This window comes from Phascolarctos cinereus, unplaced genomic scaffold (genome assembly GCF_003287225.1).
Source record: "Phascolarctos cinereus isolate Bilbo 61053 unplaced genomic scaffold, phaCin_HiC Scaffold_2;HRSCAF=192, whole genome shotgun sequence".
Classification (NCBI taxonomy): domain Eukaryota; kingdom Metazoa; phylum Chordata; class Mammalia; order Diprotodontia; family Phascolarctidae; genus Phascolarctos; species Phascolarctos cinereus.
In genome coordinates this window covers 362035095-362611810 of record NW_027555625.1, presented here as the reverse complement: position 1 = coordinate 362611810, position 576716 = coordinate 362035095, and the positions used below count along the sequence as shown (strand labels likewise).

At 39.1% G+C, this 576716-nt stretch overlaps 3 protein-coding genes across 12 annotated transcripts; 1 reads left to right on the top strand and 2 right to left on the bottom strand.

The window, feature by feature from the left end:
- Nucleotides 1-222341: 222341 nt before the first annotated feature.
- On the bottom strand, nucleotides 222342-344407 carry SETD3 (SET domain containing 3, actin N3(tau)-histidine methyltransferase). Of its 2 annotated transcripts, XM_021007298.2 has the most exons (14): nucleotides 344321-344386; nucleotides 306856-306882; nucleotides 306606-306715; nucleotides 305395-305487; nucleotides 299804-299952; nucleotides 297694-297766; nucleotides 296862-297118; nucleotides 245474-245532; nucleotides 244546-244660; nucleotides 236723-236797; nucleotides 230946-231112; nucleotides 229972-230057; nucleotides 224873-225033; nucleotides 222342-223746 (listed from the first exon to the last, which is right to left on the bottom strand). In XM_021007298.2, the coding sequence occupies exons 2-14, from the start codon at nucleotides 306867-306869 to the stop codon at nucleotides 223297-223299; spliced, it is 1809 nt and encodes a 602-aa protein (XP_020862957.1). In that variant the 5' UTR covers nucleotides 306870-306882; nucleotides 344321-344386; the 3' UTR covers nucleotides 222342-223296. The 2 variants fall into 2 exon arrangements, with proteins under 2 accessions (XP_020862957.1, XP_020862958.1); XM_021007299.2 differs by lacking the exon at nucleotides 306856-306882 and having other exon boundaries at nucleotides 344321-344407.
- Nucleotides 344408-344738: 331 nt separating this feature from the next.
- On the top strand, nucleotides 344739-384720 carry CCNK (cyclin K). 6 transcript variants are annotated; one of them, XM_021007305.2, is made up of 11 exons: nucleotides 344739-344900; nucleotides 355378-355627; nucleotides 356179-356260; nucleotides 357182-357313; nucleotides 365187-365292; nucleotides 367108-367165; nucleotides 367970-368139; nucleotides 368558-368829; nucleotides 372751-372784; nucleotides 374408-374479; nucleotides 383347-384720. In XM_021007305.2, exons 2-11 carry the CDS (start codon nucleotides 355431-355433, stop codon nucleotides 383964-383966), a joined length of 1743 nt encoding a protein of 580 aa, XP_020862964.1. In that variant the 5' UTR covers nucleotides 344739-344900; nucleotides 355378-355430; the 3' UTR covers nucleotides 383967-384720. The 6 variants fall into 6 exon arrangements, with proteins under 6 accessions (XP_020862964.1, XP_020862965.1, XP_020862960.1 ...); XM_021007301.2 differs by lacking the exon at nucleotides 344739-344900 and adding an exon at nucleotides 344963-345222; XM_021007300.2 differs by lacking the exon at nucleotides 344739-344900 and adding an exon at nucleotides 344963-345244.
- Nucleotides 384721-385211: 491 nt separating this feature from the next.
- CCDC85C (coiled-coil domain containing 85C) lies at nucleotides 385212-570794 on the bottom strand. 4 transcript variants are annotated; one of them, XM_021007325.2, is made up of 7 exons: nucleotides 570004-570794; nucleotides 446221-446297; nucleotides 423995-424033; nucleotides 406654-406758; nucleotides 396210-396305; nucleotides 394434-394532; nucleotides 385212-390589 (listed from the first exon to the last, which is right to left on the bottom strand). In XM_021007325.2, exons 1-7 carry the CDS (start codon nucleotides 570788-570790, stop codon nucleotides 390500-390502), a joined length of 1293 nt encoding a protein of 430 aa, XP_020862984.1. In that variant the 5' UTR covers nucleotides 570791-570794; the 3' UTR covers nucleotides 385212-390499. The 4 variants fall into 4 exon arrangements, with proteins under 4 accessions (XP_020862984.1, XP_020862987.1, XP_020862985.1 ...); XM_021007328.2 differs by lacking the exon at nucleotides 396210-396305; XM_021007326.2 differs by lacking the exon at nucleotides 423995-424033.
- Nucleotides 570795-576716: the final 5922 nt, after the last annotated feature.

Here is a 576716-nt window from a genome sequence, read left to right as displayed (position 1 = left end):
TATGTACATGCTACCTGCTATTCATTATTGTTGTTATTATTATTATTATTATTATTATTATTATTATTATCATTGTTGTTGTCGTTATGTCTAACATTACTCCAAATTCTTGAGAAAGGGCTTAGAGCCATTTGTGAAGAAGCAAAATGAGCCAGATTCTGATGTTCTTGGGAAAAATCATGAGTTGGGACATGAAAGAGGGGCCCCCTGCCATTAACTCTAGTCTGCCAAGTCAGAGGTCAGGGCCTGACCCATGGGTCACAAGAGTATGACACTTTTACACATTTCCAATGAAGAATAAGTACCTCTTTAATCTCTTTTCCCTTCTTTCCCATCTTCGGTCATTTATACAGATGATGCATTTATGCAACATTCACAGAATGTTAGCAATTCTAACTTTTTACATTGGTAAAGTTAACTAGGGAATTGGAACCCTGGTGTCCTAGAAGCTTCAAACTGATAATTACAGAGGGCCTAATTATGCATTCGGTGGATACTCCTGGAACAGGCAGAGACCTCAGAATTGATTTTGTTCTGCCTATCTACTCTCCCCAGGAATCTACTTTTGTATTACAATAGGACTTTTTTCCTTCCTTCCTGAACCACCATCACCTGGTAACACTGTTAGACGACTGTTATTCCTAATTGAGACTGAGAAGAACTTGACTATAAAGCTTGTCCCAAGAGCCAAGAATGCTACAAATATGCCCTGGAAGAAAAAGAAGTAGGGCCTGCCCTTGGCAGAATTGTGAAGATCGAGGGTGTATGTTCCCCAGGAAGGGAGTTGGAGTTGGCCAACCTTAGCTAACTACTAGCTGAGGCACATACCACCTGTGTTACCATGGGCAAATAATTTTACTTTTTTGAATCTGGGTTTCATCATGTATGAAACAGAGAGATTGGATTTCCTCATAATCACAGACTCTCTGAGTTGGAAGGGATTTCAGAGGCTATCTATTACAAGGTATTGTAGAGAAAAGAATCTCTTCTACGATAGCCTTCTGAGTTGAAAATGGAAGGTAGTTGGCAAGACAAGGCAAGATAAGTAAGAAAATGTAAGTGGAATGATTGGAGAGTAAAGCAAATTGATGGAATAGTTTGAGAGGTGGGTTAAACTGATGAAACAGATAAGAGGCTTGTGCAAGGTGAGGGTGCAGTAGAGTTGTTGACCAATAATTTCGGCCTTCAAATGGTAGAGGAACCAACAAAGGGAATTCTATTTTTAATCTGTTTCTCACTAACATAAGGAATGGGTAGCCAGGGTAGAAATAAGTCCTGGTAACTGGGTGGGAGGTGGTGACAGAGAGGTAATGATTGCCCCCTCCTAGAGTTTGTGATAGAGTAAAGGAAAACTGAGAGTAGTAGGACATGCACCCTAAATTTTGGAGTTTTTCAGTTTTCAAAGGATTCTGGGGGTAAAGAGCTAGTGTTGCCAAGTTACAAAGGAAGTCAGCCCAGGCGATGGGAAATGAGAGAATGAAATTCTGAAGACACAAAGGAAAATAATTCCAATGATGAGAAGAAGAAAAAAAAAGGTTTTACCTGAAAAGACCAGTGTGGATACACAGCTAACTCACTGGTCAACTTAGATTAAAAAAATGTATAAAACAGAGGTTCCCAAACTTATTTGGCCTATGACCTTCTTTAAAAAAAATTACTCACTGTGTGACCTTGGGCAAATCACTTAACCCCAATTGCCTAAAAAAAAAAAATTACTCAGGGTCCTACTGGAAATCTACTTTCTTTAACCCTTTAATGTTTTTTTTTATTTGCATCATTTTAAAAAAATATGAAATTGGGGCAGCTAGGCAGCACAGTGGATAGAGCACTGGCCCTGGAATCAGGAGGGCCTGAGTTCAAATCTAGCCTCAGACACTTGACACTTATTAGCTGTATGACCCTGGGCAAGTCACTTAACCCTATTGCCTAGCCAAAAAATTTTTTTTAAAAAAATGAAGCATCAAAACACTAAAAAAAAAAATGATGCATCTTAAATTTTTATTTAATTCAATTTATTATTTATTTATTTTATTTATTTTGTTTTATGTCTATATTCTTTTTTATTTTAGATTATCTATTTATTTACTTAATTCACTTTTTTATTTTAATTCAATTTATTGTAAATTTCTGGGTTTTTCCTACATAGAAATTCGGATGATACAATATTGCATCATGTGACCATATAATATGGTATTATAAACACATCATTACATGTACATATTCTTGCTGATGCATGCTGGACATCCCAACAATGCGCAACATGCTCGGCTGCCAACACTTGCATGTGAAGACCTGTCGGCGGACTTGACCACTGACAGTTACAACTTGCATTTTGTGTATTTATTTGGAAAATAATGAAATCACTACAACTTTAACTCTGTTACACAACAGATGAAATATGCACAGTTTTTCAAAATTTTCTTATCTTCTCTTCTTTCCTTACACTTCCGCTGCCCCCTTATTTTTATTGAATGTCCCCAAATTGCACCTGAGGCTACCGCCGACCCCCTGGATCATTCCAGTGGCCCCAAGGGGGAAGTATTACCCACTTTGGGAATCTGTGGATAGGAGATAGGAGATAGTACAGGTAACGATGAATTAAAGCATGGCATGATCTTGTAAAAACAACAGAAGGGATTCTGAAACTCAGAATGAACTGAGGCTGATGAAGGAAACTATGGACAACAGAGACAGCCAGATGGTGCAGTGGACAGAGTGCTGGACGTAGGGCCAACAAAACCTGAGTTCATATCTTGCCTCAGACACTTGCTAGCTGTGTGACTGTGGGCAACTTGCTTAAGCGATGTCTCAGTTTCCTATACATAAAATGGGCGCCATCATAACATCTACTTCCTAAGGTTATTGTGAGGGTCAAATGACATAATACTTGTAACGCACTTTACAAACCTCAAAGCTCTATCTAAATGCTTTGTTGTCGTGATTGAATCGTTTCAGTTATATCCAGCTTTCCATGACCCCATTTGGGGTGTTCGCCATTTCCTTTTCCAGCTCATTTTACAGATGAGGAAACTGAGCCAAACAGGGTTAAGTGACTTGCCCAAGGTCACACAGCTAGTAAGTGTCTGAGGTTGGATTTGAACTCAGATCCTTCTGACCATACAGATCTGGCCTTCTATCCACCTAGCTGCCCTCTATATAAATGCTAGCTATTGTTAAAAGGGGTTTTTTTAACAGTGCTGGGAGGAAAAATAGAATTAAAGACATATAGAAACCCTAATACTTAGAGTGGATGGGATGATAACTGACAAAAGAGAGAGAAGGAAGAGTTGCTTAATTCTCACTTTTCTTTTGTTTCCTCCAGCAAGGAGAAGGACTTTTGTACTAGAAATGCCAGAAGAAAATTGACTATCACAGTGTTGATACCAGAATACAAAGCAGAAGATGGTAAATGATGTCCTCGTCGAACTCAAATCATCTGACTCAGTTTCTCCCTGTCCTGCGGTCCTGAAAGAACTGTCTGAGGAATCATCGGTAATACACAAAACATCATGGAAAATGGAGGAAGTGCCACAAGATTGTAGAAGAGCCAATGCTCTCCTGATTTTCAAAAAAAAGAAGAGAGCAGAGCCTACAAACTATAGGCCCGTGAGCTTGTCTTGGATTCCTGGAAAAATTCTAGAAACAATAAAAAAAGAACAGAAGTGGTGCTAATAGTGAACTGGCATGACTTTATCAAGACCAACTCATGTCAGACCAACTTTATTTGCTGTTTTGGCAGAATAGCTAAACTAATAGATGAGAATGCTACTAATATAATGTAATAATATGATAATAATATAATAAATATAATATGATAATATGATAACATGAATGCTAGATTTTAGCAAATTTTTGATGAAGTAGTTCGTACTCTTCTCATGGAGAAGGCGAAGAGATGTAAACTCTTATGTTAATACAATGAGAGGTTTGGAATTTACATGGATCGTTGGATGGTTGGACCCATAAAGCAGTATTTACAGTCTGATGTAAATATGGCAGGAGGTATCTAAAGATTGTTCCTTGGTCACATGTTGTTTCACATTTTTTAGTAATGACTTGGATAAAATTATAGGTTAAAGGTTAAAGGCACGCTCATCAAATCTGCAGATGACACGGAACTTAGAGTGACAAGTAACACATTGCACAACAGACAGAATCTGAAAAGTTCTTGACAGTCAAAAGCACTAGATTGACTCTAATAAGATGAACTTTAGTGAGGATAAATGTAAAATCTCACTTAGTGAGGCAGGTAGATGGTGCAGTGGATAGAGTGCTGGATCTAGAGGCAGGATGACCCGAGTTCAAATCCAGCCACACAAACTCACTAGCTGTGGGACCCAGGGCAAGTCACTTAATCTCTGCCTAAATATTCCTCAACTGCAAATTGGGGATCATAATAGCAACTACATCAAAGGAGATAATAGTTATAAAACACAGAGGCTGGCACGTAGCAGATACTTAATAAATGTTTCTTCCTTTCCTTTCCTTTCCCCTTCTTACACCTGGGTACAAAAACTCAGCTTCGCAAGTTCAGGATGGAGGAAGTATGGTTAAGCCATAGCTGTTTTGAAAATGCTCTAGAGGTCTTAGTGGACTGCAAGCTCAGCATGAGTCAGCGGCGGCAGTCAAAAAAACTCCCTCAATCTTAGGCAGCATTAAGAGAGGCATGGCTTCCAGAAACAGGGAGGTCAAAGTCCTACTGTCTTCTGCCTTTGTCAGACCCCATCTAGAGCACTGTGTTCAATCCCACACACCACAGTTTAAGAAGTACACTGACGGGCTGTCTAGAGGAGGGCAGGCTTTGAAACCTGGATGGAGAAAATGTAGATGTTAAGAGAACTGCTCAGCTATTTGAAGGCATGTCACATGGAGAAGGGACTAATTTGTTTCACGCCCAGGGGACTGAACCAGGAGTAATGAGAAGTGACAAAAAGGCAAATTTAGACTTGATGTCAGCTAGGTGGTGCCATAGTGCATAAAGTGCCAGGCCTAGAATTAGGGCACTCATTTTTTCTGAGTTCAAATCTGGCCTCAGACACTTACTAGCTGTGTGATCTTGGGCAAGTCACTTAACCCTGTCTGCCTCAGTTTCTTCCTCTGTAAAAATGATCTGGAGAAGGAAATGGCAAACCATTCTTTGCAAAAAACAAACAATAAAAAAAAATAAAAATAATTAAACAAGCAAACAAACATCTAAATGGGCTCATGAAGACTTGGATACAACTGAAAAATAACTGAACAACAAAACAACAGGAAAAGCTTCTAGGTCCTAGTATAGCGGGGATTCCTTTCATGTGTGGGATGGGCTGGATGGCTGCCGAGTTCCTTTCCAACTCTTGAATCCTGTGATTTCTGACAAGTGAGGTAAAGAAACAGTCACTCCGACTCCAACCCCAATAATTCAAAACAAGTGAATATATCACTGATCAGATCAATGAAAAACCTCATTCCCTTTCTCCCCAGTGCTATCTTCTCAAGTAAGATCAATCTAGCCTGGGGCTAGATTGGCTAGGATCTAACTCTTCTGACTCCACTCTTGTATGTTTGTGTGAGTTTCTTTTTCCTTATTATGTATACCTATTCACCGTATATTTCTCAGAGAGTCCTTTTAGTCACAGAATCTGAGAGTTAGAAGCAACAGTGTGCTGGTAAATGTTTAACAATCAGCTATCGAAAAAAGTATACTCAAGGGACACCTTTTAAGATTAATTTGCATTACTAGCATTTTCTCCTCCGAGCTCCTAGGGCTCAACAATGAACAAAACAATAAATTGTGCCCTGATTTGTAGCTTTGCTGATTTTCAAGTTGTAAATGCACACCCTGTAAATTTAAAAATCAGATGTAGACAGCCAGTTAAGCCTACTCTAGCACAACCCTGGAGAATCTTAGAGCAATAAAAGTAGAATGTCAGAGTGAGGAGGGATCTTAAAATCATGGAATGTCAGAGTTAGAAGTAAGTTTTTGATCATCTCATTCTTACTTTGGCTTATTTTCAAAGTTTAGAAAAAGTTCCTTATGTATAATATCTCATTTGAAGTTTATAACAATCCCATGAGGTAAGTTGTGCACATACTATTATACCCATCTTATGGAAGAGGAAAGTGAGGCTCATAAAGTGTAAGTGACTTGTCTATGGTGGTGAGACAAGATCTGAATAAATTCTTTGTTGGCTTCAAGTCCAAGGCTTGGACTGTTTGGCTGCCTTTCTAGGTCTTTATTTTGTAGATCTGAAAAATCAGGACTGGAAAAGGAAAGTGAATGGTCAAGGGTCCATGGTGCAGGGTCCAGAACTAGTTAAAAACAGACATAGGACCAGAGAGAGCTCAGTTCTCCCAATTCCCACTCCAGCATCCATTCCACAATACCATTCCCACAAAATTTCACTTTATAAAAAATCATTTTTGACAAGGAAAGAAATTTGAGGAATTTGGAAATAGAAAGGACCTGCTGAAAATAGCTCTTGATGAAGTTCAGGCATAGTGATTATAACATTTGGGAACCATGTATATCCAAGAAAGCAGCCACTCTGAGTGATAAGTATCCAGCTTAGGGAATTAAGAAAAGTGACTAATGTACTTACTGAACCGTTTATAATTATTTTTACGAAATCCTGGTTACCAGAGTAGATACTAGGTGATGAGAAAACAGCAAACATGTAGTAAATATTCAAAACACGGGGGAAAGCAGAGGAGTGATTCTAAGAACCAATACCTCTCCTCACCTCGCCTACCTCTGGCCTCCCAAACCCTGACATAAACATTCAGAAAAATAATGTGACAAGCAGTGCAAGAAAATCGACAAGCCTGCAGAAGATAGGTAATCATGAACAAGGAGTCCATGGATTTATAAGGACAAAGAGACAGCAAGTTGGATTCTTTTTGCAACATAACTACAAAAAAAAATGGATTATGGGGATGTGCAGAGAGACATATGGTAAAATGTTCTGTAGAAATTAATTCAAGACTAAGATGAATGCATGCAGACCGGAGTAAGCAGAACCAGGAATACAACATACACAATGACTACAACAATATAAATCGAAAGAACAAAAATATATAATGTGTTACATAGTATGTTATGCAATATATAATGACCAAGACTGGCCCAGGAAAAGAAAAGATAAAACGAAACTCCCTCCCTTCCTAGTGGAAGTGGAAGGACTGTAGATGTGGCACAGTGTGTTTTTTTTTTTTTTGCTAAAATGCATTTTCTCCTTCTTTTTAAAAATTCTTTGTTAGGAGGGCTAGCTCAGATAGAAGGAAAGGAGGGGGAAATGAAGATGGTATAAAATGATGAATAAATTTTTGAAAATAAAAGAAAAAATATTTGAGGTATCACTCATGGATGCTAAAGGGGCCTCCCAACAAAGTGCCCAGCTCCAGATTGACACGGATCCCAGATTCCTCCTGGAGGTGGTCTGACTTTAAAGAGGGGAGTCAGGCTTTTCACACACTCTCTGGCAATAATGCCCAAACTCCAGAATAGAACTATTGAGAACTCTCTAAAATACAGCTTAGAGGTAGTTCATTAATAAGGGCTCCCCTTAAAGGAACACGTAATGGTACAAAGGATGGAAGGATGAAGGATGGCTTGGAAAGGGGAGATCCTGGAGGCACAGAGACCACAAGAATGAAGCTATTCTAATAATAGGCTGAGGGCTTTCAGTGTCCTTCAATAATCCCCACTTTGCTTTATCTAAGTTCATAAGATCAAAGAATTGGAATTGGAAGGGACCTTAAAGGTCATCCAGTCCTAAAGCTTCATTTGAAATATGAGGAAACCAAGGCCCAGGAAATGGAGCTGCTTTTCAAAGGGAGAAAGCAGCAAAGCCACCATTCAAACCTGGCTCCTCTGCTTCCAAGTCTGGCACTCCTCCCACTGTGCCATGTTGCCTTCTTTGCTCCCTCTTTTAATGTCACAGTCTATCATTAAGCTAGAGAGGCATGTCCAGAAGTCTTGCTTGGTAATCAGGAGCCTGTTATTTTACCAAATGGTCTTGAAGCTGCAAGCCTTTCTTAAAAATTTCTATCTAAACCCCCTCATTCCAGACCAGTATGACTCTCACCCATGTATTCAGGCAAACAGCTCTACTTATCTTCCAAGGTGCCACATTTCCTATTCTAAGTAGCTAACCTCAAGCTCTGAACACAAATCTTGTCTCTATACTCTTTTTGAAAGTTCCCAGGGGCAGCTAGGTGGCACAGTGAATAGAGTACCAGCCCTGGAGTCAGGAGGACCTGAGTTCAAATCAGACCTCAGACCAGACACTTGACACCTACTAGCTGTGTGACCCTGGGCGAGTCACTTAACCCCAACTTCCTACATAAAAAAGGTCCCAAGGAATAGAATTTCTCCAAAAGTTTCCCTCTTCAAGCAAGGGCAAGGCCTCATCAAGGGCAACCCCTTCAAGCTTCCCAGCAATAAAGGCTACACGAGTCTTTGTGCAGGGTTGTGTCCTAAAGATGAGCTGGCACTAACTTAGAAAGCATCAGATCTCTGCTCACTTTTCCTGGGGGAAAAAAAAATGAGAAGGGATATGATCCCTGGCCCTTTATCACAGGGTGCCTTTATCATAATTATTTCAACTTAATTGATATATAATAAGCACCTGATACGTATAAAGCCTTTGTGATACAAATCAATTATCAAGCATTTAATGTGTTTACGTGGTGCTAAGCACTGTGCAAGGCATTCTTGATACAAAAACAAAAATGAAAAGGTCTCTGCCTCAAAGAGTTTGCATTCCTTAAATTTTTTATTGTGAATTTAATACAAACATTTCTGAATACAAAGAATAGAAAAAGAAGATTCTATGTTAAACCAAGACTCTCTATTATGGACAATTTGTTTTTTAAGGCATATATTCAATTTGACAGGATAGTATCAATACTCACCTACTCTCTATGACCTTTCCTTTGGTTATTGATAGATATTTGGTTTTTTTTAATTTATTTTATTTTTAATTTATGGAATAAGCATTTCCATAATATAGTATAATAAAAGAGACAATTGAGTGTGAAACTGCAGATCTATTATGTACAACTTGCTATTCCTTTTAAATATACAACAAAATTATCACGTAAATTTCTTTCTTTTTCCTTTTTTTCTCCCCCTCCCACCCTAGAGATGGCTACCATTAGACACAAATAGGTATAGATATATGAAATTATTCTATATATACTTCTACTTATCAGTTCTTTCTCTGGATGCAGATAACATCTTTCTTCATATCTCCTTTATAGGTAATTTGAGTATTTATAATTTATAATTGTCTATTGTTATCTATTTGGTTTTGTTTCATTGACATGACTTTCTTTTCTCCTTTTTTTCATTACTATCACCACCCACCAAATTCTTTCCACAACTATTCCTTCCCCAAGTAAAAGCCTTCCTTTGAAACAAACAATTAAAATTACTGAAAACAAATGAACTCGTTGAGTTTGTCTGAAAATATAGGGCTCATTTTGCACCTCTAGTTCTTCATCTTTTTGCCAAGAGGTGGGAAACCTGTTTCATCATCAGTCTTCTGGAATTATGATTTGTCATTTCAGTAATAGGGATTCTTAAATCTTTTAAAATCATTTTCCTTTGTGTTGTTATAGTTATTATATAAATGGTTCTCCTTGATTCTGTCCACATCACTTTGCATCAGTTTGTATGAATCTTCCCAGTTATTTTTTCTGAATCTGTTCGTTTTGTCATCTCTTATTTTATAAGCCACATTCATTTTTGTGTATACCACAATCTGCCAGCCATTCCCCAGTTGAAAGGCACCCATTTTGTTTCTTACTCTTTGCTACAATAAAAAGTATCTTTTTTTTTACAAATGAGTCCTTTTCCTCTTTCTTTGAATTCTTTGGGCTTTGTGCCTCACGTGATAGTGGGAAGGGCAGCACCACCACCGCCCCCGAGTGCCACAGCACAACAGAAGCACTGGCCTGGGCAGTGAGAAGAGAAGGAGTCTGAGACAGCAAAAGGACAGAGGCTGCTGGGAGAAGGCCATACCTACTGCTGGCTGGGAATAGAGCTAGGCATCTCTGGTGAGTCCCCTGTTTCCCTTACACTTTTCCTATTCTGCCAAGAAAGAAAGACATTTGGTTTTCTAATTCTCATTCTCTAAGAGGTCATATTCTTTCTGTTTTTTATTTGTTTTTGTTTTTTGGTGAGGCAATGGGGTTAAGTGACTTGCCTGGGGTCACACAGCTAGTGTATGAGGCCAGATTTGAACTCAGGTACTCCCTACTCCAAGGCTGGAGTTCTATCTACTACACCACCTAGCTGTCCCTCTGTTTTTCATTTGGAAAGAAACTAATCCTTCTAAGATATCTCAGATGTCATTCATTGTTTTTCTGTGTCCCTTAAGGGATTAAATGTAGCAGAGAGACAGACAGACAGACAGATAGATAGATGGATAGATAGATATATGGATGGATGGATGGATGGATGGATGGATGGATGGATGGATGGATGGATATCAGTACTAGTACATACACACACATATTGCACACAGGTATTGATTGCAATGGCTAAAACTCAGGAAGACCTGAGTTCAAATCCATCCTGTAGTACTTACTAGCTGTGTGACCCTGGGCAAGTCACTTAACCTCTGTTTGCTTCAGTTTCTTCAACTGTAAATGGAAATAACAGTAGTACCTACTCTCCAGGGTTGTTGTGAATAGCAAATGAGATAATATATGTAATGTGCCTGGCATACAGTACATACTATTTTAATATTATTATTATTATCATCATATATGTGTGTTTGTGTATGTTTGTCTGTGTTTGTGTGTGTGTGTGTGTGTGTGTGTGTGTGTGTGTGTGTGTGTGTGAGAGAGAGAGAGAGAGAGAGAGAGAGAGAGAGAGAGAGAGAGACGGAGAGAGAGAGACAGAGATTATCTTTCTGATTGCTGGGCTTTTCTCTGTTGGGGGCTTGAAACGAAAAAGAGATTTTATTTATTCTTTATTTTATAACTTTCCAAAATCAGAGAGAGGTTAAGTGAATCTGGACCATTAATTAGACTAATGAGCCTACCTCTAGCAGTAACGATGGAAGAAGAGAGAGAAAGCTTAGCTCAGCTCCCTCTATAGAGGTGTCTTTAGATACCTCTGATTTCTTTGGATCTTCCCTTGGCAAGTTTACCAGGAAGCCCTTCACCCCAGGGGTAGGGCTTGTGGGCTATAACTAGAGGGCAAATAATATCTGAAAAGAGGAGTTGGGAAGGAAACATTTTTGCCCCACTGGGGGCAGAGAGTGGGGGCCCCCCAAGAGCTGGTAGCTACTAGTCCCTTCCTGTTCACTATACTTTCCTCTTTCAGAACACACACCAGTAGAATCACATTACCTCCACTGCTCAAAGTGGGAACTTATCTAGAAATTTAAAATAATTTATTTAAAAAAATTTTTTCTCTAATAATTTTCCAGTTGTTTTTTGCATCTTTTAAGTAGGATTTCCCAAGATGATTTCTACAAGCATTGTAGATACCCCCACTATGAACATTTTATTTTTTTTATTTTTAATAATTCATGTTCTCTATGCCATTTCAATTCTTGCATACTTTGAACTTGGAGATTATTTTAGCTCAATAGTCTTTCTACTATTGGGAAGAATTTTTACCTGTTGATTTTTACAATTTTGACATATAATTTTGTTTTCTTTTTAGAATATATTTTTGCTCCTTTGCCACTGAAATCTTGCAACCTAATTTTTTTGAACTCTGTTTCTGTTCTTGACTTTCTTTTGTTTGGTATTTGGGTTTCCGGTTTTACATGGTATAGTTATCTCCACCGGGCTCAATCTACTCAATTCATCTACGAATTTGCATTTGAAAGCCTAGATTCAGAGGCTACATTTCAGCCCTCAGTACATTTCTGGAGCATAGTAGGTCTTTAATAAATGTTTATTGACTGACACTGAATTCAATGATACTAATTGTAACACTAAATTCTAGTTAGTTACTTGTCAGTATGCAAACTGAAGGTTGTTATTGTCGTTGCTGCTAATTTGCATATTGCTTCACTGTTACTTGGTAAATGCCGTGGTCTTTTAGTATTACTTTATTGCATTACTTTGGTGTAATATTGCATGTCTTGCTTTCCTTTTTATTACGAATTTGAGTTATAAACATCATGGATCAATGTACTAAAAAGATGGAAATACAAGTTACTTGAAAAGTATTCTGAAGTTTTTGAAACAGAAACTCATAAAAGTCTCCCAATTTTAGGGGTGGACCTAGAGAATAGATATAAAGACATAATAAAGACATCAAAGAATTAGGAGATGGCAAAGTAATTCATAACAAGGTCAAGGCTGGGAAGAATACTCAGTATTCTGTAAAAAATCAACAGGTCCTTATAAAACCATGCATAACCTTTGACCTAGCAATACCACTACTAGGTCTGTATCCCAAAAGAAATAAAAAACAAAAAGGAAAAGGACCTATATGTACAAAAATATTAATAGTAGCTCTTTTCTGGGGATAAAGAATTAGAAGTAGAAGGGATGCCCATCAATTGGGGAATGGCTGAACAAGTTGCAGTATGTGGTTATGGTGGAATACTGTATTGTACTATAAGAAATGATGAGCAGTATGCTCTCAGAAAAACCTGGAAAGCCTTGCATGGGCTGATACAAATTGAAATGTACGGTGTACAAAGTAACAGCAATATTGTAAGATGATTAGCTGTGAATGACTTAGCTCTTCTCAGTAATACAACAATCCAATACAACTCTGAAAGACTTATGATGAAATATGTTATCCATACCCAGGGAAAGAATTGGTGGTGTCTCAATACAGATTGAAACATACTTTTTTTAAACTTGATTTTTCTTGAGTCTTTTTTTCCTTGTCTATGTTTTATTTCACAACAAGACTATTATGGATATGTTTTGCATGACTGCACATGTATAACCTATATCAAATTGCTTGCCTTCTCAATGAGGGGGGTGAGGAGGGAGGAAGGGAGAGAATTTGGAGCTCAAAGTTTTAAAGGCAAATGTTAAAAATTATTTTTACATGAAACTAGGGGAAAATAAAATACTAATTAAAAGCTTAAAAAATGTCAACAGTCTCTGGCAACATGTTGGATATGGGGGGTAGGAGTGGGAGTGAGAGATAGTAAGGAGACCAGGATGACTCTTAGATTGCAGGCAGGAGACTAGAAGGGTGGTGTTGCCTTCTACATTAGTCGGGAAGATAGGAGGGGGTGGGTTAAGAGAAAAGATAATGAGTTTGATTTTGGACGTGTTGAATTTAAGATGTCTATTGGACATCCAGTTTGAAATGTCTAAAAGGAAGTTAGAGATCTAAGAATGAAGGTCAACAGAGAGTTTGGAGCAGAATAGATAGATCTGAGAATCATCAGCATGGAAATGGTAATTAAACCCATAGGAGCTGATGTGGTTACCAGTAGTATAAAGGAAGAAGAGAACAGGTCCCAGGACAGATGCCAGAGTGACTTAGGCTTAGCAGGACCCAGGATTAGCAGGAAAAAGAGATGGGGCCAAGGGAGAATGTCACTTTGGACCTCTCGCCACTACCCTGCACCAAATAAGTATTACTTAATCATTAGTTCCTTGTCTATTCCGTCTATAGTACATAGAGTATGTGTGACATCAAGGGTACATAATTTGCAATGGACTGCTATCCTGGATAGCTAAGTACAAGTGATTATCGTGTAGTAGTCATTCTATAGCAGAAATCTGAGAACATACCTTTACATCCTTTGAAAGGGATTAGACTTGTAAAACGGGTTGACATTTCTTATTTGATCTTCATACTGGATATTTTTATCTCTATTTTATGTAACAAAAAACTAAGACTCATAGAAGTTAAATAATTGGTCAAGACTACTCAACTAGTGAATGGGCAGTGCCAGGTTTTAAACCTCAGACTTTTGAGCCCAAATCCAGTGGGGCTTTCCCCATTATACAATGTTGCCTCTCAGGGAATTTGTATTCTAGTATGTGGAACTTTTTCCTAAGTAAATGAAAGGAAATCTATCATTCGAAGTACTTGGCTATGAAAAAATCCAATTAGTCAAGAAGTTATCATTGAGTTTTAAGTCAGTAGCTCACCCTATCAGGAGCAATATTGGGATTTACATAGTATGATTTTGAATTGAATGTAAATTAGATTGAAATAAAATAAAGAGTGAAAAGATAAAGGTGTTGGGTCTATAAGCCCAAATTATTGATTTAAATCCATTTCCTACAAATGTTTTTCTCTGTGACAGTTCAGCTCTATATCTGGCCTGGCCATGTAAATGTGACAACTAGAACATAATTAAATTTTGTTTGCATGATTTTTGAAGCACTTTAACATTGAAAAGTGAATGGGAATTGAAATAAGTCCAGTTGCCAAACTGGGGGAAAACACGAGGAAAAAATGGCTTCTCAGCCTTACCTTTCATGGAGAGAAAGAAACTTTTCCAAGATCTGTCCTAAAGGTTATACTGTCCTCATCTCTAAAGGTTCAAAACCATAGAACAGCATGTGAGAGCTAGTGAGGTCCTTAGACCCACAGAATTGTGTTCTAGTATAGAATACCATTAACTGGAAAGGTCCTTCGAATTATAAAGCCACAGAATGTTAAAACCCTGCAAAGGACCATTAGAGATAGACCAACCTTCTCATTTTAGAAATGAAGAAACTGAGGCAGGGTCATGTTATGTAATTAGCCTTTGAAAATCAAAGAGTATAAAAACAATCTGGACCATGTTGGGTTTTTTTTTTTTGATTTCTATGTTTGAAAACTATAATATAAATCTCTTCTTGGATGTGAAGAAGTCTAATCATTTTATAGATGAGGAACTGAGGCCAAGAGATGTTTAAGTCAGAGTCAGACTTTGACTGGGAGTCCCTGGACTCTCTCAATCCAATGTTCCTGTCTGAAAACTCTGAAAAGCCTCCTACAATATACCTTCCCAGTCCAATGACCTGCTTCCTAGTTCTGGCCCTTTCTCTGGGTCAGGCTGGGCTTAAGTTGGAAAATGGTTTTTGCATTAAAAGACCTTTGTCCGACTTTTCAGAACCAGCTGGTACCTGACTAACAGCAGAATTCGGTATAATTAGAATCTACTAAAACTCACTTTGATCCACCTGTGTCTTTCTTTTCTGCAGACCTCTCCCTCACCTTATGGTAAAAGTTACAAAATAGATTTGCATATTTGTCATTGCATTTACATCTTTTCCCATTTTTATTTGTCTAGCTAGATTTAGTTTGTGCTACATATTGCCCAGACTTTATTAAACCAAAGCAAATTAACATTCATTTGGTTTTTGAGATTTGAGGGAGAATTTTATGACACTCTTTGAGATACTTAAGTGGACTTAGGAAAGATTAGCTTTCAGTCATCAACTATGGAAAGGGTTGTCAAGGGGAAGAAGAAGCAAACATTTTGTTAGAACTGAGAGAACTAAGCGGGGCACATAGAAGAGGGCAATTTTCACCTACCCATTAGGAGGAGAAGCTAAAAAGGCAAGCCATCCAACAACAGACTAGGTTGCCTTGGGAAGTAGTACCAGTTACTAGAGGTATTAAGTCAATGGCTAAATAACCACTTGCCCAAGATGATGTAGAGAAGCAGGCTGGAATGCAGTGATAATGCAATGGAAAGACCACTGGAAGAGGAATCAGAAGACCTTGGTTTTAGTTTTTTCTCTCTCGTAACCTTACCTGTGACTTTGCATGAGTCATCTCCTGGGGCCTGAGTTTGTTAATCTACAAAATGGGCACACCAATAATTACATTATCGATGGCGCAGTGGATAGAGCACCAGCCCTGAAGTCAGGAGGACCTGAGTTCAAATCCGGCTTCAGACACATAATAACACTTACTAGCTGTGTGACCCTGGGCAAGTCACTTAACTCCAATTGCCTAAAAAATAATAATAATAATAATAATAATTACATTATGTATTTCACAGAGTTGTAATAAGAATGGCACTTTGTAAACTGGCTATGAAGATATGATTTATTACTATTGGACAGGATTATTATAAAAGATTAGAGGTTAGATTAGTTGACAGCTGAGATTCTATGACTGGAGAGCGAGGAGGGAGGCAGTACAGTATAGCATAGCAGAAAGACACTGGACTTGGGGATCTCTACATACAGGGGGCAGCTAGGTGGCGCAGTGGATAGAGCAGCAGCTCTGGATTCAGGAAGACCTGAGTTCAAATCTAGCCTCAGACACATAATAGCACTAGCTGTGTGACCCTGGGCAAGTCACTTAACCCCATTGCCTAACCAAAAAAAAAAACAACTCTACATACGAATTCCACCTCTGACACTTATTAGCTTTGTGACCTCACATAAGTAGTTACCTGAGTCCTCAATTTCCTCATCCAGAAAATGGGGTTAATAGTATATTTTTAATGCTTGCCTCACAGAGTTGTTATAAAGAGTAAATAAAACAATATATGCCAAGCATAAGTTTTTTTAATTGCCCCAAAATTAAAAACCCAATTAAAAATTGTTTAAAGTATATTAATACCTAATTCTAGCCAGCAAGTATATATATATATATATATGTATATATACATATATATATATATATATAACTACAAGTTCAAAAGCATCATGATATTGAAAAATTGAAAATTACTCTTATGCCACTCAAGAAAAAATCTGTCAGCTATTATTATTATTTTAGAAAAAATTGTCTTTCTCATCTGATTTGATGAAATTTGGATAGAAATTATCTTGGGACAAATTACTACCCTACTATTTTTTCATATTTAATATTTTGTGGACCATTACACAGGTGAATAAAATAATAAAATGAAATAAGTAGTTGACTTAAAGCATTGATATATAAACTTATTTTCTGTAGGTTTACTAAAACATCCTCAGTACAACTCATGTGGCAGCCGTGAAGAAGGGAATAGTATGTATTTCATACTGTTCTTACTTCATTTTACTTTTCTAGGCTTCTATATTTGAAAAAGGTTTTTTTGGTTACATACTACTTAGAGATAAGGAGTATTCGGCATGGTGGCATTTATTAAAAACATTGTTCTTAAATTTGTGATGGATCAGTGTTACGACAGGGTGATAGTGGGCAGCGGTTGGGGCTGTGATAATAGTCCAGTACTAGTACGGTTTATTGATAGCATTCTCAAGGATGACAAGATCTGTATTGGTGGTATAAGGATTTGCCATCTATCAGTCTGTGAAAGATAGGGAGTTTCTGATTTAATTTTAACCACCAATCATGTCTTGAAAGGTATTTATTTGGTAGGCACTAAATTTTTTATTATCGTCTGATTTTTTTCCTTGATTTCAGTGGCTTTCAGATATAATATTATTATCATGATTAAATTAAATTACTCTGATAGCTCTGGTCGTACGTCATTGTCCAATTAACCTGTTTTATTTGGAGAATGAGGGAGGGAACACCATTTACCCATTCTACTGGGACTTTAAAAAATTAACGAGTTTTTTCAATCTGCAAAGTTCAGATAATATATTCATTTAAGTGGTGAGCCCCACTTAAAGCAAATCCAATATGTGAAAATTCAGACTTAAACAGCAAAAAGAAGCATTGGAGTGTTTACTGTGTGACAGGGACCGTGGTTACAAGATAATTGCTTCTCTGAAAGATCCATAGCTATCTTCCTTTAAGCAGAAAGCTTCACTTGCATATTGAAAAGAGGATCCTACACAGTTTATATTTTGCTATGCTCATAGCAGAGATATAATGTTTGGTAAAAGGAACAATTTTTTTTCAGCAGGGCCTCTGTTGTGTAAAATGAAGTCCATCTGCCCCATTATCAGTCCAATAATTTATTCCTCACTGGAAAATCCTCAACCTCCACCTTTCACAACCTCCTGATCTCCTGAGGTATCCACAGAGCACCTCAGACCTAGGGAGGGTTTCTTTGTTTGTTGGTTCATTTTTCTTTTTTTAAAGCCAAACACCTGACAGAGGGAATATATCCTGTGTGATCCCTCCAGGGCTCAGGAACAGTCTTACACAAGCAAGAGGCCTTGGAGAAATCTCCCAGCTGGAACTTCTGCCGATGGAGACTGATCAGTGCATAAATGAGGTACGTGCCCATCTCCAACTTTCTGGGAAGTTTCTGAGAATGACTTTGAATTATGTATATATTTTGGTCCTCTGAGAAAGCCTGCTCCATCTTCTCTGGGCCTTTCTCCCTTTACCTTGGAGAACTCAGAGGCACACCCTGGATGGGGAGGGGCTGCCCCATATCTTTAAGATAAGTCTTGCAGAGAAATAAAAATCAAGGGCATTACTTGGACTCTCCCTACTCTTGACCACTGTGGAGCAGCCCTTCCTGCTGCCCATTGGACTTTGCCTTTCTGGGACTGCCCACGTTCCGTTCAGGGCTTGTCAGTCTGCACCCTGACAGTTACAGGGACGCTACAGGCTTCGTAGTTGGAGATCGGTGTGCTGCTGGCACAACTCAATCCCCAATGCTCCCCACAAATGAGATCTCCTGGGGTGGTAGGGGGATGGCGGGGGTGGGGAGGGTGGGAGTGGGGGAGGTAGCAGGCCACACCGCAGCTGTGGATCAACATTCCAATTTTGCCACCCTGGTATTACAAGGCGAAACATTCCCAAACATTCTTTATGTATGTATTCAGATTCTGCTTATTGTTATTCTTCACTGTCAGGGCAAATTCGAGTTTCAGAGTGTCTGGCTCCCTAACAAGTCCTGGGAAATGACACAAGAGTTTGTTGGGGGTTTTTTCCTTCCCCTGAAATCATGCCTGATTAAGGCAGCTAAGATGACATTCTCTTCCCTCTGCCTCTCTATGTAGCTTTCAGAATTAGTGGCATCTCTCCTCTTTAGAATAATTCTTGTCGATGAATCGGCATAGATTAGAGCAAGCCCACAGGTTAATCTGTAGACAGCTGTTGGGGCTCTATTGACCCTTCTGAAGATTGGTTTAGAGCTGGGAATGTTTTATGGCCTTTCTGAATAAACACAAGTATGTATGCTCTGGACTGTCCTTAACTCTGGGTTATAAATTGAAAACTTGTGGAGATAAAGGAACCCAGATCTTTGCCGAAGGGGGATGGAATGGCCTCCCAATCCAAGTTCTGGATTTTAATTCTGGCTGTCAAGAACCACCAGAGGGAAGGGCTTGCCTATGGTAACTGGAAGAGAAGATTTAAGGGAGGGACAAGTTTGCTATTTTTAAGTACCTGAAGAGATTTCTTGTAGAACCACAACAGCATTAATTCACATTTCCATAGCACTTTAAGGTTTACAAAGGGCCTTTTCCTTGGAACACAGGGAGGCAGGTGGTGCAAATAGTCTTACCCTTTGCACCCATTTTATAGATGGAAAAACTGAGGTTTAGCGAGGTCATAGAGACAGCATGGCACAGGAAATAGAGTGTGAGCCTGAGGAAACAGAGTGTGAGGAAATAGTGTTAGGAGTCTGTGTCAGGAAGACCTGGGTTAGAATCCCACCTCAGACACTTACTAGCTGTGTATAGTCTCTCTCAGGCTTAGTTTCCTACCTTGTGAAACAGGAGATATAGGTCTAACAGAGATGATAATACAGTCTGAAAATCAGGTGTGTTACATTTCACCCCAGGGTTACCAGTACCTTAAGAGGGTTTGCAGGTGTTTAGGCTCCATTCCATTTGGCTCTGACCTCCACTCATGGTGTTTCCCCAATTTTAGGAGTCCCTTGCACCCCAGTTCTATTTCACCACTTAACAATCAGATTAGGTATTACAAAGGAATATTTACTTCAAAGGTATAGCAAGAATAGACATACAATATTGGGGTGTAATTCCCCCTAAATCGCCTTAAGGAGGGTGGGAAAGGGGATTAGGCTCACAGTTTAAGTCAGTTTCTATAGAGCCCAGTCACACCAAATTCCAAGTCCACAGTCCCCCTGGGTCTCGAGTCAGGCACCCTGGTTTTTCAGTGCTTCCCCGGCTAGGCCAGCTGGCTGCAAATCCAATCTGGAATCCTGCCTCCAACGTCCCCATGGCTCCTTTCTGGGTTGGGTGGGGATTCTCCCACCTGTGCCTAGAACAATGACAAATGACAAATGGACCAAAATGAAACCTCAACACTGTCTTTTCTGGGTCACAGGGTGAAAGGTGGGTAGCCAAACCCAGGCTGTGGATGAACTTGGACGTTCACCCTTTCTGGACCATACAGGGAAAGAAAGAAAGCGTTCCATGTGGGCAGTTTGGGCCTGTTCCGGCTACCAATCAAAAGAGGCCACACCCCACCACATGAGAGGGAAATGAAGATTGTCTTCTCCCAGAAGCTGGTTCCTCCATCGAGCAGATCTGGGCTCCAACGTGCTATTATTGGGAATTCCTAGGTGATGTCACTGTCTATAGATGCACCTCTTGAGCAACTTATATAGTCTTTTATTTATTTATTTATTTTTTGTGGAGTTGGGGGGAAGCAGCCATTAAGTGGCTGAGGCTGGATTTGAGCCCAGGTTCTCCTGACTCGAGGGCTGGTGCTCTACTTACTGTACCACCTAGCTGTCCCAATGGATATAGTCTTAAAGAATTGCTTGGAGCCCTGAGAAGTTGTGACTTGTCCAGGGTAAGGTCAAACAGCCAGTATGTATGAGAGGAAGGACTTGAACCTAAGTCTTCCTGGATCCAAAGTCAGCTCTCTGGCTCTTATATTGCACTCGATCTCCTCATAGGTTGTTGTGACAACTAAATGAAACAATGCATAGAAATCTCTTTGCAAACCTTCAGGTGGTGTATAAATGCCAGCCATTATTATCATTGTCATCCAGTAACTTGCCCATTGTCACCTAACGACCAAGAGCAAATACAGTCTGTCCTGCCTTCATGTGCAAGAGTGACTGTGCATATTCTGAGTGGCTCCAAAAGGAAGAATTTAAGCCAGTCAGTAGAAGTTACAGGAAGGCAAATTTTAATTGAATACAAGCAAGAACCTCCTGACACTTCGAGCTATCCAATAGCATGGTGTGAATAAGAAGCCTTAAGAAGAAAAGGTTGGCTGACCCCCATTTGTAGAAGAGATTCACGTTTCAGGTTTTCATTGGACTAGGTGCCTCTGAGATTTCATCTTAGAGGTTCTATGGTTACATATATTTTTGAGCAGTGAGCATTCAACTAAAGTTTAGCTAACACATGAGCAAAGCCTACCTGGTATAATTTTTAGAGGTACTTGAAAAAAGCTTTCTTGACTTCACAAATCTCCAATGGTCTGCCCAAAATTCTACCATTTGAATTAAGTCATTAACCTCCAAAGGAGCCAGGAGAAAGAGGGAAGTTACTAAGGGATACAGCACAATAGCTCTATCCATTTGCCACATCCAGTCCTGACCTCTTTTCTAAACTCCATTGTTGTATTTCTAATTACCTGCTGGGCCTCTCCACTTGTACATCTTGCTGTTCTCAAATTCAACATGTCCAAAATCATTTTTCCCAACACATGCACAGTTCCAAACTAACCACCCTTTCCAATATCCTTGTTTCTTTTCACAACACTATCATTTTCTCAAGTTTAAAGCACTGAAGTTTTCTTTGACTTTTCACTCTCCTCAATCCCATATGCTCAAGTTCTATGCATTCTTCCTTGGGAATATCTCCATGGTAAGCTGAAAACCTGTGGTTTTCTTACAACCAGGTGTCATTGCTCTAGGCATGTTTTCTTTTCCTTCCTGGCTGGTACCCTCCCTGCTTCCCCCTCCCCACAACTTCACTTCCCTCTTTTTTTTTTCTCTTGTTAGGAACTCCCAGCTTCCTAGCTAATTGTCACCTGCCTGATTTTGACACCAGAGGTGGGAAACTAAACAAATAGGACTGAGAGTGACCCCACCTCTCTCTAGAGAATAAATTATTTTCTTCTATATCTTGAACTGTCCGCTCATGTGGGTCAGCCTAGCTGTGTTTCAATAGAACTGGGTTAAGGGGCAGGAGCTTGGCATAACTCGTGCACAATATCCCAGGTAAGCCTCCCACCTGGTCATTTATCCTCTTTCCTCTTCCCGCCATGGTCTTGAGATCATCTTAGTAAGACCCAAACAAATGAATGAATCCTGCTCCTCCAAAAGACTGGTCATACATATTCTTCTACCTCAAGTAACTGTGATCCCAATATAAACTTCTCTCTCTTTCCTTTCCTTTGTCCCTGAGGATGACAAGTGGAACCTCAAAAAACTTCTTTATGAGTAACAATGTGCTCCCTCCCCACTCCCCAAATGTCCCTTGTTTTGTTTTGTTTTGCTTTTTAGCACTAATGGCTGGTTTGCTTCTTCTCTGGAAGTCTCTCAAAGCAGATGTGATGGACTTGGATGGTCTTTACCCATTGTTCTTTCCTCTACACGTCCACCAGCCAGGAACCTTAGTTTAGCCTCTCTTTCTTACCTGGATTGTTGCAATCACCCAACAGGTCTCCCTCCCACAGAGGTTCCCAAACTTATTTGGCCCTTTACAAAAAAAAAAAATTACTCCGAATTCCCCCTAGAAATCTACTTTCTTTAACCTTTTAATGGTATTATTTTTTTGAAATTTGCATCATTTTAAAAAAAAGATTTTTTTGAATCACACATCTTAAATTTAATAATTTATCGTAACTTTGTGGTTTTTTCCTCCATTGAAATTTTGATGATGCAATATTGTAGCATGTAACTGTATAGTATCATATTGTAAACAAGTCATTACCTGCACATATTCCTGCCTATGACTGCTGGACTTCCCATTCGGGACACGTGCTTATTAAGACCCGTTGGCAGACTTGACCACTGAAAAGTTATAACTTGCATTTTGTGTGTTTATTTGGAAAATAATGTAATCACTACAACTTAAATTCTGTTATACAACAAATGAAACATGTACAAATGGTTTTTCAAAATTATGTCTTCTCTTCTTTCCTTATGCTTCTACTGCCACCTTATTTTTATTCAATGCCCCCAATTGCACCCGAGACAACTACAACCCCCCTGGATTGTTCCAGCAAACTTCTAGGGGTGATATCACCCACTTCGGGAACCTATGCTAACAATATCTTCCCCTATACAAAATATTTTACATGCTGCTGCCAGGCATGTCTTCCCCAAAGCTTTCATCATGCTATTTTCCCCTCTCAAAATACTACAATGGATCCTTATATCCAATTGCATAAAGCCTCAAACTCAGAATTACACAACCTTAAGAGAGTTGAAAAGGACCTTAGAAAACAATTTCATCTTACTCCCAAAGCAGAACTGCCTTCTATAAGTGATAAGGCAGTCATCTTCTGCCTAGATTTCATTACTCTGTAATCTTGCCCTTCCTTACCTAGCCAAACACCCTTCCCTACTCCCCAACAGCAAGCATCTGCTTAAGTCAAGCTTCATTGTCTCACCCCTCGTGCTATGCTGATTTCTATCTCTTCTCCTGCCAAGAACATCTTCTCTCTTTCCCTCTACCTAACCAAATCCTTGAAGTTTCAGACTCAATCTTGAGGGCTAGACACTATTTTATTACAAGATAATTTGTAGAAACTGAGGATAGTAAGCTAGGAGAAGGGAAGTTTTGGGGAGCACCTAGTTACTGTCATTAACTATTTAGAGCATTGTCTTGTGGAAGAGGGATTTGATTTGCTTTCGCTTGCTCCAGAGGGCAGAACAAGGAGCAATGAGGGGAAGTGTCAGAAAAATATTGGTTTAAAATAGGGGAAAACTTCCTAATAAATGCTTAGCATATAGTAGGTACTCAACAAATGTTTATTGATAGATTAATAAGTGGAATGGGATGCCTTCAAAGATATTGGGTTCCTCATCACTACACTTCTTCAAGTGGAGACTGGATGACCCTTAAGGGGGGGATGGTATAGAGGATATTTGAGTGCAAGTCTGAGTTGGACTAGGTAGATTGAGAGCAAGTCCTTTACAACTCTGAGATTCAGTGATTCTGTGTACTCCTAGCACGTTGGAAAGAAAGGAACATTGAACAAAAAGTTAGGATATCTAGGTTCTAATTTCAGCTTTACCACTGATGCACTGCATGATATTGAGCTTTTCATTGTTCCTATCTAAGCCTCAGTTTCCCCATTGGTAAAATGAGGGGCTAGATGACTAGCATTCTATAGTTCTGACTTCAAGGTCCCTTCCAGCTCTGACATTCCGTTGTAATAGGATATGAGGGAAAACTTCCTAACAAATAGAATAGACTGCCTTGGGAGGCAGTGAGTTTCTTATTACTATAGATCTTCAACTGGAGCTGAATGACCATATTTCTTTTTCTTTTTTAATTAATCAATTTATTTTTAGTTTTCAATATTCACTTCCATGAGCTTTTGAGTTGTAAATTTTCTCCTCCTCCCTCCCAACCTCCCTCCCCAAGACAGCCTGCAATTTGATATACTATACATATACATTCCTATTAAACATATTTTCACATTAGTCATGTTGTAAAGAAGAATTAGAACCAATAGGAGGAAGCACAAGAAAGAAGAAACAAAAGGAAACAGAAGGAAAAAAGAGTAAATAGTATGCTTTGAACTGCATTCAAACTCCAAAGTTCTTTCTTTGGATGTGGATAGCATTTTCCATCATGAAACTTTTGGAGATGTCTTAGATCCTTACATTGCTGAGAAGAGCTAAGTCTATTAAAGTTAGTCATTGGACAATGTGGCTGTTACTGTGTACAACATTCTCCTGGTTCTACTCACAGGATGATTATTTTTCAGTGTATGTTATACCACTTGTCCAGTATGACTTTTTTTGGGTATAGTTGGATTGGATGATTGCTGAGGTCCCTTCTGACTCTCAAATTCTATGATTCTGTGGTTCCATGAAGATTTCTTATAGAAAAATCACCCACATATTTTATTTAAATAAATTTTGAAGCATTGTTATATCATACATGCCTGTAACACATACAGATAAAGATGCATATCTTGAATAAAACAAAAAATCTATTTAGCATTTCACCCTTGCTTATTCTACATAACCTAAGGGAATATGAATGTGTTCATCTGTGATCATATACCTCCAGTTTATCTTTTTTTAAAATAAAATATGGTTTTATTTTCATGAAAATCTGATATCTCTCCCTATCATTTCCCCCACTTCACTATAAAAGCAAGAAAAACAGAACCCCTGTTATAACTATAATAAAGTACATTTATTAAATAAAGTACTTTTAATAAAGTGAAATAAATTCCCATCAGAATTGGCCATGTGAAAACAAAAAGTCTCAGTATATGCTCTATCAGGAGAGGGGTAGCGTGTTTCATCATGAGTCCTTTGGAATTGTGGTTAGTCATTACTAATTACTACTTTAGGCTTTAAATTTTTAATTGGTTGGCATTCTAGTTTGTTTGTTTTTAGTTGCATGCCCAATTTGTTTACCTGCATCTTCTCTCTTTTAGTGATGAAAAGTGTTTAAAGATAAGAAGTTTCTCCTAAGTATTGCTTTGGAGAAGCAAAAATTTTGCTATGTTGTCTCATTGTCATCATTACTTTTAATGAAATTATTGACAATTTCTATGACTTATTCTTTGACCCACCTAGTTTTAAGTTATTTAGTTTCCAGTTAATTTTTAATCTTTGCTTCTAAGGCTCTTTATTGAGTATAATTTTAGTGCATTATGGTTGGTAAAACACACATTTAATATTTCTGCCTTTCTGCATTTGTTTGTGACATTTTTATGTTCCCATACATATGGTCAATTTCTGTGAATGTGCCATGCACAGCTGAGAAATGAGCATATTCCTCTCTATTCCTATTCAATATTCTCAAGAAGTCTATTATATGTAACTTTTCTAAAATTCCATTCAGTCTTTGATTTCTTTTTTGCTTATCTTTTTAGTTAGATTTATCTGGGGGTAAATTGAGGTCCCTCACTATTATAGTTTTACTGTCTATTTCTCCCTGTAACTGATTGAACTTTTATTTTAAGACTATAGATGCTATGCCATTTCATGCATATATGTTCAGTATTGATATCAATTCATTGTCTGTGGTACCTTTCAGCAAAATGTAGTTTCCTTGTTTATTTTCTCTAATTAGGTCTATTTTTGCTAGTGCTTTGTCTGAGATTGTGATCGCTACCCCTGCCCTTTTTATTTCAGCTGGTATATAATAAATTCTGCTCCAGGCCTTTATTGTATATGTCTTTTCTGCTCCAAGTGTGTTTCTTATAAAGAACATGTTGCATTGTGGTTTCTAGTCCATTCTACTATCTTCTTCCATATTGTGGGCAAGTTCATCCCATTCACATTCCCAGTTGAGATTGTTAATTGTGCATTTCTCTCCTTCCTGTTCTCTTATACCTTTCTCACTCTTTGTTTCCTGGCTCTTCTTTAAGAGTTTGTTTTGCTTCTGACTAATCTCTCCCTTAATCTCTCCTCTCTCTTATTCTCCCCCTCCCATTTCCCTTAACCTCTTTCTCTTTCTTCTTTTGTCGTATGAAATATATTTCTGCATCCAAGGCCTTCTGCTAAGATTTAGAAATACAAAGATAACAATTAAAAACATCCTTGTTTGTAGTCTATTTGTTTTATTTAAATTTTAAATATTTTAAAATTATTTTATCTTTGTAGATTTGCCCTTCCAGGGTATGCTTCTCCTCCAAGGCAAGTACCAAACATAGTCACATTATTCAGGATATGTGCAGTAGGGGAACTAACAGAGACATTCATACCACAATTGCTTCATCTTCTTTACCAGTAGATCAGCACACCACTGGAGTGCACAGAATGACTAAGGAAGAAAAGACCTTAGGTTACCCACAAAGCTACAGCTGTTCCCATCCTTGAGCACTAAAGATTTACACTTGGTTAAGTTTCTCTCTCCCTTGATAAGCCAGTTCATCCCAAAAGCAACAGGATTGCATCTATTCTTATATTTCTAGCAATAGTCATCCCCCTTTCTGCTTAAATATTCCAGCGAAATGACACCCCTGCCTGCCAAAATGGTAGTGCAATTACTTTCAAAGCTCTTTTCCTACTCCATGTGGCTCCTCAGGATTACCATATTTACTATGCTAATAGTATAATAGTATATACTATAATAGTATAATAGTATATATAATAGTATAATAGATAACATGTGAGATTATCGAATGCCTTGCTGAAAATACTACCATTCTACATTTCTATACATGCCTTGGATCCAGAAGTTTACTATAATCATCCTGCCTTAAAATCTAATTGTAACCTATGGCCCTGAATCAATGCTGTAAGTTTATACAGATTGGGTTCAATTGAAGGGAGGGAGTGTTATCTCTTACAAATCTCCTTGGCTTGAGTTTCACCCAAAATTTCCCCTAGGAACATCAGAATTTAGCTAGAATATAGGTTGCTACAGAAAAGATGAAGGGCCCTCTATGACCATGCAAGCATTCAGGCTAACAAAACATTAAATGTAGGGAAATTTTTATTTATACTTCCCCCCAAATGCAAATAACTTACATTAGAGTCAATAAATATTCTGAATTTCTCTCCTTTCTTCTCTGGTGAGTCTGTAGCTCCTCACTGACCCACACAGTCTTTTAGATTTACGGTATTACAACAAATTTTAACCACTCCTCCCCTAGTCCTTCAAGGGGAAAGCACTTAGAAAGTTCTCCAATGAAGTTGACCTTATCTATGAACCCATATATTCCTCAACACTATAATACTAATATTAATGATGCTAATGTAATACAGTACAATACAAATTACTGTAGTAATCTATGTTTAAGTCTTCCCACAAGTAGAAAGCACTCAGGATCACTAGAGAATTGACCTATCTTCCAGACCTGCACAGTCCACATAGCTCAATACCAGTGAAGAACAAAGTAGATTTGCTTCCCAACATTGGGACTTTGTCAACACCTATTTATTAGTTTCAGCTTCCATTTGGTTGAGGAGCCTCCCACACCCACCTCCATTCCCAGCTAGATGGAGGAATACAGCATGGTCCAGGAGCTCCTCTGCCAGGTTCAGAAGTCTTGGTCTGGTAGCTTCTCTCTCACTCTATCACCACTTGGTGGTGCGGTAGACAAGAGTGCTGGACCTGGAGTTGAGAAGACCAGAGTTCAAATCCCACCTTACGGTTATTAGCCATGTAACCCTGCACGAGTCACTTAACCCCTGCCATTCTTATTTTCCTCACCTGGAAAATGAAGAGAATAACACACCAACTTCTCAGTGAGAATCAAATGAGATGATGTGGGCAGTGCTCTGCAAACATTTAGCAAAGTGCTGTATAAATACTATCTGCTTTAACTTTCAGGTTGTATTCCTAAAACCTCAAGTATGACCCAGACTCCTCCCTGCTTGCTGCAGCCTAAATCTGCTGCCACCCCTGGGATCATATGGTTCCCTGGAGAAGCCTTACAGATGCACAGGCTTCATCTCCAAGAACTGAGGAGTCTGAATCTGTGTATGTGTAACCCTCCTTATTTGCACCTGTCTCTAACTTTTCGGCTCCTTGTTTATCTCTTCCTTCCCTTTTAAAGACTTATTCCAAGAGTATAGGCCAGGTGTCACTACTAGCTAATATGAACTAGATGACTGAATCAATCAATCATCCACAATGTGGTTCTAAAGGGGGGCTAGCTCCTGCCTTATTAAAGAGCTAATTTTGTCCAGGATATACCACCTCATTCAAGACACACAAGAGGATTAGGGAGGGTCTTGCCAGTTTCCTTCTAGGCACATCCCTATGTTATCAATGAGGATCCCCTTTCAATTGGTTTGCTAATAAAAACTGAGGCTAAGAAAGAAGTGACTTGCCCAAAAATTTTTACTCAGAACCTTTGGCTCCAAACCCAGCCCTCTTGCCTCAGGCTCCTAATGTTTTTCCAGTATGACCAGTCTGCTCAGAGCACCCCACTGTTCTTCATGGAGTGAAGATGGAGATAAAAAGGCAGATGATGGATTGACTGCTATGAGCTTTCTTCTCTGACAAAAACATATGGGCTACCTCCTATCCTCTACAGGTATTTTGCACAAATTGTCTTATATTAATTCTGCCCTGTAAGGTGCAAATACGCTTAAGGGACACTAGCAAACATAATTAGTTCATACACACTGAAACCTGACAAGAGCTCAAAAAATGTAGGGGGTGAGGAAATTCCTAGAGAGGCAATGGAAGGAAATTTGCCCAAAGAATATTAAGCAACTGAGAAAAATCATCATTTACTAAAGGAAAAAAAAAATCCCCGAGAGAAACCTTTACCTTTTTCTAACAGTAAGAAGACAAGGTGGCTAAGTATAAATAAAATGAAGTCAGAATGATGCTTCCATTTTGGATCTGCTAGGTTACATCTCTAGAGGGGTTGTTCAACACGCTCAGACATGTTTAAAGAGGGGCACCAGGTGATGCTCCATAGCAATACGGTTCCTACTACACTTTTTTTTTCCTTTGAACACTATTCCCAGGATACTTATGTTATATCTCTAGGATGGTCAGTGAGGGTCTGGATGTATACAATCATGGGATTCTAGAGCTATACAGTCTTAGAGTGTGCTCTTATTTTACAGATGAGGAGATTGAATGTGACAGGCCACCCAAAGGACTCACCCAAGGTCACACATTGGGTTTCTGTCAGATCCAGATATAGGACTATGTTTCCTAACTCTTGAGCTACAACTTAGACATCAGCATAATATATCCAGTTCAGGGAATCATTCACAAAAGGCAGATTGGTGGCACCTAAGCTAGGAGCAGGCTTCTTCAAAGGCCACCTCTGACACATACTGGAAGAGGTTTCCTTACTAGGAATCCCTTATGCCAATGCTGTAACAAATCTGGTTACTCCCCCTTCAACCTGTCTTCCCAAAAGTCTTCCATTCTTACATAAAATGTAAGAGCCATATTGGGGCTTAGCTGTGTTTTGTTTTGAAGACTGGATCTCCCTACCTTATCTAGGATGGAAGAAAACTCACAGTACCTTATCCCACTACTGATTGGCACAGGAGTTTCAACCTGCTTTTTTTTTTTTCTGATCTGATCAGTTCATTCCTTTTTAGGCAATGCAGTGATCCTTTCACTCTAGAGGGGATCACCACATTGATACCAAACTTAGTGCATATCCCAATTGGCTTAGCCCACTGTAGCTCAGAATTTCCCAGCTCAAGACCTGCCAGCCTCACCTTCCCTACTAACAAGGATTACGGGCATGCCACACCACGCCTCACCCTTAGAATTGCGGAACAAAGAATGTTAGAGCTAGAAGCAGTGGTGTGTTGTAGCCAGCTTGAACCAGGAGTCTTTAGGGTTATTGTCTTGGGTACTTTTATTTATTTACTTTTTTAGGGCATTGGTTGTTACTAGCACACTGCTGGCTAGAAGGTGCTTTCACACCACAGGGTATCAAGAGCTGGAAGACATTTTAAAGATCATCTATTCCAATCAAGGAAGCTGAAGCCCTAGGATATGAAAGGACTTGCCTGAGGTCACAGATATTCTAACCACAATCCCTTGAAGAGCTGTGCTGAAGCTCAACATGGGCACACAAACAAATGTATTATACATTTTCCCGAAGCAAAGTCTGCTCTTCCAGCAGCTGGAATTTACTTTCCTCGATTCTACCTTACAAATCCTTAAATTCCATCAAGAATCAACCTAACTGACACTTCCTTCATGGAGCATTTTCTGATCCTTCCAATTCTTAGTGCATTTTTCTGCTTCAAATATTCCCGGGGCATATGATCTGCTCTCTCTTCTGCTTTCACACTCTACTCTATATTATACTTATTTGTATTCATTTTGTTTTTAATTTTTTTATTTAAAAATTTTTAAATTCAATTTTATTTTATTTTTGGTTTCAAATTATGTCCCCCTCCCCTGCCCCATACCCATTGAGAAGGCAAGAAAAGATAAAACTCATTACAAATGTGTATATGCAGGCAAAACAAATTTCCAGATTATCCATGTTCCAAAAAAAAAAAGAAATAAAAGAAAATATGCTTCAATATACACTGAGTCCATCCATTCTCTATTTGGAGATGGATAACATGATTCATCATGAGTTCTTTGGAATTGTGATTGGTCATTATATTGATTAGAGTAAATCTTTCAATGTTAATTATCTTTACAATGTTGCTGTTACTGTATAAATTATTCTCCCGATTTTGCTCACTTCACTTTTCATCAGTTCATAAAAGTCTTCCCAGGTTTTCATCATTTCTTATAGCATGGTAGTATTCTATTATGTTCATGTACCATAACTTGTTCAGCCATTTCCCAACTGACGGGTATGCCTTCATTTCCTGATTTTTTGCTAATCTAAAAATTAATGCTATAAATATTTTTAGTACATATGGGCCTTTTCTTTCTTTCTTTAATCACTTTGAGATATAGACCTACCATTGTTAATGCTGGGTCAAAAGGTACAGTTTAATTGCTTTTGGGACATAATCCAAATTGCTTTCCAGAATGATTAGACTGGTTCACAGCTCCACCAACATTGCTTTGGTGCATCTATTTTCCCACATCCTCTCCAACATTGGTCATTTTCCTTTTCTGTCATCTTAACCAATCTGATGGGTGTGATGTGTACCTCCGAGTTGTTTTAATTTGCATTTCTCTAATTGTTAGTGATTTAGAATTTTTTTTCATATCTCTATTGATTGTTTTGATTTTTTCCTCTGAAAACTGCCTATTATTTTGACCACTTATCAATTGGGAAATGCCTCTTATTCTTGTAAATTTGATTCAGTTACCTATATATTTTAGAAATTAGAGCTTTATCAAAGATTCCACCCCCCCCCAGTTACCTGCTTTTCTTTTAAATTTGGCTGTATTGGTTGTTTCTTCAAAAACTTTAATTTTATGTAATCAAAAACATCCATTTTACTGCCTTTGAACCTCTCTGTCTTTTGTTTTATCATGACCTCTTCCCCTATCCATAGATCTGACATGTAATTTCTTCCATGGTCCACCAATTTGCTTATGTCTTTATGTGTAAATCATTGTGCCCATTTTGAGCTTATTTTGGTATACAGTGTGAGATGTTCTACCAGATTACTTTGCAATTTTCTGAACGGTTTTTGTCAAGTAGTGAGTTCTTGTACCAAAAGCTGAGATCTTTTGGTTTATAAAACACTGTGCTCATTTGCTTCTGTAAATTATGTATCTAACCAGTTCCACTGATCTTTATTTCCTACTCAGTACCAAACTGTTTTGATCATTACAACTTTGTAGTAAAGTTTGAGATCTGGTACTGCTAATCCCCCCTTTCCCATTTTTTTTCATTGATTCCTTTGATATTCTTAACTTTTTATTCCTCCAGATGAATTTTGTTATTATTTTTTTCTAGCTCTATAAAGTGATTTGATTGTATTTAGTAATTTGATTGGCATGGCACTGAATAAGCAAATTAATTTAGGTAGAATTGTCCTCTCTCCAATTATTTAGATATGTTTTTATTTGTGTGAAGAATGTTTTGTGAATTGTATTCATATAATTCTTGTGGGTGTCTTGGCAGATAGACTCCCAAATATTTTATAGTACTGTAATTATTTTAAATAGAGTTTTTCTTTTTCTTTTTTCTTTTTTTGGTGAGGCAATCAGGGTTAATTGACTTGCTTAGGGTCACACAGCTACTAAGTTTCATGTGTCTGGGGTCAGATTTGAACTCAAGTCCTCCTGACTCTAGGGCCAGTGCTCCATCCACTGTGCCAACTAGCTGCCCCCATGGAGTTTCTCTTTCTGCCTCTTCTTGCTGGGTTTTGCTGGTAATATACAGAATTGCTGATGATTTATATCAGTTTATTTTATACCCTACAACTTAGCTGAAGTTGTTCATTGTTTCTTTATTGAATGGATGAGTCAATTTTTTAGTTGACTCCACTTGTTCTCTAAGTAACTCAACATATCATCTGCAAAGAGTGATAGTTTAATTTCTTTGTTGCCTATGCTTATTTCTTTAATATCTTTCATTTGTCCCATCGTTATTTGTCTTATTGCTATAACTAGCATTTCTAGTACAATATTGAATAATAATGGCAATAATGTACATCCTTGCCTTACCCCTGATCTTATTGGAAAGGTTTCTAGCTTATCCCCATTGCAGATAATGCTTGCTCTTGGTATTAGATAGATGCCACTTATTACTTTAAGGAAAGTTCCACTTACCCTGAGCTTTCTAGTGTTGTTTTTTTTTTTTAACAAGAATAGGTGTTATAATTTCCCAATAGCTTTTTCTGCATCTATTGATATAATCAAATGATTTTAGTTATTTTAATTATGTTTATAGTTTTCCTAATATTGAACTTATCATGCATTATTTTTATAAATCCAGCCTGGTAATTGTGTACGATCTTTGTGATATATTGCTATAATTGCCTTGCTAGCATTTATTTAAAATTTTTGCAATAATATTCCTTAGGGAAATTGGTCTATAGTTTTCTTTCTCTGTTTTTGCCTTTTCTGACTTAGGTATCAAAATTATATTTGTGTCATTGGAGGAATTTGGTAAGATTCCTTTTTTGCCTATATTACCAAAATTTATGTGATATTAAAATTAGAATTATTTTACATTAATTAGAATTGTTTAGGAGAATTGATTTGTATATTCATTTGCTCCTGGGTGTTTTCTTCTTAGGGAGTTGTTATGGCTTGTTCAATTTCTTTTTCTTAAATTAGGTTACTTAGACTATTTCCTAGTCAATTGATCTAGGCAATTTATATTTCTGTTAAAATTTGTCCATGTTATTAAAAGTGTCAGTTTTATTGGCATGTAGTTTGGCAAAATACCTTCTAATAATTGCTTTTATTTCATCTTCATTGGTTGTGAATTAACCTTTTTATTTTGTTGTTGGTAATTTTATCGTCTTTTTTTTAAAATCAGGTTAGCCAATAGTTTATCTATTTTATTTAGTCTTTTAAAAATAGCCCTTAGTTTTATCAGTTCAAATTTTTTTCAACCTTCAATTTTGTTCATCTCTCCTTTTATTTTTAGGATTCCTATTTTGATGTTTAACTAAACCTTTTTAATTTGTTAGTTTTCTATTTTTTTGATTGTATGCCCATTTCATTGATTTTCTGGCTCTGTCTTTCTATCTGTCTGTCTGCCTGTCATTCTGTCTGTCTCCCTCCCTTCCTCCCTCTCTCATTTAGTAATATAAGCATTTAGAGATACATTTTTCTCCAAGTATTGCTTTGGCTGTATTCCACAAATTTCAGTATATTGTCTCATTGTCATTATCTTTAATGAAATTATTGTTTCTATGATTTGTTCTTTGACGTACCCTGTCTTTAAGACTAAGTTGTTTTCCATTAATTTTTAATGTACGCTTCAGAGACCCTTTATTAAATTTAATTTTAATTGTATTATAATAAGAAAAGGATGTATTTCATATTTCTGCTTTTCTGCATTTTTTTGTGAGGTTTTTATGCCCTGATACATGGTCAATTTTTGTGAAGGTTCCATGCACAGTTGAGAAATAGTTATACTCCTTTCTATTCCCATTGTGTGTGTGTGTGTGTGTGTGTGTGTGTGTGTGTATGTGTGTGTGTATTTAGTATTTATATTAATCCATTGTCTATGGTACCTTTAACTCTTTTTGCTTTTGATTTGTCTGAGATCATGATTGCCATCTCTGCATTTTTACCTTGGCTAAAGCATAATAGATTCAGCTTCAGCTTATTTCAATTTTATGTGTATCTTTATGTTTCAAATATGTTTCTTGTAAACCACATCGTGTGGGATTTTGGTTTCCAATCCATTCTGTTATCTTATTCTTTTTTGGGGTGTGTGTGTATGTATGTGAATTTGTCCCATTCACATTGACAATTATGATTGCTAACTCTATTTCACTCCATCCTATTCTATTAAATTTCTTTTTTTTTAAAACTCTGCCCCCTCTTTAAGAATCTGTTTTGTTTCTGACCATTGCATCTTTTAACCTACCTTCCCTCTTACTCTCCCTGCTCTTTTCTCTTAACCCTTTTCGATCCTACTTCTCAGTTGGATAAGATGAATTTCAGTGCCCATCTGTATGTGTATTTGTATTCTTCCCTCCTTGAACCAGCTCAGATGAAAGTGAGGTTCAAGGATTGTCTGGCCCCACCACCACTACTACCCTCTCCAATGTATAAACTCTTCCTTGCACAACTCATTTATATGAGGTAACTTTTCCCATTCTTCTTCACTCTTCCCCCCTCTCAGTGCATTCCTCTGTACCACCTCCCCATTCTTCTTTTGAGATTATCCAAACATAATACCCAGACTCTGTCTAGTTAGACTCCCTCTAAGACCCCTGGTGATAATAAGGTTCTAATTTCCCCCTATAGTAATGTAAACAGTTTAACCTTTTTTAGTCCCCTATGATATCTGACTCATATTTACTTTTTTATTCTCTCAAGTCTTGTATTTGGATATCAAATTTCCTATCCAGCTCTGGTTTTTTGTTTTTTGTTTTTTGCTTGGAAATCCACTACTTCATTTAATGTCTCAAGTGGGGTTATACATAGTTTTGCTGGGTAGATATTTCTTGATTGTAAACCTAGGTCCTTTACTTTTTGAAATATCATATTCCATATCTTCTGGGGTTTTTTTTTAAGTGGTGGCTCCTAAGGCTTGCGTGATCCTTACTGTAGTTCTATAGTACTTTAATTCTTTTTTTCTGGCTTCTATTTTCTCCTTGACCTGGAAGTTCTAGACTTTGGTTATAATATTCCTGGGAGTTTTCATTTGAGGGTTTCTTTTAGGAGGCAACCAGTGGATTCTTCCAATTTCTACTTTGCCTTCTGGTTCTAAGATATCTGGGCAGTTTACCTTCATAATTTTCTTTTTTTGAAATTTGACTCTTTTTTATCCATAGCTTTCTTGTAGACCAGTGGCTCTTAAATTATCTTTCCTTAATCTATCTTCTAGATCAGTTGGTTTTTTTTCCCTATCAGAGATTTCATATTTTCTTCTATTTTTCAGTCTTTTGACTTTGGTTTGTTATTTCTTGATGCCTCATGGAATCATTAGCTTCTATTTGACCAATTCTAATTTTTAATGAGTTATTTTCTTCTATAAGGTTTTGTGCCTCTTTTTGCCATCACTCTCTTTTCATAACTTTCTTGGAGAGCTCTTATTTTTCTCTTTTTTCTCTCTACCACTATTATTTAGTTTATTTGTTTGTTTATTTTTGCTCTTTATTTTCTCTTTCTTTAGCTCTTGCTTTAACTCTTCTGGGAATTCTTTTTGAACTTGTGTCCTTTTTAAAAATGTTCTTTGAGGCTTTCTCATAGCTGTTTTTGAGTCATTGTCTTCTGCGGTTGCGTCTTGAGCTTCCCTGTTACCACAGTAGCTCTTTATGCTCAGGTTATTTTTCTTTGGTTGCTTGTTCATTTTTCCAGCCTACTTCTTGACTTTAGACTTGATGTAGGTGTTTGGCTCCTCTCACTTCTCAGAGTGTTTGCTTGAGCGAGGGGAGGAAGGGTTGTGCGGCCTAAGCTTCTACTGCTTTCACAGCTCAGTTTTCAGTACATCCAGGTGGTGTGACCTGGGAAGAGGTCTGGTCACTGCCCTCCTAATCTGAACTCTGTAAGTTCCAAATCCAGGTTTGAGTCCGTTGGCTTGTGTATAGGAGAGTTTCAGTAGACTGTTGCTGGACTCAGTCACTGCTGCCCTGCTAGGAGGTTCTACAGGTTTAGAGCAACTGAACTGCTGCCTTCATTTTGGTCTTGATCTCCTCCCTTGATTTTTCCACTGCGTTCTTGTGTGTTCGGCTAAAAGTTAGCACAAAGTCATTGCTCTGCTCTTGTGATTAGAGCCACATAGATATTTTGAATTATGCTCAGTACTCAGCGAGGGATCTGTGCTTGATCATGGCTGCTCCTCTTTACCCTGGATTTATGATTCAGAACTGGGTAATGGGTAATAGAGTTGGTAGATGGCACCCATTCCTGATCCTAGCACTAGTTCAGGGGTCTCCTAGTATCTTTTTCTGCCCCAGTGCTTCCTGGCCCTATGCTTTATCTCAGTTCTCTTTCTGTCCTGGGTGCTAGAATGTCCCTGGTCCCACTAGGCTTCTGCTGCCAGACCCCCTGCCCCTAACAATGTCCATAGACCTCTCTGCCTTATCTTCCTAAGTTGCCCCAGTCTAGAAAAATAACCCACTGTGACTTTTTCTTGATTTTTCAAATCAGAAATTAAGCTGGTGAATTTTCTAGGTTGTTATGGGGGAGGAGTGTTGGGAGAGCTAAGTAAAAATGTTTCCTCTCACTCTGCCATCTTGACTCTGCCCTTCTGTATTCTTTTTGTGTTTTGTAGTAGACTATAAGCAACTTGAAGACAGAGACTACTTCATCTTTATCTTTGTATCTCCAATGGTTACTCCCGTGTTTTGTATAATCATAGGTACTTAAAAATATTTTTTTGATTAATTAAATTTTTCCCCAATCCTTGAGTGAAGAAACTAAAGGTGGGAATTTCAGTACCTCTGTAGCTAGGCAGCAGGGAAGATATTTTAATGTTAGTACCTTCCTTCTGTGATTATTTCCAATTTATTCTATATACATCTTATTTGTGTTTAATTGTTTGCATGTTATCTTCCCCATCAGTAGGCTCTTTGAGAGCAGGACTGTCTTTTTGTCTTTCTTTGTACCACCAGAGCTTAGCACAGTGCTTGGCATATACCAGAAACTTAATAAATGTTTGTTGATTTAATTTCCAAATATAAATCTCTAGTCCTAACCTAGCTTCTCCTCCACATGTTCATTTCCAACTAACAGACAAAACATTTCTACTTCACTATCCTATATTTGAACCTCGGTCCTCAAACTTCAAATCCAGAGTGCTTTCTGCTACTTCATTTGTGAACAAAGATACAAGAAGTACAAAGATACAAAGAAATAAGAGAAAAATGCAAAGCAGTTTAGAGGAAAGACTATTATTCTAGCTTGGCTAAAGAATAAGATTGTGAAAGGAAATAAGACATTTTTGGAAAGGTATATATGATTCAGGGTAAGGTAAGAGGCAGCCTTGAATGCCACACTTAGAAATTTGTACTTTATTCTAAAGACAGTGGAAAGGTGCTGAAGATTTTTGAACAGAGAAGTAACATGATCAGAGCTGTGTATTAGAGAGATTAATCTAATCATGCAGGATGGATTAGAAAAAGGAAAAACGAAGTGTAGGGAGAACAGAACAGGACCAAGGTTAAAATACTAGGGAATGCTTACATTCATAGGGTAGAAGAAGGGAAAAGAATTCATGAAGAGAGAGAAAGAACACTCAGAAAAGTAAGGGCAGAACTATGACAATGCTGTTAGAAGTCAAGACAGACAGGAGTTTAAAAACATGGGGATGGTTTATTGTTGTTGTTTAGTTGTTTTCAGTTGTATCTGACTCTTTGTGACCCCTTTTGGGGTTTTCTCAGCAAAGATACTAAAGTGGTTTGCCATTTCCTCCTCCAGCTCATTTTCCAGATAAGGAAACTGAGGCAAACAGGGTTAAGTGACTTGCTCAGGATCACACAGTGAGTAAGTACCTGAGGCTGGATTTGAACTCAGATTTTCCTGACCTGATGCCATTGCACCACCTTAGCTGCACGTGGGTTGATTAGAGATGTCAAATGCACAGGGATCAAGGAAGATAAGGTAAAATAAAATTGGGTTTGCCCATTAGGAAGTCACAGGTAGCCTTTGAGATAGCAATTTCAGCAGAATGATGAGAAGAAAGTTCAATAGCAAGGGATGAGTGGGTGTGGAGGAAATAGAGTCAGGCTGGGTTTATTGCTCTTTCTATATCCTCGATCTAGACCCTTGGTTCTAGATCCTTGATCTATGGAAGAAGGAAAGAGATGGAATGGTAACTCAAAGAGACATCGGGGCTGAAGGAAGGTTGAACTTGATGCTGTTTTTAAACTACGTAATTCCTATGCATTTTTGGTGGTCTTAGATTTTGAGGATTATAGATCTTCATCTGGCAGAAATCTCAGAAGCCATCTCTCCATTTTCAAGAAGAAGAAATAACAGCTCAGAGAGGTTAATAATTTGCCCAAAGTCTCACAGACAGCAAGCATCAGAGGCAGAATTTTAATTTAGATCCTCTGGACTGACAAGGAGGGCAAGATTGAAGATGTATAAAATAGAAGAGATGATTGATATAGCAAGGTTCCAGCAGAAGTAAGAAGCAATCAATCCATCAATGAGCATTTATTAAGGGCCTATTATGTGCCAGGCACCCTGCTAGGCACAAGAGATAGAAATTAAAAAGCAAGACGTTGTCTGCCCTCCAGGGAAGTAGTGATCAGGGAAGGGTTTTGGTTTAAGCAGTCACAGGAATTGTGAGGTGAGGCTTAGAGCAGGCAAGGTGCCTGTGCTGGGGAGGGCCCGGTTTCCTAATAGTTAACTAGATAGACTATGAAGCATGATGTGAGACCAGCTAGATTAAATGAGTTGAAGTGAATTTTAACCCACCAGGCGAGGAAACAAGAACACAAGTAGAAAGACAATTCTGAAATGGAGGGCTTCTCATGAAGGTAGCATGGCAGAGTTGACAATGTTGGACTTGGAGCTAGGAAAACCTGGGTTCAAATCCCATCCCTGGCATTAACCGACTGTGTGACCCTGAGAAAAATCACCTAATCTCTCTGAGCCTCAGTTTCCTTTTTTGTATAATGCAGGAGAGGAGGATAGACTAGATGTCCTCAAAGTTTCCTTTCAGTTCTATATCTAGCCTTCCTCAAAAAAAGGAAGGAATATGACCAAAGGATAGAGATATTTCAAGTTCTGGAGGAAAGGAGAGAGAGATTGCTCAGAGATGACCAGAAGAACTATGGTCTAAGTAGTACTGGAGATGAAGGAGGATTCAGATAGCTCCTCATAAGTTATGGAGAAAGAAGCTCATTGGAGAAAGTAGAAAGAGGAAATAACACTGTCAAGGGAAATCAGATTTTGGTTAGAGCAAGGAAGGGGCAAGCACTCTTGGAGAAAAGTGAATGATATTATGGTCATTTGGTTGCAATAAAGTCTGGCTACCAAAGCACACAGTGAAAGGGGTTAGTAGTGGGGCATGGGGAGAGTGTGGAGGGAAAGGGCTGGATGGAGATGAAGGTATGGTGGAGACCAATGGGGAAGGGATATTTGGCTTGGGGAGTAATGATGAATAACAGTGCTAGAAGAGGCAGGAGGTTGGGATGTAGCCTGGAGGAACATGAATATGAGAGAGTGCTGAATCTGGTGAGTTTTGTAATTGGAAGAATGTGTGGAACTAACAAGTCCCATAGGTTCCAGCTGGAGACCATGCCATAGCAGGGGTGGTGGGGAGGGAGCAGAGGGAGGAAGACAAAACAATTTTTGATCCAGGTACTGAACCCTCCATAGAATCTTGGAATCTTAAAGCTAGAAAGTCATTTAGGCAATTAGTAGCTTTGTGACCCTGGGCAAGTCACTTAACCTCTGATTGCCTCAGTTTCCTCAAATGCAATATGGGGATAATAATAGCACCTAACTTGCCAGGTTGTTGTGAAGATCAAATGAGATAATATTTGTAAAGGGCTAAACACAGTGCTTGGAATATAGTAGATTCTATGCAAATGCTAATTATTATCATTTGTTAAATTCTTAGGGGAAAAAATGCCTAGCACCATAGTAGGCTTTATGTAAATGCTTATTCTCTTCTTTTTCCCTTCTATTTGAAGACCTCAGGTGATGGGAAATTTACTACTTCACAAGGTGTCACATTCTGCTTTTGGTGAAATTTCACAATTCTAATTGTTAGGATGTTTTTTCCTTATAAAGAAAAATACTACTTTTTCTTTATAATACATACTATAATCACCAAGATGGATGTTCCCTTTTGCAGTGCAAGTCACCAACCTATCTACCCCTTTTCATTTAGTGAGAATGTTGTTTATATTCTCTCTAGGCAGCTAGGTGATGCAGTAGATAGAGGATGGCCACCAAGTCAGGGAGTGCTGAGTTCAAATGCATCCTCAAATACTTACTACCTCTGTGACCTTGGATTAGTCACTTAGTTTCTGTCTGCCTCAGTTTTCTGAACTGTAAAATGAGGACAATAATAGCCCCTACCTCCCAGGGTTCCAGGAGTACAGAGATACAGTGAGGTTCTGATTGGTTCGGCTAATGGAAAAATGAATAGTGAAGTGGTTGCATATATTAGAATTTACAGTGTTTGAAATATCAGGAAGCAAGATTTCCAAGCATTCAACTTTGGCTTGAAGTATTTTTTTCTGGATTTCTAAACTCAATTCATTTTAATTCAACAAATATACATTTAATAATTGTTTAATTTTACTCAAATAAATTTACTATGTACAAGGCCCTCCGTTCTGAGAATACAAAGATAAAAGATGCAGTACCTGACTTCAAGAAGCTTCTAGTCCAGGGGCAGGGAACGTGTGGCCTTGAGATCACAGGCTCCCCAGCCCTGTAAATCTAGTCTAAGAAGGGAAATAAGAAAAGTGCATTCACAAGTATGGTAAGAGGCAGAATGTGATATGGCCCATAAGAGGGTGCTCTGAAAGAAAAGCTATTTTCTAGCAGGGGAATTGAGGGAAGTCTTCATGAAAGTCTGGATACCTAAATTGAGCTTTGGAAGAAATTAGGGTATTCAACAAATGGAGATGGGAGGTGGGGAGTCTCAGGTATGAGTCAAGTATGTGCAGAAAGAACAGAGGCAGCAGAGGAAAGGCCAATGTTAGGGGATGGTAAGCGGTTCAATTTGTCTGTAACATAGAGGAGAACTGTATTGTGTAAGGCTGGTAAAGGTTGGAGACAGTGCAGGGGATGTGAACGCTAGCATTAGGACTTGATGCTTTATTGAGTAGACTATATGAACCGTTGAAGGTTTTGGGGCAGAAGGGAGATGCTTTTGAAAGATTATTCTGGAAGCTGTGTGAAAGACGGTTTGGAGGAAAGCAAGCGGAAGCTATAAGAGGTAGAGATCATTGTAAAGCCAAGGCTTCTAGGGAGTGAGAGAGTGGAACAGTACAGAGAGCAATTTGAGCTGAAGTGAAGGGAGCATGGCTGGTGCACCTCATGAAATGGCGGCTCTAATCTGAGACTCACCAATCAGAAATGTTAAACATATGAAACAACAACTAATACTACTACTACCACCACTACTACCACTACTTCTACTACTATAACTACTACTACTACTTCTTTATTTCTCTAGAAATATCAAGGAATATTTATTTTTTCTAAAGCCTTTCCCAGACTTCTGGGAAAAGTCCCTTGAAAAGGTAGGTAATAGGTTAAGGACAAAAAGACTCTTCATTAGATGAATGGATTAAAGGGCAATCTACTCTCTTTATCCCCATGGGATCAGGCTGGGATCTATCCAGGGGAAGTACTCTTTTCCACTCAGTAGATTCCTGATATTGATCTCTGGATGAGATTTTTGTTTCCCTCAGGGGAGGGGCCTAGAAGGAATGAGAAGGCAACTTGCTTAATCAATAAATCCTGGAATGTTAACCCAGATTGTATTTTAAGATATCATTTCCTCTTTAAAGATTCTTAAAAATGTTACCTGAACTCTTCTAGGGCAGAGAGTCATGTCAGAGGGTATTTGAGATTATGCCACCTTGGATATCTCTCTCTCCAAGCTAGAAATATTTTAGTGTAGTAGAAATAAGCATGCTAATTTAGGTTGAGCAACTCCATTTTGTTTTAAGCCTCCATTTTGTGACTAAGTAGTTGTCCTGTAAAGCTGTTTTTCTAAAATAAGAAAATTATTTGAGTGATATAATTTGGCAATGGCCCATGAGTATCTCAAATCTGGCAAGTAATTACTAATGAGGTGTGTGTCTCATATCTGGTAAATTTGTTGTTGTTCAGCCATGTCAGACTCTTTGTGACCCCATTTGGGGATTTCTTGGGAAAGGTATCAGAGTGATTTGTCATTTCCTTTTCCAGCTCATTTTACAGATGAGGAAACTAAGGCAAACAGGGTTAAGTGACACACCCAGAGTCACATAGCTAGTAAGTGTCTGAGGCTGGACTTGAACTCAGAAAGATAAGTCTTCCTGAATCCAAGCCCAGCACTTTATCTGCTGCACCACCAAACCACCAATTTGGTAAACATACTAAGCACCTGCTACATGCCAGGCACTGTGCTAAATGCCAGGATACAAATACAAATACAAACAAAGATACTTCCTGCCTTCAAGGCACTTACAATCGAATGAGGAAAAACAAAATAGAAAAGGAAACTGAAAGGGAAGAGTGAGAAAAAGGTACCCGGGGAGTGATGGAAATGTTCAAAGAAATCCAAAAGCAATGTAGCTGGTGGGAAATGAGGAAAGACTATGCTGAGCCCCTTTCTTACACAGAGGCCCCAATCAGAGGGTCCTGAAGAGATATGAGTATAAGGCAGATTCAATCTTGCAGGATAATGAGATTTCCCAGTGATGAGTTTCCTGGAGAAGAAGGCATGTTGGAGATATCCAAAGAAGTCCAATAGCAGAGGAAACTATTAGGAAACTAAAACTTTAATTGATGGTTCCTTTCATCACAAACTTAGGTAGTCAATCACCAATCATTTGAAGTATTTTATGAACATCCCTCACCAGAACCATAAAAAACCACTGAGGTCACCAGCTATCAGCCTGCTCCCAGGTCAAGACTGGGCAGGCTCCTGTGCTCCCCAGACTTGGAAATGTGAGCATCCTGGGTTCACTGAGAGTAGTGTAGATTATTGGAGACTTGCCAGGATGCTACCTGAAAGGGAAACTTTAAGACTCGCTAAACACTTTACGAATATTTCATCTGAACCTCACAATAGTCCCGGGAGGTAGATGCTATTATTATTATCTTCATTTTACAGATGAAGAAACTGAGGCAGAAAGCAGCTGAGTGATTTGCCCAGGATCACACAGATTGGAAGAGTCTGAGGCCATATTTGAACTCAGGTCTTCTTGAATTCCAGATCCAGTGCTCTACCCACTGCACCACCTAGCTAGCTTAGTTGGTATTTCATGAATTGTACACTTTTTAGAAATACAAACCTGAAGAGGAATGACTATGATACTACAGTTATTCATAACCCTCTGCAAGACCAGGGTTTTTCTCCATTGGGCTTGACATTTGGGTGCTGAGCTATAATAATAATGACAACATTTACAAAGAGCTTACTGTGTGCCAAGTATTGTGCTAAGTGCTCTACGATTATTATCTCATTTGATCCTCAGAAGACCCTAAGAGGTGCTAATATTATCCCCAATTTACAGATGAGAAAACTGGGTTTAAGTGAGTTGCCTAGGGTCATACAGTACTTGAGGCTGGATTTGAACTCAGGACATCTTGCCCTCTTAGCATCCCTCTAAGAATCTCTGACTCGGTTTAAAAGCCTCTACTTGGTAGGTTTCCTCAGTTTCTTATCCTGAGAAATTCTCCACTATAAAGCCTCCATAATGAGTGGGTTTGACTATAAATTGAGGGGACCCATCAGATCCAATGCTCTGTCAATTCTATTCTAAGGGAGTTTTCTGTTAAGAGATTCTAATGTATAGGTGGATAGGGTCTGAGAATGCAGACCACACTGTAAACATTCAAGGGCCTGCCTTGCATTCAAATTAGTGAAAAAGTGAAGGTGAGCTCAGCTTTCCTCTGATTTCAGATCTATCAGGCTTCCTAATGCCTCTTCTGGAATTGGCTATGTGCTTCCAGAAGTTCAGATTGCCCTATTAATGCTGGTGCCTAAGTGACTTCTCTATTTCAGACCTGGAAAAAGCCAAAGTTGCCGTGACAATAAGAAACTTACCCCTCCTTTGATATTTCAGTGAATTTGTGATCTTATCAGGGTAGGCCAACCCTCTGTAGTACCAATAGTAAGCCATTCATACAAAGCTCTCTTGGGCCATTTTTGTCTATCTGCCTCCATAAATCATTCACTGAGAATCTACCCAAGATCCTAGTATATATCCCCCAGCTCCTTTATTCTTTTCTAGAAACCAGGGATCTTTTGACCTCTGCAGCTTCTTTGGGGGCGCAGGCTTTTTCTATAGAAGAAGCAGATTGGCCAGAGATGGTAAAAGGAGTAGGCCCTTATTACAGGGGCACTTTAACTCACACAAGGAAAGGCTTGTGGCTCAAAATGAGATGTCTAAGGGTAAGCTGAAGCCATCAGTGATAACCCAGGCCAAGACCAAACAAGGAAGGAGAGAGAGAGACAAAAAGTACAACCTGGCAAGTTACCACATCCTTGTGCCTTCAATGGGCTGTAAACCTCTTCAGGCTATATAGGAAGAAGGGAGTTAATGATCCTGCTGGAGGCCATTCATTGGATCTAGAATATCCCAGTGACACCAAGCTCTCAATGTGCCTCCTAGTTCTGTGTGGGGACAACTGGATCCCTTGTGCTTGACATATTGGGTCAGCTTGGCCACGCAGAGGAAGGGATGGGATTTTTAAGAAAGGGGCAGAGTCTTATTAAGGCTCATTTATAGGATCTAGAGCTTGAAGCTCACTCTCATTTTACACACGAGGAAACTGAGGTCCAGAGAAGTTAAGAGGTTTGCCCAAGGTCACTCAGGTAATAAGTAGCAGAGGTATGACTCTTCCCAGTACACATCAGATATATCTATCTGATTGATGTCTCCAAGCCTAGCAACAGCAGGGATTAGCTGGCAAAGTCCCTGCTATCTGATGGGACTTGAAAGGTTCCAGGAAAAAAGGGTCAGGAGTGGCAGGAGGAGTAGGCTTGTCTAGAGCAGAGGCAGCCTGTTGCATATGAGCCTTATGGTCCTCCAAGTGGCCCCTCAGACCCGGGGTGTTTGAGATGCCTATACCAGCACAGCATTCAGGCTGTCCATCTGTTGTCTCTTGTTCTCAGCGTGTGATCCACTCAACCCTTTCTCCAGAAACAGATTCCTCAGTCATGTCTTTTATGCCCCTTCTTAAGAGCGAGTCATTATTGAAAATATTGTGCAGCCTGCTTACACCCACTGTACATCTTTCCATTGCCCCCTGGGACCCCTGCAGTTTTGATTTTCCTAAGACTAGTGGCGTTACCAGATTACAATCCACAGAATCTCCAAGCTGAAAGGGACTAAAGAGGAGACTTGATCCAGCCCTCACCTGAACAACAATTTCCTCTATATGATGTTGTTATTTTTCAGTTGTGTCTGACTTTTCATGACACCATTTGGGGTTTTCTTGACAAAGAAACTAGAGGGTTCATCATTTCCTTCTCCAGCTCACTTTACAGATGAGGAAACTGAGGCAAACAGGGTTAAGTGACTTGCCCAGGGTCACACAGCTAGTAAGTGTCTAAGGCTGGATTTGAACTCAAGAAGATGAGTCTTCCTTTGGTGCCACCTAGCTGTCCTTATAACTAATAAGTCACCGTTTAGCTTTTGTTGGTTTTGTTGGCTTCTGTAAATTACGCCAGTGAGAAGAACACAGTGTTTCTCAAGGCTGCCCTCTCCACTTTTGGATCATTCATTGTTAAGAAGTTTCTCCTAACTTTAAGCCTTAAATTTGTTTTTTTTCCCCCCAACTTCTTATTGTTCATAATTCACATCCTTAAGGCCCAATGAGAACAAGTCAAATTCTTTTTCCATATCATAGCCCTTCTAATACTTGAACACACCTACCATGTCCCACTCCAGACTTCTCCTTTTCAAGCTAAACAATCCCAGTTCCTTCAAATGGTTTCACTTAGCATGAGTCTGAGATTTTTCACCATTTTGGCTGTATTCCTCTTGACCCTCTCTAGCTTATCAGTGACCTTACCAAAATGTGGTGTCTAAAAATTAATACTATGGTCTAGATGTGGTCCAACTAGGGCAGAGTACATTGAAGCTGTCACTTTCCTAGCCCTAGATACTATGACTTTTTCAAAAATGTAGCTTAAGATTATATTAGCTTTTTGGTTCATTCGTTGATTTATTAGCTTCTATGTTTCACACCGTTGACTCATATTGAGTTTGTAATCCTCTAAAAACTTCAGATCTTTTTTGACTGAATTATCTAGCCTCCTTTATCTCATAATTGTTAAGCTGATTTTTTTTTAAATTCAAGTATAAAATTTGGTTCTTACTAAATTCCATGTTTTTCAATTTAACCCAATGTTCTAGCCTGTCAAGATCATTTTGAATCCTGACTCACTATGGCATCCGCTATGTTTGCTATCCCTCCCAGCTTTGTGTCATCTATAAAATTAATAAGAATGCCATAGGCAGTCTAGGGCCACACACAGATCCCTGAGCCACTCCACCAAAAATGTTCTTTCTATTTGACAGCAAAAACATTAATGTCTACTCTTTGCATGTAGCCATTCAACCAATTCCAAATAATTGGATTGTACTATTGTCTTGCCCCCATCTCTTTATTGTGCACAAGAATAGCAAAAAAGACTTGGTCAAATGATGGCTAATATAATTTATCTATGTAAATTGTATCTACAGCATTCTCCTACTCTACCAGTTTAGACACCCCATCAAAAAAGGAAATGAGGTTAGTCTAGCACGGCATGTTCTTAAGGAAATAATGCTGGTCCCTTGTGATCACTGATTTCTTTTCCAAATGTTCACTAACCATCTCCTTAATAATACATTTTAGAATTTTGCCAGGAACTAAAGTCAAGCTCAAAGTCCTAAGGATAATAGTGTGTTCTCTTCCTTTCTTCCTTCCTTCTTTCCTCTCTTTCTATCTTTCTAAATAAACAAATAAAGGTCAGAGCTGTTCTGATTCTTCTTTCATGACATGACTAATGTGGAAATATGTTTAATATGATCATACTTTTATAGCCTATATCAGACTGCATGCTATCTTGGGAAGGGGGAGTAAAGGGAAGGGGGAAAATTTAGAACTCAATTATCTTATAAAAGTGAATGTTGAAAACTAAAAATAAATAAATAAGGAAAAAAATTTAAAAAATAAAGGTCAGGGCATTTTCAAATACTCTCCAATTTGTAGGCATGAAACATCTATCTTAATTATTCAACTCACATTCAAATAGATCTTTGATTTCATTGATTTGGTGCTCTTTCCACCAAAGCAGATCTCAACCATCCATGTCTGCCCATTTTGTGGGATTCTCATCAATATCCTCTCATAAGTTCACCACATGGAGTCCATCCAATGTGCTGGAGGTTTTTCCTAGCATCATAAGTTGTCAGTGAACAACTCACCTATCATCCCTTGCACATGCCATCTGACTGACCAGACCATCTTTTCTTCCTATCATTCATTTCCATGATGATATCTTTGGGTCCTGTTCTTTAAAGTTCCTCATTAGTTTTATGTTGCAGCCAGCTCATATGAGCCATGCAGCTTCCCTTTGCCCTCTGTGTGATATTAATTTTTAATTTTCAGAGATTGTTGTGTTCCATGTCTTGCAGCCATACAACAATATAGGTAAAAGATTGGCATTTTAAAAAATGGATTTTATTTTCTGGGACATTAAAGTATACTGCTATTGAAGGGACTTTGAAATTCTGTGAGGGCAATCCCACCCACTCTCCTCCTTCTGTTTAAATCTGGGTCCAATTCAATGTCCGTTTAGACATTTGTCTATATAACATCATTGAAAGAATCTTTTTTCTTTTGGGGGGGGTGGGGAGAGGAGAAGTGGGCCCAAATCCACTTCCTTCACTGTCGCTATTAAGATTAACAATTCATAGTAGAGTTCCTTGGGAGCAGTGAGAGGTTAAGTGGCTAGCTTTTTAGTCAGCTGGTGCTGCCCATGAAGTGTCTGGGTTCAAACTGTGGAAGCCCCAGAGCAACCACCACCATAAGGTGGTAGAAAAAACCTTTCAGGTCTGCCTCACTTAAATCCAATTCACTTGTAGGTCAAGACATCAGCCCTCCTGATGTCATTGGTCCTCTTCGAGAACACAGGACAAACAACAACAAAAAGAACTTCTATTAAAAGTTACAGAGGGAAAAAGATATAACCGGGAGCTCAGGCTTCCAACAGCAGGAAGATCCTTTGCAAAGTGGACCAGTTGTACAGAAGACTTTCAGCACTGTGGTCTTGATCTGGATGGAGGCTTCCCCAAGACAAAGAGGGCAGTCCCTCTTATTTAGACCAACCTGAGGCATGCACCTGAAGCAGTAGTATAGGTCATATAGGCAATTAGAAATGAGAGAGTTCAGCTGCCTATTCATGGTCAGGCTTCAGTAGCTACCTGGCTGATCAGATGGTGCATATGCCACGTATTTGCACAGGTGTTGCATATTAACAACTGGCTGGTTTCAGGCAGGAGTCACTGCTATAGCTGGAACCAACTCAGGTCCTTTGTCCAACCCATCTTTCCCTATAAATACTTCTGCAAATTCCCTAATTCCTAGAGCTGTTACATGTTTGAAGCAAGACTTGAACCTAGTCCTTCCTCTAGTCACTTTGTAATGCTGCCTCTTGCTTTAAAAAAATAAAATAAATTTTTAAAAATTTAAAATTTAAAAGATAGGGTTTTATGGCTGCTAGTGTAAGATCTGCAAATAACTTATGAGTCTATTCCCTTATCATATTTTCATCAAAGATGCTACTGATATATTCATAGATCATTCTCCTGAAGATTTTATAGATCCTCAATAGATAAATGATTGTCAAATCAAGAAAATTATGCTATCAGCAACCATTTGAAAAAATGCTCCAAATCACAAGTACTGATAGATTCAAATTAAAACAGCTCCAAGATTCCATCTCACATAGAGCAAAGATGACAAAACATAAAAATGGCAGTTGCCGAAGGGGCTAAAAGAAAACAGTAACTATACATTATCATGCATATCTATGCATTATTAGTTGAGCTGTTAATTTGTCCAACTATTCTGAAAAATACTTTGGAACTATGGCCAAAAAGTCACTGCACTCTAGTAATAGTAAAACAAAGTCAAAGTCAATGTCCTTACTTTTATCCATTTCCCATTTTTTATGCTCAATGACTTGTTTGAAAAGGTTGGGTTGGAGCTTCTTTAACTGCATGAAGTGTTTTCTACATTCTAAAAAAAAAATGAGTTTTGATTTTTTTTTTTACTTTGCTGTAGCTAGTTAATGGCCTGACTGCATACCAAAAGCTGATTCTGAAAGGATTCCCACACTTATTACCAGTTGTTTTCTATCTGATATGTGTGTACATATGTATATGTGTATTTGTACACACACACATATATATACTTACATATACATATATATATATATATATATTCCAGAGTGCATATTGTTGTTCAGCCATTTCAGTCTCATCCAACTCTTCATGACCCCATTTGGGGTTTTCTTGGCAAAGATACTGGAGTATTTGTCATTTCCTTCTCCAGCTCATTTGACAGATGAGGGAACTGAGACAAACAGGGTTAAGTAACTTGCTCAAGGTCACACAGCTAGTTAAGTGTCTGAAGCCAGATTTGAACTCAAGGAAGATGAGTCTTCCTGATTCCAGGTCTGGCACTCTATCTACTGTGCCAGCTAGCTGCTTGCTATTGAGTTAGGAGAATATTCCAAATCCACATGTTTATCTCCATGCCATGCTGACTCTCTATTTGATCCTCACAACTATCTTTTGTGATAGAGAATATAACCATTTTTATTACTAAACTCAAGAAGTTAAGTTACTTGCTCAAGGTCATAAAGCCAGAAAGCAATATAACAAGGACTAGAAGTTCTTCTATTTGCAAAAAATAGGATACTTTTTGCCATATTTACCAACTATCTACCCTTTCTTGAAAGCCCAGATGGGATGGCAGCTCTAGCCCTCACCCATTTCTCCTTTTTCTGAATTCCTTTAATATTTCCTATATGTATCACACAATTAAGCACTTCATTTTATGGTCTAATATCATTCAATGTTGGGTTTCTTTGTATTAGACTTATTTCCCTAGTGAGGCTGTAAGCTTTTCAAGGACAAGGTTTGTGAATTCTATTTCTATTATGTTAATAAGCAGCACCTGACAAAGGGATGAGCACATAGAATCACAAACTTCCAGCTAGAAGAGGTCTTAGAGACCATCTAGTCCAGCCCTTTATTTTACAGGTGTGGAACTGAAATGCAGAAAACATGAACAATTTGCACAAAGAGAGACACATAGATAGTAAGGAGCAAAGGTGGGAATTTAAACTCAAGTCATCTGACTTCAGAGCCAGCACCTTTTCTCCTGTGCCACGGAACAGCTGTTCAATAAATGCTAATGGATTGGTTCATCTCTGGAAAGAGAATGTCAATATTCTATGGGCCTTTAGAACATAGAATGGTAAGACACATATCACTGAATGTCAAATCTGAAAGGTATCTTATAATTAGAGAGCCATCACGTTTTCAAATTTTAAAAAAAGGCCTAAGAATCATGAAATCTCAGATTTAAAAGAGATTTTAATAATAATCTAATCTAGCAAATTTTTGTCATTTTTCAGTCATTTTCATGACCCCGTTCGGGGTTTTCTTGGCAAAGATACCATTGAAGTTTGCCATTTCCTTCTCTACCTCATTTTACAGATGAGGAAACTGAGGCAAAGAGGATTAAGTAACTGGCTTAGGGTCACACAGCTAGTAAGTGTCTGAGGCTGGATTTGAACTCAGGAAGAGGAGTCTTCCTGACTCCAGGCCAAGCCCTCTATCTACTGTACCACCTAGCACCTCAATCTACCAAGTATTGAACTAATCCCTGAAAAGCAGTCGTCCCAGTGATGAGAAAAATCCACTGCTTCTCGAGGCAATTCATTTCACTTTGGGATAGCTTTAATCATTAGGAAATGTGTCTTACATAAAGCTAAAATCTGCTCCTCTGTCTCTCCCTGCTAGTTCTGACCCCTGGGGCCAAGCAGAACAAATCGAATTGCTCTTCTGCATGATTTGGGAGTTCCTCCCCGTGAGGCAGACAGCAACTCCACTTCTGCTCATTGTGACTCTTTTTCATATTCTCCCACCAAAGCAGGTCTACCCACTAAGCCGGAGGCTTTGCTTTCTGTTGTCATACAATTCCTTGATAACATCCTTTTATGATGATGCCTTGTTATTCTTTGGAGTTTCTTATTAGTTCTATTTTATAGCTTGTTCACACTTCCATGGCACTCTATCTGATACTCATCTTTATTTCTCTGAAGTAAGTGGTCCTCCATATCTAATTGACATAGTGTAACACCAATGAAATGTTAGCATTAAAAAGATTGGCCTTCGTTTTCATGGGAAGCTTGAAGTAAGTAAAGAGCTTTGTGGTTTCCTGAAAGTGGTCCAACTCATTCTCCTCATTTTCAACTCTAAGCCCATCTCATTGTCCATTTGTACACCATTGGACAAGTTCATGGGGTATTCATCTAAACACGTATTGAAACTGGGACAATAGACGTTCTTCATCCACTTGATCTTTCCTGTGTGAATGGATAGACAAAACTCTTTTGAGAATTATAGATCTTGTCCAGGGCACTCTGTAATATTGTAGAGCAGGGGTGGGGAACCTTGGGCCTCAGGCCACCACATGTGGCCTTCTAGGTCCTTGGCTGTGGCCTTTGAACTAAATCTTAAATTCTAATTATAAATCCTTTTATTAAAGGGATTTGTTCTGTGAAGTTTGGATTTAGTCAAAGGGCCACAGGTTCCCCACCCCTGTAGGGCTTGATGTAATTAATATAACTCCCCCCCTTCCCCCAGAGACAAGCATCTAGAAGAACTCATTATCCACTAGAAATCCCTCCTCCTCCAGGACTTTACTGGATCTCCTCACAGCAGTGGAGGGCACACATCATCCTGTTTTATATGATTGAATAGGTTTATTTCTGTGGTTATATTCTTCAAGGATTCCTGAATGATCTTGATGTCTGAATGGGGAGACATTTTGCTCTCTAAGTCCAGCTTTGTTCCAATCAAACATTTGAAGTTATCTATCATGTTTCTGCTTTGAATCTTCTTTTTTCCATGCTGACTTAACACTGATCTTTGTCACAGAATAGAAGAGTGGAAAGAGACCCTAAACATCATCTAATCTAACACCTCATGTTGCAGAAAAGGAAACTGAGGACCAAGGAAGGGACATGACTCACTAAAGAGGACACAGCAAATTAGTGGAAGATCTGGTCCTCAAGTCCACGTCTCCTGACTCCATGTCTCAGGCTCTTTCCAGCCTTCCCTGATGCCTTCATGCTAAGCAAGGCTCAATGGACTAGGGCAGATCTTCCCCCTTTAGGGAAAGAGCATTTCCAATCTATTTTTTAAAATTGCCACTATTTTTGCTCAGAAAGGTAGACAGAGGTCTTTGATCAATCTTCCTTTATTGACACCCACTCACTAAAAAATAAAAATTAATTTTCAGAGGAAAATGAAACGTTGATTTTACCTCATCTGAAAAGTGCAGCAGAGAGAGGAAGTGTTTGCATTGCCATGCTGACTCACTCCACAGGTCCACTCTCCATCCACACCAAGGCCTTGACTTGGAAACATCCCAGGGGCAGGTCGGCCAAGAACAATGCCACATTGAAGCCCAGGCTCCCGATAAAAGATAATTTTTTTCCCCTTTGGCCTGATTGCCGAGGCAAGAGTGACTGTCCCTCTTAATATTAATAAAACAGGGCGTCCACCTTTGTTCCCACCCTAGTCACTTTCACCGTCACAGGATGTCATATAAAATGTGATCTCTATGACTTCTAATGCCCGGTCAAAGGTCATGATGTCAGGCACATTTATTGTCAGTAATCTTTAACCTCTGATGGCCAAAGAGCTAAAATGGGGAATACAAAGCAAACAGAGGGCCCAGCATTAAAACTTAATGACTCAGCTTCACCTGAGCTGGATTCAGCTAGTTATTTCCTATTCCTGTTTCTTCCAACATCCTTAAGCTACAGAAATTTGTAAAGAAAGTTCATGTTCCCTATCCCCGGCACCTTGATACAATAGGCATTTATTTAACAATAATTATATTCATGCAGAATCCAGGGGAACATTGCTAATAGCTAGTCAGCCTCTGTCACTTTCAAGTTCATGGGTCTGATTCATGAAGAAGAAAAAAAAAAGCCGACACATTCTATTATGTGACATCTTCACTCACTGCCAATGGCTAAGTTTTGAGCTGTAAGCTATTCATTAAATGTCTTTTCTCCTTCCCCAGTGCAGTTTCCATCTCTTTGTTATGCAATGAAAGGCTAAGTCTGTAAATCGAAGGTGGAAGAATCCCAAAGAAGGCTTTCTTGCCACTTTGCAGACCACCAGGGTCCTGACCTCACATGCCTCCTCATTCTCCATGACATGCAATATGCAGATATAGCCCACAATTTGGGAAGCATTTATTGAGGTTAGACTAGGTAATCTCTAAGGTCCCTTTCAGCATTATTCTATGATTCTAAGCGGTAGAGGAGAAAAAACCTAACTCTGGATTCACAGAACCTGAGTTCAAAACCCATTTCTGATGCTTACTTCCCGGGGGACCTTTGCTAAGTCACTTATCCTTCATGGGTTTTATTCTCCTCATCTGTAAAATGAGGGGCTTAGATAGTCTATAAGATACTTTCCAGCTAGTACCCTTCCCAGATAAGACATTCTATCCTCCAAGATTTCTGTATCTATTTGAGTTACCTGATTTATCTCTTTTGGAGAGATAAATGATGCCAAGGACTGAGAGAGGAATTACAACAGCTTTAACTCATTTGAACCCCCCCAACAACTCTAAGACCTAGGCATTGCAAGTGAGTCCTAAAGGAAGAGTATGATTTCAATAAGCAAGGATGGGTAGGGATGGCTTTCCAATGTAAGGAGCTCACAGAATTTAGATTTTGAAGGTAATTTAGAAATCATCTAGTCCAACCACTTTGTTTTACAAGCCTTTCTGTGAGAGATTAGGGCAGGGGTAGGGAACCTGTTGCCTCCAGGCCACGGTGTGGTTCTCAAAAGCAGCCCTTTGACTGAATCCAAACTTCACAGGACAAATCCCCTTAATAAAAGGATTTGTTCTATAAAACTTAGACTCAGTCAAAAGGCTGTGCCTGAGGACCTAGAAGGTCTCAAGGCCATAGGTTCCCCACCCCTGGATTAAGGAAATGGCCCAAAATTGCATAGGTATGATTTAGGATTCAAGCCTAGGTGCTCTGACTCCAAACCCTGGATTCTTTCTGCCATACCACACTGATTCTATACAACATCACAGTCTGGAGCGTGGGGTGTTAAGGATCACTCATTTCTAACCTCCGGGTATCCACTGGTGGGAAATAATTTTCCTTAGGCTTTTTTTTCTCAGGGGAAAGGAATCAGTATCAGTTTAAGTCATGCCACCTGCCTCCATCAGCATGAGGAAATCAAATGGCTGGCCAACTGAGCAAAACACATTCCCTGGCCAAGGACAGGAGGAAATCCGTTCATTTGAAGGGGGCTTCAGAAGTTACCTGAGACAGGAAGTCAACCACACTTCTGAAAGGTCAAGATGAGAGTTATACAATTAGAGACTCAGAGCATCGGAGCTAGGAAGCCTGGAATGTCAGTTTAAGAAAGGACCTCAGAATTAGAGAACTGTAATATTTCAGGACTGTATGGGGCTAAGACTCATAGAATTCAGAAAGTCAGCCCTGGAAGTACAATTAGAGATCATTTAGTCCTGGAGTTATTTTCTTTTTGTAAATGTTATGGACCCCTTTAGCAGTCTGGTGGAGTCCAAGGGACACCTTCTCAGAAATGTGTTTGTAAATAATTGAAGGAAATGACAAATTTCAGTTAGCAGTTAGTGAAGATAAAGATGTAATGTTTTCCCATCTGAGTTCACATACCCTAGGTTAAGAACCCCTGAGTTAGTTCAAATGCCTGATACAACAGGTGAGGAAAGTAAACCCCAGAGAGATGTGAGTTGCCTGTGATGGAATGGTGGAGCCCGCTCTCCTGACTCCGAAACCACGATCTGCCGGTTGGGAAAATGCTCAGAGAGATGAAGTGAGTCACAAGAGACTTTGCTGAATCCTGTTCCTTTGCTCTGACCACAATACATTCCTCTTTGTTCAGAGGAGAAAAAGGGGAGGAGAAGCAGATCAAAGACCAGCAAGATAGGATGGGCCAGGAAACTGGTTATCAGAGTCTGGGGGGGGGGTGGAGGTGGAAGTGGGAGGGAGGGTGGGATGGAGAGGACAGAAAATACAAGCCATAAAGTTGGGTTTTGATTGGCTTTTAAAATCTGAGTTCTTCCCTAAGGAGAGGCAGAGAATACCCTCCTGTGCCTTGTTAGTAGGAGTGTGTGTGTGTGTGTGTGTGTGTGTGTGTGTGTGGGTGTGTGTGTGGGTGGGTGTGTGGATGTGTGGGTGTGTGTGTGTGTTGAGGGTGGAGAGGGCTGGAAGGAGAAATAGCTTTGGACAAAGAGTCAGGAGACCTGAGTTCTTGTTCCAATTCTACCTTGGGCTTGGGAGACTTACTTCCTTTCTCTAAACCTCAGTTTCCCCATCTGTTAAAGGAAGGGCTTGAGCACAATTGTCTCTATGACCACTTCTAACTCAGAGAGTCTATAGCTGTAATCCTCTCCTATAATTGGACTCTATTAAGAGGCTTATAGATAAAAGTCTTTTAGCTGATCTTTGCTTGTCTGCTTCCTGCTAATAAAGACCCAATCCCTTCCCAAGATCATGAAATACAGGAATAATAAAAACTAGTATTTACATATAGTAGGGCATCTAAGTGGTATAGAGTATAGACCACCAGGCCTAGAGTCAGGAAAACTCCTCTAAGTTCAAATCCAGCCTCAGACACTCTCTAGCTGTGTGACCCTGGGCAAGTCACTTAACCCTGTTTGCCTCAGTTTCCTCATCTGTAAAATGAGCTGGAGAAGGAAATGGCAAACCACTCCAGTCTCTCTGCCAAGAAAGCCCCAAATGGGGTCATGAAGAATCGGATGTGACTGAAATGACAGAATAAAAATAAGCATTTATATAGCATTTTTTTATGTACCAAGCACAGTGTATTTGTATTTGCTTTACAAATATCACCTCATTTGATCTTTACAACAATCCTGGGAGGTCAGTGTTATGATCATCCCTATTTTACAGTTGAGAAAGCTAAGATAAACAGAGGTGAAGTGAATTGCCCGAGGTCACACAGCTGGTAAGTTTTTGTGGCTGGATTTGAGCTCCCTGTCTTCCAGACTCCTGACTCCAGGCTCAGGGCTGTACCCACTGCCCCATGTAAACGCTTAAAGCAGCAGTATAGAGGAGAGGAGGGTGGGCAAAGGCAGTCAGAAAGAGAAAGGATAAAAGAAAGAAAGGAAAATCTGGGAAAGATGATAAGGAGATATGCAAAAAGGAAAAGTAAACTAGTGTATAAGGTTAAGTTTAATGATCCTGATGGTTGATAGGAAAAATCAGTCAATGGAGATGTTTCATCCTTTTTCATTACTTATAAACTTCACAGTAATCTATAGCAACAGAGCTCAAATTGTGTTCCTGTCCAGGGCCCATGACTGGTCTTGACACCAGTCTCATGAAACAGCAGCTATTCTGGCCAATTAATTTATTGAAGTAGAAAATGAGGCCTGGAGCAGGGCGTTGACAGATCTGGGTTCTAGTCCTAAACCTGCCATTCACTTGCTGAGGTCTGTTTTTGCCATCCTAACTTTCCACACACAGCCCAGAAATCAGTGTCTTGGCCTCGATCTCCAACCTCCATCAGGAGCATCTTACCCTGGGTGGCATTCCTGAAATGCCACTGCCGGCAGTATACCTTGAGAAGTGCCAAAGCCTTTCCTCACAATCATCATTCTTCATTCATGCTCTGAGCTTCTGGCATTGTTTGTGAGTCTATCATTATCTTTGTTCATCCTGACATCAAGAACTCACTGAGAGAGCATTCCTGGGAGCCTGCTGGCACTTCCCTATCAATCAATCATGTGGGTAATCAATCCAGGGAGCAGGTCTAGGAAGCTTCCAACTGTCAAGCAATACCTGGCTTCTAATTAGGCCTCAGAATTATTCTATTTGGGCTGTCTCATTCCGTTTCCTAGAACCCAGGGAAATATGGTGTCATTACCAATGTCGATAGGAAGGAGAGTGGAGCAGTGGATGTCAGTGTCACTCACGTGACTAGACAGAGCCAACCTTCCAGTTAGGTAGAGTAGTAATAATCTCTTATGTTTATTTATAGTTTATAGATTAGAAAGCACTTTCATATTTGTAAATCTCACAATTGCCCCATGAAGGAGGCAGGACATACACTATTATCCCCATTTTACGGATGAATAAACATGTTTAGAAAGATTAAGTGACTCATCTGCAAAGACTGGGATAGAACCCAGGCCACCTTAACTCAAAGTGTGTTATAGCGCCCTGCTTAGGCACTGGAATTCCTACAAAGATGACTTGAATACTGTAATCATGGAATCATGTTCTAATATTTCCCAGGTAGATAATTGTGGAGCACAATAAGTATATAAGAAAGAGAGGAACAAAACTTTATGTGATATGCTATTAGATTGCAAGCTCCTTGAAGGTTAGGGCTGTGTTCACTTCTATCTTTTCATCCCCAAAACTTTGCATAGAAATATAAAACAGGAATGTAGTAGGAATTTAACAAATGTTCATTGAATTGAGCTAAACTAATGTTACCCAAGGAAAGAAATTAATTTCCAGTTGGAGGGATCAGGGAAAGTTACAAGGAGGAAGTAATAATTGAACGGGACTTTGAAGTAGGTGGCATGTCAACAAGGGTGGTGGTGGAGAGGAAGAGGGCATTCCAGGCTTTCAGGAATAGATGAGTAAAGGCACCAAAGTAAGAGAACAAGAAACATATATGTGATTAATTCCAGATGACCCAGGATGGTGTGAGATAGGCTGAAAAGGTAGGGATTGTAAAGGGCCTCAAATGCCGGACAGTGGAACTTGAAATGTATTCAATAAAAAATAGGGAGCCATTGATTGACTTTCAGTAGAGGCCATTTCAGGTCTCTGCTCTCTCTCTGTGCCAAGCTAGCATCTTCTCTCTAAGATTATCTCCCACTTACATTGCAGCTTCATTTTCAAAGAGGACCAGTGACATTTCAGGGTGACATCTTGACTTGTGAGAGAATTAGATTTAAATGAAGCAGAGTCACACAAAGTCATCAGCCTCACCTCACTCCCTCTTCTAGAGTCATCAAAATCCAGTAGGCAGGACAAAAGTCAGGACAACTGGCAGTGGCCTGTGATGTAGTGGGTGACCTTGGAGTCTTCAATGTTTGACCAAGCTCTAAGCACTCCACAGTGCTGCTTAAGCTGCCTTCATGGCCTTTGGAACAAATGGTTCTTACCGGCCCATTCAACCAGAGGAAGTCTTCACATGCTAGTAGTAGACATCCCCCTAACTCACTGACAGGTCTGTCAGTTATCCTCAACCTGGTTTAAGCCCATTTGCAGAGCCGGTTTTACCAGGGTGTGGCCACTTCACGTGGTACAGCTTTTTGGAGCCACAGGTGAGAGATGGGTGACAGGTGGACACCAAAAGTGGATGAATAGCCCTGAAAAGGGCTCAGCAAGCCCTCGCACCAGACTTACTAGTCCTCCCTGAGCACACAAAATTTACATGTTATATATCTTGTATATACATAGCATGTTGTGATCCCAATTAGAAAGTGAGCTAATGTGTGGTCTTAAGAGTTTAGGGAAGGCCCTCTTCTGTCCACATCATACTCCTTTTCCTGCTTCCAGAAGCCTGATATTTCATTGACAAGCCCCCAAACTCTTCTATACACAATCACAGTGTGGGAGAAAAAAGCATTGAGCTAGCCCTAGGAGTCAGGAAACCTGAGCACTAAGATCCGTTCTCTCATTGCTGTGAGACTTGGACAAATCACCTGCCCTTTCTGGGCATAGTTTTTTATTCTGTAAAAGTAAGGGGTTGGTCTAAATAACCTCCAAGGTCTGCTCAAGCTTGAACATTTCTTGAGTTCTAACCTCTCTTCCAGCTCTACTATCTGAACAACCCTCATTTGCTAATTCTTCCAGCTTTAACATTCCATTGTTCTGGGAATTGTCATATAAAGCATCACCACATTTAAAAAGCACCTCAGAAAAGACTGAAGTCCTTGGGGGACATTCGTTCCTTGGCCTGAAAGAGCTTGTTTTTAAACAGCTCCAAACGGCACTTTTCTCTTTGTCCTCAGAGATGTCGTCACCACTGCCATGACAAAGAGGAAACAGCCATAAAAGATGGGGGAAGAAAGGGCTTTTCATTCTATCAAAACACCCAAAAGCCTCTTGCCATGAAATGGGGAAGAGACTGACCTAGAGCTTCATTTGTTTCCTGAACAAGCCTCACTTTTCCAGAAGGACCTTTTTGGGATAAAAGCAGATTTTGCTTCATGCATGAATGAACTGCTGCCATCTTCTGACATCGCAGAGTTCTGCAAATGACAAGAGATGACTTTTCTACTCTAGGCAAGCGCAGGAGGTGGGGCTGGGGGGGGGGGGCAGGAGAGGGATGCTTACCTGGTAGTCACGTGATCTGGGACCTACAGTAAAAGGAGTTCGGGGACTCCAGGAAGCAGAAAGAGTACATACTAGAAAGAGAAAGAAAAGCACACTTCACTAAGAGAAGATATTTTAAACTTGGAAAACCCATTCAGTCTAATTCAACTCAACTCAGTTTGAAAAACATTTACTCTTAATAGTAATTCACATAAAATGTTGAAGTTTATGATTGATAAAGTGCTCTCTTCCAAACAGCTCTTTGAGGTAAGTAGTGTAAGTATTGATATCCAAATTTTGCAAATGAGGAAACTGCCATTTAAGAGCAATTAAGGGAGTGAGAAGCAGCATGGTACAGTAGAATGAGCACCACATTTGCAAGCTGAGAGCCTGGGTTCAAATGTTGACTCTATTATTTATACAAGTATGACCTTGGGTCATACTCTACCCTGTTGGCTTTGGATTCATCATGTATAAAATTTGGGAGTGGACTCAGTGAGATTAAAGAAGTAAGAAACAGGGTGGGGTAGTGGGTAGTGGTGGACTTGGAATTATATCTCTGAAGGCCAATTAAGACATTTATTAGCTCTGTAATCTTGGATAAATCACTTAACTTACCTCAACTTCCTGTCTGTAAAATGAGGATGATAACTCCTGTATAGCCCTTACCTCACAAGGTTGTCATTAGAACTCAGTGAGATGACCTATGTAAAGCACTTCGCAAACCTTAAAGTTCTATGTGAATGCTCACTATTATTGTGATGATGGTAATGAGGATGAGGATGAGGATTTTTGTGGTGGTTGTTCTTGGAGTTAACAGACACCTGGGTTTGAATCCTGTTTCTTTTCTTACTATCTTTCAGACCTTGGACAAATCTCTTAACCTCTCAACCTCAGTTTCTTCACCTGCAAAATGGGGATGTTAAAATACTTTCAATAATTCTCAGGATAGTTGTACATAGAGGATTTTGTTGTTCAGTCATTTCAGTTGCGTCTGACTCTTCGTGGTCCCATATGGGGTTTTCTTGGCAAAGATACTGGAGTGGTTCGCCATTTTCCTCTCCAGCTTATTTTATGCATGAGGAAACTGAGTCAAACAAGGTTAAGTGACTTGCCTACTGTCACATAGCTAGTAAGTGTCTGAGGCTCAATTCGAACTCAATTCTGACTGTAGTCTCGGAGCTCTATCCACTGTACTACCTAGCTGTCCAAGGCATATTTTACACCACTATAAATGTGAGATACTACTATCATTCAACTTATCAGCTCTTCAGATACTTGGAAATATATATCATGTCCCTCCAAAGCCTATTTTTCTCCGGGTGAGACATCCTTAGTTGTTTCAACCAATCCTTTTTTTTTTTTCAAGATTGTATGTACCTATCTTGCCTAGGCTGGAAAGTTCAATGGCTAATCATGAACTGATCCCAGTGGTGATTGGCACAGAAACTTTAACTTATTCCATTTCTTTCCCCTACCTGGGCTGTTCCATTCACCCTTAGGCTGCCTTGTATTCCTCCCCTCACCATATTGGTGCCAGGCTTAATGCAGATATTTGCTCTGCTTTAGCCCTCCTCAAGCTCCCTAACTTAAGCAGTCAACCAGCTTCAGTCTCCTCAGCAACAGGAATCACAGCCATGTGCCACCACACCTGGCCTTCTCTTATTATATTGTCTACAATATTCTCATTATAATACTTTCCTTGTAAGGCATATGCTCCCATTTGTTGAAGTGTTTCCTAAAAATGTACTCCCTTGAAATGAAGAGAAGGGTCCTAATGTTGTCTGAGCAGATCAGGATACAATTGGACTACCCCCTCCTTCATTGTGTATGCAAAACCCAACACTAACTTCTGAAAATCCGCTTTCCTAAAAATGCCTATAGGTGAATGCCTTCAGGCACACAGGGCTAAGTGATCAGGAATCACATTCCCCCATGATTCATCTCAAGGACTAGTTATGGGTGACAGCATTTAAGGCTGACCAAGTTGTTGAATCCCATTCCAGGTTTGGAAAATGACAACATTTCTCTCTGTTTCCATCTCTCCATCCCTCTGTCTCTCTGTCCCTCTGTCTGTCTGTCTGTCTCTCTCTCTTTGTCTTTCCTTCTCTTTCTCTCCAGCTCTTAACATCATAGGATCATTGGCTCATGGGATTATAGATTTTGAGGAAAGTCAGCTATGTAGATGTTAAGTTACTTGTGCAGTCATAAGGTGGTATAGTAGACAGACCTCTGGGCCTAGAGTCAGATGGACCTGAGTTCGAATTGGGCCTCAGACACTTACAGCTGTGTGACCCAGGACAACTCTCTTTACCCTGTTTACCTCAGTTTTCTCATCTATAAAATGAGCTGTAAAAGGAAAAGGCAAACCTCTCCAGTATCTTTGCCAAGAAAACCCATATGGGGTCATGAAAAGTCGTACGTGACTGAAATGACTAGACAACAGCAACTAATAAAGCTATTAAGTGTCTGAAGTGGGATTTTCTGTATTCTTTAATTGAAGTCCCTGCAAAACTCTCCTCTACTTCTAACTACTCTTTTTCTCTTGACAACACCAACATCTCCTTAATCAACCAGGTTCAAAGGCTTTTAGTACTCCTGGGCTCTTCTCTTCTCTCTCCTCTCCCACATCCAAGCCCTTATTACGTGCTGTTGATTCTGCCTCTCCAATATCGCTCTGGATGTCTCCTCTTTTCTTTCCTTCCACTGCTCCTGCCTTACTTTAAGCCGCACCTCACCTTTCTTTTTTTTTTAATATAAATTTATTTATTTTTAGTTTTCAACATTCGCTTCCACAAGTTTTTGAGTTCCAAATTTTCACCCTATCTCCCCCCACCCCAAGATGTCGTGCATTCTGAATATCCCTTCTCCTAGTCTGTCCTCTCTTCTATCTCTCTCCCCTTCTCTTATCCCCTTCCCCTTCTATTTTCCTGTAGGGCAGGATAGTTGCTTGCCTTTTCAATGAGGGTGGGTGGGGAGGGAGGAAGAGAGAAAATTTGAAACCTAAAGTTTTAAAAACATATGTTTAAAAAAATGTTTTTCACATGCCACCTCACCTTTCTTGAGTATTAGAATGGATTCCTCAATTGTCAAGTTTCCATTCAAACCACTGCTGGACTAATCCTCCCAGTGCCTCACTCTAACACTCCCTACTCAAAAACCTTTAGAAGTTTCCCAAGTACTAATGAATAAAAGTCTGAACTCCTTAGCCTGACCTTTAAGGTCCTCCACAATCTGACCTCAGGTTAACTTTCCAGCCTTATCTCCCACAAGTCCTCTAAGGTTTAGCCAAACTGCAGCTGAGGATGTCGTGTGAGAACTACAGCTAATGAGCCTGCAACCTCTGGCCCTCATCACTCAGTACATTATATTTTTAGTGATCTCCCTGAAGGCAAGGACTGTGCCTTGTACTTATTTATGTTCCACCATGGTTCAGGTCCTTGAACACAGGAGGCGCTCAATGTGAATTTGCTGAATGATGGATGTTTTGGCTTTCCATTTCATTTCTGCAGAGGGGCGTGAGGTTATCAGAAATAAAAGTCTGAGAATACAATCTTTCTCAGTATATTGCAGCAGATTTGAGGACATAAAATTTTTCACAGAAGAGACAGACCAGTCAGAAATGTTAAGGCCTTTATTATGGGTCCACTTTAATTCATATAAGAGAAATCACAAGGCCTAATGTGAGATATCTTGGAGCAAGAAGAGAGTTTAAAGAAGAAAAACTCAGGGCAAAGGATACATATGGATAGCAGTCAATGGAGAAAACAAGGATACAAGTGGATCAGAGCTGCTGAATGACTGAGTCGGTATAGGGGTGACACTCAACTTTGGGTGTAATGGTTGCCAGGCTGAAGCTGGAAGAGAAAGAGGATCAAAGAGTTGGTAGGATCATAAAACTCAAACTGAAAGAGACCTTATAACACATCTAGTTCAACCCCCTCTTTGCTGAATTGCTTTAAAAAATCTTTCTTTTTTATTCTTTGTTACAGGTGGTGACTTTCCCAGTAAGAGAATACATATGTTTATGTATATATTTGTAAGTGAAAGTGATAGGTGTCTACATCTATATCTATATCTATCTATCTATCTATCTATCTATCTATCTATCTATCTATCTAGACAACTGAAGCAAAGTTTTCCAGTCAACTGTTCTCATGCGTTGTCTACATGGGGCGATTATCCTTCAGCCTGTTAGTTGACTCATGACCATATACATTTTCATCACCCTGAGTTCTAAGGTAATCCAGGGCTATTTCATTATTAATTACCAAAATTGCTTTTCTCATTAATTAATCAATCAGTTCTAAGACCCCAACACCATTTATTAAATGCTATTTATTTTCCTATAAGCAGTTGCTTATCTCTCTATCAAAATCCCTAATCTTTGAGGCTTAAATGAACAGCCAGGGTACTGGTAATTGATTAATAATGTAATGCAATGAAATAAAATGATAATTATTTACAATGTTTCAGCTGTGAGAAAGATAACTAACCATAACCTTTCTTCTTGACATCACTTCTGGAATACAACCCTACCATTGAGCTCTCAAGATGGCATCTCTGAAGAATGATCTTGTTTATTAATGATCTAAGGGGTAAAATCAGTTCTCTCAGGGAAAGAAGTTCTCTTCATTCTATTTCTTTCTTCTCACAGTTTCTCTTCAGTCATCGCAATTAATAGTCAACAAAACTTGCAGTCTCTCCAAATGCCATAGCTTCTTAAAGATACAGCATCAATTATCTTTATGAGAGAGATTTTGCAGCTAGTGCTACATTTCTCCATATCCATAGAGTCATCCCTTCTGTACCAAAGAATAAAAAAGGAAGCGGGAAGATGCAAAGCAGCTCAACAATAGATGCAATATTTCACAATCATTGCCTCCCACCTATGCAAAAAAAGAGAGAAAAGGTGCATTTTCTCATTGGCGGGGGGTGCAGCTATTCATTATAATTATATAGCACTCAGTTTTGGTTTTGTCCTTTTTGTTGTTTCTATTTACATCATAATAACCATTGTGTAAATTATTTTCTTGGTCCTACTTGTATTACTTTGTACCAGTTTATATAACTTTTCTAAGTTTCTCTATGCTCTTTTGGGGGGGGGGAGAGGGGAGGGAATGGGGTTAAGTGACTTGTCCAGGGTCACATAGGTAGTGTCAAATATCTGAGGCTGGATTTGAACTCAGGTCCTCCTGAATCCAGGCTCTATCCACTGTGCCACCTAGCTGCCCCCCTATATTCTTTATATGTATAGTTTCATGCACCACAATTTGTTTGATTAATTGTCACTTCTTATCTGGACTACTGTAAAGGTTTTCTAACTTTTCTCTCTGCTCCATGTCTTTCCCCACTTTAATCTCTCTTTCACACAGCTGCTAATGTGAATATTCTATAGGACAGCTCTGACCATGTCATCTTACCCCTCTCACCTCAGTGAGTTCCACTAACTCTATTCCTCCAGAATCAAATAAAAAATCCTTGGTTTAACACATAAGCTCTTCATGACCTAGTCCCTTCCTTCCTTTCCTTCCTTCTTGCCCCCAATTCCCCTCCACGTACTTTATTGTTTAACAAAGCTGACCCACCAGCCATTCCTTGAACATGACATCTCCAAGCCTTCCCGTCCATCCTTCATGAAAGCTCTGCCCTCTCACCTCCACCACTTAGTTTCTTGGCTTCTTTCAAGACTCAGCTCAAATTTCACCCTTAGCCAAAGGCTTTCCCTGCTTCTTCCAGGTGCTAATGCCTTTCCTTTTCAGATTGCCTTTATCTCATCTGTGTATGTCTTGTATTTACCCAGTTATTTATGTAAACCAAGTTCCTGGTCAAGCCTAGAACATTTTTCATAAGACTGTTCTAATTAATAGGGGAAGGGACAGAGTTGACTTAAGAAAGAAGAGACATTCCTCAACCTTCCTCAAGAGGGTCTTTCTCTATCTCTTCCCTGGAGGCAGCCCCAAAAAGAGTCTGAAGCCACATCTGCCTTCTCACATCAGTATTGTCTCCAAAAAGACAGGCAATAGGAACAGCGAATAAAAGCATAAAAACAAGAGTACAAGGCATGTTCAGGGGATAGAGAGCAGCCCAATTGACTAACACATAAACTTCAAGGAGGGGAGTAAGATGAGAAAACACTAGAATGGTATGATGCTATTGGATTATAGTAAGGCTTGAATACTAAACAAAGGAGTCTGAACTTTACCCAGAGAGCAACAGGGAGCTATTAATAATTTTAAGACAGAAGAGTGCTGTCTTCAAAAAATCTGAAGGGCTGTTTTGTGATAGGAATAATAAGTGGATGGAACTAGAAGCAATGGTTGGAAGTAATGGAGGAGAGCGTGGTTCAGTATGTGAAAGGACCTCCCAGCATGTAGAGCCATCTCACAATGGAATGTGCCACATCAAGAAACTGACTTTTCATTTGGAAGGGTTCATACAGAGCTTGGAGAAACACCTATCTGGGATGCTGCTAAGGGAAGTCTTGCATTGGGTAGGGACCTGGACCAGATCGCTTTAACATCCTTTCCAAAACTGCATATATTATCTGATTCTATGATTCTATTTTATAGTAGTTATATCTTGAGAAGATTGAACATAAGAAAAAAAAATTTGGGGAAATGACTCCCCCACAATTAATGCTCAGGCCTCTGATATTCTCTCAGAAAAGGTCTGGTAGTATTTGGCAGCTTTGTGAAATAAGTAAAATGCTTTTTTCCCCCATATGTTGCACTTTCTTTTCCACTCACCTTTCATTAATTTGAAGGTTCAACTTTTGGTTTGGCGCTCTCTTGGAACTATTTTCTTCCTTTTAAAACTTTGAAAAAATGTGCATTCATTTTATGAATTTCCCAGCAATTCTAGAAATTGCCTTTCCCCATTTCCGAGTTCCCCTCTGCAAATGAGGCTATAAAATTCTACACCAAGAGAAAATACCCTATCAGCCATCATAGTGTGACACAGTGAAAAGAGCCCTGGTTCTGGAGCCAAAGAACCTAAATTTGACTCCTGGCTATGCAACTTACTACCTGCATGATCTTGAACAAGTCACTTACCTCTCTGTAGCTCAGTTCCTCATTTGCGAAATGAGGTGGTTGAACTATCTCCGCAGATCTGATGGCCCAAAAGTTCCATCACTGACTCTGTTTTATTCAAAACTTTCATCAAAGACTTGGATAAAAATATAGATCAAATTTGCTTATCACATTTATAGATGACAAGAATTTGGACGTATTAGCTCACCATTTTGGACAGTAGAATCAAGATTAAGAAATTTTTTGACAGATGAGAACTCAGCTCATTGATCTATGATACTCTGATTTTATAAAGTCATGGAATGTCAGGGAGGTTAGAATTATACTGTTATCAGAGTTTTACAAAAACCAAAACAGGCAATTGACCTATGAAGGAGGAAGGAGGAAGGCAGCAGCTGCTTACTACTAATAACCCTGCCAAGGGCACCAGCCTCTTTTTCCCTCTAAGGCTGCTTATTATATAAGCTGAACTAACCTGGACCTCTGAGTTAGTGTTTATAAATTGACTCTGATGCAGAAGAATAAGTCTACTCCTTGTATGGCGAGGTGGCACAACTAGGTAGTCTGAATTCAAATCCAGACTCAAGACACTAGCTGTGTGACCATGGGCATGTCACTTAACCCCTGCTTTGGTTTTCTCATCATAATAGCACCAACTTCACAGGGTTCTTGTGAAGATCAAATGAGACAATATTTGTAAAGTGCGTACAACAATGCCTGACATATAGTAGGTGTTTAATAAATGCTTGTTCCCTTTTTCCCTTTATCCAAACAACCAACCATATAGTTATGGGAAGGCCCATGATGGCAATAATGGCCCCTTTTGATCTTCATTTTTTCCTGGCTAAACATCCGTGCCTGCATCTCAAAAAGCCATCTCCTCCCTCACTTCAAGCCCTTCATATGTTCACATCTAAAGACAGGGAGACTCAGACACTTTGGTCCTGGCCGAAGATATAGACTTAGAGAGATATTTTGGCTAAAAGGTGCCAATAGACAGCCACAACATGTTAATTCCATGGGTCTTGGAATCTCCTGTCATTGTCAGTCAGTTAAAAAACAAATTTTCTCCCTACTAAAGGTAATTTGTTTCCTGACTTTTCAAGACCAGGATTCTTAAGCTTGGACAAAGTGCAGCTTTCTGGAACGTTATCATCTGAGCAAATCCTTCCCTTTCCTTTCATTCCCCCACCTCCAGGGAAATTCTCTGTGTCTTTAGCCCAATATTATCCTTTCCCTGCTCTTTTGCATGGGAATTCGGACTACATCGACATTTGGACTTGGAGTCAGAGACCCAAGTTCATGTCCAAGCTCTGCCACTTATTAGCTGTGTGACCTTGGGCACATCACATTCCCTTTCTGAAGCTTAATTTCCTCCTCTGTAAAATGACGCACTTGGGCTAGATGATCCGTAACATCTCTACCAGCTCTATTATTCTTTAAGTCTCTTTCTGCTGCCTCTGCAACCCCTCCTGACACCCCACCCCAAGTCCCAGCTGCGTCTGTTCTCTCCATGTAATGACTGATTTCCCATCCTTGTAATGTCTGACTTCCTATCTAGAGTTTGTGCCAAATGTTGTACCGGCCGAGACAGAACGAGGATTTATTTCAATGAATTGGACTCTGAATCTATAATTTGATTCAAATGTTAAATGCTAATGAAGGCACAGAGGAAATGTGCTCTAAAGTGAACAAGTATTTTGCTGGATCTGCCTCCAACCTACAGGGTGCAACATCGACTTCCAAAATATGTCAAATCTGACTTTTCTTTTTCTTCCCTTCCCAACAAAATCCATACGCTGTTGGAAACTGCAGCTCCTGAGAGGCAGGAGCAGGAACAGAGGAAGAGACTAGGGTACTTTTCCTTTTCTCCCCACTGGTCACAACTTTCAGGTCAGTCTGAAGATGACTTCTTTGTTTCCTAGTAGCCATGAAAGGATAAAACAGTATGTATGACATCGGACCTTGAAGGAATTATGAAGCAGCTGGAGTTGTTTCCAATCTCCATATATTCCCATTGCTTTATCCTCCCTCCTCTTGCTGATACTCCCTAAGTTCTATCCTTAACCCTCATCCACCCTAGATGCCTAAAACCATCAAGAATGCCATAAGTCAGTCATCTACAACCTTAGAATCACACATCGCAATCTTAGAATCACCATTTAATGAAACACTGAAGGATAATCACAGAAATATCAGAGAATAGGTGTCACTGAAATATATGACTAGATAAAGGAGGTGGGCTGTTCATAATACAGAGTGAGGTATAATTGGTGGGGGAGAGGCTGAGTGCTCACAAACTATTAGAAGAACAAAAGAAGATCCTTAGTACATTGGACAGATGCTCTGAGGGTCCCATAAAAAAAGCACGCATAAGAACTTCACAAGAGGAGAAGGCAGGGGTTTTGGATAGCAATCTACACTAATGGATGGGTGTGATATACACAAGGAATGTTTAGCTACACCTCATCCCTTATTGAAAACCAATGACTCTGTGCTAAAGAAAACTATTGTTGACGGAATCGATATGGGCAAGCTCTCAGGTGCAATTTGGTGGATTTTAGGGGAAAGAACACTAGATCAAGGTCTAACAACATGGGTTTATGTCTTAAATTTTCCACTTGCTACCTCTGGGACTTTGGAAATATAAGTTCATCGTGCCTCAATTTATTAACCCAATAAATAGGGATATGAGTAAAAAGATGCTTGTAACTAAAGAAAAAAAAATCCACCAAAGTATCAAAACAGAGATTCTAGCACATAGAATTGGTAGGGCAGGAAGAGAATTGGAAATCATAGAATTTAGAATGTTAGAACAGGCAGAGACCTTAGAATCCTATAACACAAAAGGTTGGAGCAGCAAATGAGCTGAGAATCAGGAAACCATAAAATTTCAGAGTTGCCAGGGCCCTTAGTAGATCACCTAGTCCAAACCCATCACTTTCCATAAAAGGATATGAAGGCACAAAGACTTTAAATGACTTACCCAAGATCATACACTGATTTAATGGCAGCGACAACTGTCTCTTCTAGCCTCAAGATTCTCTGATTCTTGAACATTGTTCATCTGACTCTTTTGAAGTTCAGTTCTATTTCTAGTACCTTGTGTCAAACCAAATAGAATTAATAAACCACATAATACAAAGACAGTATGCCATAGCTCATGGCTAACGTAAGGGCTGGGAAGAGGTACGGGCATGTTGATAAGGGCTCCTCCAGAGTAGAGACTTCACTACTTACTTCAGGAGATAACTGGTTCAGAAGGATAACAAGAATAACTAGAATGATGTTACTATCTCAGACCTTTTATGGACCAGTTTTCTTTGCCTTGTTATTTGTCTTCTGTTTTCGAAGAGACCAATGACATCATGAGATGATGTCTTGACTTGTGCGTGAATCGGATTTAAGTGAGGCAGAGGTGCACAAAATCATCAGCCTCAATATCTCTTCTAGAGTCATCAAAGTCCAATGGCAGGACAACAGTCAGGACAGCTGACAATGGACCAGGATGCAATGTCTGACCAAGATCTAAACATCCCAGAGTGCCTGCTTCAGACAATTTCATGGCCATTGGAACAAATTGTTCTCATCCACCCATTCCACTGGGAGAAATCTTCATGTGCTCGGGGTAGACATCCCCTTAACTCACCAATGGGCTTGAAGCCTGTCAGTTACCCTCAACCTGGTTTAGAGGTAGCACTAGATTTTAACCACAAACAGTACCTCCCACTCTAGGGAGACTTTTTACAATGTATACCACTGACCACAGTGGAGAATGGGATTAGAGAAGCCCATTTGTATGGGCTCCATACAAATTCAATCCCACTCCTACAGACACAACTTAAGGCATCTCCCGTTGACATATGGGACCAGTGCCCTCACTTAAATAAGCACCTAAGACATTACTCATTGAAAGTAGTCCTTTTAGTGGGTAGCAGATTTCCATCAGTAGGGAGGTTTTCAAGCCACAAACAATTCTGAAAAGGACCAAATTGGACACTTGCCTAAAGATACTGATGTGGATTCACAGGAAACTAACCTACTAACTTAGTTTGTGTGATGTTGTTGTTATTTTGGTGTGTGCGTGTGGTTTTTTAATGTAAAGAAGATAGAACCAAGGACAGGCAGCAGGATAAATACAACACTATGGAATACATCTAGAAGAATAGTATCAGGAGTCTTAGCCCAGAATGAGCTAATGCTGGAAAGGAAGAGAAAAACTCATAACAAAATTTGAGTTTTTAAGGAAAAAAAGCTATTTGGAGGGAAAGAAATTAATACAATAAAGAATAGGCTAGCTTCTTGAGGTGGATAGTACAACAATAATAGTGAATGAGAGGTGAACTCTCATTTTGTTTCTGTTTTCTTTTCCAGGGAGAATGGTCTTTGAACTGTAGAGAAGAGAATAAAGTGGTTAGGAAGAAGTTGATACCAAGATAAGTGAGGAGGTAGAAATAAAAGGAGATAGAAATGAATCCTTTGTTGTCTTTGATGAATTCCAGGTACTGCATCTTAGGATGCAGATGTAACAGCTGAGCTCCAGTTACTGATCTTTGAAAAACCATTGAGAGCTAGAGAGGTACTGTCAGATTGGAGGAAGACAAATGTCCTGATTTTCACAGAATAGAAGAGAATGAACCTTGTGAATTCTAGGCCAATTATATGAACTTCAATTTCTGGCAAAAGTTTAGAATATATTTTCAAAAGGATGGTTAGTGAACTTAGAAAAGGAAGCAATGATCACAAAGATCCAACATGTTATCACCAAGAACATGTCATGCCATGTTAACCTAATTTTCTTTGTTGATTAGGTTACTAAATTAGTAGATAAAGGACATTCCATAGACATACTAAATCTGGACTCTAGCAAATCATCTAACAAAATCCATAATACTGTTTTTATGAGCAAGATGTGGACTAGATGACAGATAAAGCTAGGTGGATTTGAACCTATTTGAATGGCTAAACTTGAAGAATAGTCATTAATAAATCAATGTCAAATTGGAATGAAGTCCCTAATGCAGGGTCTCAGGGACCTGTGCTTGACCTTATGCCATCTAACGTTTTATCAGTGACTTGGACAAAGGCACAGATTGTGTGTTTATCAAATTTATAGATGACACCAAGCTGGGAATTACAGCTGACTAAATAATGGAGTCAGAATTCAAAAAGATCTTGACAGACTGGAACATCAGACTGACTCTAATAAGATGAAAAATGGAGATAAATGTAAAGTCTTATAATTGGGCTAAAAAAAATCAACTTTAATTATTAGGTGGAAAGGTCCAGGCAGTTGTTTAGCTGAAAGAAGATCTGGGGTTTTAGTGGACTACATAAGCTCAACATTTGTGTGTCAGTCAAGAAACTGAGCACCATCTTAAACTGCATTAAAAGAAGTATAGTGCCCAGGGAGACATTATTGGGAGATAATAATTGTGCTGTCTTTTGCTCTTGTCAGGCCATATTTGAAACATTTTGCTCAGCTCTGGGTGTGGTATTTCAAGGACAAACTGCAGCAGGTCCAGAGGAGAACAGCAAAATTGGTCAAAAAAAAATCTAGAATTCAATCATGCAATAATAATAATAATAAAATAAGTGTCAGCTAGTATTTGCATAGTATTTAAAGGCTTGCAAAGATCCTTTCAAATAGGGTATTTGAAAATATCTCATAAAAACTCTGGGATATAGGTACCATTATTATCTCTATTTTACAGATGAAGAAACTGAGGCAGACAGAGGTTAAGTGATTTACTCACAGTCACACAGCTAGTAAGAGCCTGAGAGTGGATTTGAACTCAAAGTCTTCCTGATTCCAAAGCCAGCTTTCTGCCCATCATGCCACCATCATGCCTTGTAGCACTTGGAGTTTTAGTCCAAAGTGTGTCAACAGTGTGATATGGCTGTCAAGAAAACAAAGGCAATTTTAGTTTGTATTAAAAGAATCACAGTGTCCAGAAAGGCATTATGGGAAATTATAATCCTATTATTGTCTTCCCTGGTCAGACCGCATCTGAAATGATATGTTCAGCTCTGAATGTGGTCCAGGGATAGACTCTGTGTTTGCTACCTAAAGGACCAGCTCAGCGTGGTTTGGAGAGGATCATTACCAGACAGTTGGCCACTGGAGGACAAATTTGGGAGCTACAGCAACTCATGAAGGCACAGAGGGATAGAGATCTGCACCTATAGTGATTACAGCACAGATCTTTTAAGTATTAAATATTATCAAGAATACAAGTTCTGGCCTCATAAGAAAAAAAAATCTGACAAAATGAGGGAGGGAAATAACATCATAATCATTCTAATTTCCAATTTTCAAAGAAATATTCCATTTTCTATTCCTTAGGTAATGACATGGTATAGTGAAAACAGCATTAGACAAGCAGCCAGAAGCCTGGATCTAGTCAGGTGTCTTACTAGCTACGGGACAAGTCACTGAACGTTTGTGAGCCTTAGTTTTCTTATCTGTTAAATGAACTCACCTGTTAAATGCAAATACCCCTCACAGGCTTATGCTAAGTACAAAATGAGCTAGATGTGGAGCAGTACATAAGTAATTCTCTAAGATCTTGCAACATCACAACATTTGCGTGATGCCTATTCTACTGATGAGGAGATTCAGAGATGTAAAGTGAATTGTCCAATGATAAAAGATATCCTCTCCCCTCCCCGCCAAACTGGCCTGTCCAGTGCCTGAAATTTCTACCAACAGACTCATTCCTTTCCATTGAGGCATTGAAGGTCTTTTTGAGAAGGCGTTTTCAGCCATTAATGCAGCAGCATGACTTGGCCTCTTCCAATGAAGAGGGAACACGATTCCAAAGGAATTATGGGGACATATATCCAGAATAGATTGGCATATTGTCATGTGTGAATCTCATCACTGCTATACCCAGATGGACCCCCAGCTCCCAACAAGCAGAGCCTGAAGCTGCAGTCACACACATACCTAGACTCAAAATTGAAAGTCCACATCCCAGTTCTGCTACTAAATGGTTGTATTATCTAAGGCAAGTCATGTCCCCTCTCTAAGCCATCATTTTCTCATGTGTAAATGGGTATGTTGAGGGAGATGAAAAGGAGAGTTATACAAGATGTCTCTTCAGCTTTAGCATTGTATGATTACATATACGTACACATAGAAACACACACACATACACACACAAATTGTTGTTCTGACTTCCCACTCGAGGATCTAACCCAAACTTACGCCCACTCTCCTATCTTTGATCTCATGAAATTTCCCTGCTCTATTTAGTTTCCAAGGACAGTAAGACAAGATTCATTGTATAGCACTAGATCTACCATCTGCATTTAGCCATTTATTCAATCCTTCCGATAATGTTTGTTGAATTAAACCAACTAATAAGTATTTTTTGAGTGTGAACTATGTTCCTAGACCATTAAGAACTAGTTCCTAGTTTCTGGGTGAGAGTACACTGCCTGTTCTATCTAACTAAAGATTCATATTTCATTTAAACACATCCATACAGAAATAAGCATGTTCTCATGGATTCACACATGTGTGCTACATACACATATGAACACGCATGCAAACACAGGAAGACTGCCCTAAGAAGAGCCAGCATTTATATAGAGATCTGAGGTTTACAAAGCTGCATACTTCAGCTCTGTTGACATATGTACACATTTGTGTAGTCACAGATATATGAGCACACGCACCCATACAGACAAGAAAAAAAGCACGAGGTGAGCAATGATCACTTTTTACTTATTCCTTTTTCCTGTTTGGCCTATTATTTACCCAAATTTGAGTGCTTTCTTTTGGCACACAGCTCAGTTCTCCGAGGCCAACTTTTAAGGACCAGGAACTTGAAGAAGAATATATAAGAACTTTTTTCCCCTTAACATTCAATGACTTCCAAAGAATCAGACTTTCAAAGCAAAATGATTGTTTAATGGTGCCAAATCTAGTCATTCTCAGCTCTTTCTGCCTGATTATCACACTGGCTTATGATTATCATATTGGCTTCGTAAGTGTCAAGTTCTAAGCAGCCAGGCCAATGCTGTTTCTTTCAGTAAGCCCAGGAAACCCATGCCTCTTAATGCAGCCCCAGACAGGTGAGGTCAGGTGAAAACATTCTCCAGCACATTAAAGTCAGTGCCAAAGAAAGGCCAATTTCACATTGCTCTTTTGTTTATTTTTTTTTTTGAGGGCATGAAGTAAAATGCTTCTGTTTTCCCAATGATGTCAATGCTTGCTTAGAGGCTTTGACATTTTCCCATCTTTCACAAAGCAGATTTAGATTGCACTACAGAATCTGAGAAAAACCAGATTCATGTCCCCCCTCCTTAAAAACTGTTTTATCTTCTTTTCATGCTGCTATCGGCATGTTCTGTCCAGCTCTCCCAGTCATGGAGCTCTATCATAGGGCTCCATATTAAAGGCCATAGCAGTCCAGATTGCTGGTAATTTGAGGCAGTGCTGGAAACCAGTCTCTGCCTGTATCAGAGTGGTTAATACTGGGCCAGCCCTAACCAAGTCTGAAAGGGCCAGAAGCAAAAAGGAGTAGTCACATATCATAGTAAAGTAGGTCAGAGGGCTGGGCAGCAACAGAATTTGGGAGCTGAAGTAAAAATCAGTATCATGAGCCAAAGCAATAAATCATTCTGATTGGAAACAAGGCAGGTCAAGAGAAGAGTGTCAGCACCATGGTTAGAATAGGTAGTAGATCCAGCCGACAGGGCTCACTTGGCGCTGTGGTTAGGGTCACCATTAAACTTGGCTCCACTATGTTGACTATATTGGTAAAGCTGAGATAGACAAGAAGGAATCCTGTTGCCAACTGGCAATTGATAATTATTTGGCCACATTTGGGTGCATTTTAGGCAGTCTGGGTCATTCATAGAGTGAGAGTTAGATGTAAGGTAGCCTCTGGGACTTGGGAAGGGCAAAGCTGAATCAATTGATTTTCCAAGAAGTATCACTGACTTGGGAGGTGTCTTCCTGTCTCTTCCCCAATAAAATGATTGGCAGAGAAGCTCCTGGGGGGAAATATCCATGTGTCTGTTTTTCCTTCCAAAGGCATCTTGTATCCTGAGACAGTGCCTTTACTTCCCCCAGTGGCAAAAGGGTAAGTTTTCAAGTCAGGGCTGAGACTATGATGATAAGGCTGAGACAGCCTAAGCTACATCTTTGGTAAGATGAAATATCTGAGATTCTGCCTCCATCACCCTTAGGGCTTAGTTGAGAACTACAGATGTAACAAAGGGGCCCTGAACTATTGCAAAGGGCATATAGGTCAGTCAGTCAATCAATACACAGTCAACAAATATTTATTAAGCATATACAATGTGCCAGGCATTGTGCTAATTGTTCTAATAATTTATGTATTAGAAGCAGGTAGCTTCTAAGCTAGGGTGCTTATAATTGGCCTACCCTGTTCTTTCTCATAATCTGTAGTATGGATGACTTCGTCATCCTCCAGAACAGAGAATATTAGGAACTGGCAGAGGACATTAATCAATAATAAAGATAACTTCTATTTCTATAACTCTAAAGTTTACAAAGCACTCTTCTCACAACAGTCCTATAAGGTAGGAAATGGAAATATTACTCTTCCCATTTCAAAGATAAGTAAACCTTAACTTAGAGATATTGAGTAATTTGTCTTGAGTCATTGGATCTAGATGTAGAAGAGACCTAGAATTGCAGAACGTCAGGGATGAAAGTAACCTTAAGAGAGGGGATCTAGTCCAATTCGGCTTTTGATAGATAAGGAAACTGAGATCCGGAGAAAGGAAATAATGTCCAAGATCATACAACTAGTAAGTGATAGACCTGGGTCATTATTGGTGCCTAGCACTGGGCCTGCTATAGAACACTGAACTCCCTTCCTGGTCTAAATATATAATCCTATAATCCTATGAACATGGATTAAGCAAAGTATGATTGAATGATGAGGAAGTTAAAGAAAGTTTTCTTTTTTGCAAAGTGGAGAAGGGGAAGGAACAAATCTCATTCTATACCAGGGATGGGGAGCCTGCAGTCTTGAGGCCACATGTGATCTTCTAGGTCCTTGGGTGCAACCCTTTGACTGAGTCCAAGTTTTACAGAACAAATCCTTTTATTAAGGGGATTTGTTCTATGAAGTTTGGATTCAGTCCAAGGGCCGCACTTGAGGACTTAGAGGGCTACATGTGGCCTTGAGGCTGCAGGTTCCCCGCGCCTGTTCTACACCTTTATAAACCCATGTGGAACGTCTATTTGTCCCTAATCCTGCTCTGCTTCCAAGAAAAAGATAAAAGCAGTCAAGAACATAGACTGTTAGGATTATAGATTGAGAAACTATCTCATCAAACCTCAATCATTTTATAGATGAGGAATGAGGGGCCTGGAGAAGTATAGTTAATCAATCAACAAATGTTTATTTTTGCTGTTGTTGTTCAGTCTTTTCTGATCCTTTGTGATCCCATTTGGGCAGATGCTAGAGTGGTTTGCCGGTTTCCTTCTCCAGCTCATTTTACATGAGGAAATTGAGGCAAACAGGGTTAAGCGACTTGCTGAGTGTCTGAGGCCAAATAGTCTCCCTGACTCCAGGCCTGGTGCTCTATCCATTGACACCTAGCTATTTTCCATTGACTAAACTAGGCATTAGGGATACACATACAATAAGGAATCACTTCCCACTTTACAAGGAGCTCCCGTTCCCATTCTTCCCAAAGAAGAATGAGAAACTGAGGATAATATATATATATATATATATATATATATATATATATATATATATATATATACATATATATATATATACAGAATAAATATAAATAAATACAATGCCATTAAAGGCAAGGGAGGGAGGAAGGAAACAAGCATTTATTAAGCACCTGCTGTATACCAGGTACCCTGCTAAGTACTTTATATATGTTATCTCATTTGATCCTTGTAATAACTCTCCTGGGTAAGTGCTATTAAGATTTCCAGTTTACAGTTGAGGAAACAGAGATTAAGTAACTTGCCTAAGGCCATATAGCTGGTAAGTATCTGAGGTCAGATTTGAACCCAGATCTTCCTGCCTCTAAGACCAGCACTCTATCCATTGCACCATCTAGTTACCACTAGGGAGGGGGGGGATCTAGCAGCTGGGGAGGGGATGAGAAAAGAAAGACTTCCTGCAGAAAGTGGTGTTTGAGACTTGTAGGCACTGTACATACATGTATTCACACACGTATATGATATATACGTAGTATATGGTGAGAGGTTGCTGCAAACACCCCCTATGCAGGACAGAAAAGTAATGTTCAGTGAAGACAGAAAGATAGACTAGGTTCATATTATGAAGGGCTTTAAAAGCTAAATGAGGGCAGTGGCTAGGTGGTGCAGCTGGCCCTGGAGTCGGGAGGACCTGAGTTCAGATCTAGCCTCACATACTTACTAGCTGTGTGGTCCTGGGCAAGTCACTTAACCCTGTTTGTCTCAAAAAAAAAAAAAGCTAAATAGAGGAATGTCCCCCTCAAGGACAGGAGCCATTGGAGCTAGTTAAGCAGGGAAGGGACATGGTCAGATCTATGTTAAGCAAAATCACTTTGGAAGCAGTGTGAAGGAAGGAGACTTAAGGCAGGGAGATCAATCAGGAAGTTGTTGCAATAATGTATGGGGAAAGTGCTGGGAGCCTGACAAAGGTGGTAACCATGCGAGTGGAGAGAAGAAATTAGATGTGAGAGATGTTATGAGGGTAGAAAGGGCAAAATTTTATAACTGATTAAATATGGGACAAAGAAGAAGGAGAAACTGAGGATAATATTGAAGTTATGAATGTGGAAGCCTGGGAAGATGGAGGCACCTTCAACAGAAACACTGAAGTCTGGAAGAGGGGAAGATTTGGTTTAAAAGGTAGTAGGTGACAGAAACAGAATCTGAACCTATGTCTCCTGGCTCCAAATCCTTCCTTTTTTCAGGGAGCCTGCTATGGAAAGGACCTTAGAGACATCTAGTCTATCTTGCTACCTCTGTTGCGGCTGTTCAGTCACATGTGACTCTCTGTGACCCCATTTGGGGTTTTCTTAGCAAGGAGTAGCTTGTAAAGGGTCACACAATTAGTGAGTGTCTGAGGCCAGATTTGAACTCAGGAAGATGAGGAGTCTTCCTGCTTCCTAGCCCAGTGTTCTATCCACTGTGCCACCTTGCTGCCTTTATCACAGAGCTAGTATGTATGAAGGCTGAAACTCAAGTCTTCTGATGCCAAAATCAGTTTCACACTGCCTCTCTACCAAAGAGCTAATAAAGCATCTATAGTGTGAGTGTTGTGTGCCCATGGACTCTTTTGGACCCCGCAAGGGATACAAGAGGAGTACAAAATGCTCCTTTAATGAGATCACAACCTGCCTGTGGAAATAAAATTCACATATTTGCAAGAATTAAAGAACTATATAAGATAACCTAGGCTCAAGGGCTAGATTTTGTGATGCCAGAGCTGGTCGTTACAGGGCATACGTTGAGTTTTGCTCACCATGAGAAAGACCTTACCAAGGACTGGCACTATCTGATAATGGTTTGAGTTGTCATAACATACTGAGTTCTTTTCTCTTAAGGTGATAGGATTATTGGATTTAGAGCTGGAAGGGACCATGGACATCAATGAGCTGATAGATTTAGAGCTTTAAGTGACTTTAGAAGTCAACAATTTCAATCCTTTCATTTTATAGAGGAGGAAATTGGAAGCCAGAAAGTGTAGGCCTCTGGTCACATAGCTGTTTGGGAATTGAGATAGGATTTGACCTGAGGTTTTCCCACCTCAAGGTTCAGCCTTCTATCCACTATCCTACATTGCCTCTCATTTTACAGATGAGTCTTATAGAAAATAAGTGACTTGACCAAGATCACACAGGCAATAAGTAGCAGAAGCATGCTATTAATGTAGGTTATCTATTTTGAGATCCAGAGCTCTTTCCATGCTACCATCCCACCTTTTCTCTTTAAGCAATCAATCAGTCAGTTAATAAACATTTATTAAGCACCTACTATGTGCTGGGCTAAGTGCTGAGGATACAAAAACAGGTAAAAGACAGTCTCAGAGACTGGCTAACCAGCCATTGAGGATTCTGCTGAGGGAACTCATCAGAGTTCCTTTCCTATTCTGAGATTTGATCATTCTGGAACTATTGGAACTGAAGGTAAGAAGTCAGAGAGAAGGGAGATCAAGAAGGGCTAGAGTGGTCAGAGTAGGTCTCCTATAGGAGGGGGAACTTAAGCAGGGCTTTGAAGAATGGGTAACATTTGGGTAAGTGGAAGGAAATGAAAAAGGCCTTCCAGGAAGGATATAGAGAAGCCTCATATGCAAGGATGTGTATTTTCATTGAATAGTAAAGACCACCGCCTCATTAGGGCAGAGTACTAGATGAGGAAAAGAAGGAAATAAGTTCATAAAGTTCAGTAAGCAGGTCTATAAAGGTCCAGGATCTTCAATACAAATGAAGAATCCTATACAAGTAGTGATAAGCCCAATCAAAAGAAGAGAAGGCTATGAAGCCAAAGAGTGGAGAAAGTGAATAGCGCCTACACTGCACTTTACAAGAGCCTTGAAGGAGACATGTATTCTTAAATAGACCTGAGCTTGGCTATAACACTATCATTGAGGTCAATTACTTCAGGATTGTCTAAACCTCTATAGCCTGGATCTAAGGCACACCTCCCTTACAACAAATTCTGCCATGCAATTAACGTTAAGGCAAGAGTAAGGCCTTCGGCTACCATGTTAGCACCAGCGGAGGCTCATCACTAGAGTGGGAAGGCTGATTAGGAAATCAGACAGCTTCTGCTCCCAATCTTAGTTGTAACTCCTTTAATTCTTGACCCCAATTTGGCAAATTGTTTAATGGTCCAGGTTTAATTGTCTCAAAATGGCATACCCCCATTCCCTCTTCTGTACTGTACTGACTGAATTCTAGCCAGAGAATATACTGAACATACTGCTAATCTACTCTTACCTCAGGATGCATCATTGTAAGTGAATTCCTTACTCTGCTGGGACCCAGACCTCAGGCACCCCAATATCTGATGGTAACTGTGGTAGGAAAAAGGAAGGCAATTTGTTCAAGACAATCTGAGGAAATAGTAGATGACTGTTGCCTCATGCCTGAATTGCTGAAATAACCTCCCTCACCTCCACATGCAGCCAGATTAACTTTCCTAAAACACAGCCTTGATTGAGTCATTTGAAATGCTCCATAGAACTTCCTTCAATTATTCAACAAATAGTTGTTCAATGCCTGTGCTAGGCACTGGGGATTCAAAGATAGCTATAATGCTAGAGCTAACTTCAAGGAGTTTATAATCTAATAAGAGGAAAATAAATACATAAATAAGTATGATACAAGGGAAAGTAAGGTAAGTGCAAAAGAGAGATCTAGTCAAAGGATTATGAGAAATTTTAGAAGGGCATGATTGTTCCCACTGCCTGGGACATTAGGTCAGAAAAGGTTATGAGGTGAGGGCTGAGTTGGGCCTTGAAGGAAAGATACGTGTGTGTAAAATCCATTACAAGAATAATAAATAAAAAGCATGGAGATGGACAAGGGTAAGATGAGAATGGAGATGATTTGTTTGTCAGGGATGTAGAGAACATGAAAGGTAGTAGTGTGAAAATAGTATGAAAAGGATAGCAGACTCAGATTATGGAGATTTGGGTAGAGGGGTAATATTAGTAGAACATGCATAACAAAGATTACCTGAGCAGTGATATGGAAAAGAGATTGGGGAGGGAAAAGATTTGAGGATGGAATACTGGACAGGAGGCTATTATGATAATCTTGACAATGAGAGATAAGTGCCTGAACTAGGGTGTTTGCAGTGGCAGCTGGAACACCAAAGAGGAAGAGATCAGAACAGAGGTAAAGAGATTTATTGGCAGGAACATCACAAGCGTGACTTTGGAGGGAGCTGTGTTCAGTAGAGTGATGAAGAAGGAATATAGCTTTCACCAAAATCGAGGAGTGAGTGGGTGGCAGGTAGAGAAGTAAAGCTAGTGACTATACAGCCCATTCTAAAAGATGGACAGTGAAGAGAAAGAGACAGAGAGTCACAGGGTCAAGAAAAGAATTTTAGTTTTAAGAAGAGGAGATCTGAATGTGTTGATGAGATGAGGGGAGGAGCCAGTAGAGTGAGATATTGAAGATACATGAGTGACGAGCAGGACACAGAGGAGGTAACAGGATGGAGCCTACAGGTGGAGGAGGAGGGCCCCCTCATCCTCTGAGATTGCAGAAGACAGAGGATGGGTGAGGATATTGAGAGGTTAAAAGAAGGAGACGAAGACGATGAATAAACAAATGAAAAAGCACTTTATAAGTGCTTACTTTGTGCAAAGGTCTATGCTAAGTTCTGGGGATACAATGGAAAAGTGAGATGGCCCAGCTTTCAAAGAGTTCACATTCTAATTGGACAATGAGACTTAGAGAAGGTTTCGGCTGCAAGTCAGATGGAAAGGTCTGATGGACTTTAAGGTGTAGCAGTCAATCATATAGCTATGCCTCTTCTTTCATGTCATTTCCATTGACAAAAATTATATCTGTTTCTGATGTTGGGCCATTTGCCATTGCCAAGGACTTTTGTGGTAAACGCTTCTTTTCCAGGTCTTCCCCAGGTGCGGCTATTGAGAAGGCAGGGGCTGCAGCATCCACAGAAGTGGTTGCCAAGTCAATTCTCCACAAGGATTGCTCCCTTCTAGAGTTGCTACAGGAGCCAGGATGGAAGCAGGGGTCTGGAGAGCCCTGCTGTTCCAGGGTTCTTGGGCTCTGGAGCTTGGGCTGCTTCCACCAAGGTCTGAGGGGAGACAGTGGTCAAGATGGCAGAAGTGGTTTGACCCATCTGGCATATGCCTCTTCCTTTCAACTTTTCAAAGTTGGCTTCCCTGCTCGTTTGGCGGCAGCTGGTTGTGGTGGTGGTGGCAGGTATAGCAGGCCCCTTCTCCACAAGATTTGCTCCCTGGGATGATTCCTTCAGGGGCCAAGATGGAAGCAGAGCTGGTGGTAGTTCAGATCTTTTCAATAAAATAGGAGATAAGGTTGCCTGCTGACAGTGAAAGGGGGAGGTGGAATTTGAGGCTTGTGGAGAGAGAAGGTTTGGAACAGCTGTTGTGGGGAATGTGATAGAGACTCAATAAGAGAGGAATAAAAATACTTTGTACAGCAGAGAAAGTCCAATTGAGGTCAGCAAGAATCTGTCATGGACCCAGTCGGCATAAGTTTGATTTGCTCTGTCAGGATTCATCAAAGGAGTATGAATGAAGGAGGGGGGTGAGACTTACCCAGGGTCAAAGATTAGCAGGGAAGAAGAACAACAGAGGGTGAAGGGAGCATAGAACAAGAATTTTGAGATGACAAGGAGAATTATCAAAGGGTCGAATGTGAAGTAACAGTGAAAGGATGAAAATAAGTCCAGAATAGGATTAACAGACTGAAAGAACAGTTGGATAAGAGCAAAGAATGCATATGGGAAGAGTAAGAGAAGTAGGAGACAGGAGATTATGGTCAGAGAAAGGAATTCTAAGCTTCCAAATACAGGAAACATGCAGCTTTTTAAAAAGAAGTTTTTATTGATGCCTTTTGATTTTGACATCACAGTCACTTCTAGATGCATCCTTCTGTGCCCCAATCATGTCTCTGGAGTTGAACTGCCCTTTATAACAAAGAAAACAGTTCAGCAACAATAACTGATATAGTCCCTGGGTTTAAAAATGTGTTCAATATTCTGTTCTGTAATACTTTACCTCTCTGCCAAGAAGCAAGGTATATTTCATTATCTCTTCTCTGGGACTAATATTGGATTTTTAATTACTCGGTTTGGCTTCTTTTTGGAGTTTCCTTTTTTAATGTTCATTATTTTAGTCATTGTATATATTATTCTGTTTCTACTTACTTTACTCTGCATCAATTCATGTTAAGTCTTTTCTTGTTTCTTTGAATTCTCTGAAACAATACACATCATTTCTTTTAGTGCAATAATATTATGTTCATAAACCAGTTTGTTCATCTACTTTCCAGTCAATAAGCATCCATTTTGTTTCCAATTCTCTGATGCCATAAAAAGTTCAGTAAGCATTTTGGGATATATTAGAACTTTTTTGACCTTCCTGAGTATAGAGAAGAAATAACAAAAGGAAATAAGCATTTATTAAGTGCCTACTATGTGCCAGGCACTGTGCTAAGTGTTTTATATTTATCTCAGTCCTCACAGTAACCCTGAAAGGCAAGTGCTACTATAATCCCTGTTTTACAAATGGAAGCAGACAGAAGTTAGGTGGCTTACCCAGAGTCATAAAGCTAGTAAAAGTCTAAGATCAAATTTAAACTCATGCCTTCCTGATTCCAGGCCCAGGACTCTATTCACTGTGCCACCTAGCTGTTCCATATATATAACCAGTAATGAGATCATTGGAACAAATGTATGAACAATTTGGTCATTTTTCTTGCGTAGGTCCAAATTGTTTTTCCAGAATTAATGAATGAAAAGCATTTATTAAGCACTTTCTCTATACTAAGTTCTGAAGATAAAAAGACAAAAAAGAAGCTGGATTATGCATGGATGATGCTGGACCTAGAACTAGGAAGACTTGAATTCAAATTTGGCTTCAGATACTTACTAGCTGTGTGACCCTGGCAAGTCACTTAATCTCTATCTGCCTCCATTTCCTTATCTGTAAAATGAAAATAACGGGGTTGCTACAATGGTAAAATAAGATAATATTTATAAAGCACTTTGCAGACCTTAAAGTGTTAGCTATTATTATTATTAAAAAAGAACACAATCCCTGTTTTCAAGAGACTTAATTCTAATTGGGGAAAACAACATATATAGAAGAGTTCATCTATGTATGAGGATGAGGTGGAGCAGGATAGGAAGACCCTGAGGTCCTAAGGGCATAGCTTATAGGGACAATGGCAAGACCTTTGATACCTTAGGAAGGATAGAATGGGTCTTAGTGTCCAAGTAGTGAAGGGAATCTTGTTCCCTCTGGCAAGGGGGAATGAAAATTCAGTTTCTAGGCAGCAGGAGAAAAGGGAGAAATTGTGGGTAGGGTTTGATGGGGAGGGAAAAGTGAGGCCCACTGGAAGCCAGTTCTGCCTGAGGTCAACCAGACTAGATGGACCAGTTAATTAACAGCTCCATCAATATTTCTTGTGTATATTCTCTCATTCCTTCCAACAATATATTCATCAGCAAGCACTTATATATTAAGCAATTACTATGTGCCACATCCTGTTCTGGGGGTACAAATACAAATAAAAAGGAGCTTATATTCTAATGGGGGAAGATAATATATTAAAAGAAACTGAAAAGCAAAGAGATGGGCCATAGTGGAGTGTCAGGAATGGAACCCAGTGAGAAATAGATATGGACACTTTCCTTTACATGGAACTTCTGGGAGACACCTACCAATCAGAGGAAGGGGCTCCAGGCTCCAGGCATATTTCCAGCATGAGAAAGTCAGGACCCAAGTGAACTTCCATTTTTTAAATTACCTTGACCTATTTACACTGTATAAGGTAAAACCTCAGAATTGTTTTCATTTGCATTTCTCTTATTGGTGATTTGGGGCTTGTTTTTATATGGCTACTGATAGTTCACAGTTTTTCTCTTGAAACTGTTTGTTCAAATCCTTTGACCACTTATCTATTGGAAAATGGCCATTGGTCATAGATCTGCATCTGTTTCATACATACACACAAATACATATTATATATAAATATAAATATAAATATATATATATATACATATTATATATAAAAGATCAAATTTTTAACAGTGGTGTTTGATGCAAAGATTTCTTTGATGTGTAACCATTTTGAGGAATAGTAGAGACTAGATTGTGACCACACTAGAAGTAAAATGGAGATAGAGGTGATAGGACTTAAGTAATTCAAGAAACTGTGAGGTTGGGGTTCCATAAGGTTACCTCCAATCAAGAATCATTTGCTTAGTACTACTATGGTTTGGCACTATACTAAGCCCTAGGGATACATAGACAAGAGCAAAAGGGTTATTCCCTTCAGGAAGCTTCCAGTCTGATAGGGAAGACAAAATGCACACAGGAATGGCAGGGAAAGGGTTGGAAGGGAAGACTAGGAGACAGGTATCGAAGTCAGAGAAGCAAAGGGGTGAGGAATTTGACAGAAGACAGCCACAAAGATCAGTTAGCAGCTAATCATTGTCAGATAGTTGGGTGGCATGAACTTCAAGTAAGTCCCAAATCTTGATCTTGCCCTTCAATCACTCCACATTCTGATTACAACATCCCTTTCCAGCCTAACTCTCCTTTTGATGTATTCTATGCTATAGCCTGACTGCCTTACTCACCATCCCTCCTACATATCTCTACTCACACCATTCTCCTATTCTGGAATGCCCACCATTGCCCCATGCCTTCTGCTACCTATCAAAGCCAATATTGATTCCCACCTCCTTCTTCTACACTTACTGTCTGTACAATTCATTTAGTGCTTATACATACCAACTAGACAGTAATCTCTTTAAGGGCAGGGTTTGTGTTATATTCATCTTTACGTACCATGCAGTACCAAGCACGTGCTGCTACAGGGAGTGGGTGTTTAGTAATTATTTGTTGTCTGGATGAATGGATGAGTGATAAAGACTATGGAACCCCACAGCTGTCCTTCCCCATTGGAAGACTAGAGAAGCCCAATGCTCCCCTCCCCTTCCTCCCCCTTCCCCACCCCCATTCCCTTCTTCCCTTCTGTGGTGCCAGATGCCAATGAAAATTTACTTGTAGCTGAAGCTTAGGGTTTTGGCTGGCTTCTTAAATGCCCCTTCCTAAAGTCCTTGGGAGCTGGCCACCCTAGGCTGAACCTGTGAGGGGTGCACCTTGGCCACTCTCCTGGAATGCCCTGGGACTTGCCCTGGTTTTTTAATTGTAAGGAATTTACTACTTCTGTTCATTAGGGATGCGGTCTTGTAGATTTTCCTTAGATTGTGCATCATACCCACATCCCGTCAGTTCAGGGCAGGGTGCCATGATACATCACCCAAATGCATCATCGGTCAGCTGTCATTCTAATGAGGCGTTAGTGCAATATGCCTTCTGAATATAAGATTTTCATGATATGTTTCCAGAAATATAGAGTCATGGGAAATGGTGGAGGCTGTTTAATCTGAAGGAAGGTGGGCAGAAAAAGGAGCAAGAAACTTATCCTAGGGTCTAAGGCAAATAGACTGTCAAGGAAGATTTTTCCTGAGCTTAACCTAGCTCTTGTCTGTATATCCCTAGTGCCTAGTATAGTGCCAGACATATGTAGTACTTAGCTTTTGACTTATGATCCAGAACCTTCCATCTCACTCTTCCTATCTTTTTCCACTAGGACCACCCCCGTTGAAACATGCATAATGACAGAAACACAACAGCATCTAATCCAACCAATACCACAGAGGATTCCCCATTATCAAACTGATTGCTTTGTTCCCCAAGATTAATATTTACCAAGTCCCTTTGGCCAATACAAGATTAGCCTGTTAATCTTGAAAGCAGCCTGGAACTGAAGTTTCAGCCAAAACATTTCTACTGTGTTCAGAGGTGGGAGTGTGGGGAGAACGGGGAGATGAGGAAGAGGAAGGTAACTGCTACGATGGGAAAAACACTGACTCTGGAGAAAGAATTAAGTTCTAATCTTCTCTGATGCTTACTAATTGTATGACCTTGGGCAATTTGCTTAACTACCCTAGGCACCAGATTTTGTATTCATAGAATGAAGGGGTTGACTTATACAGTGGCCTCTGAGGTCCAGCTATGATTCTATGATTTCTCTCATAGTGTATGTTTATGAAAGAGAGAGAGAGAGAGAGAGAGAGAGAGAGAGAGAGAGAGAGAGAGAGAGAGAGAGAGAGAGAGATCCTAAATTCCTTCAGGCTGATAGTTAACAATAACATTTACATAGCACTTTCTAGCTGAAGTGATTCTCCTCTGAAGAACCCTGTGAGGTAGGTAGCACCAATATCATTATCCCCATTTTGTGAGTGAAAAAACTGAATATGGGAGAGAAAAGGATTAAGTGACTGTACCAAGGTCATATAGCTATCAAGGGACAGAGCTGGAACTTGATCCCAAGTTTTCATGCTCTATTATGAGTGCTCTTTCTACTACATTGTTTCCTTTGCAGACTGCTACTATTATTGCTACTAATAATTGCTAATATTATCCCATAGCACTTTGCATCTTTCCATGAAAACAGATAGTCTAAGACATTGTAATGACTTATAAGAGCCTTAGCTAGAACCCAGAGACCACCTAAGCCTGACACAGAAAATTTCCCACAATGCCCAAATTCATAAAATCACAAAATCAAATGAAGGGAAATTTGACATACTGGAAATGCACTCCAACATTTTGCAAAGAGAACTGGGAGTCTGGGGTTCTGGATTAGAATCTTGGCTTTAGATCTTATTAGCTGGCTGGCCCGGGGCAATTCCCCTACCTCAGTTTCTTTGTCTGTAGTGTATATAATAATACTTGCACCACCTTCCTCATGGGAGTGTTATAAGGAAAATGATTTGTCAGTTATAAAGGTTTTTTTTTTAACAAATGTAAGATATTGTTAGAGCTAAAAGGTAGCATGGTGTAATAATAGTAGTAGTAGTAATAGCAAGTAGCATGTAGTGCTTTGCATAACATTTTACATACCACATTTGATCTTTATAGCACCCCTATAAAATAAATGCTATGTTTATACCCACTTTATAGGTGAAGAAACTGAGGTTGACAGAGGATAAGTGACTTGCCCAGGGTCACACAGACAGGAAGCGTCTGAGGTAGGATGTGAATTCAGGTTTCTCTGATTCCAAGTGCAGTGGTTAATATATTGTGCCATCTGTCTACTGTTGCGAACAAACAGCCAGCCTTCAACATCAGGAAGTCTGGCTTCAAGTCCTGACTTTGATACTTAATGATTGTATGACCTTGGGCAGGTCATTTATCCTTTTAGTCCTCCTGGTAAGTTTCTAAGACGGTAGGCTGCAGAGCAAATGCTGACCCACATTGGTAGGAAGAGTTTTCTCACTATGAAATAATAGATCCAGTTCCACCCACCCTCCACCTCCCCCAAATTTTATTTAGTTCAAATCTCTCATTTTATAGGGAAGGAAACTAAGGCACACTTGCCCAAGAGCATTTAGTTAGTGGCAGAGCTGGACCTAGGACCTATATCTTTTGAATTAAAGCAGGAGCCCTTTTTACCCCACCCCCACCCCCACATTCCTCCCTGAATGAGAGGACCAAGCCTCCTCTTGGGAATTCTCAGAGGCACCACTTTCTAGAAAGTAAGAAATTAAATACCCAAGACCAAGGGGGGAAAACCCACTAATCTTCATTATACAAAGAGCTTTTTTGCCACTCTCCAGGACATTTCAAATGGTATTTTAATGTCTAGGGGGAAAGGGGGAGGCAGGGGGCACGCATACCAGCAATTATTACTTTTGTAGCCCCTAAAACCCAGCCATCAATTTCAAAGAGTCCTTCTCTCCAGTTTTTAGACATAGACAATTGAGTGATGGAAAGATCTTATGCAGGGACCAGACATAAATAAAGTGGGCTTCAGTCTTGTCTGGAATCCAGGCTAAATGTGGAACTCGGCTAATGCCTTCAATCAGGTACTAACATGTTGGTAGCTTCTATTTGGGGTGCCTGGGTTTTAATGAAGGTGCAACTTGAGGAGACAGAGGAGATGAATTCATGGAATTTGATCTGTCAACACCTTTCTGCGTGCTTAAGTATGTGTGTATGTGTGTGTGTGTGTGTGTATAACGTATGTGTATATATGTATTACAAATATATATGTAATATATTTGTAATGTTTTATGAGAAGTTGCTACTAACATTCCCCCTATGCCAAGATATCAGCTCTGTAGTTATAGGTCCCTGGTTCGATTCCTGGCTCTAATGTGACCTCAAGACTACCACTTAATGTCTTTGGCCCTCAGTTTTCTCATTTATAAAACGAGAAGATTGGACAAGTCTACAGATTCTGATATGTGTGCCCTAATATGAGTGCACTCATATAAGAGTGGAGAATGTCTTGAGCCTTTGATCTGCAGTTACTATTATGATGTGGCCAGAGGTTACACTTGGCCTCCTTAAGGCTCTGCCAGCAGAAAAAAAGTTCTGGTTAGGCCTGGGCTGCCAAAAAGGCTTCAATGAAGAGTTTGTGGTCTGAGGACTGGTATAGCTCTGTCAGAGGGGTCTGGGCACCAAAAGAGGAACTTTTCAGCCACAACAGCTCATGATGACCTAAGGTGTATAAGGGGTTCAGATCCGTCCCAGTGAAGAAGCAAGTGCCCACACTATGGAACCAGGGATCCTGGAAGTGCTATTTAATTTATTTATTTAATTTATTTATTATTTAACTTATTATTTAAATTTATTTAATTCTTATCTTCTGTTTTCCTACCATTCTTTTTTTTTTAATATGTGCCTCACATTCCACCACCTGGATAGCGATCTCTTGTAACAAAGAATTTAAAAAAGAAAGAGAAAAGAAGCAATTCAGCAAAACCATCCTTTAACACATCAAACAAGTCTTAAAGTATATGCAGTGTTCCATTCCCATAGTCCCCCCCCCCCCAGTCTTCAAAAGTATTCAGTCACTTTCCAATTAATGTGCACTCTCCCTCAAGGTATTTGCAACAACAGTTAACAGCAACAGCAATGACAAAAGTGTTGCTATAAATATTTTGGGGCAGCTAGATGGCAAAGCAGCTAGAGTATAAAGTCTAGAGTCAAGAAGACTCATCTTCCTGAGTTCAAATCTGGCCTCAGACACTTACTAGCTGTATGACCCTGGGCAAGTTACTTAACCCTGTTTGCCTCAGTTTCCTCATCTGTAAAATGAGCTGGAGAAAGAAATGGCGTACCACTCCATTATCTTTTCCAAGAGAAGCCCAAATGGGATCATGAAGAGTCAGACACAACTGAAAAATGACTGAACAATAAATAAATATTTACATATCTGTAGGACTTTTCCCTCCATCACTGACTTCCTTGGAGCATATTGCTTGAAATGATAATGCTGGGTCAAAGAATATTTTAGGGGGAATGTGGAAGAGATAAACCCGTAATGAAGACAGAGTTAGATAATACGTCTTGTAGTAAAGACAAAGTTCCATAACAGATTACAAAGTTTTTTTAAAATACTTTACATGCATTTGGGGGGGGTAGGGGTGGGGGAGAAAAAAAAGCATTTATTAAGCACTTACTAAGTGCCACGCATTGCACTAAGCACTTTGTGTTATGATATCATTTAATCCTCACAATGACCCTGGGAGGTCGTTGCTATTATGATCCTCATTTTACAGTTGAGGAAACTGAGGCAGACGGTGGTTAATTGGCTTGCTATTGCTTCTGGGAACAAATATAAAATGCTCTGTTTGCCAATGAGAGCCTTTTACACCCTAGCCCCCTCCTACTTTTCCAGTCTTCTTACTCCTTATTCCCTGATACATACTCTTCAATCCAATAACATTGGTCTCCTGTTTATTCCATGGACAAGATACTCCATTTCTCTGACCTGGTCATTGTCTCTGGCTGTCCTCGATGCTTGGAACACTCTCCCTCCTCTGCTCTGTCTAGTGACTTTCCTGGCTTCTTTGAAGTCCCAACTAAAATCCCACCTTCTACAGGAAGCGTTCCCCAACCCCACTTAATTCTAGTGCGTCCCCCAGCCCCTATTAATTATTTCCCATTTATCCTGCATATAGGTTACTTTGTATATGTACATTTTTTGTATGTTGGCTCTCCCATTATGTTGTAAGCTTCTCAAGGGCAGGGGCTCTCTTTTTCCTCCTTTTTGTATCCCTAGGGCTTAACACAGTGCCTGGAACACACTAAGTGTTTAATAAATGTTTATTAATTGATTGACTGTCTGAAGGATCACACAGCCAGGTCAAATTTGAATTTGGGCCTTTCTAACCCCAAGCCCAGTGCTTTATTCACTGTGCCACATCACTGCAAGGGATTCTAGGATTTAGATCTGTAAGAGACCTTAGTGATAATGTGAAGGCAGGAAGTTACAGAGCCAGTATTTTGAAACTCATGTCCTAAAGATCCAATATTTTTCTAGTTCATCTAAGTGTGAGCATGAGTTCACATTATTTCATTATCTCACAACAACCTTGGGAGGTAGGACTGTTCCATTTATTTATTTATTTATTTGTTTGTTCATTCATTCATTCATTCATTTATTTATTTGTTTGTTTGTTTGTTTGTTTGTTGATTTAAGCAGTGGGGTTAAGTGACTTGCCCAGGGTCACACAGCTAGTAAGTGTTATGTGTCTGAGGTCGGATTTAAACTCAGGTCCTCCTGAATCCAGGGCCAGTGCTCTATCCACCACACCATATGGCTGCCCCCAAGGTAGGACTGTTATTATCCCCATTTTACAGATGAGTAAACTGAGGCTCAGAAAGTTGAGATAACTGGCTCATAGACACACAGTTACTATGTATCTGAGACCAGATTTGAACCGAAGTGCTTCTGATTCTAGAATGTGGCACTGTATTTCATGAGGTTCCTCCTGGCCAACAGTTGTTAAATGGTCCAGGCAGCAAGCTGGAGGGAGAGGGCAAGTGGACCCCAGGAGATCCAAAGTTTGGAAAATTTGTCCCCATAGTTTTCATTACATTTAGGAAACTACCATCATCCCCATAGCCATCATCATCATCAACAAAAAACATTGGTTACAGTCATCTGTGCACAACCCTACCATAAAATCTACAGAAAATCCAGGCGCAGCTGATGTCACAGTAGATAGGGCACAGGGACTGGAATGAGGAAAACTTGAGTTCAAATTCAGCCTCAGACACTAACTAGTTATGTGACCCTGGGAAAGTCCTTTAACCTCTGTTTGTTCAATTTCCTCATTTGTAAAATGGAGATATTAATAACACCTACAGGGTTGTTGTGAGTTTCAAATGAAATAATATTTATAAATATTATTATTATGCTTAGCGTAGTGCCTGGCACATAGTAGGTATGATATAAATGTTAGACAGCATTATTGTTGTTATTGTTATTATTATCATTATATTATAGTAAATACCTCCATAGGTATTTGGAAGTTGATTAAAAACAAACACAGTTTTATAATTTTCTCAGGCTGGACTATTTTCACAATTCATATTCTGTTCTACTAGTCCAAAATTTCATAGATCCAACCATTTTTCAAATACTTTCAAAGGTGGAACTTTTAAGGTCAAAGAAGGACATTCCAGAAAAATGATTGGTAGCCAGCTGTTCTGGTAGGCTCACTAGACCCCTTTGTCAACATGTAGGTCTGCTTCTGGGGTGCTGTCTTCACACATATGCATATACATACGAAAGCACCCAGGTACTCAAACACACTAAAACACCAACATGCATACATATACAGAAACAAAATGCATGCACACATAAACACACCATGACATGCAAAGGCACATACAAGCATATATAATTATTTGGACACATAGATAAGCATGCATAGATACACATACACACACATGCAGATAAACATACAGACAATCGATTCTCGTTGTTCAGTCATTTTTCAGTCATGTCCAACTCTTCTTGACCCCATTTGCTGTTTTCTTGGCAGAGATACTGAGTTGGTTTGCCATTTCTTTCTCCACCTCATTTTATTGATAAGGAGACTGAGGCAAAGAAGGTTAAGTGACTTGCTTATTGTCACATAGCTAGTAAGTGTCTGAGGCTGGATTTGAACTCAGAAGATGAATCTTCCTGACTCCAGGGCCAGCACTCTACCATCATACCACCTAGCACAGACAGCCATACAAACACATTGACGTAGAACTGAGACGATGGAAAAAACACAGAATTTAGAATCAGAGAAATTGGGTTTGAGTCATGTCTCTGTTAATTCACTACCTTTACATAAATTTCTTTACTTCTTTGGAGCCCAGTTCTTCATCAGTAAAATGTAAGGATTGAACTCGACGGACTCTTATTCTAGATCTATGACTTTAAGAAGCTCACCAGGATAAGGATGTCACTGAAAGAAGTTTCTTTCTTAAAGCAGCAGAAATGTGCAAAAAACCTTTCTGCCGGAGTTTTTAGGGCCTATATAGCGATCTGGCAATTTTCTCCTAGGGCCTACTCTGGGCCTGGCTCTGTACTTGCCTCTGTTGCATCAGGGAGAGAAGATAAGACAGGATTTCTCCTCTCAAGCAGTTTACAGTCTGGCAGGAAGACAGGACATATTCAGAAGAAATCAAAGCTATCTATAGTTATAAGGGAAAAAATGCTCTAAATGACTATTGATCAGAGAAAGGCAAATTAAAACTACTCTGAGGTACCACCTCACACCTATCAGATTGGCTAATGTGACAGAAAAGGAAAATAACAAATGCTGGAGGGGTTTTCAAAAAATAGGGACACTAATACACTATTTGTGGAGTTGTGAACTGGTTCAACCATTCTGGGGAACAATGTGGAGGTATGCTAAAACCCCTACCTGGGTGGTATCCTAAAGAGATCAAAGGAAAAGGAAAAGGACCTATATGTACAAAAATATTTACAGCAGCTTTTTTATGGTAGCAAAGAATTAGAAATTGAGAGGATGCCCATCAACTGGGAAATGGCTGAACAACTTGTGGCATATATTGGGATGGAATACTACTATGCTATAAGAAGTGAGAAGAAGGTTGGTTTCAGAAAAACCTGAAAAGATATATATGAACCAATACAAAGTGAAGTGAGTAGAAACAGGAGAAAATTATATACAGTAACAGTAATATTGTAAGGGTGATCAACTGTGGAAGACTTGACTACTCTGATCAAAACCATTCCAAAGGAATTGATGAAAAATGCTATCCACCTCCAGAGAAAGAACTGATGAACTAATGAAGTATAATTTTTTTATAATTTTTTACTTTCTTTATTTTTCTTTTTTTTTTGCAACACGGCTAATATGGAAATGTGTTTGTATGACTTCACATGTATAATTGATATATTACTTGCTTTCTCAGGCAAGGAGCTGGAGGGAGAAAATTTGAGACTCAATTTTTTTAAATGAATGATAGAAATAAATAATAAAAAATTTGAAAAATATCTACATTAAACAGAACAATAAGAACAAAAGGACAGCACACAAATCTTATGAACCTGGTAGTCTATTGTAAAGGTCCGATGAATAGCATAGACTGTATTGTTGAGGATTAGTGAAGAGAAAACACTGTGGACTAGAATGGTTAGGGGAGACTTCCTACATGAAAGAAGATTTGGATTGGGCCTCAAAGATTTAGTTAGGTGGAGTTGGGCAGGAAGGTGGGGAGAGGAATCAAGGCCTTCTAGCTGAGGGAAATGACAAAAAGGAGGAGAAATTCCAAGTGTGTTCGGGGACAGTGAAGATGGTGAGCAAGGGGTACTAAAATGGGAGTAGTGAGAGATAAGATTGGAAACCTAGGATGGAACCAGGTTTGGGAGATCCTTAAATGCACAAAATTAGAGTACCTGCCTGCATTTCCACATTGGACCCTCCCCCACCCCAGGCCCAGGACAATGTTATATTCCAAGTATGTTTGAAGGATGCACAAACAAAGCACAATTCATTTAGTCAATATACATTTATTAAGCACCTACAATATTCCAGATGCTGTGCTAAGAGCTAGAGATACAAAAAGAGGCACATGATAATCCCTGCCCTCAAGGAACTCACAATCTAATAGTGGAGACAACAAGCAAACAAATACATACACATAAAGAAATACACAGGATAAATAGGAAATAGTTAACAGAGGACAGGCACTTTTAGGTTTTAGAATTTAGGAGAGACTAGAAAAAGAAGATGGGATTTTAGTTGGGAGCAAGGAATCCAGGAGGTGGAGATGAGGAGGGAGAGAGTTGCTGGCATGAGAAACAGTCAGAGAAAATGTCCAGAGTCAAAATATGGAGTGTCTTGTTTGTGGAACAGCCAGGAGGCTCATGTCACTAGATCAAAGAGTACCTGTCAGGGAGCAAGAAGGCTGGAAATGTAGGAGGAGAGTAGGTTAGGAAAGGCTTTGAAGAGCAAACAGAGGAATTTTATATTTGATCCAGGAGGCAATAGGAAGCCACTGGAGTTTATTGAGTGGGGGAGGGGGGTAACCTGGTCAGACCTATACTTTAGGAAAATCACTTGGGTGACTGAATAAGGGATGGACTAGAGTTGGGGAGAGACTTGAAGCAGGCAGACCATCCAGAAAGCTATTGCAGCAGTCCAGTGATGGCAGCATTAGAGAGAAGAGATGTTGCAAAGGTGAAACTGACAGGCCTTGGCAAGAGATGGGATATGGAAGGCAAGAGATAAGGAGGAGTAGAGGATGACACTTAAGTCGTAAGCCAGAAAGGGTGGCGTAGTCCTCTATAGTAACAGGAAAGTTAGGAACAGGGAAGATTTAGGGGGATAAACAATGAGTTCAGTTTTGGCCATATTGAGTTTAAAATGTCTACTAGACATCCAGTTCAAGGTGTCCGAAAGGCAATTGAAAATGCAAGATTCTAAGTCCTTGGAGAGGTCAGAGCAAGATCAGTAGATTTGAGAATCACCCACATAGAAACAGTATGGGAGTAAAGATGGCAGAAAGTAGAAGTGATTCAAGGCTGAGGTTTGTCAGAGTGAAATTGTTAGTATGATTAGGGGGCAAGGGACAGTGGAGAGTTGAACTGGTTCACCAAGGGATTAAAATGGGGAAAAGAGGAGAGTGGGATGTGTAGGGGAGATGGTCTGGGAGAGAACTGAGAATTCATGGGGATTGGAGGTCACAGTGTGGACAAAGAGTAGATTTTTGTAAAGGAAGGCAGAAGGACAGGTAGAAAGCCAGTAGATATGGCCAGATAAGGGGATTTCAGAATTCTTGAACATGGAGGTGGTGCATTTATGGATGATGGCAAGATCAAGGGTATGAGTAGAGGAGTAGGTCATAGGAAGTGGGTAAGTTTAAGAACTGAGTAAATAGGGTATTGGAAGGAGAGTCAATCTACTATATGTTGAAGTCTCTAAGTATGAAGGCAAGAGTTGTAATTTCAAGGTGCAAAGAAAAAAGGCATTGCCCACTAGAGGATCAGGGAAAGCTATATGAAAATGGTTACATTTGAGGTGGGTTTTTAGGGATGAATGTGGACTCAAAAGATTAAGGGGAAGAGTGAGCATAGGGAATAATGTGAGGAAAGGCATGGAGGTGAGAGTGTGAAGGCTATGTCTGGAGGATAGAAAGTGCCTTAGTTTGTCTAATGTATTGAGTGTGTGGTGTGGTCTAACATGAGTAAATCTAGGAAGGTAAAGTAGCCTGAGGTCAGTTAGATGGAGCAGTGGATAGAACATTCAGTTTGGAATCAGGAAGAGTCATCTTCCTGAATTCAAATCTGGCCTCAGACTCTTACTGGCTGTGTGACTCTGGGCAAGTCCCTTAACCATGCTTGCCTTGGTTTCCTCATCTGTAAAATAAGTTGGAGAAGAAAATGGCAAACCACTCCAGAATTTTTGCCAAGAAAAACCCCAAATGGGGTCACAAAGAGTCAGACACAACTGAAACCACTGAACAACAACAAAGGTAGTCTGTGGAAGTTCTCAAAGGCCAGGCAAAGGTGTTTGAACTTTTCTCATTGGGCAATAGGGAGCCACTAATAATTTCTGAGCAAAGGAACATTGTGACTACAGAAGAAAGATCATTTTAACATTGTGTGGTGAATGCCTTGGAGGGAGGAGAGAGCAGAGATGAGAAGGATGTGATAAGGTCACTCCATTCATCGATATGGGTGGAAACCAGCGCCTAGGGTGGTGACAATGAGAATAGAGAGGATAGGATGGATATGACAGATGTGGAGCTGAAATTCAAAAGACCTGGTAATTGATGGGTGATGAGAGGTGAAGGAGAGGGAAGAGTCAAAAATAACCTGCAGGCTATGAACATGGGAGAACAGGTGATCAGTGGTGCCACAGACATAAATAATGGAGACAGAAGGAGGACCTTATTTAGGAGAAAAGATAATGAGCTCTGTTTTGGACATATTGAGTTTGATGTTTTTGTGGGATAGACAGGTGGAAATGTTCTGTATGTAAGTTGGAAATGAATATCTGGAGAGCAGAAGATAGGTCAGGACTAGAGAGAGATGTTTGAGAGCCAAGTCAACAAGCATTTACTAAATCCCTACTATGTCCCAAGCACTAGGGACCCAAAGAAATGGGGGGGCGGAATCCCACTCCCCACTCTCCAAGAGCTCAACATGGGAGACAATATACAAATAGCTATGTACAAATAAGATAAATACAGGATAACTGGACATGATCTCAGAGGGAAGACACTAACATAGTAGTTGAAGTCTTGAGAGTGAACGAGGTTACCAAGATAGAAGAAAAGGTGAAGGACTCACCCTTGGGAAATGCCTACATTAAAGAGTGGAAGAAGACAAGGAGTTAGCAAAGACAACAATTTTTAAAGAGCTAGGAAGAGAATGAAGAGATATCAAAGAAGGAAAAAATATCCAGTGGTTGCTGTTCAGTCATTTCAGGCTCTTCGAGATCCCATGTGTGGTTTTCTTGGCAAAGACACTGGAATGGTTTGCCATTTTCTACTCCAGCTCATTTTACAGATCCAGAAATTGGGACAAACAGGGCTAAGTGACTTGTCCAGAGTCACAAAGCTAATAAATGTCTGAGGCCAGATGTGAATTCAGGAAGATGAGTGTTCCTGATTCCCAGCCCAGTCCTCTATCCACTATGACTATGCCACCTAGCTACCCTCAGTGGAGTGGGTGGTGAATAGTGTCAAAAGCTGCAGAAAAGTTTGGGGCGTAGAAAGAGAGGGTGAAGATTAAAAGTTTTTTAAAATCCATTGGATCTGGTGAATGGTAAGTCACTCACTGGTCACATTGGATAACACTATTTCAGTAGAGTGGTGGAAACAGAAGTCTGATTGCAAAGAGTTGAGGAGAGGTAGATAGTGAGGAAGAGAAGGCACTTCCACTCTTTTAAGAAGTTTGGCAGTGAAGGGGAAGAGAGAAATGGGATGGTGGCTAGATAGGCTATAAGGATCAGTGAAAGCCTTTTATAAAAGAAATTGGTTAGATATAATCATGTTTTGGGGGGGGTGAAGGAGAGAATAACTATTGTTACAAGTTCTGGAAAAGACAAGAGGAAATATGACAGAGGGCATAGGTAGGAAAATAAGCTTTAGTAAAGAGAAAAGGTATTATCTCTTGTTTTTTGACCTAGGGAGGGACCAAAAAGGGGTGGACAATGCTGAATAGGTTTGAGATGGGACACTGAGGAGGGTCCATTCCAGATGTCCTCAATTTTCTCAGTGAAGTAAGTCACCTGCTGTAAATGTGACTGGTGAGGGATTGATTGATAACAAGAGGAGAGAAGAGAAAGTTTGAAACAGTCACTGTGATGAATTTGATCAGTAGTAGATAAGGATTTCCGTAGAGAAGATGAATTGTTGAACAGCTATCAAGATTGTGGTCCATGAATGTGAATACCATGAACAGGTGAAATCAGATCAATTGCATTACTTCTCCAGTGATATTAAGCTCTGTGAAATTAAATTTCTGGAGCAGAAACAGAGAAATCAAGGAGTAGGAATTATTCAGGGATGGGTATTCACAGGTCTCAAATGACACAAGGTCAAGAGGGCAAGGGATATTAAGATAACAGCACTGTCTTCATGTTATGGCAGATTGCTACTTAATATTAAAATTACATAAGGAAAAATTCCACAACAATTAGAGCTATCCAGAAGAATGGGCTGCTCTAGAAAATAATGGATTCCTTGTCCGTGTCAAGGAAAGACTGGTAAGCTAACTGATGGTTAGGTGTGCCTTAGAAGGGATTCCTGTCAGGTATGAGTTACTCAGACTAATATGTAGATTCTAGATGACCTTTGAAGTCTTTTACAGCTGAGTTTCTGTGATCCAGCTTGTAAGGATGAAGAAAGAGAAGCTCAAAGAGGAGAGATGACATTCCTTACAGTAATCCCAATGAATCCTTGACTTAACAAGCATTTACTAAAGCCTGACTGTGGACACAGCTCTTTACCAGCTTGGGGGTGAGAAGAAGGGTTACAAAGAAACTAGAAGTAAAAAAAAGAATCCCTGCTCTCAAGGAACTTACTTAAGAGAAACCACATATCCGTAGATAAGTCACTACAAAATACAAATACAGTAAAAAACAAAGTGAGTGGAAGGAGGGCCCCGACAATTTTGAGGAAATGGAAAGGCTTTGTGTAGGAGGTGGCCTCTGAGCTCAGGCTTGATGAAATCAGAAGATTCCAAAAGGTCTAGCTGAAGAAGAAGCACATGCTGGGAGTAGTGGGCAGCCTCCCCAAAGGCCCAGAGGTAAGAAACAGAAGGTCATCTCCAGGGAAGAACAAATAGGCCAGTTCGGCTGAAATAAAATGGATATGAGGGGGAGTATTGCAAAGTCAGTCTGGAAAAGTAGATTGAAGCCAAAAAAGTGAAGGGCTTTAAATGTCAAACAGAGAAGTGTATGTATATCCTATGAAGTAAGAAAGGCAGGTATTTTTATCCCCAATTTAGAAATGAGGAAACTGAGTCTCAGAGAGTTAGAGTGAGTTCCCGAAAGTCACACAGTTGGCATGTAGAAGAGCTGAGATTGGAACATAAGTCTCCTATCTCTAAGACTAGTGTTCTTTCCCCTCTAACAGGCTGCCTCTCTGGAACTGTTGGCTTCCTGTCCATAGAGGAGGAACCTCCCTTAATTCCTAGCCAATAGTTCTGGGCAACCTTTATTGGCACCAAATTCTCTACATGGATGGGATTGCAGGGTGTTACAATGACATTTCAACTCATCCAAGCTGTTTGTCACCTCCGTGTTTTATTCCTATAAAAGTTGTAAGAGCATGGCTCATTGCTGTAGAAAGAGCCCAATTTGTAGATATGGCCTTTTCCTGAAGAATTTTTGAAAGGTTACTGACATGGCATTGGACCCTTATGGGGGAGCTTGGGTGCTACTCTTGGTGCCATCCAGGAATTTCACTGTAACTTTTCAAATTCTTTCCTGCCAATGGACAGCAAAAGTATAGCAGAATATGGCCTGGGAATAAGGAAATAAAGAACCCTTGATCATAAATTTAGACTGAGAATAGACCTCAGAGACCATGCAATCTACACCCTCGAATTATATGTGAGAGAACTGAAGCCCAGAGAAATTAAGTCATTTGCCCAAGGTCACACAGGGCCCAAAGGTCCTGGCAGGGCCAAGATGATCCATAAGCACTTATTAAATGGTTACTATGTGCTGGGTACTGTGCTAAGCTCTGAGGACACATATACAAGCAATGAAAATATTCCTACTCCTAGGAGTTTACATTCTAATGTGCAAGACAATTACGTGTAAAAAATAAATAGCATAAATATTAGCAAATAGAAATACACATACATATAAAATGTATATAAACATATTATACAAACACAAGTATACATGAAGTTGTTAAGTGCAAGGTATTTTGGGATACAGGACACTAGCAGTCGGGAGATCAGAAAAGTCAGAAGATGCTTTCTAGGATGCATTCTAAAAGGAAGAGATGCAGATGAGATAATGCAACAGAGATTTGGAGGATGCTCAGTATAAAGGCATGGAGACTAAAGATGGAATGTTGTGTGTGAGGAACAGAGAGAAGGCTACTTTGGCTGGGTTGCAGAGTGTGAAAAGGGAAGTAATGCCCAATGAAACTGGAAAGGTAGGTTAGGACCAGACTTTGTAGGACTTTAAAACCTAAAGAGGAGTTGTGTTCCATTCTAGAGGAATAGAGAGCCCCTGGCGATGGCTAAATAAAGGAGGCATGTGGTCAGATCTGCAATGAAGGACAACTTGGGCAGCAATGTGGAGGATGGATTGAAGTCATTGGAGACTTGAGGCAGACAGACCAATTAGGAGGATGTTGCGATAATCTAGGCAAGAGATGCTGAGTCTGAACTAAAGTGATATATGCATGAGTGGAGAGCAGGGCTCAGATGTAAGAAATGTTGTGAAGGTAGAAATGGCGCGATTTGGCAACTGACTGGATACGTGGGGTGAGGGAGAGTGAGGAGTGAGTGGAGGGAGGAGAGAGGAGTCGAGGATGATGCCAACATTACCAGACTGAGAACCTAGGAAGATAGCAGTGCCTGTGACAGAAATAGGGAAGTCTAGAAGGGGTGAGGATTTGGGTAGAAAGATAATGAGTTCAGTTTTGGACATGTTGAATTTAAGATGACTATAAATAGTCCAGTTTAAAATATCTGATAGATAATTACAGACAAGAGGCTGAAGCTCTTGAGGGGAGACCACGACTAGATACGTAGATCTGAAAATCATCTGAATGGAGGATTCAAAGCAAGGTCTCCTGACTTCAAATCCTACATCCTTCCCATTTCCACAACATTGAATCCTGGGCTTGAGGCCTGGATTTGACCCTGAACAGTTTTGTATCTTCAGGAAAATGGATGATCTCTCTGAAACTCAATTTCCTCAGTTCTAAGTTGAAGCTCATGATACTTCTCCTGCTTACGCACAGTATAAATATGAACTATTTTTGGCATTTCAGACCCTTTAGGGTTTAGTCCCAACCTTTCTTCCTGGACTAATTTCATGTTACTCACACTCACACTCTTTATGTTCCAACTAAAATGGCCTGCTAGCCATGCTCTCCTCTGTGCTTATGCACAAAGTGTCTCTTATGCCTGGAAAGCTCTTCTTTTCCTCCTCCTCCTCCTTCTTCTCTCTTTCTCTCTCCATCTGTCTTTGTCTCTGTCTGTCTGTCTTTGTGTCTCTCTCTGTCTCTGAACCTCAATCTCCTTATCTGTAAAATGAGGCAGTATATAATCTCTACAGTTCCTTCCAGAGCTAAGATTTTGTGATCTGATCAGCACCAATCTACTTGTCTCACAATGCTGTAGTGAGGCTTAAATTCAATAAGGAGATAACCTTTTGTACACTGCAAAGCCCATACGCATCTAAGGGATTATTACATACAGACAATCTTTGCATTTTGCCACAGTGTGTTCCAGGAATTACATTTGTAAAGGACATCACTACAAATCAGATTATTAGATCAATATTATTTTATGAGAAGAAATATGGCATAGTGGATAGAGAGTCAGGGAGATCTCTGACATATTCTGACTTTGTGACCCTAGGCAAGTTACTTAACCTCTCAAATGCCCCAGTCAATTAAGTCTCTAAGGGTATAAACTTCAGAATCATTACTCATCTGTTTAGGTGGGAGGAGTTTACATTGGTGAAATTATAGGTCTAGACCCAAAATATATTATATTTATGTTATGCTGTGTCATGTCATGTCATGTCATGTCATGTCAATATAATAGAGGGTTCTATTCTGGCCAAGCATTCAGAATCAAATAAATCATAATGCCTTAGCCACAGTAGGCATTTCATCAATATTTGCTTAATAGAATGTGTTTATTAACAATATTACATCATAATAAACACAGAAAAACTATAAATGCTTATTACCATTTAAAACGTAGAATGATGTTCAAAGTGTGGAAACACTCTGAAACCCTTCTCTTCTCTTCTCCCCTTGTATCCCATTCCCTCTTTTTGGCTGCATATTGTTATTGTCCAGTCAATTTAGTTGTGTCCAACTCTTCATGACACCATCTGGGGTTTTCTTGGCAAAGATACTGGAGTGATTTGCCATTTCCTTCTCCAGCTCATTTTACAGATGAGGAAACTGAGGCAAACAGGGTTAAATGACTTGCCCAGGGCTACACAGCTACTGAGTGTCTGAGGTCAGATTTACACTCAGTTTTTCCTGATTCCTAGGCCAGTACACTACCTAGCTGCCTGGCTACATATTACAAAATTAACATTAGGACAATATTCAGTCTGAAATCTCTTCCCACCGAAATGAGAAACTTTATCAGTTTCCTTATCAATTCCAAAGCAGTGTCCAAAGCAAGGGCTCTAAAAACCCTTTACATTTAGTGGTTCAATAGATAAGAGTGCTAGACCTAGAGTCAAAAGGACCTGAATTCAAATCCAGCTGTGTGACCCCTGGGTAAATTGCTTAACCTCTGTCTGCCTTAATTCTCTCATCTGTAAAATGATGATAATAATAGCACCTACTTGTCAAGGTAGATAATAGTGAGATGATATTTGTAAATCACCTTGCAAATTTTTTTTAATTAATTTATTTTGATTTATCAACAATCACTTCCATATGCTTTTGAGTTTAAAATTTTTCTCCCCTTTCTCCCCACCACCCTCCCCAAGATGACGCACAATCTGCTATAGGCTATACATATACATTCCTATTAAACATATTTTCACATTAGTGATATTGTAAGTAAGAATTAGAACCAATAGAAGAAACCACCAGAAAGAGGAAACAAAATTCAACAGGAGAGAAAAAAAATATCGAATAGTATGCTTCAATACGCATTGAAATTCCATAGTTCTTTCTTTGGATAGTATTTTCCATCACGAGGCCTCTGGAGATGTCTTAGATTCTTGCATTGCTGAGAAGGGTTAAGTTTATCAATATTAGTCATCGCACAACGTAGCTGTTACTGAATCATCTTGCAAATCTCAAAGCAATGTATAAATGATAGCTATTATTATTCACATCAGTCTTATTGAATACCAAATCATTTCTAACCCAGCCTCCAGACTCATCATCATTCCTGATCAGTCCTCAAAGGAATCCTCCCAGAAAAGAATCAGGGTAATGATCAGAACAAGAGAAGGAAGAAGCCTTGGATTAACTCAAAGAACTGAAGTACCCTTGGAGGAAGTAGTAAAAAGAGGATTGAATGGCATAGGGAAAATAATTCTCTAGGGTGCACTGACATTTCAACATACTACTATTCTGAGACTAATACCCAGTGTCTGAACTGTTGCTTAATCTTGACCATGGAATTTTGTCAACACAATGCTAGAAGTCAGAGTCCTCAGGAAGTTATGAGAATTATAATAACAGTGACAGATTATAGTTAATAATACTAGTTAATTATAACAATGTTGTTGAGGGAATATATGATGAAAATTCCTGTCCTCAGGAAGTTATGTGAATAATAATAATAGTAATAGCTTGCATTTAATAATACTAGTTAATTATGATAATCATAATAACAGCATTTTATAGTTTACCATGTGTCTCCTTTTTACATATGAGGAAACTGAGGCTTAGAGGGGTGAGGTGACCTGCTCGGTCACACAGTTAGTGAGTGGCAAAGATAGAACTCCAACTTAAACTTTTGACTAAACCCAGAACTTTTTTCAGACATAAAATCAGAATCTCTAACACTGATGAACCACTTCGCTGAGTTGGCTGAGGATGGCACAGCTACTCCTCCCTGTCCTGTACCTAGCCACACAGTTTGACTAGATTCAACTTTGGGGAGGTGGGCTTACCGTTAGAAGAAGCTCCTTTATCTCACAATTACTGGCTCATTGGGTCCTCTACTCTGGCTCCCTGGGGAAATTTTTACTTATAGCTTGGCTGATGCTTCATGCCCAGAACCCCTCAAAGTGGGAGTAAAAGAGGAAGGTATTAAATGTACAGTGTGAATCAGGGTATGGGACTGGTAATATAGCTCTATACACAAAAAAGTGCTAAACAAAAAAGATTGTAGTACATGTCAACAGAATGATTAGAATGGCTTTTGGGTTTTTATTTATTATTTTTATATTTGCTTTATTTATATATTTATAATATTTATATTATGACAAATACATTATATATTGTTTATTTATTTGTTACTGCTGTCACAGTCTGCTGAGAGGCTGATACTTGAACCTCATAACATAAAGCAGGTTGTAGGTTTGCTAATTTGCCATTTTCTATTTCACTTTGGCTCGGCATTAATTCAAATAGGAAATTAAACAGTAAAATGTCCAAGCTTGAGCCAATCCTTTTTGCAGCGGCCACCCTCTCCAGTACAGAAGCTTCCCTTGCCACCAGTTTATTTCTACTTCTGCCGTTACTGACCAGTCTTCTCATTGGTCCCAATACATTTGTCCATTTGTACTAACATGTTCCTCTCAAAGCTGTTGCTCAGTCACCTGCTCAGGAAAGGACCACAACAGAGGCTACCCAAATCTAAGTTCAGGGTTCTTAGGTTTCTTATATGTACTCAGTCACATGGAAGCCTGCTGAGGAAAAGGGATAATTGTCCTACCTGACTCTTAGGACATATCTAGAAAAGAAGGGGAGAAAGGTAGAGAAAAAGGTACCTTAATTCTGTCCATCCACTAAGTCATCATTTCCTCTGGCTTAGCAACTAATTAGGGGACTCTTCATCTCTCACAGTGCAAGTTCCTCAATAATTAGTCATACATAGGCTGGAAGCTAGCCCAAAGGTTCCTTACGGTCAACCAGAAACATGGAAGGAATATATGCATGTGCTCTCTACAGCCCACATTACAGTCAGTCAGTCTAATTTTAGTCAGAACTAGAAAGAACCTTAGAGATCAGCTTAACTCCTTTGACCAATGGGAAAACTGAAGCTTTAAGAGGAGAGGTCTCTTATCTAAAGTTTCACAGACTCATAGCAAGAAATAGCAAGGGCTGAATGCAAGGTAAATACAGCCAAGACCTGATTAGTAGGAATAATGAATACCGAACACCTTAAAGTGGACACGTGTATTTAGATTTGCACTATCCTAAGTTACAATTATGTAAAGTATGGTAATTGGTTCCAGCCCAATGGAAATATGCAATGTGAATTCAAATAATGCCATGACCACTTAATGGGATTCAGGATTTATTAGATTTATGATTCATACTAATCAGGACCTAGCCGTACTAGAGGAAAGGAAGTAATGAAAAGGAGTGGGGTCCTGGGTTCACAGATTGTCATCCAGTGGTGATCAAACCACTTCCTAATATCTACATGATAGATTTGACCTATTTATTGAGTCAGAAATGCTGTGGTTAGTTGGGCCTTTTATCTAGGTTATTAAATTGCAGGACCATGAAAGGAAGAAGAAAGGAGGCATGAAACTGTGCAGAAGTCAGAGGAAGGACCTCTGGAAGTTAATTCCACTTCAGCAGTTCTGAGGAAACCCCTGCTACTAAAGTTTAACTTCAGCCTAATCAAATTTACCTACTATGTGTATGCATATATTACCTACTATGTGTATGCACATATTACCTACTATGCATATGCATATATTACCTACTACATGTATTTCTGAGGGAGATACAGAAATGAAGTAGAGTCCCTGACTTCAGGGCTAACACTTTGAGGCATTCTGGTCCAGTGGCAAAAAGTTCTGGCCTGGGAGTTGAAAAACCTGAGTTCAAGTCTCAACTATGCCACCACCTCACTATGTTACCATAAATAAATCATGACACCTCTCTGAACCTCAGCTGCTTTGACTGTGAAATGTGGGGGTTAAACTAGAAAAATCCCAGGGCCTCTTCTATCTAGTTCTATGAGTTTGTACTCAATGATTCTAAGGTGCCCTTCAATCTGACATTTTCCAGTTAAATGAGTGGGGCAGACACGTGCTAGTTGTATGACCCTGAGCAAGTCACTTAACCCCATTTGCCTCAGTTTCATCATCTGTAAAATGAGCTAGAGAAGGAAATGGCAAATCACTCCGGTATCTTTCCCAAGAAAACCCCAAATAGGGCCATGAGGAGTCAGACACAACTGAAAAATTTTGATTTAATTAAATGGATCTATTAGAAGGAAATAAAGCATACAGAAATAATGCTAATGCTAGGTAGAATGTGATAAGGATTACAACAGATGAGTAAGTAAAGGCTAAAGGTTGGAGGGATCATTTCTGGTTTCTTTTTTGTGGGCAGGAAGGGAGGGGATATCTGGGAAGATTTAATAGAAGAGATGACATTTGGGCTAGGAATAATTTGGATATATGAGAGCTAAGATCCTATCCAACTCTAACATTTTTTTCAACTCTAACATTTCGTGGTTCTTCCCTCCCTTTCATTAGTATGTTCTCTCTCTTCTCCCTTCCTCACTACCAAAGGAGTAGAGACATTTGAGAGGCAAAGTTAAAAAAAATTTAGAGAACATAGAAGGAGAGTTAGCAGGATGGGTGGGGTTAGGGATGCTATGGATGTGTGTGTGTGTGTGTGTGTGTGTTGGAGAGGGGCATTCTATTTAGAACCATGGTATCATGGAGTTGGAAGGTCAGGGCTCACCTAGACCAACTTTTATACCTTTATAATATCTCCCAAAAGGAGTTACCCAACTTTCCTTGAAACCTCTATAGATGGAGCTCTCATCAGTCCATTCCATTGTTGAATAATTCAAGTTGTTAAGAAATTCTTCCTTATTCTTTCTTTAGTATCTATCAGTGTCTTGCACATAGCCAATGGTTGTATTAATAAATGTTTGTCGAATCGAACTGAATGTAAACTTCCCTGCAACTTCCACCAAAGGCCCCTAGTTGGACCTTCTGGACCTAAGCAGCTCTAGACATCTGAAGCTATTTTCCCACATGTGAAATTCTTGAGTTAGATCACAGAACAGGTGATTCTAGTTTGATTCAATTTAACCCAACAAATATTTACAGCATCAGAGGATTCCAAGGAAGTAAAGATGCAGGACAGGAGTAAAAGGTGTCTATCTTGGTCTGTTTTGTGGGAGGAGAGAAAAGAAAGGAAAGGACATGAAGTGACTAGAAATTGGATTTTCCTTAAGACCCGAGTGAGAAATAGTCAAAAGGAGTTTCTCATTTGCATTAGAACTGTGCTAGATGAGTAAGCATCAAATCCCAAGAAATGATAGGAAAGACTCAGAAAAAGGTTAGAAAGCCATTTGTGAAAAAGGCCAGGGGCAACTAGGTGGTACAGTGGATAGAGATCTGGCCTTGGAGTCAGGAGGACCCGAGTTCAAATCCAGCCTCAGACATTTGACACTTACTAGCTGTGTGACCCTGGGCAAGTCACTTAACCCCAATTGCCTCACCAAAAAAAGAGAAAAGAAAAGAAAAGAAAAAGCCCAGCTTCTGATACCTGATACATACACAGACACACACAGACACACAGACACACACACACACACACACACACACACACACACACACCAGATGTAACAAACAAGAGGTTGAAGCTAACCATTTAAACTAGTCACAAGAGATTGGACAAGAAGGAAAGAACTAAGTGCTTTGCTTCCATCAAGAATGGATCAAGGGCAAGGCAATATTTACAGTGATCAGAGGACAGGACACTGTTGCTGCCAATACCAAGTGACTGTTATATAAAGAAAAAGTGGTGGGGCAGCTAAGCAGCATAGAGGATAGACTCCAGCCTTGTAGTCAGGAGGACCTGAGTTCAAATCTGGCCTCAGACACTTGACACTTACTAGGTGTGTGACTGTGGGCAAGTCACTTAACCCCAATTGCCTCACTAAAAAAAAGCAAAATAAATAAATAATAAAATTTAATTTTAAAAAAAAGTGGCAAGTGGAGGAAATGGTAGAAAAGCTAGAAGATCTTCTCCGTACTTTCAGGGCATCAAGGGTAATAAATTGTTGGGAATCCCTGAGGGATTTTAGGCAGGAGAAGGGGTGCCCAAGGAACAGAAGCATTGAAATTTTCTCTCTTCTCCATATCTCCCCTTAAAAGGCAGAGGGTAGATGTTGAATACTATAGGCCAGTGGCCTTGTTATCAGGTCCCAACAAAACTCTAGAATGTATTACGGATGGCTTGAAATTGGCACCATAGGAGGGAGTACTTCCACAGATAATAACCAGTATTTATATAGGGCTTTAAAGTTTACAAAGTATTTTACATATGTTAACCAGATCACAGATCCATTGGTGAACTGGAGCAATGGAAACTACAATCGCTATCAGCCAACGTCAGCTCAACACAAACACGTTAGCCCCAAGAACTAAGGGAAAGGAATCTCCCTTTCCAGTGATCTGCATAGAATGTGCTATGTTTGTCTTTCTGCCAATAACACATAACAACAACGTGTGCATGAAATGGAAGGTTTGGGGTGTTTTTCTCATTTTTGTTGATGAGTGGGTTGGAGCAAAGCCTTTCCATTATCCAGAGTATGGAACAGGGCATAGGAAGTTTCCTTGAAGGAACAGAATTGATGCCATGAAAAAAAAGAAGATCAGGAGTGCCCTCTGCCTCTTCAGATTCTATGAAATTGAAGGATGAAAGGTAGAAAAAGAAGGTAAGAAAAAGGATGAAGCAAACTTTGGAGTTTTTTAAATAAGTATGAGGCCTTTATATAGAAAGCAGACCTAGACCAGCTGAGGAGGAGGCTGCTGCTGTGTGTCCTTCCTTCTTGAAGAGGACCATGACTTCAGGGAGGTGATGCCAAGACTTGCAAGTGAATTGGATTTAAGTGAGGGAGGGCTGTGCGAAGTCACCAGCCTCACTTTCTCCTCTGGAGCCATCTGGGTCCAGTGACCAGATATAGATCAGGAGGACTGGATATGGCCCAGGATGCAGTGGGGATCCTTGGCCTTTGCAAGCTAAGGTCCTTAACAGGTCTCAGTTTGAGTGAGGCAAAGCCTATTCAGTGATTAAGGCTTAATAAGCTGAGGAGGAAGCTTGTGCTCCAAGGAATGTGATATGAATCTACAGGTGGTATCTGGAGAGAAGTCATCTGGAACTAGTCAAACAAAGGGGAATCTCCTGAGATAACCATATATTGAACTAGCGTGAATTACTAGAAGTAGACTGTCTACCTGGTATAAATAATAGGAGGTCTACTGAACCTTCTCAAGTGTGACATGCAGTCTCTTAGGGCAAACAGTTTCTAAGTCTTCCAAAGTCTAGTCAAGTAATACTTGGGCATTAAAGCCAAACCAATTAAGATTGAGTCATTGCAAGAATTTGCCCACAGCCTATTTCTCAGAGAAGTTCCTATTTCACAGTCACCTTCCTACAGTGATGATCAGAAAGGACTCTTGCTAAGTATGATGAGGAGGCTGCTGAGAAATGTCTGATTTTAGTGCATTAAGTTATTAAGACTGTAAACAATATGGTAATGAGAGTTGGAAGAAAATACAGGAATGGGCAATAAAACATTAAGAACCATCGGCCAATGGAGGGTGGGCACACTCCCAAGCTGATCCCCACACACCTTTCTAACTTCATCTCCCACTCTTCTCTCCCCTACAGAGAATCTCTCTTCACTGTCCCCAGAAATATTTCTAACTCCTTTCCACCCTTATACCTTTGCTCATCTTCATCCCCTGACCAAGAATGCCTACCTCCCTTCTTTCTATCCCTTCAAGTCCTACTTTCTTTTTTGAAAATAAGTTCATTTTTATTATGAAAAACATCAAAAAAACATAACATTTCAAAGAAGAATAGAAAAGGGGGCTCGAATTTGAAACTGAACTTCTCATGCACACAATTTAACATGTATGTTAAATCTAGCATGATAGTAGCAAAATGGGCCTGCTTAACTTGTGTCCCCTTCTGAATTTCTTTCTGTACTTCTGGGTTTTAAAAAAATTTCATTGATATTCTTTTCTTTATTTTTGTCTTTTTTTGGCATAACTTTCGTGACTTACCAAATCTCTCTCCCCATATTACTCCCCACCCCCAATAAAAGCCCTTATATGTACCAAGCAAATATAGTCAAACAAACCAAATCCACAATTGGAGTGTTTTGGAAAATCTGTGTCTCATTCTATACTTCTAGTCCATCATCTCTCTGCTGAAAGGTAAGAAGCATGACTTACAATCAGTCTTCCAGAGTCATGATTGGTCATTTTATTAATCAGAGATTTTAGACTTTCAAAGTTATTTTCTTTACATTAGCATAGTAATTATATAAACTGATTATGATCGATTCACTCTTTATCATTTCATATACATCTCAGGTTTCTCTGACTCTGTCATTTGCATTATTTCTTTTTTTTTTTTTTTGGCTAGGCAATGGGGTTAAGTGACTTGCCCAGGGTTACACAGCTAGTAAGCGTTATGTGTCTGAGGCCAAATTTGAACTCAGGTCCTACTGAATCCAGGGCCAATAGTCTATCCACTGTGCCACCTAGCTACCCCTGCATCATTTCTTATAAGTGCAATAGCATTTCCAAACATTTTGCTCAACCATTTGCCAGTTGATAGACACATACTTTACAGGCAGCTAGGAGGACCTGAGTTCAAATCTTACCTCAGATTGTACTAGTAGTGTGACCCTGGGTAAGTCACTTAACCCTGTTTGCCTCAATTTCTTCATACGTAAAATGAGCTGAAGAAGGAAATGGCAAACCACTGTAGTATCTTTGCCAAGCAAATGGAGTCATGAAGAGTTGGACACAACTAATTCACCAAGCAACAGTAACAAAGGTACATACTTTGATTCTATTTTTCTGGTTAAAACAAAAATGCTGTTGTAAATATTTTTGTACATGTGAGTCCTTTCAGCCTATCTTTGATCTCTTTGGGTATATACCTAATAGTAGTATACTGAGTCAGAGAGTATGTATAGTACAATCATATTTTGGTTATTATCCGAAATTATTTTCCATAATGATTGGGCCTGTTCATAGCTCCACCCACAATGTATTAATTTGCCATCACCCCTCCAGGAACTGTCGTTTTCCCTTTTTTTGCCATTTTTGCTAATTTGATGGGTATGGAGTAGAACCTCATAATTACTTTAATATGCATTTCTCAGGGTTTTGCAGCATCTTTTCATATAGTCATTGATATCTTTCATGTTATAAAAACCTTTAATATCCTTTGACTATTTGTTGACTGGGAAATAGCTTTTATTCTCATATTTTTGTATCACTACCCTGTATATCTTGGATAACATGCTTTTATTAGAGATATTTTGTGTAAGGAGTTTTCACAGTTAACTCTTTTTCTTTTAATTTCATCTGCATTGATTTTGCTTGTGCAAAAACTTGTCAATTTTATGCAGCTGAAACTGTCTCTTTGGTCATTTATGTTTATTTTTATCCTTTGTTCAAGAAGTAAACACCTAGCCATAGTTATGAAAGGTTTCTCCTTTCCTGCTTCTCCAATTTAGTTCTAATATGACTTGCATTCAGGTCATATATCTAATTGAATATTATTGTGTTATAAACATGTAAGATGATGGTCTAAACCTAATTTTTGCAAGACTCCTTTCCAATTTTCCCAATAGTTTTTCTTGAATCAGAAATCCTTGAGCCCATGACTGGCATCCTTAGAATTATCTAAAACTGCTGCTATGTTCAATTGCTTTGGATCTTGTATAACTCATTTCATTGATTCATTTTCTTTTAACCAGTACCAAATAGTTTTAGTAATTATTATTTTGTAGTATAGTTTGAGATCTGTACTACGAGGTTCCCTTCAAATCTATTTTTTTTTCCATTTGATATTGACATTCTTGACCTTTTGTTCCTCCGGATAAATTTTGCTTTTATTTTCTTTAATTCTATAAAGTAACCATTTGGTAGCTTCAATAGCATGGTTCTAAACTTGTAGATTTATTTTATTAATACTGTCATTTTTATTATATTAGCATGAACTAACTATGAGCTATTTATTCAATGTTCTCCTACTCTTTGTGACCCTATATGGGGTTTTCTTGGCAAAGAGAGTGGAGTGATTTACCATTTCCTTCTTCAGTGGATTAAGGGAAAGAGAGGTTAAGTGACTTGCTCAGGATCACACAGCTAGCAAGTGTCTGGGGCCAGATTTGAACTTCAGTCTTCCTGACTTCAGACCCAGCATTTCATCCACTGTTCTACCTGGCTTCCTGAGCTACTTAATATCTCTCCAATTACTAGTCTCCCTTTATTTATATATTTATTTAGTTATCTTCATGTCACTCTTGAATGTGATGAATTCTTGGTAGATGAAATCCCAGATATTTTATACATTTGGTGGCTATTTTAAATGAAATTTTTCTATATCTTTTGGATGGGTTTTGCTGATGATATACAGAAAAGCTGGTTATGTTTTCAAATTTATTTTATATTCTACTGTTTTATTTATTTAGAAACAGCTAGGTGGTGCAGTGAATAGAGTGCCAGGCCTAGAGTCAGGAAGACTAATCTTCCTGAGTTCAAATATGGCCTCAGACACTAACTATATGACCCTGGGAAAATCACTGTTTGCCTTAATTTCCTCATCTGTAAAATGAGCTAGAGAATAAATTGGCACACTATTCCAATATCTTTGCCAAGAAAATCCCAAATGGGGTAACAAAGAATCAGACACATCTGAAATGTTTGAACAATATATTTTACTGAGGCTATTAATTGTTTCAATTGATTTTTAAGTTGAATCTTTGGGGTTTTTAAGTATACTACCATATCAGCTGCAAAAGGTAATAACTTTGTTTCTTCCTTGTCTATGATTATTTCCTCAATTGCTTTATTTTTTATTGTAATAATTAGTATTTCTAGAACTATATCAAATAATAATAGTGGCAAAGGATATTTTTGTTTTACTCTTTATCTTATTGGAAAGGTATCTAGCATTTATGAATTATAGATAATAATAGCTCTTGCTTTTTGTATTAAGGAAAAGTCTATTTATTACTGTGCTTTTGCATGTTTTTTAACATAAATATGTACCATATTATGTCAAAAGCTTTTTTGCATAGATTGACATAATCATATAATTTTTAATGTTCCATTATTAACATTACCTATTATGTCTATAGTTCTCCTAATATTGAAGCAATTCAAAATTCCTAGAATAAGTCTAACCTGATCATATCATATAATCTTTTGAATAGATTGTTATAACTTCTTTGCTAATATATTACTCAGGTTTCTGCATCAATATTTATTAGAGGTAGCAGCTCATAGTTTTCTTCTTCTGCTGTATCTCTCCCCAGTCTGGGTATCAGGGTTATCTTTATCTCATGGAAATTTAGTAGGCTACCTTCCTTTTTTATTCTTCCGAACCATTTATTCAATATTAGAATTAATTGTTCTTTGAATGTTTGTTCAAATCTACTTTTATATCCATATGGACCTGGGAATCTTTTTTCTTTGAAAGTTCATTTATGTCTTCTACACTTTCTTTTTCTGAGATTAGGTCATTTAAATTCTATGTGGAACAGGAGTCTCAGAACTGGACTGGTCAGGACTTTAGTGAAAAAGTATATGAGAGATTTTCAACTTTTTTTTTTTTTGGCTAGGCAATGGGGTTAAGTGACTTGCCCAAGGTTACACAGCTAGTAAGTGTTATGTGTCGGAGGCTGGATTTGAACTCAGGCCCTCCTGAATCCAGGGCCAGTGCTCTATCCACTGCACCACCTAGCTGCCCCCAACTTTCAACTTCTTCTCCTGCCTTTGGGGTGATGAGAGCATAATACATGATGATGTTAGAGGAAATATCAGAAATTGGATCCAAATGGCAGAAATGTAATGATCAGCAAATAGCATACAAAGACCCCACAGAAGAGGGACAGAGGAAAACAAGAATCTTATAACAAACCCTACTAGGTGTTTTGGGGGTTTGAAACCTCTGATCTATTTTTACAAGATGAGACTGTGCATTTCAGTACTAGCTCCATATGATGGGAGGAATTGGTTGGGTATCCAAGAAGGTACAGCTTAAATCAGATTTAATAGGCATTCACAGATTCAAAGGGAGAGTAGCATGACATCAAAAGAGATGAGCAGTGAAGGAAAAGACAAAGAATAAGTTCAGACCCTTCTGACCTCCCCAGATTAGAGTTAGGAAATATTTCCCATTCCACTCCACTGCCTTCATAGAGAATTAGCTTTGCTGTAAGCAGTCTAAAGAATATTAGAAGGAGTAAAGAGTAAGAAAGGATTTGGAAAGAAAACAATACTTTTTCAGAAAGAGACTTTAGAAATTAACATTACTGAAATTAAATAATGAATGTGGAGGGCAAGGAGAGTTAGGTATTAGGGCGAGAATCCCACTCTTAGCTGAAGTAGAAAAGGTAGAGATTAAAACAGAAACAAAAGTGAAATAACAATAACAATAAAAGTGTCTCCAGAAGTTTCCGACTGGAGAGGATAATAGAAAGCAGGGTATATTGGGGGAAGGTGACTAGGTCCGTAAGCAACATAAATAGCAGAGGTTAAGTACTCCCTGTGTGTATGCACATATACATACGTGCAAGACAATACAAACTTAACAATTATAACCCTGAAGATGTATAATGCATAAAATTCCCCAATAAAAACAAGAAGAATAAAGGAATGACTGAGCACATCTAACGGTAACATTGAAACTTTGGGGGTGCAACTAAAATAGTCCTCAGAAGAACATTTGTTTTTCTGAAGCTTCTATTAACAAAATAGAAAAAAAAAAGGATCAATGAACTGAATACGCAATTAAAAAGACTAGAAAGTAAACATATTGGCAACCCTAAAAGAGTTTTTAAAAGGAGAAATCTTGAAAAATAAAGAAGAAAGAGAGAAAGTACGAAATAAGATTGTAGAACTGATCAACCGAATTAAAAGCCTTTTTTTAAAAAAAGGCTAATAAAGTAGATTAATGAAACCATCAAGTAATGCCTAGAGAGTCGACCTTGGAGTCACAAAATCCTGTCTGTTGTCACATTCTGTCTGGGTAAAGAGTGGTAAGTCATTTAGCCTCTCTGTGGGCCCAGGCAACCAGATAAGACTAAGTTGTAGAATAGTTGCAATCTGCATTGGTAGAGAAAGTTTCCTTACTTGGAGTTCCCAGAATCAATGAAGTCATAGGTTGAAACCATAAAAAGGTCCAAATCAATAAGCCATTAGCCTAGAATACCATTAGATCAAGACAAAGAGATTAAAGTCAAATTACCAGAATAAAAAATGAACAAAGTAAATATTCAACAGAGAAAATGAAAAGAATGAGCAGAAATTGCTACATACAATTTTATGCCAGCAGATCTGAGAATTAAAAGGAAATTAATGAATATCTACAAAAAAATAAAATACCCAAAACTAACAAAATAAGAAATAGAGATTTTAAACAGCTCAGTCTCAGAAAAAGAAATTGAGCAAACTATAAATGAATTGCCAAAGAAAAAAACCAAGAGCCAGATGGATTTATAAGTGAATTCTATCAGACATTTAAAGAGCAATTAATACCTATGCTATAAAAATTATTCTCAAAAATAGAGACAGACGGCTCTCTATCAAACTCTTTTTATGAGACAAATATGGTCCCTATACCCAAACAAGAGAGAAAGAAAGCAGAGAACAAGAACTACAGAGCAATCTTAATAATGAATATTGAGGGAAAAAATTGAAATAAAATCCTCACTAGTAGTCTACAGAAACATATCCAAAAAATGACTCACCATTACCAAGTTGGATTCCTACGGGGACTGCAAGGGTGGTTCAGCATTAAAATAATAATAATAATTGCCACAATTAGTCATATAATAAAAATGACAATCACTACCTAAATTAGTTTTCAGATTTTATGCCATATCAATCAAATTACCAAGGTTATACCTTTTTAGACTTAGAGAAAATAAAAACAAAATTCATCTTGAAGAACAAAAGGTATAATGTCTCAATGAAAATGAGGAAGAAGTATAAATGATGATGGAATAGCATTGTTGCTGTTGTTGTAGTCTTTGTAGCCTAATGTAGGGTTTTCTTGGCGAAGATACTGGAGTAGTTTGTCATTTCCTGCTCCAGTCGATTAAGGCAAATAGAGGTTAAGTGACTGGCCCAGGGTCCACAAGTAGTAAGTGCTCAGACACTAGCCAGATTAGAACTCAGGTCTTCCTGCCTCCAGGCCCACTGAGTCACCCAGCTGCCTCTTAGCAGTATTACCACATCTCAAAATATTATAAATCAGGAGCCATTAAGACCATTTGGTACTGAAAAAAAGAAAGGAGAGGAAAGGAGAGGAGAGGAGAGGAGAGGAGAGGAGAGGAGAGGAGAGGAGAGGAGAGGAGAGGAGAGGAGAGGAGAGGAGAGGAGAGGAGAGGAGAGGAGAGGAGAGGAGAGGAGAGGAGAGGAGAGGAGAGGAGAGGAGAGGAGAGGAGAGGAGAGGAGAAGAAAGAGGGTGAGGGAGAAAAAGAAATGAGAGGAGGGGAAGGAAGCAGGAGACATCAGGGGGATAGACCACGTGGGCCAAAAACAGAAGAAAGCAGAAACAATATTTAATAAACCCCAAAACACAAATTATTAGGAGAAATATTCCCTTTTCTATAAAAACGGTTGGAAAAACTAAAAAATAGTTTGGTAGCAATTAGATTTAAGTGAATATCTTATATCACATATCACAATGAGCTCAAAACAGATACATGATCTGAATATGATCATGACATTAAAAAAACTACAAGGAGATCAGGTTCCTCTTATAATTATGACTAAGGGGAGAGTTTTTCACTGAATAAGAGATAAAAGAAATAATAAAAGATAAAACATGCCATTTGACTACATAAAATGTTAAAGCTTTCACATGGTGCAAGATTCAGGACTGCCAGGACAGAACATAACATAGGTTGTCAGATATACTCTCTGTATCAGATGTTTTTTGCTTAATTGTTTTTCTTTGTCACAAGGGAAGATTCAGTCTGGAAGAGGAGTTAGAAATGACAGTGATTTTAAGACAAAAGTCATCAATAAGTAGAAATGTGATCTGAATATAAAAAATGATACAGTAAAAAAAATTAGAAGAAAACAAGATCAAATACCTTTTATAACTATGTCTTAAATAACAAGGGATAAAAGAGATCATAAAAGATTAAACAGATAATTTTAACCACATAAAACTCAAAAGCTTTTGCATATATAAAATCAATAAAGATAGAATTATAAGTAAAATGGAAAAATATTTGCATCAAATGTCACTGATAAAAGGCTGCTATCCAAAATATACAATAAACTGATACAAGCATGCAACACCAGGAGCCCTTCTCCAATAAATAAATAAAAATATGAATCATTTTCAAAAAAAAAGGAATTGCAAACAATAAATGACCATATGAAAACATGCTCCAAATCACTAACAGAAATAAAAAAGAAAATTAAATAACTCTGAGGTTTCACTTCACATCCTAAAATTGTCAAAGATGCTACAAGATGGGAAAAGTCAATATTTTTGGTTGTTTTCTATTTTTAGGCAATTGGAGTTAAGTGACTTGCCCAGGGTCACGAAGCTAGTAAGTGTCAAGTCGGTCTGAGGCCAGATTTGAACTCAGATACTCCTGACTTCAAGGCTGGTGCTGTATCCACTGCAGCACCTAGCTGCCCCTTGGGAAAAGTCAATATTGAAAGACTTAGGGGCATGGGGGAAGAAGATGAACTTTGATGGAGCTTTGAAGTAATCCAACCATTTTGAATTTCAATTTGGAAGTATTCAAGAAAGGTGTCTTTATCTTTTGATATAGAAATCCCACTACTAGGCTTATAGCCCAAGGAAGACAAAAACAGAATAAAAGACCCAATATATACTAAAATATTCATAGACATGCCCTTTGTGACAGCAAGAACTAGAAATAAAGTAGCTGCCTATTGGAAAATGACTGAAAAGCTGGGGTATAATAACGTAGAGGAATATGATCACGTACTATGAAATTATGAATATGATTAATTCAGAAAAGTATGGGAAGAGTTGTGTGAACTTATTCTAGAGATTTTAAGTGGAACCAAGAGAATAACATGCACAACTGGTACGACAATATGAGAGAAAGGAACAGTAAGAGGAATTTGAACTCTCAAGAATGGAAAAAAAAAAAACCAATGCAAGTCCCAGAGAAGAGACAATGAAATACACCTCCTCCATCACAGGAGATGGATAGGGAGCTACTATGAGAATATTGTGCATGTTATCATGTATACTTTTGAGTATTTTTCCTTATTTGTTTTTCTTTGTCACAAGGGAAGATTCAATCTGGAGGCAGGGTAAAACCACTGCTACATAAAGACAAAAAGCAAACAAAATGTAGGAAAATGTATTCTTTCACATGACAAGGGCACCAGTGAGTTGCAAAGCCAAGTAGTGTGTGAGGTCCAAGTGGGGGAGGTTATTAATAGCCAGATGATCGAAAAAAGCTTCCAGGAGGAGGTGATATTTTCTTGGTCCATTACAAGTTGGCTGAGATTCCAATTTTAAAGGCAGCTAGATAGCACCATAGTGCACAGAGTGCCAGTACTAGAGTAAGGAAGACTCACTCATCTGTCTGAGTTCAAATCTGGCCTCATACACTTATAAGCTGTGTGGCTATGGACAAGTCACTTAAGCCTCTTTGCCTCAGTTTCCTCATCTGTAAAATGAGCTGGAGAAGGAAATGGAAAACTACTCCAGTATCTTTGCCAAGAAAACCCCAAATGGGGTCGAGAAGAGTTAGACATGACTGAAAAATGACTGAAAAAAAGGATTTCAATAGGAAAAAAGTAGGAGGGAAGCAATTCCAGGAATAAGAAGTAGTGTAAATGAAGTTTCAGAGGCAGAAAAGGACTCTGGGCATCCCCAGAGTCTTACTATGGTTTTAAACTTTGATACTTTAAAGCTTAAATAACTTAAAACAGCACTAGGACTTTTGGGATACCCTGTGTATTTTTCAAGAAGAGCAAAGTAGTCCAGTAGAGCTATAGAATAGTTTATGAGGAGGGAAGCATTATGATATAAGGCTTGAAAGGTAGTTAGGTACCAGTTTGTGGAGGGCCCTATATGCCAGGGAATTAATTTTGAACTTTACTAGATAAAAGTTTTTAGAGCAAAGAAGTGACATGACCTAATCTATGTATAAGAAAGATTTTTCTCACAGAGGCATATAGTATGGATAGAAGAAAGGGGAGAATGGAACCAAGAAGGTCTATGTTCTGGGACAGGCCTACTTCAAGCTAATTTAATGTTTCAGGCTCAGCACTAGAACACAATGAAACACTCATGGGCCATAAAATTTAATAAAAGTAAATTTGCTAACAAAAAAAAATGAATACAATTTTCTAATTCAAACGGATACTGTTTTCATCTTCTTCATCCACCAAGGCAATATTGCTAGGTCAGAAAGATGAACCTCAGAATGATAGAAATTGTAGTAAACCTTTGTCACATCAGCTCCCCATAGCAGGAGGCTTTAATGCCTCAAGGAACAAGGAAACAATGCTAATAAGGAACAGTCAAATCCTGAGGATAGTCTCCTTAGAGGGAAACCATTAAAAACGAAAAAGGAATCCATACCAGTCTACATAAAAATTACTATTCCAACTATGTCCTATCCCTTGCTGACAAGGTCTTCAAAATCATCCAGGGGAATCTTCTATTACTTAAATGGCCTTAAGCATTACTAAAAAAAAAATTGGCCTTATGAAAATGCTTAGAATAGGCAACAATGAAAGAGAAGTTTAATGCAAATAATTCATATGAAAGCTCTCTAAAAAAGTATAGCCCGTGCAATGGAAGTGACATCAGGGGTTGTTTATATTGGGCCTCTGAATGTCAAGTATTAACAATATACAGGAAGAGAGCCAAGAACACCAGCCATAGAACCAATGATGATATCTTTAACATAGTCACCAATCCCCACCATGGCTCAGGGTCATATATAAGAAAATAGCTAATAGGACACCAAAACTTTACCCTCTTTAGGAGCTGCAGAGGAGAGAAGAAATCTTTTTCCCCACTAGAGCCTTCTACTTAAGGACTGTTTCCTTCTGCAAAGAAGGAATGAAGATTTTCATCTTTATCAAAGAGCTCAAAGTTTCCACTATATCAGTCAAGGGATCCCCTTTTTTGTGTGAATTAACATTCCCCATAATTATACAAAGACAGTTTTACTTTTCCCATACAGTTTAAAAACTAAGAACCTCCCCCCCCCCACCAACAATTTCATCCCTTATTTCCCAAGGCCTTTTTAGGAAGGTGTTGTCTGAACCATCCCAATGAAAAAAAAGGAGATCTACTCATTTAGGGAGACCTGAACTATTTACTCAGAGCATATAGAACCTTCTCAGAGGGCAAACACACAAGGCCTGGGTGATTTTACAGAGGATGTAATAAGCTATGCTTCAGGGGATGGGGGAGGAGTAGATTTCAATCCCCTATGTTTAAATGTTCTCCATCTTCACCAAGAGGCTGGATCCAAAAAAATTCTGTGCCAGAAAGCTCTCCTTCTTCCTAGGTATAGCATCACAGACATAACTTCTGGGAGATGTGATGCCCAGCCTAAATAATGAGGGGTATGGTGCAGAAGCTGTTGTTTCTGCTGTCCATTACAACATTCAACAATGTCAGGCTGCCTGAGAATTGCTCAAAAGATGGAAACCCAGCAAATGGAGTGGCAACAGGCCCATTCTTGGTCTTGCTTAGCAGCAGAGTGGGAGACCTTATCAGAGGCATTGGTATGGGGCCAGAGGAGAAATAAAAAAGAATATATTCTTTATGAGCTTTTATGGTGACTGCCAGTGGCAATTTGACTGGAATTGCAAATGGCGTATCTTGGATAAATATCAACTCTAGTAAAGACAAACCTCTTTCCCTAAGATGGGGACAACATGGTCAATTTGCCAGTTGGATGCCAACTAAGAACCACACAAAATCAGGACAGTTTCAAAGATGGATGCTCAGATTGGCACAAGGTACATTATTAAACAGAAATAATTGCCTCATCATTAGTTAAGGGGATCAAATGGTTCCACACCCACTGCAACATGGCAATACGTTCCCCGTGTCCAGATTGATGATGGACCTCATCCCCAATCCCTGCTTTTCTCATGAAAGCACCAACCTGATTATTCCAGTTCAGCAAAAGAAGTTTGATATTATTTTTTTTTCTTTTGGCCAGGCAGTGAGGTTAAGTGATTTGCCCAGGGTCACACAGCTAGTAAGTGTTTTGTGTCTGAGGCCGGATTTGAAATCAGGTCCTCCTGAATCCAGGGCTGGTGCTCTATCCACCGTGCCACCTAGCTGCCACAGAAGTTTGATATCATTGTTAGGCACTAATAGGCCTTCCAAGCAGATGTATGTGCTGGGAAGCATTGGCAAAATTCCCCCATTGGTCCTGACTCCAAATGGGAGAACATTTGACTGTCCACTCCTATTCTCTTAAGGCGCCATACTCCCTAGTCAAACCTATGGCTACCACCAAGGAATCAATATTGATGAAGACCTTATCCGCTCCATCCATTGAGCTTCTCTCATATTCTAGCCATGTAGCTCAGCCCATTAGATGACTTGCCAGGACCTCCTGCTTCAGAGTATCTTTTGCTATATTAATGCTTTCTAAGTTCCAGTTGCACATGCCTCTTTCATAGAGGTGAGTGCCATTAATGACCCAAACAAAATGGAATCCCTCAAGAGCCAAGTCCTTGTAGGCAAGGACCCATTGAACTAGTAGAAAAGGCAAAGCATCACATTGATACTGGAGGTCTCAGCCTCCAGCCAAGCCTCAGCCTGCTAATGAAGTATACCAATGCCAAAAGATCCATATGAACATAAGCTTGAATATATCTTTTCCTTTTAACCATAGAAGCCACCTGTGCTCTACCTATTTTGTTAAAGTGGTATAGCAAATGGCCAGTTAAGGGAGTTTATGGCTCTAGGGTCTAATCTAGCCACTTCTGCCAAAGGCTCCACTCATCCTGGACTTATGAACAGAGACATTCAAAAATATAGGCCCTAGGCTACTTATAAGGATCTAGGGGAAAACAGCTGTCGAACCTTCTTTTGATCTTCCAAGGTGATAGCCTGTTCTGAGTTACATTCAAAAGAAGTAAACTTGTGGGTGACTCAATAAATGGGTGCCATCAAAATTATTTATTACCCTAAAATTTGCTGTGTGCCTCCAGGTACCATTTGTCCTCTTCACCAGCCACACAGGGTAATTATAAGGGGAGTTTGTATAGCAAAATACTACAGCATCGTTCAAGTGAAAGTATCCCAATGTACAAAAGACAAAGGCTGCTGTTGCCCCAACTTGATAGAAGACTATTTCATTAGTTTATGCTGGTGGTCACAAGGGCCTGTATTAGAGTGGTGGTAATGGGAACAGAGAAAAGGAGACAAATACAGAAATGGTGCAGAAGTGGAATTAGCAGTGTTTGGAAACAGACTGGATATGAGGAGTGAGAGAGAGAAGAGTCAAGACAAGGGAAACATTATGAAAATGGGGGAAAAAAAGGTGAATGGTGGTGCCATGGATACAATGAGCAAAATAGGGGCAGATTTAGTGGAAAAGGTAAGTTCAAGTGAGAACATGTAGATTTTGAGGTACTGGTAGAACATCCATAGAAAGATGTCCTAAAAGAAAGTCCGGAGCTAGAAGAGACATTAGGTCAGAAGCACAGATTCACATAGAAGTGGTAGGTGAAGCAATGGGAATGAATGCGATTGCTAAGGATTGATTATAGGGAGAGAATAAAAGAGGGTCCAAAATCAGTTCCTCAGGAAAATCTACATTGAAGGATTGACGAGAGGACAAGAAACTAAACAAAGAAGACAGAGGAGTAAGAAAGAGAACTCTCTGCTACTGGAGATGTGCAGAGGATGCTGAAAAGGACAAGCTTACATCTCAATACTATTGTTCAACTCCAAATAACAATGATTTTATCCAGCTATGCAATAGCCCATACAACATTAAATATAAAAGTTTAATAGAATAATGACTTGTTCCAGGACCATTTCTATGTAAACATCAATGAAAAGATGAGAATAAGATGACAATTAATAATAATAATAATAGTAGTAGTGTGGTAATAATAGTTCACATTAAAATAATGCTTTAAGGTTTCCAAATCACTTTACATTCATTATCTCATTTAATCTTCACAGTGGCTCCGTGTGATAAATACTCCAGCAGTCCCAAATTTTCTACTGAATCACCATGTGATCACTCAGGTCACTGCATAAAATCTGAATGTATAAAATGAGAGGATTGGGCTAGATCATCTTTGGGGCTGACCAACAATGAACACCTTTTTGACGCTACACACTCTGATCCCAAAGTCCCTTCTACCTCTGACATTCTATATTTCTACCATCACTAGAGTTTCAAACACAAGCAGTGAAAGCACTATTTCTGCCTGATTTTAATTGTTGATTACAGGAAGCTCCAGTATTGGAGAGAAAAGAATTCTTCAGAACTAGTGCCTATAGCAATTACCTTTCTGCCCTCTTAACTCGACTTCCCTGTCTTCTTTGCTATACTAACACTCAGAGTTCTCTAGCTATTTAGTACCTCATAGCATCATGGCATAGGGTGATTGTTCCAATTTGCTGGGCCCCAGAGCAACCTGAATCTATTATCCAGACATTTCCTAGTTCCACACCCTTTTTTTGGATGGGGGGAGAAGGAAAAGAGATAAAAGTAGAGGCAGGATGATCATGAGAGTTATATCTTGAAGTTAGGCTTAAGGTTCCAGTTAGGGTAGGCTACGGAAGAACCCGTTCAAATTCTGTTTCTGCTGCCCTAGAGTTTTCTCTGCCTCCATATGCTAAAAAGAAAGAAAACAATTTTTTTTAAGAAAAAAAAAGGGGGGGGACTTAAATCATTAAAAAAAAAATACAAAAAGTCTGACTTATGTGAAATTTAATTTAATTTATTTTTATACCGGCAGCTGTCGGTTCAAAGAACAACAACAAAGTAGCCCATCTGTGCTTAATTTCATCAATCTACTGTAGATAGTCACGTGACAGTGGACTTGGACCGAGACATAACACGTGGCCTGCTCACCACGCTCTCAAGCCATGCTTTCCTATAAAGTCAGATGGAGCTGCTTCCTCAAGGCAGGGAGCCAGGCTCAGCCGAAGAGGGGAGGGGTCTTTCACTGAGGGTTGAGGGCTGATTTTCCAGGACTGAAGCCTTTCAAAAGAGATTCTGAGTTGGTTATATTCTCCCTCTCACTGGAGGTGAGCTAATAGGGGTATCATGGGCAAATGAAGAGAAAAAATAAGATTGTACAGGGTCTTCAAATCACATTGTGGAAATGACGTGAACAAAGAATGCAAATATCAGAAAGGGCCTTAGAATATAGGCTGTCAAAGATGGAAGAGTCTCAGAATCATAGTAGAAAGAAAGAAAGATGGAAGGGTCCCTTACAATCATAGAGTAGAGAATGTCAGAGCTGAAAGGAATAAAAGTGATCACCTAGGACAACCTGCTCATTTTATAAAAGAGTAAACTGAGGCCCAGGAAGGTGAAGTGAATTGGTCCACACAGCCTGTTAATGGCAACACCCAGTTTAGAAACCAGTCTCCTAGCTTCTGGCCCCATGCTTTTTCCTTTACATCACACTGTGTCCTCTGAATTTTTTCTTCAACTCAATGCCCATGTGTTATCTGCTATACATGCCAGTTTCACTTTCCAAAGATGGGGCCAGCTTATCTTTCCTGGGGCTCAGACCTCAAAAGGACTCTTGAACTGACAGCAAACACATCAGGTCCCTGCGTTGGAAATCCCAGGCAAAAGGGGACATGGCCTCAGCCCTTTCCTTACCCTCAATCATAACCAGAAGAGAATCCAGGGTTAACCAAGGTTTTATTTATCCTCCAATTAGAAGAAATGCAAGGGGGAAAGTCAGAGGGCCTGTAATTAAAATACAGATCAAGAGATTCACATTTTTCAATTTGCCATGTTAAAAAGTGAAAAAAAAAACCCCAATCAGCTTGTCATCTTTCTCATTAAATAACAGATGGTCCAGTGTGAGTCATAGATCCCCGACTGTCAGAAATGTGCAAACTCTTCTCCTTGCTGAGTTTTTTAACTGGGATGATAATAGCGACATCGACTTACAGGATCATAAGATCATCAGATTTTAGAGTTTGAGGGGTACTTAGAGATTATCTAGTCCAACCCCCTCTTTCTACAGATGAAGAAACTGAGGCCCAGAGACAGAAAGTGTCTTGTCCAACATCACACAGGTAGCAAACAATTTGACTTTAGGTCTTCTGACTCCAAACTCAGTCCTCTTTCCACTTCACTAGCATGTTAAAAAAAAAAAAACAACTAGTCTACTGCAGAGTCACCTATGTTGGAACAAGTGTTATGGTAAACCAGGTGCTAGGCAACACTTTCCCATCCTCTGGCTTCCCTTTTATCCCCACCTCCAAATGAGAATGTGCACATAGATAGTCGCAGTGCCAGACTCAAGAATCCATCCCTTACCCATTCCAACCTTGTTAAATAAAATTAATAATGACCACCATGTCTCTTACTGGTGTTAGGAAGAAGGCTATAATTAATTTATAAGAGCAAGATATTAAAACAATGTAATATGGTAGAGAGACTTTTGAACTGGTATTTGGGAATGTTGATTCTCCTTTTGATTGGATGGATGACCTTAGGCCAGTCATTTCCCCTACAATGACCTTGGGTTTCTTGTCCCAAATTGGTGAGCTGGATGAGATCATCTCTAAGGGTCCCATTCAACTCTGACATCAGAGATGTAACCAGGAATTCCAGTGCTCAGGGCAAATTCTGCTGAGGAACTGGGTAGCTTTGCAAAAGAATGTATTGATGTAGGAACAGAGATCCAAGCCACTGAGGAGATCAAACACCTCGAGCTGCTATTTTTGTTACTGATCCCAGACATCTGGGGTGACACGAATCCCCAGGTCTGGTGACATGACGCTGGAAATCCAATGTGGTTGGGAAGAGTCACACTAGGTTGGGGGTGGGAGAGGGAAGCAACCCTGGGAGAAGGGTGTGATGGATATAGGACCCAAAGGCCTAGGGCCATGAGAGGGGAAGGGACAGTCAGGCCAAGCAGTGAAAGGTATAAAGAAGGCAATAAAGTACAAAATACTTTGCAAGGGAGGATATATTCCATCCCCCTTCCCTCCATGTTATTCCCCTGGAGTAAAACTCCAGCCACCCCATGATAGTTATGGCTTTGATTGACTTCCCCTGGTTCAGTGACTCTAAGGTCTCATCTTGTTTCGACAATCCATGACTCATGCCAATCTAATTTCATGTCTTTTCTTACCAGGTTTATCAGATTAATAGATCAGGGAAATTCCACAGACACAGCACACCTGGATTTCAGCAAGACATTTGACAAAGGCTATTATAATAACTCATAGACAAGATGGAGAGCAATGAGCTCTCTATGGTGGAACCATTAGGTGGATTCATGACAGCTTGAATGACTGCACCCAAAGGGGAGTCAGTGGGTAAATGTCAAACTGTAGGTGGTGGTGGTGAGATGGGTCTGGTTGAGCATACTTGTGAGAATAAACACTTTTACCAATGACTTGAATGAAAGCATGGGTTGTATAGTTATCAAATGTATGCCTAACATGAAACTAGGAAGAATAACAAACATATTAAACAACAATTAGGTTTCGAAAGGATCACTAGAAGCTAGAATAATGGACTGAATCTAATAAGATAAAATCTCACAGAGATAAATGTTAGGTTTTACACCTGGGTTAAAAAAAAATCAACCATACCAGTGCAGAATGAGAAAATGGTGGCCCATGACTGAGTCAATGGTATGACCTGCCAGCAGAAAAAAAAAGAAAAAGAAAAAGAAAATGCAATATCAGACTGTATGAACAGAACCACAATGCCCCAGAGGGAAAAAAAAATTAAATGCAGTCGAAATACAACTAAAGGATTGTCATTCATTCTAGGCACCACATTTTAAGAACAATGACAAGCCAATCAAAAGGAAAGTGATAATGAAGGTGAGGGTCCTGGAAAATGTGCCCCAGAAGGAATGATTGAAAGAACTGGGGATATTTAATCTGAAGAAACATTCAATGAGTACTTATTAAGTGTTTATGATGCATCAGGCACTCTGCTAGGTTCAGAGGATGCAGGGATAAAAACGATATGGGAAAGGAGATAAGCAACGTAGATACATATAAGGAAATACAAAATATATAGAGTAAGTACAAGGTAATGGAGGCTAGCACTAGCAGCTAGGGAAATAAGTAAAATGCATTTTTCAAGTGTGTTGTAAATCTAATCCAGAGAGCTTTAAAATAAAAAGGATGGGAGATCTGGAAAACTGGCTGTGTATATCCCCCAAGCTAGATTCTATAGAAAGTAACTATAATAAAAAGAGGACAATAGCAGATGAGACAAGTAGAAGTTCACAGGAGACAAAGTCCAAGAAAAGAAGACAATAGTAAAGATTCATGGCCTCAAGCGTGTATATACAAATGCCCAAAGTTTAACAAGAGGAAATAGAGATCCAAAGTAAAGAAGGCAAATTTGACCTCACAGGTAGCACCAAGACTTGGTGGGATGAAATCCATGAAATCCATGAAATCCATGTCTTTGTATAGGTAAGAAATTAAATAAGTAGAAGAAGGGGTGAGAGGGTAGCACATAAGGAAAGTGTACTCAATTGAGGAAATCCAAGAACTTGAGGGGAGAAGTCTAGCAGAGATTATTTGGATAAACAGAAGTGATTTTTGCCATTGGGATTTACTACAGATCACCTGGAAAGAAAGAGGATGTAGATGAGGAATTTGGGAAACAGATCACAAGCTTGATTCAGAGATGTGCTTCACAGTATAAATGATGGACGACTTCAATTATCCAGACATCTACATGGAGCTTGTTCTCTCTCAGCAAATAATTTCTTAATTTTGATCTTTCAAAAGATGGTGGAAACAACAAGAAAAGACTCTACTCAGGATCTGATTTTAACGGGGAGAAACTAGCCATTGGTATGGAAATGATGGTAACTCAAAGGGATAGTGACAATTCCAAACTAATTTATAATGGAAGAGAGGAACTCCAGGCATAGTCCGACACGGACCTTAGATTTTGAGAAAGCAGCTTTCAAGGAAGGACAGGTAATATCTCATGTTTAAGGGGAAGGAAGTCAGCCCAGGAGAGGTGGGAAATGCCCGAGTGAAATTCTGAAAATAAAAAGAAAACGTTCCTGTGGGAAAGAAAAATGTAATTTGTCTTAAGAGTCTGTTGTAGCTGTGCCAACCAACTTGGGTTTTCAAGAGAAAGAAATGTACAGAAGATGAAAGGAAGGTCAGGTTAAGGGGGGGAGGGGGAATTAGTCCTGTAGAAATGATATGAATGTATGTATTATTATATATGTGTGTATATATGTATTACATATATACACACATACACATACATAGATATAGGGAGACAAATATGGGTATTGATATAGATATAAATGTAGATACAGTTGATACAGATGTAAATATAATTGGGAGAAAAAGGAGACACAAAGAAGGACTAGGACTTAAGCTTCAGGTGGAGGGGATGATGATAACTGACAACAGAGAGAAGGTAGAAGTGTCTAATTCTTACTTTGCTTCTGTTAGCTCTGCCAAGGAGTATGATTTTTATCATGAGATGACAGAACAAAACCAGCTAAAAGGGAATTGAAACCCAAGATAAATTAGGAGATGGTGAGAGAGAATCTGGTTCTTCTGCTGAATTCACATCACCTGGTCCAAATGAACTACATCCTTGGATCCTGAAAGAATCAGCAGATATGATGCCTAAGCCATTCTCAGTGATAAGTTGCTGTTTGTCCTTTGTTCTTGAAGAGGACCGTGGCATCAGGAAGCTGATGCCATGACTTGCAAGTGAATTGGATTTAAGTGAGGGAGGGCTTTGCAAAGTCACCAGCCTCACTTTCTCCTCTGGAGCCTTCTGGGTCCAGTGGCAAGATATAGCATCAGGACGACTGGGGATGGTCCCCCAGTGATATGTGAAAGACTATGGAAAATAGGAGAATGACTACAAGAGTGGAGAAGGGTAAATGTTGTCCCAATTTTATTTTTAAATGGAAGAGCACAATATTTACAAACTATAGGCTGATGAGATTGACTCCATTTCCTGAAAAAAATTCTAGAAAGGATCATTAAAGAGATGATTGGCAATTATCTACTAAGGGAAATAGTTCTAGCAGTGCTTCATCAAGATTATGTTATGTCAGACTTACCTCATTTCCTTTTTTGACAGGATTAGTCAATAGGCAATAAAGATTTATGTAAGTGCCTTTTATGTATCAGGCATTGTGCTAAATGCTAGAGCTGCAAAGAAAGGCATGAGACAGTCCCTGATCTCAAGGAGCTCATAGTCTAATGGGGGGAGATAACATATAAAAAGAAGCTGAAAAGTTGAGAAATGGTGATTTGGTGGGGGCCATGATGAAGTCCTGCTGCTGAGATAGGAAATTATCTGAGGATGTGTGAACTTCCAAGTTGATTTCATCTTGTAGAATGATGAGTTTCTTGAGATCATGAAATCTAAGAGGTCAGCAGAGTAGGACATGATGAGGTGAATTCCTTGGTTGCCCTCTTCAAACGGAGGGTCTGGGAGGAAATCCTAGATATCCACATCCCACTTACTCAATTATAAGATGAAGGGAACACTGTGGGTAAAGTTTTCTAGATTCTAGAAAAACTTTTGATAAAGAATATTATTTTTATGGAGAAAATAGAGATTTGCACTGGAATATGATACAATTAAGTGGGTTGCTTCAAAGAGTAATTAGTTGTTAATGGTTCCATATCAATGCATCAGGAAGTCCCCAGTTCTTCCCTCTGTGTTGTTTAACATTTTTATCAATTTCTTGGATAAAGGCAAATGTATGTCACTTGCTCATCAAATTTGGAGAGGGAAGAAAGCTGAGAGGGATAGCTAATAACTTGACAGAGTCAGGATCCAAAAAAGATCATGACAAGTTAGAGCTAAGAAAATGAAATTGAAACCAAATGAATGTAAAGTCTTACATTTGGATACCAAAAAATATCAACTTCATAACAATAAGATGAAAAAGGCATAAATAGTAGTTCTCTGAAAAAGATCTGGGAGTTTTGACAGAGAGCAAGCTCAATACAAGTGTTCTCTAGTGGTCAAAAAAAGATAAGGAGACCTTGAGCTGCACTGAAAGGCACACGGCTTCTGGGAATAGGTAAATGATGTCCTAATGTACTCTACCTTTCTCAGACTTATCTAGGATATATTTTGTTTTTCTCTAGACACCATGATTCGATAAGGGCAATGATAACAGGAAAGTGTCTAGAAAAATGCAACTAGAATTGTGAAAGATTTTAAGTCAATGTTATGTGAGTATCAGAGAAACTTGGGGCAGAGTGAAGGGGGAGTTGTATTTGAAGGCTGTTCCATGATGAAGGGATTAGACTCACTTTGTTTTGTCCCAGAGGGCAAGAGTAACGGATAGAAGTTGTAAAGTGGTCAATTTAGGCTTGATGTCAAGAAAAACTTTCCAAGAATAAAACGATCTATAAAAGGAATGAATTATCTCAAGAGGTGGGGGATTCCCACTCTTGGAAGTCTTCAGGCAGAGTCTGGATGACCATTTGATGGGTGTGTAGTAGCAGGGATTCCTTTTGTGTAAAAGTTTAAGCTAGATGACCACTGAAGTCCCTTCCAGCTCTCAAATGCTATGATTCTTGGAGATGGTGCTGAAAGTGAGCTTTGAAGGAAACTAGAGATTCTATTTTTTCAACTATTATTTATATCTTGTGCTTGTACCTCACCTTCATTCCTAAATATATTCCTCCTCCCCTGCCCAGTGAACCATCCCTTGCAACAAAAAATAAAAAAGAAATAAAGGAAAAAGCAGTTCAACAAAATTAACACAAAACTACATATGGCAGTATATACAAGGTTCCACACCCATAATCCTCCACCTATGGAAGGAAGGGAGGGAAGCCCCTTTTTCAACCTATCTCCTGGGTCAAGTTTTCTGATCATTATTCAGTATTCAGATTCTTTTTTTTGTCCTTTCCACTTTCATTGTTGCACTTTTGCATATTGTTTTCTTGGTTCTGCTTTCTTCATTCTGCATCAGTTCCTATAAGCCTTTCTATGCTTCTCTGAATTCTTCATCTTCATCTTTTCTAAAAGCATAGTAATACTCAATATCCTTCACATGCCATGACTTATTTAGACATTCTCCTGTCAATGGGAATCTACTTTGTTTCTAGATCTTTGCTACTACAGAGAGAACTGCTATAAACCTTTCCTTTTGTCTTTTACTCCAGGGAGCAAAACTGAGATAATATTGTAGTCACTTTGGAGGAGGGCTTATACCAAATTGCTTTCCAGAATCGTTAGACCAATACCCAGCTCCACCAGCAATGTATTACAATAGATTACTTTCACCTTCTGTCTGTCACCTTTGCCAGTTTGCTGAGTATAATGAAATGTATCCTCAGAATTGTTTTGTTTGCATTTTTCATATTATTAATGATTTAGTTGGTAATAGTTTCAACTGGAATTTAGGGGTTCTACAATGGGAATGAGAAGTGATAGCATTATTTGAATAAGAGACTCCCTGGACAAAGGCACAGAATCAGGTGATAGAACATGTGTAAGGACCACTCATTAGGCCAGTTTGTCTGGACAGTGGAATGTGTGAAGGGGAATAATGTGCAATAAGTCTGGAAAAGGAGTCTGAACTCAGATTGTGAAGGGCTTTAAATGCCAAAAAAGCTATTTTATCCTATGGACAATAGGAAGCTTCTTGAGCTCTCTGACCAGGGGAGTAATTTGTGCAACAGACCTATGCATTAAGAATATAGCTCCATGGATGATGGATTGAAGAGGGGAGATATTTTGAGGCAGAGAAAGCAATTAGGAATCTATTGTAATGGTCCAGTTGAGAGATGGGAAGAGCCTGAGCCTGAACTAGGGTAATGTCCATCTAAGTGGAGAGAACAACACGGATATGAAAGATTCTGTAGAGTTAGAATCAATACAACCTAAGAACTGATTGGTTATGGGTGAGGGGTGGGAAGGAGAATAATGAGGGAAACTGATAATCCAAGGAAGAAAACACTTGGGGAGTTCTGCTTTTACCTCCAAATATTTGAAAGGCTAAAATGGTGTGGGAAAGGGGGTTAGACTTAGTTTGCTTGACCTCAGAATATAGAGCTAGGAGCAAGGAGAAGTTTAGAAAGAGCAAAATCTCTTACAAATAGAGCAGTCTGAAAGTAGAATGAGTTGCCTCAGGACATAAAGACTTCTCTTCAAGTGGAAATTGGATGGTTACTTCTCAGGAATGCTGCAAGGGGTAGTCCTGCTTTTTATTGTTCAGTCCTGTCTGCCTCTTCGTGACCGTACTTGGGGTTTTCTTGGCAGAGACACTGGAGTGATTCTCCATTTCCTTCTCCAGCTCATTTTACAGATGAGGAAACTGAGGCAAGCAGGGTTAAGTGACTTGCCCAGGGTCACACAGCTACTAAGTGTCTGAGTCCAGATTTGAACTCAGGAAGATGAGTCTTCCTGAGTTCAAGACTAGCACCCTACCCACCGTCCTACCTAGCTGCCCTTGTTTGGCAAGACCAAACCACCTAAAATGGAGGTACCTACATGGGAGGTACTCAGAGCTAAAAGAGACCTCAGGGGCCATCTAGCACAACCTAAACAAGAATCCACTCTATAACTTTCTCAGCAAGGGGGTATCCAGCTCTTCCTTGAAGTCTTCTGACAAGAGGTGATCCATTACCTGCTGAGACAATTCAGGCAACTTTTGGATGGCTCTCATGTTTATTGTACTTTTCCTAACTGGAGCCAAAATCTGCCTTTTTGGCAATTTCTACCCATTAGTTCTGACTTCTGAGGCCAAGCAAAATAAGCCTAATCCCTCTTCCACATGATAGCCTTTGAAGGAACTATCATATCCACCCTCACTAAGGTTTTTCTTCTCTCCTCTAACATCCCCACTTCCTTCAACTGATTCTCACGTGGCCAAAATATTACGGACTTCTGCTGTCCTTCCTGTGAATGCTCTATAGCTTCTCCATTTTCTTCTTAAAATGTGGTACCTAGAAATGAACACATTAATGTGCATGTGGCCTGACAATGGCGGAATACAGTGGGACTGCCATTTCCCCCTTTCTGGACATTCAGGTAAATATGCATTAGGATTTTTAGGGGGGAGGGGCTATAGCACATGAGTATTGATTTATATTAGTGTCCAGACTACTAAAAAACCCAGATCTGTTTCAGAAGAAAAGCTAGTGAGCCACACTTCCCCTATGTTCTACTTGTGGAGTTGATTTTTTGAACAAGTGTAAGAAATTTCTTTTATCCCTATTTCATTTTATATTATTAGAATCAGCCCAATGTTCTTAACTGTCAAGATCTTGGATCCTGATTCTGTCATCAAATGTATTAGCTATCTCTCCCACCTTTGGGTCATCTGCAAATCTGAGAAGCATATCATCTCTGCTTTTATCCAGCTCATTGCTAAGAATGTTAAACAGCCCAGGGCTAAGCATAGATCCCAGGAGTCCTCCACTGAAGACCCTAATCTTTGGGTCTGGCTGTAATTATTCTAATAACTGTGCTATTTGGTGGCTGTTCTCTGTCAGAGAAGACATTAAACAAAAAAATGGTTGTGCAAGGCTCCACCCAAGTCCTCTTTGCCTGTTATCATAGTCCCCCCCCCCCAAGAAGATGTGGTACACTTCCTTCTTTGATCCCCTTTTCCTCTATTATACCGTATTTTGGAAGCCTTCCACTGAGTCTTCAGGAAGAAGCTAGAAAACTGCCTGCCAGGGATATTAGAGAGATGGCTCTTGCTTTGTATGGGGATTAGGCCAGATGATTTCTGATGTCTCCACAAATTTATAATTGCATAATATATATTGCTCTTTCCTTGTTTCTCTTTTAAAAAGCAAATACCTTGGGAGTGATCCAGGAGCTTCAGTATAATTGAGAGACCAGATAGAGATTTCTTTTTATGCTGTCAGAGCCCAGGGCAGCATGAAGTCACTGAACATCTGGGTCAAGAATAGATGACCCAAGAGGTAGGAGCATAGAAGGAGGAGGAAGTGAACAAATTTCCCATTCTTCACTGTCTACTATTATCTCCTCCTAACCAGACTCCTGAATGCTAGAATCAGCTCCAGGAAACTTCTATGAGCATTATTGCTTCTTCCTCCTTAAGGAATAATGACTGTGATGCAGTTGCCTCAGAAGTACTCAGAAAGCATGGAATTGGCCTAGCCTACATCCAGGTTTCATCAGCAGTGACTCCTCCCCCTCCCATCCTCCACCCCAGACACACACACACACACACACACACACACACACACACACACCCAGCTCCAAACTAAGTTTTGTGCTCTTTCCCTTGCAATCTAATGTCCAAGACCTCCTGCTCTGCTTGGAGACAGCACTTCCTGTGCCGGTGTTTCAATGTTTAACAACCAGCTTTCCAAAAACAAAAAGTATGCAGGACACTCTTTTAAATTTAATCTGCATCGCTAACATCTTTTCCTTTGTTTTCTTAAGTCTAGATAATAAATAAAATAATACATCAAATCCCGGTTTTTAGTGTTCGCCGATTTCTGGGGTATAAATGCTCACATTCGATATTTAATGATAGGTTCTCACAGAGCTGGTTAGTATGCTCCCACACACTTCTGCTTGCCTGCCTGAAGCCCTTTTTTTTGCCATCATCCATCCAGGCCATCAGGACCTACATTAATAAGCAAATTACTTTCTCCAAGGTTATCAACAATCTTTTTTAAAAAAAGATTATATTGGTAGCTTTTGTTTCATATAGTCTAAATTTCCCTCTATATTTCTTCCCTCTCTCCCTTCCAGATAGCCAAATAACAAAGATTTTTTTAAAAAAGAGGAGAAAAATTCAGGAAAATCAATTAATTTGTAGAAAAAAATCTAATATTATATGCAATGTAAATATTGCAGTATGGAAAGGGCCTGGAGTCGGGAAGATCTGAGTTCTAATCCAACCTCAGACACTTCATAGATCTGTGACCTTGGACAAGTCTTACAGGAAAATGAGGAGAATAGCACCTACCTCCCATTGTGGTTGTGGGGATCAAATGAGATCATCGTGAAGCCCTGAAAACAGTGACCGGCACATAGCAAGTGCTATATAAAGTCCAATAGCTATTATTATTATTATTATTATACATCTTCATTGGAGCCAGCCTGTGCTTGGTAATTTTGCAACATTCATTTTCAATTGTTTTGTGACTGTCGTTGTTTCCATTCACATTGCTGTCACAGTGTATATGGTTTTCTTGGCTCTGTTTACTTTGCATCAGTTCATGGAAGTCTCTCTGCTTGTCTCTACTTATCATATTTGTTGCTCCTTACAGCACAGTAATATTTATGTACCACGATTTGTTTAGCCATTCTCCAATCAACAGGCATCTATGTTCTTTCCAGTTCTTTGCTACCAACCCCCACTCCCTCTCCAATGAATCCCACTGCTATGAATGTAAAGGGTAGCTAGGTGGCACAGGGGATAAAGTGCCAGGCCTGAAGTCAGGAACACTCATCTTCCTAAGTTCAAATCTGGCCTCATACACTTACTCGCTATATGACCCTGGACAAGTCACTTCACCCTGTTTGCCTCAGTTTCCTCATTGGTAAAATGAGCTGGAGAAGGAAATGGCAAACCACTCCAGTATTTTTGCCAAGAAAACCCCAAACGGGGTCACAAAGAGTGGACATGACTGAAATGACTGAGCAATAGCACCACAACATGAATGTATCTGTGTATAATGAGTGTAATGTGTATAGTGTATATAGCTACGTGGGGCCTTTTTTTTAATAAATGACCTCCTTGAGTTAGGTACTCAGCAATGAAATCTCTGGGTCAAAAGCTATGGATATTCTAATCACTTTATTGCATAATTCCAAATTGCTTTCTGTCCCTTGGGGTTCCTCCCTCCGATTGGATGGCTCTGGGAAGAGCCTTCATTTAAGAGAGGAGTGCAGGCTCGCCATCTATTCACTTCCCACTTGACTGTACTCTAGGCTTCTCCATCACGTTTCCAGACTGGGTACTTTTGCCCACTCCCCCACCTTTAGCTTCCTTGTATGTGTGGTCTTCCTCCGTCAGAATGTAAGCTCTTCAAGAGCAGGAAGTGTTTTCGTTTGCTTGTATTTGTATTTCCAGTGCATAGTGTGGTGCCGGGAACATAGTAAGCGCCTAATAATTGCTTGTTGTTGACTGGCTGATAGAATTGGTTGTGCCTACACACAGTTCCACCAACAATGCATCAATTAGTGCTCCTGCTTTTCAAAAACCCCTTCAGCATTGACTAATCCCATCTTTAATTATCTTTGCCAATTTTCTGCATGTGAGTGAAACTTCAGAGTTTTTTTTAACTTGAATTTCTTTTATTATTAGTGATTTGGCACATTCTTTCGCATACTTATTAATAGGTTGTAATTCTTTTAAGAACTGTTTGTTCATATACTTTGACCACTTGTGTACTGGAGAACTGCTTTTCAACAATGTCTTAATTGCTAAATCTGACTTTTTCTTAGGCCTCAATTTTCTTGACCTCTCTGGTGCTTTTGAAACTAATAACTCTCCCCTCCTCCTGTCTACTTTCTCTTCCCTGGACTTTTGTGACATTATTCTTCCTTGGTTCTTTTCTTATCTAACTGTCTCTTCTTACTTGTTTTCGCTAGATCATTATCTGCGTCCCAGCAGCATATTCCCTAAGACTGTCCTGGGCTTTTTACATCCTCTTTCAATGATCTCCTCAGTTTTCATGGGTACAATATGGATAACTTCCAAATCTATATATCCAGCCTTAGTTTCTCTCCTGAGGCTCCTTCCTGCATCACCAGCTGCATGTTGGACATCTATCCTATAGGCATCTCAGATATCCTATAGGCATCTCGAGCTCAACATTTCCAAAACAGAAATTATCTTGTTTTCCCATAACCTTCCCTCCTCTAAATTTTTCTATTTTATTTTTTGAGGGTACCACTATTCCTTCAATCACACGGGTTTACAACCTCAGCATCATCCTTGACTCATTCCTTTCCCTCACTTCCCTCACACAAATCAGTCACCAAACTTTGTCAGGTCAATTTCCACTGCACTTCCCATATCTCCACCTGTCCCTCCACTCCTGTGGTTACCACAGCCCTAATTCACACTCCCATCACTTCTCAGCTAAATTATTGCAATAGTCTCTGAATTATTCTCCCTAGTTCCAGTCTCTCCCATCAACAATCCATCCTGCCCAATACTGACAAAATATTTTCCCCAAACCACTGGTCTGACCAGGTCACTCTCCTGCTCTAAAATATTCAGTGTCTCCATATTGCCTCTAGTATAAAAGGCAATTCCTCAGCTTGCCATTTACAGGCATCTGTGCAATCACTCCATCCTATCTTTCCAGACTTATTTTACATTTCTCCCTCATACATACTCTACATTCCACTCCAAAGGGTTTATTAGCTTTTCCCCAACCTCATCATTCCATTTCTCAGAATCACAGAGTTGAAAGAGACCTCAACACCATCTAATGAGTCGAACTCTTACCCAAAAAGTAATCTTCTCTATGTACCTAACAGTAATCACCAATATGCTGCATGAACACTTTCAGTGAGGGAGATCCCACCACCTCTCTAGGCAGCCCATTCCACTTTGGGACATTTTCAGTTGTGAGGAAATTGTTAAATGTGCCTCTTTGTATCTTCTACCTAGGACAGTGAAATGGTGCAGTGGATAGAGTGCTAGGCTTGAAGTCAGGAACACTCATCTTCCTGAGTTCAAATCTGGCCTCATATACTTACTAGCTGTGTGACCTTGAGCAAGTCACTTCACCCTGTTTGCCTCAGTTTCTTCATCTGTAAAATGAGCTGGAGAAGGAAATGGCAAGTCACTCTAGTATCTTTGCTAAGAAAACCCCACATGGGATCATGAAGTGTTGGATACAACTGAACAACAACAAAAACACCTTCTATCTATTGTTCCTTGGGGTCTAACAGAACAAATCTAATCCCTCTTCCATTAGATAGCCTTTCAAATTCTTGAAAGCAGCTATGATTGTCCCCACTGAGCTTCCTCTTATCCAGGCCTAGCCATCCTTAGTTCTTTCAACCAATCTTCATAAGACATGTACTCAAGTGCCTCCACTGTCCTGGTTACCCTCATATGGGGGGCACCTTGAGTCATCCTGATCATTAGCTGGCCGCTGGACCCAGATGGCTCCAGAGGAGAAAGTGAGGCTGGTGACCTTGCACGCCCTCCGTCCCTTAAATCCAATTCACTTGCAAGTCATGGCATCACCTTCCTGATGTCATGGTCCTCTTTGAGAATGCTGGGCAAACAACAACATATGCCTACTCTTATCAATGTCTTTTCTAAACGATGGTGACCACAACTGAAGGCAGTACTGCAGATGTGGTCTGACTAGGGCAGAGTATAAAGCTCTGCCTCTCAATGTAGCCCAAGATCTCACCAGCTTTTTTGTTTGCCACATCACATTGCTGACTCATGTTAACCTTGTAATCCAGTAAAATGTCCATTGCCTTTTCAAATTATTCTCTAATCATGCCTCCCTTATCTTGGACTTGTGAAGTTGATTTTTTGAACCCACACATGAGACTTTACATTTATCCCTATTATACCTGCAGATGATCCTAATCCAATTTCATCTTATTAAATCTAGCCTATCGAGACTGTTTTTAGATCTTGACTCTACTGTCCAGTGTGTTAGCTAAGCCCTCCAATTCCATGTGATTTGCAAATGTGGTAAGTGAGCCATCTGTGCCTTTATCCAAGTCACTGCTAAAAATGTTAAATAGCACAGAGCTAAAACAAAGATTCCTTGGGGCACTTCACTAGAGACTTTCCCTAAATTGACATTGAATCATTAATGACTATTCTTTGAGTCTGATCCTTTAACCAGTTCAGTCAGCTGTATTGTTACCTAGCCTATATCTCTCCAAGTTTTCCACAAGAATGGTATGACAGATGTACTCCATCAAATTCTTTGCCACAGTCTAAGTCAGGGATGGAGAATCTGTGGCCTCGAGGACGCATGACCCTCTAGGTCCTCAAGTGAGGCCCTTTAATTTGTTCTGTGAAGTCTGGATTCAGTCAAAGGGCCACACTTGAGGACCTAGAGGACCACATGCAGCCTCAAGGCTATAGGTTCCCCACTCAAACCATAGACTTACAGGTCCTGTCCAATGAATTTCCATTTTTCTAGGAATGAACGGTCATGACAAAATTTTCTGAGCCCATTTTTGGGCCCAAAAACCCATGGTCAGACTCTAAAGGAAAAACACCAAACTCACCTAGGGCTAAGCATCTCAATACTGTATGTGGAGAGCTCCTAGATTATGTTATACCACAAGCATCTAGAATATGAAACAGCACGTTGCAGTCGATGATAATCCGCTAAAGTGAGACAAGCAGTCAGATCAGATCACCAGCATCATGGCTTGGCTGCCACCGTGTCACTGTTATCACAGGGAGGGGAAGCGTTGGCTGCTAAATCATTTGTCCCAACTTTGTGACAACAACTCTTTCCCTTTTCCTGATGTCCAGCTGGTTATTTTTTTCTCCCTTTGACTCAAAATTTAAAAAACACACACACACACAAAATATCTTACAACTTCTGTGGCTTCTTACAACTCACATTCCATAATTTCATGACTCATGTTTTTGATAGCCACCTCTTCTGGGAAGGAGATGTGGTTTTCCCACAATGCCTGGGGGAAGGGGGAAGGAGTCTGGTTTTATACCTATCATACCTCTAGAGGCAGCACAGAGGAGGTGAGAGTCTGATGACCTTTGTTTCAGATCCCCACCCTACCACTAGGTTCAGATCCTAACTTTGCTATTTATTATTTGTACGACCATAGACAAGTCATGTAATTTCTCTGGGCCTCATTTTTCTCATCTACAAAATGAGGTTAGAATTAATTGTCCCTAAGGCCCCTCCCAGCTAGGATTCTATGATCCTATTACCACAGGCAAATCTCTTCCCCATTCTGAGCCTCCATCTCCTCATATGTAAAAAAGAAAAAGAAAAGGGGGGGGTATTATTAGTCAATAAACATTTATTAAGTGCCCACTTTATGCTAGGCTGTAGTGCTAAATACTAGGGATACAAAGAAAGATAAAAGATAGACTATGCTCTCAAAAAGCTCATAGTCTAATGGGGGAAACATGCAAACAGCTACATACAAACAAGCTACTTACGGGATAACAGGACATCATCTCAGAAGAAAGGTATTAGCATAAAGGAGCATCAGAAAAGGCCTCTTGCAGAAGGTGAGATTTTATCTGGGACCTGAAGAAGGAAATCAGGGAGGCCAGGAGGCAGAGGTGAGGAGGGAGAGCATTGTATACATGGGAGAGCCAGTGAAAATAGGGATGTTAGGGATGTGTGTGTGTGTGTGTGTGTGTGTGTGTGTGTGTGTGGAGGGGGGTATCTTGTTTAAGAAATAGCAAGGAGGCCAATGGCCAATGTCACCAAGTAACAGAGTAGGTGTCAGTGAGAGAGTGGGCATAAGGTGTGAGAAAACTGGAAATGTAGGGAGCCAGGTGAGGAAGGGCTTTGGATGCCAAACAGGATTTTCTATTTGACCCTGGAGATAATGGGGGCCACTACAGTTTATTGAGTAGGGGAAAGGGGGTAACATGGTCAGATCTACCATTAAAAAGTGAGCTATTTTTCTAAGGTCCCAAGATTTTAAATCTTGGGAGACTCAAGACACATCTTGAAAGAGATACCAGCCAGAGAAAGATCCACAGATATCAGGCAAGGATAAATGATCAGAAATGGCTTAAAAAGAAATGAGTGCAATCTCTCTGGAGGGGTTAAAGGAATCATGAGATCACAGGATCAGATGTCTTGAGCAAAAGTCTATAGCATCATAGACTTAGAGGGGCTTTAAAGTCCATTGAGTCCAACCTTCTTATTTTACATATGAGGAAACTAAGGCACAGCAAAAGTGTCTGAGGAAGGATTTGAACTCAGTTCTTCCTGACTCCAAATCCAATGCGTAATCCCCTACGTCAAACTGCCCCAGTGTAAAACAGAAAACGACAGTCACAAAATCTCAAGGACCCAAGAAGACACAGAGCTTCTGTCTATACTGGCAAGAGGTTCATGGTTCTTTCTAGCTCTTTGTTGTTCAAATGCCAGTCTGTGTTTGCGCTGCCCCACATTCAGCTATTTTCAGTCAGAGAATGTGAGTTCTGTGCACCTCTGTCTCCAGCAAGTTCCCTCTGCTGCTTAATAATAGATGGATTCCTCCATTATAAGGGTTCTATGCGCCTAAGCTTGGAACATGGGGGCTGCTAGGATGGTGCAAGGACTCTGCCTTGGGAGATCTGCCTACTGCTTTCAAGTGGACACTCAGCTAAGACTTTCAGCGCCTTTAAAGGAGGACAAGGGCCAAAGCTCTGATGGGGAGAATGAACAATAAATAATTCATAAAGAACCACACCATGTATCCTTGCTGGCTCCTTTCCCAGGAGCATCTGACAGCACAGTGCAGTTGTCTTTTTATTTTTGTTTTCTGGAGTGTGTGTGTGTGTGTGTGTGTGTGTGTGTGTGTGTGTGTGGGTATGGGTGTGGGTGTGGGTGTGGATGTGGGTGTGTGTTTAAATTAGATCACAATTTTATCACTAACACTAACTTTTATCAGTGTGGTGTCATGAAAAGAGAGCTGGCCGGGGAGGACAGAAGCATGGGTTCCATGCAGTCTTGGCTTTTGCCATTAATTAATTAAATAAAGATCCCCTTGTGATCTTTCAGAGAAGAGACTAGAACTAGGATTTGGTCAGAGAACTTGGTTTTGATTCCTGGTTCTGCTTCTCATTAACTGTGTATGCTTGGAAAAGTCACTTTTTCTTTGCTGGGACTCATTTTCCTCATCTACAAAATGGGAGGGGGGAGAGGATGGCTAGATAAACTCTGACATTCAGATATGGGGAGGCAGCACATGGGGTACAATGCTAGGCCTAGGGGCAGGAAGCCCTGAGTTCAAAGCTGGTCTTAGAAACTTCCTAGCTGTGTGACCCTGGGCAAGTCTGCCTCAGTTTCCTTTGCTGTAAAATAATAGTAGTGCCCACCTCATAGGGCTATTGTAAGGATCAAATGAAACATTGATAAAATGCTTAGCACAGTGTCTGGCACACAGCAGGCATTTCATGAATACTTGTTTCCTTCCTTTTTTCTTTCTTTCCTCCTTCTGAAGTACTTTCCAGCTCTAGAACTATGACCTGGATTTAGATCCCAGCTCTGCTTTTTACTACCTCTATGATATTGGACACATCATTTCACCCCTGTAGGCATCAGCCTCTTCATTTTTAAAAGGAGCTAATTGAATTAAGTTTGCATCTAAGGTCCCTTCTAGCTAAGCTGTTCTGTGGCTCTAAAGCTCCTTCCAACTCTGAAATTCTGTATTTTGTGATTCTATATCAGAGAATTTTAACCTTTTTTGTCTCATGGATCCCTTTGGCAGACTGGTGAAATCTGTGGACCCCTTCTCAGAATAACGTCTTGTTGTCTACATCCATAATTGAAGGAAAACGTTAAATTTCATTTAGAGGTTAGTGAAAAAAAACAACTATATATGTGTGTATGTATGTATATAGGTTGTTTTTCATATCCAAGTTCACAGATCCCACAAAAGTCTGTCCATGAAACTCTCAGGAGTCCTTGAAACCCAGGTTTAAGAATCTCCGTTTTACATAAACTGCAGTAGTTACCAGAGGTTGGGTTTGGAGCCGTGAGGGATTTTGCCCCAATCCTCCTAATTCTAGGTCCACTGTTTTTTGAAGATGGTCTTTGGAAATGGAAACATCAAGATCAAAAAGGTTGCTCTCTTACTCTAAGTCTGGACCCTTGGAAAAGAAGATCTTCTGCCAGCTTGGATGCCACTGAGCACAAAGCAAGCTGCCTTTGCGACAGCGTCTTGCAAATGAGATGAGGTACAAAAACATCCCCTCCAAACGAAGCCTCCAAGGCTGATCTCCCAAGCTGCTCGCCGAGGAGAGGAGAGAGAGGCCGCCAACATTCCAAGTAGTACAAACTCATTTCATAAAATCAAATGATTGCAAGTAAAATAAAAAACAAACATGTGTGTTTCTCCTCGTCCCATCTGTGGTGATTTCTTGAAGCAAAAGATCTTCAGTGAGGGGAGAAAAAAATGCAAGTGGAATTACTCTGCAAATAATATGGAAAATAAGCAATTAGGAGGAAAAATAATAAGGAGAAAATGAACATTAATAAGACAAACACAATACTCCACTGTTGGGGTATTTTTTTTCCTTGTTCTGCAAACAAGTGGTGACTACATGTCTGGGTTTCTCGGTTCCTCGGCTCAGAGGATAGTTGGGCTGGGGAGGTCAAGGAATTTTGAAGATGAGTCCTTAGTATTCCTGGACATCAGCTCCTACTTGACCACTAGAAATTAGGCTGGGGAGGGATGGAAGGAGGGGCAATCAATTAATTATCCTCACACCACTGTACTGTACTGTACTTTTATTGGCCCCTCTTTTGCTTACTGAATAAAACCTTAGGATCTTAAGCTGCAGAGCTGGAAGGAACCTTAGAAATCATGGAGTCCAACTTTAGAAATCATGGAGTCTAACTTCTTCATTTTACAGATGAAGAAACTGAGGCCCAGGAATTTTAAGTGACTTGCCCAACATCACACAATAAGTAACAGAGCCAGGGTCTCCTTAGTTTAGCCTCTTGACAATCCTTGCATCATCTATTGGAAATTTCAGTATGACCCATAGTCATCTCAAACTCAACGTGTCCAAAACGAAACTAATGTTTTGTTTTGTTGTTTTTCCCCAAGCCCATCTTTCCTCCTAACTTCCCTGTCAGTAACACAGGTAGCACCATCCTTCCAATTTCCCAGGCTTGCAATCTGTCATCCTCTACTCCTCCCTCTGCCTCACCCAACATTTCAAATCAATTGCCGAGTCGAACTGATTTTCCTCCACAACATCTCTCTGTTCACACCACAATCGCTCATATTCAAGCCCTCATCATAGCTCGTCTGGGTTATTGTAGTAGCCCTTTAATTAGTCTCCCTGACTCAAGTCTCTTTCCCCCTCCACTCAGCAGCCATAGGCTTAACTGTGGCCCTCCCTGACTCAAACTCAGGTTTTATTATCCCCCGTTACCTCTTCAATCAAATATAAACTCCTTGTAAATGGGACGAGGTAAACTCTTTATAATCAGGACCCAGCCCACTTTTCCAGCCTTTCCTAGCGTTCACTCTTTCATGCACATTTTTGTTCAGTTAAACCAGACTGCTGTTCCTCACATAAAACACTTTATCTTCTCTTCCTGTCTTCCTACAATGGACTGTCCTTACACCACAACACATGCCCTCTTCACCTCTAGTTTATCCTCCACTCATGTATCAAAGCCTTCCTAAAGCACAAGTCTGACCATGTCACTCTCCTATTCAATAAACTCCAGGGACCCCCTATGAACTCTAAGATCAAATATGAAATCTGTTTGACATTGAAAGCCTCTCCACATACACCCCTTTCCATCCTTCTTTCACCTTACTGTGCCTTCCTCCATGCTCTTTGAACCAGTGACAATGGGCTCCTTGCTGTTGCTTGAACAATACACTCCATCTCCTGATTCTGGGCATTTCTCCTGGCTGCCCCCATGCCTGGAAAGTTCTCTGCTCATCTCTGCCTGCTGGCTTCTCCAGCTTTCTTCAAGGCTCACATAAAATCCTACATCCCACAGGATCTCTCTCAGTGATAGTGCCTTCCCTCTACTGATTATTTCTAGTTTGTCCATAGTTTGCATGTTGACTCCCCCATTAGACTGTGAATGCCTCGAGAGGACGGATTGTCTTTCGGCTTTCTTTGTATCCTTACCACTTACATGCCTTGTGCACAGTAGGCACTTAATAAATGTTTGTCACCTGACTTCTCAACTGACCCTTCCAGCTGTAACTTCCACGATGCCGCTTCATGAACTCTACATCCCAGCCAAAATGGACTATCTTGTTTTTCCTGACCATGCCCTGAAATTTCCTGACATTTTTTGCTGCTCTTCCCTCCATTGAGAGCATCCCTTTGCCCCGAGTTCCACCAATCCAATAATACTCATTTTAAAGCTCAACAGAGTTCCAGTCCCTCCATGAAGTCTTCCTCTATCTCCCCAGTGGAAGTTATGTGCTCTTCATGTGGCCTTTCCTAGCATTTTGATTATTTATCTCAATTGAGATAAACAAATATTTGCTAAGTTTCTACTATATGCCAGACACTGGGCTGGACTCTTCAGAAACAAAGAAGAAAACAAAGTAATCACTGCCTTCAGGGAGCTTATGTTTTACCATAGGAAGATAGTTTAATTTCCTCGTTTGCAAAATGAAAGGATTGGACTAGAGTGGAGGGTTCTCAACCCGGCATCTGAGTCCTTGGTTTGTTAGCACGGTTTTTTTTAAAATTTATTTTTGATCACTCCATTTCAAGACAGCTGGTTTCTTTTATAATCCTATGTATTTTGTTTTATGCCTTTCAAAACCTAATATTTTGAGAAGGGGTTCATAGACTTTCCTAGACTGCCAAAGGAGTCCATGACCCCAAAAACGAGCACTGTAATAAAGGCTATTTAAGGTCCTTTTCAGCTCTCTAACTCTACAATCTAGGAGCAGATAAACAGCTAGGCCTCATGGAGAGCCTCACATCTGTTGTTGTTAATCACCCTTTGCTTTCAAAGAGGACCAGTGATATCATGGGCAATGTCTTGACTTGCACATGAATTGGATTTAAGTGAGGCAGGGTTGCACAAAGTTGTCAGCTTCAGTCTCTTTTCCAGAGTCTTTGAAATCCAGTGGCAGGACAACTAGTGATGGCCTGGGCTGCTGCAGATGACCCGGTTGTCTTTGAGGGCTGACCAAGCTCTAAGTACTTCAGCCCCCTTCATGGCCGTTGGAAGAAATTATTCTCATTCACCCATTCCACTGGGCGATGTCTTCACATGCATGCAGTAGGTATCCCCCTAGCTCACTGATGGGTTTGAGGCCTATTGCTTACTCTCAACCTGGTTTATCCCATTTGCTGATGCACTTTTACCAGGGTGTGGCTGCTGTGCAAGCTACAGCTTCTTGGAGCCGCAGGTAAGAGTTGGGTGAAGATGGACACCAAAAGTGGATGAGAAGCCCTGAAAAGAGCTCTCATACAAGAGGTGCTAGTCCTCCCTCCACACCCCATACATTTGTAGCTATGCATTTAAGGGTGATTTCTTTAGGATGACCAGCTCTTTCGCATCTCCTTTTGTGGTAGAAAATGCATTAGATTTGGAGTCAGAGTCAAAGGATGTGGCTTTGAATCCTGGTTCTGCTCCTTGTTAGCTGCATGACCCTGGTCAAATCATCTGACCTCTGCACTTCAGCTTCTGCAAGCACAAAATGGAAGGACTGGAAGTCCCTTCCAGATCTGACATTCTTTGGCAGGACACTGGGCTGCTTTTCTTCCTCAGGTTTGATTACCAGTTGAAAGCCCCAGTGTTTGGAGCCTTACTTATAATTTCTACACAAAAATTCCATTCCTCCTCTAGGTAACAGATTCTTCAGGAGCACATGCTGTCCCCGGGAGGTGGGGGGGAGGAGGGTCTGGGCTAAGGAGTCCTCCTTCATGAAGAACCAGAGGGCCATGGCCTCTACAGGAGCACCAACACTCATACAGCAAGGAACAGATGGTCTGCTCACCTTCCTCCTCTGAATGTAAAAACATCCTCAGGTCATGGCCTCCTTCTTTCCCACTTATGCATAATTAGAAACTTGTGAAAACAAAGGAGAAATTCTGGCTGCTTTTTAGCAAGGCTTCTAAGGTAGATTGAGTGTAGAGGGAACAGGGTTTTCAGACCTCCCTGGGTCAGAGATAAAACTAAAGCCTAACAGGAGATATCCCTGGCTTTTATTCATTCATTCAATAAACATTTATTAGGTGTCTGCCATGTGCCAGGCATCGTTCTAAGTGCTGGGGATACAAAAAAAGGCAAAAGACAATCCCTGCCCTCGAGGAGCTTACAATCTAAGGAGAGAGACAGCAGGTCAACAAATACAATCAAAGCAACATATATACAGGTTAAACAGGAAATAATTAAAAGAAAGAAAGCACTGTAATTAAGAGGGGTTAGGGAAGGCTTTCTGTAGAAGGTAGGATTTTAGTTAGGATTTAAAGAAAGCCAGGGAGGTCAATAGTTGGAGTGTTCCAGGCATGGGAGATAGACAAAGAAAATGCCCAGAGCAGAGAGATGGATTGTCTTGTTCAAGGAACAGCTGGGAGGCCAGTGTCACTGATGGGAAGTAAGGTGTAAGAAGACTACAAAGGTAAGAGGGGGCTAAATCATGAAGGGCTCGATCTCTCCAACACCTGTCATTTGCTCACCAATTCAGCACACAAAGGGCCTGACTGAAGACGTTCTTCTGTTCAATCATGGTGCTAACCTGACCTCCGGCTTAACTGAGGCCCAAAGAAATAAAGGAGACAGGTAGATGGTGTGTTGACCTGAGTTTGAATCCTACGTCAGACATTTTTATTAACTATGTGACCCTGAGCAAGTCATTAATCTCTGTTAGTCTCAATTTCCTCATCTGTAAAATGGGCCTAATAATAACACCTACCATTTGACTATTCCAAAAGTGTATATTAAGGCTGATATTGGATGTCTGTAAATTGTCTTAAATATGTTTCCTCCCATTGGGCTTTCTATTACTACTGTTAATATTATAAGGGTTATCATTAGTTACAGTAATCACATAGTGTGATTTATAGAGAATCACCCTCAAAGTCAAAAGATCTATGTTCAAATCCTGTCTCTATCATGTACTATCTGTGTGACCCTAACCAAGTCGGTTAATAAATCTTTACTATGTGCCTACTAGGTGCCAGGGCAGCTGTGTGGCACAGTAAATAGAATGTTGGGCCTGGAGTCAGAAGACTTTTTCTTCCTAAATTCAAATCTGACCGCAGACTCTTAGTAGCTGTGTGACCCCAGTAGGTCACTTAACCCTGTTTGCCTCAGTTCCTCATCTGTAAAAGGAGCTGGAGAAGGAAATGGCAAGTCACTCCAGTATCTTTGCCAAGAAAACTCCAAATGGGGACACAGAGAGTCAGACATGAGGCTCATGAAAAATGAGTAAACAACAACAACGGGGCAGGCAGCTTAACCTGTCATTGCCCCTGGGCGACTCTAAAAATTGCAGTGCGGGTGCTACTCTTCCTCCCCATTTTAAGGTTTATTTATTTGTTTGTTTGTTTGTCTACTCATTTATTTTAACCTGAACCTCTCTCTATCCCCTGAGCTGGAAATGCAGCAGCTGCTCCTGAGCCCTATCCCACTACTGATCAGCAGAGAAGCTTTTGACCTGCTCTGCTTCTGATCTTGGCTGTATTGCCTGGCAGTCTAGTCCCCACCCCCTCCCTGAAGACTCACCATATTGGTGCTAAACTTAGTGATAACACCTTTAACACCACTATAGATAGCTTAAACCATCTACCAGCCTCAGCCTCCAGGTAGCAGGAATTACACCACACCCACTCACCCTCCTCCAATTTTTTTATACCATTGGTTTCTGAAAAGTTTGATCATGTCCATCATTTCAATCATAAAATCAATGAATCTAGATTTAGAAAGAATCTTAGACCTACAGAGCATAAGATGTCAGAGTTTAGATTCATAATATCATAAATGTCGAAGTTGGATCAAAAAACAATAGGATAATTAGGGCTGAAAGATAGCTTTGTTGCTCAGTTGTTTCTATGTCCAACTCTTCATAACCCCATTTGGGGTTTTCTTGGCAAAGACGCTGGAGTGCTTTGCCATTTCCTTCTCTAGATGAGGAAAACAGGGTTAAGTGACTTGCCCAGGGTCACACAGCTAGTAAGTGTCTGAGGCCAGATTTGAACTCAGGAAGATGAGTCTTTCTGACTCCAAGCTCAGCACGCTATCAACTGTGCCACCTACCTACCCTGAAAGGGAACTTAAGTATCATCTAATGTACCCTGCTCATTTTACAAAGGGGGAAACAGCCCTAGGGAGAGAGATGATCAAGATTATTCACTGAGTTAGCGGTATAACAAGAATGAGAAGCCAGAGCTCATGAATCTCTAGTCAGTGGTTTCCCTGTATTTATGGAATCATTGACTTAGAGCTTCAGCACTTATCCAAAGCATGAATCCCATTGTAACTTCCTCTATGATGTCTGAAAAGGCATGTTTCCTGAAAATAAGATTAAGAGAACATTGAAGTATTAAAGCCATTTACCAAACATAAAATATGAATAAGCGCTTAAAGGTATCTATGAACTCCTTCCCTATTACACCTCAAGAAAAGCAAAATGTTTTTTCCCCTGTAATACACCAATATCCCCTCTTATTGTGCTGGCTATTGTCTTCTGTTGAGAATAGTATCACAAATCACAGAATGTTAGGATTTTCAGGCTAGAACAACTTCCCCCCTCATTTTACACACGAGGAAACTGAGACCCAGAAAGGCTAAGTGACCTGTCCAAAATTGTGCAGGTAAAAAGTAACAGAGCTTAGACTAGAACCCAGGGGCTCTGATTCTGAATAATAACTATTTTCTCATAATGGCCATGGGGGCTTATGTAGTACAAATATATTTCCCCCCATTTTAAAATTAGGCTCAGGGAATAAAGTGTCTTGACCAAGGTCATGCAATTAGTAAGAGCTTTTTCCATGTTGCTAGCCTGTTTCTAAAAGAGCAGTGCCTTCTAGGTGGGAATGACAATTTGCTTAGGGTACTGCTCCCTCAGAGGGGAAAAACTATTAAGTTCCATTAATACGAAAGGGAGGATAAAATACAAAAGTATGAGGCAATCCTATAAATCAAAGACCATATGAAGGGAGCTGTACAACACTCCCCTAAGACCACCTTGGAGACAAAGAGTACAGCCAGGGAGAAAAGACCCCAGGACACACTGCCGTGATAAGCACACCTCCTCCTTGTTACCTGCCATTTCAAAAATTCACTAACTATTGAGCACCTACTGTGTGTCCAGCACTTAGTAGGACAGAAGTAGGAAGTTGATCTCCACTGGGAAGAGACTTTCCTCAATTTAATTTGTTCCTCCAAGATGACAAAAGGACGGCTCTTTCATTAAAAGAGCTATCCCCAAATACAAGGAGTTGCCAGCTCTTGTCCACTCATTTGCTCAACCATTTCTGAGTTTCAGTTTCTTTCACTGCAAAATGAGGGAAGCAGACTAGCAGGTTGCTTGGGTCTCTTCCAGGTCTGTTCTTAGATTGACTAGCCTGATACCGTGAGTGGTAGCAGGAGACCTGGGTTCAGATCCTACTTCCAAAGCTTATCAGCTATGTGACCTAGAGTAGAGTTAGCTAAGATACTTCATCTCCCTCTGTCTTAGTTTCCATATCTGTAAAATAGAAGTAATAAAAACATGTATTATAAGTTCTACCTACCTCAAAAATTTGTTTTGAAAAAAGTGTTTTGTAAACTTAAAATACTATTGAAAAATTCAAGTTCATTCATTTCAGTCATGTCTGACCCTTCATGACCCCATTTAGGGTTTTCTTGGCAAAGATACTGGACTGGCTTGCCATTTCCTTCTCAAGCTCATTTTACAGATGAGGAAACTGAGGCAAACAGGGTTAAGTGACGTACCGGGGTCACCCAGCTACTAAGTGTCCGAGGTCAGATTTGAACTCAGGAAGAAAAGTCTTCTTACTCCAGGCCCATTACTTTATCCACTGTGCTACCTAGCTGTCCATATAATCATTAAATAAAGAGAAAGAGTGTTGTAAGACAGACAGGATGCTAGATTTGGAGTCCAAGGCCCTGGATTTGAATCCTGGCCTTGCCACTTAGCATCTAAGTGATCAAATGTTAAGTGACAGAATTACTTGCCACTTATGGCAATGACTTAGACAAGTCATTTAATCTCCAGGGCCTCAGTTTCCCCATATGTCTAATGAGGGAGTTGAATTAGACGACTTCTAGGATTCCCCTCAGCTCTAAACTTATGTTCTCCTTATTGACTATGTGACCACACATAAGTCACAACTTTTCTGAGCCTGTTTCTTCACTTGTAAAATGGGGAATATGCTTACATTAATCACCTGAAAGTTGGCTGTGGGAAAAGCACTTTACAAACTTTAATATATTATATAATGTGAGTTTTTATTATGTCCTATGATTCAAAGCCTCTTTCAACTCCACAGCACACTATGGTTCCTTGACCCTGAGGTCTATTTTCAGTTCTGATGTTATATATACTTTAGGATTCTTAAGCCCTTCCCAATTCTAACATTTTTGGGTTTTTAATTCAGTCCCTTCAAGCTCTGACAGTTTGCATTCTATGATTCCTTATAAGGTCCCTTCTAACTCAAACAGTTGTTTGAGTTAGATATAGTTCATAGTTTTGGGTTCTAGTGGTTCTTCTGACATTCTGTTATTCTTTTACTTGAAAAACCCTCCTAGGTCTTACATCCTGTTAGTCTTTGGTCCATTCATGTATTCAAATATGAAAAATCAGTGTAATTCGAGATAACTGTCTATTGTAAAAGATTTCCTTACAAAGAAAAGGAATGCAGGGCTTACACTGTTAAAGATCCTAAGCATTGCTTTATTTTCCTATTTCATAAACTCACCAAATCTGAAGTAAGGTAATGCAATATATTAGCTGAGAAGATTGGACAAGATGACCTCGAAGGTCCTTTCCAGCTCTGGTTTTTAATGATGATATGAAGTTAACCCTTTCTAACCCGTGAAGCTGGACATTCCTCATTAGCTAATCAGGTTGTTCCCCTGGCCTTTCTCATTTTATAAATATTTATACTGATTTATACTACATAGTCTTGCAATATATATTTAATTTAAATAGACTGTCAAGATCCACGTCGTAATTCATGAAGGGTGACATTACTAAAAGCCTGTAATTCAAGGCTAAAATGTCCAGGCCTGCAAACAGCTGAGGGAGCCTGGAGTAGGACCATATATTTCACATGTCAACAGGACAGAATACACACCTTGTGAACACTAGAAAAGATCTAAGAATCCTATTAGGTTTAGAAGCCTCTCAACCTGGTGTCTCAAATGTTCGTTCAGTGGAGATAAGCACCGTGAAATGGCCCGGGGAGGCAAGGTGGAATCACTGCTGAAAAGAACACTGGATTGGAAATTTAAAGATCTGTGTTTAAGTTTATGCTCTTTCACCAGCTGTTTTACCTTTGAGAAGTCACTCCTAAGCCTCAGTTTCCTTACCTGTAAATCAAAGAAGTAACACTAGATGATCTCTAAGGTCTTACATAGCTTGGACATTGTATGTTCTATGATTCTCAGGCTTATTCCAGCCCTAAATTTCTATGAAAGTATTGCATGGAATAACCTCTAAGTTCCCTTCCAGATCTAATGTCTTTTGATTCTATGATTCTAATGTCCCTTTCACCTCGGTTTTTGATACTAAGATCTCTTCCAGCTCTGTAAACCCTATGATTCAATTCTATTCTAAAGCCCCTTTTATCTCTGATGGTCTATGTTCTATGTCCTAAAGCATCTTTCAGCTCCGATATTCTTTCTTAAATGATCTTAAGTCTCCTAGTTCTGACATTCTAGGATTCTGTCACTTATGGCCAAGCATCCCAAGCTCTGGGCTTATCACATTTTGGCCCTACCCAGTTTTCTCTGAGAATCTTCCAGATAACTAATACAGCTTTATCACATTCTCTCTCTGTCTCTGTCTTTCTCTGCCTTTCTGCCTCTCTGTTTGTCTGTCTCTGTCTGCCTTTCTCTTTGACTCTGTCTCTGTCTTTCCCTCTCTCTGCCTCTGTCTGTCTGTCTCTCTCTTTCACCTTAAATTCTGAAGGAACTTAAAACAATGTCCAGGAAATTCCACTTCCTCTCTCCAGAAAGTTGGGCTTCAAGCTGTCCAGGAACTCAACATTCAAGAAACTTCTTTCCCTAGAAAGTCGAAGCCCCAAACTGACCACCACTTGGCCATGTGCTTCCCCTCTCTTAGAGGTCACATGACAAAAAGCATACATGATTGCAATAGGCCTCTGCCACTGCTTCTCCATGCTGGCCAATTCTGGGACTAGGGCAGAGTTAAGGGGTTCCCCGCCATGCTCTCAAGTTTGCTCTCAGGTTCCAGGTCTCTCTTGGGATCTCTTAAAAAGGTAAAAGGGCAGACTATGCATCAGATACCCTTTTCCCCTCTTTGTAATCCCAGCCCAAAGGGGTGACTTTGACACACCACAATCCAAGCCAATCACTTTATTGTCAATCAATGAGATTTTTGATGTCTTCATTCTCAACGTGGTATTACTCAGAATGACCTAGTGGATGTCCTTTTACCTTTTCAGACTGTCAGTAGGCATATCCACAACTTCCACAGAAGGTGTCAAAGTCCCAAAACAAAGGCTCACCAACCTATAAGTTCATCAAGTTTATAATGATGATGATGGTGATGATGATGATAATACAGCATTTATATAATGCTTCTTAAAGTTCACAAAATTCTTTCCTCACAACAATCTTGGGAGGTAGTTGCTATTATCATCCCCATTTTAAAGATGAGGAAACTAAGGCATAGAAAGGTTATATGACTTGCCCAGAGTCACATAATTAGTGTCTGAGGCAGGATATGAACCCAAGTCTTCCTGACCCAAAGCCTAGCAGCACCTCTCATCAGCTATGTTCTATGTCCAAGGTCCCTTCCAGCTCTGAAATTCTCTGTTCTAAAATTCAAAGGTCTCTTCCAACTCTCACATTCTGTGGCTGTATGAGCATATAGGGAAATTCTTAGGTTCATTTTTCCAGAGAGGAGAATCACAATGCTTTATGTATGTATGGTATGTATATCAGTGTATTGGGGAGTGGGGTGAGCTTATGTTGTATTCTTTACTCACAACAACTCTGTAAGAGGTAACCAGGGCAAAGCTTATTTCTCTCTAAGAGGCCTTTTCCATTATCACTCACTTAAGAGTCAGGTCCAGGACTAAATTCATCTTCTGATTATATGGCCATCTTTCTGTTATACCTCTCTAGGACAAAGTTTCCCCCCTTCTAAAAGTTTTTTGTTGATGAGCTTTCCTTTTTTATACATCAGCATCATTTTTCAATGACTTCCTCCCCATAGAATCAATCAATCGATAAATATGTATTAACCACCTACTATGTGCCCTTCACTGTGCTAAGTGCTGCGGATATATAAAGAGGCAAAAGACTGTCCCTGCCCTCAAAGAGCTAAGGGGGGGGGGGTTGGGGGGGCAGACAAGCAAACAATTTTTACAAAGTTAGCTCTATGAGGATAAATGGGAGATAATTAACAGAGAAAAGGCGCTGGAATTAAGAGGGGTTAAGGAAGACTTCCTGTAGATAGTGGACTTTTAGTTGGGGCTTAAAGAAGGTCAGTAGTTGGAGCAAAAGAGAGAGAGTGTTCCAGGAATGGGAGGCAAATAGAGAAAATGTCCAGGGCAGAAAGATGGAGTGCCTTATTTGTGGAACAGCCAGGATGCCAATGTCACTGGATGGAAAAGTATGTGTTGAGGAGTAAGATGTAACAAGACTGGAAAGGTAGAAAAGGCTAGCTTATGAAGGGTTTTGAATGACAAACAGAGCATTTTATATTTGATCTTGGAGCATTAGGAAGCCACCGGAGTTTAATGAATAAGAGGGATGACATGGTCAGACCTGTGACTTAGGAACATCGCTTTAGTGGCTGAATGGAGGATGGATTGGACTGGGGAGAGCCTTGAAGCAGACAGACCCACCAGGAGGCTATTGCAGTAATCCAGATGGGAAACAATGAGGATCTGTATCAGAGTGGCGGCTGTGTCTTTCTCGACTCTGTTAAATAACACAAGATTGAGGGCAGGGTGAGAGAATTCTTGTGTCTCAAAATGTTGGTCCATCTCTCCAGAGTCACAGGTATTTGGGATGGATTATTTCTCTCTAAAAAAAAAGGACTTGCCTATTCTTTAAATCACTAACTGAAGAGTCAAGCATGTCCCTATCAGCCAAGGCCAACCCTTTCCCTTGCAGCCCAGAAAAAGAAAAGTCTACTTGTATGGGAGGCTAGGGACCAGAGACAACAGATAAGGGCTGTGTGTGCAATATAAGTTAATTTTTATCATAATTTTTTCAGTGCCTTTGTATAGAAATGGAAGCAATGTGCATAATTTATGGAGGCCTGGATATGCATATGCCAAGCTCCAGCACTCCTTGCACACGCTCACTCAAGCATGAGACGTATAATGCTAACACATTCAGACGCCTGTGGAGGACCTGGTAAAAAAATTCTGCTCCACTCCAGTACATTAAAATGATCAAGGCAGGAATCAGAGGTTTACCTCATTGTAAATAAACTTTGCATTTACAATTTAAAATTAAAACTGAATTAAGTGATTAAAGGCACACTATTTCTTCATAAATGTGTCTCAAGAGAGACTGGCAGAGAAGAGAGATGTGGAATCTTTCTGCTTCATCTTTCAGGAAAAGGCTGCTCTGACTTATGTCTTCCCCTGCCAGCCAGATAACAATAGATTTAATAAATAATAATAATAGAAATCAAATTAATGTGGAAACAGGATGAGGAATACAGCTTCTCCATCATTCCTGCTACTGGAGATATACCAAAGAGGCTTTCAGTGAGGTTATGGAAGAGGAACAAATATCCTAATACTTTTATTTAATTACAGAAATCAGTTATTTTATCCATCTGTACAAGAACATGAAGTATGAAAGAATAATAGCAGGATAGCAACTTTTCCCAGGTGACTTTTGCCATTTCTGTCTGTGAACAAAATGAAGAGAATGATTTTTCTATACTCATAATCACAAACAGCAACTCCTTAAAGCCCAACTCATGTCCACATTGGAGGGGGAGGGAAGAAAGGGAATGCTAGCCAGGATGATATGCAGCAGAGACTCTATTATTGTAGATCACAATGGTGGCTTTGAAAGCCTGACAGGAACCCTGAAATATTGGCCCACTGGACTCCAGCAGTATCATTGATTGGATTAGCACCTGGATAGCGTGATTTAAATTCTCCTATGAATCGAAGAAATAGAAGGGGCAGCACAGGGTTTTGGGGTGGCCCTAGAAGACAACGGGGTGAGTGGAGCTACACTGTGTTCTGCTAAGAAAGCAAGATACATCTAAACAAATCAGAAATACCAGTCCCTTACCTGCTAGTAATACTTTGGTGCAAACAGTGCTGACCACTAAGGATAGCAAACCATGAGTCACATGAAATGACCTGAAGATAGGAATGAATTTTATTTTTTTTTAAATTTTATTAATTTATTTTGATTTATCAACAATCACTTCCATATGCTTTTGAGTTGAAAATTTTTCTCCCCCTTCCTCCCCCCCCACCCTCCCCAAGACGGCGCACAATCTGACATAGGCTTTACATTTACATACCCGTTAAACATATTTTCACATTAGTGAAGTTGTAAGTAAAAATTAAAACCAATAGAAGGAACCATCAGAAAGATGAAACAAAACTCAACAGAAGGTAAAAGTAAGTGATAGTGATTCGACTTCCATAGTTCTTTCTTTGGATGTGGACAGCATTTTCCAACCCAAGGCCTCTGGAGATGCCTTAGATCCTTGTAATGCTGAGAAGGGTTCAGTTTAACATTATTAGTCATTGAATAATGTGGCTGTTATTGTGGACAAAGTCCTCTTGGCTCTGCTCACTTCACTCAGCGTCAGACCATATAAGTCTTTCCAGGTTTTTCTGAAGTCAGCCTGTTCATCATTTCTTACAGCACAATAGTATTCCATTACATTCATATACCACAACTTGCTCAGCCATTCCCCAGTTGATGGGCATCCTCTCAATTTCCAATTCTTTGCCACCACAAAAAGAACTGCTATGAACATTTTTGTACATGTGGGTCATTTTCCCATTTGTTTGATCTCTTTGGGATATAGCCCTAGAAGTGCTATTGCTGGATCAAAGGGTATGCACATTTTTGTAGCCCTTTGGGCATAGTTCCAAATTGCTCTCCAAAATGGTTGGATCATTTCACAACTCCACCAGCAATGTATTAGTGTTCCAATTTTCCCACATCTTCTCCAACATTTATCATTTTCCTGTTTTGTCATGTTGGCCAATCTGATAGGTGTGATGTCATACCTCAGAGTTGTTTTGATTTGCATTTCTCCAATGAATAATGATTTAGAGCATTTTTTCATATGACTATAGATGGCTTTAATTTCTTCATCTGAGAACTGTCTGTTCATATAGGAATGCATTTTATCATTCGCTGGTGCTACATCATAAAAAAAAAATTTAGAAATAGGTTTTACCTGCTATGTTCAAGGACTTATACTATTTGTCAACAGTATTCTCAGCTCCAAGTTAGTCAACAGTGGACTGCAGATCAATGCAGGCCAATCATAAAGAATAGCTTCATTCCTAAAGCTGGATTTGATGAAATAAGAGCAGAAATAAGATTTGATGAAGTAAGAGTTGCTGAAACATGAAGAAGGAAAAACTGAAGGACACAAACGCTTGAAAACATGTACTTAATCTTGACAAGATGGCTACTGGAAATTCTGTGGGTGGCAGACCACTCAGCTCCTACATTCCTACTCCCCAGCAAAACCCTGAAGTTTATGCCAGACCTCACAATTACCAAAAAACCCAATGAGAAACTACAGAAAGCAATATCCTCCATCTCAGACAGAACTGCACAGAAAGTTAGCCAGAAGCCAATGGACAACAGAAAAGGGAACCCCATCTCCCTTGCCTCATAGTAAAGCCAGTGTCATAGCTTCCTGCATGAAGTGAAACAGGTAACCTGTAAAGCTCTGTGTCCAGAGACTGAAAAAGTAGAGGGATCCTTGAGATCCCTCCTGAAAGCTCTAGAGGGGGCAGAAAGGTCCATTGTGGGGAACATGGAAGCCCTAGGCAGCAGTAGTAGTAGGTAGTAAGCAGCAAACAATTACCAACGACCATGAGCAGCGTGGAGCCTTAACGGTGATCAGACCAGTACAGCCTAGTTCAAGGGCTCTGATGTCCCTAATATTCTGTCCTGAGGGTCTACAGAAAGCCCCATAGTTCCAATATTCTTAACTTAAATATCTGGGGGAACCTAACCCTAGGAGGTAGAAGTCAGAGCAGGAATCCAGGAGACCCAAAGGATGAAGGACAAGGCAATCCAGGCTGATGACCCCACCCATCATCTAGCTAGCAGTGGGAAAACCTGGCCCTGTCTCAAAGCCCCATTTCAGAAACTAAAGCCAGAAAGATGAGTACAATAAAAAAAAATTTTGTACATCAACCAGTGCAAAAAAATTATTGCAAATCTAGAGGTCCTCCAAAAGGAAAGAGTAATTCCATAACAACTGCAATAGAGATTCAAAGGGGAAAAAAATTGATTTTCCATAAGCATTATGTGAATAATAAATTAAGCAAGAGATAAAAGCCAGAAGGTTAGGGTAATAAGAAGTCAAAACACTGTGAAGACCAAAAAAAAAATTAACATCGATCAAGAACTATACTATTGAGAGTCAAAAAGCAAATTAGAGGAAAGAGACAACCCCCGGTGAAGGAGGCTATGGAAAATGTCTGGTTGTCTACACATTCAAAAGACAACCAACACAATGAAAGCACAGGTTGGATCAAAAGTGAAACAGGAAGCTTGCATGCATACTATTATTATAATCAATGATGGAATAGTTGCTACCTCGAGGGAGGTGACTGAAACTTTAAGTACTCTGCAAAACTGGAAAATGTCAGGTCCAGATAAGACGTATAATTATTGGCTAAAATCCTGGAGAGTGTTATATAAATTACTACCAAAGCAGTGGGGTGTGCAGGAGCCAGCTCCGACCAACTCTTCAGCTAGTTGATTGTTAAATTTTCAAGGTGAGCATTTACACCTTGGGAACCAGTAAATGCTGCAAAACAGGGTTTGATTTAATATCTTGTTGATTGTATAGACTTCAGAAAGTGTTGGAGAAAATGTTAATAATGTACCTTAAACTTAAAAATGTGCCCTGCACACATTTTTCCCAGAGGGCCAATTGTTAAATATTTGCCAGCACATTATTGAAAGCATTTTACCAGTTTTCTCTCTGGAGCAAGCTTGATCCCATGTTTCTTAACAGAAGAGTTCACATGTTTATTATCAAAAGATGAGAATGCCAGTGACTCTTCTAAATATAAGTTAATTACTCAGTTGTGTACTATATTCAAAGTGCCATAATGTTGTTTTGAACTATCCTTATGTACTCCATCGAATCTGTCAAAAAATCTACAAATACTTGCAGAAAAACAATATATTGCCTGAGGAGCAAAAAGGGTGTGCCAAAAAAATTGACAGGAGTGTAAAGAACTACTGATTATTAATCAATGATGATTGAGCAAACCACCCCCAAATCACTGTAACATTTCCAACCTTTGTAGATTATTTCAAATCCTGTAACTCAGTTCCATACTCACAATGATGGATATACTGAAATGTAGTAGACCTGAGCATAATGACAGTGCCCGAGTGTTCAGTGTCCACATGGAAAACTACTTTTTATTTAAAACATGCCACCAAAATAATAATATAAAGAATAATTGAGGTAAAATGTGGTGTCTTTCAGGGAGATCTATTACAGCACTGCCTCACCTTAAATCCACTATCCTCTCTAAGTGGGGATGGCCTTCAAGTTAAGGGAAAGATCTATTCATACAAACATATTTATAGCAGCTCTTTTTGTGGTGGCAAAAAATTGGAAACTGAGGGGATGCCCATTAGTTGGAGGATGGCTGAACAAGTTGTGGCATGTGATTGTGATAGAATATTATTGTGCTATAAGAAATGACTAGCGGAATAGTTTTCTCAAAAAACCTGGGAAGACTGATATGAACTGATGCAGGAGAACATCGTACACAGTAATAGCAATATTGTAACAATGATCAATTGTGAAAGACTTAGCTATTCTGACCAAGACAATGATCCAAGATAATTCCAAAGGACTCATGATGAAAAATGCTACCCTCCTTCAGAGAGAACTGATAAACTCTGAGTGCAGATTGAAGCATACTTTTCTTACTTTCTTTATTTTTCTTGTTTGTGTGTGTGTTTTCTCTTGCAATATGACTAATATGGAAATATGCTTTTCGTGACTTCACGTGTATAATTGATATCATATTGCTTGCTTTCTCAAGGGGTGAGGATGAGGAGGGAGGAAAAGAGAAAACTTGAAACTTAAAAATGAATGCCAAAAATTTTTTTACAACTAATTGAAAAATAGTTCATGAAATAAATTTAAAAAAAAAACTTAAAAAAAAGAAATCCTACCAAAACATCTTATCACTTGATGAACATGGGTGTCATCAAGTAATAAGGCTCTGTTAAAAAAAATTTAATAGCTTCTCCATCTCATGGAACCTTTTTCTATTAATATCAAAATGTCATTTGGACTCAAATACTGTAAGATTCTTAACACACACCAAGGTAAGATAGAAATATTTAAGCTTCAAACTTATATCCAGATGTCATACAGATCCAAGAGATGAAGGTGACACCTACAAATATCCTGGTCTCCTCCAAGTAAGGCATATTGAGCAAAAAGCCATAAGGAGAAAGCAAAGAAAAGTACAGACCTCAGAACAACTTTTATAATTCTGAAATCCTGGGGAAAACATGTTTAAAGCAATTAACACTTATACATACCAGTTTTAACCTACACTTTTGGAACTGGAAAATGGACCATGACAGATTCGGAAAGTATCTTAACAAACACCAGTACGATATTAGCCAAACACAGAGCCCATCACCCTAAGACAGCTATGTAAAGATTGACGTAATCATCAGAAAGGAAGATTAATAAATATTCTCAGAGCATATGATAAACTGGTTAAAAACTTGCATAAAACCCTTTGAAAGAACCAAATATCACATTGCAGAGTGATAGTAAAGACTGATCGTAGGTACATGACATTGGATTTATGGAATTTAACTGAAGTTGGTTATCAAAAGGCCCTCCATGAATGACAGTCATAATAATTCAATCAGTAGCATCAAACAAATGACTAAGTTATGAGATTTTGTTCATAGAAACAAAGGGGTTTATGATGATAGTTCAAGACCAGATCATCACCACCAAAAGTTTCAAATGGTTATCCTTAAGGAGTTCAGTCTTACCAATAAAAAGATTATACAAAGGAAATAGACATTGCAATTCATCACTGCAGTCTGCTAGAATTTAGCACCTACCAAAACATGACTTTATGCCTAGAATTATACATTATAAACTCACTATCTTTTATAGGCTTATTAACAAAAAATGCATATACTGCAAATACAGACCTCAAAATATCCTTTAGAATTTAATAAATAAATTATACTGGAATTAGACCATTATCACAGACAGAGCTATTAGTCAAAATCACCTGGACATAACATCGATTCGTAAAAATTTAAGTATATTTTAATAGATGTCACCATACTATGTACTCATCATTTCTAAACTATGTGGAACAAAAAACTTTCAAAATATAGAGACCCAGGACATAAAATCAAAATCATATGGAAACAGGATGAGAAATATCTCATCTCCGTCATCCTGTCTACTACTAGAGTTGTATCAAGAATGCTTTGGGTACTTAGGAAAGTTGAATTTACATACTTTTATGTTGTTACAAAAATCAGTTAATTTATCCACCTGAGCAATAGGCTGAAAGACTTTATAACCAACAGGTTAGCAACTTATCCTAGCACCATTTCTTTCTGAAAGACACACAAAAAAAATATGAAAAGAACAAAACTAGAATTAATAACAATAATAAATAGGTACAATTGGGAAATATGCTTCACAAACAGGTCCAGCAGATTTTGGCCTCCCTTACTCAAGACCTAAATGGGTCCGCTTTGTCCCTTTCATGACATTATGCTACTATCACTATGGAAACAGAAAGTCCTGCCAGCACAGAATTGAATACTATTATATAATTTTTTAATGAGGTGCCACAGTTACAAGACCCCTGAGTTTGTACATAATTTTCTTTTTATTCCAACAGGTCACCTCTTCAGTTGAAAATAAATCAATCAACAAGGGAAAATTTCAAAGGATCCCCAGGAGACTCAGCTTTTCCTTCACCCTCTGGTCAGTTTTTGAAGCAAATACAGATCTCAGAGGCAATGACTATTTCCCCCAGACACATCCACCAGTCTGATTCCCATCATGCCAGCACTCAGAAATCTATGGATTCCTAAACAAAATCTGCTTAGGTTATGATGATAATTATACAAAGCTATATTTCAATTGATGAAGACCTAACCCAAGAAATTAAATGTTTTGGGAAGAGGAATGAGCCTGAAATCAGGATTCAGCTGAGTTCTAGCCCTGCCATGGGCATTTATTGTGTGACCTTGGACAAATCATCTAATATCTCTAAGCCTTAGTTTTCTCATTTGCAAAATGGGGATATTAATAAAAAAAATGGAGAGGCAGCATAGCATAATGGACAGAGAGATGGATTTGGAATCAGAAAGACCTGCATTCAAATCCTGGCTTTGAGAAATACTGACTGTATCACTCTGTGCAAGTCACTTAATCTCTCAGTGTCCCAAGCAATTCTCTTAGATCAAAAATTGCAGAGCAAGTGCTGATCTACATTAACAGAAAGAGTATTTCTCATTGAGAGTCTTCTACACCAAAGAAATCACAGCTCTAGTCTAAAACAAATGAATGAATGATAGAATTCAGAGCTAAGAAAAAACATAAAGATCATCTAGTCACTCTCATCCTACAGATTAAAAAATGGGGACCAGAAAAGTAAAATGAATTTCCTCAAGGTAACTTTTGTTTGATCGCCATTTTTTGAGGTTCATTTATAAATAAATGAATGGCTCTCAGAAAAGGTGAGGGTTCTAAAACTCAGTAGATTGTCTCTTTTTTGAAGCATGCTAATACTGACTTACCTGTGTGGATTTTTTATGCTATGTGAGCATGTTTGCCTTTCTTAATGTCTTTTATTGGATGAATGGGCAAGCTTCTTCGGTAGCATAGCATGCCTATATGTTCCCCCCGCTTACATTCACTGGCATAGATCCTCTGGGTCTACTATCTCAGGTGTGAGGTGTTTTGTGGGTCTGCACTCCTAAAAATATTGTTCATGAGCCCCCAGTAGTGTGTTTATTTTGTCTCTAGTCAGCTAAGGGGCACAATTAGCTCAAAGCAAAAGCATTTACTGAAAGGGTACAGTAAGGGAAGTAGCAACAAAACATCTTTCCTCATAAATCTGAGTCACATTTTCCCAAAAGTGCTCACAGCTTCAGTGGACAGATTGGACACACACACAGAGTTCACAGGTGGAGAAGCACACATGTAGCCAAGAAATGTGCAACTAGGGGTAGCTCATTTTTGTAAGGCTGCAGGGTTGCAGTCGTCTTCCTGCTACTTCTTTTCACCTGGGTATTGTGTCTCCACTGGACTCTTCTCTACTGATTGTGCTCCACTGGATGCTGGCAGATACAGCTTGACTTTGTATACTGCTCCATGGTCCACCAGTAGCTGCTAGGCACTCTTAGTTGTAGTTTCCACCACTTGAAGCTTCTGGCTTTACTGAAACCCTGGCCTAGATTACTGCACTGCATTTTCAGAAAGAGTCAGAATCCAAACTGTAGGGCCAGCAGAAATTTTGTCTCTGGGGCTCACGATTACTGAACAGGATTCCTAGCTTTAGGCACCAGACTTTCTCTCCTTCCATTGACTTTTCTTGAATAAACTAACTGTGGAGCCAAACTCTTTCTACTGGATGCTTCCATGCACTCCTACTATGAGAAGCTGTATCAGATAGCACTAGCACTACAGTGCTAATGGTAGTGGAGGAGGAAAGAAGGCAGAGAAATTCCCTTCCTTCTCCCTTGCTGTACTCTCCAAGAGCAGAAAGGGGAAGACTAAACTCTTTCGTCAGAGTTCACTTTAGAGGCAGGCGAGCTTTCTTTTTATCTAAGCCAGAAGGGGAACAGCTAATCCTCTCAGTCAATGCTTAAAACTTCCCTGTGTTCATCAGTGGCCTTCATCTAATGGCCACTGACCCATCAGATTTATTGAAGACCTTCACACTGTTTTTGAGTTGTTTAGCTAGCTCCTTTATAATCTTTACTAAAACTCATAGTCTTTTACAGCAGGAATTATTGAAATGACTCTCTGTTACTGAGAAGCCATTTTTAAAACATTTATAATTAAGCTAAGCTCTGCAGGATATAATATTTTGTAGTGAAAACTGATTTCTTATGAAAACTTTCTTATTTCATGTTACAATTCTTTTTAGGTTAGTTTGGGGTGTGTGTGTGTGTGTGTGTGTGTGTGTGTGTGTGTGTGTGTGTGAACTGGTACCTGGCATATGGTAAGCACTTAAGAAACATTTGTTTATTAACCGATAGAATAAGAAATAGTCTTTCATGGTTGTTGGGTTTTTTTTTTTACTACTGTCCCTTGATATGTAAAAGACCTCCCCATGGATGCTCACAGGATTTGTTGTTTAAAGTTGAAGTTCTGGAACTTGGACACAATATTTCTAGATGAGTTGAACTTGTGGTTCTTCTCTGTTGGTGACCTATCAGGTAATACTATCAATCAGAATTTTTGTCCTCTGTTGCTAATACTTCTGGGCAATTTCCTTACATGATTTCCTGAAGTATATTGTCCAGGTTTCAAAATCTCATTACGTTTTCCTGAAGGGTCAATAATGTTCAGATTGTCTCACTACATTCTGTCTTCAAGACGGAAATCTCAGGTATCTCCACATTTTTCTATTTTCTGATTTTGTTCTTATATTTTTCCTTTTTTGCATTTTCCAATTCCAAACCTGCTTTCTTTCTTAAAGAATCAACTTTTTTCAAGGGATTTTCTGTCATTAGTTTGAAAGTATCTCTTTTCTTATCTGGCTCTTTGATTATTTCCTTGAGAAATCTATTTCTTCTTTAGTTTTAAAAGTCAATTCTCCAAATACTCTGGATGTGCCTGTAGTCAATCATTCCATTGCATTTCTGGGGGTATTGCGGTTGTAACCAACTCTCTCCTCTGGGATATTTGCATGACTTTCTTTTACGTCACAGGCAATGTGGGTGTCAAGCTCAAATAGAAATGGGAACCACTAAACCATCTCTACAAGCCACATATTGACTTAAGAAACTACACATTAACATTCTATATTCTATTATATTTTTATTTATTTTGTTAAGTATTTCTCAATTATATTTTAATCCAGTTCAGGCTGCACTCTAGAATGGTATGGGCTACAATGTGACCTGTAGGCTCTCACTCACTCTCAAGGTGGCTCTGAAGGACTTTGGAATCAATTGTGAGACATGGCAGATACTGTCACAGGACTGCCCAGAATGGTGTGCCTGCATCAAAGAAGGCATTGTGCTCTGTGAGCGAAGCAGAACTGTAACAGTTCAAAAGAAATGTGAGATGCACAAATTTAGAGACATCTTCACTCCAACCGTTCACATGGACTATTTGTGCCCTCCATGTGGTAGAACCTTCTGAGCTCATCCCGGTCTGATAAGCCTTAGTTGGACACGCTGTGGACCCCAATATAGTGATACCATTTTTGTATTCTTCAAGACTGAAGGACAACAACCAACCAGCCTCTTGTGAAGTAGGTAGAGCTGTCCTTAGAACCTGGAAGACATGGATTCAAGTCATGACTCGAGACATACTGAGTGTAGGACCCTGAACAAGTATTTGACCTCTTAGTACTCTATAAGTCATGGAAAAGGTACTGACCATCTTTGTTAAAAGAGTTTCAAATGTCCAATGCTGAATGAAATAACAGATCCAATAGCCCCTTTCTTTTACCTCATAGTGCATATTCATTGTATTGGAGTACTTTTTAGACTGCTTATTCATTTCATTCAGTTGGTTTTTCTGTGAGATCTTCCACGTGATGAATTCCTTCCTACCCCATCTTTGTTGTTTAGTGTTATTCTTATATTTTATCTGACTGATTATTTGCCATCTTGAGAGGATGACAGGCTTAGACACAATTATTCACTCAGTCATCCCGCCAGAATTCCCTGAAGTGACTTTCCCCAGACTGCGTGCAACCCAATGGCAGAGAAAAAAATTTAACCTAGGCTTTGCTGACCATGAAGCAACAGTCTAAGATCTCCCCAAGACCTCCGAGGGCCTAGAGCCTTCACCCCCATCACTCTGTTTCTCATACTGGGACTCCAGTGACTGCTGAGGTATAAAAAGGAAATCATATGTGGCCTGGAAGAAGCAGCACCCAGGCCGTTTCTTTTCTGTTAACCATGAAAGCATCTTGGTGTGTATCTATTGGATAATTAGACCTTGTTGCCCTGACTACCTCACAGAACTGATATGCAGATAATATGGATGTGAGAGGACTTTATAAGCTAAAAGGTGGTATATACATGTAAGGTATCATTATCATTGGCAAATCTCTCACCCTCATTGAGGGTCTTTGGGGGAAAGGATATGAGGAAGAGCTAAGCATATATAACCTTTCCCTTCAGAGGAGCAAGACTTTTGAAGGAACAGGAATTAAGCCTAAGATGTGGATGAAAACCCATTTTCGGTGCTTGCCTCATCGTCCCTTCACAGGCTGTGCTAAGCAGCTTGCTGGGTAGGCTGTACTGCCTGTGAGCTGGGCACAGGAGAACAGTATTTGCACGCCCACATGGCAGCAGGCTCTATGGACCAGTGTAAGGCCCAGCAGGAAGTGTTCATTCCCTGCTGATCTTTTTCTTCAAAATTTCTAGCCATCCGAGGATAAGTTATGTAAGTATCAGAGACAGCGTGATATACTAGAAAGAGTAGCGGTCTTGGAAGTCAGAAGTCCTCAGTTTGACTCCTGGGCCAAGTCACTGCACTTCTCAATCTGTCAGTTCTTCCCTTAATTCTCCCATACATGTACGCCAGTTTCTTTTCCCTGACACCGACACCACCCTGATCCAGGTCCTCATCACCTCATACCTGAACCATTGCAATGACCTTCTGATCGGTCTCTCTGCCTTAAGTCACTCCCCACTCCAATTCATGCTCCATTCAGCCCCTATAGGGGTTTTCCTAAAACACACATCCAACCATCTCACCTCCCTACTCGATAAATTCCAGCGGCTCCCTATTGCCTCTAGGATCAAACACAAAATCTGCTGTTTGTCATTCCGAGCCCTTCATGACCTCATCTCTTCCTACCTTTCCAATTTTCTTAGCACCTCGTTCCTCATCTTCTACTCTTCGACCCAATGACACTGGCCAGGAGCAAAAGTGCTCCACAGAGAGGTCAGAACTGAAGATACAGATGTGGAAGTTGTCTGCATAAGGGTACTGGATTGCTAGGAGAAACAGTGTAGAAATCAATCAATAAACACTCATTAAGCAGCTAAATTCTAGAAAAAGAGGGAAGTCTAAGAGAATACAAATATTGATAGTGTGAGAAGAAAGTGAGAATCTAGTATAGGAGACAATAAAAGACCAGTTAGAGTTGGAAGGAGAAAACCAGAGGAAGCCAAGGGCAGAGATAAATAGTGCACAACAAGAAATATTCTGTGTATTCCTGGAGAGTTGGAGCTTAAACTCAGGAAAGCATTTGGGGCTCAAGATGTACATTGGGAATTTTCTAGCTCTGCCATCCTCTGTGATCTCTAAGTGGGTGACCACTGTATGTCCTGTGGTAGTCCCTGAATGCTAAGTTTTGGATCTTATCTGCAAGTTCCATAAACTCTCCTACCCTTGTTCTAGCTAATTCAGCTAGCCAGCATCATCTCAAACTCAATTTCATTTAGAGATGATACAACACACTTCTGGGATGTGGAAGTCACTTAACTCCCTTTAGCCTCTATTTCCTCATCTATAAAATGGGAATAACCAATAGCACCTACCTCCCAGGGTTGTTGTCAGGATGAAATGATATAATATTTGTAAAAACACTTTGTGAACCTTAAAGCACGGGCTAAATGCTAGCTATCATCATTATTATTATTATTTCCAAAATCCCTTGTAACCAAGAGGGCTATTTAAGAAAAAGTGGAATCTGGGAGTCCCCTGTCTTTCAAATTAATTTTCTTCATCTCCACCGTGCTGGGGAAAACTCCCAGAAGGTGGGAAGGAGTAGGTAGAGCTTATTTTAGAGCAACTTTCTGCACATAAATCAGCTCAAAGGCAGCTGATTTAAGCTGCAGGAAAGCAAGAGTAGCCCCAGCTCTAATTGAGGGCTTCAGAGATATGTCACAGTTCAAAGAGCCTGCCTGTATTTCTTTTTTAATTGAACCTTTAACTACAATGCATGGGCCCTTGCCTTCACTCTAGGCATCTGGTCCATAAACTATGTTTTCCCTAACACCCTCAGTACAAACAAGATAAGGAGGTTGCTGGCGACCTCTACACAAAACTGGGAAGCTGGAAATCTAGAGCTTGAGAACCATTCATTCTGGAGTTTCAGCACTCTCTCACAAAGTAACAGAACCATGGGCTTCAGGGTTCTAGAACCATGTCCTTTGGTTCTCTAAACCCATAGACCCTGCAGACCTAGAACAATGGAGTTACAGAAATTCTAGAATGGTGAACTCTAGGTTGCCAAAACCATGGGTTCTAGGTTCTTGAAATGACCAGGGCTTTCTATGACCAATCAATTAATCAATAAACACTTATTAAGTGCTTACAATGTTCCAGGCACTGTGCTAAGCACTGGTGATACCAAAAGAGGCAAAAGGCAGTCCCTGCCCTCAAGGAGCTCACCATCTAATCAAGGAGAGACCAGATGGCTGAAGAGGTATTAAAGCCACTGGCCTTCTATGTGGGAGCAGTGTGGCACCCTAAACGTAAGTATTATGGTGTTATCCTCTGGTAGTCCTGACACACCTCAGCTAAACTGTTGGCACAGCAGTCAGGCCCAAAGCTGTGAAATTTCCCTGATAGGGCTGGGCAGCAGCAGGATTTAGCTGTCAGAACAGTTAAATTAAATTCCTTAACTCGGCAAGTCATTTCCCTTTTCTGAGCCTCAGTTTCCCAATATGCAAAATGGGGAAAGGAGGAACAGTTTTTGAACACCATCTATGTTCCAGGCATTGTGCTAAGTCCTTTACAAATATTACCTCATTTAATCCTGATAGACCCATGTTGTTGCTACTCAGTCATTTTCAGTCATGCTTCACTCTTTGTGACCTCATTTGGGGTTTTCTTGGCAAAGATACTGCAGTGGTTTGCCATTTCCTTCTCCAGCTCATTTTACAGATGAGGAAACTGAGGCCCATACAAGCTAAGCGACAGAAGTCAGATCTGAACTCATGTCTAGCATTTTTTCCCCTCTACCATGCTGCCTTTCTGTCTCATGCACCACCTAGTCCAAAAAGCCACCACCGGTATAGCAAATCACAGAGCCTTTCTCAGCAAACTGCTCTGTCTATCAGGGATGGGGAACCCTGTAGCCTTGAGGCCACATGTGGCCCTCTAGGTCCTCAAGTGTAGCCCTTTGACTGAATCCAAACTTCATAGAGCAAATCTGGAGGTGCTTGAGAACTCTTTCAGTGAGTAAGCAGCTGAGTGATTTGGTCCATAGATCCTGTCACTCAGGCAAATACATTTCCATCAAATAAGGACAGCAGTCAGATCACTCTTGCTGCTAGGACAAATTTTGAAGCTCATGCACCAAATCAACACATTTGTCCAAATCCAAGGAGGTCAGAGAGTGTCTCCCAGAGCCTCCTAGGGCAGCTTTTTTATTTTTTTGGCGAGGCAATCAGGGTTAAATGACTTGCCCAGGCTCACATAGCTAGTGAATATCAGTATCTGAGCCCACATTTGAACACACGCCCTCCTGACTCTAGGGCTGGTGCTCTATCCACTGCAAGACCTAGCTGCCCCTTTCTCTGTTCTTTTAGGGACAATTAGCAAGCATGCTTCACAAACAGGTCCACCAGATTTTGGCCTCCCATCCTCAGGACCCAGATATTCCATTTTCACAAATGAAGCACAATTTCGACCTCCTAGGAAAGTGTCTTTGGTTTAAACAACATAGCCTGTAGAAGTAGAGCTCCAGACATTTTTCCCAGGGCAGCCCATTCTATCTTCAGACAATTATAACTATTGGGAAAGTCTTCAATATACTGAACCAGAATCTACCCCAGTAATTTCCATTTGTTAGTTCTAGTCCTAGAGCGTAGGAAAAAAACCCTGAACCTTATTTAAAGGTGGCACAATGGATAGAGTGCTGGACCTGGAGGCAAGAAGACCCGAGCTCAAATCTAGCCTCAGACACCTACTAGCTTTGTGACACCGGGCAATTCACGTAAGCTATCCACCTCAGTTTCCTCATCTGTAAAATGGGGGAAATCTTAGCACCTCCTTTCCCATGTGGTTATGAGGATTAAATAAGATATTTGTAACATGCTTTACAAATAAGTGCTAATTATTATTATCATTATTCTAAATCCAAAAGGGCAACTAGGCAGCATAGAGGATAGTGTGCCAAACTTGAAAAACCTAAGTTCAAATCCTGACTCATACATTTACTATCTGCGTGATTCCAGGTAAATTACTTAACTTTTTAGCCTTAGTTTCGTCATCTGTAAAATAGGATAAATTTTCTGTAAAATAGGATTAATAATAGCATTATAGTTAATACTACAGGTTTTATCAGGATCAAGTAAGATAATATGTAAAGCACTCTGCAAACCTTGATGTGTTAATAAATGTTAGTTTATTAGTATAGTGAGGGGAAGAACAGGTATACAAATAACTGCGATGTAAGGGAGAATACGATTAGTGCAAGGAGAGAGCCACACAAAACGCTAGGAGAAATCGAGATGATTTAACTGTATGTGGGGGATGGGGAGTAAAGGGGAGTTTGCATATGAAAAATGGTACCTGAAGAAGGAAAGGAAAGAATTTCAACAGACGGAGATGGTAGTGTCTCCGACAGAAGGAGTCTATTACGGGAATCAGAGATCTCATGAGCGCAGGCACGCAGGAACAGGAGAAGTTCAGTTTAAGAGGGGAGTAATGCGAGATATTGTCTCACTCTCCTTGTCTTCTCCATTCTAGACACTATACACTTCACAGCTGCCTAGAGTGTATGTCATTGGATTTTACATAGAATAAATCCAAATGTATAGGTTTGACCAGTTGAGACAGAGTAGAGAGAGTTTTTTGTCACGTGGCACCAAAAAAAAGGAACAATATTAATAAAATAATGAATCCATTGACATAAATCTTTCACAGTGATTTTTTTTTCAATGTAAACCTATCTTTTATCCTTTGAAGGCTTTTTTTTTTCATTTTAGGGGTGCAGCCTATGATTTGGGGGCAGCTTCTAGTCAAATCAAAGTTTATTGGATTGTGGGGCAATGAATGTTTAAAATCCAGTCTTCTGTTGTTTCTTTCCCTAAAGCTCTCAGACAAGTGATAAGAGGACAGAAGAAAATGAATGAGAAATAATTTGTGATGTCTGCCCCCTGGTCCCTCTGGTGTAGAATCTCTTTCCTGAGTGTTATACTGATGGACCAGTTGAGGGAGGGCATATTTACATCTCATAAAATCAGCCTGAAACCGTGGGGTGTGTCCTTAACACCCATAATAGAGGGAAAGGACACTCCAAGTCTTGAGGAAAACCATAACATGAATTGCTTAAATCAAAGAGAACATACTCTTCAGAGAAAGGGGGTAGTGCAGTTATAGTAATTATAACTTGACTTGGATTAAATAGACCCGGGCTCCCATCCTGACTCAGTCTTGTATTAGCTGTGTAACTGAGGGCAGCCAATCTGAGTCAGTCTCTTCACCTGCCTCACTTAAATCCTATTTCCTTTCGAGTTGTGGCATCACCTCCTCTGATGTCATGGTCCTCTTTGAGAAGGAAGGGCAAATAGCAGCAGCAGCAGCAAAAATATTTATACTACCAACCAATCTCACACACTGCACAGCGCTTGGTAAAGTGAATAAAGTCCAAATTTCTTAACCTGGTGTTCAACATTCTCCACAATCTGCCTCCAACCTACTCCTCCCAAAATTTACCTCATGATACTACTTCTATACTCTGTGCTCTCCCTTTATTAGACTATGCTCTGAATACAACCTGTACTTTCTCGCCTCCTTCAACCTTTTGCTCCTTCTGTTCTGTAAGTCTGGCATGCCGTACCTTCCTCCCCACTTATTGAGTTCCTACCCCCTGCTGAGTGAGTAGGAAGTTTTTTCAAAAGAAAGGATCAAGCTGACGGGCTTTTAGCTAGGGGAAGGTCTGGCTTTTTGTTCTGAAGAATTTGGTGCCTGAAGCTGAGAATTGTTTGTGAGAGATGAGAAGTGTGGACAATCCGTCAATCAATATTTATTAAACTCCTACTTTGTCCTGGTTCTGTGTTGAGTTCAGGGGATACAAGCACAAAAGAAAAAAGAAAAAGAAAAAAAAAACAACCCCTACTTTCAATAAGTTTACACTTTATCGGAGGAGACAACAAAGACATATACAGATATATGCAGCATTAAGTGAATCCAGTCCGATCCAATAAACATTTATTAAACGTCCACTATGTTCCAGGCACTGTGCTAAATGCTGGGGACATAATTAATAAAAATAAACATAGGACCTGCCTTCAAGAAGCTTCCAAACTGAAGTGGGGGGGGAGGGAGACAACACACAAAAGAAGTCAGGAGGTGGAGGAGTTAACCCAGGGGGTAATCTGGCACGGGGGCATCTTGTTCCATGGAGCTGAAACCAGGCAGAGCAGCAGAAGCAAAGCAGAGTGAGTCAGAAGTCCAGTTTCTGCCTTCTGTAAAGGAAGGCAGTGGAAGGGGTTTGGTCTTCCACCCTCCAGCCCTCCAGGCAGAGGGGAGAGGAGGCTGAGCGAGGCTGCATCAGTCAAGGCTTGAGGTAGCAGCATTGTGATGAGAATAGAGATGAGCTTGACCTGCGAGGGGCATCTTGTTCTGTGGAGCAGAAACCAGACAGAGGAGCAGAGGTAGAGCAAATAAGTAGAAATACATACAAATACAAGGTAGTTTGGGAGGTGGGGCACTGGCAGCTGGGGGCCAGTGGATCAGGAAAGGCTGTGGGAGATGATGTGTGAGAGGCATTTTGAGGTAACTCTATGAGGGTAAGGTAAGTAGGAAAGCTTTCTGGGCATGGCAAGGTGGGAGAAGGAGCACACTGTAGTCAGCAAACATTTATCAAGTACTTACTGTGTGCCAGGCACTGTGCTGCACACTGGGGATAGGATTACAAGCAAAAAGAAAGGTAGTGCCTGTCCTCAAGCAGCTTACAATCTAATAGAGGAAGACAACTCATGAAAGTGAGTAAGGAAAGTAAAAAGAATGGGGTTGGGGGGAGGAGGGCGACAGAGAGGGAAGATACCCACCTGGGGACATGGTGGTGAAGTGGAGGGATATGGGCTCTGAAACATGGCGGCAGAGTCCCAAGGGCACAGCTGGTCTGGGCCCTTCCTCAAAATGGAGGCTCTGGGAGAAATTCCCCAATGAGAGAAGGAAGCTGCAGGGGCAGAAGGAGAGGGCAGCTGAGGCATGGTGGTAATATGCCATGTAAACAGAATAAAAAGGCTAGAATGGACAGATTGCAGAGTCAGGGAAGGTCACTTATATCCAAAGATGATGGGGATGGCTGAGGACAAAGGAAACAAGACAGGTTACTCCCAAGGAACAAAATTCAAGACAAGTGTTTTTGGGTTCTTTGTTTGTTTGTTTGTTTTTAATTTTGTTTTCCTTCCCAGGAAAGGAATTTTTTCTTGTCCAAGGCAGAAGTGTTTACTTTTCTAAAAAAGCTACAGAAAGGCCTCCATCTTTACCTGAAAGAGTATTCCACACCTGACCAAGAATTCCCTCTGTGATGTACCACACAAGTATCCACGCTGTAACTTCTATTGGCCTCAGTTTCCTCATCTCTAAAATAATAAAATAATAATACCTGCATGCACAGGATTGTTGTGGTGAAAAAGCGTTTTATAAACCTTAACATTTCAGAAAAATGTAAGCTGCTGTAATCATTAATTGATGGTTTGAGTTGAAAGTGATTTCAACATTTACAAAAGAAAAAAGGGGAAGCAAAACTATGCAATTATTGTTGACTTCACTTTTCTTTCCTTATTCCCCATTCCATTCAGTTATTAAGCCTTGTCAGTTCTGTGTTTTTACCTCCACAACACCCCTCACACCTGCCCCCTTCTTTCCACTCATGTACTACCCACCCTACTTCCAGACCTCATCACCTCTCTAGCACTATTGCTGTAAAAGCCTAATTGGTTTCTCAGCCTCCAGTCCTCTCTCTCTAATCCATTCTCTCCACAGCTGCCAATTGACTTTTTATAAGGTACAGGTTTGACCATGCCGCCTCCACAGAAACAGAAGCTAAAGGCAAAGAAAATCTCCATGGCCAGACGCCCAATGGGTCTGTGCCTGGTCACATGCAATCTGGCAGAGACTACATATGCTGTGGAATGGCATTCAGTAGAATAGCCTCCTGATGAGAACTGTCCAGCAGAGCAGCAGCTGGAGACAAGTGTCTGAGCAGAAACCAGCAGGGACAGCCTAATGACATCACCAGAAAACTGCAGCAACTTCAGAGGCAAGTTGCCCCTCCATGACTATGCCCTGGCTACCAGTCCCCTATGTATGTTCCTGATCTCTGCACAAGTTCAATCTTCTTGTTGATGGAACACATATTTGTGGTAGAGTATAGAACAGGTTTAGAGAGGAACTGTTTTATTGATACTTTTCTCCCTGTGCTATTTCATTCAATTCCTTTGCTTTGAAATAACTTAGTGATCTGTCTGAACATTAAGAGCAAACACATTGGTGAGGGGTCCCAGGCTGTAGACATAGACCTCCACCTTAAATGTGAGATAGCTGGCTGTCTCTGGTAGACTCAAGCCCTGAAGCTCCTAGCAACTATATTGGTGTTGCTATTAATCATTAATTATTCAGGCACAATAAGAATTACATTACTTACATGTGATATGCAAAACTGGGATGGGGAACCTGCACAGCCTCATAGCCTACCCTCGTCTGTTAAAGGTGAGGTAAAAACCCTGTAATTAGCAGAAACCTACCCTTTTCAAATCTGGTTATCATTTCCTGGGTAATCTATCCCAGTGTTCTTCCTTTCTCAGGGGAACTATAGAATATTATAGCTGAAAGGAACCTCAGAATTATGGAACACAGAGTATCAGAGTTGGAAGCCAGAGCAGAGGCTGAATTTGTCTTTGGGGACCATCTCATGGAACATGCTCAAAATTGCCCTCCCGGGTTCCAGTGGACCAGGTGGATGCTTTGAAGCCTGTTTCCTGCTCTGTGATGACTCAGTACCAAAAGAACTTTGCATTTTGGTATGAGGTGGCAAACTCTGAATGGTCCTTTTATGCCCCTTTCTCTCCTCCCTCCCCCAACTCTATGTCTAGAGAACCTAGAGGTCACCCTGCAGGGTCTCTCTTGTCTAACAGATGCAATCTAGCATTGGGAAGGTGACATCTCAAATCAGCTCTGCCTCTAACACTGTAACCTAGAGGATGAGTTAGTTCTCTACTGCTTACTCCTCAGTTTCTTCTCAAATAGTTATCTCACTGTGCTCATTTCTCCTCTCTCACCATTTTCCCACCCCCTTTCAGAACTGAAGGGTATCCCTTCTTAAAGTGAAGGGTATTTATCCTCTTGCCCTTTTGCTGAAGGATTGTGGGTGGAGGGATGGGGTGAGAAAATAGCATCAACTTCGGAGGATGAAAACCAAATCAGAATCAAAAGAAAAAACATAGAGCAAGTCAAAGTACTATGTCCCCCAATTTCTGTCTTTTCAGCTCCAACCCCACTGGCACCTCTAGTCACATGATCCTTTGATATTCATACAGAGCCCAGATGCATTGCCACAGGTGTTCCACAGCAATTTAGAATTAGCTAATGAACACCCATATCGTAGTGTTAGCCAAATATGATTTACATTTTTTCATTAAAAATGTCACAGGAAGTCCAGTCTCCCAGCGTTAGAGCATTTGAAGCCACTGCCAACAGAGTACACTTTTGATATTAATTAAAGTGAAAGATGACAGCCCTAGGAAAAGGAACAATTTTTCCTCCGCTCAGATAAATGACCTTTCAGGAGCTCTTGTTCGTCATTTAGAGCTGGTCATTACCAGAAATTACGGAGTATTTTCAATGAAGCTGAGATCGCTGCCTTCATTTTTTCATATATCTAACTCGGCCCTGGGGTGAGGTGGTGTTGTTTCATTCTGGGCCCCACAATATCCAATTGTCCTTGTCCTAATTTCACTTACCAGGAAGCTAAGACTCCTGCATCCTAGTGACTGTTCTCTCCAGCCCTTAGGCTATTCTCCCTCCTTTCTCAAGTTCAGCACCAGACTCCCTGTCTGTTTCACCAAACCATATCCTGTCCTTATGCTTGAGAACATTAACTTAAACATCGCTGCCCCTTCCCTCCCAAGTGAGATAAGGGGGACACCAGAGTTGGATTAAGAGGTTGTTACTCAATCATTTTTCAGCCAGGCCTCCCTCTTCTGGACCCTATTTGAGGTTTTTGTAGCAAAGATTCTGGAGCGATTTGCCATTTCCTTCTCCAGCTTATTTCACAGATGAGGAAACTGAGGCAAACGGGGTTAAGTGACCCAGCTAGTAAGTGTCTGAGGCCAGGTTTGAATCAAACAAGATGAGTCTTCCTGATTCCAAGCCCAGTGCTCTATCTATATGGCATCACCTAGCCACCCCAATCCTCACTCTTCTACTTGGTACTTACATGGGCTCAGGTGTTTACCATCTGTCTTGCTTCTGATGGCCTCTCACCACTAAGACACCAAGAAGGGTGACCCTCTGGACCTCCAGAGAACCAACTCCGGGAGGGGGATTAATCCACTCAACTATGAGACTTGCCCTGGGACTGAGATTCATTGCATTTAATCATTCTGCCAGAACACACGGGTGTTGTCTTTCATCCGGTTGCTCTGTATATCTTCCACCCCCACCCCCGTCTACCTCCTGTTCAGGGCATAATAAGTATATCAACCGTACCATTGCAATGGAAAAAGCATGGCAATCTAATATTCTGTGGCTCCTCTTCTAATCCCTCTGATTCTGGGTCATAGACTGCCTCAACTTAAGCTTTCTTCCATTGCCCCTCATCCATATTGGTCCTATCCAATTCTATCCCCCTCCCCCTTACATTATGCCCTAGGGGACTCTCACTCCATTTTTTAACAAACTACCCTTCATATTAGACCTCTTCATCTCCTGCTCTTCCCATCTCTGCAAGTCATGGAAACCTGCCTCTCCCTTGATGGCACTGGAAAACCAACCGCCCACTCTCCAGTCCTGGATATTCCTCCTGCCATGCCCTCAGGTACATTGCTTGTCATTTCTCCATGCCACTTCCAGGCCCTCCGATATCTCCTCCTTTGAAGTTCACTCCACCCAGATATATCACCTTATCTTGATTCTTGTGACTGGGCTATTCTCCCTTCTTTTTCAAAGAGCTCAATATCTGACTCACAGTCTTTTTCTCCAAACCAAATCCTGTCTTTATCCTCAAATACCTTTCCTTCTCACTTAATCAGCTTCCACAACTCTTGTTATCTGTACCTTCTCCCCATCTCAGTCACTCACAGCGATGAGAACACCCTTGATCTCTACCCACAAGTATTCTACTTACTTCCACCATCTAGAATCCTGAAATTCTATTCTGCCTCACCTGTAAACCCATTCTCCACCCTTACCACAACCTCTAATCCCTCTACCCTTCTCTGACTTTCCAGGCCTTCACTCCTGCTCTAGCCTCACTTTTTTTTTTAACTTAAAAATACTGATCTTTTGCTTAACCAATTCAACTTTTCACTGTCCTCTACTCTGGAGCTCCGTGTCCCATTGTCCTAGCAACCCTCATCCCTTTTCCTAGGTTGATTACTTTCACCATCTGCCTGCCTTCCCTGCCCTTGATCTCATGCTGCTGGAAGTCACCCGCAACCACGTTGACTGGATCATCAATAAATTGAAGCATATAATTTCAACTACAGCCTCACTACTGCATGCCAATCCTTCCCCCTAATTAACTATTTCACCTCTGTTTTAGGAATGATTATTCCTAATCTTTCCTTCTCTTCTTAAACTACCTATACCAACACCCTCCTCCTCTCTGCAAAGGACTGCACCTTATATTTCACTGAAAAAAATGAGGCCATCCATCTCTAGCTCCCCTCCTCCACCATTCTATTCTTCAAATAACCTCAGCACTCCCACGTCTCTCTTCTTTTCTTTTGCTCCTATCCTGGAGAATGGGTGCCCTTCTCTTTGGCAACTCCAAGCACCCTATTGGTGCCCTTAATCTCATCCCCTCCTTTTTCTTCCAGAAGTTGCCCCTTTGATTATCTCCTTTCTCCCTAATTTTTAACTTCACTATATCCGTTGATTCTTTCTTTGTTGCCTACAAACATGCCTGGGTCTCTCCCATTCTCTAAATTTCTTTTTAAACTTCACTTAACCTCAGCATCCCTTGAGCTATCTTTTTATATCTCTCTTCTTATTCTAGCCAGTGAATAGAGCTCTGGGCCAGGAGTTAGGAAGTCCTGAGTTCAAATCTTGCTTCTGACAATTCTTAGCTATGTGACCTTGGGCACATAATTTAATTTCTGTCTGCCTCAGTTTCCTCAACTGTAAAATGAGGATTATGAAAGCACCTACTACCAGGGTTGTCGTGAAAATCAAGTGAGATGTTTATAAAGCACTTACCACAATGCCTGATACATTTCGTTGTTATTATTCAGTTGTGTCCAACTCTTTGTGACCCTGTAGACCATACTGTCCTTGGTTTTCTTGGCAAAGATACTGGAGCATTTTGCCATTTCTTCTCCAATGGAGTAAGGCAAACAGAGATTAAATGACTTGCCCACGGTCACACAACGAGTAAGTGTCTGAAGCTGAATTTGAACTCAGGTCTTCATGACATGTCACCTAACTGTTCCCTTCCTCTTCCTCTGCCCATCCCCTCTCTTTTCATAGCTCCTAGAAAAATCTGTCTCTACTCTTTTCCTCCACTTTCTTATACCCTTACACTTTTCAACCCTTCAAATTGATTTCCAATTCACCATTTAATTGGAGCTACTTTTTCCAAGGGCATCAATGATTTCTATGTTGCTAAATCCAATAGCCATCAGGGCAATGGGATGGTGCACCACACAAGAGCGTGATGGGCCTTTCTCTCACTTCTTCTGCCCTAGGTCACCCATCTATGCATCTGAGAGAATAACGGGGTGTTACAAATAACTCCTCTCTCTAAAACTTTCTGCCAGGTCTCCATTTCCCTTCCCCTCTTCTAGCTAGACAAAGACTCTTTCATTCTCCCTGTTGCAAAAGAGAACCCAGAATACCCAATCTACTCCTTGCAGGAGTGTACTCATTCACCTTGGTCTTTGTATATCGGTCTACACCCATCATTGTGCCTGGCAAATAGTAAGCCTTTAATTGATATCTTTCTGTGGCCTCATTTCTCACAGAATTAAAATAGAGAGTTGGACTAGAGGATCCCTAAAGTTCTTCCAGATCTAAATCTTTCATCTTATGATCCCTGTCATTTTCCAAGAGAACCCAGATCTTGAGGAGTTAACTGGAGCATCAGGATCTTGTCCAGGGGAAGACGAGGCATCCAGGGCTCTGGATGGCCTACCTGACTGGGCTCAAATCTATTCCTGGAAAGGTGTCCTGTTATAGGAGGGGCTGATTACCAGCCACTACTACAGGTCAGAGATTGAACTCTCTTGAAAAATAAGAGGCTCAGTTTGTAGCTGAAGGCGTGTTGCCTTTGGAGATAAGAGACTTGGGTTCAAAAGCTGGCCTCAGCATTTAATAGCAGTCCCATTGACGTCACAAACTGCAAGCATAAGTCATTTCGTCTCTCTGAAACTGCTTTCTCATCTGTAAAATAGGGATAATAATACTTGCATTATCTACTTCATAGGGTTGTTGAGAGGAAAATGATTCATAAACCTTGAATGCTTTGGAAATGTGAGCTCTTATCAGTAATCAGGGAGCTCAAGCTGGGAAAAAAGGCACAGGTGAGAGGGGAGGTCAAAGCAGTAAGACCCATCAGAAAAGGAAAGTTCAATTTAGCAGGCCAGAGAGAATAAACTACAGAAAAGAACTTGTCCCATCTCTTAATCGGGGATAGATCATAGATTCTGATCTCCTAATAAGTTGGTGCTTCTTTTACCATTGCTGAGGAAAAAGACAAGATGTTTTTCTATGGAGGAACCATATCTTGCCTCTTCCAATACTGCCAGACTTATTTATTTGCCCGTAACTTATTCCCATAACACACTGGGGCACATTATGCAAATTAAGCACACAAAGACCAGCTCCCTACAATTATGGGTTGTAGCAGCTGAGACTGATGGTTCCTTGGCTGCCACCAAGGAACTTCCTGAAGGCCCCAGATTACTCCTGCCATCCTACTCTGATCAGTCCCCTCTCTTTATCCCCATACAGGTTTGGACGGGCACCTCTGCAAAGCTTTCTCTTATAAGAACTTGTACGTTTACCTGTAAATGGTACTGTAATATCATTTCTTTTTTTTCTTTTTCTTTTTTGTTTTATGTCTATTGTTTTTATTATACTGTCTCAGTAAATCCTTTTTTCTTTGAATTAGTCATGTTTACTAAGTAATAAAAGGAATCACATTGGTAAGGGGGAGTTCCAGTGGATTTTTTAAGGAGTAAGGACCCACAAATACTTTGAACCTTGGGACAAGCACCTTCCTGGAGACCCAGCCTGTAAGCACGAGTTGAGTAGCATCATAGGGAGTGCTATTTGAATTTTGCATCTTCCATTCTGTTCTGCATGCCTACTGTGGCACTAAAATTTCCCCGCCTCTATTCTAAGCTACAAATGTTCCTTTTCTTTAAGACCTGTGATTTTGCTAATTATCTCTTCTTTTAGTTCTTCTAATGATTTCTTGAGTTTCTCCTCATAGAACGGAATGAAAGTGACGTATTAATATTTAATTATTTGTCAAGCACTACACTTGGCATGCCAATACAAACAAGAAAGACAGTTCATGCCCTCAGAGATCTTATATTCTAAAAAGGGAATTTAGCAGTTGTAGCTGAATGATGGCATAGAGGAGCGTTGATTGTGGTGTATGAAAATAATGGAATCAAATTATGTTGTGAGAAAGGATGAAATATATTTTCAGAGAAACATGGGAAGGTTTACATGGATTGATGCAGAATGAAATGAAGTAAAACTTAGAATTATTTACACTGTGAGGACAATATTGTAAACGATAATTTTGAAATATTTAAGAACTCTGATCAGTGCAGTGAGCAGTCACAGCATAATTCCAATTGATACATGATAAAACATGCTACCCAATTCCTCACAGAGAAGCAATAGATTAAATGGACAGACTGATACATATATTTCTGGGTAAGGTCAATGTAGTCATTTGTTTTACTTGACCATGTATATATGTTATGAGAGTTTTCTTTTTCTTCCTTTTTTTTTCAGTTGTAGGGGAGGTAGGAGGGAGAGAAAATAGATTTCTTTTCTTTGAAACTGAAAGAAGCAAATTCAACAAAAAAGATACAAGAGCTAAATGGAACTGAAGGCATTTTTACATTTGTATAAAATTAATGTGTCACCACAACAAAAAAAATGTAATATCTTTTCTAGCAAGATCTATGATAGCTATGGATCCGTGTGTGTGTGTGTGTGTGTGTGTGTGAGAGAGAGAGAGAGAGAGAGAGAGAGAGAGAGAGAGAGAGAGAGAGAGAGAGAGAGAGCATACGTGTGCACACCAGGCATAAGGGAAGGGAATAAGCATTTACTAAAGCACCTACTATGTGCCAGGCATTGTGCTAAATGCTTTATAAATATTGTCTCATTTGATCCTTACAATAACTTGTGAGGTAGATACTGTTATTACCCCACTTTCCTCAGCTGAGTAGAAAGAGCACCGACCCAGAGGCAAGAAGACCTGAGTTCAAATCTAGTGTCAGACACTTACTAGCTGTGTGACCCTGGGTAAATCATTTAACTTCTATCTGCCTCATTCCTTAGTTGAGGAAACTGAAGCAGGCAGCTGGTAAGTGATCTGATAAAGGTCACAGATCTAGTGTCTGAGGCCAGATTTGAGCTTCCTGACTCCAGGTATGGTGCTTCAGCCACTGTGCCACTTAGGTGCCTAGAACTGGAGAGGACTTCAAAGGTCATCTAGTGTAAGCTCTCACATTACAGATGAGGAAACTGAGGCCTAGAGAGTTTAAATGACTTGCTCTGGGTCATAAAGTTAGTAAGGATTTGAACCTGGATCCTCTGACCAAGCCAGTGTTCTTTCCACTCCATCATAATTCGTCTTACTTTCTTTTCTTTAGTAGCTAAGGGTCAAGTAGTGGACAGTAGGGGGCAGCTAGGTGGCTCAGTGGATAGAGCACTGGCCCTGGACTCAGGAGGACATGAGTTCAAATCCCCCCTCAGACACTTGACAGTTTCTAGCTGTGTGACCTTGGGCAAGTCACTTAACCCTGATTGCCTCACCAAATGTGTTTGTGTGTGTGTGTGTGTGTGTGTGTGTGTATAAAATATTCTAAGTAGTGGAGCAGGCATGGAGGAGGTGGTTTGGGGAGGGGAGCTTTCAGCTCCAGGATAATGTCAAAGATGGGATCTAGTACAATTCAATGATTCCATAATCAATTATTAAGTTATTATTCAATTATTATGATTCCATAATCAGTTATTAAGCACCTTCTCCCCTCTTGGTCCGGGGCCAAATTGAGATGAGACAGTGAGAGCTTCTCCTCGCTGCCTGTGTTCACTCCCCTTTGCCTTTCTTACCTGGTTCTTCCTGAGTGCAGGCCCATCAGATCATATGCCAGTGGGCAGCAAGCACGCTGGGGCTCAGCAGTAACACATGCCATCCTGCTAGCCCAGCACGAGAAAGCACAAGACATGATGGTACATCAGCTAATTGGAATGTACCCCAGATGGATCAGTAGCTCAAGTCACACACAGCAAACACTCATGCTTTAGATTTCATCTATAGCTTAATCCAGATTTCGACATTTGGGTTCCTGGGGAGATTTTCTTATCACAGAGAACTAGTGATTGGCCCTTCCTCCGCCCCCAACCCTGTCACTTTTCACTCCCTGTTCTCACTCCTCCACTAAGGCACTCAGAAGGCAAATCTGGCTGAATAACCCATCTCTGAGGGGGAGTGCAAAGTGGAGCAGGCCAGTCACCAGGGTGTAGACAGAGTCAGAACCCCTAGGTTCTGGTCCTGCTTCGGCTGCTAATCATCTATGATTTTGCTGTTGTTGTCGGTCGGTTGTTTCAGTTAAATCTGACTCTTCATGACCCTATTTGGGGTTTTTTTTGGCAGAGTTTGCCATTTCCTTCTCTAATTTTACAGATGAGAAAACTGAGGCAAACAGAGTTAAGTGACTTGCCCAGGGTAACACAGCTTAGCAAGTGCCTGAGACCAGATTTGAACTTAGGTCTTCCTGACTCCAGGCCCCAGCATTCTATCCACTGTGCCACCTAGCTATGGTATTTAACCTTATGGGCCTGAAATTCTTCATCCATAAAATGAGACCAGAAGGTCTCTGGATGTCCCTTCCAACCCAGGGATTCTGTGTTTCTGTCTTCTAATTTCCAGATCCAATGCTCTTGCCATCACACCATGTAGTAACGGGCCTTGCTCTGGAGCTTGAGGGCAGGTAAGATTTGGATAAGTGGGAGGCCAGGTAAGAACATCCCAGGGCAAGGAACTTGTGTGAGCTAAGTTGGAAGGAGGGACCGAATGTGACATGTGTGGGGAATGGGGAAAAGACTGGCCTGCCGTGGGGATGATGTGATCTACCTAAGTTCACCGAGAGAATTAGTGGGGAGAGCTGGAGCTACAGTATAGGATTCCTACCTCCTGGCCCGAAACTGTCTCTACTTTGTTTCATGTCAATCTCAAGCTGCAACCACATAAGCTCAACACAACTCCAAATCAGATAAGCTCAATTCCTAACAACTTCTTGCCAGCTATAGAGGTTCCCACTCTCCCAGGTACAGCTTGTCTCTGACACTGTGTGGGTTGTCGCAGACAACATTTATTTACTACTTGCTATGTGACAAGCTTTGTTCTAAGTGCTTTACAACTATCTCACTTGAAGATAACTTTTATTGGGACATTCCTGAAAAAATGGATACTTGGGTTTTCTGATGCCAGAGTCATAGAATTTGAGAGCTAGAAGGGACCTTGGGGCAATCTAGTCAGCCTCGTCCCACCTGTACCCAAAGCAATCCCCTCCACAACCACCTAAAGTGGCTCCTTCTATTTTACCCAAATCTGAGTCATCTTTGAGCTTTCCCTTACTTTCCATATTCAATCAACTAAGAAGTCCTACCAATTCCACTACATATTATAACAAATCATTCACATTTATGACTACCTACCACTGCCACTTTCATTCAGGCCCTTATTAACTCCTGCCTGGTTGATTAGAATAGTCTCTATATTAATGTAGAAGCTCCCTTTACATGTAGGATCCCATAAGGTTAATCCATATGCAAGGCACTCTGTGAGTTTACACCTACCTCAAATCATAGCTGATGAGCCCCTACTAAAGTATTTAGTTCATCAGCCAACGGGAGGGCAAATTCAATTCAGTTGAACAAGAATTTATAAATTAAATATCTACCATGTGTCATATGCTAGATGCTAGGGGTATAAAGACAAAAACACAATGCTTAACCTTAAGGAGATGCTCAGAGGAAATAACACGTATGCAGAAAAATAAATAGAAAACATGTTAATAAATATTATTTCTTAATTTAATTCACTAAAAAGAAATAAATAAATGACAAATTAATTTCAGAGGATTGAGGGAGAAGACTAATAGCTGGGAGATCAGGAGAGCTCTTTTGAAGGAAGTGGTATTTGAGCTGGGTCTATAAGGGATCAAGGGATTCCCAGAGGTAAAGATGAGAAGGAGGAATATTCCAAGCATGGGAAACAGCCAGTGTAAAGTCCCAGAAGCCAGCCAGCTTAGCAGGAATGTGGGGTATGTGAGAAGAAAGAATGTGAAATTGAGAAAGGTAGGTTGGATCCAGATTGCGAACCACTTTAAAGACTGAAGTTAGGAACAAGGGTGAATTTCTTTCTTTTTTTTTTTAAATAGTATTTTATTTTTTCCAATTACAGGTAAAGATAATTTTTAACATTTTTTTTGAACTTCAAGTTTTTCTCCTTTTCTACCTCTCCTCCCCTCTCCCTAAAATGGTAAGCAATTTGATATAGGTTATATATGTGCAGTCATATAAAACATATTTTCATATTAGGCATGTTGTGAAAAAAGAAACAGACCAAAAGTAAAAAAAAAAAAAATGAAAAAAATAAAGTGCAAATAGTATCCTTCAATCTGCATTCAGAATCTATCAGTTCTTTCTCTGGATGTGGATAGCGTTTTCCATCATGAGTCAAGAAGAGTAAGTTTCAAGGGGAAAATGGCAAGTCCCATCCCTAACTTGAGTGTTAGAGAACTATGGAATATCCAGGTGTCTAGCTGTCAGCTGGTGAGGCAGGATTGAAATTTAAGGGAGAGATGAACTTTGGAAATTTAGATCAGAGAGAAGGTAATTGAATTAAGGAGCTGATGAGATTAGCAAGAAAGCGAGTATATATAGAGATACCTCTGTGCACCTACACATAACAAGAGACTTTAATAGAGCACCACAGCAAATCAAAAGACAATAAAAGATCCCCATATGCACATAGAGGGATTGCTCTCCCAAAGTTACACTATCACAGGGGGAAGATGGACATCGGGAATACGTGTGACCAAGGAGCACACATGGAGGGCGCGCTCATAACGACTACCTGTGGTCGGGGAACATGAATGAAAGAAAGGGCACATAGAAAGGATGACCTCGTTTTATCTTAGTGAGAGGAGACAAATTGGTGCCAGTTGAGACCAGTGTTGCTTGTTGCTCCCTTCTCTCCCTGCCTCGAATCCCTTAACCAACTATATTGTAGGATCACAGATTTTGAGCTGAAAGAGACCTTAAAGGCTATATAATCAAACCCTTTCATTTTACAGGAAGGAAGCCAACTGTGTATATTCAGGAAACTGCTTTCTGCTCAGATGTTGACAGGCAGTCCCATATGTGGGTCCTTTGCTAATTTACTGTCCACTTGAGCCTGTACAATAATTGTCCATCTTCTCATCTATGCCTCCCTTGGCCACCAATCTATTGTAGCTTTTTTCACATCTAGACAAGACTGAAGGCTTATACTCGAGACAAAGTAGTGATCAACTGAACACGGGTATTCTGCACAGACTCTATAGCATCGGATTACCCAGCTAGCTTCTTCAAGTACAACAACACTAAGATCTCTGGATTTTCAGGAAGCATATGAGGTTAAGATAAGGTCCTCTGATGCCTTCCATTCACCTCATCTGCTTCTCCACTTCAGTTCCCTACTTCTGTCTTACTTCACTAGCATGTCCTAACTAATGCTGAAAGGGGTTCTCATGGGTCAAGTAAGGACATCCCCATGAGAAGCATTAGATTTTCCTATATTGGGCCCTGAGCAGTAGGGTTGTTAGGGTGACAAGCTGCCCTTCATGAATAACTATTAGCACAAGATTACAGGTTCCTGGGGTGGTTTAAGTACCATATTATGAGATAATGTGAATAGTTCATTATTTCTTTAATACGACGGTCTTCTACAAGCAGCATCTACTGAGAATGGCACTATATTTGTCAACAAGTCTCTTACATCATCTACAGTTGAGCCTTCTCTAACAATGAAGTCTTTTTTTAAAAATCATTTTATGGTACACAGTGGAGGGTTTAATAACTAGGTGCCAATTAGGATTATGAAGAGTTATCACTTTAGAGAGACCAGAACGTACCAAATTCTCACTGTTTGTATAAGTAAAAATATTGAATAAAGGGGGCCCTACATGCCACATTAATATGGAGGCAATTCTAACAAACCAGGCAAGAGATGAGGAGGGCCTGAACTCAAGTGGTAGCTGTGGGAATGGAAAACAGGGCACAGAGAAGCTGTAATAACATATTAAGATTGTACACTATGGCCAAGTTGGATTTATACTATTAATTTAGAGTTGATTCATAATATTAGGAAGAGTGTAAACAAAATGGATCATATTCATAACAAAAATAATTTTAAAATCACACAATTATATTGATAGATATAAAAAGGTTGTTGATAAAAATATAACACCAATTTAAGTAAATAAAATTAAAAACATAAGAATACGTAGAGCTTTCCTTAACACGATAAATAGAACCTATCTAAAAACCAATAGCTAGAATTATCTATGTTGGAGAAATACTAGAGATCTTTCCAATGAGATCAGGAGAAAGGCAAAGGTGTAACACTGCTATTTAAGATAAGTTTCAGAAATATTAGCTATAGCAATGATAAGAAAAACAATTTGAAGGAATAAGCATAGACAAAAAAGAAACAAAATTATCACTTTTTGCAAATGATATTATACTGTACTTAAAGGACTCTAGAAAGTAGACTAAAAATTAATTGAGACAATTAACCCCAACAAAGTAGTAGTATATCAAATGAACCCACATAAATCATCAGTCTTTCAGTATATTACCCCTGAAACCCAACAGGAAGAGATAGAGAACTTCCATTCAAAATAACTACAGAATATATAAAATATTTAGGAGTCTTCTTACCATGGCACACACAAGAACTAAATGAATGCAACTTCAAAACACTCTTTACAGAAATAAAAACAGATTTTTTTTTGGAAATACATCAATTGAGGAGGTGGAGTCAAGACAGTGGAGAGAGAGGAAGCATTAGAATCTAGCATGCCCCCCATACCTCTTTGACAAAGAGAATATACCAGACTGAGTTCTAATCAGGAAAGCTAAGAAATCACAGTGAGTCATTTTCCCAGACCAAGCCAGCTTAGGGAAATGAACAGAGAGGTCTGTGGGGACTGGAGACAGGGCCTGTCCAGGAGCACAGTATAGCACGGAGCATTCCAGTTTCCAGGGACTGAGAGAGGGCTGAGACTGGGCATCAGGGCAGGAAGCACCAGAGAAGAATGAGATTCTCAGAATGTCCATAAGCAAGCACTGGATATGGGAACAGGCTCCATCTATCACCTCCGTCACCCACTACCCAATTTTGAGTCACAGATGCAGGGTAGAAAGGAGCAATTATAAGTATTTCCCTTAGCTGTGTACTGAGCTTGGAATAAGTTTTGGTAAGCAAATGTTACCTGTGTGATTTTGATCCCAGGAGCAAGGCTCAACGTTCCAGGCCAAAGGGGAGCTGGCAATTCAGATACTCTGAACCTACAGAACCTCCTAGTGGGTCAATAGTGGCTGAGTCAAGCAGAAATTTCCACCTAGAAACAAACCAATAGACACAAACCTGCATCAGGAAATTGTAGTAATCAGACCAAGGGTACAACAAAAAGGTCTCCACCCCACCTGCAGATCACACCACTTTAGAGGCACTGAAAACTTACAGGAGCCTAGCTGAAACTATGAAAGCAGAAGAAGGGTATAAGAGGATAGAAACCTAGGCTAGACATAACCACTAGAAGTGTGCAGAACCCAGCACCAACATAAAGTCAATGGTCAAGAGTGATTGGAAGAATGAGCAAACAAAAAAAGAATCCAACCACAAAGAGCTATTACAGTGACAAAGTAGCTCCAGAAAGAAAACACACACACACACACACACACACACACACACACACACACACACACACACAAGAAAAGAATGACTCCAAAATATCTACAAGCAACGCTTCAAAGGGAAAAAAAAATGCAGCATGGACATAAGTCCAACAAGAATTTCTAAAAGAGCAAGTTAGAGCAAGTTAGAGCAAGAAATAAAAAAGGGGGGGAAAGACTTTTTTTAAAAATCAAGTGAGATTAGAACTAGGAAAAATATGAAAAGAGAATTATCAGCTTGAAAAAAAGATACAAAACCTTACTGAAGAAAATAATTCCTTGAAAATTAGAATTGGACAAATGGAAGCCAATAACTCCATGAAACATCAAGAAATAATAAAACAAAGTCAAAAGACTAAAAACATAGAAGAAAATGTGAAATGTAGGAAAAAACAACTGACCTGTAAGAAAGATCAAGGAAAGTTGATTTAAGAATCATTGGATTACCTGAAGTCCATGGATGAAAAAAGAACCTAGATATCATATTTGAAGAAATAATGAAAAAAATTGTCTGGATACATTAGAACCAGAGTAAAAATTGAGATAATCCACTGGTCACTGAAAGAAACCCAAAATGAAAACTCCCAGGAATATGATAGCCAAAATTCAGAGTTCCTATGTGAAGGAAAAAATATTGCAAGCAGCCAGAAAAAAAAGAATTAACTAAGGAGCCCACATCAGGATTGCACAAGATTTAACAGCAACCAATCTAAAGAAGCAGAGAGCTTGGAAGATGATAATAGAGAAGGCAAAGGATCTAGGCTTATAATCAAAAGTAACTTACACAGTAAAACTAAGTATAATCCTTAAGGGGGGGAATGTATCTTTAATGAAATAGAGGAGTTCCAAGCATTCCTGATGAAAAGACTAGAGCTGAGTAGAAAATTTGGCAAGCATACACAGGGGTCAAGAAAAGCACAAGAAAAGGTAAATGTAGGAAAATCATAAAGGACTAAAGAAGGTTAAACCCTTTACATTCTTATATAGGGAGATGATACATGTAGCCCCTCCCAATTTTATCATCATCAGGAGTCATAGAGAGAATTTAATTAGACAGAGGATCTAGGTTTGATTCTATTGTGTTTGGATGATTTCAAAAGAAAAATACAATGAGGGGGAGAAGAAGAGGAACAAGAGGAAAAATTATCTCATGTAAATATGATGTACAGGGAAGAGTTTATACAAGAAGGGAGTAGTGAAGGGGAGGGGTAGAGTATATGACGCTTGAACCTCACTCTCATCTAGACTGATTAAAGTAAGGAAGAATACATATGCACACAGTTGGACATAGAAATATATCTTACCCACCTGGGAAATAGGAAGGAAAGGAGTTAAGGAAACGGGAGCAGATGGAAGGGAGGGGGCCACTAGTCAGAATCAAAACAAACTCTTAAAGAGGAGGCAAGGGAAAAAAAGGAAGGCAAAGTATAAGAGAATAGGATGGAGGGAGATATGGTTAGCAATCATGACTATGAATTTGAATATGATGAACTCACTCACAAAACAGAAGATAATAGAACGGACTAGAAACCAAAATCCAATAATATGTTGGTTACAAGAAACACATTTGAAACAAAATGATAACCCACAGAGTTAAAATAAGGGGTAGAGCAGAATCAATTACACTTCATCTCAAGTGGAAAAAGGCAGAGGTATCCACCATCTTAAACAAAGCAAAAGCAAAAGTAGAGCTAATTAAAAGAGATAGCCAGAGAAGTTTGTTTTGTTGTTCAGTCATTTCAGTTGTGTCTGACTCTGTGACTCCATTTAGGTTTTTTTTTTTCATAGCAAGGTTTTGTTTATTTTGTTTGCTTGTTTTGCTAAAATAGAATAGTTTTTAAAAAAAAACAGTTTTGGGGGCAGCTACGTGGCGCAGTGGATATAGCACCAGCCCTGAAGTCAGGAGGACCTGAGTTCAAATTTGGCCTCAGACCGAACACTTGACACTTACTAGCTGTGTGACTCTGGGCAACTCACTTAACCCCAATTGCCTAAAAAAATAAAAAATAGAAAATAGAAAATAAAAATAAATTAAAAAACAGTTTTTACAAATCACTCCCCTCAGAAAACTGTCACACTTTTCTACAAACATCCATGGCACTCATGGCATGAGTGGTCATACTCTTAGACTCTTATAAGAGAGAACATGGCCAAAGTTCCTTGCTTCACCAGTCTTGGGAGGCCTCAAGGTCCTTTCTCTCTTCATATAGCTTTGTGACTCCATTTGAACCAGAGAAATTACATTTTGCTAAAAGGTACCATAGACAAAGAATTAATACCCATACCAAACATACAATGGTAAAAAATGTATATACATAATAGATCATATTAATAACTAAACCCCCCAAAAATCATATGATTATTTCAATAGGCATAGGAAAAAAGCTTTTGATGAAATTAAATATCCATTCCTGTTTTTAAAAAAATAGAAAGCATAGGAATAAATGGAACTTTCCTTAAAATAACATGTGGTATATCTAAAACCAAAAGCAAGCATTATCTCTAATGGATATAAGCTAGAAGCCTTTCCAATATGATCAGGAGTAAAGTAAGGATATCTGTTATCACCATTACTATTTAATATTACGCTAGAAATTATAGCTATGGTAGTAAGACAAGAAAAAAGAAATCAAAAGAATACACATAGGCAAGGAGGAAACAAAATTATCATTTACTGCAGATGATACAGTGGTTTAGTCAACTAAAAGACGAGTCAAAACAAATCCATCTGCAAAGTTGCAGGATATAAAATAAATTCACGCAAATCAGCAGCACTTCTATATATTACCAACAAAAACCCAGCAAGAAGAGACAGGAAAAATCCCAATTAAGATAACTGTGGATCAATTAACAGATACAAAGAAATATAAAAACACAAAAACTGTAGCTGCCCTCAAGGAGCTTACATACTAATGAAAGAAGTTATATACTCTTGACATAGTGGATAAAGACCAGGAAGACTTGGTCAAGTCCGGCCTCTAGATTACCCTAAGAAATTCACTTTAACCATTTAGTGCTCTAGATAACTCGGACACAGTAAAATTAACTTTGCTGAATACAGTTGGATGGTGATTCTGTCATTAGGAAAACTCATTTGGGTGGATATTTTCTTTGTCTCTGAAACAACCATGAGGGGTGTATTTCCTGTAGGAAAAGGATGCCCTCTCTTCTCTCTTTACTCTTTCTTTTCAAGCTTTGGTTTTAAGAATAATTTTTTGACTTACCATCAGTCATTCTCATTTGTTGCTGCCCTGGAACCAGATTCAATGGGGGAATGCCTTTAACATCTACTCCTCTTACCCTTTCTAACCTGAAGGAAACAGAAAAATAGAAGTTTCCATCACTTGCAGTAGTGAACAGATTGTGATGCTGCTATTGCAGAATCATAAGCAGTCCCTGGCTCTCAATTCTTACTCAATTCTTCACATTCAGTGCCCAATGATTCTCTCTTCCTTGAAAATTTTCCTATTTCTCCTTCCCCTCAGAGGAAGCTTTCTTTCCCTATTCAACTTCATAAATACACATTTCTGTAGCTGATGAAAATGTTACTTCCCATGTTGCAGAGGCATAGAAAGCTAGGATATTTGGAAAGAATTCAAGGAAATCAACAGGAAGTAAGAACATTAGCTGAAGACAGAGCGGGGTAACTAGCTAGCAGATAATACATTTGTTACTGGCTCACCTTCCTCTAGGAAGATCAACAATATTCAAACAAATGAAATTGGCATTCAGTTTTAATCTGTCAGTCAACGAGTACATATTGTGCCTTTAATGTGTGCCTAGCGCTAAGCTGGGTGCTGTGCATAACAAAAAGAATTATCAGACAAAATGTTTGCCCTCAGTAGTAGTAAGAGCTGACATCTATATGGTGATTAGCAGTTACAAAATAATTTATGTTCATTATTTCTTTTAAATTTCCTATGAGGTAATAATAATAATAAAAACTCATATTCCTTTATATATAGCTTTAAAGCTTGCAAAGTGCTATCCTCTCACCAAGCCTGAGCTGTAGTCATATATCAATTCCTTCTTAGACATCTTGAACTATATGGCCCGTCGGCATTTCAAACTTAAAATGTCCAAAACAGAATTCATCATCTTTCCCCCTAAACCTTCCCATCTTCTTTATTTTCATGTTATTGTTGAAAGGAATCACCATCCCCATAGTCACTCAGATTCACAACCTTGGTGTCATCCTCAACTCTTCTTTCTCACTAATTCTACATGTCTAATTAGTTGGCAAAGACTGTAGTTTCTGCCTTCATGTATCTCATGGATATCCCCTTATTTTTTCTTTCTTTCTTTCTTTCTTTCTTTCTTTCTTTCTTTCTTTCTTTCTTTCTTTCTTTTTTTTTGGTGAGGCAATTGGAGTTAAGTGACTTGCCTAGGGTCACACAGCTAGTACATGTCAAGTGTCTGGTCTGAGGCCGGATTTGAACTCAGGTCCTCCTGACTCCAGAGCCAGTGCTCTAACCACTGTGCAACCTAGCTGTCCCCATTATTTCTTCTTAGATCCAGTATAAATTCTGTCATTTAAAGCTCTACACAATCTATCCCCTTTCTACCTTTCTAGTCTTTTTAATATTTTACTCTCCGCCATGAATTCTATGATCTAGCCACCCTGGACAATTCCCTGTTGCTCAAAACCTACATCTCTGTGCCTTGTACTTGCCTGTCCCCTATTCCTGGAAATCTCTGTCTCTTCACTTCTACTTTAAAATTTCTTTTGCTTCCTTCAAGACACAGCTCAGATTTCCCCATTTACAAAAGACCTTTGTCAATCCCTCCAGCTACTAGTGACCTCTCAGATTACCTTCCATCTCTTCCGAACATATCTTGTATGTGCCTAATTGATTATACACTGTCTATTATGAATGTAAGCTGCTTTAGGGTAGGGACCATTCTTGTGAAAGGTAGGGGGTTTTCTTGTATCTCCAGAGCTTAGTACAGTGCCCGGCACGTAATAGGTGCTCAATAAAGCTTGCTGATTATTGACTTGTAAATAATATTATTCTTATTTTCTAAATGAGGATGCTGAGGTTCAGATAGGTCAAATGATGTGCCTCAGGCCACATAGCTCACATGGATGTGATATAAAGTCAATCTAAGATCCAGTAGGGCAACGCTTTGTATCTGCTGTTCAATTTTCATACCAAGTTTGCTCTCCTAAGTCAATTATGCAAAGATCTTCTGTTTGAATTTTCTCTATTTTTCTTTTTCCTCTCTAAAACTGATTTTCCTCCTGCTTGTACAGGCTCCTTGAGTCCTAGGTCTTCATCACATACCATAAATTTCCATCATGTGGACTCAGTTGTATTAATAAACTCTGAGACTCTTAATATAATGATGAATAAGCTTTTCTTAGACTCTATTTCCTTTTTCAAGATAAATAGATGGAAGTGGAGTAATGCTATATAATAGAATAGTGTGTGTGTGTGTGTGTCTGTGTGTGTGTGTGTGTGAGAAGAGAGAGAGAGAAGAGAGAGAGAGAGAGAGAGAGAAGAGAGAGAGAGAGAGAGAGAGAGAGTGTATTGGGGGGTGGTATTTTAATGTAGTTGGATATGGAATGTGGGCAGTGAAAAATTGTTTTGGAGAAAGAGAAAGGTGAGCAATTTCACTTGGCTTGGGATTTCTGATGTTGGTGTGGCAAGCATACAGCCCTGTAAGAAGCCCTTGATAAATGTGGTCTCCAAATTAGTTATGAGAGGCAGCTGTTGTAGTGGAAGGAGCATAGACCCAGCAGATCTGTACTAGAGCTCCAGCTTCATCCTACAGTAGCTGTGGGAATTTGGTCAAATCATTTCATTAGTTTCTTCACCTGGAAAATGGTGATAATAATATGTATGGTACCTAACTCACGGGTTTATGTGAGAAGCAAATATAATTGTGGATATAAAATATTTTGTGAACTGTATGGTAATATACATATCTAAGGGATATTAGTATTTTTATTCACACAAACTTTAAAGGTTAGGTTAGTTTAGAGATACTCATGTCTTTAATCAGAACTCATGGCTTGGAGCTTTTCTTAGAAATTTGTTCAAATATTGGAAGGGAAGGGTTGGAAAAATCCAGTCTCACTTCAATATGTTCTTGGAAAAGGGAGGACTATTTTAATAGGCAATTAAATTTTAGTATTATTATGAAAGTGGTTTTGACCTCATAGACCCCTTGAAAAGGAATGTGGACCACATTTTGAGAAGAGTTGGCATGGATGGTCACTAAGGTCCCTTTCAGGTCAATTCAACTTAACACACATTCTGTGATTTCAGATGTGATCTGTTCAACTCAAAGTCTACTAGGATTGTCACTTTTCTTATTTGGGACAATATACCTCTCTTGCCACAGTCTAAGATCCATTCAGTTTTTTCATATTCTAGGTCACACTGGTAATTTGTGTTGAGTCAAGATGTCTAGGTGTGAATCCTGGCCATGCCACTCAATAGCTGTGTGACCATGAAGCCCCTTGACCTCTCTAGACCAAAGATTGTTCACCTGCAAAATGAGTGGTTTGGACTAAAATGATCTCTAAGGGTTTTTTTTCAGTTCTAAATCCACAATCCTATGATCTTTCTCTGGGCCTATTTCCTTCTCCGTCACATAAAAGGGTTGGATTAGTTGATCTCCAAGGCCACTTAGAGCTTTAAAATTCTATCTTTGTCCCTGTGAATATTCACTTCCATGATGATCAGAAGCAGCTGGTGGTATAGTGGATAGAATGCTGGGCCTGGATAGAGTGCTGGGGCCTGGAGTCAGAAAGTGCCAAGTTCAAATCCAGCCTCAGATACTTACTAGGTTTTTGGCCCTGAACAAGCCCTAGTTTCCTCAACTGTAAAATGAGGATAATAAAATAATAAAATTCTTGTAAGGTGCCAATGAGATAATATTTGTAAAGGGCTTAGCATAGTGCCTAATGCATAGTAGGTACTAGGGAAATGCTTATTCCCTTCCCTGATGATATCCAGAAAGCACTCATCCTTAATCCTTCCTTCTTTCTTATAGAGCTGGAAAAGATCTCAGAGGCCATCTAGCCCAATCTCTTTGTTTCATATATGAGGAAACTAAGGTCCAAAAAAGTTCGATGACTTGCCTACAGTCATGCAGGTAAGTGGCAGACTCAGATTTGAACCCAGGTTCTGATTCCAAATACGGTGCTCTTCCTACTCTCCTTGGGGCACAACTGTTGCTTTCAGAGAGATGTTGAATTCAAAGGATTGAATCCATTTACCAGGAAAATGATTGTAAGGATTCCCTTCTCTGGGTTTCAGTTTCCTAATTTGTAAATGCCTAGATTATGTGATCTCTCATGTCCCAGCTAGTGTTGACATTCCATGTTCTGGGATCCTAAGGACCCTTCCAGCTCTGATATTCCATGTACTATGATTCTAAGCCCTTCCAGCTCTGTTATTCTATGAGCTATCATTCCATAGTTCAAAATCAGGCCATACCAAAAGTAGCCCTGTTAGCCGGCTATCACTAGGTGATCTGTCCCTCCAGGGAAAAATTCCTTCCTTCTCCAAAAAGCAAACAAGAGTCCTCAGTCGCATCAACAAATGAAGTATAATAACAGAATTCACATCAAAGCAAAAATACTAATCACATGGCACAATAGCAGCCCCCCACCTCCCACAAGACATTCCGGGGCAAGAAATTTATGTACTTTAGTCCTTGTGCTGAGGGGACTGTCATCATTGAGGAGATACTTGATAGAAGGAATTCATTACCAGTAGTCCACTATATTAATGAAATCACAAGTCTGGTGAATAAACGAATAAAATATCAAAAAAACCCTTTCCTAATCAACCTCCTCAAGATGAAATCTCCTTGAGAGCAAGGATTATATTTTTTATCTTTACATAGTCATTGCCATACAAAGTGCCCTACATGTAGTGGGCACTTAATGTTTGTTGAACTGAATTATTCTCCGCATTATGCTAGTATCACTTATGCTTCCAGGGAAAGGTGACCTGCTTGACAAGAGACAAAGTTTGCTCCAACCATATCACATCCTGGCTTGGAGGCAATGTAATTGTTATCTCCCAAAAGCTTTCTAGGGATGAGGCCACTAAACTAAATAGATCCTATCAACTAAATTATATAGATATAGATATATAGATATGGATATAGATATAGATCAACTAGAAAGGTCTCGTGACCCCATAATTATCAGTTCCTTATTTCTAGAATTTTTAATCTACATGAAAGTTTCAATAAACAAAGAAAAACCGAAAAGCAGATTGTATGTGAAACTGAAATTCTGATATGTATGGTATTTTAAAAAATACATATTAAACTTAACATGATAGTAACAAACTTACACTGTTTGCATCTCCTCTTTTTTTCTCCTGAATATTTTTTGTTTAATTCACGCTTTTTCATTCTTTTTTCTTTATTTGCATCACTTTCATTACGTACAAACTACTGCAACCTCCTTTGTAACCAATAAGTCAATAAGTCAAGCAAATCAACACATTCGTTATATCTGTAAATGTGTGTCTCTTTCTATACCTCTTGTCTATCACCTCTGCCAAGAGGTGGGAAGCACACTTCATCTTCATCAGCTGGCCGTGGAATACTGGATGTGTTTGTTTAACCCACCTAGAAAGGCCAATTCAAGGACTGGGCCTTCATTGGATACCAGGGGTGGGAACCTTTGGCCTTGAGGACACATGTGGACCTCTCGGTACTGAAGTGCAGCCCTTTGGCTGAATCCAAAAGGATCTGTCCTACAAAACTTAGACTCAGTCAAAAGGTTCTGTGACGTCTGGATTCAGTCAAAGGGCTGCCCTTGAGGTTCTGCACCCCTGCATAGTTCTCCGTTACACAAGTCTTCCTAGATTTCTCAGAATCCATCATTTTTATCCCTTCATGAGGCACAAAAATATTTCTTTACATTCCATCACTACAGTTTGTTCAGTCACTCCCCACCTGATGGACATCCCCTCAGTTTATAATTCTTTTCTATAATAAAAAGTGCTGTTACAAACACTTTTTGTACATATGGGTCTTTTCCTTCTGACTTTGACCTCTCGGGTATATGCCTAGTAATGGCATTTCTGGGGCAAAAGGGAAAATGCACTGACTTTTTGGACACAGTTCCAAATTGTTTTCCAGAATGACTGGACCAATTCATGGTTCCATCAACAGTTCATTAGGGGACCTGTTCTTCTACAGCCTTCCCAACAAGTGTCATGTACCTCTTCTTTCTATCTTTGACATAATTCACTTATTTCTCAAGTACAGTAAGAATTAGTAATTAATGTTCATTTTTTAAAAAATTATATGTCTGGTATTGAGGGTCATCCACATTTTATCCCTAACCAACAATGTTGAAAAGTCCCGAACTGAGAGTCAGAAGACTTGAGTTCTAAGTTCTATCTTTCACCAGCTGTGCGTCTATGAGCACTACCATTCACTTCTTTTGATAAACATATGGAAGAGAAAACTGAGGCCTAGAGAGATTCAGTAATTTATCAAAGGTTATGCAGCTATTGAATATTTAGTGATAAAGATGAGACAAGAACCTTTTTAGAAGTGCAGTAAAGCACCAATAATAATAATAATAAACTAGCATTGATTTAGTACTTTAAAGCTTGCAAAGTGCTTTACAAATATTATCTCGTTTCATGCACAAGATAAGCCTGGGAAGTGGGTGCTATTATTATCCTCATTTTACAGATGAGGAAACTGAGGCAAATTGAGTCTAAATAACTTGCCTAGAATCACATAGCTAGTAAATGTCTGAAGCTGGATTTAAATTCAGGTTCCCAAACTCCAGCACTCTAGCCAGCACATCACCTCACTGCAAAAGATATGCTTCTTCAGTCAGGGGAACTAGGTTAAATTCCCACCTTTTATGCTTACTACCCATGTAATCTTAGGCAAGTCACACAAGCTACCTTGGCATAAAGCTTGAGGGAGACTGGGAAGGGCTTCTTGCAGAGGAAGGGATTTTAGCTGAAACCTCTCTACACTGGGCACCAATACATATGATCTTGAGTGGGTTCAGGATGCTAACCTTTACTGTTGTTATTGTTTGTCCTTTGTACTCCAAGAGGACCAATGACATCGGGTGGGTGATGTCTTGACTTTCAAATGAATTGGATTTAAGAGAGGCAGAGCTGTGCAAAGTCATCAGCCTCTCTCTTTCCTCCAGTCATTGGAGTCCAGTGGCAAGACATAGGTCAGGATGACGGGCGATGGACCAGGAAGCAGTGGGACACCTTGCCTTTTTAAGCTAAGGTCTTTCCCAGGTCTCAATTTGTCTGAGGCAGTGGAGTTAGGTTCTCTTTTCTCACATTCTCCTATTTAGTCCCCCACCATGGAGCCTCAGGAAAAAAAAAATGCTTCAGGTTTAAGTTGTTCGCTTATATCTAGGTCTTCCCAAAGAGAGGACTAAAAAGGTATTCAATATACAATATAAATCAGGTAGGGAACAAGTAGGTCTTTTCTACTCACAAACAAAGTACTAAAATACAAAAGAATCTCACAAGCCCACATTGATACAACTTAAAATGGACTCAGTAACTTAACTACTGTTTCCTACATCTTACCCGAATGCCAAGTCTTTCCAGCACTGGTTCATTATAGACAAGAAGAAACTAGGGGGTCCATCACCTTGCACATGCTTAAATGCTAAGCATTCTACGTGGTTGGCAGGAAGCAGGCAGGGAGTAGATCCATAGGATTTCCACAATCCACATTAAATCTATGTGAAACTACCTCTCTCCTTATAAATGTACAATTAACCACAGAGATGCAAATGTTTACAGTACTAACATTGGTGGAAGAGTTACATATATTTAAAAAAGGTTAAGTCCAAATAATACTATCTAATATAATAACAAAATAATAATAATCACTAATAATAATAATGCCATCTTTTCGAATAACATCTCAGCGAATTCAGTTCAATTTAACAAGCTCCTATTAAATTCCTGCCATGTTCAAGGTACTGGGGAATGAAGTCAAAAGAAAAATTGTTTTTTACTTCAAGGAACTTTTATTCCATCCTACTAGGAGGAGGACACAAAGCTATACTTTTATAATTTCAAATACATAAATTTAAGATGAAGGGGTTTGAACTTTGTTTGGTTTTCTTTTAAAACTTCAAAGCATCCAGTTTATGAATGTTTAAGCCAGTGTTGTATCCTCCTGTGTTATTTCTGGAGAAACAGATGCTGTTGTTCTCCTGTCTTATTTTTTTAAGGTAGTATCTTTATATCAGTAGCTGTCACTTTGCACAATGTGGATTCCTGAAAAGTTGAGGGCATATTAAATTTTTTTGTGAACAGACTTACATTTTAATTTCCTTAGAGAAAGAAACTCAAAAGTTAAAAATATCTTCTTGTAAATCCTTAGTAAAGTGAAAAATCTTCCTTTTTAATTTAATTGAATTTATTTAAATTAATAAGCATTTATTTTCCCTCCTATTCACCTCCTTGCCTTACCACCCTTTGCCCCACTGGAAAAGAAAAACAAAAACAGAACCTTTGTAACAAATATATATAGTCAAGCAAAACTAATTCCTGTTTTGACCATACAAAAATGTATGCCTTATTCTCTGTGCCCATCAGGTCTCTGAAATCATGGTTGGTTGTTGCTTTGATCAGAGTTTTTTTTTTTTAATTTTTTTATGTTATTCCCAATTACATGTAAAGACAATTCTTAGCAATCATTTAAAAAAAATTTGGGTTCCAAATTTTCTCTCACTGTCCTTCACCTCCCTCCTTACTGAGATGATAAGTAATTTGTTGATGAGAGTTCTTAAGTCCTTCAAAGTTGTTTGACTTTACAGTGTTATTATATAAATCATTCTCCTGGTTCTGCTCACTTCCCTATGTATCAGGGGATATGTCTTTCCAGACTTCTATAAAATCATCCTTTTTGTTATGCCTTATGGCACAGTAGCATTCCATCATATTCCTTAATTTGCTCAGCCATTTTCCAGTTGATAGGTCCTCAGTTTCTAGTTTTTTGCCATTACCGAAAGGACTACTATAAATATGTTTATACATATGGGCCTTTTTCCTCTTTCTTTGATCTCTATGACATCATAGGCCTAGTAATGATAGTACTGGATTAAAAAGTGTATTCAGTTTAGTGACTTTTGGGGCATAATTCCAAATTTCTTTCTAGAATGGTTGGACCAATTCATAGTTCTACCAACAATGCGTTAGTGTGTCTGTTTTCCCATAGCCCCTGCAACAATTGTCCTTTTTCTTTTTTGTCATCCCTGTCAAGCTAATGGGTATGAGATAGAACTTCAGAGTTATTTTCATTTGAATTTCTCTAAAAATCTTTCCATAAAGGAAATCATTACCTCTTAATTTCTATTTTGTAAATACAATTTTTTTTGACATTTTATTAAATGAAGAGCATGCTCCATGAACCCTCTCTACAAGACAGTGCACCTAGGTGGGAATTCAAGAGGTCATAAAAATGTTTACAACAGTGACACATGAATTTCCCAAATCACTAGTGAAATGGAAGTCTTTGTTATCACTAGAAGTTATTCTAGTGATCCAAAAGCTGATTACCCATCTGTATTTTAGGCATGCCTCTCAGCTTTGCAGCTTCCTCCTTTCTGCTGCTCAGTTCCCACCACTTCAGGGTTCATAAGCACCTCCGCCAGGGTGAGAGGAAAATTGAGTGATCAATTATTTGAGTTATTTGTCCGACTGCTTCCAGCATATCTTTCAGCATGCTTCAGTGTTTCAGTTGATCTTATTAATCTGGCTGTCTTTCCAATGGTGCATATTAAAAAGTCATCCATGCCTCCTCATCTTCATCTTATGCAATTGTTATTCCCATCCTTTCATAAATATTTCATAGCAAACCTACTGAAATTCAATGTACTAGAGTCTTTCCTTCATATCAGGGGTTTTTATGTTGAGGTTGATGGATAGATTTCAAGGGATCCATGAACTTGGATGGGAAAAATATTGCATCTTAATTTTCACTAATCTCTAAACAAAAATTAGTATGTCCTTTAATTATAAATATAAGCAAAAAATCATCCTGAGAGGAGATCCATCCATTGGGTTCACCAGACAGCCAAAGGGGTTCATGACACATGAGATATGTGTGTGTATGTGTATATATATATATATATATATATATATGTATATGTATGTATGTATGTATGTATGTATATGTGTGTGTATATATATATATTTAACATGTAACATATATATTTTTTTAAATTTCCTGGATATTAGTCTTGGGCCATCCGTCTATTGTTTGTTTTTCTCTCTTATTACATGACTAATCCATCTCTTTTTCTGGTCTTAAATTAAAGCATTTTGTATCAAGAAAAAAAATGTTCTGGTAATAATGGTGCTTTCAGCTACAAGTAAAATAGCTATTTTGTGTGGCTCCAAGATTTCTGGAAACAAAATATTTCTGGCAGTTGCATTAATCCTAAATTAAGTGGCTTCTCTGGGGCCTAAGGAGAAGCAACAAGTTTTCCACAATAAAAAAGTTAGCAGATGAAAAGTGGAGAGTGTCCAAGAAAGTCATTATGTTTGACACCATTTTGATACATCCATCCTTCGTTAATAGATACAATCCATTCCAGGAAAATGGCATGTAAGGCAGAAATTCATTTAAGGAAAAAACGATTTCATTTATTTTAATGGGGAATATAGTGAAGTGATTCTGCCCTTCCCCTAGTTAGCCCTTTTTACTCGAATAGGCCCAAATAATAAACACCTAAAGACGTTAGGTAATATTTACTGAAAGGGAAAAAAATGTGATACATGGGTGATAAGAAGAAGTAATCAATCTGCTGTTATGGAGCAGGGAAAATAAAAAGATGAACATAGCAAAGGCAGGGAGCAAAGAAGTCTGACCCAAGAAAGGTAAGATCTTCACAAATAATAAGGGGGCCTAACAGAGGCTTCTTGTTGTTCACATGGTATCAGATAGATTAGTTGGCGATCAGCTGGGCCACAGAGTTGCTTGGTAAGTGTGTCTTCTACCTACTCCATTCATTCACTGTATTCAAATACTGTTTGTGTGTTCCCTGTCTGCTATACCAAGGAATTTATCCATAATTACACAATATAGTTAGGATAGTGAAAAATAAATATAAATTACAATTCTCCACTAAAATTAAAATCATTTGCTAGTATCTTTATATCAAAGAATGTGTAGATTCTGTTTATACTTCTTATAACATATATTTTTATTTCATAACAACTAATACTATACTAACCATGAAGCAACTTGACCTGCAAAATCTTGCAATTAAATGCAAGACTATATTTTATTTAATGAAAACTTTATTTTATTTTTCCTGTCCCTCCCTGCCAGGGACTTGATTACCTGTTTTTGTTGTGGTTTATTATTATTATTATTATTATTATCATTTTTAAAATAACATTTGCCTACCAATTCTTAATCCTTGCTGGGATTGAATAAGAATGTCTATAAAGTACTCTGCAAACCTTAAGGATTTATGTAAACATTGGCTATTATTATTACTTCTGTGAATTATGGTTTGTAAACCACAGAATGTAAGAGGTTGCAAATAAGGGAAATATGTTCAAATAAAAATCGCTTAATTTTAAATGTTTATATTAAATCTTAGGAGACAAGACACAATTGAATGGCTGGAAGATTTACAAGAGACTCTAGCTACATTATACTACTAATTTACACACATTATTTGGGCTTAATTTTTCTATTTCTTTTCTCTATAATCCACTTTCTTTCTCATCAGATACATGGCAATTATATTCTTTCATTATCAGCTGTTTAATAATCATCATTCTGACAGTAGAACTACATCCTTGTACTTGCTTAATAACTATTTATCATTCTATATCTTCCCATTTTCAAAAGGGAAGAAGTTAAATGCTCTAGAAATTGGAAAAAAAATGAAATTTGACCTTTATTAACTGGGTTAATTGTCAAAATCTTTGCTTGTAAAAAAAATTTTAATGACTCAAAAGAGTAACTTTTGGAGTTTCAAAGATTAGGTTAATGTCCAAATAAGTATGAACTCTGACCTTTGGGACACATGTCACAAGTAACATCTACCCTAGTAAATTGCTATCTATGGGCAATTAAAAATTCTTCTCGGTATCCAATCAAGCCTTTTAATTTCTGTATGACATTCTAGTTTTCTTATAACAATCCTCATGAACCATGTGATGCCTATGAGAGGCCATTTACTTTTTTTTTTAAGAGTGATATAGTTGGTTCTATGGAAACTGACTCATTTAGATTTATAGAAACGGATATTTTTATGGGCAAAGATACTTGTCTTAGCTACACAGCTTGGAGCAATAAACAAAGCAAAAATCTCACAGGAAATATGTGGAAATAAATGACTACGTTCTACAGTGAACTGTGCTGGTCCTTGGACATGCCAAACCTGGATTATTTTTCTATGTGCCCAATATTAGCTGCCATTTTCAACAAATATTTGCAATTTGAGGGGGAAAAATTACCTATTTAGGGTTCCACCATCTAGGCATCAGATATCAAAAGAGTTGGACCAGGGCAGCTAGGTGGCATGGTGGATAGAGCACTGGCCCTGGAGTCAGGAGGACCTGAGTTCAAATATGGTCTCAGACACTTGACACTTACTAGCTACGTGACCCTGGGCAAGTCATTTAACCCCAACTGCCTCACCAAAAAAAGAGTTGGATCTGGGAAACCAAGATCTTTACCTCTCGTTCATTGTCTCAACCATTGACTGGTAATAAATTTCAACAAAGAAACTAATATTGGCATTTATTTACTTTGTAATCTTTCCTCTATTCCTATGACTAACGCATCAGTATTAAAATCCTTAAGCTGGGATCCATTGTTTCTAATCATTGAAAGCTATCTCAATAGCCTGTTAGATTTCAATAAATCTGGAAACCTGGATTTTAAAGAAGATTTTGGTAATGTACCAAAAATAAAAACTTAAAACAGAATGGCTAAAACCTTGTAGGAAGTCTGATGTGATAGAAATGATACTGGAACCCTGGCTCTGTTACTGTGCTCATAGGATTCAAATGACCATAAAACAATAAGCTAGGAATGGACTTTAGAATTTAAGTTAATTCAATAATCATTTATTAAACACCTACTATATGTCAGGAGGCAGCTAGATGGCTCAGTGGATAGAGTGCTGGGCCAGGAATCAGTAAGACCTGAGTTCAAATTTGGCCTCATGGACTGTGTGTGTGACCCTGGGCAAATATTAACCTCTGCTTGCCTTAATCCAGTGAAGAAGGAAATGGCACTTCAGTAACTTTGTCAAGAAAACTTCATGGACAGTATTGCTGCACTACAGTCCACAGGGTTACAAAGAGTCAGACAACAAAGTGCTAGGCTCTGCACCAAATGATGAGGATACAAAGAAAGGCAAAAATAGTACCTGGTCAGAAGGAAATTGTGGTCTAATGGGGCACAAGGGGAGAAGACACCATGCCAAAAATTTGTTTTTGTTCAGTCTTTTCAGTCATGTCTGACTCTCCATGACCCCATTTGGGGTTTTCTTGGCAAAGATATTGGAATGGTTTGCCATTTCCTTCTCCAGCTCATTTTACAGATGAGGAAACTGAGGTAAACAATGTTAAGTGACTTGCCCAGCGTCATACAGCTATTAAGTGCCTGAGGCCAGATTTGAACCATGAAGATGAGTCATACTGACTTCAGGCCTGGTGCTCTATTACTACACCACTTAGCTGTCCCTCAAACACTTAATTGGTCCTGAGATCTCATCTATTTGGATGTTCTTTCCAACGATGCTCATTGCAACACATCCATTTATTCCCAACCAGTACGACTCTTGTTTAAATCTTTCCATGAGTTCACCGTAGGAGACCCATTTTACGTGATGGGGACTTTTCTTGCTTTCTCTTGAGACTGCAAGGAGCATCTGAGTTGTCCACACACCATCTCTCATTCTCACCATGTGAACAATCCATCTCGTTTGTACATTTCCCTGATGTCATCCTTTCCTCTACCTCTTCTTTGAAGTTCTTTATTAGATGATGCAGCCTGCTCACATCTAACTTATATCTCTCCATTGCCCTCTGGAATTCACATTTTTGATTCTTTGGAGACTATGGTGTTCCATGATTTGGAGGCACCTACCTCTTTCAGGCAATGGGAGAAGTTTGGGGCCATTTTAGCTTTGCAATCTCCCAAGGCCATCTAGACAACTTGTTGCCCATCTGCAGCATATATCTAACAAATATAAATCTGTGTGTATACATATGTGTGTGTCCACATACATATATACATAAACATATATGTATATATAAATGTCCATTTAGCTATGTGTATATGTGGACTTGTATGTCTATATGTACATAAATGTAGACATACAGACACATAGATACCTGTCCATATATACATGTGGATATGCATGTGAGTCTATATAAGTATATGTTTATCTATGCTTATATGCATGTATATACACATACATACATACACATGTACATACATACATACACACACACACACACACACACACACTGATAGACAAGCTCTACTGTGCACCACAGTAGCAATACATCTTCATGGAGTATGCTATGCTAAATCAGGCAGTTATTTTTTCCTCAATTAAGCCTTAAGGGACAGACCAAAAGAAATCAAAATAATTTTTTTTTAAAAGTAGACCTCCAGAAGGTATGTATGAATCTTTGCAATGAAATAAAATTTTCCATCTCAAAAACAATTTTCTTTTATATAGATAATATCGATATCAAGTTGGCATCAAACTATTAAGAATGCCATTCTATACTTACACCCATCTCTCACCCTTTTAGCTGTTCTAATATGAAAGGTGATAGATCAAGTCATCTAAAGAATGCAAAATTTCCATTCTCTTTGTCTGCAACTAAAGAGCATGAATTTTGAGGAAGCTTAACAATTACCTATGTCAAAACAAGGGGATATGCATCTGCTTATGGAGGAAAGAAAGCAAACAACTGGCCCGAAATGTTAAACATTTACTTAAGGCTGTCAGATAAGAAATAGGAAGTTGGAGCTAGTCTAACTTCATCTGCTAGACTCTTAATTATGGTTCAAAACCTTGTGAGTATGAGGGTACATGAGTGTTTTGCTTTCTCTTTGAAGAAACTATCATTTTAAAAGAGTTTAAGTGCAAGCAATTATTAAAAGAAACAGAGTCTTCATTTCATGTGAGGCAATCTCTCCTTTTCCAGCTTTTAAATATATTCTTACTGATATATAGAAAGAAGTCTTTTTAAGAACCCGTATCTTCAGCGAACTTTTTGTGTTAGATGATGGGAAAAGTGCAGGATTTGAGGTCAGAGTAATTGGGTTCAAATCCTAACTCAGCCACTTCTTCCACGTGTGACCTTAGGCAAATTGCTTAGCCACACTGGGCCTCAGTTTCCTCACCTGTAAAATGAGATGACCTCTAACGTGAAGCTATAAGCTCAATTATAATTAATAATATATGACTTAATATAAAATATTAATATAGTAACATCACAAATATTAGTAAACAATATACCTTATAATTAATAAAATAAAATAATAAAATATAACAATCTTATAAAGTTAACTCCAGGGAATTCTTCTAAGGAACAGGTTGAAACCTGCACTGCCATTTCTCCAGGCTTGAAACATTAGTCATTTTTATTCTTCTCTCTTCCCTCATATACAATCAGTTGCCAAGCCCAGTGGATTTTACCTCTAGAACATTTTTCACATCTATTCCCTTTTTTTAACTCCCAGTATCACACTCTACTTCAGGCCCCTATTGCTTCCTACTTGCACCACTCTAAAAGTTTCTTAACTGGTATCTCGCCTCTAGGCTGCTTCAATCAGGCACATCCTTCAAAATGCTGGCACAGAACTCTTCCTGATGCCACTTGCCAACTCTGAAACCTTCAGTGGCTTCTCATCACCTTCTGATTACAGTATAAATTCAGTTCCCTCTGTGGTCTGATGCCAATCTACCTTCCCATTTCCCTCTTACATTCATTGTCTTTGTACTTTGGTCATGCAAAGACATTCTTAGAAGGAACTCCAACTCAACCAAGTGAAATCTGTATCTTCCTTCAAAAGCCCAACTCAGGTACTATACCTTATTCGTGAAAACTTCCCTGATCCTCCAGCCAGAAATTATGGACTTTTCCATTAAATTTTTCATGGACACATTCACTAGAAATCTTTGCATTTTCCGTATTCTGCCTTGCATTATATTTGTATTTAGTCTGTATCCTTCCTGTTAGACTGTAAGGTCCTTGAAGACGGGAACTGTATCAGAGGGTGCATAGAGCGGCCCTTCTTGAATCCAGACGCATGCCCTGCAATGACAGAGGATCATGAATCCTTTGCTGCTTCCAGCAGATCATATATGAGACTGACCATTGAAGGATTCTTGCAGTTTGAGCTGATGAAGTAATCCCCCCTTGGCCACTGTGCAGGAAGAACTGATGATTCAGTGACCTTTAAAGAGGAATTGACTATATCACAGCCCTCTCTTCCTGGGATAACAAATACTTCTTTATTTCATTTGCACATGGCAGCTAGAGACTTAACAAAGAAAGTTTGCACCTGAGCCCCTAGCTACCTTTTCTAATTTGTATTTCCTTTCCAGAGCAGGTGACCAATCACTGATCTTCAGAAGGATATGTCCAGTCTTGGAAGAGACCTTTCCTTAATAAGAACATTTTAGGAAATAACCATTTACACCTAAGTCCTGTATCCATTTGGAGCTTAATGGTGTATCTGGATCTAATTTTTCTCTGCCTGTTCCGGTTTTCCCCAGCAATTTTTATTTAATGCCCAATACCTGAGGTCTTTGGGTTTATTCACTACATATATTCCTTGTTGTATACCTAATCTGTTCCACTAATTGACCTCTCTATTTTTTAATAAGTGCTAATTTTTTTTTCAAATTACTGCTTTGTAGTATAGTTTGAGATCTAGTACTGCTAGGCCTCCTTCCTTATCCTTTTTTTTTTCTTTCCATTATGTCCCTGGAAATTCTTGGCCTTTTGTTCCTTTAGATAAATCTTGCTCTCATTTTTTTTCTAGTTCTATAAAATAATCTTGGTAGTTTGGTTGCTATAACACAGAATAAGTAAATTAATTTAGGTATTGATATTTTTATTACATTGCATATATCCATGAGCAATTAATATTTCTCCAATTACTCACAGGCATGCTCTCATTCTGAAAAGAGTGTTTGATAATTGTATCCATGTAGTTCTTAAATGTTTCTTAGTAAGTAGATTCCTAACTACTTTATGCAATCTGTAGTTATTTTCAATGAAATTTCTCTTTCTATCTCTTCCTGCTGGGTTTTGTTAGTAACAGAAAAATAATGATGATTTATTTTGAATCCTGCAGCTTTGATGGCTATTGTTTCAATTAATTTTAGTTGATTCTATAAGGTTCACTAAATACACTATTGTATCATTTATAAAATGTGATTTTATTTTCTTTGCATATGCTGATTCCCTTGATTTTTCCTTGATTTATTGCTATAGCTACCATTTCTAGTTCTATATCATGCAATGTTGTTGATAATGGTCATTCTTGTTTTACCTCTGACCTTATTGGAAAGGCCTGTATATGTACATTCCTGGATCTTATTTTTAGATATTATTTAGATATTTAGATATCTAACTTTTCTAAAATTCTATTCAAGTTCTTAACATTTGTTGTCAGATTGTCTTTGTCTGAAAGGAGATTGAAGTTCCCTACTTTTATGGTTTTACTATTCCTTCCTGAAACTCACTGATCTTTTCTTTTAAGTATTTAGATATTATGGCATTTGACGCACACGTATTAAGTACCGTTAGTATTCCATTATGTGTGGTCCTGTTAAGCATTTTTAGTCAAGACTTTTTTAATCAAATAATTTTTGCTCTCACCTTATTTGAGATTATGACTACTACCTACCGTATTAGGGCAGCTAGGTGGCACACTGGATGGAGTACCAGTCCTGGAGACAGGAGCACCTGAGTTAGAATCCAGCCTCAGACATTTACTAGCTGTGTGACCTTGAATAAGTCACTTAACCCTGTTGCCTCAGTTTCCTCATCTATAAAATGAACTTGAGAAGGAAATGGCAAACTACTCCAGTATCTTTGCCAAGAAGACTCCAAATGGGTTCACGGAGAGTCAGCTATGACAACAACAATCTCTTTTATTAGTTCAGTTGAAGTAAGGTAGATTTTTGCAATATCCCCTTATTTTAATTCTGTGTGATTTGTTTCAAGTGTGCTTCTTGTAATCAGCAGACTATTGGATTATGTTTTTAAATCTATTCTATCCTCTTCCATTTGGGGGGTAAGTTCATCTCATTTATATTTAATTATTATTTCTAATTGTATATTTTTCTCCATCTCATTTTTGTATAAAATTTCTTTTTGTGCCTATCCCACCTGCTCTCTTTACAAAGAAGAGAATGAAGGGAAGGATGTGCTTACAGCAGGGGTGGGGAACCTGTAGCCTCAAGGCTACTTGTGGCCCCCTAGGTCCTCAAATGTGGTCCTTTGACTGAATCCAAACTTCACATTGTTTTGTTTGATTCAAAGGGCCCCACTTGAGGACCTAAAGGGCCATGTGTGGCCTTGAGGTCACAGGTTTCCCACCCCTGGTTTGGAGCACCGTCATCTATACTCCATACAATCTGCTTCTATTCCCCTGCCCAAATCATGTCTTACCCTTTCTTATTGTTAAATCCCTCTTCATAATCTACCCTCCAAAGTTTGGTTTGGTTTGCTTAGGAATAATCCCTCCAATTTACCTTCCCTATGCTGTCCCATTTTCCTTTGTGTATCTAAGTGCTTTTTCCTTCTTTGACCAGTTCAAGTGACACATTTGTCAAATTATCAAATGAGATAATCTCATTATGAAATATGATAATATTTGTCAAGCACTTAGCACAGTCCTTGGCACATCGTTGGCACAATATAAACACTTATTCCTTTCCCCCCTACCCTTTCTCTAGTTCAGATTTAAATGAGGTTCAAGTGATGTCTACTCCCTCCTCCTTCTTCCTCTTTGTACCCCAATTATGTGAGATAAGTCCCCCATTATTCCTTCCTATTTCTTCCCTAGTATATCCCTATTTCCCACTTTTTTTTCTCTTCAAGATCACTAAAAAATAACCACTCCCAAGCCCTCTGTCTTAACCCCCTCTCTGACCTCTAATGACTCTCTAAACCTCTAATAAGGGTTTAGAAGTAACACTTGTTTCTAATTGCACACTTCTATTTACCTTTTGATGTTTCTCTTGACTCTTACACTTGCTTCTGCTTGGCTTTGGTCTTTTCATCAGGAATGCTAAGAAGTCCTCTATTTCATTAAAGGTCCATTTCCCCCTGTAAGATCAGTTTTGCTCAGTAAATTATTCTTGGTTGTAAGCTTATATAATTTGTGTTTTGGCAAAAATTCTCAGTTACTTTATAGTAGTAGATGCCAAATTTTGTGTAATCCTGACTATGGTTCCTTGGTACTTGAACTTTTTTCCTTCTTCTTTTTTGACTGCTAGTGGTGTTTTTTCATTGTACCTGGAGACTCTGAATTTGGGCTGTGATGTTCTTCCGAGGTTTTTTTTGGACTTTGAAGAGATTCAGGCAAATTCTTTTTATTTTCACTTTATTCTTTGGTTCTAGTAGATCTAAGCAGTTTTTGTTTTCTTGAAATAAGATAGGCGGGGGGGCAGCTAGGTGGCACAGTGGATAGAGCACTTGCCCTGGCGTCAGGAGGAGTTGAGTTCAAATCTGGCCTCAGACACAAAACACTCACTAATCCCAATTGCCTCACATAAGAAAAAGAAAAAAAAGAAAGAAATATGACAGGTAGGCTTTGTTGTTGTCGTCCTTGCGGTTTTCAGGTAGCCCAATGGATCTTACATCATGTCTCTTTGAACTGTTTTCCAGGTCATTTTTTATATATTTTCTTCTACTTCTTTAGACTTTTATTTTAGTATTTCCTATTGTCTTATGGAGTCAGTAACTTTTGTTCTATTCTAATTTTCAGGCAGTCTGTTATTGTAGTGAGGTTTTGTGCCTTTAGTACGAAGTTTTAATTCTCCCTCTGTCCTTCCTTCAGAACTCATATCTCATTTGTAATTTTCAAAACTTAAAAAAACAAAACAACTTGTGTAATTTCTTCCAGGAATTCTAGTTGACTTTGTATCCAAGCTGTGTTTTTCTTTGAGGCTTTGCTTATAGATGTTAAGAAAGAGAGGGAAGGAGAGGGAAAAGGAAGCAAAGAGAGGTAGGAGGGAACAAATAAGAGGTTTGTTTTAATGGGGGAAAACAACACAGAAAAGGGAGCTGAAAAACAGGGATTGGGGGAATGTAGGGCTAGCGATGGGGAAGTCCCATGGGAAGTTTCAGGATGAGTCAGCAGCAGAAGCATTATTTTGAGTCCTGGAAGTCAAGAACAGGGGTGGGAGGGGAACGTTTTTAGAGTCATTCTCTTCTTCTGGGTTCACATTTTGAGGATCCTTGGCACCATAATAATGATTTATGATACAATTCTTTCTTTATGCTTCCATTCCTGAATTGAGACTTTGTGTTAGAGCCAGGATTTGCACACTTTAGGAAGAAATATTGGAGGTATATATGGTCCTGATCTATACTTTCTGGTATCCTACTGACGCTTTAACTAGGTACTGAAATTCTATGTTCTCCAAGTATCTAAGGAGAGTCTTAAGACATCAAGCTACAGACTTTCCAGTGCTCCTCAAGTGGTCTGGTGTGAGGGAAATCTGAGCTCTGCAACTGGCTGAAAGGCTCAGAACCATAGGCTTGCTCTTGGTTTGAGCATCCTTCCCTGGTTACTCAGCTGCAGGCCCTGGCTTGGATGTATGGACTCATCCTGCTCCAGGGTCAGAGGGAGGCTTGCTTCTGTTTGCACAGGAACTGACTACCTCATCCTAGGACACAGTTGCAGGTGAGCTTTCTTTCTCTATAGTGGAACCACAACTTCTTGCCTTGGTATACAACAGCAGGCCCCTGGCGCAGTCCCTGTTCTACAAGGCTGTACATGAGCCTTAGTTCTATTTCAGTGTCTTCAGGCCTCTGGCAACCTCCTTATACTGACCAGGGCTGAAAAAAAAATTCACTGTGTTTTCTGTTAGATTTCCCAGTAACTACTAGGTCTGTTGTTCTACCTCAATCTTTACTGGAGTAGTTGTGGGACACCTAAGTTTTACTGTTCCTCCTCTTCTGCCATCTTTGATGGTCTCCCTTCCAGACTGTTCACATAATGTGAAATCTCCTATCTCTGTACCTTTGCACAAGCTGTCCCTAAAGTCTGGAATGCAGTCTCTCCTAACCTCAAACTTCTTAGAATTCCCAGTTTTCTTTACGTGCGTATGATGTCTCCTTGGACAGAATTTAAGGACTATTATATTTTTTTGTCCTTGTATACCGAGTAACTAGCACAGTACCAGGCCCACAGAAGGAACTTAATAAATAATTGTTTGTTCTTTTGATTGAAAATAGAAAACCCTCCCATGAATCAGTCCAACCATTCCGGAAAGCTATTTGGAAATATGAAAAAAAAAAGTAATGAAACGCTCATACTCTTTGATCAAGATTCTACTGCTAGGCTTATATATCATAAGGGGGCCAATGACAAAATGGAAAAATATATATATGTACATATATATGCATATGTATATACACATATATACATGTACATATATATGCATATGTATATACACATATATACATGTCAAAATATTTACAGCAGCACTTTCTGTAACAAAGAAGTAGAAACAAAGTGTGCATCAACTGAAGAAAAGTTAAACAAATTGATGGTACATGACATGATATCAGAATGTGGTACAAAATAGCAAATACGAATACAAAAAACATAGAAAAACTTATATGAACTGATGCAAAATGGGGTTAATAGAAACAGCAAAACAATATATACAGTGACAATATAAATAGAACTAAAGTAAATGCTGTGAAATGATGATGATCAAACTTGACCTCAAAGAAACATGAAGGGTTAGATAGGAGAAGGAATCTACCTCCTTTCTTCTTCGTAGGGATGGGGTACTGTATGGGTGTGAAACAATGGAATGCTGAACACAGTATCAGACTTTTCGGACGTATTGGCTAGCTTTCCTGAACTGTTTTGTTTGTTCTTTTTTTAAATTATTTTTAAAATGGTTACCTGGGAGGGGCATGCAAATGCGGTTGATGTAAAAACAAAAGATAATAACGTATCAAAGAAAAAAGCTTAAGTCGATTTAAAATGATTTTATTTACACACACATCTTTTAAGGAATGTACCTTTTGTCTAACATGAGGGATACCTTTATTTTCATTACAAACGTATTCATAGAAGCAGAGAATCTAAGCTGGTAGGGGCCTTAGAGGTTAAAGACCATCTTTCACCCACTGCAGGAATCCCCTGTAAAACAAACCTGACGAATAGCTATCCCCTAGTCTTTGCTTAAACACTTACAGTGACTGAATGATGCTATTGGACATTGCATTGCACTGCTGGTCAGCTAACAAAACAGTCCTTTCGTGATAACGAACTGAAATAGGCCTTTTTATAACTCCCATCTAGCTGGGTTAGTTTGACACTCAGTACTTAAACAAAGTAAGCCTACCTCTGTTGGGTGACAGTCTTCCAAATATTTGAAGATATTGTTATGCTTAACTGTTTGTGTTACAAGAGAAATATGCCTATGTGCACACGTGCCTGTATGCATACTCGTGAATGATAGTGGCAAAGGATGGGGAAGTGGAAAAGATTGATGTAAAAAACAAATGACATCAATAAAACTTATTTTTAACAAATAAATTGGTGGTGGGGGTGGATATTGGATATTTAAAGACAGGCCTTTAATTCTTTCCAGGTTAACCATCCAGTTCTCTTTTTACTGCACTTCCTTTATGATAGCAAGGTAGTACAATGAATAGAGAGCTGGGCCTGGAGTCAGAATGGACCTGAGTTCAAATCCAGCCTCAAACACTTCCTGGCTGTGTGGCTCCGAGCAAGTCACTTAACCATTGTTTGTCTCAGCTTCCTCAGCTATAAAATAGCACCTACCTCCAAGGGTTGTTGTTAGGATAAAATGAGACAATATCTGTAAAGCGCTTAGCACAGTGTCTGGCACACAGAGTTTACTAAATGCCCATTTCCTTTCTTCCTACATAATTAATTTTGCATTTGAAGTATAATTTATCACAATTTTACTCACGTGTAATTTTTTTAGGAAAAGACTATGAGCCATTTTTTATTCAGCTGATTAACATAATCATGTGGCCCTTTAATTGGGTAAATTAGATACCAATATTTACTTACCTGAAATTTGTATTAAATAACAAAGTTAAAAATCTGAAAATCCATGATCCAATGAGCTTGGCTATGTACCACACTTAAACAGACTCATTTTGTTAGATCAATAAGAATCTGAGATAAATATAACACTATATATCACATAAAACTTTTCTTTTTTAAGCTATCACTCCTCTATAAGCTTGATGACAGACTATATATCTGTCATCAGAAGAAAAGCACAGCTAAGTTAATTAGAAACTGAGGGATGCTTATCAACTGGGTCATGAGTGAACACATTATGTTATAGGAATATGATAGAATACTATTGTGCTGTAAGAAATGAGAGACTTTCAGAGAAACCCGGAAAGACTTATATGAACCAATACAAAGTGAAGTGAGCAGAACTAGGAGAATAATTTATATAATAACAATAATATTGTAGAGACAACTTTGAAAGACTCAGGAACTCTGATCAACACAAAGCCCGACCACAGTTCCAGAGGATTCATGATATAACATGCTATCCACTTCCAGATAGGGAGGTGATGAACTCATAGTGCAGATTGAGGAATATGATGGGCGTGAATATATATCTATATATACACCTGCATGTCTGGAGGTGGTCAGTGCAGGAAATCTGTTTTGCTTGACTCTATGTATGTATATGTATACATATATGTACATGCATATATATGCACACATATATACATACATGCCATTTGTGACATGATCAATACAGGAATTTGTTTTGCTTGACTATACATGCTTGTTATGGGTTTTATTTTTCTTATTTTCTCAATGAGAAGGGGAAGGTGAGAGAGAATACAGACAAGAAAATAAGTTAAAATTGAATTTAATCATAAAAATAAGTATAGCTAAGTTTTGGAGAGGTTCATAACCAGGTTGGCCAAAAGTTGATAAAATTTTGTTCATAGCAACTCTCGAAGACATAGTCATAGAAGGATGGCCATCTGTGTTGGTGGAGGGGATACCTACAATGATAAATTCACAGATCTTTGAAGAACTAAAGTAACCAGTGACTCATCAATCAGTGAAGCATTTGGGCTGTGAACATCTCCCCCATGCCCCACTTAACATGTACATCTTATCTAGAAAATGTCACATGCAATGGTTTACAGAAATTTGATTTTTTAAAAAGGTTTAATTTCATACAACCCTGTCATTCTACACTGGGAATCTATCAAATTTAAATGTATCTCCTTTCCTCCCACCCCTAATGCTTTAGTAAATACAACTTTCAATGATCTTTTAGGGGAAATCACCTATCAATTGCCAGGCAACATGAAGAACTTTTGGTGCTTTTTCTAATCTGGTGAAATCTAATGCTAACTGTTTACACAAATACTACACATAGCTAACTAAACAGGAGCAAAATCTGGCATTTTCCCAATGACTAGCCCAAACAGCCTCTTATCCAAAGCATTAAGGAAAGTAAACTTTAAAATGATTTGAGAGGAAGGACTATTTCGTGACAGATGGCAAAGAGGGTTCTTCAATGCCAATTTAATCACTTTCCTTCAATTTTCAAATCCTTAAGCTGTAGCTTAAAGTGTTTGTGTAAGTGATGCTATATCTACTGAAATGTAATAGGGTAGAGAAGATGACTAATATGTGCTATGACTTCACCAACTTTAAAGAGTCATTTTAGGGCAATTCTACAACACAATTCCAAGTTAGGATACTTTATTCTTATTTGCACAAATACATTGCATTTAATTAACTGAAAACAAGATCATTTTTTGCTCCTAAGACCTCAATAAAAATGCCCTGAAAAACTGAGATAAACATTTAGGTAGAGCAAAAAAAAAAAAAGAATTACAAAATCATCCAATGTTAAAGCTAGAACACAAGATACCTTATTTTATAGATAGCTGAAGTCCAAAGATACTCAATATCTAAGGTGACATAGCTGATGGCAGCCAAGACTAGAGCCAAATCTCCTACCAGTCGTTTTTCTACCACACATTGACTTCATCCTATTGAGGGAATATAGTTTGTTGTCAGTTATGGGAAGATTTTTTTTTTCTTTGTAGTTTTTACAATGGATTTTTGACTTGATTGGTATAAGGAACATCTGGTGAGATTTTCTCTATCCATGTAGATTATTCTGCGATTTCCTGTCTTAGGGAGTTGCCTAGGGCATTGAGAGGTATAAGTCACCAGTCCAAGTCATTCAGGGCAGCTCAGTGGCACAAAAGATAGAGTACTGGGCCTAGAGTCAGGGATACTCATCTTCCTGAGTTAAAATCCAGTCTCATACACTAATTGCTGTGTGGCCCTGGCTAGTCCTTGTCTCAATTTCCTCATCTGTAAAATGAGCTGGAGCAGGAGATGGCAAACCATTCCATTGTCTTTGCCAAGAAAACCCCAAATTGGGTCAAGGAAAGTTCAGCACAACTGAAACGAATCTAGGTCTTCCTTCTTCAAAGGTTGGTTCTTAATCCACTAAAATACTCTCTCCATAGACACTATAAATTGAAATATCCCTTTGCTTGGTAATGGTATTTGATATCTGAGCAAAATCTTTTCCAAACTGTGGCTATAAGCACAGAATCAGAATTTCAGTTAGACGTCAACCCAAACCTGAAAAATAATACATTCAAAAACCCTGACAAGCAGTCTTCCAAACTTGGCTTAAGAACCTCTGGAGGAGAACCTACCTCTCCTGAAGCAGTCCATTCCCCTTGAGGTTACTTCTATTAGTAAATTTTTCCTTACACCAAGACTGAGTTTGTGCCTTGGTAACTTCCACTGGTCACTCCTAATTTTGCTCTCTGAGGCCAAAGAGAACAAGTCTCATCCTTCCACATGACAGTATTTCAAATACTTGAGCACAGTTCCCAAGTCCCTTCCCTAAGGTTTCCTTTCTTCAGGCTAAACATTTCCAACTCTTTCAATCAATATCGAGGCAGCCTTTTGCCTGGTTAAATTTGAAATAATAGATTTGAAACATTAAGCTGGGGCAGCTAGGTGGCGCAGTGGATAGAGTACCGGCCCTGGATTGAGGAGGACCTGAGTTCAAATGCGACCTCAGATACATAACACTTACTAGCTGTATGACCCTGGGCAAGTCACTTAACCCCACTGCCTAGCCAAAAAAAAAAAAGGTTAAATTGGTAAGTAAAGAAAACAAAAAATAAATAAATAAATAGATGATTTTTTAAAAACCATTAAGCTACAGGAAGGTAGACCTACAGGCAAATTAATCACAAATAAACTATTCCCTGGTGCTAATGAGCCAAAGTAAAAAGTGCAAAAGTAGCATGACCCTTGGGAAAGCATGTAGGCTTAAAAAAAAACCAAACTGAATACTTTTATTAAAGTATCCTAGCTACCATGGTTGCTGTAAGAGTTGACAATGATGCCTGACCCTAGCTGTATAAGCCATTACCTACATGTAGCTGTCCAATCTCCTAAATTTCAGAAAGCAATGCCCTCAATTAAGCAAAACCTAAAATTCCAGTAGAGGATTTTGCATAATATTTAGACTGTAACAGTTACTTCTTTCCCATTTAAAGAACCCTCAAAATCTTTCTGGTGTTACATGGTATAGGGGAAAAATTGCTTTCTACAAAGTCAAGAGGCCTGATGACATATTCAACCTCTGCCCCTTATGGTGTGGCTTTGGGCAAGTTACTTCTCTCTAAAACTCAAATTTCTTTGTAGGTTTCCCAGGACACTATTTGTCCTCCCTCCCGTCTCCCTTTCCCTCAAGTACTCTGAGCTCACCCAGACCAGATCCAATGCTGGGACACCTTGACCCAAGAGGGACCTTAGACGCCATCATGTCCAACACTAATTTTACAGAGGAGAAAGCCAAGGCTCAAACAGGTTAAGTTATGCCTAATGTATACAGCTCCTGTCTCAAGCAGGATTTAAATCCTGATGTCCCTGACTCCAAGTCTAGCTAGTGCTCTAATACTCCATGTTGCATCTTTTTCTTTTTGGCTGGACGACACAACTCCAGAGTTTTACTCTAGGCAAATCTCCCCATCAACGCTCGAGTATAGTTCATAACCTAAGCTTCCCCTGTAAAAGCAGATCCCCAACTTCTGCATGGACACTCATTGTACAATACATGTACCAGGCATGGAATAACCTTTATTTCATGAGCTACAGAAAAGGAATCATTTGTCTCATTTCATGAGACAAAAAGGAATCCCAGGAACATGCACATCTGTCTCTCTCTCTCTCACACACACACACACACACACACACACACACACACACACGAATAAATAAATAAATAAGAATAAAGCACTCAAATAGCCTGTTGGATTTCCCCTTGAAGATAAAGCCACTTGAGAGGCTGCTAAACAAACACTACCCATTCACAGAAGACAGAGTGCTAGTGCAAATGACTCATGCCAACAGCGTGGGGTTGTCAAGGTTCATCCAGATTTCCCGTCCTCCCATGCTGAGCTCTAGTCTTCCCATTGCAGGGGGCTATTTTGACATTCCTTTCTTCTCCGAGAAGCATTTTGAGGAAATCTCCCACCAGCTTTTCTAGTGCTCAAACACTCTAACTCAGGACCTTTTAAACTCAAGCTTGCCTGTAAGATAACCCCCAAAGCAGAGAAAGTCTGCTCTCAAGCTATGTGTGGGCGCCCAAGTGCCTGCTACAACTCACTGCCTTATGTGCTGCTAGGTCTTGGGTAGGGAAACTCCATTCTCAGGAATCCTAGTATATGACCAATGCCCAGAAAAGGAAACAGAAAAGCAGACAGGAGCTGGAAATCTAGCTTCCCTTTCGGGCTTAATACTGTTGCAGTGGAGAGGAGGGGGAGAAATTTCTCTCTACCCTCTAGCAAGCAGGTTTACTCCACAGTATTCTGGTGTCAAAATCAAAGGAAACTGGCCTGTGGGAAGATGGCTCACTTTTGTTCATCACAGAGGAGGCTGACTCTTCTGATAAAAATCAACTAATTATCAGCAGGGGCAGCTAGGTGGCACAGGGGATAGAGTGCTAGGCCTGAAGTCAGGAAGACTCATCTTCATGAGTTCAAATCTGGCCTCAGACACTCACTAGCTGTGTGACCCTGGGCAAGTCATTTAACCCTGTTTGTCTCAGTTCTTCAACTGTAAAATGAGCTGGAGAAGGAAATGGCAAACTACTCCAGTATCTTTGCCAAGAAAAGCTCAAGTGGGGTCCGGAAGAGTCAGACACAACTGAAAATGACTGAATGACAAATTATCAAGGAAGCAGTTACAGTGTCCAAAACCCAATCAAGGGCCTTCCGCTTATGAACCATATTTTACGTATAAAATAGGAATAAACCTACTTCATAGTTCAGTTACAGGGCAAATATTTTAACGCTCATTCTGCTTATTTCATGACACTTTTTACATAGGGTTACCAGAAAATATACAACCACATTATGTGCAAATAGTGCAGCAAAAGGATAATCTGTAGTCGAGTGCTGCTCAGGACAGCACAATCTGAAATTTTGTCACTCTGGCTGTGTAGGGATGGGAAGATTACTTCAGGATGCTTTCTCAAATCTTACAAATTGTTTAAAGATTCACATTAGATGAGGATGATTTGTATAAAACCTCCAAACTACTTCCTTCCCACCCCCCAAAGAAGGAAGAGACAAAAATGTTAATCACATTTTCCTTTTAATAATGGTTTGTAGTCAAAAACGTAGCTTTGAAAACCTCTAGCTTGTTTGTGAAAACCTGAATAAGATGAAGGGCAGGGGAGTGCATCCTCACTTTGAACAACATTCTGTAAAACTGTGCGTTGGACTATGTTTTTGAAGTTGCCATTACCAAGACTGTAAATCAAATGTACCACTTTAAAAAGTCAGCTTTTGAAATTAGGTGAATAGTACAGTATAGTACCCTACTTTGATTCAAGGAGGGAGGACACATTTAATATAGTAAACAAAACACAAAAAGTAAACAAATCTTAAGAAATCACTAAGAATATATAATTCAGATTATCATTAATATTTAAAACTATTAAAAATAAGTTTGCCACCTTACCACATTTTATTCTTTCCTACTCAGGTATTTTCCCTCTGTACCATTTTCTGTCTTTAAAAGAAAAAAAAATTGCCCATCTCCAAAGTTTCTGATCTTTGTACACAAATTTCCACTGTGCTGCACCTCTATTTTCATATCGAACATTCAGTTCATCCTATTTTCTGGTCAGAAGGAAAAGCAGACTTTTAATTCTGGTTGTCAGAAAGATAGGCCAATAAAAGTACAACTGCTAGAAGGGTTTAATTCTTCCTCAGGAAGAAAATACATTTGTCCTACAATGGATTTGTAAGATCTTCCAAAGGGTACCCCCTACCACCATTACTTCACCCCATTCTTCTGAGTGTTTGTGCCTGAAAGCAAGATGGCAATCTTATTTGAAAAGAAAAGCCAGATTTCTTAAAAATAACTTAAAAAAAAAAGAAAAATCATTTTATATAAAGCAGCAAAAACGTACTTTCCTCTCTGCAGAAAGAGAAATGTTAACAAGGAAACACACCAATGTAAATGTATTGTTCATAAATTTTTGCTAAATTTAATTTCACAATAAAGTCAAGATGTATTTCATGACTATTGCTTAACCTCATTGGTACTGTCAGGAGAAGATTCTTTGGCATCTTCAGTCTCTCTTGTATTTTCTTCTTGATTTAGATTTTCAATCTCAGATTTGGTCCCATTAGGTATAGAGTTTTCACTATTTACAAATCCATTTTCTGTGACTTCTCTATCAGTGATAGCTTCTTCAATCTTTAAGTCCTCCTGCACCTCAGCCTCATCCTCCAGGTTTCTGAGGACGATCGGGAGTCTAGAGTCCGCCACGGTGTTCTCTAACAAGGCAATATTGCTCTCTTCATATTTGGGAAGTGGGGTGCCTTCCTCCATTTGTTTGCAATAGTACTCCTGGTTGGCAGCTGCACTCTTTACGGCTTTTTCCAAAATCTCTTTTTCTCCTAAGCGCAGTTTGATGGCCATTGTTGCATGAAAGGTAAGGTCATGGGTCGCCAAGAAGGATTTATCTTCCTGGAGGGGGGATGGAAGGAGGAAAGAATAATCAAAATTCATTAAAGTGAGTCTAAATGAAAAACAGAGAACTTACATGATTTTAAAACAATCATTCAGCAAAACGGGTGTGGTGGTATAAGGTTCTGTGTGTGCAAAATGCGTAATAACAACTTACAGTCATATAGTACTTTACATAGATATAGCATTTGATGATCACAATAACCCTGTGACATAGCTATAGCAGTTTGCAGAAGAGGGAACTGAAACTCAAAGAAGTTAAGGGACATGCTGAAGGCCACATGCTCATTAAATTAAGTGGTCGAGTTGGGAAATGAATCTGGTTTCTGACTCCATGTCCAGCATTCTGGCCACTACCTCTCAAACTTTAAGTTAGTGGCTCAGAGGCAAACAATTCAAGCATAAACAAGGACTTCTATTCAGAGCGACATTACAATAAAAAATGAGAGGATTAATAAAAATAATTCTTACTTTGTCTTTTAGTCAACAATGTAAATACAATTTTTGTATCAAAACTTTAAATAGAAATAAAGCTGACAGTGCTGAATAATGAATGATTCAGGTAAAGAGCTACAGTAATTTGCATTATATAATAATGACATAAGAAGTAGTCCTAGTCCTCAAGAAGCTTACACTCTAGTACAGTGGATGAGATGCCACAAAATGTATTCAGTGTAAAGAAAAGGTCTAAAACCCTATTGTGAAACTCAAATAGAAATGGTGGCCACTAAACCACACATAAGGATCCCGGTGGCATGCAGACTGACTTAAAAAACTATATATAAATATTACCTATTTTTATTGTATTTTACTTTGTTAAAAATTTCTCAATTACATTTTAATCTGGCCTGAGTTACACTCAAGAATGTTGCAGGTCATGTGGAGCCCATGGGCTGTGTGTTTCACATCTCTAGTCTAAAGCATCATAAGAAATGTGAGAAGGGAGAAATCACTTTCAGTTGTTAATCAAGCTTCAATAACCACCACCACCCTTTAACTGGCATCTATGTGTAGTGTGCTGTCAGGCACTGGGGGACACAGGAAGAAAAATAAGGCATGATCCACTGCACTCATAGGGCTTACAATCTAGTAGTAACATGGCCAAGTACAAACCAATAAGAATTACCTCAATAGTTGTTTTATAGGTTTTTAAAAGAAGGGATGCTCTGGCTTCAAGAAATGTCCAGAGTTTGACTTCATTGTCCCAGCTAACAGGAAATTCAGAGTTACCCAAAGTGAAGATTCGGTCAATGGCATGTTCTCCTATCAAATGTTCTTTTAGCTCTTCTACGAGAAATAGAAAGAAAAGATAATCTGTTAATGGGGAAACAGCTCAACTATTCATTTCAGTAACTGACATACCTTAGACAGTATCTTTTCCAATCCTGCCACTTCCCCTTGGCTTTCCCCACTAGGCACGTTCATCTGACTATGATGTTTCTATACTCTTCACAACAGCAACAGCAGTTTAAGTTTAGGAGAGGAAAATAAAGTGTAAGTCTTAATTTTCATTTCTATTTAAAAACAAGGTACCAATACCTTCGAATTATAACACTCCTCACATTCCTTATTTCTAATGAAGGAAACAGGGATTAATGAGACAGTTTCATTAGCCACTTTTTAGAACTGTGTACATGGATACCTCACTTTGACAATGCCCTCCTCTTACCGAATTACCTAGGGCAAGACGTACTAAAGTTGCCATGACTTCAAAGACAAAGCTCACTGCAACAAGTCCCAAAAGGCTTCCAATTTTAAATTTGCATGAAACAAATTCTGATAGGTTTACCCTTTACCCTCAACATAAGTAATTCCTCAAACAAAAACAATCAAGAAAATATCCCATGAAAACCTTAGTCGATGAAAATTTGATACATCTCACTCATAAGAAATTTAAATACAAATCACAAGTAAATGAGAGAATGTCTAAATTACACCTAAATATATTTCACTGGAGGAGGAATTCAACACAACTGCTGTAGGCATATTATTTCCAAAAGACCAAAATGTGCCTAGCCTATTCATACCAAGAAATATACTCCAGCTTCACTCGTAATTATGAGGACAGTATCTCTTTCACAGCAAAATGCCCCACAGCTCTCCTTATTTAGAATTTAAATGAAGAACTTTTGTATTCAACAACATAAACTTTTTATTAGTATCAGATAGATCTTCTCAAAGACAAGAGTATGTGACAATTAAATCTCATACTACACATGAAATGTAGACAAATTCTACTAAGCTAGAAGTGTTCTAAATAATTATTTTTTGTGGTGAGGAGGAATAAGAAAAAGATAATCTATTGACATTCCATAAGAAATTTCATTGATATATACTTTTATTCAAGCATCACTAGAAGTTCAGGGTAAGAATGTGGAATTTTTAGATTTTTCTCATGTCCAAAACAGACCTCATACACCACTTAATCTATCTTAGTGTACTTATCTTTTTAAGTGTAGAGGAAGTGAAATTAAAGAATCAAAATTAATAAAGAGAAATACGAATCTATTATGGTTACCTGTGCATGGCATATTAGCTTCCCTCCCTCCCCCTCATTAAAACTCTTGTTTTTTGACAACAGTATATTTTATTCATCTTTGTGTTCCCTTTTACCCTCAACTCTACCCAACTCCTAGCAACTTAATACAGTGCCTTGCACATAATAGACATGGACATATTTTACTTACAACAAGAAAGGCACTACCTAAAGTTTTATAGAAAATTGCTACTTCACAGGGAAAATACCAGAAATTATTGTAATGTTTAGCTAAGAATATGAAAAATTTAGTACTAGAAATATGTGGAAATCAAACTGGATCATATGATTTCACATTCTTCCCTGATTTTAATACTCAACCATATAGTAATGGAGGATCAATAGCCAGCTACTGCTATAACAAGAGTTTGACTTGACTTAAACCAACTATCAATACCTGTTTCAGCCCAGGATACATTAAATTATAGTCACAATGAAGGGGAAGAAAACAAGGTAATATCAAGATCTTCTAAGAACATTGTTGAAATGAATAACGGCCTTTCTGGGGTAAGTAATCTTTGTCATATATGTAAATGAATAACAATAAATTACTTCATTCTACTAGTAAATCTTTTAATTTGTCAACTACATTAAAAATGTATTTACTTCTTCTCTGTAGTCGTTGAGTTTCTACAAATATGTTCATGGGCAATTCATACACAGGCCTTCATCCCCATAGAGACCAGTTACCTTCATTTTTTCCCAAAGCCAAAAACTAAACCCTTAACCTCAGCCAGACAATTTTCAAATGTGTTCAGGAGGAACAAGAAAAGGGTGGAATGAACTGCTATGAGATTATCACCAGTACTGGACTAACAATTTTAAGTACATGCAGAAAAAAAAAATTGAAATGTGGAATTGTTGACCTCAGATGGAGTTTTAGTTCTGTCCTTTAACTTCTCTGAACCTCAATTTTCTCTTCTGTATGATGGAGATAATAATATCTTTATGACCTACTTTACAAGGCTGTGGTAAGACAAGGGTTTTGAAAACTGTTAAGTGCTAAATAAATGGGAGAATTATATATAAAATGCTAGTTTTATGATTATGTTAATAATTGACATTTATACAGAACTCTAAAGCTTGCAAAATACATTACCTACATGATTTCATTTGAACCTCATAACAAGCCTGTAAAGTGGGTCCCAGAGATTTACTATCCTCACTTTACACACGAGAAAACAGAGATATGAAGTAAACTTGTCCATGATCTCATAGGTACTAATTATCAGGATTTGAATCCATGACTCCAAATTCAGCAATCTATCCACTATGCCATGCTGCTTTCGCACTTTTTTTCCTACAGAAACACGTCAGTACTCTAATTAAAAATGAAAAAAATCAGCAGATAGTCTTGAAAACTTTGAAATAATTTATTTTTAATTACCTGGGGAGCAAATGAAGACAAGAAAAATGTGTTACTTTAAAGCTCATAATGGTTAATTACAGAGAGCACAATGGATTTATAGTCAGATGACCTTGGTTCAACTCTAGTGCTTACTGCCTTATGTAAGCATGGACAGTCACTGTCTATGAACTTCAGTTCCATCATCTATAAAAAGAAGCACCAGAACCAGATAATGTCTAAGGGCACACTTAGCTCTAAATACGATGATTCCACATTAAGTAAAATACAAAATGGAACCAAACTTCAAATATATGATACACTGTCATTCACTTAACCTGAACCTATATCTACTGATTTCTCCTTGCTCACAGATGAAAGAAAATAGTCATTTTTAGGCAAGGAAGGCACAAGCCACATATTCTGTTCCAAAGTCCAGGGAAGGCAAACAGATGCCTGCAACTTAAAGACAGGGACAATCTTCCTTACTTCATGCTACGCTGAATTTTAGCACTGAGATCAAAACACAGAAGTCGCTGGCAAATGAGAGACTTTTGATGACAAGTTCTCATCAAGTATCAATACATATACCAGCTTTAAAATAAGTATTCATTTATATTCTCATAATATTCATTTTTTTAGCCAGGGAATTTGGGGATGAAAAAAATCTACACATCACTGTTATATGCTATGACAAATTTCCTAGGTCTGCCTAAATTCTCTGGTTGTATCAAAATGAGGCTTGAATTAAGATAGTTGTAAGCTAAACCTGGCACAGGGCCTTAATCACAGTTGGTATTGAAAAAAAATTATTAAACTGGATCCAGGAAGTCTTCTGTTCTAGAACAGGACTTTTCAACCTTTTTGGGTATCCTGGAGCCCTCTGCTTGACTGGTGAAACCTACGGATCCTTTCTCAGAATAATGTGTCTCAATGCATAAAGTAAGATACACAGGATCACAAAGGAAACCAATTATTTTAAAGTTATCAAAATATTAAAAAAGAAAGTTCACAAACCCAAGGTTAAGAACCCTTCTTTTGGAGAAACTTCTACAGCAAAACTATTTGTTTGTAACAAGGTTTGCTCCAAATGAATGTAAAGCTGTCTGGCGTTACATGCCTAAGAAAAAACTCATATTCAAAACGTAGAATTATGAAATGAAATTGTATAATTTGTTGCTAGTTATTAATTGGTGAAAATAAAGATGTTCTATGGCCACCTGATTATTAAATTTCTTTGATTTACTAAACAAACTGATGTGCAATGATTTTTTTTAGTATAGGTTATTTGATTCTAATGAGATTTTAAAGCACATCAAAATACGTTATCATGTAAGTTATGAATGTGGATTTGGGAGACACCTGAAATTATGATAATTATTGTAATAAAAGTACTCACATTTATAAAGTGCTTTAAGATTTACAAAGCGTTTTTTTCATACTCTTTGAGGTAGGTAGAAATAAAAGTGATAAAAATAGCTAGCATTTAGCACTTCAAGGTTTGCAAAGCACTGCACGTTTGTTATCTTATTTCATCTTCACAACAACCCTGGGAGGTAGGTGCTATTATTATCTCCATTTTACAGAAGAAGAAACTAAGGCAGAGAGAGGTTGCAATTTGTCTGGAGTCACATAGCTAGTAAGTGTCTGAAATGGGATTTGAACTCAGGTCATCCTGACTCCAAGGGCAGCACTTTCATTCACTGTATCACCTAGCTGCCTAGGTGTTACAAGTGTTGTTATTATTCCCATAAGAGATAATAATAACAGCTAACACAAGTTAGTTTCAAATTTTGCAAAGTACTTTTATATGTATTATTGTCATTCAAATCTCACAGCTCTGTGGTTATCATTATTACAATTTCATACTAAGATAATAAAAAAGTTGAAGAAACTGAGGCTAGGAGAGGTTAAGGGACCTATCTCAGGTCACACAGTTACTGAGTACCTGAGGCAGGGCTGGAATTCAGGCCTTCCTGAGGCCAGGTACAGGGCAGGTGACTCTCCCCAGGTCAAGTGGTTAGTGAATGGCCAATGTGGGACTGAACCCCAAGGCCTACGACTCCAAATCCAGGATTTTTTCTGCTGTACTCAGCTGTACCATTTATAGAGCCAAAATATAAGATAAACACTCGTGTAATACAAAGTAATGTTTGCAACACAAGGACTTCAGTCAGTGAAACATTATCATCACAGACAGCCAGATTTCTTTTGTTTCTAAGGTTGCCACCTCTCTTTCTTCATAAACTGTCTTCATTTCTAACTTTAATTGGAAAGTCTATTTTCTTTACACTTCCTGAAAAATTCTTTTTAAGTCAAAAGGAATTTTTCTGAAATGATTTACCTTCAGTCATACAGAATACTCGAAGGAAGGCCAGAAGTTGGGCAGAGATGGGAGGCTCAGTAAAGTGCAAGGCAAAGACACTGGAACTAACAGAAACAGTAAGCAGAGATCAGTCACAGCAGTGTAGTTATTGACCTGCTCCAAAGAAAAATCCCTTTAATTTATGATACATGTGGTTTTCCTCTAGGAGAACTAAAGAGGGTAGATGAGTCATACAAATCTAAATTATAGAAGAACAAATTTCAAATCTTTCCAGCAGGAACAAAGGTATTTAGAACAGAACCTTTGCAAGAACCTTTGTGAATTTTTGTAATAAGCTAATATAGTTTTAATTTCAATTTGCACAGACCAGATTATAGGAACAAATGTAATAATTCAAATTCTGATTTACATATATCAATAACTTATAATTAGTATTTTCATCATTAATCAAATATTGATAAGTTCAACAGTAAAAAGGTCCACACAATCAATTTCCATTAAGGATAATTCCTCTACTACATAAAGAACAATAAATCATAATTCTCATCTTCTTCATCATCCTATACTGGAAGAAAAGCTGAAAAAATTTAGCTAGCAAAAAATTTAACTTGAAATGACTAACAGTCATTCAGTATGGCCAATTCAGCATGGTAGATAATGGAGGAAAAGAATTAAATGCAACAAATTGATCCACATCATTAACCTTTTCAAGGTGAAAGATATTGTTGATACTTAAGTACTTATTTAACTTAATGAAAATTTCAGTGCTATATTCCCAGGAACTGACTGTGAATGTTCCCAACAATTATGTTTATCTAAAAACATTAGTAAATTACCATGCATCTAAATGCTTTGGATTTGCTAGGTAGCAGGCATAAAAGGATTAAGAGAAACTACTGAGGAGCAGTTTTATTAGCACCTCAATTAAACACTATGCAATTGGAGATATTTCAAGTTATCAGAGGGAAAGGCTGACCAGTCTTTTTACTTACGTTGGAATGCCAGCTCGAGCCAAGACTTCAGCTTTCATAGCATATAGCCTGTCACTTTTGCTCACTCCGAGCTTTATTTTCACTCTGTCATGTGAATTATTGTCAAAGAAAAAACCACTGTGGATCACAAACTCTGCATTTGATCGGGTGCCATAAAAAATGTAAATCTAAAAGGATGTAAAAAAAAAATGAAGGCATATAAAAAAGCTTAACACCTGTTTAGTACAGACTTGAGGTATAGTATTACTTCTTGTAAATTTAGCGCCACTTTACAGTAATGAGACAAAATGTCTATAAAGTTCCAATCTAGGAGCCAGGGAATAAGAACAGAACCAAGATCTCTTATTGGTGAAGGTGAGGGACCCCGGTCCTCAGGGACAGAGTTTGGAGTCCTACGCAGCCTGGAACCTGCTTCCCCAGACCCAGTGACATGGAAGAACCTCCCACTTTGCCAAGTGTTAACAAATCCATTGGAGAAAATGACATGTAAGCTTTCCAATACTACCAAGAATACCCCATGTACCGTGTCCCAGTCTTCCACTACTGAATGCCCAATAGGGAAGAATGCTAATACTAAATCTATCTTGGCACCTACTCCTTCCTTCATCATTACTGAACCCAGGAAGGCAGGGTCCTGGCCTGTCACAGAGGACTGGATTTAGAGACTTCTTCACATAGGAACCTACTGCCTTGTGCACAAGTAACACCTACTCTGCCTGCCCCGTGTCTCCAATTCCTCTGAGAAAAAATAACACTCTAGGGGCAGCTAGGTGGCGCAGTGAATAGAGAGCACTGGCCCTAGAGTCAGGAGGACCTGAGTTCAAATCTGGCTTCAGACACATGATACTCACTAGCTGTATGACCCTGGGCAAGTTGCTTAACTCCAATTGCTTCCCCTCCCCCCCCAAAAATAATAAAATAAATAAGTCAAAGAAAATAATAACACTCCAGTCTTCTATTACCCCTAAGTGCTGTGGTAGATGGAGATGTAATCTACTACCTCTCTCTATGTCTAAGAAAACAACTTTATAATCACTGAACACCCAAGTATGTGGCAGACACAGTTAACACTAAGAACCCTGCCCTAATACCTACATTTTCCTTTACCATTGCTATAGCTAGAGGCATGGAGTTCTACCCACAACTCTCACACACTGTATCTGGAGACCTACTTGCCTGGGAACCGATTGCTATTTATGGAAGCATTACTAGTCTGTCCCGCTAGCCTATGAAAAATGGCTCAGCCTTCATACCATAATCAATGTTTATCCAGACATCAGGCCTCTTACCACCAGGACCTCACACTGGACCATGACCTCTAGTAGAAGGCACAACTAGGCAAAAAGTATAGAACACATATATGTGCTATCTTTTGGGTGTATGTCATTCTTCCACCATGACTGGATGAGAAAAGAAATAGTGCCAAGCATAAATTCAGTCAGATTTCTGGAGACCCAATCATGAGGTGTTTAATGACCCCAATGTACCACAGAATTTTTCTGTTTGCCTCCCTCTCTTTTTCCCTAGTTTTGGGAACCATTTTCATAGCACTGTGCATGGTGACAGCCCTCCTCATCTAGGACCTCTTCTATCCTAACCTTTTAAATCTCCACCTTCTTCTGGATACTCGTTATCTAGAGTCATCTATTTCCCAGGTGAAAACTTTCTTCCTCTGTTACTCTTTCCTGCTACTTCACCTCCATCCATCTCAGCTCTTCCTTTCCCATGTCTCTACCATGCTCAGTTCCCCTCTTCTATTCTGCTTTCTGGAACCTCTATTCCATTGCTTCATTTTGTCTTAAACCTCTTACTCTCACACTCCTTCCATGGTCCTGTACTCAGAGAATACATCGTATCCCTGTCTAGGACTGAGTGCATCTCTTGTGTCTCACACCCCAATCCAAACAACCGGAGCCAAGAGGAGGAGTTGGCAAACAACTTTCTCTTTGTTGTCAAATTTTTTTTTTGGTTAGGCAACTGGGGTTAAGTGACTTGCCCAGGGTCACACAGCTAGTACATGTCAAGTGTTTGCTCTGAGACCAGATTTGAACTCAGGTCCTCCTGACTTCAGGGCCGGTGCTCTATCTACTGCGCCACCTAGCTGCCCCTTCGCTGTCAATTCTCGATCCTTTTGCTATCATCACACAACGATCTCTCTTCTTCTTTTGAGGTTCACTTCATCTATTCATATCAGTCTACAGAGATCCTTGTTACAGTCATCTCTGACCTCCAGGTAATCTGTCCCTTCTCAAGGAGTGGATTCAGTATCTGGATTGCAGTTTTCCTCGCCATCCCAACCCCTGTCCTCTTCCACTCCTGTCTCTGCCACCCCAGGGATGGTTATAGCTTAGATCTCACTGTCACCCCTAACTATTCTATCTCCATGATCCAGAACTTTGAAATTCCCTCTCTAATCATAATCTCCTGTCCCATCTTTCTGCCTCTGCCTCACTACTCCTAAAATTATTCATCCTCTTCACCACCTTCAGTACCTCCACCCCTCACATTCTCCCAGAACCTCTGTTCTGGCCTTACTACCTTCTCTTCAGTTTCAACCCTATAGTTGCCCAGTTAATTAAGACTTGTCTTTCATTTCTGAATCCCATGCTCCCTTGTGTTTGCCAAACCTCCACCCAAGGCTCCTTACACTATGTGGTTTCTATGCTCCTATATGAGTGCTGCTGATTGATGGAGGAAGTACCACAACTACTTCAATAGGTCCACTATAAATGTATGTTATCTAATTTCAGTTGGGTTCTACTGATACGTGGAAATCTTTTTATTCTTCCAGGGCTGACTCTCCAACATATTCCCTGAAGTAGCAGTTCCAACCTACTTTTTTTTTTTAAGACTCCTATACCACATTCTCACTCATCTCTCTGAATACAGAAAACCTTGCCTCCTACTTTCCTGAGAAAATAGAGGTCATCCTCTGTGCCTTTCTTCTCCTCTACTCCACACCTCAAAAGCCTTGTACATCACACTCCCACCTGCCACCTTCCATTTTCCTATCCTTTGCTTTAGTTCCTGAGAAACAAGTGGTTCTTTTCCTTACCAAAGCCAACTCCTCTACTGGTACCCTTAATCCCCTTCCTCCTACCCTATGACCTCCCCTTCCTTTTCTCTTGGGAGTTTGTCTCTTTGAGTATTCCTGCTCCCTCTCATTTTCAATCTCTCCTTATTAAGTGGCTGTTTCCCCACTGTTTCAAATATGTCTAAATCTCCCCATTTATAAAAAGCTTTCATTTGACCCTGCTTCTTCCTCCTCAAGCTATCATCCTATATTTGTTATCCCCTTTCACAGCCAAACTCCTAGACTAGGCTGTCTATACTTAACAGTCTCCATTTTACACTTACTTCTCACATCTTTGTATTTTGGCTTCTGAGCACACTACTCAACTACTCTCTGTAAGGTTGTCAATGATCTTTTAACTGTTAAATCTGATGGCCTTGTCTCAGTCTATATCCTACTTGACTTCTCTATATCTTTTGACACTAGTGAGCATCACTTTCTTCCTGATATTTTTTTCTTCTCTTGCTTTCTATGACATTGCTGTCTCCTGAATCTGTTCTTATCTGGCAGACCACACCTAATCAGTCTTCTTAGCCAGGTCATTATCAAGCTTTTACCCTACTAAGCATGGGTGCCCTGGGCTTTTCTCTCTCCTTTCTGTATCCTCTTTTACTGGGTGATCTCAACAGCTCAATTAACACTTCCCTAGAGATGACTCCTAAATCTGCACAATCAATACAGTTCCTCTCTTGTCCCATACTGCCAACCACCTATTAGATTCCTCTACTTCAATTTACCTTCTTATATCTCAAGCTCAACATGAAGTATACCACCTTTCCATCTAAATCCACTCCTCCTTGAAACTTCCCTGTTTCGGTTGAGGGTGCCATTCACCTAAGTTTGCAATCTCAGTTATCCTTAACTTTTCCTTCTCTTTCATTCCTTTTTTTTAATCAGTTGCCAAATGATGTCAATTCTATCTTCCTGACTTTTGTATCAGTTGTTTCCTCTTCACTCATTCTGTCATTATACTAGTTCAACACCATTTATCTGGATTACTGCAACAGTCCTGACTAGTTTCCCCGCTTCCAATCTCTTCATGTTGCAATCAAAATATAATCTTCCTGCAGGCCAGGAAAGACCAACTATGTTATTCTCCCACTCAAAAATCTTCTGTGGATCTCTACTGCCTTCAAAGATAAATATAAATGTTCAGTCTGTCATTTAAAACTCTCTACAATCTGTCACTATCCTACTTTTCTAGATTTATTTAATATCTTCTCACCTTTTTTCAGGTGTTCTCTCCATGACTAGTATGGAGAATCTCCTCATCATCTTCTCTTGGAATTCTTAGTCTCCTTCTAGGCTCAAACTCATGTGCCACTTTCTTTTAGAAATTTTTTCTGACCTTCCCGGTTATTAATGTGCCTCACCCCAATTTCCTTGTATTTAGTTATATGTATATATGTGTGTGTGTATATATATGTACATATGTGTGTATATTCATTTTGACCACTCAGTAAAAAGTAAATTCTTTCAAGATAGGGACTTCATCAGTATTGTCCTTGTATCCTCGGTACCTAACACACTGTAGTCACTTAATAAATAGAGTTGACTAGACCTGACCTTAACTAGACCAATTTAAAAATTTTCATTTAATATTTTAAAAAATGCATTGCTGTGGTGAAATACAAACAAGTAAACAATAATAATGTAATTAATGTAATGTAAACAATTTTCTTAACACCACCACCCAACTGACTGAAATGAACTGAGGAAAAATGTCATTTTCAATAACCACCACGTGAAGGGGAGTCAACTACTCTGAAGCAGAATTGAGGGTATTAGTATCATACAAAGGATCCCTGACCCCTGAACTCATCTGACCTTTCATATCATCCTCTTCTCCTTCCAATGGACAGCAAGTCTATTACTTTAAAGACTGCATTTTTAAAAGTTATCATGTTCTTCTTCTCCTTTTTATACAGGAGAGTCTATTCTAGAACAAGAGTTTAAAGCAACGAGTGTCAGAAATTTATTACTAGATCATGTGACAATTCTCCACCAAATGTTCCTTCAGAAATGGAAGGTCAATACTTTTGCTGGACAAAGACCTTTCTATTGTTTCAATTGGGGTTATAGCAACAGTCTTAAGTTGTTTTATTTTATATAAGATATGCATATTTATAAGATCAATGGAAATAAAACAAGTTTGGTACTTATACATATGCAAATGCAGTAACTTATTGAAAAAGATTACTTACTGAAACTCCCAAATTATTAAAGGGAGAATTTTTATAGATTTAAATACAAGAACCAAACAGGAATAGATCTCAAGCCTCCCGTCTCTGCGTTGTATTTTTACCACTAGACCACACAATTTCTTTACAAATTAAAAGACATTCATTTTTATTGCTAATAGGAAAGGGAATCAAATAAAACAGTGAGATCTTAAAAGTATTTTCTTACAAAATTCCAATATTTATTTAGAATTACACTGGAACAAAATTTATTCTTAACTTAAATTGTTATGAATGTTCACTTTGGTCATGTTTTGCTACTTGTTTTTAATGAGGACAGAACAAAATCCAATTCAAATCACAACATGTTTATTCTATATTCCAAAGAATGTTGGGTGTTGCAGTCAACACATGGTCTACAATGTAAGTATATTTTCATGCCATTTTATGCAAGTTAACTACGAGGAATTTACCTGATAACAACCTTTCGGTCTACATAATATGGGACACAGTATGAAACATACCTGCTCTCCAACATTAAAATCCTGTAGTGCAACACATTCACAACGATCATCTTCTAGGTTGTAACCAGTAGTAATCTAGTCAAGAAGGAAGAGGATAAAGCATATTAATGAAGATATCTATAATTATCTTTGATTCATCAGTTTTGCCTTTTTTGGAAGAACTGAAGGTCAAACAATAGCTATGTACCTGGAGATCATCCCTGAATAGGCTCTAAAAATTGCCACAATAACTGCATGAAAGCTCAGATTAGTTGTATCTATGCTAGAAAATCTCATAGAAAAAAATTAATTTATTTGAAGCAAAAGAAATTCTCTAAGGAAAATATATTCCACAGATTTTTAGAAGGTTGTCCCAACCAAGAACAAACGTTTATTACAAAGTAGTTGCATTCACAGTCCATCAATAAGGTAAGAATTCTGTCAGACTCATCAACTGCCAGTGCATTCTTTTGTTTCAGAAAAGGAATGGATAACTCTGGCTCTTTGGGGAATACAATTTTTGGAGAACTCCAATTTACTTGCAAACAATTCCTTTATCAGGAATTAAGCAATTATTCTGAGAGGCTGAAGAGGGTTTTCTAAGGCAGTATACAGGGTCGAGAAAAGAGGAAAAGATTCATTCTATAACAGATACATATTTTATTCTGAAATCATGACAATAGGCCCCTTAGGTAAGTAAATGAAATTGAAAAATAAAATTAAAATGATAATTTCATTTTTATCATTATTGCAATTCTTTTTGCCTAGAATGCAAAGATTTCTGAGTACTTCACAGAGTAGCTCAACCTCCAAAATGCCCTTATATGAGACAGTACAATAGTTCTCATCTAGACTACAGGCTCTGAAGTCTTTGAGGGCTGGGTTGACTAGGTCTGATACTCAAGTGTATCTCTCCCAAGCAATTACTATGTTGTTAGGCAACCATCAGAGGGTCATCAGAGAAGCAAAACATCAAAGCTGGAAGGAATGACAGGGAGCATCTAGTCTGTTTATGTTACAGATGAAAAAAACCAGAACTTAGGAGGTAAAGTCTTGCCTAGTCCCACACAATAGGAAGAACTGGGATTTTTTTTTCTTTTTGGGCAATTGGGGTTAAGTGACTTGCCCAAGGTCACATGGCTAGTAAGTGTCAAGTGTTTAGTCTGAGGCCAGATTTGAACTCAGGTACTCCTGACTTCAGGACCGGTGCTTTACCTACTGTGAGAACTGGGATTTTTACTGAAGTTTCTTAATCCCTTGTCTTTCTTTCTACAACACTGTGTTTGCTGATGAACTCACTTCATAAATGAGTAATAAAAGATCTCTGGGTTTTTTTTTTTAATATGAGGCAATTAGGGTTAAGTGACTTGCCCAGAGTCACAGAGCTAGTGAGTGTTATGTGTCTGAGGCCAGATTAAACTCAGGTCCGCCTGACTCCAGGGCCGGTGCTCTATCCACTGTGCCACCTAGATGCCCTAAAAGATCTCTGGAAGGCAGCTGGAGATGTGAAACTAGAAGTCAGCAGAGAGATTGGGGCAGGAAAGGTAAATTTCAGAATCATCAAAGTAAAAACAGTAATTAAATCCATAGGAGGTGATAAGATCATGAAGTGAAGTAGTATGGAGGAAGAAGAGAAGAGGGCCAAGGACAGAATCCTGCAGGACATCTATGTTTAGAAGGCCTGAGTTGGAGGATGATCCAGCAAAGTAGAGAAGGAGCAATCAGATAAGGTAGGAGAAAACCAGGAGATAGTGGTTATCTTGAAAACCTAGACAGAAGAAGTTATCAAGAACAAGAGTGATCAACAGTGTCAAAAGCTGCAGAGAGATCAAGAAGAAAGGCGACTGAGAAAAAACCACTGGATTTGGCACATAAGAGATCATTAGTAACTTTGGAGAGAGCAGTGGTGGGTGTGATACGGTCAGAAGCTAGTTTGTAAGCGGTTAAAGAGTGAGAGGAGAGAAAGTATAGGCACCTATGACCTTTTCTAAGAGTATAGCTACAAAGAGCTGAAGAGATATGGATGGCAGTTAGTTGGGATAGAAGGATCAAGTGAGGGTTTTTTTCAGGAAAGGGGAGCCATGGGTATGTCTGTAGGCAATAAGGAATAAGCCAGTAGAGGAGAACCTAAAAATAAATCAAAGAGTGGTGGTGACAGAGGGGGTACACTGGATGAACTGGGATGGAATAGGATCATTTGAACAAGTGGAAGGTTAGCCTTGGTAAAGAGTTAAGGCCATTTCACTATGTGAGACACAGATGAAGGAGGAGAAAGTGGTAGGAGGTGCCCGAGTGATATATGAGAAAGAGGGGAGAAAAGTAAAACACAGTAAATGGGCTCAATATTTTTCAGTAAAATATGGGGCAAGGTTCTCAGCTGAGAGTGGGGGTGGGAGGGAGCCATGAAGAGGGATGAAAAGCTTTGGAAGAGCCACTGTGGAAAGTGGGATAGAGAGCTGATAAGGGAGGTTTAGTGGGATTACCTAGCAGCAGCAAGGGCCCAATTGAGATTGTGCAATATAAACTTATAGTGGACACAGTCAGAATGGTTATATGATCTTCTCTACCTTCATTCAGCAGCACATGTGCAGGCCTGAAGGCAACAAATGGTGGAAGCGATTCATGGCTGAGGCTTGGCAGGGTATAATCAGTGATATGGTAAAAAGGGTTAGGAATTCAAGAGAAGAGGATAATATAGAGTTGAATTTGTAAGATGGGGAGAAGAGGAGAGAAAGGCTAGTGCAGGTGAGATGGCCTGGGGGAGAATTGAGAGGTCAAGGGATAAGAAGTCACAGTGAGGATAAAGAGTACGGCTTTGTAAGGAAAGAGAGAGAGGTGAAAAGCCAATAAATTATGGTCGGATACAGGAATTTCAGAATTCTTGAATGTGGAGGGGGTACATTTGTGGGTAATGGCAAGATCAAGGGGATGATCATCTTTGTATGTAGCAGAGGTGGGTTGAAGGAATAGCTAATGGGAAGTTAGGGTGTTTGAGAAAGGCAGTATGTATACTGAAGTCCCCTAGTATGAGAGCAGGAGTTGGGCAGGACAGAAAAACTGTGAGCTGTGTACTGAGTTCATTGATGAAGGAATGGGAGTGACCTGTGGGTCTGCAGACGAGAGCTACAAGGATTTTGATTGGGTAGTAGATATGAATACCATGAACCTCAAAGGATGAGTGGTTATTGAGTAACTGTGGTACGGAAGAATAAGGAAGTGGCAATGAATAGCAGTGAGCTGAGAGTGAGTGAAGATGCATCTAGTATTGGAAAGGGTGGCCAGGGGAAAGCTACAGTAAAAGCTAGAGGAAAGGAACAGATAAGGAATACATTTAAGATGAGAAGTTTCTTGTCTATGAAACTGGCATCCCAGAAGACACAGTGGAAAGGGTAGTTGGAATTTGGATGAAACTTTGGAGTGGGAAGGTTGAGGGAGATGGGAATGAGGAATTGGGTGGCAGGGGTTACTAAATGAGGTTTAGATGATGACCTGCAGGAGTTCAGAGGCATTGGGATGTGAAGAGTATGACAGGTGTGAGAATGTTCATCACTGAGTGGAGGATACCATTCCTCTACCCTCAAAAGACAGGCACTGCAGGAGATGAGAGGCCAAAGTCAAAGGAAAAGTTGTTCTCCTTTGCACTGGAGGTTCTCCATAACCCAGCTGGGGGACTGGGCTAGCAGTAGGAGGTGGAAGATCCCTTGTACTTATACAGATGTAAATGGCTGCTTTGGGGCACATGGAAGATGTCATGTTTGGTTCCCAGCAGCCTTTCCTTAAGGGACTAGTAGCACCAGCAGGAGATGGAAGGCCAAACATTTTAGCGTATTTGGCAAAGGTAGGCCAATCAATTTTTAACAACTGCATCAGGTAATTAAAACATCAGATAAATGTGTTTTAGCAAAAAAATCCAAGTATTATAAACATCTAATTTACCTTCTCTGGTTCAAAAATACTATCTTAGATGGAGTAATGCTTTTTCTCTTCAGCACAGCCACTCAACACTCGGTCTTTGTGGTAATTATATATGTCAAGATCCTAAGTATGGAGCAATTAAAAGAGGGGGAAAAAAGAACCTGTTGAAGAGATGACTTCCTTTGACTAATAATAACTTCAGAAAGCTTTGGTTGCTAAGAGGCAACTGGAATATTGTAACGACAAAGGCTAGACTTCCACACATAACATTTTCATAGTAACATGCAAAGTCTGACCTGTGTCCCAAATTTTGAGGTAAAGGTAAAAAAAAAAAAAGGGTCCAATTTATCTGTATGTATCAGCTTGAAATCGTTTTCATTCTGATTATATCAAAGAATGAGTTTTAATCCAAAGAAGTATGGGGCAATTGGAGTCAGTCAGTATTAATCCCCTCCTTACTAAAGGCTGGATTCACAACAGCCTTCTAAATGAAGCAGTATGGAAGAAGTTGATACGGACTGTGCTCTCAGATATTGTTGGTTCACCAAGGGCACTTCCATTTCTCATTCAGAAGCCCTGAGAGCTAGCTGATACAGCTCTACTTTTCAGGAATACCATTGGATCACTTTCAAATTTGCCACTAATAGACAAATACTGACCTTTTTCCATTTAGGAATACCACTACTAGCAAAGTTAACTTTAAATTAAAATGTTTTTTCTCATAGATTTTATATTTCAACGTTTTAATCATGTTAACGAGGGGGCATAGTCTGGTTATGACTTGGGGAAGTCACCATACTCTGAACTGTAACTTCCTTCTCTGCAAAAATGTGGATGATTATATTTTCACTCCTTACCTTATAGAACTGTTAGTGAGGAAAGTGTTTTTTAATATAGAAAGCACCAAAGAAATGTTAGCTTTTATTATTTCTGAACTATCCAAATTCTCCACATCCTTTTTAAAAGCTTGAAATTCCCAATTTAGCACTTATAATCTAATATAGACCTGACCACAGAAGACTTTTCAGAAAAATCACTGATCTCAAGGTTGGAAGGGACATCAGGGGCTATTTAATTCAACCCCATATGTTACTGAGAATTTCCTCTACAAAATTCCCAGATGTTTTTTAATCATTTTGACTTCTTGGCAATAGCATTCTGAGTTATGCTCATGCTACTGTTTGCTTTCATCTCTACATCATAGGACATAGAGTTTAGGGCTGCAAGGGGCCTTTCAGATAATATAATAATATAACCTCATTTTATGGAGGAAGAAACTGATGTCCAGAGTCACACAGTAAAATAGAAGACATGGGATCCATTACTTGAAGCTAGAATTAGCACCAACTTTTGAGCTTTACTTCACTTTCTCACAGTTTTAACGATGTAGGAGAATAAGGTTAAACCAAACAGAAAAGGCAATAGAATGTAAAAGACAAAATAAAAAGGAAGAAAAACAGCCAAGAACACTATCATCGACAATGAAAAGCAAACACTGAATAGCTGACAGTATCCAGTCAGAGGGAAGTTCTCCAATGTCAGGTGACCTCCACTGATAAGTTAACTTTCCTTAAGAGTTTCATTTGCTCTTACCCTTTGACCTGCCAGTTCTGGTCAAGTTCAATACCTACACTATCCTATTTCTCTGCCTTTTCTTCTACATTCATAAGATGTAGAGAACTACACTAAAAGTGAAAGCTACTCTGCCTTGACTAAAGGATTTCTGATTATTATTTTCAATATGCAAACAGAAAGGCCTCGACAAAACACCGCTGTTAATTCTGCTCTTACTTTCAGATAGCCTTTCATTCTAGCTGGCTGAAATTCACATCTTCAAATAAAAGAACTGGTCATTCATATAACACATTTGTGTACTTGGGTTATTATAGTGGCCAAAACCACATGCAGAGTTCCTTCTTTACTTAAACTGGACAGCCCTTAGAAAGGCAGCTTCTTTTCACATAAATTTAAGAGAAAATTAAAATCTTGTTAAAATTATTTCTTGCAAATCATGACTATAAATTAAAAAGTTCTCTAAATTTGTTTATTCAAAGCCTGAATAGCCCAGAAACATGGTTCACACCATCCAACATTTCAAAGGGTGGTATGTGCATTTTCTGAAGGTTGCTGTTTTTGTTAACTACAGTTGGCTACACTAGTTTCACTTTGATGAAACAGATGAAATTCTTCCCTTTCTGCTTCCATAACCAGGTTTTTGGGACACTGCTGGAAGCAGACAGCGTTGCTGGGTTACAAATTTCTACCCACTCCCTTAGTGATGTAGTCAGGATAGATAGAAAATTTTTTTAAAAATCAGGACAGATGCAAATAGAGAAATTCTGGTCAACCAAGCTAATTTTGCCTTTCAGGAACATTATTTTCTTAGGAAATTATTGCTGACATGTGTAATCTACAATCTCAGAAAGTTATATTGGAATTTATCAAAGTAAAACCAGGAGAATACCATTTCCATATTTGGAATAATGGAAAATATTCCTCAAGGTGGAAAATGTTTTATTTTTTGAGGAAAAATATGTCAGAAAAACAACCAGAAGGAGGGTATCAAATGGCATACCTTTTAAATATTAGTCATGCTCTTGACAAGGACTGAAACCAAGTGATGTACTAGTTCAGTTCAATATTTTGATATTGTAACTTCGTTCAAGTTCAAAAATTTTAGAAAATATTTGGCTTTTGTTACTGGTCCAAACTGGTTCATTATTTTTATTTATGAATGCAATTTTTTTTAATTTAGGAAAAAAGTGTCAGATAGACACTAATACACATTTGAAAAATTTAACATTTTAAATTGAACAAATGTACTGGATTTCACGTCTCAATGAAAAACCAATTAAGAACAGAGTACGGAAAATTATTTAATAACTCCCACAAATAATAAAAATGTCAGTTCTTTGTTATGGTTAATTATATGAGCAAATTTCAAAATTAATGCAAATGCATAATTTGGGGGGAGTAGGAACCCCATCTAATTACTTTGATTCTTCAGGATACCTGTTGATATGCCTTTTAAAATTTGCACTGAGATTTCCTTGTCATGTTTTTGACACAGACTTTAAAAGTATGGGTACATTTCTAATTTTGTTTTGCTCTCTATAAAATGCTTTTTAACAAGATTTGCAATTTCATTCATGTTGTTTCTAAAAGAGTAAATGACATAAAAAAATAAACTATACATGACTTAAGAATGTGTTTCAGAAATGTCTGAAAATTTTCTGCAATATGTTACCATCTTACTAATAAGGAACAATAGTCTAGTTCTCCTCTGCCCTATAATATTCATCTGGGCACAAAAAACTATTAATTATGATGCTATTTTGTTGGGGTCTCAGTGAAAGAAACAAAAAAAAAACCCAATTTAACTGTTGTGATGATACTGTTCCTAAAAATTCATAAGTGTATCCTGTATCACAAATGTCCCCGGAGTAGTCTAATGATGGCAAATGGAAGCAGGAATAAGGGGCCAAGAGGAAGTTCACTTCCCCAACCGTAATATCAGTAACAAAAAAACAACTCTTTGAACAGAGATGGAGAAATATTTAGAGTTATATAAAGAAAGGGGAGGGGGAGGGAAGCATGTACAAGAATACAACAGTGAAAATGGACAGAAAGTAAAGAAGAAAGAACAGTGGAGGGGAAAAATAAAAAAGGCAAAAAAGAAAATTCTCAAACTACAATGAAATGCTTTTGCAAAAAAAGAATGTTGGCTCAGTTTGTAGCACAATAAAAAGTTTAATACTGATGCTCAGTGGATGGCTGTGTTCGTGTGCATGTCTGCGTACGTGTGTCTGTGAGAAGGGCAGGTAGAATGACATTTTTAAAATACAATGACAAAAGGCCATTAACTTTAATAATAATTCAGCGTTTTATTGAACTCTAATGCTTGTAAATGACATAAATGGAATTTTTACCAGTCCGTTGGTGTGATTGCACATATCCCATAAAGGAATCAGAGCCAGTGTCACCCGGGAACCATCTTCAGTCGGAATCTGATTTTGTCGCGTCATAACAGAAGATACTGCCCACCTGCAAGAGCGAGAAGTTCACCTTACCTGGGGTGCAGGGATTGAAATGCACAGCAAAGTATAACAATGAGAAACTCAAGAAAGGAAGGTAATGTTTAGGCTTCTTAACACCATTTAAGTATAGGTCCTTCATTGAAGGAAGGGTAAAAAGGAAGAACAGAAGTAAAGGAAATCAGCAAGTGAAGGGTTGAGAAAGGATATGTTTTGCTTCCACAAAAAGGGCAGCTAGAAATGGAACAGGGTACTGTGAGGCTAGCATTAATGGGCCCAATAAGGTTTGCGGTGGCTCTTTATTACAAACAACACGTCGTTCCTTATAAAAAGAAAGTCTCTAACCTCCTTTTTCATCAAATGCTGACTCTGCATCTTATTTCAATTTCAGCCTCAATGAAAAGTAAAGTCTATTACTATTTTATGATCAGAAATCCTCTAAGAATTGCATCGTGTGGTGTACATTATTTTCTGCACAGTGATTTAAGTCTTTTTGTTCAAAAAAGATGACCCTACTTTGCACTAAAATATTCTACTTAAAAAGAAAAAAAACCTCCAGACCACCACACTAATCTTAATCTCAAGTGCCATTTGGCTATCTAAACTAATCCCCCTCCACTCCAGTCTAATGGCAATTTCTACATGGCTATTAAAATACTGATACTTATCCACTCTATTCATTATAACTTCTGAAAGAGTATCACTGTTATGATGTTTTAAATGGTCACAGCAGGCTTACTTCTTATTGAAGCATTTCCCTCTCTTTCTCAGACCCCCAAATTTCATGTGAAAAGCCCCACCTTAGAAAACACAGCATACCAACCTGTAGTCCTCATAAGTGAAAGAATCCTTCAAGGGCAGTTTGTTGGCATTAGGATGGGTCTGGGAATTAGAAGTTTTAAGAAAGGAGAGAAAGGAGAAAAAGGGGAAAACAGAAATCAGTCAGCAGAATTTCATTATTTAGCTGCCTAACAGATCCTAACAAGAGCCAAATGAAGCAGGAGGCGTCCAGCCGTGCTACAGAGGGATCATCATGCTATTATGCTCTCATACATCACTGTCAACTTAATTTGTTGTGCCCAGCAGCCGCCATAAATCTGCTTCTTCATATTTCGAGACTGGAACCCACAGACACCACACAAAAATAAAATTTAAGGTGGACTGACTCTCCAAAAGGTAGAGAATAATTGTGCTATAAATGTCTAATCCAGTAAAAACACGAAGCTTCAAAAGTAGTGTGACTGTCCTATCTCTCTCTTGCATCTTTATTCATTACTGCTCAAGTATGTATTATCAATTTATTTCAAATCTTTTCTCATGCCAATAAAAGGAATATTCAAAGACACTAATAATATTGAAAGTTCCTTCATTTACCCCTGACTTATATCGGTTAGAGGGAAATAACATTTCTGTTCTGTTCAAGTGCATTTTATACGCACACATGTATCCAGAATCAAGAAAAATACAATATCAAGAAATAATTAAATGTGAGATAATAAATTATACCAAAATGACTAAAGATATTATAGTTAAAATAAAAGCTTTAGGTCTTTAAAAAATTTTACTGCACTTTTCTGGACAAAAGAATAGTTTGTAAAATATCTAAAATCTAGCACTTATGAGAGTATATCATATATTTAATATCTTTTCTGCCCACCCTGCCACCCACCTCACTCTAGACCTTTCAAGCACTTTAAAACTTTGCCTCAATTAAGAAATTAAAAGCTGTAACAGTATAATTTCAATCTTCAAGTTCAATTATAGTCTGATAGACAGATTGCAGTAAGTGATCAAATGAACAAATGGTTATTTCTGAGCTACAAATGAAATTTTGCTTGGCTGTATCTTTGCACCACTGTTAATGCATGAAGCTCTATGTAGTATGCAGTTTTTACTCTTGACGCATTAGCATCACAAGTGCATGGTAATTTATCATCTCTCACTGTAATGTACTCGCTGGCACCGTGTGCAGGACAGTAGGGGATGAGGTAAAAGTGGCTCAAACCGTAAATCAATTAGAAAACAAAAGCTTGTGCTCAGTGCGCAATTTTAGGCAAATTATATATTACAAAAGGCTGCCAATTGGGTGTTAGCTCCCAGGTGCCTGCTTTCCCCCCACCCCCTCCAGTCTTCAGCCCTGTTTTAACCCTTTGGAAGAAAAAGAAATAGTCACATATTCATACAAAACTAAAATTGCTATAAAAACGAAAATAAAGCAAACAAATTTCAAGTCAATATGCAAAACAGCATAATTAGGCAAGTAGCTTCCAACTGTTAACCAAGGATTGAAAGATCTGCCAAATGAGGAAAATTCATCATCTAGCACAGTACTTTGCACACAGTAGGCACTTAAATATGTTATTAAAATAAAAATTAAATGAAATCTCTGTTGATTTAATATATAGCTGAGACAAGCATAGGTCACTTACAGAGATACTTCTTGACATTTATATTATGGTTGTTCTCACTGTTTGACAAGATGTAAAAATATGCGTAGCCTAGGAATAAAACTGAAGCTTTTTAATTGTATTTTTTTTCAAATATGGATGATTTTTGAGGTTGAGTTTCAGAGCATGAGATTCTTTTATTCCTAAAAACATTTTTATACACTTAACAGTTAAACCATAGCTTTCCCATTTTGTTTACAGTACTAAAACTGGGGAAAGACTATGATTTAGAATCTAATCAGTGACAAGTAGTTTTTAAAAAATGGAACTTTAAGAATTTGATTCCAAAAATTTTCTTATCCCCTTAACACACAAAACTAATAACTTAAAGACCTTTTTGTAATGTTGCAAATCTCGTCTTTTTAAAATAAAGTAATAAGAAAGCTCAATTTTTGCTGCTTGCAAGCATTACAATATGCTTTTTAAAAGTATATTGTATACTATGCCATATGTCACAATTACTGCAAATTTTAAAAAACAGTTTTACTTATTAAGCATGACATGTTGTGGCAATTCTCAAAATTGGACCCCTGAGGGTTTTTTTGAGTTATGTAGCAATCTCCCTATGCTCACCGATTTTTTTTTTTAACATATCCTGTTTTTTCGCAGGACAGTAGCAAAGGTAACTGCAGGAACTACCATGATAAAAAAAAGAATGAACTCCACAAAAACCAAGCAATAACTGGGGACCAGATTTTGCACAAATTCAGAACCAATACCTCTAGAATATCTCCATGCCTGGTGCTTATAGTTATTTATTTGAAAAGATTTAGTAAATTTGCTCCTGAAGGAAAAAAACTGAATTTTTGCGGATTGATTTTTGTAGGGTATTATTGTTGTAAAAATACAGTATTTGCATTAATATTTAGAAACAGTGTTACATAAAACTGTATGCTTATTCTTAACTTTCATTTAAAAAAAGCTATTTTGCCACAGAACATGAACTTAACAGTTATATTGAGGCAAAATTTGACACCTTGGATGTTGGCAAATACTTCCATTTAGAAAAGGATCTCATTATTGTGGCACTAATGCCACCTACTGGAGTTACAGTAGAGTAGAGATATGTTTCTAAAGGATGTAATAATCATAGAGTTTAGTTGTCAGATCTTTTCTATGAAATGATTCATCTATGCTAGGGCAAGACTTTCTCGGCATCATACTTAAATAACAGTTAGGTTTATAATGGCAATCAAAAGGGCTACCTGCTCAGGTGTCTGTTACTGAGGAAAAAAATAATTTTATTATCTTCATAAAATGTAATTAATTTAAGGATAAGGTGATTTTTTTTAACTCTTCAAAGACTGTGAAAAGATTGTCCATGAAAATGATGCAACTAACCTGGGAGACTATGGGTAATCAATAATTTTCCATTTATCTAACACAAAAATTTTAAAAATAAAGACATTTCTATTCAAAACAGCTTTTATTTTGAAGTCTTGAGAGAATTAATATTTTAACTTATGGCTTTTCACTGCTAGATATTAGTGAAAGATTAAGAAAATATCTTCAAAAATCCTTAATAACTCATTTCCAGAGACTCTGATTTTCCAGAAATGTACTTGGCTCAGTCCTTTAGATACTATTTTGCAAAAAAAGACATGACCTGAATATTTCTCATTCTCAAGGATAAACTCTGTGCAGGTTTTCTTTTTTCCTTCCTACTGTGGGCTATTGCATTTGGTAGCTATTCTTTGAACAGTTATGCATTAAAAAGAAAAATGTAACAGGAACATGGAACCGTCTTCCCTCTAATAACTAGGTTAGCTGTGATTATAAGCTACATGTAGCTATATGTAAATAGCTATATACTAAAGAGATAAAGGAGTTCACTAAATAGTTTTTCACCTAAGGTACTATTATAGGTAGACATCAAAGACATTCCAAATGTAGGTAGCAATATGTGGCCAAATTTGAACCCAAAATAAATTCCCAAATACAATATCTTCAAGAGATTAAAAGAAAGAATTAAAAAAGACTGAAAAATTCTACCATATTACAAGGATTAGTTTTGTTTCTTTTTTATTGTTTAGTGACATAAAAATTTGAAGCTGGAGAATAAAGATATGGCTATTTTCTTAGAGTTGACAAAGCATTAGAAAGAGCTTGCTGGATATTTAAGGTTCCTTTTTTCCTCATTTTTTGGGTACTATTCCTTATGACATCCAGAGATTTACCACATCTAATATAACATAATTAACATGTTTGTGATGATTATGTCTAAAACTGTTAGATTTCAGTAAAAAGATCAAAACTAGCTAAACATTACCAAATAGACACATTTTTTAAAACCTGCCATATTGGATTCTATTAGCTATGTTTGAAGAGATCAAGATAAAGTCGGTATATTTAGTCATATTTAAGTTCTATACTGGATCACTGCTGTGAATATTAAACATATAAAAAGTATGAAGAAATCTGCATTAAAACCTATGGTTTACAAATATCTGAGGATACAAAAAAAATGAATATCCTGATTTTAAAGATTGATTTAGCATGCAGCTTCTCTTTATAGTCCCCTGATAAAAATAAAATCTCCCTAACAAACACTTAATAAAACCTGTCAATATATCTAGAAAGAAAAATGACACAAATGCATTAAGTATTAAATACCCTTGGAAAAAGTCACATATTCCATGAATTTTTGATGCACTATCTTGACATTAATGTAAAACCTTGATATTTATAATTGACAGATATTTAATAAAGTATAGGAGAAGATGGCTGCTGCACAGCGTGTAAATTTTTCAGGTTGATCAGAAATGAGAGATACAGAAATGTACTAAAACTAAACAAACAGTTAATATATGTTACACAAATCAGCTGCAGTTTTATTTTAAGCTCAAACAACAAAACCTCTGTGGAGAACCAAAATAAACAGAATTCATTATTATTTGAATTCCTAATTCAGAAACATCAAGGATATGTGAAATAGCTTGGAAAAGCTTTGCATAAAGAAAAAATATCTGAGATAGAAAAATTTCCCCTCTAAATACAATGGTGAGTATTTCATTATTATAATTTTCAAATGAAGGCTGTTTGAACTAAAGAGATGATTAATTGCGGTAAACGGAATCTGGTCTTTTTTCACCCTAAATACTCTGAGACATGGCATGTGCCTCAAAATTATGTACCTACAGTTATATAATATTCATTTCTTTTCACACTAATTTTCTAAAGATCCTAAGTTCCTATTGTCTTTGAATAAACAATTTAATTGGCAATAAGGTATTTAAGTATACCAAAAGGAAAACTATTTCCTTTTGCAGAGTAACACTTTTGACTTCAGTTAAATCCTAAATATTTTTTCTTGAAGAAATTTATGAATTATAACCCTCACAGGATCCACACAATATGGGTATTTCAGAAAAATACGAGTGCTAGTCTATCAAACCATTCAATAACCAAGCATTTATTAGGCGTTGACCATGTGCCAGGCCCAGTGCTAGGTGCTGGGGATACAAATACAACGAATGAAACAATTCCTATCTCCAAGGCATTTACTTTAGTGTGATGATGTCCAAAATAGTTTTAGAATTAACATATTAGTTCTAGTTTAATTTATAAAACACAATATTGCATGGATAAGTTTTCTAAGTAAAAGTGATAATATCTGTCACATTACACACTACTAATTAAGTCTAGCCTTCATTATGATCATAGGATCATTGATGGAGAGCTAGAAGGGACCTTAAAGGTCATCTAGTCTACCCCATCATTTTATAGGTGAAGGAATTTAAGTGACTTGTTTGTTCATGATCATTAAAAAAGAAGGTAAAGATGAACTATGCTTGGAGCTTTTTCAACGGATAAGTGGATCTAACTTTAAGGATGGCTCCATTTCTCCTAAATTTAAAGGATTAAAGCAATCAGATATAGGGCCACTGCACCTTGATTCTGGTCCTTATTGGATGTATATAAGTTATAAGAAGTTCAGAAACCTGACTCCATCTAGAACAAACAGAAAGGTATCTGGTATTTCTTCACTATCCAATAAAATCCTGATATGCAAGGTCTTAAAGATAGCAACTGTATGACACTGTCTCTGCTGAATCTTACAGTTTCCTGGCTCAAATGATCTTTGAGCACATCTCAGACTCTCTGCAGAGAGTGGGTGCAGGAGAAGGCAGCATGAACTGACTCAGAGTGTCGTCCACCCACCCAGCAAAGATGAAAAGAGCCTCCTCCAAGCCAATATACAGTAATGTTCCAATCACATGGAGGAAAGGATGGGAAAAATAATGAGATTAAAAAAAATAGAGGCACTGATGATGGAAACTGAAAGAAAAAAGTGGGATAAAGAATGAGAACACATAGAAAGAAAATTGATGATTGAAAAGACAGCAAAAGATAGGAGGTAGAGGAATTAGGAATGAAGTGAAGGGAGGAAACTGACTAGGGTAATAAGGAAAAAATGCAAATACATAAAGCTGAGGGGTTTTTTTTAAACTCCTAGATAGAGGAGAGTTAAAAGAAGAAATGGAAATAGAGAAGTGAAAATGATTACTACTAGAGGGGTCAACAAATTATATTTATGCTTTCATGTTTTATTCCTCAAGTAGATCTGCCATGGCTAGATACAATGGCAATCAAGAACTGTATTTCTACTCTATAAATTTAATTCAATAAAACATTAATTAAATGCCTACTATGCATAAGCATCGTATAAGGTACTACAGGAGAAAGAGATTTTTTTAAAAAAAAACTCAGATTTTTTTATAAGCACCATATAATTTACAAAATGAGTTTTTCACTATAATCTGAAGAGGCAGGCAATACAAGTAATATTTTTCCAAGAAAGATGACATATTTTATAGCAGCCACTCAGTTTTGCACACTACTTGACCATAAGGTGACTTAAATTAGTCCATTTTGTGACTTCCATTATGTGCTGAAGCAGTTCATTCCAGCTCCAGAAAGCTCTAATTTGGAGGGAGTTTTTATATCAAGCGTAAATTTGCTTCCCTGAAACTTCCAGCCATTGTTCCAACTTTGGTTCTCTGTGGCCAAGCAACACAAGTCTAATTATAGCCCTTCAGACACATGAAGACAGCTGTTATTCCTCTTCTATTCCCCCCTACACCCCAAAATTCTTCTCTCCAGGTTAACCATCCTTAATTACTTCAACCAAGTCTCACATAATATGATCTTGAGGCTTCACCATCCTGGTCATCCTTTTCAGATGTCTATCTTAAAATACGATACCCAAAGGCAAACACAATATTCCTGTTGTGGTCTGACAGTGTCAAAATACGACAAGACTATCATTAATCTAGTCCTGAGCATTATGCTAAATGAAATTCTATAAGTTTACTTGGCTACCATATCTCACTGATGACTCATACTGAACAGCCTAGTAAAGCCCCTAGTTCTTTTTCAGACAAAATGTTTAACCAGGATTTCCCCAACTTGTACTTGTGAAGTTGATTTTCGGAACCCAAACATAAGACTGCTTGAAGAAGAAGAATATTCTAAGCATGGAAGACAGGCAGTGAAAAGCACAGTTATGAGGTAGACTGAATAGCAAGAGTTAGAAGAATAGCAAGTAACCCAGGGTTGCTGGACTGTAGAGTACAGGGAGAAGAGTAAAAAGGTGGGAAAGTAGAAAGGGGCCAAGTTTCAAAGGGCTTTAAAATCCAAAATAGAGAATTTTATATTTGATGCAGGAAATAATAGGATGCCTCTGGAATTTAGAGTAGAGGATGGAGAATAAGGGAGTTGACATGATCAGACCTGTACTTGAGAAAAGATTAATTTGTCAGCTGAGTGTAAGATAGATTGGAGTGGGGAGATCCTTACTAACACATTGTTACACTAATAACACTAATGCTTTGTTGGTGGAGTTGTGAAATGATCCAACCATTTTGGAGAGGGATTTGGAATTATGCCCAAAGGGCTATAAAAATGTGCATACCTTTTGACCCAGCAATAGCACTTCTAAGGCTATATCCCAAAGAGATCACACAAATGGGAAAAGGACCTACATGTACAAAAATATTTATAGCAGCTCTTTTTGTGGTGGCAAAGAATTGGAAATTGAGAGGATGCCCATCATTTGGGAAATGGCTGAACAAGTTGTGGCGTATCAATGTATTGGAATACCATTGTGCTATAAGAAATGGTGTGCAGGCAGACTTCAGAAAAACATGGAAAGACTTATATGGTCTGATGCTGAGTGAAGTGAACAGAGCCAAGAGAACATTGTAGACAGTAATAACCACATTGTGTGATAACTAATATTGATAGCCTTGACCCTTCTCAGCAATACAAGAATCTAAGACATCTCCAAAGGCCTCATGATGGAAAATGCTAACCACATCCAAAGAAAGAACTATGGAGTTTGAATGCAGATCGAAGCATACTCTTTGCTATTTTTTTTCCTTCTGTTGTGTTTTGTTTCCTCTTTCTGCTGGCTCCTCCTACTGGTTCTAATTCTTACTTACAACATCACTAATGTGAAAATACATTTAATAGGAATGTATACATATAGCCTATATCAGCTTGCGCACCGTCTTGGGGAGGGAGTTGGTGAGGGAGGGGGAGAAAAAATTTAAAACTCAAAACCTTATGGAAGTGATTGTTGATAATTCAAAATAAATTTAAAAAAAAAAGAATTTTACCACCAAAAATAAAACAAACAGACAAAAAAGACAGAGAGAACAACCAGAAGGCTATTGTAATAGTTTGGCCACAAAATGATGAGGGTCTGCACTAGGGTGGTGCCTTTTGAGGGAAAAGAAGGGAAAGTAGACTAGTGATATTGTCAAGACTTGGCAACAGACTGGATATGTGCAGCCTGAGCTGAAGATGGTACCACTTGAGAATCTGGGTATTAGTCAAATCATATCTGCTTGTCTGCTTCAGTAAATTCAAAAAGATTTTAAAAACTGAATGCTTTTTGATTTTGTTATAAGTAAGCTAAAAAGTTCTGAGGATGATTCTGTATTCATTTTTTTTTAAGTTCTGTTGTCTGTTTTTATGCTATTTTTCTCTACCCCACATAGAACCCTTTCTTGGTATTAAGAAAAAAAAGTATGCAAAATAGACCAGCACACTGATATACTAACGTACACTTCATTCCATATCCACAGTCCCCACCTCTCCACCCAGAAGAGGGAGGTGAATTTCATTCTCATTTTTCCAAAACAGGGATTACAATTCATGGTATGACTGAAGCATACATTTTAGAAATGTACATCTAAATTATCCATCTAAAAAAAACCAGAATGAATCACAGACACCAGAACCTTTGGACTATACTGTTAAACATATTTCCCCAGGCAGTAATGACTTTTTTTTTTAATCTGTGGGGTAACTCAGAGTGCATCTTGTCCAACCTGTATACAAACAGTAATCCTCTTCACACAGTCACCTAATAGTAGCTATCAAGCTTATAACTGAAGGCCTCTGGTGAGATGGAACTCACGACCTCCTGAGGCAGACTATCTTCCTTCCTCTTCTGTGCTTTTGCTGAGGCTGTACCCTCAGGCCTGCAAATTCTTCCCTTCTCATATTCACCTCTTGGAATTCCTAATTCTCTTCAAAGTTTAGCTGCAGTGCTATATCCTACAGGCAGTCTTTCCTGATCTCCCCAGTTAGTGGTTTCCCTTTTCCCTAGATATCACTTTATTTTTAACTTTTTGTATTTACTTACCAGTATACACATTTTGTTTTCCCTCAGTAAAATATAAGTTCCTTGAGGGCAGAGGCTGTTTCATTTTTATCTTGTACTTCCAGTGGTTAGCACATAATAGGCATTGAATAAATATGTACTGAATTAAAATGAACTGAATTGCTGACAGCTCTAATTGTTAGCTTTTTCTTCAATTGAACTGAAATCTAACTCTCAGTAATAGCAAACCCTCTATCCCCTCCCTGCCCACCCTGTCCACCCTCAGGAATAAAGCTGAATAAAATATAATCTTTTCATTACACATTATTGCTTAGTCATTTTCAGTTATGTCTTGACTCTTCATGCCCCCTTCTGGGATTTTCTTGCTGGAGTGGTTTGTCATTTCCTTCTCCAGCTCATTTTACATTTTACAGTGTAAACTGTATAGGAAACTGAAGCCCAGGGTCACTAATAAGTAAGCTAGTAAGTATCTGAGGCTGGATTTAAATTTAGGCCTTCTTGAATCCAGGTCCAGCACTCTATCCATTATGCCACCTAGCTACCCTTCTTCACGTGACAATCCTTCAAATGAAGACAGCTGTTATGTGCTGTTACCCCTTCCCCCAAACTTTTCTTCTCCAAGATAAACATTCCTAGTTCCTTCAACCAATTCTAGTTTATAGTTTCCTCACCATTCTGGCCACCTTCCTTTAGAGTTGCCCCAATTTGTCATTATCCTTCCTAAAATGCGGCACCTACATGTAGTCTGATCAGGATGGCATATAGTAGCAAGTCCATCACTTCCCTCATTTGGGATACTATTTTGGCTGCCACATCATACTGTTGTCTTTTTTTTAAGACAGTTGGGCTTAAATGACTTGGCCAGGGTCACACAGCTAGTAATGATCTGAACTCAGGTCCTCCTGACTCCAGGGCAGGTGCTCTATTGTACCACCTCGCTGCCCCGATAACTGTTATCTTAATATTGAACTTGCTTTCCACTAAAATACTAAGTCTTTTTTTCATGCTAAAAAGGCCCTTGGTCCATTTCTGCCACTAAATACTCTATAGAGATAGCGAAACCTATATCTATCTATCTATCTATCTATCTATCTATCTATCTATCTATCTATCTATCTATCTATCTATCAGTAAATAGCAAAGTCTCTCTAGGCTTCAGCTTGTTCATCCGAAAAATAAGGAGTAGATTAAATTAAGGGTCAGAAATTTGTAAGTAGTATCTTGTAACCCTCAATGAAACCAAAAACATTCTTATCTCTGTAGACACCAACTGGATGCCATTTTGATAACAATAAATACAGGCTCACAGTTGTGTAAAATAGTTCTGTCTCAGATTTTGTGTGCAAACTTTTCTTTACCACTATAGCAGTGGCTGAAAGCAGTTACATAAGACTCAACAAAACTGCTCTATTTAGAGTGAGTCTTATGCAATGTAATAACCCTCTTTGTAATTCATCCATTTTAGACATGACTTGAATGAAAATGTGCCTGCTATCACATTTTGACAGATGCTCATTTGAAAGACCAATTCAGGCTTAGGACAGTAGTGGAACAAAATACCATTTTGACACAGATGAGTCTCAAACTCTCTCCTGAACTACATAATCACATCTGTATGTTATACTGGTGCCTCACACAGCTCACATATCCAAAACCGAGGCTATAATTGTCCTCTAAAAAAAACCTTCTCACACCTCCGACAGTGGTACTACTATTTACTGAGTTTCCCATGTTCAAAACCTTGATGTTATCTTTGATTTTCCCCCCTTCTTTCAGTAATCCTAACCAGTTACCAATTCCTATTGCTTCTACTACCAAAATCTCTTTCCCACTTGTTTTCTCACAGACACTGCCCTTCTGTCACCATGCTAGTCTACTGCAGTAGCTTATCATCCTATCATCGCCTCTTTCTTTCCTCCAATCCTTCTTCCTACTACTGTCAGGATTATCTTCCTTGTACAAGAATATGTCAACTTCTCTTCTCCAAAGCCATTAAAAGCTCCTCATTACCTACTGCATAAAATTCAAGACACTTCACAATCTACTACCATCACTCACAACCGACAATTATTTTATACTATTCCTTCCTTTGTGAATGCTACACTTTAGTCAAAAATGGATTACTTACTGTCCCCTCTACAGGCCCTGTGCTTTCCCACCTCCATATCTTTGACCATGGAGTTCTCTGTACTTATTACTGCTGGACGATCTCACTTTTAAGACCCCTTCCAACTGTGGAATCCCCTCATCCACACCTTGACTTCCTCCTCATATTTTAAAGTCCAACCTAAATATCACCTTCTCTATAAAGCCTTCTCTCATTCTCCTAGTAGTAATGACCTTTCCCTTCTCTATTCTTACAGATCAGAGTGTAACAGGCATTATTTAACATTATAGTTACTTGTGTAGATAATATTACCCACCCTACCCCACCCTCCACCACAAGACTAAGTCCATGATGGCATGAGGAACAGCTCATTTAAACTCTATTTCTCTCAGCATACTGGATAGCATCCTCTACACTAACTTAAATCAATGTTTGTTGAACTGAATTCTTAATTAACAACAAATTGATGCAAAGAAGTCAATAAATTGCATTTACTTCTTTGTAATTAAAAATCATTGTTAATGGTTATTTCTATTCACTTTTGTAATATATAAATGCATTAGGAGAGAAAACGCACTTTTTATATCATGCATATAATTTTTAGTTCAGGATAGTGTGCTCTGATGCCAGTAACAAACTTCCTGGAGAGACTCTTGGCTAACAGTAATAACAAAGGTTTGTCATGTCTGGAAAACATGCTCCCTCCCAGTTCTAAAATTCCTTGACTTCTGACATTTCTCTCTGCCACTACTACTAAGATGTTTATCTTAAAATCTCTTGGCCATGATAAATTTACAATTCTACCAAGAATGTAACATATATTATTCAATGGTTATTAATAACAAAAACTACTGAAATACATATATTCATAATTCTTTCTTATAAGCATTTGTTTTTTTCTTATCAATAAAGTCACAGTAAACAGAATGGTAGAGACAATCATGGTCAATGCTAGCATAAAAATCACCCTAGGAACAATAACCTTCAGCAGCGTGGTACTTTTTTGTTGTTGTTGCCTCAGTCTGTTAAGTTTCAATAGCTCCTGATAAAGCCTTTGGAATGAGGTTGAGTTATTCTAGCTAGCATGGTACAGTCCAAAGATCAGACCTAGAAGTTATAAACATTATCACCAATCATCAAAAAATTGTTGCTTTTTAGAAAATTTCTTCTGCAGGGTAACTGAAAACTAGTACGTAAATACATGCACAAGACATGCACAATGTCTTGTGAACAGTATTATTCAGCCTCCCCTTAGAGAAAGGCACTATATATTTCTCCTTCTTTAGCCATTTGTTTTCTGGAATGAGCAACAGGTTAAGGTATACACAACAATACATTTAACTGTATTACTTTTATAAATAAATTGTTTTCTTCTTTACAAAAGCCATGGATATAAACTTGGTAATACTGAAAATGCTTGCTACATGCTAGTGATTAAAAATGCAACAAGGATATTGTTAAAGGAAATTACAGTCTTTAGTGAGGAGGCCAGTGTTCACCAACATTTAACTCTGAAAAGAAGCAATCTTTATAAGCTTTGATTTGTGAAGCCATCCACAAATGGGTTAGTATAATATAATTCAGAGCTTGAAACCTAGGCAAATCTTTTTGTTTTATAGATGAGGAAACATAAGCCCAAAGAAGCTATGAGTCCCTCAAGGTCATACAGGTAGTATCAGAGCCAGGATATGAGAGCAGGTACTTTTGTATTTATTTACAAATCCCAATCCAGGACCAGAGTAAAATAAACAAATCCAAAAGAACAATACGTCCAATAGCTGCAATAATGACAGTGGGGGGAAATGATTAAAAGGAAGTTAAACTCTGATTATCTGGCTAATTGCCCAATCTTGGTCCTAAAGAATCCATTAACAAACAGCACAGGCACCTCTTGCCTTTGCACAGCTTGTTTCCCATGCCTGGAAATTATTTTCCCCTCACTTTTACTTGGGACAGTCCTATTTCCCTTAAAAGCTTAGTTTAAGGGTTATTTCCTTTAAGAGGTCTTTCCTGATTCCCCCAGTTTTAGTGCCTTTCTACTCCAAATCACTTTTCTTAGCTTGCATTTACTTACCTGTGAATGTCTACTCCCAACAAGAAGACAAGCTCCTTCAGGAAGGGACTATTTCACTTTTATCTTTGTATCCACAGCCCCTAGTACAGTTTCTAGCAAACAGCAGCTTAGTAAGTGTTTGCTTGTTTGCTTGCTAACATAATGAAACATACTTCCTTTCTCTTAATAAAAAAGTGGGAGTCCAAGGGGAGAATATGGATACACTGTAAGATGCACTCATTACATTGGTTTGCTTATTCTTAACTGTTTTGTTTTTTGTTACAAAGTAATATTCAATTCCAGGGGTTGAGGAAATCAATAAACTTTAAAAATTTCCCTTTCTTGTTTTATTAATAGTGCATAATAGAATGGGATAGACTAGAAAAAACAAATTTTAAAGAAATATACTTTTCTACAAAAATGACACAGCTGTATATCCTCTTATTTTAATGCTTTCTGAAACAGTTTTTTTCCCCCCAGACAAAGAAAAGGTTTATTATAACATTCGTCATATTGGGCAGAATCTTAAGGAATCTGAGCAGTGGCTCAATTTTAAGAATCTGAGCCAAAAAACAGCTCTTTAAAAAAGAAGAATTTACTTACAATTGCCCAGAAATATTTTAAAAGATATTCTAGGTCTTTTTAAGTAGTTCCCATGGGATAGTTACTATATTGATAATGATCTGTCCTCACATACCCTGGCCTCCTAGTTCCTCAACTTCACTCCAACTCAGTTACAGAGCTGGGACCTTACAAGGCAAGAGTGGAAACAGGGCAAGGAGGTAAAGGATTTGAGGGCTTATCACTGACAATTCTTCTGGGTCCATGATCCAGAACACTGAAATTTCTTTGATAACAACCACCTATCCTTCCACCTCTTCCTTAATACACGTGATACTCACTCCTGATCGTATTTGTGGTCCTCATCACAACTTCTAATCATTTCATGCCTCTTTGCTTTCTTGGTGCATCACTCCTCGTTCAGTCTCACTTTCCTCATTTTGTTGCCTTTACCCTATCAATGACCAACTCAACCATATGCTGTCCTCTACTCTTAAATTCTTTGTCTCCAAGTCTTATTAATACTCATGCCTTGCAAGACCCCAGTCCTGTTATCTCTATTATTCACATTCTCTATTTTTTCATTCAATTGCTGCTGAATGCCACTGGAGAAAGTCATATAACTATTATGATTAAGCTTACTGAAGATTTATCTGATCTAATTGTAAACTGGGAACTTGATGATGAAAAGTAATCCTTTTATTCTACATTGGCGTACTATCTACTGTACTACTCACAACGGTTATTTCAAAGCTTCTCTTTTTTAAGCCCTATTAACACAAGGGATAACAGAAACAGGAAAGGACCATGACAAGCTAAAAATTGGGCTGAATCTAATAAGATGAAATTCAATGAGAATAAATGTCAAGTCTTGTACTTGGGCACAAAAAAATAATTTCACAATGTTTAGCTGAACTGAATATATAGAATGACAATGTATTTTACAAAAGTTTGTTGTTTAGTCATGTTGGACATGGCAAAGATACTGGAGTGCTTAGCCATTTTCTTCTCCAGCTCATTTTACAGATGAGGAAACTGAGGAAACAAGGTTAAGTGACTTGACCAAGATCACATAGCTAGTAAGTATATGAGGCAGAATTAGAACTCAAGTCCTCCTGACTCTAGGGCTGGCACTCTATCCACCCACCTACCAGCCCTCCCAACCACCAGTGGAATGCACTTCCTCAAAACATAGTGAGTTTCTCACTCTTGAAGCTTTTGAGTAGAAGCTCAATAATTACCAGTCATGTATGATTCCTTCACTTATGGGTTGGACTAGATAGCCCTTGAGATCCCTTTCAACTCTCAGATTCTAAGACCCTGTAACATACCACCTGTACCAGTCTGTTTTCCCTCTCAGTAGAGAGCTCTGGCTTTCCAGGGAAAAGAGGCTATCAATGGTGAACTCCCTATTCTACTTTATTTTATTCCTTATTAACCATCTATACCATCTGTTACCTTTTTCTCTCCTTTGCTTCACTCTCCAATAAAGGTCCCTTCTTGCTTAGGCCAACTCCCCTCCCTGTGCTCTTGATACCCTCTCTTCTCTGATATTCTATTCTAAGTCTTCAATCATCTTTTTTCCTCATTCTCAATTCTGCCTTTTCTACTGGCTCCTTCCCTGCTGCCTACAGACATATACAAGTGTCCACTAGCCTTAAAATACCCTGTCAGGGCTTCAAACTACCATCTTATATCTTTTCTTCTTTTTACAACAAAACTCCTAGATAAAGCCATCTATCCATACTTATTGTCTCCCCCCGTCTTCCATTTCAAATGTAACATTTCCAGAACAGAACTTATTATCTTTCCCCCTAAAACTGTCTTCCAAAAAATTTCAAAGTAGTATCACCGTTCCAGTTATCTAGGTTCACAGCATCAGTCATTCTTTTTTTTTTAATTATCTATTTTTCTAAATCAGAAAAAATCAGCCATCTCTCTATACCATATCCCTTCCCCATCATACCAATTGAGAACAAAAGAAAAAACCATTGAAACAAATATGTATAATTGAACAAAACAAATTTCCACATTGGCTATATTCAACAACAACAACAACAAAAAAGGTCTCATTCTGTCCTCTGAATGTTTCTTCTTTAGTCCTTTGGAATCATGGTTGGTGAGTACACTGAAAAGAGTCCTAATTCTTTCGAAGACATCTGTCCCCACCATATTGCTGTCATACTATTCACTCTGCATCAGTTCATTTAAGTGTTCCCAGATTTCTCTGAAACCATCTCCTCCATTTCTTAAATTTCTTAAAGTAATAATATTTCATTATATTTATATACCATAACTTGTTTAGCCTTTCTTCAATTTATGGGCTTCTCTTTCTTTTCCACCTCAAAAAAACCCCTACAAATATTTTTGCATGTCCTTAGAATTTTACTTAAGAGGAACCTCACCCTTAAACTACTCTCCCCACTAACACTCCTTTTTCTCTTCTCCCATTTTCCTGTTGAGATGTACATTTGTACCCAAATTTGGGTGTGGTGTGTATAGTCTTCCCTTCTTTGACAGTTCATTTAAGAGTTAGGTTCAAGTGTTAGCTGCTGCCCCAGCACCCACTCCTCTTTGCTCACAGAGTTGTCTATTTGTGTACCTTGATTATGTGGGATAATTTCCTCCTATCTTTCCTTTCCCTTCCTAGTATATTCCTCTGCTCTCTATTATTCCCTTAAGACCATAAAGACATACCAGAACCATTGCTAGGTCTCTGTCTAATTTGACTCTCTCTACGAAATCTGATGTATCATCTACCCACATTAGAATGTAAGCAGTTTATCCTTGTTTAGTCTTTTATGATTGTTTGTGTTTACTTTTTTGTTTCTCAACTCATGTATTTGAACTTCAAAGTTTCTTTGGTCTTTTCATCAGAAATGCTTGGAAGTCCTTTATTTCATTAAAAATTTTTATATTCAGCTTTGTATCCTTTACCTTCTGGAAGATGGTATTCTAAACTCTCCAGTCCTTGACAGTGGTGGCTGCTAAATTGTGGGTGATCCTGACAGTTACTCCTTGGAATTCTTTCTTTTTGGCTGCTTACAGCATTTTTTTCTTTGACCTGGAAGCTCTGGATTTTAGGTATAATGTTCCTGGTAATTTTCACAGGGTGGTTTCTTTCAGAAGGTGATTAGTGGACTCCTTCTATTTTCACTTTACTCTCTGGTTCTAAGAGCTCTGGGCAATTTTCTTTCAAAAAGCCTATTATCTATATAACAATCCAATGATTCTTAATTCTCCTCTGTTTTCCAGGTCAGTTTTTGTTTATTTGTTCTTGCTATGAGATATCTTATACTTTCTCCAATTCTTTTAGTCTTCTGACTTTGCCTTACTATTTCTTATTGTTTCATAGACTCACTGGCTTCTAGTTGAACCATTCTGATTTCCAGGAGTTTGTTGCTTGGGCAAGGTTGTATATTTCTTGTGCCAAACTGTTAATTCCCTTTCCAATTCTTCCTTCCACAGCTCTCATTTCTTTTCCATTTTTTCCCTCTCTAGGGCTCTCATTTCATTAACAAAAATACTTTTAAACTCTTGCTTTATCTCTTCCAAGGATTCTAGTTGAATTTTTGCCTACATACTGTTCTTTAGGCTTTAGCTTGTAGATATTTTGAAGTCATTCTCTTCTTTTAGGTTTGTGTCTTGAGCATCCCTGTCACCACAATAGCTTTTTATGATGGGACTCTTTTTTTTTTCTTGTTCATTCTTCCAGCCTACTTTCTGATTTCGAATCTGATGTTAGTGCCAGGTTCTGTGCACTTCTGGAGGGAAGATCTTGGCTGGTGTTGTTGCTTCTTTCTTGGGGCATTGAGTATTATGTTGTTCCAGGATCGAGGGACAGTTCAGGCTAGGGACCTGCAAGCTTTCCAAGGTGTTCTGATCCAAGGAAAAGTCTGGTTGCTGTTCCTTTGATTTGAGATCTCCAAGTTCCTGACCTCCATGAATTAAATTACCATCTCTATGCTGACAATTCCCAAAATCTACTTATTCTGCTGTAGCCTCTCTACTGATATCCAATCTTGCATCTTTGTATTATAGATATCTCAAACTGGATATCCAAATAGACATTTTAAACTCAATATGTCCAAAACAGAATTCATTATCTTTCCCCAAAACTCTATCCCTCTCCTACCTGCCTATTACTACAGAGGGCAACACCATCCCCTTGGTCCCTCAGACTCACAACTTAGGAGTCAAGTCATTATCTTTCACTTCCCATTAACCAATCTGTTGCCTATGACTGTCAATTTTACCTTTGCAACATCTCTTAAATATCCCTCCTTCTCTCCTCTCACACTACTACTACTGGTGCAGGCCCTTATCACCTCACACTTGGACTATTTTTAATAGCTTGCTGGTGGGTCTGCCTGCCTCAAGTCTCTCTCTCTTCCAGACCATCCTCCATTTAGCCACCTAAGTGATGTTCCTAAAGTCTAGGTCTGACCACATCATCCTCCCAACTCAAAAAACTCCAGAAGCTCCTGATTGCCTCCAGCATCAAATACAAAATCCTCTGTTTGGCACTCAAAGGCCTTCACAGACCAGTCCAGGGCTTCTTAAACCTTTCCTTGCATGGCCTAAGGGCATGTGCAATATAAAGTGTCCATGTTGGGTGTTCAGAACAAAGGCTGCAGTGAAGCTGCGTGATGCAACACAGGCAAGCACTGCCAGAAATATATTGGATTTATTATGCATTTGATTTTTAAATAATTTCTGCTTGTTGAGCATTCAAAAACCTTTTTCTGTTGCCAAATTTTTCATGACCCTATATGGGGTTGTGACACGTAGTTTAAGAAGAGCTGTCCTAGTCCACTCCTACATTTCCAATCTTCTTACATCTTACTGTCTGATACATGGTCTTTGATCCAGTGATACCGGCTTCCACTCGTTACACTAATAAGATACTCCATTCTCTCAGTTTCAGGCATTTTCTCTGGCTGTCCTCCACATTGAATACTCTCCCTACCTACTTACTTTCCTGGTTTCCTTTTAAGTCCCAACTAAAATCCTATCTCTTACGGGAAGCTTTTCCCAACTTCTTAATTCCAGTGCCTCCCATCTGTTAATTATTTCCTATTTATAGCTTGTTTGTATATATTTTGTTTACATGCTATTTCCTCTATTAGACTGTGACCTCCTTGGGGGACTGTCTTTTGCCTCTTTTTGTATCCCCAACCCTTGACATCATGCCTGGCACATAGGAGGTGCTTAATAAATGTTTATTTACTGATTGATTGGGTTTGGTTCCAAGCAACAACAGACTGTGCTGGGCTCAGCTATGTTAGCCAGCTAGGAAGCTCTGCTAGTTCAGGCTGAAAGAACTGCAAGATCCCCTTTCATCTGGAATTCTTGCCCTGATTATTCCTCTGTGCTGCTGCTTCGGAATCTACTCCTTTACTGTATGCGACCTACAGATCCCCTATCTGAGAATGCCTCCCTCAGGTGTCACCCCTGAGAATGTTTTCTGTCTACCCTGGATCTAACATGTTGTAGTGGGCCACAAAGGCTCTAGTTAGCTCTTGTCCCTGCTGAGATGTTCCATTACATGAGGTGGCTAGGTAGCACAGCAAACAGAGAGCTGGACCTGGAGTCAGGAAGACCTAAGTTCAAATCTAGCCTTTAGACACTTACTAGGTGTGTGACCTTGGGCAAATCACTTGGCTCAACTGTAATATGAGGATAAAAATAGCACCTGCCTCCTACGGTTGCTGAAAGGATCAAATGAAATAATATTTGTAAAAAGTTTAACTTAGGGCCTGGCACATGGTAGTAGGTGCTTTAGAAACGATAGCTATTATTACTATCATTATTATTATGGGCCTGAGGATACCTGGTCAGTGTCTGGGATCTCTGCTTGTTCTGGTGAACAGCATCTCCCTGCACTGGAATGCTCCCCACGACACTATTGGTCAGACACCATCCATAGTGTCCAGAGATTTCCTCCTCAGAATCATTCTTGATTCTTCATTCCTCCTTAGCCTGATTATCTGATTCATTGCAAAATTTTGCCAAACCAGACTCCACAACCTCATGTCAGTTCCCTTCTCTTCATTTACCTGGTCAATGATCAGGTTCAAGCCTTTCTCTTCCTTCCCTTACCTAGATTACTATTATACCCTCCAAATGATCTTCCTGTTTTCAATTTTTCCTATCTCTAATTCATTTTCTGGAAGATGCCAAGAGAGTCCTAAAGAACAGAACTAACCACATTATTCCTCTGCTCAAGAACTGTTAATAGCTTTTAAAAATACAAACTTCTCTGTGTGATATTTTAAGCTCTTCCCAGGCTACCTTCCCACACTTATTTCATATTGTTTCCTTTCCCATACTTTGCCCTCTAGTTGAATTGGGCCACTCATTGTTCCCAACCCAGCAACCATGCCCAGGCACGGGTTTGCCTCCATACCTGGAACACACTCTCTTTATGGAATCCTTTGCTGTCATTATGAAGGCTCAAGTACTACCTTTCACACAAGTTCTTTCCTCATCTTCTTAGCTGTTAGTTCTCGTTCTCTCTTCAAATCACCTTACATTTACTCATCCACATACAGACTTTTTTCTCCTGTAGAATGTGAGGTGCTTGAGGATAGGCATTCAAGGTGAGGGAACAAGCATGAGCGAAGACATAGAGAAAGGAAGGTAAAGGAGGAGCATCTGGGAAAGAATGAATAGTCTAGCAAAGCTAATGAAGAAGTGGAAGACGAAGCCAGAACCAACTATGATCACTTTAGTTTAGGTCCTTTTTACTTGGTCTAGCATAAAACACTCCTAAATGTTCTCCTTGCTTCTGCTCTCCCCATAAAATTCACTTTAAACACAGTTGCCAGATTAAAGCAGAGTTCATGTCATCTTGCTCAAAGACCTTCAATGGCTCTCCATTATTCATCACATTGTTTCCCAAACTGTGTTTCTTTTGATGTGGACAGAAATGCTATGAGAAAATATACACGATAATGATATTTTCTCATTTCACTTAATAAGAAGTTATGTAGGAAAGAAAATGAGCTCGAGTTCTTCTATTTTCCCTTGTTTTTTATCCTGGGGCCACCATACCCAGACAGACACTGATGTCAATTCACTTTAATAAACACACACTGGTAACACACCAACGTAAGAAAGTCCTAGAGCAACAGATCCAGGATGCTGGGTAGGTCTTTGTGAAGAATTTAGGGGAGGCCATGGATAGAACTCGTATTGAATTGAAAACATGGACAGGTTATGACTTCCTTCCTTTTGTCTTTGTACCCCCTACTGCTACGCATAAGTAGATCATTAATAATAACAATAATAATATAACTAAGAGACTACTACATACAAGGCACTTATTCTATGCTCTAGGAATAAAAATATAAAAATAAGAATCTCTAGCCTTATAATTCACTGCCAATTCATTTAAAAGACAACAAAATTTTGTAGCCAAATTAGTCTGGAGAATACTGACCTAGCTTATCAAGGGTAAACTACTTTCTCTGGATTCTAAAGACCTTCATGAATGTTACCATTCCAGGCTTATTTTATATTCCTCTTTTTTCAAGTTCTCTAAGAATACACAATATACTTTCCTATCACCATTCCTTTGCTTTCCCTATTCCTTCCCGCCTCTCAATCTTTTTCTATAATTAAAGGTTCAGCTCATATAACATCTTTTCCATGAAGTTTTCCCTGATCCTCCAAGACAGAAGTAATCAACCTTTCCTTTTTGGGGACTACCAAAGTACTTCATACCTTTCTCACTGTATCTCCACCCCATATCCTGTTTTGTATACAATAAATGACTGTTTCATTGAAGGTTACAGCTAAAAGGAACTCTAGAGACAAACCAGTTCAACCCTCTTATTTTAGAGATGGGGAAACCAAGTCAAGAAAGGTAGTGACTTACTCAAGATCAGACACCTGATCCTTGTGGGGTAAGGACCATATCTTACTCTTTTTTAAATTACCTACAGTTTCTAACATTAGGCTTGTCAAAGTAGGTACTCAAACATTTTTTGAATGAGAGTAGAATGAATATTTCATTTTATATATTTTCCTCTTAATTCTCATCACATTGGTTGCCCATACTTATAAATATAGGGTGAGAATGGAGAATTTACTTTAAATATGACATAGGTTGATACACTTGCTTGTGGCAGACAGATGATCTTTGAACCAAATTTTATTTAATATCTATGATTCTAACTCTTTAGTAATAAAATACACTGTAAAGTTTAGGATTAGCCTAAGATTACTCATGCTATGGAGACCACTGTAGAAGGGAATTTATATCTAAGCATTAAGTCTCCTGAAAAATGAAAAAATAATCTGCTTCATCATCTGGAATGCCATACACCTATGAAAAAGCAGTATTTTCTTTCCAGCACTGGTTTTTCTAGATCATTGATTTTGTCAGTTAAGAAACTCTATTCTCAGTTACATGAACATTATTTCCCTATTTAGTATTTAATGTCTCAATCAAATTGAGAAATAATGAGCTACCTCTTCAATTTATTTATCCCCCCACCAGAATTATGTTCGAATACAATTGCTCATATTCTCTGTTCACATTAGAAGAGTGCCAAACATGTTAACCATTCAATGACTGAGTGAAGTTATGACCCCAAGTGGAATTTCTCTCCACTCCTTATCCATGATCTAATTCTAACTGCTACGTTATCCTCCAACATACTGCTCCAAGACACTTCCACCTGAAGCTTTCCCCAACAACTTCTACCCCAGTGATCCTTTCCATCTCAGTTCTTCTAGTGGACTTATAGACTGCAACACACCACCGAGCATCAATTATTTATCATCTAAATTCTTTTTTAATTGCTTTTTTCATATATGTTAGTTTTGTTATTTTAGAAAGATTATGAGATCCCTGAAGGCAGGAGCTAGTCCTTATACTTTTCTCACGTCTCTCAGAAATTAGCACCAGGATTGAGCATAAACTACTGTTTATGATTAGCAAATCATATGTATGTACTGAGTTATTAAGACATGTTCAAAGTGAGGGGAAGTCCCACAGTCTCTCAACCTTCTTGATTTACAAATTTAATCTGGAAAACAAAATGAAAGCTATCTTACATATGCATTGCAGATCAGCCTAGATATTTACACTTTATAAATAAACCTGGTTTGAAAACAACTAAGAAGATAAAATTAACCTGAGGAAAGGGTTCAACTGCACCAAGAAAACCACAAACAGAAGCCTAACACTGCCACTAGCTAGGCCTCTTCTTCCCCTCTACACCCACCTCTCACTTTTCTGTAACCATTCATCCATCCTCATGTGATTTCATTGGGAATCCTTGAGAATAAGAACAGGATCTTTAATTTCTTTGCACCCTCGTCCATATGCCACTTATGTGCATATACTTGCAACTTAATAAATATGGCTAACTGATTAAAAATATGGTGGATTATTTGTTGGGTATAGGGAGACGAAGTTGAAAGAAAGTAGTTTTCCCCATAGTTTGATTCTGAAATTTGGCAATAGTGCAGAAAGATCCAAAGTTTTACTTTTTCTGATTATGCCTCTGCTGTAAGTACTTTAGATTTAAACCTCAACAAAAGATGACTGCTACAAACTAATCTTTCAATTAGAAAAGTATGGCAGAAAATTTGAAAGCTGCTGATTACCAGTAGTGTAGTGGAAAATGTACTGGATTTAGAGTCAGAAGACCTGGGTTCTGGTCCAAGTTCTGCCATTTAGCTGTGGAACTGTAGGTAAGCCACGCCATCTCTCTGAGCCTCAGTTTTCTCATCTGTAAAATGGGGATAATAATACTTGCATTACCCACCTCACAGAGTTGCTGTGAGGAAAGTGAACTGCAAGCCTTAAAATGATCTTGAAATTTAAGATATTACTGTTATTGACCTAAAATCACACACAGACACACACACACACACCTCACATTCCTAGATTTATCAAGGCAAATAAATAATAAGACAACACAACTAGAATTTTTAATAAGTAGTAACCATAGTATTCTATTTTACTTAGACATCCATTGTATTTTAAGTTGGAAAACACATTTTTATCTGTGAAACAAAAACTTTCTAAGTTCAATTCTAAGATGCCCAAAGGGATCAGGTGAAGGTATAGCATTCTTTATATGAGCAAGGTAATCTGTGCCTTCCAGGCTTCTTATTCCACTAAAGCATAAATCCATAACAAAATAGGTATATGCAAGAAATATGATGTTAACAGGAGTTCACTGTCTGCTTCTACCCACTTAAGCCCTTAAGTAAATATGGGATATAAACATGTCTGAAAAATAGAGGGATGGAAGGCAGGCAGAAAGAACTATAAAAATAAGTGAACATTCTCTCAGGAAGGTTCACCAAAAAAGATATTCATTTACAAGAAATTTAAAAGTAGTTGTTTATAGAAGATTTCAGTATACAATCTCCACTACCACATTAAATCTGGTTTTAAAACATTAAGTACACATTAAGTCCACTAATTCTAATGTTATTTTATTTTCACATACATTTAATTCAACAAACATCATATACTTCATGTTTAAGACATTGTGCTAGGTACTAAGGATATAAAGATAAATATAGTCTATTACCTAAAGGAATTAACTTACATCATATGAGGAAGGGATATTATACACACATATAATACAACGAAAAGTGTGATGGGGCAGTAGAAAGATCCAGATAAACTGCCCTAAGGCATTTGAGGAAGGAGAGAACATTTAGCTGGGGGACCAGAAAAGGCTCTGTGGAAGATATAGTCCCTTAGCTGAGATTTGAAGGAAAAGATAAGAAGCAAGTATATTCCAGGAATGGGAAACAGTCTGCTCAAGGACAGAAAGGGGAGATAACTTGTAGCCCAGTGTGTATGAAAAGGGGTAATGTGAAATAAGACAAGGTAGATGGGAGGCAGATAGTAAAAAGCTTTAAATGCCAGGCTAAGAACTGTTTTGTCCTATTGGCAACAGGAAGCAACTGAAGGTTTCTAAGTAAGACTATTTTGGTAGATAGGCAAAGAAAAGATCGTAGTAAGGGATGACTAATTGCAGGGAAACCATTTCAAAGACTGTAACAATGGTCCAAGTGAGAAGTGATGAGGACCTAAATTAGTGTGTAGTAGCAGTGTCAATGAAAAGAAGCATATATAATATCTGGAAATTTCCATCTACCTAAAAATCCAAAATGAGGATGGATGCCATAGTTACAAATGTATTTATCAGGGACTTGATTCAGTTGATGTAGGTGAATGTAAAGGTATAGAATGGATAATGGCGAACAGAATGTGCCAAAAAGGGTCAAGGATGAAAGACAAATGATATACTGAGAAAATATCACAGAATCACACAATGTCAGAGTTGGAAGAGACAGCAGTAGCCATCTACATCAGTACATACCCCCTGCTTTACAAATCTCTGCTTGATGACCTCCAAAGAGAAGGAACCCACTACTTCCTGGGGGAGTCAATTCCACTTCTGGATAACTCTAATGATTAAAATTTTTTTCTCTTGACATCAACTATAAATCTCCCTCTTTGCAATTTCGACCCATTGTTCTTAGTTCGGCCCTTTCATGCCAGAGTTAAATCGAATCCCTTTTCCACATGACAACTCTTTGTATACTTCAAGACTGCTCTCATGACCCACTTTGGTTGTTTCTTCTCCAGGCTAAACATTGCCATTCAATTGATCCTTGTATGGCAATGCCTTAGTATCCTTGCCATTCTGTTTGCTCTCCTTTACACACTCCAGCCTGTCAATGTCCTTGCTAAAATGTGGTATCTAGAAATGAACACAATATTTCAGATGTGTTTTGAACAGGGCAGAGTACTGAGCAACTATTACCTCCTTCTTTTTATAAGTTATGCTCCTCTTAATGTAGCCCAATGGTTCATTAGATTTTTCAGCTGCCACACATACTACACTGCTTATTCATACTGCAGGTCACTAAAATCTCTAGATCTTTTTCAAACAAACTGCTATTTAATTATTCCTCCTCCAGCTAATACTCATGAAGTTGATTTTTTTTAACCTAAATGTATAATTTCACATTTACGCTTATTAAATTTAGGCTTATGAGATTCAGTCCAATGTTCTAGCCCAGGAGTTCCTAAACTTTTTTTTTTTGGTATCATGGAACCCCTTTGAGAATCTATTTAAGCCTATGGACTCTTTCTCAAAATAATGTGTTTAAATGCATAAAATAAATATAGGATGACAAAGGAAACCAATTACCTTGAAATGCACATATCAAAATATTACTAAAAAAAAAAGACAAACTACAAGGCTCATGGACTCGTTTTAAGAATGAAAGTGAAAGGAAGTGAATAACCATTTACACATTATCTACTATATATCAGGAATTGTGCTAAGAGCTTTTTACAAACGTTATCTCATTTGATCCTCAACAATTCTATAAGGTAGGAGCTACTATTATCCCCATTTTACAGTTCAGAAAACTAAGGCAAACAGAGGTTAAGTAACTTGCTCACAGTCACAAAGGTAGTAAGTGTCTGAGCCTGGATTTGAACTCAGATTTTCCTTACTCCAGGCCCATTTATCATTTGAAAATGATAGATGGTGTTTGAAAATTGGACTACATTTGCCCTTCTCCAATCACATAGTTCCTCTACCATTCTCTATATTTCAAATATCATTAACAGTTGCTCAGAAATCATATTAGCCAATTCTTTTAATACCTGAAGATGTAATTCATTTGGGACAAAGGATAACCACTTACTTATCAAGGGTAACTACTTACTTATCTTGGATATCAATTCCCTGTTAGCATTTTTCAATATTATTTCCAATGGAAAGGTCATTCTCCTTGGTAGAGAAAACACAAGTGAAATAAGACATTATCAGATCTGCCTTCTTTCTGTTACTAGTTTTTATAAGGGTTCTATCAACCCCATACAGCAGCAGTGTCTCTTCTTTGATCTTCCTCTTTAACCTAAGGCAGATTAAAAAAACAAAACAATTTTTTGATGTCCTTGACTTATCTTGGCAGACTAAGTTTACTCTTAGCCTACTGGTCTATCTAATATCATTCTTATAGGACTGTGTCATAGTCTTGTATCTAACCTCTGCTGCTCCCTCTAGTATCTTATCAAGGAACCATGTCTTCTGAAAATACAAATTAATTGGTAGGATAGTCTATGTATCCTCAGCATTTATGTAGACAATTCCTGTTACTTCTTCCCATCAAAACTGTTTCTTTTTGTGTCTTCAAAATTTCATTATTGAGAATCTTCCATCCCACTTAGGCTGAATTCCCATACAGAATTTGAGCTTATGAGATCCTACCCATCTTTCTTCTGAACCTTTTCACATACACTCTCTACAAATCCAGGGTGCATGTCAGACTGGTTTTCTTCTTCTGTACCACAGACTGTAGAAAGGAGGAGCAAACATGCTAGAGAAGGTGGGAAGCCAGCAGTAGGAGACCAGGAAATCGGAGACAGGAACAAATAGGGCCAGACTACCCCATCCCAAAGTGTGAAGGGAAAAGAACCTGGTCCGAGCACAAGATCTCAAACCTACAACTGAGGCTAGAGATATAAGTAACAGAAGAAAACATTAAACAAAATGAAAAAATACTATAGGTTAAGAGATGCCAGTAATTAAGTACAGAAGAAAAGAGAAACTACATAAAAATACAAGTAGAACCTCAGGGGAAAAAACAGCTTAGCTTCAAGTACTCCATGAGTGGCTGGAAGAAATGCAGCAAGGATTTAAAAAATGAAACTATAATTAATATAAAGAGCTCTAGAGGAAAAAATCAGAAAGAAAAATCTTAGAACAGTAGATTATTATTGATAAACTTAATGGAGTCCCTGAAAAATACAATGGAGCAAACTAACCTCAATGACTCTAGAAAACAAGAAATATTAGAACAAAAAAAGTAATGTTACTTATTATCAAAAACACATTTGAAAAATAGGTCAAGGGGCAATAAGAACATTAGGCTCACTGAAAATCATGATCAAATAAAAAAACTGGAGATGATATTTTAAGAAATCATAAAAGAAAACCACCCAGAGGTATTAGAACCAGAGGCCAAAGTGAAAATATACAAAATCCACTGATCACATCCTGAAGGAAATCTCCAAATTCTCAGGAATGTCCTAGCCAAAGTTCTGAGCCTTTACATCAAAGAAGCTTTCTATCTAGACATAAAGATAGAACTGAAAGCAGCCAAAAAGAAAGAATTCGAGAACCAAGGAATCATAGTTAGGTTCTCACAAAACCATGGTATAAATATTATATGAGAGAAAATTCTGGAACACAAAATTCAAAAAGGCAAAGGATATCAATTTATAACAAAGAATAACTTACCCTAAAAGACTGAGCATAATCCTGTAAAAGGAAAAACATGGACCTTGAATAGAAAAGAGAACTTTCAAGCATGAAAAGACCAGAGATAATTCAGAAACTTTAAAATCCAAACATAAGTGAAGAGAAATCAAGAAAAGTAAACACATTTGAGAAATCAGAAAGGAATAATGATGATTGTTTACCATCTTCTCCCCCGCCATTTAATAAATTTTTATTATGAACTTATTAACATTCATAATATTTCAATATGCACAGAAAAACAAAAGGTGTATTTTATATGTAACTTTGAATTTCCATTGTGCACCATTTGTCTTTTTTCATTACTATCTATAACTCTGTATGTGAGTATAAATTCAAACTTAACATGGTAGTTCCAATGGTTCCCACTTGTTGTTGCTTTCAGAACTACTTCTGTTCTATTTGTTTCTTAAATGATCCACTGAAGTTCACACAATTGCCATGCCTGAAAATCTATGTCTCATTTCGTAAAACTAATTCACAACTTCTCTTCCAGGAGGTAGGAAGCATGCTTCATTAGTCTTCGAGATGTGTGTTTATGGATCAGAGTCCTTAAATCTTTCAGTTGATTTTCTTTACAATTACACAGGCATTTCTTAAGTTGTTCTTCTGGTTCTGCTCAACTCTGTATCAATTCATAAAAAGTCCTCCCAGGTTTCTCTTAACCTGTTCCTTTCACCATTTCTGAAAGCATAATAATATCCTACTACATTCACATTCCATAATTTGTCCAGCCATTCCCCAATTAATGGGCACCAATCTTGTTTCCAGGTCTTTGTCACAACAAAAAGTGCTGCTACAAAGCTTTTTGATGGTCTTCCTATATCTTTTATTCCTCTGAAGTATGAGAACAGTAGTAGGACAAATGGCATGCAGAGCTTAGTGACTTTTTAGATACAATACAAATTATTTTCGAGAACAAATAGACCACTTTGCAGCTCTACCAACAGTACCTTAATGTGCCTTCCCGCCCCCAACATCCCCTTTAATAACTGTTATTTTCCCTTTGCCAATCTGACGGGTATGAGGTAGAACCTCTGAGTTTTATTTTACATTTCCCTTAATATTAGACATTCAAACCATTTTTTAAATAGTCATTGATAGCTTGCTTTTTGTCTACTGAACTCTACTTGTTCATATTCTTTAATCATTTATCTATTGGGAAATAGTTCTAGTTCTTAGATACTTGTATCAATTCCATATATATCTCCTGTATATCAGACCTCTATCAGAGAAATGTGCTGTAAAGATCTGTTTTACAGTTAACTGTTTCCCTTCTACATTTCAAATTGCATTAATTTTGATTGATCATCACTTCTTGCTAGGACTATTGAAATAGTATGTTAATTAGTCTACTAGCCTCAAGCCTCTCCCTATTCCAATGCATCCCTCAATGAGCTACCAACATGATTTACCTATAGCATCCCCATGTCACACCCATACTCAAAAATGTCCATGCCTCTCTATTACCTTGGAGATTCATCATGGAGTCTTTTGTCTGGTATTTAATATTCTTCACAACCTAGCCCTTTCATACCTTTGAAATCTTATATTTTACTCCCCCATTACTCACTTCAGAATCTAACTATAATGAGTGACTTGTTTTTCCCCCTACATAACAGCTAGCATTTATATAACATTTTAAAGTTTGCGAAGTGCTTTAAAATATTATCTCATTTTTATCTTCAAAACAATCTTCAGAGATAGGGGCTATTATTATCTCCATTATACAGAAGAGAAAACAGAAGCAGACAGAGGTTAAGTAACTTGCTCAAGGTCACACAGCTATTAAATGCCTGAGGCAGAATGCCAAGTGAAGTCTTCCTTACTCTAATTACAGCACTCTATCCATTGAGCCATACAGCTGCACTGACTTTTCAATAGTTGGCTTCCAGGTCTGGAATGCTCTCCCTCCTCACTTCGACTTCTTAAAATCCTTATTGGACCCTTAGACTCAGGTCAAAAACCAAATTCTGTAGAAGGTCTTTTTCTTTTTTTGTCCTGTTACCCCCATTCTTCCCCAGTACTATAGTCTTCTCCTCTAAGGGTCCCTTCCATAAACTCTATGCATCTTACACATATCTACTTATATGAATATTATCTCCTATTAGAATGTAAACTCTATTATCTTTGAATACCCATACCTTAGCACAGTGTCTGACACATGGTTAGCATTTAACAAATGCTTGTTAATTAATGATTGATTATTTTTGCTATTAATGATTGATTATTTTTGTTATTAATAAAGTCTATTACTTTACATTTTTCAAATATTGAACAAATTTTGCATTCCTAATATAAATCACATTGGGTTATAGTGTATAATCCTTTAAGTATATTTTTTGTAACATTCAAAAATATTTCATCATTTCTGCATTGATATTCATTAGACATACTGGTCTAAAATTTTCTTTCTCTTTCTAGTTTAGGTATTAGGACCATTGTTGATTCACAAAAGAGTTTGATAGAACACTTTCTTTTCCCATTTTTGTAATGAATTTATGTAATGTTGCAGCTAATGCTTTTTTTTAAACATCTGAATTAATTTTATATCTATATCTGCATTCACGCACACGTGCACACACACACACACACACACACACACATATCCATTCAATACTGTTCTTACTCCCTTTAGAACTTTTTTCTATGGCTTGTTCAATTTCTTTTTCTGAGAGAGCTTTACTTAAATTCTCTATTCCAAATTTAGTTAACCTGAGAATTTTATATTTTTGCAAATATTCATTCATTTAATTTGGTATTAGTTTTATTGGCCTTTAATTAGGTAAAACAGTTTCTAATAATCTTGTTTCCATTTCATCTGTTGATACTTATCCTTTTGCATTTTTGCCACTGGAAACTTGGTTTTCCTAATTAAAAAACAAAAACAAAAACAAAACAAAATAAAACCAAAAAACTAGAAGTCAACAAGGCCTCTCAGCTAGCATACCCTGCAGGAGTAATTTTATTGCAGATCTGCTTGAGGGGTGTGGTCCTACTGCTGGGTTGCTATGGAATAACCCCCTCCCTTTCCCCCCTCTCCCTCTCTCATTTCTTGAAGCAGGTTCTAAATTTATCAAGTTTTTGGATGTCAATTTAATCTCTTCAATTTTCAGAATTTCTATTTTTGCATTTGGTACAGATTTTCTGATTTACTTAATAGTTTTCTTGGCTGTGGTGTTTGTCCAGTTCTTTGACTTGTTCTATCTCTCCTAACTAAAGTATTTACAATGCAAATTTTCCCTTAAGATTACATCGCAAATTTTCGTTACATTGTCTCATGCTGTCATTTTCTTCAATAAATTATTATTTCTATAACTCATACTCGACAGAACAATTCTTTAGGATTATTTAGAATTCATTTAAGTTTGAAACCTTTCTTCAAAGGCCTTTTATTGATTATAATTTTTATCATAATGTGGTCAGTAAAGGATATGTTTAATAATTGTTTTATTTCATCTGTTTATGAAGTTTTTATGCACTATAAAAGTGTCATGTACAACTGACTAATATATGTATGTAAACATGCATATATAATACATTTCTTTCTATTCCCATCCAGTAGCTGTAAGAAATCAATCATATCTAAGTTTTCTAGAAGTCAATTGCAGTCCTTAATTACTGGACACTGATATTATTAGGTACCTAGGTGAGGCATGGCATAGTGTTCGCATTCATAAGTTCACATCCTGTCTCAAAAATTTACTAGCTATATGACCCTGGGCAAATCACTTTCTATTTCAATTTCCTCATCTATAAAGTGGTAATAATAAGAGGACCTAGATCATAGAGTTGTTGTGAGGATCAAATGAGATAACTCTTATCACAGTGAAATCCAGTGAGTGTCAAAGACTTGGGAGTCAGGAAGAATTAAGTTTGAATCATGCCTCAGACACCAGCTGTGTGACCTTGGGCACAAAATTTAATCTCTATGTGCCTCAGTTTTCTCATCTCTAAATGGAGATAATAGCCTCTACCTCACAAGATTGTTATGAAGTCAAATAAGTTAACACATATAAAATACTTGGAAAACCTTAAAGTACTGTATAAATGCTAGATATTATGATGTTATTATCTATGGTGACTTTGAGCATCATGTTTTCCTATGTATCTCTTTCAAACATACTTTTTTTTTTTTGGTGAGGCAATTGGAGTTAAGTGACTTGCCCAGAGTCACATAGCTAACGAGTGTTACAGATCTGAGGCCGGATTTGAACTTGGGTCCTCCTGACTCCAGGCCAGTGCTCTATCCACTGCACCACCTAGCTGCCCCTAAAAATGTCTATTTTTACTGTTGACTTTTTGGAGGTCAAAATTGCATTTTTTTTTAATTCACCTAAAACACTTTAATTTTCTATGAATGTTTTAAGTGGATTTTTTCATAAACATATTGTTGGATTCTGCTACTTCTTTTCTCCATATTACAGATGAGTTAATTGCATGCACATTCACTGATAAGACTGTTAATTCTGTATGTCACTCATATCTTTTATACAGCCTCTTATATTTTCTTCTACCACCTCTCTCTTTACAAAGAGGAAAGGAGTAGAGAACCAGAATAGATCTGATCCATACTAGCGATCTATTAACTGAAGTGGTATGCCCCTACTCCTCAGATCCTCCTCTCTTCACCATGCCAAAACTACAATCTGGTTTTTTTATGCCTTTTCTCTATTTAATCACCTGTTAAAATAAGTTCTCAAAAACTAAAATTTGTTTTGCTTCAGAGTGCTCTCTCCAAACACTTACTCTCCCTCGTGCACCTTCTTCTCCTTTTCCTACTCTCACCTGCATCCCTGAGTTTAATGTATGACTATACCACACTGGATTCTTTCTATTTTCACTTTGCCTTCTAATTCTAATAAAGTTATATATTCTGTTTCATAATTTGAAATATAGTATCCAGGTATCTTTATTTGGTCATAGTTTTCTAATGATTCTTATGTCATTTTCCCATGATTTATTTTTCATGTACGTTGGTTTAAAAGTAGATAATTGAAATTTTCTTTTATTTTTTTCAGTCTTTTGATTTTGTTAATTACTTGTTTACTGGAATCATTTTCTTTGCTCCATTCTAATTTTTACAGAGTCTACTTCCATGACCACCAACTATTCTAAACTAAGTATTTTCCTTCTGATCCTTCAGAGTTCTTATTTTGCATCTAATATTGTTTTAGATCTTTTGCTTCATTTCCTCTCTAGCTGCTTGAGGTCCTTAAAGCCAAGACTTTTTTTTAAATGGGGGCAGGGATGGGGAGGGGGTTTGAGATTCTGCCTATAGTAGATATTTCTTCTTTAGTTTTTATTTCTTGGATATCTCATGACCCACAGTATTCTTTCACTGCGTTCACTGTCTTCTTCTGCTTACTTATATCTCTAGCCTCAGGTCCTGATTTCAAGCTTCATCCTAGGGCCAGGTTCCTCTCCTCCAACACTCTTGGATGTGGTAGTCACGCTTTACTTAATCCTGTCCCTACTTTCTGGGCTTCTCTTACTCTCTAAATTATTTAATCCTGTCTATTCTAGACCCTCATTCTCTGATTTGTGACCCCATAATTATTTCATCTCTTTCTTTTCTCTGTAATCCTCATGTATCAAGGTAGCCATTTGAGGTTCTCCTCTCTGGGTGATTTCAAATACTGCCTTGAAAAGCTTGCTCCATGGATTCCCCCCTTCCCACTGTTCCTCACTCCCAGAACAATGCCAATTATTTCAAACGTCAGAAAGGACACTGACCCATGACAGGGCCTCAACCCTATCCCATCCCTGATTATATAGCCCACCACTAATATATACTCTTTCCTAGTTACCTTTTTTCCCCACATCTGCCTCAAAATCTACTGCCTAGGTCCATGTTCTCCCTCTTCACTCGGATGCCAGTTGCTCCCAGAAGTTTCAAATTCCTCCACTCTGGATGTAGGACAAGTAGACTTCAAGTACCAAATTCCCTCCAGGCCACATGCAATGGAAGATCCATGTCTCCCTTCACACACCATCTTTCTTCACACTCTAAGCATGGTGTCACCAGATCCATAATGTCCCATGTTGTTTGGGATGTTTGGTATAAGGGTTCACCAGACAAATGAGAATTATGAGAGTAAAACTTAGGACCTCTATAGGAAAAAATGATGGAGAGAACAGAAAAACTGAAATCTGCAATGGCAAACCTCACCAAAGAAACAAAAAGAGAACAACAGATTAGGAAGGGAAATACAAAGAAATGAAGGACAATCTAGAAGAAGAGAAGCAAAAACCATAACATTAAAAGAAAATCTGTTCACCATGCAAGCAAAACATATCAATCTTGAAGACCAGATACATAAAGACAAATCTAAGCAATGTAGGTCTCCCAGAAGAACACAGCAGAACAAAAAATCTTAATACCACAATGCAGGAAATAATAATAGAGAACTGCCCAGAACTTTGAACATATAAAATGAAATACAAATTGAAAGAATTCACATATCACATCCAGAAAAACAACGAACACAAGACTGAAAACTCTAAAACACAAAAGTGTTTAAATTTAACAATTCAAACTTCAAGTGCCAAGATGATGAAGTAAGGAAGGAACCTTCTGAAGCCCTACCAAATTCCCCTCCAAACAACTAGAAAACCACCTCAGAATTCATGTAGGAGCAGGGAAGCAGCTTACCAGCCCAGCAGCAAAGGTCTGTCTCACTGCAGTGGGAGAGGAGTAAGGTCCAAGAGTAAGAGCAGCAGTAGCAGCAGCACCCAGCTTCACAGCACAGGGCCTGTGCAAGGCCCCAAGTCTGGCACAATCCACCAGCAAAGCCCCACTCTCCCTCAAACAAAAAGCCCCATTGGCATGTAGCAGTCCGTGCAGCTCAGCCATCCCCTACTCTAGCAAACTCACACACAAGCCATCAGCAAGGCCTTGACCCCTCTGATGACTTCTAGTGAAGCCTCACCCTGGGGCTAGCCAACAGCAAGACCCCTGCCCCTGGGTCCTACTTGGGGAGAAAAAAAGATAAATTGTTGCAGGGTACAAAATAAACTCATGTAAATCATCAGCATTTCTATGTATTACCAAAAAATCTCAGCAGCAAGAGATAGAAAAGAAAAATTCTATTCATAACAGTAGACAATATAAAATACTTGGGAGTCTACTTGCCAAGACAAACTCAGCAACTATATGAACACAACTATAAAACACTTTTCACACAAATAAAGTCTGATCCAAATAATTGGAAAATATTAATTGCTCATGAGTAAGCCAAGTCAATATAATAAAAATGACAATTCTACCTAAATTAATCTATTTATTCAGTATCATACCAATCAAACTATCAAAAAATATTTTATAGAGCTAGAAAAAAATAACAAAATTCATCTGGAAGAACAGAAACCTAAGGATATTAAGGGAATCAATGAAAAAAATTTGCAAAAGAAGGCAGTCTAGCCATACCAGGTCTCAAACTACAGTATAAAGTGTAATTATCAAAACAATCTGGTACTGGCTAAGAAACAGAGTGGTGGATCAGTGGAATAGATTAGGTACAAATTATATTACTGTAAATGATTATAGTAATTTAGTATATGATAAACCCAAAGATCCAAGCTTTTGGAATAAAAACTCATCGTTTGACAAAAACTGCTGGGAAAACTAGAGAACAGTCTGGCAGAAACTAGGTATATACCTACATCCCACACCATATACCAGGGTAAGGTCAAAATGGGTACATGATTTACACATAAAAGGTGATACCATAAGCATATTAAGAGAGCATGGAATAGTTTAGCTATCAGATTTATGGATAAGGGAAGAATTTGGGACCAAAGAAAATATAAAGAGTACTACAAAATGTAAAATAGATAATTTTGACTTTCCAAACTATTTTTTAAATGGTAGAATTTGCTTGTGACTCCTTTTGGTCCTGGAGATTTTTTTTTTGTGCACAAATAAATGCAACCAAAATTATAAGGAATTATAAAGAAAGCAGAAAACTGGGGAAAAATTTTTTGCAACAAGTATCTTTGATAAAAGCCTCATTTCTCAAATATATAGAGAACTAAGTCAAATTTATAAGAATAAAAGTCATTCCCCCATGGTTAAAGGATATGAACAGGCAATTCTCAAACAAAGAAATCAAATCTATAGCCATATGAAAAAATACTCTACATCACTAGTGATCAGAGAAATGCAAATTTAAACAACTCTGAGGTACCACCTCACACCTATCAGAGTGGCTAATACAATAAAAAATGAAAATGTTGGATGTTGAAGGTGATGTGAGAAAACTGGAACATTAATGCATTGCAATTTGGAACTATGACCAAAAGGCTATAAAACTGTGTACTGGCAAGGCTATTCAATAATAAAGAGGCATTTGAAATATTTTCAGAAAGGAAACCAGAACTGAAAAGATTATTTGCTTCTTGAACACCCTAAGTGATAGAAACACACAAGTGAACAAATATATAAGCCAAGAACAACAATAAAGTGAACAGAGACACTAGTGACTTCTTTAAATGTACACATGGATACAAGGGTGAAGGCAGAAATTTTGAAGAAGTTAACAATAAAGAGGCAGGCATAGGACATTATGGGCAGGATCAGGCAACGCTCTGTCTACAAGTGAATCAATGGTTTTTTGTGGAACTGCATTACAACACGGGAGGGCACGAGAAAGGGAGGGAGAGAAGCAGGGGTTAGAGGGGAGTAGGTGATGAGCCAAGGTGAAACCAATGGCTAGCAATAATAGGAAGGTAATTCCTTTGGTCTCAGAAAGAAAAGAGTAGGTGAGAAGGAATGTGGAAAAACTGAAAAGGGGGAGAAAGAAAGGAGGCTTTGCTTTGGTGGTAGGTTCCACTGAAGAATGCTCCTGTGGGCAAAGAAATGATCTATGAAGGGGGACGTGCACCTTGAACTGAGACTTCAAAAGGTTATCATTTTTCCTCTTCCTTAAAACTGTTTCATTTTTGAGCTAAACACTGCCATTTCTTTGAACCATTTCTTATACGATACCCAAACTCTAAATTTAGTTATCATATTTTGAAGCATGTTCTCGTTTGTTAATTTCTTTTTAAAATGTGGCATCCAGAATTGAATCTAAAACACCTAATGTTAGCAAAAAAAGTAAAATAGAATGATTTTTTTGTCTACTGGTGTGGCTTTTTACTTTTATATAACTTTGATGGTTACATATGAAATGTTAAATACAACTTCTTTTCCATTTTTCTTCAATTACTTCAATTCTTTGAAGTCATACAGTGTAATTTATATGGGTATTTTCTCCACCACAGCAGATCACAGCCCTGATATAAATCAGTAGAAGGTCTTTAAGAGTTACTATAAAAAAATCAATCCTTCTTGAGTTAGCATGATGAGGGTTCTCTCTTAACTGTCCTCAGACAGCAAACCACAGTCCAACATAGGCTGATACCTGAAGTCTTGTAAGACCTGCCAGAACTTTACACTGCTTGTATAGTCTTCAACAATCTAATGTCAACTTCATGCCACAATGAAGCAACCAAACAGGACTTTAATGGAGGGTCCTTTCTACATTTTAAAAATAGAGATATCCAATTTGGAACCAAATGCTGCCCTTTCTTCCCTTGACATATCTCTGTTTCACCCTGTTCCCTCAATTACTAGTGCCATCAATGGAGGTTCTCATCCCCTCACATCTACATTACCATCCTCAATGTTACTTCTGAGCCTAAACTCTTGCCTCTACAATAACTCACTATATTATTGCTAATGTAAACCTCGAATTTCATCATGTCACCTCCCCTGTGCTCAAGAACTTACAATGGTACTAACATCAAGGACAAACTCACACTGTACTCAAAAAATGTGGATTAATGTAGTTGATGTCAACTTGAAAGATCACTAGATGGTAAGCCACAGGACTCTGTCCTTGGCCTTATTCTAAAACCAAAGATGAGAGTGAAAATATAAAAGTCAATCATATCAAACCTATGAATGATACAAAACTACAAAGTATCACTAACATACTGATTCTGAATTATCCTGATAGGCTCGAACAATGAGACAAAAGAAAAGGAAACAGCATAATAATAGAGTAAAAATGTACAAGACTTACAATTAGGCTCAAAAAATTCACTACATGAAGTACTATATGAGGAAATTATCACTTGACACAGTTAACATAAAAAACACCTTGGGATTTGAGTTGATCACCAGTTTTGTATGAATTAGTATGATACATGCTTGAAATATTATATTTTGGTATTAGATTTTGAGAGGTTGAGAGTACTTTGTACGGAGTAGATGCTAAATTAATATTTGTTGAATTCTTGATCAACTAATTTCTAAAGGAGAGAGATCAGGATGGTAAAAAGTAAAAAAATATACCTTATGAGTACCCACTGAGACACCTGAGAATGTGCAGCTTGGATGGATTTGAAGGGGGTATGTACGTGTGTATGACATGTGATAATTGGTCTTTCAACTATCTGAAGGCTTTATATGGATGCCAGATTAGAGTTATTCTTTGTTGCACTAGATAGAAGGTAGGACAAGGAGTAATGAGTATTAGTTTTGCGCAAGCAGATTCCAACTCAATATAAATGAGAATCTTCTGGCCATCATTAGAGCCATCTAAAATGGAACGCTCCCCATTACTGTGAGTATCTGAGCAGAGGCAAGATAACCATCTATCAGGGGCGCTGAGAACAGGTGTGTACACTGAAATAACGTATCTCTGAGGTCCCTATTATTTCTTAGACTATGATTTTCTCAGTTTAGGGCAGAATTCAGCAAAATTGAAATAGGATAGTGAAACATGGTTGGGGGGGTCAATCTCATTTGGGCAAGCTATTAATATTTTTAAACACTAAATCAAGACTCATTTAAATATACCCAGAAGGAAATACAAAGTACTAATATCAATAGTTGTAATCAGCTATGTTCACACATTTAAGTTAATGTCATGCACTTCAAGTCATAAGTAGTCTGGTAGTCTGAAAAAAATAACATGTTCCATGTATCTGAAATAAAAAAATTAGCTGCTGAATTTTGAACTAACTGAAAATTCAGTTACCTTTAAATACAGTGTGAAGTATGGCATATTTCAGTAATAGTGAAGTGAAAAAGGCATCATCAATAACTACGCAGAGAAAAAAGCTAATAGATCCCATTCCAATCACTAAGAGAAAAACAGTATGAAACAGCTACTATATTATGCAGGAACATTTTTGTAATTTTTCTAATACAGAAACCAATATAGTGGATTTCCATTAATGTCAAAGTTTTCAACAGAGTTACATCTAGTGGACTATAAGCATAATAGGTATTAGAATGAGACACCAAATAGCCGGAGGGTAACAGTTTTCAATCATTGTCAGCAATGGCTAGATTTAATATATGCTGTAAATTTAGAAAGGTTGCAAGCTATTCCATCCTTCTTTCTAAGAATCACAATCATGAATAACATTAACTGACAGTCTTAACAAAGTACACATACCCAAGTCTGAACAGGCCAAGAAGCCAAGACTTTTAGTTGATCTTGGTGAAACAGAACATTCTTAAAGTCAGTCATAAGGAAATATGTTATTTCCTATGCTCTTTGTAGATAAAGAGGATTAACTCTTCAGTTCTGCTGATACAGAAATTTGTACAGCTTTCTTTGAAAAGAATCCATCACCAAGTGGTCCCATAAGTTTACTACAATGGATCTGCCAAATGTGATGAAAGTCTTCCTTGCCTATTCCTGACACTGCAAGTATACCAGTGGGTGTCACTGTCTGTCCATCCGTGAATCTTTGTTACTGCCATATGATCAAATTATCTTCTCTTCTTAGTATGTTTCCTTAATAATATCTCTTCCCCTACTCCATGTACTCCTTCACTGCTCACTGTGTAATACTCATTTTCAATTCTCTAGAGACTACTGTGTCCCATATCTACAAGCAATATATCATAACACTAGTATTAAAAAGACTGGCTTTTGTTCCAAGAGAAGGGTAGGGTCAATGGAGAAACGCTGCAATTTCACGTTTTATTCTGAGCCCAACTCAATATCCATGTGTATCATTTGTCCCAGATGCACATGTGTGTAAACAGACACAAATACATATATGTGTATATATGTATGTATGAATACACACACAAATAAGACAGGCTTCTACAGTTTGTGCATCCAATTTCATATCAATTTGTAAAACAGACTTTCACTCCCTTGGTCTTTCATTAAGTCAGACAAAACTCAAGTGGTTATATAGATCTCTAGGAGGCTCTGCAATGTCTCCTGACCTAATGCAACCGGTGCAATGTCATCAGTAAACAGAAGCAGCTAGATATCCTAAGTATCCAAGGAAATCATTTTTCAACCTAGATTCTGTGCTAGATCTCCTCCATCAAAGTGCCAACACTTTCATCAAGCATACATTTCCCTGTTTTTATGCCTAGCCTGCTGTTGGAGAGTCTTGAACAGTTATTTTTGTAATTTATCTTTCAAGGAATTTTTTTAATGATTTTGATGCATAGGATGAGAGATACCTTGCTGGAAGAGAGCCGTTAAGGTAACATTTTCTATACTGAATCAAATGCTTTTTTCATAATTAACAAACAATAAGCAAAGTGGGACACATGTATTCTCAACATATTTCAGGTAACTGTAACATGGTAAAGATGTGCTCCATTGTATAATATTGTTTGCTAAAATCTGCATTAACTTCAACAGTAATGTCCTAGGTCAACGTGTAGAAGAATCTCAAAGATATTGCAATGGAAAAATTTTTAGGCATACAGGCTGATGGCTTTTGATGTTCTCTTGGTCACCTTTTTTCTCCCCTAATATTATCTACGTCACAGATGTTTTCCACACCTTTAGGATCTTTCCTTCCTTTCCGTACAAGAAGGCTGAACTAGAGGGCCTCTGAGGTCCCTGTCAGCTCCAGAATTATGAGCCAATGACCCCACATAACGAAATGATCCCTTAGCAACCTCACAATTATGTCATGCCCAGCACATGATATAACTTCTCTTATAACCTGCATCCAATCCAGTTACTTTTCCAGATTTTTTTCTCTTTACTGACATTTTACCACACATCTGGGACTGTGATGTTAAAAGTCCTAGTGTGGTGTTGCTATTGTTCTTGATTGTTAAGTTTGTTAAAAAAGATCTTTTCAATTTTTCTTCTGTTTACCGTTTTCATTGTCAAATGCCCTCAGGAAGACTCTGCATAGTTACTTCTCTTGCTAAGCTTTCTTTATATTGGTTTTACCTGCTATTGTTTCTCTGTGCTTTACAAAACTGCTCATAATCACCCATCAGCCTCCTCAATAAGACTTTATGAATGAGTTTATATTCTTGCTTGGTAAGTAAGTCAAGTGTTTACTAACTAACATGCTTTGGGTATTCTTCTAGTCTCCTTGTGATGGCAATTGTCTTATGTAAGACCGATTTTTTTGAAATTATTATAAACAGTGTCATTATTTCTGTTGATCATTATCTATTTTTCATTATCAATTAATTGCTTAAATAGTTTAGGATTGAGTTATTTCAACTATATATTGTGTCTTTTTTCATTATCCCTTCCTGCTTTACTAATTTTGATCATTGCTCTGACAAATCAATGACCTGACTATAGACAGAATGGCTGATCTCTAGTCACTGGAGATACAAAAGACAAAGAGGAAATAGTCTCTGACCTTCAGGGGTTCTTTTGGGAAGAAACAACATGCATATCATTAAGTAACTACAAACCATAAACAAAGTAAATACAAAAAAATTTTCAAGGGAGGAGAAAGAGTACTAACAACTAAGAGATTAGGAAAGACTTCCTACAGGAGGTGACACTGAACTGGGCCTTGAAGAAATTCCAAAAGGGGAAGATAAGGAAGAACACTGAGAATGGGCAAAGGCACAGAGGGAGGAAGCAGATGCAAGGAATTAGCATCATTCCCTAACCACCATCCTTGTGTAAACCACAGACTATCGCCCTCAGAAGGGACCTCAAAGGCAATCTAGTCCGGACTGTACCTAAATGAGATCCATTCCACAATATACCTACTGGTGGACATCTAATCTTTGTTTAAATAACTACAAATAAGCATATCCTGAGATATCCAGATACGACCTGAGTTAAATGATACATCTACTAAGGAATAAGATACCACATTCTAACTTTTTTTTAGAAAGTCATGCCCAAATTAAAGGAGATCATAGGCTGTGGAGCTTTAAGGGAATTTATAGGGGAACTAAATTATACATAAAATTTTGTAATTAAGGAAATCCCCAAGCATAGGAAAAATATGAAGAAATTAGGAACAAAGAGAATAACAGTAGAGAACATATACAATACTGGACAATTGTCCATCAAAGTTCTAAGATCATTTACAAAAGCATTCCTAATACTGTGGTACCCAGAACGTCATGGATTCACTTTCTCTCTAAAAAACAAAAAAGACTTTAAATTAGCCTTTTGAGAATCTCTTCTATGGAAGCATATTATATTGGCTACATACCCTATAAATTCCTTCAAAATTTCTAATGCCTTTTCTTCTCCATTAATCTAACATGGGTCTCTTTCTCCCCTCGATATTTATTTATCAGGCTCTTTCTTACATCCATCTTCAGTTCACACTTTTGGTGCTTAACTTCCTTCCCACCCTGACTCTCTAGGAATCAAAATTCCATCAATATTTCAAGAGCTATACCATACTGATATCTTCTCTTCCTAACTTTTGCCAAAAACTGACTTTTGGATACACGTATACTTTTGTATTATTCGATATTTTGTGTACATCCTGTTTTCTCAATAAGATTATAAGCTCTTTGGAAGCAGCAATATTATTGTACTTTGTACCCCCTACAGAATTTTCAGTATGATGCTAAGTACATATTTACTGGGTAGGTATTCAGTAAATGCTTATCAAAATGAATTGAAGATGTAAAGGAAAACAACACTGAAAAACTGCATAAGTCTGCTCAAGGAAGTGCCTAAATGTCATTTCGTAGGACCAATAGTGAAGTATGCTCCCAATCTCTTAGCAGAGAGGTATGATGTAAGGCATATATTTTCAGACATAGCCCATGTTTTAATTTGTTTGGCTTAACTGTACTTATTTGTTACAAAGGAGGGTTCTACTGAGGGCAAGAGAGAATTACTGGACTATGATGTCAAAAAAGAGCATCAGTAAGACATGCAGAAAATAAAATGAACTGATTTGATTGGTTCACAATATAAAATTCTACATTGATGGTCAGTCTTCTGTGATTTACTGAAGTACAGTAATCAAAGTATGGTCTAGGAAAATAGTAGTAAAGAGTATGCCAAATCTTCCTAATAGAAAGGAATTTATAAGACAAAATATTCTAAAATGTGGCTATGGGCAGACCCCGGGCCTCCAAGGGAATGTCTACTCGAATAACATTGCTACGTCCTCCCTCTAGTACTGACCTTATTCAGGAGGCTCTAAAGCTGGGATCCTACCCTAATCAACCCAACAATATCATTGTAGTAATACATAGTCAGACAGAAAATATGGACTATACTTGCCTAGTATGAATTACAAAACTGACACAGAAACAAAACATCAGAAGACTCATTTGATCTGTTATGAGTCCAATACAATTAAAAGCAGAGAATCTGGGGCAGCTAGGTAGCACAGTGGATAGAGAACCAGTCCTGAAGTCAGGAGGACCTGAGTCCAAATCCAGCCTCAGACCCAACACTTGACATGTACTAGCTGTGTGACCCTGGGCAAGTCACTTAACCCCAACTGCCTAGCAAAAAAAAAAAAAAAAAGCAAAGAATCTCATATATTGCTATCTCCCATTACTGGCTCCTAGTTCTAAGTCCCAGGCTATAGTAATTTCAGCATTCAGAAGGTAAATGGCATTAGCAGCAGCTTAATAAGTGCTTGTTGAATTAGCTAAACCTTAAAGATGATAAAGGTCACTATTTAAAAGAAAGAACTAGCTGAGGTAAAAGTAGCAAGAACTTTACAAGCAAATGACATTATTATCATGGAAGACTACACTAAAGTATTCAGAATGAGGGAGGTGATAATCTCATTGAATCCGCCTGGGTCTGGCCAAATCTGGCCTATGTTCATTTCTGGGCATCACATTTTAGGAAGGACATTAATGATCTCTATTGCAAGTAAATAACTAGAATGGTGAGAGGACGTAAAACCATGCCACATGAGGACTGATTAAAGGAACTAATGATATGTAGCATTAAAGAGAAAACATTTAAGTGGAACATAATTGTCTTCATCTACCTGAAGGGTTATAATTCAGAAAAGGGGTTTCCTACACGGGAGGGGAGGGACAGAAAACGAAAAGTAGATATTGATATGATGTGAGGAAAAACTAAAAAAATCAGAAATGTCTAAAAGGGAAAAGAGCTTTTTTGGGAAGTAATAGGCTCCCTCTCACTAAAAATTTTTCGAGTTGAGGTCATACAGTCACTTGATAACACTGCAAGAATGGATTTTTGGTAAAATACAGGTTAGACTAAATGATCACAGGCCCCTCACAACTCTGTGATTTTGTGTAATTTCAGTCTAAAAATTCCTTAAGTGTAAAGTTTCTTATTATCTGAAACAATTTAATTCCCCTCTCATGAAGCATATCAAAACAGATTTACTTAAAATGGGAAGTCTCAGAAAGCAATCTCCACAAATAAATGCTCACCTTGTGAGCACAACTATAGTAAATATAGTATCATATAGAAAACAGATATCTAGATAGATATAGATAGATGCAAAAACAGATTGCCAGTTCTGCAAAAATGCATTAAAAACCTGCCTTAAGGAATTTAGATTCACTTGGACTTACCACCACTACTATTTTCCTTTGGTAATACCGAAATGAACAATTCATATTTTTTTGTGCTTTTTCTCAAAGTAACTTGTGACTCTTTCCCACAAAGAAAACACAGAGAACCTGTGAAATGTTCTGCTAAAATTTAGGAAACTGAATCCACAGCATTCTCTGGGCTACCAGTCTAGCAATCTTCTCAAAAAGGAAAATGAAGTTACTCTGATAGGTATGATTATTCTGATGACCCCATGCTAGACTTTAGTGATAACTGCCTCTTTAAGAACTCAAAAATCATTAAAGGATGTTGGACTACATGATCTCTAAGATCTCTTCCAGATGTAAGACTACGGTCTTCTAATAATGTGCTCTAATAAAAACACACAATGACAAACATTAAGGTCTACGTTAACACTAAAAAGAAATTTAACTCTTATTAACTGTAATCACAAATTTTCATCCCAGAAAACTGATACAGAACACTCCTTCTTCTTAGACAGCATGGGGGAGAGGAAGTGGCTCTCTGGGAGAGAGAGAGAGGTTAAAGAAGAAATATTTGACTGTGATGTAAAAACAAAAGGTAACAACAAACTTCTTTAAAAATGTGTTCTAGAATTTTCCCAGGAATAGGAAGCAAATTTGTGGATGGCCATGAAGAAATCATCACCTTGTGGCTACTTTAATAGCAATAAGCCTCTTTATACTTAGCTAGACTGGTCCTTGACAAGCAGACAATTTATAATCTGGACTATACCTGAAGCCTTTCCAGCATGGCAGAATTTGCAAGAGCCTGTATGCTCTTGGCATAATCTTCTAGAACGCAGGGTAACCTCCATCCTATGATGAAGTATCACAGGAGGACTTCTGGAATCTTCAAACTATAGGGCAGTGAGTTGGACTTCTTCAAGCTGACTTTGTCTTGAAGTATCAAAGAAGTTACATTCACTGGTCTATAGTTAGTCAGCCCTCTTCCCTTTTTTTCCAAATCAGACACATTTGCCTGCATTCCTGTGGCATTTCCCCCATTTTCTAAGATCTTTAAAAGATCACTGACAGCAGCTCAGCAATTTTATCTGTCAGTTTTTAGAACTCTAGGATGTAGTTCATTTAGGGCTAGTGACTTGAACTTGAGGGGCAGCTAGATGCTGTCTTACCATCTCCTCATTGATCTTGGGTTTCTACTCCTTGAAAACCATTTTTGTTCTTTCCTCCCCAGTCCAAAGATCATTCTCCTTTTAAGAGAAAACAGAAGCAACATAAGAGTTGAGTAGTTCAGCTTTTTTTTACTATCATCCATTATCATCATCCTATATACCATGAGCAGTGGTCCTATCATTTCTTTCAATCTTCCTTTCGCCTGAACCATCACAAACAAAAAAATCATGTCCTAAGCACTTATTGCCAGGTGCAGCTCATTTGGAGCTTTAGTACTGCTGACACTATTCTTACATGACTGTAGTACTTTTCTGTATTCGTCCTGTTACCTCCTCTTGCTTCCATCTTCTACACATGTCTTTAAAAATCTCAGTTGATCAGTGAGTTTCTTGTGCATACTCATTAGTCTCTTTAGGTAGCACTGACTTTCCTTTGAACGGAATCCACTTCTTGAGTCTTCAGAATTTCATTCTTGAGAGTCTCTTATCTTATGAGGGCTTTCCTCTAAAAATATTAGGCATTTGGATTCCACCTATACTTTCCTTGTATTGTCTGATATCTGCTCTCCCCAAAATCTAGGGTGCATGTCAAGACAGATCATGCCCAGCCTTCCTCTCTTCTATCATGAACTCTGAGGAAATTGGTCACTTGCCCTTGCCGCCAAAGTTTCTGTAATTTCTACTTCAGCAACCAGTTCCTCCTTGTAAATCAGAATCCGGTCCAAAATTGCAGTTCCCCTTGTTACTTCCTTTACCTTTTGAGGGATAAGATTATCATTACAGCAAGTCACAAATGCATCAGTTGCTCTGCTTTTAAGAAGGAAAGGGAAAGGGATGGAGAAAAGGGAGAATGACGGTATGAGCAAACAAAAGAGAATTTCAACAGATGTCTAGATAGCTTCAATATAACGTATCCATGCCAAGTTTATGATCTGATTTCCAAATTCCATAGATAATTTCTCCTTTCTAGGTGGTCTGAATATTACTCCTCTTTTATTCCCCAGAAAACACTGCTTTTCTTTTCCTCCTCTTATGGATTCTCATCCAAGTGCAATATACTATGTTTCCCCTACTCAGAGAATGGATTTCCTCACCAAAGTGTCTTGTTAATATATATATAAGGCTACTACACTACAATCCCCATCCCTACCAAATATGTTCCTTTTAAAAATGGTATACTGTTCTAGAATCATAGTCCAAGCACAAGTCCCATTCCATCAGATCTCAGTGATGTCTAAGAAGTCAAATGGCTCACTATGGAAGAGATTGCTGGATGCTGACATTAGAAGAATATGATTTGGGACACCTGAGTACCAAAATATAGTTAACATTGCCGATTCTTTCTGAATTCACTTTGACCAACCTATTGTTTAAAAAAAAAAGATCCTCATCAATTTGCCTTCTATATTTAAAATGAACATGTGACAAATCTATTTTAACACTCATAATCTGTCATCTAATCTGTACTTTCCAAGCAATAATTATAGTACCTCTACTTTGAGGTCCCCTCTGGTCCATACCATGACAGACACTTTCTTAAAATATTAGTCAAAGAAAAGTTGCTGCAAAAAGTCACTTTAGTTTATTTAACTTGTGACTTCTTTGCTAATGTTAGCTGATTATATTTTCTTTGTAAGATGAGAACTATACTTTGTTAAATCAAGCAGTGAAAATTATAAAACACAAGTCAGGGGAGAGCATTTAAAACAATATGGACTAACCAAAAAATAAGCCAACTGGGAAGTATTTTAAACTAGAAAAAATGTAAAAATCAAGATTTTTGACTGTGTTCCAATTTGCCCCTTTGGGGAATATTCACTTAAGGAATTCTAATAGATCTCATTATAACTTCTGACCTTCTCTCTTTAAACCTCATTCACAACTGGCCTAATTCTCTCCTAGTCAGTATTCACATTCTCCTTCCCTCTGAAATCTTCCCTGGCTAATTTGGAGATGTGGACATTTCTCTGCACCACACTCTAAATATGCGGTTTTCTCTTCACTCACCATCATAAAACTGTATTTAATCCTCTTGGGGTTTCTTCATCTGCCTATATATTCTTTATGACAACTGTGTTGACATCAGATCTTACATTGTAAGCTTCTAAACAATAGCACTTTCAGCTTAACTAGTTTGTACTGTGCTACAAGTAAAAAAAGGTCATTAATAAACCAGCTTACATGGTCACCAAACCCATCTACGACAATCACGGTAATGTCTGAAATGAAATAGTAGACTTTTTGCTACAGTAGGTATCACCCGTTTCTGTTTGTTTAATGGTGATTTCAGATATTTGCTCATTCATATTATCTAAGTAAAACACTTGAAAGGAGTAACAAAAGATGAGAACTTGAGATTTTTATAGAAAGATAATAATTAGTAATATAGGAATGGTTATTTGTCCAAAAAATAAAAATAACTGAGGCAAAATGTTTTTCAAATCTTTTTAATTTCTGTGAAGGAATTTCTACTATTCTTGCAGACAACTGAGATTTAGAGAAGACTTATTTCAAATCTGTAAGGTATGGAGCAATATATACAATGACCATAATAGCAATATAAATGAAAAAAAATTACTAAAAGCAATCTGAACACTGAATAATTCTAAAGACTAATAATGGTTCTAGAGAAGATTTAAGGAAATATACCTTCCTCCTTTTCAGCACTGAGGTGGGGACTATTAGGATAGAATGTTGTAAACAAGCAATTTCTTTATCAGATTAATTATTTTGTTGTTGTTGTTATTGTTGTTGTTGTTACATGGGAGAGTTCAATTTCCAAGTGGGATGGGGTTAGAGAGTATATTTCCCAAAACTCCCATGATATGAAAGTCATAATAAAAGTTATATTTTAGAACAAGTTCATGAGGTATGCAAATACCTGTACGGTAGAAAGCAACTAGAAATACATTATACTGCTACTTATATTTGATGTAAGGTGAGTTCATCTTGAACTCTAAATCACCTCAAGTACTAAAAGGTCATTATTACAAGGGTAACCAGGGTTCTGCTTTTAAGGCACTCTTATGGAAAAGGACCCAGAGTTAGGAAAACTTGGATTTAAATGCAACCTCAGATACTTATTTGCTGCATGACCCTGGGCAAGTCACTTAATTTCTAACTGCTTCAGATTTTTATCAGTAAACTGAGGATGATAATAGTACCTACTTCCTATGGTTGTAGTGAGGATAAAATGAAGTGTCTGTAAAGGGCTTTGAAAACCTTAAAGCCTATATAAATGCTAGTTATTATCATGGCACAGACTATGATAACATCATTATAGCACGGTTTTCTATTTATATCCCTAGCACAGAACACAGAGTAGGCACTTAATAACTTCTTGTTGAATTACTGATATAAAATTTTCTAGGACTTTGCAGGAAATTTTAACTTTTAACTAAAAAAAATGCAATAAGCAATTTTGCAAATGAAAGTGACATGTCAGAAGTAAAGCACTAACTAGATCTTCAATCTATTTGTCATTGTTTCAGTATCTGTAATCTGAAAATGGAACTGATTTCTCCCAGTGAAAGTTATCATGTTTTGGCAATACCTCTGTTAGAGATTACTGAAAAGAAATGTTATTCCATTTGTTGTACTAGAGAGTTTAGAAAGCCTTAAAGCTGCTATAAGTAGATACTGCTTAGTCATCAAAATGTACACAATTGAAAACTTAAACTTAAATAAAACTTTTAAAAGTCTGATTTTAGCATTTGTAATTACTATTAAAACCAAAGTTTAAAATAAGTGATTTTAGAACTATATATAAGTATAGAATCCATATATTTTTATTTGCTTCTTTTGGTGTTTTAAAAAGTCAAACTGATAAGTCTAAAAAAAAAAGCTAGCAGGTTTTCTCCTGAATTACTAAAGTTTCAAATTTAACAGTTAAATATATTATGTTTTTGATCTGAATGTTTTGCCCTAAAAAAAGCTATATCAGTTATCAATTTTTATCAGGTAATACACAAGCCATATGGATGGAACAGAAAGAGAGAAGAAAAACAGCTCTTGATATATTTGTGGTAAATACATGGAATGTTCAAATGTGACTTAAGGTAAAAGTAATAATTAATGAACACTAAGGAAGAATCTGAAAAATTACAAGTAATATTAAGTCATCTGCCAGTAAATATCAGGGACAGAAAGTAGGCATATGAAAAAGATCTGGCTCAAATGACAGCCCAACAGATAAACAAATATGAGGCAATGTGAAAATGAACAGAAAACTAGAGAAAATTAACAAGATGATGGTGGGGAAGTCTTCCCAGAAGAAGTGGCATCATTACAGTATCCTGAAGGAAGATAAAGAATCTGAGAAATGGAGATAAGAAGAGAACCCATTCTAGTCATGTGGGATAGCTTTTACAAATACACAGAGACATAGGTTGACATGTGAAATTCAAACACCAGTTCGGCTGGAGTCCATTAGAAAAATAAAGCTGAGAAGATAGGTTGAAGCCAAATTGGCATAAAAACCTAAGAGCTGCCTTTTGAGAGCTTTAGGAAGGGAAGAAAGAGAAGGCAGAGAAGGCTTTTCTTTTCTCTTTTTTCTTAACTCATGAAGGAACAATGATCTTGTTTTTTTTCAACTGCCAGATTAAGATAACTATGGAGCAGATGAGTGAAACACAGAGAATAGTCAGTTCTAACTCAAATGTTCCTAATCCTTTAATTAATTCTCTTATATCTTTCATACAGTAAAATTCTACTTAAAATAAAATAAAAAATGTTTATCTCATTATATAATTATTTAATTTGGTTACAATAAAATGTTATGATTTATTAAATTAAATGCCAAATTTCACCAATGACATTTAACAAAAATTCTCAAATGAAAACCAAAGCCTTTCCACAACCCTGAAAAACAAGAGAAAACCTTTTTTTGTGTTTGTGCTTTCAAAAAAGTAATGCAGAATTTATTGATGATTTTTGGGGTTTTTTTAGCAAAAAATGCCATGACATTAAATGTTACCTGTTTACAGTGACTACTGATAAGCTATAATATTCCTTTTAAGGGAATATTTTATGATGCTTATGAAATAAATGTAACAAATGACTATCCTTTTTAAGCTTCTTTAAATAAAATATGAAGTTAATTTTTAACTTCCTTAAAAGATTCCTCTTTATACCACTAACTTCTTTCATTCACCCACTTTTTTGATCAATGACTCACCTGAATAACTTTATAGAAATAAGCATATTGTCGAGCTGTATTTTTATACTGACTGAAGACATCGTGTATAGCCTGTGTTGACTGAAGATGCTGAACTTCATCTTCTTCAAAATAGAGAGGGGTATCATATTCACTGGGCAGGGTCTGTATGTATGGCAGCCAGAAAGAGCTAGGATTTGCTCGTTCACACAGAAGATGAAATGCCAGCGTGATGTTTCCCATAGCTTGAAGGATACGATCTTGAGAATACAAGGCCCCTGAATTAACCCAGATGTTAACAGTTATCAATTGAATGCATTTCTAAAAAAAACTTTTAGTAAAATGTATGTGAATTCAATAGGATTGAATGGTTCCAACTAGAATGTTCATTAACTAAAAAGTATTGGAAAACATAAGATAAACTGAATATTTCTTTTGACACAACACTTTTTTTCTTCTATTGTTGCAAATACTGTATTTTCATTTATATAGGGAACTCTGGGCAAGAAAATTCTCCCCACCTATGTAGATCTTTAACTCATCTGCCACTTAGAGGCTAGTCCAGAGCACTGAGGGGTTAAGTGATTTGCTTCTGGTCACACAGCTAGTATATATCAGGCAGGAACCTAGGTTGCTTTAACTTCAAGGCTCTCATATGCACTGCCCCAAGCTATCCCTCCCTAACACTACTGGTAAAACTTCTACAGAGAACATTATTATGGATTTAAAGAATATTTTATCCTTTAGTAATAATAAATTAGCATGACCCATAGACACACTCACACAAACTATTTAATATTCCATCATAGGTAGTTTTCTACACTGCATTCAAACAATCCAAAATGGTTCTCACCCAATACTGAATTTTTAGCAGATTCAACAGTCATTAACAATTTTCGTGGAACCCATAAAAATAATTCTTCTGCCTAGGAAAGAAATTAGAAAATTAAGCCGATTATCACAAATAATTTTATAGTATACAATTCAATCTTAGCTGTAAGTCATATATATGTCCATACTTCATAACAGTGCCCAGAACTAAATCTCAGCACACATATACAATTTTAAGTGATCAGCAGTATATCCTCCTATCCCAGTACTGACTTAAAAATCATGTATCCAGGGGAAGCAAAAGGCTTTCTCTCTCTCTCTGTCTCTCTCTCTCTCTCACACACACACACACACACACACACACACACACACACACACACGTATATGTGTATATGCATATATACACACATATCCATACACACATATATATGGACATAAGAGGATGTACATAGATGTGTATATATCTGTTAAATGCATATAGTATACACATGTGCATATATGTACGCATGTAGACACACAAACGTGTTCAAAATATCGAGTAACAGTAAAACAAAATCACTTTTAATTCAGCTAAAATATTAAGTACTTTCTAGGTGCAAAGCACTATGCTAGGCACAGAAGATATAAAGGTAGGCTCCAGATCGCCTGTTTTCATTGACATTACAGTCCAGTTTGAGGAAATCTGGGGAAAGTCAACAAATTTCTCTGTACTTGTTTCCTCACCTATAAAGTGGAAATAATTCCTACTATCTACACAATTACAGGGTAATTGTGAGATTCAAATAAATTAATGTACATAATATACTTTATAACTAGAAACTATTAATAATTAGTAAAGGCTACAATAAATGTAAACTACTATTACTCCTCCTTATCTTACTTTGTTCCTTTGCCTTAAGACACTCATATACTGATTCTCAGTATGCCTTTAAACACATATAACTGCATGGTTTAAAACATAAGTTCAGTGAAGGAAAAGACTATCTTTTATGATTAGGAACTGGCCTAAGGCACAACATTTAAAACACTACTTAATGATAATGTACTATTCATATGATACTTAAACACATACTATCTTATATCTTACACAGTTGCCTTGTATTATTTAACTTTTATTTATGTGTTTTTTCTCCCTAGCTAGCTCATATAAACTCTGAGGACAGGAATCATGTGTTATCTAACACCTACCTTCCACCTACCTTTCACAGGCCTTAATGTGGTATACTTAAGTTTCTGTTGAGTATCTATGGAGTGGATGCACAGCTATATGTGCAACTAGATCCCAGGCAACCAACATGTACCTAACAAGTTCAATATGGTCCATCTGAGACTTTTAGCAAAAACAATTCTTTAGCTAATTAGCTAAGGCATATAATTTGGCAGGTTCATAAGGCCTACTCACTGGCCTATTACTACTATAACTACAGTACTGACTGAAACCAGATGTTATAAAAGTAGGATGATATCAATAAAGAATTGTTATTGGAGCTGAAAATACTTTCATCCCACCCATAACTTCAACTGGTTAATTAATGAAGTTAACTATTCTTATCATGTTGTCCACTATTGAAAAAAATTTACACACCTCTAAACTAGACCAATGCCTCATCTGATATTCCTCTTTTTTCTCAGACATCCTAAAAATCTTACCTTGTATTGATGAATTAATTAAAATACAGTTTAAGTATTTACTATGTGCAAGGTACTATGTTATAGTGTTTGTGCAGTCTCTCAATATATATTTGTTAATGGTAATGACCTCAGCTGCACACACTGGAAGGTTAGTACTGTTAAAATAGGAAAAAAGCAAAGAACCTGATGGAATTAATATTTTGAACAAAAACCTAACATCTGAAATTCTTCAATAAAAAAATAATTTTTCCTCATTAAAAAAGTTAACTTGAAACCCATCTTATTCCTGATGTTATTGCAACTGGAGTTTTCATCATAATTTTACAAGTAACACTGCAAAAGGGAGAATTGTAAACTAATTTTCCTATTTCTGGTATAATCATAACAGATATTATTGCAACTAACATTTTCTCCATCATTTTGCAAGTAACTTTGAAAGAAAAGGAATTTTACAGTAACTTTCATATTTCTGGTATATTCATATCAATTTCTAAGCTCACCTTGATCTCTCTTGTTGCTCTCAAACCAAAGCCCTCTTCTTTGAAGTTAACCAGTTCAAAACCATCGGTGGAAGCTCCATTTGCAGCAGCCCATTTTATTAGATCAGGGAAATAATCTTCTCTTTTTCCATCAAAGGTAACTGATAGACCTAATTCACCCACAGTTAAGACAAAGAAATAATGGAAACTTTTTAGACATGTTAAGTATGGTCTTCCTCAGGTAACAAAACTAATTATGGACAAAACTGGAAATAGTTCCAAGTCCTTTTTCTCTCTGCAACAGTCAAAATCACTTTCTAATTTGGCTTAGAAACAAGTGCATTGCAACTTCAAGAAACATTTATTAAATACTTATTACGTGAAAAGAACTGAGCTGGGTGCTGGGAGAAATATGAACACTAACTCTGAAACAGTCTCTGCCCTCATGGAGCTTACAACCTAAGAGAAGGAAATAACTACTATGGTATAAAATAAAAGTTTGTGAAATTGTCAAGTACTTAGCCTGAGAGAGAAAAATTAAAATTCTGAACTTTCTACCCATTAAAAGAGTTTTTTTCTGATGGAAGGGCAGTGGGAAGATAGAGAGAAAAATTCCCTTAAAAAGAATATTCTGTACCAAAAAAAAAAAAACATTTTTTATACTGCTACTATGCACATATAGAAGACCTTTCTCCCTAAAAGCTCAAAGTGCTGTCTCTCATATTTCTAACTTATTTTATAAAATTCTTTATCATAATTTGTATAGAAAGAAATAGAGAAGCTGAAAGGATGAGTCTGTATCAAGGCATCAGTTAGAGCTAGGAAGTGAGCCTTGAAGGGAGGCCAACAACTTGTTACCAGACTATAACTAAAAGCTAGATTTAAATAATACACAAAACTACTCCCCTTGAAATAAGTTAAGCTTTTTTTGAGGGAACATTTACATTAACTTTTTACTTCTTGATCACTACTGAATGACAGATAATTACTTTGGTGTGTACTTTAGTAAATAATACCTTTTCAATTAAATTTAAACATTACTGAGTATCTACAACAGGGACTAATTTTAAAGCTCTTTGGAGAAATAAAGATAAATAAGACAGAATCCCTGGCCTCAAGAAGTTTTGAATTAAGAAACTAGGGTTATTTGTTCAACAGGAGCCTCTGGATGTATAAAAAATTATTTTGTTACTATAATGCAGTCATCAGGAAGCTAATCAAAGATTTGGGGGTTTGTCAATATCTGAATTAGAGGCTTTATTTACTTACACAAGCAAATGGGAGAATTAAGGCAATTATCTGAACTACTCAAATGAATGAAAACATTATTTGTCTCAATCACCTTCATAAACACAAAAATATTTTGTTTTGCATTATCTATTCTTACATCTATCGCTACTTCATACTGTTTGCTGTAGGGGAACTCAGAGTGAGAATAATTGGATTCTCACCCTGCTTCTCCCACTCCCTACCAGTATAACCCTGGAAAATTCACTGAGCTTTCTTGAGCTTCAGTTTCCTCATCTACAAAAATGGGTATAATATTTATACTACATACAACATAGAGTTGTAAAAAAAAGATTTTAGATGCTTAACTTGGAGTCAGGAAAACCTGGATTCCAGTCCCATGTCAGACATTTATTAGCTGTGTGACCCTGGCAAGTCACTCAGCCTCTCCGAGTCTCAGGTTCCTTATTTGCAAAATGAAGATAACAATAACCGAAGCACCTGTGTCACAGGATTGCTGTGACGATGAATAAATGAGATAAAATATGTAAAAGTATTTGCAAACCTTAAGGTAGCATATATAATATCAGTTAGCCTACATCATAGGGTTATTTGGAAGAGAGTAGTTTATTATTAATGTGAGTTATAATTATTATATATAAACTCTTTATACACATGAGTTATGATTTATATTAGCCTTAACATAAAATATTCTTAATAGCTCTTACTGAGGAACTATCTGGGTTGTTCACAAAATATTTATGAATTTTAGAAACAACAATATCTGAGTGCCTACTGCAGAAGTGTAAGTACCGGGAGATGAATATGAACAACTACACTGGTTAGAAAACAAATCTAAACAAAAATTATCTTTTAAAATATCTTTCTGGTAGTCAGTTAACAAGCATTTATTAACAGCTTACTATGTGCCAGTCACTGTGATAACTGCTCAAGACACACAGTAAAAACTAGTCCCTGCCTTCAAGGAGCATACATTCTAATGGAGAAGACAACATGTAAATAACTAGGTATATACAATAGGCAGGGTGTCCCAAAAGTCAGCAATTTTAAGCTATTATATAGCTAATATTTACATATTTAAGCTTTAATAGATTAAAACTGCACTCAGATTTTTGGGACATCCTGTACTGTATATACAGAGTAGTGAAGGTAATCTGCAATGCAAGGCATTGGCAGCTGCAGGGCCCAGGAAAGTCCTCTTGCAGAAGGGGAGATTTAAGCTGAGTTGTGAAGGAAGCTAGGGAAAATAATTAATAAGGGGCAAAGTATTCCAAGTTTGGGGATCTGCTAGTCTTGCCAAAGGCACAGAAATATGAGATGAAGTGTCATGTTCAAAGAACTGCAAACAGGTCAGTATGGCTGGAACACAGAACACATGGAAGACATTAAGGTATAAGGATGGAAAGGTACAAAAAGACTGGGTTATGAAGAGCTACAAATGCCAAACACAGGACTTTATATTTGATCCTAGACACAATTAGGAGCCACGAGAGCTCATTAAGCAGAGGGGTGACATACTCAGACCTACTCTTTAGAAAAATCACCTTGGAAGCTAGAAAGAGAGACACTTGAAACAGTAGCTAGAAGGCTATTGTAATAGCCCAGGTGAGAAGGGAGGAGGACTTGAAGTAGGCCTGTGGCTTGCATGAGTGGAAAGAACAGTATATATTCAAGAGATGTTGTGAAGATAGCAACAAGATTTGACAATGGAATGGATATGTGGTATAAGTCAAATATGATACTGAGAGGTTTCAAGTAGTATAATTGATAGAATGGTGGTTCTTAACAACAATAGGGAAGTTCAGGAAGTTTCTGGGGAAAAATTATGACTTTTGTTTTGGCATGTTAAGTTTGAGATGCCCAAGAATCAGTTGATGATGAACGATCAGAGATTGGGAGAAAGATTATGGATACAGATCTGGGATTCTTCTGCAGAGATGATAACTGAACCCACAGGAGCTGATGATATCACTAAATGAGATAGAGAAGAAAAACCTAGGCCTCAGAACAGAGGCCTTGAGGACTAGAGCTATGGTTAGTAGGAAAGCCACAAATGAAGAACCAACAAGAGAAACTAATAAGCAATGTTTGGGCAGAAGGAGGGGAACCAGGAGAGAGCACTGTCACCAAAGTCTAAGAGAGATATCCAAGAAGAGGTAAACAGAGAAAAAGACATTAGACTTAGTCTTTTAGGGATTATCTGTGAGTCTACGTACCCTTTAAGTTCAGAATTCCCTTATGCCTTTCAAAATAAAGTCACAGCATCTCAGAGGTAGAAGGAACTACGTAATAGCTATCCAAGACTATCTCCATATTAGTACAAAAATTGCTTCTATGATATTTCTTAAAGATGGTCATCCATCTTTTTTATTTAAATATTTTTCCAATTACAAGTAAAAATAATTTTAACATTCTTTTTTTAAAATTCTGAGTTCCAAATGCTCTCCCTCTCAACACTTCCCCCTCATTTTGAAGGCAAGAAATTTGATATGTTATACATATGCAGTAATGAAAAACATACATATTTTCATATTAGTCATGTTGTGAAGGAAAACAGACCCTCCCCCCTCCTTCCCCCCAAAAAGATCTTCATTTAGATTCCATCAGTTCTTTCTCCGGAGGTAGACAGCATTTTTCATCCCAGGTCTTTCAGAATTGTCTTGGATCACTGTGTTCCTGAGAACAGTTAGGTCATTCACAGCTGATCATCATATAATACTGATATCACTATGTATAATGTTCTCCTGGTTCTGCTCTCCTCACTTTGCATCAGTTCATGTAAGTTCCTCCAGATTTCTCTCAAGGTATCCTGCTCTTCATTTCTTATAGTACAATGGCATTCCATCAAAACCTTATAAATTCATTCAGCCATTCCCCAACTGATGGGCATCTCCTCAATTTCCAATTCTTTGCCATCACAAAAAGAGCTGCTATAAATATTTGTTTTTTGGGATATATACCTAGTAGAAGTATCATTGGGTCAAAGATATGCATGGTTTTATAGCTCTTTGGGCATAGTTCCCAAATTGCTCTCCAGAATGGTTGCATCAGTTTACAACTCCACCAATGGCGGGTGCATTAGTGTCTTAATTTTCCCACATTCCCTCCAAAATTTGTCATTTTCCTTTTCTATCAATATTAGCCAATCTGACATGTGTGAAGTGGTACCTTAGGGTTTTTAAAATTTGCATTTATCTAATCAATATTGATTTAGAGCATTTTTTCATATGACTATAGACACTGATTTTTTTTGTCTGAAAATTACCCATTCATATCTTCAACCATTTATCAGTTGAGGAATGACCTGTATTCTTACAAATATGATTCAGTTCTCTATATATTTGAGAAATAGAGCTCTCTATATATTTGAGAAATCAGAGAAACTTGCTGGAAAAATTTTTTCAGTTAGGATTACTATGCATTGCCCTCCATCCTATTTTTTCCCATTTTATCTCTCTCTCCTTTTACTCTGTCCCTCCTCAAAAATGTTTTGCTTCACAAAATGACAACTTTCTACGGTCAGGTTTTGTTTCTTTTCCCCTCATTTTTCTAGCCTATTTCTAGACTTTTTAAAGTTGCGCTCTGCTCCTGAGGTGGAGACGGCACTATCCCAAGCTTCAGGCTTTTCGTGCTGTTGTTTTCAGAGCTAGTTCTGAGGATCTACAAGTTTTCAGTTCTTCAAGATGGTATGATGTAAGGAGAGGTGTGGTCACTGCTCTCCTGGCCTATGCTCTGGTCTGTGAGCAACCACAAGCAAGCTAGGTAGTGACAGAGGTCCCGTCCCCCTTTTCCTTCAGCCTCACATTCTAGTACACTAGTGGTCTTCTTCTACCTGAGACTGTGACCCAGAACCACATGTGGACAATGCAAGAGTCCTGCACCCAGTGACAGCAAAGGGTCCCCTGCAATCTCCCTCCCTCCAGTTGTCCAACCCCCTTAACCATCTGTGGGCTGGGCTGAGAGTTCTGGAAGCTGCTGATGCTGATTCAGTCACTGTCCAATGCTTGCTGGGCATGGCCTGTGCTCCACTCTTACCCTAATGAGGCAGGTCTTTCTTGCCAGTCTTCTAAATTGTTTCAGGCTAAAAAGTTGTTTCACCTGCTCCTTTTGTTGGTTTTGCCACTCCAGAATTCATTTTGAGGTGTTATTTTCCAGTTGTTTCAAAGGGAATTTGGGAGAGCCCAGGCAAATACCTACCTTTACTCTGCCATTTTGGCTTTGCCCCATCACATCCATCTTTTTAAATGCAGCAAGAGAGTCCTCAAAATTTCCATTAATATTTTAGTACAATTCATTCTAACAACCTTAAATAATATGCTACTATATTATTTCCAGGAGAGCACTGTAACATTCTCAACTTTTACCTTTTTGCTTTTTTCGGATTTTCTCAACTAGAGCCCGAATCTGCACATATTCTTCCCATTCTTTTCCAGGGCCAGGCGTTGGGCTGCTGCACTCTGAAAATTAAAAACAAAACAAAGGCAATAAAAAGTTTCCTACTCTTAATGAAATTCACTTTTTGAAGAAAGAATTTTTTTAAGATATTGTGGTCAAAATAAACAATCTCCCAGGGTATGAAGTACAGTACTTTTAGAAACATATTAATTCTGAAGGAAAATAATATGACAGGTGGTTTTCCCCACAGAGAAGAGTCAGATGTGCATCAGGGCTGGAGGGTTGGTACTGGGGTGTTAATTTTAAGTTTTCTTCTTCTACACAAAGTCCATTCTTTGACCACCTTTCATATATTTAGCCTTTTTTCTCCCCTCTCTTCACCTATGCCCAGGTCTTGGTATCTGAACAGAGATAGGGACTAGACTTGTGATTTCACCATATAGGGAATTTCAGGGCACAGAAATCCCCCACTCCCAATACAGGTTAGCACCATCACTGTAACTTACAGCCATAAAGAGCTGCCTAGAACAGTGAGGGGTTAAGTGACTTGTCCAGGTCACAGAGGTAGTGTATGCCAGACACAGGACTGGAACCTAGGTATTCCTGGTACTGAGGCTGGATCTCTATCCAGTACGTATATTATACTGTCTCTTTTATATCTGAATAGCCACCCCAAAATCACAAACATTTCCTTTGTGTTTATTACAAAGCATTATCTATCAAGTTCACATGTAGCAAACTCTCAATTGTTAATTGTTGCTGTTTTCCAAAAATTACTTTTCTTAAGCATTAGAAGGCACCGGATCTTCTGAGCAACAAATTTACCTTCCTCATTACATTTTACTTAGGACAACATTAAAATGAATTTGCTCAAACTGTGGCACACGCCAAAGGACAGATAAAGAAAGTGGAATATGGGGTGGAAGGAACAGGGAAGCAGGGTGTATACTAGAAATAAAATGCATGGAGAACGAAGTTGGGAATAAGAATTTGTCGTGGGCAAGTCCATAAAATGTCTAACTCACATAAATATTGTAAAGCTGGTCACAGCTACATTTCTTATTAGTTACTAAAAAAAAAGAAAATCAAACAGTACTTTGCAAGTCAGGATGAAAGCAGTAAAAATTCAAATACCCTACTTAAAGAAAAAGATTTACTGACATTTGGAAAATAAACTTACTCTGCAAGAGCTCACTAATTAGGTTCAGCATTTCCTTTGGTGACACTGTTGCTGTAGCGCCAGTGCCCGATTTCTGAGTTTTCACTCGGCTCTTCTTACCCATCTTCTGACTAGTGGGATGAGAGGGAGAGAAATACGAAAGGTAATAAATTATTATCAGTTACCATGAAACAAAATCAAATAATATAAATATGAAGTGGCAATGTCTTACTCTTAGACTTTAAGAGGATATTAATAGTTATTTCCTTACCAAGAAGTTGCCATATCCTGAAGTTTCCTTCCAGAAAAAAGTGTGCAGCAAATGTTAGTATTTTGGATCTCAATGAAAGAAAGACTGCTTTGCACTCTCTGGAAGAAAAGCTCATTACTTTTTCACTTATAAAAACTACAGTTAAAGTAAGTTTTATTTAAGAATTTTTAAAAAATTAACAAATAAAATTCATACAGGCTACATTTAATAAGTCAGTAGCTACAGAGACAAAGTATATACAAAAGAGCTGTAACTATAAACTGGTGACCTGGGCAAGCAGAAAGAAACATTTTCTCAGATCAAGTTTTGAAGATAAATTCAGTTTCAGGGAAAAGTCACACCTGGAGTCCTACACAAGAAGAAGGGGGAACTGAGACAGCCATGGAGGAGAAAGACAGAGATGTTGAGACCCACAATAAGGCTGCTTGCCCAGAGCTGGAACTAGAATTGAGGGAAGAAGAGGCAGGGACACAGGCCATCTGCTAGCTTCCTGTTTAAATGATCTGTGTAAGTTAGGGGCTAAGCACAGTCTCTACATTGCTGAAGTAGTATAAGTACTCTGGCTCTTACAAAATATCAGTGGCCTGAGACAATGCCCTGATCATTCTCCTCTAGTTATAGCTCTGGTTCCCATGTAGTCAAACTGTCCACTTGAGCACAGAAATATTTTCTTTCCCCTACCTCATTTTAAAAGGGTTATCCCATAGGATCATGTGATTTAGACCTACAAGAGATATTAGATCATCTAGTATAAAAAACGAACATGAGGCTAGATTCAAAAAGTAGTCAGTAGACACTGAGTAGGGTTGAGATCTCACAAGGGGGAAACGCTCTAATTGGTTTGGGGTATTGGGAAAATAAGAAAGATTGTGAGTTTGAGTATCAGGAGGAGGACCAATGGAAGGAACAGTAGATTTGAGAAAGAGGGAAAATTGAAAAGTAAAGCGGAGTTCAAGAGTGATGAAGGAGCAGTGTGTGAAGACGACTAGATCTGGTGTCTAAGTACTAATCCTGGCTTTCCTCCTTACCACCTGTGTGACCTTGGAACAAATCCCTTTAATGTTGTTGGCCCTCTATATCATCATCTGGAAAATAAGAGGTTTGGACTAGATAATTTCTAAGGTCTCTTCTATCTCAAAAATCATGACTTATGATCTCCTTCATTTTACAGACCTTTGGAAGGTGGCCTTTGTATGGAAGATGACTTGAAGAAGGGAGAAAATGAAAGCAAGCAGACCAATTAAGAGGGTTAAATCTTAGAGAAGATAAGGATTGGTAGAAAGCCTCAGCAGGATTAAAACTGAGAAAGTACATTCCTTTGAAATCAAAATGAGTAAATATAAATACATACATTTGGATAGGTAGCAAACAATTATCAAGAACATACAAACTACTTCCTAAGGCTCCACAGAACCACTCGGTAACTTTCAAAAAAAAAAAAGTAAAACATGCTCCATGGCCACCATTCCCCTATAACTAGTATCTCTCAAGCAAGCTCCTCTAGGGTAGGAACTATTTTTTTTTCACTTTTGTATTGCTATCCCAGTCACTTAGAAGTGTTTGGAACATAAGTACTTAATAAATGCTTTTTCATTCATTATTCATTCATTAAAAACACACACACACACACACACACACACACAACAAACCACTCCAAAATCCCAACATTCATTCTTCCATTGACAAAAAATATATAAAATCTAGAGGGAATAGCTATGTTTGAGAGGAAATCATTTAGAATTTTTTCCCCTATTTTTATTTAGACCCACTTCATATCTACCAATGACATTTTTGTGAAGAACTACTGAATTTGACATAAAAAAACCCCCAAACCCTCAAACTATAGGAAAGTCTGGTCTAAGAAGCATAGCCACATTCTCAAATACAGCAGATCAACTAGCTTAGCAAAAAGCTGTGTACCAAAACATTGTCAATGACAGGTTTAACAGATATTCTCCCTTTAGCCCTGTTGGCAAGATGTTCTGCTGTGCAAGGCTCTAAACAAATAAAGAACATTACTTTAATGGTAAGCTATAAAAATAAAAATAAATCCCCTTCACTTAATAGTTCTGAGGGGGGATAAATCACACCCCTGATATTATTTTATACTCACACTATAAATACAATCCATCAACTGCTACAAAATAGACTCTACCTATTTGTACATTTGTACATTGTTATACACTGTACATGATTTAGTATGAATTGTTTTTAATAAAGAACTTTGTGAATTAACTTATATATACAATCCAAAACTATAGACCTTTAAAGATGTGTGAAAAGAGACTAGGAGGAACCATTAAAATGTAATAGTTGAGAAGCTTCTGCTAAAAATCTGCTAAAGACTCCTCTAAATTTGAGTGTTAAATTCACTATGCACTTAGACACACCCTTTATGCCTCTTTTACGGTTCAGCTTGTGTCACCCACCTCTCACATGAAGCATTCCTGATCATTCCACCCCACTTTCTGCCCAACAAAATTACTTTGTGTTTGCTTATGTTTTTACATAGTGGTCAACTGGAAAATATGGAGGTAGAAATGGATATATGGGGTAAAAAGCAAGGAGTTGAGGGTAACAACGAGGTGACAAATCCAGGTGACCGGAAGGAAAATGGTGCCTTCAACAGAAATTGGAAAATTTGAAAAAGGGGTGGTTTTTGGAAAAAATAGGAGTTGTGTTTTGGACATATTAAGTTTGAGATGTCTCAAAGGAATCCAGTTTGAAATGTCTAACAGGAAGTTGTGACGCAATATTGGAGCTTAGAACACAGAATATGACTGGATATACAGATCACTGAATGATTCAAATAGAGATAAAGGACTGATGAAGTAAGTCACTGAGGGAGGGTCTATACTTTCTAGAGAACAGAAAAGAAGGGAAACCAGGATGAAGTCTTGGGAAATACTCACAGTTTGGCATAAATGGTAAAAAACCAGCAAAGAAGACAGAGTAGTAATGGCTAGACAGGTGGAGGAACAACGAGGAGAGAAGAGTGACATAAAAATCCACAGAGGACAGAATATACAAGAAGAAAGTCAACAGTGTTAAATGTAGAAGACAGGTCAAGAAGGATGAGAACAGAGAAAAAACATCAGATCTGGCAATTAATCTCCATATCCAACCTGCTGCCACGTTCTGTCAATTCAAACTACTAAACACATATTAGGCATAAGGTACTATGCTAAGTTGTGAGGATACAAAAGGCAAAAACAAGACAATCTCTGCCCTACAGAAGCTTACATTCTATTGTGGAGAAGGAAGGGGTAATATGTATATAAATAAATGTAGTACAAATAAACTAAGGAGGAAGAGGGCACTAACAAATAAGGGCATCAAGAAAGGCTTCTCAGAGGAGTTAACCCTTGGTAATGTGATCAAAGATTTAGAAAGCTGGAAGGATCCTTGTGGTTCTAAGTTGGGTCTTAAAGGAACATAAGGATTCTGAGTATTAGAAATGTTTCTGTGAAATGACAGAATAAGGTAAAATACTGAGTTCAGGAAATAGCTAGCAGTACAAATTGGCTGGAACATAGAATTTGGGAAGGGCAATACCATGGCATAAGATTGAAAAGATACATGAAGTCAGATAATGCAGGGACTTAATGTCAGACTAAGGAAATTGTATTTTACTCTAAAGGCAATAGGGAATCACTGAAGATTTTTAAGTAGAGGAATGACACGGTAAATTAGGAAGGTTACTTTGGCATTTATATGGAAGATGAGACAGGAAAAGGGGAGAAACTAATTAGAAGGCTACCAACAATAGTCCAGAGGAGATGAGAGACCTAAGTAGGGTGGTGACTGTGAGTGGAGAGAACAGATGGATGAAATACAAAAGCAGCCTCAACAAGACTTGTCAATCCTATATTATCATTCCCATCCATTCTTTCTTCAGATGTTCATCTATTCTCATGTGAGACTATTTGACACCCTCTTTATTGTCCGTCTTTTTGCTTCCAGTCTATTACTATAATATGCTGGTCTGCCTGCCACAAGTCTCTCCCTACTCCAGTCCACCCTTTACTCAGACATCAACGCAGGTACAACCATGTCACCCCCATAGTCAATAAACTCTAGTGGTTCCCTATCATATCCAGGATCAAATATGAAATGCTCTGTTTGGTGTCCAAAGCTCTTCATAACCCTTTTGCCTTTCAGTCTTCTGAAACCTGACTCCCAGCCACATACTCTTCAATCCAATGACACTGGCCTCTTGGCTGTTCCACAAACAAGATACTCTCTCTCCAATTTGGGCATTTTCTCTAGCTGTCCCCTACCTGAAATACTCTCCTTCCTCAACTCTGCCTCTGGAATTGTTTCCTTATTCATAAAATGGAGATAATAAATAATACCTAACATTCATTGTATGATAAAAACTGCTAGGAAAACTGGAAAACATTCTCCCCAAAATCAGGTTTAGATAAAGATATGATTACATATGCCATAATAAGTTTCAAATGGATATAGCCCTACATATACAGAGGAACAAGGAAGAAAATACCTTTTATAACCATGGATAGGGGAAGAATTCATGACCAGACAAAGGACAGAGAAGATAAGGGAAGGTAAAATGTACAATTTTCATTGCATAAAATTGAAAAGCTCTTTCCAAGCAAAATCAAAGCAATTAAAATTAGATGACAAAGTTATGTGGGGAAAAAAAGTTTCCTGTTCCAATACCAACTATAATATTGGGAGTTGGGGGAAAGGCGCCAAAATAGCCATTCAGGATTCAGTCCTAGGCCATACCAGTGTCCCAGATCTGCCACTAGATGCATGCCCACTTTAAGGATAATCTTTTCCCTTTTCTATGCCTCACTTTTAAAAAATTAGTTTTGAGGAATAAAGGAAAAGAGCATTGGACTTGGGAGTCAGAAGACACAGTTTCAAATTCTAGCCTCTCTGAGGTTATTTCCTATTAAAATGCACTACCTGACTTCTAGGGTTGTGAGGATTTCTTATGTTGTAAAGGGGATTTTTAAATCAGGCTTGAGGGGTGGGGGCAAGGGGGAGTTGACTAATCTCTAATGTCTCTTCCAACTCTGAGATTCTGTAATGGAGATAAATGTATATAAAACACTTTTGTGACTATAAAGCACTATAGAAATATAAGTTGCTATTTTGATTATAAAATTACAACAGAAATGAAAACATAGGGAGGCAGCAAAGTATAATGAAAAAAAAAACAGCCATAGAGTTGAGTTGAATACTGGCTACATGATCTTAGAAAGGTCCCTTGAGCTCTCTGAACTTCAGTTTCTTCAACTGTAAAATGCTGAAAATACTTGTTTAATTACTATTTATGTTTATCATGGGGGAAAAATGTAAATTCCAAAGCACAGCAGTAACCAAATGTAAAGCATGCACATATAAATGTGAGGGGCTGTGATAAATTATTACAACCTTCAATGATTCACTAATGATGGATAAAACTCAAATTCCCTAACCTGGCATTTAAGGTCCTCCACAGTCTGGTACCATCCTACCTTTCCAGTCTTAACTCATATGATTCCCTTTCATACACTCTAAGTAACAGCCAAACTAGACCACTAGCTGTTACCCTAATGCTCATGGCCTTCAACACAGATGGATCTTAAATGTGTTGAACTATTATTATCAATAATTATGATGGTGAGACAGTAATTTAAAAAACTTAAAAACAACTGTCACTAGTAGTCATGATTTACCAGACAGCTTACAGACTGGACCTAGATTTCCCATCCCAGAAATGACCTGAAATTACACGGGATCTGGAAAATGTCATACTAGAAGTCTTCCAGTAGAGTTGAGCCTTTGGTATCCCTGAAACCAAGGAAAGACTATTTTCCTTAGAATTCCATTCCCAGTACAAAGTTCTTATTTCCTATTCTCCCCTACTGCCATCCAAGCCCACCCCCTTCAACCTTACTCCCCCTAATACTTGGCACTTAATCTCTTACTACAGAGATAAGTGACAATTAAAAACACTTAAACCGAGCAGTTGGAGGCTTAGAAAAAAAATCCTAACAAATATTTTTAAAGTGCTATTGTTCCATGGTCTCCTATCTTTTTATATTAATCAACTGCATGTTTATACTTTTATTATAAACCTTAAACACGTTTAAACTCAGGTTCATAAATAGAATTGAATTTTGAGAAACATGCTACATACACTACACACATTTTCAGACAGGAACTGATTCACAGGTTTTGAGGGTTTTTGTGGGGGAGGGATTTTTTACAGGGCTACAGAGATAGAGAAAGAAAAAGGTGGGGAAGGAGATAGAGAGAGGCAGAGGAAAGGGAAAAAAGGAGGAAGGAGGAGGGGGAGGGGAAAAGGAAGCAGGAGAGGGAGCGAAAAACAGAGAAAGACAGATAGACAAAGAATTTCCAGACACATGGCAGAACACAGAAGATTCTAGGTGAAACGATGAATCTCTATTTCATACTATGTTTTTTTAAAAAGCATACAATAAAATCTATACATTACTTTCAAAAACTGTTCCGCTTGTCTATGCTTCCTTACGAACTTCCTTCCGTCCTTTTCACTTTAAAAAATGTTTTAAATGGCCCTTTTTTTTCATTTCTTTTGCTACCTCCTTCTCCCCACAACTGAGATTCCCAAGTAAAAACAGAAAGGAGCAAAATGAATCTACATAGTGACTATGTACTAAAATGTCTTTCTGTATCTCATGTACATTACCTCTTTGTCAGGAGGTGGGGAGCACGTATCACCACAGATCTTCCGGAGACAGAGCTGGTCACTGTACTCATCAGAGCTTAAGTCTTTCAAAACTGTTTTTCTTTACAACGCTGCTGCCCTTATATAAACTATTGGGATTCTGTTCAGTTCATTCAAGTCATACTACACATGATTTTCTGAAATCACCTTTCCTTAATTTATAATATTCTATTAAATTCCTATACCATAATTTGTTCATTTTCCAATTACCCAAGAGGTGCTCTAAGCCATTTACTCCCTCAGATTTTTTGCTTTTCTTTCTCCCATTCCTGTTTTTTTAATTCTCACATCAGGATCAGAAGTTTGTTTTCATTGTGACTTTCCTCTCCAGTATTATCTTCCTCTTGATGAACGACCTCCCCCCCTTCCCACTCTTCCATCCCTCACTTGTGTCTCTGTTCTGATGTATTTTTACCAAATTGTGTGTGTTTAACTCTACTATGTCCATTTCAGATAAGGTGAGGTTCATCTGATGCTCACTCCCCACCACCCTTTATTACATACTGTTATATTCTTCTCAAGTACTCCACTTAGGAGAAATACAAGTTCCATTCCATTCTTTTCCTTTCTACATCAACACATTCCTTTTATCCTACCTTATCTTTCCCCTCTTAAAACCCTAACAACAGAGCCAATCTGCTTGAGGGAATGCTTTTTTTTTTTCATCTTATTTAACTCCCTCAAAACCCTTTGGAGATATTAAAATTCTGAAAGATACTTGTTTCTCCTCCCCCATAAGAATGTTATTACTACATCAACATATAGCTACTTCTAGTTGCTCAAATAAATTTACCCTTCTAGGTTTCTCTGGACTCCGGTTTTGTATTTCAAAGATCCTACTCAGCTCTGGTCTTTTCATCTCAAATGCTTGAAAGTTCTTTCATTAAAGTTCTGTTTTCCCTGGAGAATTATATGCAGCTTTATTGGTTGCAAGCCTTTCTCTTTTGCATTTTGGAATATTATATCCTAAGGTCTCCTTTCATTTGCAGGAGAAGCTGATGAGTCTTATGTGATCCTGATGACTGATCTTTGGTACTTGAACTACTTCTTTCTGGACTGTAGGAGTACTTTTTCTTTGGCATGGGAGCTCTGCGTTTTTCTTATGACATTTATAGGATTTTCCTTTGAGACTGCTTTGAAGAGGTGATTGGTAAGTTCCTTCTATTTTTCCTTTGCTCTCTGGTTCTTGTAGAAATGGGCAGTATTAATTCACAATTTTTTGAAATACTGTATACAGGTTGCTTTTTTTTTAATCTTGTTTTTCAAGGAGTCTAATGATTTTTTATGTTGTCTCTCTTTGACCTCTTTTCCCAGTGAATCATTTTTAATGTCAGATATCTCATATTGTCTTCTATTTTTTTTCAATCTTTTGATTTGGTTATAATATTTGCTGCTGTCTCAGAGTGAATTCTGTTTGTTCAATTCTAGTTTTCAGGGAATCTATTTCTTGGGTAGAAATGCTTTTCTAAGTTATTTATTCTTCTAATTCTTTCCTCCAAGGCTTTTATTTATTTTTCCCTCAGTTCTTCAAGATAGCTATGTAATATTCATGGGAAAGCAATTTCTTCCTTTGAGTCTCCACTAGCAATTATTATGGAGTTACTAGCCCCTATTAAAAAAAAAAACTCTAGATTTGCTGGTAGGTGTTTTCTTTGGCTTATTCATCTCTCTAACCTTAGTTCCTGAATTGAGGCTTTGTACCAGGGACAAGATTTACCCCTTGCTCCATTTTTTGGATACAGTGTTTAGCCCTGCTTGGTCTTGCCCCAGTTTATCAGGGTTTCCATTCTGACCTTCTACCTCTTGGGGTTCAGCACTCTGCCCCCATATTTGAAGTTCAATGTATTATATCCTCATGGCCTTCTCTAGTATCTCAAGAAATGGTATTAAGTTACCTCAGAGTCCCTGGACCTGGACTGTCCTTGTCTGCTGCTACTACCCATGGCTTCCAAGGTTCTCACCCTCATACTATTTCAAGGTAGCCTTCTAGCCTTCCACTCTTACTGGCTCCATTCACTGAGGCCTGCAGGCTCCATATACCAATCTCTGGTTGCACTATGAGGTGGCCCTCAACTGCTAACGGCTCTGCAGGTGAGGACCCCCTTTCTACTTGACTGTGGATTTCTGGCAAACTTTTTCTGCAGTTCTGGGCTAGAAGAAGTCACTCACTATAGTGTCTTGCTGGATTTCTTGATCGTTATAGAGTCTGGTGCAAACTTCAAGATTTTGTTAGAATAGCTAAGGATATATAGGAGCTGAGTGGCCTTACCTCCCATTCAGGTAGCCATGTTGGTAGAAACTGCCCTTCCACCTTCTTATATACCTCATAGTCCTGGTCTATAGCTCTATATCCCTGGGGGCCAGCTCTACAAACCATGATACAGAACAATTCACTTGGGAGGGAGGGGGTGATGGGAACTGGGAATTATCATCTAAGTAGCAAATTCTGGTCCTGGGGAAAGAATGAAGAGGACCCTTAAGGCCTAGACAGGCAAGGAGGAAAGAAGTTGAGGAGAAGGAAATCTTAAAGAGCTATACAAGGGGAAGCTATTATTTTATCGTGTTTCTCTGAAATATAAAAACAAAACCTTTTAGGGGTTCATTGCTGCACAGAAAATAAAATTCCAACAGTATGGGATAGGGACTGAACCTATGAATTGACACATAGGAAACTGTGGGGTACAGATACTCCCTCTAAAAATGCAAGTAGGCACCTTCTCTGAAACTTCTGGTTAGAAAATTACCTAAAGAGGAGATAGAGTCAAGACGGAAAAATTAAGAGTGAGCATTTTTGCCTAGCTCACCCAATATACCTCCTCCACAACAATCTAGAAGTGTACCATGCCAAATTCTGATAGGGAAAGCCAAGAAAAAGTCAAAGTGAGTCATTTCTACAGCCCAGAAAGATAGAGAGAGCTCTGCAGAGACTAGGGCAGCAACTGGCCAGGAACACAGAATAGCAGAAGCAGAAAGCATTCTAGTGCCTACGGATGGTAAGAGGGATGAGACTGAACACCAGGGCTGCAAGCCCCGGAGAAGAAAGAGATCCCAAAGGATCTCTGAACCAGTGCTGGGAACAGGAACAGGAGCCAACTGGCAGTTCTGTTGTCCATTATCCAGGTCACAACTGCAGGGCAGAAAAGAACAGCTGAGAGTGAAAGAGACCCTAGCTATGAACAAAGCAAGGAACGGGTTCCAAAAACTTAGCTATGTAGTTCTGAGCCCAAGAGCAGAGGAGGGGGACTCAATTTTAACGTTTAGCCCTGTACATAAGCCTGTGGTGGAATAACTGAAGACAAGAAACCAAGACCAAAGGGGAGTCAAGCAGTTCAGTAGTTTTGAACCTGCAAAAATTCCGAGCGGACTAACAGTGACTGAATCCACCAGCAGTGTACTAAAACTCAACCACACATAAACTAACAGACCCAACCAAACCTGGGTCAGGAACTTGCATAGCACAGACCAGGAGAGGACTTGAACAAGCCTTTCTCCAAATCATACCACCTAGGAAGCACCAGAAACTTAGCAGGCCTCTAGACTGAGCTGTGAAAACAGCAGAAAGGCATAAAAAGACATAAATAGGGCAAGCAAGGAAGAATTCACGTAATGGGGGGGGCAGTAGGAAGGGAGGTAAACATCGGAACATCAATCTCATTTGAAATGATTCAAGGAGGGAAAAATACACATACACACATATCTGGTACAGAAATTCATCCTGCCCACGCAGAAAGTAGGAGGGAAGGGGGTGAGAGAAATGGCAAGGTAGAACAAGAGGAAGGGAAACAATTGGTCAAAAGCAAAACAGACTTTTAAGGAGGGGACAGGGTTAAAGAGAGAAAGAGAGAGAGAGAGAGAGAGAGAGAGAGAGAGAGAGAGAGAGAGAGAGAGAGAGAGAGAAGGATAGGTATAAGAAAATGGGATGGAGGGAAATACATAGTTAGCAATCATTAACTATGAACGTGAATGGAATAAACTCACATATAAAATAGAAAAGGATATCAGAATGAATTAGAAACCAGAATACAACAATATGTTGTTTACAAGAAACACACTTGAAAGCAAAAGATATACAGAAGAGTTAAAATAAGGAGCTGTAGCAGAATCTATTATGCTTCAGCTAAAGTTAAAAAAAAAAGCAGTGGTAGCAATTATTATCTAAGGCAAAGTAAAAGCAAAAATTGACCTAATTAAAAGAAATAATCAGGGAAACTACATTATGCTAAAAGGTAGCATAGGCATGAATTAATAGCAATTCTGAACATAATATACACCAAACAGTATAGCATTCAAGTCTTAAAGGAAAAGTTAAATGAGTTACAAGAGTAAATAGAGAACAAAACTATATTAGCAGGGGACTTCAATTTACCACTCTCAAACCTACATAAATCTAAACACAAAATAAACAAGATATTAAAGAGATGCATAAAATTTGAAAGAAGTTGGATTAAGATAGCCCTCTGGAGAATACTAAATGGGAATAAAAAAGACTATTTTTCAGATGTGGCTACAAAAGCTGACCCTGCATTAGGACATAAAAATCTCACAAGCAAGTGAAGAAAAGTAGAAATATATGTATCTTTTTCTGACAACAATGCAAAAAAAAAAAATCTATGTTCAGTAAAGGACTTTTGAAGCACAGAATAGGAATTAATTAGAAACTAAAGCATGTAATCCTAAAGAATGAGTGGGCCAAAGACCAAATCATAGAAACAATAAATAATTTCATTAGTGATTTAGAGCATTTTTTCATATGGTCATATTAAAAAAAATACTCTAGACCACTAATAATTAGAGAAATGAACATTAAAATAACTCTGAGGTACCATCTCACACCTATCAGATTGGATAAGATGGGGGGCAAAAGGGAATGACAAATGCTGGCGGGGATACTAGAAAGCAATTTATAACTATGGCCCAAAAGGTTATTAAACTGTGCATATCCTTTGACCAGCAATATATCTAGTATGGCTATATCCCAAGGAGATCAAAAAAGAAAACTATGCATGTAAAAAAAAAACATTTATAGCAGTTCTTTCTATGGTGGCAAAGAACTGGAAACGGAGGGGATGGCTATCAATTGGGGAATACATGAACAAATCATGTTATATGAAAACAATGGAATAATACTTTTGTGCTGTTAAGAAATGATGAAAGGGATGGTTTCAGCAAAACTTGGTAAGACCTATATGAACTGATGAAGTGAGCAGAACCAGGAGAACAAATATACACAGTAACAGCAATATTGCAAAGACAATTGACTCTGAAAAACTTAGTAACTCTAGTTCTAATAACAACGATCAATACAATGACTTGCAATTCCAAAAGACTCAAGACGAAATATACTATCTACCTCCAGATAGAGAACTAATGGACTCTAAGTACAAACTAAAGCATAGTTTTATGCTTTTTTGGAGGTAGAGCCAAGATGGCAGGGACTCTCCTGAGCTCTCCCCCAAACCTCTCAAAATACCTTTAAATAATGACTCTAAACAAATTCTAGAGCAGCAGAACCCACAAAAAGAGTGAAACAATTTTCTAGCCCAAGACAACTTAGAAGGTCAGCAGGAAAGGTCCATTGCATCAGGATGAGAGAGGAGCACAGTCTAGCGCAGACTACGCCAGCACAGCCCCGGCCCCAGCAAACCAGGAGCAGGCCTTGAGAGCCATTGAATCAGCAGTGGCAGTAGCTGCTTCCAGAGCTCTCTGCCCACAGACAGTAAGGAGGTTGAACAACTGGTCAGAAGGAGATTATAGGGGTCTCTTTGCTACCACTGAGGCAGGACACTGTCGCTTTGCCCATACTTGGATCCAGATCATAGTCCTGGGTAGCAGTCCCAGGACAAGGCGAAACACTAGCACTCCACAGCTTCTGGCTACAGTGGAGCAGGGACCCTCATCATAGTGCCAGGGCAGAAAAGAGTGCTTGTGGTCACGCACAGGCCAGGAGAGTAGTAAACACTCCTCTCCTTTGATCATACAATCTTAGAAGAACTGAAAACTTACAGGTCCCTAGAAGTATCTCTGAAAACACTGCACAAACCCCCTGAAGTTTGGGACAGTGCACCCTCCACCCTGGAAGCAGAGCCATACTTTAACAAAGAGTTAAAAGTCAAGTAACAGGCTGGGAATATGAGTAAGCAACAGAGAAAAAATTTGACCATAGAAAATTACTACGGTGACAAGATTAAGACACACACTCAGAAGACGATAACAAAGTCAAATTGCCTACATCCAAAGTCTCTGAGAAAAATATGAATCGGTCTCAGGCCATGGAAGAGCTCAAAAAGGATTCTGAAAATGAAGTAAGAGAGGTAGAGGAAAAATTGGAAAGAGAAATGAGAGTGATGCAAGAAAATCATGAAAAAGGAGTCAACAGCTTTGTAAAGGATGGACACACATACATATACATACACATACACACACACACACACACACACACACACACACACACACACACACACTCTCCCTCTGGAGAAAATAACACCTTAAAAAACAGATTAGGCCAAATGATAAAAGAGGAATAAAAAGTCATTGAGGAGAAGAATGCCTTAAAAAGCAGAACTGGTCAAATGGAAAAAGAGGCACAAAAATTCACTGATGGAAAAAAACTCCTTAAAAAGTAGAATTGGCCAATGGAAAATTAGGTACAAAAGCTCATTGAAGAAAATAATTCCTTAAAAATCAGAATTGAGTTAATGGAAGCTAATGACTTTATCAGAAATCAAGAAACAATAAAACAAAACCAATAACAATCACAAAAAAAAGACAATGTGAAATATCTCACTGGAAAAACAAACAGACACAGAAAATAGATCCAGGAGAATTTTTAAATTATTGGACTAACGGAAAGCCATGATCAAAAAAAGAGCCAACCAGGGGTGGGGAACCTGCAGCCTCATGGCCACATGTGGCCTTCTAGGTCCTTATGACTGAGTCTAAGTTTTCAGAACAAATCCTTTTATTCAGGGGATTTGTTCTGTGAAGTTTAAATTTAGTCAAAGGGCCACACTTGAGGACCCAGAGGGCCACATCTGGCCTCAAGGTCACAGGTTCCCCACCTTCAAACATCATCTTTCAAGAAATTATCAAGGAAAACTGCCATGATATTCTAGAACCAGAGGGTAAAATAGAAATTGAAAGAATCTACTGATCACCTCCTGAAAGAGATCCCAAAATGAAAACTGCCAGGAATATTATAGCCAAATTCCAGAGCTCCAAAGTCAAGGAGAAAATATTGCAAGCAGCCAGAAAGAAACAATTCAAGTATCATGGAGCCACAGTCAGGATAACATAAGATTTACCAGCATCTACATTAAACTATCAGAGGGCTTGGAATATGATATTCCACAGGGTAAAGGAGCTAGGATTACAATCAAGAATCACTTACCTGGCAAAACTGAGTATAATAATCCTTATGGGGGGAAAATGGATATTCAGTGAAATAGAGGATTTTCAAGCATTCTTGATGAAAAGACCAGAGCTGAATAGAAAATCTGACTTTCAAATACAAGATTCAAAAAGCATAAAAAGGTAAACAGAAAAGGGAAATCCTAAGGGACTCAATAAGGTTAAACTGTTTGCATTCCTACATGGGATGATGATATTTGTTAACTCATAGAAACTCTCTCATTATTAGGGCAAATAGGAGTATAGCTAGACAGAGGGCACAGGTGCGAGTTGAATATGAAGGGATAATATCTAAAAAATAAATTAAGGGGTGAGAAAGGAAATGTACTGAGAGAAGGGAAAGGAAGAGGTAGAATGGGGTAAATTATCTCACACAAAAGAGGCAAGAAAAAGCTTTTACAGTGGAGGTGAGGGGAAGTGTGAACCTTACTCTTATCAGAATTAGCTCAAAGAGGGAATAATATACACACTCAATTGGGTATAGAATTCTATCTTACCCTACAGTAAAGTAGGAGGGAAAGGGGATAAGAGAGGCAGATTGGGGTATGGGATAGTCAGAAGCAAAACACTTTTGAGGAGGGACAGGATGAAAGGAGAGAGAGAATAGAATAAATGGTTGGGAGGCAGGGTGAGAATAGGATGGAGGTATATACATCTATCAATATTAACTGTGAAAAAATTTTTTTGAATTTTCTCTGATAAAGGTCTCATTTCTCAAACATAAAGAGAACTGAGTCAAATTTATAAAAGAGACATTCCCCAATTGATAAATGATCAAAATATATGAACAGTTTTCAGATGAAGTAACCGAAACTATCTATAGCCACATAAAAAAAAAGTTGTAATTCATTATTGATTGAAGAAATGCAGATCAAAAGAATTCTGAGGTACTACCTTATACCTATTAGATTGGCTAACATGATAGAAAAGGAAAATGACAAATGGGGAAGGGAGTAAGGGAAAAATGGGCATTAATGCACTGTTGGTCAAGTTGTGAATTGATTCAACCATTCTATAGAGCAATTTGGAACTATGCCCAAAGTGCTATAAAATCATGCATACCCTTTGACCTAGCAATACCACTACTAGGTCAGAATCCCAAAAGAGACTAAAAGAAGGAAAAGGACCATTTATAGCAGTTCTTTTCTTATGGCAAAGAACTGGAAATTGAGGGGATGCCCATCAATTGGGGAATGGCTGAACAAGGTGTGGTATGTGATTGTGATGGGATACTAGTGTGCTATGGGAAATGATGATCAGGATACTCTCAGAAAAACCTAGAAAGATTTACATGAGCTGATGCAAAGTGAAATGTACTGTGTACAAAGTAAAAGTAATAGTGTAAGATGATGAGCTGTGAATTACTTAGCTATTCTCAGCAATACAATGATCCAGGACAACTCTGAAGGACTTAAGATGAAAAATACTATCCATCCCCAGCAAAAGAACTGATGGTATCTGAATACAAATTGAAGAATACTTCTTTAACTTTATTTTTCTTGAGGGTTTTTTTTGGGGGGAGGGGTCTAAGTTTTCTTTCACAACATGATTATTATGAAATGTTTTGCATGACTACACATGCATAACCTATATCAAATTGCTTGCCTTCTCAATGGAGCAATATTAAAACAATATTAAAAATTGTTTTGTATGTAACTGGAGAAAAATAAAGTACTAAATAAGAGAAATGTAAATTAAAAGAACTCTGGGGTACCACCTCACACCTACCAGAAATGACAAATGCTAGAGGGGATGAGAGAAAAGAGGGACATCAATAAACTGTTGGTGAAATTGTGAATTGTCAATACATTGTGGGGAACAACTTGGAACTATGCCCAAAGGCCTATCAAACTGCATCTTTTGATCCAGCAAGACCACTACTAAGTCTGCACCCCAAAGGTCATTAAGAAAAAAGAAAAGGACCTATATGCACAAAAATATTTATAGCAGCTCTTTCTGTAGTGGCAAAGAATTAAAAATTGAGGAGATGCTTATCAGTTGGGAATGACTAAACAAGTTGTGCCATATGATTTGATGGATTACCATTGTGCTATAATAAATGATGAGGAGGGTGGTTTCAAAAAAATATGCCAAGATCTCTATTTATTATTGCAAAATGGACTGACAAGAACCAGGAGATCATTGCGCATAGCAATGTTGTAATTATGATAAACTGTGAAAGACTTGGCTACTCTAATGAATACAATGATCCAGGACAATTCCAAAGAACTCATGAAAAAAACGCTATCCACCTCCAGAGAGAGTGCCAACTGAAGTATAACTTTCTTACTTTCTTTCTTCTTTTCCTTTTTTTTTGTAATATGGATAATATGGAAATATATTTTGCATGGTCTCACATATACAGCTGATATCATTTGATTGCCTTCTCAGTGGGTGAGGGAGTAGTGTGAGGGAAAAACTTTGGAACTAAAATTTAAGAAAAAAAAGAAGTAATAAAGAATTAAAAATAATAAAGTCATTTTTTGAAAATCTCCTTTTTTGTTTATAATAGGGCTAATGTGGAAATGTTTTGCATAACTATACACACATACCACATATATGGTTTTATTTTTCTTGCCATCTCATTGGGTAGGGGAGGAGAATGGGAGAATTTGGAACTGAAAAAAAAAAGAATTTAAAAAAAAGACAAGAAAATTGACCATAGGACTAAGAAGTTAAGTGACTTGTTTAGGGTCACATAACCAGTATGTCAGAAGAGCCACTTAAACCCAAGTTTTCCAGGCAGCAAAGTCAGTCCTCTATTCACTATTCCACACTGCCACAATGTTGTCCCCTTACTATTTGACATAGCTCCTCAGCTCCAATTTGGCTAATTGGGTCTGAGTATCCCTTGAATACCCCTTGCTTGCTGCGACTTTTGTTTACAAAATATTCCTTACCTAGATGGCTCTCTCTTCCCCCTTGCTATTCAAATGAAATGCATCTATTTAGACCAGACTCAAGTCCTGCATCTTCTATAAAAACTCTCACCCATAATCTCCCAAATTCAAAATCCTTCATAACAGTTATTTATACTATTGGTCTCTTCATCTATATATTTTGTATTGCTAATGAATTTTACAGTGTCTGCTATGAACTACAGATGAGAGTTGAAGGGCAGGAACCTGTTATATCTTTGCAGTATTTAGTATCAAAGTAGACATTCAATTTGTTAAATAAAACCATTTTCTTTGCTTTTCATGTATCCATGAGTGTTCCTGTCTTACTAACTAGATTCCAAGTTTCTCATAAGGCAATGACCTGGTGTCCCAATTCTTTTTTTCTAGATTCTCCAAGAAGGAATTACTGCACCTGCTTTCCAACATACCCTCTAGCATTTGTTATTTTCCTTTCCTCCCCATCTTAGCCAATATGATAGGTGTAAGAAAGTACTTCAGCATTGTTTTAATGTGTGTCTTACTGTTTCGGAGAATTTTTTCATATGACTACCGATAGCTTTGATTTCTTTCTCTGAAAACTGTCTATTCATATCTTCGACCATTTATCAATCTGAGATTTTCTATTGTCTACATAGCATTCTGAATAAGAGGCAGGTGGATGGAGCCCATGGATAGAGGGCTAAGCTTGGAGTCAGAAGACTGAGTTTGAGGCAGTTTTCAGATGAAGAAAATAGAACTATCTACAGTCATACGAAAAAATGCTCTAATTTACTATTGATTAGAGAAATGAAAATTAAAACAACTCTGAGGTACCACCTCACATATATCTGATTAGCTAATATGATAAAAAAAAATGATAAATGTTGGAGAAGATATGGGAAAACTGGAACACCAATGCATTGTTGGTAGAGTTGTGAACTGATCCAACCATTCTGGACAGCAATTTGGAACTATGTCCAAAGGGCTATAAAAATGTGCATACCCTTTGACCCAGCAATAGCATTTCTAGGCTTATATCCCAGTGAGATCATACAAACATGAAAAGATCCACATATACAAAAATATTTATAGAGGCTCTTTTTTGTGGTAGCCAAGAATTAGAAATTGAGGGGATGCTCATCAATTGGGGAATAGCTGAACAAGTTGTGGTAGATGATGTAACGGAATACTATTGTGCTATAAGAAATGATGAGCAGGCAGACTTTAGAAAAATCTGGAAAGACTTACATGAACTGATGCTGAGTGAAATGAGCAGAACCCGGAGAACATGGTACACACACAAAGCAGTACAATGACTGACTTGATAGGCTTAGCTCTTCTCAGCAATGCAACGATCTAAGACAATTCCAAGGGACTCATGATGGAAAATGCTGTCCACAGCCAGAGGAAGAACTAGAGTCTGAATGCAGATCAAAGCATACTATTTTCTCTTTTTGTTTTTTTTTCTTTCTAGTGGTTTTTCCCTTTTGTTCTGATTCTTCTTTCATAACATTACTAATGTGGAAATACATTTAATATGATTGTACACCTGTAGCCTATATCAGATCGCATGCCATTCTGGGGAAGGGGGAACGGAGGGAAGGAGAAAAAACTTGGAACTCAAAATCTCGTAAAAGTGAATGCTGAAAACTATCTTTGCATGTCACTGGAAAAAATAAAATACTGTTAAGTGGGAAAAAAAAAGACCGAGTTCAAATCTGGCCTCAGATACTCACTAGCTGTATGAACTTGAGAAAGACACAACCTGTCTGCCTCAGTTTCCTCAACTGTAAAAATGGGGATAATAATAGAACCTACATCATAATATTGTTGTGAAGATAAATGAGATGATATTCGTAAAGCACATAGCACAATGCTTAGAAAACAGTAGGTACTATATAAATGTTAGGGATTATTATCACTGTTGTGGTAAGAATTTCCAGTTAAGTGCTGAATATTTTTGAATAGTCATTGTAGTCCACCTCCTAGAAGGAAACTGTTAGATTCACATACAATAGGAGGTTTCACTTGAGAATACTAGGCACACAGCAACCTGACTTATGTTAATAATCTTCCCAAGGGGGTTAAAAACTAACCAAATTAGGATAAAAATAAGATTCAGTCTACAATTAAAGTAACTACAACCTAACCTAAACAAGCTATTGATGTCTAAAGATGGGAAATGAGGAGAAAGATTATAAGTTATCATCATTTCCTAAAAAAGCTTAACCAGTGTAAATCAATAACCACAATGGGGACGCCAGAGAAACCTGGAGATTGCCTTAGACAGAGAATGTTCGATTTTTCTGACATGGTGAGGAAATACCACAGCCAATGGTAGCACCAGTTTAGAACATAAACTCATTGAAAAATTCTTGCAAAGGAACATGGAAAAAGTTTATAAGCAATAAATCTCCTCATAAAAACATCAATAAAAAATGAAAGAAAATAAAATTCATAGATGGCTTGGTGAGAGAGATTGAACTAATTCAACTCCAGAGAGAATTTAAGAATGAAATGTTGAGGGTTTGGGGGGTTGAGGGAGGGGAGTTTGAGAGGGGAAGACATATGAAGAAAAACATAAAGTATCTGTCAAAATTTCTCAAAAAATTTTTTTCTCTATCAATGACAGTGGAGCCACCACACTTGGCTTCTAACATCATAACTGGTAGATTACATGAGAAGTAGAAATTACATTAAACAATTTTAGAGGGGTTTTTTTTTGCCTTCTCGTTGTGTGGGGGGAGGGGGAGAGGAAAAAAGTTTGGAACTGAACAAAAAATTAAAAAGTCTCTGCTTTAAAAATAAACAAAAATTAACTTTTAAAAAATCACATGAAAGAAAGCTTTGATGAGAAAAGCAAGTGGACCAAAATAGGTCAAGGGCAATGTCCACTCAGGAAATAACACAATTTAGGGATAATAATGAATGGGATGTCCCAGTGAAGACTCCTCAGTGTAATTAAGGTTTGGGATAAGGCTGAGTGAGATGAGGGGTCCCGTGAAAACTTCCCTTAGAAGAATAAATAGAAACTGTATTAGACTCAAGGCAGGCATAGCAGCCTGACAGGCCTAAGTTTTGATTTACTAGAAATCACCTGATTTATGGGAATTCAACCCCAAGTACCCCCACCCATGCCACTGTTAAGTAGTTAAAGTTTGCCAAGCTTGAAACTCCTGAATAAGCCCTCCCTGTATTTTGTTGATGCACCTGTTGCTATATTTCGGCCATGGTGACCTGGCTATACAGTACAGTGTCTAGCTTGACAGCACATCTTTAACTGCTTCTTTGGTATTACTTCAGCAAACTAAGAAATATAGATATGTATATTGTGTTCATTGTTTTGTTTTCAGTTTCTATGGACATGAAATTGTGAGCCAAATAGTGGACAGTCGGTGGGAGGGGGGAATTTGCCCATAAGGGTATATAATCAGGTCCTTTGCTTCTGTCTTGTGTCTCCTTTCATGAGAGTATTCTGGTGGAGGGACACCCAAATCTCGAGGTTTGAAATAATTATAATAATAAATTAACTTTCTGTTTCTCCTTGGATACCTCTGTGTGTTTTTTAATTTAAGTGGCATCCCACACAATAATTTAGTAACACAATGGAGGAATCAATTTTCAGGATGGAAAAGGAAGGATATTGGTGCTTAGAAAAAATCATGGAAATTGTTGCTAATAGGAAATGACGAATCAAAAGATATCTGTGGCTGCCAACCTATATGCCTGATTACCTATCTTTAAGGAACCTTTATAAGAACAGTCTGTATATTTCAGGGCATCCTTGATGGGGCTGCATGGGAGTGAAACAGAAGAGGTTTTTTTTTTTTAAGTTGTGTTCTATAATGGACCTGGTGCATGCAGTCACGTGGCTGACAGAAGGGCAGAGATAAAACAAGATCTCATTGTGCTTGTTTGTTGACTAAAGAAGGACATTTGATTCACTGGAGCAGAATACTGCCTTAGGGACTCTACTGCAGCAGGGTGTCTCCCATTGTGTGTTGAAATTGTACAGGACTTCTAGAGCAACACAGGTTGCAACACAACAGTGATGGCTTGATTTGACAACCTTCCCATTATTATCAAGGCATAAAACAGGGAAGTTTGGGTTCACTAAAGGTATTTACTATTATAATGGAGGATGTCCAGCACTGAATTCAAATGGAAGAGGGTTTTTTAAATTTTATATTTATCTATAGATAAAGAGGTTCTAATGATGCTCTTGTTTACTGATAATACAGTTCTGATGACAGCAAACCCCAGAGCATCATCAGTCTCCTACATGAGAATGACAAAGGAAAATGCAAATAGAAAAAAACAAATAAACCTGTTTTGCAGACCATAATATATAGTTGTATGGAGCTTGTCCACCAATACATAAACACACACCACACAAACAAACACAAACACACACACACACATGTCAAGGTAGCCCAAAATTGAAAAGTTACATAAGTCCTTTGGAAGATCTCTTGGGAGGAAAGAGAAACATAGTTTTGGGAAACTGTATAGTGCTTGTAATGATTCCAATCTCTTCCTAGAAGCAAAAATTAAAAAATTGGGGGGGGTGAAGTAATCGGGGTTAAGTGACTTCCCCAGGGTCATACAACTAAGTATCAAGTGTCTGAGGCTGCATTTGAACTCAGGTCCCTCCTGACTTCAGGACTGGTACTGTATCTACTATGCCACCTAGCTGCCCCCCAAAACACATTTTTTTAACAGCAATGTTTCTCTAGTGGTAGTCAACATGATGCAACAGGGTACAAAGCCTGTCCTCACAATCAGGAAAACGTAAGTTTAAGTCTTGCCTTTGATGTATACTAGCTCTGTGACCATGAGCAATTGTCTACCTTTCTTTGTTATCTTAAATACTTACCACACTGTCTAGAACACAGTAAATTATTGCAAAATACTGTTTGAAGGATTAATATTAACAGTTAATTGTTGTTATATTAAAATAAAAGGCATCCCAAAAGTCTTAGATCACTTTTAAGCTTTAATAGTTCAAAACTATTTAAAAAAATAAGCTTTAATAGCTTAAACTGCACTAAGTCTTTCGGGACATTTATTTAAGCACATACAAAGCACAGAATAATGCATTCTAGAAGACACAATAAAGCTTAAGACATATTCCTTACCTTAATGAGTTTTAATTTGATTGGGGAGACAAGATACATTCACACTAAGACAGGAGCTTTCATTCTAATGAGATATATATAATGCATAAACAACTAGGTACACATAAGGCAAATATATTGTAGCTGGATGGTAATCTCAGAATGGAAGGCAGTTGGGGGGATGGGACAGCCTCCTGTAGAAGGTTGGATTTGAATTGAGACTTGATGGAAGCCAGGAAAACCAAGAGGTGGAAGTAAGGAAGGACTGTGTGAGGAACAGTAAATAAGTCAGGGTGGCTGAATTGAAGAGTGTGTGGAAAGAAGCATAAGAACATTGGAAAGACAGCAAGAGGCAAGGTTATGAAGAACTTTAAAGGCTTAATAGAAAATTTTTTATATGATAATAGAGCCGGTAAGCAGCCCTTGGGATACTTTGCATAAGAGAAATCCTTAATAAAAACTGAGTGACTTCTGTTCCATTATATACTTGAAAACACAAAATAGTAGTCTATATACATCTTTAGTCCCAAATCAGAGCTTTGCCCTATATGGTATCAAAGTTAGGATTTGTAGGTGTTTGACCATATTGATATCAGTATTTCCTCCAGTGAAATCCATTCACACCTTACTCTGTATAAATCTTGTCTGTTTTCCTCTAATTGCCCCACTGGGCAGGGAAAGAGCTCTTCAATTTGTTGGAAACTGTGATCTTGATCCCATTCAATCCAGGAGCATTCACCCCCAACCATACCCTTTCTTTTCAATTTCCCCTTTCCTATTGCCTACAAACATAACCACATCTGAACTATCCTTGAAAAACAGACAAAACAAAACAAAAAACATTTCACTTGATCCTGCCACTTAAGCAAGAGTCCCACATCATTTCTCCTTTTCACTGCCAAGCTCCTAGAAAGAGCTGTCCAAACCCACTGTCTTCATTCCCTAACCCACCACTCACCAATCCCCTGCAATCTTGCCTGAGATGCCATAACTCAATTGATGCCACAGCTCTCTACAAAATTCCAGTTTTGTCTTAACTGCTAAATTTGACCCTGTTGGCCCTCCCTTCCCCTCAGGACACACTCTAGTCCCTAGACTTCTGTGGGCATTGCTCTCTTGGTTTTTCTCTTATCTGGTCACTCCACCTTTGTCTCCTTTGCTGTTATCAATCTCCTCTTCTCATCCACTAAGAAGGGGCTTTCCCAAAGAGTCGGTCCTGGGCCCTCTTTTCTCATAGATCTACACTCTCCCTCATGAAGTAAGGACTTCCCTTGGGTTCCATTAGCATCTCTATACTGATGACACTCAGACAATCAACAAGTGTTTGTCAAGTTCCTTTCTTTGGGCAATATTTTTTATGCTATGTCATTGACAGTAGGTTGAAAACTGTTTATGCTTTCTCCATGGCCCTTTGGCAATAGAAACACTATAAACAAGTTAGTTTGATAGCTAAAGAAAAAGTACAAAATACTATACTCAATTTCCAGGAGCTTAGACTCAGACAAAATAAAGTAGAAAAGATAAAAAGTGAAAGATTTAAACAAGAAAATAGAGATGCATGAGGCAGTGCTTAATTGACAAATTATATAAAAAATAACCACAATACCAGTTTAGAAAGAAAATGAAGATGAAGAGATTTACCATATATTCAAGAAATTTTTCCAATATTAAGGCAATAGATAGAGGCCAAGAGCATTTACAAAGTCCTTGGCTCCAGCACCCAAAACACAATAAGTTACTTCAAGATATTTACTTATACTATATCCATTTAAAATGCAAGGCAGATGATAGAACTTTGGATAAACAAATAGTGATATCTTAATAATTTAAATTATATAGTAATGACTAAGTATCATCCCTGAAAAACAGGGATTTTTTTTTTTCATAAGCTAGTGATTTCCTTTTAGAATCCACATTAGTAGAAAGTAAGTAGGTTGGGGAGAAAACGAACATTTAAAGCCCTCCAGCTATAAACAAAGATTTAAAAACATTTGGAAAGACTCCAGTTTCTGTGATAAGAAATCACTATTTAACAAAAACTGCTGGGAAAACTGGAAAATAGTATGGCAGAAATGGGGCATAGACCAACATCCTACACCCTATACCAAGATAAAGTCCTAATAGGTACAGGATTCAGATATAAAGGCTGATACTATAAGCAAATTAGGAGAGCAAGGAATAGTTTACCTTTCTGATCTATCAAGAAGGAAAGAACTTATGACCAAACAAGAGATAGAGGACATTATGAAATACAAAATGGATAATTTTGATTACATTAAATTGAAAAGTTTTTGCATAAACAAAGCATCCAAGATTAGGAGGGAAGCAGAAAAGTGAGAAAGAATTTTTTACAACCAATGTCTCTGATAAAGGCCTCATTTCTAAAATATATAGAGAACTGAGTCAAATTTATAAGAATACAAGTCATTCCCCAACTGATTAATGGTCAAAGGATATGAACAGGCAGTTTTCAGAGGAAGAAACTAAAGCTATCTATAATCATATGAAAATATGTTCTAAATCACTATTGATTAGAGAAATGCAAATCAAAATGACTCTGAGGTACCACATCACACCTCTTAGATTGGCTAACATGACAAAAAAGGGCAATGATAAATGCTGGAAAAGATGTGGGAAAATTGGAACACTAATGCATTGTTGGTGGAGTTGTGAAATGATCAACCATTTTGGAGAGCAATTTGGAACTATGCCCAAAGGGCTATAAAATAATGCATACCCTTTGACGAGCAATAGCATTCCTAGATCTGTATCCCAAAGAGAGCATAAAAATGGGGAAAAGACTCACACGTACAAAAATATTTATAGCAGCTCTTTTTGTGGTGGCAAAGAATTGGAAATTGAAGGAATGCTCACCAATTGGGTAATGGATAAACAAGTTGTGGTAGATGAATGTAATGGAATACTACTGTGCTATAAGAAATGATGAGCAGGCAGACTTCAGAAAAACCTGGAAAGACTTATATGAATTGATGCTGAGTGAAATGAGCAGAACCAGGAGAACAGCCACGCTGGGTGATGACTAACTTTGATAGATTTTGCTCTTCTCAGCAATGCAAGCATGAGTCTTTTGGAGTTGTTTTAGATGCTATCCACATCCAGAGAAAGAACTATGGAGTCTGAATGCAGATTGAAGCATACTATTTGCACTCCTTTTCCTTTGTTGTTTTGTTTTATTGCTTCATTCTCATTAGTTCTAATTGTTCTTTACATTATGACTAATGGGAAAATACGCTTAATATAAATGTATATGTAGAGCCTATATCAGATTGCACACTGACTTGGGGTGGTGGGAGAGGAGAGAGAGGAGGAGAAAATTTAAAACTCAAAATCTTATGGAAATAAATGCTGAAAACTAAACAAACAAACAAATAAATAAATAATTTTAAAAAACATTTGGAGAAAGCTGTTTCTTTTTTAAAAATTCTGTTTTTCAGAAGTACATTTTAATTCATACATGAAACAGAATACTGATACATTGCAGCTGCGCATTATTAAAACATCAAAATAAAAAGGATGTGCATTGGTATTTTTCTTGGTACATTTTTTTCTGGAAAATGTTACTTTCAACTAAACACAACACAAATAAACATTTTTGATTACATTTATTTGGTGATTTATCCAGGAAACCTTAACTCAAACACAGCATCTGTTTTTCAGTGTAGTCCTACACTTACCCAATTTTACAGTTGATTTAGCTATAGAACAGGATAGTGCTATGGTTTCTTCATACCTCAGGCAATCCAGCTGTAAAATTTATTTTGAAGAGATTATAGAAGCCTACTAAAATTCTTTATAAAGAAAGAATAGGAAATTTCCCCCCAATTTCACTAAAAAGTAAAGTACTGAAGTAGTTCATTGGGCCCTAGTGTCCCATTAAATTTTGTGTTAAATATATAAATTATATAAATAATGAGTTAAGGCAAATCAAATATTTTCCGAACTTAAGCTAACAGTGAACATATTATACCACATACTCTTCTTGCCTGCAAAAATGTCACAGACATGAGGTATAAGTATTTAGGAAAGAATTTTTTTCTAGATTTGTTTGGATGCTCAGCATTGAACAAAAGGTTAAAAGTAAATAAAAATTTGACTTTTCATGCAGCAGAGAAATCTATTTTGACTTGAATATCAAGTCAATTTATATATTTACTTGTGAAAAGAAAGTAAGTTCTTTGCGGGAAAAAATCTTGTTTTTACTTTGTCTCTGTGTTTTCCAGTATACTGTCTTGCAAATAGTAGGCGTTTAATAAATGCTTAAAAAAAACTTGAATTGAGACAAACTCCATATAACTGACTTTGCTTGATGCAAAACAAAAAAGTTTTTCTTTACTCTTAGCTTACTTCATAATTTCTGATATTTTTATATATAACTTTTAATTAACCTTCAATTCTACTCAGGTGAAAAAGACATTATGAGGGCAGGTATTCAGTCATATCTAATTTTTCTAGTATAGTGTTCTCCATACATCAGATTCTTAATAAATGATTACAGAATATCCAATAGTTTTAATCTTAAAATTTCTCATTAACTAGTCTATAACCTTTAAAGAAACTCTTAAATGTACTAAGCAAACTTATTTCAAAAGAAATTTACAGACTTTTTTGGGGGGGGGGTAAAACAGAATCATGTGATTACTTCCTGATTTAAGTGCTTTCAAAATTGAATTTTCTTAAGTCTGAATGCACACCTATAATCCTTCTGCTAAGAAGGAAACCTTAAAGCATTCATCTTACCAAATGTTCAATATCATACATTTTGGATTTCATCTAGTTCGATTTCCCACCCAAAAATTAAAAATGTTTAGTATCACATATCTTGGACAGCATCTAGTTCAATTTCCCACTAGTTCAATTTCCCACCCAAAAATTAAAATTTCTCTTCAGTAATTTTGATATAAGGTCATCCCTAGTGACAGATACTATAAAACAGCTCTAGTTAAAAAGTCAAAGAATTACAGGACTCACAGCTAGCAAGAACCTTAGAAATTATCTCGTTTAACCCCATCATTTCACACAACGAAAGTAAAGCTCAGAGAGTGGAAAGGATATGCAGATCTTTAACTCCAAATTCAGTATTCTTTCCACTGAATTGCCATTCTCTAAGACATGATGCTATCACCAACCTATCTCCAGGAAACAAGAAATTGCTTTCAGGATTTTTAAAATTTTCTGATTTGGATACAGAATTCTGGTTCAACTAAACACTGCTCATCAACATCCTCAAAGACGACTGATCGCCTATATTGTGGTTGGTCCTGACTAGAAAAAGTCTTATTGTCTAAAGGCTGGCGTACCATGAAATACGTGTCTCAGAACTAGTTTTTTTTGTCTTTGTAGTGTACAGAATATAGCCGCTAATCAATTAATTTCATTGAAGTAGTCGGGGAAGGGCAGCAAAGCATCAATGTCCCTATTGTCCTTGATAGACTCCTATATTAGGGCAAGGAAATGAGAAAGAATGGAAGATAAATTGTATATATTTGACAATAATATGTGGTCTCTCCTAGACCTTCCACAAGAACTTTCCCCATCTGCTTATAATCCCACATACCTGAACACAGAACCAGGTTAAGCACACAGATTCTGAATATCTATTGATCTAAAGTGTCTCATCTACAACATTTTGGTCACTTATTGTTAACCACGGTCTGGTCTCTAGTGATCTGAGGTTAGGACCTGGATAGCTAAATAAGTGCCCTGGTAGGACTGTGGTTAATTCAGCAAACCATAAAAGGGGACACTGTCCTTATTTACTCAGCTCTGGCTTAAGGATTAGAATTCCCAGGTTTTCATACCAGCCCAATTATAAGCCTCTTTCCTGGATTAATCAAGGTGTAGTGAGGTAGCTCCCCAGGTACTTGTGATGTCCTTCATAAAATAACCTATTGTTATTGTTATTCAGTTGTTTTTTCAGTTATGTCTGACTCTCTATGACTGCATTCGGGGTTTTCTTGCCAAAGATACCGTTACGGTTTGCCATTTCATTCTCCAGCTCATTTTACAGATGAGAAAATGAGGCAAATAGGGTTAAGTTGCCCAGGGTCACACAGGTCTAATAAGTGTCTGAGGCTAGATTTGAATTCACAAAGATGGAGTCTTCTAGACTTCAGGGTCAGGACCCTATCCACTGAGCCACCTAACTGTCCCAAAACAACCTATTACCAAACAAGAAAATATCTAAGTAACACAGAAAAGATATGTAGCCTTCATTACTCTGTTCTAATCAATGAGAGAAAGGGAGGACTTGGCTACTTTGGTTGTATTCTTCTTTTCCTTGTCTTCTAAAAGAAAAGACAAGCTCCATATTCATTACAACACCTTTCAGGATATCATACAATGTTCCAATCACACATTCATTCCTAATACATAGTAACAGGAATGTACTTTATTAGCTTTTAATAACTAACTTCCTTTTCAGAGCAATCTTCCCCATAACTGACCTTTTAGATGGTTGAAGAGTGCTAGTATATCATATCTTCTTGGAAAAATGATTATTTTATTTTTTAATTTGCATCCTCAGCTCTGAGTATACTGCCTGGCACATAGTAGGTTACTGAATGCCCACTGATCATGTTCCTCCTCCTTACTTCAGGTCAAACAACTCCACTTTCTTCAATCATTCCTTCTAACAATGTTTCAAGATTCAGAATATCAATGTTCCCTTAAGAAGAATGGCTTCCAGAAGTGGTTAGACTAGGGCAAAGTACAATGAACTAATTATTACACTTCATCTGGACATTACATTTCTATAAATTCAGCCAAAGTTTAAACTACCTTTTTTATTGAGTTCACAGATAATAAGCCTCTAAGGTCTTTTTTTTTTTTCAGATGAACTACTACATTAATCTGGGCCTCCTCTATCTCATACTTGTTTTTTTTTTTAACATAAAGGGTGGATTTAACATTTGACCTATTAAATTTGCTCTTGTAAGTTTTAGCCTATCTTTTTAACCTTAAGTTTCAAAACCACATTTTCTTATCCAATATAATTGCTATTCCTCTAAGTTGTCATCTACAAAGTTTGTAAAATGTATCTTCTAACTCATCAAATTTGTTGATAAACACAATGAAACAAGGTAGGTGGGCTAAGTCCTGTGCTGGGCTACCAGAAACTTTCCTCTAGGATGACAATACATTGATCAAGACTCTTTGGATGCAGTTATTAAGTTATCTAGGAATCCACCTAACTGTAGTTCAGCCCATGATACTGAGGACATGAACTAAACAGGTTTGTGACAGTCAACACCTATCACATATTCTCTTGCTGCTATACTGATGAATATTCAAATGTTCAGGCCAATGGGAAAATCCCACCCAGTCATTTCTTCTTCCCCTTAATTGGCCTCACAGGGAGCTCGCATAGGTCAAGATCTGACAATATTCTAATAAGACTTTTAGGATTTATAAATAGGACATGCACCATGTAAATGAAAATAGAAAGGTACAATGTTTAAAAAGTTAAAATGAAAGTTACTATGGCCTTTAGGATAACTATAAATTACAGTTCAAAGGATAATGGAGAAGCCCACTGCATATCCAAATAGGCTATAGCATACTCCCAACAATGCTCTACATATAAAGAATGGTGTGAAATGTTTGATCTTAAAAAGAAGTGGGCTAGTCATGCAGCAAGGTGGAGAGATAACAGGAACCTGAGTGCTTAACTGGTATTCATAAATTGTAAAGTTTGAGACCTTAAGTAAATACCCAACACAGAAAAAGGTGAATTTCCACAGTTCTATCTATTTACAAATAACAGTTTAGTTCAGTTTGCTTTATTTTATTCTCGAAAAAATTGTGATACGGCGAGGTTAAATATCTTAGAATCAGCTAAAATTGTTCATTCAAATTATTTCATTATGAATATTACTACCCAAAATCTGTTATCAAGGTTTATTGATTTCACCTTTGCAACAGCTCTCCAATTCAACTGCCTTTTCTCACCTGATACAGTTGCTATCCTAGTACAGGTTCTTATCACCTCACCATTGCAATAACCCTACTGTTGGGTCTACCTGCCCTAAGTCTCCCCAAACTCAAATTTATTGATCATTTGGCTGCCAAAGTGATTTTCCTAAAGCACAGGTCCAACCATGTCACCCCCATACTCAATACTCAAATCCAGTGACTCCCTATCACCTCCAGATGAAATACAAAATCCTGTTTGGTTTTCAAAGCCTTACATAACCTACTTGCCCATCACCTTTCCAGTCTTCTTAAACCTTATACCCCCAACATATATACTCTTTGATTCATTGACACTAGCCTCCTTGTTCCAAGAACAAGACACTCTATTTCTAAGATCCTGGCATTTTCTCCAGTTGCCTCTCATGCCTGAAAAGCTCCCTTTCCTCATTTCCATCTCTTGGCTTCCTTCAAATCCCAACTAAAATTCCACCTTGTACATGCCTTTCTTCTGTAAATGATCTCCTATTTATCCAATATATAGCTTGTTGTCTTCCCCATTAAACTGTTGCTTAAGGAAAATAATTATCCTTTGCCTTTGCACCCCCAGAACTTAACAGAGTGCCTGTCACATAGTAGGCACTTAATAGTTACTGACTGACTGCTTCTGGTGAGAATAATTTTAAAAGTGTATTCCTATAGTCTTTAGTTGTTTAGTAGTTCCAAATGGATACCAAGATCCTCAATTAATGCTGAATCACAGAACTATGTTAGCAGCTATTTTAAAGACTAAAATTTCAAATATCAGTGATTAGAAAGGGAGAAAAAGTCTAATAAAGGTGCTGCCTAGAGTGCTCTCTTTAATTAGAAAAATTTTAAGTATATAAATTCAGTCTTACTGAATTTTCTAAAGCAGGGGAAACTGATAACTCTCCCAAATTTTCTATTTTCTTATGTCTGGTTTTAGTAAATTTCCCCTTTATTTCATTATTTTTTGAATTGGCACCTCTACCATAGAGGCAGCTAGGTCACACAATCCTAAACAGATAGAGGCAGATAGAGTCCTAAGCTTAGACTCTAAAAGACCTGAGTTTTAATACTGTCTCAGACACCTAGTAGTTACGTGACCCCAGATAAGTCATTTAACCTCCAAGTCTGAATTTCCTCCTCTGTACAATGGGGATAACAATACCTCTCTTCCAGGTGTGAGGATCACAATATTATAAAGGGTTGTGCCAACCATAAAGTGTTAAATAAATGCCATTATTATTGTTGTTGTTATTACTATTACTATATTTATGTCTTCTTTTCATCCTAGGTCAGTGGTTCTTAAGCATGGCCTGGGAAATCCAGGGATTCCTGAGACCCTCTCTGGGGGTCCAAAAGGTCAAGATTTTGTTCATAATAATACTAAGAGATTATAACTACTAATACAAGTAAATATTGATAGATATAGTCAGAGGTGTGCTTGATCCAGCTTGTACCAGCTTTGCCAATTGTAAAATTTTCAGTATGAGTATTTAAACTTAAAAACAGACAAACACCTATTTGTTGTTTTGGTGATAGTCTAGATATAAGAAAATGAGGGAGAAAATATTAATAACATAGATTAAACTTAAATGTGTTATGTGTACTTTTTTCCCTTAGAGAGCCAGTTGTTAAATATTTACCAATATACTCCTGGATGTAGCCCACAGAAACAAAAGCTCTTTGGGAAGGGGGCTAGTGAAGTCCTCATGAACTTTTAAAAGTATAATGGAATCCTGAAACCAAAAAAATTGAGACCATTGACCTAGATCAACGTAATCATTGAAGAAATCACAAGTTTGGACAAAAAAAATAAACTCACAGTTACATAATGCTTTAAAGTTTACCAAGTATTTTCCCTAGAACAATCCTGTGACATGGAAAGGATCATTCCAATTTTACGTGAATTTGAATGAGGACGCTGAAGCTAAGAAAAGTTCACCCATAGTCACATGGTTAAGTTATAGCCACACATCTCCAAAATCTAAGGTCAAGACTCTTTCTACTACACCAAAATTTTAACACAAAGTTTTCCCACCAAATGGAAATATGATTTGGATAACCAAATATCTTTCGGTGTAGAATATTGGGAGGTTTAGTAGAAGACATGGGCTTTAAATATAGTTGAGTCTTTTCATTTAGGCAGTCAATTTTTTTCGAACTTGAGGGAAAAAAAATCCCATCTGCTTTGAATTTGGATTGTAACTGCATATTAAAAAAGTTTTTTTCTACTGATATTAACTAAGTTTTTCAAATTTTTGTTGTATTTTTGTTGCATTTTTACATCTGTATGCCAAGGAGAAATATAGAAACATAAAGAAAACCAGTTCACAGAGATCCTTTCAAATAATAAGCTATAGAGCTCTATGCTTGGGTGGCAAATAAATGTTTCTTGAACTGAATATACTTAGTCTACATCCCTAAATGTGACAAAAAGCAAAACTAAGTATAACTTTTAAAAATATAAAAGCTGGGCATCACTGGTCTAGAACTCAAATAATAAAATGTACCTCCAAAACTAAGTATAAATCAGTATAAACTCATTTTAGAAACAAGAAGGTAACAATGTGAGGAAAGCAGAGCCAAAAAAATACCCATCTATTCTTCTGTGTGAGACCTAAGTACAAAGGGAAGGCAAATTTTTAACAGGTCTTCAAAATCCATTTATTATGGAAACAAAATTGTTGCTAACTTTTCTGCTAAAGAAACAGAGAAATATTAAATAGCGACAGGGATAAGAGATGAACATGTGATTTTATTTGGTATAGGTGAGGAAACCATAGCATCTTATTGGCAACTTAAGTCTTGGAGAGTTGCCTACTGGAGAACAGAGAAATCAAAGTGACTTGCCCAGGGCTACACACGCAGTATACATCAGTTGGTGAACTTAAACTTAGGGCTTCCAGGCTCAGACACTAGTTCTCTAACCACTACACCCATACTTCTTCTCAAGTAATGAATATCTATGAAAAATGAAAATTCATGTTCACTAGCACATAAGTGTTTAATATTTGCTGACCGATTTACATATTGATTCTCTCTTGTATACCACTCTCTGGCCCAAGAAAATAACCAACCAGTAGAAAAAGTTTCTCCACAGAAATCAAATGCAAGATTTGCTGGTCATCCTAGCTTAACGCACATTAAAAGTAGTTATTTTGCTAGAAAAGCATCAGATTTCATTACCAGGAAAAAATTTTAAAAAGGTAAGTAGTGTGATATGCTTGTACAAAAATTAACAAAATTATTCACAATCCTTTATGAGGCTGAATATACCTGGATTCAAGTAGTTGATACAAGTTGAAGTGATAGGCTACAGTATGGCATGGGGGTGGGGGGTAGTAAAGAGAATGACTCAGTCAGAAAAACCTAGGTTCAGGTCCAACCTCAGACACACACTGGCTATTTGACTCTTAACTTCTCAATTACCTTCAGATCAGATCACAGTTCTAGAGCTGAGAAGGAACTCAGTCCTCAAGGTAGCTCTGTAAGACTATAAATTTCAGAGTGCTTGCTGACCTACATGGGTGGAGATTTTCTCAAAGGGAGTTCCTATACCAGTGAAATCACAGGTCTGGGCTTAACAGCATAAAAGGACTTTTTACTTTAAACTTCCTCCTACCACTCACAGACACCTGCAGAAGAGCTAGAGCTCACCCAGTCAGTTTCTGAAATTGAAAGAGTTTTTAAAAGATGGTAAGACAAACACTTGGAAAAAAAGAAAGATTCATAAAACCTAGACATCAGAGAACAGCCTCCTGGTTCCTCCCACAAGAAACTCCATCTCCAGACCCAGTGTTTTCATTGGTTATTCCTCATGCCTGGAATTCTCTCCAGCTTCATCTCCATCTCCTGTCTTCCCTGGTTTCCTTCAAGTCTCGACTAAAATTCTACCTTCTGCAAGAAATGCTTCCCAGTACTCCACAATTTTTGAGTCTTTCCTCCGAGATTATCTCCAATTCATTCTTTTTATATCTTTTTTGAACAAAGGTGTTTGTATGCAGTCTTCCCAAATAGACTGTGAGTTCCTTGAAGGCAAGCATTGCTTTTCATCATTTTTTTGTATCCTCAGGGCCTGGCACATAGAAGGCACTAATAAAAGGTAGTTGACTTGGCATGACATTACTTTTCATATGAAGATCCTATCTAATAAAAAGTAATTCAAGGAAGCTATGAGATAGGATGTAGATCACATATACTGACTCACACTTAGCAAAGATGTATGGTAGTATTTGCTGTTAAGAAGCTGGTTAAATGTAACTAAGGTTTCTTTTAGTTAAACTTCATGATCCTCCAATTAAATAACAAGGTGCTTCAAAGATAATGGCATGGAGTTACTCATCACATCTCAGACTAGGATGTTAAGAAGTAGAATTTTTACATTCCATTGGTTAAATATAAGGAAGGAAAAGGCTCCTTATATATCACCTCCAAATATTTTTCTTCATTTTTCAGTTACCACTAAAACATAAGTTTCATCGTAATTCTAGACTGGTCTAAATGTCATTGACAATAGAAAGGCATGAGAAACCTAATGCTAAAAAATGATAGATGCTGACATCTCATTAACTGAAGTTAGCAAACTATTCATATCACATACATCCCCCCATCACAAATTACTATTCCACCAATAAAAGATAAGCATAAAAGGATTTCTGAGAAATGAAAAGTATAGTAGATAACTTTCTTTTTCCAGTTTAGATTATCATTTCGGTAAAGAACTGATTTTACAATATTAAAGTGGGATTAGAGAATGGAATGGGGCAGACAAAAAAAAAATAAGGGGAAAGGGAGAGCACTAGAGTAACACTGAAAAGTTTGTGTCAATGAATTATATAAACCAAATAGTTCCCTGAAAAAATGTACTTTAAAAACCACTGTTCTAACTGAATCTTCTTTACAAAGAAAAAAGACTTCAGAAAAATGGAGTACCTCACCAGGCTATTTAGTACTAATTTGGAGTACTTACCCATTACCTGTGTACACATACAGCTACAACTAAAGCAAAAAAGTGGGTTGAATGGAATATGGAAAACATTAAGGTGCTTTTTAACAACTTTAATTTTCTTAATAAAACAAAAACTCAACTTTTTTACACACCAGTAGTCTTTTGATAAAACTTTATGGATATGAATCAAGGAACACCACAATCTCTTGAGAGCACACCAAAGGTCAACACAAAGCATGGTGGGCATCAATAAGCTGCAGCATATTTCTAATGAAGATTTACATATAAGAAGCAGCATAAAAGATATCAACTGAGGTACAATTAGAAAAAGAGGTGGGTCAATCATATATTGATAGTGAGGGATAACAGGTGGGCAGCTGTTATTGGTACTCATATATTGTCAAAGTACCTAGAGAAGGCCCCTGTAAGCTAGTGGACCCTCTCATGGAGCATATACAGGAACACACAGACAAAAGTCACACAGAATGAGGTGTGGATGAATTGCAACCTTTACCACTGGAGGGAGTATCTACATCAACGAGATGTAGGAAATACTAATGGTAAATTGCTGATAACTGACTCACTTTGCTTCTCAAATGCTAAAATTGTCATTTCTGATCAAAAGTTTTGGGAAAATATGGGTATAGATTCCTCTTTTGAAAAATAAACCCTTACAGGAGGACTTTAGAAAGAACACAAAGGGAATTAAAAAATGTGTTTTTTTTAAATAAACAATCACTAATTAGTAGGAGGGATGACAGTGAAGTTCTTCCACTAAAATCACTCATTTTGCATTGAGTTTCTAGATCATGCTCAGAATTTTTTGAGGAAATATAATTATAAAACAGGAAAATATTCACATATCTTACTATGGGGGAGGGGAGGAAATAAAATTCACAAATCATTGACTACTCCTTTCCACTAAGTGCTAAATTTGAGGAAACAAACAGTACTGAGTCAAGCAGTAAGTAAAGAGAGTAGGAAACAGAATCATAGTTTTAGAGCAGTAAGGGATCTTGGAGGTCATAGTCCAGATCCCCCTCATTTTATAGAGGAAAGACAGAAGTCTATGCCCAGGGTCACACAGCTAAGTTAAAGGTAAACTCTGACTACAATCAAGTAAATTATTTTCCTCCCCAGTAAGCACATGTGTATGGAATTAGAGGACTTGTATCTAAGAACAAATAGGACATATTTTCTACCACTTTTCTTTAGCCGAAAAGACTTGGGGGGAGGGGGAAGGAGAATATTCCTCTAAGAATCTTGTTTAAAGTAGTAGGAACTAGTAGATGAGAAAATGCTATTTCTTTCCTTTCCTACTAAAGAGTTGGTATTGAGAGAAAGGAAGGAAACAGTGCTACTTCCACTGAAACACAATGAGGAACAGTTGGGGCGGGGGGAGAGTGGTGAGGATGGAGTATGAAATCTAGTGTTAGGCCTTAGATTTTACTCCCAGGAGTAGCACAAGGAAGACCAGTAGGAGAAAAAAGAAAATAAGTTGGCTCCACCTGAAATGAGGGATTTTGACACAAGAGGGTCCCAGGGGTGGGGGGACAGGCACATACATAGGGATCTAGGGAAAAATCGGGAAGGAAAAACCGAGACACACACGCAGTGACACAAGCAGTGACCTAAAAGGAAGGGGCACAAGACACAGACAGTGACAGAACACACAATGACACAGACAGGAAATAGGCCCACAGGATGGATGGGGGGGAGTATATCCCTACAGGGTGAAGGGGGATAGAGATCCACAGGTTGAAGGAGCTAGACACATGGGGGGGGGGGGAAGAGAAGACAGAGACTGGAAGGTAAGAGGGAGAGACAGACAAACGTGGTGAGGAGGGGTGGAGACAGACACATGGGGGGGCAGACACCGTGACGGGGGTGGAGGTGTGGGGGAGACAGGCCGACTCCGTGACGAGGGGTGGGGGTGCACAAATTGGGTAATTTGAGGGGGCCGTCACTGGGGGAAGCCGAAGGGGGAGAGAAAATAGCCCGACAAGGTGACGGAGAAAGAGACCAGCACACGCCGTGACGTGGGGACAGACACATGGTGACACAGAGGTGTGGGGCCAGCCACAGCGCCACAGAGAAGAAAGCGCAAGGACGGAGAACGAGGCTTTCTTCGTTTTCCCCTCGATCCCCCTCCCCAGGAGCAGTCCGAGCCGCGGGAGCCGAGCGGCCATTCCCCGCCCCCCCCTCCACCGCCTGTCTCTGAGGGCAGGGGACGCGGGCACCCGTCCCCGGGGGCAGCGCCCTCCACGCTCAGCCCGAGAAAACAGGCCAGGGGAGGCAGTGGGAAGCGCAGGGCCGGAGGGCAGGGTGGCGCGGGATGACCGATCCCGGCTCCGGGGGCCGAGCGGGGAGCGGGGTTCCCTCCTCGACTCGTGGGGCGGGGGCGGCGACCAGGCGCTGCCACCCCACCACTCACTTTTCGTCTTCTCTCCTTCCCGCGGCGGCGGCAGCGGTAGCGGCGGCAGAGGCGGCAGCGGCGGCGGCGGCGGCGGCGGCAGCGGCGCCTCCACTTCAGTCAGCACCCCACAGTCCGCCTCAACCAACCCCGCGGACGCGGCGGCGGCGGCGGCGGCGGCGGCGGCCGGGGAGGCGGGGGAGGCCGGGGGCGGAGGCAGCCGTGAGAGCGCCGCAGCCACACACCCAACCCCGCTCCTCCAGCCACCCGGGAGCCCCACCTCCTGAGCACCACCCCCGCCGCTCATTGGTCGACGAAGCTCTCCCCTCCCGCGAGGCGCGGGAGCGGCCCCGGCTGCAGCTCATTGGTCGGTTGCACCTCCCTATTTCCCCACGCCATCCAGCTGTCACTCCAACCGTTCTCTCCCCAGCTCTTTGAGCCGGTAGGCTCCCGGAGGCCTGAAGAGCCCACTAAGCCCTCGCCGACTCCGTAAGAGCGATTGGAGGAAGGAGACCCTTGCACTGGCCCCTTCGGCCATTTAATTGGTGAACTGCCGCGCCTGGTCACGCCCCTGACGCTCGGGGTTCCGTTAGCAGGCTAGGTTGGTCGCGAAATCGCATTTTCCAAGAGGGGGGCGGGACCGTTAAGCTTTTTTACTCCTCCTCCTCTAGCACTGCCAAACCTACTTAACATCGCCCCGCCCCAAGCCTCGGCTCTTTCCTTTTTAAGCCTTCTTCTCCCCTCTGATTGGGTAAAAGGTGTGTTCTTCGCCCTGCCCCTCCATCCCAGGACTTTCCACCTCCTCTTCCTCTGCCTCCTCCGCTCTTCACGGTTTCCTAAAAGAGGACGCCGCGTAATGACGTCTGCTTCCCCACCACCCCGCGTCCAAAATGGCCGCCGTCAGCGATGAGAGACGTCGCTAAGTAAGACTTCGTCTGGTGGTGGGTGAGTGCGGGTCGCAGAGAGCGTCGCGCGGGACCCGGCGCCTCGCGTGCCCGGGTGTTAGGGGCGGGAGTGAGGGCGCCTCCCCGGTTCAGCAACGGCAGAGCCCTGATAACAGTTAACGGGGACGACGCGGGCTCGGCCCGATCGGCGCGGCTCACTTGGTAAAAAGAGCGGGCCTCGGGTGTGGGCTCGGGGCGCGCCGACACCACCGAGAGAGGGAAGGGTCCAGCCGGGCCCTGGTGCCGGGGTCCTGGTGGTTGCGTCGGGCGCGTTCCTGGAGACCCTCGGAGCCGGGGGCGCCTGTTTTCTCTGAAGAGAGAGACTTTTGGGGTGGCGGAGGAAGAGTGGCCGTGGAGGGGGGGGGGCGTCCCGCCTGAGGCGCGGTCCTTGGGGAAGCCCCGAGGCGGCCGGGGTCCGCTCCGGGCTGGCTCTGGCTGCGTAACCGCCCTCCCCACGCCCGGCCCCGCTAGTGCTTCACCCCCAGTCGGTGCCCAGCCTCGGGCTAGCCCGGTGATGTGAGTGATCCCGGAGAAACCCACCTGGGGACGCGGCTTAAGTCTGTCCAGCCGAGGTCCTCTCCTCCGATCCCTCAGGCAAGGGCTTTTCTTTGCAAAACTAAACATTCTGGGGTTTGGGGGGTTGTTTGGTTTTTAAATGTTGCTTTGCTCTAAGGTTTGGGGGGGTTGGTTTATTTTTGGTTTATTTTTTGCCTAGACGACTAGTTTAAATGATGGGGAAGGGTTTTCAGGGATTGACCATAAATTAAATTTCTCTGGTCAGATAGCATGATGAATAACGCAGTCTTGAGTTGCGTCTTGGCCACTTCAGCCCAACTTCAGCAGTCATCGTCTTCCTTGAGGAAATAACTTAGACAAGAAGGTTCCTTATATCTGCGGCAGTGGTCTTTTTTTGTTTTAAAAAATACTCAGGAAGAGATAAATTAATGTTCAATGCTGGGTTTGGAGCTGGGGGATCTGGATTTGGATTCCTTTCCACTCTGTCACCATAGGCAAGTCACTTCCCCTCTCTAGAGCTCAGTTTGCCTACATGTGAAATGAAGGTGCTAGGCTCCTTCAATCTCTTCTAGTTCGTTTAATCCTTAGAAAAGTCTTTAATGAAACTTTATACAACATTTTTCAGTTGAGATTCAAACTTGTCGTTAGGTATACAGACATACTTGTTGTACACACTTTTTCTAGGAGCTTGTAGTCTGATGGGGGAGGCAGCTTGTATGTACATAGCCACATATATGACACATGTAAGATAATTTAAGAGGAGAAGGCAACTAGGTAGACTGGACAGTTTAATGCAGGTGGTGGCATTTGAACTGAGACTTGAAGCCAAGGTTTCTAAGAGGCAGGCATGAGGAACAGCCATTGAAAAGTATAGGAATGGGAGATGGATTGTGTATATGAGGAACAGCAAATAAGCCAGTGTGGCTGTGATAGGCATGGGACCTGGACCTCTAAAAGGAAAAGCCCCTGAACATTCCCACAAATTTCAAGGGTTTTTTTCCTTTTAGGGGTCCCGGTCCCATCCACCATCAACTGGACTTTTTAGAGTGAGTGGAAGGGAATAATATGTAAGAAGACTGGACAGATATAAGAAGGAGCCAGAGTGTGGAAAAACTTTAAATACCAAATAGGCATTTATATTTTGAAGTAATAGAAAACCAGTGGAGTTTATTGACGTTATTGCCAGACCTGTGCGTTAATTAATATTACTTTGGCAGCTGAAAGGAGAGAGGATGGATTGGGGTAGGGAAAAGACTCGAGGTAGAGAGAGCAATTAGAAGGCTATTAACAGGCATGAGGTAATGACAGCCTGAACTAAGGTAGTGGCTATGGAAAGAAGGGGTTACATATGAGAGTTGTGGTGATAGAAATGACAAAGATTTAACAACTGATTGGATATATGGGTTGAGTCAGTCAATAAGCATGTATTAAGTGCCTACTCTGTGGCAAACGCAGCACAAGTGCTGAAGATAAGCAAAAGTCTAATGGGGTAGGCAGCATATAAACAAGTATATACAGCACAATGCACATACAGGATAATTTGGAGGTCTTCTGAAGAGGGAAAGGACTTGCATTAAGGGGAACAGGAAAGGTTTTTTCTTAGAAGGTGGGATTTTAGCTGAGATCTAAAGTAAGCCAGAGGGCAGAGAAGATGGGAGAGAATCCAGGCTTGGGGGACAGCAAGTGAAAATGACCAAAGTGTATCTTGTTCTTTTGGTTCTGCTTCTTTTTTATTCTGTATCACATCGTATGTCTTCTATATTTATCATTACCTACAGTGTAAATAATCATTAAATTCACATGCCACAAGTTAATCACTCTTTAATTATTGGACGCATAATTTCCAGTATTTTGCTATTACCAAGAATGCCCCCGTGTGAACAATTTTTCGTCAGTAAGGTAGCTCAAGTTGCATTACAAGCATCAGTTTTATTACCCATGAGTTTTTGTTTGATGTTGCCTTCATTGACATAGTCACTGTACTTATTCTCTTAATTTGGCTTTTTAATCTTCACATTTGTCTTTCAAGCAAAGTAGTATTCTGTTATATTCATATACCATAATTATATTTAGTCTTTCAATCATTGGTCACATTGTTTCCCTACAGTGTGTAATAATCATCAAATTCATATGCCACAATATGATTGCTTCTGTATTTTGGAAATATAGTTTATAGTAGCATGTATAGTACTGTATATAACCCTAGGCTTTCATGACACTACTTTACTGATTTGCATTATAACTTTGCTGGATCATCCTATGCATCACTTCTCCTAACTGGGTATTCCCCGAGGCTCTGAATTAGGCCCTCTTTTCTTCTCACTTTTATACTATCTCACTTGATAACTTCATGCAAGCCCATGAGTTTAACTGTGACCTCTATGTGGAGAACTCCCAGACTCACATAAAATTCCTTGATAGGTACAATAAAATAGGTAATTGTTCAGATCCTGTAATTATCAGCATCAGTTGAGGTGGAAAAAAAGAGCCACTATCTTAGTGATGTTTACCACAAAGATAGATGCTTTAGTTTGTATATGTGTTGCTTGCTTCAAGTTCAAGGCTTTTAGAGAACTTTTCCTAATGATAGCCAGACTTCTCAGAAAACTTTGGACTATTGGTTGACATAGTAGGAGACTCATGCAATAATACAGATTTGAAGTGGTACAGTGTAGACTGGCTTGAGAGGGAAAGCAATAGAAGTAATGAATCTGAGAGACATTTAAAAAAAATTGTAATTAACCTGTACCTTCCTTCCTCTTCCACCTCTTGAGCAAATCTGTTAAAGAAAAAAATGAAGCCTTCAAAACCTAAGCATGGCAAAACACATTCCCACATTGGCTATGTCCGAAAACATATATCTCTTTCTGCATATTAGTTTATCACCTTTCTCAGGTGGTGAGCACTGTGTTTCATCTGTATTCATTTTATAAAGATCTTTGCAGTTTCTTCTGAAACCACTCTTTCATTTCTTGTGGCATCATATTCATCTACCACAATTTGTTTAGCTATTCCCTAAAAGGAAGATACTCCCTTCCTTTCAAATTTTTGGCTACCATGAAAAGAACTGCTATAAATATTTTTGTGCACATAGGTCCTTTTCCTCTTTTAATTTTTTTTTTTAGGATATAGGTTTATTAATGGTATGACTCAGTCGAAGGGTATGCAAAGTTTAGCAACGGGGGGGGGGTAATAGTTCCACATTGCCATCTTAGTAAGTGGTTTTATGGAGCTGCTGTAGACAAAAATATTCAACATTCAGCCAACTTAGCAGTGATGAACCCCTCCAGTCAAATTTAGGCTAGTCCTCAAACTAGTCCCTTGTCATTGCCTTGCTGCTAGTTGAGAGAATCCTAGAGCTCAATGCACCATTAGAGATCATCTTATATTTTACAAATGAATTTAATTAATCTTGTTCCTTATCTGAAATCACTTGTGAGGGAAAGAAGGTTTGATTTTTTGTTTTGTTTTTTTTTGGTGGGATAGTATGAAAGCAAGGATACCATTTAGGAGATTTTTATAATAATCCAGGTTGGAGGGTATGTATCGTTCAGTAGTTTCAGTCATGTCCAGCTCTCTGTGACCCCATTTGGTGTTTCCTTGGCAAAGATACTGGAGTGGTGTTTGTTATTTTCTTCTCCAGCTCATTTTACAGATGAGAAAACTGAGACACCCAGGGTTAAGTGACTTGCCCAGAGTCATATATAGCTAATAAGTGTCTGAGGCCAGATTTGAACTCAAGAAGATGAGTCTTCCTGATTCTAAACCCAATCTGCTGTGTCACCTAGCAGCCCTTTTAGGAAATATAATCTGGTATAAAGTATAGGGAAAAGAAAGTGGAAATAGCAAATTTTTTTTTTTACTTTTTTTCTGAATGTAAAGTATACACCAAGATAAATTTTACATATTCAAAGAACAGGGAAGAAAGGGATTATATGTAAAACCATGAATCTCCATTGCATACAGCTTACTTTCTTAAAAACATATAATAAATTCAGATGTTACTTTCTGTGCTGTGCCGCTTGTGTGAACTTATGTTCTTTATGCATTTTTAGAAATGTTTCATTGATCCTCTGTGAGTTATGTTTCAAACTAGAACATGTAAGAAGTGGTGATGTGTTGGATAAAAAAAAGGAATCTTATTTTTCTAATCTCAGAAAATGGAAAAGAATAATGGTATCCTCCATAGAAGTCATAGAATCCAGGAATTGGAAGGGACCTCAGAGCTCAGTTATCTGATCCAAGAATTGCTTCTGCAGCCTGTGCTCTTGTCTCATCTCCATCTCGTAAAATCCCTCTCTTCTTTCAAGACACAGCCCAAGCACCATCTCTATGAAGCCTCCAACATTGCTAGTTTCTTTCCTCTGAAACTACCTTGTATTTAACTATTTTGTCAGTTTTGCTATAGTGCTTGTTTTGAAATTTTGACATTGTTCTTGTGGGATTAGTAGCCTTAGGGAACAGTTTGAGCATAATGAGAATTTTGTGTTTGCTTATTAGGGATTTTGTCATCAAAGAAAACCCTACCATAGTGTCAGAGTATGAAGGGAGGGGGGTGACCTTTATAGACATAATGGGGTGCTGCTGGCATATTGTGGAGCCTGTGGGAAGAGGAGATATCTTGCTCCAGTTGGGGAAAAGTGTTGAAGCAGTCCTCTTCCTCAACCCAGGATACAGTGAGAGCTACATGGAGGGGGGAAGGGGGGCACGCGGTGGAGGTGCATGCCTAGAGAAGGCAGGCAGGCAGGAAGAAAAAACAAGGAGACATCCAGTATGCTTCACCACAGAATAGATGCAGTGATGGCTTGGTCCCTGCCCCTACAAGGCCAGAAGTGGTCGAGACATACTGCCTCCATGGAAATGGTCCAGCACTGGGGGTGGGGGGAATATCCTTGATTGGCACCTCACAGAAAACGCCAAGACAGTGGTCTCATAATCCCAGTCATAGGGTGATCCCACCCATACCCCTCGTGAGGCAACAGCTGGCATTATTGGTGATTCAGCTCCCACACTGTGGTTCCTCGCGTTGAGGCTGCTGTGTCCTCTAGGACAGAGTTTGAATTCTGTGCTCCTATTCTTATTTTCCCCGTAAGCCCTATGGTTTTTATTTTGCATGATTTGGTAATTTTTAGGAACATGTAAGTTGTGTTAGAGCAGAGTCACCTATACTTCTCTCCCCCTTTAGAATGTAAGTGTCTTGCTAGTAGGAATTGTTTTTGTTCTTTGTGTGTCCCCATTTCCTAGAACAGTATTTGGTATATAATAAATGTTTGTTTATTGATTGAATGTGCCCCCAAGCAGTGATTATCTGACTGTTGCTTAACAACCTCTGAAGAAAGGGAGGCTATCGCCTCTGAGAGGAACACTTTTCATTTTTGGATATTTGTGGTCAGAAAGTTTTTCCTTAAATCATACTAAAATCTGCTTCTCCATAACTTCCACTGTCGTGTTCCTAGTTCTGCCTTCTGCACTCAAGCTGAGTAAGTCTAATATCTCTTCCAAGTGAGAACCCTTTAAGTAATAAAAAATAGCTATCATGTTCTTATTACATATTCTTCAGAATAAATAATGCCCTGTTGCTGCAGCCAATATTCATTCATATAACATGATCTCTAGGCTTTTCACCTTATTGGTCACTAAAGATACTCTCTGTCTTCCAGTTTATTTTTGTCCTTGCTAAAACACTCATTCAGGATATTGTCTGACAAAACTTTTACTTTGCCTAGTCCTAGACATTTGGACTTTCCTAAGGCAGCCTTTGATCATTGCCATCTCACACACCACTGATTTGTGTTGTTTGTAGTCCATTAAAGCCCCCAAATCATGTGTTGACGAACCATTTGCTAACAATATCTCACGTTTTTACACTTGTGAAGTTGATTTTCGCAACCTGTTTATCTCTAGTAAGTTTCATTTAATTGGATTTGATTCAGTGTTCTAGCCTATCCAGATCTTCTTTGGGTCTTGACTCAGTCATCCAGCACGTTAATTATCCCTCACAGCTTTGAGTCATCTGCAGATCTTATAAGCATGCCAGCTGTGCATTTATATCTAAGTTATTGATAGAAATATTAAATAACATAGGGCCATTTGTAGATCCCTGGTCCATTCTTCCAAGTAGATAACCATTAATGACTGTTCTTTAGGTCTGACCATTCAGCCAGTTCACATTACTCCATCTTGTCCACAAGAATAATGTGAGACCTTCCAAAATTCTTTAGGTGAATTATATAGTTTTAGCACTCCCCAATCTACCAGTCCAATAATCTCCAATAATCTTTTCAGAAAGAAGATGAGGTTAGTCTAACAGGGGTGGAGGAGCTGTAGCCTTGAGGCCATTGTGGCCTTCTAGGTCCTGGGGTATGGCCTTTTGACTGAGTTCAAGTTTTACAGAATAAATCAAAGGGCTGCACTTGGGGACCCAGAAGGCCACATGTGGCCTCAAGGCCACAGGTTCCCCACCCCTGTTATGAACTCTTCTTGGTCCAGTTATGCTTATCTCTTTGAGACTATTTCTTTTTCTAGATTTTAACCAACCATCTTTTTAAGAAATACACATCAGAATTTTGCCAGGAATCAAGGTCAGGCTCACTGGCCTGTGGTTTTCAGACTCTGTTCTTTTCCCTTTTTTGAAAATTGGTATATTTACCTCTCCAGCCCTGCAACTCTTCTCCACTTTTGTCTGAAAATCACTGACAGTGGAGCTATCGCATCTGATAGTTCTTCTTTATTTCCCTAAAATATTGTTCACATGGGACTGGTGATCTTGAATTTATCAAAAACAGGTAGGAACTCTCTGTTACTTTATTTATTATGAATACTATGTTATTAGCCATTTTTCTTTTCTAGCCCAAGATGGTTCTCCTTGGCAAAGCTAGAGTAGAGTAGATCAGCTTTTTTCTTCATTGTATTCATTGTCATTTCACCTGCTCCAAGCAGCAGTTGCTGTCTTTTCTTGATTCTTCTGTGGCTTAAAAAATTTTTTTAAACCACCTTTCTTATTGTCTTTAGCTTTCTTATTCTCTGATACTGCTTAAAAGTTTATCGGGTGGGTAGGTGGGTGTGGGTGATCTTTTTAGAACATTCCCTTTGTCCCCTTCTTTGATTTTCTTTGAAATTCTTTGCAGAATTTCATTTTTCCTAGTCCTCTACGTCCTTCTGGGCTGAATTTTCCTGTAGATTTTGTTCCCATGGCCTCCTGTGTGTTTTTTTTAGGCTTATAGATCTAAAAGTGTCTGAGTCTGTTGAATCCAACCTCATTTTACAGTGAAAAAAATGAGACTTAAAGAGGTTGTGGCTGCCCAGCATCGTTTGGGTAGTAAGGACTAAATGTGGGTTTTGAATCTAGATTCTTTGACTCTAGAGCCAGTGCTCTTCCATATACTATGCCACCTTCCTGTGAAACCTTTGAATTCTGGAAGGTAGGTCGAACTATGCCCACCTCTTTCCAGGCCTCCCAGCATTTTGCCCCCAGCAACTGTATTGGTGTGAATCAAGTCCATGATAGAATTTCTCCTTGTTGATTCCTTTAACTATAGAAGGATGAAATTATCATTAAAGCCGTTAGGCGGCTCAGGGGATAGAGCGTTGACCCTGGAGTGAAGACCTGAGGTAAATCTGGCCTGAGACACTAACCAACCCTGGGCAAGTCACTTAACTCTGTTTGCCTCAGTGTCCTCATCTGTTAAATAAGCAACTAATTTATGAAGAAGATTAATGACTTCAGTTTAAGTTGAATTTGAAGTGTAAGTTTGGCTGCTGAATTAAATATATCCTGTAGGCAGTTGGACTTTTCCTTAAACATAAGTTAAAAGAATATTAAAATTGTGCTTTTTTTTTTATAAGAAAAATGAGTCTGTTTTCTGTTTCAACCTCAAACAAGGAAGTAGTTACTTTTCTGTCACTAGGAGCCCTGCCTTGTAACACATTTTTATAGTCAAGTATATAAATTTTTTTTTGGAAGTAGTGCTATCAAATATATGAGCAGCCAGGCGGCACAGTGGATAGACTTGCTAGGCCTGGAGTCAAGAAGACTCCTTTTCCTGAGTTCAAATTAGGCCTTAGCCACTTCCTGGCTGTGTGACTTTGGGCAAGTCACTTAAACTTATTTATTTACCTTAGTTTTCCTTGGATCTGGAGAAAGGAAATGGCGAACCACTCCAGTATCTTTGCCAAGAAAACCCCAAATGGGGTCATGGAGAGTCAGACACAACAGAAAACAATATAACAACATCAAATATAGTTCACTTGCAAAATAGACTTTAAGCAGCGCAGCTAAGTCTCGGATACTTCACTGGGCATTTACTTGGTCTCATTTTGGGGGTAGCTCTTTTATGTCTCCAGAGTGTACTCATGACTTGCAGAATTCCTCTAAAGAAGTCAATTTGTAGAGACAGAATCAGTTTGGACTGTATAAATGATCTCTGCAGAGTCTTACAGAATAAAACTCTTAACTTTCTGTGATTTAGGCATCTTCAGTAATTATAGCCACACTAAGTTTCAGAAATAAAGATTTTGTAATATCCTACACGGAAAAAGAGAGTTAACAGAAAACGATACGCTCAAACATGACAAGATCAATATATGATCTCCCTCCTTCCATGCTTCCCTAGTATTCTTACCAAGATTTCTGCTCATACAGAAGAAGAACCTGTTCCATCAGAGAGGTTAGACTATTCGTTCCTCTAGAAGGAAAAGAGTTCAGGATGGGTAGGAAGTCACAGAAGAGCAGCTATAGCAGTGAGATGTGGAGCTTTCGGTAACAAGAAATTCTGACTCTTAGGGGTGTATTATGATGGAATAATAATGTAGGTAGTACCCTCCTTTCCTCACAGTATTTTAGAACTGGAAGAGACCGTATAGATAGATCATATAGCCCATCCTTTACAGAAGAGAAAATTTAGACTCAGGGGATTTATATCTAAGGTCATTCAGCTAATTAGTGATTGAGCCTGAATTAGTATTTCCTGGCTTTTAGAACCCAAGACTTTTTCTACTAGAACATATTGTGTGTTGTGATGGAGAAAACACTAGAGAGGAAGTCAGTAGGTATACTTGTTCCAAGCTGGGTGGGTGGCTTTGAGAATCATTCTATGTAATTTGATCCTTACGTGCAAAATAAGGTTCATGATGATCTGCCCTAATAATTCATGTCAAAGAACTTCGAAAGGTTAAAAAGCCTTACATAAATCTAAAATATTACTCTGCTCCATCATTGGGAAATGAAAGATTAGATTCATCTGAATTTGGAGCTCTTTTATTTAAGCAATAAGTGGAATGTGAGAAGGTATAGAGTAGGATTGGCTCTCAGCCTTTCTTTAGGAGAAGCTATTTTTTAAATTTCCTCAAAACCTTTTGATTCCTGTTGGGACAAAGGAGGAATATGGGAAAGCCTGTAAATGGGGACAGGTAAAATGCTTAAAAGGTGTTTAAGGCCACTCCCTACTACTCCTCCCCATGTTCTCTCTACCCTCAATCTGGAACTGCTATCAGGTTCATTTTTATTGAGTGGTTTGGGAACAAGAGCTGTTCTTTCTGTATTTCCGGATCTAAAATAGGTCTGACAGCACAGTTTGATAACTAATGTTGAATTATATTTGTGACTTTTTTTCCCCTTAGGATTTTGACTTTCTCAGGAAACCTTTTGAATAAGAACAAGTTTACTTCAATAAATGAAGGAGAATAAAGAAAATTCCAGCCCTTCAGTAACTTCGGCAAACCTGGACCACACAAAACCATGCTGGTACTGGGATAAAAAAGACTTGGCTCATACACCTTCGCAGTTAGAAGGACTGGATCCAGCTACTGAAGCCCGGTACCGCCGAGAGGGTGCCAGGTTCATCTTTGATGTAGGAACACGTTTGGGACTGTATCCTATTTCTCCTTAAGAGTTTTTTGTTTGAGTAGGCTTCCCCATACACACACACACTCTCTCTCTCTCTCTCTCTCTCTCTCTCTCTCTCTTCTTGGAACTAAATTAGAAACTGTGGATGAGATTATATGGTGACTTCTTGAATGTGTTTTCAAAAAATCTCTTTGAAGTCTACTTCAAATTTTATTGCAGTAAAGTATTTAGATTAATTCATTGTTTTCTTGGCTCTATGCAGATTTTTCCTTTAACATTCCAGGTTTATCAATTAAATCTGTAGGCTTAACTTTTGAGCACAATGACTACATAAATAGGAAAATGATCTAGCATTAAAATCATAGTTGATTTATTTCTAAAGGAAACATAAGCTTACCTCTTGTCAAAAGCCTATAACTTTGTAATTCTCAGTTTATAATTCTAATATTTAATTATAGCTCCTTTCTGTTTGTGTTAACTTTTGCTGTGGAAAGTCTTTATTTTCCAGGTTGCCTGTTTAAGTAAAATCTTGATTTTGAAAGATTCTTCACTAATGTCCTTAACTAGAACACCAGACACTATGATACCCTGGCTACTGGAATAATTTATTTTCATCGCTTCTATATGTTTCATTCCTTTAAACAATTCCCAAGATATGTAAGTGTCTGTGTTATTTTAATTTGATGTTTCTTGTATTGTTGTCCTTTAATATTTACTTGATGAATGCTTCTTTGTCTTTGTAACTTTGTTCTCCTAATAGAAAGAATAAAAACTCTTATGATGTAGATTGTAGTGGCATTTTAACATTCCTTCCCCTAGCAAATCATTATTCTACTGTGGTATAAGTTATGGTCATATTTGCCTGGGGGCAGAAAAAGGTTTTTTGTATGTGTGTTGCTGAAGATACCTTTTATTAATGCTTCCTTAAACAACATGAACAGAAGCCAGGGAAGTGGCAGTATCCTCATTTTTAATTTTAGTGTGATTAGGATATAGACTAAGATGAATGCCTTTTTGTTTATAGATAAGAACTGCCAAAATAAAAGTAAAATTTAGATTTTACTTTAGGTTATAGAAAAGCTGTTACTACTTGTCTGCCTTTCCCAAGATAGACATTTGGGTTTTTGTGTATTATGAAATCCAGAAAATAATTAAGAAAATTTTGTTAAATGAGCTTTTAAAATCATTTCTTTTGTGCCAAACAATACATTTTTGTTTTATTGTATTGCTTTTTTTAAAAAAAAAAAATAAAGCCAAGAATTAATGAGTCTTAATAAAAGCATCCTTTGAGTACAAGGAAAAAATTTGTTTCCACAGTTATATTTGGCGTTTATTTAGGCAGATTAGTCCAATAAAGTTCATCCAAAAATTTTAAACAATTTGGGAGACTAATCTGCATGTGAGGAACATGTAAAATATTATTCACATCTTTGTTCTCTGAATGAGTAAGAGAGATAGGGCCAGAGTAAACCATTTGCTTTTGTTCCCATAATTATTTACAATGTAATAGTCTTACACTTGTTTTTTTTTTTGTTTGTGTGTTTTTGGTGTGTGTATGTGTGTGTGTTTTGTCTATAGGTGACAGGAGCGTGCTGTCTCTTTTTGGCAGGGAAAGTAGAAGAAACTCCTAAAAAATGTAAAGATATTATCAAAACAGCTCGTAGCTTATTAAATGATGTACAGTTTGGTCAGTTTGGCGATGACCCAAAGGTAAGGTTAATATAACCTTCTTATCCTCCCTCCCCACCAGTACGTAAAAAGCGTTGTAATTACATTAGTGTCATTACACCTTTCACTGACATAGACTGCAACTTTAAGTGCTTTAGTGGATAGTTTCTTAAGTTACCTTGATCAAAAAATTCTTTAGCTGAAATCCGAATTTTCTGGTGATAAGCCTGTCATCCTTACCTAGGATGGTTCTTAGATCACACTTCTGTCTATCCCTTGGTCTGTATTGGACTCATTTTAGGTAGTTTTCATAATTCCACTGAATCTCTCCTTTGCAAATTAGCACCATACCAATTAAACCAAAACTTTCAGTCCTTTTCTCTGATCAGAATTGAAGCTTCTGTAACTTTGGAGATCTTGGGAGTTAGAGGAGCAGTTGTGCAAATAGAGACCATCCTTAGTGTACATGCTAGTGTGCAACAGCAGAATGGCCTACTAATCCTCTTGGAAGAAATCTCCACCATCCTTTTATTTATTTCTATATATATATATATATATATATATATATATATATATATATATATATATATATATATATATATATATATATATATATATATATGTATGTTTGTTTGTTACATTTTTTTATAGTTCCAAACTATTTCCCTTCCTCCCTACCCTGCATCAAAGAAGGCTACCATTTCTCTCTCTCTCTCTCTCTCTCTGTCTCTCTCTGTCTCACACACACACACACACACACTCACACACACCCCAGTACTTCTACTTATCATTTCTTTCTCTGGGGGTGGCTAACATCTTCCTTTGTAGTTGATTGAGTATTTATATTACTCAAAATAACTTAGTTTTTCAGTTCTTCGAATAATATCACCATTACTGCATACAACATTTTCTTGGTTTTTCTCATTTCAGTCTTCATTATTTCATGCCAGTTTTTCCATGTTTTTCTAAAATCAGTCAGCTCAGCATTTCTTATAACACAGTAGTATTCCATTACAACCATATACCACAGCTTGTTCAGCCATTCCTGAATTGATGGCCATCCCCGCAGTTTCCAGTTTTTTGCCGCCACAAAGAGAGCTGCTATAAATATTTTAGAACGTAGAGACTTTTTTATTTTTCCCTGATCACCTTGGGAAATAGACCAAATAGTGGTATTGTTGGGTCAAAAGGAATGTACAGCTTTATAACTCTTTGGGCATAATTACAGATTTTTCTCCAAAAATGGTTGTATCATTTCACAGTTCCACCACCAGTCCCATTTTTTCCACATGTCATCCAACATTTTTCATTTTTCTCTTCTGTCATTGTAGCCAATCTGATAGGTATGAGATATCTCAAAGTTGTTTTAATTTGTGTTTTTCTAATCAATAATGGTTTAGAGCATTTTTTCATATAACTATATATAGTTTTGATTTCTTCTTTGAAAAACTGCTTGTTCATATCCTTTGACACTTATCAATTAGGGATGACTCATATTCTTATAAATTTGACAGAATTCTTTATATATGTGAGATATAAAACCTTTATCCAAGAAATTGTCTATAAAAATTTTTCCCCCAATTTTCTACTTTCCTTCTAACCTTGACTATGTTGATTTTATTTGTACAAAACCTTTTTCATTTAATGTAGTCAAAATTATCTATTTTATATCTCACAGTGCTGTCTTATTTCTTACTTATTGATAAATTCTTCTCTCCGTGAGTCTGATAGGTAATATACTCCATGTTCTGATTTTCTTAGGATATCTCCCTTTATATGTAGGTCGTGTATCCATTTTGACCATATCTTGGTAAATTGTGTAAGATAGTGATCTGTGCCTGATTTCTGCCAGACTGCTTTCCAGTTTTCTCAACAATTTTTTACCAGATAGTGAATTTTTATCCCAAAAGCCTGAATCTTTACATTTGTTAAACACAAAGTTAATTACTATAATCATTTGCTATTATGTATTGTATGTCTACTCTGATCCACCAGATCACTACTATCTCTTTATTTCTTTCCCTACCTGCATATTATAGTGAATTAACTAAGGGCCTCCTGCCCCAAGTCTTTACAAACTTCTCAGAAATTTTTCCACTTAAATCCATTTAGCTAGATATCTTAATTATTTTAATTCATTTACAGAAAGAAAATAAAGTGGTATGGCAAAATTCTTCTCCTATTGCTTTTTGATTTAAGATAATCTTAAGTACCAGATACAGATTCTTTTTCCCCTCTCCCCTACTCCTCTGTGCCTTTAGAGCCTTCTAGGAAAGTTATCTCCTTAAATCTCTAGAGACTGGCTTCAGGTTTGTTTAAGAACTGAGCATTTTCTTTCACTTTTCAGGGAATAAAGAGGGGTGATAGTGGGATATTTTGTGCACCAAAAAGTCTACTTATCCTAAAAACCCACTAGGATATTCCAGTGTTTTCAAACCACATTTTCATGAATATTTAATGCCTAGTAAACAGATTTCTTTTGAGTTAATTTCTGCAAAAGGGAAATCTTTTACTTCATTTTCTCTCTCTACACTCCCAGCCTGGACAGAATTAGGAGCATAAATATGAAAAAAGGGTCCCAGTCTTTTTCCTGTGAATTCTTGAAACAAATTTCCCATTAAAAGTTTAATGAAAGGATCAGTGGAAGTCCCTATTTTGCAAGAAAGTGAGGTCAGCATCAGAATTGCAGTAACCACAGACAGAGCTGATTTAAGTTTTAAGTTTCAACAGTTAACTTAAGCATAAGCAATATTTCCATTTTAAATTCACCCCAGAGTCAAAGATGTTATATGTAGGCCATTTCTATGTTAATATATATATTTCTTTTCAGAATTTAACCATACTAGTGCTCCCATATCAGGAGTAGATTCGATCAGGAATAATTTTACTTCCAAATTTACAGGCAATTGCCAAAAATCCCCTGTGGTCGGGATTTGACCAGAGTTAACTTGAGGGATCCCATAATGGTCACTGACCACTTAAGGCAGAATTGAGATTTATATCATTATAGACAGAGGTCCTTCCTTCCACTTGAGGATTACGTCAGACCAGATCAAGACTGCCCAGTAGTCAAGACAGTGCATTATTTAAATGACAGCCAGTCAAACTGTCAAGTCAACCTGACAGATCCCCCCCAAAACAATTTCTGACTCCCCAGTTTAGGATTGGGGTTTATTTCATATTTGTATTCTTTAACCAGACCAGACTGTAAGAGACTCCAAAATTGATATCTGATTACTCAAGGCAAAGATAAGATTTTTGTCAGATTTTTAACCAGACCTAACCAGGACTGCTTAGGAATTTAGACAGGGAGGTTAGCCAACACAGTACAATACTAATAAATGACAGTCAGACAAGTCTCTTGCTTATTTGCCTGTGAGTAAATTAGGTGAAAGGTCACAGGGCTTGGAAAATTCCTAGTCCTAGCCCAGATATTCCCCAAGAAAAAGGATTGAGGGAGTAGGCTCTTCTCTTTAGACCTCAGAATTTCTCAGCCCAGCCCTTATTTTCAACTCCTGAAGACAGAGACATAGATATGGCTGTGGTTTGAGCATTCCAGAATTCAACAGTTTGTGTCTGATTGATTACTCAGGGGCAAGAGATAAACAAAGACAAGTACATAGGAAATTTCTCTGTAAATTTCCTAAAAGAAATAACAACTTTACCAGTTTCATGCCAAGAAACCTGCCTAGGTAAATTTTACCTTGTACACTCTAGATGCCATCAGGGCTGGAAAATTCAATCTTGATCCAATCTGTCTGTCCCTTAAAATGGTCACCATTTTGACATAAAAAAGATCCAAGGATTTGTTCATAGGTACTGCTGCCAGTCATACTTATCAACATAGAAAAGCATTTCAGTAACTGGTGTATTATATGCTTGGAGCATAGCTCCATGGTATACAAAATCATTGGGCCTTGAGCCTCAGTTTCAGCAACTTTATATAGATCTTAGTTACATAAGCAACACATACAATGGAATTTTACAGGGAGCAGAAGATATTTGTACACATATAATATATGCATCAAATAAACACATCAGAGAATAGATAGCAGAAGAGGAAGCTCTTCATCAGTGAAAATCATAAACTGGTTAGTAAACGTTAGGAATATAACTGGAATTCGCAGACTAACCATTAACTATGGTTATTTATAACTATGCCTAGTTATTTGACATGCTTATCTTAAGTAAATAAAGCTGAATGAGAAATTCTGTCACTAACCAGTTAATCGCTATAAACCAGCTAAACATTGGAGCTAAAAGTTTGATGTCAAGCTAAATTCTTCACACCCTAACTTGTAATGTTTCTTGCTGTCTCAAGCAAATGGTGGCAACAGAGGCAAACCAGAAAAATTATCTTATACCGATATATCTGTATGTTGGGACAGAGCCGACTGCTGCTTCCTAGAGACAGAAGCCAGGAATGTAGAGTCGAATATCTGGGGTTTTCATTATCCATAGGTGATTATCAGAAATGACAGGTAGTAGAGCCATACCCTGGTTAACTTCTGAAATCAAGCTAACAAACCTTGCTGACAGAAGTTGATTCTCCTTTAGATATCAAGTAGCATCAGATATGGCAGTTTCTGTCACCCAAATTAACATGGATCACTTAGCTTTTGTAAGCAATTTAAATATAATTATATGATAGGTCTTTATTCTGGCTTGAGGTACTCCCTGCTCATGTCATATTGACTTAGAAAATCACAATTTAACATTATCTCTGTTGTATTATTTTTATTTATTTTGTTAAACATTTCTCAGTTACATTTTAATCTTCTTTTTTGAGTTGCTTGAGTTTAACACCTCTGCTCTAAGGGACTACTAAGAAGTGAGACATGTGGAAGTATCCATTTTTAAGGGTCTATTATCTAGAAAATGATTTTCATTCTTGTGTCTTTGGGTGAATCAACCTGACCTCTCTGCCTATTTTTCTTCATTAGTGAAATGACAGTATTATGTCCTCACTAAGCCATTAATACCTTGCTAAGTATGTGGCAATTTGGATTTAATTTAAAACGTGAGAAACGAGTGATCCACCCCAAAGAGATCAAAGGAAAAAATTAAAAGTCTTATAGACACAAAAATATAGGAGCTCTTTTTATGGTAGCCTCAAACTGGAAACTAAAGAACTGCCCACTTTTGAGGACATGGCTAAATGAACTATGATAGATTAGTGCTATAGAATATTGTTGTACCATAAGACATAATGAAATGGACAGTTTCGGAAAAAACTGGAAAGACATTTGTGAAATGATGCAGAACAAGGAGAACAATTTATTCAGTGACAGCAATATTATAGACCAAAAATTGTTTAGAACTCTGATCAGTGCAGTGATAAACCACAAGTCCAATGAACTGATGATGAAGAGTGCTACCTACTTTCTTCAAGACTTGAAATGCAAAATGATATGTTTGCATTTTGGGACATGGCCGGTGCAGGAATTTGTTTTGCTGGAATATGCATGTTTATTATGAGGTTTTTCAGTTGTTGCTGCTGCAGTTTTTAATTATTCTGGGGTGAGGAGGTAATAAATACTTGTAAAAATAGAAAAGGGTTAAAAAAAAAAGGAAAAAGAAATCCCGTAAATGCTTTGAACTAGGAAGATGTTAGAAAACAATGTAATAGTACTTTTTGTAGTTATCAGTTATTATGTCTACTTTGAAAGTAACTAAAGTTGACTAAGTTCCTTGCTCTTATGTAAATTATAAACAGAAATAGTCAACTCTACATGAAATTTTAATCCATTTTTGGATGAAGGGTTAATAACGAGTATACACTTTTATCAGGACGATTTCAAGCTTTAGGAACATGGTGTATGTGACTGTTTTATTTTTAAAGAGTTGTAGGACACTGGATACTTTGCCAGTTATAGGCAAAATGTTGCACCTGCTAACATTCGTAACACAAAAAGAAGTCAGACACTATCATCTTGTAATTCTATCTAGTTTGCAGGTGGCTGACGATAGATTATGAGATCAGGACATTTAGTAATAGGAGGCAGTTTCTAAATTTAGAGGAATTTTGAAGCCACTGGAAACAAGTGGTGACAAAGCAATAAAATAAAATCTTAGCGTAACATTTTTATACCATACAAATATTTTTTGAAGCTCCTAATTTTTTTTAAGCTTTAAATGGGAACTTGAAACATGGGGCTTACTGTTTGGAATAATTCAAATAACTACAATCTAAAATGCATTTCCTTCCACCTGTTAATAATGTATAAAAAAATAGAATCTGAAGTGTAACTTAGCTTATAGATATAACTCTTCTGTGTTAAATTAGTGGTTTCCTACACTTAGAAATCATGACATTTATCTTATTATTTGATGTATCTTTAGAATGTCTTTCACATATATGTGTGTGTACATACGTACATATATCATGGGTGCTCAAGAAATTTTGCTTATTGACTGTTCATTATCTGAAACCCTTAATTTTTCATTACTGTTAGTAATAGCCAATTCTAATAGACCACATCTGTAAAATCAGAAAATGAAATCATTGAGAATTTTAGCAGAACATGATACAACATTCACGCTAATGCTTTGCCGTATGTAGTATATATTCTTGCTTGTTTAAAAATGTCATGCAAAGCTTGTTTTTATACAGCATCATTAAAGAGATTGAATTTTTTTCATCAGTTACAGTACTTTACATGAGTATACATGCATGCACAGATACATACAGCAGCCTTACTATAGCAGTATCCTTCCATGTGAGCTTACTTCATAGGTACATTACCTGATAGCAGTGTCCCCTTGATATGTCAGTAACTAAATCACCATGTACAGACCTGCTCAATTTAGGTCTGTGATTTCTAGGGAGGTCTTTATCTCTTAATACATATATAATGTATTCCAAGTAATTGCAGAATTTGGAAGTTAAATAACTGATAAAATTGGACATTACCCAAAGCCTATCAAATTAAAGAATTTTGAGGCTGAAGTGCATATATCCTAGTGTCTGTTAATGAATTATGATATTGCTGCTGCTATCTCGTAGACATTGCTCTCTTTCTCCTTTATGGTTGTGAGGTTCAGAGCAGCCTAGGTCCCTTGGAATGCAAAAAAAAATTCTTTGTGTAGCCCAAGAGAAGGGAGTATTAGAATGAAAACGAGTTGTCAGTGGAAGAGCATGGGTGCTTGAGTCCATGATATTGTAAAATATTATGTGTGATAAAAGCCTCAAAGCAAATGTAAACTATAAACTTGATATTAATGTTAAGAGGGTCAGAGATTTAGAGCATTAAAGGAGGTCATCTAATCCAAATACCTCATTTTATTCATGTGATGGGAGATAAAATGACTTGCCCAAAGTCACTCAGATAGCGAGTAACAGAGATGAGATTGAAGTCCAGTTCCTGGGACTCCAAATCCAGCTCTACCATTCTACTCCAACTGTGTTTGTTTAACATTCTTTATGTATGAGGTCAGATGTTGTCACATTGCTTTCATTACCAGAGGTTTTCAATTATATAGGATAGATCTCTTGATTAGAAAGAATGGTCTGTTTAAAATTGTAGATGTTATTCAACTTTCTAGTCCAGTGTATAAGCTAACTTATCCAGTGTTTGTTTTTCCCTATCCAGTTCTTCAGGAGGTACATAAATTACTTATGGTCAGAATTTAGGTGTTAAAAGCATAACTAGAGGGGCAGCTAGGTGGCGCAGTGGATAGAGCACTGGCCCTGAAGTCAGGAGGACCTGAGTTCAAATGCAGCCTCAGACCAAACACTTGACACTTACTAACTGTGTGACCCGGAGCAAGTCACTTAACTTCAGTTGCCTAAAAATAAAAATTAGAAAAAACCATGACTAGAGATAATTAGAAAACTTAATTTTCAAGCTGTATTGAGGTGTGATTGTAAAGAGTATCATAATGTCCTTGGGGGTTTTGGTGTGTTTTGTCTTAGGAAGAAGTTATGGTTCTGGAGAGGATCTTATTACAGACCATAAAGTTTGATTTGCAAGTGGAACATCCCTACCAGTTCCTCCTCAAATATGCCAAACAGCTCAAAGGTAAAAGAATCAGTGTTTTTGCTAAACAGAATTTTATAATTCAGAATTCAAGTACAGCTCCCTTTTGACTTTGTGGGCTTAATTGGATTAGCACTTGGTGGCACTCTTTCATTTTCTGTTTCTCAAATAAAAAAAAACCCATAGAAGTAAAGGAAATGGGATATAGTGGAAAAAGTTATGTATTTGGAATTAAGAAACCACTGTTATATTCTCAGCTCTGACACTAACTACCTGAACAGCTATAGCCGAGTGACTTCCCCTATCTAGACCTCAGTTTCCTTGTTTGTAAAATAGAGTGATATTTGCTTTATTGACCTCATTAGGGTTGTAAGGATCAAATGGACTAATATGTATGAAATACTTTGTGCTATAATATTAATAGATCACTTTTAGACAGCACTCTACAGTTTATATTGTTTTTCTCACAACAGTCTTGGTAAGTGGGTATCGTTTTTTGGGGTTTTTCGGTACAGATTTGTGATTTTGTTGATGTGGGAATCCCCCACAACTTAGAGTTTTAGAGAGTTGCCTGGTACGCTGAGAGATTAAATGACTTCCTTAGGATGACTTAGCCACTGTTTTTCTGGGATAGCACTTGAATCCAGGTCTTTCTAACTCGGAGGCCAGCTTTCTTCACCATGCAGTATTGCTTCTTATATCTTAACTTTAAAGTTTACAAAGTGTTTTCTTCAAAATAATCTTTGATATACTATAGTCAATTCAAATCATCATTTCAGTGCTTACGATGTGTCCAGCACTGGGCAAGCAAAAAAAGGCAAAAATAGACCCTGCCCTCAAGGAACTTATTTTCTGTTGGGAGAATAACATGCTAACAGCTATGTTCATGCAAGACGTAGGGTAAATTGGAGGTAATTTCAGAAGGAAGGCACTAACATTGAAGGGGACCAGGAAAGGCTTCTCACAAAAGGTAGGATTTGAGCTGAGATTTGAATGCAGCTGGGAAACCAGAAGTTAAGAGACAAGTAGGCAGAGCATCTTAAGCATGGGGTGCATTCAGTAAAAAGGCACAGAGTCAGGAGATATAAGGTAGTATGCTGCTAGATGATAGAGGATTTGGAGGAGAGTGAAGTGTAAGAAGAATGGAAAGGTGGAGAAGCGGTCAGGTTGTAAAATGACCTTAAAAACCAAACAGGACTTTATGATTTGATCTTGTAGGGAATAGAGAACTACTGAACTTTACTGAGGAGTAAACATCATGAGACTTTAGGAAGATAATTTCACCAGGTGACTAGAGGATGAACTGAATTGGGGAGAGGTAGTATTAGCCCTATATTAAAAATGAGATACAGACTTCTGGAAGACAGGCCTTCAACTGGAAATCTGCTGTTCTATCTGCTATATCATATAAATCAAATTTGTTTCTGTTTGGTGGTGATAGTAGAGACAGATTATCTGCCTGCCTCCAAATATGACAGTTGCTTTGTAAATTTCCTGATAGTACTTTGGATTTACAGACTCCATTTCTTTTACAAAATTCATTGGAAATTTTTTAGTAAAAGGGAAAATTAGAAAATAGTCTACAGTAATTACATTACATAAATATATTAATCTTCCACAAGTTTTATTTTTTTAAATAGATTCAGTATAGTGAAAGGAAAAGATAAAAACATAAACAGGAATTGCTCCTACTTAAAATTTTAATTATTCCTTGCCTATCTGGCAGTTAGGGATTTTTTGCTCTTTGTATGTGGTATTCCCTATTTGAACAATACTTCACTTTTGTTGAGACACTCACTGAGCACTTAGAACTTTTCCCCCCATATTTTTATTAACTTATTCCTTTTCTTTTATTAGGTGATAAAAACAAAATTCAAAAATTGGTTCAAATGGCATGGACATTTGTAAATGACAGGTAAATTTTACCAGTATATTAAAAAATGTAGTATAAATATGATATATAGTCTAAGTTTTTAATAATGGGTTTGAATAATCTAATTCATGACATCTAGAACTACATATTTAAGAACTCTTAGGAACTAGATCATTCTTGATAGTGGCTTTAGAGCAAAAGTTCTTAACTTAGCTTCCATAAAGCAGGGAGTCCATGACACTGAATTTGTTAAAAACTCCTATTTTAGAGCCATGTTAGGTTAAACAACTCACTGTGTTTAGCTTTTCATAAAAGGGCATTTTTTTAATGTTAGCTCTTTTATTATAATTACTTAAAGGAGTATATTGATAAATTTAGGAAGCTGAAAGGTGGCTCTAAAATCAAGATTTTTTCCCTTATGCTTATCTCACTTTCCGTAATTTATGCATTTTACTTATCTTGGTATTGAATTCGTTTTAGTAAGACAACATGGATACTACCTCTTCTGTAGTGGTGGGGGACTGGTTTCTGTACTATTACATATGCTGTCAGACATAGTTGGTGTATTGCTTGGTTTTGATGAGTGACTTTTTTTTCTTTTTTAATCATTGTTACAAGGACTGACTCAGTGGGTAGGTGATGGATTAGGGGTGTATTTGGAAGTGAATGCAATGTAAAAATAATACATTGATAAAATAGGATAAAGATGTCTAAAAGAAAATTACAGAAATATAATTGCTTCCTAAGTGGTTATAAATGTTTTACCACTGGCGGTATCCTGTGAACTTTGGATATAGTTATGTGACTAACTGCATTTAAAATGGCTCTCTTTCTTTACTGTCCTAGCTTGTGTACTACATTATCACTGCAGTGGGAACCTGAGATCATAGCAGTAGCAGTCATGTACTTGGCAGGCCGTTTATGCAAATTTGAAATACAGGAATGGACATCAAAACCAATGTACAGGAGATGGTGGGAACAGTTTGTTCAAGATGTACCTGTGGATGTACTAGAAGGTACTGTAAACGTGGCCATAGTTGATAGTGGTCTCAGTCAAACTTGACCAAAGCTGCCTTTTCTTTTAAAAGGCTTAAATTGAATTAGCCTTATTTTCATCTCTTTCCCTTTCTGTCTCTCTTTCTCTCTGAAATACACACACATCCCCTGTGAACTTCAGAGGAAGCTAGAACTAGATAATACTAGAGCTGGATTGCAGCTTCAGTATTTAATCCAGCTTCCCCAATTTCCAGATGAGGTCCAGAAAGGTTCTTTGCCTCTCTGTTGGTGGACAGTGGTGTGAGGCTGGGAAGAAAATGAAATCTGTAGTTGTTAAAAGGCACACAAAAGGATAATGGTCTTGATTTTATATCTTTAAACACGAACTTTATTTGAGATATCAACTTAAGATGAGCTTGATCTTTGTATTTTTCTTAGACATTTGCCACCAGATCCTGGATCTCTATTCACAAGGAAAACAGCAGATGCCTCATCATACCCCTCATCAATTGCAGCAACCACCATCTCTTCAGTCAACACCTCAAGTGCCCTCAGTACAACAGTCACAGCAATCTCAAAGTTCTGAACAGTCACAGCCACAACAGAAGGAGTCCCAGCAGACAGCACAGCAGCAGCAACAGCAGCAAGCACAACAATCTAAGAAACCATCTCCTCAGCCGAGCCCTCCCAGGCAGGTTAAACGATCAGTGGTAAGTTCTGGTTATTGTTGAAATGGAGAAATTCTTTTGCCTTTCCTGTTCCCCCAAATCCATCTTTGTTGCCATTTAAAATGGTGGTGACAGCCTTAAAATCATTATTTTACTCAATATTAATTTAGAAACCTAAAGCTAATGGGTGAGTAGATATTCAGATTATAGACTTCATAGTTGTAAGGGACTTAAAAGCTATATAGACCAACCCTCTCATTTTATAGATGAGTAAACTGAAGCCCTGAAAGGGTAAGTAACTTACCCAAGGTCACATAGATAGTGGAAGAGGCAGGACTTGAATCCAAATTCCAGAGCCATTGTTCCTTCTGTTGTGAAAGAGCTATCTAACTATTCAAAATTCATTCAGGTTTACAGGTCCAGACAGACTTCTTCCTAGGGTACTGACTGATGTGAATGAAAAACCATGTCATTATTCTTTAAGAAATCCTGAAGAGAGAGAAAGATGCCAAAACACTACAGACAATAGAGTGACTCTTTTCAGAACTGAGAAAGGAGAAAGGGGGACAGTCCTGAAAACTATAGGTTCTATTATCCTTAAATGGATAATAAAACATGGCTTGTAAGCATTTACTGAAGAAAGAGGCGATTGGTAGAAATTAACATGAGAATCAACTTTTCATATTAAACCAAACCTATTTCTTTTGAGAATTTCCAGCCTGAGTTATCAGATTTAGGCTATATATGTATTTCATGTTTGTATTCCAGCAAGCTGTTTGATAGTCTCTTATGGTGGTTTTGTGAACAGAAAGGAAAAACGTAATTGAGTGCAAACAGTTAAATGGATCAGCAGCTGCTTGAATAACGGTACCAAACATACCAAATGACAAAGCACACTGATATTATCCTGGAAGAAATTCTCTACTCTCAAATTATAATTATGTACTTTGTCCTGTCCAACATTTATTCCCCATTACTAAGGACATCAGCTTATTTTGAGAAAGAAAGGTTTTTCATGGAACCAAGAAATGTGAAAGATGGAAAGGATGTTAGCATCTACCTCCTTATTACTATACAGAAACTAATTAGTTATCTGTTTCTAGAATAACTATATGTAATATAATTAACTGTAATAACTAATCAGTTACCATTTTTGTTTCCTCTACAGTGCTTAGGGGATAATACCTTATATATTTCAAGACATTTATTGAAGGGAAGGAGGGAGAGGAAGGGACTAAGAATAGTGCCTACTGTGTGCCAAGAATGGTGCAAAGCACTTTACAAATATTATCTCGTTCGATCCTCAAACATCCCTGGGAAGTAGATATTGTTATCCCTTTTTACAATTGAGAAAACTGAGGCAGATCGACTAAATGACCCAGGGTTATACAACTATTAAGTGTCTCAGGCTGGATTTGAATTCAAGCCTTCTTGACTCCAGGTCTAGTGATCTATCTACTGTATCACCTAACTTCCTTAAATTCAATTTTAATCAATTAAGTGATTAAATATTAAAATGCCAGAAATATACTTAACAAATTTCCAGGTGACATGAATCTGGACAAAAGGTATAGGCTGAAAATTAGACTATAAAATAAAATAAAATTTTCTCCATATTATTCTGATCTCATTGTAGATATTCCTTCCATTGATTCAGTTTGCAATTTATTCATGCCTACCCATCCTGTGTGACTTCATGACCATGTCACTCCATAGGTTCTCTGCTAAGGACTCACACAGTATGCTGTGGGCCTCCTTCACATTCTCTTGACATTTTGAAGGTAACTAGTGAAGCATATGAGCTGTGTATTAGTTATCCTTCCCTTAATGCATAAGAGGGATAAATGAAGAGTCATGCATTTTTTATTTCACAGAAAAACAACAACACGAAATTTACAAATAAAGAGAAGGAAACCTGGTATACCAGGAATTGTTAGTTGATCTTTGAGGTGACAGTGTGAAGAGGAGGCTAGAAACAGCTGGCAATCATAGCATGCATTAGTAGAAAGGTATTTATCCAGAGCAAGGAAAGTAATTGGCATGATATCATTGTTTTCTATATTTGTCTCACCATGTCTAGAGGATTATGTACCTAATAGGAGCCTTAGATAGAGATTTTGATTACTATCTTCAGATATTTTTAAGGGCTTTCACTTCTCTGTAGTTCTAGGAACTAAAACTAGAAGCATTGTCTGGTAGATTTTGGTTGAGTTTAAGAAAGAAGCTTCTAACAGTTAAAAGTGGAGCTGCTCCATATATAAGTAAGCTCTCTGTTAGGCTCAGGGTCTTCAAGGACAGTATAGATAAGCACCTGTCAGATTTTTCGCAGAATTTCATAGTTACAAGAGATCTTGGAGGCCATCTCATCTAACCTAGAGTTGAATAGGATCTACTCAACATTCCTCACCACTAGTTATCTGGCTTCTATTCAAGCATTCTTAAGCATAAGATTGACAGTAAGTCATAATAATAATAACAATAAGATTGTTGAAGTAAAAAGTAAATTCTGCAATTTAATCAGAGATGCATTAAATTATAAAAGTTGGAAGAGACTCTGGGTTTGATCTAGTCCAGCCCCTTAATTTTCTGTCTTAACAAGCCCTGAAAGATTAAATAACTTAAAATCAAGCCATGCCTCCTTCAGTTTTTTCATTCTAAAAATAACTACCCCAAAATCAGTATTTGTGGTGAGATATTCAAAAATAAATATTAATACTTACTTATACATCTACATTTCTCAATGTATCCCTTATACATTGTCCCTTATAACAAAAAATTTGAAAGAGAAAAAAAGCAGCTTGCCAAAACTAACCAACGTGTTGAAGTTTGACATTATTGTTAGGGCTGCACATTCTTAGTCCTCCAGGATCTCTCTACAAAGAAATCAGAGGAAGTGCCTCTTCATATCTCTTCTTTGGAATCAAGCTTGCATTCTTGTAGTTTTTAGTTTTCCCATTGAAGTCTGAGAAAAAATGTATTATGGCAGTTGTCTTCTATGACTATTTAAGAAGTGATTAAAAGTTCCAATGACAAACCTTTTAAAGGTTATAATGCAGGGGTAAAATAAACATTACACAGGTGATACTTACCATGTTTCTTCTTTATAGCTGATGTACATGTGATCAGATTTGTTGGATTTGTAAAGCTAGAGAAACTGACAACTCACAATTTTCACATTTTTGTGTCTAGTTTAAGTAAATGTATTCTCTTGGTACTTGTAAAGGCACTTTCTGAATTGGGAGGAAGGTGGACTAAATAATTAATTCCTTTTATATAATACCATGTGATTTATTGAGTGCTTTATTTATTGCATTCTTATGAGAACATTGGCAAGTATTATCCCTGTTTTGCAGATGAGAGAAGTTGCATGATTTGATCAGAGCTGAAACTCAAACCCAAGTCTCCTCACTCCAAGAGTGGTGCATTTGCCACTGTGCCATACTGTATTTGTTTATCTTCAGAAGTCCCTACCAGATTTTCTGGCACTTAATTCATCATACTAATTCAAAAAATGGTAGTACTATATACCTTCCAGTGCAGGAATCTATTTAATTTGATATTTAAAATAATATTTCATTAAATTAAATTCATGTAATGTAGCTTCTAAAATAATCACTAGTGAAGTAAACTATCCTTGAACTTCGTGTAGGTGAGTATATTGGGTAAGAGTTGACCACAATTTTGTTCTTAGAAAAATCAATAAATTTGGTCTAATCCAAATTGAAATGGAAGAATAAAATAGGAAAGAACACACTATTATCTGCTGGAACCCATCATCAGCCAGATGTTAGTCTTACATAAATCACAGTAGGTTTTTCTAATAGATTAATCTGGGTAAAAAATATATCTGTGATCTTTTCTCTGTGGTTTTGATTTTGTTCATTACTAGTAATGGTTAAATCCTTTTCTCGCCCATCCATAAGCCAGGTTCTTAGTTAACATTTTAAAACTTTATTTTATTAGGTTGTTTCTCCTAAGGAAGACAACAAGACAACAGGTAATCTCATTTGTTTTAATATTTAATTTTTACTGTATTCAAAATGCCTGTGTCTCAAATATATTGCTTCTTCTGAAAACATTTTTTCTTTCCAGGACAGTAATAACCCTAAACTTTGAATACCAGGGGCCTGAAGTTATTTCTTTTTCCCTTCCTTTGAGTTTGCATTCTACTAGTGAAGACATTTAATAAGAAAAGCAGCAGGGTTCTGTAATGGGAGACAAGATAAATGTGTACTTAGTAATAAACTAGCTAATAAAAGTCACGTTAAAAATGCTTAAATATTTTTGTGCCCAAATTTTGTGTGTTTGAACTAACTCGGTGTTCTCTGCTTAGTTATGCCATTTCATGAACTAATGAAAGACAGGTTAAGGGCTTCAAAGTATTAAAAGTGAGCCAGCTAAATCTCAGAGATAGGGGGAATTAGGATGCTAGAATACAATGAATAGGAGTATTGCTTAACAAAATTGTGTAGCAGTCCTCCCACTATGAGCTCAACAGGCCAGCCCTTGTATTAGACTCCTGATTCCAGCTGTACAATTTCTTTAGGATGTGAAATTTTTATCAGGAGTTCATAGAGGAATCTCTAAAATTATGAAGAGACTGAGAAGTGTCTGGAATAATTTATTTCTCATTTGTTCCACATTGTCATGGAATGAAGTGCTCCATAGTTAGTAAAATCTGAGAGACCTGCACCGCTTTGGGCTTCAAAACTATTTAAAATTTTTGATATATTGGATGAAAATCTTTCTAAAATAAATGATATGCTTCTTAACAGTCATAAATAACGCTGTTAAAACTTACTTTGATGACATAGGGTCATCATTATTAAAATAATCATATACTTTCACTGTATATACAATAACTAGTATACTTGTATACTGATATTCTTGGCAGTTAAAGCAGAACTGCTGTCTCCCATACTAAATGGCCCTGGACTACTGTGCTTCTTTAATTCTTGAGTCTACTTTTTCTGTCTCATCCTTTGCTAACAGTAATGATTACTTGCTATCATCAGTGTGCCTGTCTCTCAGGTGCCATCCTCCATCCCGCCCTTTCACATTGTTTTGATAATGTTGTGACTTGAAAATATTGTTGAATGCACTGTGGCAAAAATAATTAATTTGGTTCTGAGTGAGAACTTTGAGGAGGATCTCTCCTTTGAACAGAAATGTATTAGCTTTAGTTGAATGGACTTTGAAATTTCTTTGGCTATTCAGGGCCTTATTTGCTTCCCTAGTCTCAGCTGTGTGCCAGATAGTTGAGGCAGCTTTATAAGTGAACTCTGGATCCTTTTGAGGTGTTAATGGTACATCCCAAAAATCATTTTGAAGGGGTTTTCTTAAGTAGGTTTATTTGTGATTTTTTTCCTGTCTCAGCTAAAATTAGATAATAGTGGTCGGAGGAAAATTAAAAAAACTTTTTGGCGAGAAATAATTTGTCCTTTTAACTAAAAGATAAACGTGTAATGGTTTAAATGGATCCTTTCTAAAGTTTCCTTACAAGCCATATATGGTTGTTTTTCAGTTATTTTCCCTAAAAGCCCAGATCAGTATAAAAACATTTTTTTTAAATTCTCGTGCAGAAGTATGGGTGGCTTTTTAATACAGTTTTTCTTTTTAGAACCACCACCATCTAAAATCCCCAAAATTGAGACCACACACCCACCAATACTACCCGTACATCCACCTCCAGGTAAGTTTTCCTTTGAGATTAGCTCATTGGCAACCAGGTTTTTTCTTTATCTTGTTAAGAAAGATTTGGACAGAGGGATCATTGTGGAGAGAGTACTGGATTTGGAATCAAAGAACCTGGGTTCAAATCCCACCTCTATCATTACCTGTGCGATCCTGGGCAAGTCACTTAATCTCCCTAGGCTCCTATTTCTTCATCTTTAAAATGAGATTGGATTAAATGGCCTCTAAGGTCACTTCCAGCTCTAAATTTATGAACTTTTGAATCATTGTGGATCAGAAAAAGGAAAGGGATAGTAGTTGCCATTAATTTCATAAAAATTATTTCCAAGGATAATTGTAATGAAAACCAGCCCATAGGTGAAGTTCTGAGTTAGAATAACCTTTTATTTCTTATTGATGGGCTTCCCTAGTAACTATGTAGAACACATGGCCCCTCAGTAATATTAACTACCAATTTACTCAAATTCTCCCATTCTGAAATTTCAGAAATAACGAAGCAAATATTAGAGTAAATTTTACAGAGAAACCCTTTTAGAACTCATGACCTATTTTTCCATATCACTACAAGGTAGCTGTAATTTTTAGACTTCTTTATTGTCAGTGAAATATAGGGGAAGGTGTGTTAGGGAAACCTCTTGCTCTGCATTGAGGTAACATATTAGGTACAGTGTTAAACTTGGGACCGAAATCTATATATTTTTTTAAAGACAATAGGAGCCATATTGGTACTGGAGAAGAATCATTGCCAACATTGAACTTCTGTGCATGTCTGAGAAAACTCTTAATTTTTTAATGACACTCAACTTCCATCTACCGTGTTGTATAATTCATTTGTGCGTTTGTCCAGTGCCTATCTGCATAGAATATGTGTTTAAAATTTATATTGGATATGTAATATCCATGCTTCTTCTAATTTATCCCACTGGGTCTTATAATAACTTCTTGGAGGCAGAATCACTTTTTTACTCGTAAATTCCCATGGTTACTCTAATATAAGTTAACTTTATGATTTAAAAAATAATTTCCACAGTTGAGAAAGAAGTATGAATTGTGCTTCTACTATGTGCTTAACTTTGTATTATAGGGAACATGAAAGAAGCTTAAAATATAGTCCATTCCCCCAAAAGACTTACCATTCTGTTTAGAAAGATGTAACCAATGTTAATTGTGGTGTAAATTATAAATGCTAATGAAATTCAAAGAAAAGTACCTAATATGTGCTATTAACATCAAAAAGAACTTAATGGACAACATGATACCTCATCTGGGCCATGGAACATGAGTGGGACCTGGAGAGTTAGATAGAAGGAAAGGAGAGTGAATTCTTAGTGCATAGAATATGCAGAGAAAGAGAAGGATCAACTTCACACTGTGTGCAATAAAGCAGGGATATATGTTAGGAAGTATCTGGAAGTAGAATGCTAGAAGTTTAAGAGTAGAGGGTGACCTCAAAAGGGCATCTAATACAGGAATGTCATCTATAGGACCCCTGACAAGTGATCTTTCAACGTTTAAACAATTCTTTGTAAAAGGCCAGCTTTAGGTAGTAAAGCCAGGATGTGAACAACCTTGGAAGGTAGGCAACAGGAAGGAAACCATGATATATATACTTAAATAAGGGTCTCCTAGTTGAAAGAAATATAACAGGCAATTGATCCAACCCATGCTGGTATCCCAGAATCTTTTCTACAACATACCTAGTAAATGTCATTTGGCCTCAGTTTTGAAGTGAAGGGGAAACCCACTACTTCCCTAGGAAAGCCTTTTCCACATTTCAGTATCTCCAGTTGTTAAGGAAGTGTTTCCTGACACCAGGCTCAGATTTATACTTTCTACTCATTGTTCAGGGTTTTTGTCTTTGCAGCCAAACAGCACAAGTCTAATCCCTCTTCCATTTGACAAATCCCCCTAAGTATTTCCTTCGGGCTAAACATCCCTAGTTCTTCAAACATTCCTCAGAAGGTATTACCCTTTATCATAACAGTTTGCCTGTTTCTGATATTTTATATTTTGTCAGTTTCTAAAACATGGTACCCCAAATTGAACATGACGAAAAAGTTTCCAGAGCCTGGAAACTATGCTTCTTAAGGTGACTTAAGATCACAGCCGCTGTTTGGGGCTTCCCTGGATCATTGTGCCTGCTCTGTGCCAAGAGCTATTCTAGATACTAGATATATAGTAACAAGAAATAATGAAAAAATCTGTCCCCAGGGAGTTTATACTCTTTTAGATTGTACATGCACTTATTTAAGTAAACAGAGAATAAATACAGGGTAGTTAGAGAAGTCATTAGGTATCAGGAGTAAGGAATGACTTCTGTAAGGTTATGCTTGAATTGCAACTTGATGAAAGAGGGATTTGGTGAAACAGAAGCAGAAGTTAGGAAGGGAGTGCATTCTAGGTCTGGAGGACAGCAAGCATAAAGCCATAGTGACAGGAGATAGAATGTTGTGTGAAGAAGAAAAAACTAATTTGATTTGACTGGAGAGTTCAGGAAGGGGAAGAATGTATAATGAGGCTGGAATATACAGATTAGGACCAATTTCTGAAGGCTTTTAACTACACAAAGGAGTTTATATTTTATCTAGAGCCAATAAGGAGCCTCTGGAATTTGAGTACTATAGTAACATGATCAGATCTGCACTTAAGGAAAACATGTGGACAATGGAATGGAGTGGTGAGAAACTTGAAAATGGGAGACCAGAGTCTGAACTAAGGTTGTCACTCTACAAGTACATTAGAAAGGAGGAGTCACATGAGAGAGATACCGGGGAGGTAGAAACAGCAAGGTGTAGAAACCAATTGGATATGTGGAGTGAGGAGTTAAGGATAACACTAAAGTTACAAATGTTGCAGACTAGAAAAATGGGGCCGTGATGGTCATTAGAGACCCACGGGAGCTACTGAGGTCAGCGAGAGATAGTGTGTAAAGAGGAAAGAGGCTCCGGGACAGAACCTTATAGTACACCTGCAGCTAGGAGTCAAAATATAATTGATGAGCGTAGTGGTGTTTTTAACCACACACAGAGGATGTGGCTTGCAGATGGGTAGGGTGGTTAGCAGTGTCAGATGCTGAGGAGAGGTTAAGAATGGTTGAGAAGGTACCATAGACTTGTCAATTGAGATCATTTGTGATTTTGGAGAGAACTGTTTCATTTGAGTTCGGATGTCAGAAGTCAGACTACAAAGACTAAGGAGAGAGGAAGCAGAGGTGATTGGTGTAAACATTTTTTTTCTGGGAGTTTGAGAAGGGAAGAGGGATGATAGCATGAAAATATGGTAGGATCTTGTTTTCTTTTTGTTGTTTTTCGTGATTATTTAGTTTTCAACATTCACTTCCATAAGATTTTGAGTTTAAAATTTTCTTCCACTCCTGCTTCCTCCCCCCAAGACAGCATGCAATCTGATACAGGCTCTACTTAAACATTCTTATTAAGCATACTTTCCCATTAGCCAGGATTATGGTAGGATCTTGTGAAGATGCTTGGTTTTGCTTTGGTTTTTTGAGGACGGGTGCACTTTAGCATGTTTGAAGGCAGTAGGGAAGGAACCATTACATAGAGAAAGGTTGAAGACTGGGCAGGGGAAAGGAGTGGTAAGGGTAGAGGAGTAAGGATGCAGTCTGCTGGAGATTATGGGAGGGGATTGAATCAAGGGCCTACGTAGAGACTTTGGCCTTTGCAAGGAGATGGACTGCCTCATCAAACTGGAAGAGAAGAGGGCATTCTGTGCAGCTTGATCAAGCTTCAGCACACATTCTGTGTGTCTTCCTGGCGTTGGATGGAAAGTGAGCCCTCTGTACACTCTACAGATGTGCTTTAGTGACTCTGTGGCCTCATTCATGTGGATACTCATAATGGTATAGATAGCAAGCCACCCTGTCCCTTCTCATCTTGTGTAACTCACATATCCTTCTATAAATCTTCTGTGGGAAGCCCACTCAGTGAGGTGGAGGCTATGTTCTAGGTCTTTTAATATAACAGTAATAATAATAAAACACTTGTCTGTAGGAATGTTGCAGTGTTACTTTTCAGTCTCCCTACATGACTATTTAATTTTCTTTCCTCATCATACATCACCTATATAAGATCTTTTGCACCTCGGTGATTTACTGTTTATACATGCCATGTATTTCACAATTTTGATTCTTGAGAGAGCGAGAGAAAGACACCAGTTGTCTATCCAGTTGAATATCAGTGTCTCAACATCAGTCCTTCTTTGTCCATTGGGAGGGCAAGGTTGTTAGGCCAGACTTATTTGAGTTGTCATGCACTCTTATGTTATGGAACTTGATGACATTCTGATTGCATCTGCATTTAGAAGCAACTAGAGGAGTTTCTCATCTATAGGAAATTCCTATTCCATTTAAACTGTGTGTCATGTGTGTTAGACATCCGACATGTCAGGGAGAGACGTCAGCAAGCTTGTCTCCCTGCTTTATTCCTGTTTGATAATCAGGATTGTTGAGCCGTTGTCCCTTGTTTAGTTTTCTGAGATTTTAATATATGGATGGAAAGATTTGTTAGAGGAAAGGAAAATCTCTTAAGGATGTATCTTGTTCAACCAAATCTGGTGCTTTTAAATAATAGACAGTGAATACGGTGCAGTTTTATATTCACTGTGCTTCTTAAGTCAGTTGTCACCATGAAAATATAGTCTGCTATAGGATATTACTTGTGAAAGTCTGCCTGATCAGGGCAGCTAGGTGGCGCAGGGGATAGAGCACCGGCTCAGCGATCAGGAAGACTTGAGTTCAGATGGGCCTGAGATACTCGATCACTTCATGCTTACTAGCTGTGTGATTCTGGGCAAGTCATTTAACCCCATCTGACTCGCAGAAAAAAAATCTGCCTGATCTCTTCTCATGTTTTCTTTAGATACCTCTGATTCTTGCATAGATCATTCTTTGAGAGATTTTTATAGGAATGGGAAAATAGGCAAAGAGAGCTGGTGCTTATCTGTGTCCTCTTGTTTCTTTTTTTTTTTCCTCAGTAAAGTATTATCTGCTCATTGAGTGCTCTTAAAATCATGTTGCCTGCAGCATGGGTTTCCTCTCCATTTTCTTTGTCTGGTCCAGCTGCTTTGCCTCTGTTTGCCACCTTTAATGCCATTTCCATTTTCTTGTATGGCACATCTAGGGACTGAGCTATTAAGAGTCCAAATTCAGTGGTTCCACTTAAATTGATAAAGAAATGTGTTGCAGAAATTGTCATGATATGTCTTCAGGTCTCACACCATGCTTTCTTCCATCTCATTTTCCTTCACCATTTCTTGCTGTTTTATGAGGTGATATTGCTTGTAATTTTCTGTCATTCTCTGGAACGATTTATAGAACAGTTGATATTTAAAATAGTATAATCCTTGTCCTTATCTCTCTCATGTCAAGGTCAGGACATATTTGAGTGCTTAGGTGGTTTCTGAGCTCCCTTGTCCTCATTCTAATTGTTTACATCAATCAAAAGTTTTATAAAGGATAGTGAATAGTCTGCGGTTCTCTTGTTTATTCATATTCCATTTTTCAGCATCAGTAACTTATTTGAATAGGTCACCTTCCAGATATTGGTGAGTAAACATGTTATGCTGAGGGGATTATATGTGCAGTAAGATGACCCAATCTTTGTGTGTCTAGAATTTTTTCACAAATATTTTGGTTGAAAGTTTTATTTTTTTTAAAAAATGTTTTATTTTTATATCAGTCATTTCTAGAAATATTTTCTCCCCACCCTCTCCTAACTGAAATTGAACCTTTCTTTGTAATTCATGCCATTAAATAAAAACACCAGATTACTCATCTAAAAATGTATACAACATTCTGCTAGAGTAGTCCCCCCTCAGCCATATAGGAGGCATAGTAGGCATATTTCATTATCTGTTCTCTGGGACCGTTACTGATGGAAGATTATTCTTTAAACTTATTCTTTTATTTAGAAATACTTCTGTTTTGTTGAGTGAGGTATAGATAGCATTTTAACAGAACTAATAATGATAGTTGACATTTCTACTGTACTTTACTATTTACAAAGCCTTTTACATTAAATATTTCTTTAGATCCTCCTCATTTTACAAATTCTTAACAGAATTTAAGTCCAGTGATATTTCTGTATGTGATGGATTCCCTACTCTTCCTCAGTATATTGCCATCATTTTTCCATGTTATTAGAACATTTCCTGAAGCTTAGATTCCTGGAATGTGTGGTATGTTACAAGGCTTGAACGTTGTTTGAGGCAGTGAAAAGAGAAGCCTTTTTGTTTTCAGAAAGTAATCTTAGTTGGGTGGGTGGGTGGGTGTGTGTGTGTGTGTGTGTGTGTGTGTGTGTGTGTGTGTGTGTGTGTGTGTGTGTGTGCGCGCGCAGACCCCCAAATCAGAGCCTTTGGGTAGTATTTACATTGTTTTGGTAATTGCAGTATCTTTGAGTAGAAAACTGAGAATGTAGCAGATGTAAGTAATTGATTCATAGCTGTTCCTTTCACTTTTTTTTTTAATCCCCCTTTCACACAAAACTGAGCTTCTGTGAGAGGGAGAATATTGCATGTCTTTTGTCAGTGATTTAGCCTTTAAAAATTCTGTCTACCTAGTAACTAAATTTCTTAAAAAATAGATCATGAATTGAATGATCATGATCATTCCCGCCAGCCTTTCTCATGGGAAAGTACTGGAGCTTTTACCTGAAGTGAAAACACGTAAGAAAAACTTCCTAATAATTGGAGCTATCTAAAAGCAAAAAGGCCAGCCTCAGGAGCTGGTTGGTTCTCTCTCCACATGAAGACTTTAAGCAGTACTGGGTGACCATTCTTTGAAAATTCATAGCCACATATGGATTGGAATAAATGGCCTCAGAGGTTCACTCTTAACTGGAGTGGCTCTATAATCTAGTGTAAATGAAGTAATAATTCTTGGGTAGGTAGGAAATATTCCAATCTACTGCCATGGTTCAATTATGGGGTATAATTTGAACCTTTAGCTTCTTAGCTAAAGGTTCATTGTACCAGTTGATGAAGTGCTATACTTCTTGTTTTCAAGGGTAACAAGGTTTCTGTTCCCTGCTTTATAGTATTAGAAAATCTTGTTTCATGTAGCTTTAGCTACATGAAAGCTTCAGCTTTCATGACACTGAAGTATATGTTTCATGTAGAGGTTTTGTTTCTAAAGGGTTGCCTTCTACAGATGTTACTTGTCCTTTCACCATGGCCTGGCCTGTGATCTCGTAAGTACAGTGAGTTCTAGATAGAAAGGTACTTTAAGAGGCTGCATTACTGTCAGGACTTTGTCAGTGGCCTTGAGAGGAACAAGCACATTTCTCATTTGGAGCATAGGAGCCTTAGACTTCTAATTTTTATTACTATCTCTGGTTTTTATGTCCACATTTCCTAATGTATCTTTTCTCTCTTCTCCCAGAGAGCCATACCTTATAATAAAGATTAGAGGAAAAAAGTACAGAAAAATTAACTAGCCTATCACGGAAGTCTAACATTTCTGTTCATTGTGTTACGTCCATAGTCCCACCTCTATGGAGGTGGAAAAGTCCTGGGTTTGCATCCCTTCTCTACAGATTAGTAGCTCTTTAAGACTTGGAGCATACTGCTTTAATCTTTATGAGCTGCAGTTTTCTCCACTGTAAAATGAAAATGATAATATTAATGCTACGTATCTTCACAAGGTGGATCAGAAAGAAGTGCCTCGTTATTACAAGACAACTATGAGTATCCGTTGTTAGCATAAAAAAGTTCCCTGAGGGTAGACTCATCATCATCATCATCATATTCTCCACCTGTCTCACTGGGCCTGGCACTGAGGACTCAGTAAATGTTTGAATGAACGCAGTTTGATTGTGAGTCAATAAGCATTTTAAAACATTCTAGAGAAAAAGACACAAATAGTCCCCAACTTCAAGAGTTTACATTCTATTGATGTAGAACATTTACATAGGTGTTATATTTACATACATACATATACAGATATGTATACATACAAAATAAATATGGATAATTTGGAGGATGCACACTAACTGTGTGAGTCTGGAAAGGCTTCTTAAAAGGAGGTGGCATCCTGAGTCTTGGAGGGAACTGGTAGTTCCAGGCTGAAACAGCACATTAGACATTAGTACATGCTAGGTAGGCTGTGCCAAGGCCCACAGGCAGAAGCTGGACTGTCACAGGGAACGGCAAATAAGCCAGTTTGTCAGCGGTGCACAAGAAGCAGTAATGTATATTCACCTTGGAAATGAGAGTTGTAGCCAGTTGTGAAGGGCTTTAAGTGACAAGTTTATAGTTTGTACCTTTTCCTAGAGGCGATAGATGAGTGTGATCTTATCCCCCTTTATACATGACAAATTGGGAAAAGTGCTGGACTGACTGATTGTAGGGATCAGAACAGAGACTTGGATTCCAATTCTGATCTTTACTAATTGTTTACATTTCGGCAAGTCATGTAACCTCTGAGTCTTACAGAAAAAAATAATTTACCCCACAGGGTTTTAAGGAGGGAAGCACTTTGGGGGCCTTTGAGCAATATACAAATGGAAATTTATTACAATTGCTGCTTCACATAAGTCTAACATGAAACCCGTGGGTTTGGGCAAATTTTTTTTTAATAATTTAGATAAAGTTATTGTTAACCTATACACAAGTCTAAATTCTATCCTGTTGTAATGACTGGCATTTTATTTTTAGTTCTTTGTTGACATTAACATATGAAGATAATGTACAAAGAAACCAGAAAAGGTGTAAATAGATTTTTTTTTTTGCTGTGTGATTATGACTTTTGGTAATTTATATTTAGCTAATGTTGTAACTTTTGACAAAGCATTTCCTGAAATATAGCATTTGTATAGTGATCCCTGTTTTGGCCTTTTCTCTCCTCTTTAGAACGTAAGCCAACCCTCACAGCTGCAGTTTCAATGGGAGAGGGCGAGCAGACCGGCACAGCGGAGGCTGGAGATCTACCAAAAGTCCAGATTCCTCCTCCCAGTCATCCTGCCCCTGTACATCAGCCACCTCCTCTTCCTCACCGCCCCCCCCCACCACCTCCTTCCAGCTACATTACTGGAATGTCAACTACAAATTCCTACATGTCAGGAGAGGGTTATCAAAGTCTGCAGTCCATGATGAAGACAGAAGGACCAGCCTATGGGGCTCTGCCTCCAGCGTATGGACCACCCGCTCACTTGCCATACCATCCTCACGTATATCCCCCTAACCCTCCGCCACCTGTCCCACCTCCCCCAGCATCATTTCCACCACCCAACATCCCCCCACCAACTCCTGGATATCCTCCTCCACCAACATACAACCCCAACTTTCCGCCTCCACGATTGCCTCCAGCTCATGCTGTTCCTCCCCACCCTCCTCCGGGGCTTGGGATGCCACCTGCCAGTTACCCTCCTCCAGCTGTGCCCCCAGGTGGGCAACCCCCAGTGCCACCTCCCATCCCCCCACCTGGCATGCCTCCTGTGGGAGGATTGGGACGTGCAGCTTGGATGAGATAACGTGATGCCTCTTCTCCCCCTCACCCTTTTTTTTTTAATTCACTTACCTTTGAAGTATAGTTTAAATGGCAAAATAGTTGAACAGCAGGGTACCTTGTATATTGCTACACAGCTGCAGTACAGAAAGGGAATGGAATGGTGAACTTGAACTCTAGTGGGCCTTCTACGGTATGGCTTCTCGTATAGCTATTGCAAAGCCAATTATCTAACTTTACACACTTGATTAATTTAAAATCAGTTGTTACTGCACTGGATTACTTCATACTAGTGAACGTGTTAACCAGCCATATTGGCTCAGTAGTTATCTATGTAAGGAGTAAATTTCCTTTTAAAAATCAGTGCCTACTTTTACTGGAAAATAAGTTTTAAATAATCCAGTATCATCTAAAGTCAAAACTCCGTTTTCCTTCAGTAATATTCTCCAGTGATACATGATGCTGTTGTCAAGTTTCTTGGTTTAACTGGTATTATCAGTCCTTTAATTTTAAAATTTTTTTGGACAGGTTGGCCTTGCTGAATTTGGGGCTGGTTTTTGTTTGTTTGTTTGTTTGTTTTTTGGTGGGGGGAGACAAGGGAATGGAAACCTGACCTTGGAAAGTAATGTATGTTTACATCTATTTACAAATTCCTGTACATACAGATATATTTTTAAAGTGTGAATGTAACATCATACTGTGAATTCCATCTTGGTTACAAATGATACTCCCTCAGTCAATTACCTACCCAAATAAAATCAGTTCTGAAAATATAAGAATGGTTTGTTGGGGTGGGGGGGAGAGGGGGGAGCAGAGAATGAAGATAGGTGATTTAAAACCTCACTGTTGCACCGTCTCCCTGCTTTCTCATGTTCCTGGAGTTCCTCCTTTTCACAGCCCCAAATCAGTCAGCTACTGACTGAATCCCACCCCTTTCCCCACTGAATCTTATGGGCTAGCTTGTGGGTACTAAACTGACACTGTTTTTATGAGAAGATCTATTAACTTTGTGAATTTGAGGGGGTGGGGGTGGAATTCATTGGTAAATTAGACTACCTAACTTTAATGGTCTTCTTATTTCTGTTCTCTGAATGACCATAAACTACAATTGAAGTACTTTCCCTTAGGGGAAGTTTGATAACTGATACTCTTAATTAGAACACAGGGTAATGGACCTTTAGGCATGTATGGGGGAGATGTATGGGTAAGGGGACTCCTGATAACTGCTGAGGTGCAACAACTTCATCACACAATTTGGAGTCATCACAGCTTGCTTACAAAGAAGTTACTTTATTTCATTTAACTGCAAGTATACACTATCACAATCATATCTCTGACTTCATTTTACTAAAATATTTCAAATCAATGTTTTTAACCACACATTGTCCAAAAAAATCTATTTTCCTTCTCCCAAGAAAATCAAAGTGGTTTCAGTAAAAGGTAAAAATTCGTGCTAAAGTCTAAAGGGCTTTTTGCTCTGTACACAAACAGCAGGAACATATTTGTTCCAGTTCTCATGTAAATCACAGTCTATGAAAAAATGGGGTGGGGGGGTTGGTTGGGCACTGGCAAGTCACAGGCTATACAGAAATCATACACTTTCCAGCAGATTTCCACAGAGCAGCACAAAGAGACATGCCCCACTTTATGAAAAATATACAATTTTACCACTTTATAGTCACGCACTTTGCTTCTTTAAAAGATCAGTAGTCTTATTCTTGCCCTCTCCAGTTCAAAAAGATGAAAGGTCACTTTCCTTTTGTTTAAACACTGACATAACATTAGTGACATTTGAATAAAAATGTGCCTTCTTGTGTTCAACAGGTTTGGATTCTGAGGTACAATGGGTCACCCCAGCACAGCTTGATAGTAAACACTGCAGTACAGCTGTTGTAACGAAACTTAAGAAATGCTGTTCAGTTGCTCTGGAAGACAGCAAAGATTTAGGCTTTAAGGACAACCAGAATCTAGGCTTAGGGATTCATAAGATAGTATTCAGGTGTCTTCCGTATCTAGATAGACTGTATATTGTATACTTTGTGTACTTTGGTAGAGGCATGTCTTATTTAGGTACTTAGTAAGTTTCCTGTGTCCCCCAAATAAAACAAACTCAAAAGTCCATAGAAGAAACACTAGCCTCTTGGGAACATAATTGGGTGCCATCTTCAACCTGGAAGCTATCCCTTTCTGGTTTGGGCTGTGGCAGAGTGAAATCAGAATTAACAGAGACTTAAAGATTATTTACATACTAAGATGCTGCCTAAAAGTGTGATTCTGTGGGAAAACTGCTTCATAACTTGTGCCCCAATTTGGAAGCAGGTATTGGCAGAAAAAGTGTTAGAGCTAAAATGTAACTTGCAAAGGTCACTCTACTATTCATTTTTGGATTTATGGGTCAAATCAATGTTGGTTATTGCTTTTTTGTGCAGTTGTCTTAGCCAATGCATTTCCAAATAGACATCAAAGATGTCTGTTGTCTCTTAACAAACTGAATTTGTCATCTCATTTGCAGGTCTGCAGTGTTAAGAGAAAAACTGAACATTATTAGAAGGGGCCACCCATCCAATGAAGGAATCTCTTCAAGGCCACTATGTTCAGAAGTTCTTGCTTATAATGATATGAAATCTGCCTACCTGTAACTTTTACAACCATTACAAAAATGTGCTTCATACTTGCAAACTCTTACTTGCATCTCAAGATTGAATTGCTAGAGTAAATCATTACCATTCAAAAGCCCCATGGTGATAGAGAGAAGTCAGCAGCAAAGTCATACAAATGAGGGAAATCACTGAGCAGTGATCTCACAATCACATATCCCATGAACAAATGAAGGTTTGGATTCAGCATTTTAAAAATGTGAACTTTTAAGGTCAGTCGAGGATAGGAACTGGACCTATGATTTCTCTGGTATAGGAAACTCCTTCTACCAACTTAAGACTTCTCTGTAACTTTTACAGCCTTAGAAAATTGCCTAAGACCGCTGGGAAGTTCAGGGATTTGTCCAGGATTATATCTTGTTGGCTTCAAGGGCAAATCAAACTACTATGATGTGTTGCCTCAATTTTTAAGGAAGGGAATTCAAATCACCGTAATATATCAGAAGGGAAAAGTGACTCAGTAGAGCCCTATTTCCAAGTATACTTGAAGGAGACAAAGAAACTGGGCATGAAAATAGACAATGTCACTTATCCACCTACAATTTATTGGAAATGATGTGAATTAAAAAACAATGGTAGACCATCAATGAATCAGGACTTTAGATTTAGAAATGCATAATGTTAGAGCTGCAATATAGCCCAATCCCCTCATTGTAGGATGAGGAAACTGAGTTGACATCACTAAATTTCAACATTTTCCACCTTCCAGAAAAATAGTAATGGCTTCTCACTTAGTAGAACCTTCAGTTTTGCAAAGCCCTTTTATGTCCATTATGTCATTTGATTCTTGTGACACTCACATGAGGGAGACAGATTTTTCATGAGGAAATAGCCCTAGAGAGAAGTAACTTAGCTAAGGCCACATAATAAATAACTGAGGGAGGACTAGAACACAGGTTTGTGGATTCCCAAGTCAGTGCTCTTTCCACTATGCCTCACTGGAGGGTCAGGTCTGATATCCCAATAGTTAAATGCTGGGCTTCCTATCCAGTCCCTTCTTGGGCAGTGCCTTAATTCTCTTTGACTTTGGACAATTCCTTCCTGGCTTCTAGTCAGCTCAGGTCAGCTCTGGCTCTGCTTACAAATCCATTAATTCCTATTTACTGAGTAGAAGAATTGGAAATAGTGCAAAAGCCCATATGCAGCCCCAGCTAAGGTGCTGAGAGAGAGAGAGAGAGAGCTTCCAGCTACCTTCTGGGTCTAAATAGAGGCTTGGAAGGAACTGGTTCCCAAATGAAATTCATTCCTAATTAAAAGGTCAAGAACAAGCCATTCCAGACTAAACTTACTTCTGTTTTTCCACATAGTTATTAAATGATATGTCAGGGAAATAAAGGTTCCCTAGATTTTAGCAAAACAATGAAGTATCTCTGGAGAACTGTTGAATAGATACGAGTACAATTTTAATTCAGATTTCACAATTTAATTTGATTCAGAACCAGTTAAGTGGTTCATGGTCATGTCATTGGTAGTTCCATATGAACTTCATGGGTCTGCAGGAGTTCTTCAAGGATATGTGGTTGGACTAGGAAATCTTCATCAAAGATTTAGATAAATGGAGAGATGGCATCCTTAACAACTTTGCAAGCCAACCACAGTAGATGTTAGATGACACAGTGTTGATAGGTTAGAAAATCGGGCTGAATCTAATGAGATGCTATTTATTAAGGATAAATGTAAAGGCTTAGACAAGTTCCGTAAAGTCACAAATACAAGATAGGGTTAGACAGTGGTTCATCAGAAAAGGTCTGGGGGTTTTATTAAAATTCAAGCTCAATATGAGTCGACAGTATATGGCAGCCAAGAGAAGCTGTTTTCTTGGGCTGTGTATTGAGAGGCATAGCTTTATGGGAATAAAGTGATAGTTTCTTTGTATTTGGCCCATGTTAGACCACACCTGAAGAATGGTGTTCGTTTCTGTTTACTACATTTTAGAAAGGATGTGGATAAATTGGGGAGGGGGTGGAGATTGGGCAACTAGAATTGTAAAAGTCCTCATGTCCATTCCAGATGAGGATGGGTCTAAGGGATTAGGAGAGAAGATGCGTTATGACAGGTGCCTTCAGATACTTAAAAGGTTATGTAATGTAGAAAAGAAATTAGATTCATTGTGTTTGGCCACAGAGAACATTAGCAGGAGCAATGGGTAGAAATTGCAAATAGAGGTAAATTTATGCTTGATATTAAGGGGAAACTTCCTAATAATTAGGGCTATCTACTTGCCCCAAAGTGGATATGGGCTGCCTTGGGCTTCAGTAGGTTCCCCCTCACTGGTGGTCTTTAAGCAAAGGCCCAATGACCATTTGTCAGGTGGTGGGGACAGTTTCCCACATATGGGTTGGACTAGATGGCAATTGAAATCCCTTCCAACTCTAAAATTTTAATGTAATTTTGTGTGTGTGTGTGTGTGTGTGTGTGTGTGTGTGTGTGTGTGTAAAAGCAGAGGATACATTCTGAGAAGGCAATGTCTGTTTTCTACAGAGACCTTTGTTTCTCTTCTGTCAATTAAATTGGACTAAAATATTCCTGAATTGGAGAGAGAACAACCCGTGATAGAAGATCATCAAGAAGCCTAAGCAAGGAGCAATTCCATGGAGGAGACTAAAAACCCTTGAGGTTTATAAAACATCAATTTATGACCCACTGATAAGAAACTCCCTAGATTCTCAAAGTCTTATGTCAGCAATGTACAAGACTTGCCCAGCACTTTCAATCTAGAAAAATTTCCACTAAAGGCCCAACAAAGGAAATTTATTTCATCTAAAGATCCTCCACTGTCTGGAGAGACTCATCACCAGGAACAAACCACAGTAAACTATGGTGGGAAGTGTAGGAAGGAGAAAAACTACACATAAAATCCTTGGAGATATGAAGTTCTCAACCAAGACTTAGTGGGGAGAGAAAGTAGGTAATAGAGAAAAGGTAGACTCATTTTGGTCTTTGAAGTAACTAATACTAATGTGGACCAGTTCCCGGGTGTTTTCACAGAGCACTCCAGGCCTTTTCCACAGTAAACTCCAGGTTGTTTACTTGCCTAACAGGACTCAACCTCAGAGTTCAAAGGAAACTTCACCTGGCTCGTGGCAAAAGGGACTTGGTCTATGAAAGGGAAGCTGGTGGATTGTGGGGATTGGCCACCATCAAGATACTACATCAGATTTCTCAAGACATAAATGTTAAAGCATGAAATGGTGTTCTGATCCATGGTATCATGAGGAAAGTTATTCACATGAGGAAGAAAACTACGTGGTACCTTTGTTCAGGGCTAAGTAAATAAACAAAAGAAGCCCAGTATCTCATTAGGCTCTTTTTGGGATGGATTAAGTATGAGACAGGATGAGATGAATCTTCTGATATCAAGGGTCTTTTCCCCTAGGGGATTCTAAAAGCACAAACTAGGGTTATCAGAAATTGTACCCCCAACCCATACCACCATGACCCCAGGAATTATATGGCTGAAAACCCCCAAAAAGGAAAGTGGAACTTCTAGGCTAGGTTTTGAACAACCCAACCAGAAACTTGCACCTCATTCCAACTCACTCTTGAAAAAGCCATTTCAGTACCAAAGATGGGAAAAGTTGTCCATATATTCAAGCAGGTGAGAGGGGCTCCACTGGGCCACCCAAAACCCTCCAGTTGGGTATTTCTGAAACAGGATGATCAGGACTCAATTTGTAGTATATGGAAAATGACTGCTTCCCCAGTGAAAAGCCATCCTAGGACCTCAAGAGTACCCTAGACCAAAGCTGCCATATTTACAAAGAACACCACAAAAATAATTCTGGCAGCCAGAGGGAGTGAGAGGTCCCTCCCTCTTGCCCTCTTGTGCATCTCCCAGTGTCCCATTCCTAAGAAGTCATTCCCCCATACACACTCATCCCCAGTCTTCAGAGTAAAGCTCCTACAAGGGCCCCTTGAACTGGTTTCCTGAAAGGTGCTGTCGGATGGAAGGTTTGGAACTTGCTGCATCTCCAAGCTTCCTCCATACAACCTGTGGGAGAAAGAGACAAGTCTATGAATAAAGGTCCATGCCTACTAACCTAGTGTAACCTGCTATTCAGTGGTCCAAAATCACCATAGTTGCTTTCTCATTTGTTGACCACACAATCACTAAATGCCTTGTATAACTTTCTAATTGTCTCATACGGTTATGGAATAGCAGAGCTGTAAGAGAACTTGGACATCATGGAAGTCCAGCTTCCTTGTTTTAAAGAGGAGGAAGCCGAACCCCAGAGAGAAGAACTTGCCTATGTGATGCAGAGGGAGGACTTGGGGGGAGGGGGAGGGGAGGCAGTGCGACTCGTCTCAGTCTTCAACTTTTCACATTGCCTTAGTGCGCAGCATATGATTTAGCAGACGATGTTGGAGCAGGAAAGAGCCTTAGGAACCCTAGTCCTCTGTCTTCTCCCTTCATTTTTTTTCAGATGGGGAAACTGAGGCCTGGAGCAGGAATGTAACTTTATGGTCTCATCTATCTCAAAATTCTATGATTTTGTGTCTCTCAGGAGACCCACCAGAGAGATGGGCACTTAGTTGGCCTTAGGTTGATGGTTGCTACTTTCCACATTCTTGAGTTGAGGTCTCCATGCCTGTACTGTTAGCGAAGGTCACTAGATGGCAACACTTGTCCAAAATGCAAATTAATTCATAAGGAACGAAGAGCTTTCTGGCCTTACTAATTCCAAGCCTAGTAATCCATCTGGCTCAGAAAAATTAACTACAGGCTAGGGAGGATGTTTTTCTTGGGGGGGGGGGCGGTAGAGGGGGGATGAATGGGCAAGGAGAAGTTGACAGCTCAGGAGAGCCAGAGGCCAAGGTCTCCCTCTGGGCCTAGGCATCCACTGGTCAAATCTTTAGCAATTAGGTCCTGTAGTATTTCACTGTGTCTGGGTTACTGGGGAGGCCTCCTCTTTAGTAAATAATAGTTTCTCTAGTTCATTGCCCTCAGACAAGGATACAGTAGGATGTGAACAGGTAAAATCAATCAACAGGTTGAAGTAGAATGAGTCCTCGCCTAGCAGTCAGACTCAAATATCCAAATACAAATTTCTTGCCTCCTCTACTAATTCCCTGTGTGATTTTGGACAAGTTGCTTCCCCATTCTCTTCAGTTTCCCCTATAACAATGAAAATTTGTAAAGCACTTTAGAGTTTACAAAGCATCTTCTATTCATTATTATCTCCCCTGGTCCTCACAATAATCCTGGGAGGGAAACACAGTAGCAATTATTATCCCCATTTTCTAGGTGAAGGAATTGAGACTCAAAGGGTTAAGACAGCCCCTAAGTTAGAGGTGGGCCTCAAATCCAAGTCTTCTGGTCTTCAAGGTAGGGGACCTTCTAATTATATACTTTGCACTGATGCCCTCTTTCCCTCTATGGGCCCCTCAATTCACCCCATGAGAAGAGGTAGACAGAATCAAGGGAATGTTTGTGTTATAAGTTCCTAGGAGCAGGAACCACAGAATGTTGGAGCCAAAGGAAAACAGATACTATCGACTTCCAGTCTCACCATTTTGCAGGTGAGAAAAGTGAAACTCAAAAAGAAGAGATTTCATCAAAAGTCACATCACTCTAAAGTTGTACATATACAGCTTTGCACAAACTTGTATAAAATTAAACTAGAACACTCCTTGGGGGTGAAGATGTTGCTATTATTACAGTCACTGTGAGTAGTGGCCACACTTACCATTATGCACAGAAAGGCACTAAATAGATGCTACCTGATAAAAGGTCACTGGACTTGGGAGTCTGGAGACCTAAGTTTCCCTCTTAGTTGTACCACTTACTAACTGTAGGGCTTTAGGTAAGTCACTTAAATTCGAGGCCTCAGTTTGCTCACCTGTAAAACAGAGGCAATGATACTTATGCTACTGATCTCACCAGTTTGTTTTGAGATAAAAATGAATGTGAAGGGCTTTATAAACTGTAAAGCACAATACAAAGTTCGCTAGTTGGAGCCATAGTGTATACCATGGCAGGCATGAAATCAGGAAGATCTGGATTCAAATAAGTCCTCAGGCATTTATTAGCTGTGTGACCCTGGGCAAGTCACTTAACCCTCTGCCTCAGTTTCCTTATCTGTAAAATGCCCTGGAGAAGGAAATGGCAAACTACTTTAGTATCTTTGCCAAGAAAACCCCAAATAGGGTCATGAAGAGTCAGATACGACTGAAAACAACAACAAAGCACTATACAAATGAAAGTTGTTTCAAATGGGGTAACTGTGGCCCAGAGAGGTGAAATGGTTTGCCCTGGGTCACACAGCCTCAGGTACCTGGCTACGGAGAGGAACTCCAAGAACATAAAGTCACTATTCTAGGCATTGGTCGGTAGAGGGCAGCACTTAACCTCGTTACAAGAGGCATCTGAGCCCAGAGAGCATATTTACTTGTTTTTTGTGGGTTTTTTTTTTCCATCAGTGTAGGCCATTTTCAATTTAAAAAAAAAAAAAAACAAAAACCTACAAATGGAGATTTGTACCTCATAGTGACTGCCCCAGGATAACACAGTCACTATGGTCGAAAGCTAGAGATGAACTCAGGTCTTCCTGACTCTGAGACCAGATCTTTATTGTCTCACCGCTTTCCTTTAATACTATACAATGTACTTTCTCCCCCCAAGAAAATGGTGGCCCCCAAATTCCCCTGTAAAGGCAAAGGAATTGATCTTTGGATGACTATTTGGATAAAACCCTGAGACACAGAAACACCTTCCTCCCAAAGCAGATGAGATCAATGCTGCCTATGGCCTCAGGTGACCAAGGGTGAGCAGAGAGCCTCATGGGGCAATGCAGAGGTCTGTAGATTACAACCACAGGCTAAATTTGGCCTGCTACCTGCTTTTGTATGGCCTATAAGCTAAGAATGGATTTTACATTTTAAAATAAAGTTTGTATTTTAAAATATAAAAATTATTTTTAGTTCCTAGGCCTTACAGAAGCAGGTGGTCATTTGCCAACCCTTGGTGTAGTGGAAAGAGCTCTGGTTAAGGGATCTGAATCTGAGTATACATGTATGACCTCAGGCAAGTCACTTACCTATGTCATTGCCCACAAAAAGAAGAAAGTGGGATCATTCAGTCAGTGGGCACCTGGAAACCAATCAGATCTGAATTCTGGCCCTGCCTTCTGTATTAATTCAGAAGCAACATGGTATAAGGGAAAGAACACTGGCTTTTGAGTCAGAGGACCTGGGTTCAAATCATACCTTTGTTACATACACCCATGTGGCCTTGGCAAGTTACAATCTCACGGGGCCTAAGTTTTCTTATCCATAAAATGAAAGTTAAGACTACATGGCCTCCAAGGTCTCTTCCAGTTCAAAAACCATATATAATCCTATGAACTTGCTATGCTTTTTGAGAACGGGAGCTGTCACACAGCAGTTAGCTTAGTTCACTTCTCTGTAAAATGAGAGTCTTAATCCAGAAGATGACCTCTAAGGCCTTTAGCGATGCTAACATTCTAAAAATCTGTGAATGTTTCCAACCTCCCAGGAAAACAAAAAAATCATTTCTCAGTCAACCTTTTACTTGTCAGAATCCATTCCCATTCATTATCAACAACCTTGTAAGAGAGGCAAGGCAAGAATTTTTCATCCTCATTTCTTATTTGAGGAAACTGAGGCCCATAAAGGTCAGGTGACTTGTCCACAACTGACGAGTGACAGAGCCGGGACTGGAAGGCAAGTTTTCCCATTTGACCATCCTGCCTCTCACATGAAGACTCGAGGATATGTCCAAGTGCCCTTTGGTGATTGGAACCAAAACTTTATCCATTTTAGAGAGTAGGGCAAGAGCAATTTCTCCAAGACCCCATAGAATTTAAAGCCATTACATTGCACATTTCACGGACGATTGCTTTCTCCTTTTCGCTCAGGTCCTCCTCGTAACTGTCCTGTATCTGCCTGTCCAGGTTTTCATGAACTTCCAAGACCTGGAGGCAAATGGATACACAAAGGTTATTAGGGCATATTTCTTTCCTCCAACTGAGTCTGACATTTAGACTGGTTTAAACTCAGCCTTCCAGCCCTAGATTTTGTCTCAATTGCTAGATAAACTGAAAATATCTTCCTTCCCTCCTTGTCTCATAATTAGATATGAGCCCTTGAGGACTGAGTGATCTGTATTTGAAGGACTCTTAATAATGTCCAGCCACTAGTCCTTGACTATCTATAACCCAGAATTCACCATATATTCCACACTTATTTCAATATAAAGTCCAAGCTTGCTAGTCTAACATTCGAGACCCTCCTGACGCTGACACCCTGCTTCCCCTTCATATCCCATCTGCACCTGTTGCTCAACATTTACACCATGCTCTGCTCTAACAAAAGAGATCTTTTCGTCTCCACCACTTGTTAGGTATGTGAACCCAGGGCAAGTGATTTCTCTTCCTCTCTGGGTCTGTCTCATTATGTGTCAAATGAGGGGGTTGGATTCAATGATTCCTAAGATTTCTTCCAGCTGTAATATACTACATTTTATGACTCTTCAACCCCTTCTGGTTTTGACAGTCTACGATCTATGATTCTAACGGCCACTATTGTTTGTATAAAACCTGTACGTTTACAAAATGACTTGGGGTCCTTGTGAGGGAGGCTCTTTTAAACCTTAAAAGACCACTTAAAGGTGAGTTATTATTGTCATCAATATTCTCATTGCTTTGCATAATTTTCCTGCAAGGAAGATAAGGAAGCACTTCTATCTCCCTCTTTTGCAGAAATCAGATGAAGTTAAGTGATTTGTCCAAAGTTGTAGACTGGAAGAACCAGGTCTGGGATTTGGGTCCCCTGCCTACTCCTTCCAGGAGGCTACATTGCTGCTTATGTCCTGGAACTACAGAAAGACGGCATAAAGGGAGACAGCACAAAACAATTCCTACTCTTAAAAGTTCTGACACTGTCATCTAAAGATCTTTTAGAAAACCCACTCTGAGCAAATATATATGTATGTGTATATGTCTATATGCATATGTATATATGAGTGGTTTTATATATTATAAATTTATATATCATATTAAAATGATGAAAATATAAGACATTATATGTATACCTATATACACACATATATGTATATATACCTACATGTTTGGTGATGTATGTATGTATGATATGTAAAATGGTGAAAATATAAAACATTATATTACATGTATTATATGTATACCTATATATATGTGTGTGTGTATATATATATATATATACATCCATAAATCCATAATAACCAAAGGAAGACTCTTAGTTTCCTGATAGGTTTGGAGGTAGTCCTATCTGGAAGAAAGGAAATAAGACTCAAAGAACATCATTTCCAAGACCTTTAAGTCTGTTTCTATTATTCTCATCACACACACACACACACACACACATTCTCTCTCTCTCTCTCTCTCTCTCTCTCTCTCTCTCTCTCTCTCTCTCTCTCTCTCTCTCTCTCTCTCTCTCTCTCCCTCCCCTGTTCCTTCTTTAAGGGATGAATAATCAAAAGTGACACATTCAGACAGTTGGTGGCATGTCAGGGACATGGAGTCCTAGGCTACTGGGGTCCAGGGTGCTCTCTGAGCATGTATGTGTGCAGCAGAGAGAAGGGTAGGAGTGGAGAAAGGGACACAGAGACATACCTTCATAGCATGCACTACTGCCTCAGGTTTATGTCCCATAGGGACATAGCCCATTGCAGGGGAGGAAGAAAGCTCGGCTGTCATGTGAGCAGGACCCTGTGGAGAAGTAATTATACCTTTTAGCTTGGTTTTGATTTCTCAGTGAAAGTTTGAATCATCCAAATGTCTCTTTTAGGCAGTATGGCCCCCAAAACTGGCAGGTCAAGGCAACAATTATGGAGACTCAGACGTTCAGAACTGGAAGAAGTCTTAGAATGACAGAATCCTACAGTGGGAACTATTTGTTGAAGATTTCATCAACAGGATTCATGACATGGGTAAAGGTTGGAGTACATGACCTCTGTGGACTTTGCAACTCTAGTTCTATGAGTCTTTGATAATGCAAGAGTTGGATGGGACCTTTGAATCTTCAAACCAGAAATTGTCAAAACTAGGAGGGACCTCACAATCCTGGAATGTCAGGCTTAAAAAGAGCCTTAGATATTTATTCACAAGATCATGGGATCACAGCTATAGAGGTGGAAGGAACCTTGGAAGCCAATGTGCTATTATTGATCACATGATTCTATGTGGTTATGGGCAGGAAGAAGATGGGGGTTAGGGCCACAGCGGAAGAAAAAAAGGATAAAGATAATCTGGGACAACTGAAGTCCAAAGAGAATTTCTAAGGCTGTTCTAGGCCTGAATTATACTCCTTTCAATTGTCTGCTTTATAAAATGGTGAGGCTGAATTATAAGGATTCTGAAATCTTTTCTAATTCTAATATCTTTCCTTTCTTTGTTAATGAAACATCTTTCCTGAGTGATGCTGCCACAGGAAAGCAAAGAAGAGATAGCTTTTGGCCAAGATGGCTACCTAAAAAGAGTCCAGCCAGCCAGCTCCACACATATACCTACTTGAGAAAAATTAAAAATCACACCAGATCTAGTAACAAGCAAGAGAGCCAATGAGAAACTACAGTAAATGCACCCTTCCACCACCACAGGACTGCTGAAAAGCAAACCATAAACCTACAGGGAACAGGAAAGGGGACCACGCAATAGCAAAAGCAGTCAGTGTGGGCACAGGAAAGCACCCTGAGGAGCCTCAACATGTACCCCAAATGAACAAGAAACACATGTAACCTACAACATTCTGTGTTGAGAGTAAAGGGCTCCCCGAAGAGACTTTCGAAGCTTCAACAAGCTATGGTGACCAGTGAAGCATTTAGACCAATATACCCCAGGCCCAGGGGCTCTGAGGTGCCCAGCACTCTATCCTGAAAAGCCACTGAGGGACCCTAAGACCTAGCACTTTGAACCTCAAAGATCCAGAAGGGGCTAGCCCCAGGAGATTTAAGTCAGCATAGTAACCCCGGTGACCAAGAGCCAACAAGCAGATCCACCCAGGTGACCCGCCAACCATTCTACCCAATAGCAGGGTGGGGCAGAGACTAGCTCTGACACAAAGCCCCAATTTAAGGATTAAATCTAGACAGATAGATCAGTAAATAAAAAAAAGTCTTAACCAGTACAAAAATTTACCATAAATCTAGAAATCTTTCCCAAAGTAACCTAGTGACAACTGGGAGCAAAAACTAAATAGAAAAATGGATTTTCCACAAGGACTACAAGACTCTGGAAGAAATGAAGCAAGAGATTTTTGTCTTTTTTTTGGTGAGGCAATTGGGGTTAAATGACTTGCCCAGAGTCAAAGAGAAGGGACTTTTAAAAATAAAAGTTTGAGGAAAAAATTGAAAGAAGAATAAATACTTAGAACAGACTTGACCCAAGCAATAGGCTTTCTGAAAATTAGAATATACTAAACAGAAATTAGTGATTCCATGAGATAAATAATATTAGAACAAATGTAAATGATTGAAAAACTGAAAAAGATAACTGAGATTTAAAAAAAACAAGTTGGAAATAAATCATATAAATCTGGAAAATAAAAGAAATAAAAATAAAGAGAAAGAATTTAAGTCACTAGACTTCCTAATTAAAAAAAAAAAGCCTGAACACTATATTTCAAGAGATATAAGTGAAAACTTCCTAGATCTATTAGAACCAAAAGGCAAAGTAAAAATAAAAACATTCTGCCTATCACTTCCTAAAAGAAATCTCAAAAAGAAAAATACCAGGAATGTCACAGCCAAAATCTAGTCCTTCCAAAAAAAAAATAGCACTGAAAATACTGAAAGATACTGAAAGAAGTAGCTTAAGGACCTAGGAACCAGTCAAGATCACATGGACCTGGCAGCTTCTACTATAAGTATAGGGAAGATCTTGGAATATATTTCAAAAGGCAAAAGAGACAGGCTTACAACTAAGAATAACTTACCCCCTCATAGCCACAGACAATCTTTCAGAGAGAAAAGTGGCCATTTACTGAAATAGGATATTTTCAAACATTTCTGATAAAAAAAAAACCCAGAACTGATCAGGAACTGGAAAATACACATTCAAGAATCCAGTCAAACCTACCAACTGTATATCCATTTGAGCAATTAGAATGAGCTATTTGATGACATAGTGCTAACATTCTAATAGGGGAAGAAGAAGCAAGTATCTTTCAGAACTGTAATATCTCCAAAAGATACTGAGGAAGTTAAAAAGAAAATGGAACGACCGAGGGATAGAATGTTCTGCTCTGAGGATTCTAAAAAGAGGAAAGTGATGGAAAATACGGAGGAAGGGTTTGGAGAGGTGGGCATCAGATGAACATCTTACCTGAAATGGACAAAGGAGAATCACACACACACACACACACACACACACACACACACAGAATTCAGTGTAGAGATACATTAACAGAGAAACAAGCAGGGACAGGGCAGGGTGAAGAGGGAAGATAATACTAGGGAGGAAATATAAACAAACTTTCTGATCCTGAAATGGAGACTAAAAGGGATTGGGAATCAAAGAACTAGACTTATAGGGATGCCTTAGATTTTTTTTTCCTTAGATAATTGGGAATGGCTAAACAAAATGTGGTATCCAAATGTAACGGAATGTTTATTGTACCTCAAGAAATGACAAAAGATCAGAGAATCTTGGGAACTGAACTGATGCAGAGTGAAAAGCAGCAGACTCAAAGAAACAATTTGAAGGACAACTACAATGTAAAGGAAAACAATATGGAAAGATTTTAAAAAGCTGATCAATGCAAGGATGAACCAGGTCTCTAGAGGACCTAGGATGAAGCATGTTGTTATCCACCTCCTGATAGAGGGGTGGTGGATACAGAAAAGACAGTCCTTTTCTGATGTGGCCACTGCGTGGTTTCATGGTGTTTGCCCTATGTTTATCTCTGCAAGGATTTATTAAGCGCTTATTATGTGTCAGCCCTTGTGCTAATTACCAGGGATCAAAACAAAAACAAAACAGCAAATATATGATCCAGGCCTTCAAGAAGCTTACATTCTAATGAAGGAGGCAATGTGTAAACAACTTCCTGCCAATTACCAGAGGACAAAGATGATCCTCCATCAGGACCTAGGCTCCTGAAGTGGGGTTGAACCAATCTAGTCCCTGCTCTACAAGTAGAAAAGAGATAAAAGCAGTATGGATCTAGAGTCAGAAGGAACCTTAGTGGTATAGTCCAACCTCTCCATTTTTTAAATTAAGGAAACTGAGGCCTAGAGAGGTTAAGTGACTTGACTTACTGAAGGAGTCACCCAAGTAATAAACAGCAGCAGAACCAGGATTCAAACTCAAGTTCAGCATTTTTTCATTTTTTCACTAACCTTTCCTCAAGCGATGACCCACTAAATATTTTTAATAAAGGGATCATGGCTTCCCTAATCTTTCTTGTCTCCAGGCAAAACACCACCAATTCCTTTGATCGATTCACACAGAGCCCAAGTTTCAGCCCCCTGCCAGCATCCTACTTGAAACCATTCTATCATTCCTCCCTACCCAGACTCAGCTTATCGCAATGTGTCCACAACTCTGTTTCTTTCACTCTCATTCTGGACAAACTCCTTTAAGAAGCCGCATGATTGTGCACTTCCAGGAGTCACTTTCTTTCATATCAAGCTCACTTGAATTCTGCCCCTAGATCCTCAGGGGAGAACAATTATAAATAAGGCAAGGATGACTGTCACTACTCAGACCAACTTTCTTCCCCTGAAGAACAGGATGGACAATCCAAATGCAGCTTCATCCTAGGAGTCAAGCAGGGAGACTGCCCACCCCATTCCAGGACTACAAGAGACTTAAGCTGAAGTTTGTTGAAGATCCTAGAATTTACCCTCCTTGACACAGACCATACGCTGGTTCTGAAAACTGCCAGCTCCAGCTGGAGGCACCAAGCTGGGGAACTAGGAAGAATCCCAGCTCCATCACCTACCGGAATCGGTCATTTCCACTTTCTGGGCCAATATCTCATCAGTTAAATGGGATGATCATAGCTACTCTGCCAGCTTTTGTAAAGATCAAATGGGGATAACAGATTAGAAAATTCTTGGGAAACTAGAAAGTGATGTTGTTAACTCGTCTGACTCTTTGTGATGCCATTTGGGATTTTCTTGGCAAAGTGACTGGAGTGGTTTGCCATTTCCTTCTCCAGCTCATTTTATAGATGAGGAAACTGAGGCAAACAGGAGTAAGTGACTTGCCCAGGGTCACAGGGCTAGTTAGTGTCTGAGGCCAGATTTGAACTTAGGTCTTCCTGACTCCAGGCCCAGTATTCTATCCACAGTAATACTTAACTGCTGGAAAGTGATGTAGAAAGGTAAAATCATTGAAAGAGTAGCAGCAGCAGTAGTAATAACAATAATAATGGTGTAGAGTGGACCTTTGATTTCATTGACATAGAGACATCCCAGACGAAGAAACTTCCTCAGCACCTTATAGGCAGTTTATAGTCCTAGAAAATTTCCTAGAGCACGGTGTCAAACATGACATCTTCCCCGACCAGATTAAAATGTAATAGGGAAATTTTTAAAATAAATAAAAATACAATACAACATAGATAATATTAATAAGTCAATATGCAGCTGATTCACTTCTATCTGAATTTGATACCACTGGCCCAGAGCACAGAGATGTTAAGGGATTTGCCTAGGATCCCATAGCCAATACGAGTCAGAGGCAGATCTTGAACCCAGGTCCTCCTGGTTTCTAGGCCTGCTCTCTGTCTACTATCCCATGCTGCATCACCATCAGCATCATCACATTTTGCCATATTCCCATCAGAAAAGTTACTAAAGGCAGCTAGGTGGCGCAGTGGACAGAGCACAGGCCCTGGAGTCGGAGCTTGAGTTTAAATCTGGCCTCAGACACTTAATAGCTGTGTGACCCTGAGAAAGTCCCTTAACCCCATTGCCTCCCAAAGGAAAAAAAAAAGAAAGGAAAGGAAAGGAAAGTTACTGCCTCCTTAAATTTAAAGAAAAGGGCTTGCTCTTGAGGCCTTCCAAGTACTAATGGGGAGATGGTTCCAACAGTGCAAGATTATAATGAAGGTGACCTATGGTTCAGAGGTTAAAGATATCTGTGGCAGACTATCTTTGGTAAAACACTGCCCAGAAGCCATTTGTCACTTTCAGTCATGCCTCCCCTCACCCCAGTCACCTGCCATATGTCACAAGAAACTGACAGTTTATTTATATGCATATCCCCCCCCAACACTGCCACCAGCCACAGCACATCCCATCCAAAAGGATGGGGAATCTTTGTCTAGCTCATCAAAAAACTGAGATCAGTTGAAATAAGAAGCTTTCCCCAAAATGGATTTGTAAGTGACATGAAACAGCAATTGTCAATCACAGTTTCTATTTTGGAGACATCACTTAGACTCGCAAATGTTAAGTGATAAAAGAAACTGTAGAATAATGAAAGTTAGAATCCAGAACAAAAAGAGGCTGGAAGCGGCCTTAGAGATCATCTAATCTAGCCCCCTTGTTTATGGATAGGGAAATTACAGCCCCAAGAACAACTGGCCTGAGACTGCACAGAGCATTATGCCATGGGCAAAAGAGGTATCTTCATTCTCTGACCACTGAGAGACTAGGTCACGCTCTTTCCACTGTACCTTGTTTGTTGTGATAATTTTCTCCAACCATGCACCACAGGTACAAGAGGGGACAGGACGGGAAAAGGCTAGGCCCTCAGTTCTGGCACTTGGCTCCTAAAGGTCTAGGCAAGATGTCCCAGAGCCAACTCCTTAAATGTACTTGGCTTGTTGCCAAAGTGGCTTGTGCTCTTTAGACAATCTGAATGGGGCCTCCATTGTGTGGGGCCACACAGGGCTTTGGAAATATTGGTCCCACATTTGTGAAATATGGGGCAGAGGGAAAAGGGAGGCCAATCTCGAGCTGTGCCGGGTAGGGAAAAAAAAAAGTTTGTCTTCAGTTCCTTACCCCTCCTTCTCTTTCATATACACATAGACTGTTAGACCTAGAAGGGTGCTTACAGGTCACTGAGTCCAAATCCTCCATTTTACAGATAAAGAAACCAAGGCTCAGAGAAGGGGAATTAAGTAACCCAAGGACGTACAGCTTATCAGTGACAGAGCCAAGGCAGGGACTCAAACCTTGCTCGGCTGTGGTTCCCTGTACACAAGATTGCAGCTCCTGCCTTTGGACGAGTGGTCCACCGTGTAGGAAATGCACTCTCCTTCACCTCTAACTCAAAGAATCCCCACTTCCCTTCAAAGCACAGCTTGGGGGCATTTCCTGATCCCTCTAGTTACCAGCACTGTCTTCCTCTTTGGATCACTGTATGTGTCCTCAGCATTTACTTGCATACACCATCTCCTATACTCACTAGCAAGAATATAAGTCCCTTAAGAGTAGAAATTGTGTTGTTCCTATACCTTCCACATGGAAGTACTTCAAAAATGTGTGAATGGAATTAAACCCAGGCCTCCTCACTCCTTATCCAGAGCTTCTGCCAGTACCTTATTCCTTTTTATTTGTCCAGTGCTCACCATACCCCCGTGCAAAGCTGCACTGTTCCCCAGACCCTCTCCCCTGCCCTTACCAAATGCTCAACCCCAGCCTCTGCCACCCCCCCAACCCAGAGGCAACACGTACCCTCTCACAGATGAGTGATCTGACACGCTCATTCACATGGGAGGTTTTGGAACGCTCTTCAGTCATTGGTCCCAGTTCCCTGGCTATTTCATGGGTTTAAGACTGGTCTTCACCAACCTTGAGCCAAGCAGGGGCTATGTGCCCAGCACCTGGAGTTCACTCTTGCACCTAAATTATGGTTAGGCAAATTGGATGCAGTAGGAGGCAGGGGGCCTATATAGAAGGCCTTCGTCCTGCTACTCACCAGATGTATCCATCACCTTTTGCAAATCCCATAACCTCTGAGTCTCCATTTGTTCAGCTATTAAATGAGGACAGCACTGCCTTACAAAGCTCACTGGGGCATTATAAGGTTCAAATGAGGAAGACGTGTAAAATGCTGTAGATTTACACATTGTTTATATAGGCAAAAATCGCTGCTGCTGCTGTTATTTATTCTTCTCATTTTTAAAAAGGCCTCCAAACCACTGAGTGCATCCTCTATGGAAATCTGTTTTCCTTTTGAATTCTTATTGACAAATGTTGTTTAAACACATTGTGCTGATCTCCAGAGTACTCCTGGTTATACCCACTATATGTACACCTCCCATCCAAAATTAACAGCATATATGAGCAATAGCCTCTAACCATTTCCACCCTTTGGAAACTAGCTCGGGCTCTAATGTGTGAACTTTCTGCCTTGTCTAGCTGGGAACCAGGCCACCACACTGCTACCTACGGCCTACCACCATGCCTCCTCACGGACACCCATTCCCTCCGCCCTCCTTCCTGTTCTTCCCTACCCCTTCAGTACCCCTTTAGAAGCACTGTCTTCTCCCATTAGAAAGCGAACCCCTTAAGGGCAGGGACCACCTTGTTTGATTATGTGTGTATGTGAATGTGCAAATGTATACATGTTTGTGTATATATAGTGCATGTATGACAATACATATGTACACATGTGAATGTATATGCATGATGCAAACACACATGTACACACAGAGCATCATGCCGCGTCTGCCACATGTGAACATGACAGCTCCTGCTCATACATCTGTTATACATGTTTGTAGCATGTGTGTGGCATGCCTGTAACGTGCATGTTTGTAGATGTGTATATGTGTGTGTGCACACCCTGACAAGATCATCCCTGCCTATACACATGTGTGTATACATACGCACACATGTGAGTACACAGAGCAGTTCATACCCCTCAGGGCAAGGATTTGGACTCAGTGACCTGTAAGATCCCTTCCAGTTCTATAATGCATGAAAGTGACAGAGAAGTGAGAAACTGAAGACAAACTTTTTCTCTTTCCTAGCATAGCAATACATACACACAAAAGTATGTATACACATACATGCGTGTATCCACAAACATGCACGCCTGTTTATATACATACATTTACACACACCCACACACAGAGTTTAGCATAGTGCCTGGCACACAGCAAGCACTTAATAAACGTTCCATCGTAACTGATAATAGTACATGCAACCTCACATCAAGATTGTTGTCCTTCAGTTATTTTTCAGTTGGGTCCAACTCTTCATGATCCCATTAGGGGTTTTCTTGGCAAAGATACTGGGGTGGTTTGCCATTTTCTTCTCCAGCCCATTTTATAGATGAGGAAACTGAGGCAAACAGGGTTAAGTGACTTGCCCAGGGTCACCCAGTTCTGAGGCCAGATTTGAACTCAAAGTCCAATGTATATGTCAAACATAAAACTCCCTTAATTTGGAGGGGTTGGAGGGAGAAGAGAGGGAAAGGAGCCAGCCCAAAGTCCTTATGTTCCTAAACACACAGGCAGGGGTGCTAAAGGTCGCACCTGTCACCTATAACAGGGGAGCTAGTGACATAGAATCTGAAGCTGCCCCAGGCCAGCCCAAGACCCACTTTCCCCACCTCTTATCACCTAGCATGCAAGACCTGTGTTTAACTAAGCTGGGCCTTCTTTATAGGAAAGTCAGCAAACAGACACTAGACATTCATGTTTGATACCAATAACAATAACAAGAGAAACATTTCTTAAAATGAAATATGGAGACAGCCCCCAATCCCCAAAGTGTGGGTCCTGTCATGGTCCAGGGGAGGGGAACTTATGGCCCTCTAGGTCCTCAAGTGCAGCCCTTTGACTGAATCCAAACTTCACAGAACAAATCCCCTTAATAAAAGGATTTGTTCTATAAAACTTGGACTCAGTCAAAAGACTGCACCCAAGGACCTAGAGGGCTGTGGCCCCACCCCTGGTCCAGGCTATGGAAAAACAACTTGATTCAGCAACTTGGCCTAGCAACTCCACCAGGCTGGTATATTACAATGTACTTATTATGTTTTGCTTCCCCAACTAGTACTTCAGGGAGAGATGACAGATAATGATGATGATAATTTTTTTGTGTTGTTCAATTGTTTTCATTCGTGTCCAGCTCTTTGTGACCCCCTTTGCAGTTTTCTTGGCAAAGATACTGGAGTAGTTTGCCATGTCCTTCTCCACCTTATTTTGCAGATGAGGAAACTGATGCAAACAGGGTTAAGTGACTTGCCCAGGGTCACACAGCAAATAAGTGTCTGAGGCCAGATCTGAATTCACATCTTCCTGACTCAGGCCCAGTACTCTATCCACTGAGCTACCTAGCTGCCCCTGATGATAATATTTATATAGGGCTTTAAGGTTGGCAAAGTGCTGTATAAATATTACCTCATTTTAGCCTCACAACAATCCTATGGAGTAGGTGCTATAAGAATTCCTATTCTACCCTGGGCAAGTCACTTAACCCCAATTGCCTAAAAGCAAAAAAAAAAAAAAAAAAGAATTCCTATTCTGGAAATGAGGAAACTGAGGTAGACAGAGGTTAAATGACTTGTCCAAAGTGTCTGAGGATAGATTTGAACTCAGATCTTTCTGACTCCATATCTAGCACTCTATCCATTATGCCACCTAACTACCTCATATACTCAATCGGGAAGGGATCTTAGAGGTCACTTAGTTCAATCCTCTCATTTTTCAGATGACGAAATGTAAGCTCATCAAGGTGATGTTGTGACTTCCCCGAGGTCACATAGGGATTTGAACCTCACAGGGAGCCTTGTGAACTCAAATCCAGAAAGCACTGGATTGTATAGCATGTCATGTGTCATAATAACACTGCCTTGACTCATAATAAAGTATTCTGTCTAAGTTCGTGAAAAGTTTCCATTAGCCTGAGAGCACCATAATTCTGTCAAACCTTAGAGCTCCCCAAACCCCCTCATAATATAGATGAACAAAATGAGGACCAGAGGAGTGACTTGCCACTGGTCACACAGAAAGCATGTGGCAAATTTGGGAGACGTAAAGATCATACAGTATTAAGCCACGGGGATCCAGTACATTTCCACATCTTATCTGAGCTTCCCTCCAGATCCACCAATCACCCCCTCCCAGGTGGCCAGCACAGAGGGCTCTTACATTCTGCAGGGCATCCTGGTACTGTGGCAAGGATGACAGCTGTGACTCTGAGTGATAAGGGGACAGCCCCTTCCGAAGAGTCCTGAAGTCCCCAGAACTGGACTGCTAGATGGGAAAGAAGAAAAAAAGAAAAGATCATGTGAAATGTGTCACGGGCAACACCTTCCCATTTGTCTGGATTCTACTTTAGATCCTGCCCTTAACTTGATGTTTCCTTGAGAAAGCTAATTCTCCCATCTGGAAAATGAGGTTGGACTAAGATAGTGCTTCCCAACCAGCGGCCCATGGAACTTGGGAGGGTTGAGTGGAAGGACAGACAGAGAGGCATTGCAAAGAGTCTACAAATGCATAAAAAGTAGTGTTGTATAGCAGAAAGGACAATGAATTTGGGATCGGGAAAGATCTAGCTATGAGTCTCACCTCTGACACATTACAAACTATTTGAGCCTCAGTTTGCAAAACAAACACATAATCAGTATTTTCAAATATGTGCAAATACTGTTGTGATTAATAAAATGTTAAAATGTCATTGAATTCTTAGTAACTTCTGGTCATCATCTATTATCTCAATCAATGAATATGAATGATACAACAATTATCATCTCAGGATCCTTCCAATTTTTTTTCCTTTAAAATGGGTACCTATATACTTGAAAAGGATAGATCTCCTCCAGAACTAAAATTCTATGATTTTAGAAATAATCAATAAATTAAGTCATGCCCATCATGCCCAGTACTGCAAGAGATTAAAAAAAAAACCCACCAAGATAATATAACCTCAGCTTTCCATAAGCCTACAGTCTATCTTGAGAGAAAAATCTAATACCCAAGAAATAATTACACTACTTCAAGGGTCACTGACTCCATCAGTGTTGCTACTTCTCTGTCCTTCCCCTCCCATGAAGGTTACAAGCCCTCCATGCCTTAGTAGCTGCTTTTCATGAGTTGCCGTGGCTTCAAAAAAGTTCCCTGCTTAGTAGCCAGCCCTGCAGCGATGAACTCCTCTCAGGTGGTCCTCAGATAACAGACCAGCAGGTCCTAACCTGAAACTTTCTGACCTGGTCTGACCTCTTGCTTGTTTTCTACTGGCAAAAGCTTAAAGAACCTAGGATCACCTCCACACACTTAAAGAAGACTTTAGGGGCAGCTAGATGGTGCAATGGATAGAGCACCAGCCCTGGAGTCAGGAGGACCTGAGTTCAAATTCGGCCTCAGACATTTGACACTTACTAGCTGTGTGACTGGGCAAGTCACTACCCTATTGCCTAGCCCAAAAAAAACCCCCAAACAAAACAAACAACAACAACAAAAAAAAAAACACAAGAAGACTTTAGTGGAGGTAACTGAGAATGGTTCAGTAAAATGAGATATACATGAGAGTGCTTTAACTAAATTGTAAATAAAAAGAAGTTCAGTGAGAAGAACACTGACCTGGCAGAGTAGAGACAAAGATCTTAGTCCTGGCTCTTCCATCTATCCCTAGCAACTGTCTTCAAACATGCCCTTAATAAACCTTCACTAGATCCCCATTTTGGGGGAAGGAGGGAATCAATTAGTCATTTCTAACCCCATTTGGAGTTTTGTTGGCAAAGATATTAGAGTGGTTTGCCATTTCCTTGTCCAGCTCATTTTACAGATGAAGAAACTGGGGCAAGCAGGGTTAAGTGACATACCTGAAGCTGGATTTGAACTCAGGTCCTCCTGACTCCAGGCCTGCATCTCTATCCACTATGTCACCTAGCTGCCCCTCACTAGAGCCTACCATGCCCTACTATATGCCCCTTTTCTCTTCTGACACTGTCACTAGTTTGGTATAAGCCCCCAACAACTCACACCTGGACTATTATGACAACCTACTGGTTGGTATCCCTGCCTCGAATCTTTCTCCACTCTTGTCCACCCTCAGCTCAACTGTCAAATAAATCTTCCTAAAACACAAAAATGACCATATCACTTCCTGTCTTCAATAAACTCCAATGGTAATTTATTACCTCAATGATCAAAAAAAAAATTCTCTACTTGGCTTTCAAAGCCCTTCACAACTCAGCCCCCTTCCTTCCTTGCCAGTCTTCTCACACCTTTCTCCTCTCCACAATCCTATGACACTGGCCTCCTCTCTGTTCCTTGCATACAACACTCCATCTTCTGACTGCTAGCATTTTCACTGGCTGTGCTCCAGGTCTGGAATGCACTGGCACTTCTTCCAGACTTCCAAGCTTCCCAAGTTTCCTTCATTCCCACCTTCATCAAGACAGTACTCCTTCATCTTTCTTGGGAGACTTCCCCCAGAGATTACCCCCACACTTATCCTGCACACAGATCGTGTTTGTACAGTTGCTTGCATGTTATCTCCTCCAAGAGCTTGAGAGTAGGAGTGGATTTTTGCTTTTCTTCTTAGCACTATGCCTGGTACCTTACTGTTGTTGTTGTTGTGTGTGTGTGTGTGTGTGTGTGTGTGTGTGTGTTGATAGATCATCTCACTACAAATGACTCACAGATGTGTCTATTATGTCCATTATGTTCTGAGCCTGACCTAGCTCAGACTGGTCCATTAATTCAAGCTTGAGATTTAGAATGCAAGAAAACACTTAAGGGCCTTAAAATTCAATTAAAATAAATTTACTCTTAAAAAAAAAGATTAAAAGGATGTAATTCATTACAAATAGACTCTGATCCTCTCTCCCCAGAGGGAGGATTCTCCAGGGCATTTTCCAGGACAGGCAGCTGAGTCAGAAGGACTTCTGCAGGGAAGTAGAAGCTTGATAAATGCCAGGAATGCATAGGTTGGGCTTTTTAAAGCCTTGTCCTCCTGACCAACCAAATCCAGAGGATAGTCTCACTGCCTCCTCAAAGGAAGCAGCCAAGCTAAAAAAGAAGCCATTCCTCCCAAAGGGCCCAGTCTCTGGCCTGAGTGTAATCTCCTATCACTGAATACCTATTGGTCATTTCAAACTGGCTATGCCATAGATAGGGGCAGCTAGGTGCTACAGTGGTTAGAGTACTGGTTCTGGAGTCAGAAATACGAGCATTCAAATCTGACCTAAGACACTTACTAGCTGTCTTACCCTGGGCAAGTCACTTAACCCTGACTACATAAAACTGAACAGGGAAATGGAGAACCACTCTAGTATCTTTGCCAAGAAAACCCCATGGACAGTTGGTCCAGGGGTCATGAAGAATCACACATGACTGAATGACTGAACAACATGCCATAGATATCTCAAACCTAACATATCCAAAACAAAAGTCCTCTTTCTCTTCTAAACCCGCTTCTCTACTGAACTTCCCTATTTGTTGAAGGCACCATCATATTTCAAATCTTTCAGCTTCATAACCTTGGTATCATCCTCAAATACTTACTTTTCCTCATATCCCACACAGAATATAACAGATTTGGAACTGGAAGAGGCTATTTCATTCAACTCTTCTATTTTAAAATGAGGGAAACTGAGACTCATAGAGGTTACATGACTTACCCAAGATCATACAGTTACTAAATGTGAGAGGCAGGGAATGAACCCTGGTCTTTCTGACTACAAGCCCACCACTGTATCCACTATGATATATTGCCTCTCAATATCCAATCAGTTTGCAAATCTTGCCCATTTCCATCCATACGGTCTCTCATATTTGTCTCCATACTACTCACACAGCCCCTGCTTAGTTTAGGCCCTCATCACCACTTGTCTGGACTATGGAAATAGCTTCTAATTAGTCTCCCAACCTCAAGGCTTTCTGACTCCAATCACTTCTCTACTCAAGCAATTTTCCTTAAGTTTAGATGAGACTATGGCACTTCTCTAGTCAATAAACTCCCTGTTGCTTCTAGGATAAAATAAACTATTCTGTTTGGCTTTCAAAGCCTTTCATAATCTGGCCCCACCCTATCTTTCCAGCTTCAGCTTACACTATTCTCCTTTCCATACTCCACTGTCCAGCCAATGGCTTTCTCTCTGTTCAGCCCATATAATACTCAATCTCCCATCTTTGTACCTTTCCACTGGACATCCCTCATGTCTGTAATGCACTCCCTTCCTCACCTCCATCTTACAGAATCTCTCACTTCCTTCAAGACACAAATGAAACATGACCTTTCTATACAAAGCCTTTCCTGATCTCTTCTCCAGTTGTTAATTCCGTCCCTGCCCTCCCAGCATGAAGTAACTGCAGTATTAGAGACTTTAAATATTGACTTTTCCATTTAAGAGAATCTTTGGCAATTTTGATGGATCCTGTCTGGGCAAATACTTGCAGTTTCTCTTTGACCACAGCTATATTTCTGCCTCCTTCCTCACCCCCCACCTCACAAAACAACAACAACAAACATTGGGCACTGCAGGGAATGATGTTTGAGCCTCAACATGCCACCAAAGACAAACACCTCAGATAAGGGGTTTATTCTGTGTCCAAAGTAGTGTTAAGTGACTTCACTCAATCACTGAGCATGTCCCCAGATGTGACATGTAGTCTCTTACCTAAAGGATGCTCCCAGTAAGGCTTTAGAGGATGAGAAGGTGCTCATTTTAGAAGTAAAGTCTCCCAGCATTATAGCTTCACAGTCCAAAGGAAAAAAAAAGAAAGGGCTGGGAAACTTTCCAGGAAGACAGTAGGGATAAGCGGGAGTGGGGGGGAGGGAGGCAAGAGGGAGTAGGGAGGTAAGGGGAAGGGATGGAGAAGATGGGGCTAGAGGTTTAAGGAAAAGAAGGCAAAGATCTGAGATATGAGAAAAAAAGCAGTGAAATCCCAATAAAACTCTTCATTAAGTTTCATTTTTCCTTCAGGGTACAACAAGCACCATTCCCAGATTTTGACTGATACGAAACACATGATCTTTTCCATCTCTTTTGCTCCATTTCAACCTTTAAGCTGTTTTTCTGAACGAAATGCTATCTTCCACTTCAAAGGAGCAGAGGGGAAACCATCAGGGTAATAAAATTAAATGGAATGTTTCATAAATAGAGCTTGACTGCATGTTTAAAAAAAAGTGAGATAGGGGACCAGACCCGGGAGGAGAAGTGAAGGAGGGAATGCTGGGGTGGCCAATCCTGAAGCATTTTTCTCACTAGTATGTAGGGAGAAGGGGGAGGAAGGGAGAGAGAAGGATGGTCTCTCAGCTGGGAGGCTAGTAAGCGTGAAAGAGAAAGTAACTCCTAAATTCCTAAGATTCGGAGCTGCCAATAGCTCCTGTTGAGAAGAGGAATTGTAAGTAACTGGTCCATTTGGAGGTGGCAATGGATTGCCTATGGAGGATAAGCTAAGGTTAGAGGCCCCCAGGAACACATGTATTTGCCATATGTTGAGGATGGATTCTAAATGAAGGAGCAGGGAGAGGGGGTTGAAGAATGAAGGGACCAGGATAGTCAGAGGGTAAGGAATCATGTCACACAACAAACGGCTGAAGAAACCAAGAAGGTTTAGCAGGAAGCAAAGGAAACTTGAGTGGGACATAATGACTGTTTTCAACTATATGAAGGGCTGTCATGGAGAAAAGTGATTAGATTTGTCCTCTGCATCTCTGGAGTACTGAACTATATAGCCCAGAAAAAGAAGTAACAAGAAGGCAGATTTCAACTTCCTAACAATCAGAGCTGAGTAACAGTAGAACAGGCTGATTGGTGAAGTATTTAATTCTCTGTCACTGGCTAGATGTGTCCAAGCAGAGGCTAGCTGTTCACCTGTCAGGAAAGGTTCTCATGTTATACATTTATATGTGAAGTGAGAAGCTGGATTAGATGCCTTCTGAGATCACACAGACCAGCTGACCTACTGAATGGTATAATATTAGAGTACATGCCCTCCATTTTACAGGTAAGAAAATTGAGACCCAGAGAGGAGCTTGTTCGAGGGTAACATAGCTATTAATGGCAGAGCTGGGATGTTGTAGGGGATTCACGATTTGGGTAGGGGCTGGACTAAATTAATCACAAAATCTTTCTCAACTCTTAAGATTTTATGATTCTACAGAAACCAGGTCTCTCAACTATCCACTAAAACACGATTTTTCCCTCTTGAATGATCACATCATCTTAAAAGGCACAACATGCAAAGAACACCCTAGAGTAACAGAGTGCTACCTACTGTTAGATTTATAAGATGAATAATCGAGCTAGAAGAGACCACAGATAATAGAAACATAAGGGACATTAGAAACATAGACTATCACAGGTGGAAAGAATTTGGAGATCACTTAGTTCGATCCTTAGCTTAAGCATGAATAATTTTCAACATTCTCTTCAATATTTGGTTTCCAAATGAACATCCTCCCACTAACAGTGATCTCACTACCTCCCAAGGCAGCCCCTTCCATTGGTGGACCAACTCTTTTAGGTATTTCTTAATAATCTTAATAATCCCTGTGACTTTAAGTTTAAAAGTGCTTAGCACCTATGATATTCTCAGCTCTGTCTAAATGATATCTAGCTTCCTGGGGCTGCATCCTCCATAAACAGGTCCTCTAGAAGTATGGAAGAGAAAATGGTTGAGCTGTTCATTACTTAGGGGAGATGATCCCCATTTCCTAGGTGTAAGCACTAACATCATTTTCCCCTTTGACACGTCTCATTTCTTCTTACTTAGATTCATCCCCCTTGACAGGACACTGTCAAGTCCTTAATGAAATGGCTTCATTAAGCAGCGTTCATGTGGTTAAATCCTGAAAACCTCCTATTTCTTAAGGAATAGAAGGTTTTTTTAATTAACAAGCTGCAATTAATTACTTCCCATGTGCACTCTGTTCATTTATAAACACTTACATATGACTTGAACTTATCAGTGTGGTACAGTGGAAAGGACAAGAGATTTGGAATCAGAGGGCCTGGATTTCAACCCTGGTTCCACTATTTCTGGCTGTGTGAGCTAGATTTAGTTATTTGATTTCCACTGGCCTCAGTTTCCTCATCCATAAAATACAAGGGCCATATAAGATCCTAGGATTTATGAAGTCCTAAATCCAGATGGCAGAAATGTGAAGTCTCCCATTAACTGGCAATATAACTAATGATGCACAAAAATGATTAACCACTATTCTACTTAGACCCAAATTAAAACCCCCTGGTATTTGCATTATCACTTCAGTCACAAAATGAAATTATTTCGCCTCATTTTCATCCCTGAAATGAGGCAGGAGCTGAAACTGCTTGACTAGAGCCAATTGTACTTAAGGTATCATTTCTCAGCAGTAACATCATTTGAGTGAACACACAGATATCTGGAAATAGGGTAAGAATATTCTGTGTCTCTCCATAAATGAAAGAAAGGTTGGCCAGAAGGCACAGAAGCAGTTCTTATCTAACAAGATGACATGGAGACTAGCTTGCATTCATGGATCTTTTTACCAAACAGTAGACCGGCTTTTTAAAAATAGTCCCTTTACATATACACATACACACACATACATATACATATACATATATGTGTGTGTATACATACATATGAATATATGCACACACACATACACATTGTTGTTGTTCAATCGTTTTCAGTCATGCCCAACTCTTCATGACCCCGTTTGGGGTTTTCTTGACAAAGATACTAGAGTGGTTCACCATTTCCTTCTCCAGCTCATTTTACAGATCAGGAAACTGAGGCAAAACAGAGTCCAGGGTCACACAGCTAGTAAGTGTCTGAGGCTAGATTTGAACCTAGGAAAATGAGTCTTCCTGACTCAAGACTTACCATTCTATCTACTGTGCCACTTAGCTGCCCCCCACACACACACACGTGTACATACATATAAACATACCTGTGTACACACATACATGAACATGTTACACCATTTGGGTGGGTGCAGCAAACAACAAATAAGCTAGGAATTGACCAGGCGATCTGCCAGGGAAATGGCACAGAGCTCTTACAGATCCTGACCTGCTTGATACTGCACCACTCCATTTGGTGGCCAGTAATAACAACTCAGCTGAGAATTAAGAAATACTACAATTTCAGAAGTCACAAATGCAGGTGATCCAAAGAGTAATGGAAAGATGCCTGGTGGATGTAAGTAGGATAATTGGCAGCACTGGTTTCGGCAGAGGTGGAAAAACACTATGCAAGCATATACAAGCAATGTTGTGAAAGGTATTATCAAAGACTTGTATGACCAAAGGAGTGGTGGGCTGGTCACGTAGCAACAAAGATAGGTGGATAATGAAAATATTACACTGGTACCCTGGAAACTTAAAGAGAACCAGCCAAAGGCCTCCAGGGCACTGGGTGAGAGCACTTTGGAGGATTTAAGGAAAGACTTGGACAAGAATCACACAGGAAGAGAAGGTCTGTACGGACTCTCATCTGTCATGGGAAATGCCCATGACGATGAAATGACAGATCACTGAAGCGTGAAGCAGCTGTCTGCTTAGTAAACACACAAGAAAAGATGTAAGATCATAGATTTAGAGCTGGAGGGTTTTTAGCCCTTCTAGTCCAATCCTCTCAATTTAGAGATGAGAAAAATGATGTTAAGTTACTTATCCAAGGTCACTTAGAAAGCCAGTGGCAGAGCCATTTCCACCTCCAAGTTTAGGATTCTACTGGGCTATGTAGTTAAACCAAGGCCAATGCCTGTCTGGTGATAGGAGTCTCTCATTTTCCCAAACCACCCCTTTCTAGGATAGATCTCATTCCATGAACTATGGAAAGGTCACAGATTGGGGAGTCAGGAGACCCAGTTTCTAATTGAAGCCCTATAGTAAGAGGCCTAATGCAGCACAGTGGATAAAGCACTGGAGTCAGGAAGACTTGGGTTCAAATCTTAATGTCAGATGGTGTCACTCACGGTGTGATCCTGGACAAGTTATCTAACCTCTCTCAACCTCAGTTTCCTCATCTATAAAACTGGGATTACAATAGCACCCACTCATAGGGTTGTTGTAAGGATCAAATGAATCAATGCATGTTAAATGCTTTGTACAGCTTAAAACATCACATAAATACAAGTCATTAACATGAACTCTGCCCCTAGTTAACCATGTGAAGCCTTTTCTAAAATTCCTTTTTTTATTAAGCCTAATTAAACCAAGATTCCTCAGCCTGACATCCAGGGTCTGTCACTCTCTTTTCCTGACTTACCATTCCAGATGTACCTCCTTGTTAGTACCAAGCACAGGACCTTGCCCATAATAGGTGCTTTATAAATGTATATTAAATACATCACTCTGAGCAATGAGGGCCCGAACAATGACACCATGGGCTTGGGGTGGGACCTACTGTTGGCCAATCAATGAGAGCCAGAGTGATTTGGGTGTAAGGCATGGTCCCTAAAAAAGAAATCTAGCCTGTAAACCCTAAGATATCTTTCGAGGTTTCAGTGATTAAAACTTGACATTCCTTTGGGCAGAGCAAGTAAGGGTATGATACCCTAGGTGGACAGAGGGAGAGAAAGGAGGAGAAGAGAGGGAAAAGGAAGGGAGGGGAGGAAGGAGGAGAAAAGAGGGAGAGTAAAAGGAACAGGGAGAGGGAGAGGGAGAGGGAGATGAAGAGGAGAGGAATCATTGAATGGGCACTGCCTCAGTCGACCTGAGAACTGGGAAAGAGCTTAAAATTGACAAGGTCTCCCACTACTTCTGGGGCCCTCTTCAGTCATCCTGACCTAACACTGGACCCAGATGGCTCTGGAGGAGAAAGTGAGGCTGGTGACCTTGCACAGCCCTCCCTCACTTAAACCCAATTCACTTGCAAGTCATGGCATCATCTTCCTGATGTCCCGGTCCTCTTCAAGAACAAAGGACAAACAACAACATTAAATATGTCAATTAATTCTACCAGTTGATCACTAACTTCCTTATTCCTAGGCAATCGGGTTGAGGGCCAGAATGGACCTCAAAGATTTTCTAGTCAAAGCTAAATAGCAGAAATTGAGTCCCAGGAAAGTTAACTAACTTGTTCAAAGTCACATAGGGTAGTAAGTAGCAGGCAAGGGTCATGTCTCTTATTTCTTCTGCAGCCCCTAAAGAGTAGCTGAGGAATCACAGTTGTAGAAGATGTAGAACGCTCCCTACTGCCTCTAAGATAAAATATAAGTCCTCTGTTTAGCTAATAAAGCCCCATATAGCCAGGCCCCAACCTCTCTTTCCAGATCTACCAGACATTACTCCTGCTCCCACACTCATCCAGTCAAACTGTTCTTCACTTATGATTCTCCATCTCTCATTTTTCATGCCTTGGCACTGACCCTTGCCCATGAATGGAATGCACTCCTCCCTTGCCCAGGCTTCACAGAATCCCTCTCATCCTGGAATGTGCAACTCAAGTACCATCTTCTCCAAAAAGCCTTTCTGGGAAAAGGAATAAGTACAAAAATATTGATAGCAGCTCTTTTTTTTTTTGTGGTGGCCAAAAAAAAGAAAGAAAGAAAGAAAGAAAGAAAGAAAACTAAATACCCATCAATTGGGAAATGACTGAACAGGTTATGGTATATGAATGTGAATGTGATGGCATACTATTGTGCTATAAGAAATGATGAAGTAGAGGGTTTCAGAAAAACCTGGGAAGAATTTTATGAGCAGATGCAAAGTGAAGTGAACAGAACCAGGAGAACAATCTACACAGTAAGAGCAATATTGTAAAGATAATCAACTGTGAAAGACTCAGTAACTCTGATCAGTTCAACGATCCACCACAACTCAAAAGGACTGATGATGAAAAATGCTCTCCACCTCCAGATGGGGAACTGATGGACTCAGGGTACAGATTAAACCACATTTATTTCTCTTCCTTTTTCTTGTTCTTCCTCTGACCACCCCCTCCAGAATATGGCTAATGTGGATATATATTTTGTTTGACTTTATACGTATGATGGATATGTAATTCTTGCCTTTTTAATGGGAGAAGAAGGGGGACAATTTGGAACTGAAAATAAAAATAAAATTAAAAAAATTTTTTAGAAAGTCTTTCCAGGTTCCTCAACTGTTAGTGCCCTCCCTCCCAAACTACCTCGTATTTAACTATGTGGAATATATTTTTATTTAACTTTATGTATTTTCATATATGCTCATCTCTGCCATTAGAAGGTAGGCTTCTTGTCAGTAGGGATTTTTTTATTCTTCGTACTTGTGTCCCAGCACAGTGCTTGGTACAAATTCTTATTGATTGATTAATTGATTGATTCTTAACATTTCATCTTCCATAATGACAGAAAAGATGTCTTTCAAACAGCAGAGACTGGGGGGTAGGGAGGGGTGCTAAGAAATGGAGAATAACATAAAAAGATTTCTGTGACTAACTCATATATCGGGATGATATTTAATGCAATTAACTCAGCTAGCAATTAATCCAATCTTGTCTCTCTCATTTAGCTCCTTTTTCCTCATCCTGCAATGTAGAAAATAAGCTAACAAAGACCCTGGAATAGGCCTGCCTTGTCCTAGAGGGTCCCTGGAAAAGTCACGTGATTGTTTGAATCACAGCACATAGAAAGAAGAGCTCAAAAGCACTTTAGAAGTAATCTAATCCAAGTTCTTTACAGAGGAAAACACTAAGGCCTCAAAAGCTAAAGTGACTTAGCCAAAGTCAGCCCAGTCAAAATCAGATCCCAAGTCTTCCAACTCCCAGGCCAATCAATACTCTTTCCCTTATGCATCACTGAAGGAATCTGTCAGGGTCCTCAACATAGGCCCACTAAGACAACAGGGACAGGGCGTGTCAAAGATGCATCTGACATGGACTCTGTTATGGACATAGAATCATCACCCTCCCCATACCCTTCTGTGCTTTCTTTACCCAAGATTGCAGGAAACTCACCACATGGCTTAAAGCACAAGGCTTCACCAGGGACACACAAAGACCAAGAGGAAAAGAAATAGTTGCGCTCCCCCGTCCCCCATCCCCCCTCCCCAGACTAGCACGGCTCTGCTACAGAGAAGGCTCATCTGACTTTTACTGCCTCTTGCTTTTCCCAAGGCAAATAGCTCTGCAGAAGCATAGAAAGCTATACTCTATAGTAACCACCAACCTAAACGTTCTGTTCGAATGAGTGGAAAGAAGCTGGTACCCTTCACAGCACAATTGGCTTCAGCTGTTACTTGCTTCCCTCATGGCTTGGCTCAATGGTGTGGTGGATATATCACTGTACTTAGGAACAGAAAAGATCTGAGATCAAATCCTACCTCAGATCCTTACTAGCTGTGTAAACTTGAACAAGTTACTTAACCTCTTGAGTTTTCTCATCTGTAAAATTAGGGCAAAGGATTTGATAGCCTCCTAAGACCCTTCTTGGATAGCTAGGTGGCACAGTAGATAGAGTACTGGGCCAGAAGTCAGGAAGACTCATTTTCTTGAGTTCAAATCTGGCCTCAGACACTTACCAGTTGTATGACCTTGGACAAGTCACTTAACCCTCTTTGCTTCAGTTTCCTCATCTGTAAAATGAGCTGGAGAAGGAAATGGCAAACCACTCCAGTATCTTTCCCAAGAAAACCCTAAATGGAGTCAGTCACAAAGGGTCAAATATGACTGAAAAGCAACTGAATGACAACAAAGGTCTCTCCTAGCTCTACAGCTATGATTGAATGATCCCTGCCTTCTCTGGCTTTGTGAGTGTGGTAAAAGATTCAGTAATGATTCTACTAGCAACAGAATCTCTAGAGACGGGTGAGGTAGTGGAAAGTGCTAAGGAGTCTGACCCAATCAGATCTGGGGGTAGATCCTCAGTTCTTTCATCTACTAGCCTTGAGCAAGTCAATTGCTTTCTCCGAGCCTCAATTTCTTGACCTATAATATGGGAATACTATCAGGATCTGGGATTTCATTGATGTAAAAATCCTTCAGTGACAAAATTCTTTCTATCAGTGCAGCTCTGCAATAGGCCTGCAGTTTACAATATGAGTATTGTTTGGGGAATTGAGAAAAATAAACTGACATGCCCAGGCCCAGGGTTACACAGGTAGAATATGTTAGAGACAAGATTTAACACCTGGTCATTGTAACTCCAAAGCTGGCTCACTATCCACACAAGACAATATCATTGCTAGGGATCTCCTAAAATGATGGATATGAAGAGCATGGCAAATGTAAGCTAAATTAATCTAGAATAACAAACCCAGCCACTAACTGCCTGGGACTCTGTTATTCAAATGGGTTTAACACACACACACACACACACACAAAATAAACAAATAGTGTGAGAAGAATGAGAATGAGAGAGCCAAAGGCAAGATTTAGGATATGGGCTTTCTAGGAATGCCAAGAGAGGTAAGGATGCCCTGCAGTCTCTGGATAATTCACATATGTCATCACAACACAGAGAGACTTAACATCCCCAGGGAAATGCTTACACAGAAAGGTCACCAAGGTAAAATCCAGGCATCTAACAAAATGTTTTGAAAGCCTACTGCATGTGAAGCAGAATGCTTGAGGCTGGGCCCTAGCAGCCCTAATTAATCCCAGGCCTTTAATCATCCATCATTAGGCCCATAATTGAGGACAGGAAGAAGAGGGAGTGGAAAGGAATGAACATATTCATTAGCCTTGGGTTCATCTTGTGGAGATGCTTCAAAAAAAATCTGAACAATTTCCATCTGTTGGGAACTGCAGTTGCTGAAATTAGGAAAATTATTTAACTGGAGGGAGGAATAGCACTTGACTAAAAGACTTCAGAAGATCTGGTTTCTAGTCATAAGATCTCAAGGGTCTGGAAGGCCATCTATTCCAACCCATAAATGCCTGGCACATTGGTTGATTAGTTATTGTTTTTCATTCTTGAAGAAGACCAAAATGATATCACTATGTTGGGGTCAAGGTACAGTGTTGCCCAACTGTGACTGATCAGACCAATACAATCTCAGAAGGTTCTATCACACAGGTCCGGCACAAATAAAACATTTGGAGTGGAGATATCTCTAAATTTGCACATCTCATCTTTTTTTTTGAGCTACCACGATTGAAACATAAGTGCTGTAAGTGGCTGGCACATGGTAGACCCTTAATAAATGTTTACTGATTGATTGATAAATGCCCTTCCAAAAATCCCTAAAGATGTGGTTATCCAGCCTCTATCCAAAGGCTGCCATGAAGAACCTGCTATACCTCTGAAGGCAGGGTATTCTGTTTTTTGAAAGGCATTATAAAATGCTTTACTGAAATCCAGATGTACTATGTCACAGAAGATTAGTGCTACAAGGGACCTTAGAGATGAAGTTGACTCTGAAAACTTAACTTGCTCTACTGATAAATGTGTGTGTGTGTGTGTGTGTGTGTGTGTGTGTGTGTTTTGCCCCCACACTGTTCCTTTTCTTGAGAGATTATGAACCTGAGGGCCTGGAAGGATGGCAGCATTTGACAGTAATAGGGAAGGTCGAAGAAGGATAGGTTTTGGGAGGAAAGATGGTAAACTGTTTTGAACCATTGAGCTTCAGAGCCCAACAGGACATCCAAATGAAAATATCCAAAAAGCAGTCATGATATGGGACTGACACTCAAGAGAGAAACTTGGAGTGGTTTTATAGAACTTGGAGTTTATGGAGTGGATTTATAGATTTAGAGAACTCAGAGAAAAATGAACCTATGGGACCTGATGAGATCACCAAATGAGAGAGCATGAAGAAAAAACAAGGACAGGGCCTTGGAGTCTACCCACAGTTAGTGAATATGACAGAGATGATGAACTAGCAAAGAAGAGTAAGAAGGAGAAAGGCCAAATAAAAAGAGGTCACAAAAAGTAAGAGAGGGGACAATATTCAAAAGGAGGAAAGTGCTGCGGAGGCAAAAAAGGACAAGCATTGGTAAAATGCCATCAAACATTGCAATTAAAGGATTATAGATAATTTTGGAAGGAATAGTTTTGGTTACATGGCCTTAGACACTTACTAGGTGTGTGACCCTGGACAAGTCACCTGTTTGCCTCAGTTTCTTCATCTGTAAAATGAGTTGGAGAAGGAAATGGTAAACCACTCCAGTATCTTTGCCAAGAAAACCCCAAATGGGGTCATGAAGAGTCAAACATGACTGAAAATGATGGAATAGTAACAAAAATAATATATGTAGAGAGTGAAGATTACATACTATATATTACATATAAAATACAATATGAGAGAGACATAGAGAGATAGAGCCAGAGAGATGAAGTAAAGATGATGGTCAGGACAAGTTTGTAAGTGTCAAAGATCTAAGATTCTATTTTTTTTTAGTTCAACAGTTCTAAGCCTGCATTCATTAACACCTCCATTGTGTTCTCAATTATTTCAAGAAATGCCCAAATACTGCCCCTCCTCCCCAAACAAAAGCTAAATTTCATACTACTTTTTTCCTGGAGGGGGGTCAGAGTGAGAGTGAGGTATAATAATAACTCACATTGACGCTCACCATCTATAACACCTTTTCACACAACCAGCATGTGAGCTAATGTAGGCACTATAAGTATCTCCATTTTATAGATGATGAAACTGAGGCTCAGACAAATAAAGTGACTTGTTCACAGTCACCTCACCAAAAACAGGCAGTCAGGATTCAGATTGTATTGAATTCCAATTCCAGGGCTCTTTCCCTTACATCATGCTGATCTCCCAAATTTCTCTAAGTCTAGAAATCCCAGTTCTAGTTCCACAGAGAACAAAAGAAGTATTTAACTAGATAAACAATCACTTCAGACCCCCCCCACCCTTACCCCCAGGGTGGCTACACAAAACAGAAAGTCACAAGTTCCATTTCTGATTCCATCTCAAAGACCTTATCTGAGTCACCTGGCACCTTTGTCCCTACAAGTTGAAAAAGCTCTGCCTGGTTTCTACCAGAGAGTATGATCCCTAAGCATCAATTACGTAGTCAAGGTGATAATTAAACTCTTGGACATTACCACCAAGGAGGCTGTGACATTTCTGGTCCCAAAGATTTTCGCAAATAGACCCTTGAGTTGTCCATAGCATTGGTTAATCATCCCATTTAATCTGGAAATAGGAAACTAGACTACATAACATCACCAGTTTTCTTCTACCTGAAGGTATATTCAAGGTTGACGTGGGTCTGGGACAAGGTGAGTGAGGAAATGCAAGGCTAAGGAAGAGAGGACTACTTAGCATAGGCACTTAATAAATGTTTATTGATGGAGAGAATAGTAGAAAGGCTGGTGTAGCAGAGAGCCCTGGATTCCAATTCTTTGTGCCAGGCCTGGCTCTACTTCGTATTAGCCATGTGGCTCTGGCCAAGTCATCTCCCTTCTCAGGGATTCTGTTTCCCATAGTGAAATGAGGAGGCTGGACTAAATGTCCTCCACGGCCCATCCAACTCTAAATTCAACCATCTTTTGGGGATGTTGGCAAGGGAGTGCTTTTTTGGGGCATAGGTTGGACTAGGAGGTCTATGAGATCCTGAGATTCTGTGGTCCCATGAGATAGCAGTACTGACCTGGGAGTCGGATGACTCAGAAGACAGAAGGCTCTTCTCTGAATGGCCTATTTCTGTATTATTTTAGTCACACCCATGGCTATGCATCAGGAGACTTGTATTCAAGCTCTTCCTTTACCACTAAGTTTTTATTTGACTTCCAAGAAGTCGCTTGACCTCCATGGGATTGTTTCCTCATCTGTAAAATGGGGCTAATTTCCAGGAAACCAACATAGTATCATTTAGTATCAAATAAAACAATAGGTCTAAAACACTTTGTAACTATAAAGTGCTATTTAAAGGTTAATCATTAGTGGATTCACCTGCCTTTGTCTAATTTCTTTTTATGAAAAATTGGGATGGGAACACTCCTACCTTAAATAAGGGGTGTGTGTGTGTGTGTGTGTGTGTGTGTGTGCGCGCATGTGCGCGCGTGCATCTAGAAATGGTCAGTGAAGTAAAGAGAGTGCTGGGCTGGAGAGAGGAAGATCTAGATTCCAGTCCCAACTCTGACTGCTGCTGTGGCAACCATGAGCAAGTCACTTAACTTTTCTGAGATTCTGCTTCCTCCTCCCTAAAATGGTGATAATAATACTGGTCATACTATCTCCCAAAGCTTTCATAAGAGAGGTCTGCAACACACTCTGCAAACTATCAAGGGTTGAATAAAGGTGAGTGATCATTATTATTACTAAGGAATCACCTTCCTTTGCTTTAGTTTCTTCATCTGTACAATGGGGGCAATAACCCCTTCCTCATGCAGATGCTGAGAGAATAAAATGATCAGACTGCTCACCTCTGCATGCTTAAAAGCAGAAGCAAAAAAAGGAAAGACATTTAGGAAGAAATGGAAGGTAGGTGATCTATCACACTGAGGAAGAAAGGGAAATTGTCAGTCTTTGAAGAAGAAAGAAGGAGTCAGTCAATAAGATATCACCCAGAAGACACAGTGGTAACCCACACACTGCACACCTCCCTCGCCCGAACCCCAGACACTGCATCCCAGAGCTCCAAACACAGCATGCCTCTCTACCTGGAGCCAGCTCCTTGACCGGATGTGGCGGCTTGTTACCTAGAAAGGGACAGAGGATGGTCACACGCTGGGAAGAGAACTAAAATCACCATGACACATCATTTCATTAACAGTGCCTGCACAAGGTTAATGCTTTAAAAAAAAAAAAAAGGACAAAACCTGGCTGGCTTTCTTGAGATCTACTTAGTTGATGAGAGAAAATGATATTAGTGGCAAAAATGGGCCTTGAAACCAAGTCTCTTTGGTGAGACTAAAATAATGCCAGGTAAACAAGTACAAAAGATTTGTCCCCCTCCCACCGCCACCCACCACAAGCAAATATACAACCACCACAAAGAGAATCTCAAGGGTAGAGAGAAAATAAGAGAAGGTAGTGAGAGATCAATATTTTACACCATGTACCAAGATAAGGTCAAAATGGATACCTAATCTAGATATAAAGAGAGGTGTTACAAGAAAATTTGAAGAAGATGAAACATATTACTCATCAGACTTATGGACAGGTGAACAATTTATGAATAAACAAGAGATAGACAGCAGTGAGGTATAAAATGGATAATTTTGATTACATTAAATTAAAAAGGTTTTGTACAAATAAAACAAATGTAGCCAAGATCAGAAGGAAAACAGAAAACTGGGGGCAAAATTTTTATAGACAGTTTCTCAAATAAAGGTCTCATATCTCAAATATTAAAGAACTTTGTCAAATCTAAGAATACAATTCTCCAACTGATAAATGGTCAAAGGATATAAGCAAGCAGTTTTCCCATGAAAAAATCAAAATTTATAACCATATGAAAAAATGCTCTAAATCATTATTGATTAGAGAAATGCAAATCAAAACAACCTTGAGATATCATTTTATACCCGTCAGACTGGCTAAAATGATTGAAGGGGAAAGAGAGGAATGTTAGAGGGAATGTGGAAAAATTGGGACACTAATTCATTGTTGGTGGAATTGTGAACTGATCCAACCATTTTGGAGAGCAATCTGGAATTATGCCCAAAGAGTTATTAAACTGTCTATACCCTTTGACCCAATAATATCACTACTAGGTCTATTTCCAAAGATGATTAGGGAAAAAGGAAAAGAACCTGTATGTTCTAAAATATTTATAGCAGCTCTCTTTGTGGTGGTGAAGAACCGGAAATTGTAGGGATGCCTATCGATTCAGGAATGGTGAACAAGTTGTGGTATATGATTGTGATGAAATATACTGTTATAAGAAATGATGAGCTCAATGATCTTAGAAAAACTGGGATAAACTTGCACAAAATAATGAGGAGCGAAATGAGCACAACCAAGAAAACATTTGTATACAGTAATTAGAATATTGTTTTAAGAACAACTTTGAACACACAAGTCATTTTGACTATTACAAATATCCTAATTAACTACAAAGGACTGGGGGGGGAAGAAGACTCGGGAAGAGACAGAAGGAAAAAAAAAGAAATTTACATGATAACTTTATTATATATTTAAAAGAAATAGTAAGTTGTACATAATAAATTTGCAGTTTCATGTTTAATCATCTTTTTAAAAAAATTATACTACACTATAGAAATGTCTTATTCCATAAATTAAAAATAAAACAAATAAAAATTAAAAAGAAGGTAGTGAGAACTTATTTTTCTATTATATTAATAACTGATCATTAAATTAGGATCCAGGCTTTTTTTCCTCTTTTTCTTCACTAAGACCGAGCTCCTGTGAAAGGTCAGCCTCTGAAGGACATGGTTAATTGGGATTACCCCTAACCCTCAGGGAACATGCTTCCACCCAACTAGGAAACCTTACTTCTGTTTACAGAATGTAAACAGAATCCAGTCTAAGCGAGTTATTATCCAAAGGAAATGAGCTCCTATCCTTGTACCCGTCCACTACAGTTTAGGGTGACCCAGCTCATGAAGGAGAAAACCAACCAGAGTGGTCTGGATGGAGGTGGATTCCTCTGTCCAGACTGCTGGAGGCAGCTGCAACTCATGATCAAGCCACATTCTGAGCAGGAAGAGCTGAGGGCTTCTGGCCCACCTCCTCATTAAACGTCCACCAATCAGGGTGATTTTTCATTTGTCAGGGGCCTTTAAGGCATTCAGTGCCTCCACCGGCTGTCTTTGAGAGAAACCACTGAGCATCAACTTATGGATTATTAACTAGCCTAATTGATAAATTGATTATTAATTATTCAGAAACTGTGTCTCAGATTTTCATGTGTAACAGTAGAGAGAGCAGAGAAAGATAGCAAGGAGGTCTAAGGAATAGCTGTTTGGGAATCACCCACACTAAGGGGTAAGGACAATGACCAGTTGGGGGGGGGATCATTAGAGAGGGAGAAAGAGAGCCAAGAGAGTGTGGTATCTTTGAAGCCAAGATGGAAAAGAATATCCAGCTGGAAGGGACAGTCAATCAATCAACAAGCTTTTTATCATGTACCAGGGGATACAGAGACAAAAGCCAAACAGTTCCTGCCCTTTAAGAGTTCACATCTAGCCAGGAGACACATATACAAATAAAGGTACGTACAAAATAAGACACAAGTCATTTATGAGGGAGGGGATTAGAGATGTGAGAAGGTCAGGCAACGCTTGATGAAAAAGGCAGCATTTGAGCGAAGTCTTGAAGGTAATTTGGGCTTATGGGAGCAGTAAAGAGGGAGTACATTTCAGGCATGGGGTTTAGTCAACACAGAGGCACAGAGATGGGCAGGAGGCACAGTTGAAGGGAGACCAACAAAAGACCCTTGGATTTTATGTCAATGGCCTCTCAGAGAAATAACACTCCAAACGGGACTAACACCTGAGCTTCCTTTGTTCCTACTTTGGTACTCTTTGCACAATACCTTATTGCCAAGGCCTGGCACAAGTGCTCGCTTCTCTCCTGTTTAGTTATACAACCATAATTTTAGCCACCTAACTTGTTTGGCCCTCAATTATGTCACCTGACCCAAATATTTAAGTATAATATTTTGGGAAGAATGCTAGATTTGGAGTTAAAATCTGCAGAGTAGTCCTAGCTCAAACTTGGGCTCATTTTGGCAAAGTCACAAGTTTTGTGAGACTCAGTTTCCTTATCCACAAAATGGGAAGATTATGATTTTGCTCTACCCTACCAACCTCCCTGGAGATATTGTGAGGATCAACTTAAGTAATGGATGGAAAAGTGCTTTATAAACTGTAAAATAGTCTGCAAACATATACTAGACTATCTGTTATTGTAATTATTACTGACTGACATGGAATCCACCCAAAAAGCAACCAGGGTGATGAAGAGTTTGAAAAATAATAATAGTAGCAATAATAGTAATAATAATAACTAGTATTTATATAGCTCCTACTATGTGCAGCTATGCAAGGAGCTTTACAAATATTATCTTACTCGATCTTCACAACCCTGGAAGGTAGTAGGAGGTGCTATTAACATTCTCATTTGACAGTTGAGGTAGCAGAGGCAAACAGAGATAAAGTGCTTGCCCAAAGATACACAATTATCACTTAGCCCCAATTGCCTTAAAAAAAAAAAAAGACACAATTAGTAAGTGTCTGAGGCCAGATTTTGACTCAATCTTTTTGACTCCAAGCCCAGCACTCTATCCACTGTGTCAACTAGCTGCCTCTATGAACAATGGTTGAAAGAACTGGGAGTGGTTAGCCTGGAGAAGGTAAGACGAAGGCAAACATGAAGGGAAGATGAAATAGAGGATGATTTTAAACTGTATCTAAGCAAGAGAATGACCTAAGGCCCAGGTGAGGTTGGTGATTTTATACCCACCTCAATTCAAACACGAATCGCGACATGGGAATAATCTCACAGCAGGGCCCTGCTAGCTTGGGGACCTGCTAAGAGGCTGGAGAGCCTGTTGGGAACTGTCAGATTTCTAAGAATTTGGAGGATTAGGAAGGATGGAAAGAGGCCAGAAAGGGAAACATGATGTCTCATTTATTTGTATATAGGAATTCAGATATGGAGAATTCACGGATCATCTAGCTCAGCTCTTTCATCATTCAGAATTAATCTACATTCCAAAGAGAGTAAATGATTTTACCTGAAGTCACAAAAGTTGTTAGTAAGAGAACCAAGCTTTGAACCTAAATCCATGACTTCAAAAAAATTCTGATAACTATTTTTCAATATAGTTTGGTTTCCAGTTAGAATCCTGTGTATTTTCTTTTACGCTTCTAAAAACATTCTGAGACGTGATCCATAGGCTTCACTAAACTACCAAAGTGAGTCTATGACACAAAAAAGGTAAGAACTCCTGGTCTAGAAACAGGGCCTGAATCAAAGATGTCAGCATGGCTACACAACAATTAATGTGGAAAAAAAGAATTGAGGGGTTTAGTGAACTCCAAGATCAACATGAGTCAACAGATGCACTCGGCAGTCAAAAGCGCTGATATGCTTATCTGAAGGGCAGTCACATGGAAGCAGAATTAAATTTGTCCTGGTTGACCCCAGAAGACAAGACAAGGACTATGGAGATTTCAGCTTGACATGGGGAAAATTTTTCTAAGAATGAAAGCTGTCCAAATTGGGGTCACCTCACCTTGAGATCTTCAATCTAAGGCTGGGTGACACTTGTTGGTTATCCTTTAGAGAGGGGAAAGAATTCTTAAAATGTAAATTGGGCTGGCTGATCTCTGAGGTCTCTTCCAAATGAGATTCAATAACCTCAAAGCTAGTGTTTTCTTTTTCCTTTTCTCCTATACTTATCTTCCAAAGAATATGGCATAATAGATATTAATAATAAACAGTTGTTATATTAAAAGAAATATAATTTAACTGAATTGAACATTAGTACGAAAAAGGATCATTTAGTGATTTAGTCCAATTCCTCACTTGGAAGAAATTTAGGCTAAAAGTCAAGAACAAGCATTTATTGAGCACTTACTAGGTACAAAGTGTTGATGCTAAGTCCTGAAGATACAAATAGAAAAAACACTACCTGGTCTCAAGGAGCTCATATTCTCAGCAGCGGAAGACAACACATATTGGACGTTTCAAATGCAGGTTAAATGGAAAATCTAGTGGTCCTTAGGTTGGAGAGGCAAGGCAGATGGAAACACATCTTATTCTGCATCATTTCCATTAATAAAATCATGTCAGTTTTTGGTGTTGAAGCATTTAAGGGGTAAATGATTACTATCAACCTACTCTAAAATAATCACCCCAAATGCTATCTACATCTAAAGAAAGAACTGATAAATCTGAATACAGATTGAAGCATAATATTTTCACTTTTTTTGGTGTTTTTACCCTTTTATTCTGTTTCTTCTTTCACAACATGACTAATATGGAAATGTTTTACATGATTGTACACTTATAACCGACATCAAATTGCTTACCATCTTAGGGAAGGGGAAGAGAACAGGGGGAAGGAGAAAATTTGGAACTCAAAATTTTGTATAAAAAATGAATCTTAAAAATTGTCTTTAGGGGGCAGCCAGGTGGCACAGTGGATAGAGCACTGGCTCTCGGGTCAGGAGGACCTGAGTTCAAATTCTGCCTCAGATACATAACACTCACTAGCTGTGTGACTCTGGGCAAGTCACTTAACCCCAAATGCCTCACCTAAAAAAAAACTGTCTTTACATGGAATTGGAAAAAATAAAAAATAATGTTTAAAAGAAAAAATAAAATATTCATCTTAAGGGTAGATATAAGCAAAGAAGAGATGCTTATTAAATAATTATTAACATTGCCTCTTAGAGATGCAGATGAGATCCCCCTAGACTCATCCCACAGATTTCTGCTTAACAATTTTTAGATTGTGATTATGAATTTTTAAATGTTTAAATTAATTAGAATTTGACCAACCTTTGATTATGGTAGCTACTCCTTGAGAAAAAATCCATTGGGAAGCAATCTTTTAATCCGGATGTCTTAGGGATGAAGATTTTGACAGAACCATTCACTGTCAAATGTATTCTTCAGGTCCCTAAGGGATCAGGATTCTTTTAACTTGAAATCAATACGTTACAGTGGGAAAAGCAATGATTTTGGAGTCAGAGAATATGGGTAAAAATCCTACCTCTCACACTTACTTTCAGCGTCATCTTGAACAATCACTTAACTTCTACGGGCCTAATGTCCTCATGTAAAAGAGGCGTTTGACAAGATAACCTCCAAATTCCCTTCCAACTCTACTTCACAGGGAAAAAACCTTTGCAAACCTTAACATGCTATATAAACATAAGTTGTGAATTGTTAGTGTATCTCCACCTTCAACGAGCCATCCAGTCATTATTTAGAATTAAATTTCTAGAGGGATTCCACTGAGAGTGACTTCCTAACTACTTCCTTCTGAGGTCAGAGCAATTATCACCTCATTTGGAAAACTTAGCTTAGGTCATGAAGTTATCTTAGATTTTAGTTTTCAGTTTTCCTCACATAAGAACCAAATGTCCCCAGATAAAAGAAAACAATTCTCTGCACCATGTGAGCTAGCAATTTGAATGAGACCTCCTTAGGGCAGAGATGGTTTTTTTTGTTGTTACTTTTTTGCATGCCCAAGACTTAATACAGTGCCTAGTACACACTAAGCACTTAATAAATACTTGCTAACTATCTTTCAGATATGGTTGATTAGGCAAGGAGCGTATCTGTGCTCTTTGATGGACGAGGATTGTTGTTTCACTTTCTAATCTTTCTATCCCCACAGCCTAGCACTTTGCACTTAATACATATTCACAGAAGTGAATTTAGTTAGATGGCAGCATTGACTTCCTTAAAGAACTGTGTTTTTGTTTTGTTTTGTTTTGTTTTGTTCTGTTTTCTTTCTTTTTAAAGACATGAAACTATCAACTTTCCTTAAAGGGCTATCATTAAATCAATAGCAGCAGACTTCTGCCTAAGATGGCTAGCTTGAGTTGAAGCAGGCAGCCCAGCTCCCACAAACCTATTCCAATAAAAAACCTAAAAATAGCAAGAGACTAAATAATGATCAAGAAATCCAAGGAGAAACTACAGTAACTTCATCAGAATTGCACAAAACACAAGCTAGAAGCCCATGAGGAATAGAGAAGAAATCCAATGGGAATCCACAGTGTGGATCTTAGAAACTAACAGAAGTGACAACAAGCCATTCTAGGCATGGTAGCACTCAAACAAGATGGGAAGACCAGCCCAGGAACCCAGGTGACAAAAGTTGAGACCAAGTACTTCCAAATCCTCAATTCAGGAGCTAAGACAGATGAATAAATAGATGATACCTACCACTATAAATGGGGTAGCTAAATGATCCAGTGGATAGAGCCCCAGGCCTGGAGCCAGGAAGATCTAGGTTGAAATCCAGCCTCAGACACTTAATATCTGTGTGACCCTGGGCAAATCACTTAACCCTGTTTGTCTCAGTTTCTTCATCTGTAAAATGAGCTAGAGAAGGAAATAACCACTCCAGTATCTTTACCAAGAAAACACCAAATAGGGTCATGAAGAGTTAAAAGCAATTGAACGAATACACAGATCAAAGGTACTCAAAATCGAACCTAGAAGAAGAAAGTAACTCCATGACAACTGGACTCAAAGAAAAAATTAAATTTTTACAAAAAAGAAAAAGGAATTGCTGGGGGGGGGAGTGGCGTGGAATGAAGCAAGGGATATAACAACAAAATAAAAACTCTTGAAGAAAGAACTGGAAGAACAAATAGCTTAGAACAGAAAGTACTTAACCTTACCCAAGTAACTCCCTCAAAATTAGAATAGACCAAGTAGAAATCAATGACTCCATAATATAGTTAACACTAGAATAAAATGAAAACATGGAATATTAAAGAAAATGTCAGCTGAGATCAAAACAAGTGACTAAGAAAACAAGAGAGAATTTAAGTCATCAGACTTCCTGAAAAACACAATTAAAACAAACAAAAAAACCCTAGACAATACAGTTCAAGAAATCATACATGAAAACCATCCAGTTCCATGGTATATTAATAGAATGAAATATTATTGCTCAGTAAGAAATGACCAAAGATTTGAATAAACTGAGGCAAAGTGAAGTAAGCAGAACCAGAATAATTTATATAAGGCCAACAACTTTATAAAGAAAAACAACTTTAAAAGACTTAAGAACTCCAATCAATACAATGGCCAATCTTGTTTCCAGAAAACTTGTGGTGAAGAATGTAATTTAACTGCCAGACAGAGAGTTAATGGACTCAGAACACATAAAGACAAACACACACACACACACACACACACACACACGTGTGTGTGTGTGTGTGTGTGTGTGTGTGTGTGTGTGTGTGTATATATATGAGTGTGTGTGTATTTAATTTAAGACACAATGTGGATTTATTTTGCTTTATAATGCTTATTTCTTACAAAGGTTTCCCCACCACTATTTTTTAATGGGAGTCAGGGAGAAAGGGGGCTAGGAATTGTGATGCCAAAAAAAGCCATTGAAACATTTTTTTAAATGCAAAGAAGAGAATTACAGGTAAAGCTGGGTGGCTTTGAAAGTAACATGTTGAACATATACACTTTTTAAAAAGCAAGCTGTATAGAATAGAGATTCATGCTTTCATTTACAACCCTTTTTTATATTCTACTTTGTATAGTAATGCTTTTTTTTAAGCATTTGTTAAGTTTAAAATTAAAAAATAAAAATAAAACAAATCAAGAGGAATATCAGGGACCTGGAAGAACTGAGCTGTTTCAGGGCTTCGGCAAAGTCTTTTTCATTTAGGACATAATCTATGCACCAGATTTGTTGGCTTTTTATTCCCTCTACAAAAGGCTAAAATAATTTTTTAAAATAAGTAAAATAACTAAGGTAATTGTGACAAAAATAGCAAAAGATAAAATTGTTTGTTTTTTAAATTTATAAATCTGCTACAGCAAAAGAACATTAAGTGAGCCCTTCAAACTGAACTAAAAAGGCAAAAATCTGCTAACAGGTGCCCATGGCAATTGAGGAGATGAAGTTGCATTTCTTCATGGAGGAAAGCTTTCTGAAGCCCTGATAAGGTGTCATTTCTCTATTTTATTTTAGGGAAATGTTCATAGAATAATGTATAAGGCTTGGTATCAGGAAGACCTGGATTCAAACCCTCCTTCAGACATTTACTAGATGTGTGACTGAGTAAATTCTCAATTTGACTTCATTCATCTGTAAAATGGGAATATTAATGTATAGTATTTTAATTCAAAGGACAAATGAGGAAAAATAGGCAAAGTAATAGACTTTAATGAGCTATATAAAGCAGTCATTATTCCACAGGTATTATCAAGGAAGAGATAATCCCATCAAAGATCATAGATAAGTAAGTTATGGTTGGTGACTCCTTCATGAGATATTGAGGCAACCATTTGTCAACCTGATGAATAGATAAATTTGTTACCTTCTGAGAATGTATATCCAGGAATGTGATGGAGAACCTCTTAAGATTTACCAAACCAGACAACTGCTACCCATTTCTAGTGATTCATGTGGGAATGAATGATGCAATATAGGAAACATTGTTAAAGATTATGAAACCCTGAACAAAAAACCTGGAGTCATAAGGGCTATGAATGGTGGGTTTTGTTTTGGTTTTCTTTCCATTACTGCCAATTTAACATCAAGGATTCAGAAAAGAAAGAATTATATTGTATGTTAATAGCTGACTAAGAAGAGGGAGTCTGAGAATGAAATTCAGATTTCTGGACCATGGCTTAAAGCACTTAGGTGATGGGCTCTTCCAAAGGGAAGGAATACACCTAACAAAAGAAAGTAAAACAATTTATTTACCCAATGTCTTGATTAAAGCTACGTTTAAACTGAAAAAAGGAGTAAGATGGAGAAAGTTGTACACTTAGATAAGACAAACCTGGTATGATAAAGTAGAGGAGTTTAGATTTCCAGTTAAGATAACAATGTGAAAGATCGAGGAGAAGACTAGTGTTCCCACTCCAACAAAGATCTAAAAAGGGTATCTGTTCAAATAATGACCAAGGAACACGAAAAGAAACACAGTGATCTACTTCAAATAGCCCATGACCACACAGAAACAGCCAAAACTCCCAGGTCCTAGGTGCCAAGGAAGACAACACTAGCTTGGGTAAATACACCTGAATATTAAAGCATGACTCTGACTTCAGGGGACCCTGTAAACCACCTACAATCCTGGAGTATCTACCTACCAAGATAAATACAAGAATTATATTCTACTACAAAGAATTCTTTCCAGACATAAAGGCAGAATTAGATAACTGAAGAGATATTAATTGCTCATGGATTACATGAGCATTGAATTATCACATGAATTACAATACTACCTAAATGAATTTACAAATTCAGTACTATTCCAATCAAACTACCAAAGGTTATTATAAGACTGTAAAAATAATAACAAAGTTCATGAAGAAGAACAAAAGCTTAAGAATCTAAAGGGAATAGCCGGGGTGGGAGGGGAAGTATAAAGGAAGAAGGCCTAACAGGACCAGATGTCAAGCTAAACTACAAAGCAGTAATTATCCAAGCTCTTTGGTATTGGTTGAAAAATAGAAAAATTCATCAGTGGAACTGATTAAGTACACAACACCCAGAAGAAAGTGAACACGGTAGCACATGCTCCAGATACTTGGGTAAGGTCTCACTATTCAACAGACACATGACCGAGATCTGAAAGATCACGTTAAAAAAAAAAAGCATAGGAGTCATGAAGTAGATAACTTTTGCAACTAGGGATAAAGAGTTCCTGACCAAACAACAGATAAAAAGGATCAAAGGAGAAAAAATGGACAATTGAGATTACATAAAATTGAAAAGCCAAAATGCAATCGGAATTAGAAGGGAAACAACGAACAAGGGAAAATCACATTTTTCTGATAAAGGAGTAATAACCAAGACATATAGAGAATTGCTGTCAATACATAACAAAAGCCATTCACTGACGTATATGCTATATAGTCAAAGGATATAAGGCAGTTCCTCAATAGAAGAAAGGCAAGATATCAAACACCATATGAGAAAAAATTCCAAATCACTAATAAGAAAGCATCAGATTGGCCAAGATGACAAAGAAAGGAAAATGACAATTATTGGAAGGTCTATGGGAAATGAGGCACACTAATTCCTGTTAGTGGAGCTGTGAATAAGTCTAAGCCCCATGGAAAGCACTTTGGCACTATACTCAAGAACAACTAAACTGCCTCCATTTTGAAGGAGGAATGCCACTGTTAGGCATATCACCCAAAGAGGTCCAAGAGAGAGAAGAAACAGATCTCTATGTACAAAAATATTCACTTTTCAGGTGTAGCAAAGAATTGGAAACAAAGTAGGTGTCTGTCAGTTGGGGAATGGCTGAATAAACTGTGGTATAGTAATGTAACAGAATATTGTTGTGCTGTAACTAAAGATGAAAGGGACAGATTCAGAGAAACCTTGAAGGACACATATGAACCAATGCATAACAAAGACATAGAACCAAAGGAACAGTTTATACAAGGGCAACACTGGAAAGGAAAACAACTGCGGAAGCCTTAATAATCATGATTAATGCAATGACAAAAAATGATTCCAATAGACTAATGGTGACTCATTCTTCCCACCTCCTGGCTAGCAAACGGTAAAGAATTAGTACAAAGTGACAAATACATTTTCAGACACAGCCAATGCATGACTTTGTTTTGCTTAACTATACTTATTTGTTATAAGAGAAGACTTTGGCAGGGGTGGAGTTAAGGGGGGCGGAGAGAGGCTGGTTATAGTGATATCAAGAAAGGGGGAAGAAAAGAACTAAAAAAGCATCAGTGAATCATGAAAAATACACAGAAGAGACTAGAAGGAAGTCCAGAAGAGGGCAGAAGCAGGGCAGTGTTAGAACCAACGTGTTAAATTTGAAATATACACTTTTAAAAAAATAAAGTACCCGGTGGAGAGTCACAATTTCATACTCAATCCTCTCTTTCTGTACTTTGTATAGGAAATGGTCATTTTAAAAAGTGCTTGTCAAATTCATAATGATAAAAAGGAAATTTTAAAAAACAAAACAAGAATTCATCTAATTCATGGGTTGTAACTCAGAGTGGAGTTTCCCCTTGGGAAAATGCAAAGTGGTTCCATCCAAAAGCCAGGTGTCTAAGACAGCAGGAACCAAGAGTCGTGGGTATAGGAATGGGGTAGAGTTGCCGTAGGAGTATCTGGAGTAAAAGGCTAGTGAATTGGTTTTCATTTATTTCTTTGTCTAAAAAGTCTTTTGTGGTAGGTTGTTTCCATTTTCTTCTCTTTCCCATCGCTGAGTTATTTGAATGGAAGCTTTTTACTTTTACTTCTTGGTTTGGTATGGAAAGAGCTGCTACTAGGAAATATCTCAACTCCATCATCTTCCCCCTGCTTAGAATCAAGAAGACTCATCTTCCTGAGTTCAAATCTGGCCCACACACTTACAAGCTGTGTGACCCTGGGCAAGTCACTTAACCCTGTTTGCCTCAGTTTCCTCATCTGTAAAATGAGCTGGAGAAGGACATGGTAAACTACTCCCATATCTTTGTCAAGAAAAGCCCAAATGGGGTCATGCAAAGTTGGACGCAACTGAAATGACTAAACAACAATACTTATCTGCTTATATGTTGTATTTTCCCCCAGTGGAATGAGACCCCTTTTGAAGAAAGGCTTTTTCATTTTTAGATTTTGTCCTTGTATCTCCAGTGCCTAGCACAATGCCCTTGCACAAAGCAGGTGCTTAATAAATGTTTGTTAGGTTGGACTGAAACTGTTAACACTGCGGAAGAGAAGAGTATAGAAGAGTGGTAGGGGGTAGTTGTGGGGCACATCGTGATTTCCAAGAGCCTGAAGATCTGTCATGAGAAAGAGATTAGATTCACGTGTAGCTCTAAAACCTAGTGAAAATCAATCAGTCTAAGTCCAAGGGAAGTGCAAATTTTAGTTCAACATAGGTAATCACTGGGGCAGCTAAGTAACACAGTGGGTAGAGTTCCAGACTTGGAGTCAAGAAGACTCATCTTCTGAGTTCAAAGCTGGCCTCAGACACTTACTAACTGTGTGAACCTGGGCAAGTCACGTAACCCTCTTTGCCTCAGTTTCCTCTTCTGTAAAATGAGCTGGAGAAGGAAATGGCAAACCATTCCATTATCTCTGCCAAGAAAACTCCAAACAGGATCTCAATTAGTGAGACACAACTGAAAATGACTAAACAATTTTTCTAATTACTGGAGATCTCCAATAAAAGACTTCTGCAAAAGACAGCAAGGCCTACATCCTGAGATGTATTGCGGATGTTTGTAACTGGACAGACAAGTGGGGGACATTGTAGGGGAGATGTCTGCTTTGAGTCAGAGGTTGAATAAATGATCATTAAGGACATTTCCAACTCAGAGTCACTTAAGATCTGCCACATTCTTGCTTTTCACCTGTTTACTAGCAAAGCATTAGAGGAAAGGAGAATGATGACATGTGACCTTGGTCAAATCAGTTAACCTTAGTAGGCCTATTCCCTCCACTGCAAAACAAGGAGGTTGAACGAGAAAACTTCTAGGACATCTTGCAGCTCTGGATCTGAGGCTGAGACAAATACATGGGAGTCTGCTGGAGTACTAGAAATTAGAACTCTTAAACGGCAGTGCAGCCCATCAAGTGGAGGAGGTTTAGTGATTGGCAAGAGACTGTCAGGGGGTTAGCAGAGGTATAAAGTTACATTTGTGAAAATATTTAATTGCCAGCATCATTATTCAAGATGAGAAATAGACAATTAAAAGAGATGAGGACCTTCCTCAGGAATATGAACAGGGCAATTTGGGGATTAGCCTGAGTTTCCCTCCACTAAAGGCCTCTCCTAACTGCAGCTGATGGGCTCACAAACGCTAGTGCCAGGGAAACAAAATCTCCGGGAGGTCCCACAAAGCTGCAAAGGTTTTCAGCATCAGTTCAGACAGCCACAGAAAAGAGACCTTACAATCACAGTGTCATAGGTTAGAATCCTAAAGCCGGCAGGAAGCTCAGAGTTTTGCTAGCACAATTGCTTCATTATACAAATAATAATATTATAACAACAGCTAGCATTTGAATAGCACTTCAAGTTTTACAAAGCACAGAATCCATGTTATTTCATTTGATCCTCACTAACAACCCTCTGAGGTGAGTGTTATTATTATGCCCATTTTACAGATGAGGCAACTGAGATTGGGAGAGGTTAAGTGATTTACAGAGGGTCACATAGCTAGTAAGTATCTGAGGCAAGATTTGAACACGGATCTTTCTAACTCCAAGTTCAGCTCTCTTACCCAGTGCATCACTGAGCCGCCTCTGGCAAGTTAAGTGACTTGCTCAGCATCCCATAAGTAGTAGTCATTAGTAGTAGCAGTGGGATTTGAATCCAAATTCTCAGACTCTAGAGTCAGTGCTCTTTCATCCATAACATATTATTCTACCTCCCATATCATGAAACACGGCATGCCAGAGCTATGAGACTTGAAAATTCAATGCAAACCAATCAGTAAGTATTATGTAGAAAGCTTCCTATAGGAAGCATTGCCTCCAGAAAGAGATACAAACTACAGGTAAAACAATGCCCCTAAAATGCACACCCAAGGCTTAAGTTTATGGGAGGTGACAGAGCACATACAAAAATAGCTATAATACAAAATAACACATTATATGTGATTCAAAAGACTAATAGGCTAAAAGAACAAATCTAATACAATAAAGTTTGTTCTCAAATGGATCTGTGAATGTGATCATAAATGTACTGTGGCCTCTAGTGATGCAGCTTGCAACCTTTCCTTACCTACTGATCCTATATAACTATTGCCCAGATCTTCTCATAATTCCTCCACAGGAGTCTATCCACCATGCCAAGGACACATCTCTAATTCTCCTGACATCTCAAAGGTAGCAGTGGGGCAAGTGAGCTGTTCACCAGTAATTCCTTCCTCTGGCAAGGTGAAAATATAAGCTTATTTGCAAGACCTTAAGGAGGATGATAACATATTATAAGCAGTATCTCCTCACAAAACAGAGGAAGCAGTGGAGGGTAAAACCAATTTAGTAAGAGATCTATCTAAGCAAAGTCAAGAAAACAGACATAAGAAAAATGAAGAAGGGGGCAGGTAGGTGGTACAGTAGATAGAGCTTTGGCCTTGGAGTCAAGAGGACCTGAGTTCAAATCTAGCCTTAGGCACTTGACACTAGCTGTGTGACCCTGAGCAAGTCACTTAACCCCAACTGCCTCACCAAAAAGCAAAAAAAAAAAAAAAAGAGGATATGCAATGATTTTCATAAAGAATATTTTTGCCATCAAGGAGAGTAAAGCCACTGCTGTCCCAGATGTTCTTAGCACTTAACAGAACAAAGAGAGGAAAAGAAGATGGACTAGACCAAATGCTTATAGAGAAGACTGAATAGGGAGTGACAAAAATATGAGGGAGTTGAAGGATCACTTGATGGGGAATCTTCTCTTCCTTCAGATAACAAGGTGGGGGGGAAACCTTGGACTTTGTTAACTTCACAAAAAGGAAATTACGCAAAGGCCTACACAAAGGAGTCCTTATGGCTAGACATCATTTCAATTGAAAATGAGCTGTAAAAAGTGTAACATGGCAGGTAAAGAAAGAAAGGTAATGAAGACCTTCTCTCATATTAATATAAGCACATTATTCAGAACATGGAAATGATAGCTCCACTGAGCTCTGCTCACGTCAGGCCCCTAAATCATTGCTCCCAATTCTGAGTGTCACATGTGAAGAGCAACAACGCCAAGGCAAGAAGACTATCTTCCCAAGTTCAAATCTGGCCTCAGACACTTACTAGCTGTGTGACCTTGGGAAAGTCACTTAATCCCAATTGCCTCACCAAAAAAAGAAGAAGAAGAAGAAGAAGAAGAAGAAGAAGAAGAAGAAGAAGAAGAAGAAGACTATTTGAGGGGGATGGGCAGAGAAATTAGCTTCCAAGCAAACTCATGGAATTTAACCCACTGATAAATAGGTTAGAGACGATTTTCAATGTGGCCCAGACACTTACTTACTAGCTATGTGACTCTGGGCAAGGACTAAAAACCACTGAAGAAAAATAGATGGGAAAGTTCCCCCAGAGGAAGCTGTATGACCACTCGTATGTTGCATAAGGGATTTCTGGTTATATTTGAGTTGGATTAGATGACTTCTAACCCTGAGGTTTTATGATCTTAGGTGAATAAAACAAGTGTAAATGAGTGAAACTGGAGGGGGAAAGATTATGACCAACTGGAGTACTCAGGGAATGCTCTTCATAGAGGAGGTTATAATGAGCAGAACTTTAAAGAAAGGCTAAGATTTCAACAGATAAAGAGGTGGAGGGAGGACAATGGAGACACAGAAAACAACATGAGCAAAATGTCACGTGTATACAGAGAATGACAAGTTTAGGAATAGCACAGACTTTTTGAAGGAAGTTAGTATAAGGTTAGAAAAGTAAGGCGGTGCTAGCTTATGGAGGGCAATCAATCAATGCCAGACCAAAAAAAGAAAAGCCTATATTATAAAGGCAATAAAGGATATGGACCACAAAATCATAAAACAGAGGATATTTGAACTTGAAGCCACTTTACAATCACAGAATATAAAATTTCAAGACTGGAAGAGGTTTTGGAAGGGTTACCAACATGGGACCTTGATCAGAGATTATAGGATCCCAGATTTAAAATTGGAAGGCTCCTTAGAGGTCTTTTAGTCCAAACTCCTCATTTTACAAATGAGGAAACTGAGGCCAGAGAAGTGACTTTGCCATGGTCATACAAAGAGTTAATGACTATCCTTATCAGGGCTTCTGCAACAAAACACCAGCCAAGTCAATCAAATGTTGGCCAATTTGAAACCCTACTTGGTTGTAATCTTATGGGCCAATTAGTCCTAGCCTATTATTTTAAAGCAGAGGAAATAGACTGGGGCATTTGAAGTGACTTGTCCATCTAAGGTCAGACAGCAAATAGTATCAGAACCAGGACATTAACCTAGATCCCCCAACTCCTAGGCCCTAGGCCTGTACACTTTCTCATTTAACCTGCCCCTTAACAGCCTCCCTTCCACCCCTGCCCCATCAAGGTCAAAGTTCTTTCATCAAAGGAAGGTGAGAGGGAAAAAGAAAAATTATTCTCTGAAATACCTTAAAGGTAGATAGGATGTGGGATTTTTAGTGGGGAAATAGAGAGCAATTCCTCCATGAGGGCTTTTTTCTCAGTGTGGCCTCTATTTAACACCAAAATAGTTTTAATTAAAAATACACTGGGGTGTTCACAGCCTAAATTACTGTATTGCTTTTTGTATTGTCTCTCTCATCTCTGCCTAAAAATTTCATCAACACAGCTGCTTCCTCCAAGTGATTCATCCCCAGACCCCATACATGTTATTTTTCCGTCGAATTTTCTATGCCATCCCCCTGGGGAGACTGTAATTGATATTGGAGTCCACATTGCGGTTTTTCACTCCAGCTGACTCCCCCGCTGGGCTAATAAATGAAATAGCTATTGTACCCCCAAAGCAAAGCTCACAAAAGAGCAAGAGTCGCTTGTAATTTTCTCTCAGAATAAGAGAGAGGGCACACAGCCTGGCTCAGGGAATGGATGCAGCACTGAAGGCCAAGTGATGAGGAGGAGACGCAAGAACTCTGCCCTTCGCCTGGTTTAGAATAGAGAACATCAGAGGTGGCAGCCTCCTAGGACTCCCAGCATACAGCCTGAGGGAGCTAGGCTTGGAATCTCAGAGCATGGAATGTCAGAGAGGGGAAGGATCTTACAAAGAATTACTCATTAATTCAGCCAACAAATATTTATTAAGCACCTACTGCATAGTGATAACTAAGTCAAGTTTTAGGGGAGATACAAAACCTGGTTAAGAATTAGTCTCCGCCTTCATGGAGCTTGTTAACTAGCAGTTTATAGCCTAGACCAGGCCTGCACAACCTGTAGCATGCCAAAGGATTTTGGGCAGCTTGCAAAAAATGTAGAGGAAAACATCCTCTACGTTTTTCACAGGCCACCTGAAATCCCTTGGCATGCTCGAGGGTTGTAAGTGGCCCTCAGGCCACAGGTTATGCAGGCCTGGTCTAGACAATGGAATGGTAAGAGCTGAAAAGAATCTTAGAGTCATAGAATGACAATGTGAGAGAACTGGTAGGGACCTTGAGGTTGTCTAGTTCAGGCTGCCATTTTACAATCAATCCATTAAGCACTTACTGTGTCTGGAACTAAGCTAAGAAAAAAAACCATTTCCAGCCCTTAATGATCTTACAGTCTAATAGTAGAAATAAGATGTAAGTAAAAGTGAATATACAAGAAATTCATTAATACAACAAATATTTATTAAGCACTTATTATGTGCAAAAGATTTATATGCTCAACACTGGGGAATAGTTCCTCCTGCCCTGAAGGAGCTTTCAATCTAATAAGAAATATGACACTACACAAATAATAGAAGGTTGGATTCAAAAGAGGCAAAGGAAAGATTCAGAAAGGCTACTCTAAGAAAATCCCAAGAAGAAGAGCCTACTGGGGCCCAGGAGGAAGATAGGAAAGTTTCATGGAAGGGGCAGCATCTAGGCCTTGAAACAAAAGGATTTCAATAGGCAGAGAAAAAGAGAAAACTGGTCCTCAATATGCAGACGGTGACCGACACCCTCTATGTATACAGCAAATAAAAAGGAAGTCGTAATCCTTTTTTTAGGCTTAAGAGATTTGAGATGTTATCCAGCTCAATCCAGTACCTCCACTTAAATTGTGTTAAGCTCTTTCCTTGACTTGCCTCCCTGCTCTTTCCAGAATCATTCTAGCATATCAAACAAGGTGCTTCCTTCGCTTGGCTCCGGGCATTCCCTCTGGCTGTAGCCCATGTCTGGAATGCCTTCCCTCCTCCATACTGAGTGCTGACTTCCCAGGCTTACTTTAAGTCCCAACTCGAAACTGCACCTTCTGCAGGAAGCCTTTCTCAACCTTCTTAATTCCTGTGTCTTCTCTGTAATCATTTCCTTTTTATCTTGTACATAGTTCGCTTTGTTCATATTTGTTTGCATGCTCTCTCCCCCACTAGAACGTAAGCTCCCTAAAGGCAGGGATTATCACGGGCCTCTTTTTGTATCTCCAGCACTTAGCACAGGGCCTGGCACATAGCAGATGCCTAACGTTTATTGAATGATTAACAACACATATTTACATAGCACTTTAAGCTTTCAAAAAACATTTCCCTCAAATTACAAGGACTGATGTAAAGTGAAGTGCGCAGAGCCGGGAGATCACTGTACACAGTAACACCAATATTGTGCGATGATCAACTGCGAATGACTTAGCTGTTCTCAGCAATACAATGATCCAAGACAGTTCCTAAGGACTTAAGGTGAAAAATTTTATCCACCTCCACAGAAAGAACTGATGGAATCTGAATGCAGGTCAAAGCATATTTTTTTTTAATTTTTTTTCCTTTTTTTAGTCTGTATTCTCTTCTGCAGCATAGTTAATATAGAAATATGATTTTCACGACTGTACATGTATAGTCTATATCAAAGCGCTTATCTTCTCAATAAAGGAGGAGGGAATTTGGAACTGAAAAATTACATGTTAAAAATTGTTTTTACATGTAAGTGAGAAAAAAAAAAAAATATTCTTTAAAAACAACAACACTTTCCTCAGAACTCTGAGAGGCAGATAGTAGGAAGGCCTTGAGCTAGGATCGTATCTCTAGAGCCCAAAGGGACCCCGTTAGGTCATCTAGTGTCCACCTCCTTATTTTACTGATAAAGAAACTGAGGTCTAAAGAGGTTCAGTGACTTACCCAAGGTCACTTAGGTAATGACAGAGGTGGGATTTGAACCTAGATTCTCTAACTCCAGCATATCACACTGGATCTACCCATTACAAGTTTATGAACATGGGTAAACAACTTACCCTGTCTGAGCATCAAATGCCCCATCTGTAAGTGCAGAATACTTATATTATACATGTATATATACATGCATATATACATATATATATATCTTATATTATATATGTATTTAGGTATATAATGTAAGTGTTCTATACTTACATTACCTACACCACAAGGTTGTTAGAAGAGTGAATTGTATTCATCCACATCTTAGGTGTAGTTCAGATTCCAGCTCACATTCCACTTTCTCCAGAAAAGCTCTTCTGACCACCCCAATATAAAGTAACTTCTCCTTTCCAGAGCTCTCAAAGGATGTCCGATACCACCTGGGCCAAACCAGACCTTAAAAGGAATCCATTGTACAACATTCTCAACACGAGATCATCCACCCTCCACCCGAAAACTCCAGTGAAAGAGAACTCATTTCTTCATGAAGAAGCCCATTCCATTTGTGGGCAGCTCTAACTGTTAAGAACTTTTTCTTCACTTGCTCCTAAGATCTGGCTCTTGATGACTTCCATGGGCTTACCATCATCCTGTCAATGCCCTCATAGAAGTTACAGTCTATGTGACTAATTAGTCTTCATCTCATACATGCTTTTGCATCCAGAAGGCCCCTCGTAAATGCTTTCATTCATTTCCCCCCCATGCCTGGGGCCTGTTATCCAAGGCCTCTTCTCTCCATAGTCCACGCTGCCCTCTGTGATCAGTACTTTCCAACACTAACTCAGTACTCCAAACGGACCAGTCTCCTCGCTGTCTTATGGACATACCACGAGAAGGTCCTTCTCTTTGCCACTGCTCCAATTGCCTGGAACAGAAAAGGCTATCACACTAATTCTCAGGCCTAGTCAGGCTCATGCATCCATCAAAACCCAGGTGGCATCTCCTCTATAATGACTTCCCTGAATCACATGGCTGAAAATATTCTCTCCCTCTTCCCTTTTTCTCAGATTACCTTATCTAGATCTCTCCTTTGCTGAACTTTGTATCACAATTGCCTGTGTGTAGGTCATATCCTTCCTATCATACAGAAAGTTCCTTGAGGAAGCCTAGGTCATTTGTCATTTTTATAACCTCTGTATCAAAGCACAGTATTTTGCACACACAGGCTTACTAGGTTGGTGGAACTGGATGCTTCTTCCATGAAGCCCTCCTTGACTAAATCAATTTACCTAGGTGCAGACCCTACTCTGCATCTAACCATCTGCACCCTTCACTTCAGTCATTTTAATTATAAGCAAAAAAGAGTGTCCTCAAAGAGCTTACATTCTAATGGGGAAAGACAACACATTAAAGGAAGCTGAAAGGGGGGATCTGAGGGAGTGGGGGGAGAGAGTGTGGAGGCACATGATGGAGAAAGAAGTCCACAGAATCAGGAGTAGAGCCCAGAGAGGAAAAAAGGAGTGAACTCAACTGGTCTGGACACATTTCCATAAAACAGAGGTTCCAGGAGGAACTAACCAATCAGAGGAAGCAACAGGGACAGAGTGACCTTCCAGGTTGAGGAGGCTGCTGGGTCACAGTGGAGAAACAAGTCTGGAAAGTCAGGAGCAGGGTCCAGAGAGGAATTTAGGAGCAAGAGTCAAAAGTCTCAGAATATCAGAGCTAGAAAGCTGAATTTCAAGATCTCAAAGAAAAGGAAAAAAGAGAAAGACAGATGCACAAAGAGAGAGGAGGGCAAGAGAGACAGAAAGACAAAGAGAACATAAAGGCAAAAATCTGGTTCCTTCATCTCAAAGCTGGTGGCACAATTAACTAAGATGCTTTGACTCTAAATATGCTACTTCCTCCTCAAGATTCCTTTTTCACATCTCCTACCCCTGCACTGTGACATCAGACAGAAAACCTTAGGACTTAGCTCTTGTTCAATTTTGCTGCCTAACACCCTGGGTGACCTTTCTTTGTATTCCCAGTACTTATAAGGCACAGTAGACACAGTAGGCATTTAATAAATGTTTACTGATTTATTGACTGACCTTGGATAGGTTGCATTACATCTCTCAGACTCAGTGTCCTTTTCACTACAAATGAGGGCATACTTTCCATGCCTCATTCTTGTGAGGATTAAATCAGATTTTTCTTTGAAAAGTATATAGCAGCACTGTGGAAATAGATGTTGCCTTTCTCTTTCACCTCCAAACAGGGGTGGTGATCACGGGTAGAAGTAATTGGTCAGAGTGATGGAGGGAGGGAGGAAGGGAAGTAGGAAGGAAGGAAGGAAAGAAGGAAAGGGGGGGATGAAAGAAAGGAGGGAAGGAGGAAGAAAAGAAGGAGGGAGGGAGGAAGGAAAAAAGGAAGAAGTGGGAAGAAGCCATGGGGATATTATATGGTGCTGTTCATGGGAAAACATACATCAACATGCATGTGCAGCATGGGTGATTGACAGCCCCAGCCATACCTGAGAGAGAAGCTTGTTGTCATCCTCCAGCAGTTTCACCTTCGTTTCCAATTGTCTGATGTAATTGCAAGAGGAGTCTTGAAAGACAAAAAAAGAGAAAGGGAGCAACATGTTAACCTTTGGCCAAATTAACTGCTGTCCCATCCACACAGAATTCCCTCAGGTATAACTAAGATACCAGTCTAAGGACTGAGACAGCTGATCCTGGCTCTGAAAAAGGTTAGGCTTGTCACCGTGCTGACGTGGTTCCCCTTTCTAAGTATTCATATCTCCATTTGTCAAATGAGGATTATTTGTTCTTCCTACCTCGCAGGCCTATTCTAATGAAATGAAAGGATGCTTTTTAAAGGACGTTATTTTTAATTCCAAATTAAGAGAATATCACTTTTACTGCCTAACTTATTTACAAAGGAAACATGGTCACAAGAGTCAATGCTGCCGTAGAAAGCCTGGCTGAGGCACATGCACCTTCCCCTAAGCCAAGCTCCCCCAAAGGTATGAAGGCCTATGGTATAACAGAAAGAGCCCTGGACTGAAGCCAGGAGATATGATTTCTGGTCCTGATCCTATCAGTTCATAGCTATGTGACTTGTGACAAATCTTTTCATTTTTTTGCCCTCAGCTTCCAAAAGGTTAGACAAGATAGCTGATCCCTGAAGGCTCTTTAAACTAGGACATATGAGTCTAAGGTCTAAAATGTGATCCAGCTCTGGCATTCCATAATTCTAACCCTCCCCTCACTTCAAGCTCTGATATTCTCTGACATTCATACCTCTCCTGCCTATGGCATTCTATGACTTGCAATTCTAAGGTTCCTTCCAGCTCTGGCATTGTATTTCCTATGATTCTATGACCTCTCTCAACTTTGGCATTCTATGTTCCAAAATTCTAAGGCACCCTCCAGGTCTGACATTCTATGAATCAATGATTCTCTGATCTATGGTCCAAGGCTAAAAAAAGAAACTTACACAAAGGAAAATTAAATCCATTCCCCTTCAGACAGACAAGAGTATTTGAAGACTTCAAGTACTTTTTGCAATCAAATCATAATACTCGACTAAATGTTCACTTCCCATATCCCATTCCCGTTGCTTTGTCTATCTCCCCAATTCAGACCTGATGAGCCAGGTTTCAGATGAAGGTGTATGAACAAATAATTGCTGTGTAACATCAATGCTGGGAAATGCCAAGAGATAAAAATGTTGGGGTGTGAGGGGCGCAAAGCAGAGAGGTAGAGTGGGAGAGAAATGAATCCCTTAGGAATGTATTTCAAGGAGTAAGAAAGGAAGATGGGAGAAGGAAGAGAAAGAAAAAAGAGAGAGAAATGAAGATAAGGAGAGGGGAGAGAGAGAAGAAAGGGAGAGAGAATAATTAGGCTAGAAGGCAACAAAAGAAAGGGAGAAGGGGGAACTTTGGAGGAAGGGAGTAACAGAAAGAATATTTAGAACTTGAAGTAACCATCACAGACACATGTAACATTAAAAGTAGAAGAGGTCTTAAAGCCCATCTCATCTGACCTCTTTACTGAGGATGAAGAGAAAGGCATGGGGGAGTAAAAACAGGAAGCAGGTGAATTTCAGATGATTAATTCTCAACTTTCTTCTCATATCATTCTCCATTACTAGGGACTACAAAGAAAGGCCAGGTTATTTATTATGCTAGCTCCCTTAGGAACTTGGGAAAGCATTAAGGCTTGGCTTTGGACTATTCCTATGAAAAACTGGAAGATAGAAGACAACAAAAACAAAGGACCCTTCCTGCACAACTGATATACACCAAATGTCCATGTGCTGAACAAATGAGAAACAGCTCAAATTTCTATCATGCTTGCTCCCACCGGAAGAGCTATGAGGCATATAGAGAAAGGATGATTAGCCCAATTTTAGAGAAGAGGAAAAAGTCTCAGAGAGACTAATCCATTTGTCCGTGGTCACTCGACTAATAAATGTCAGAAGTGGATTTTGAACCCAGTTCTTTCTGGTTCCAAATCCAGTAGACTACACTAGGACACTTTCCAAGAAACTTTAGGAAAGGAAAGGGCCCAACAGGACACTCAGTCTAACTCTCTCCTTTTATAGATGAAGCTCAGAAAGGGAAAGGAACCTGCCCATGTTCAGGGAATCAAAGCATTTTAGAGTTTGAAGGTACCCCAGAGGTTGTCTCTTCTAATTCTTCTAATTCCTGAATTTTACAGATGAGGAAACTGAGATGCAGAGAGGTAAAGCAATTTATCCAAGGTCACAGAGCTTTAATTAAAAGCTGGATAGGATCCTAGAGGCCACAGAAGCAGCAAAAGGCAGAGTAAAGGATCAAACCCAGGTCCTCTAACTGCAAATCTAGCATTCAAATTTATACATGTTCCCTATGGAGAAAGAAGAGAGAGAACACAAAGCACGTATTTTTGCCTTTTTTGTTTTTGGTTTTAAGGAGACAACATAGTACAGTAAAAGAGCCAAGGAAAAGAAGTTAAGAGAGTTGGGTGTGAGTCTTTATGCTGACCCTAACACATTGTACACGTACCTCAGGCAACTCCCTCTTCTTAGCTTTAGTTTTCTCATCTGTAAAATGAGAGGGGCTTGGTCCTAGATGATTGGCCCCTGCGCTCTGTGACAATCCATGATTTTATACAGTCCTCGGGGAGTGATGGAGAGCGGAGGAGGGAAACAGGACTGGGGGAGGGGAAGAAGATGGAAGGGAAAGAAGTGGGCCAAATGGGTAGCCTAGCAACTAAGTGTCCCAATGCGAATGACTGAGAATCTACAACTTCACACAAACAGCTGACAAATCTCTGCTGGTTTTTCCCTTATCAGAAACCACATTCTCAGAATAATTCTTTTTTGCCTTCATGTTATCAGTTTTTTACTTTTTTTTTTTAAGCTGGTTGAGGCACCTTTCCAAAGGCTTACTTATCTTCCCCACCCACCTCAGCCCAGGGTAGCCCCACTTTACTCCACACAACCAGTTGGGAGGAATGTGAATGACTCACGAATCTACTCCTAGGCACAGTTGGGGAATTAAATAAACAGGCCTCTCTCTTCCCTGACACTGTATTCCTCTGGCCTCACCCTTGAGGAATGTAGCTAAGGAAGATTTTCCCTTCTTCAAGATACAAATTGGACAGATGCATTTAAGTATTACCCCGAGAAAGCATAACCTTTCCAAGTTCCCCAAAGCCCTTAAAAATGGAGACTGTACTACACCCCACCCCCTTTACGATCTCAGTTCTGCTCATTCTCAAGCTCCCACCAGTGCTCTGCTCAAGTACCATTGCCTTCAAATGACTTTTCCCTTCCACAGCCCCCTCTCCCAGTTGTTAATGCACAAGGCCCATTACTGCATATTTTATATTTGTGTGTTAGAGCCTGCTCACAAGAGATGATCATTAAATTTTCAGTGTGAGCATTATTGTTTTGTTGATTGCCCAGTGTTAAATGATGGAGAAAATATTATTAATGCAGATTAAACTTAAGTGTGTCCTGGGAACATTTTTTTCTTTAGTGCTCGTTGTTAAATATTTACCAGTATAGCCACTAAATATCTTTTAGTATGTCACATTCCCTAGTTAAATTTTTTTTTGAGGGCAGGGACTGTCACTTTTGCATTTTTATCCCCCAATACATAGCACAGTGCTTGGGAGAAGGGAGACACTTAATGCTTATGAATCAATTAACTGTCATTAACTCACTGTGTGATCTCATTGGGCCTCAGTTTCCTTATCCATAAAATGAAGCTAATAATCCTTGATTTGATTTTGAAGAATTAAGATGGAAATTAGATCTTGGAACAGTCACTGAAGAGGTTACCAAGTAAAGCATACTACTGGTTTAAGTCTGAGAAAACTTTATGCTTATAACTATTTTTCCTCTTAATCTTTTTGTCAAAACCATCATTCACTCACTCTCCCATACTCTCAAAGCTGGTGTAATCTTTTACTCTTCTGTTTTATCTTTCACACGGATAGGGATATGGGCTGGATCTATGAGTGCAGTGGTTAGCGGACTAGGCCTGGAGTCAGGAAGACCACAGACATTTTACTAGCTATGTGACCCCTGATACTTACTCGTTTCCTCTTCCCTTTCTCTTCCCTTTATTGTCATAAGGAAGTTCCAGAGGAGAAAACTTCCTCTACAATGCAGGTCAGCACCATATAGGCAACTGAAGAGTCTTAAGAGCACTGAAAGTTAATGACTTGCCCAATGGCAGGAATCTAGAACATGTCAGAGGCATCACTTGAATCCAGATCTTCCTGATTTCCAGAACAGTTCTCTATTAGCTGTAGTTCTGACTTTCCAAAGAGTGACTGCTCCCTGGAGACTTCCTGATTGCCTAGTAAAAGCCACTTCTATCTTAGTGTCTACACATCACTGCACAATGCTGCCTCTTAAAAAATAGGTATTGGGGCAGCTAGGTGGCGCAGTGAATAGAGCTCTGGCCTTGGAGTCAGGAGGACCTGAGTTCAAATCCAGCCTCAGACACTTAACACTTACTAGCTGTGTGACCCTGGTCAAGTCACTTAACCCCAATCGCCTCACCAAAAAGCCAAAAAAAAAAAAGGGTATCAGTCTTGAATCACATGGGTCCTTTCATACCCCATGACCCTGATATACCTATTTGTAGGCATGTTTTCCTGTTGGGTCCTTTCAACATTGCATATCTCCTGACCCCAAGTCTGACATTTTTTTCAGCCACCAGTCTGCACTAAAGGAGATCCTCTTCAATAACACTGATACCTTCTTTCTATGCATGGCCACTCTAGAAAAAGGGAGCTAGGTGGTGCAGTGGATAAACTGCTGTACCTAGAGTCAGGAAGATTCATCTTTGTGAGTTCAACTCCAGCCTGAGACACTTACTAGTTGTGTGACCTTGGACAAGTCACTTAACCCTGTTTACCTCAGTTTCCTCATCTGTAAAATAAGCTAGAGAAGTAAATAACAAACCTTTACTCCAGTATTTTTACCAAGAAAACCCCAAATGGGGTCACCAAGAGTCAGACATGACTGAACAACAACAATAAAAGTTTAAGCCCTAGGGCCACCACTTACTTACTGGCTATGTGGTCTTAGGAGCGTTATCTTTTAGGTGTCAATTTCCTTATGTGTCTGGTGAAGAGGCTAGTTTAGGCAATCCCTAAAGTCCTTCCCTGTTCTGCCTTTCTAAGGATCTATGACTCATTTCACGTAGGTACAAATAAAATCTGGCATTCAAAAAAGCTAATTCAATCTTATACTGCATTCCTAGAAGCAGAATGATCACAATGAGAAACGATACAGTCTCACCATCGCCTGCCCTGATCACTGTTATCTGGAGTGTTTTGTTCAGTTCTGGGCACCCCATTTCAGGAAGGACGTTATTAATAAGCACATTCAGTGCAGGGTAACTAGCATGGTGGCATGCCTGGAGACCAAGTCTTATGAGGATCAATTGAGGAGTTAGCGGTGTATTTAGAGTAGAAAAGAGAAAACAGAAGAAAACACTGGTGGTTGTTCTTCAAGAAGCTAGCATGTGGGAAAGGGTTAGGATCTACTCTACCTGGCACTAACAAGCAATAGGGGGTGAAGGCAGACATCGGCTTGATATCAAAAACAAAAATGAAAAGTTTTATTACAATCAGACTTGATTCAAAAGTAGAATTGGCTGTCTCAGGAGAAAGCATCACCAGACAGCTCTTCAGGCATAGGTTGGATGATCATTTTTCAGGGATCCTGGTAGTTCTTGCTTTGGTTTAATGATCTCTGAAGTCATGTACTGTTCTGAAATGCTAGTAACTCTAAGAATCTAGGAAAAATTATAGGGCAAATAATATGATTCACTCCACCAGAGAAATGTCAGTATGGCTCAACTTCCTCCCAAAATCTAGGAAATTTACATTTCCAGTCAGTATATCTTTCTCAAATGATCCCAGACCCCATGAGTTCCTAAACACACAAGGCCCATAAAGGCCACTGCACCCAACCCATGACATAGCCTCTTATAATTTTAAGGTAAATCATGTTATGCTTAAATTTCTGACTTTACAATCTTAAATTTGTGCTGCATTTTTATGCTTTACCAAGAATTTTCACAAATAATTTATGTAACATTGGAATTAGTTTTTCTTTGAATGCTTGCTAGAATTCACTAGTAAAAGCATCTGGTCCTGGGGTTGTTTCTTTGGAAATTCATTTGTAGCTTATTCAATTTCTTCGATGTGATTGAGTGATTTGAATTCTCTATTTCTTGTTCTGTTGTAAAAATCCTTTAAGTTAGCCTTGTTGACACAATTGGGCCAAATCATTTCTAATAATTTCCTTTATTTTCTCTTCATTTATTGTGAGTTCTTTTTCATTTTTGGTATTGGCAATTTGGTTTTCCTTTCTCTAATCAGATTAGCTAACAGTTTATGTTTTACTAGTTTTTTTGAAACAACCAGCTCATATCAACTTAATGAGGTTTTTTAATTGCATTGTTTTTAACATTGTCTCTGTTTTTTTATAATTTTTGTTCTATTTAGATGTGATATTTTGATTTGTTGCTTTTCTAATTTACATTTAGTGGCATCCCAATTTACTCATTTACTCTTTTTTCTTTCATTGATGAGGTTGTTAAGAGGTATAAATTTTCCCTTAAGGACTTCTTTGCTTCCATCTCAAGAGTTTTAGTATGCTGTCTCTACATTGTCATTTTCTCTAATGAAATTTTCTATGGTTTCTATGATTTGTTCTTTAATCCACCAATTCTCTAGGATTAAATTATTTAGTCTCCATATGATTCCTTTTCAAAGGCTCTTTTCTGATTTTAATAATTGCAATGTCCATAAAAGATATTAAAATTTAATAATAAAAGATATTATATAATGTCCAATAAAGATATTAAAATTTCTATTTTCACCATTTATGAGATTTTATGATCAGTTTTTATAAAGGTGCCATGAGAGGCTAACAAACATATAAGCTCCCAAACTTTTTTTCTCCCAAATTCTCATATTATTTCTAATTTCATTTCTTATCTCCTGCTTCCTTTCTTTCAACTACCCTTAGAGTCCTGTAGCATAGCCATTGTGTTCTCTGAGGCTATCGGACTTATAGTTGTTGTGTGTCCAATGTTTGGTAAAAAGTCTATACTATCTTCTTCTGGTTTTATTTTTTGGGCTTCTCTTAACCCATAGATTTTGTCATTGTGTTCAGTGTTTTCTTCTATTAGTTATATTTTCAGCCTCAGTTGTTAGAGTGGAACTTGGTGTTCAGACCAGTCTGCTCCAGCCCTCTTGGACAGATCCCATTTTGCCTTGTCCCTTTCTGCAGTCTGGATGCCAATGCTGCTGCCAAGCTGAATGGAGTGTATGGTATTAGATCTCACTATCTGCTTCAATGCTTGGTAGTTCTACTATGGGTTCTGGCCTCAGATGGTCTGTCTTCTCCTTGTAAAATCCCTAACCAAAACTTGACTTCTTTCTCTGCTGTGACCCCGAAATGCCCCAAAGGGATGCTAGAGATCACACTGTTCTCAGGCCTCCTACACAGATAACCTCTCTTTTGCTGGCACTGGAGGGTTGAACTAGTCCTCTCCTCTACAGTAGTCTAAAGAGTCAAATCTGGACCCTGCCTCTCTGCACATGTCCCACGTATCCAACCCACTGACAAACTGTATCATTTATACTTTCCGGAAATCTCTTTTACAAGTTCCCTTATCTTTACTCACACAGCCACTACCCTATTTCAAGCCCTCATCACCTTAAGCAAGGGACTACAGTTATCCCTTCCACATCTCTACTTTCCCCATCTTGGTTTCGATATATCCCGGGTTGGCATAAGAAATTAAATGGGAATTTTAGAGGAGTTTTTCAGACAACACAGAAAAAGTTTAGAAACTTAGAAATGCATAAAATATATCTATTGTATTATATAATATTAGCCCAGAATTTACAATAAGGTACTGTAAATATCCCATAAAAGAAAAAGAAAAAAAATTCAGACTTCTCTGATACAAAGGGAAGGCCAAACACTTTTACTCGGATTTTCCAGATTCTAGTAAATTCTAGTAGCTCCCTATTATCTCTAAGATCCAATATAAATCCTTAGTTTGTTATTTAAATTCCATCCCACTGGGCCCCCTCCTACTGCTTGGGGCTTCTTACATTCTATTCTTTTCTGCCCTCTCTAATGCAGCCACACTGGCTTACTTGGTATTCCTTGCACATGAAAATTCCTGCCTTCAGCCCAGTGCTTGTCACTTAGTATGTGCTTAACAAATGTTTGTGGATGACTGATTCCGTGCCTTTGTATTGGCTGTCCTGGAATACCAAGAATGCTCTCTCTCCTCATTTTCTCTTCTTAGCATCTCTGGTTTAACTCCACTCCCACCTTCTGCTGGAGGCCTTCCTTGGTCACCCCCAGCTGCTACAGCCTTCCCCTCTCAGGTTACTTTCCATCTATACTAGGAGTATTTTGTTTGTACCTAATTATTTTCATGTTGTCTTCCCTGCCCCCACCCCCCCATTAGAATGTAAATTCCTTGAAGGTGGGGAGAGTTTTTTGCCTTTCTTTTATGCCCAGCCCTCAACACAGTGCCTGGCACACAGTAAGCATTTAGATGCTTGTTGACTGACTTCACAGTGACCTGTGGGTGCAGGATAAAGAAGGAACATGAGATTTTTGAGTAGATAAATGGTACCAGTCAAGAAGCATTTATTAATTGCCTACCGTGTGCCAGGGCATTGTTCTAGGCACTCAGGATACTAAGACAAAATTCAGAAGTCCGTGCCCTCAAGGGGCTTATATTTTGCCGTGTGGCAGACAAAGATACCAATATCCCAAATATATGCAAAATAGATATGAGGTAATTTGTTGGGGGAAGCTGGAGGATATGAAGAAAGCCTTCATCTAGAACAAGGGTTCTTAAGCTGGGGTCCATGAACCGCCCAAGAGTTGTCTGCATAGATTTCAAAGAAATTATGATGTCGGGTTGGAAAAAAAACTACATCTTTATTTTCACTAACCTCTAACTAAAATTTAGTATTTCCTTCCATTATGAATATAGACTGTAAATAGTCTTCTGAGAAGGGGTCCATAGGCTTCACTCATCTGCCAAAGGGATCCATGACTTAAAAAAAAAAAAGGTTGAGACCCTGAAGGTTCCCTAGAAGGTGGCACTCAGGTTGAGTGTTGATGGAAACAAGGAATTATATAAGAAGCAGAAGTGAAAAAGGAAGTGTATTTCAGGCCTGTGCAAAGGCCCAGAAATGGATAGAATCAACACCATGTGTGAAGAGCAGTAGGAAAGCCTATTTGGCTGGACCAACATCTGTGCAAAAAGGAACAATGTTTAATAAGGTTAGAAAGGTAAGCAGGTGCCAGATGGGGAAGATATGTCCAGATCTATGCAAAGGAAGGTTTTTTTGGCAGCTGCACACATATAAAGGATGACTGGGGAAGGAAGGTCCCTTGCTACTGAATTGATAAGAGATGTCCAAAAATCAGGGCAGAAGTTGGTGCTCTGTTATGGCTCTTGCCATCAGGTATCTTTAAATATGAGTTCAGAGGTTTTACTAAGTTGTAAATGTTCCCAAGTCCATTCTTGTTAGCTCATTAGAGTTCTCATGGAGCTTTAACCAGTTTCAAGACAGTCTGTAAGCCTCGGATAAGCTAGCTCCCTCCTATTCTCTCTTTATCCCTGCTAGGTCCCAAAAATGACATTTTCATCAGGGAAGGAAAAGATCTGTGACAGTCACCAGGAACTGCAGGGCCCCAGCTATCTTATCAGAATTTCATTAGAAAGAGAGCCCCCTGATAGAGGAAGAAAGGCCCTGAGCTAAAGAGGGCATGTCTATGCTAGAGATGGGGGGAGGGAACAGGACATATCTGGCTTCTTGGTTGGGTGACCTCACCATTACTAACCTCACTTTTTCTCTCTGAGGACTGACAGATCTATTATGCTCCTGCCAGTCACATAGCCAGTGGAAACGAGTATGTAATTAAATTAATCCTGGAGTTTTATGTAATAGGTAGGGGAAATGTCAAGAGAATAAAAGAAAACCTTTGCACATTGGCAGGCTAGAGAGAGGAAAAGAGGAAGGTAACAGGGGAACAAAGGGCCCCAGTCCACACTAACAAGGCATCTAGTCCACCCCACTGCCTTCAGTGTAGGGACCCACCACCACACTCACAAAAGATTGAAATCTTTCGCATTAAAGTCCACCGGAAGAAATTTTACAGCCTTGTCAGTCTAGTGTTACTTCGAGGAAGTCCTCTATTGATTCAATCAATAAATCAGTAAATAGTGCCAGGTAGACACACCCATAGGAGGCCAATGACTAAATAAAAGGCTCCATATACACCAAAATGCTTATAGCAATGATAGCAAAGACCTGGAAACAGAGTAAATGCCCATTTACTGAGAGATGGCTAAGTTGTGATATATTAATATAATGGAATATTATTGTTTTAAGAAATAATGAACATACAGAGAAACATGGAAAGACTTACATGAATGGATGCATAATAAGATAAGTAAATCCAGAACAACAATATACACAATCACCACAACAATGGAAGTGGAAAGAGCAACAATAAAATAATCCATACTAAATGCTGCACAAGTATAACAACCAAGCTTGGCCTCGAAGATGAATGAATGCAGGAATAAAACATTTATTAAGGGCTGAGTGTGTGCAAAGCACTGAACTAACTTTGGTGGATACAAATAGAAAAAAGACATTCTCTGCTCTCAAGATGCTCACATTCTAATGGAGACAACATATATGGAAGGTTTCAGCTAGAACAATGGAAAGGTCTCATAGTACTCAGCATATGGCCTCCTCTTCAATGTCATGCCCATTGATAAAACCATGTCCATTTCTGATATTGACCTATATGATAGCATCAGACTTCAGTGTGATTTCTCCTTTCAATGATGGCTGTGAGGGCTAGGCTAGAAGTAAGTCTGGTGGTTTGAGGGATAGAACTATTCCCAAGGCTCCTGGTCTTAGCATCCTGGACTGTCTTCATCTGAGCCCAAGAGAAGATGTGGTGGTCATGGTGGTGGTGGTAGGGGTGGTGGTTTGACTGGCCCTGTACATGCTGCTGCCTCCTATCCTATCTCCCCACCCTATCCCAACCCTGCCCCACCTCCAGGGTTCCTTGCTGGTTTGCCCAACCCTTGAGTGGCAGCTGGATGGTAGCTGATGAGGATGACTAGTCCCCCTTCCACATCACGGTTTCCCTGGATGATGGCGGGGACAGCTGAGCTGGAAGCAGGACCAGTGGTCTGAGGAGGTGCTGCCACTCTCAGGGCTCCTGAATCTATCTCTCTATTGATGGCAGGTGGCCAGTGGTTGTTGACAGTAGTGATGAGGTAGATGGATCCCCTCTCCACAAAGACTTTCTCCTCCAACGATGGCTGTGAGAGTTGGGTTAGGAGCATATCTGGTGGTGTAGAGGACACAACTATTCCCAAGGCTCTTGGTCTTAGGGTTCTGCGCTGTCTCCATCTGAGTTCAAAGAGACATGATGGTCAAGGTGGTAATGGTGGTTTGACTTGCTCAGTACACGCTGCCTCCTGTCTCTCCCTCAGGGGGCTTTGCATGCTTTGCATGTCACTGGTGATTGTCAGTCAGTGGGGATACTGGCCCCCTCTCCACAAGAGCAGTTCCCCAGATGATGGCTGTGAGGGCTGAATTGAAAGCAGAGCCAGTGGACAAGGGGCCAGCTACCCTTACCAACTGCCAACTTCAGCTTCCACACAGGCGGCAGGCAAGCCAGCCTAATTGAACCAGAAGAAATACGAGAAAAAACACATCCCAACTCTCCTTTGCAGAACTGAGGGACCTGGGATGTGGAATGCTATCTATATCATCATAAATATTCATGTTGGGTTTTCTTCTTCCTTTCTTCAAACTTTATCATAAGCAATGGCTGAAAAAGGTGGAGTGGACAAAGAATGCAGTGGGAAGTATAGGTGATAGTTCAAAAAGACACGTTTTTAAAAAGTCATTAAATTTCCTTTATCTCCCAAGTATAGTACTCTCTCCTTCCTGAAATTACTTACTTAGATGCATTTACTTATTGTATATATTGTTCCCCCAGCCCCAAGTAGAATGTAAATTCCTTGAAGGTAGACACTATTTCTTATTAGACTGTAATCTCAGTGCTCAGTACAGTACTTTGCTCATAGAAGGTCCTTAATTAACATTTGTTGAATTTACCAATTAGGTAACTTCCTGCCAAGCTGGCTATAAAATGAATCCCTGCAAAAAACATTCCTATGTTTGCACTGACTTGATGTTTAATTCTGTGTGTGTGTGTGTGTGTGTGTATGTGTGTGTGTGCTTCCTCTGACACATACTGGTTGTGTGACACTGGGCAAATAATTTAATCTCTCAATGCTTTAGGTAACTCTTAAGACTACAATTTACAGAGAAAGTGTCAGCCTATATTGGTAGAGGGGGTTTTCTCACCTGGGATTTCCTCCTATCAATGAAATCATAGATCCAGTCTTTATACCTACCTACCTACCTACCTACACAAAACCTGTCAAAACAAATAGGTTTTCCTTAAGTCAGCACACTGAAGATAAGCCTGAGTCAAAAACTTATTCAGAACCTAGGGTAGAATCAACATTAACCTCCTGCACCATTATGGCCTCTGTCACCCAGCACACTGCAAGAATGGATTCCACATTAATCATTTTCACAAAAGGCAGAACTGGATGGCAGCCAGGATTGAGGCCAATTATTCTCCCTGGTCCCTACAAGGAACACATTTTCTACACCAAATAGCAGCTGCCATTATTCCACAGTGGAGGAGAAAGTAAAGGGACTAGGTGATAAACCTCCTTGGATACAAATTTGCACTTGGTCAGGAGACCCAAATTGGATTGTTAACTTGGCCCTTTACTACCAGGAACACTATAGAAGCATCACTTCATTTCTCTGAGCCTCAGCTTTCTCCTTTTAAAATGGAGCTGTTCTCTCTGACCCAGAGATTCCATTACTAGGTTTATACCCCAAGGAGGCCACTGGTTAGAAGAAAGTGTGGATCTGCATGAAAATATTTATAGCAGCTTTTTTTGTGATAGCAAAGAACTGGACACAGAGTAGATACCCATCAACCAGGGAATGGCTAAAAAAAAAAAGGTACATAAATGTAATGGAATATTACTATATATAACATCATTAATATTTCATGTTTAGTTTTTTCTTCCTTTAAAATGAAATAATGAATGTGACAAATGCCAAGAAGCATGGAAAGATCAACATGAATGATGCAGAGTCAAGGAAGCAGAGCTGAGAAAACAATATATACAAATAAGAACTACAACAGTGTAAATGGAAAGAATCACTACAAAAAATCAAAAGTGAATGCTGCAAAATTATGAAGAACAAGACTGGTTCCAAAGAAGGGATATGATAAGAGTAAATAAGTAAAACCCATGCAACCAAAAACCTTCAAGAGCCACTGCCTCTAAGAGTTGAAAAATCATAGAATCTTAGAACCTTAGAATGTCAAACACTGTTAGGGTTTAAAAATAAATCAGACTAACCTTCTTCCCATTGCAATGTTTTTGACATGTGGTCATCTGGCCTGTACTTAAATACCTACAATGCCAGGGAACTCACTACCTTTTAAGAAAGGCTATTATATTTTCTTATAGTTCCTTAAAATGAGTCAAGATCTACAGAAGAAAATGGCAAACCACTCCAATATCTTTGCCAAGAAAACCCAATGTCACAAAGAGTCAGACATGACTGAAAAAAAGACTGAAAACAATTGAAATTATATTTTCTAATGATTCCTTATAATGAATCAAGATCTACCTCCCTAAAACTGACTGCCATTATTTCCCTCCCCCTCCTCCTATGAAGTGCTAATAATTAGTGAAAGGGTCAGAACACAGTTAACAAGAGAAAGTCTGGGGCAAAGGGGCATCAGAGTGGATACCAGAGCACTAGTACTAGATCATGCTAATTACCCACGTGAGTTTGGGCAAGCTATTTCTGTCTGAGTCCTCATCTTTAAAGTTAAGTACTTACCAGTATACAACCTTTAGGTGGCCTACAGTAAAAAGAACGTGGGATTTAGAGTGAAGAAAATTGGCTTTGAAACTCAGCTCTGAGGGAGGCAGTTGGGTGGTGCAATGGATAGAATTCTGGGTTAGGAAGACCTGAGTTCAAATGTAGCCTCAAATGCTCACTAGCTGTGTGACTCTATTTGCCTCAGTTTCCTCAGCTATAAAATGGGGATAATAATATCCTCTACCTCGCAGAGTTTTGTCAAGACCAAAGGAGATAATATTTGTGAAGTGGTTAGCACAGCATCTGGCACATTTGTTCAGTCATTTTTCAGCCACGCGTGACTCTTCATGACCCTATTTGGGGTTGCCTTGGCAAAGACACTGGAGTGGTTTGCCATTCCCTCTTCCAGGTCATTTCACAGATGAGCAAACTGAGGCAAGTTAAGTGACCTGCCCAGGGTTACACAGGCAGTAACTGTCTGAGGCCGGATTTGTACTCAGGTCTTCCTGACTTCCTGGCCCAATACTCTTTCCACTTTACTACCTAGGTGCTCTGAATAAATAACACTGCCCTCAAATAACAAGAAAGTGATTTCAAAAACAAAAATCTCACCACAATGGAATCAGAAGGACATTGCAAATAAATGAATGAATGAATGGATGGATGGATAGATGATTGATAGATCGATAGATAAATAAATAAACAAACAAATAAATAAATAAATAAATAAATAAATGAAGGACATGGATCAGAAAAACTTTCTCTCTTGATGTGGGAAATCATATTCCTCAAAGCTGAGGTGTTCCATGTTCAGGACCATGTGCACAGATCCACTAACAGAAGATGGCCAACAGGTAGCAGCCAGTCATGAAGAACTATCTGTTAAATTATGGAGGCAATATACACTGTTAAATTTAGGAAACCCAGATATCAACCTGTGCTGAGCCACTTGGGCTCTGCCTCTGTGCAGGTAGCCCCATCTGTAAAATGAAGGTAACAATGCTTCCTGGATCTACCTAGGATTTAGAGCTAGAACGGGCATTAGAGAATCTAGTCCAATCTTCTCATTTGTTACAGAAAAGGAAACTAAGGCCTAAAGAGACAACCCCAAGGTTAGAAAGACACTAAGTACAAGGTTAAGCACTCTTACATAGTATAGTGGAGAAAAGCTACTGGCTCTAATCAAAGGACCAGGGTTTGACTCCTGAACTTGCTCTGGGACCTCGGGTTGTTTATCTGTAAAACCTGGAGTTTGGACTAGGTCGTCCATCCCTAGGGTATAATCCCACGACTTTCCTCTGTACCCCAGTGCTTCAAAGGGCTGTTGTGGTGCCAGCATTTTGTAAACCTTCAATGTGAGTTGTTATTAACCTACAGAACAGAGAAAAGCCTTTGAACCAGATCAACAGAGGACCAGCACTGATGGCCCCTGACCAACTGCTTTGTAAAGGAGGATGTGGTCTGTCTTCACACAAATGCTAAAACAAGTTTTATTCTAAGTCAACCAACATTTCACTGATAATTTCACAAGCTACCCTGTGACATCAATGAAAGCCACATATGTCCTGCCTTCCCTCCATGTTATGACTCTCCCAGAGGAAGTTGTTTCAGTATAGCCTAGAATCAGAGACAGCTATATAGAGTCTCCTGTGTCTCTCTACTACTTATTTTTGCAAGAATTGTTGTTCAGTTGTTTTTAGTTGTGTCTGACACGAGTCAAACTCATTTGGGCGTTTCTGGTAAAGATACTGGACTGGTTTGCCATTGCCTTCTCCAGCTCATTTTACAGATGAGGAAACTGAGGCAGAGTTAAGTGACTTGCCCAGGGTCACACAACTATGAAATGTCTGAGGCCAGATTTGAACTCGGAAGGATGAGTCTTCCCAATCCAAGCCCAGTGCTCTATCCACTACACCACCTATCTGCCCCATTTTTGCAAGTAATGTGAGACAAAACACGGTCAGACCAATTCTCCTAGATTTCTTCTGAATATCAGTCAAAATCTCCTTTTCTGACCATATTCTCAAGTGAGAAGGATTTTAAATCACAACTCTTAAGCTGCTCCTTTCTGATAGATCCTGGGATGACAACAGTATCCTTGGCTAGCCTTGATTGTTAAATGATTTGCAACATTCTCTGTACCTTCTTCACATGACTCTATAGGTGGCTCTCCCTTAAGTGACTGGAGCTTCCAACCATAGCTAAAAAGGTACAGACCTTTAAACAACTCAGTTAAGTGATTTGTAGTTGGTGAGTTAGGGTTAGCAGTGAGGCTGACACTTCAGCAGTTTAAAGGCTTAATTAAATTAGAGATCAGATATTCACAGAGTCCTAAGATTTTTTCTTCGTATTCTTTCATATTTACCACCTTGCACTTTGGGAGACTTTCTCCCACACTCTTCTCAAGCCCAAAACTTTTTGCTGCCTCATCATGTTAAGTGACACAATTACAAAAATCCCAAACTCAGAGTCTGAAGATTTATTTTCAAGTGTTGGTTCTACTACTTACTAGTGTCAGGACCTTGTACAAATAGCCATCTAGAACCTCAGTTTTCTAATGTGGAAAATGGAGATAATCTTCACAACTCCTACTTCCCAGAAATAATGATAGGAAAGTACCTCGTGAACTTTAAAGCTCATAGTAATGGGAGGTATTGTTAGATCACTCTTATCATGATTAGTAACAGTGGTAGTAATTCTCCAGTGTCTGATCTTGGCACATGAGGTCCTAGAAGGTCCTAGATAGGTCCTAGAAGAAAGTTTCAGTAGGATACAAGCTGGCACATTCTGTCAAGCTAAAAAGCCTTCACATACAGTACCGACAATAGCCTGTGTCTGCTGAGTGGAGACCGGCCCAATTAAATATAAAGAAGCTGTCATTGTAGGCTGACCACTAGATGATACATTCTTTGGCTGTAGCAGCCCTGTGAAATCAATAAAAAATACACACTGGTCCTTTGTTCTGCCTAGCCCCCTTTCTATTTCTGAAGTGGGAAGGAAAGAAGGAAAGAAGGAAGGCAGGAAGGCAGGAAGGCAGGAAGGCAGGAAGGCAGGAAGGCAGGAAGGCAGGAAGGAAGAAGGAAGGAAGGAAGGAAGGAAGGAAGGAAGGAAGGAAGGAAGGAAGGAGAGATATTATGGGAGGTAAGTGTTATTATGATCCCCATTTTATAATTGAGGAAACTGAGGCAAACACAGGTTAAGTGACTTGCCCAAGGTCACAGCTAGTAAATGCCTAAAGCTAAATTTGAACTCAGATCTTCTGACTCCAGGCCCAGCTCTCTAACACGCAACCTAGCTTCCCCCATGACAATAACACAACAAGAGGTAGATTGTGTCAAGAGCCATGCAATTTTTTATAACAACTATAAACATGAATTTTTTAAATGGTACTCTAAATGGAATGTTAACTTAGATATAGCTAAGAAGTGGATACAAGAATGAAAAAACTGAATCATTCCAAAATTGATACCCTCATCATAATTAAGGCAGAAAACATAAAGAAGTTTTGGTCAAATGGGAAGATGGCATACCAATCTTCCTTGGAAGAGCACATAAAAGGTGTTAATGGACTAAATTTTATCACTCATGTGAACACAACAAGAAACAGAATTTCACGAGCCACTTGGACCTTTGGTCTCATAATCTTCACAGAATCACAGAATTTGGGGGTTGGAAGAGACCTTGGTTGCCATTTGGTACAACCCATATATAAAAGGAATCCCTATGTAACATGCCCAATAAATAACCATCCAGCATCTGCTTGAAGATTTTCAAGGAATGGAAACCTCCATTCTATTTTGGGCACATTTTTCCTAACATCAAGTACACACCGGCCTCTTTTCTCCTTTCATTCAATGCTCCTGGTTCTGCTCTCTGGTGCCAAAAAACGAGTCTAATTCCTCTTCCATATAAGAGACCTTCAAATACTTGAAGACAGCCCCTCACATCTCTCCTGGGTAATCTTTTGTTCAGACTAACCATGTCCTATTCCTCTAATGATTCTCAAGTCACAGACTCAAGGACCTTCCCCAATTCTGACTGCCTCTCATGAATACTCTCCAGCATACCAATATCCTTCTTAAACCATGGTAGCCATGAATCAACACAATGTTCCAGAAGAAATCTGATGAAAGGAGAATACAGTAGAACTCTCTTATCTCCTTCCTGTTCCTAAGTTCTGTAAGAAACAAACTCACTCCCAGCATCCGATCTTCCAGTCAATGCTGGCCTTTTGCCCCTATCTAGTCCACGAGCTCTATTAACTGTTTCATATCAGCTATATAGCTATATAATCCCAGGGTCTTAGTTTAGAAAAAAAGAGAAAAAAAAGCAGACCTGCTCTTGAAATCTGATATCTCTGCATGATTTCACTTTTCTGCTATCTGAGTCTGTGATATTAAATATTTGTGTGGACTCCTTTGAAGTCCACTGGGTGTAGCAGATCTGCTCTGGTCATCTGGAGAGGTGCCTGGTAAAGTCTTCATTCTTTTTAGTGCCGTAAACAGAAGAATTCTCTCCAGAGAATCCTCCTGAATTGAGGGAGGATTTTGTAACTGGGGTCTTGTCTGCTCTCTGGGTCTTGTGTGGATCTATCCTGCTTAAAGAAACATGTCATGATAAAAATGCTAGACCCTGAAGAGACCGTTAAAATCATCAGTGTAACCTAGAGACAAGCAGGAATCCCCTCTGCAAAATTCCAGACTTGGTGTCTTTCAATCTCTCTTTGAACACTTCCAGGGATGGGAAACTCATTACTTCAGCAGGTGACCTTTCCCGCTCTCTTGTAGCTAAGCCTGGCCTTTTAGAAATATGCAATCATACAATGATTGTACTACTACAGACCTTAGAGTCTATCTAGCCTTTTCTTCTTTTCAATAAATATAAGGAGCTAAAGGAATTGTGACCTATACAGGCCAGATACCTGTTGGAGATGCTTGTAGATAGAGGTCATAGAGCTATCAGGGACCTTAAGGCTACTTAGTCCAATTGAGAAAATGAAAATAAACCAAAGGGTAGAACAGGTTAAGTGACTTGCCCAAAGTTTCACTTGTTTCAGTCACAATATTTAGCTGTTTCAGACTAACTGTTCTATGATGTATATTTTTGTTGTTCAGTTGTTTTCAGTTGTTTCTGACTCTTCATTACCCCATTTGGGGTTTTTTGGCAAAGATACTGGAGTGGTTTGTCATTTCCTTCTCCAGCTCATTTTTACAAAAGAGAGAACTGAGGCAAGCAGGGTTAAGTGAGTATACTCACTCCTTCCTCCACTCCAGAAAATGCCAAGGGCTTGACTACAAAACAAAGGGCATGCTATTTGATTCTTCAGGCTGGTATTAATCTGCTAGCAAGTGGCAAACTTAACCAGGACCATAAGAATGCATACAGGGTGGAGTAGGTGTGTCCAGTCACACCCTAAGTCTCAAATATGTCTCATATTTTTAAAGTAGTTTAGCTGTCAATTTTAAGAATATTTAGCTAATTTTTAGGTTTTTTCACTTGATTAATAAACTAAAAATCATGTCTTTTATGATTAAACATTCCATATATGTTCCTTTTAAAAGAGGAAAACTTCCTGGGTGTAGACTCTAATGAAATGTGCCCTACATACTTATGACCAGGACTTCAATTTCAATATCCCTCTCAGGAACTCCTGGAATATAACCCTTATTTGGGGACAGGCTATAAAGAAAATAAACACTTCCATTCTCAAGACTGCATGCTCCTTGGCCATGATCCCATTTGATGTTCCTGGACACCAGCTGAGTGTTAAGCACCTAAAACAGGAAGTAGGCTGCACAGTCACTATGGCACCACAGGGTTCTAAGTAACATTCCCTCAAACAGATAGTATACAGTATTTCTGGGATTATTTCTGATGTGTTGTCTCCATGACCAGTAAGACAGATCTGTTTTGCTTTTGGAAATCTTATGCTTTAAAAAATAATGACAATTAGCTTTTATTGGAGGATTTGTCTTTTGACAGCTTCAATGACCCAGATATTACCCTTGTTTTGATTGAAATTCATTTTCATTCTCAAAAAGATCTGCAATTTATTATTTTTAAAGGATCTCTAAGACCATGCCATTTATGAATCCATGCTAGCACATAGGTGAGATAGCATGGCATAGTGGATAACGTGCAGGATTTGCCATGAGAAGTTCTGGGTTCAAATCCTGCTTCAGACACTTGCTAGCTGTGTGACTTTGGGCAAGTCACTTAACCTCTTTTGGCCTCAGTTTCCTCCTCTGTAAAATGGGAGGACCAGACTATATGGCCTCTAAGGTCTAGCTCTAAAGCTACAACTTTATGATACTATGCTCTCGCCATAGATGGGAAAATGTATAGCAGTTAAATCTAAAACCATCTTCTACTTAGGTGATAAATCAGAATATAATTTCCATTGCTTAATGGAATTTGCCTCATCACACACCACCTAAATTTACATATAAGACATAAAAGGATGTTCTTTTCAGTGGAAGCAGAGAAAAAATTATTTGGAATAGAACACAACTAATGATGAGGTTAATTTAAAAATTGGATATATTTCCTCTAAACACTCAATCATTCCTGATTAAGGTAAATAATTGTCTTCTCTACATTTCTGGACTCTGTCTGCCATGGGTCCTAAAGCACATGCTGCTTAGATGAGTGATCAGATCAAAGCCTTCTTTATCTAGGAGAGGGACAGGATGAGTTAGTAAAGGGGAAAAGCTCAGTGTATTTATTCCAGATCAATAGTAATGGACTTTGCCAAACTCTCTGGAACATACAATACACACTCAGCAAAAAGTGTTACAATGAAATATCATTAAATCAAGTTAGTGTTAATACTATAGGATTTCATACATCCAGAGCTGGGAGCAGCCTTAAAACCATAGCATGTCAGAGCTAGAAGGGGCCTTACAATTAGAGAAGCATTAATATCAGAGTTGTTAGGGACCTGAGAGGCATAAAACTTACCTCTCAAGTTATATCCTTGATCTCACCCCTCCCATCTCTAGGAGTTTTCCCATTGATCATTTCCCTCCTTCTCTCTCACCACCAATCTTTCTTTCTACTGCCTCCTTCCTTGCTGCCTACAAACATTCCCTGGTCTCTTCCCCATCCTTAACCCATTTCAGCTGAAATTGCTCTCCCCAAGATCATCAATGACTAGAGTCCCTGCCCTGTGGGGCAGTGGAAAGAGTACTGAACTTCAATTCCTGGGAACAAGAGTTTGAATCCTGCTTACTCTCTTACCAACTACCGGCCTGACCTTGGGCACATCAAATACTCTGGATGAGCCTCAGTTTCCTTCCAGGCCTAGATCCTAGGATTCTCCTACCTGCTCATTCCCATTTTCTTCGTCTGAAGTTTCTAACATGGTCAACCACTCCCTCCCTGCCTCCCAGATAGTCTCTCCTCCTTTGGCTGCCTCCTTGCTCTCTTACAACCCCTGGCCTGGATATTGTAGGAGCCTCCTGTCTGCCCCAAGTCTATCCCTCATCCTTCACACAGCCATCAAAACAATATCCTTGAAGTACAGCTGTGACCATAGCCCTTCCAGCTCCCTGAGGCCAGACAAGGATTGTGCTTCTACCTTTCTTTATAGCATCCCCAGCACTTAGCAGAGTGTCTGGCATAGAGCAGGCTTTCATAAATGACTGACTGGCTGTTCAAGACATTTTGCTGGACTCCCTTTTGCCTCCAGAATAAAATGCAAATTGCTTCGTTTCACATTTAAAGCTTCTCGAAACCTAGATCTATAAGACCTTTCCATTGCACATTTCCTTTCCACTAGCTATATTCCAGTCAAGCTGCCCTGATTGCTGTTCCTTCATACTGAATACAGTTGTTGTTCAGTCATTTCCGACTCCTCATTGACCCCATTTGGGTTTTCTTGGCAAAGATATGGGAGTAGTTTGCCATTTCCTTCTCCAGCTCATTTTACAGATGAGGAAACTGAGGCAAATAGGTTTAAGTGACTTACCCAGGACACATAGCTAGTAAGTGTCTGTGGCTGGCTTTGATGAGTCTTCCTTACTCTAGGCCTGATACCCTATCTATTGCACTTTCTAACTGCCCACAATATCCAATTATTTAATTTCATTCGACAAACGTTTACGGAGTTATTACTCTGGAAGTGTGATTGAAGAAAATAATAAGACTCGGTCACAGCCCTGAAAGAGTTTATAATCTATTTAAGAAAGTCAACTGAACCAACAGGAATCAATACAGAACATGATACCAAGTGCTAATGTGTGGCAGTTGACTCTGTGTCTTCAGGGGAGAAAGCTCAGTGTGAACTAAAGGGGACAGGGAGACCATCCGGTTTATCAGGGTTCCTTTCAGGTAGTGAGATGGATTCCAGGCACTCTGGACAGGAAATTAGATAACCCTCTGCCTTAAATTCTTCTCCATGGGGTCACACTTTAAGAGTTGTTTATGCCTAAACTAAAAACATTCCAAATTGATAGGCATCAATTAAGCTCATCCTTCAACTTCCAACTCTGGAGACAGAATAAGCTAATTGCCTTAAGCAGAAGAAAAGGCCAGAGACTGGCCTTGCTCAAAGGGACCAAGTATATTTCTTACAGATCTTAGCTCTACTCTAAGCTGGACCTCTAGTTATGAGACCTCTCTGGATCTCAAGGGCTTGGCTTCATTGATTTCCAACGTCCCTGCCAGTGCTCTTTCTCTCCTCCAATTATCAGGCATATAGTTCTCTCTTTACATGTGGCATTTCTCCCCCACCCCCAGCCCCCAGTAACATATAAGCTTAAGAGCATATATTACCTTTTCATTTTGTCTTTGCATTCCCTAGGACATAGCCCAGTAGGTGCTAAACAATATGAATGTTCGATTGTATTGGATATGTCTATGAGGAATGAATGCTTCTTTTCTCTGAAGGAGATACTCGACAGTTGGACCAGATGATAATCAAGATCCCTTTCAATTCTGATATTTTATTTCTGGAATCATTATGGGTGGCATTTCTTGGGAAAAACAACAGGGATGCTACATTGGAAATGGAAATGTTTCTCCAAATGGGCAGGGTTAGGACTGTTTGCCTAGTAATAAGCAAGACTGATTCACTGTGGAGAAAGCAAATAAGGTTTCCTATTTCATAAAAAGCTAACAGTGAAATCATTGTGGACTGAAGCAATTAGCAAAAGGTCTAGTCTACTGTCACATGCTTGTTCCACTTTTTTCTAAAAAAGATTTATTCTGAAAAAAAAAATCCACTGGCCAATCTTTTCCTAAACCAAGCATGTTATAAGGATAAGTTGATTAGTTAAAGTCATTTCAGGAAGTGAAAAAAGTGCTACACAAGTGTGAGCTGTTATTTCTTTAATTAACAGTCAGCCTTGGGTGAAAGGACCTTGGACTGGAAATGAGAGAATATGAGACTTTTGGTTCTGCACCAATTTCATAGATGACCTTCAGCAAGTCACTTCCCCTCTGTGAGCCTCAGTTTAGCCCACCAACAAAATGAGAGAATTGGATAATGTCATTTCTAAGAGCTCTTCTAACTTCATATTTATGACCATGCATCCTCATCTAGCTGGCTCTAGTGTGAACCTGTTTGTTTCAAGCAAGAATTCCAACATCCTTAGGGGTCTCTTGCCTTGGGTACTAAATTTCTTGCCCTGTTCCTGTTTATTCTGTTTCTATAACCTGGGATGCTTTACCCACGTCTCTTATTATTTTTCAGTCCTTTCCTTTCCAGTGAGCTAAGAGGTGGCCATGACACATCATTCATTCAACAATAGCCTCTGTGAGAAATCTTTACTTCTCTTTTGTAGATGTGTGAATTCCAAATCACAACCTTGGCTAAATGGAGAGAACTAAGGATAGCAGAACCATAGAACACCGGAACTAGAAGGGACCAGAGAAGGAGTCTAGTCCAACCCCTTCATCTTACAGATCAAGGAACTGGGGAACAGACAAGTAACATGCCTTTGCCCAACGTCACCCAGGAAGTAATTAACAGAGTTAGAATTTGCACACTCTTAGTGAAATGTTCTTTCCCTTTGCCTTATATAATATATAAGCCACATCTCCAGTGTTCTTTATACTCCATCCTCTGAGCACAGCTTGTCACCTGGATCAGGTTTTGCCTCTCAAATGCAAAAGTCACATGTTATGGTTCTCTTGTATTCCCCATAACACATAAGATCCCTCAATAAATGCTTGTTGGTTGAATAAATTATTAGAAAGGAAGGAAAAGGCAGAATTGGGCCCTACCAACTATCAGAAAGAGTTCCTTTGCAGCTCTGATATCTCCCCTAAGCCTTTTCTTCTCTAGACTAAACATCTGCAGTCCTGCTGAGCCTCCACACCAGAGATTGGTTTCTAATCATTTCATCATCTTATTGCCTTGCACTGATAGTGCTTCACTTTATCAATGTCCTGAACTGAAATCTATAGTCCTTATGTGGTCCAACGAGGCAGGAGCAGGTCAACAAGACTATCGATTTTCTCATTACAGACTTTATATTTCTTTGTATGCAGCCTAATGTGACATTAGCATTTTTGGCACATTTGGGACATCCAAGCCTAGAACATCCTGCAGGCGGGCAGTTGGAGGCAGGGGAAGGAGGTAATATGAGAGAGTGCAGGGAAAAAGTAGGAGATTGGGAGTCTCATGGCTTACTTCCTCCAAAAAAAATTACTCCTTTGCTCTCACAAGTCATTCAAAGACTGAAACCTTAACTTCTCCTCTGTTCAGGTACAGGGAAGAGAGGTGACCTTTATTTTCATTAAAAATTCTACAAGTAGTTACTGTCTACTTACAACATTCAAGGCACCATGGAGCACAAAGACAAAACAAAAACAGTCCCTGTCCTGAGGAATTTCAGATTGGGAGGGAGGGGGAGGAGATACTGAACTCAGATGTGCTTCTAAAAGTTCTAAGCAAATTTCATAGCTAGGTGGGGGAGAAGATAGTCAGGAAGACCTGAGACTGATGCTGTGTTGTTGCTTACCACTGGCTGCTGTGCAAACGGAAGACCAGCGGACTGCGCTGGCTAGTTGTTCAGAAATGTACACCCAGAGATAAGACAGACAAGGATAAATGCAATATGGTACAGTACTGCCTTTAAAGTCACAGTCTTGCTATGCTTGTCATGTGTTCTATACTCCAGGCATACTGGACTAGTCTCAGCTCCCTGAACTTTATAACCTCTGTGTCTCTGGTTGTCCTTCTTCTTATACTGAGAATGTTCTCTACCTTCCTACCTCTCCCCACCCTTCCTTGCTGGAAACCTACCCATCCTCCATGGCCTAGCTCAGATCCTGCCTCTTCCAAAAAGCCCTTCTGTGATTCCCTGGGACAGATCAGATCTCTCCCTCCCTGAATCTTAAATAGCACTTGGCTGAAATTTTTTATGCTCTTATTTTGTTTCATTTTATATGAAAATATATCCGTATCTCCTCTCCTCTCCTCTCTTGAATTCTAAGAAAGGAAAGGAAAGGGAGCCCTGCTTAAATGATGGTTGTCCTTTCCCCACCCCCACCACCTGCCCAGTTAACAGAGGCAGGAGAACAGACTGGTGCCAGTGGCTGGAGAGTATAGAGATCAAAGATTCAGAGCATTCATGAGCCCTGAAGCACCCATGGAAGGTCACCACCAACAGCTGTCACAAGAACCATTTGACATTATCTTTGCTATTAGCTGCCAATCCTGTCTGACTCACCCATTCCCAGCCATTAAACACTATCACAAAATTTTTCACATGTATTACCTAAAGTCTACATAAATGGTAGCTATTATAATCCAGCACTTAATATCTGGCACATAGTAAGCATTTGATTAAATGCTCGTTGATTTATAAATAGTTCTTTTCTTGGTTCTTAGCATTTTATTTATTTATTGAGGGGAGGGGCACAAATCAGGGTTAAGTGACTTGACCGGGTTCACATAGCTAGTAAGTATCTGAGGTTGGATTTGAACTCAGGTCCTCCTGACTCCAGAGCCAGTGCTATATCCACTGTAACACGAAGCTGCCCCTTCTCAACATTTTATGTGAGAGTAAGCTGTCCTCCTATATGTGTGTGTGTGTGTGTGTATGTATGTATATGTATATATGTATATATACATGTATGTATATGTATATATGTGTATATATATGTGTGTGTGTATATATATACATATGTGTGTGTGTATGTGTCCTGTATTTATATATCAATGCCACATGATATTTAAGAATTATAAATTTATACTGAGCAACTGCTGGTCACATAGTATTGCATAAGGGAACCAGCATGGTACAGTTGAATAATAAGTATTTATACAGGGCTTCAATGTGTGCACAAAGCATTTTACACAGATTATCTCACTTGATCCTCACAACAACCCTGAGAGGTACGTGTTATCATCCTCATTTTACAGGTAAGGAAACTGAGGCAGATAGAAATTAAGGACTTGCCCACCGTCACACAGCTAGTAAATGTGTGAAGCAAGATCTGAACTCAGGGCCTCCTGATTCCAAGTCCAGTACTCTATTGACTATACCATTTATCTGCCTATATAAAAAAGCAGACAAAGAAGTCCCAACTCTGATCTTTGTCATTACCATTTAATCTCCCTGAACTTTCCACATCTGTAATTAATTGAATTATCTAATTACAGGATTTAGAGGAGGTAGTAGATAGACCACTAGACTTGAAATCAGGAAGCCCTGACTTCAAATCCTTCCTTAGACACTTATACTAGCTGTGTGGCCCTAGGAAAATCACTTAACCTCTTTTTGCCTCAGTTTCCTCATTCATAAAATCAGAGTGAAAACACCTACACCCCTGGGTTATTTGTGAGGATCAGATGAGAATATAATTAAAGGAATTTCCAAACTTTAAAGGTCTATCTAAAATTTAGCTGTTGCTATTGTGAGGAAAGAGTTTGGTAAAACTCAAAAAATATATACATAATATAATAAAAATACACAATGTAAATGTAAATTGTTGCTAGTAATAGGAGAGAAAGTTTGTGCTTCTTCCCTTTCCACAGCCACTCCCATTATGTGCAAGCCACGGGGTTTTTATAACTTGTTTTATCCCATAGTCCAAAGTACAGTTTCACTCAGTGAATGGTCAGTTCTGAATTCCAGGTGCGTGGGTTGTAAAAGACTCACAAAGGCTGTGAAAAAGAAACTATGGTTGCACTCTGAAGTAGATTACTAGTCTGTCTACTATCCAGCCAAAAGCAAGTGTAGCAATTCCACATGGGTTACTTTCTGCCAGCTCCCTCTCACATCGGCAGGTTGCCTCCCTAGAGAGTAGCTGGTGACTCCTCACTCCCCTTGGGAGTCTAGGGATAATTGTAAGGGGTGGAGGCGATTTCTCACGTACTGTTGCTCATGAACCTTTATTTGGTATGCACCAGTTGGTCAGCCAGCACCAGTTAGCTTTTAGTTAGGAGTATTTGCTAAGCAGATATAATAAGAACAGCTGGTTTAAAAGGTGAAAACCAACAGGCCACCCCATCCCCTAAAAAAGTCTGGGACACACTTTCCCACAAGTACATACAAAGTCCACAGAAAAGTGGGTTCAAACCACATACATGTGGCAAAGAGGTCACCAATAGCTCCTGGTTTCTGGAAGTGCTTTGCTCCCTTTAAGGAATCCCCATGAAGTTCCCCTTCAATGTGCGTAGCTCTCTTCTGGGATCCAGGATTTGTATCCTTATAGAGTCCTACAGTAGCCTTTCTTAAGCACGTCTAATTTGTCTTCAGTAGATACTGAGATGTTAGCCTCAGCTTCTGATGTTCTGGGGATACTGTTACTGACACTGTGAAGCCCTTTCAAAGTTCACAGGATAGTGTCTCCTATAACTAAACTCTGAATCCAGCCATTCAACCAATCAGGAATTCCATCTAACTGCACACTATCGGCTAGTCCACATCTCTTTAACTTGTCAACAAGAATAACATGAGTGACTATTCAAAACTTTGCTAAAACTAAACAACCTAAATCTATAGCATTCCCCAGATCTTCTAGTCTATCACCGGGAATCACCTGTTCTTGATGAAGCCATATTGGTGCATGACTTTTTCAGTCATTTTTCAGTAGCATCTGACTCTTTGGGACTCCATTTGGGATTTTCTTGGCAGAGATACCGGAGTGATTTGCCATTTCCTTCTACAGCTCATTCTACAGATGAGGAAACTGAAGCCCAGGTCATACATCTAATAAGTGCCTGGGACCAGATCTGAGCTCAGGAAGATGAGTCTTCCTGAATCTGTACTCTATCCACTATGCTACCTAGCTGCCAGTCCACATTGTGATTACTGCTTCCTCTCCTAAGAGTTGACTAGCCATTCTGTTAATTATGTGTTCTAGAACTTTGTCAGGAATCTGAGTCAGGCCTATCTATACTCTTTGGCAGACTCCATGATTTTCCTTTCTTCCAAAATCAAGATGTGTCTGCCTTCTCCAGGCCTGCAGTACAGCTTCAATCCTCATTTACATTACAGAGGTTACTGACAGAGGCTCAGTCACATCTATCAGTTTTTCACCTGGACCCTGAGATCTAGTTCCTCTTTGCCGATGGCCTTCAGCTCATAAAGGTCAATGCTAATTTAACAATGTTAACCTCCTTTTTGTAGTGGGTTTCAAATCCCTACTGGCCATTTTGTTGTGTCCTTTCCAGTCCAAATATTCAACCTGGCAGAGCAAAAAGCAGCAAAATAAGAGATTATAATAATACCTGAAGCACTTACCTCACTCACCAAAGAACATACAATTGTTTTTCACACTTCAAAGCATTACATAAATATTAGGCAATTACTACAATGATTCTATGAATACAGCCATAATCAAGATACTCAGTTCTTTATCTCTTATTACTGGCCTTAATTAAAATAGTTTCCCTGAAAGCCATTCAAATATCTAGGGACATAGATACCAGGTACACAAAAACTCTATTAATGTGAAATGAGCTTTGGATTTGCAATAAAGACAATGGAATTCTTTGGATAAAGAGTTAAAATCAGAAACCAGAAATCCCACTTGGCTCAAGAGAGCACTTAGGGAATATCTGTCCTACTTTCCAAACCCTCCTGTGATCAGCCAATGAGGGGAAGTATGACCCAGTCACATATCCTACAGTTTTACTACTGCTGACAAAGGTCAGGCTTCTACATGTTACCACACCGAGGCCTCTTCCCCAGGTCAGAGTCACCTCATCTTAGCATCAAGTGAAACATTCTGAGGAATCAAGCCAGTGAATTCTTCCTTGCCCAAACATGATGCCAAACCACAGGCTCCTTTGCTAATGCTTTTCCCTCATTAACACCTAGAAGATTCTGGCCTTCTGAGACCTAGTTTCCAAATTGATTCTCTTCAGATATGGCAAACTACAGCTCTCGCATGAACTGAATGAACCTCCTTTAGCATGACTCATTTGGTTTCATGAAAACACTATGACCTTTGGCAAGTCTTACAGGGTCCAAGTTTCCCCAGCTGTAAGAGAAGAGGATCCAACTGGATGGTGTCTAAGGTCACTTCCAGTTCTAAAGCCTATGATTCCATGCTATTATCGCTATCATTATTGCTGGAATCTCTAAGGTCTCCTCCAGAGGTATAGGAAATCCACTGATAAGTCAGTAACTGAGCTGAACAGGCATAAATACCAACTCAACATAATTTCCGGCTTTACTTCACGTGCCATTTTTTGGTTCTGTTGCCAGTAGAATCATTACTGAGTCTGTTATCACACTGACGAAGCCAGAGAAGGCAGGGATCATTCAATCATAACTATAGAGTCAGGAGGGACCTTTGCTGTTGCTGTTCAGAGGTTTTTCAATTGTGTCTGACTCTTTGTGACTCATTTGGGGGTTTTCTTGATAGAAATGCTGGAGTGGTTTACCATTTACTTCTTCAGCTCATTTTACACATGAGGAAACTGAGGCAAACAGGGTTAAATGACTTGCCCAGGGTCACAAACCCAGTAAGTGTCTGGGGCCAGATTTGAACTCAAGAAGATGAATCTTCCTAACACCAGGCCCAGCACTCTATCCACTGTGCCACCTAGCTTCCTTCCTGTCATTAAAACTGGGATTTTCTTGATACTAGAAATTCTTCCTTATTATTGTAGATTTGATTCTCCTTCTTTACTGCAGCAAATCCCTTCATTAATAACTTGGCTCAATGATAGAAAACACTAGTTAGGCTCCTGGAGTGGAATACTCCATGCCAAGAAAACACAGCCTTCTGTTTACAAATAAAGAGAAAAATGTTGATGCCTAAAGTTTCACAGACCTGATTTACCTTCAGGCTGGAATTGCCATATAAATACAAGAAGACAGGGGAACCTAAAGGGTAAATAGTCATCAATTCAATCCAATCAACATTTATAAAGCACCTACTATGTGCTAGGCACAGTGCTTAGCTTGGAATCATGGGTTCATAGGAAGTATCACTTCCTGGCCATTTCCAGACAATACCTGCCCCCCACTCCGCCCTCCAGTCATCCTCTTTAAAGACCTCTTAACTAGAAACACCCAGACTCTGCCCCTTGGGATCCTGGGCTCTCTGATAAGTGAGAATTTGCCTCATCTTTCTCAGAGAATCATCCCTTCATGCTACTTTCTGGATATTTTTTTAGCCTTGCCTCAACATGCCTTCTCCCAGTCCCCAATTCTAGTTCCTAATGTGCTATCTTCCCACATTAGAATAATAAGCTCATTGAGGGCAAGAAACATCTACTTCCTTGTATCCCCAGCATTTAATGCAGCACAAATAATAAGTGCTGGGTAAGCACTTTTTTCTTTCTTTTTATTAATTTCATTCATTTACAGATATACAGCACAAGGGGACTCTCTGAGGTTACCCAGTCCAACCACCTTCTTTTATAGATAAACAAGGTATATAGAGGTTAAGTGACTTGCCCGAAGTTATACAGACATAAAGTGGCAGAAGTAGCATTGGAACTCAGGTCCTCTAAATCCAGAGTTCTAACTACTGTACCATGCTGTCCTGGGATGCTGCTTGTATTCTATCATTACCACATGTATGATGATGCAAACGGAAGTGTAAACATAGGGACACTAATATCTAACAAAATGCAGACATCCCCATTGCCTACTGAATTGAGCCAAACACCTGACCCCAGCACTGAAGGCCCCCCACCAGCAAGAGGCATCCTCGCTTCCCAGTCTGACTTTGCACTACTTCCCCAGGCATCCCAACCAAACTAGACTGTCAGGATCGAAGGATAGGAGACATGGAAAGAACGTTAGAACTAGAAGGAATGTTAGCCATCACCTCATTTGACAGAATATGAAAAGAAAGCCCATAACAGGTGAGTGACTTGCCTGAAGTAACCTAAGAAGTAGCTAATTAGGCAATTTTGGAACTTGGGTCCTAAAGATGACAAGTCCAACTTTCTTTCCAATACTGACATGTTGCTGTTGGACCATGAGCTAAGGACACTAGGCACTAGCCTTGCAGGGAAACTCCCATGCTGAAGAAAGAGGTTTAAGGTCACCAGCATAAATTAGGGGCTGGGCAGGTTAGGAACCAAAGGCTATCCACGATGTCAACTCTCTGGAACTAAAACAGGAACAGGAAACCAGGACATGACGGAGCTGGAGTGACTAGAATAGGAGTTTCAAACCAAGGAAGTATGTTCCATAACTAGAAGCCATTGTAGGAGTAGCAGTAGTAGTACTAGTAGTAGTAGTAGTAGTAGTAGTAGTAGTAGTAGTAGTGGGGGGGGTGATGGTGAGCATTTCTATAACTGTAGTAATAGTAGTAGTAGTGTCATTGAATTCAATAAGAATTTATTGAAGAGAAAGAGCTTAGCATCGAAGGTAGAAAGCTAACCTTAAAGTCAGGAAGACCTGGCTTCAAATCCTGCCTCTGACATCCTAGCTGTGTGACCCTGGGCAAATGACTTGACCTCTCAGTATTTTGGACAACTCTCTAACACTACAGACTGCAGAGAAGGTACCTGCATTGGAAGATGGAGTTTCCTTGCCTGAGAGGTTGCTAAATCAGTACAAAGATCCAGTCCCTATGTGCAAATCATTGCCATTTTTAACTCTGTATCCTCAGTGCCTAGCATAATGCCTTACAAGCAGTAGTAATAGTAGTAGTTAGTTGTAGTTGTAGTAGTAGTAGTAGTTGTTGTTGTTGTTGTTGTTGTAGTGATAGCACTTCTACAGCTATTTTAGGAGTGGTAGCAGTAGTAATAGTACTTATAGAAGCAGCAGTAGTTAGCAAAGTAGTTTGCAAAGCACTTTACATATGTTACTACATTTGATCCTCAAAATCCTGAGAAAGTAAGCGTGATTATCATCCTCATTTTACAGATTGAGAAAACTGAGGTGCAGAAGTAGTAGGCATTGTGGTAGGCAACTACCAACAGGACTGTGGAAATGACTAATAGAATCTTCCTCCTTAAAGCTCCTCCATTTTATCACTAAGGTGATAGCTCTGCTATGTGGACCCACTAAAAGGAGATCCCTTCTAGTCCACTGGGTAACACATCTGTGAGTGTATCTTAAGCCTCTGTCCTGAGCCTTCTGACCTTTTCTACCTACTCTTTCTTGACAAACTCATCAGCTCCCACGAGTTCAATGATGATCTTTGTGCAAATGGTTCCCAGATCAACACCTAGTTTCTCTCCTGAGGTCCCATATCATTAACTGTCTATTGGCCATTTCAAATTGGGTGTCCCAGTGGCATCTCCAATGTAATATGTCCAGAACAGAACTAGTTATCTTTTCTCCCAAACCTGCTCAGTTTCTTCAGAATGGACGATTCTCCCACCCCTGACCTCACCCTATATCTCCATACCCCAAAGGCACATATAGCATGATGGGACACAAGGAGCCTGATGGGGCTGGCACACATAACTCAGAGCCACAGAGCTGAAAGAACCAAAGCTCCTGCCAGTACACTTACTGTAGGAAAGGCCTGTCTTAGCTTGGCCACCAGAAAGAAAGCATTTGAAGATGCACTGAACCAAATGCCAACATGCTAAAACACCAAAAGGGAAGGAAAAACAAACAAGAAAAAACAACATCCAGGCTGGGGGATCAGAGCCACAGAAGAATCTTCAAACTCTTCACGGTTCTGCAGTCACTCACAAGGACAGCCTCCAGAAATAGATCCTCCTCTCTCCTGCCGAGAGTCATGCCTCATGCCAAACCCTAAGTGTGTCTCAGTAGGGTTGGTCTATAAAATACCCCAGGGAGGACGTGGAATAGGCTTGCAAGGGCATCACTGGAGATTAGATATTACAAAGAAACTTTCCCCAAAGGGCTTTTTACTAATGCTAACTCAGCCTATGCTGCTAGCCAGCTCAAGGGAACATGAATAAATTTGATTCACTTTACCAGCCTGCTACAAGCAGTGCTTTCTTGATGTTGGTCTGCATTAACAAATTACAGAGCAATTCACAAAATGTACAGTGGTAGCTAGGGCCAAAAGGACTGGCTGAACTTGAAATGATCTTCCCTTAGTAAATACTCATAGACAATTTTATCTGATTCTCTCTTTTGCCCACCTCCATCTCTACCTTGTATTACATTTATCTGTGCCAGGGACCATATACCACACACACACACACACACACACACACACAGGCATTGTGTCATTGAATTCAACAAGAATTTATTGAAGAGAAAGATCTTACCATTGAAGATAGAAAGCTGACCTTAAAGTCAGGAAGACCTGGCTTCAAATCCTGCTTCTGACATCCTAGCTGTGTGACCCTGGGCAAGTGACTTGACCTCTCAGTATTCTGGGCCACTCTCTAACACTACAGACCGCAGAAAAGGTACCTGCATTGGTAGATGGAGTTTCCTTACCTGGGAGGTTGCTAAACCAGTAGAATCAAAGGCCTATGCACAAATCATTGCCATTTTTAACTCTGTATTCTCAGTGCCTAGCATAATGCCTTAAAAACAGTAAGCACTTTTTTTTTAACCAAATAAAATCTCAGAGGCAGAAGATACCTTAGAATCTTGAAATGGAATGTTAGAGCTACAGTGAATTTTAGAAAGATTATGACAATAGCTTAATGTATACAGTTATCCCTTCCACATCATGGGTTGGGGAGAGGGGTTAGGGATGTGGGGGTTAGGGGCCCAGCGCTCACTACCCCCCAACCCTCCCATCTGGAAAATCCATGTAAAATTTGTTGGTCTTCGCTTTGTACTAGAGAAGTCTGAATTTTTTTTTCTTTATGGAGTGTTTACAGTACCTTATTGTAAAGCTTGGGCTAAGTATTTATTCACAAGCTTTGTGTCATTTTCTGGCCTTTGTGTATTGTCTGTGGCTTTGGCAAAACTCCCAAAAAATTTGCATTAAATTTCTTATGCTGACCATTGATATATCAAAACCGTGATGGGGAAACCATCATAGTGAAAATTGTGATGTGGAAGGGATAACTAAGTAACATTTTAACATTATCTCATCTGATCCTCATTAAAACCCTGTGTGACATGAGTCAGTCAGTCAATAAGCAGGTATTAAGCGCTTACTATGTGCCAGGCACTGTGCTAAGTGCTAAGGATACAAAAAGAGGGTAAAATGGGCAAGACCACATGTAAACAACTATGAAAAAAAGAAACATATACAGGGTAAAACTGGAGATAATCAATACAGGGAAGACACTAGCATTAAGGTGGATCAGGAAAGGCTTCCTGTAGAAGATGGGACTGGAAAAAAGCCAGGAAAGCCAGAAGGAAGAAAGGCCAGCCAGTAAACATAGAGTGTTTGGTGTTTGGCAAGGAGCACGGTGTCACCAGATCACAGAGTTTTGGGGATCTGCGAGAGGTATGGAAGGGAGAAGTTAAGGCACAACCCAGACATCCCTGTACTGCCAAGGAGGAGGAGCAGAGCCAGTTGGCCCAAGTGCAATGGCCCCCTCTCCGAAGGCTCACTGAAGGATCTTTGTCTTCCTCCTGCCATGACCAGAAGATGGTCATGAACAAAACTCCAATAACCAAGTTCTATCCTTTGCCCTAAAACTCATCTCTTCATTGGCCCAGCCCCATTCTCTGACCCAAGTGAGTAGATTGTAAGCCCCTTGAGGGAAGAGACATTCATTTTCGGTTTTGTATCCCTAGAGTTTAACAGTACCTGGAAACACAGTAGGTGCTTAATAAATGCTTGTTGGTTGATTGAAAAACATACACAGAAATCAATGCCTCTTTCTCAATACTCACTAATCTGTCTGATTTGTTTGTGAAGAGGACTCTAAGTCTCACAACAACAAATAAAAAGAGGGGCAAACTCTAAGATCCCTTTCAGCTCCTATATATTAAGATGTGAATATAGTTGGGTTGTTTGCTGTTTTATAAGGTTGAGTGTATGTGACACATCATGCAAATGTTTTAGGTGCCTTATTAAGAACTCACAAATAGATAAGTCAGGTACCTAGATGTAGTTATCATCTCAGACTAGTCTTGGTCTGGCTTTAAAATACTATAATGAAAAGAATATAAACTGACCCCTGTATATAAAACCATGTTTCTTAAAATGGCATCTCTTTGAAAGGAATAAAATACACAGGTATTAGAGGAAAACAAACATTCCCTTTACTGGATGCATTTTGTACAAAGTCAGTCAGTCAATAAACATTTGTTAAGTGCCTACTATGGGCCAGGCACTATGCTAAGCACCGAGGATACAGAAAGAGTCAAGCAACAGTCCTTGCCCTCAAGGAGTTCACAATCTATTGCTATGGCTCACAAAGCCAAATTCAGGAGAACAACTTAGCCTATATCAGGCCCAACACAACAGCCATGTGATGTTGGGCCAATCAGTTAACCTCTGAACCTCAGTTTCCACTTTCTGTCTCTTCCCCCAATTCCTTGTCTCTTTAAGGCAAGGATAACATAATGCCCTAGATAACAACCCTCTCAGCATAGTTATAGGATCAAATGAGAACATACATAAAGCATTTTACAATTATAAAGTCCTTTATGAATATGTTCTACAATTATTATTATAAAAGCATTCCCTCTGTGTTTTCTTAATGGAAATGGGGGTTTAATTTTTCAATTCCAAATGTACTGTCCAAAGCCTACCATGAAATAGCATGTTTTACAGATTCTGCCTATTACAGATTTAAAATCAATGATCCATTCTAAAGCAAAGCATGACTGGTTAAGTGCAAACTGAAATGGTTGGAAGAGCCCAGAAAAAAAGGGCCATTTCAAAGAACCCACCCCACTCTTCCTCCTTTGAAGAAGGACGGCTGCAAACAGCAATGAATAAAACAGGATTTGAAGGCAAAGCATTTGGAAGGATCTCGGGTCCTAAACCCCATGCTTCCTTCTCCCTTCTTGTAATTTCTCTTCCACCCCCAGCTGAATTAAGCCCTTCCAAAAGGTAATGTGTCAGTGAGATTCTGAACAATTCATCCATATGATTTGCTTCTAAAAGTCATCTCTGAGGATTTTTTTTAATAGGACATTGCTTTTAGCCACATGAGATGGGCCTAAGAGAATATTCATTCATTCATTCAATGAGCATTTCATTTATCCAGGCTCTGTTGGTGCTATTAGGGCCCATGCTCCTGAGTATAATCAATAGTGACATGCCTGGGTATTTAGCCACAGGGTATTTTTTCCCCCGTTTCCTGTTTCTTTTTATATTCCCAGGTAGACAGTGGATAATGGGCTATGGACCTGTTCTGTCCTTCACTGTTTCACTGATCAGAGCTAATTTTCAACTATAATCCTAAACTGGCAGGGTAGACTCTCCAGAGGTAGGTGAGAGGTAACAGAGCTACTTGTTAAGAGGATTTTAAAAACAAATGAAACAAGGATTAGTTGTTTTCAGTTAAGAAGAAAGGAAGGATCAGCTACTATATATTTTCTAGTTTATATGGGGTATGCAGTACAGAGGAACGCTATTTGTCTGGGAGAAAGGAAATCATTCCCTATACCTTTTTTTTAAACATTATACATGGAGGTTGAAAGGTAGGGTGGGGAAAAGCACAGACTTATTTAAAAAGGCTTGTTTGGAAATTTTTTGTCAAACATATGTAAGTCTGGGAATTAGCACATTCTGCCTCATCCTGAATGGGGAGAGGGGAAAGAGAGACTCTTAATGGAGAAGAAAAAGAAGCATGCTGGGAATGTTGGTGGATGGAGCCTAGCAATTGGCCTGGGGGGAGGGGAAGGGGAGGGATGTGATTTACGTCAGCTATGTGATGGATGTTGAAAGGTTAAAGAGACTTTCTACACACACACACACACACACACGCATCCCCCTCACCACCAACCGCATCCTCCCTTTGGCTGGCAAATACAAAATAGCAGTATGGCACCTTACAAGCTGATATCTTATCATCCCTGCCCTCAATGTCTTGTCCTTGGGGGCCCCGGGAAGTAGAAGGGCACCATGTACTGGGAAAGGCCCGTGGTCATTGTCAGATGTGCTAGGGGCCAAAGCTCCCTTTGTGTCTCCTTCCCCATGGTAGCCACCCCTGGTGTCTGACAGGATGAACAATTGGCTTGCTTAGGCAGATACACTAGTCCATGCCATCTGTCCAGGGCTGTTGTCAACAGAATAAAAGATTTTGGACAGAGAATAGAGGGGTGGGGGAGGGGTTGTGCCTTTAAAAATGGAGAGGGCTAAAAAAAGATGGCCCTGACTGACTGAAACCTGTGGAGACTGGATGATTCCCACCTCAGGAAGCTGGAAGTGGTTTGATGGTTTGGTATTTGGGGGAGTGGGGGGGACTGTTTCGGGGAGTGCCACCGAGGGTGGAAAGAAGGCTTCAACATCTGCCTTAGTCTTTGGGTAGAATCCATTAAACAACTCTCCTCAATTGATTTATTGGTTTGCTAAGATGCAGAGACAGTTCAATGTCCTAGCTAATTAAATGGCCCTACAAAAAGGGAAGAGAATAAGTGGCTGCTGTTTTAATAATTAAAATAAATGACCCCCTGACTGCTTCAACCTCGAGCTTCAGGGTGCTGGAGTGTGAATGTCTATATACTTGGGGGAGGGGAAGGGGAGATGGGAGAGGCAGGTTACATTTTCACTGCTTTGTTATCACATGATTCTTCTCATTCCCCAATCTCTCTACCCCCAGCCCAAAAACTTCCATTCTTGACTAAATAGGGTCCAAATTCTTCAACCTGGTATTCAAAGCCTTCCACAACCTGGACCCTACCCACCTTATCACCTTAATCTCCCATTATGAAATCCCCTACTGAAGGTTATTAATGGTTCCACAAAATTAGGAGAGACAACATGAGGAGGGGGAATGGTGGGAGGGCAGTTAATTCTATAAGAACAATATTAAAAGAGGGAAATTCCTGAGTGGCTAAAATCCCAACTAGAAATGCATTTTTAAAAAAAGTAGAAAAGTAGAAATGTTGAAAGGTTAAAGATACTTTCTACACACACACACACACCCCTCACCACCAACTTCATCCTTCCTTTGGCTGGCAAATACAAAATAGCAGTATGGCACCTCACAAGCTGATATCTTCATCCCTGCCCTCAATGTTCTCTCCTTGGGGGCCCCCAGGAAATAGAGAGGGGCACCATGTACTGGGAAAAGAACCAAAATTCCAAGGAGATAAAATGACCTACCCAAGGTCACACAGCAAACTAGTTAGAGCATGAACGAAAAACTGAGTCTCAAGAACTCTTTGTGAATTCTCTCCCCTTCTAGATGGAGGTTTGGTGAAATTGCATCCCAAATAGGAAATGTCACACTTCTAATGTCCTCAACTGGTCCATGTCCAGGGTTTTTCAATCCCCAGTCTTTGGCAGATTTTTTCCAGCCCCCAAAAAGTCTTTCCTTTTTAAAACCAATAAGAATTTTTAAAAGATTCCTTCTCCCCTTTCATATCCCACTGATTCCTCCCTGAGCGATCTCCTTGGCCCAAATTGCCATTCTGATCTTTAGCTGCATTGACAAGCACAGTGCCCAGGGCTGAGGAGGGGAATATTCTCTGTCCTGCTCAGACCAACACCAGAATATTATGTTCAGTTCTGTATATCATATTTTAGAACAAACGTTGATATGCTGGACAATGTCCAAGAGGGCAATCAACATCTTAAGGCCTTTCAGTATCCTGCCATTCAAGGATCAGTTAAAGAATGATGTTTAGACTAGGGAAATGAAGACTTGGTGGGTACACAATTGTTGCCTTCAAATAACATATTTAAAGTATTAAAATGTGTAAGAGAGATTGGAGTTCTTCTACTTGGTCCTAGAGGGGAGGAAAGAGGAACACTCAGTGGGACTGTAGGGACAGATTTAAATGTGGTCTAAGGAGAATTTTTCTAATAAAGAATTACGCAAAGGTAGAAGAGCTACTTCAAGAGGTCATAGTGGATTTTGACAGTTCCAAAGGACTCATGATGAAAAATGCTACCCACCTCCAGAGAGAGAATTGAGAAACTCTTGAATACAGATGGAAGCATATTTTTTTCACTTTATTTTTCTTATCTTTTTTTTTTTAACACCAAGTTGTATAAATCTTTCGCATGACTTCATATGTATAATGATATCACATTTCTTGTCTTCTCAACGGGTGGAGAAGGGTATGGAAGAAGGAAGAGAATTTGGAACTGAAAACATTTTTTAAAAATTAACTTTAAAAAGAGAGAGAAGTAGTAGATTCCTCCTCACTGGAAGTCTTACATCAGAGCATGGATGGCCAAGCTTTGAGGAGGCTTTAAAGGGAATTCTTTTCCAGGATGGACCATCTAGCCCATGCAATTTCTTCTGATTCTGAGCTTTCATGTAATAAAATTCCTACTCAGGTAAAGACTGGACCTTTAACAAAAAAAAAAAAAGGCTTTGAGGTCCCTACTGGCTGTGTGATATCTTCTAATTTAAGCAACTATCTGCAGTAGCCATCCTGAATTGTAAGTTGGTAGGTAGGATGGAAGCATTTATTAGAGACAGTGCTAAGTGCTTTACAAATATTATCTCATTTCATCCTTGTAACAACCCTTCAAGGTAGGTGCTATTATTGTCCTCATTTTATACTTGAGAAACTGAAGCAAACAGAGGTTAAATGACTTACCCAGGGTCACAGCTAGTATGCATATGAGGTCCGATTTGAACTCAAGCCTTCCTGACTCCAGGCCCTGTGATTTTATCCACCATACTACCTGGTTGCCCCAATAGCTGGGACAAATTGCCTAGGACCATAAAATTCCAATGAATGCTTTAGGAACCTTTTACTAAATAGAGAGGATCTTCTCAGAACTGAAGATTTTCCTCAAATAGCTTTAATTGGGCTATGGAAGAAACTCTAATTAACTTTGGAATCAGTGGAGAGGGGGAAGGAAAGGTAGCCATGCCAGAAAAGTACCAGCCCTCAAATGGGTAGGCCACAAAGCCTTCTGCTTTTGCCTATGCACACATGGCTAGTATACAAGACCTAACTTTATTAATAAGGTGCCTCAAAAAGTCAATGTTAATTGAAACAATATTAGAAAAAAACAATTACAGTGCATTATTAAAATTCCAAGCCCTTATTTGTGTTCCTGGAGTATATAACTAAACAACATGACCTTAACACTCAGAGAGAGTTTTGGTTCTTTACTGTAAAACCAAATTGGCCTGAATAACATTAGTTATATGGATTCTACTCGTAGATTCTGATCTATTCTGTAAATGAATGTGAGATCTGGAAATGACCTTAGGAATCCTATTCAAATCTCTAATTCTACAGAAGAGGTAAGTAAGATCTAACAAAAGAGAAGGGGTGGGGGGGAAATCATACAGTAGAATCAGTGGCAGAGCTGGGACAAGAAACCATGCCTCCTGATTCTTAGGCTGATGTTCATTTCACTACTGCATTCTGTCTCTCATCTTCTGCTTTTCTGACTTATCAGAGCTGGGACAGTGCTGAATTTGCAGTCACACTCCTGAACTAAGAGACAAGGAAACTTCTGAAATTTATTCTCAGCCTGTCATTCTCTGGAAAATTCCCAGTAACCTCTAGGGAATCCCTACTTCATGTGGAGGCTCTCTTTCATTGATGGATTTAAGCAATGATTACCTGTATCTTTTACAATCAGGTTTTCCTTTATAGGATTCAGGGTCCTCTATAAACAAAACCATTTTCTTGCTATCTTCAAAAAAAAAAAAAGGATCTTGCTGATCCAAATATAGACTGCCCCTGAATATAAAAGTCACAGCACTAAAATGCTCTCTCCTTATAAGGGGAGTGGAGTAGGGAAGAGAGAGAGAGAGAGAGAGAGAGAGAGAGAGAGAGAGAGAGAGAGAGAGAGAGAGAGAGAGATTCTACAAAACCATAAAAGAAAAAACTATGTGAACTTTTTTCTGTGGACTTAATTTTTAAAATTTCCTTCCCACCAAAATAAAGTCTTTTTTGTTCTTCTTCAATGTTGCTGCTCCTCTTTCTATGTCACTTTCATTTTCTTCTTCCTAATAATCCAAAAAGAGAGCACCTGCATGACCATCCACTTCATTTGAAAAGCATTTTTTTGAAGCCAGCAGGAGAGTCTGGTAACCTTCTCACACGGTTACCTAACTACCTGATTTCCACAAAGCGACAAAGGTTTCTGCTTAATTTGTGGCTTCTCAATCTATGGCACTCAAAGTTTAACAGTGAGTCACACCAAGGTTTTCTACACAGGAGATCTGGTGCAGCTCTCAAGTTCTTGATGTTTAGAAGGCCCTCAATATGGTGGGTAAGCCTCCTGTGGCAGACTTATGAGGACAGGAAGCCTTGTAATGAGCATCACCGGGGGAAGATTATAGTGGATCCATCAAAGTATCAAATGGGGGGGGGGGAAGTGATCACTAGTCAGAGCAACAGGAATAAAGAGGGTGAAATCTCTTTTCCCCCGTATTTTTAAAACCCATACTAAAGAGCGCAGAACACAAATGTTTAATACAGAATACAGCCCTACTGAAAATTTTTTGATAGTTTCAAGTAATTGAACAGCACCTTCCTCAAAAGGCAATTCCCATCAGGTTAAACAGTTCTATACTAATCATAAAAATGTATACATGAGGGAAGAGTGTTTCAATCAGACTATAGCTATGCTTATCCAATTCATCCACGGCCCTAGAATTCCTATCCCCCATAAAGCCCATGAGGCCTACTTGTCTTCTGTGTCCTGAAGCAAGTGAGGTCCAACTCAAATACTCCTTCAGGCAGCCTTCCCTAACTACCTAAAGCAATAGATATCACTACTTTTCTGGGCTCTTCCCATATATATTGCATAATACATTGCAATATAATTATATGGAATGGGTACAAAAGAAATAATTACATCAATGTGGCATGAAGCAATGGTCTCCAACCTTTTTAGGTCACATATTTTTTATCAATAAGAAAAATCTGATCATGCCTTCCTGATATATGTTTACTTATTTATAAATTATACAATATGCTGTTGTTGCTGCTGTTATTATTCAGTCATGTTTGACTCTCCATGATCCCATATGGGGTTTTCTTGGCAAAGACACTGGAGTGCTTTGCCATTTCCTTCTCCAGTGGACTAAGGCAAATGGAGGTTAAGCAACTTGCCCAGGGTTACACAGCCAGTGTCTGAAGCCAGATTTGAACTGTAGTCTTCTTGACTCCACACCTAGACCTCTATCCACTGAGCCACCTAGCTGCTATTGGTACTATTTTACTAATAAATTTTGGATATCACAAAACAAACACAAAAATAGAAATTAAAAAGAATGATACAAATGAAATCACAGATGATTTTTATTTTATTATTAATGGCAAGAAAAACCTTTTTACTCTCTAAAATACTGGTAATGAGCTTTTAGTGAGAGCAATATGACAAATATATTTCATTGTTTTTTAAAATCTTGGCTTAATACTCTATCATACAAGAATTCAAAGGTCTGGTTCTAGCCCAAATGCAAGGCACAGTTATGAAGAGCTATGTTTCATTCTGATACTTGGCTTTAATGACCATCGTAGCCAGAAAAGCCCCCTTGCAAAGACACTCAGAAATCTAAATGAAAGAAATCATCACAGACTGTACCTTACTTACTCACGATACTAATCTTGCAATCTCATTCACCAAATATGGCAAAGACTTTTGTTGAAATTCAGCTGGTAAATGTCCATGTTTCCTGATTTCAATCAGTTGTTCTTACAAAGATGTTACGTTTTTATACTTAAACAAAAGAATTTTTTTGTTTAAACTGAACTAAAACTTCATTTGGTAGATTTTTCAACAGACTGGAAAATTGTTTCGAAATTAAGTGTGCTGATATAAGAATTTTTATAAGTAATACAATTTGGGCAATAAGAGCTCAGTTTTTGAACATCTTGCTTATCATGATGGCTTCACACTATCATTAATTAATATCTCAAGGCACAATATACCCTTCCAGCAAGGTTCCCTGTTAATGATAATGAATGTAAAACTGTATTTAAAATAATCTTGCTAATATGGTAATATGTTTTGCATGATTGAACACATATAACCTATATCACATTGCTTACTGTCTCGGGGAGGGAGAAGTGAGGAGGAGAAAGAAAATTTGGAACTCAAAAAAATTTTTAAATGAATGTTAAAAATTGTCTCTACATGTAACTGGGGAAAAATACCATTTATTATTTAAAAAATAATCTTGATAATTTCCCCTTCTGGGAGAGAAGGGAGGGCAACTACTTGTCAGATCTGATTAAATCACCATTTGTTTTTAACCTTGTAATGTGGCCAACCGAGAGCTTATATTAGAAGCAGAAGAAATGTCAGCTGTAGTATTTTCTTATTGCTTGCTACATAGCTTGGTGTTACAGGGGACAGAGTGTGGACTTAAGAGTTAAGAAAGGGACCCACACGTACAAAAATGTTCATAGCAGCTCTTTTTGTGGTGGCAAAGAACTGGAAATTGAGAGGATGCTCATCAATTGGGGAATGGCTGAGCAAGTTGTGGTATATGAATGGAATGGAATACTATTGTGCTATAAGAATGATGAACAGGCTGACTTCAGAAAAACCTGGAAAGACTTGTATATAGTCTGATGCTGAGTGAGAACAGAACCAGGAGAACGCTGTACATAATAACAGCCACATTGTGCAATGACTAATATTGATAGACTTAACCCTTCCCAGCAATACAAGGATCTAAGACATCTCCAAAGGCCTCATGATAGAAAATGCTATCCGCATCCAAAGAAAGAACTATGGAGTTTGAATGCAGATCCAAGCATACTATTTGCTATGTTTTTTCTTCAGTTGAGTTTTATTTCCTCTTTCTGGTGGTTCCTCCTATTGGTTCTAACTCTTACTTACAATATCACTAATGTGAAAATATGTTTAATAGGAATGTATATGTATAGCCTATATCAGATTGTGCGCCATCTTGAGGAGGGTGGTGGGGAGGGAGGGGGAGAAAAATTTTAAACTCTCCTGCATTGGGTGCTTACTTCAAGGTATGACCCTTGGCCAGTCACTACCTCTCTCAGACTCAGTTTCTCATCTGTAAAATGGGGATGATGATAATACCACCTACCTCACAGGGTTGTTGTGAGCATATATAAAATTCTTTGCAAATCTGAAAGCACTCTATGGATGTTCGCTATTGGCATTATTAATATTATTTTTAATCTGCAGGTCCTTTATAGGAATCTTTTTAAAGTCATTTCTTCATTTTATGAGCATTAGTTTAATTAAAAACTATAAAATATTAATAATAGATAGTGTTTATATAATTACCCTAAGGTTTGCAAAGTACTTTAAAAATATCTCATTTTATCCTCTTAACAAGACTAGGCAGTAGGTGCTATTATTATTTTCATTTTACAGTTGAGGAAACTGAGGCAAGCAGCGGTTAAAAACTTGCCTAGGGTCACACAGCTGGTAAGTGTCTGAGGCCAGATCTGAATTCAGGTCTTCCTGTTCCTGTTCTAGAGCTCTATCCATTGTGCCAAGACCTAGTTGCCTCTGTATATAATCTGTAAATCCACTTAAAATGTAATATATCACTATACATTGAAATCAAATAAATGAATCTTACATACACCACACTGTCAAGCCCTCCACATGGTGAGACTCCCATTCTTTCCTAAGGATACTTTATCAGACATGGCATCTAACTCTGACATTCAAATTGATCAAGAGTACCAGTGTCAATCCATATATTAAATATTAGTCAAGCTCAATTTCATTCCTCTTTTTTAGATGAAAAAAAATGAATACAACCTCTAATGTTCTTTCCATAACCCAATGGATCATCTCACAGATACCCTCCATATATTATATATACCCCACTTTAGAGACTACTAGTGAAATGGAAAGAACACTAGATAAGGGCTAAGCAGGATTGGATTTGTATCCTAGATCCACTGCTTATTTCTATGGAACCTCGTGTAATTCCTGCTGCCTCTGATGGACCTCAGTTCCCTCATCTATAAAATACAAGGGTTTATCTATATAATATCTAAGTTCCTTTGCATCTGTCAACATTCTGTTCTCAAACACTGGCTCACTTTTTAAAAATTTAATTTTTTGCAAGCAACAAAATTTTTTCTCCCTTCCTCCTCCTCTTTCCTTCCCAAAGAAAAGGAAAGAAAAACAAAACCCATGGAACAAATATGTAGTCAAGCAAAACAAATTCCTTCATTGACCGTGTCCAAAAAATGTATGTCTCAGCATGCACCCTGAGTCCATCACCTTAATGGCAGGAGGTAGGCAGCATTTTTTTTTATCAGTGCTCTGAAACCATAGTTGGTCATGCATTGATCAGTTCTTAAGTCTTTCTAAGTTATTTGTCTTTACAATGGCTTGTCATGTATACATTGTTCTCCTGGTTCTGTCCCCTTTGCTCTGAATCAGTTCATGCAAGTCTTCCCAGGTCATTCTGAAACATTCCAAAAATGTGCAGCCATTCCAGTTAACAAGCACCCCCTTAAGGTTTCCTGTTCTTTGCCACTGCAAAAAGCTATGTTGTCAATATGATTGTGAATATAGATCCTCTTGCTCTATCTTTGATGTCTGTGGGTTATAGACCTAGTGGTGATATCACTGGGTCAGAGGCATGCATAGTTTAGTAACTTTTGGAGAATAGTTCCAAACTACTTTCCAAAATGACTGGACCAGCTCCCAAACCCACCAACAGTCTATTAATGTAACTATTTTCCCACTTCGTTCATTTTTTTCTGAGGGGGAAAGAAGGAAAGAATGAGCATATGTCTAGCACCTACTATGTGCCAAGCATTGGGCTGACCCCCCCCCCAGATCCCTTCCTTTTTTTAACAAATATAATCTCATTTGTTCCTCCTAACAATCTTGCAGGATAGATGCTATTATTATCCATATTTTAAGTTGAGGAAACTGAGGCAGACAAGTTAAGTGATTTGCCTAGGGTCACATAGCTAATTAGTTTCTGAGGCTGAATTTGAACTCTTCCCGACTGCAGACCCAGTGCTCTATCCACTGTCACCCAGTTGCCTGTAGGAGGGGAATAAAGACCAAGTATCTCTTAAAATAGCATTTCTATAATGCTTTAATATTTCAAAGGCAGCATATGGTGTAGTAGAAAGCAGGCCCCAAAGACCAGAAGACCAGACTCAAGTTTTGTCTCTGACACATATTGGCTGTGTGACTCTGAGTTGAGGACTTAACTTCTCAGTTCTCTAAACCAGTGGTTCAGCTTTTTGCCCCTCAGATTCCCTTTCAATCAAAAAATATGTTCTATGAACTGTCAGGGTAACTTAATATATTGTTCATAATTTTTTTAGATTTATTCATTAAGTATTACAATAGCTACAATGATAACTTGCCCCCAAAAAGCCACAAATTAAAATTTTCAATATATAATTATAAATTTTTATTCTACTTATAATTATGGAACTTCTAAATATAAAATTAAAAAGCTAACTATAAAATAATCATGAACATTTTATGTGCAACTTCCTGTTAGAATTGGAAACAATCACTCAAAAACTTATAGGCTTGCTATTATCTGCAAGACCTTATATTAAATTTCATTATTTTAGATATTTTGTTGGATGAAAATAACATTTTAATGAAATAAGTTACAAGTGGGAAGATGTATAATAATAATTAAATATAAACTTATTTTGATGTTGGATTTTTTTATTTGAACAAATGTTTGCAATATTTGCAACATAACTGGGCAGTTATTTTACTGCTGAAGGCACCATTAAAGAATTTTTAGTATGAAACCCTTGGACCATCAGAGTAAACCCCTTAAGGAGTTTTTGAACCACTGAATGGGAACCATCCAGCTCTTGCAGAAATCTCTAAGTTGTGCAGCGGTAGATGGGAATGTCCAGTCTCTCTCCAAAGTTTATGCAGCACTTTTCTTACAACACCTCTGTGAGACAGTATAAGTAACATTATTCCCATTTTACAGATGAGGAAACTAAGACTTGGGGAGATCATGTAACATTTATCAGGGGTGGAGTTCAGATTTAAAACCAGGTCTTCTGACTTGAAATCCAATTTCAACACAGTAGAGTTTGGTGACTTATCCAAGGTCACAGAGGCAAAGCTGAGATCACAGCACAGAGTTCAGCATGTAAAGATAGAGTTGTCATCCCAAGGGAAATAGAGAGGATAAGAGAGCTAACTGTTTTGCTTGGGACTTCAACTCAATCTCACAACTCTTAAGAACCTGCTCCCTTAAATGTTTAGTGATTAGTTAAGACTCTTTTAAGATGTCAGCTGGGAAGAATGACATTGGCTTCCATCAGTCTCTGAGGAGCAATGAGAAATTCTTAAGCAAAAAATTATTCTTTCCCAAACCAGTGAACCAGAGCTAATGCTCTCTAAAGCTGTCCAAAGTGCTTTTTATTTGCTGGTTTGCCTTCCTCTACATTGTCCCCTCTCCCATTAGCCCCCTGATGTTGAGCTTTGTGCTTTAATTAAGACACTCGCAGCCTTGTGAGCCAGAATTCCAGATCCAAAGCCCTTTTGGGTTATTCTTCCTCTGAAAGCACTGATTAAGGGAGAAAACATAGTAAGCCCATAGATGGAGCAGAACAGAAGGCAAGTCATTCCACAGGCAAAGACCAACCCAGGACCTGAACTGGTCATATGGAAGGTCATGGAGGAATTCAATTTAATTCAGTAATAATTTATTACCTACCATGGGCAAATGTGTTGTGAATACAAACACAAAAATTAAAACAGTCCCTACCTCCTAGGACTTACATCGCTGAAAGAAGATAAAAGCTTTAGCAGCTCTGATGACATGTGACGTGGTATAGTATACTATAGACAATAAATTAGCTAATTACTCAACTAGAGACCACTCTTATCATCCTCAGTGAGTAGCTCCTAGCTACTTGAGGGCGGGGGAAGGAAGGGAATTTTTAAATATACTAATGAAAATTTACCAGAGAGCTGATGAATAACATTGATGGAAAAGGAAAAGTATTAGACTGAGAGCAAAGAGAGCTGGGTCTGAATGCTGAATTTTCTACTGAATTCTCTGTTTAAACTCCAAGGCCGCTTTCATCCCAAATACTCCGCACTCTGTGATTCGAAGGTCCCTTCCATTTCAGACATTCTATCGTCTGTGATTCTACTCTTACACAACGACTATAGCTCTAGTACTTTATGAGCCTATGATCTCAAAGAAGATGACAAAAGATGACAATAGTTAATGTTAGAGAGGCTATGACACTCTGATGAATTGTTGGGAGAGCTGCGAATTTCTCCAACCTTTAGTAGCAATTTGGAGTTACGCTAATGAAAAACCTAAAATGTCCATATCCCTTGACCAAGACATCCCGCTGCTAGGCATATACACCAAAGAGGTCAGTGATAGAAAGTGACAAAAACAAAGGTCCACATACACAAAATATTTACAGCAGCACTTTTTATAATAGCAAAGAATTGGAAACAATCAGATGTGCATTGGATGGAGAATGGCTAAATAAACTGTGGTACATGAATATAATGGAATCTTACTATGCTATAAGAAATTATGAATGTGATGAATACAGAGAAATATGAGAACGTTTATATAAACTGATGCAAACTGAATTAAGCAAAGCCAGGAAAGCAATATATGCAATGGTTTTGTTGTTGTTCAGTCATTTCAGTAGTGTCCAACAATTTGTAACCCCTCTTGGAGTTTTCTTGGCAAAGACACTGGAGAGATTTGCCATACCTTCTCCAGCTCATTTTACAGATGAGGAAACTAAGGCAAAAAAGTTCAGTGACTTACCCAGAGTCATACAGCTAGGAAGTGTTTGAAGCCAGATTTGAGCTCAGGAAAATGAATCTTCCTGACTTCAGGCCCGGCACTGTATCCACTGTACCACCTAGCTACTCTTACACAGTGACTATAACAATATAAATGGAAGGAAAAATAATGAAACTTAAAATAATATAAATTATGGTGGAACTGAGTAGCATGTATTTAACAAGCACTTACTGAACCACTGACAAGGACCCTCATTTGGAAGGAAAGGCAATAGAGCTCATTTTCTGGGTGTTAGACTCTACAATATGGAATATCTCAGTCTCTGAACCCTATTGACCAACAGAATGGTCTCGAGCTGCAGGCATCAAAACAATCAACCTGAGCCAGGATATGTATCACTCAGCTGAGCTTTAAAATATGGCCCTTTCCATATGTTTCTGAAGCTCCTCACGTTCTCCTAGCCAAATTAGCAGAAAAAACAGAAATCACCAATATGTTACAAAGGCAACGGCAAAAAGCCAGTATTTGTAGAGGTGTGGAGCTCTTAAAGAAAAAGCCCAGGAATGTACAAAATCACTCTGTCCTATTACTGTGCCTTTTTTTTTAAAAAGCATTATGAATTGCAACTCCCAAACTGCTTGCCCCACACCCCTAAGCCCACAGACTAGCTCTCTCTAGAAGCGAAACTAAATGTAGAAGAAGGGAAAGAAGATTCCAAGGATGAGAGGAGAAGGTTGACATTAGTATGTAACAGAAGAGGCAGCTTGGAGGTGGAAGTCAAAGCCAGTAACCACTGCCTAATCTCCCCAACTAACCTCCAGAGAACCACTGGGCCATAGGTCTTCAGAGCAGGAAGGGACCTTTCAAGATCGTTCAGAACAACACTTCACCAAATCCTTCCATTCACAAAGGGGGAAATTGAAAATCAGATAAGTTCAATTACTTTCTACAGGCAAAAGAAGGAATTAATGTCAAAGACAAGGCTCAGACCTTGGTTGCCCGGTTCCTAGCTCCCATCTCTTTGCATGACATTTTCCATTGCTTCTTAAAGATAGCTCAGAAGAGCAAATTTCCTATCCTTCATGTTCGAATCCTACAGGTCACCACAGGTACCAGAGTTGTCTGTTAATTATTTTTTAAAAATTCAAGAGCCGACTGCTTTTGAGGTATAATTCCCTCCCCTGCGTTTCCAACCATAGCCACTTGGGGACAGCTATGATGGATGGTACATGCACTATACAACAGGGATGTAAAGTTTATCCAGATACTGCTGAAATGTTCCTGTGGTAAAGGAGAAATTTTCAATAGAAGATCAATCAATAGACAGGTACAGATCCATACAAAAGTCCCTCCCCTGAATATTTCATTGGTTTTCCTACCTTCAATCTATACCCACCTCTAAACAATCTATTCTGCATATGCTGCCATATTCACTTTTCTAAAGCACAGCCCTGAGCGTGTTCAGGTGTCTTCACTGTCTCTAACCAGTCAGATAGACCTGAGTTCAAATCCTGCCTCAGACATTTGGCCAGTTGTGTAATCTGTCTGCCTCAGTTTCCTCATCTATAAAATTTGGACAAGAATTGCACCTAACTCCCAGGGTTGTTGTGAGGATCAAATGAAATAATATTTGTAAAGCACTAAATAAATGCTAGTTTTAATAAGGAATGTCATGGACAGGCAGCATGTTTTAATGGATTGGACTCTGAACTCATATTCAGGAAGACCTGGGTTTGAATCTCACCTCAGGAACTCAGTTACATGATGTTGGACAAGTCCTTTAACCTCTCCCTGAATTTAATAGCAAAAGGGGGAAAATAACAGCAACTCCCTTCCAGGGTTATTGTGAAGCCCAAATAAGATAAAGTATTTTGCAAACCATAAAACACTACATAAAAGTAAACTACTAATGCCAATACAGTAAAACAACATCAGGAAAACAACTGCAAAAATCAATTACCACATCCTTCAGACAAGAGGGTAGAATAATTAAGTGAAATAAAAACTGGTGGAGCGGTCAGACATAAAAGATGGTGATCAGAGCTTAGGTATCAATTATAAAAACTACACAGATGGCTCCCCCGGCACAAATATCTAGTCTTAATCTCCTTTTGCACTCTTGTCTGGCAACTACAACTGCACGCTGGGACATGGCCATCAGGGTCAACTAGGCATCTTGTTATAAGATTAAGCCTGGGGGTTTTGAGACCACCATGACAGTTTCCCTTTAAGGAAGACTGAAAGCTTATAGAACATACTCATGGAAAAATACTGACAATAATATTTTTTCAAAGATCAGTATAACTGTGTCCCCCAAATAATATTTTGTCTACCACCAGGTTGTTTTTCTCCCTGATAACAAACTCCGATAATATTTTGCCCTGAACCCTGATGTGTAATTCAGTCAGCTCCAGGGGGGGCCATCTGAAATCAGAGCATAAGAACTTCACTCTCAGAAGAGCACTTTGGAGCACACCCTCCCCTCCAGCAAGTACACTCCTCCCTACAGGACTACCCCCTTTCTCCTGAATGGACCTTGTCTCTGTGCTCCCCGACGCAGTGCTGCCCTTACATGAGCCATACTCTATGTTAATGTGTGTGCCTGAGTTGTACATTGGGTCCTCTTTTCCTCTCTCCTTTCCCCCTCTTCCCCATTACTTTCAATAAAGCTTTGCACTGACCTCACTCCCATTGTTTCAGATGATATTCTCAGCACCCACACTCATTAAGGGGTTGCTTTCCTCAATGACTCTGCAAGGCCCACAGGTCTTTCAGTAGATATAAACTGAGTACCCTGACAAGGACTTATCCTTTAAATTCAGAGACTGCATAATCAAACTGAAATTCTAGGGCCCCTTCCATGATCTCTCACATTCCTCAATCTATGATGCCAGGGCTCCTACTAGCTGATAGCAGCAAGCAGGCCCAGAATGCTCAAACAGTGAACTTGGAATAAAAAGAGCTTCCCATAATCACCTTATCTCCTGCCTAAAGTAAAGCTGGGAACATTAAAACATTGCAAGATTTTTGAGAGCAGGAACTCTGTTTTTGGTTTTTGGATTTTTTAATCCTCAGCACTCAGCTGAATAGGAATGTGATGTTTATTGAACAGAAAGAGAGTTTAAGTCACAAAAACCTACGTATACACAGAGATGCCCTCCAGAAAGGTTCCTTACACCCACTGGAAGAGGGATTTAAAGTCGGCAGCACCACAGACAGGAGCTGGGAAGGACCATCAAGGTCATCTGATCCAACCCCTCATTTTACAGCTGAGAAAACCGAGGCCCAGAGAACGTAAGTGACTTGCCTAAGGAAATGGCTAAACTGGGATTTGGACCCAAGTCCTTTCATTTAACAACCACCATGCTTTTCCACTGTGCCACACATGAGAGCTTTACTGTAACTGAAATCCAAACCAAGGTGGCAAACTCATTCCCTACAAAATTAGAGATAGAAAATTCCACTTTCTAAGCAAACTGTTGCTAATTCACTGTGTTTCTTTGTTTAGTCATTTTCAGCCATGTCTGATTTCTTCCTGACCCCATATGTGGTTTTCATGGCAAAGATACTGGAGTAGTTTGCCATTTCCTTCTCCAGCTCATTTTACAAATGAGGAAAGTGAGAACAAAAGAGTTAAGTGACTTGCCCAGGGTCACACAGGTAGTTAATATCTGAGGCCAAGTTTGAACTAAGGAAGATGAGTCTTCCTGACTCCAGGCCCAGCACTCTATCCACTGTGCCACCTATCTGCCACATGTGTCTTCTCTGGCACTCAGTTTCCTCAGAGTAGAAAATTAAGAGTGTGGTCCAGATGATCCCTAAGCGATTTTTCTAAAGTGCAGGTCTGACCATGTCACCCCACACCACATTCAATAAATCACAGTGGTTCCCTATCACCTCCAGGATCAAATATAACATTCTCTTTGGCGTTCAAAGCCCTTTATAACCTAGGCATCCCTCCCCCACCTTTCCAGTCTTCTTACACTTTACCCCACATGCTCTTCAATGCTGTGACATAGACCTTCCTTTCCCAACTCTGGGCATTTTCACTGGCTGTACATCATTCCGGGATTATGAATTTCCTTCCTTTTCTCTTCTTCCTGCCTTCTCTGGCTTACTTCAAGTCTCAGTTAAAAGCCTGCCTTGTATAGAAAGCCTTCCCCAATCTCCCATTAGACTGTGAGCCCCTTGAGAGCCAGGACTGTGTCTGGCTTGCCTTTGAATCTCCCAGTGCTAAGCACAGTGCCCCGAACATAGAAGACATTTACTACGCACCTATTGACTGCCTGACTAATATTCTACAGAAGGCTGGTGTTGAAGCACCCTTTGGAAAAAATCATAAAACCTCCCAATAGGTGTGTAGTCATGGATTTCCCTTTGGGTTTTCAGCTTCATAATTTTTTAAAAATAGAGATAATAATACATATGCTCCCCACCTCACATGCCTCTTGGGAGAAAAATGCTTTGTCAACTGCAAATTAACGTTGCAGGTAAGCTACTCTGAAGTCAACTATGAATCTCCGTCTACAGCTCTGTGTCTGGTCATTGCCCCTGCCTCACCTGACAGCCCCTCCCTTCCAGGCAGTGTGGGAAGAGAGGCCTTCAGCAGGCTTGCGGAATTCATAGCCAGGCAATTTTTATATCTGCTCCCACCTGTGAGGAGTCCACTTTGAGTGCATAGGCAGCATGCCAGTCTACCGAAGCTTAATAACCTATTGTCTCACTGTTACATTACCGTGAGGTTCTCCAGCAGCTTTCCAACCCAAACAGAGAGTCTCACATTCAACAAACATAAATAGGCATCTGGCAAAATGTGCAAGGGAGCGGCTGGAGGAGGAGAGTTGGAGAAACAGGAGAACTGAGACCCAGTTAAGGGTTTTTTGTTTTATTTTAACAATTTCTACAGGGACACATTGTAAAATTCAGATTGTAGGATTATGGGATTTGGAGCTGGAAGAGAATTTGAGATCAACAAGTCTTTCTCCTTCCTTTTATAGATGAAGAGTGAGTGATTGCTGAGGTGGAAATTACATTGCCAAGATCACACAGGGAGCAAAATAGAAGAGTTTAAGTCCAAACCCAGCTCTTCAGACTCGAAATCCAGCACTTTTTTGGCTATGCCATATTACTTTTGATGCACCAGATTTCTTTTTTTATTCCCTTATTCCCTTATTGTACAGGGCCTGAGCAGCACCTGACCTTGGAACGAGGTTTCTCTCAGTCATCAGAATGCTACGTTCCCATGATGACTTACAATGACACATCGACTGAAATGTCTAGAAGCTTCTAATGGGTAGTAATTATATTGACAAAGATGACCCTGACAGCAAGAGGAGATTTTATTTTGTGGCATTAGGTATAAGAACAAATTACAACATGCACCAAAGAGAGCACAGACAAAAACACAGGTCCCGTACCAAAATATATAACAGCGCTTCTTATGGTAGCAAAACACTGGAAGCAAATTAGAGGCCCAATGACTGTCTTTGTGGTAGATGAACGTATTGGAATATTATAGCACTGTTAAGTGACAGCTAATATATGAGGACTTTGGAGAGCATGGGAAAATACAGGCACTAATACTGACTGAAACTAAGCAGAAGCAGGAAAAGAATATCTACAATGGCTCCATAAAAATGGAAAGAAATAATACTGAAATAAATATTGTAGAGGAAGCTAGGTGATGCCGTGGATAGAGTACTGGACCTGGAGTCAAGAAGATTTATCTTTCTGAATTCAAATCTGGCCTCAGACCCCTACTACCTGTGTGACCCTGGTCAAGTCTCTTAACCTTGTTTGCCTCAGTTTCCTCGTCTGTAAAATGAGCTGGAGAAGGAAATGGCAAACTACTCCAGTATGCTTGCCAAGAAAACCCCAAATGGGGTCACAGAAGGTCAGACACAACTGAAAAATGACTTAGCAACAACAACAAAACATTGTATAATTACAAGCTTGGCCCTTGTTACGGGCCCCACCATCAACCCTACCACACCAGCCAAGACCACTGGCAGCTAAGAGACAGTAAGTAGTACAGACGTGGGGCAGATGGAGTTCATTTCACCCCACGGTGGGTTGATCTGATACCCAGCTATGGGCGAGAAGAAATTTTTTTAAAAGCAGTTTTTAGGATCTTGGAGCGGAGCTTCAAAAAACTCAGGGAACCTCCTTGCCTTCTTCCTGGTTTCTTGTACATGTTTTTATTTTTTATTAGCTCCCATTAGCCACGCTGGGAAGTCTTTCTACCTGGGGTATGGAATAAGGTTTTTTTGGGTGGCTGTTTCTTTGAATCCCTGGTTCTGAGTAATTGAGCCATTGGACTAGATGTGTGGAATAGCAACCTGAACAGCCCTGGAGAATAGTTAAGAAAATGCAACCTCAAGGGCAGAGCCAAGATGGCAGAGTAGAAAGAAGCAGTGAAGCCAAACTCCCAACCATGACATGCCTCTAAACAGATCCAGAAAAAGCATGAGACCAGATCCAAACAGAGAAATCCAGAAAAAGTCACGGTAAGTCCTTTGCCCAATAGGGAAACAGACAGGGAAATTTAATGACACTGGAGACTAGGTCAAGGCAGGATCATGCTGGACATGGCACCCTCAGGCAAGAGAGGCTGTGCACCCAAGTCCCAGACCCATACCAAGGCATTTCCAGACCCATCATGAGGCACTGGGACAGGTACCATTTGGAAGTTTTGTGGCCCACTCCCCAGTTCTGGGTCACATATCTTGGGTGGATTGAGAAGGGGACCTCCCCATCGAGTGGCCCTACACAGTTTACTAAGAAAGGAATAAGTTCAGCAGTAAGTAACAGTGGTTGGGCTCAGACCACAGGAGCATCTAGACCACTTCTAGCATCTAGTCCAGCATACAGAGGAATGACCAGAGTCGGAATCCCAGACCAAAGAGGAGCCTGCAGTTCTGTCATTTTGAACCATCAGAACTTCCTAGCTGACTGAAATGGACTGAGTCTACCATCATCTACTGTTGCTTTGACTGTAACTCAGGTCAGGAAACTTGCAAAGCTCCGACCAGAAGGGAAAGCAATCAAACTCTGTCCCAGATCAGACTATTTTGGAAGCATTGAAAGTATGCAGGTCTTGAGCCTGTCCCTAAGATCTTGATGTAACACAACCATCAAAACCCCAATGACAGGACCAGCTCACACCTTGAGTCCAGAAGTGTGGCAGAACCCGGCCCAAATATCAGGTCTGAAGCCAAGAAATAGGCTGTTAGAACGGGGGGGAGAAGGAGAAGGAAGCTTACCATAATGAGCTATTATGACAGCTAGGACCCTCAAGAAAATGCCATTTCTCTCCTTTTTTTGCAGAAATAGGGGGACTATGAATATTGAATGTGCTATCAAGCACAGTAGAAGTGATTGTTGCTCGTGCTGAAATGTCTCCCTTGCAACTCTGCTTGCTTTATAAAATCTTTGTTATAAAGAATGGCATGGTAGTTAGAGAAGGGGGAAGGGACATATTTGAGAATAAAGGTGACACAATTTAAATCAATTTTTTACAAAAGAGAATGAATTGTAAGAGAGTTCAACTTTTTTTCTAGACATGAGATCTGAACCTATAATTAACATGACTAAGGCTTAGCTTCATATGCATTTTTCTATGGTATAAATAAATTTAGATAAGAGAAAAGCATATTTTACTAAAGGTCTTTATTTTTTATTAGAGTGAGATAGCAGAGGTAAGGAGGAAGAAGGAAAAGTCCCTAATTAAGTAGTGCTTGAGTACTTAGGTGGTGTAATGGATAGAGCACTAGGCCTGGAGTCAGGCCTCAGACACTTACTAACTGTGTGACCCTGGGCAAGTCACTTCACCCTGTTTGCCTCAGTTTCCTCATCAGTAAAATGAGCTGGAGAAGGAAATGGCAAACCACTCCAGCATCTCTGCTAAGAAGGTCACAAAGAGTCAGACACAACTGAAAAGAACTAAGGAAAAACAACAAAACACAAACAAACAAAAAAAGCAGTCCTGACTCCCACTAACGAGCTGGAAGATCTTCTGCAAGTCATCTCAGCTCTCTGGTCCTCCACCTGGCACATTCAGAAGCATTAAGTGCAGCGCGACTGCACAACAAATAAAAACTGACAAATGAGGGGATTATACTGGATGATTCCCAAGACCCTTTCTAGCTCTGTTATTCATAAGGTCACAGATTTGGAAGTGGAAGAAACTTTGGAGGGCATCCAATCCCTCTCCCCTTGTTTTACTGATAAGAAAACTGGGGTTCTGAGAGATTGAAGAGCTTGTGCCCAATTACACAGGAACTAAGGAGGAGAGCTGGACTTTGAACCCAGATGTTCTGACCCCAGGTCCAATTCTCTTCCTCCCTCATGCTGTCTCTCTGATTCTACGATTCTATAACATCATTAAAGAGACAATTTGTGAAGGAGAAGCATCACCAGCAGCCCAGTTCAACCAGGTGGCTCAGTAGAAAGAGTGCTAGTCTCTTAGTGGTGGTAAAGCATTGGAAACTGAGGGGATGTCCAACAAGTTGCATATGATTGTGATGAAACACTGCTGTGCTTTAAGGAATGATGAGCAGGATTCTCAGAAAAACATGGAAAGACTTATATATGAACTGATGCAAAGTGAAGCGAGCAGAACCAGGAGGTTGTACACAGTAACAGCAATATTGTAGGATGGTCTACTATGAATAACTTGGCTATTTTCAGCAATACAGTGATCCAAGACAGTTCTGTAAGACTTATGATGAAAGGTGCTGTCCCTCTCCAGAGCAAGAACTGGTAGAGCCTGAATGCAGATCAAAGATATCTTTTCTTTACTTTATTATTTGGAAAGGGAGGTTGTCTATGTTTTCTTTCACAAGATGACTTACATGGAAATGTGTTTTGCATGACTACACATGTATAATCTATGTCAAATTACTTGCCTTCTCAATTAGGGGGGAAGAGAGGGAGGTAGAAAGAGTTTGGAACTCAAAATTTTTTAAAAACTCTTAAAATTGTTTTTACATGTAATAGGGAAAAAATCAAATATTAAATAAGAAAAAAAAAAGAGTGCTGGGCCTAGAGTAAGAAGGCCTGAATTCAAATCCAGCCTTGGACACTTACTAGTTGTGTGACCCTGGGCAAATCACTTAACCATTGTCTGCCTCAGTTTCTTCATCTGTTAAATAGAGGATCATAATAATACCTACTTCACAGGATTGTAGTGAGGATCAAATGAGATAATATTTACAAAGCTCTGAAAATCTTAAAGCTCTATATAAATGTTAGCTATTATTATTATTAATATTATCCCTCTAGATGCTAGAGGATTCCCCCTCCAAAACTGCTTTATCACTATCTTATATGTACTTATCTATGTACAGCCGCCTCCACATAATTTCCCTGTCCAACAACTGAGAAGTAAAAATTCCTTCCCTACCACCAAATCCTTTGAAAGAAGCAAGGTTTTTAATGCCTGCAAAGTCAAGGCAGCTGATCCCATCCCTTGGTCATGAAGTTACCCCACAATTCAACAATGTTGATAAGAAAAACGCTTCAGTGCATTTTATACAGTATAACAGTTTACAGTCTAGATGACTCTCCAGTTTCAAGCCTGGATAACTCAGAGCCATCAATGGAAACAGACAGGAGGACAAAGGACAGCAATCGAGCAGCTCAGTTTTGATCATGTTACTTTGAGACCAGAGCTTCTCTGGTCCTCAGTTTCTCTTATCTGCAAAAACGAGAAGGTTGGACAAGTAAATCTTTTAAGACCCTATCAACTCTAAAACACTATGATTCGTAGATATCCCCCTTGCAATAATTGCAGACAATCTGCTTTTATTTCCCTGAGGAATCGAGAGTCATAGAAACAAACATTCTTCCATAGACAGCAAAGAGTAGAGCTTCCCAAATATTCTAGATAGTTGTCACTAGGAACATTTGTTTTGCTTATTTAAAAGGTTAAATAATCTCAGAGCTTCAAAAAAAATTAAAAGGAGAAGAAGAGAAAACAAAAGGCCTAGGGGTGGTACAATCCACTCCCACTGCCCACCCCCTGGGGGATTAATGGTTTGAAGGTATTTATGGGATTAGTGAATGCTGGACCCGGAATTTCAAGGTAGGTGGCATTAGGAAAACAAAGGGAAGGGTTTTAGAGCTCCCAGCTGGGCTACAGAGTGTGGGGAACCCTAGGGCCCACGTTAGAAGTCCAGAGGGTCAACTCCATCTTCACTTGGTGAGCAAGAAAGCTCTGTCTGTGAGGTCTTTGGGTTAAGTCTTAAAAACAATGACCCTGGGTGGTCTCTTCTATCATGCACCTTAAGAAGCAAATAGAAGTTCTATAGCAGGGGTTTTTAATTTGGATAGATTTCAGGGGGTCTGTGAACTTGGATGGGCAAAAACAAAGTACATCTTTATTTTCACCAATATTTGGTTTCCTTTGTAATCCCATGTATTTTATTCTATGCATTTAAAAATATTATTCTGAGAAGAGGCTAATAGGTTTCACCAGACTGCCACAGGGGTCCATGACACACAAAGAAAGGTTAGGAACCCCCTGCTCTAGAATCTACACTTCTCCAGCACCCTGAGGTATCACTCTTTTAAAAACTAAAGAACAATATACATCTCAGGGCTAAATGACAGGGATGGGACCAGTGATTTTATTAGTACAGGAACTCCCCTAATGAGGAAACTCCCACTACCAGGGGTGGGGAACCTGTGGCCTGGAGGCCACATGTGACCTTCTAGGTCTCAAGTGCAGCCCTCTGACTAAATCCAAACTTCACAGAACAAATCCTCGAGGCCGCAGTTCTTCACCCCTGTCCTCTACCAGTGCAGGTCTGCACCTTCTCTGCAATTCATCATCTTTGTTACAGAGACTAGACCCTAATCACTAAAACACTGGGAAGTTAAGGAACTTTTCCATGGCCACAAACCTAGTATGGCTGGACTCAAGCCTGGTTCTTCCTGTATTTGAGGCAGTTGATCTCTCCATTATGCCATGCTATCTCTCTAAAAGGGGCACATGAATATGGATGGCAGGTAAAACCTAGAAAAATTTGGAGGGCACTGCCAGAAACAATTATGAAATGGGACTCTCTCAAACTTGCACTTCCGAAGACTCACCCGGTTTTGAACCTTGGAATTATCTTTGATTCTTGCTTCTCCCTCACCCACAACAGCCAAATCCTATTGATTCATGTGTGTGTGTGTGTGTGGTGTGTGTGTGTGTGTGTGTGTATAATATGTATATAGATATATATAACACAGTTGCATTTTTATTTATATATTTTACATTATAATATTTACATTATATATTTATTTACACATTCTCAAATACTCTGTAATGTAATTCTGCCAAACTGTTTGTTTAGTTCTGAATGTGTTTTATTTATTGTATGAACAGTCACTCAAGTTCACAAACTTAGTGTCACATTTCATTCCTCATTTTCTCTCACCCTATATATACAATCAATTGTCAATCTTGCCATTTCTACCTCTACATCTTTTATAGTCATCCTCCTCTTTTCACTGAAATAGCCATATATGTGTGTGTATACATACATATACAAAGAAATCCTCTTCACTCACACTGCCACTATCCTTACTCAGGGCCTCATTATCTCTCCCAAGATTATTATCATACCTTCCCACTGGTCTCTCAGCCTCCAGGCTCTTCTGTCTAACCCATCTAGCAGAAGCTGCCAAAGCAGTCTTTGTGATGCACAGGTCCAAACTTTCAGCAGCTCCTCACAAATGAAAGGCAAAGCTCTCCACAATATGGCAACAACTTACTTTCCCAGTGTTTCTTTCACCACTCCTCCATCATGTATTATACACTACAGTCAAACAGGACAACATGATGTTCTTCCTCCGACCTTGGGTCCTCCAACTTCCATGGACATACCTTCATTCTCTAGAATTGACTCCTCTTTTCCTCCCCAACCCTGTTGGTTGAAATTCTTACCACAGGGGCATAGATTTAGACCTGAAAGGGATCACAGAGGTCATCTAACCAAACCCCAGGTTTTACAGATAAGGAAACTGAGGATCAGAGAAACTGCATCATTTCCCCAAGGTCATATGAGTAGAAAGTGGCAGACCTGGGACTTGAACCCATCTCTGACTTAAATGCAACACTCTTTCTATTGTACCAAAGTTTCTTCTCCTATAAAGGCCCTCTTCTTCAGGACACCTTTCCTGTCCCTATCCCTCACATGGCCCATGGGGTAAAAGTGACCATAATTCCTTAAATCTCTCATGCCACTGTTAGACTTCTATTCACATAATAGGGCAGCTAGGTGGCACAGGGCATAGAGTGCAAGGCCTGGAGTCAGGATGACCTAAGTTCAAATCTAGACTCAGACATTTACTAGCTGTGGTACCCTGGGCAAGTCACTTAACCCTGTTTGCCTCAGTTTCTCCATCTATAAAATGAGCTAGAGAAGGAAATGGCAAACCACTCCAGTATCTTTGCCAAGAAAACCCCAAATGAGGTCATGAAGGGTCCGGCAAGACTGAAAAACGACCGAACAACAGCAACATGCACATAATACTTTCTTCTTTTTTTTTTAAGCTAGGCAATGGGGTCAAGTGACTTGCCCAGGGTCACACAGCGAGTGTTATGTGTCTGAGGTCAGATCTGAACTCAGGTCCTCCTGAATCCAGCACCGGTGCTTTATCCACTGCACCTTTACCTGTCCCATATAATACCTTTCTAATCTATAATGTAGCTATTTGTTTGTCTTTCACTTTGAGGGGAAGGGGCAGGGGAGGAGAGAAGGAAGAGAGGGCAAACAAAATATATTGTTTTCTAACTTTGTACCCTCAGGACAAACAAAGAGCCTAGCACACAGCAAATACTGTTGAGTTGAACACAATAAAAACAGGCCCAGTTACCCAGATTCCCTCATGGGATAACCAATTAGCCAGTTAGATCAGTTATGGATTCATTCTTCCAAATGTCTTCTATCCAACCCTTTTCTCTACCTTCCCAGTATCAAGAGTTAAATGTGGATTATCAGCTCTGGGTCTTATCACTTCACACCTGAACTTCTGAAAAAAATAACAGCTTATATTTACATAGCACTAAGTGCTCTGTAAAGAGTTGTGGGTCTGGAGTCAGAAGACCCAACCTTAAAAAACCAACTTCTCCTAACTTAACTGGATAACTTTCAGAAGAAAAGGTAGGAAGAAGGGGAAAAGCATTTATTAAACACCTACTATGTGCAAGGTAGTATACTAACTGCTTTACAAATATTATTTTATTTGATCCTCTCACAACAACCCTGTGAGGTAGGTGGTATTATTATCCCCATTTGACAGTAGAGAAATTAAGACAATTAAGAAAATTAAGAGGTTTTCCGAATTTTCCAAAATCACACCCCTAGTAAGCGTCTCCAGGTTGATTTAAACTCAACTCTTCCTGACTCCAGGCCCAGCACTCTATCCATTAGTCACCTTAGCTGACTGGGAGTAATGTATAATAAGGTTGAAAAGGTAAATTGGGACCAGATTGTGAAGATCTTGGAATGCTGAACACAGTATTGAATCCTGGAGGTTGTAAGCAGCCATTGAAAGCTATTAAACAGAGGAATGACATGGCAAGGACTGTGTTTTAGGAAAATCAGCCTCTAGGGCTCGAGCTGCTTGGGCACCTAGCAGGTCATTTAACCTATCTGGATTTCAGTTGTTTTGTTTTGTTTTGTTTCCATTTGGAAAGTAATATAGTTGAAATAAATAATCCCTGAGGTTCCTTCCTACCTCCAGATTCTATGACCACATGATCCTAAATTCAAATACCCATATATAATTTTATTTGATCCTCACAATAATCCTTTGAGATGCTACTTACTACCTTACATACCATGTACGAGTCACCTTTCTAAGCACAGATTTCCCCATCTGTAAGATAAGGGGATTGGACCAATGACCTCTAAGCTCTAAAAACTACCATCAAAGTATGGCTTTATTTTGATTGTTTGATGTATTGAAATGTGTGCCCTAAGTAACAGTTGAATCTTTGATTTCATCAGTGTGGCCACTCCTTCCACCAGCGAAAGATGTAGACTTCACATTAAGATATTTACAAATTAGACATAATACAAATTAGAATATGAACAACTGGCACAGACATAGAGGATAAAGACTAGGCCTCAGGTTAGTAAGAGCTAGGTTCAACTCCTGACTCAGTGGCCCATTGACCTTAGAAAAGTCACTTAACCTTGACGTCCCAGGAAAACTTCTGACTAAATTGTCAAATTGTTACAGATGTGTGAGTCTTCTATACTCCATAAAAATCACAGGTTGGTGGTAGGATAAGTCAATATGACCAATACAAAGTGCCTAAAGAACAGGTAATAAAGAGAAATCATTTCAACCTGGGAAGATCAGGGAACCTTTCACTGAGGAAGTGGGTGGGGTCTAATATGGGTAGGATGCCAATAAGCTAGATAAGAAACAGAGGAGGAGGGGAGCAGATGAAGGAATGAAGTGGACCAAAACTGGAGAGCAGGGTATTAGTACACATAAAACGTATAAGTTTTTTGGGTTGTTTTTTTTTTCAGTCTAGATGAGGGCCTTGAGGATGCTGGGTGCATCTTCTGCAAAGAGTATATTGGAAAACACAGACAAGAATCACAAAGGATGAAAAGACATGGGTGGAATGGGTTTAACCCAAAGTGGGCTACTTCAGATGAAGCCTATGAAACAGCTAAGATCCAAGAATGGAATCAAAAGGCGTTTCCAAGGGTGACATCCACTTTTGACCTCAGTTTACAACATGTAAACAAAGAAACATCATGCAGATTTTTTTTTTTACAGAAACAAATATAGTAGCCACAAAGTCACAGATTTAGAACTGGGAGGGGCTTTAAAGATCATCTAGCCCCTCTCTCATTTTACAGATAAACAAACTGAGGTCAATAAAGGTTGAATGATTTACCCAAGGTTGCACAGCTAGGCAGAGCTGAGATCTGAACCCAGATCTTCAGAATTCAAATTCAGCACACTGAGGTACCATGGTACACCACCAGCAATTACAAATGGGTTATATCCTTAAGAAGTCCAAGTTTATTGATCAATCAATATATATTATCTAAATGAATGGTGGGGAAACAGTATAATATGCCAAATACAAAGTTACAAAAATTTATCATCTACCCAATAATAAGCAAGTCATGACTTGGTGGCTAGAATTATTTATCAGATGCTTGCCATTTATTAGAAACTAGCACTTGACATATCCCTGTACTATAACTACATGCCTCAAAATACCCTTGATAAAACAAAAACTACTCTATCATTTAGACCGTCATCATAGAACCATCACCCACAATCTCCCATACAGAACATCGATCCACAAAAATTCAAGAACATTTTGAACAGATGTCACCAGACCAAACACTCATAAAATGCAAGCTATACGGAACAGAAAACATTCAAAATACAGAGACTTAGCAGAAGAAATCAAAATCATAGGAGAAGGATTAGGTACCTATACCCATTGTTCTTTCTTCTATGAAAAGTAGAAGACAGAGGTTCAAATCCTGTCTGGTAATTATCATGTGAGCCTAAGCAAGTCACCTAAGCACTCAGGGCTCCCATTTCACAAAGAAGTTTGACTTGATGACCTCTAAGTTCCCTTCCAGATCTCAATCTATGATCTCATGACCCAATGTCCTTTCAGTGAGCCTATGAAGAGAAGCTTACATCCCATTAGGCTCCTAGGAGTATAGGAGCAGACCTGAGATGTCATGAGTTCAGTGCTTTCATTTTACAGAAGAGGAAACAGAAGTAGACTGAGAATGTGTGACTTGACCAAGGTCATACAGGTAATAACTGTCTGCAGCAGACTTTGAATTCAGTTTTTGCTGATTCCAAATCCAGCACTCCATCCATTATATCATGTAAAAAGCAGTTATTTTATCCATTGATGCAATCGTCTGAAGGGCATTAATATATAATTAATAAATACAAAATAAGTGGCTTGTCTCCAGACTACTTCTATCTGAACTCCTTGGAAAAAATAAAGAGATGATGATGACAACAACAATGACAATCATTATTATTCACCACGCCCTCCATTGGCATAGTGCTCTATGACTCTGAAAGTGATTTTTTTAGAATATACCAAGGACCGGATGTGATATAGCAGAACCAAGACTGATGTTGGAATCACAGGACCTGAACTCTATTCCCAACTCTGACACTTGTGGCTACCCTTGTGACCTTGGGCACATCAGTTCTCTGCACCTGATTTTTCTCATCTGTATGTCAGGGTTAATAATCTCTGTCTAGCCTATGCCACAGGGCTACTGATGTAAGAGTCAAATGAGATAATGACTAGGCGCTTTTGTAAACTTTAAAGCTCTATATAAATGGTTGTAAAATGGGACAATGGAGAACCTACCCTGGGATAAAGATCGTATGCAACAGCTAATTAATCTAATTAATGATCTTAAAGCACCCTGTGGCATATTATGTGCTACATGGGAACTCAGAGACAAGAAGAAGCAAACATCTTGTTCAGAATGAGCCTCTTCTTCAGGGAGATTGTTTTATGTGCATTGTGCCTCAGAGATAGTAAATAGGACCAGAGAAGAATCCATATGGTAAAAAGGAGGGTGGGGAGGATAGGAGAGGGAAGCTGTGCCAGGATCTAAGTTCAGTGGGTAAGGGTCTTATATAGGGATGGGCATGTCTCTGACTGCCCAGTCTTTGTTAGTTCTGAGGCTAGAAGAGGGAAGGGGGCACAGAAAGTAAGGCCAGCTGGATACACAAAGATGTCAACTGCTGAAAGCCTTTTACTAGGAAAACACAAAGCGAAGAGATTTATCTTCATAAATAGCATGGACAATCTTGTGATAGGGCCCCTAATAAACTGGGTTTAGAAGGAGTGATAATCATGACATCCAAACAATGGGATTTTTATGGTTCCACAGTTGTTTTCGAGCTCTGACATCCTACGACTATGATTCTAATGCCCTTTCCAGCTCAGCTAAGTCTAAAACACTGGTCTTTCCAGTACTCCTTCCATTAACAGCTAGCATTTGTATAGCACTTCAGTGTTTGTAGAACACTCTACAAATATTATCTCCTTTTATCTTTATAATAACACTGGGAGGTGGATGCTATTATTGCCTATATTTTATAAATGAGGAAACTGAGGCAGCAGAGGTTAACTTGCCCAGGGTCACACAGCTAGTAAGTGTCTGAGGATAGATTTGAATGAACATTTTCCTGACTCCAAGTCCAGGAATCTATCCACTGTACCACCTAGCTGCCTATTTATAGAACCATAAAGTGTCAGAGAGGGATAGGGCCACAGAATCAAAGAAAGAGAAATTCAAAGCTAGAAGGTACATTATGCTGAATTGCTGTGAGTCATAGAATACCACAATCTCTAAAGTCAATGGAAAATCAATACCTAAATAGACTTAATTACAAAATGTTCCTTAAAGGAATAAAGAAAAGTAATTTGAGGGATATTCAGTGCTCATGGCTAAGCCACACAAATCTTATAAAAATGGAAGTACTACCAAAATTAATTTATGGATTTTGTACTACATTAATCACAAAATGACACTTTAAACAGCAAGACAAAACAATAAAATTCATTTGAATGAACTGAGGATCTAAAATATCAAAGGAAATGATGGGGGTGGGAGGAGCAAGGAATCTAGAAATCATGCTTTCAAACTTCAAGCTCTATTATAAAGCAATAATCATTAAAACTATTTGCTACAATTTTTTAAAAATGAAAAAAGAGATAAATGGAAAAGACCAGACAAGGAAGAACCAGAAATAAATTAATTCAATAATCCAATATTTAACAAAACTGGAAATATAAATCCCCTAAAAAAGAACTGTACTTGACAACAATTACTTGTTAAACTGAAAAGTAGCCTGGCACAAATTAGCTTTAGATCAACATAGATCAACCACATACTACCAAAAAGTCAAAATAAATACATGAACTGAATATTAAAGATGATACCATAAAAATGTTTTAAGAGATTTAGAACATCTTTTCATAGCTATAGGGATAGGTAGGGTGGGAAACAGAGAATGAATTTTAACCATAAAAGGAATAGAGACAATCACAAAAGATAAAATTATTTTCATTGCATGAACTCAACAAACTTTTGCCCAGAAGAAAACTAATACAACTTGGATAAGAAGGGAAAGCAGTCAAGTGGGGGTAGGGACGGAATTTTCTATCTATCATCCTTCATAAAAGTCTGATATCTAAGATTCATAGACAAATAACAGAAATACACAAGACCAAAATCCATTCCTTATTAAAAAGTGTTCCAAGGATATGAACAGTTTTCAAAAGAATTGCAAACCATTAACAGCTACGCAAATCAAAACAATTCACAGTGGTATAATGTAAAGTATGCTGGATCTGCAGTCGGGGAACCAGTATTCAAATGCTAGCTCCGCTTTACTAACTGTATGACCTTGGGCAACTTTACTACATTTACTACATTCATTTTACTACATTCACCCTCAGTTTCCACATCTGAAAAACAAAAGATTTGGACTAACTAGATTCTTAAGTTTCTTTCTAACTCTAATTTAATATCTTGTGATTTCTTTGGAACATCTTTGGAACTAAGGGCTATTCAAAGATTTTGGTTTTGAGAGATAGACTTTGCAAGACCTAGACTCAACTGCTACCTCAGACATTAGCTGTGTTACTCTGGGTAGGTTATTTTAATTCCCCTGTGCTTCAGTTTCCTCAGCTGCAACATGGAAGAGTTGGACTCTGTGGCCTCTAAGATCCTTTCCAGTTCTAAATCTATAACTCTATGACTTCACACCCCTCAAAAGAGAGATGACAGAAGACACACAGAGTAAATGCTGAGGAGTTTTGGAAGGATGTGCACAATACCCATAATCTTTGACCCTGACATTCCATGGCTAGCTAGAGGAAGTCAATGGCAAAAAGAACAAGATATTTGTAAACAGTATTTCTTATGGCATCAAAGAATTGGAAACAAAGTACACATCCATCAGTATAGTGATAGTTAAGCAAGTTGAGGTAAATAAACGTAATAGAATATCGCTGTACTCTACAAGAAACAATATCATGTTGTACATGTATAACCTATATCATCTTTTACATTCTATTTTACATGTCTATTACATTCAATAACCACAACTTGCTTAAGCATAGCTCATTACATTTTTATGTTAATTAGTTTTGATGAGCTTTTCTTTCCCCTCTTTTAAAAAATTCTTTATTGTAAGGGATGGCTTTCTTGGAGGGAGCAGGGTTAAGGGAAGGCTACACAGCAGGGAATGCAGATGATGTAAAAATGAAAGATATTAATAAAGTGTATTTTTTAAATCAACCATGTTATAACTGCATAAGAACCTTTGGTGACTCCCAATTGTCTCTGGGATAAAATATAAACTACATCTCAGCATTTGAAATCCTTCACAACCTATCATCCTGACATGTCACTCCCCTCCCCATGCTGAGGTCCAGCCAAACTATCTACCTCGAAAACTTTTTGTTCTTCAAACAAATCACCCCATCTCCTGCCTCTGTACCTTTGCTATCTGGCCATCTCCTCCCATCTCTTCCCCCGTGCTGGAATACATTTCTTCCTTATTCCTGTGTCTCAGAAGAAGCTCTAGTTTCCTTCAAGGCTCAGATCAAGTGCCACCTTCTACGTGATTTAAGTTTTTTCTTGGTTCCTCCCAGAGGCTACTGCCTTCCCCCACCCCACCAAAACTATCTTGTAGTTCTTTTTGTATATAGCCAGATAGGTACATATTTTCTCCCTGAACTAGACTATCAGCTCCCTGAGAACAGGAACTATTTGCATTTTTGTCTTTGTATCCTCAGGGCCTAGCACAAAGTAGGTGCTTCCTAAAGGTTTTCTGACTGACTGATTTGGGAATGTTTGTCATTTTGGATTAATTCATCTCTATGATTATTTGAAGTACCCAGTATCAGAAATAGCAAACCCCAAAGTGTCCCCAGCTTGCTACTTCTCTCCTCCTTTCTTTGACACAAAATGATTCATGGGTGATTTGACAGAAGTCACATCCCAGGTTAACAAGAGCTACAGCTTTTATCTGTAGATCCTAAGCAGGTCTGGTTGGCTACATAATATGATTCAATGAGGTCATGTAATAACAGAGGGGGAAGGGAGAGAGGGTAGTGAATTTACAACCTGAAACAACTGTAAAAATAACCCATCCTGTACAGCTCTTTGTATGTTAAGCTCACAGGTTAATTTATTTTTCTTCACCGGGGAAAAAGCAAATTAGAAACAGGATGGTATAGTGAGAAAAGCACTGGATTTTGAAACAGAAATAAACACCTACCATGAGCCAGGCATGATGCTAAGTGCTGGGGAGGGGGGCAAGGGGGAGAAAGAAAGGCAAAAGATAGTCTCTGCTTTCAAGAAGCTCACAGTCTAATGGAGGAGACAATATGCAAATAACTATGTATGAACAAGATACATTAATTGGAGATAATCACAGAGGAAAGACACTAAAATTAAGAAGACCTGTATCTGAATCTCAGATATTTTAGTTACTATCTATGTGACTCTCAACAAGTTGATTTGTCTCTGGGCCTTCATCTGTAAAATGGAGTTGGGGAGAAAGTGATATAGTAGTGACAACACTGGTCCTGGGTCAGAATTCACAGGAACCTAGGTTTAAAGCTGACTTCTGAGGCTCACTACCTTGTGGTTAACAGCTACTCTATTACTGTTTTCAGATGATGCTTGCTACTTGAGTGACCTTTAGCAAGTTATTTAACCTCTCTGATCCTCAGTTTCCTCATTCGTAAAATGACAGTTAGATTAGAAGAACTCTGAGGTATCTTTCACTTCTACAATACAGCACAATAAACAAAATTATCTTCATAGCGCCCACAGGTTCTAAAATTACCTGATCCTCTTATGACCTAAGTAAACCTAGAAATTATTTATCAAAACTGAATTCTGGCTCCCATTTAATAAAGGATTCTGTGCCCTAGAAAAAAGCTCACCTTTCAGTCTCCAAGGTCATATTCATCACATACCCACTCATCCAAACAAATTATAGGCTATGTTCAAAAGGTAGCCAGTTCTATTGTGAGAGAGACCCAGGAAGCTAGGCTTGTTTCATACCTTCCAGAAATTAGGTGCCTTGTCTAAGGTCACATGCTGGTTTATGAAGACTCATCAAATACATGTGTATACACACACACACACACACACACACACACACACACACACACACACAGCATGTGCATGTACAAATATAATACATACATGTTACCTCTGTGTGTATATATACATGTGTGCAATGTACACTTATATTTTATAGATACGTACACACACATATACACCATTATACAAAAGAATTCCTCCTTTCTCAAAAGACTGATCTGTTCTGAAAGCAGTCTGTTTTATTCTCCAATCACAGAATCCCTCAGTCATAAAAGACCTGAAAGGTTACCTAGTCCAACCCCTACCTGAACAAGGTAGTACATCACTCTAGCACATCACCAACAGGTGGTCATCCTGCTATCCCTTGAATATCTGTAGTGAAGAACTCACTACTTTCTCAGGCAGCTCATTACACTTTTGGACAGCTCCCACTGTCAGCTGGTTTTCCTGATAGGGAGCCTACATCTGCCACTGCAGTTCTGAACCACTTCACCAAGATGAACAAGCCTAATCCCTATTCTACATGCCAGCTCTTCAAATATTTTAAAACAAGCTATCATAATTCTCCTAAGTCTTCTCTTCTCCATACTAAACATCCTACTCCTGATAGTGATGCCTAAAACTTTAAAGGAAAAGAACATGAAGGAGACTCAAAGAAGGAATAGGATTTTTGCTTAGGGTAAATGAGATGATGATAACCGACAACAGAGAGAAGGCGGAACTCAGGTTTTTAATTTTCTTTCTATTTTCTCTGCAAAAGAGAAATGACCTTTTCTTTGGAAATGACAGAATAAAAATGACTAACAGCAGGATAAGTAAGAAGATAATAAGAGAGAACCTAGCACCTTTAATGAGTTCAAATCACCTGGCCCATACAAACACATCCTTAGGTGCTGGAAGAAGTTGCAACTGTGATTGCTAAGCCACTATAGGGTGATATTCGAAAGATAATGAAAGCAGGAAAGGTGTCTCAAGATTAGAGATAGGCAAAGGTTGTCTTGGTTTCATAAAAGGAGGAGGGGATGAGAACAGAGTTCGCAAACTACAGGCCAGTGAGCTTGACTTTGATTCCTGGGGGGGGGGAATTTTTTTGAGCAAAGACCATTAAAGAGATAGTTGGTGCAACTTTCCTTATTTGACTGTATTACTAAACTAATAGATGAGAGGAATACTATGGACATAGTTTGCTTTGATTTCAGCAATGATTTGATAAAGAATCTCATACTATTTTTGTGGAGCAGATGGAGAAATATGGATTAGATGAATTCAAAACTCAATGGGTGTCCAGGCTCTAAGGGTTGTTGTTAATGACAGTGTCATAGTGGCATGGCAAGAGATCTCCAGCGAAGTACCCCAGGGATCTGTACTTGGACCTGTCCTATTTAAATTTTTCATTAATGACTTAGATTAAAGGCATGGCTCATCAAATCTGCAGATGACACTAAATTGAGAAAGATAGCTATCATGCTGGATAACAGTCAACATCTTAAAAGATCATAGGCTGAAGCACTGGGCTGAATATAATAAGATGAAATTCAATAAGGATAAACATAAAGTCTTGTACTTAGGCACAAAATATTAGCCCTACAAATATTGAATAGGGGAGAAATGGATAAACAGCAGTTGTCCTAAGGGGGATCTTGGGATTTTAGTGGACTGTAAGCTCAATGTATGTACAATCTTGGTCTACATTTTGGAGTAGGAGGATGAAAATAGCTTCCAGAAATAGGAAAATTCCCTCATTGAAACTCATCCAGATTATTGCGTTCAGTTCTAGGCACCTCAGTTTAAGAAGGACATTCGTAAAGTAGAGAGTGTCCAGAGGAAGGCAACCAGGATGGTGAAGAGCTATGAGTTCATGACATATGAAAGTCAGTTGAAAAAACTGAAGATGTTTAGCCTGGAGAAAAGAAGACTTGGAGGAAGGTGGAGGGGGAGTCATGAGAACTATATTCAGGTATTTGAATGAAGAATTACACTTGTTTTGTTTAGCCCCAGAGGACAGAACCAAGATTAATGGATGGAAGTTGCAAAGAGGTCAGTTTAGGGTTTAATATCTGGGGGAAAAAAAGACTTCTTAACAATTAGAAGTGTCCAAAAGTAGAAAGGCTTGCCTCAAGAGGTGGTGGGTTCTTCCTCCTTAGAAGTCAAGGTAGGGGCAGCTAGGTGGCACAGTGGACAAAGCACCAGACCTGAAGTCAGGAGGACCTGAGTTCAAATCCGGCCTCAGACCAAAACACTTGACACTTACTAGCTGTGTGACTCTGGGCAAGTCAGTTAACCCCAATTGCCTAAAAAAAAAAAGTCAAGGTCCATCAATATGAGACAGAGGACCACTATGGGGGATGAAATAGTCAGGAATCCTTTGCTTATGTGTGGGACTAGACGTTAGCTGAGATCTCTTCCAACTCTTAGTTTCAGTCATCAATTAAACATTTTTAAAAATATACAAAAGAGAACTAAAAAAGTTAGAAGAGGACACAAACAAGGCATCGTTGGTATGGTACCACCATGTTAAATTTAACATACTTTTTTTAAAAACCAAAAGTTTATGTAATAGAGATTCATGGTCATAATTATCTTGTTCTGTTCACTGAATATGGAAACATTCATGTTTGTTGATACTTGTCAAGTTTATATTTTTCAAAAGAACGTTTTTTAAAAGGTCTTGGCTGCAAGTATCGTACATTGCACATTTTCAGATATTTTCAAAGTATTGATGATGCTGATTTTTTTCTCTTCTCATTCTTTTTTTTTGTCTTAAAAATGCTATTTTTAATAGCATTTAATGACATTATATGGGATGGCTCCCTGGGAGGAGGAAAAGGAAGGATACTGGGAAAACTACGATGATGTAAAAATAAGAAGACATCAATAAAAACTTGAGGGGGAAAAGGTCATGGGTACCCACACACACACACTGGCAGTCTTTTTTTAAATAGCATCTTATTTTTTCCAATTACATGTAAACACAATTTTTAACATTAATTTTATAAAATTTTGAGTCCCAAATTTTCTCCCTCCTCCTCTCCCTAAGAAGGTAAGCAATTTGATACAGGTTATATACGTACAATCATGTAAAACCTATTTCCATATTAGTCATGTTGTGAAAGAAGAAACTCATTGGAGGTCTTCAAGCAAAATGTGGATAGCTACATGTCAGATCTGATGTAGAGGGAATTCTCATTCAGGTACAAGTTTTATAATAAGTCCTGTAAAATCTCATCCAGTCCTGATATTCTGTGATTCAGAATGCTGCTCTCATAATAATCCTTTGGGCACTGACAGGTCTGATTATCCCCAGAGCATTGCAGTGATTTGTCCACAAGTTCCAGGGCTAAATGGTAGAGCAGACTCAGTTGCAGTATGGCTCAGTGGGAAGAGCCATAGTTCTGACATCAAATGAACTGGGTTTGAATCCCGACTCTGGCACTTATTACTGTGTAACCTTGAGCAAGTCACAAGCTCTCTGAACCTCAGTTTCTTCATCTGTAAACTAAATGACCTCACAAGTCCTCTCTTCCAGCTTTCACTCTAAGGTGCTATCTACGATCCAAGTCTTCTAATTGAACATCCAGCGTTCTTTTCATTTGAAATAATTTCTCACATTTCTGTATGGAAGCATAAGGAAGCATGGCTGGCTCTCAAGTTCCCAAGTTAAGCTGTTGGTTTTTCATGAAATGCTTTCAACAATTTCATGAGATACTTAGTGTATTACCCTCATTTTACAGATGAGGAAAGTAAGGCTCAGACAGAAAAGTGACTTGCCTAAGACCACATAATCAGTATCAAATTCAAGATTTGAATCCAAGACCAATGCTCTTTCCACCACAAACTCATGAAATAATAGCTTTACTTTAGGAACTCCACTAATACATTGTTAATGGAACTGTGAACTGATTCAACCATTTTAGAGAGCAATCTGGAATGATGCCCAAAAAAGTTATAAAACTGTGTATACCTTTTGATCTACCAATATCATGATGGTCCGTTTCCCAAGGTCATCAGGAAAAAAGGAAAAGAACCTATATGCTAAAATATTTATAGCATCTCTCATTGTGGTGCAAAGAGCTGGAAACTGAGGGGGATGCCCATCAATTGGGAAATGGCTAAACAAGTATATAATTGTGATGGAATACTATTGTGCTATAAGAAATGATGAGCAGGTGGACTTCAGAAGAACCTGGAAAGACTTGTACGGACCGATGCTGAGTGAAGTGAGCAGAACCAGGAGAACATCATACACAGTAACAGCCACACTGTGTGAGGACAGACTGTGATAGACTTTGCTCTTCTCAGCAATGAAAGGACCTAAGACAACTCCAAAAGACTCAGGATGGAAAATGATATCCACATCCAGAGAAAGAACTATGGAGTCTGAATGCAGATTGAAGTATACTATTTGCTCTCCTTTTTCTTTGTTGTTTTGTTTTATTGCTTCATTCTTGTGGTTCCTCCCATTAGTTTTAATTGTTCTTTATATCACGACTAATGGGAAAATATGCTTAATATGAATGTATAAGTAGAGCTTATATCAGATTGCATGTCATCTTGGGAGGGGTGGGGGAGGAGAAGGAGGAGGAGAAAATTTTAAACTCAAAATCTTATGGAAGTTAACGTTAAAAACTAAAAATAAATTAATTATTTAATTTAAAAAAAAAGAAATGATGAGGTAGTTGATTTTAGAAAAACATGGAAATACTTGCATGAAATAATGAAAAGTGAAAAGAGCAGAACCAAGAGAATGGTATATATAGTAACAGCATTATTGTTTAAAGAACAATTATGAGTGACTAAGTTATTTTGAGTATTATTAATATTCAGATCAACTACAAAAGACCAATGAAGGAAGATGCTATCCACCTCCAGAGAAAGAACTGATAAGTAGAAGTATGTATAGTATGGTTTAACATGTGTCTACATATATACACACACACACATATACACACACACACACACATGTACATGCCCACATGAGCACACGCATACACACACATAAAGTAGAGGGGTGTGTATCTCTTCTTTTATAGGAGGATCTCAGCTTTATGCAAGCAAGAAACAATTACTTGTTTGGACTCTCTGGCCATTAAGACAAGTCCTGAAAGCATAAACATCACTTTTTCCCTGAGAATGTGTGCTTGGAGAGCTGCTGTCTCTTCAGGGAACATCGTGCAGCTTTATCAAATCCGTTTGACTGAAACGGGAGTGACCCCACACTAGCAAGGTCTGATGCTTTGCCTTGTATTGTTGATCTTTTCCAGGCACAAGCACTGTAATTCAGGTACAAAATGAGCTGTAATACTCCGAAATGAGTCTCTGTCGACCCTAGAAGGGCTCAGATTAATAAAGGAGAGAAAATTGCACTAGCGATTCACTCATTTTTTAATGCTTCACTACAAAATTGGTTAAATATCTCAGTGCCATTATGCTCTGCAAGGAAGGGATTTAGAGATAGCCAGCTTTACCCTGAATTCAATGGACTTTGTCTCAACATTCCCTCATTCTCTCACCTTTCCCCAAATAAAAACCCTTTCTTCCCCCTTCTGGCATGCTGCCTGTCACTAATTGAAATTCCCTCAAGAAGCTTTCCTTTACGTAGAAGGCCCTGAGATCCCAGTTCTACAAATGTTCCCTGGAAGAGATAACATTAAGCCTGGACTCTTATCAGATTGTGAGTGCCTCCATTAGACAGTAAGCTTCTCAAGAGCCCCAGTCTATCATATTTATTACCTATTACATGGGAAGGGATGGTGGTGGCCCAAACTTGTGATTTCCTACTTATGGTAAATTCCCAGTATGTAAACTCCCCCACAAATTACAGTCTTAAGGAATTGCCTAGGGCAGCGAGAGGTTCAATAACTTGCACTAGCTAATACACATCAGAAAAGCTGAACTCATTGAAGATTGACTTGAACCCAGTCATTCCAACTCCAAGGATACTCCTCTATTTGTCTGTGCCACACCTTTCCCCCTTCCACACAGCAGGTCCTGCATGAATGTTTGTTGAACAGAACTGACAAATCCCAGATGCCAGGTTGGCCAGATCACTGGTATTATAGACATGGTCCAACCTGAACCTATATAAACACTTGTCCCTTTTCCTGTTCGTGAGACAGTGTGTGCTCTTTTGGAAAGAGCACTGGATTTAGAGCCAGCTGATTCAGGTCCAAAATCCCTGCTCTGCTATGCACTGACTGCAAGCTTCAGCAAGTTGGTTTGTCTCTCAGGACCGACTTCAGTCCAGTCATCTGTAAAATAAGAGTCCTTCCAGCTCTCAATCCTATGATTATTTGCTCTCTTGATAGCCTGAAAATCAGCATAATCACATGGCATAACATCAGGGCTTATAGCACTGACATCTAATTGGGTCTCAAACTAAGATTAGGAATTACTGCCCTATGGGAACAAGCTAGAGATTTTTGTATTTGTGGGGGTTTTTTTCCCCTTTTTCTTTCCTGAAAGCAGGGGTTTGTGTCACTGGCCCTTCTCAGAATAATGCTTTTTTAACAGCATAAAATAAAATACATAGGATTACCAAGGAAATCAATTATATTGAAAGGCTATCTATCCCTCTCTTTATCTATATGTATACATATACACATACACACACACACACACACACACACACACACATATTTTAAAGATCCTGGAGCCCAGGTTAAGAACCCTTTGAAAAGGCTGAAAATGTTATATAGTTCCTGTTTTTGGTATTAATAGTCATTAGCACCTCATTGGGAATTAGGCTCATCACTAGATCTCACATTTACAGAGCACTTTAAAATTTTCAAAGTGCTTTATATGCCTTATATCATTTTGGACCACACAACCACCTTAGAAAATAGGTATCAGTTGTTAGTATGATAATAAAACGGAGGTTCAGAGAGGTTTAGTGATTTGACTGTGGTCACATAGAGGTAGAATTTGAACCCTGGTCTTTCTGTTTTACAGGCATAACACTTCATCTTAGATACCATCTGGTCCAACACCCTCCTTTAAGGAATGAGGAAAAGCAGACCTGGAGAGCTTCAACACCTTGCCCAAGGTCAAGCAGTATGGTAATGAATGGTGGCGGGGGAGAGAAACAAAAGGTTGGGTCTCTTGCCTCTACCCTACACTTCTTCCATAGCCTAATAGGGCTCTATAAATTTCAGTGGATAGGAAGGAGGCTCAAAAAAGCTCTAGAACATGGGATAATACAAAGGATGAAGAGGGATGACACATAGTGGGGTGACTCTTTAGTCTCCAGTTTCTCATCTCTAAAATAAGACAAATAAACTAGATGTTCTCTAGGGTCCTTTTAGGCTTTATATATTCTAAAATCCAGCTAGAATCCATTCTAGAATCCCAGCTCTAGCATTCTATGGTTCTATTATTCTAAGACCCCTCTTATCCTAATCCTTTTATATAGTTCTCCTATGATTTATCAGGCTTGGGGTACTAGAGCCTTCTGTGGGATTTATACTTACGACATGGTCCATTCTCAATCAAGTGATCAATTATCAGAATTAACCATGACAAATGGAAAACATAGGGCTAAGTATGCTCTCTAGTGATTCCAGAAGCTGTTGCAAAAACAAAGACAACACTTTCCCAAGGTTTACAATTGCAAACTACATTTTGGAAGGAAACTGATAGGGGGCACCTGGGTCTTGCTGGTAACTGATGCAATCCAAAGTTTTCCAGATGGCTGGACCGTCAGACCTAAATAGTCTCTGCAGACCAATCTCCTTTAACAGCCTGCTGGCCTTGAATTTACTGTTGTCACCTCTGGGGGCGGGAGGTGGGGGAGGGACTCTATCCTTTAGATAATTCCTTATTTTTCCTTCTGCTTGTGTTTTTGACAGTGTGTGACCAGATGGAGATTTAAATATGTACAGGACTAAAAAAAAAAAGAAAGCCTATGCTTGTGAATTGTTACTGATAGGTAAAGCAGTCAAGGATGTATTCATTCAAAGGAACTCAAGTGGCTCTTGAGGAAGGATCACTTGTGAGCATTTCTCAATGCTCCACATAGGAGGATCGTTGCTCTCTACAGACGTGCTAATTCACTTAAAACATGGACCACAGGCAAAAGGAAATGAAAAATTGACCATCTATGATATTATGATAGAAATGAGGCAGAGTGAAATACAAGCTGTAGAAATATAAGACAAAACCCATATCCAGTGTTGTGGGAAAAGACTTGCATTTGGGATCATAACACCAACAAACAGCTTACTAGTAGCTGGTTGGTTTTATCCAAGGGTGAGGAACCTGTAGCCTCGAGGCCACATGTGTGGCCTTCTAGGTCCTCGAGGCTGAAGGTTCCCCACCCCTGGTTTTGTCCTTTGGTCTCGAAGAGGGCCAAAATCACTATGTCGGAGTCAAGGCACAGTGTGTTCAACTGTGACTGATCAGACCAATATGAGCTCCAAAGGTTCTACCACATGTCAGGGACAAATAGTTCATACGAACATTTGGAGTGGGACTTACTAGTAGTATGATCTGAGGCAAGGCAATTTACCTCTCTGAGTCTAATGGGTATAATAATTCTTCCACTACCTACTTCATGGGTTCATTGTGAGGAAAGCATCTTGTAAGCTATAAATCAGAAATAAAATAGACATAAATATATAGAAATAGAAATGGTCACTAAAAACCTCCTACCTAGTGCACTTACTTCAATATTTCAGGGCTCTGTGTTTTCACTGATATAGATGCTCCACATATAACCGCAGAGAGAACCCTCCCCAACCCTCCACTATATCGTACAGTCGTCATGAGTGAGAGTGCCTAGGAAAATTCATCACTTGCTTTTCTCCACTGTAAAATGGAGACAAGAAACTTTTGCTACTTATCTTGCTGAGGTGTGATGAGAATGGAAGGAGATAACGTGTGAGCCAGAGCCTTATAACCACCAAGTGCTACATACAAATAGCTGCCATCATCATCATCATCATTGTATAACTGTAAATAGGCTTATTATTCTAATTGGATATTTTACCTACAGATTTTAAGGGCAAACTGATTATAACAATAACTGGCATTTATCTAACCATTAAATTTTGCTGATTGCTTTACAAATATTATCTTGTTGGAACTTCATAACAAGCCTATGGAGGAAGGTAGCACCAGCATTACTACCCTCATTTTACAAGAAGAGGGTAGAGAGGTTAAATGACTTACTTCTGGTCACACATGCATATTTGGAGCTCTGAAAGATTTTCTTTGCTAATTAATAACAACTTAGATTTATAAAGCACTATCTTAAAAGCAAGGAGTCTGTGGATAACTACTAGCCCCATTTGACAGATAAGGAAACTAGGGTACAAAGAGATTATTCACTCAAGGTCACATGCAGTAAATAAGATGAATCATCAAGGCCAAAAGCAGGATCTTTTCAATGAATCATCTTGCCTCCAAATTTCCCAAGATAATACCTATAAGTCTCCTCTTCATCATGAACAGTTCTTGCCAACTCAGCCACAGTAAATATCCATAGTAGCTAATTCTTGCTCATAACAGACGGAAAACTTGATCCCCACCCTCCCTGCATTGACATCCTGAAAGAAAGACTTTTATAAGTTAACCAAGTAAGAACAGCTCGAGATCTCAGTGATGCACAAGCTGAAACAGGAAGGGCTAAGCATCCAATAGATGTGAAAAGCAAGCAGGGATCTAAAATGCAGGTAAGGCAACTTACAGGAATACAGATTAGTCATTGAACCCAGCTTAATTTCATTCAACACAACAAGTAACAGACTTGAACAGCTGTCCCTCTTTATCACCTCCTCCCCCAATTCCCCAAGTCCTTCTCTCTCTTGGTTATGACTTTTAAAAAAATTTTAAATTTTAATTTTAATCTATGGAATAAAACAAGCATTTTCCTAACATAGTACATAAAAAAAAGATGATTGTTCATGAAACTGCGAATCTACTATACACAACTTGCTACTCCTTTCAAACATATGACAAAATAACTTTTTAAAACCCTAGAAGATCTCAGTATCTTGGCTCTGTGGTTATAAGATCAGCATATAGCTTCAGAACTTTGCCTTTCTCTGGCTTCAAATGCCCACTGTAGACTCTTATCTACCTGCCTACACACAGGAGGTACATGAGCAAACGACTTCTACCCTAGGATCAGGTCACAGCCCTATTGATGAATATCTCTCTCTTGTGAAGATCAAATGGAACCATATATGTGAAAGTGCTTTGAAAGCTGTCAAGCACTAGGCAAATATAAGTTATTGTCCTAAAATATGCAAGGCAGGGTCTGGAAGGGAACCTGGAACACAATTTATCCAAGCTTCTTCATTTTTTTAACGCAAAGAAAGAAGTTGAACCCCTTTGCCCTTCCTCAATAAAGTCTTAAATCTGAACTATTTACATTTTTACATGAAAAAACATTAAATATGACAAAACAATAATTTGTTCCCCATTTGAGCTTCTATTCATCTATGTCCTTATATAATTGTTGCCTTTTAAAAAATGGCCATTTGTGTTGTCTGTATTCTGCTGACCTTGCTTTGTATCACTTACTATCAGTCTTTATGGATTTCTGTGTATTTTTCATATTTACCATTGTTAATGGAACAGTAGTAATAAAATAAAATGAGGATTTAACAGGTGAGCAAATTAAAGATCAAAGAGACATGTGATGTGCATGTTACACACGCAAAAAATGTCAGAACTGGGAGGAGCCTGATTGCTACTCCTGGGCTCTGTTCAATATAACTCTTCTATCTGTACTATTTCTTCTTCCTTCATTCTTTGACTTTGCAACAGTTTGGCCTCTGCTTGTCTTTCTTGATCCATATAACATGCCTCTTCTTCCTTATTTTATCATATCTTGGGCCCAGCTTGTCAGGATTTACAGGAATCACCAAATTTCAGAGATGAGAGAGACTGTCTTGTCCAACTTGTAGACAAACAAAAATCCTTCCTGCCATATGCTGAACAAGTAGTCGCCCAATGTTGGCTTGAAGGCTTTCAGAGGGGAGGACCTCATGACCTCCAGAGGCAACCTCTTCATTCCACTTTTGTACAGCTCTCATTATGAGGAAGTCCTCAACCCCACCAGCTCCTCAAGTATACATTTGTTTCTTGGTTCTCAGCAGCCAAACAGAAAAAGTCAATTACCTCTTCCATGTGACGGCCCTTCAAATACTTGAAGACAACTTTTATGTCCCACCCAGGTCTGCTCTTCTCCACACAAAATACCTTCAGCTTATTTAACATATCTTCATTTGGTGTCATCTCAACACCATAAGGTCGCCTTCCTCTGGGACTCTGTAGTTTATCAACACCCTCCCCAAAACAGCGTTCCCAGAACTAAACACAATACTCCTAAGATGATCTGAGCAGGAAGAGCACAACGGGACTATTACCTATGAATGCTGGATTTGGAATCAGGACCCAAGTCCCAGGATTCCACGATCAGCTACTTAGAAACTATTTGACCTTGGACAAACTCTACTCTAGTAGCTCTCGGTAAAATGAGGAAGTTAAGCTGGCTGGCCTCTAAAGTCCTTTGCAGGTCTAAATCTGTGACTCTATGACCTCCCTGGTCCTCCACACTATGCTTCTCAATGGAATCTAAAGTCCCATTAGTCTAATTTGAATTAAATATCACACTACTGACTCATAATGAGCCTCCTAGTACTACTCCCTATACAGTTTAATCCCCTGGCCTGACCTGATAGTTGTCAGAATCTTCCTGACTAACCTTAGTCTCCTGTCCCAGCATGCCCTGTGGCTACCTGCACCCTTGCATGAAGCTAATATTCCCATTTATCCCATAAGATATATGGTAACTATTAACCAGACGTTCCCATTCCCTGACCACATTGGTTCAACTGAGACAATGCTGCAAAATAACTTACAGGGATTGGGAGCAGATCTGTGATTTCATTGGCATAGGGAACCCCAAGTGAGCAAACTTCTACCAATGAAGTTCAACAGCCTCTCTGTAGCTTATAGTCTTAGAGAGTAGCCTGAAAAGTGAAGTGGATTGTCCAGTCACATAGGTCAATGTGTCGGAAGTAAAACTTGAACCTATAAACTTGAACTTGAACTCACACTGATACAGAGTAGTGGTTCTCAAAACCTTAGGTCTCAGGAACCCTGTAAACATTTAAAAATTACCAAGGACCACAAAGTGCTTTTGTATATATTGATCATAGGTATTAATATTTGCCTTATTAGAAATTAGAACATCTTAGTATTATTATAAAAATGGTTTTGACCTTAGGGACCCCATGAAAAGGTTTCAGGAACTCCAGGGGTATCCAGACCACACATTGAAATTCAATGATAAAGAGCTTTATTGTACGGTGGATCCCACTGCCTAATGGATAAAGTTTCCACTCCTTACTTAGCCAAGCATTCAAGGTTTTCCACAATCTGAATCTAATCTAGTCTTCCTGCCTTATCTCATGTACTCCCTTCCCCTTAATGTAGCCTATGCTCCACCCAACAGGACAAATAACCCCTCCCCCACCTCCTCATTACACCAATGTTTTTCCATTTCCATACTCACGTAATAATCTCTTCTATACAGATTGTCTTTGGCCCCAATTCTAGAAAAATCCTGTTTAGATCCTAGCTTAATTACCATCTTCTCCATGAAGTCCCCTTTTCTTTCCCATCAAAATCTCCCTAGTGGGAAATTATCTAGCTTAGCTCAGAATTCTCAAATCACATTGTTCAAAGTCACTTACCACATTCTATTTTACATTAGCTATTTGTTTCTTGTTATCACTATTAGAATGCAGATATCTTTGTATTTCCCCTGCTACCTACGGTCTCACATTTAGTAGGTAAGAACATCACTTGTTTTTAGAACATCTGATCCCTCCTCATCACATTGAAGAAAATAGATCAGTAGGAACTTGGTCTCTGGACAGGCACTAACTGGTCCAATGCCACACTCTAGTAACAATATCTTGTCCTTTTCCACTCTCTAGTTTCAAGTGAGTGACTTAATACGTCTCACTTCCCTCTCCAAGGACCCATTTGGGAAGCAATGCTTCATGAAGCGTATCCTAGAAACTGATCAAGCTTGAAGTCCTATGAGGAAAGGCAGGAGAGTGACTTAATAGAGACCACATCCAAGGAAGTTCAGAAACCAACCACATCTCTGCAGGAAATCCCCTCATCTTCATTTCCTCTTCCACCTCCTCAAGCAACCAGAGAAGGAAGGTTTCAGCCAGCAGGTAGATCAGTTTCTCCTTTTGGCCTATTGATTTTGGGGGTTGAGGATGGAAAATGTGAACCCAGTTTCTGGGTGACAAGATCTGGTGACTTATCATTAGAGAGCAGGGTGACATAACACAAGAAACAAACTCCCAGTGGATTAAAAAAAAGAGGAGAAAAAAAGGTCTCTTTAATAAGTATTTCAAGGTATAAGGTTTTTTTAGGAAATTTATATAATATAATAAAATAATAATAATATAATTTTATAATATAATAACCTGATTTCACAGCTGACTTAAGGGAGACACTTTGGGAGGAGAGGGAAGAGAGAACGTTGGAAAGGTAACAAAGCATGGCCCAGTACAACACTGTACTCGAGTTTAGAAGATTCATTGTTCTGACACTTTATAGCTGTGGAACTTCCAAAGTTAGCCTCATTACTTATCTCAAAAAAAAAAATACCTGCCACCCCTTTGGACTTCACTCTTTCTGTCTACAGGTGCCCAATTCACCTAGTCTACCGTGTTCAACCATGGAGCACCTAAAGTACCAGGCCTGGAGTCAGGAAGACCTGAGTTCAAATCCAGACTCAGACACTCATTAGCTGTGTGACCCTGAGCAAGTCCTTTAACCCTGTTTGCCTCAGTTTCCTCATCTGTAAAATGAGCTAGAGAAGGAAATGGCAAACCACTCCAGTATCTTTGCCAAGAAAACCCTAAATGGGGTTAACAAGAGTCAGACAGGACTGAAGAACATCAAAAACAAAGCCATGTTTAACACAGCATTGTGGATAGAGAGTTTACCTCAAGACCTAGGTTTAAGTGCCACCTCTCACACACACTGGCTGTATATCCCTGGGGAAGTCAACCTCTAAACGTCCTAAACAACTAAGACCATAAGTTGCAGAAAAGGTGCTGGCCTACATTGGTAGAGTGCAATGAGTACATTGGGACATTTCCTCATCTGGGAGTTCCCAACATCAATGAAACCACAGGTGCAGTCCCTATTTCCTATCCTTATTCCATTTTCAAAACTTTCTGGTCACTCACATCCTCCAACTTCTCCCCACAGATCAGAAGCTAGATGTTATTACACAAAATGAAACAACTATGATAGCTTTAACTTCACGTTATCTAATCCCAATTGGGCCCTCACTATTGCACGGTAATTCTTTTACTATTTTTAATTTACTAGCACTCACCACGGCATCTTCTTGAACCTTTCTCTTTACTCAATTCCCCGACACTCCTTTTTAAAAAGATGAGCTCATTTCCTATTCACAAAAAAAAAACCAAGGAGACCCATCATGACCTTTCCCCTACTTCATACCTCTAATTCTTCAACCAGTTGAAATTCCATTGCTGTAGTTTCTCAGGATGAGGTTCTCCTTGCCAAAGCCAACCTCTCCACTTGGGCCTTTGGTCCCATCTCCTCTGGGTGCTTGCCACATTAAACATTCCCTTACTCTCTCATCTTCAATTTCTCCCTCATTACCAACTTCTTTCCCAGTGTTTGCAAACCAGTTCCCCCCATTTGGCCTTGTCATCTCAAGATATTTATTGTCCTTTTTGCTGCTAAGCTCCTATAAAGAATCACCTACACTCACCACAATGGATGGAAAATGTGATTGGAGTCAGAAAGATCTCAGTTTGACTCTCACCTCAGACACTTATTAGCTTTGTGACACTGCACAGGTCATAGAATCAGAGTTATAGATTTAGAGATGGAAAAGGCCTTAAGACGCCATCAACTACAATCCATTCACTTTACTGATGAGGAAACTGAATTACAGAGATGAAGATCTACCCCATGTCACACAAGGAGCAAATAGCTGAGGCAAGATTTGATCTCAGATCTTCCTTTCTCTAAGTTCAGTGCTCTATCTAAAACACTATGCTGCTTCTCATTTTACCTCTCTGGGCCTTCATTTCCTCATCTGTAAAATAAAAATATTAGACTCAATGATTACTAGACTAATATTAGACTAAAATCTCTACCAGTGCTAACTCTTATGAGTCTTCTGTGCCTCACCATTTGTCAACTCCTCTCCTTGCAATCTGGCTTCCATACTATCACTCTATTGATTTCTACACTACTAAAGCTAATAGCTTTTTCTTAATCTTCATCATTCTCCTTGGCCTTTCTGCAGCTTTTATTACTGTTGACCACACTCCACCCCAACTACTCCTAATACTCTTCTCCCTTGGCCACTCAATATACTGCCCTCTTCTGGTTTATCCCACTTGTCTGATGATTGCTCAGTCTCCTCTGTGGATCCCCATCCAACTCCTGCCCTCTAAACATGAATGTTTACCAGAGTTCTGTCAAGGGCCTTCTCTCATCTATCTACTCTGCTTTGATGAGAGAGTCCATGAGTTCAATTATCATCTCTACACAGACAACTCCCATATCTATAACCAATGCTAATCCCTCTCCTGAACTTCAGTCTCATGTCTTCACCTATTTTCTAGACATCTCCACCTAGATGTTCCCTTGACATTTCACACTCATTGGGTCTAAAATAGAATTCATTATCTCTCTCTCACACACACATACCCCAAGCCTACCCCTCCTATAGATTTTTATATTTCTACTAGGGGTAACACCATCCCCCATGTTACCTGGGTTTATAATCTCAGAGTCATTTTCAACTCTTCCTTTCCCCAACTCACCTCTTCTCTACGCAAGTCAGTTGTCAAATTCTGTTTTCTACCCCTGTAACATCTCTTGCTTTGGCTTCCTTAACCCCACTCACATGACCACAGCCCAAGTTCAGGTTCTCATCACCTTTTGAGTGAACTACTGTAAAAGTTTCTTACCTGACTTCTTCATTTCTAGTCTCTGGGTTTTTCAAGTCACTTCCTATAAAGCTGCCAAAAGGATCTTCCAAAGATATGGGTTTAACAATGCAATTTTCCTGCTTAAAAGTTCATTACTGCCTGTACAATGAAATGCATAATCTTAGCACATGAGGTCCTCTACCACCTGACTTTAAGCTACCTTTGCAGCCTAATTTCAAATTATTCCCCTTCACATACTTTAAATTCAAGTCAAACTGGACTACTCAACATATCATTGCCCACCTTGATCAGTCAGTCAAGTAGCATTTATTAGGCTCCTACCATGTACCAAGCACAAACTATTCTCAGAAAGCCTAGGATGTAATCTCCCTCCCTCCTCTAAGCATTTCATCTGGACCTTATCACCCTTCAGAGCTGATCTCAGCTGCCACATTTGCCATGAAACCTTCCCTGCCTCACCAGTTTGGGGTTTTTCCCCCTCCCTCCTCAAATTACATTACATTATATTTATCTGTATATGTCTTACATTCCATTCCCCCTGCCCCATATAGAAAGTGAGTTCCTTGAGGGCAGGAACTATTTCATGCTTGTATCCCCAACACCTAGCCCAGGGTATTACACAGAGAAGATATTTAATAACTGTCTGTAGAAATTAAATGAATCCTTGGCACAGTTGATACACTGAAGCAAGAAGACCCAAAATCTGAAATCAAAATCTGCCTCTAGAACTTACTAGCTTTGTGATCATGAGCAAATCACTTGACCTGTCTGAGCCCTTGTATTCTCATTTGTAAAATAGGGAAATACTTGTAAGCACTTACTTCACAGAATTCTTAGGAGACTCAAATGAGAGAATGTTGGTGAAGTACTTTGCAAGCTCTTTAAATGTTGGTTGTTGCCATTATTTCATTTCTCATATATAATCAGTCATCAAGTAATTTCAATTCCTCTTCCTTGAGCACTGTCAAAATCATCCTCTCCTCAGAGCAGAGAGGTAGCCCAGTGGATAGAGCTCTGGCCTTGGAGTCAGGAGGACCTGAGTTCAAATCTGGCCTCAGACACTTGACACTTACGAGCTGTGTGAACCTGAGCAAGTCACTTAACCCCAATTGCCTCACCAAAAAGAAAAAAAAATCCCCTCCTCTCCATTCTTACATCCTTAGCATCCTAACTGGCCTTCCCACCTCCATTCTTTGTGCCTCCTACTTGTTCAGCAAACTGCCTCCCAAATGGTCTTTCTTATGCAGAAATATGATCTTTACTGGCTCCTTGGCACCCTCCAGAACCTAAAGTTCAACTTCATCTGCCCGGTATTGGAGCCTCTCCACAATCTGAGCCCTTCCCCATTTTCCAGCCGTATTTTCCTCTACTCCCTCTCTCCAGACTGGAGCAATCATTTTCTCAATACACACTTCTCCCCCTCAACTTTGTGCCTTTACTAATGCTGTTACATATTGAAGGGATGTTCCTCCCTTCCTCTCTTTACTTGTTAAATTCCTATCCCTCTTTTAAAGGCCAACCACAACTCATAAAGAGAGCTTCCCTGATCCTACCTACCCCTAGTCAGTAAAAAACCTTTTCCTCCTTCAGACTACTTTGTTTGAACCCCATGGATTTAGAACTGGATGAGTCTATCCAATTCAACCGCTTTATTTTATAGAGCAGGAAATAAAGGCCTGGAGAAATTAAGGGACTTGCCAAACAGCTGAGACAGAAAGCATCATAGGTGATAGTTGAACCTACGTCTTCTGACTCCAAAGCCAGTGTTCTTTCCACTGTAACACACTGCCTCTCCTCTCACGAGCTCTTCTTGTGTTTTGTAGTGCGTTCATCTGTGCATAGGTCACACTTTCCTAAAAGAGCTTACATTTTTCGAGGACAAGAATCAAAACTGTGCCTTCCTTAGCATCAAGCACAGTGCTTAATAAATGGTTGTTAAATTGAATTCTAGTTGTGGCTATGGGAAAGTCATTAGACAGTGAGCTCCTTGAGAGCAAAGACTTCTTTATCTTTGTATTCTCAGCACTTAGCCCAGCGACTGGTGCTTTATAGAGGCTAGTTGACTGACAACCTCTGAGTCAGTTTCCTTCTCTAAGAAACGGGAATAACTCAGGTTTTAAATTTTATTATCAATTTAACAAACATCAACAATTATATCTAATCCCCTCCTAAGCTGACTGCTGTTCTCTTCTGCATATTTTTACATTTCATTATTCCTCTGTTCTCGTTCTCTCTCTCTCTTTCTCTCTCTCTCTCTCTCTCTCTCTCTCATTATTCCCTTCTTTGTATGTAACCAATAAGTATGGTGAATTAAGAAGAATCAGTACAACTATATTGGAATGGAATTTGGAATTATGCAAATCAGGTTATTAAAATGTCTATACCCTGGGAACTAGAGATTCCATCATTAGGCTTCTATCCCAAGGAAGCCATTGATAAGAAGAAAGTCCCTATATGAATCAAAATATTTAAAGCAACACTTTTTGTGATAGCAAAGAATTGACAAAGCAGATGCCCATCAGTTGCAGAATGGCTAAACAAATTGTGATTCATGAATGTATTGGAATATTGCTGTGCTGTAAGAAATCATGAATTTGATGAATGCAGGGAAACATGAAAATATCTATATGAATGATGCAAAGTGAAATACGCAGAGCCAAGAAAACAATATACACAATGGCTACAACAACGGAAATGGAATGAACAACATCAACAAAAAAAAAAAACAAGCAAAAGTGAATAGTGCAAAATTATAAAGAACAAGCATGACTTAAAAGAAGAGATATGAGAAGATACTCCCATCCTTCCCCTTTGTAGAAGTCCACAAGTGTTGTACACTGCACATATTTTTAGAAACATATTGGTCAGTTATGCTGATTTTTTCCTCTTCTTTTCCTTTTTTTGTTTTTTAAAAATACTACTTGCGATAACGGATGGCTCTCTGGGAGGAAGAAGGAGAGGGAGACTAGGGAAACTATGGTGATATTCTAAAAAAAAATCTGTAAAAACATATTTAAGAAAACAAAAATAGAGCAGTAGATCAAAACAAATCAACACATTGGACAAGTCTATACACATGTCTCATTCTGCACCTCTTGTCCATCATTTCTCTGCCAAAAGGTGGGAGGGCATGCTTTATCATCAGTCTTCTTAAGTTATGATTGGGCACTGCATTAATCAGAGTTCTGAAGTCTTTCACAATTTGTTTTCCTTCATGTTATTATGGTTAGCATGTCAATTGTTCTCCTGGTTCTCATCAATTTAATCTGAAGCAGGCAGTCCAAGAACTATTATCGCCATTTAGAGATGAGGAAAGCAAGGGTTGAAGAGCTTAAGGGACTTGAGAATAAATGGCAACGTTGGGATTCAAACCCATGTCTTCTGAATCTAAAGTTAGTGGTCTTTCCGTTATATCACAATGGTCACAAGGAAAATAACTTTGCAAACTACAAATGGCTTTATAAATATGCACAAAAACACCAGTTTTCTGTTTTAAAAATCTTATTTGGAAATATTCCATACAAGCATGAGGCAATTTCTAAATGGAGATTCATTAAGGAGTCTTACCTCCTAAGAAAATCTTGCAAAGGTTGGAGCTATTAGCCAAAATAGAGAGAATGGAGGAAGAGGGGAGAAAAAAGAAGAAAGAATAGAAGAGAAGGGATGGAGAAGAGGGGAAAGGGTAGTAGATAAAGAGAAAGAAAACAGTGGAGCTGAGGGAAGGGAGGATAGAAGGAAAAGGATGGGATTAAAAAGAGAAAGTAAAACCCCAAAGTAGATAGGTTTTTATCTAAAGGAAAAGAAGAAAAATAAATAAATAAAACTAGTTCTCTCCCCAAAATGATCATAAAAAGCTAATCCTTTAACATGTTTCTTTCTCACATTCATACACAAGGAGGGGAGGGAAAGGGGGGGGGGAGAAAAATCCATCAGCATCCCAGCAACTGTGAGTATTTAAAGGTCAAAAGTAAAAATAAAAGCTATGGGGACATTTTAAAGTGGTTGGTTAAGACCAAAGGGATCAGAGGGAGGAAATGTCTGCATCAAGTGGATGGAGATTTATTGTGAACTTGGAATTTCCTTACCACACCTGGAGCCTCTCTCCCCTATGCAATGCCTTTCCCCAAACCAAAAGCATCCAGCTTCTGTTTCAGACTCATATTACCTAAAAACTCCAGTTCAATTCCATGAACATTACAGTTAAACACCCTAATTTGGTCTCCCTGCCTCAACCTCTCCCCTCTTCAATCCATTCTCTACACTACTGCTAAATTGACATTCCTAAAGCACAGGGGCCTGACCCTATCACTCCTTTGCTCAAAAAGCTTCAGTGGCTCTCTACTGCCTTTAGGTTCTAGAGCAGGCGTGGAGAACCTGAGGCCTTGAGGCCACATGTGAACCTATAGGTCCTCAAGTGTGGCCCTCTGACTGAATCTAAACTTCACAGAACAAATCCCCTTAATGAAAGGATTGTTCTGTAAAACTTGGACTCTGTCAAAAGGCTGCACCCAAGGACCTAGAAGACCACATGTGGCCTTGAGGCCACAGGTTCCTCATCCCTGTTCTGGAGTCTGGGATATAATACAAACTCCTCCGTCTGACAGTTACAATCCTTCACAATATTTCTCTTGCTTACGTTTCTAAGCTTATGTACACTACTCCCTTCACAAATTCCGCATTCCAACCCAACTGGACTACATACTGTTCACATTCACAACATTCCACTTCCATGCCCCTGAACTCAGCCTGTCCCTCATAACTGAAACATACTCCCTTTTCACCTCCACCTCTTAAAATCCCTAGCTGCCTTCAGTTCTCAACTTAAGTACCACCTACCGCATGAGGCCTTTCCTGACCTCTTCCCTTCCCCTCTTAATGCCTTTCCAAATTACTTTGTATTTACTATGCATTTTTTTATAATATTTATTCTTATGTGTGAATGTCTCTCCCAGTAGAATGTAAGCTCCTGTGGGTAGGGACTTTTTTCCTTCATATTTTGTCTTTTTACTTTCCATGTATTGTCTCATTTGGTCCTCATAACAGCCCCATTTTTCGGATGAAGAAACTAATGTTGAATGAAGTTAAGTGACTTGCCTGGACTCATACAGCTAGTAAATGTCTGAGCCAGGATTTGAACACAAGTTGTCCTGACCCCAAACCCAGCTCTCAATTCATTATGCCACCCGGTGCCTAGTATACAGAATATGTAAAATAAGTGCTTATTGAATGATAGGTTAATAGGCTCTGTGCTAAGCACACAGGACACAAAGATTTTAAAAAGGACAAAGTTCCTACCCTGAAGGAAGATCATAATAACTGTATTATGCCTATCTGTTCTGTCTGTTTCTGTGTCTCTCTGTGTCTCTGTATCTGTGTGTGTGTGTGTGTGTGTCTCTCTCTCTGTCTTTCTCTCTGTCTCTCTTTCTCTCTCTTTCTGTGTGTGTGTGTGTGTGTTTGTGTGTGTGTGTGTGATCTCTACAAGCTCTCCTGGTTTTGATTGATAACAATTCAAAGATCTATCCCCAATCTATCCCTAGTGAAAATAAAACAGGTACCCAGAGAAATATGATATAAGGGACCAAAATGCAAAACTAGAAAAAGTACTCTAGGAACATTTAAGAAAGGATCACTTTCAGCTAAGATGTCCAGAAAATACTTTACGTAGAAGGTCTCACTTGACCTAGGACTTGAAGACAGAGAAGCATTTCAAGAGGTAGAAATGAGGAGGGAGTGTTTCACATCATACTATTGCAAATGTACATAGATGAGAAAGGCCAGGATGAGACTAAAGAATAGTGAATCCAATGTGGTTGGAAGAATACAGAATAAGTCAAGAAAGGGAGGTTAGAGTCATATTGTAAAGTGCCTTGAATATCAGATTAATAACACCCATATAAGAAAGCCACATGCTCTATTTCAGTAGCCTGGTTTTGATCAAGCACCCTTATCAGTATATCGGAGGGTAGGGAAAGTATTTTCCCAAGGGTATTTGCAGCTTCTGATGAGAGTGCCCTTGTTGGAGGGTTAGGTTATAATTGACCAGAGGGGTTTAATGCCTGGCTCACAAGAGGAAAAGTTAGGAATTTGTGGTAAGAGGGAGTAGAGCCATAAAGGTGAAGGGTAGATGTGATGGTTTGGAGACAAACCTCATGACTGAATGGGTAACCCTGTATGGGGCCTATCCCCATTTCTCCAGTCACTATTCTTCTCTTACTCCCTACTCCCAAAATTATTTTGTACTTCCTTTGTATATGAGCAGCTAGGTGGCCCAGTGGATAGAGCACCAGACCTAGGGTCGGGAGGACCTAAATTCAAATCTGACATCTGACATCAGACACTTCCTAGCTATGAAACCCTGGGCAAGTCATTTAACTCTCTTTGCCTTAGTTTCCTCATCTGTAAAATGAGCTAGAGAGAAGGAAATGGAAAACCACTCCAGTATCTTTGCCAAGAAAACCCCGAATGAGGTCATGGAAAACTGCACATGACTGAAATGAGTCAACAACAACAAACTCCATCTATATTTTGGGTTCATTTCCTGTGTTCATGCTGTTTTTCCAATGAAAGGCTGTTTTGTCTTTGTATCTCCACCAACTAGCACCGTCCCTGTGACGTAGTAAGCCTTTAATAAACGCTTACAAGAATGATGGAAGTAATAGCTCCATCTTACAGGATGAGGAAACTGAGAATGGAGAGGCCAAGTGACTTACTTAAGGTCAACTACAATTCATGCCTCCCAGTTCTTACCTAGGCCAGGGCTCATTCCACTCACAGGAAGCTGTGTCTCTGAGTGCTCCTTGGCTTCAGAAGGATGACAGTGAGGCGGCCCCAGTGGAGCCCAGTCTCAATTCCAGGAGACACCAAATTCTAGACTCTTAGCATGGTCAGAGTTGTATTCTGTCTTTACTCTAGCTTGTCACATGGGTGGAGAAAATTTTGATACCATCACAGGAGGAATCTTTTCATCCCTGTCCTTACTGAGGATTATAGGACACTAAGTGGGAATGTCTTCTAGGAAATAGATTAATAATGAAACTTCAAGATTAGACATAGAACAAAGTTTTCTAAAAGGAGACCTTAATGAAAAAAAAATGGAAAGGCTCTCAGAGGAAATTTAAGTCACAGTGGGCACAGGTGACTCCTGCCTTAATTTGTGTGGTGACAGAAGCTGTTCAAGTTAGAAAACAGTGCTAATAAGCCCAAGACAAAGTCTGTGAGTTTGAAAATAATCTATCACCTTGACTCAGTTTTCTACAATCTATATGGGAAAGTTCACTTTAACTGGAAGAAATAAATATGAAAGGAGGGAATAACCACAAGCAAAACAAATGTCCTGATCCAAAGTTGGGACAGAAAAAGGGAAAAGGAAAAGCAAAGAACTAAAATTTAAGGGGTGGGGTGTGTGTATGTGTGTGTGTTTGTGTGTGTGTGTGTGTGTGCATGCGCACATGTGCGCACATTCCCACGTCCATCAGGTGGGAGAATGACTAAACAAATTGTGGTATATAAATGTAACAATACTATGAAGCCATAAGAAATGATGAAAGTACTGACTTCAGAGAATCCTAGGTTGTATAGACTGATACAGAATAAAATCAACAGAACCAGGGAAACAATGTATGCAGCAACAACATTGTAAAGAAAAACAGTTCTGAAAGACAACTCTGACTGACACAATAACCAAACAGATCTCCAGGGGACCTCTATGAAGCAGAGGTGACAGATACAAGGTAAAGAAAGACCCACATTTTTTAGATATGACCATTTGTTTTTCTGCTTATTTATTACAGGGCTTTCCTCCCACCCTTTTCTTTCTTAGTTTTTAATTGGGAATGGGAAGAGAAAGGGTTAGTAACAGCGATTTTTTTTAAAGGGCCAATTACACTTTAAAAAAAAAGAACAGAAGGAAGTCGAGAAGGATGCATAGACGAACAGGATGGTTTTGAAAGTAATGTGTGAAATTTATTATATAGGGGCAGCTAAGTGGCGCAGTGGATAGAGCACCGGCCCTGAAGTCAGGAGGACCTGAGTTCAAATCTGGTCTCAGACCAAACACCTGACACTAGCTGTGTGACCCTGGGCAAGTCACTTAACCCCAACTGCCTAAAAACAAACAAACAAACAAAAATTTATTATATACTTTTTTAAAAAAGCAAGTGATATGAAATGGAACTGTTTTTGTGTTCTGCAGTGCATATGGAATGCCTTTTCTGGTACTAAAGTTCCATATTAAAAAATTCACAAGTATGGAAAAAAGAAATTGAATTTTTTGCATATTAAAACTAAGAATAAAAAATTTACAATTAAAAAAAGCACTGGGTTTTTTGGAGTAGTTATTACATTCAGAAGGGAAAATGGAGGGAAAGAGAATATTTTCAAAACAGCAACATTTTCCTAGAGTACTTTGGATCTCTCCTTTGCTCCCATCACTGTATACTTTATTTGTATCTCTGTACATGCTATTTCCCCCCTCCTTTAGTAAAATGGAAATTCTTTGAGGGCACGTACTGTGTCTTTTGTCATCTTTATGTCCTGAGTGACCAGCCTATTAAATAGATGCTTAATAAATGTGTGTTGAGTCCTTCTGCAGACACAGTGTGGAATCATGCAGCTCTAGTTGGCAGAGGCAGCTCAGCTTTTTCCACTATCTCCACTCCCATTTTGCAGAGGGGAGAACGAAGCTAATTTAGCTCTCTTCCAGAGCCACAGGATGGACCCCTAATACTAGCCAGGTATTTCACAAATATGTCCAATTGGCCACAAGACAAGAGGTTGTTTCCAGTTCTCCATTTGAGGTTCAGGTACCTGAGAAATAACATTTGTGCTCCGAGAAGAAATATGGTATTACTGGATATGGAGTCGGGGGTGTTGGATTCAAATTCTGGCCTTTTCTACTCATGATTTATATGCACTATGGCCACAAGGAAGAGTTTGCATAAACATATGCAAATTGTTGGTTCCCAAAATGTGATCAACTGTGGACCTGAGCCCGTCATGCCAAGATTTGAGGAAAATCTTCCTAACAAATAGAAATAACCAAAAGTAAAATGAGTTGCCTCAGGAGGCAGTGAGTTCCCCATCACTAACGGTCCCCAAATAGAAGCTGGATGATCTTGCTCGGGATATTATAGAAGTAATTGCTGTTCTGAATGTTCCCACAAAAGATGTACCAGATGACAATTAAGGTGCCTTCCATCTCTAAGATTCTGTGATTAATGAGGCAACAGCTCTGCCAGACCTCGCTGCCTCCCCTTACGTGGGGCTGCTTTGTCTAACTCCCATTCCAGGCACTTTTCCATCCTCCCTACCACCAAAGTCCAGGCACCAACGAGCAGAAATCCAATTATGTGGACAATAGGCCTATGCCAGCAACAGACAGGGGCAGATCCACTGACCTCAAATCTAGGAAAACCCCAAACAACCGTGCCTTTTATTTCAGCATTCCCTCCATTGTCTGTCCTCCATTGTCTGTGATTCTCTCTGATTCCCCTCTCCCTCCAACAGAGGCCAAAGTAGGGCACTTTCCAAAGGGGATTCCTGAATAGCCTTTCAGAGAAGCATCCTGTGGGGATAAGGAATAGGGCTACAGATACATAAAAAGAGTAAACTAAAACGAAGGTAGAAAACCCTTTCTGAAATATCCCCAGGTGATTGGGGACAGGAAAAGAAGAATGACAGCTTTTTTTAAATCATGTAGAAGATGTGTAAAAGGAATAACCTATGAGGCTTATCAAAAACCAACCTTACAAGAGTGGGCTATGGCCCAGTCTGGGGAAGTCAGAAGCTCAAAGGACATCAAAACAAAAATTAACCCTCTCTCCCAACCCCAAAAACCCAGAGCTTAAGAGAGGCAGGTGTTGTTCATTCTGTAGAAAAAAGTGACACTAATCTTCCACTCTAGTGCTGGTATTTCCCAGATATGTGACATGGGCAAGTCGCTTTAACATAGCTCTATTTCTTCACCCCTAAAATGAGGGTAATAAAATTTGTCCCTTCCATCAACCTCACTGGGTTGTGGTAAGGAAAGTATTTTGTAAACCTTAACACAATATATAAAATTTGAGATAGTATCATCCTATATGGGTCACAAATAGTCAGACACGACTGAAAACCATGTCCTATGTCATCTTAGAATGGCAGTAGCAAAAAGAGCCCCAGTTCAAAGGCATGCGGTATGTGTTGCATGAAGACCCTGCTCCTGCAGGGTTCCTGCTGAACCTAGCAATTTGGGACAATTGCTTTTCTCCTACTTCTCCTCAAAAGCTTAAAACAGGAACAATTTTGTGAGGATTACAGAAGTGGGAGATGTTGTGATTAGACATGGTTGTCATTTTAAAGCTGTTTGCTTCTCCCCACACAGGGGGGATGCAGCAAGCCTGCCTCAGGGTGAGTAAAAAATGTAATCCTTTAAATTCACATGCCCACTAGGGCAGTGAGCCTGGGTGCCCAAGGCAGCTCATGGGCCCTTTACCATACCATATGGCCAGGGGAATGAAAGCTGAGGAGGCAAGCAGAAAGACAGATAGCCCCATGCCTGCCACCCCCACCCTGAAACTGCTTCCCTATTGTAGCCAGGGAAATACAGTGACAACAGAGGCTTTAAAGTGACTGAGACATTAGGGCTGTCCCTGGTGTAAAAGTGTCACATTTATAGGTCTGCCTATCAAGCAGGACTTTTTATCTTCTCTGGCAATAAATCAGTGTGTTGGGGGATGGAGAAACAAAAAAAAAATCCTCTTTCAGGGCCTATTGGGTAAGACAGCAATAGAGGCCTCTGAAAGGCAGCTCTATGAGGCCTCCCTCCTTCTCTGCTGGTGGAACAAAGTTTATTAGAAATAATGTATGAAGCTTGTCACCATCTGAGCTCTGGGTTGGTTCTCATTAAACTAGTCTTCCAGCACACAGCCCAGTCACAAAGGCGAAGCAGGCAGCGCCCATTCATCACTTTCAAAAGGATGGGATTCTGGCCTAGTTCGCCTCCCCAGCCTGCTGTATGTAGGCTAATCCCAGATAAGTAACTGTTTTTCCTACATCATCCAGACCTTTCACTCCATCCTAGAATAAATTAGGAAGATAAAGCTCTGGCTCCCAGGCTAAAACCTTGCCTAGACAGAGCTGGAATTTTTTAGGGAACTCCTGAAGGAAAACAGGCTAGGAAAAAAAAATTAATCTGTAACTGGATTGAGGGAGTGGGCGAATACTGTAGTAAAAATCACACTGGCCTTGCAAATCAGAAAGCCTGACCCTGGACCCTAACTACCAGTGTGACCTTGGGCAAGCCACTTCTGTTCTATGGGTGCCCCTCTGTAAAACAAGGAGGTGGTTAGATCGGCCATTCACTCTGATCCATCTCACCTCTAACACTCTGTGCTTGTACAAACCCAAGCTCTGACATCAGCTATTTAGTGTAAATATCTCCACCTCACCCCCTGAAAAAAGAAGCCAGTATCCTAGACAGGAATTTTTTAAATGGAAAAAAAGCAGGGGATGGTGAAGGAAGAAATAACAACAGTTAAACATGTATCATCTTTTTTGTCTTCAGTCCTGGTGGCTCATTTTTGCCAAAACCATGTAAAAGAGCTAAAATTCCAGAAAGCACCTGGCAAAAGAAGCAGCACCAGCAGCAGACAGAGTGCCAGACCTGGAGTCAGGAAGACTCATCTCCCTGAGTTCAAATCCAGCCTCAGACACTAGCTGTGTGACCCTGGGCAAGTCACTTAACCCTATTTGTCTCAGTTTCCTCATCTGTAAAATGAGCTGGAGAAGAAAATGGCAAACCACTCTAGTTTCCAAGGAAACCCCAAATGGGGTCACAAAGAGTCAGATTTGACTGAAAATGACTGAAAAGTAGTAGTTGTAGTAGTAGCAATAATAGTAGTAGTAGGAGCAGCAACAACAGCAGCAGTAGTAATAGAAAATAGCTAACATTTATATAGAGCTTACTACATGCCTGGCACTGTTGCCAAACACCATACAAGGTACTATAGCGAAATCTAACCCTTTATAAAAGAAAGAACATCAGATATTGGAAGCACCATTGCTATCTCAAATGAGGTGGGGGGACAAGAGAAGGAAAAGGAATAAGCAATCATATTGTGTCTAGTATGTGCAAGGCACTGTGCTAACTGCCTTTTACAAATATTATCTCATTTGATCCTCACAACAACCTTGAAAGGTACATGATATTATTATTCCCTTTTTACAGATGAGGAAAACAGAGGAAGAGGTTAAGAGGTTCAGTTACTAAAACTAGTAAGTGGCTAAGGCCAGATTTGAACTCAGGACTTCCTGAGTCCAGGCGCAACACTTTATCCATTGTACCACCAGCTGCCTCTGATACTACATGATCTTCAGCAAACAACTTTTCATCTCCAAGCCTCAGTTTCCTTATCTGTAAAATCATAAAAGTAAACTCTGTCCTACTTTCCTCCCAGGACTGCTGTGGGTTTCAAATGAGAGGATGTAGGAAGGGCTGTATCCTTATATATTAAGGGCTTTGTCAACTGCAAAGCATTAGATAAATATTAACTATTATCGAAATAGGTTCCCTTGAAAGTCAACTTAGTGCTATGGATAAGCGTAGTCAAAAGACCTAAGTTCAAAATTTAATTCTGGATGCTTGCCAAACCCATGTGAGAAAAATCACTTATCAATTGGCCTTTTCCTCATCTATAAAATGGGGATAACAATGTCTGTGGCACTTACCTCCCACGTTGTTTGGAGAATCAAATGAAATACTGTCAATAAAATGCACTGCAAACCTTAGAGTGTTATATAAATTTCTTGTGTCATTAGAGAATACAGTGTATTTTAGAATACAGAATTCTTAACATTGAAACCTGCTGTCTAGGAGAATCTTGCAAACTCTTAAAATGATAAAAGCTAGAAAAGTGCTATCAAGGAAGGATACAACATGGGAAATCAGGAAGGGAGGTTTGTTTAAATAATAATCACATTGTCTCATGTTTCTTGTGAAGAGGCTAAGTAATAAGGGACTTTGTTAAAGAGAGGCTCTTCAAATTTCTATGCTTTATTTTGGTTTACAGTTTTCATGGTCATCATCCCCACTTAGGACTGGTAACCTATCCAACCTATATGACCTAAGGCAAATGCCTTTACTACAAGGTAAGCTAATATTTCAGTTGGGACACATTTTCAGAATATACTCGCAACAGTGTGATGTAGTAGGCCTTGAAGTCAGAAATAATAATGGCTAATAAGGTCAGCTAGGTGGCATAACAGATAGAGTGCCAGGCCTGGAGTCAGGAAGACCTGAGTTCCAATCAGGTCTCAGACACTTACCAGCTATGTGACCCTGGGCAAGTCACTTAACCCTGTTGGCCTTAGTTTCCTCATCTGTAAAATGAGCTGGAGAAGAAAATGGCAAACCACTCCAGTATCTCTGCCAAGAAAATCCGGGTTATGAAGAGTCAGACAAGACTGAACAATAACAACAATAATAATTAACATTTACGTAGCATTTTAAGGTTTGCAAAATGTCTTATGTATACTAACAACGATGTCATGAGATAGGTAATACCATTATCTGCATTTTTACAGATAAGGAAACTAAGGTTGAGAAGTTAATCAATTTGCCCAAGTTTGTATAACTAGTACGTGTCTGAAGCAGGATTGGAAATCACGTCTTTCAGACTCCAATTCCAGCACTATCCATTATGTCACCTTTCTGTCTCAAACAAGGCCTGAATTTGAGTCATATTCTGACTGTGTGACCTAAGGTAAGTCACTCATCTCTCAGTGCTAAGAGGCAGCTGTCTAATCAAGCAAACAGTAAGCATTTATTAAGTGCCAATTATGTACTGTACAAAACTGAAAAGTGTAGAAACAGTTTCTAGCTTACATTGGTAGAGTTTTCTAACCAGGAAGTTCTCTATGCTGAGAACTACATGACCTACATGAGCCCATGTCTCTGATGCTTTACTGTTTATAAAGCACTTTCCTCACAGCAACTCTGAGGCAGATAATGCAAGTATTAGCTCCATTTTAAGGGGAGAGCACTTACCCAAGGTGACAGTTAGTAAATGGCCCAGCCAGGACTCAAGTCTTCCTCCAAAGTCCAATGGCTTTTCTACAGCACCATGTTGCCTCTCTAATGCAACGATCTTACCCAATAACCACAGGAATTCAAGGGTGATGCAAGCATACCACAGTTGCAAGAAGGATACAAGGAAACTGGAAGTGTCTGGATCAGCAGATTTCTATGTGTCACCTGCCAACTTCACAATCAGCTCTAACTCAAGACTAGGACACAGAAAGGCTAAAGAAGAAAGAATATTACAGAGCTACAGAATGAAAGAATTACAAAGGGTCTTACCCACTGAGTCTCATCCCCACATTTTACAAACGGAGAGACTGAGTGTCTGTCAGAAAGGGAAAGTGATATGACTGTCATTAGGGTCATTAGCCTCCTAGTAGCCAGACTAGGAATAGAATCAAGGTCTCAGTTGTCTCTCTTCCTTAAACCAGGAAGAATAAATCAAGGCCCAGAGTTAAAGATGGCCACATGAGAGGCTCTCCAACCAAGTGGAGGGAAATTCACAGATGGTCAGAATGTTGGAGCTGGAAGGAACCTTAAAATCCTGGCACCCAGAGGTTAGAGATTCTTGAGTACAACCCCTTCATTCGACAGGGGAGGAAACTGAGGCCCAAAGAGGCGTGGCTTGCTCAAAGTTATACAGTGAACTTATGGTAGGACTTAGAACCTAATTCTCTTCCACTACTAGTGCCTTTCCTCTGAGATGACCTTCTATTTTTGCTTTATATATGCATATGTGCAATTTTTTTGTCTGTTGACTCCCCCACTAGAATGTAAGATCCTTGAGGCAAGGACTACGTTTCTGCCTATTCACTGTGCACATAGTAAAAGAAATGGAGATAGTCAGCCTCGAGAAAACAAACTTGGAGGTACCACATCTTCATCTTCAAGGATTTCAAAGACTGTCACGTGGAAGGATTCTACTGGCTTTATCTGTTCTGAGAGGCCAGAACTAGAAGCAAAGGCAGATTTTTACTCAATAGAATGAGACATTTCCAAAGAAGGAAAGCTAACATGAAATGTGGCCTTAAGGATATCATAAAAAGGTTCTTGTGTACAGGCATAGATTGAGCTACCTGAGTTCTGGGGTCCCTTCACACTTGAATTCTGTGATTCTTGGACTACATTGTAGGCCAGAGGACTGGACTTCCTAAGGCCCAATTTAACACTAAATGCAATCTCATTATTTTCTATAGGGGAATACCCAGCTCAGATCATAATCTGATTTAACCTCCCCCTTGGCTACAAGGTCCGCCCTCCTCCCAGTGTATCCCTTAAAGACTAATGTAAGAAGGAGACTCCTCGTGGCTGGCTACCTGTGAGACCTTGCTGGAACTACAAAATAAGATGCGCCCATGGGAAGTCCCTTGAAGAAACCTGGGAGTAAAAGGCCCCAACAACAGGCAGTCACTAAATTTATTGAGAGGAAGCAGCTAAGGTGGCTCAGTGGATAGAGCACTGGGCCTGGAGTCAGTAAGATCTGCATTCAAATGTGACCTCAGACACTCCCTAGAGGTGTGACCCTGGTCAAGTCATTTAACCCTGTTTGCCTTAATCTAGTAGAGAAGGAAATGGCAAACCACTTCAGTATCTTTGCCAAGAAAACCCCAAATGGGGTCACAAAGAGTCAGACATGACTGAACAACAAGAAGAAATTCACTGAGAACTTTGTGAGGAAACATTAGCACACCCTCCAAAAGAGACCCCCAGTTCCTCATAGTAACTTCATTCAGGACTAAGATATCTGTAAAGCACTTATTTTTGTCAAGCGTCTGGCACATAGTGGGGCAGCTAGCTGGTGCAGTGGCTAGAGTGCCAAGTCTGCAGTCAGAAAGACTCCTCTTCCTGAGTTCAAATTTGGCCTCACACAGGCTGTATGATCCTGGGCAAGTCACTTAACCCTGTTTGGCTTAGTTTGCTCATCTGTAAAATGGGCTGGAAAAGGAGATGGCAAACCACTCCAGTATCTCTGCCAAGAAAACTCCAAATGGGGTCATGAAGAGTCCAACGTGACTCAAAAAACCACTAAACTAAATAAATGCTTGTTCTCTCCTTCCCTATAGGGGAATCACCCTACCCACAATCAAAGATGGTTATTTATCATTCTGACAAATTACATAGGCCTGCAACTAGCCTGGATATTCATTCATCTGGTACTTTGCTGCAAATCTTTCAGCCTAGATCTGTAAAAAATAAATAAATAAATTGAAAGGCCAAGGAAGAAAATTTGCCCAGCACATGATTCTTTAAAAAGCCACTGACTGATTTCTTCACATGACTTCCACCAAGGCCTTAATGGCAACACTCAGCTCCAGAATAATCCACTCACTTGCTATTCTTAGATCAAGAAAATGAAGGCAACTTCAGGATAATTTAGGTCAACTCTCATTTTGCATGGGGGAAAATGGCAGCTCAGGGAGACAAAGGGTGTTCCCCAAGGTCGAAGCATAAATGGCAGCACCCAAACTAGAAATTCAAGTGTTTTGACTCCTAATCCAGTCTAGTGATCTTTCCTCTGCAGCACTGCCTTGGAATAAAAGCAGCTCACTCATCTATGCACCCTCCCATGCCTGGAATGCTCTCCCTCCTCCTCCTCCTCATGGCTTCCTGGTATCCTTCAAGTCCCAGCTAAAATCCCCCTTTCTACAAGAAGTATTTCTCAATCCTCCCTAACTCTGGTAGATTTCCTCTGTCGACTATTTCCTATACCTCCTGTAAGTATCTTATTTGTGTATGGTTTTTTGTATAGTGTCCCTCTCACTAGACTTGAGTTTTTTGGGGAGCAGGATCTGCCTTTCAATTTTATTTGGATCCCTAGCACTTACCACAGTGCCTGGTACACAGTAGGTGCTTAATAAATGCTTGTTTATTTGACTGTGTAATGGGACTAGAACCTAGATTCTAAATTCCTAATCCAATATTCTTCCTCTATGTGCAACATCACTGTAAGTAGATAGAAGACTGCATTGGATGTCTGATGGCCTGATTTCTAGTCTCAGCTCTGCCACTAACTCATTAAATGCCCCTTGGTTGCTGTCCTCAATGAGTTCAAGTCACCAGACCCAAATCAACTAAACCCCAGCACTGAAAGGGCTAGCAGATGTGACTACTGAATCACTGTCAATGATCTTCAAAGGATCATAGAGAATGGGAGAAATACTCTAGAACTGGAAATGGGCAAACATTTTCATGATTTCCAAATAAGGGAAGAAAGAGGGTGGAGGCTGTAAACCATAGGCAAGTGAACTTGATTTTAATTCCTGTAAAAATACTGGAATATATTATGATATGCCTGGTTAGTAGACAAATAGAAAGGGAAGCAGCAATCACAAAAAGGCAGTATAGCTTAATTAAGAAGTCAGGCCAAAATGATCCTTTTTTTTTTAAATAAATGGAACATTATAGCTTTGGTTTATTTACATTTAATTATTTACATTTATATTTGAGAAAGGCCCTCATTCTACTCTTGTGGATAAGATAGAGAAAAGCAGTCTAGGTAAGACTACATGTAAATAGATTTGAAGCTGATCAGGTGGCCCGAACCACAGAGGAATCATTAATTGTTCAATGTTATCTTGGAAGGATGCTTCTAGCAGAGTTCCCTAGGAATCTGTCTTTGGTCCTGTTATTTATCATGTTTATTTAAAGACTAGGTAGGGTAGATTCCTGGATGGTACATTTATCAGACATGAAAATGACCCAAAGAGGAGAGGAATAGCTAATAGGCTGGGTCAGTGGTGGTGTGTCAAACTCAAACATATACCTGAAGGCTGCATATTGACTTAGAAAACTACACATCAACATTATCTATGTCATATTGCATTTTTTTATTTATTGTTAGACATTTCCCAATTGCATATAATCTGATTCAGGCCATACTCAAAGTTTTGTACCACTTGAGTTTGAAATTGCTGGGCTCGGTGACAAGTCATGATCCCAAGGGATCTTTGTAGACCCTATGATAATGGACCAATAAGATGAACTTTAATAGAGATAAATTTAAAGTATTACTCTGGAGTTCAAAAGAATAAAACTCTTAAGTGCAAGACAGTGGGACTGTGAGGTTAGACAGCAGTTTGTCTGAAAAAGATCTGGGGGGTCCTGGTGTAATACAAGATCAACGTTGATCAACAATTTGATAAAACTGCTAACGTGATCTTAGGTGGCTTGAGCTAGATGATCTCTGATCTACCGAATGGAATTATAAATACAAAAAAACAGTCCTGACCTCAAGGAACTTACATTCTAAAAGGGGAAGAAGACACCAATTCTTTTCCAGGAATGAGCTCCTGGCTGGTTAGAATATATAACCTGACTCAAACTCAGAATTCTACAGAATTCTACTCAAATCCAGCCATCAACATGTCACAATGCTGGCACCCACCCCCTCCCTGAAAACTTTTCATTTCTAGTCCTGTGAATAGTAAGTATATTTATTCAGTAATAGCATTGCTGGAAGAGACATGTCAATCAATTGCCATACTGCCTCACTCAACCTTTCCTGTTCCTTCCCAAACCAAAATACTCCTTTTCTTGGCCACAATCCCCCTGCGTGTGTCATTCTCCCTTGTTAAAATGTAAGCTCCTTCAAGCAGGGACTGTTCTGGTTCATCATGAGTAGAATAGCAGCCGACCCAAATAAAATAGTATAACAACAACATTTATATAGTGCCTACTACATGTCCGGTGCGCAGTAAGTGCTTAATAAATGTTTTTTCATTTCTTCATTGATTTTGTTCATTCATTCTAAGGTCCCCTCCATGGCATTTTATGTTTCTAATTTTTTTACGACCCCTTACATTTCAGGCATTCTCTGGCTCTATGATTCTAAGGGCCCTTACATATAGTTCTATAATAGCAAGGTCTCTTCTACCTCTAATGGGGTCTTGTAAGACCCCTTCCAGATTTCTCCCACCTCATCTTTGGAAAGAAGAATTCTCTTTTCTAAATACTTTAGGGCTTCTTGCCTGAAAAATTTCCCTGTCTGAGCTCAGTACCTATACATAGAGACTTTAAAATTTTTTATTACTGCAATTATTAAACATAAAGCCCTTCTCTCCCTCCGGCTCTATTTCCCACAGGGCTCTAAGTTGCACCCGGAATTACTGCCAACATGATTGACTCATGTAGTTCATATTGTTCTTTCCCACTTTTTCCAACCATAAATTAGCAAATCAGACAATTCAGTAATGTGACTTGTTCTAATCTCCCTCCCCTAAAAAGCACCAACATGCCCAATTTTAATAAAGGAAGGGAGGGCCTCCTTCTTTCCTCCAATGACAATTTTTTTTTCATGGAGACTATCTAAAGCAGGAAAATCACACAACCAGCAGGAAGATAAATTGGTACTTTTCACAGCAAGATTTTTCACTTTGCTAATTGAAAAGGGATGAGCAAGAACTGACTCTTCTGGACTGGCTGGTATAAGGCAGGAGCAGGCCTCTTTGCCCAAGAGGGGCAACAAAACTTTATCTTGGCCAAAGACAAATGATATACAAGTATGTATATTTAACAATGCATAAAGACAAGGCCCACAACCCTATCACCATGCCTTCTTTTTGAGAACTTGGGCACACAAAGGGCCTCTTTGGTTGTAGGAGGAAGGAGGCAGAAAGGTTGTAATTCAAAAGAAGAAAATTAAGGCTTTTCTGTTTCTACTCTGCTCCTACTGATAATGGCTCATAAATGGCTGGTGCCCTGCCTGCTGCCCACTGGGTTCCATTGATAGTCCAAAACTACCTTTCCTTTCCCCTCCTCCCCACCCTCCCTCTCTCTTTTCCTAGGGATTCAGCTACAGGAGGAATGAATGTCAGAGCCAGAAAGGCCCTTGGAATCACAAAACATAAAATATTAGAGTTAGAAGAGGCCTTAAAGGTTATCAAAGACCTTCTCCATTTGCTCCTTTATTTTCGTATATATTATTCCTTTTATATATTCAAAATTAATGCGTGCTTTCCTAGTTCTGTTTTGTTCTCACTAATTACTTGTCTCTCCCACTTTTGTTTATATTAGGCATACTTGAGTAAGTCGAATATAAACATGTTAACATTTTTTAAAAACATATTTAATGATCTATGGGTTGAAAGAGAAATGTGGAGACAGGTAGATGCTATTTTAGTCATCTAAGTGTGAAGCAATGAGGGTTTGAACCAGGGTGGTAGAAATCAGAATGGAAAGGAACAAATGCAGGAGACATTACAGGAGTTGGTTTGGTGGCTGATAAAAATGCATCATGGTGCAATAGACAATGCACTGGATCCTCATGAGGCCTTGGTTCAAATCCTGGCTCTGCCACTAAATACCTCTATGATCTTGGGCAAGTCACTTAACATCTCTAGGCCTCAATTTCCATGCCTGTAAAAGGTTGGATTGGATTAAACTGTCTCTGACATCCCTTCCAACTCTAAAATCAATGTTCTTTAAGTATGCTCATTTTTCAGAAATCAAAGAAAGAACACTGTGAGTTGAAAATTAGTGCCTGGAATGCCTCATTCTTCACTTAGCCAGAAGAGCAGAAGCATAAAAACAACAGCTTTTGCTTCACTCATTGCCTAGCAAAGGTGCATCCAATTATATAATGGCGATCACATGGAAAGTGCATAGTAGTAAGGAAAAGGCTTAGTGTTATGCTATTAGCTAACTGTGTGATATAAGGCACTTTACTTCACCTCTTTAGGCTTGAGTTTACTCCTCTATAAAATCAGAAAATGCAGTGAGCTGAAGAAATGATCCTTAAGAGTCCCAGGGGGGCAGGTAGGTGGCTCAGTAGATAAGCTCCTCCTTGGAGTCAGGAGGACCTGAGTTTAAATCCAACCTCAGACACCTGACACTTACCAGCTGTGTGACCCTGGGGAAGTCACTTAACCTCAACTGCCTCACCAAAAAGGGGGGGGGGGAAGAGTCCCAGGATGTTCTAAAACAGGAGTTCTAACCTTTTTTTGTATCACAGACCCTTCCTGGCAGCCTAGTGAAGCCTATGGACCCCTCCTCAGACTAATGTTTTTTTTCATGAATAAAGTAAAATACAGAGGGTTATTAAAGAAGCCAATTATATTGAAATAAAGTCATAATTTTCCCCCATTCAAGTTCAGAGACCCCCCCCTGAACTTTATCCATGGACCCTAGGTTAAGGACCTTTGTTCTAAAAATCTCTCCAACTTGCTCATTCAATTATCAGTTGAATGGTTATCCAAACCTGATATGAACTTTGATAGGTGAACTAGGGTTAGGAACAAGATCCCTACACGCCCATCCCCCGGAAAACAAGGCTCTCAACACAGGATGGGAACAGGGATCCCTTTATCACCAAAGCAATCAATGAAAGCTAAGAAAACAACCAGTGGTTACTAGTTACTAAAAACCTGGAGGAGAAATTGGTCTGAAAATCAATTCACTGAGTTGCTGACCAGACTTTTGGAAGAGGAAGAATAAAACAGTATCAGATTTTGGCTTCTATCCTTCTACCCACAGCACTCTGCTAACACACTCAATAGCAACCTGTTGTTATGGCTGGAGAGAAGTCAAGTTCTAGTCCTGGGTGTGACACTAATTTACTGTATGACCTCAGGCAAGCCGCTTCTGATGCTCACTTTTCTCATCTATAAAATGAAAGGTTTAGAGGAGTTGGCTATGGATTTTCTAAATGATCCCTGCCACTGCTAATGTTCTGTGTACTATGATTACACCAATGATGTTCCGACTCAACATTCTGAAGTGTGATAATTCTAAAAGGTTCCTTCTAACTCTGACAGCAGCTAATAGCGGTGGTGCAATGGACAGAGTACTGAGCCTGGATTCAGGACACTTACCTAGGCTCTGTCTACCTCAATTTCCTCTACTGTAAAACAGGCATAATAACAGCACCTACCTCCTAGGGTTGTTATGAGAATCAAATGAGATAATATTTGTGAAACACTTAATATAAAGCCTGGTGCATAGTAGGTGCTTAATAACCTTCCTTCCCTATCATTCCATGACTCTATGATGTATGCAGTATCTCTGACATGTTTGTTATCTCAAGTTAGGGGATATGTCAATATAATTAAAAAGTAATTTCAGGTTTGGGCTTGATTCACCCAAGAGTTTGCCCCACATAGGCTGGTGAGAACTATTGTTTATTTAATTAGAGGTTAAATGGAAATAAATCTTGGGCCTTTTCCTGAACTATCTCATATGTTTACAGCACTTTGTAGTTACAAAACACTTTACACCCAATCACCTCATTTGATCCCTCACAATCACTCTGTGAGGTAAATGATGCTTTTTTTTTTGGAGGGGGAAATTGAGGTTCAGAGAAGTAAAAATACTTGCCTAAGATTACAAGGTCAAGTTCACAACAGAGCTTGCCCTTGGAATCAGAAGAAGGGCTATTTCCACACCATTTGGCCTTCAAATTGCAGACAAAAGACATATTTCAGAAGATACCTCCTACCAATACTATCCCAAGTCAAAAGGCTAGAAGGGCCTGTTCCCCACGATTCCAGCCTATGTCTGCCTGATGCAGACAAAATAATACCAGATAAAAGGAAACTAGGGAAGACAGCAGAGAATAGCCCCATCCCTCTTCTAGCTGAATGAGCCAAAGGGGCACCACAGCCCAGAAAACAAGAGGCCTTTTCTTCAGTATTTTCCCATAATATACCATCTTCACACACTACAGGGGCAGATCACATAACCTCACATTCAGCAGTGCACAAGCTTTTAACTCAGTGGAACGGGATTAGGAGCTCTGCAAATCCAAGGAAAAGATCAAAGTGACACCAGGCTCTTAGAGTTCAGCCCCCCCCCACCTGCTTTTTAGGAGGGCAAAATGAGAGGTTGAAAAATGAATCAGGACTAAAAGAACAGTGTGTCCTAAATACCTACAAATAACATGTAAATAAGTCTCTCCTGTCTTGACAACATTATTAGAAGGGTTTAGTATCAACAGAAGTACCATCATATCCAATCATCATGCCCACAAGAAACACTTCACCAAAAAAGATTCCCAATGGGGCATGAAATCCCAAAAGAACATTAAAGAGAGTTTTCATTTCCTAATGTGACATGGGGACCCAGAGCCACACATGAAACATAGCAGACAGAAAGAGGCCCAATAGAGTGAAGGAGCCAATAATGAGAAAGACTGCAAAAGTAGATTATATAACATGAAACACTAGGATGTAATGGAAAAAGGACCCAGTCAGTAGACCTGGGTACTATCTATGCATAACTCTTATACAACCCAGTGTGTAACCTCTCTGGATTTCATTTTTCTTATTTAAAAAAATATATATAATTCTCTGATTCTAAGGTCTCTTCCTTTTTAAGGCTTTAAAATTCTATGGCTCTTAAAAAACAGAACTGAATAGGGTGTAATTACAATGATCAAGTTTGGCTCAATAGAAAAGTTCAGAAAATGCACCTTCCTGACTAGAAAAAAAAATCTCAGCAGCACATTTCTCTGATAAAAATATGACATCCAGGATATAAAATGGATTGACTCAATTATATAAGAACAATAGCCATTCTCCTAGAGATAAATAGCCAAAGTATGTAAACAGACATTTCTAAGGCGAAGAAATTCAAGATATCAACAACAATATGAAGAAATGTTCCAAATAACTAATCATCAGAGAAGTGAATATTAAAATCTGAGATTCCAATTCATACCCAAATTAGTAAAGATAACCAAAAAGAAAAAAGGAAAATGGCCATTGTTGCAGGAGTAGCAGGAAAAGAGGCATACTAATACACTGTTGGTAGAACTGTGAATTGGTCCAGCCATTCTAGAAAGCAGTTTGGAACTATGCCTAAAACGTCACTTGACTGTACACAGCCTTATTCCCCAAAGAGATCAAAGAAAGAGAAAAGGACATGTGTACAAAAATATCAAAGAACTGGAAACTAAGGGGGGAGGCATCATTTGGAGAATGGCTAGACAACTTATGTTACACGAATGTAATGAACTATTAATGTGCTGTAGGAAATGATAAAAGGAACAGATTCAGAAACCCAGGAAGTCTTGTATAATTGATGCAGAAAAGAATTGGAAATTGAGGGGATGCCCATCAGTTGGGGAATGGCTGAACAAGTTGCGGTATATAAATGTAATAGAATACTATTGTACTATAAGAAATGATGAGCAAGTAGACTTCAGAAAAATGCAGAAAGACGTGTATGGACTGATGCTGAGTGAAGTGAACAAAACCAGGAGAACATTGTACACAGTAACGGCCACGTTGTGTGATATCTAACTTTGATAGACTTAGTTCTTCTCAGCAATGCAAGGATCTAAGACAAGTCCAAAAGATTCATGATGAAAATGCTATCTATCCACATCCAAAGAAAGAACTATGGAGTTTGAAAGCAGATCAAAGCATACTATCTGCTTTTTTTTCTTCTGTTTTGTTTTCTCTTTCTAGTGGTTCCTCCTATTGGTTCTAATTCTTCCTTACAACATGACTAATGTGAAAATATGTTTAATAGGAATGTATATGTAGAGCCTATATCAGATTGCATGCCATCTTGGGGAGGGAGGAGGAGAAAATTTAAAACTCAAAAGCTTATGAAAGTGAATGCTGAAAACTAAAAATAAATTAATAAAAAAATAAATTGATGCAGAGCAAAGTAAGCAGATCTTAGAAAATAATTTATATAACATTTTAAAGATAAATCATTTTTAAAGGACGTAAGAAATCCAATCAATGCAATGACCAGTGATGATTCTAGAGGAGCAATGATGAAACATGCTACCCACCTTTTGACAGTAGAGTGATGAATGAGACATAAATTGTCAGACCTGACCAAGGTGGGGAGTCATTTGGCTTGAGTATGCATATTTGATACAAGAGTTTTGTTTTTCTTTCAATTGAGTGAGAGTCAGGGACTAGTGATAAGGTTACCAAAAATGAAGGGAGTGGGAGAAAAGTGGGTCATCTGAAGAATTTGAGAAAATGCACAGAAGAGAAGAGAGAGAAGGTCAGCAGGAAACACAATCAGGGCAACCTTGAAAAGAAAGTTGAATGTATTGAGTACTTGGAAGAAGAAGAAAGCCATCTATAGTACAAATTTGTGGCTGCATATGTAATTTTCCTTTTCTGTTTTCCTCTATATATGGAAATGCTCATCTTATTAGTGTTTAAGTTCAGAATTTTAAAAATAATTTTAATGCATCTCCTTTCCTTCTTTGCAGAGGTAGGGGGACCATGGCTATGGAAAAAACATAGACTATCAGGTTTGACTGATGTATTAATTGATTTTGCTGGACTGCTTTTTCTCCTTTGATTTTTTTTTTATAAGGGATGGCTCACTGGGAAGAGGAGGAAGGAAGGATATATTCCAAAATGAAAGTGATATACAAAATAGAAAACAGATATACAAATAAAAATAGTTATCTAGTTCCATGCATTTCTGACTCAGCAAATTTCTCATATATCTCTAGATACATCCCCTAGTTACAAAACAGAATGAAAATCTCCTTATCCAGAAAAAAAAAGCTACATTTTGTCTAAAACTAGGCAGAGAGCAATGAGGAAACCATGCCCTTACAAAAAAGCAAATGCCAGCTTGGAGAGAGACCCTAACTCTGTGCTTACCATTAAAAATCTAATAATCACATTTACATAGCAACACTCGTTTGATATGGCAAGAAGAAACAACACTGTGAGAAACAAAATAAACAATGCTTAATTTCCACTAAGTGAAACACTGCGGTTATTATGAAATACAGATGATTTGAAAACAAAATATAGATTAAAATGTATTGGGTGAAAAAAAAAAAACAACCCAATGCAGTCCTTTTAATATCCACAGTGCTACTGAGTCCTCCACCCTCCACTTCTCATCTCCCCTTCTAGCTCAGCAGAAGATGGGAGACCCAAGCACACAGCAGAGCCCTGGGTCTTATGTAATGGTCTGATTCCTAATGCTGAGCCTAGGCCAATAAAACCAGAGGCTGGACCTCAGGTAACTAGCTCATTTAACCTCTGAGTATCTCAGTTTCTCCTAGCTACAAAGACAGATAATAATACCTGCTCCCCTGTCAGAGAATTAAGCTTTGAAGATGAATAGGGAAACATTAAATGCCATTACTAATGACAGATAAGGCAGAGATAAATGGACTCATCCCAAAGCCTTCCCATTGAAATCTGGGAGTTTAACAAGCTTCCCACAAGCGGAGTCTGTAATGTTTTATGTGGCAGAAAGAGGTCTGGATCTGGTGCCAGGAAGCAAGCTTGGGTTCATATTTTAGCTCTAACACTGCTACGTGACCATGGGGAAATCACTTCACTTTGAACCTAAAACTCATCACCTATGAAATGGAGACAACAATCTCTGTGCTGCCAATCTCATGGGAAGGTTGTGATGAAAGTGATAGAAATGACATACACATACAATCATTTGTTCAGTCATTCCTCAACTGGTGGACACACTGATAGTATTCAGTTCTTTGATATTTCTGTAATACGCGTCCTTTTCATCTTTTTTTTTTAATGTTTTTGCGGGATAGGTCCAGTAACAGTATCACTGGGTCAAAGAATATGCACAACTTAGTGAAACTGGGAGTACCAACAAGTGACTTTTTACTTCCAAAGTGCTTTCTAGAATATCTGGACTAATTCACAACTCCACCAATAGTGCATTAGTGTGTCTGCTTTGTAAACTTGAAAACATTATAAGAAATGAGGGCAATGAAGAGTGAATTTGGAGCCATAAAACCTAAGGTCAAATGCTAACTCTGCCACTTAACTATAATCAATACAGCTTTGGGGAAATCACTTCACTTCTCTGGGACTCAGTCTCCTCATCTGTAAAATAAGGAAGTCAGATTATATGGCCTCTAAAGTCCCTTTTAGTTCTAGATCAATAATCCCTTGATAACTTTATCTCAATCTGTGCTTTGCTCCTATCACATTTTATTTTTTATTATACTAGTTTCTCTCCCCCTCCATTGAAAAGTAAGGTCTTGGAGGGCAAGGATGGTGCTGTTTCTCCATCTTTGTATCCCCAGTGTCAAAAGGGCAATGCTTGGCTAATAAATAGGTATTGAATTTAATAGAAGAGCTGGGATCTAAGCTAGGTCTGAAAGAGGGTAAATAGGCAACAGTAACAGAAATCTTAGCTGCCCAACCTTTACCAAAAAAAAGTAACCCCATTCTGAAAGGCCAGGTTAAGGATTACAGTGACCGGAACTACCTTCACAAAGGATGCATTTCCCAAAGAAGAGCTCATTAGGAAAGAGAAAATGCTGGCATTCAAGATCTGTGATAGGAAGAGGGCAGCTTTACCAACTGCCACAGACAATAATGCTCTTGTGACTGGGAAGGGTGAGCCTGTGTTCCTTGTGAAGCTGTTAATTCAAAAGACAAGAGTTAACCTCCTTATATTACAACCCTAGAGTCAACAGAAAGACAGATTCGAGTAAATTAGACCTTCTTTTTCCCCTGACAGTAGACTGTCTATTTTTAGAAATGGGTCAACTTCGTCTCAGTGGCTGTATTAACATGAGTATGTCTGTCAGCTCTGCCTACCTATATCTGGCTATTTTGCACCCAGGGTTTTCCTCTCCATATGCCTCTTTGTGACAAATCCTCCACAAATTACAATAAGGAGGGTATGGTTGAGAATGGGGGAGACTGTACAGATAAGAAGATGCTCGTTGGAAATGGTGAAAGCACATTAACTCATAGGCATGAAAAAGTCAATCTAACTGCAGCAAGATATAACTCCCAAGATGCTCATACTGTCACAGGTCAGTGATGGGCGAATGAGGAAAAGGCAGATTTCTTTCATTACTCATTTACAGCAAGCACAACGCCTCACGTGGCTGTCACTTATCACTTTCCAGATTTTGTTAATAAAAGGAGGCAGCACAATTTACTGGAAAGATTAGGAGCCAGGTGACCTGGAGCCTACTCTTAGCTTTTCAGTAACCCATTATGTGCAAGGGACCTTAGAGATTACCTAATCCAACCCCATCTCATTTTACCGGAAAAAAAAACTGAGGCGGAGTCAGGGAGTGACTTAGCCAAGTTCACAAAGTAAATCAATTATCAAAGGCATGAGTATGCCAAAATGTCCCTGACCAGGTTTCTTTTTACTTCAGCTTGCTAGTCCTACTATAATGGCTCAGAATAGTAGTTCTATAGCACTTGAAGGTTTATAAAACATTTTCCTCATAACAACTAGTAGGGCAAGTATTATAAGTATTACTTCTCTTGATTTTATAAATGAGGCAGCTCAAGCTCCAGTGAAGTGACTTCCTTAGAGTCACATGGCCAGAGAGTTAAGAGCCAAGATTTGAACTGGTCTCCTAGTCGGTTAACTTCCCACTACACTGAGCTGCCTCAGTTGTATTTGATAATGGTCCTTCAAAAGAGTCAAATGTTAACACTGTAACTAGTCTTTACTCTGATTGCTTTTGACAGAGCTAGGTCGGTAGTTCCACCAACAGCCATGAAATACTGCCATTCATCCAAAAGAATTAAGTTTGTCAACAATGGTTTCCAATAACAAAGGTCTTTCCAGAGGTAGGGGGTATCAGACTCCTAGTTACAGACAATACTACACTTTGTCAGTATGGCTAGGAAATTATTATTGCTCCAGTAGCTCAGATCAGAAATCCAGAGACAGGAGAATAAGGATGGCGAAGCCCAGGGTAGTGTCACTAGTAAATCCCATAAAGTCATCAATTCCCTTAAAAGGCTTTGTGAGGTGATAGTGCCTTCAAACACAAGAAATCCCTTGCTGTGGTCCATAAAGGAAAGACAAAAACACTGCTCTTCAGATAACAAACAAATGTGACTTATGAGAGGCAACAAGAACTACAAAGAAGAACACTTCATTTGCATGCTCACTCAGACTCACAGACCTCATGGCTATTAGGTGATTCCTGGAAAATGGAACTAACCTGCCACCAAACGAAATCCTTCTCCTAAGAGTGTACATCCAACTTCAACGATCCAAAAAGGTTTAACCTCAGTCATCATACATTAAGCTGGAGGGAACCTTAAAATTAGAAAACTAAAGAATATCAGAATTGGAAAGGATCATCTACTTCCAGTTCAACACCCAAATTTTTACAAAAGGGTAAATAAACTAAAGCCCCAAAAAGGAAATAACCTGTCAAAGGTTACACAGTGAGTTAAAATAATTTACCTTTGCTTCAGTTTCTTAAAAATCAACAGAGGAATCTCTGAGCATCACCTTTACAATACTTAAATAATCCAGATGTTGGAGTAAAATACACAATTTGGTTGTACTGCATTTAATTGCAGGGTGTAGCACTTTGTTTTCTAATTGTTTCTTGTGTGTTATTAGCTTTGTCTCTCCAGGGACAGAAACCATGTCTTACACTTCTATAATTTCAACAGGACCCAGACAGCATTCAAAATATAGCAGATTTTTAATAAACACCTTCACATAGGTCAAAGTTGACATGGGTACCAGTGGTATACTATTGCCCCATGTAGCTAGTACAGAGTCACTGAAGTCATAGCAAGGACTTTTAGGACAAAAAGATACTATGTGTGGTTAGTGATTATTTTAAAACAAATGCCTGTAAAGATCCTTTTGTTCCACTTTTATTTAAAAACAAAACCTTATATGTATTGATGTAACTGTTTTTCAGGATTGTCCTATGTATTTTTTTGTTTGTTTTTGCTCAGTGAGGAAGGGAAGAGAGAGGGACAAGTGAATAAAAAAAATTGATACTTGAAAATAAACTTTTAAAAATCATCACCTAATCATTTATATGGCAATGAAACTCTTTATTATTTACTTCAGCCCTGAGTTTTTAAATGACAGATTGCGAGGTCTTCCTTTAAACCCTCCTCAGTGCCTGCCACATAACAGGACCTCAATAAATAGCTGTAGATTCATTAACTGGTTAAATCTCAGTTCATAAAAAGTTGTGAGGAGTTACATTACTGTACACAAAAGGGTGCTAGCACCTTCCCCACTCAGACTCAGTTGAGGACAGCCCAACACCCTATATACCCCAAAGCATTAGCACCTGTTACATGTAGGTGATATATCCATTTGGAGATTATTGAAGTACATGTTATGATTTGATGGTCTAAACCTAATTTCAAGAGGACTGCTTTCCAGTTTTCCCAACTTTTTTGTGAAATAATGAATCCTTACCCTACAAGGGTGGGGAACCTGCAGCCTTGAGGCCACATGTGGCCCTCTAGGTCCTCCATGCAGTCCTTTGACTGAGTCCAAATTTTATAGAACAAATTCTTTTATTATGGGGATTTGCTCCGTGGAGTTTGGATTCAGTCAAAGGGCCACATTTGAGGACCTAGAGGGCCACAGATTCCCCACCCCTGATAGGTCTTTAGGTTTACTGAACACCACACTACTGTGTTCATTGGCTTCTGAACCTGGTACCTAATCTACTACTCTACTTTTAACCAGCATCATATAATTTTGGTAATTACTGCTTTGTGCAGTATAGTTTGAAGTATGGTACGTGAGGCCTTTAGATACATCTCTTGCTGTATATAAACTAGCAAAATTACTGATACTTCCTCAGTCAAATTGATCGCTTGTCAGAATTGTGTCATGGCTGCACCATATAGTCATTGTATTGATCACAGTTGTTGGGTACCAACATTATGGAACTACATCTACTCCCCTTTCACCCCAGTGATGTCAATTGCCAGAGAAACTCAATATTATGTAAACCTAAACATACCAATCCAAATAGATTGAACTCCATGGAGAAGTCTGAATGTTACAGATGGTACCATTCATTCTTGGAAATTACATAGTCCACCCCTCCTCCTTTTCATGATGAGGAAATCAAAGCACAAAGAGGGGAAAGTACACTTACTGGCTATGTAATTGTAGACATGTCATTCTGACCTCCCAGAGCTACCAGATAACTGTGTAAGACCTCTGAGTTATAGAATTGCTTGTAAGTCTTTGGCACAGTGAATAGGGCCAGTAGATAGACTGCTGGGCTTGAGGTTAGGAAGATATGATCAAATCTGGCCTCAGATATGGACAAGTCACTTAACTTGTTTGCCTTACCTCCCAGAGTTGTTGTGAAGATCAAATGAGATATTTGTGAAGTACTTAACACAATGCCTGGCACACAGTAGGAGCTACATAACTGCTAACTATTGGTAGTAGTAGTAGTATTGGTAATAGTAGTAATAGTAGTAGTAGTAGTGGTAGTGGTAGTAGTAGTAGTAGTACATGGCACATAGTAGGTGCTACATAAATACAAGTTATCAGTGGTGGTGGTGGTAGTAGTAATATCACCCAAACAGGGAATTTTGTCACTGGGGCAACGAAATGGTCTCAACAACAACAAAATTGAATCACATACCTAATTTTGATGCCTCATTTATCCAATATCACTGAAGAAATGAGCTGTTACACATATGGCATTTCCCAGATAACTGGATTAACTATTTAAGCACCCAAACTTGTTTCTATTTTCAGCATTTTTTTTCAGGAAAATTATTATAAAATATATCATGCACTCCCCAGCCTTCTCCCATTGAAGATTCTGAATAGAATTGTGCCTTTTCTTGATAACTCAGGATGACAAGAATTGAGTCAGATTGTAAAGAACTACAGTTGCCAGGCAGAGAAGTTGTATTTTATTTTAGAACCAAGAGGGAGCCACTGGAACATCTAGAGTAAGGAAGGGGACATGGTCAAACTTGTGTGTGCATATGTGTGTATGTGTGTGTTTGTGTGTGTGTGTGCATGTGTGCCTGTGTGTGTGTTCTTATTACTGAAGCATAGGGGAGAAATTATTAGTGAAGAATATGGAAGAGCTTAGCAGGCAAAGATACAGACCAGGAGAGGCCATTGTACATAAAGGAATCAATCAAATAAAGGCAGAAAGGCTGAGTCTGTATATGTCCAATATGTGAGTGGAGTGCAGGAATCCTGAAGGGAAAAAGTCAGAGGTAAGCATGGAAAAGTTGACTGAAGTCAGATGACAGAAGGCTTTGAATGCCAGCCCAAAAGATTTATTCAGTGGACATTGGGAGCCTATTCGAGGCTTACCAATGGAGTAATGTGATCAAAGCATCACTGATTATGTTTAGGAAAATAAAAGAACCTTATCTAACTATGGCCATCAATCTTTGCTGACCTCTGTTCACTAGACTAGGTTATGTTTTGGAAGTGTAATGTAGTAGCTTAGGTCTTGGCCTTGGCTCTATGCTGCAAGGCACAAAATAAAGGGTACATTCAGAGTGATTTTTCTTTTTAAACAAAGTAGCAGAGGAATAAAGACCACCCATTCCCTTCCTCTCCGTTAAACCAACACAAATAGGGTTTTCCCTGCTCTCTTTTTCTCTTCTCAAAGTTTTAATAAAGCTTCAAAAGCAAGTAATCTCATCTGAGCAAAGGTCAAGTTTCTCTCATTTATGGATGTCATGGGCACAAAATCTTGACTTCAAAAAAATAATTGGATCAGAAATGGAGCATAAGAAGGGACCCCCACAGATCTTTTCAGACCAACTCCTTCATTTTACAGATGAGGAAACTGAGACCCAGGGAAATAAGTGACTTGACTGAGGTCACACAGGTAGTAAAACTGTCATATCTGGGGATCTAAACACAGGTCTTCTGACCCCAGAGTCAGTATTTTTTCCATTAGGCCACCCTGCCTCACCATAAAAATAAGCAAATGCCATCTCCTCAACTCATTGACCTGATTTACTGGAGTTTTCTAGCTCATCTATCTGAATTTCCTACTCTGCTATGATCACTAAGATCCAGCTAGTTAGGCTGATAGAACACAAGACTCAATGTGAAGAACATGGCTTTATTGAGAAAATGAGTGGTTAGGGAGCAGGGCATAATAGCGCAAAGACCCCTGGATTGGGAATTTGGAGACCTCGGTCCTACTCCCCACTCTGTCCTCCGTATGCTCTTGAGAGAGTTGTCCCTCCATGGGCTCCTGGGAAATGAGGTGCTTGGGATAAATGTTCTTTAAGGTCTTTACTAGTTCTAACATTCTATTCCTGTCTAGTCTCTGCATCAAACTATACCAAACCAACTTTCCCTCTACCAATTCAAAAATGCCAGAGAAATAGGTACCTGTGCCTATGTATTCAAAAGATTTTCTAGATTTCCTCCATTTATTTCCTCTGGATATTGATGCCATCTTCAAACTATAATGATTTAAGTCTTTTCTACCTGAATCAATACACTATTATACAACTGTCACACATCATTAGCTGGGGACTTGTGGGTTCTGTTTTTAACTGACAGGCATCCATTCAGATTCACACTTAAACAGATCACAGTTTTTAAGTCAACTCTCTACCTAAACAGTAAACAGAATGCCCAACTGGGTGAATTCCAGTTTGTTTAGAGCTGCTGCTAAGTCACCATAGTTTTCTTGAGACTGTCTAACAAACAGAAGACCAAAGTTTGATGAAATTACACGTGCTAGAAGGGAAATTTAAAGCAGTTCAATTCTCAGGCCCAAGGGCTAGACAAACAAGACTGAGTCACCATGCATATCAGAATAAATTCTTAGCTTCACAGAACTATAGAGCATCACCGTTAAAAGAAAATCTGAAATCATTCAGTCCAACATCCATGCATGTAAGTAAATGCTCTGATCACAATGGTGTAGCAGTATGCTGTCATGAAACTTCCTTTCTGTATACTCACTGTACGGTTTAACAGAAAAGCTCTACTGCTACTTTTGTCAAATTTCTGGACTTTCTGGACATTCTGAATGAATGTTAAGATGATGACATGTGACTCCTCGGCTTTTGATACAACGGAAAAAACATTGAACCTGGAGAAGAGTGGATTTGGGTTCTAATTCTGTTCAGTCTCCTCTGTGAAACCATGACCAAATTAGCTGTCAAATATCGCTACCTGCTGTGTCTCCTTTACTGAATTGTTGTTACATAGCTAAACTTAATTTCACCCATCCAGCACTGAGCTCCATACACTACAAGGGCTTAATAAATGTATTAGTAAGGCAAATAACAGATGTGAAGGTGCTTTGCAATCATAACATGCTATACTACACAGAGATGAGATCATTATTATAAATGACTTCATTTATATATATATATATATATATATATATATATATATATATATATATATATATATATATATATTCATTCTAACCAGAAAACTCAACAAATTCAATTCAAACATTAAGCACCTACAATGTGCATAAGAAGATCCTCCCCCACCCCACCCCCCAAAAATTGGATCTGCTTTAAGCTAATAAAATGCTCAGCCCATTTGTGAAATCAGAGGAAACAGAGAAACACAGAGGCTGGAATAAGAGGTAGGCAATCTATCTGCCTACTTGTAACACCTTCCCTGGACAATCACTCCTACAAAGAAAACTTGAAGCTGGGTATTTCATAAAATCTTTTAAGGTTTTTGTCTTTGTTTTTCCAGTGGGGGGAGGGGGGAAGAGGAGTGATAATTAAGATATTAACAATCAGAAATTCTGTCCTGCAAAGTGAATACCATACAACTGTAAACAAAAAGGAGGTCTACAATGAAAGATCCCTAGTGTGTAACAAAATATCCATTTAAGCCCAAACTTTCACCAGGCCAAGTAAAAGAACAAGTAACTTATTTTCTCATTTAAGAACCACCTATATGATTACATTAAAACTACCTATATGATCTCAGGCAAATCACTTGAGTCACTTCTCTTGTTTCCTTCTCAGGCATATGAAGGGATTGAACAGAAAGGTATTAAAGGGCCCTCCCATTCGCAACAAATCAGGATTCTCTATTTACTACCCCACCACTCCCTACCCCACCCAGTACACAGGCAGTTTACCAGATAACCTGAAATGCCAAATCCTGATTTCTGGGCTTAAGAAACTAAAGAGAAACTATTTTCATCACAGGAGCTGCAATACTAAAATAGATTTTTTTTCTCATATTTTTCCAAAATGCCTTTTAGACAACACCAGAAAAGATGAGTTTAATCTTCACCTTCGGGCAAATAGTTTAGAATAGCCACTAGAAGCCGGAACTGAACAGCCAAAAATGTGGAAGAACAAGGAAGTACTATCACAGCTCAGAAGGGGAGGAGAGAGCAAAGCAGAGCCAGATACAGCCTGGAAGATAAGAAGCATCACTTGAAGAAGAGGAAACAAGCTGTGACAGGCATTTACTGATCCTAAATCCCAAAGTTTTCTCAAGGAAAAATGGATCCAAAAGTTATGAGCATATGATGACAGTTTTGTTTTGTTTTCCCCACCTTATATGACTTTTCAGTGCATAAAAAGGAAAAACACTAATACTAAAGTTGAATCCTATTCTAGGCATCTAAGGCTGCCTTCATTTTCTAAGAGACCTCTGGCAAATCAAAAAAATCTCAGACCTTATAAACTACAATCTATAACCAATAAGAATTCTCTCTCCAATATCCTTGACAAGTTGGGTAGATCATTTGAGCATGGGGAATCCTGTGACTGAAAACCCATTACACCTCCAAAAATAGTCCACTGCACTCTTCAGAGGCACTTAATTGCCAGGAATTTCTTTCCTTATATCAAGCCTGCTATCTGTCTGTCACTTCCACCAAGTGCTCCTACTTTTGCCCCCTGGGGCAAGCAGAACAAATCTAACCTTTCCTACCCCCATAGAATCCCTTTGAATATTTGAATAACCAGGTCTTCCCTTCAACTCCTTTTCACATTGATGAAACATACCCATATTCTTAGACTGTCACCCATTTAGACATCTCTTGGATGTGCTGTGACATTCACAATTTCTCTCCATTTCCTCATCTGTGAAATGGGGCTACTCCTACTTGATTGCTTGCCTATAGGAGCAAATGAGATAATTGATGTAAAAACACTTTATACCTAATACTACCACTAACACTCTTTGTCAGGGACTACTATATGTGTGTCTGTATATCTACATACATATATGTATTCATATATATATATATATATATATATATATATATATATACACACACACACACACATACACTTATGTGTATATACACTTATGATTGTATATACATCTATACACATAAACACACATACATGTGTGCATAGATACATACACACACACACACACATATATATATATAAATGTGAGTTGAAACACACAAGACATCTCTTTATTCTCATGAACCAAAACTGTGCTTATAAGATAGAACTGGAAATGAACACTTACACTATAATGCAGGATAACCCCTCTAATTGATAAGCATATTTATTATTTTATTTCGGTCTTAACACTCCAGTTTTGCTGTTATCAAGGCTGTGCCTCCCTAAAGAGCAACATGCAAGGATGCTTTAAATTTTATTCCAGACAAAAGTAGCCTTCACTTTCATGTTAGGATGTCAACAAAGACTGGAGGAATTCAGCTTTAGCTCAAGGTCTGGGCCTCCTTTGCATTTTCTCTAAAAGTAATTTCCTTCTCTAGAGCAAATACCCCCCCCCTTGCTAAATCCCCTTCAGCACCACAATTACCCCTAGCCTCCCACCCACCTCCCACCCCCTTAGGAAGGCTGAAAGATTCTAAACCTGCCTTAAATCCACAGAACCTTAACCTTTGTTAAGGGATTGTCCAACCCTCCAGGCCTCCCTTCCAAATCATGGTTTTTCCTTTACTGGCTAGGCTTACCCCCTTATTAAACTTAAACACACACACATATAAGCCATTATCACAAACCCAATCACCCACTTCATGCTGCAAGTCTATGCCTGGGCCGCCCACATGGTATTCCTGGTAAATATAAACAGTGTGTCAGGAGACAGTTTGGGAATCTGTTTAACTTCCCTTGAAAGTAATGCAAAATTGAAAAAGGAAATTGGTTTCTCCTGGCTCGGAAGAGCAGAGGCAGAGATGGAAGCAGAAAGGGGACAGAGGCTAACTGCTTCTCTTGGCTTTTTTTGTTTGTTTGTTTGTTTGTTTTGTTTGTTTGTTTTTGGCTAGGCAATGGGGTTAAGTGACCTGCCCAGGGTCACTCAGCTAGTGTTATGTGTCTGAGGCCAATTTGAGCTAAGGTCCTCCTGAATCCAGGGTCGGTGCTCCATTCACTGTGCCACCTAGCTGCCCCTCTAACTGCTGCTCTTAAGGTAACAGGTGAAGTCACACACAAACCTGGGAGAGCAGCAATCCCTACCCACTCCGGTGGTTCAAGCCTTCTATGGACCAGACAACCCAGGGGAGGCTAAAGAGAGAACATTACTATGGGTCCTGAACTACAGAGAACTCAAAAAGGACCAGAGCATTCCAAGTCCAGATGGACACACACACACACACAAGTAGCCACTCCTCCAACCACCTATTACAAGTGTTTTAAGTCAAGTAAAGATCAGGCTACCTAGCCCAAGTTAAGAACAGCTCCCTAGTACAGAAATTCCCAAGTACAGAAAACTCGTTTTGAAGAGTTGTCCCAAGAAAACCTAAACCCCAAGGAATTTCCAAAACTCCAACTCTTTCCCCCCTAGAGGGAGTTCCCTAAAGCACTTTCACTACCGGTTTCGAAGGCTTCCAGACCCCCTGGGGAGAGGAAAGAAAGAGCCGGCTTTCTTACCGTTGAGTCCATTGGAGATGCTCCGATGGTGCAGGGGCGCGGACAGGTCGTCCAAGGATCTTCTGGTGGCGCCGGACTTAGGGTCCGCAGCTTTGTGAAGCGGAGGCGCGGGGGCGGCGGGCTGCTGCGGCTGCTGAGGGCCTGGCGGCGGCAGGTGCCCATGGGGGTGCAGCGGGTGGTGGTGGTGGTCCGGGCTGCCGCCGCTGCCCGTGCTGGACGTGCTGCTGCCGTCGCCCACGTCGCGGGCCCCCGTACCCCCGGCGACCCCCGCCAGGTTGGTGAGGCTGGCCTGGCTGTCGATGGAGCTGCGGGAGCCGGCGCCGCTGCGCTCTTCGTCCAGCATGAGCACGATCTCTTTGAGCTCCAGGTTCTCCCGCACCAGGGCCTCCTGGCGGGCCTCCAGCTCGCGCAGCTTCTGCTGGGACAGGGCCACCTCCTTCCACAGCACGCCGGCCGTGTGGCGACCGAAGCGCTGCCACTCACGCGACAGCTTCTTGCCTTTTTGCCGGTCGTCGTCCAGGAAGCAGCAGAGCTCCCGCAGCTCGTGGTTGTCGTCCTGCAGTTTCTGGTTGACCTCCTTGAGGCCGCGGATCTCGTGGAGGTGCAACTGCAGCCGCCGGTTGACGTCCTTCATCAGGTTCCCGTGTTCCACCATGAGGCCCATCTTCTCGCCCTCTGCCCGCCGCAGCCGCCGCGCCAGCTCCTCCTTGCTCCAGCGTAGCAGCTCCTCGTCCGGAACCTTGCTCAGATCCTCCTTGCCCGACCCTTCCGACGTGTTCTTGGCCATCGCGGCCCCGAGAGGGAGGCGCTGGACACCTTCGGGTGGGGAGGAGGAGAGAAGTGACTTTTTTCCTCCCCCTCCCCACTCTCTTGCTCCCTTGCACTAGCTCCCCGGTCACCGGTGCATCTCCGGTAAGTTGTGCTATTCTCCCCTTCCAACGCACTCGGACTAAAGAACACCTCTGCCTTGGGTGGGAGGGGCAGACGGACTCCCCCAGCGCCCCTTCCCCCGGCCCGGAGGCGGGGTGAGAGGGAAAGCCGGCACCTGCTGGAGTCCGCGCTGCACAGCAGCCTGTTCTCCGTAGACAATCGGGCTTAGGGCTCTCGGCTCTCGGCTCCTCTGCGTAGCGCACCTGGGGCTCTCCTCCCGGCTCGCCTCGCTCCGGGCAGGAGGCGGAGAAATTTCACTGCCCCGAGCTAAGCGCGGGCTGGTCAGTGTGGGAGAAAGGCTCCGGCATCTGGCACGTCTCAATGGGCCCCGCGGCCGAGGGAGACCCTCACCGGGATAGTTCCTACTCGCCATCTGCTTCGATGTGGCTGCCTTGCCCTTGCCCTTCCAAACAACGCACGGTTGCACCCAGGTCCCCGGCTCAGTTCGCGTCCTGCCCCCGCCTCGGGCTTCAGCTTAGTCCCTACACTCGCTAGTCTTCCGTCTGGTTGACTCGACTCAATGCGCTAGGAGCCCGCTCGGGGTGGCTAAGCGTTCCGCTCTATGGTCAGGAGGAGGTGGAGGAGGAGACGGAGACGGAGAGACCCCTCCCTCCTCCCTCCTCCCCCCGGCCCTCGGAGCCCGAGGCGGCCCCACCTACCCTAGGAGGGAGGAGCGAACGTAACAGCTCCGGCTTTGCCCGCCTGCCTGCGGGAGAACTGGGGTTGGGGGAGGGATGATTGGAGCTAAGGAGGCGGAGAGAAGCGCTGACCAGCCCACCTTGTAACCTCCCCCACTCCACCCGTACCTCGCCTAGAGTCCTCCGGACCCGGCGTCTAGCCAGAGGTGGAGAGGAGCTGGTCTCCCACCCTACGCCAGCCCGATTGGGTGACTCCGAGGGGTGTGGGAGGGGCGGGATGGGCTCGGGGGGAGGACGCCTAGATGGTTGAGTCTTTTCAGGTTGTGGTTGCCTCCTCCCTCCAGTGCCCCAGAGCTCCCCTCCCCTGCTCTCTCCCGGCAGGTTCAAGTTACTGCTCCTAGAGAATGGATATTTCGGCCCCTCCCCCACTCAGCCAATCAGAAGGCGGTAAAGCGCTTTGAAAATACAGGTACAAAATAGGCCTGGGACAGGGTTGAAAAGGTAGGAGAGGAGCTTGTCTCAAAGGAGATGATAGTGATATTCTGCTTCTCCCCACCCCCTACCACGATCCTATTCCTCCAATTCCCCGCCTGCCCCAAATAATCATAGAGATGGCCTTTGCTGAAATCCTCTTCTGCTTCCCTGAAATGCCTTGAAAGGGTAAACAAAATCCATTTCGATTTCTTAGTTTACGATCTGAACGGAGCCGAGAAGAAGGGGGGCGGTCTCCTAGTTCTCAGCTGATATGGCTATAGTTCGGCCGGCCAGGGAGGGCAGGGTGGAGGGAGAAGAGGGAGCGGCTTGGTGGTAGAAGGCTCCCGGTCCTACCTCTCTACCTGGGAGTGTGAGGTGAAATAGGGGCGGGGAGTTAATAAGGCCTCAATTTACTTATCTGCAATAAAAGCTCTCATTTTCATTGGGTTTTTAAGCCTCGCTTTCACAGCCCCCTCAAATAGTGCCAGTAGTATTATCCTCATTTTACAAATGAGGAAACTGAGGATAACCAGATGGTCTCTAAAATGTTTTACTATTCTTTATCTTATTACTCTAAAGTGATCAGTGAGTTCCTAATGGCCAAATTTAATGGTCCATTTTCAAGCAACAGGCTGATGCTCTAACTTTTCTGCAGCCTTTAATTCAGTTTACAACTCTTTGCCTCCTTAGTCCCTCTGGACCCTTTGGACCTTTTCCACACTGGCCTATCTTGGCTGACTTCCTACTCATCTGAACACTCTTTTTTTAAGTCTCTTTTGAAACCCTAATGGAATCTTAATGAACCTGATAGATTGGTAATAATATGGGGGATATATAAAATAAAATCCTTGAAAATAAATAGAAATGTCTTTTGCAGTATTGTCATTCATGTCAAGTCCTTACTTTTCTCTCTACTCTTTCACTTGGTGACCTTAGCAGGGTTTTTTTTGCTTCAGTTATCTCATATATGGGGGAGAGGGAGAGAGAGAGAGAGAGAGAGAGAGAGAGAGAGAGAGAGAGAGAGAGAGAGAGAGAGAGAGAGAGAGAGAGATCGTGATCCACCTCTAGTTTGTCTTCTGAGCTGCAGTTCCATATCACCAACTACTTATGGGCATTTCAAGCTTGAATGTCTGGCAGACATCAGAACAGAGCTCATTATCTTTCCACCCAAGTTCTAATGAACTTCTCTACTTCAGGTGAGGGCACCAACCTAGGTGTCCTCACTCTGCCTTAGCCCACATATCAACAGATGCCAAATCTTGTCATTTGTAACTGCCTAATATGTCTTTGCATTGTTTTGCTCGTCTCTGCTCACATTGCTACAATTCTTGTTCAATCCCTGTGGCCTGGACTATTACAATAGCTTTCTAATTAGTTTCTCCCCACTTCAATCAACTATCTACATAACTAACAAAGTAATTTTCTTGAACTTCAGGTCTGACAATTCTTTCGCCTCTAGGATTGAAAATTCTGTCATTTAAAGCTCACAGTGTGGTCCCATACTGCCTTTCTAGCTATATTATACTTTACTCCTTTCTATGGTCCAGCCGAACTGGGCTGGCTATTCCTCATATGGAACACTCCCTCTGTCTTCTTGATGCCTTTGCAATGGCTATCTTCCATGCTTTGAATTCACTTCTTTCTCTACAATTTGGAATCCCTGGTTTCTTTCAAGACCCAGCTCAAGTGCGGCCTTCTGTTGGAGACCTTCCAGGCCTAGAGGAATGCAAGCTCCTTGAAGGCATTGACTGTTTTGATTTTGTGTTTCTATCTCCAGTGTTGTTGTTGTTTTTGTCCTTTGTTCTTAAAGAGGACCATGATATCCAGAAGATGATGCCATCACTTGCAAATGAATTGGATTTAAGTGAGGTAGGGCTGTGCAAAGTCACAAGCCTCATTTTCTCCTCCACAGCCATCTGGGTCCAGTGGCCAGGTATAGATCAGGATGGCTGGAGATGGCCCAGGATATAGTGGGAGACCTTTGCCTTTTCAAGCTAAGATCCTCCCAAGTTCTCACTTTGACTGAAGCCCATTCAGTGATTTAGGCTGGTGAAGAAATAAGCCAAGGAATAGCCTCTTTTATCTAATTTTTTAAAAAAATCAGCCTGGGAAGGGAAGACCCTCAGGGTTTCTGGCCAAAACAGAAACAATTACTATTTACATTCACTCTGAGCCACCAGGGCCCAAACGATGACACTAAGTGATGCTTGAGCTGGAACCTATTGTTGGTCAATCAATGAGAGCCAGATCAAAATTGAGTTTAAGGCAGGCCTGCACAACATGTGGCTTGGCTGCTTAGGGCCCTCCAAAGGATTTTGGGTGGCCCATGAAAAATGTAGGGTTGGGTAGCTAGGTGGTGAAGTAGATGGAGCTCTGGCCTTGGAGTCAGGAGGACCTGAGTTCAAATCTGGCCTCAGACACATGTCACTTACTAGCTGTGTGACCCTGGGCAAGTCACTTAACCCTGATTGCCTCACTAAAAAGCAAAAAAATTTAAAAATTTAAAAAAAAAATATAGGGTTGCCACATCACACTCTCCTATTTGTTACGTGACTCTCGGCAACCAACCATCATCAATCTGTCTCTAGTCTAACCTATCTTCAGCCCGAAGAAATTTACATGCTGTGCAGGTCAGGCTTAAGGCATGGTCTTTAAGAAAGAAATACAGCCAGTAAGCCCCAGAATATCTTGCTAGGTTTCAGCCATCAAAATTTACCTTCCTTTGGTCAGAGCATTCATGTGGATAGAGGGAGGGGAAAGAGGGAAGGAAGAGGAGAGAAAGGAGCTGTAACTGGTCAGTTGGGTCCCCAGTGAGGCAGCTCAGACTATTCACAGGTTGTTGTTTGTCCTTTATTCTGGAAGAGGACTGTGACATCAGGAAGATGATGCCACAACTTGTAAGTGAATTTGATTGAAGTGAGGGAGGTCTGTGCAAGGTCACCAGCCTCACTTTCTCCTCTAGAGCTCTCTAGCTCCAGCAGCAAGATATCAATCAGGACAAGACATTGCCCCTATCTCCAGTGTACCACAATGCCTGGGGTCATATAGTAGGTATTATTAATAGAAGCTTATTAGCTGATTGATTACTAGGATATGACAGGCTGATTAGGACTTCCTTGGGTTACTTTTTGTTTATTTGTTTGTTTTAACCAGAGGGGCCAGAGATTTTTACAATTTTGAGAAACCTTCCCTGCTATTTTGGGAGTCTTTGATGTTGTCATTAGCATCCCTTCAGCAACCTATAATAACAATAATAACACTTTATATTTATATGATGTTTTACATATAACCCTGGGAGTAGGCAGGGCTGATGGTATTATCCCCACTTTATTAATGAGGAAACTGAGTCCAAGAGGGTGCAAGCCACAGAATCACAGAATGGGAATTGGAAGGGACCTTGGCATCCATCTAATCCTAAAGGAATCACTGCTATAACATATGGGCAAATGATTATCCAGCCTTTGCTTGAAGACCTCCATAGGGAACCCATTACCTCTAAAAGAAATCCAATCATTGCAATGACTAACCATGATTTCATAGGAATCATTATGAAACGTGCTACCTATCTCCTGATTGAGAGGTGACATGTCAGAGATTTTTTTAAATTTGGCCAATATGGGAATTTGTTTTGCTTGGTTTTACACACACACACACACACACACACACACACACACACACACACACACACGTAATGAGGGTTTGGTTTTTCTTGTTTCCTCAATGTATATATGTTGGGAGTGGGGAGAGGTGAGAGGGAAAGGAAGATTTTCATTTGAAAAAAATTAATTTAAAAATAGAGCAAGTCCCTTTCACTTTTACTTGATATTATCCTAATTGTTATTCCTGATTGTTAGGAAGTTGTTTTTGTGTTTGTTTGTTTTTCTGACATCAAGCCTAAATTTGCCTGTTTGCAACTTCAGCTCATTACTGCTGGTTATCCCCTCTGAGGCCAAGATGAAAGTATCACAACCACCCTTCAAATATCTGAACACAGCCTTCAGGTCTTCCTGAGTCTTCCATTCTCCATTCTTCCATTCTTTCATCCCTAATGCCTTCAACCATCCTCATATGACATAGAATCAGGCCCTTCACAATCCTGCTTACCCTCCTCTTGATGTACTCTGGCTCATCCATGTCCTTCTTAAACTGTGGTACCAGAACTGAACACAAGTCTGCTGACTACATGGCTGGCACCCTTTATGTTACACCCTGATGCCTCTATGAAGCCCTCTTCCAGGCATGGAACTGAGTTAAGAACTTGAAACAAAATGTCTAAAACTCTGTCCCAGTCCTGAAAGAGATTACACTCTAGTTAAAGAAACTAACAAGGTATAGACATAAAAAAAATAACCAGCACTACATAGTCAAAGGCTAAATGTCTGGCACTCCTTATTTGCCCTCTCCTTGACACAGAAGCATCTATTATTTCATCTTCATACCACCTCTAACCTTTAACTCAGCATCCTGCAGGGAGTAACAGTTGTATTTGTTTCAACAGACAGGAAAGTGATATGTTAATAACAGTTTTTTATAGAATATTACAGTTTACAAATTATTTTCCTCAAAATAATCCTGAAAGTAGCAAGTATTATTATCCTCATTTTTTCGATGGTGAAACCAAAGCTAATAAAGTGGGAATGACTTAACCAGCATTACCCAGGGGATATGGAG

What these genes read in the sequence shown, in the direction of transcription:
- SETD3 (XM_021007298.2), bottom strand. An exon ending in AATTAGTGAGCTCTTGCAGA is followed by an intron (nt 305,488 to 306,605) that starts GTAAGTTTATTT and finishes TTTAATTTTCAG; the next exon opens with AGTGCAGCAGCCCAACGCCT. An exon ending in GCTCGAGCTGGCATTCCAAC is followed by an intron (nt 230,058 to 230,945) that starts GTAAGTAAAAAG and finishes TGTTTCTGTTAG; the next exon opens with TTCCAGTGTCTTTGCCTTGC.
- CCNK (XM_021007305.2), top strand. Translation starts at nt 355,431, where the DNA reads ATGAAGGAGAATAAAGAAAATTCCAGCCCTTCAGTAACTTCGGCAAAC. An exon ending in GTAGGAACACGTTTGGGACT is followed by an intron (nt 355,628 to 356,178) that starts GTATCCTATTTC and finishes CTAGAACACCAG; the next exon opens with ACACTATGATACCCTGGCTA. An exon ending in GGAAGACAACAAGACAACAG is followed by an intron (nt 372,785 to 374,407) that starts GTAATCTCATTT and finishes TTTTCTTTTTAG; the next exon opens with AACCACCACCATCTAAAATC.
- CCDC85C (XM_021007325.2), bottom strand. Translation starts at nt 570,790, where the DNA reads ATGGCCAAGAACACGTCGGAAGGGTCGGGCAAGGAGGATCTGAGCAAG. An exon ending in GGTCAAGGAGCTGGCTCCAG is followed by an intron (nt 406,759 to 423,994) that starts GTAGAGAGGCAT and finishes TTTCCCATCTAG; the next exon opens with CAGTCCAGTTCTGGGGACTT. An exon ending in TCGTCCGTGAAATGTGCAAT is followed by an intron (nt 390,590 to 394,433) that starts GTAATGGCTTTA and finishes TTTCTCCCACAG; the next exon opens with GTTGTATGGAGGAAGCTTGG.